The sequence below is a fragment of the Cnephaeus nilssonii genome, assembly GCF_951640355.1.
Source record: "Cnephaeus nilssonii genome assembly, chromosome: 7".
NCBI classification, from domain to species: Eukaryota; Metazoa; Chordata; class Mammalia; order Chiroptera; family Vespertilionidae; genus Cnephaeus; species Cnephaeus nilssonii.
This window is the reverse complement of record NC_137078.1, coordinates 96,170,506-96,682,509: the sequence shown is the minus strand read 5'-3', so window position 1 is coordinate 96,682,509 and position 512,004 is coordinate 96,170,506. Positions and strand designations below refer to the sequence as shown.

Genomic DNA, 512,004 nt, shown 5'->3' with positions numbered 1-512,004 from the left:
GGGGTCTGCGCTGCCTCCCACCGCCCCTCACTTCTCGGCTGCCTCTGCTTCAGCCACACCGGCTCCTTGCTGTTTCTTGAAATTGCTCAGCACAGTTCTCCATAAGGGCCTTTGCCCTACCGGACCCTCCGCCTGTTCTTCCGGATCTCACCACAGCTAACTAACTCCTTTACGTCCAAGGCTGCTGAAGTGTTACCTCAGAACACCTTCCTTAAAAGCCTTCTCTCCTTCCCTGTTCCCCAGCACTTCGGAGTACTCTCACCCTACAACATGTGTAACATGTTTTTCTTAATAGTTATCCTCTAACATGTAATATATGTGCCTCTACCTGCTAGAACGTAAGTTCCGAAGCATTGATATTTTTTTTTGACTGATGTGCGCCACGCATCTAAACCAGGGCCGGGCTCAGAACCAGAACTCGGTCAACACTTGCTGAGTTAACGAATCCTGTCCTGGTCACAGTCCACACGTGTATCAGCTCTCTAGTGTGGGGCACGCAACAAATGCTGCTGGGAACGTCTATAGGTAGTGCTAGGGGCTTCCAAGGGTTCCGAGCTCAGCAGCTGGGGTGATGGAGTCCAGGACCTAGTTTCCCCAAAGCCCAATGGCTTTCAAACTGCTTATCCTGACCCACAGTTAGGTACACAGCATGATCCAGGACACACGTATGTGCAGGTGAAACCCAACATTTCAAACCAGTCATTTCTCTGCCTGCAGTCCACAGGCATTTTCTCCTTAAGTAGCTGTTTGCAACCCGGTTCCACTGTTCACCAGCTCCTCCTGGGTGATCACCTGAGGTTGAGAAGGGTGATCTACACTCTGTTGCCTCACTCACCACCACCTCGTTCGTTATTCCCAGCAAGGCCAGACTCATGCCTGTGGTCTCGAAACCTACTCATCTGTCCACTGTGAGTTCTGGGAAACCTGAGAGGCTGGGAAGTTCTGGCCCTGCAGTAACAGTGTCCCCATTTAATCACGAAGAGGATGTAGCCAGGTGTCAAGGCTGGGCCCTCCTCACAGATGCCAGCTAAGTTCACTCTGTCCTCCAGAATAGCCTTCTGCCTCTGAGTCAGACTCAGCTTGAGGTTGGGACGAACGGCAGCTTTTGCTGAGAGCTCACCATGTGTCACATTTGTAATGCATGAACCCAAGCGCTGCAAAAACCCAAGCGGTCCGTTTTCCTCTAGAAATGAGGAAGCCCATTAGTTCAGCAAAACGTTTGCGAGAACATGATGTGCTAGCAAGCGTGGTTCTGAGCGCTGGAGGTACAGCAGTGGATGAGGTGGACAAAAAATCCCTGCCTTTCTGGAGCTTGTATGCTAGTGGGGGAAGGCAGACAACAGGCAAAAACCCCCAGTGAAAGACACAATATATCAGAAGGTAAGGGCTATTACATGAGGCAGGGAAGGGGAGGGAGGGTGTAACAGTCATGTGGGAATGGGGTGAGTGTCCCTGAGAAGACATTTGAATGAAGCCCTGTAGATATCTGGGCAGGGCATTCCAGGCAGAGGGACCAGCATGTGCAAAGCACTGAGGTGGGACCATGTCCAATATCTTCAAGGAACAAAATGAGACTAGAGATGCTGGAGCAGAGAGAGGGAGGTGGAGAGCAGTAGCAGATAAGGTGTGAAAAGGAATCAGGGTGGACTGGGGTCTGGCAGGCCCCTGTGAGGACTTTGACTTTTGCTGTGAGTGAGGTAGAGGCCATTGGAATTTTGAGCAGAGGAGTGACATGAGCTGACTTACATCCTAAGTCCCAGGCTGCTAGAGAGTGGATGAGAGAGATTAAGGATAGAAGCAGGGAAACTGGATAGGAGGTGACTACAACATTCCAGGGAGGAAAGAATGGTGCCTTGCACCGGGCACTTTAAAATAATATTTCATTAAAAAAATTTTTTTTCTAAATGTTTTTGTTGATTTCAGAGAGAGAGGAAGGGAGAGGGAGAGAGAGAAACATCAATGATGGAAGAGAAACATAGATTGGCTGCCTCCTGCATGACCCCTACTGGGGACCGAGCCTGCAACCTGGGCATGTGCCCTGACCGGGAATTCAACCTCATCTCTTGGTTTATAGGTCGACGCTCAACCACTGAGCCACGCCAGCCGGGCAAGTATCATTTTTATCCCACAATTTGTTTATTCACTCACCTCTTGACAGATATTTGCATTTACGATATAGCTGCTGTGAGCATTCATATGCAAGTCTTTATATGGACAATTTTTTCCCCTTGCTTAAATGCCTACGAGTTGTTTACAAGGTTCATCTATGTTGTAGCATGTGTCAGTACTTCTTCCTTTTTATTGATAGTTCCCATTGGTATGGATATACCACATTTAGTTTACCCATTTGTGAGTTGATGGACATTTGAATTATTTCCTTTTTAATGTGTGGCCATTATGAATAATGCTGCCAGGAGCATTCATGCACAAGTCTCTCTGTGGATGTCCTTAATGCCCGAGAACCTCCTCTCCACGGGGCGCCAACCAAGGTAACCCCTGCGATTTGTCCTCTCCTGGTGGGGCCAGGTCGGGGGGAGGGGGAGTGATCTCAATCCCACCTGCCAAGTGCCAATACCAGGAGTCCCTGAGCCCACTGAGGTGTCAGGTTCAATCTAGCGTCGGGGCACATACAAGAAGCCATCAATGAATGCATAAACAAAGCAATGTTTCTCTCTCTCTCTTCCTCCTTCCCTTCCTCTCTCTCTCTCTCTAAAAGTTAATAAATTAAAAAAAACACCCACACACCTTAAAGCATATTTATGAGGCTGGGAAAATACCTGGTGAATAGCAGGCACTCTATTTAAATTTACTTATATTTTACAGACTGTATCCACTTCTTAACCTGCTCCTCCAAGTAGGGCGTCCTCTTAATTCTAACCTGCCTCCTGCATAGGAACGATAAATGCTTAAAGAACGGATGAAAGGCCTGGCCAGTGTGGCTCAGTGGTTGAGCTTCGACCTATCCAGCAGGAGGTCATGGTTTTTTAAAAAAACACATATTTTTATTTATTTTTTACAGAGAGGAAGGGAGAGAGAGTTAGAAACATCAATTAGCTGCCTCCTGCACCGCCCCCCCCAACTGGGGATGTGCCCGCAACCAAGGTACATGTCCTTGGCCAGAATCGAACCTGGGACCCCTCAGTCCGAAGGCCGATGTGCTATCCACTGAGCCAAACCGGTTAGGGCAGGAGATCATGGTTTGATTCCTGGTCAGGGCGCATGCCTGGTTCGGGGATCGATCCCCAGTAGGGGGCGTGCAAGAGGCAGCCGATCAATGATTCTCATCATTGATGTCTCTCTCTCTCCCTTTCCCTTCCTCTCTGAAATCAATAAAAATATATATTTAAAAGAGCCCTAGCCGGTTTGGCTCAATGGATAGAGCGTCAGCCTGAGGACTGAAGGGTCCCTGGTTCTATTCTGTCAAGGGCATATGCCTGGGTTGCGGGCTCAATCCCCAGTAGGGGGCGTGCAGGAGGCAGCCGATCAATGATTCTCTCTCATCATTGATGTTTCTATCTCTCTCCCTCTCCCTTCCTCTGTGAAATAAATAAAAACATTTTAAAGAAAAGAAAAAGTATGAAAGAATGATTCGACAGCCGCCAATCACGCTCGCCCAGGTTAAACCCCACAGCTGCACCCCACAGCTTAGGAGCAGCGCCAGGGCCAGACTCTGAACCCGCCTGCGCCAAACGTGCCACAGCCCGCGGCCCGCTGTCAGAGTCAGCCTTCCAGGAGCCCGCCCCAGTCCGAAAAAATTGACCTCGGGCGTTGACCAATCAGCTGCTGAGAAACGCTGTTAGTCCCGCCCAAATATTGAAACTGTCGCTTCTGAACGCGGAGTAACGTTCCCAGGCGCGTCTGGGCCCTGCCACTCATCTGACCAATCAGGGCGGCCTTGTGGGTCCCGCCCCCGTGGCGTCACGTAGGGTGCACGGGGCGGAACTTCTTCCGGCACAGGCGGCGTCCAGCGGCGCGGACCCGTGGCTTCCGGGCTGTGAGTGCCGAGCAGCTAGGCCGGGGACGGGGTGGGGGTGGGGGTGGGGGCGGGGGGAGGGCTCGGCTGGAGGCCCGCGTGGCCCCCGCGGGGCTCGGGGCCGCGGTGGGAAAGATGAGTTTTACTGTGAGTGCTAAGGTAGGCTGTCTCCCTTCCCCGGGGTCCCGGCCCGGCGCCCCCCGCACTACCTCCGGTGCTTTGGCTACCCGTCTCTCTTTTGAACGTTGCCTTTCTGTTGCATTTGCGCAGCTTTCAGCTTTTCTTTTTTCCCCCAATTTTAAAAAATGTTCCTTATTTTTTTAAAATTCTTTATTGTTAGCTTTTAGCTTTTCAAATCGGGGCTGAAGCCGGAGGAGGGCAGTGCAGGCTGTTCTCTTTTATTATTATTATTTTTAGAGAGAGTGGAAGGGAGGGGGAGAGACAGACAGAGAAACATCAATGTGAGAGAGACACATCCATTGATCGCCTCTCCCACGTACCCCAACCAGGCCTGGGGATCGAGCCTGCAACCGAGGTACGTGCCCTTGACCGGAATCAAACCGGGACCCTTCAGTCCGCAGGCCGATACTCTATCCATTGAGCCAAACCGGCTGGGCCAGGCTGTTCTCTTTAACCCCGAGGGAGATCTGACCGGATAAGGGCGGGCGCCGGGACTTCTGGTCCCGCGGCTCTGGCTGTTTGCTGAGCATGAGAGTCCCCCACGGAGTCCTCGGTACTCGCATCTCCTCTGTACCCCCTTCCCTGCGGGGCATATGTGCGGGGTAGGGTGTCCAGTGTAAGTCTGGCTTCTCTCGGCTTTAGGGCGCTGAGGAGGCCCCATCCCCACCCCCGGTGTGGGCGGTCCACAGGCGAAGAGTGTGGGTGGGGCAGGGTTTCTGAAGGTGCCTGTCCCAGGGTTGAAAAGGGATAGTGTGTATTGAGAGAGACTTTCTGTTCCGGGGAGTCTGGCCTTGGGGACCTGAGGGAAGTGGGGAGCCCCTTCCCCTAGCCTGCAGAAACTCCTTCCAGAGGCATCTGTGTAACCCTGAGCCTGGATCCCTGGGGAAGGTGGGGGGTGGGGGGGCAAAGGCTGGGAATAGGAGGCAGCTTTGCAGGCCCCTCTCCACACTACTGGGGAAAGGCTGGTGTGACCGTGGATCCTGGAGCTAGATTTAGGTTCAAATACTGATTGTGCCACTTACTGGCTGTGTGATTTGGGGCAAGTTGCTTAACTTCTCTGAACTTTAGTTTCTTCATTTGTAAAAAGAAAAGGAAAGAGGAAGAATGGGCAGGAGAGAGGAAAGAGTCCCTGCAGGAGCCTGGTATGTGTTGGACTCACAAGTTACAATGCCTTACATTTGTAGAATTGCCCTAATTGTTTTCTATAAGTCAAACTGGGCTACTGTCTTAGTTCAAGTCGTTAAAGGGGCATTGTTCTCTTTGGGCATGTAAAGAAACACACTGACCAGAGGAATCATAACAGACATTTATTGCATGCTTGCTGTGTGCCAGGACCTGTATCAAGATGTAACATGCAGCCCTAACCGGTTTGGCTCAGTGGATAGAGCGTCGGCCTGTGGACTGAAAGGTCCCCGGTTCGACTCTGGTCAAGGGCATGTACCTTGGTTGCAGGCACATCCCCAGTAGGAGGTGTGCAGGAGGCAGCTGATCGATGTTTCTCCCTCATCGATGTTTCTAACTCTCTATCCCTCTCCTTTCCTCTCTGTAAAAAATCAATAAAATATATTTTTTAAAAAACCCATGTAACATGCATTACCTCATTTAATCCTTAAAACAACCTTATGAGGTAGATACTGTTATCATCTCGTTTGGCAGATTAAGAAACGGAGGCAAAGGAAGGTTAACTTATTTATCTGAGGCTGCACAGTTGGGGAGTATCAAGAGTGGAGGGATTGGAACCCAGGCCTCAGACTCCACTGGGCAGCCTCCTCAGCCCTGTGTCATGCTGTCTTGGCTGCAGTTAGCAGAGCTGGGTCTGGAACTCAGCCCTGAGGGCTCTACAGCCGGGAGTCAGCGACATCCGACATCGCCTGTGGGAAGCCAGACGATATGCCCGGGACGGTGGAGACCAAGGACCTGGCGCAGCTGCGGCAGCTCAACCTGGAGCTTCTGAGGCAGCTGTGGGTTAGGCAGGATGCCATGCGGCGGTCCGTGGCCAAGGCAGCCTCAGAGGTGGGTGTTCACCTTGGGAGCTCCCAGCGGATGAGGGGGGGGGGCTACTAACTAACCCTCAGGCCAGAACCCCCAGGCCTCCAGGGTTGCCCTGTGCAGCGTGCCCATTGTATTGCTGATGAGAAAACTGAGGCCCAGCAAGGGGAGGGACTGGACTGGGACAGCAGAGGCTGGAGCAGGAACTCGGGCCTTTATGCCTAGGACATGCCAGCTAGGGAGGTGGCTGGGTGACCTGGCCTCTCTGTTCTAGTCAAGCCTGGACTCCAGCAGCAGCTGTGACTCAGAGATGTCATTGTCCCAAAAGACGCCTTCAGTGGCCCAGAGAACCTCCTCCCCACGGGATGCCAACGAAGGTGACTCCTGCGACATGTCCTCTCTTGGCGGGGCCAGCTCGGGGGCGACCTCTCTCCCACCTGTCAAGGAGCCCCTGAGCCCACTGAGGCCCTGCGTGGCACCGTTGCTGGCCACCTCAGACTCGAATGACTCAGAGCGATCAACAGAGCTGGAGGCACAGGCCCCGAGGATCCTGGATGAACAAAGAAAGCTGCCCAAGGTAACATGGGAGAGTGGGGCATCCATCCATGGGCGCTCCCTTGAGCCTCAGTTTCCCTGTCTGACAAATGCACTCATGAGCAGCCTTCTTTGCAAGGTGAGAGGCTGTCCAGCTCAGCCTCAGTGCTGGGGGAGTGGTGGTTGTTAGTTTCTCAGATGGCACTTTGGGAAGAAGGCGAGGAACCCCATTATACAGATGGCAAGACCAAGGCTGAGGCCACACTTATTCAAAGTCACACATAGAAAGGGGCGGGGACCAAACACTTTATCTTTCAATTCCTGAGCCCTCAGCTGAGCCTTGGGGCCCACATCAGCGTGTAAGTGAAGACACAACCCCTTTGCTTCCCCTCAGCTGGGGCCTCCTTCGGGCTGGGCCTGCTGGTCTAACCCTGTGTCTTTGCCTTGTCAGCTAAGAGTGACCTTCAACAAGGAGTCTCCAGTGCCCGAGAGGAGCTGGCGCCTCAGACCCTACCTGGGCTATGACTGGATTGCAGGTGTGGCCCGCCCCATGCACACGCCTTGCCTGTGAGTGGGGGGTGGAGGCCCCAGCTTGCCTACACCCCTGCCTGCGCCCCCACCCAGTGCTGCCTAGTGTGTCCGAATGTCCCACCCTCCGTGGTGAGCGCCTTCTATCAGCCCCCGGCACAGGGACAGGCACAGAGGCGGTGCACGAGTGCTTGCCTGGACTCCCCTGTTTTTATGTCTGGCCCACCCCTCCTCTGAGTTCTAGACTTCTGTATCTGGCTGTCTTCTCTGTATGGCACATTCCGTGTCTTAGATTGCTTTCATGTCCAAAATCAAGGTGGTGATTTTCTTCCCACTTGCAGTCTTTCCTGTCTTTGCAAATGGCAGCTCTAAGTACCTAATAATTGGTCAGGTCATAACCTTGGGATCAACCTTGATTCCCATCTCTCCTTTTCACATATTCCTCTCCCAGTCCATTGACACATCCTAGTAGCCCTGCTTTCAGCATATTTCTAGCATCTGATCACTTCTCTCCGCCAGGATGCCTATAGTCACTTCTAACTGGTGCCCCTGTCTCCCACCTCATAGCAGCCAGAGGGTAAAAATACATGCCTATCTGATTATACCACTCCTTGTCCCCAAGCCCTCTGCTGGCTTCCCAGCCTCATCTCCTCCACTCTCATTCCTTACTCCCCTCTAGCCACTTTCACCTCCTGGCTGTTCCTCAGATACACTTCTGCCCCAGGGCCTTTGCACTTGCTCTTCTGCCTGAGATGGCCACGTGGCTCCCTCCCCCCTTTCAGGTGTCACCTCCTCAGAGAGGCCTCCCCTGGTACCTCTGCCCTATCAAGCTGGGTTCCCTGGTTCTGCTCTCTACTACCTAGCACACGGCCCCACTCAGTGTTGTACCGCATGCTTCTTAGGTGACCAGTTTGTCTGTTGCCACCATATTAGTAAGGGAGGGCAGGAGCTTTGTCTAGTTCACTGCTCTTTCCCCAGCACATTAAACAGTGTCTGGCCCATTGCAGGGGTTCTGTAAATACTGTTTGCTTAGACAATTGGATATGCATCAGGGTGGATGGACACAGACAAAACCAACAGGCACAGCGAGTGGAGGGTCCCTTCAGGTCTGTGAGGCCTGGTGAGGACAAAGCAGGTGGACTGGGTGCCAGCACTGAGTGTCCTCTGAGCCTTGGCCAGTGGCCGCCCAGCAGCTCCCCGTGCTTTGCCCACTTCAGGGTCTCTGGACAACCGCTCGCCCATCAGCAGCAAGCCCGAGGCCTTCTTCTCGGAGCTGCAGGAGTTCCGGGAAACGAACAAGGAGGAGTGTATTCACAGTGAGCCCGAGTGAGTAGGGGCAGGCCAGCGGTGGGCAGGCAGCGCAGGGACCCTCCCTGTCGCTGGCCTGTTCACCCTCTCGCTCTCATAGACCCCAGTTCCCAGGCCGGCGGGAGAGCGACAGTGGCCGGGAAGACCACGAATGTGAGTGTAAGCCCCGCGGGCCGCCCTGGAGCCCAGCCGAGGTCGTGGGGGCCTGGGGAGGCGGCTGGGTGTTGGGGACCAGGGAGGGGAGGCCTGGTGTCTGACAGGGCGGAGGAGGCGCTGGGTGGGAGGTGAGGGAGCTGAGGCCCGGCCTCATGGGGATTAGGGTCAGCCCTGTGTCACTCCGCCTCCCCGCTCCCCCGCAGCCTTCATTTGCTTCTCAGCTGCCTCATTTCCTGTGTGCTCCCACTCCCACACCCTCCTCTCTCCGTATGTGATGCCTGTGGGGGGAGGGTCCCGGCTCAGTCACAGCACATAAGTCTGCTCTGAATTTGCATGTGTAGCGCACACTGTACACATGTGTGTAAGGGATGTTCATGTGAACATGACTCTGTGTGCACCCTGTGTGCGTGTGATTACAAATATAGGCACGTGCATGTGTCCACAAATGTGACTAACGCCATGCTTTGTGTTTGCACACGTGACATTTCCACATGCGAAGGTGCTGGCCAGTGTGCGGTTGTGTGCACGTGTGTCATGCTTGAGGAAGTGGTGCTCCATGTTTTGTGTGTGAGCATAAGTCTGTGTGCCTGCTCTGTGTGTGTGCACGTGTGCACGCCTGTGAGTGTGAGAGGGCAGTGGGGAGGGTTGGCGGGCCTGTGTGGTTGCGGGCAGCAAGGGGCCCCGGGATTAGGCTTCCGGGCTGAGGCACTGCCGCTTCTGGGGCCTCTCAGGTGTGTACTGTTACCGGGTCAACCGGCGTCTGTTCCTGGTGCCTTCGGACCCTGGCACCCCCTGCCGCCTGTGCAGGACACCCCGGGACCAGCGGGGCCCTGAGACACTGGCAGACCCAGCGCAGGTCCGGTGAGTGGCCAGAGCAGCCCGGGCACCGGGGCCGCGGCAGCTGAGGAGGGAGTCAGCCTGGAGCCCACCGGTTTGAGGGAAGGACAGACGGGCCTGGGGCTGTGACCCCACAGCAGCCAGGAAACCTCTGTGGCCATGCCTCCACTGTTACCCCCCAGGGTGAGCATCCCACAGGCCATCCTGGACCCACCCCACCGCTACCGCATCCACCGGCGGAAGAGCTTCGACGCCTCCGACACGCTGGCCCTGCCCCGGGTGAGCGGCCACGGGGAGTCTGGCTGGGACGGGTGTGGGGTGGCCCAGGGCCCCAGAGGCAGCCTGAGGCCCAGAGAGGGCGGGACTGTGCCACGGCCACCCAGCGAGGCTGAGCACCCCAATCTCCAGAGCCCAGGCCAGGCCACTCCCATCACCTGTGCTCTGCTTATTCCGGGGCGTGGGGCACCCCACCCACCCTGGCACCCAGGAGTGTCTGCCACACGCTGGTGTAAATGGGCCCCGGGTACTGAGCTGTCTTGTGGGTGCGCAGTCCTGAGGAGGATCACCTCACGGAGCCCCTCAGCAGCCGAGAGCGCAGGCTCTGCTGCCGCCCACTCTGTGGAGGAGCGCACGGCAGCGAGGGGCGGTGGCTGCCCGAGGTCAGCAGGTGGAAGAGCTGGGATTGGAACCCAAGCCCTTACGCTTCCATAATGTCGTGTCTCCTGTGTCGGGACCCCCGTCACTCCTGGGGGAGCTGGGCCTGGGGGGAGGAGACGGGATGCCAAGGAAAGTCGGTTTGCACATCTGTAAAACGGGCACAACATACTGTCCTCAGGCTTGTGTGGTGAGGTGGGGCAGTTGAGGGAATCAGTACCAGTCCGGGCGTGGGGCAGAGCCCAGCACACAGGAACTGCTCCGTCAGTGTCCGCAGCCTTCCCTCCGCCCACCGGGTCTGGCCAGGGCCTGGGTCCACAGGGTCAGGAAAAGGGAGGCCCAGTGGGTAGACACAGCCCCTGCCCTGGGGGAGCCTCCGTCTCCAGGGGGAGCCTCCGTCTCCAGGGGATACCGTGACTATTTGGGGGAGCCCTGCCCCAGGTCAGGCGCCTTGACCCCTTTTTCTCCACAGCACTGTCTGCTGGGTTGGGACATTCTCCCTCCAAAATCCGAGAAAAGCTCCGGCCCCCAGAGCCTGGACCTCTGGTCCTGTGTCACGTCCGAGGCCCAGCACCAGCCGCTGTCGACCGGCCCTTCCCACCTGGTATGGTTCGGGGCCCCCTGGGAGGGGCAGGGGCCTGGAGTGGGCCTGGGGCCTGCAGAGTCCTGGGGGCAGGACTGGGGTGTCTCCCTGCAGGGGCCCATCCCCAGCTCCTGGCCCTGACCCAAGGCACCCTTCCAGGATCCAGCACTCCCCACTGGCTGCCCCATCCCTCCCAAGAAGGTGACCCCGACTCTAAGATCCTGAAGGGGATGAGGCTGGAACTGGGGTGACCTGCCGCCAAAGTGGCCCCCTCTGACACCACCTTATTCACCATCCAGGCCCCGTCAGTGCGGGTCCCGTCCCCCACCCCGACCTGGTCAGAACCCCAGGCGCCCCAGCCCCGCCCGCGCACCCTGGCAGACAACCTGAGGACGGGCCACTTGGAGGACAGCGCTCCTGCCATCGCCTCTAGCCCCTTCCCGCTGGCAGGAGTGCCCGTGAGAGGGGAGCCCCGCCCGGCCTCAGCTAGAGGTGGACTCAGGCCCCACCCTCCCAGGTGGGGCCGCTGGGTGGGCCCAGGCCTGTCTCCTTCCTGGGCTCAGAAGGGGTGATGGGTGGGAGGTCAGGGCATTCTGTCTGCTGTGTTTGGAAATAAAGCTCAGTGCTGTCTGCACCTCCAGGTTCCCACGTGTGTCGGGTCTGTCCTGCTGATGCCCTCAGTGCCCGGGAGGTGCCCTGGCCTCCGCCTGCCCCCCTCACCTGGGAGACACTTCCGACAGTCTGTGCTGAGTGGGAGGGTCCAGTGCCCTGTGCAGCTCCCAACTCTGGGGAGAGGCCTTCTAGGTGGTGAGGGCTCCCAAGGTAGGCTGAGGTCAAGGTCGGTTTAAAAACCGTCTCAGCCAGGGGCTCGGGTCTCAGGCTGTCCCTGAAGAGGAAGCTGAAGTTGTGAGAGGGGAGTGAGCGAGCTCACCCCTTCTCGGCTCCTGACACGGGGTCCATTCATAGAGGGGCTCCCCCCCTCGAGTCCAGCCCTGGAAGCCGTGGGTGACCCCGAGAGGTCGGATGGGGAACCTGAGGGCCAGGCAGTGAGGTTGGCAGAGAGCGCAGACCTCCCTCCCAGATTAGCACGCAGCACCTGTCTCCTTCCCGCGGCTGAACAAGACGAAGTTCCTGTTTTTCTAAGAAAAATGGGGAACCGAAGCCCAGACAAAGCATGTGCTTTTTTTCTGAGGTTTCTCAGCATAGAGTGTGGATCTAGGGCTGCGGTCTCCGTGGTAACCCTCTCTTTCCATCATGCACCGTGTGTGTGAGGATAAGCAAGGTTATGTTACAGTAACAAATGAACCCCAGGTCCCAGGGGTTCAAAGAGGCTTATTTCTCACTGACTTGCTCACACTGCCTTTCCGTCATGAGGCATTTGGGGCCTGTGCGTTTCACATTGTCTCTTGGGGACCCAGACCAATGAAGGCTCCACCCTGGGGGACATGCCTGTTGCTTCAGCCCAGTAACCCCACAGCACACAGGCCGCTTCTGCTTATGGTTTATTGTCCAGAGCTGGTCACGTGGGCCCCAACTGACAACATGGGTTTGGGATGCGGAGGGGACTCGTGGGACAGCGTTAGTGTCCTCCATGTCCTGTTACCTGACTCCCACCAGCTCGGTCCATGCAGAGCCCCAGGCCCGGGGCAGCAGCGGCCACTAGCAAAGTAATAGGCATTGCAGATTCTCTTCCTTCACTCTCGGTTCCAACCTCAGGTGCCTCCAGGAGCCAGCCAGGCAGGTGAGGTGATGGAGTCTGGGGCTTAGGCCACCTGGAGAGCACGGTTCCTTCCGGAGGCTGTCAAGTTCAAATGCCTACGTGATCCAAACTGCGTGTCTGTGGCAGGTCCCACAGCAGGTCCTGGTTTGCCGCTTGATTCTGGGACCTGAAGAAACAAAGTCTCTTCCACATGCAATTTTGTATTTTTTAAAATTTTATTTATTTGTTTTTTTAGAGAGAGGGGAAGGGAGAGGGATAGAGAAGATAGAAACGTGTCCTGATCGGGAATCGAACCAGCGACCTCCTGCTTCCTGGGTCGGTTGACGCTCAACCACTGAGTCACACCAGCCGGTCCCACATGTAATTTTTTAAAATTAATTTTCTTTTTTCTTTTTTTTCTTTTTATTTTTTTAAATTTCTTTATTGATTAAGGTGTCACATATTTGTCCTCATCCCCCCATTCCCATCCCACACCCCTCCCCACGGATGCCCCAACCCCCTGTTGAACTTAACCATTGGTTAGGCTCATATGCATGCACACAAGTCCTTTGGTTGATCTCTCCCCCCTCCCCCCACCCTCCCCTATCCTCCCTCTGAGGCCCGATAGTCCGATCGATGCCTCCTTGTTTCTGGTTCTGTTCTTGTTCATCAGTCTATGTTGTTCATCATTTCCCCTAGATGAGTGAGATCATGTGTCACTAGAGATATACTTATATGAACTGAATGTGAGATGAGCAATAATAGTTATGCTGACAGGCAAATGAATCAGTCTGTAGTGAGTTTCTTTCTGGACCAACAGTTCTTTTGAGACCCAATATTAATGTCTACCAGTTCCTTATGTGTACATGTCGGCACTGACCCCTCAGCTCTGGATGGTGGACAAATGGTGGTAATGCAGGTTCGATTCCCTCTGGTTTGGTCTCGGCCGGACCCAGGGGCACAGCTTCATCCGGACCCAGGGGCACGTGGCCTCACCCGGACCCAGGGGGTGCGTGGCTTCCCCCGGACCCGGGACCCAGCCTCACCCGGATCCAGGGGCACATGGCCTCACCTGGACCTGGGATCCAGCTTCACCCGGACCCAGGGGCACGTGGCATCACCCAGACCCAGGGGCGCATGGCCTCACCCGGACCCAGGGGCGCGTGGCCTCACCTGGACCCGGGATCCAGCCTCACCCGGATCCAGGGGCACATGGCCTCACCTGGACCCGGGATCCAGTTTCACCCAGACCCAGGGGCGCATGGCCTCACACGGACCCAGGGGCGCGTGGCCTCACCCGGACCCAGGGGTGCGTGGCCTCACCCGGACCCAGGGGCGTGTGGCCTCTCCCAGACCCAGGGGCGCGTGGCCTCACCCGGATCCAGGGGCACATGGCCTCACCCGGACCCGGGATCTAGCTTCACCTGGACCCAGGGGCGCATGGCCTCACCCGGACCCAGGGGCGTGTGGCCTCTCCCAGACCCAGGGGCACGTGGCCTCTCCCAGACCCAGGGGCGCGTGGCCTCACTCGGACCTAGGTGAGTGCGGCCTCACCCGGACCTGGGACCCAGCCTTACCCGGATCCAGGGGCGCGTGGCCTTACCCGGACCCAGGGGCGCGTGGCCTCACCTGGGCCCGGGACCCAGCCTCACCCGGATCCAGGGGCACACGGCCTCACCCGGACCCAGGATCCAGCTTCTCCCGGACCCAGGGGCGCGTGGCCACACCCGGACCCAGGGGCGCGTGGCCTCTCCCAGACCCAGGGTCGCGTGGCCTCACCCGGATCCAGGGGCCCACGGCCTCACCCGGACCCGGGATAAAATTAATTTTCAATTGTGCAAAACATACATAACAAACTATATCATTTTTATACATACAGGTCGGTGGCACCTGGTTGTACAATCATCACTGCCAGCCATCCCCAGAATTATTTTCATCTTGCAAAACTGCCCATTCTCCTCCCAGCCCCTGGCAGCCACCATCCTACTTTCTGTCCATGACTCTGACTCCCAGGGACCTCCGATAGGGGAATCTTACAGTGCGTGTCTGCTGTGACTGCCTCACCTCCTGTAGCATGATGCCCTCAAGGTTCATTTGTGGTGTAACGTGTCAGAATTTCCTTCCTTTTTAAGGCTGAGTAGTACTTCACGTATGGATGGACCGCATTTTGTTTATCCATTCATCCATGTTGGGCACGTGGGTCGCTTCCACCTCTGGGTTGTGAATAATGCTGCTCTGAACATGGGTGGACACATAACTGTTTGAGCCGCTGCTTTCCGTTCTTGGTTACACAGCCGGAAGTGGCATTGCTGGGTCATATGGCTCATCTGCTGAGGAACCACTGTTCAGTAAGTCCGCACTTAATGGCTGAGATAGGTTCTGCGACTTTAAATGAAGCAAGCATGATGAAACCCGTTGTGCCACAGGCTAATTGATGTGAATGAGTTCCTACGGCATCAGCGTTAGGAATGAAAAGACATTACTGGGGGACCTGCTGTCCTGTGTCCGTTTTACATCCCAGCCAGCAATGCCGAGGGGTTGCACTGTCTGCATGTGCTCAGCAGCACTCACCTTCCTGGTGGGTGTGCGCGGTGTCTCATTGCAGTTCCGGTTTGCATTTCCCTGGTGATTGTGATGCTGAGCATCTTTTCATGTGCTTATCGGCCATTCCGTGTCTTTGGAGAGATGTCAAGTCCTGTGCCCCCTTTTAAATATCTTAATTGATTTCAGAGAGAGAGGGAGAGGGAGAGAGAGAGAGAGAAATATTAATGATGAGAGACTCACTGATTGGCTGCCTCCTGCACGCCCCACACTGGGGATCAAGCCCAAAACCCGGGTATGTGTCCTGCCTGGGAATCGAACCATGACCTCCTGGTTCATAGGTTGATGCTCAACCACTGAGCCATGCCTGCCAGGTGTCCCTGTATGAACAGGGCTTCATGGTTGTTCCTGTCCTACATGTAATTTTCAGTCAAGGAGCCTGTGAGCCAGTGATTTTGTTAGGAATTCTTTGGCCAGATAATTCTTTAGAGTCTGAAAGCGTCTGTCAAACAAAGATGGCAAACTTTACGGCTGAGATTAGTCTATGAGCTCCGCTGACAAGAACAAGATACAAATGTTTTTTCCCAGGGAAGTTCAGAGTCCATGAGTCGTCAGGGCAGTGGCTTCTCCGGAGGGAGTTCTGAGAGCGCAGGCAGGTTCTGTCCGTCTTGCGTTTAGTCAGCTCCATGCAGGAGGCCACAGCCAGGGTCTCCAGACTGTTTCACCAAACCCGTGACGCCGCTTGAAGAGACAGCTGGCTTTGTGTGGCAGGAGAAATGCTGCGAACTCTGACACCCTGGCTGGGAGAGAGCGCTATTGCAGATGTCCAAACGTGCAAGGACTGGCCTCTCGGGATTAATGGATGCACAAGGTCTTGAGCCTAAGAACTCTGGTCTTTTGGTTACTAATTCTGGGCTCATGCACTGCTGGCCCCTCCTCGGGGCCGTCTGGAACTATGGCTGGAGTGGGGAGACAGCCGGCCCCCTGCTCTGCCGCTCTGCCTGCGAACGCTGCAGGGAGGTGCTGGAGAGAGAGGGCCTCGGCTCTCACGACACCCCTCCCAGCCGCTCCGTAGGTCTGCTCCAGGTCGGGGACTAGGCTTTTTCAAACCTGAGGCCCCAAGAATGAAGGTCACGGGCGGAGTGGCCCCAGCACAGAGCGTGTCTCCCACTATTGCCTCATTCAACCCACACCTGCCCCTCTCGACTGTCTGAATGTCACCCCCGCTCTCAGGTACCTGCAAGCCATCCCTGATTATTCCAGGCCTTCCCTCCTTCTCACTTGGGATTTAGGATCTCTTCCTGTGCCCCACCTACACCCCCTGCAGCGCCTACTTGCCTTCCGCATCTCAGCATCTCAGCCAGAGTGTGTCTTCTTTCCACAGGCTTCCCCGGGAGCCCGGATCCATCCCACCCCATCGTACACTCTACCCCCCACCCCACACTTCTCATCTCCCCCTCACAGGTTAGTCAGTTCTCATGGCGAACTCATCGCTTAGTATCTCTCCTGCTAGAATTTAAGCTCCATGACAGCAGAGATGGCATTTTTTTTTTTTTTTTTTGGATTCTTTTTTTCCTGTTTCCTTTAAAGGGGTGGCTAAACTATTTCAGGATTTGGCTTTCTCCCCGGCCTGGTTTCCCACCTGCGACATAAAGGCGATGGGAAGGATGCTTTAATTTCTCTGAGCCGCAGGAGCCACGTGGTTGGGCACACACCCTCGTACACCTGACATGCTCCCCCCTCCTCCAAATCAATAGTGTTCTTTCTTTTTTGTCCCCTATAAATATGAAGCATAAATCCCAAAGGAAAAAAGCAAGATCACCTACTTCTTCCAAAATTGATGTCTCATGTTCCTCATTTAGAAATAAGAGCGCAGGGCCTGATTCTCCGTTGTCTGTCTGGTAGCATAGAAATAGGACCCACACAGGTCACTCATTCATTCACTCACTCATTCACTCACCATGTATGCAGTGAGCTCCTGCCTGTGCCAGGCGCTGTTCTAGACCCTGCCCCGTGGAGCCCCCACGCTGGTGCTGGGACGTGTACTGAAACCAGCTAACACATAGATGTAGCAGGTGCACCAAGCGCTGGGAAGGACCATGTCCTGCGTGCCTCGCTGGGGAGCCTCCAGGTCCATCCACACTGCCCTCTCTTCCTCCCCCCGAATTCCTGGTTAGGCCTCGGCTCTGCGTGCCTCCTCACGGGCCTTCCCTGATCCCGCAGCCTTGGGATCTGACCGGGGAGCCAGGACACCCTGAGTCTGAGGCCCTGCCTCTGCTTCCCTGTCGTGTCCTCTGCCGCACTCAGTGGTAAGATCCTTGGGGCTGGAACCGAGCCGGTCTTGTCCTCAGGTCTGTCCTGGCACAGCACGCAGCATGTGGTAGGTGTTCGATGAACACCTGTTGGGTGAATGATTCTGGGAAGTTGGAGGACACACACCTGAAGTGAGCGTGTCCCGGGAGCGAGGCTTGTGGGCTGCAGCTGCTCTGACACCACTGGTTTTCGGTGCACCGGGTCCTGAGTCTCAGGCAGATAGGTCCTGGAGGTTTGGCCTCGGGGTGGGAGGTGCGGAGTGACAGGACAGCTGTGCCAGCTCCATCCTGGAAGCGTCTGCGCCTGTCATCTCTGCCAGCCCCGCCCAGCATGCCGTGGGGGGTGTGGGGAGCAGCCAGCACTGGCTGGCCTCCAGGGGGCCCCTCCCAGCTTCCCACAGAACCGAAACATCTCCTGCCGGCCACCCCGGAGGGTGACTCCCTCGATTGGGGAGTGGCCACGCCTCACTTCTCCACCCCAGGGAGGTGGACTAGGACAAACAAGACCAATGCATGTTCGGAATCGCTTCCCCACGTGCCTCTGAATGCAGTGTCCTGACGGTCTGAGGATGAAAGTTCCTATTCGGTGCCAGCCTTCGTGCCAGGCTCGCCCCGAGCTCGCTGGCCAAGGTGAGCCACACCAGAAGGTGGTCTGGCACAGGGGCACGGAGCGTGGCCTCAGGGAGATCGGGGTCCAGTTCAGACCCCACACCATTGGGCTGCTCCCTGACTGCACCCTCGGGCGCGGTGTCTGACCTCTGAGGCTGGGCTCGGCCCTGGGCAAGGGCCATGGTGCGGGGAGAGGTGAGTTGCGCAGGGCAGAGCCGCACGGGGCCGCCCGGGAAGAGCGATAAGTGATAACACAACGTGGGTGTCATCGGCTCTTCTGTGCCCGTCCCACCCTCCCCGTCACACCTGCCCTCTGAGTCCACTCTTCCTCGCTCACACCGCCCCTGGGGAGGGAAGCGGGAACCGGAAAGAGAGTGTCAGCATCGGATAAATGGATATAAAGACGCGCTGTCTCCCAGCTCCTGGGTGGGCGGTGGGGCTGTTGCTGAGAGCAGTGGCTGCGGGTGGGGCGGTGGTGACCAGCCCCCCGGGGGGAGAGGTGGATGGGCTGAGGCTGTGCAGGAAGTCAGGAGGGGAAACCCAAGTCTCGCCAGCCGTACCATCTGTGGCCGGTGGGAGTGGCAGGAGGTTGGGTCTCGGTGACTGGGCACATGCTGGTGGCTTAGGTGGACTTTGGGGACATCCCCGTGTCGTGAGGACCTGACCACAGTTCTCTCAGGTCCTCTGTCTGAGGCTAAGGGCGGCCGGGCTTCTCTGTCCACACCAGCAGCCCCAGCACAGCCTCTGAGACTGAACAGAGGCGCCCTGCCTCCCTCCGACCCCACAGGGCCCCGGGGACCCAGGCGCTCCAGGCCCAGCTCCCATGGCAGAGAGCCTGGGGCCGATCGGATCTCAGCCGGGAGAGAAGAGAAGGGGCTTTGAGAATTCCCAGCTCTCAGATCCAGTGGGGGTGGGGCTGGGGGGTCAGAAACCCCAGCCCAGAGGGAGACCCGTCTGCACCTTCTTCCCACTCCCCACAAATTCTGACAAACTTCCCCTGGCTTTTCTCGGCAGAGTCTGGTGGGAGAGGGAGAAGCAGCTTAAAGAAGCCCTCCTGGCCCTCGCTGGTTTGGCTCAGTGGATAGAGCCTGAAGCGTTCTGGGTTCGATTCTGGTCAAGGGCACATGCCTGGTTGCCAGCTCAGTCCCCAGTAGGGGGCATGCAGGAGGCGGCCATCAATGATTCTCTCTCATCATTGATGTTTCTCTCTTTCCCTCTCCCTTCCTCTCTAAAATTAATAAATAAAAATATATTTAAAAAATAAAATGGTTCTTCATTAAAAAAAAAAAAAAAGAAACACCCTCCCGGATGTGTGAGGTCAGCGCCAGCTGGTGGTCAGAGCGCTGGACCTGGCGCCGCGAGCTCTTGGGACTCGGCTTCCTCGTCTGTAAAATGGAGACTAAAATGCTATTTGCCTTATAGGGGTGTTTTGAGGGTTAAATGAGACGATCAGGTAATGAAACGCTGATGCAGTAATTGGCGCTTACTATGTGTGTAGTACATGTGAGATATTATTTATTATTTGAAAACAGGGCCCATGTGTGTACTGCGAGATGGGGTCCTGGCTTTGGGGGGTCGCTCTCACCTGGCCTGAATCAGTGAGGAATGAGAGCGAGGGGGGAAGTTCTAGGCAGTTTCTCCAGAAATGACTGGTGAAGGCCCCTGCTCCGTGTCCCCTATAGATGGCCCCGTAGGCCTGCATGCCTGGGAGAGGCAGGTGGGGGGGGGGGGCGGGGGGGTGAGAACAGCCCCCCTGGGCTGAGCTGGGCGGGGCAGAGGCCCAGAAACCACTTGGGCCCTTCCAGGAATCCTTGGGTTCAGTCTGTGGGGCTGGGTGCCACGGCCTGGGGAGCTAGCAGGCGGGGCCGTGGGGGCTGCCCAGGCCCCCATCTGTCCCCCACTCTGTCTGCCTTCAGGAACTATTGTCCAAACCTTCCCTGGGTCTCCCTGCCTGGCACACACACCCCCAGTCCCACCATCTTTGGACGCCGTCCCCCGCACCGCCTCTGCCCTTCGTCTCGCCCAGGCCCAGGCGGGCTCATCAGTCTCACCTTGCCTGGCAGGGCCTCTGAAGGCAGGTGCTGCTCATCCTTAGACCCGGCTGGCCAGTGCTCTCCAAGGCCGCAGTGGCCTCCACGGGGAGGAGCCAGCATCCCCCCCGGGGCCATGACCTGGGGGCCCTAAGACAGAAGTCCCCTCGGAATCTTGGAACGTGACCTTATTGGAAATAAGTGTTAGGGTTAGGGTTAGGGTTAGGGTTGGGAATAAGGGTCTTGGCAGATGCAATTAAGGTGAGGATCCCAAGATGAGATCATGCTGGACGAGGGAGGGCCTTCACTCCAGCTGTGGGTGTCCTTGTACAGAGACAGGAAGGCAGGCGCACAGACACAGGAGCACGGACGTGACCGGGGTGCACCGAGGGTGCGGGCGCCAGCAGAAGGCAGGAGAGAAGTTGGGACAGTTGTTTCCTCGGCACCTCCCGGAGGGACCAGCGGTGCCAGCACCCTGACTTCGGCCTTCTGGCTTCCAGAACTGAGAGAATGCAAATCCACGTCGAAACCATAACCTGAGTGACCTCAGCATGTGACAGCGTTAAGAGAGAAGGGCTTTTAACAGGCGATGAAGTTAAAACGAGGTCTTAATAACTGGTGTCCTTATAGGAAGGGGACATTTGGACTCCGAGAAGCACAGGTGCAGCGGAAAGACCATGTGAGGACGCAGCGAGCTAGACGATGGCCGTCTGCAAGCCAGAGAGAGGTCTGCCGATCTCAGACCCCCAGGCTCTAGGACTGTGAGAAAATAGCTTTCTGGGTAAGCCAGGTGCTATTCTAAGAGCTCCACCTCTCTTATCTCCTGGACCCCTCAGAACCATCCTGTGAGGGAAGGTTATTATCCCCGTTTTGCAGATGGGGAAGTTGAGGCACAGAGAGGTTGAGTGACTTGCCTAAGGCCACACAGCTGGTATGTGACCAGGCTGGAATTTGAACTCAGACCACCGTGAACTCCGGAGTCCATGCTTCTAACCTGTACCACATGCCCCTCAGTGGCAAATGTCCCGGCATTTCTTTTCTCCTGGGGCTGGCTCGGGAGCAGACTCCTGTTTCCTGGGGCGGCACCTCAGCGGGGGGCAGTGGCAAAGCCTGGGGCTGGCCATGGTCCCCACACCAGTAACCCTGGCGGCACCTCCCAGCCTGAGCCTCACTGTCTTCCCTGGTGGTGGCGTTGCTGCCCAGGCCGCTGTGAAGCTGGGCAGATCCTGAATGCTCTGCTGACCACACCGTCCTCACACACATGCACATGTACACACCCTTACACACACACACAGCCGTAAGCACACACACGCTCACACACTCACATACACACAATCTCACAGACACACCCTTGTATACACTCACACACATGCACACGCGTGATCACGAGGGCATGTGCCCACTCACGCTCACACATAGCTTTGCACACTCGTAGGCACACAGCCTCATGCTCATCCATCCTCACATGCGTGCACACACGTACGCACACACACAGACACACACACACGTGCTGCAGGAGGCTCTGTCATGGTCACTGTCATTGTGGCCCCAGCACTTAGTCATTTAACAACCCCCTGCGCTGTGTTTCTTTCATGGAAGCCAACGTTGGCTTTCCTTCACCGAGATCTTCTCGCTCAGTTTCTCTGTCTCACTTTTCACTCTGACTGGGGAGGATTTTTCTCGTGTGCTCTCTCCCCCCTCTCTCGCTCTCTCGTGCGCTCTCTCTCTCTTGTGGTTTTGACAGCGCCAGAGGCTGCAGCTCAAACCCACGCCTCCTGCCTCTTCGACGTGTCCACTCTGCGGGGACAGGTCCGGGACTGCCTGCCTGTCAGCCCTGCCCCCGCCCAGCCCTTCGCGAAATGGAAGGCAGAGAGGAAGGATGCGTGAGGACAAGAAGTGATGTCACCGCTGTGGACAGTCCCCGGGGCCATGAGTGTGTCACTCAGCCGCCTCAGCTGGGAGTTCCTATGAGCCATTCGAGAAGTGCCTGGGGAAGGAGAATGCTGATATGGCGGGGAGCCCTTCGGGGCCCTTGCGGCCACCAGCTGACACAGCTCCGCCCCTCCCAACCCCCGGGGAGGCTGACACCACCTGCCCCAGATGGAGCCTGGGGTCTCGGAGCTGGACTTCCACGCCCCTCCTTCCAGCCTCGCCTTGCCATCCCTGGGGAGCGACTCGGGGCGAGGCACCCCAGCCCTCACTGACAGCCTTAAGTCTGGGAAGCCGTAGAACCACCCCCGAGAGAAAGCGGCCTCTTCCTGCCTCGAGACCTGGCAGACCTGGGTCCCAGGGTCCCAGGGTCCCAGGACTTCCCTCTTCCCTTCGCAGGAAGTTGGAGTTGGGGGAGGAGCACAGGGAAGTGTGAGTCCCTGGCCCAGCAGGAAACGGCTTCTTTCCTCTTTTCTGATGGGACCCTGGACAGTTCATCTCTCAAGTTCATGTCGATACCTCGGCTGCTGTAATGCCCACCTGGTGGGATGGGGGCGACCCCACGAGCCCGTGCTACCGGTTGAGTTGTGTCTCCCAAAGTCCTTATGTTGGAGCCCCAACCCCCATTGGACTACTTGGAGGCGGGCCTTTTATTTACTTATTTTAGTGATTTTTTAAAATTGATTTTGAGAGAGAGAGAAACATTGATTTGTTGTTCCACTCACTTATGCATCCATCGGGGGATTCTTATATGTGTCCTAGACCAGGCATCGAACCTGCAGTCTTGGCTTGTTGGGACGACAACTCTAAACAACTAAGCCACCTGGCCGGGGATGGAGGTGGGCCTTTAAAGGTAATTGAGGTTAAATGAGGTCATAAGGGTGGGGATTTAATCCAATAGAACCGTGTCCTTAAAGGAAGAAGGACCCCAGGGAGGCACCCCGAGAAAGGCCGGGCGAAGGCCCGGAGAGGCGGCCATCTGCAGCTGAAGCCACCGGCACCTGAGCTTGGACTTCAGCCTCCAGACCCGTGAGAGAGAAGTCACCGGGCTGGTGGGATTCTGTTAGAGCGGCGATAGCGAAGTCACCACACCCGGGCTTGGATCGCCGCCCCTGGCACGGGCACGGGCACTTCGGCGTTACTGTTGGGAGAGAGTCTCCTGGTGTTTCCGCACGTCTTGGGTCAGCCTTTGTCCTGGACAGAGACAGTGTGTCCCCGTGGGTCAGGAGCAGGTTCGTGTACCGACCCAATGGCAGGGTCCCCCATCCACGGAGATTTGCTCCCAGTCCCGGGTCATCAAGTTGATGTCTTCTCAGGGCAAAGCTTGGGCGGGGTGTCTCAGGGGGTTGGGGTCTCCTAACCGGTGACACAGCTCACCTGCACCCATGCGAGTGTGGCGAGCCCAACTAGTTGCTGGACAATTATTATTATTAACTCCGGATGCTGTAATCATGAAATCAACAGGTATTTATTGTGCCGAGCCCCGGGGACAAAAAGCACCGAAGAAATCGACAACAACTCCTCATCTATTCGTGTGGCTGGCCCCCGACGAGGTGGCCACATATTGAGAAGAGACCCCTGGTCCCCGTGTTTGTGGGCGCTGGGCAATGAGTATTTGAGAGGTCCCTGTATGCCCAGCACAGAGCTAAGACCCATCGGCTTTCATCTTCGCACACCTGTGTGAAGTGGGGGACGCGGGGCCCAGGGAGGTTCCCCAGGTGCTCCGGGTGCTGCCTGGGGCAGTGACGCCGTGGGTTTGAACCCAGCTTTGCCTGACTTCGCCAAATGCTTTTGTTTTGGAAACACCTGGCCACCTCGGATGACATTTTATTAGTTCGAGGCTTCTCTCTTCTTCCTCTTTTGAGCGGGAGGCACTGATGCGAGAACAAGGTTTGCTGGGCGCTGTTCATTTCCTTCCGCGTCCCGGGGAGGGGAGGAGAGCAGCTGTTCCGCCCCCTGGGGTTTTGCAGGGCCGAGCTCCCTGCACGCGGCTGGAGGGGGGGGGGGGGGGCGGCGAGGGGAGGCTGGAGGCCTGGGTGCCCTGACCTGGTCATTCTGAAATCAGGGGCCCCACCGGGGAAGGATGCAGGCCGCGGAGAGCCGCGGGGCAGGCTCAGAACCGGGGCTGGAGATGACTCACCTGCGGCTATTTCTGCCTCATCTGTTTCTCGGTCTGATTGGGCTGCGCGAGGGCCAAGCCTCCTTCCTTCTGGGTGCTGAGTAAGCAGCCCGAACCACCCTCCCTGCCCGCCTCTGGCCTCATCTGGAGCTCTCTCCTCGCCCTCAGCAACAGCGGGCCCCTGGGGGCTGCGGGAAGTTCCCCCCAACTGCCCTCATCCAGGTCTTCCCAGCAGCCGCCTGTCCTGGCTCCCCGGCCCCTCTTCCCTCCCTCAGCTCTCAGTTCACACTTCGCTGTCTCAGGGAGCCCTCTCCGACCACCACACCCACCCGTCGCCATCTGGGGGGTGGCCCTCGCCATGTGCTTCTGCGGCGTCTGCCCTCCCTCCTGACAGTCACCGGTGGGTAATTAATTAACTGCCCCATTCATTCCCCCATCTCAGCTGCAGGCAACTCCATCCTTCCGGATTCCCAGGTCAAACCCCTTGAGTTGTTCTCCACGTCTCGGTCAGCAAATCCTGAACATTCTCTCTCCAAGTCCTTACAATGGGACCCTCCATCGCTGCCCCCACTCACCCTCACCTGCCGCGGCTCGGTTCCGCCTCAGGGCCTTTGCACTGGCCGCTCTGTGCTGCCCCCTGTCTGCGTGGCTCCCTCCTTCCCTCCCTCCCTCTCTTTTTCTTCATGTCTTTGCTCTATGAGGTCTTTCCTGACCATTTTGCTTAACTTTGCACCCTTCTACCCAGCACACCCCACCTTCCTTCTCTTCCCTGATTCTCTGTAGCACCCCCTCCCTTCTAACATACGGGTACTTTACCCACTGATTTTATTGGTTGTCTGTCTTCCCGTCACTGGAATGGAAACTCTTCAAAGGCAGGGAGTTCTGAGTCTCACGTTCACTGATGTAGCCCCAGGACCTCGCCCGGGGCCTGAATGAATGAACTAATAGCAACCTGCCACTCACCCTGGAACAAGTGCAGTTCCTTCAATGCAAACATTCTTGGGTGCAGGGCGGGGGGGGGGGGGGGTAATAGCTGTTGGGATTTTCTCAGCCCAGACGCAGTCACAGCCTCTGGGTGGAACCATGAGTCTCCAGACCTAGCTGAGGCCGGAGCTCGGGCCGTGATCAGTTCCCCCAGATCTTGAGGGTTCCAGGCCTGGGGGCACCCTGGGCCTGACTAGGTCTTAGGACCTCTTGACTCCTAGTTGGAGGGAGAGAGGTCCTGGGAGTAGAGCGGCTGAGAGGGAAAACCCAGAGGGACCTTCTGAATGAACTCACCCCGAAGGGCAGCTCCTGCTGGGAACGGGTCCCCCCTCACCCCGGTGCGCCCGCCTCCCGCCTGTGATGACAGCGTGGATGATGGCGGGAACACGACATGAGGGCCGCGGCTCTGTTCCGGGTTTCACTTTCAGAGCGAGCAGGTCTCTGCGCTGCACCCCGGAGGCAGCCCGGGAGGCAGGGCTGGTGGCCACCATGTCGACCAGGGCCCCTGGCCTCGGTCGTTCAGTCACCCCCACAATATGCATTAAGCTGCGCCCCATGGACAGACAGTCCTGCCCCCAGAGCTCCCATCCTAGGAGGAAGGTCGGGGTTCTGGCAGTTGCAGATGGTGTGTGGTGTGTCCCCTGAAGGGAATAAACAGGTGAGGTGCCAGAGTGGCACGTGGGCTTGGGTGGTAGGAAAGGCCTCTTGGAGGAGGTCTCATCCGAGCCAACACCTGGAGGATAAGAAGAGGCAGCATTTAAAAACAACTTGTTCACAGTTTTATTGAGGTGTCATTGACGTGGGATGAAATTGACCTGTTTAAAGTGTTCGATTTGGTAAGTGTGGGCATATGTACACATCCATCACCACCAAGATAATGCACGTGTCTGTTGGCCCAAAGGTGTCCTTGGAGGGGGCACATTGTGGAGAGCTGGGAGTAGGATTTCAGACAGGCAAGTGCAAAGGCCCTGGGGCAGGGACAAGCGTGGTGGCTCCAGAGAGGGCAGAGGAGGCCAGTGGGGACTGTGACGGGGGTAGGAGTGGGGGAGAAGCCCCACCGGGGGGCCTTTTTGGCTGAATCTAAGCACTTCCCTGGCACCCTGTTGACTGGTGAGTGAGCGACCACCGTACTCTTGGCCATCAGACCCGAGGGCCCGCTTCTCCACCCAGGCTCTTCTTGGAAAGCAGTGTGTGGGGCGGTGACACCTGCTAATGAATTAGTAAGTGGCTTCCCCCACTTCCCGGGGGCCTTCACCAATGGGGTGAGTAACGGTGGAACTTTGGGCTGGGGGCCGGGCCGGGGGCGGAGGGAGCCTTCGTCCATCCCTCCTCGGGGCGCCAAGTCCTCCGCCTTGGGGAAGGTGAAGCCGGCTTCTTGAATGTTCTGAGTTGTAAGCCACCATGTGAGGTCAGGGTGCCATCGGCCCCCTCGGATCCTCCAGGGCTGGTCCCTGGGAGCCCTCCGACCTGGTTGCCAAAGGCGTGGCCCCCGTGGGGGAAGAGAGGGGGCGACAGGCAACACAGTTCCTGTAGCAAATCCTGTGCAACAGACAACGGGGAGCCCAGAGCAGGTTCAGGGAGACCAGGGGTGCGCCTGCTCCTTGGCCTGCACGAAAGCAGGACGCGAGGGCCCACGCTCCAGCTGCAGTCCTGGAGGGGAAGAGGCTCATGTTAGAGCCACCGCCTTGGGTGTGAATCGTGACTGGAGCTTACTGCCTGGGGGCTTGGGCCGGTTACTGGTTACTCCTCTCACCACCGCTCTCCCCGGATTTAAAAACAAACAAATAAACAAAACAGTGGCCACTGCAGGGCTGCGGTGCAGGGCGCCTTGCCAGCACCTGTGGCTTATTCATTCTGCTTTTCTTTGCTGGACGCCAACCTGGTGGCAGGCACTGAACAGACGGCAACATCCCTGCCCGGGTCTCTCTTCCCCCGGGAAGCCAGCAGGCCCCAGGCTTAATTTTCCATCTGTTGGTGGGGACGGTGCTCATGGGGCGGGGGGCTCATCTGGATAGGAAGAGCCTGGTGAGGAATGGCTCTCTCTCTCTCTCTCTCTCTCTCTCTCTCTCCCCCCCTCCCTCCCTCTCGGGGGGGCTGCCCAGGCCCTCCTGTCCGGACCCAGCATCAGGGACATCCCTGCAAGGCACCGCCCAGGGGACACGCTGTCCTTGACTGAGCTGCCGTCACCACCCGTTGCTTCTGTGTCTTTTTTGTGCCCAGTGCCTCTGGTTCTGTGATTAATATTGGGCTCGGCTTGGTTTCCTGAGCATCTAAATGACTCGCCCCATGCACAACGGCCCTGTGAGCCGGAAGGTCTGGGGGGACAGGGGCTCTGTGATGGGGAGCCGTGGCCCCTGAGGACATCCCGTCACGCTGTGGGCCTTGGCCAAGCGTCTTCCTCTCGGTCTTGGCTCTCTCCTCTGTGTGTCTCCGGAAGGTGGAGGAAATAGTGGAAACTGGAAAGAACAGCGGGAATTCCTCCCAGGCGCCAGTCCCAGGAGCTTGGAGGGTTAACAGGCTCGGGGGGTTGGGCCTGGGAAAGCAGACTCCCCCCACCCCCAAGGTGCTGTTCACATTAACCTGTCTAGTCCTCACTTGTAGTGCATCATGGTTTCCAGCGAACAGATGAAGGAGTTGAGCCGTGTGTGGTGCAGGTGGTTGGAGCGTCGTCTGTGTCCCAGAAGGCTGCAGGTTGGCTTTCGGTCAGCGTTTGATTCAGGTTTTGGGTTTGATCCCTGATCGGGGTGCATGAGGGAGGCAGCCCATCCATGTCTCTGTTCCTCTTTCTAAAATCAATAAAGCTTAAATCCTTTAAAAAAATAAAATAAAATAGAAATTGAGGCTCAGAGAGGGTGAGTGACTTGCCTAACGCCACACAGCTGGGAAGTGTCAGAGACAGGATCTTACTACCCTGAGGAGCAGAGCTGGAAGTGTCCCCCAGACTGGATGGGAAGCAGACCTCCTCTCTCTGCCCCTCCCGGAGCCTCAGGCGCGGGGCCTTTGAAGCAGGCCCTCAGTTCCCAGCCCCTGGTTTGACCAATAAAGCCGTCAAATCAAATAGAGGCCCTGAGGCCCGGAGAGGGCAGGCCACGTGCTAATTGCAGATCTGGGCTCAAACCCAGGCTCCCGACTCTCATGTAGCCTTCCCACACCTAGAGCTGCCCCCTACCCAGCTGGAGCCCCGGCGGAGCCCCGGCTGGGGTGCCAGAGGCTTGGGGAAGCACCCCACCGTGGCTGTGTGAGCAGCAAGCTGGCCTGTGCTGAGGCACAGGACACGGGCACCCACCTGCACCACCCGGCGGCTGGGAAAGACCTCCGACCCCCGAGGTTCTTGCCTGGGCCTGCCCCCGTGCCCGCAGCCCCCGTGTGACTCGCCTTTGGCTGGAATGGTGGATGCCATGGTGCATTCGTCCCCTGAGAAGGGGAACGCCAGGCTAGGAGCATTCCGGCCGTGGACTTGAATGGAGCGGTCTGGGGCCAGAGCAGGGGCCTGGGTGCCCAGTGGGAGTGGGGCAAAGGGCAGCGCGGCCCTTTCCACGTCTCCCCTTGCGTCCCAAAGAGCTTTCTCTGTCCCCTGTTTTATTCAGGGCACATTGCAAGCCTGGAAGGCTGCCCGGGAGTGTTAACATCCACCTCTGGCAAAGACGGAAATATGTCCCAAGGATCCCCACCTGTCTCCTGGTAGTAGTCTCACACCTGTGCAGTCCCACCCACCCTGGGGAGAGCCAGGCTGTGTTACATGTATCGTGGGCATGACCAAGTATGACTTCTGAGGCTCGGTCCCAGCGTGGCTTCCACCTGGCTCTCCTGGGGCCACGTGCTCTGGGGGAGGCCTGCTGCGTGTTGTGAGGACACCCAGCAGCTTCCTGCCCACAGTGCAGGGGCTCGTTTCGGAAGCAGGTCCTCAGCCCCAGTCGAGCCGGCCGATGATTGCAGTCCCAGCTGGCATCTTCTTGTTGTTGTTAAGCCTCACCCAAGGATATATTTTTCCATGGATTTTTATTTTTATTTATTTATTTTAAAAATATTTTTATTGATTTCAGAGAGGAAGGGAGAGGGAGAGAGAGATAGAAACATCAATGATGAAAGAGAATCATTGATTTGCTGCCTCCTGCACACCCGCTACTGGGGATCGAGCCGGCAAGCCAGGCATATGCCCTTGACTGGAATCAAACCCATGACCCTTCAGTCCGCAGGCCCATGCTCTATCCACTGAGCCAAGCCGGCTAGGGCCATTGATTTTTAGAGAGAGTGGAAGGGAGGGGGAGACAGAGGGAGAAACGTCAATAGGAGAGAGATGAGAGACACATCGATGGGTTGCCTCCTCCATGCGCCCTGACTGGGGCTGGGGATCGAGCCTGCAACTGAGGTACATGCCTGCCTCCGCCCTCGATCGGAATCGAACCCACAACCCATCAGTCTGAGGGCTGAAGCTCTAACCACTGAGCAACTGGCCAGGGCCCAGCTGACATCTTGATTACAACCTCCTGAGAGACCCCACGAGCCAGAGTCCCCACAAAGTCTCTCCTGAATTGCTGACCTACAGATATCAGGTGACATGATGGTTCTTGTTGCTCTAAGTTGCTGCGTTTAGGTAACGAACACACTCAGAGAAGAGAAGCGACTCGCCTGCAGTCACGTGGCCAGACCAGGGCACCTGCCTCGTGCTCTTTCTCCTGGGAAAGCAAGGGCGGCAGGGGCCTAGACGGGACTGAGAAGGCAGCTGGCGCCTCAAAGTCAGAGGGTGTGGGAGCCACATCCCAGCCTTGCCACTCTCAAGGCGTGTGACCCCAGGCGAGTTACTTAACTACTCTGAGCCTCAGTTTGTTCATCTGTGAAATGGGGATAGCTATACTGACTTGAAATCTTGTTGCCAGGATTACATGTCTGGCCAAGGGCCTGGTTATAGTGTTTGGTGGTGGTGGTGGTGGTGGTGGTGGGGTGGTTTGTTGGGGTTCGCTCAGGCAGGGGGGAGCCCCTAATGTTTGTCTCCAACTCTGAGACGTGAACTCCCTGACGCCAGCCTTCAGTGGCCACTTCTCACCACCATCCTAGGGACCGGAGCTGAGTGACCAAGTTGCAGCTGGTGTCCTGGGCCTCGAGAAGGGGAGACTTCTGGGGCTTGAGTTGGAGGCAGGTCCTGCCGGAGAAGCCCCCCAACTCTCCTCGAGGCACCTGGGAAAGGTACCCCAAAAACTACCTGGCCAATCAGAGCAGAAAGATGCAGGCTTTCCCCCTCCGGTTTCCAGCCTCCTACCTGCCGGCTGCTGCCTGGGGCAGAAAGAATCCCTTTATCTGCGGAGGGTATTTTGGGGCCATTTGGGGCTGGGGTTCCCAGCTGTTGGGGAAGTCCCTGAATTTCCTGAACCAGGCCAGAACCTGGTGTCTTGCTCAGCATCCCTTTGGTGACACGGGTTCCCAGTTCCCTTCGGAGAGCTCGCTGTGGCACCTGCCTTCCGCCCCCTTGCTCTGAGACGCTGCTCACCTGCCGGCCTCCTGCAGGCCCAGCTTGGCTCCCGCGGCGAGGAGGGGCCTTGACCCCCCGCCATCCCACATCAGGGCCTGCGCTGCGGGCCCAGGGACTTCCCCTCCTGGCTCTTCAAAGCACTTTCACACGCGCTCGGAGTTCAAGAGCGCCTGAGACCTGCAGATGCGCTGAAACCCCAGGGGCCTCCATCCAGGGCCTTCTCTTTAGAGTCCCACCAGCTGCCATTTCCTAGGCATCTACCCTTCCACGGCTCAGGCCCCCTCCTCCGGGATGGGGCGCGTTCCCTGACGCCCATCACTGGCTCACAGCCGCGTGCCAGGCGCCGGCTCCCAAGCACCCTGGTTCTCCAGGAGCCCCCAGCTTCCTGGGGCAGATGGATGCCCGAGCCAGTCATTACAGTCCTGACACAGCGAGATCCGTTCTAGAATTGAGGTACAAAAAAACGACAGAAACCGCCTCTCTGGCTGGGAAGATGCTGGGGGAGGGGCAGGAGCAGTGCCAGGAAAGCAGCAAAGAGGCCGTGGCCTTGGGGCAGGTTCTGAAGATAAACGGGGGTCTGAGGTGTGTGCTGCGTGGAGGGCCAGGGTGGGCAAAGGCGTGGAGGGGGGGAGCGTGGCGTGTGCGGCTGGAGCAGGGATGAGGGGAAGAGGCTGCCACTGAAGCTAGGGAAACGAGTCTGAGCCGGGCTGGGTGGGACTGGTCTTGAGTACCATTGGCTCTGGGGAACCTAGTGGAGTCATGGCTCTGTGCCTCAGTTTCTCACCTGCAGAATGGGCACAATAGGATCTTCTCCCTGGGGTTTCCCTGAGGATTCAAGGAACCGATGCCTGAAAACTCTTAGCAGAAAGTAAGCACTCAAAGTCATCTATTATTATTACCATTAGGTAAATGTTATAAATTTTCAGGCGACGAAAACCCAGCTTCCTTCTCCCTGCCCCCCAACTCTGCAAGGTCCCTTTAGAAGCCTATGGAAGGGAAGGACAGGAGAGAGAGACAGGTGTCCATTGCTATAATGATCTTAAAAAAATTAGTTTAATTAAAAAAATGTTTTTAATGGATTTCAGAGAGGAAGAGGGAGGGAGAGAGAGACGGAAACACCAATGATGAGAAAGAATCATTGATCTTCTGCCTCCTGCACACGCCACACCAGGGATCGAGCCTGCAACCTAGGCATGTACCCTGACGAGGAATTGAACCGTGACCTCCTGGTTCATAGATCGATGCTCAATCACTGAGCCATGCCGGCTGGGCTATCATGATCATTTTTAAAAAATATAATGATTATTTTTAATGGGTGTGTAGTATTTCATTAAAGGAATATACCACAATTTACTTAACCATTCTCGGTTGTGATTCTTGGCATATTTCCAAAATTTATAAATACTATTTTAGGAAACGTTACTTGTTTATAGTTTTCTTTTTCCAGTTGAACCATTTCCTCAGTTTTTCTTTGCTAGGGTGAAATTACTGAACCACAGCCGTAAATTTTTTTTTTTTTTGTGTGTATGTGTGTGTGTGGGACTTTGCTAAGAATTGCCGATTGCTTTCTGAAAAGGGTTGCAACATTTACCAGCAGAGGATGAATGCATGTTCCACTTTGGGGTGGGATTTTACCAAAGTTGTTGTTATAAAGGAAAAAAAAAACCCTAACGAGTTAATGGCTCAAAGAGATCAGAGGTTGTTTTAATTTGCATCTCTTCAATTGCTAGAAAGATGGAACTTTTGGAACGTGTAATTGTGTTGATTTGAATTTCCCCTCGTGTCAGCATCCTGATGGTGTTGGGTGCGTTTGTGTGGGGAACAAACATATATTTATTCAGAGCACCTGCGGGCCTGCAGGGCAAACCTCTGGACGCGGAAGGAGCACCCTGGGTTGCCCACCGCTCCCGGGTCTGTGGCCGTCCTGCGGGTCACGTCCATAGTCACTTACCTGATGGTTGAACACGGTCCCAGCTCAAGCACCCAGGCCTGGTGCGCCCGGGGAGAGCACCAGTGCGGGCAGTTCTCCAAGGAGAAGCCAGGAGCTCAAGGAGGCTTGGCGAGGGGTGGCCCTTTACTGGGAGGGTCCTGCTGGGAGACGAGAGCTAGTGGGCCAAGTTGGCAAGATGGGGCTGAGGACACCTTGCAGGGAGGCTGAGGGGCAGACCTCCGAGGGCCGAGGGCCATGCCCGGCACAGGGGAGCGGTCAGAGCACCGGGACTGGCTGCCTGTGTCGGACCTCGGTCTCCACGTCTGAAGAAAAACAAACGCAAGGCAAGCAAACGAGCCCTTGACCGGCAGCCTGCTCGGATGCTCAGCAAACTGTGTGGAGTGCAGGATGCGAGGAACAGAGAGCCCGTGGGAGGGAGAGACACGCGCAGGGAGAGGCATCCCAGCCAACGAGACTTCCTTCGAATGGGGTGGGCTTGGCCTCCTCTCTCAGGCAGGGCCATTAGGCCTTCTCCTAGGCACAAAGCTCTCAGGGGCAGGGGAACACCGTGAATCGATAACCAAATGCTCCGTTCTTCTCACCATCAGTTCCTCCGATAGTCCACCTGCCTACTCACCCATCTGCCCATCCCCCACTTGCTCATCCATCCACTCACCTACCCACCCATTTACTCACCCATCCATCTATTCATCCACCTACCCACCCATCCACCCACCTACCCACCCATCCACCCACCACCCATACATCCACCCACCCATCTATTCATCCACCCACCCACTCACCCATCCGTCTCCAACCCACCCATCCATTCATCTACCCACCCATCCACCCACCACCCACCCATTCACTCACCTACCCACCCTTCATCCATCCACCCACCCTTCATCCATCCACCCACCCACCCACCCACCCATTTACTCACCCACCCATCTATTCATCCACCCACCCACCCATCCGTCCCCAACCCACCCATTCACTCACCTATCCCACTCACTGTCCATCCACCCACCTACCCCCCACCCATCTACCTATTCATCCATCCACCTACCACCCACTCATTCACCCATCCGTCTCCCAATCACCCATTCACTCACCTACTCACCCATCCCCCACCACCCATACATCCACCCACCCATCTATTCATCACCTACCCACTCACCCATCCGTCCCCAACCCACCCATCCACTCATCTACCCACCCATCCACCCACCACCCACCCATTCATTCACCCACCCACCCACTGATCCACCCATCCACCCCCTCCCCATCCTTCTAGCGTCCATCTGCTGTTGCATTTTGCAGTAAACACGTATGAACGGGGTGAGGGGTGGGTGGGGGCTCTCTCCGCAGTCTCCCTCCACCAGGGTCTCTTCCAAACACTCTCCAGGGAGGAGAGAAGTGTGAGCTGGTCCGTGGCAGGAGTAGGAACCCACTCAGGTTTTGCTTTTCCTTGGGGTGGGTGTGCCATGGGGCCGTTGGGACCAGCTGGAGACTCCCCATCCCCTGGGAGTCCCTCCCTCCGGGGTGGCAGCTGCCCTGTCTGCGCCTCCGTCCACTTGAACGGGGCCACCCCCTCTGTCGAGTCCAGGACGAGCCGTTGCACGGCGAAGGGGGCGTGCCTAGCTCTGAGTCATCTCCGCACGTGTCTGTCCCTCTTTTCTCTTCAGCTCCAGGTGGCCCGCTCTTTGAAGCAGCGCTGGGTTAACCGTGGTGCCTCCGGAGGCAGAGGAGGGGAGAGCGCAGGCCGAAGCCGGGGAAGGAGCAGCGACTTCGCGGCGCGAGGCTGGGCGCTGGCGAGGCTGCCGCGTCCCGCTGAGCCCGGCGGCGTGAGCCCAGCCTCCTCCCGGGATGCTCGCTCTCCAAGCCGCGCTGGGGCTGCTGCTCCTGGGGGCGCCCCAAGCCTTCCCGCAGGTAAGGGGGTGTCGGGAGCCTGGGGGGGCGCGGGTGGTCCAGAGCGCCCTCTTTCCTTCCCACCGCTGCCTTGAGCCGCGGACAGCGTGGGGCACGTGGGACACAGGAGGAAGGAGACCACCCTCGCCTCCCTCCCCGCCCAGCTGGAGCGAGGGGCCGCGGGTGCCAGGCAGGGGGACCCGAATACGCAAGTGTTGTAAGGTGGGAGGGCGGCTGGCAGCACACTGGGGGTGCCCTCCCCCGCCTGGCAGACACCTGGGGTTATTCACTTATTTCTCATCCACTGAGCTGGGGGTCTGTGGGCAGGAGCGCGGCTGCTTGTGGGTGGGGGTCATGGCAGGTTAGGTGAGGACCCCAGGGTCGGGCAGGCCAGGGGGGGGCCTCCCGGGGCCAGAGAGGTTGCTGTTGGGGCTCTCCCTGCTGCACACCCCTGGCCCCTCAGCGGCCCCTGGCTGAAGAAGGTCTAGGGAGCGGGGAGAGGCTGATGAGGTGCTTTTGAATCTTAGGGCAGGCGGGCGGGCTTCAGGCAGAAGGAGGGAGAATGTAGGCGCCCCCTTCCCTCTTCAATGGGACACCTCGAGGTCCCCGCGACCCCTCTCCTTCCCCCCCCCCGCCCCGCCCCATGCAACAGAGGGCAGAGGAGGCTGCTGACAGTGGGACAAGACAGAGACTCGGCAGATAAACCACCCCCAGCCCTCTAAGCCCTTTGCTGATGACCTGGCGGAGGGGGAGTCTGGGGTTCCAAGGTCTTGGGGAGATCAAGGGGAGGGAGGGATGTGACTGGGACCTCGGGGAGCTTTGCTAGTATTTGGCGGCCGGAGCCCATGTGCTTCCTTGCTATGGAGTGGAACCCTCCTTAAGTAAAAACAGTAATACGCATTTTATTATACACGGAATATAGCGTTATATGCTCAACGCCAGAAAGGGAAACCCTACAGATACAGTGAAGTGTTTGGACACCGTCTCATCCTGATTCCTTCACAGATGGCATTGCGGTCTTCCTTGGGTTTCTAGAACTCGACCGGGTTTGGCCTGGACTGCACCGGACGGCCACACGGGGCTTCGCTCGGCTTGGCGGGGTCCGCTGTGCGTCCTGGGACCTTTCCTCGCTCGCTCGCCTCTGAGAATGAGAAGCCGTATTCTGTCCAATGGGGGGGGGGGGGTGTCCCCTAGTTTAATGACTTCCCTGATGGATGGGTGATGTGTGGCTGCGTGGGGCATGTGGGTGCCTCCTTCAGAGAGGAGCTGAGCAGGAGAGTAGGTGCTGGTGGAAGGTGTACAAACTGAAAGATGCCGCGGACCTGCCTTCCAGGGAGGCCGGCCAGCAGCCTCCCACGGGCTGCCTGCGAGTAGCAAGTTTCCCACATCCTAACCGACGCTCGATCTTATCTGGAGTTTGTATTTTTGTCAATGTGATCAGCGATAAGGCCGTATCTTTGTTGTCTTCATTTGCATTTCCCGCCGACTAGAGAGCCAGAGCGGCTGAGCGGCTCTCGGGGCGCAGACACGGGGCCGTTTCTTGGCCGGGCGGGGCGCCGGTGGGGGAGGGGGCTTGGTGCTCGCTCCGACCCAGGCCCCTCAAGGCTTTTCCATTTCTGTTGCTCCTGTAAACGTTGGAAAAGTTCATTATGGGGGGGCGGGGGTAGGGGGGGGGAATCAGGGCTTGAAATTTCAACCCGTTTTTCCTGGTTTGGCGACAGCAGGAATGCTTGCTTTCTTGCTGTGCCTCACATTCTGAGAAAGAGATCTGGCCTCTGCCCCTCATACCACAGTCTCCCTAAGCGCGGTTTTTGTAACGTGACCCGGATTACTCCCCCGATCCGGAGAGAAGAATCCTGGGCTCTTCCCTCCCTGGCCTCCACCTTCTCCAAAGAGGCACCCTGGGAGGGGCTGGGGGGCTGGGGCGGGAGGCCTAATGTCTTTCCCTGACAACTTAGGACCCCTTCCTTCCCCCCAATCATGTTCCAGGCCAGGCTGAGGCTAAGGCAAGCCTCCCTCCCACCTCCTAGCCCCCTACTTTCAGCCAGATGTAGACCTGGGCTCCCACGTGAGCCTCGGGGAGTGGGGTGGGGGGGTGACCTGATGGCTCTTTGCTGGGGATAAATAACTAGAGCTAGGGACCCATCCCCTGGAGGAAAGTGCTCACGGTGGGATTCTCTGGCAGGAGGGCTGGACAGATGGGCTGGGTCTGTTTAGGAAGGGGGGTGTTCCCAGGGCGCCCACATTCTGCAGGAAGGCAGAGTCTGCCTGGATGAGATGACCCTGACCCCAAGAGGGAGGCCCCTGACGGACGTGCAGGGGAAAGGGGGTGCAGGCTGGTGGGAATCGAGGCCTCCCCTTCCTCAGAGAGGCCAGGGCAGCAAGGCGAGCGGAGTGGGGCGTGGGGGTGCCCATTAGTCAGCTTGAGAGCAGCCAGTGCTGGGAGAAGGGCAGCGTTTACTGGAAGTCCCTGCTGCCGCTCCCACTCATATATGACCTAGACGCGTTTCTTGAGTTCGATGTGATTCATCCTCAGGCTCGCATGCACCCTCCTCACCCCACTTCGCCTAGGAACACCGTCAAAAGGAAAACGGCGGAGGGGTGCCTGTGTCTGGGCCTGGGGAGCGTGTGCACCGACCCCGGAGGCGACGCATCTGGGATCGCGGCCCCCACTTTCCAGATGAGGATGTGAGGCCCAGAGGCGGGGAGGGTCTTGCTTGCCCGTCCCAGGACCGGTCAGGGGCAGAGCAGGACCCGAGTCCCAGACCCGAAGGAGAGAATGTCCGCAGAGGCAGCTCCGGGTCAGGGCCAGTCCTCCGGCGTCTCTCTCTCCTCCCACCCGGGGGCTACTGGGCTCTGGGTAGCAAGCCCTCCTTCCAGAATCTTCGCTGCCCGTGGTCAAAACCCGCTGGGCATTCTCAGTGGCCTCGCTGCTGGGAAGGGGCTTTCTATACGCCACTCAGTCCACTTTCTCAGAGCGCCACTCAGTCCACTTTCTCAGAGCGCCTGGATCTTTGAGGACATTCATCCAAGTACTCATGTATTCATTCATTCATTCATTCATTCATGCATGCATGCATGCATTTATTCATTCATTCATGCATTTATTCATTCATGCATGCATTTATTCATTCATTCATGCATTTATTCATTCATTCATGCATTTATTCATTCATTTAGGAAACCTTACAGGAGCAGCTGCCCTGTGCCAGGCCTGGCTCCAGGCAGGCACTTTTGTTCCAGGGGATCACTCAGCCTCCGTTTGCAGGCCTCTGGGGACGGGGCGCTCACTCCCGCCCAAGGCAGCTCGTGCTCCCCTGGGTTAGCACCCACGTTTAGATGGTTTTTATGGGGCGCTGAAATCTGTCTCCTCAAAGCGTCTACCCATGGGTCGTGGTGGAAGCTGGGCTGCGTGAGTAAGTTGTCTTCGCCTTGGAATTGCCTGCCAGCCACGTGCAGGCTTCCCCGCCACCCCCCCCCCCCCCCCGGGCCCTGGGGCCTCCTGGCCAATCGCACCATCCAGGGCCTCCAGCATTCCTTCCTCCCGTGGCATGAGCTCGATGCCTGTTCACAGTTGATTTTGAGAGAGAGAAGAAGGGAGAGGGAGAGAGAGACAGAAACATAAAGGATGAGAGAGAAACATCAATCGGCTGCCTCCCGCATGTTTCTCGCTGGGGACCGAGCTCGCAACCTGGGCACGTGCAATCGAACCGTGACCTCCTGGTTCATGGGTGACGCCCAACCACTGAGCAACACCGGCCTGTTCTTACCAATCCATTCATTCCCGAAACATTGATTGAGCCCTACTGTGTGCCAAGAGTGTTCTGGATGCTGGGGGGACAGACCCCCATGCCCAGCCCAGCCAGCCTCTGCCTCATGGGACTGACATTCCCTTGCCGACAGACAGGCTGGAGCATGTTGCCGTGGAGGTGATTATAACCAGGAGGGCCTCCGGGAGGTGGTGGCGTGCACAGGGAAGAAAGGAGGGAGTCTGCCAGTGGGACCTGAGCGGGAGCGTGGGCCCAGAGAGCAAGGCGGGAGGAACGGGAAGGAGGCCAGCGTGGCTCGAGCAGTGGGTGAGGAGGGATGTGGTGGAGAAGGTGCAGGGAAGTAAGGAATCGCCCAGGCCGTTGTGGGCTGCGGTTGGAGGGGGAGGGACAGCACCCGACATGTGGCGTTCCCGTCTGCTGTGGTGGGACGGGTGGGCGAGCAGGGAGCCGGGCTGGTGCTGTGGTCCAGGGGAAGGGCCAGCAGAACCAGGACAGTCCTTTAGAGCGGAAGCCGCAGGACCTGCCGATGGGCCGAGTGCGAGTGCCGAGGGCAGGAGGGGGAGCGGGATCCTGTCCCGAGGGGGGCTCCACCTCTGGGTGAATGGTTGTCGGTTCTGGAGGCAGGAAAACCGGGCACGGGCCAGGAGGGAGTTTTGGAGAAAAGCGCCAGGTCTGTTTCGCCCACATCCGAGCATCCCGTGGGGCTGGAGCGTGGACGTACGGAGCGCTCTGCAGCGCTGGGGCCCCTCATCTCGGTCTCTGTACCAGAGGCGACTGCAGAATTCCCGTGTTGTCTGGGCCCATGCCAGAGGCACCAACACCTCCCCTGCTGGCGCCCCCTCACTTCTGTTGATGTAGCCCACGATTCCCCATTTTCTTGGCCACCACGTTATGCTGTCGATTCGTTCCAATCCGAAGGTAGGGTCTTCCGTTCATCCTGCCGACGTTTCCTGTTGGCTTTCTCTTGTTGCCGTAGCAAATGATCACAAACTCTGTGGTTTAGCACAGCACAAGTTTACCCTCTCAGAGCCGAGGCCAGAGTGCAAAGGAGGGCCGCAGGGCCGCATTCCTTCCGGACCTCCAGGGGCAGCGTGTTTCCGGGGCTCTCCCAGCTGGTGGGGGCTGCCTGCATTCCTTGGCCCGTGGCCCCGGCCACTCTGACCTCTGCTTCCGCTGTCGTGTCTCCTCCTCTGACTCTCCCCCTGTGATTACATGGGGCCACACGGAGGACCCGGGGCTGTCTCCTCATCTGAGAATCCTGAACCGAATCACGTGGGCATAGTTCCTTGCCAGGTAAGGGAACATACTCCTATTCACACGCTCCCGGGATTAGGACGTGGACATCTTTGGGGGCCCTTATTCGACGTACCACACCTCATCTTGTTGAATTTGGCCCATCGCTTGTCTTTTTTGGGGGGAGAGTGTAGAGCATTTTGGTTAAGAGTATGGGCTTTTGCCCAGCTGGCATGGCTCAATGGTTGAGTGTTGACCTATGAACCAGGAAGTCACGGTTTGATTCCTGGTCAGGGCATATACCTGGGTTGCAGGCTTGATCCCCAGTGTGGGGCATGCAGGAGGCAGCCAATCAATGAGTCTCTCTTATCATTGATGTTTCTTTCTCTCCCTCCCTCTCTGAAATCAATAAAAATATATTTAAAAAACCAAAACATTAAGAGATGAAATATTAAAAAAAAAAAGCATGGGCTTTTGGGTCATCCTGCCAACTTTGTACCCTGCTTCTGACACTCACCATATGGTGCTCTTGGCAAGTCAAGTCACTTCTCTGTGCCTCGGTTTCCCCGTCCACAGAAGGGGGGTAAGAGCAGCAGCGGCCTTGTAGGGCTGTGGGAAGAATCCTACGGGCTCCTGTGTGAAAAGTGCTGAGAACAGCTCCTAGCACAGAGCGAGTGCCGCGTGCCGGTAAGCCATTCCAAGAGCCTGCTGTGAGCGAGGCACTGTGGGCCCGGCTGAAGGCAAACCAGTGACAGGGCTGGCCCCGAGGGTGGCGGCCTGGGAAGAGAGACGCAGAGGACAGTGTGACCAGCACTGTGTGGAGATCTGTCCCCGGTCTGCGGGCGCCCGCAGGGGCCATCCTCACCTCCCCCGGGGTCTGTGGGGGAGGAGGCCCCAGGCTCAGACCCCAGCTGCAACCCCAGGGACTGTAACTTGAACTTTTCAGGAACTGTAACTTGACCTCTGGCCCACGCACCAGAGGGGCTCTCTGGGCAGGAGGGCCGGCGGCCAGCGGCCGTGGGAAGTGAGGAGTCAGCAGCTGCAGCACTTGGACTGGGGCCAGATCTTGGTCTTGTTGACTTACTCATCTCCATCCCACCCATCTTCCCTCCTATCTCTTTAAAAATACATTTTTATTGATTTCAGAGAGGAAGGGAGAGGGAAAGAGAGAGAAACATCAATGATGAGAGAGAATCATTGATTGGCTGCCTCCTGCACGCCCCACACTGGGGACTGAGGCTGCAACCCGGCATGTGCCCTGACTGGGAATCGAACCGTGACCTCCTGGTTCATAGGTCGACGCTCAACCACTGAGCCACGCCAGCTGGGCTCTTCTCTCCTATTAGTTGCTCTACAACCATGGGTGGCTCCCCATTGCCAAAGGCTACATTTCCCAAAGTCACTTCCAGGGAGTGGTAGTGCCATGAGAAAAGGGTTCTGTGGCCAACTAAGTTTGGGAAACATCTTGTCCCTCTGCCCCCAACCCTTCCTTGGAGAATCAGAGAGCAAATGAGCACATACAAGGCATTGCCTCCCTTCCTCCCTCCCTCTTTCCCTCCCTCCCTCCCTTCCTTTCTTCCTTCTCTCCCATCTTCTTTCCAGGAATTGCTATTTATTGTCTCCCATGGGCCTGTTCTGGGAGCTGACTCATGACATGGAACAGTCTAGAATTGGCTTTTGTGTCTCCCTGAGCACCGAGAGCCCAGCGCCTGAATCCTTTGATGAATGCGTGATGGTAGGGGACTTAGGTTTATTCTGTGTCTTCTCAGGCGGGGCCCTGTTTTAGTTTCCTACTGTGACTGTCATTACCACAAACTCAGTGGCTTAAAACAACACAAATGATGATCTTTCGGTTCATAAGTCCGAGACCGTCGTCATTGGGCCAGAGTCAAGGCCTGGGCGGGGCTGCCTTCCTCTCTGGAGACTCTGGGGGAAATCCAGTCCCTTGCCTTTCCAGCTGCTGGAGGCCACCTGCATTCCTTGGCTCGTGGCCCCTTCCTCTGTCTTCACGCCAGCTGCAGAGCATCTCTCTGACCCTGCTTCTGTCATCCTCACATGTCTTTCTCCAGCTCTGACTCCCTCTCCCTCTCCCTCTCTCTCTCTCTCTCTCTCTCTCTCTCTCACACACACACACACACACACACACACAGACACACACATTTTTAAGGACGCTTGTGGTGACATTGGGACCACCCAGATAACCCAGGATCACCCACCCATCTCCGGGTCACTGATTAGCAACCTTAATTTCATCTGCAACCTTAATCCCCCTTTGGCTTGAAGGTGATTTAGTCAGAGGTTCTGGAGATAAGGACGTGGGCATTTGAGAGCCACGGTTCTGCTGACCACAGACCCCCTGCTCATCTCCTCCTTCCCTCCCCCCGGGAGAGTCTCAGTGAGGATGGCCACCGCTGTAAACTCCATCCCAGAGAAGATGCTCACCGGTGCCTGGGCTCCGTCCTGCCGGGGCTCCAGACTCCATCCTCTGTGGCTGTGTCTACCTTTTTAGGGTTTTATCCCCAGCCATGTTGACCTATGAACCAGCACAGAGCCACGCATACTGCCCCTCAGCTCCCTGGAGGCCAGAGGTGGGACCTGGGGGAGCTTCCCTGGCTCCGGCTCGCAGGTGTGACAGTGTGAGGGATGCAGCTTGCATGCGGCAGGGACAGGCTGTGTGTCTGGCGGGGGAGGAGGGAGGGTAATGGGGGTGTTTGAAGTTGGGGGGGAGGATGACTTCATTTCAGGTGTCTCTTGGTCTGGAGCTCAGGTGGGCCTTGGAGTGGAGAACGGGGTTCAGGGACCCCAGGACTAGGTGACAAACCCCAGTCTAGTGGTTATTTATGAGCGGGCTGTGATCTACAGGATAATGGCCCTTTAAGATGGCCACATCCTAATCCTGGGAACCTGTGACTGTGTTACCTTGTCTGGAAAAGGGGACTTTTAAATATACATATTTTATTTTATTTTTAGAGAGAGAGGAAGGGAGAGGAGAGGGATAGAGAGAAAGAAACATCAATGAGAGAGGAAATCATCAACCAGCTGCCTCCTGCGCGTCCCCCACCGGGGATCAAGCCAGCAACCCCAATGTGCCCTGACCAGGAATCGAACCAGTGACCACTTAGTTCCTGGGTTGACACCCAACCGCTGAGCCACACCGGCTGGGCTGGAAAAGGGGACTTTGTAGATGTGACTAAGGGTACGGTGCTTGAGCTGGGAGATTAGCCTGGATTACCCAGGTGGGACCCACTGTTCCCACAGGAGCCCTCACACGTGGAGACCTTGCTGGCTGTGTTACAGCGGGATGACACGGAGGAGAGGGATGGGCAGGGCTCAACCCACTGTTGCGGGCTTTGCAGGTGGAGGAAGGGGCCCTGAGCCAAGCGAAGGGGGGCCCTGTGGGAGCGCCGAGGAGCTGGGAAAGACCTTCGTGGACAACAAAGAGACGGGGCCTCCGTGTTAACCACTAGGAAATGGATTTTCCCCCAGAGGCAAGGACCAGCCCTGCCCACACCTTGCCTTAGCCTGCTGCGACCTGACCTGGGTGGGTGATCAGGGAGGGTCCTGAGGAGCAGGCATGCCTGAGTGAGGCCTGAAGGATGAGTTGGGGGGTTCTGGACGAGGGGGATGGGGTGGTCAGGAGAACAGTGTGTGCGAGGCTGCTGGAGGGAGGGAGGGTGGGAGTGGGGGTGTAAGTGGGGATGGGAGGAAGGCTGGGGGGCCAGGGGCCAGAAGATGCACAGCCAGGCGAGCCGGGGCCAGGGGCCGGGTCTCCTGGGCCATCGTCAGCACGTTTGTTGGGCTTCATGCCTAGTTGGGTTGAAGCCATCTGAGTGTCTTCCATGGGGGGCGGGGCGGGGAGGGGAGCAGATGTGTGTTTTGAAAAGGTCCCTCTGGCGTCGCACTGTGAGTGGGCTATGGGGGATGGGTGGGTGTGAGGAGACCCTTAGACGGCCACTGTCAAGACCAGGTGGTAGGGAGGTGAGGGAGAGCTGGTGGATTTGAGGGCAGAACTGGACAGGAGGGCCTGGTGGGTAAGAGGCCGTGCAAGACAACCCAGGCTCTAGCACTGCCTGGCTGTGTGACTTTAGGCAAGTTTCTTGACCTCTCCGTGCCTCAGTTTTCCCATCTGTAAAATGGGATAGATAGTAGGTATAGGGCGGGGCCTGGGATTCTGCATTTTGAGCAAGTTCACAAGGGATGCCAGTGCTGCTGGCCCAGGTTCCTCACCTTGCGTAATAGAGGGGAGGGCCCCTCAGGATATATTGGGGTGCACCTCCCAGCTCTGCCCCCTTTGGATATTTTGTGTTTGATTGTCCTCTTCCACCCCTGCGCCCCCTCCCCACTATAGACTCTTAGCTGCTACAGGTGTGGCCCAGCCCCCATTCCTCTCCAAGCTGAGCCAGGTGGGGCTTTCTGAAAGTGATATTTACCAGGTTTTATAGGGAAAACCAAACCGCCCGAAACCAGACAGGCCTAGAAATGGGAAGGTTTCGGCCACTCTCTCGCTATCTTGATGCCACTAAGGTTGAGCCACAGGCCTTTGGTTGCACAGCTCATCACTCTGCGGACACCTCGCTCTGCCTCGAACCTGCCGGGGAACCCCACCCAAAAGCCCCCCTTCCAGGCCCCGGGCTTCCCCCTCCCACTCTCCCCGTTCTGTCCCCGCTTCCCTCCCTGGCCATGGCCAGAGCCCAGCCCCGCTGTGTCTCCCCCTTCCCCTGGGACAGCGGGAGCGGACGGGCTGTCCAGGGGCTGGGCCCATGGCCAGTGGGAACTGGTGGGGCCTTGACATTCAGGAGGCCAGGCTTCCCGGGCCGCCACGGCCGTAGATGCCCAGGCTGCTGCCCTCTCTGCCAGGAGCTGGGGTGGGTGAGGGGCCCCTGTGAGTGGGCAGTGGGAGGCCATGGGGGTGGGGCAGTGGGGAAGATGGGAGAGAAGGCAGAGAGAGTGATGAATGGGCTGGGGTGAGCGCTGTACCTGGGGCATGAGACTGGACCAGGTTTTGGGGACCACAGACAGTGCTGCAAGGGTGAAGCTCAGGTCCCCAGATGCCACCTCTTTCTACTTACGGCCTGGGAATACCCTGGGAAGGTGGGGTGGCCTCCCCACTGGAGCCACAGCTCCTGGAGGGCGCTCGGGGCCCACCCAGCTCTCTGGCGCACAGTAGGTGCTCCACGTGCTTGTGTGGTGGTCAGGAGTCAGCTGACCTGGACTCAGCGCTGACCCACCACAAGGTGTGAGCTTGGGTGGGTCCTTCCCCTCACAGACTAGCTTTCACGGTAACGGTCTCACAGGGCTGTGGGTTCAATAACCGCCTTTGCTACTTCTACACGTGTGCACCGCATTGACCCCATTTTCTGGGTGCCTGTAAAACGATGACATCATAGACAACAACAACAAAAATTCCCCAGTGTCTGCCAGAGGCCAGCCCAGCGGGAGTGGGTGGAGGGTGGGGCTGAGTGGTGCCCCCACCTCAACCCCACCTACATCTCTGGGAATGTCTGGGGGAGCTGGGGTCCAGCACCTCCATAGGTTTAGGGGGGCTAACCCCTTTCCCCATAAGCCCCATATGAAACCCAAGTCCTCTACTCCCTTGGTGCGGCTCTGATGGGCTACAATTGCCCCTCTGGCCAGCAGGAAGACAGCTCCCCCTGGTGGCAAGCCATGGCCTTACACAGATTTATTGTTGAGCGGCTATTTACCTGTGTGGCTTTATACAATTATTTTATTTCTCTCTCTTTATGTATATACATCATCATCATTGTTGTTGTTGTTGTTCTGTTTTACTGAGCCATTTGCAAGTGTGTGGCAGACATTTTGATCCTTCACCCTGATCATATCAGCATCTTCTCCAACAAGGACATCTCTGACGTAAATTCTCGTTCAGGCATTCGACATGGGTAGAACATAATCAGACATAAAGTCCTCATTCACATTTCATCAGCACCTCAATATTCTCCTTTACAGCGATACCTGCCTTCCACCTCGACTCAGGGTCCAACCCAGACATTGCATTCAGTTGTCCCGTCTCTCGTCTTCTTTATTCTGGAACATTCCACAGCTGTTCTTTGTTTCATCGTTGGCATTTTTAAAGAGTCCAGGCTAGTTGTTTTGTAGAAAGGCCTTCAGTTTGGCTTTATCTGAGGTTTCCTCATGATTTGGTTCAGATTATGGACACAGATAGGATAGGCCCTTCTCAGGACGTTTTTATTTAACACTAGAGGCCCGGTGCACAAAATTCATGCAAGGGGCTCGGTCCTTGCAGCCCCAGCTTCATCTGGAAGATCATTCGGAAGGACGTCCGGAAGGTCGTTTGGCTGTCCAGTCTAATTAGCATATTACGCTTTTATTATTATAGACTAGAGGCTCAGTGCATGAAATTCATAAATGGGTAGAGTCCCTAGGCCTGACCGGCGATCAGGGCCAATCTGTGGGGTTACTGGTGGGGCAATCGGGGGGCGCCCCCCAGCTGGCATCCACCTTGGCTGGCTTGGGGCCTGTGGGCTGGGGGCAGCTCCTGCGTTGAGCATCTGCCCCCTGGTGGTCAGTGCCAGTCGTTCTGTCATTCAGTCGATTTGCATATTTGGCTTTTATTATATAGGATAGGATGGGGGAAGCCTGTGACCCAGAGAGGAACTGGGAACACAGAGAAGCTCCAGTCTCCTCTCTGCACTCAGTTGCTGTGTGACTTTGGGTGGGTGACTGCACCCATCAGGTGCAGTTTCCTCACCTGTGACGTGGGGTGGTGATCTGGCCCCGAAGGGCTGGGTGGCGTAAAGGAGATGTGTGACTGGGCAGTGATGCTAGATACAGTGAGTTCCCTGTTCTCTGCCCCGTACAGCCCTCCAATGGCCTGGGGTGTGGCGGCAGGAGGTGAAGGGCAGCCAGGCTCCCCTCCTCTGTCCCCCGGGCCCTGGGGAGCCCAGAGCTGTCGATGAGATGAGCAGGCAGGCCGGTCGGGGAAAACCCAGGCCCAGGACCCAGAAATTTCCCCGCACTCAGCAGGCCCAGCAGGGCTGAACCCTCACCCCGGCCCGGCCACCCACAGGCTTCCACGCTCACTTGGTGGGTGCTTTGGGCCAGGGAGGACCTCGGTGGTCCCGGCAGGTCCCTGCCCCTGGAGAGGCCCAGCAGCCTGGTTTACTGGAGGGAGGAGGCTGGGCGTGCGTGGGCAAAGCTGGTGCCATGTGCCTGGACGTGTGCAAACGTCAGGTTATATTTATTATTTCAGGTTTATGTGGTGATGTTTCAGGTGAGCAAAAAGAGAATGTAATGCACACTCCACGTACCCACCCACCTCCTGTTACACGGGCCTCCTGGCTGCTCTCTGACCTTAACAGAAAAATGTATTCATTTTTCACTCTTCCCTTGAGTGGAGAGAAGAGCAGAGAAGCCCCTTAGGCAGCCAGGCGTCTGGGGTGGGGGTAAATGGCTTCTGCTTTTCTCCCCTGAACCAAGAGGTCCCTACCTCACGCATCCCATAGGTGGCCTCCTCCTGTCTGTCAGGCACCATTGGGGCTGCTGTAGGTATACTGGTGGGACAGGCTCCCTCCCACCTGGTCTTCTCCCCTCCCCCACTTTCCCTTCCTGGAACTCCTGGTTGTGGGTCAACAGAAACCTGCTTCATGCCCCACTTTCATTCTACCAGGAAGGACAAAAGTCCTTCCCCAAAGTCTCAGCAAGACTTTCCTCTCTCTCTTTTTTAAAATCTATTTTTATTTATTTTGGAGAGGAAGGGAGAGGGAGAGAGATAGAAACATCAATAATAAGAGAGGATCATTGATCGGCTGCCTCCTGCTTGCCCCACACTGGGGATTGAGCTGGTAACCCTGGCAGGGGCTCTGACCAGGAATCGAACTGTGATCTCCTGGTTCATAAGTTGAAGCTCAACCAGGGAGTCTTGAGCTATGGAGGCTGGAGTTCGAGGAGATGGGAGATCAGGTGCTTCCGTCCTGATTTCTCTTTGGTAACGTGAGGCTTGGTCGCAGGCCTGGCCTTGACAGTGAGTGGAGACCTGGCCTCCTGGGACCTGAGGGTCTGGAGGGAAGATGGGTGTCTGGGACCCACCGGGCCTCACCAGTTTTTCTTACGCTCCAGGGTCGAGCCCCCACGGACCCCTGTGCTGGAGACCCCAACCGCTACTATGACAAGGCTGCCGGGAGGTGCTGTTACCGCTGCCCTGTGGGTGAGTGGGGTGCTGGGGCTGGGGGGAGGGGGGATTGGGGTGTGGGGAAGATGGGAGCCAACGTCGTCACTGTCATGTTGGCTATCGGTTCTGAAGGCCATCCCGCCATGAGTTCTTATTTATTTATTTATTTTAAAAAAATATATACGGTATATCTATCTATCTATATATATATAAAAGCATAATATGCAAATCGACCAGACGGAGGAACAACCGGTTGCTATGACGTGCACTGACCACAGGGGGCTGCCCTCAGCCCACAGGCCCCGATCGCCCAACGGGAAATGGGGAACTGGGGGTGTGGCCAGCTGCAGGGGAAGATTGGCCCTGATTGCAAGCCAGGCCTAGGGACCCTACCCATGCATGAATTTCATGCGCCAGGCCTCTAGTATCTATCTATATCTATATCTATATCTATATCTATATCTATATCTATATCTATATCTATATCATGTTTTCAGAGAGGAAGGGAGAGGGAGAAAGAGATAGAAACACCAATGATGAGAGAGAATCATTGATTGGCTGCCTCCTGCACATCCCACACTGGGGATTGAGTCTGCAACCCGGGCATATGCCATGACTGGGAATCGAACCATGACCTTCTGGTTCATAGGTCGACGCTCAACCACTGAGCCATGCCGGCTGGGCTGTGAATTCTTGTTTTTGATTGACAGCTGCCCCTCATAGAACATGTGCTATATGTGCACTAGGTTGAGACCTTCACATGCACTGCTTCGTCTCATCAGATCCTCACCATTATCCGTTAGGATTCCCGTTTTGCAGATGAGGCTATGGGGGTGCTGCAAGGTTAAGTAACTTGCCCAAGGTCACGAACTGGGAAATGGAAGAACTGGCTGGGCTGGCGTCAGGGTTCTGTGACCCCAGAGTCAAGCTGTCAATATCCCCTGACCCCCCTTCATTTCCGGGCCTGGATGCACATCCTCTAGGCCTCCAAGTGTTGCCATCTGGCGGGTGACAGGCCACAGTGCACAGATCGCTGGGGGTCTATGGCCTGAGCTGGGCAGGAAGCCTGGTCATCTGTTCCCAGACCACGAGGGCCAAAGGAGCCCATGCTCAGGCAACGGAGGGCCGAGAAGCATTTAGGGAAAGAATTTGGTATTTTCTATTTCCAGAAATTGCTGTCATGATAGGGAAAAAATAGCCTTTCTTGCCTTTATTTTGTGGGTTAGTGTTGGTTTTGAAGTAGATGTCAGGTGGTCCCCGTGCTTGTCTGTTTTTAGTGTTTGTGGCCGCAGTGCCTAACTGGCTGGCCACCACCCACCCATGTTCCTGCCCGTCCACTCATGCATCTTTTCACCCACTCATAGCTCACCCACTGGCCCTCCCCCCCCTCCCATCCCTCTTCCCATCCCCTATCCATCTAGCCGTCTGTCTCAGTTTGCTCAAGCTGCCATAGCAAAACACCAGAGTCTGGGAGCTTAAGTCACAGACATTTATTTTCTCGCAGTTCTGGAGGATACAAGTCCAAGATCAAGGTGCTAGTAGGATTTGGTTTCTGGTGAGAAATCTCTTCTTGGCTTTCAGACAGCTGCCTTCTCATGGCTGAGGGCGGCGGGGCGGGGGGGGGGGGGAAGGAGAGAGAGAGAGGAGAGATCTCTTTCTCTTCTAATAAGGCCACCAATCCTGTTGGATCAGGGCCCCATCCTTATGACCCCATTTAACCTTAATGACCTCCCAAAAGCCCTGTCTCCAAATACAGTCACATTGGTGGTTAGGGCGTCAACATATGAATTTGGAGGGGACACAGTTCAGTCCATAGGGCCACCCCTCCCCCTCCATCCATCCCCATCACCTCCCCACCCCCTTTCCATCCACTCGTCCATGCAGCCATCAGACATTGTTTATGGCTCCTCCTCACAGTGAGGCCACTGGTTACCTTTCTGCAGGAGCTGCTGTGCTTGGTGTCCTCTGGACCTACTGTGAGCTTTCCCCTCTCTGGGCCTCTGTCCAAGCCTGTGGGCACCCTCCCCCACTGCCACCCCCCCCCCCCCACCCGCAGTCCTGCACCCCTTCCTCCAGGAAGCCAGCCCTCACCAGCCTGCGCTGTGTGGCTGGTCGCACCCTGCCTCTCCCGGGCCGACTGCAGCCAGAGCTCTGGAGCGTGGCCCACAGGTCCCCCTGCTGTCTCTCAGATCCCCCTTCCCCCCTCCCATCCTTCTTCCCATTCTTCTGGCCACCCACCCCCTATCTGCTACAGAGAGAGGCAGACACTTCCCACATCCTCCGGCTCCCTTGACCCCAGCCTGTGAGGCCTTGCCAGAGAGGGGTGGGGAGGGAGTGACATCGGTCCCAGCCTCCCTCCACTTAGACACTCTGACTTGGGAGCGGGGGCGGCCTTTCCCCCACGCCCTGCAGTGACTGGGGGTGGCCGAGCACCTCATGCCGCTGTGGTGGGAGGGGCATTTTGGTGGAGTTTTATTGACCTTGTGCTTCCGGGCAGACAAGAGAGGAAAAATGAAAAACCCGCAAAAACCCCTTCCTCGGTGTCTTGGGGAAATTTCTGACATTTTGCCGCCCTCCCCTCCGCCATCAGCGCTCAGCTGTGGGGCAGGGCGCGGGGGCGGGCTGGTGGAGGAAGGAAACAGGGGACCTTTGAAATTGAGAAGTCAGATGTCACCGAACCCCTCCTCTGGCCCAGGCCTCTAAAGCCCTTTCCAGCATCCTTGACAGCTGATCCCCAGCCCTCTGCTTACACACCCCTGGTGACGGGGAGCTCACTCACTGTTCCTAACAGTGGCCGTGATTGACATTGATGGAGCATGCTCCTGCCAGCCACTGTGCTGAGCCCTTTGCCTACATATTCGCTCACTGAACCGGATGGGAAACACGGTGCCTTTCGGGGATTTGGCCATGGTCATGGGCCAGTAAGTGGCTCGGGTGGGGCTCACAGGTGGCCGTCTAACTCGGAACCCCAAGCCCTTCCGTCTTATTTGGTGCTGACCCCATGGCATTGCATTTGGGAGGCAGCAGAGCATATCCGAGAAGAGCCCAAACCCCCCACTTATTCTGCACCCTGCTTCCTGGATCAGCCCCCTGCTTGGGCCCAGAGCCGCTGCCCACAGGGAGGGGCCCCCCTGGCCAGATGTGGGGGGACCGTGTGAAGCCAGGCCTGGTGCTAGCTGGAGAGCACGCTGTGATTGGGCCAAGGCAGTGGGTCCCACCGTGTGCAGGGAGCCGAGGGTTTCTCCCAGGCGGTGAGCAGGGAGGAGGGGAGGCCTGGCTGGCCCACAGTCCAGGGAAACAGGAGAAACACCAGGCAAGCATCTTTCACCCCCAATTCCAAAGCCAAGGACAAAGCATCTGAGGGCTCAGATGAGTCCAGATGTTCACCTCCACTCAGGTCCCGGAGCCAGGACTGCCCTGGGCCACTGCAGGGGGGGGGGTGGGGCGGGGGGGTGGTTCCCCAAGAAGGGCGGCCTATGGGTTGGGAAGCCCTTCCAACAGGCTGTTAGCATCTAGGGCGGTGCTGCCGGGAGTTGTGGGAACACGCTCCTGGGGGACCTGGCCTGGCTGGAATATTCAGGGGGGCTTCCTCGAGGGGCCGGCATCTGGAGTCCTGAGGGTGAGCCGGGCGGTGCCAGGCCGAGGTGGGAGGAGGAGTGCTCTGATCAGAGGGCACGGAGGATGCCAAGGCCTGGAGTGAGGGGGGGGAGGGGGAGGGGGCGGGGGGGGGCGCCACTCAAGGACGGGGTGGGGTTCCATGTGGCTGAAGCACAGGGCCTGAAGGGGAGGGGGAGGGGAGGGAAGGGGAGAGGGGCCTGCGGCCCAGACTCTGTGCGGGCAGTTTCTGGGGCCAGACCAGCTGGGGTTGCCTGACCACCCCAAAGCTGAGCCAGCGGCGAGCGCAGTGACGGAAACGTCCGGACAAACAGAGCCTTGGGAGTCAGAGCCGCTGATCAGAGGCCGGAGCAGATGTGGAGGAGGCGGGTGGGGACAGAGGCCACTTGGGAACCAGTTCTGAGAGCAACGCCGCAATCGCAGCCTCTGAACCACCGTTGTGTCTGATGGTGAAAGGGATGGCGGGGGAGACCTCCGTGGGATCCGGGAAAGAAGAGAGAGAAATGAGTCAACCCTCATCCTCCTTAGGCTCCATGGCTCCCGCCCCTGCGGCCTCTGCTCTCTGCTCGGCCAGCGGGGCCTCCCTGGGGCCTCTGCCCGCCCAGTGCCCGCTGCCCGGAACCTCTCCGCAGCCCCTTCGTCCGGTGGGCCGGGTGAGGCCACAGACCTGGGCTCCCTCTCCATCCCCGCGGCCCCCCCCTCCTGCTCCTGCTGTCCTCTCTTCAGTTTGTATCCACGTTGGAAGCGGACGAGCTGATTTCCACGTGACTTGCTGCCCTCTGTCCCTGGGCTGGGGGTGCGCTCCCGGGAGCAGGTCCTCGTCTTCAGTCTCTCAATCGGGCCCGCAGCGTGAGTTGAGCGGGAAATCCCACCCGAAATGAGTCACTCGGCCTCGAATTCTGTGCACTGAAAACGTCCTTCTGAGCAGCGTCCACAGGCGCCCCCAGAGTGACTGCGGGGCGCAGGGAATGCGGAGAACCCCTGGTCTAGGGCCTTTGCGTTGTACCTAGCAGAAGCCCAACTCAGGCCCAAACAAGACGGAAGAGAAACAATGGGCTCAATAACAGAAATCATGGCGCCACGAATTCGGGTCTGAATGACGTCATCAGGAGTCCATTTCTCTGCGTCCGTGGCCTCTGAGTCACCTCCTCCTCTGGTGGACCCAGCCCCAGGACAGGGCAGCTCGGGGCCTAAATTGCCCTTTGAACCAGGAAACAGTAAAGAGGGGGCTCCTTTCCGGTAACTTTTGTGAAACTCAGAGATGGGCTCATTGGCTGGCATGGGTCCCATGAACCAATCACAGTGTTGAAGAAGATGCATTCTGATTGGTCTGCCTGGGTCACGTGCCAATTTTGAAGGATGATGTATTCTGATTAGTCTGCCTGGGCCATGTGTCCATCCTGAAGGATCAAGCATTCTGATTGGCCTGCCTGGACCATGTGCCCATCCTGAAGGCTGAAGCATTCTGATTGGCCTGCCTGGGTCACGTGCTCAATTAGAAGGGCTGTGGGAGACATCCTGGCTAGACCTCGCAGACATAAAGGGGGCCAGGACAGGTGAACACCCTGTGGCCATCCAGGACTTCCCCAACCCATTTGCCCCGTGCATTCGGTCTCAGCATCATGCCTCTCCCATCAGGGACTGCTGGGTGCTTTGCCAGCCTCTCAGTCAGGCTGGATTAGGCTCCTCGTGGTCTGAGGACTACGGCTCCCCAGTTCCCACAATGCAGGGGACCCCGGGGATAGTAAGAACAGTGCTCCTGCCCAGCCAGCGTGGCTCAGTGGTTGAGTGTCAGCCTATGAACCAGGAGGTCATGGTTCGATTCCCAGTCGGTGCACATGCCCGGGTTGTGGGCTTGATCCCCAGTGTGGGTGTGCAGGAGGCAGCCAATCAATGATTCTCTCTCATCATTGATGTTTCTCTCTCTCCCTCTCTCTTCCTCTCTGAAATCAATAAAAATATAGTAAAAAACAAAACAAAAACAAAATCCCAAACAGTGCTGGTCCAGTGCCTGCTGTGTGCCTGCACTGCTGTGGGACTTGACGCATGCTTGTCTTCACAATCCCTTTAATCCTTTCAATGATGCTATTATTAACGTAGTACCCCTGCAGTCTCTGTGACTTGCCCAAGGCTACCCCCTCAGCATGTGGCAGCCCTGGAGTCCCAGGCCCCGCTCTTCTCCCTAACCCGGGCTGTGCTGCCTGCCAGGCCACCAGAGGCAAGGTCTGCCCTCTTGGGCATCAGAGCCTCCATCATGAGTTGCGCTGACATGTTGGGGGGTTTAGGAGTGTTGCTGGGAAGGGCTTCAGGGATGAGAGTGGAAGGGGTGCCCCTGAGAGTTTGCCAAGGTGGCCTGGCCTGGAGCTTCTCCGCTTCTTTTCCAGGGTCATCCCCACAGCACCTGTGCCCGCAGGGGCCATCCGCCTGCAGGAAGCAGTGCCAGCGGGACCACTACCTGGACAGGGCCAACCGGTGCACAGCCTGTGTGAGCTGCAAAGGTAAGAGCCGTCCTCCCCTCCACGGCTCCTTCCAGCGAAGCAGGGGTAGAGGGTCGGGGGGACCCTTTGGGGAGAGACAGAACCTAGAAGGTGGGGAGCATCGAGATTTGGTGACTGCACTCTGACCTGGCCCCCTGGTGCCTCAGTTACCCCTCTGGATTTGTGAATTGATACCAGCCATGACCTTTTGCGCCCATACTTTTTGGAGAGACTTAGTTAACGTTTCCTCAAGGGAGGGACTCACATGTATTGAGTTTAATGTTTGCAGGACCCGTAGGGGAAGAGTCTTTCCTTCTCCCTGCTTTACAGTGAGGACAGGGAGGCTTAGGGAGGTACTTTCCTAAGTCACACGACTCTGGTGAGGGCCCCCCAGGGGTGTGAACTGAAGGTCTGACACAAGAGCTTCCAGCAGAACTCTCTCAATAAGCACCTTGTTGTGAATTGCTTGTTTTATTTTATATTTTTAATTGATTTTTTACAGAGAGGAAGGGAGAGGGATAGAGAGTTAGAAACATCGATGAGAGAGAAACATCGATCAGCTGCCTCCTGCACACCTCCTACTAGGGATGTGCCCGCAACCAAGGTACATGCCCTTGACCGGAATCGAACCTGGGACCCTTCAGTCCGCAGGCCAACGCTCTATCCACTGAGCCAAACCGGTTAGGGCAGGTTGTGAATTTCTTATGATGAATGTGGTTTGTGTGCTACCTGGTGTGTGTTTTACTTTTGTGTGGGTTTTTTGGGAGGTGGTGGTGGGGAATGTGTTGCAATTTCTTGGCCTAATGAATATTTCTTGGCCTAATGAATATTTCTTAGCATGCTTAGTGTATTTGAAAAAAATGTATATTCTGTTTGTTCCATACAGAATTCTACACATACCTATTAGATCAAGTTTATTCATTGTATTATGTAAACAATACACATTCTTATTTAGTTTTGTCACCTTCACAAAGGTTGATTTCTGAGGTAGATGTGTTAAAATCTATCTTCTGCCTGACCAGTGTGGCTCAGAGGTTGAGCGTCATCCTGTGAACCAGGAGGTCACAGTTTGATTCTGGTCAGGGTACAAGTCCAGATTTCAGGCTCGATCCCCAGTAGGGGGCATGCAGGAGGCAGCCGATCAATGATTCTCTCTCATCCTGGATGCTTCTATCTCTCTCTCCCTCTCTGAAATCAATAAAAATATATTTTAAAAAAATCTATCTCCCAATATGCTTGTTTTTCGTCAGATTTTCCTTGTGTTCTGTTTCTGCTTTATATAGGTCAAAGCTGTGTCATTAGGTATAATGTTCATGAACATTATGTTTTTTTGGCAAGTTGGACCTTTTATCAACACGAAGGCTACTTCTTTGTTCCCTTATAATGTGTTGGCCTGGATTCCATTTTTGTTTGATACTAGCATTGCCATTCTTTATTTATGTGAGCTTTTCTCTGGTAGAGCTTTCAAGTTTTAAAATGAATGAATGACTGCATTTGATTAAGTGAAAGTTATATGTGTTCTCTACCCCAAATTCAACCAATAGAGAAGTGTAAGGAAGAAAGCCTACTCTGCCCCTCCCCCATCACTGGATGATTGATGCTTCTCTGTGTAGAGAGAAGAATGGGTAGGCTAGTAGCTAGACTACACATACATAGAAAGAAGGAATTTTTAAGAGGATAAGATAATACTATCTATGGCATTAAAGTGATTACATTTATTTATTTATTAATATTTATTGATTTTTTAGAGAGAGAGAGAGATAGGTTTGTTGTTTCACTTATTTATGCATTCATTGGCTGATTCTTTTATGTGCCCTGACCGGGGATGGGACCTGCAACCTTGGTGTATTGGGAGGATGCTCTAACCAATTGAGCTACCTGGCCAGGACTGGAACTTTGTCATCTTACCCAACTGAGACTCTGTCCCCATTAAACATTAGCTCCTCAGCTTCCCCTATCCCCGTCCTCCACCCTTTGGCAACTACCATTCTGCTCTCTATGAATGGACTACTCTAGGAAGTTCATGTATGTGTGATTATGCAATTTTATCCTTCTGTGGCTGGCTTATTTCACTCAGCATAATATCCTCACGGTGCATGACGTGGTAGCATCTGTCAGAATGTCCTTCCTTCTTAAGGCTGAACAACAGTCCATTGTATGTTTATTTACCCACTAGAGGCCCGATGCACGAAGATTCGTGCAAGAATGGCCCTTCCTTCCCCTGGCTGCCGGCACTGCCTTGGCTCTGGCCCAGAGCCGCCTTTCCGCCTTCCCACACTGCCCAGAGGCCCAGAGCTGCTGGGGCAGGGCAGAACACCTGCGTCCCACCCTGCCCCCGGCTGCTTGGCGCCTGCATATGCAAATCAACCCACCACCTTTGTTGGGTTAATTTGCATACTCACTCCTGATTGGCTGGTGGGCGTTGCGTAGGTACAGTCAATTTGCATCTTTCTCTTTTATTAGTGTAGATGTCAATGGACACTGGGTTGTTCCACCTTCTAACTATCGTGACTATTGCTGCCGTGAACATAGGAGTCACGTATCTTTTTGAATTAGTGTCTTGGATTTCTTCAAACAAATACCCAGAAGTGGAATTTCTGGGTTATAAGGTAGTTTTATTTTCAAATACTGTTTTCCATAGTGGCTGCACCAATTTACGATCCCACCGACCGGGCGTGAGGGTGGGCAGGGGAGTCCCTTTCATATCTGTTTTCTCTGAGAGTATTAATTGCACTGACTCTAAAGGCTGTTTTCCCTTGTGTCTGCTTCCTCAAGCTTAGTGTATGTTTGAGTTCGGGGCTCTTTCGTCTTCTTGCTGGTTTCCTCTCAGGTTTGGTTTTAGTTTTGCACGTCGGATCTCGAGACTCAGGGGCTTGTGGAACCCACTCCAGTGGCCGTGGGGGAGGCGGGTGGGGCAGGGTCTGCCAGTGGCTGGTCTTCTGAGTCTGAGGGTCCTTTCCTCCCAGGTCTGACCAGCCCCAGGGCACCACCCAGTTCCCTCCCCCCAGAACCTCCTTGGGGAGATGCTTGGCTTCCAGCTCTGTGGCATCAGCGGATGAGGAATCTGGGGACACTGACCCGCCTGGATGCTCCTGTCCTGTTCCCTGGGGCCCGTCCCTGCTGGGCCCCCACGCAGAGACTGGAGCACCCCGGGGCCTCTCCCAGCACTGTCCTCTTGGACATGTTTTGGGCTGTGGCCTCCTTCTTCCATCAATCCCATCTGCCTCCCACGTTGGGGGGAGTCTATCATTTTTGGTTGGCCAACGAAGCCCCTTACTGTTTTCCAGGGATGTTTGCATTCACTCATTCATTACTTTTACCAGTGACTTTTCTATTTGAGATGAAATTCACCATTAACCATTTTTTAAATAATGCATTAGGTATGGTTGGTATTTTTATTTATTTTTAAAAATATATTTTTATTGATTTTAGAGAGGAAGGGAGAGGGAGCGAGAGATAGAAACATCAATTGATTGGCTGCCTCCTGCACACGGCCCACTGGGAATTGAGCCCGCAACCCAGGCATGTGCCCTGACCGGGAATTGAACCGCGACCTCCGGGTTCATGGGTCGATGCCCAACCACTGAGCCATGCTGACTGGGCCTGTTTGGTATTTTTAAATGCTTATAAGTGCTTAATTCAGCAAATTCTCAGGTCACCACAAAACCAAAGTCTATGAGATTTCAAAACATGGTCAGACTGCAAGCATGGAGAAGAAAAGTCAGTCATTGCTGTGGCTTGCTTTGTGCTCTCTATAATGACTAACTACCAGAAATTATTAATAGAAAAAAGTAAACGTTCTTTATTTGTGTCCTTTGTGCCCTGTAGGTTTAGCACATAATTATTAAAAAGATGAATAGTAATTAGTGATCCTAATAGAAGTTAGCAATGCATAGTTGCTAACATTGCTCTGTGTAGCAGTATTTAGTGACCTTCTTAATATATGTGCTTTAGGTAACAATAAAATGAGTTTGCATACCCGGGCCTCACGTGCAGACCTCCTAATACTTATCGCCTTGTTTATTTATTAATTTTTTTTAATTTATTGATTTCAGAGAGGAAGAGAGAGGGAGAGACAGATAGAAACATCAATGATGAGAGAGAATCATTGATCGGCTGCGTCCTGCACGCGCCCCACTGGGGATCGAGCCCGCAACCTGGGCATGTGCACTTGGGACACTTTAGTCCGCAGGCCAACGCTCTATCCACTGAGCCAAACCGACTTAGGGCAGCGCCTTATTTTTAACATAATTGGGATATTGTTTGTAAAATTCATTTAGTTTGTAAAATTCACTATTTTAGAATATTTTATTGATTGATTTTGAGAGAGAGAGAGAGAGAGAGTAAGAAAGAGAGAGAAAGAGAGAGAGAGACATCAATTTGTTGTTCCACTTATTTATGCATTCACTGGTTGATTCTTGTATGTGCCCTGACTGGGGATCAAACCCATAACCTTGGAGTAGCAGGATGATTCTCTAACCAACTGAGCTATCCAGCCAGGGCTGAAACTCACCATTTTAAAGTGTACAGTGCAGTGATTTTACTATACTGGACCCACCCTGTGCCACCACCACCACCATCAAATTCCAGAACATTCTACCTCCCCCCAAAGAAACCCATGACCTCCCAAGTCTTTCCTCCTCCCATCCCACCCCACCCACTTTCCGTCTCTGTGGACTCGCCTACCTTGGACATTTCATGGAAGTGGAATCCCAGGCTATGTGGCTTAGTGTCTGGCTTCCTTAACTTAGAGTGTTTTCGAGGCTGATCCGTGCGGTAACAGGTGTCACACTTCACGCCTTTTCACGGCTGAACGTGATTGCATTGCGTAGATGGGCCACGCTTTGTCTGTGATGTCGGCGGACACTTGGGTATCTCTACTTTGTGGCTGTTACGAATAGAGCTGCTCTGATCATGTGTGAGTGTTTGTGCAGACATATGTTTTCAGTTCTCTCGGTAGATATGTAGGAGTGGGATTGAGGATCATAGGTAAATCTATGTCTGGCCCTGGCTGGGCAGCTCAGTTGGTTAGAGAGTTGTCCCAATATGCCAAGGTTGTGGGTTCGATCCCTAGTTAGGGCATATACGAAGACTCAACCAATGAATGCATAAATCAGTGGAACAATAAATCTCTCTCTCTCTCTCTCTCTGCCTCCCTCTCCCTTCCTTTCTCTCTCTCAAATCAATAAGTAAAATTTAAAACAATAAATCTATGTTTAATTTTTGAGGAACCACCAAACTGGTTTCTACAGCACAATCTAATTGCTGTCCCCGCTAGCATGGTGTGAGCATTCCCGACTCTCCACACTCTCGCCAACACTTGCTGTTGTCTGTCTTTGTGACTGCAGCCATCCTGGTGGGTGTGAAGTGGTATCTCATTGTGCTTTTGGTTTGCATTTTCCTAAGGACTAATGATGTTGAGCATCTTTTCTTGTGCTGACTGGCCATTTGTATATCTTCTCTGGAAAAACATTTTCTTAAATCCTTGGCTCACTAAAAAAAAAAAACTTAATAGATCTTTATTTGTTAAAAGGTAGAACAGCCATTTAAAAATATGTATATATTTATTGATTTCAGAGAAAAACAGAGAGGGAGAGATAGAAATATCCATGATGAGAGAGAATCATTGATTGGCTGCCTCCTGCACGCCCCCCTATTGGGGATCGAGCCTGCAACCGGGGCATATGCCCTTGACAGGGGAATCGAACCCGGGACTCTTCAGTCCGCAGGCCGATGCTCTACCCACTGAGCCAAACCAACCAGGGCCTTAATAGATCTTTTAAAAGAACAGTTTTCAATTTATAGAAAAATTGAGCAGAAAGTACTGAGAGTTCCCGTATGGCCCCATAGTCTCTCCTATTGTAAACACCTTGCATGGGTGTGGTGTGTTGTTACAGCTGATGAACCAGTACCTGTACGTGACTAATTAAAGTTCATAGTTCACTTTAAGGTTCACTCTTTGTGTTCGAAGTTCTATGGCTCTTGACAAACGTGTCATGTCCCGTATCCACGGTTGCAGTATTTACAGGGTAGTCTCAGCCCCTACGTCCTCTGTGCTCCCCCACCCTTTACCTGGACCCTGGCAACACTGGTCTTCTTACTGTCTCCATAGTTTCGTCTTTTCCAGAATGCCATAGAGTTGGAGTCAGCCTTTACAGATTGGTCTAGTTGGTTTCTTTCACTTAGAAATAGGTGTTTAATGTCCTGCCATGTCCTTTTTGCCCATTTTATTTTAAAAAAATTAATTTTTATTGATTTCAGAGAGGAAGGGAAAGGGAGAGGGAGATGGAAACATCAATGATGAGAGAGAATCATTGATCGGATGCCTCCTGCACGCCCCCTACCGGGGATTGAGCCCGCAGCCTAGGCATGTGCCCTGACTGGAAATCGAACCATGACCTCCTGGTTCATAGGTTGACATTTAACCACTGATCCATGCCGGCCGGGTGCCCTATTTTAAAATTGGGACATTGATTTATTTTTAATACCAGTTTAGTGGTCTCCGGGGTCGTGGGCTGGGAGGTGACGGCCTCAGGACCCTGCCTGCCCAGGGAAGGCCACAGCAGCCCTCTCTCGCGTGCACACTGTCCCTGGCGGGTCCTCGGGTTCCCTCCCTCGCCCTCCCTCTGTCCTCTGTGACCCTCCTCTGTGTCCTTTAGACGGCCTTGTGGAGAAGAAGCCATGTTCGCAGAACTCCCCCCGCATCTGTGAATGCCGGGCCGGCATGTACTGTACCACGTCAGCCTCCAATTCCTGTGCCCGCTGCTCCCCCCACTCCATCTGCCCCCCAGGGATGATGGTCAAGTTCCCCGGTAAGTACCCCACCCCCAGCCCAGGCCTGAGATCTGTGCCCACACCACACCAGCCCTGCCGACCTCACCTCCCACGGCCTCCCTGGGGGGCAGGTCACAGCTCCTTTTGCAATGATGCCATCAGTGCGCCAGGCGCCAGGGCCCCTGTGCCCCTGTGCCCCCCCCCCCCCCCCCCGTGTCCCAGGCTCAGAGAGACCCTGGGGGCCCCAGGCACAGGCCTGGCTGGAAGAGGTCTTGGGATGGTTTGAGGCTCGGGGCAAAGTTTCTCTGAGGCAAGAAAGAAACCTTACGTCTCTGTCCTGGGAAATTCCTGGGAGTCAGAGGCGCAAGAGACTGGGCACCAGGCTCAAGACTGAGAAACTTTGGCTTTCTTTTCCCACTTGCTGTGTGACCTCAGGCAACTTCCTTGTCTTCTCTGGGCTTCTGGTTTTCTGACAGGGAGGGCCAGGTGGCCAGAGAGGAGATAAGGGCCACAGGTCCTGGGTGGGCGGCACGGAGAGGGCCTGTCAGAGGGAGGCCCGGGGAGCGGGTGGGTGTTGGACCACAGCCCAGAAGGGGTGCCACGGCCACAGGGGCTCAGAGGGAGCCATGTCTTCTGGGGATGGGAGTGTCCGTGACCTGGTCCTTCTCCACGGCCCATCCCACCCCCTCTCCTCCACCCTCCTCCCTTCCCTCCCTGTCCTCCCAGCCGGCCCAGCCACCATTCCCACAGGTTTTCCCTCCCAATTCTCTCTCCTGCCCCCACCCCAATCTCTCCCCCTGGCAGGCAGCCACAACCTCCCTTGCAAAGCCACATCGTATTTTGTGTGTGTCTCCTTCACATGCCTGTCTAAAAATAATACAATATATTTTCATGTAGATATATTTAATATAAAATATTTACTTATATTAAAAACATATTTTAAACATATTTTTATTGATTTCGGAGAGGAAGGGGGAGGGAGAGAGAGAGAGAAACATCAGTGATAAGAGAGATTCATTGATCGCCTGCCTCCTGCACATCCCACTCTGGGGATCCTGACCAGGAGCTGAGCCACTGAGCCCCGCGGGCCGGGCTAGGGGACTCTTGTCTGGAAGCCTGTGTACGTGGGCACTTCTGGTTGCTGGTTTGTTGGGCTCCAAGCCTGAGATGTGAAGCAAAGAGAAGGCCAGGGGACGCTCCTCCGGCCTCACGGCCCCGGGCCCGTCTGCCGTCCCCTTTCCCGTTCAGTCATTCAGGGCCTCGTGGGAGGAGGCAGGGAAAGCACACCCACTCCGCAGGGTCTCCAGCATGCGGTTTGCACCAGGACCCCCCGTGGTGCGGCCCCCTCCTTCCTCCAGCCCAGCGTTCAGCACCAGCCCTCGCTATCTGGGCCCCACCTGGTCTGTCTCCTTTCAGTTCCGGGGACGGGCAGGACTTTCCCCTTCTACCAGGCCTTTGCATATGCTGTTCCCTCAGTCTAGGACACCCTTCCCACCCCATTCACTAAGTTCACTCCTACTCAGCCTTGAGCTGGGCCACACAAAACACTCTGCTAAGGGACCCGCAGAAGCCCGCCACCTGCAAGCAGGGGCAGGGCGGTGCGGGGGAAAGCGCTCCGGACTGAGCATCAGATGCCTGGGATTTCATAGAGCTCTGCGTCTGTGGGGTATGTTCCCAACGCTCTCTGGGCCTCAGTGTCCCCATCTGTCAAATGCCTGGAGTTCAGTTGTTCCAACTAGGGCGTGTGGACCAGTGGTTTTCCTGTGATTGCCACATGGTGGCGCCAGAGTCCCCTCTTTGCTGCCCCTAGACCCACCCTGCCTGAGGCGATACCAGGGGCTGGCCACATGTGGTCATTGAGCACCTGTGATGTGTCCAGGGGCACTGAGATATGCTATCAGCATAGAATATGCACGGATTTCAAATACTTAGTATAAGTATTTTACATTTGAGAATGTAAAACATCTCAATTATTATTTTTTAAAAATATTTTTATTGACTTCAGAGAGGAAGGGAGAGGGAGAGAGAGACAGAAACATCAATGATGAGAGAGAATCATTGATTGGCTGCCTCCTGCATGCCCCCCACGGGGGACCGAGCCCGAAACCCGGGAATGTGCCCTTGGCTGTAATCGAACCCGGGACCCTTCAGTCTGAGGCTGACGCTCTATCCACTGAACCAAACCAGCTAGGGTTCATAATTATTTTTTATGTTGATTACCTGCTCACACAATATTTTAGATCCATTGAGTTAAATAAATATATTTAAATTAATTTCACATGTTTCTTTTTACTTTTTAAAAAAATATATATTTTTATTGATTTCAGAGAGGAAGGGAGAGGGGGAGAGAGAAAGAAACATCCATGATGAGAGGGAATCATTGATCGGCTGCCTCCTGCGTGCCCCACAATGGGGATTGAGCCTGCAACCCAGGCATGTGCCCTTGACTGGCTCGAACCCAGGACCCTTCAGTCCTCAGGCCGATGCTCTATCCACTGAGCCAAACCAGCTAGGGCTCTTTTTACTTTTTTTTTTTAAAATATATTTTATTGATTTTTTACAGAGAGGAAGAGAGAGGGATAGAGAGTCAGAAACATCGATGAGAGAGAAACATCAATCAGCTGCCTCCTGCACACCCCCCACTGGGGATGTGCCCGCAACCAAGGTACATGCCCGCAACCAAGGTACATGCCCTTGACCGGAATCGAACCTGGGACCCTTGAGTCCACAGGCCGATGCTCTATCCACTGAGCCAAACCAGTTTCGGCCTCTTTTTACTTTTTTTTTTTTTAAAATAGATTTTTATTGATTTTTTACAGAGAGGAAGAGAGAGTGATAGAGAGTTAGAAACATCGATGAGAGAGAAACATCGATCAGCTGCCTCCTGCACACCCCCCACTGGGGATGTGCCCGCAACCAAGGTACATGCCCTTGACCGGAATCGAACCTGGGACCCTTGAGTCTGCAGGCCGACGCTCTATCCACTGAGCCAAACCGGTTTCGGCTCTTTTTACTTTTTAAAAATATTTTTTAGCCCCAGCTGGTTTGGCTCAGTGGATAAGAGTGTCAGTCTGCGGACTGAAGGGTTCCAGGTTCGATTTCAGCCAAGGGCACATGCCTAGGTTATGGGCTCGATCCCCAGTAAGGGGCGAGCAGGAGGCAGCTGATCAATGATTCTCTCTCATCATTGATGTTTCTATCTCTCTATCCTCTCCCTTCCTCGCTGAAATCAAATCAATAAAAATATATTTAAAAAATATTTTTTTAAATTGATTTTTAGAGAGAGAGAGGAAGGGAGAGGGAGAGAGAAATAGAAACATTGATGAGAAAGAAACATCGATTGCTTGCCCCCTTCCAGGGATCGAGCCTGCAACCCGGGCGTGTGCCCTGACTGGGAATTGAACCAGCAACCTTTTGGTGCACGGGACGATGCCCAAGCAACTGAGCCACCCTGGCCAGGGCTGTACTGTTTTAATGTAGCTACTAGAAGATTTAAATGACCTGTGTGATCTCATCCTATTTCTATGGGACAGTGGCGCTTTGGGAGGGCTCAGCCTTTGGCTGCCAAACCCTGGCTAACTTCTAGGTCCCCCTGTGGGCTCTCCCATGGGGCAACATCTCTCCAACTGTAAAACGGAAAGTAGTTTCTGGGTCAGGTTCAGCTCTCGCTAAGCCCCAGCTAAGAGCTTGCACAGGCTCCCGTTCCTGAAATTCACAAAATCCCACGAGGCAGACTGCATCAGCTCCATCGTGCAGCGAGGAAATTGAGGTCCAGGTGGCAGGCACATGGCTCAGGATCACCGAGCAGAGAACATGGCGCGAGGGTTTGAAGGTCACCCCCAGGTCCTTTCTCAGCGACGGGACAGGGGTCCAGATGAGGAAAGGGACATGGTATTCACTGGGCACTTGCTGTGTGTCCCACCGTGTGATAGGCACACGGGTGAACGCTCTGTCCCGACAGCAGCCTGGGAAGACCGTGTTATTATTATAATCCTTTGCCTTGTCTGGCGCGGCTAGGACACGATAGAGGTGACAGGCACACCCAGGCCCACTTGATGGCAAGCGCTGTGAGTTTTCCTCTCCACTCGGCTTCCACCCAGTTAGTCTTCAGGATTCTTTGGGTTGCAAGTGGCAAAATCTTAAATTTGTGGCTCATGTAGCTAAAAAGTCTGGGGACAGCTCTGGGTAGCTTCAGGCATGGCTGGATCCAGGCGCCCTGTCTTTCCCTACCTCTCAGCTCTATCCCCTATGCTTAGGTGTCTGTAAGATGCCTCCCAGCAGCTCCAGGCTTGCTTCCTACCCAACCCCAGTGGAGAGACAGCTTCTTCGTCCTACATTTCCAAGAACCAAAAACAAAATCTTGACATTGCTTCTCAGACAGGCGTGGCTTAGGTCACGTGCCCATCCCTGAGCCAGTCCATCTTGGCCAGGGGAAGGGAAGAAATGGAATAATTTGATTGGTCCATCCTGGCCCCATGGCTACTCCTGGAAGGGAGGGGAAGGGGGAGGGGAGGAAATCAGCCCTAAAAACAGATACGGAGATTGGGGAGAGTGGTTTCCCGGGGAAATCAGGCTGCTTACCCCCAGGGGGAAGGGAGGCTGGGCAGGTGCGAACACCAGGTGGCCACTGCGTTTGCCAGGTGCCCATCCGGGACCGACTCTGGTTTGCGGTGGTAAGAGTCTATTCCTGGAGTCTTCGGACTCCTCCCTACCAAGTCTGAAGGCATTGTGTCCCCTGCAGGCACAGCGCAGAGGGACACCGTCTGTGAGGCCCCCTCCCCGGGGGCCAGCCCTGACTGCGGCGCCGGCCGGGAGGACTGCAGGGCGCCCGCCAGGTGACTACGGCCCTTCCCATCCAGCTGGCCTGAGTGTGGGGCTGTCTCCCCCACAGGATGCCTGGACCACAGCTGGGCGGTGGGGGGGAAGGGGGACGGGGGGGTGTCAGCACGGGGTGCCTGGGCTCCAGTGCATAGTAGTGAGCGTGGAGAGAGGCCATCCCTGCAAGTCATTTGAGGCCCTACTGTGTGCCCTGCCTGCCCCGATTGCACAGGAGGCCCAGGAGGCCCAGAAGGCGTAGAAAACACATCCCTGGATCCCTGACAGGGGGCCCGCCAGAGACTGTGGGCAGGAGGTCTGGGGCCCCCTGCTCCATAGAAATGGCTCTCCCCGAGCACAGGCCTCCCCTGCCCCGTCAGCAGAATCGTCCGTCCCATCTCTGGCTTTTTCCCCAGCGGCACCACCCCCCGGGCCAAGCCCACCCTGACCTCAGCCAGCTCCGAAGCCAGGACCCCGCTTCTTGAAGGGGACACTCCCCTCACCCCCGAAGCGGATTCCAAAATGATAAGGGCTCCCAGCTCTCTGTCCTCCGTGGGGAAGCCCCGTCTGGATCCAGGTAATTTCTCCAGAGGCGCTGGAGGCTGTTTCCCATGGCAACGCTGTCTGGTTGGCGGGCGGCCTGTGCGTGGTGGTCCGGGCAGGCAGGCCCTGAGCGGTGGTCTTTCCCAGTGTGGGGCGGAGAGGCTAGAGGCACTGAGAGCCGGCGTAGACAGTGGGGGCACCCACGCATTTAACAGCAGTTTGGGGTGCCTCCCGAGTGCCGGACTCTCGGGGCGCTGCTGCTGCTTGCAACAGAGCAGGTGAGCCTCAGCAGGTGTCGGTTTGATGCCCTCCTGGTTCCCATGGCGACGGGTTGGGGCCCCCAGTTCTCCCCTGCTTATTACTTAATAGCCTCCCATTGTAGAGGTACGCCTCCCTGCTTATTTAGATAGATATTTGGGTTGTTTCCGCTTTTGGGCTATAATGAATAATGAAAAATCTTGGTGCGAATGTATTTGTTCATTTCTCTTGTTGCTTTTTTAAAAATTCATGTGTAGGACTTCTTATAATTCTGGGTTGTGTCCTACAGTTGTGCTCAAATATGTCCTCCCACCCCGTGGCTTGCCTTCTCATTCTCTTTACGGAGCCTTCCCTGAAGAGATGTTCTTAATTTTAATGCAGTCGGGTCGATCCATCTTTTCCTTTGTGGCGAGTGCTTCCTATGTTCTGCCTTGTAAGACTTTCCCTCCTCTGAGCTCTCAGAGACAGCCTGCATTCGCCTTCCATGTTTAGCTCTGCCCTCTACCCTGGTTTGTGTGTATGGCATGAGGCAGCGGTCATGTTAAAAGTGTTCAGTTGAACCAACACCATCTCATATAATAAAAGAGTAATATGCAAATTGACCGTCACTCCAACACACAAGATGGCTGCCCCCATGTGGTCAAAGATGGCTGCCCCCATGTGGACACAAGATGGCCGCCACAAGATGGCCAGCAGGGAAGGGCAGTTGGGAGGGACCAGGCCTGCAAGGGAGGGCAGTTGGGGGCAATCAAGCCTGCAGGGGAGGGCAGTTAGGGGTGACCAGGCTGGCAGAGGAGGGAAGTTGGGGGTGACTGGGCCTGCAGGGAAGGGCAGTTGGGAGGGACCCAGGCCTGCAGTGGAGGGCAGTTAGGGGGCACCAGGCCTGCAGGGGAGGGCAGTTAGGGGTGACCAGGCCTGAAGGGGAGGGCAGTTAGGGGTGACCAGGCCTGCAGGGGAGGGCAGTTAGGGCAATCAGGCTGGCAGGGGAGCAGTTAGGCATCAATCAGGCTGGCAGGGGAGTGGTTAGGGGGTGATCAGGCTGGCAGGCAGAAGCGGTTAGGGCAGTGGTCAGCAAACTCATTAGTCAACAGAGCCAGATATCAACAGTACAACAATTGAAATTTCTTTTGAGAGCCAAAATTTTTTAAACTTAAACTTCTTCTAATGCCACTTCTTCAAAATAGACTTGCCCAGGCCGTGGTATTTTGCAAAAGAGCCAACTCAAGGGGCCAAAGAGCTGCATGTGGCTTGCGAGCCGCAGTTTGCCTACCACAAGGTTAGGGGCAATCAGGAAGGCAGGCAGGCGAGCAGTTGGGAGCCAGCAGTTCTGGATTGTGAGAGGGCAGTTGGACATTCCTCGCGGGGTCCCAGATTGGAGAGGGTGCAGGCTGGGCTGAGGAACACCCCCCCGCCCTGGTGCACGAATTTCGTGCACCGAGCCTCTAGTTTACCAAATAAACGGTCCTTCTCCCACAGTTTTGCAGGCCAGCTTTGCTGTACGTCCAAAGCCCATGTCTGTGTGGGTGTGACTCTGGACTTTGTCTCCTGTTCCACGAGTCTTCTTGTCTGTTGTGTGAACACCACACTGTCTTAATTCCTGTAGTTTTTCGGTCAGTCTTCATGGATGGATGAGCAACTTCTTCAGCTCAGTTCTTCTAGTATTGGCTATTCCAGTAATTTGCATTTCCACGTACATTTTTAAAGTTCGTTTTTGATGTTTTTTAAGTTGATTTCAGAGAGAGGAAGGGAGAGTCAGAAACATCAATGATGAGAGAGAATCATCGATCGGCTGCCTCCTGCATACCCCCTACTGGGGATCGAGCCCGCAGCCCCAGCATGTGCCCTGACCAGGAATTGAACTGTGACCTCCTGGTTCATGGGTCAATGCTCAACCACTGCACAACACCGGCTGGGTTCCACATACATTTTAGAATAAGCTTTTCAAATTCCACAGAATGTCCTATTGAGGTTCTGATGCGGGTTGCCTTGAAGCTGAAGATCAGTTTAGAGAGAATCCACTGTTGCAGTGTTGAGTACACGGCATAGCCCTACATTTATTTAGGCCTTCTTTAAATTCTCCCGGTAATGCTTTATTATTTTTTCTATGTAGAGATGTTCACATGTTTTTCTTAGAGTTCTAGGTATTTCATATTTCTGATGATGATCCTACGGTATCTTTTTCAATACATCATGTTCCAATTCTTTTTGAACCGTGTGAAATGCCAATATTTGACTGGCTGACCTATCAAAACAGCATTTTCATATGGGTTCAACCCACATATACAGACACTTGATTGACTCAGATATCGTAATATTGTATCCAACTACCTTGCTCATTCACTTATTAGTTCTAATAATGCATCTGCAGGTTCTTTGGGATCATCTGTGTACTCAGATGGCTATCTTCCTTTCTAAAAATTGTCACTTTTATTTCTTTTTCTTCCCTTATTGCATTGCCTAGGACCCCTGTACCCTGCTTGAATAGAGGTTGTGAGAGTAGAGCTCCTTGTCTCATTGCTGATCTCAAAGGGAAAGTGGCTGTCGAAGTTTTGAGGAGTGAGCATGGAGCGAGGGCCCTGGCATAGTGGAAATGGTGGATCGTTGTTGTTGGTGGTGGTGGTGGGGGGGGACCAAAGGTATAGGGGGGCTCAGAGCTCATCTCCTGTGTGGCCTTAGACACAGTCCTTCCCTCTCTGAGCCTCATGACCCGCTCTGGGGATGGATCTGACATGTGTGGGGTTTGGAGCTGGCCACGGAGCTGAGGGGAGCTTTAGTGATTGTGGGGCAGTGAGGCCTCTGCCAGGGTGGCCTGACCCGGACTGTCTCTGCTTCCGTCCCCAGGGGTGTCCCCGCAGCACCCGTGCCCTCTGGGGTCTGCCGACTGCAGGAAGCAGTGTGACCGGGACTACTACCTGGACAGGGACGGCCGCTGCACAGCCTGCGTGAGCTGCTCAGGAGGTAGGGGCCCGTCTTTCCACCAGGGGCGCCTTCCAGGGCCTGGGGGTGGGGGTCTTGCAGAAGAGACCGAGACGTTGGGGGTGGGGAGCCCTGAGTTTGGTCTTGGGCAGGGCCTGGTTCAGCTCTCCGGTGTTCTGAGCTGACAGCGTCTAGTGACTCCCACTCATGGTTGTGGGTTTTGATGGCAGCGACCCCTTTTCAGAGACCTTCCATGTACGCACTCTCTCCTGCAAGGGGACCTTTGTCAATCGCCTCCCTGTTCCAAACTCGTCTCATTACTTTCCTAACTATCATATGGTGCACAGGTTGCGATTGTCCCCATTTTACAGAAGAGGAAACCGAGGCTTTGGGAAGTCAAGGGACCTCAAAGGCCATCGTGGCAGGGATGGAGTCTGAACGTAGGGTGTGTGCCCCCGGTTCTGGGCTCTGGTCCCCGCACTGCGCTGCCTCTTGGAGCAGACACTTAGGGGGTGGCCGCTGGGTGCATAGCCTCGTAGCAGCACCAACCACCCTGTGCCGTCCAGGAGGGCCCCACGGGGCAGGGAAGTGGCCCAGGACTCAGGCCTCTTTGGTTGTTGGCATCCCGGCTCATCACAAAGGCCATCGCAGGAATGAGTGATTCTGTCTCCTTGTCTGGGGTTTCTTTCATGCTCGACCCCAACCAGAGTCGAGGGAGACCCGACAGGAAAGAGCAGTCTGTCACGGGGTGGGGTCACAGTTCCAGGAAAGGCAGCGTGGCAAATTTTCTCAAAACTTAGTACGAAAGCCGAGCCACTCATTGTCCTCGTGGATTCTGGGGGTCAGAGTTCAGACAGGACATTGGGGGACCGCTGGTCTCTGCTCCACGATTCTGGAGGCTCAGCTGGAAAACTCGGAGGCTGGAGGCTGGAAGCATCTGGACGCTTATTCGTTGCGTTTCTGGGGGCCGATGCCGGTCGCCATGTGGGGCCTCAGGGCCTCTCCGCATCGGCCTGTGTGGCTCACGCTGGGCTTTCTCACGGCCTGGTGGCTGGATCCCAGGAACGGGGGCGGGGAGGACTGGAGAAGCCACATCGCTTCCTATGACCGTGCCTTGGAATCACGCGGCGTGACTTCCACCACCTTCTCCCTGTTGAGGTGGTCACAGACCCCACGTGAGTCCAGGGAGGGGGAGCATCGAGCCTCTTGGTGTGTGAGTGCCCGAGCCCTGGAAGAGCAGACAGGCCCAATTGTTGCTCTGGCCATCGTCAGGTGGAGAAACAAGAGGCGGCTCTGGCCCAAGAACTCCTTTAACTCGTCATGGCAGCCTGAGGGGCCGCGAGGGGCTAAGAGCACAGGTTCTGGAGCCCAAGTGCCAGGGTTCAGATCTGGGCTCTACCACTTGGTAGCATAGCAACTCCAGCAAGCTTCCAAACCTCCCTGTGCCTCAGTTTCCTTGTAACTATTTTCTCTCTTTTCCGCATCCAGCGAGGCTAGAGAGCGGGTCCAGTTCCTGAGTAGAGGCGGCTGGGGACTGAGAAATAAAAGAAAGAGACAAGACACAGAGATAGAAAGAAAAGCTGGGGCCGGGTGGACCGCTGCCCTCTTCTGACAGAGAGACAGTGACCCAGAGCCGATGCAGCGTGTTTATTTTATACCCCCAAATACCAGGAAGTTCCACCAAAAGGCCAAGGCAGAAGGAGATTATTTGCATTCTTGAGTAGGCCCTGAGCATTCCTGGTGCTAGGCTGGATTTAGATATCAAAACCTGCTTCCCCACACACCATGGGCTGAAAGGAAGGTCAAGCTGACAACACCCTTGCCCTTTTGGCAAGGCGTGTTCCTAGGGTGTGGCTTTGCCGATGCCACTGGGTTCAGCTGACAATAATTAAAGAATGCCCATGTGCCTTCCCAGGGGGCCCTCTACCTCTCCCCCGTTTTTCATTTTTAAATGGGCATACTAATAGTGCTATCTCAGAGAGTTGTGGGACGAAATAGATCAAACTGAATTAATCAGGTAGAGTGTTAAGAATACTGCCTCGCACACACACAGGATTATATCAATAGCCATAGTGGTGATCATAGCTGCTATCATCCCAAGTCATCTCGCTCATGGCCGAGCCCACTCTTGCCCTTTGCACAAACTCCCCCAGCGCCCGCCAGCGCCCGCTCTCTCCGGAGGTGCTACCCTCGCCTTTATCGTGCGAGGCCTCTAAGTAACGGCCCAGAAGAAGGGTTCTTGCTGAGCAAGTCACGTTGGTCTCATCTGAGGCAGCCACTCTGTTTTCACATAAACAGAGCATGCAAAACATCTCCAAACATATGTAAGTGCATGATTATACCTTTTCTTTTAGAAAAGCTCTAACCTTTTATTTTTTTTGTTTTTGGAAAAGAAATTTCTTATCATTGACAATTTCAAACCTGTTCAGAAGTAGAGGGGACCGGGAATGGGATGGACGGTCACCAGTTTCAAAGCATCGGGGTCAGTCTGGTGCATCTATCCCCATGCCCAGTCACCCTGCCCTCTGGGTGCCTTTAACAGCTTTATTGAGATACTAGAGGCCCGATGCACGGAATTCGTGCAAGGGGCTCGGCCCTCGCAGCCCTGGTGGAAAGGGAGAGGGAGAGGGAGAGGGAGAAAGGGAAAGGGGAGAGGGGGAGAGGGAGAGGGAGAGGGAGAGGGAGAAGGCGAGGGGGAGGGGGAAGGGGAGGGGGAGGGGGAGAGGGAGAGGTCGTTCTGGAAGGTCGTTCTGCCGTCTGGTCTAATTAGCATATTAGCTCTGTATTATGTAGGATAGTTGATGTCTAATAAAACACACGTGTTTAAAGTGTGCAATTTGGTACGTTTTGACATATGTATGCGCCTGTGAAACCACCACCACAGTGAAGGTAATAAACCACCCATCGCCCCCCAAGCTTCCTCATGCCCCTCATCTTCCCTCCCACACTCCGACCCCCACCCATGCCCAGGCAGTCCTTCTGCTTTCTCATACGGAATAAGCTGCACTTTCTAGCACTTTCTGTCAGCGGGAGTGTGTAGGATATGCTCCTTTCTCGTGTGTCTTCTTTTGCTCAGCGTCATTGTTTTGAGCGGGCCAAAGACCAGCTCGATGGGAAAGTCAGGTGAATAATTGCTCCTGGGCGAATGCACCCCTACCCTCCGGGGTCCCCTGCACCCACTGTCCTTGCCGTCCCCCATCCTCCCTTTCTCTGTGCCCCTCAGATTACCTCGTGGAGAAGACACCTTGCACGTGGAACTCCTCCCGCGTCTGTGAATGTCGACCTGGCATGATCTGTGGCACGTCCGCCATCAACTCCTGTGCCCGCTGCATCGCCCGCCCTGTCGTCCCACCCAAGGTGGTCACCGCACGCCAGGGTAAGCAGCGCACCCCCGACCGGGGGGCTGAGGTCTGTGCCCAGCAGCCGGCGGCCGTATCTCTCCCACCCCGACGGGGCCAAGGGCCTTCAACCCCAGCTGTGAACTAGGTCAGGTCTGGGCTTTGTTTTTTCTTTGAATAATTAGATCCCGTGAGTGTCATGAAATCCACATTGGTCATTTTGGTAAGAATTTCTGATGATGATTTAAAAAAAAACATTCTTCTTCCTGAAATTGTTGGGCTGGTGAAATCTTGACTTATTGGCAAGGCCATTTTACTGACTCAAGATAGACAAACGGAAAGAGGCCTCCAAGGCAAGCCGGGGGACGCTGGCCAGATTGCAGAAGAGTCGGAACTCGGACTGAAGAGAAATCAAAGCTGGCTCAGCAGCAGCGGAGAGGTTCCAACACATCCCTCGAAAGCAGAGAAGAGAGGAAAGGAGGGTGACGAGCGGAACCCAGGGGAGGGAAGCTCACCCCAGAATTCACTTAGGAGGGCGGGGGGACGGTGAGAGGTGACTTGCTCATCAGCCCCCCCAGGGAGGCCCTGGGCTCAGAGCAGGCAAACAAATCGAATGATGGGAGTGAAATGGAGAATTGCTAAGTGTAACTTCATCTTTAAAATAAAATTTAAAAAAAATCTATATCAATGGTGACCATGGACACGGAGCAGTCTGAGCAGGTGGTGCCTGGGATTTTATCTCCTGATGAAATGATCCGCTTTTTGGCGAAAGACCCTGAAGGGGTCTCTGTGGGAAGCCAGGCTCGCCGAGCGGTGCTGCCGCTTCGGGGTACCCCCCTCGCCGTGTGTTTTGGAGCACGCCCCGCGTACGGGCTGTCGCTGCTCTGTCACTGAGGGAGGATGCCAGCCCACGTGCCCCACCCGCGGGCCAGGGGGCCAGGCAGACCACCGGCTCTGGGAAGAGACCCATTGAAAAGGACACACTGACACCACAGCACAGGAACCCCACCAGCTCCCGGAACGTCCGGTCGTCCTTTGTAAGTAACACGAGCGAGCTGTGCAGGCGTTCAGGCCTCAGGGAAAACCAGAGAATAGCAAGAGACACGAACAGGAAAGCTTCCTACAGCTGACGCAACGATGAACCCAGGAATAGCCGGGAACTTAAAAGATTCAAACGGCTCTAGCTGGTTTGGCTCAGTGGATAGAGCGTCGGCCTGCAGACTGAAGGGTCCCGGGTTCGATTTTGGTCAAAGGCACATGCCCGGGGTTGCGGGCTTGATCCCCAGTGTGGGGCTTGCAGGAGGCAGCCGATCAATGGTTCTCTCTCATCAGTGATGTTTCTATCGCTCTCCCTCTCCCTTCCTCTCTGAAATCAATAAAAAAATATAAAAAAATATTTAAAGGTGTCCACAGAAAAATTCAGGAAGCTGTTACACCCACACAGTGAGGACAGAATGCTGTGGAGAAGGAACAGCAAAAGAACAGCGGGCAAGAGGGGGCTTCTAGAAGGTGTGCTTGTTACCCACCGATTGCCTCTCAGCTCCCAGTTCCCTTCAGGGCCTGCTCTGCTGTCGAGGATTGGACTCTGACTCTTGAAGCATTTCTCCTTTTGAGCATGATGTTAAGCTTTGCCAGTAGAGGGCACTGGTTCTTTATCCATTTATGTATGGACTAGAGACCCGGTGCACAAAATTTGTGCACGGGGGAGGGGGATCCCCCTCAGCCTAGCCTGCACCCTCTCCAATCCGGGACATCCCTCTCACAATCCAGGACCGCTGGCTCCTAACTGCTCACCTGCCTGCCAGCCTGATTGCCCCTAACTGCCCCCCCTGCTGGCCTGGTCAACCCCAACTGCCCCCCTCTGCTGACCTGGTCACCCCTAACTGCTCCCTCCCCCACTGGCCTGGTTGCCCCTTACTGCCCCCCCTGCTGGCCTGGTTGCCCCTTACTGCCCCCCCTGCTGGCCTGGTTGCCCCCAACTGCCCCCCCCCCCCCTGCCAGCCTGGTTGCCCCACGCAGCCTGCTGTTCAGTTGTTTGGTTGTCCCTCACTAACCCCCCTGCCGGACTGGTCACCCCACGCAGCCTGCTGTTCAGTCATTTGGTTGCCCCTCACTAACCCCCCACACAGCCTGCTGTTTGGTCCTTACTGTTACTGTGACAGCATCCTGGACAATTTGCATATTCCTCTATTATTAGTATAGATGGACACAGGTTGCTTCCCTGGCTTGGCTATTGTAAACACTGCTGCAATGAACGTAGGGGTGCATGTGTTTTCGAAGTAGTGTTTTGGGTTTCTTAGGGTCAACACCCAGAAGTGGTGTTGCTGGATCATATGGTCGTTCTATTTTTAATTTTTGGAAGAACCTCTGTATGGTTTTCCAGAGTGTCTGCACCAATTTATAATCCCACCAGCAGTGCATAAGAGCTCCCTTTTCTCTGCATCTTCATCAACACTTGTTGTTCATTGATTTATTAGTGATAGCCATCTGATAGGCGTGAGGCGGTATCTCACTGTAATTTAATCTGCATTTCCCTGATTAATGATGTTGAGCGTCTTTTCACATGTCTGTTGGACATCTGTAGGTCCTCTTTGGAGAAATATCTATTAAGGTCCTCTGTCCATTTTTTCATTGGATTGTTTGTCTTTTAGGTGGTAAGGTATATGAGTTCCTTATATATTTTGGATATTAACCCCTTTTTGGATATATCACTGGTGAATGTCTTCTCCCATTCAGTAGGTTAGGTTTTTTTTGTTGATGGTTTCCTTCTCTGCACGAAAGCTTTTTAGTTTGATGCAGTCCTATTTGTTTATTTTTTCTCTTGTTTTCCTTACCTAAGGAGACATATCTAAAAAATATGACTTCCCAGCTGGTGCAGAGTCATGTGGAGAAGGGTGTTGATGTGGGGCAGGGTGGGAGTTGGACCTACACTCTCCCCTCACTAATTAAAATCATTGCTTTGGCCCAGCAGGCGTGGCTCAGTGGTTGAGTATCAACCAATGAACCAGGAGGTCACGGTTCGATTCCTGGTCAGGGCACATGCCTGGGTGGCAGGCTCGATCCCCGGTGTGAGGCGTGCAGGAGGCAGCTAATCAATGACTCTCATCATTAATGTTTCTATCTCCCTTCCTCTCTGAAATCAATAAAAACCTATTTTAAAAAATCATTGCTTTGGGGAGAAAGACTTTATTTTTATTTATCTTTTTCTTTATTTTTATTGTTGACACTATTACAGATGTCTCCACTTAAGACTTGATTTTTAAAAATAGCTTTATTGAGATATAATTCCTCTGCCATAAAATTTATTCACTTTAAGTGTACAATTCTATGATTTCTAAGAAACTTACAGCCCCGTCGGCATGACTCAGTGGTTAAGCGTTGACCTGTGAACCAGGAGTCGCTTCTCAGTCAGGGCTCATGCCTGCATTGTGGGCTTGATCCCCAGTGGTGGGCATGCAGGAGGCGGCCAATCCATGATTCTCTCTCATCATTGATGTTTCTATCTCTCTCCTTCCTTCCTCTCTGAAATAAATAAAAAATAAATTTTTTAAAAAAGAAACTTACAGCCGAAACTGGTTTGGCTCAGTGGATAGAGCCTCGACCTGCGGACTGAAGGGTCCCAGGTTCGATTCCGGTCAAGGGCATGTACCTTGGTTGCGGGCACATCCCCAATAGGGGGCGTGCAGGAGGCAGCTGATGGATGTTTCTCTCACATCGATGTTTCTGACTCTCTATCTCTCCCTTCCTGTCTGTAAAAAATTGATAAAATATATTTAAAAAAATAAAAAAGAAACTTACAAAGTTATGAAACTATCACCACTTAAAAAATTAGTAACTATAAACAGAGCCACTTTAAAATGGTGTCAGAGCCGAAACCGGTTTGGATCAGTGGATAGAGCGTCAGCCTGCAGACTCAAAGGTCCTGGGTTCAATTCCGGTCAAGGGCATGTACCTTGGTTGCGGGCACATCCCCAGTAGGGGGTGTGCAAGAGGCAGCTGATCGATGTTTCTCTCTCATCGATGTTTCTAACTCTCTATCCCTCTCTCTTCCTCTCTGTAAAAAATCAATAAAATATATTAAAAAAATAAAATAAAATAAAATAAAATGGTGTCAGAGCCGCGTCCTATGCCTCAAACCTTCGGAATGTTAGAACTGGGCAAATGAACTTTTGGACGGGGACTAAACAACCTTGCGTTCCAAAGAACTGTTTGCCAAGTTAACAAGAAAGCAGATAGGAGGAATACCGGACAGGTGACCACAGGACTGAAAAGGAAACCGTCCTTTAGGATTGACATCATGAAGTTATTTTATCTGCACCTATAGAAATGCCTCCCCTTTGCTGACGTGATTAACATTCTATTGATGTAATATTCCTTCTACTGATGTAACTGCCCCCCTTCCCTTTCTCGAAAGGACCCTCATCGGAACACCATTTGGGTTTCTGTCTGCATCAGGGCTTCCCCAATAGCTATTGTTTTGGACCTCAGATAAACCCTGGTTGCCTCTCACTTTGGCCTTTTACTCTTAGGTTAACACCATGAGTAACCGCGTGCCCGTTCATAGAAACCTCGTGCCCATTCATAGCCACCCCACCCCCACCCCCAGCTCGGAGACCGCTGATCTACTTCCTGTCCCTCTAGGCTAGACCCTTTGAGACATTTTCAGAATGTCTTCTTCTGTGTCAGCTGCTTTCACCGGACATGCCACACGTGGGGTTCAGCCGTGCTGTCGCATGCGTTAATACTTTGTTCCTTTTATTTTTGTGTTCGTTAATCCTCACCCGGGGATATTTCTCCACTGATTTTTTAGAGAGAGTGGAAGGGAGGGAGGAAGGGGGCTAGAGAAACATTGGTGTGAGAGAGACACATTGATGGGTTGCCTCCCACACCCGCCTCAAACCGGGTCTGGGGATCAAACTCACAACCCAGTGCGTGCCCTTGACCAGGAATTGAACCTGAGACCCCTTGATGTGCGGGCCAGCACTCTAACCACTGAGCACACTGCCCAGGGCGCTTTGTTCCGTTTATTGCCAAACAATATTCCGGTGAACAGATACACTCCGTTTTGCTGACCCATTTACCAGCAGATGGACATCTAAGCTGTTCCCTTTGACTGCGGTGAAGAATGCTCTGAACAAGGGTGTGCACCAGACCTGCCTGGATTGCTGTGGCCTCACCCAGCCGCTCTGGCCTCCCTCCAGCCGCTCCACCGTGCCCTCCTCTCTCCCGCCCTGGGCCTCCCACCTTCTGCTCCCTCTGCTGATACCCCCAGGCGGACTCACATCCCAGCCCCCCACCCCCCTCCTTGGGGAAGCTTCCCCGTTCAGGAGAGGTTGAGTCCCTCGTTTTGGGTGTCATGCTCTGTGTCACACCTGAGTCACACTCACCTGCGAGTCCCCGACGGGGGGATCTTGTGTATTGAACTCGTTGCTCTATCCCAGCTCCCAGCACAGCCCCCCCCCCCCATCACAGTAGGTGCTCAATAAAGAATTGTTGCGCGGAAGGAAAGGAGGAGGGAGGGGTGGGTAGGCGGAGGGAGGAGGCAGAGCCCGAACACAAACCTGCCCAGCTGCAATGTCCTCGGGGCCTCGCTGTGCGGTCTCCTGGAGGCCACCAGGCCCTGCTGGCTAAGCTCCTGGCACTGATTCTTAAGACCACTCTTTGCAGGTAAAGCTGAGAGGGACACCACCCATGAGCCGCCTCACCTGGGGACCCACCTTAACCGCAGCACCAACCCAGAGGACAGCGAGGTGCCGGCCAGGTGACTCTGTGGCTCCTTCTGGGGAACTGGACTGGAAGTGGAGGGGGAGGGGGTCCAGGCTGGAGCTCTGTGCTAAGCCCAAAAGTCACTTGGGAGAATGTGTGCCCAGCTCTGTGCTGGCACCACGCCAGAAAGCCTGGAAGTGCAGCCCCTGCCGTCGGGTGACCTCCAGGGAAAGGGAAGCATTCCTGTGAGACCCCCTCTTCCCGCTGCGTCCTCAGCCTCACCTCTGGCTTCTCTGCCTGCAGCACCAGCGCCTCCCAGACCTCCTTCCCCGACTCCCAGGCCAGTAAGGGGCACGGAGGAGGCGCCACCCACACCCAGGAGGACGCCTCCCTCTCCACAAGTGCTCCCATCTCTTTCTCCTCCGCGGGGAGACCCATCCTGGTTTCAGGTAATGATCACCCCCAGGAGGCAGGGCCGGTCTACAGTATCCACTGGGTTGGGGGCGGGGGGCGCCAAGGTGGACCCCGGGTTTCCAGCTTCCTGGGCTGTGGGTCTGCCACTTGCTACCAATTAATGCTTGTGGGTCGGGATTTCATTCATAGCTTCCTCCCCATGGCCCTTACTTGCTACTCAGGAAGTATTTGGTGAATGATTTTATGACCTCGACTAGTTGCTTAATGCCCTTGAAGCCCCAGTTTTCTCCCGTGTAAAGCTGCGATAGCATGCACCATGCAGGGGAGTAGGTAGCTACCCTGTCCAGACCTTCCGGGTCGCATCACCCATTTGCTTTAAGTGCAGTTCATTCTAGGACTTGCAGTCCCAGCATTGCACACCAGGGGGCGGTGGTCCCCAGGCCAGCGGTTCTCAGCGTGGTCCTGAACTCACAGCAGCAGCAACTTGTTAGAAAAACAGATGATGGCCCCACCCAGCCCTACAGAATCCGGTCCCCCCGGAGATTCCTCCGCAAGTTAAAGTTTGAGAAGCATTTATGTGGCACAAACTACTTTTTTAGCATCTAAACATGCACTAAAAGCAGTAGCTAGTGACGCGATCGTCATAAGCGACAAAAGAAAGGAGACAAGTTAAATGCTCAGATGTAAAGAGATACACCCAGATAGCGGTTCAGCGCGTGGGCACTGGAGTCCCCCTGGCCTGTCTGGAGCCGAGATTCTGCCATTTACCCTCAGGGTGACCTTGACCCAGTAACGTCGCCTTTGAGAGCCTCAGTTTCCCTTGTTTGTAATGGCACCTGCGGCGCAGGGCTGAGTGTGCTTAGGTGAGAAGTAGACGCCACGCCTGCTTCATGGCGCTTCCAGTCCAGAGGGGACGCCCGTCACACGTGCCTCCTCCGCAGGCCCCTCACTTTGTCCTTTTGTGCCGCCTCCCGGCCCCCTGACTCCTCGATTGCCCACCCTCTAGAGATGGGTGCTCTTTTCCCCACTGTTAACCCAGCCTGACCGGCTTCCCGGAGCGGGTGAGGGCGGGCAGGTGGGTGAGCGCTGGACCAGGTGCCGTGTCTGGTTTCAGCCCTGGCAGCCTCGTGGAGACAGCAGGGCTGTCGGGGGTGGGGGAGGGTAGGTGTGTGTGTTTGGGGGGGGTGGTAAGCAGGGCCCCCGGCTCAGCTCCGGGAAGTGGGCTCCGGGGCGGAGAGTGCAGACCCCCCTCTGTGTTGCAGGCCCCGTGCTCCTCTGGCTGCTGGCGCTGCTGGCGGGGGTCGTCAGCGCGGGCTCCTTCCTCCTGTGCCACCGCAGGGCCTGCTGGAAGTGGATGCAGCAGAGTGAGTGATGTGCCCGCGGGGCCTGGGGAGGCGGGCGCTCTGTGCTAGCCTGGCCCCTGCCCTGCCCTGCCCTGCCCGCCGAGGCTCTCTCGGAGGCTGGCATCTCCAATGACCTCCTGATGTCATTCCAGAGCTCCACCTGTGCTACCCGGCCCAGACCTTCCGGCCCAGGCCCGAGCCTGCGGGTAAGTGGCCAGGTGTCGGGAGGGGCTGCTTGGGCGGCCGGGACACACAGCAGGCCGGGCCCTGGGCCTGGGGCTCCCTCTCCATGGCTTCGCACAAGCTGCTCCTCTCTCTGTGACCTCATCGGCAATGGGAATACAATGTGGCGGAAACTGTGCCCGTCTGGCACGGTGTTTGAATAGCGGGCTGGCAGGAAGCTTGCTTTGTGTGCGGCTAAGGCTTTCTTTCTTTCTTTTTAAAAAATATATATTTTTATTGATTTCAGAGAGGAAGGGAGAGGGAGAGAGAGAGAAACATCAATGATGAGAGAGACTCATTGATCGGCTGCCTCCTGCACGCCCCACACTGGGGATTGAGCCTGCAACCTGGGCATGTGACCTGACCGGGAATTGAACCATGACCTCCTGGTTCATAGGTCATCACTCAACCACTGAGCCACGCCAGTTGGCCTGCTAAGCTTTCCATTCCTTTCTTTCCTGTGCCCCCAGAAGAGGCATTCCTGAATGCCCCCCTCCTCTTTTCCTCTTCCCCAGCCCCCCTATTCTTTCCTCTCTCCCCATTCTTCCCCCTCCCCGCCTCTGGCAGCCGAGGGCCATGGGGGTCAGCAGGGCAGGCAGAGAGGGCTGGGTGCCTGGTTCTGCCACTTACAAGCTACACCTTGGGAGGTTACTTAATTCCTCTGTCTTAGTTCCCTCATCCGTAAAATGGGGACAGTGGGACCTAGTCCGAGGGCGGGCGTGCGGGTGGATGGCGCTGGGCCTGTGCAGAGCGCCTGCAGGCGTCGTGTGCAGTGAACAGCGGCTGCAGTCTGCTGACCTGCCTGTGCCCGGGCCTTGTTCCTCACCAGGAATCCCAGGCCTTCCTCAGTGCTAGATTGTTCTGAACCCTTCCCTGGTCCTTGTCTCTGATCCCTGCCCAGGCTCCAGGCCAACTCCTCCAGGCAGCCTTCCGGAGCCCCGGTCCTCCCCACGCATCCAGGCAGCAGGCTCTTCCAGCGCCCACCTGGTGGGGGTCTTGTGCCCAGCGCCCTGAAAGGGCTGTCCAGGTCTTCTGCGCCCTCTGTGCTGGGCCCTGACCACAGAGGAAGCAGCGAACATGAGTGGTCCGAGCGTCCCTTCTGGTTTCGGGGCAGGCTCCCTCCCCTGGCGGGTCTCCCAGGAGCCCCAGGGGAGATGGCTGATGACCTTTAAGGAGGCGGAGATCTGGTCCAGGGCCACACCTCCTAGTAAGTGCCCTTCTGGCTCCAGCGCTGGTCCTTGAGGTTGCTGCTCTGAGTGTAGACGGCCCGTGGCCCGTCCTGTCCCCTCTGCCTTCCGCCCCCCCAAGCCTTGTCCACCCCCTGCCCACCCAGAGCCCAGTGGTCGGCCCCAGGCCAAGTCATGGCCCCCTTGTCTCCCCCCACTCCCCCCGGCCCCTTGGAGAGCCTTGCTGTAGCCCCACTTTTGACTTGGGCACGAAAACAGTCCACCGAGGTTGTTTTGAATTTGATGAGTTTCACAAGCAGGTGCTAGTGTTCCCTCCGCAGGGGGTTTTCGTGTTTTGATGGTTTCAAGCCTTTTTCCATGAGCTGTCAGGCTCCGTGTCTCATTGAAACCGGGTTTGCTTTCTTGACATTTTTCTAGTATTAGAATTTCCATTGCCGTCAGTTTATTTTTTTTCTTCGAACCTTTGCGATAGCAGGTTGGTCTCACACAGAAAAAGAGAGAGAGAAAAGCACCTTCCCTTAAGAAGCCAGACCTGCAAGGAACCCCGAGCCCTGAGACTCAGGGGTGGCCAGGCCTGGCCCTCTGGCTTCCGGTGGGTGCCTGGGGGTCCCCCGGCTGAGAGGGAAGGGAGGGGCGGCCAGGGTCAGCCCGCAGGGCACAGGATGAGCACGGATGGAGCCGGCGATGCCTGTTCCCTGCGGAGGGAGCTGCGGTGTGCAGCAGCGGAGGAGCGTCCACGCATTTCTTCGCTCCCTCCGATGCTCCAGCCGTGTCATTGCGGGATTCCGAGTGGCTCTGTGCTGGGCACAGAGGCTTCCCTGGCTCTCCTGGGCTTTGAGACCCGTGTCAGTGGCTCAAACGGGCGGAAGGCTAGCAGGAAGGGAGTGAACGTCCAGTCCGCCCCCTCCGGGAGCTGCAGGGCTGGGGGAGGGGGGGGAGCTGGTGCCTGGCGGAGCACATTGGAGATCCAGGCAGGTGCCCAGTCGATGCTCCCCCATCAGCCCTTGAATTGATTTGACTTTGCGCCGTGTGTCCTTGGCGGCAGGCATTTGCAAAGCACATACCCGATCTCATTTGACCCCTCTCAGCATCCTTGCGGGGCAGCCACTGCTGTTACCCCATTTCACAGAGGAGGGACAGAGGCACAGGAAGGCGGGGGCCTGTGTAAGGCCGCGTGGTTAGAAGCAGTCTGCCCGGGGGTCTCGTTGTTTCTGTTGGTGGTGAGGCTTTTGTGGAAAGGGTCTCACCCCCTCAGCTATTGACATTCGCGACTGGCTGTCCCGTGCATTGCAGGGTGCTGGCCAGCTCCTTGGTCTCCAGACCCACCGGGCACGAGCAGCACCTCCCCGTGTGGCCACCAAACCTGTCACCGGACATGGCCAGGTGTCCCCTGTGGGGGGGGGGGGGGAATCACTCCTGGCCGGGAAACACTGTTAAAATTCTTTTAACCCTTCATTTTGATGGACACGGAAGTCATTCCTTTCTCAGTTCACTCAGGCAGGTTTGCTTTGGAAAAAATTGCGTGCCGTCGTTCGGAAATAAGTTCGAACTCACAGGGAAGTCACAAGTACGGTACCAAGAACTCCTTTTCCCCCGACCATCTAAGTCACTGACGTAATGCCTGTCGTCTCTGACACGTGTGTGTGTGTGTGTGTGTGTGTGTGTGTGTATTTCATACGAATAAGGCGTGTTTTTACACAACCGGAGTAAAACCGTCTAAACCAGAGGATCTGCCTGGACGCGTTACCGCCAGTGAGTTCTCAGACCCCAGTCAGGTTTCCCCATTCCCCCCAGTAACGTCCCCTGTGGCAAAAGAATGCCGTCCAGAACCTCGGGCTGCGTTTGGCTGTCGTGTCCCGGTGATTCTGGTCAGTGCCTGTCTCGCCCTTCACCTTCCTGACCCGGCCGCTTGGGAGGGTCCCACGTGGTGTTGTAGGCGTCCCTGACCTCGGCTTGGCCTGATGTTTCCCTGCGACTGGATTCGGGTGGCGCGTCTTTGGTGGGGAGAGCCCAGGAGCGACGCTGAGCGCTCCTTGGCAGCCCCCGTCCCCCCGGTTCCTTTGGTCCCGTTGCTGGTGGGGTCACATTGAGGCCTTGACCAGAGGACCAGGGTGGTGTCTGCCAGGCTCCCCCATGGGAAGCTGCTCTTTTCTCCGTGGTAATGGCTCGGTCTTTGCGGGGCGCTACGTGGAGGCTGTGAATAACCTGCTCCTCTGTCAGACCTTTCCTGCTCTTCATTCATGTGGTTACATCCGGCTTGTGCATGCCTAGTTTATTCTGCTGCCGTTGGCATTTAGCTCGAGGTTCAACTTGCCCCTGGTTAGGCCAAAGGGGGCCACTTGCAGCTGGCTCCCCTTCCCTTTTGTTCCCACCGTTTTGTGTGGGGAGCACTCCTTAAAGGGTTTCCCAGCTTAGCTTGTACTTTCCTGCCCTGCCCTGGGGTCCGCCAGCTCTCCAGGGAGCCCAGGTCTGGAATCGGGGAGCCGGTGCCAGAGCCTGGCTGAACCTCTGGGCCAAACCCTCTCCTCGGGTCTGCTCTGCTTCCCACAGCAGCTGGGACCTCGGCCGGAGAGGCGATGGGACCGAAAGGGAGAGTAAGGAGGATGGAAGGGACGATGACTTGGGAGTCAGAGTGCAGGGCTCAGCGAGGCGGCCACCGGGCATCCCCAGGACACCGGGCACTGTCGCAGCGGGGCCACCGATGCCCAGTGTCCCTGGACTCACGTCCTGGGGTGCCGGACGCGGTTACGGGAAGACCATAGTTATTCCAAAAGCAGTGAAACCAATCAGTGAAAACAGTGGACTGAAGCAACGTTTTTAGGGGAAAAGCTCTGATGAAATCCGACCTCTGTACTTGGCACAGTTTGTTCTGAGTCTTTATCGAAGTACGCACGTGGGCTGTACCGCGGCGGGAGGCAGATGTTGGCACCTGCTGGATCCCGCCTTTTGTGCCTCTTCTCGAGACTCAGTGTCAAATGCTGACTTTCTCTCTGTTGTGATGGAGTGCCAGCGTCCTGGGGCCCGCTGCGTGCCAGGCAGTGTCCTGGGCACCTCCCCTTTTGAATGCCAACACATTTTAAGTAGACGTTATTCTTTAGAGCAGATTTACAGAAAGTCTGAGACGATAATAGAGTCCCCATGTATCCCCACCTGTTATTAGCATCTTACATTAGAAGGATTCATACATCACAGTGAACAAACAACATCGAAACAGGGCTGTTAAGTAAAGCCCATCCTCTAGTCACATCACCTTCATTTTTTAAAATTTATTTTTAAAATGTATTTTTGTTGATTTCAGAGAGAGAGGGAGAGATAGAAACATCAATGATGAGAGAGAATAATTGATCAACTGCCTCCTGCACGCCCCCCACTGGAGATTGCGCCCAAAACCCAGGCATGTGCCTTGACCGGGAATTGAACCGTGACCTCCTGGTTCATAGGTCAACGCTCAACCACGGCGCCACGCCGGCCGGGCAGATCCGGGAGCCCACCCAGGACACCATGTGACACTGAGTCGTCAGGTGTCCTCAGGCTCCTCCGGGCTGTGATGTTTCTGACCTTCGTTGTTTCCGATGACCTTGGCAGGTTTGAGGGGGACTGCTCAGTTGTGTTGTAGGAGGCCCTTCTATTGGAACCTGCCAAGCGCTTCTATCCTGATTCGATTGGGGTATAGGTTTAGGGTAGAGGACGGACCGGGGGCATCAGATCCAGGGGGCATACTCTCAGCCTGATCGGTCACTGGCCCCTTCACTTCCGAGATCCCCTTTAATCTTCATAAAAACCCTCCCAAGTTGGCGCGATCCATCCCATTTTGCAGCTAAGACAGAGGCCGGGCGAGGTGGCGTCCTGTGCTGGGTCTCACTGCCAGGAGGCCTCCTCTCCAGGACCGTGGCATCTGGCCCGCTCCCAGCGGTCGGTTCTTTCAAATACCAGGCTGTGCACAGCCTCGTTATCTTTCAGGTTATTTCCTGAGGGTGTGCCCTGAAGAGGGATTACTGGGGCAAAGGGTGTGAGACTTCCATGGCCAGCTGGCTCTCGAGAAACATTCACAGGAAACGTTCACAGGACGTGTTTACCCACGGCCCCTCCAAGACTGAGTTTTATCGTTTTTATTTATTTTGTCTTGTTACTGTGTCAACCCCCCCCCCTCCCCCCTAAAGCCCAGTGACTTGGCACTGAGCTCAGTTGGCTGGTTGCAAAACTCAGAATCACTCTCCAAGGAGGGGGGTTCAGCGTCACTGACATCATTTAAAAGAATGTCCCTCCGGCCAGAGAGGGCGCCCAGGGCTGGCTCGGGCAGCGGCCAGTGGCCACCTGGTGGGAGTGAGCCCGGCCTCCCAAGGTTGACCACTGTGCTGGGAGCAGCAGGTACCAGAGGCAGTGAGTGCGACACGTTTGTTAAATCCGGGACCAGGGTCTGGGTCCCTGTGCACATGGGCTGCTTTGCATCGCTGTTCTGGTCTACTTCCCCGTTGGGCTCCTTCTGCCCGTTGATGGGCATCGCGTGGCCACACGGCTCAGCGGCCCCTCTTACTTGTTACCGTGGTCGGTGGGCCTCCCGTGAGTTTCCAGCTGGGATTCGGGGCTGGTGGTACCCCAGAGCTGCTGGAATCAGGGGGAATGTTCTGGAGGTGACTCAGCTGATTTCTCCGGTCGGGGGTGCACACCTAACAGCAACGGATCCCGAGTCTCCGCAGGCGGCCTCCTGGACTCCGAGAAGGCTGTGCGTCCCTGAAGCGAGGTCTGCACCAGGGAGCTGGTTTGCTCTAAGATAGACCAGGTGCCTGGGCCACGGTTAAATGTCCACTTACACTTGGCCGTGACCTGGCACCCGACTCAATATGCGAAAACAATTGGCGTGGAGGAGAGGGTAAAGGTCGTGCCCTAAGAATCATGGCGTCAGCACCTCCTGAGCCCACCGAGGGTGTGGTTGCAGGAGGGGGAGGACTGTGAGCAGCTGTCCTCCTCGAAGGCGGTCACATGGGCTTTTAAAAGCACAGGTCACAGAAAATCAAACTCAGGGCCCGAGCCAGAAGCGCTCCAGGATCATCTGGCTTCAGGCTCGCCTGGCACACGACTCAGGAGCGTCCTCTGGGCCGCCATCCCCTCTGTCACCTGCCTTGAGGTCCTCCGTGCGCTTCGCACAGGGACTGGGGAGCTCTGGGCTCTTCAGGCCCCCGGTGCTGCGAGGTGGTGGCAATTTCTGAGTCAGTGGGAGCCTCCTTGGCTCCAGCCGAGCGCATGCCTCCCCTGAACTGTGTGTGTGTGTGTGTGTGTGTGTGTGTGTGTGTGTGTGGAGGGGGGGAGGTGGACTGGGGAGGGGTCCAGGGGCCAGAGGAGAGATGAGTCCCCTGCTCTCTGACAGCGCTGGAGAAGTGAGCACTGGGGAGGGAGCCCCTGTGGCCCGGCCTGGGAGTAGGCCCGGACCCTGAAACCTGCCCTCTGCTCTCCAGACAGAGGCCCCAGTGGAGCATCAGCTCCCACTGGGGAGCCAGCGGGCAGCCTCTGCCCACGTGTGGGGCGGGCAGGGCCCAGGGCTGCCAGACCCCCCTTGGTGAAGTTGTCCCTTCTTTTCTCTTTGCAGATTCCAGGCCCCCGAGGAACCAGACAGTAAGTAGCCGTGTCCCAGCTTGGTGCCCCTAAGTCTGACTCCTGGGCAGACCTGCTGCTGCTGAGAGCCGCCTGGTCCCCTGCCAGCTCCTGCTGGGTCTGCGGGGATGGGGGGGGGGGGGGGGGGCGGGCGTTGGGACAGAGGGGGCAGGGAGCTCTGAGCCACGCCCTGGCCCAGGATGCTGTCCCTCCCTCCACCCTCAGCGGCCTGGCTCCTGGCTCGTCTCGCCGGGGACTTCCAGAAAGGCCCGCCAGACCGCGGGCTTGGCTCTGGCTGCTTTGGGTGCCAGGTGTGGTCCGGTCACGAGGAAGCCTGGGTTTGCTTCCCTTTTCTCCCTCACTCCTCCGAGTCCTGCCCGCGCACTGGGGAGGCAGATCAGCAGCAAGAATTTTAGAAACGTGGCTGTCACCTGCCGAGCACTTACCTGGAGCAGGCACCTCGCTCTGTGCACTCTCAACGTCATCTCAGGTGGTCCTCACGGCCCGCGGAGGTCGGCCTGCGGTCCCGCTTTATAAAAGGGGAAACTGAGGCCCAGCGGGGAAGGTGGCTCCGCAGCGGGGAGCAGACCTACTAGGGTTTGAGCCCCTGTTTGTGACTCCAACGCCAGTGCTCTGACCCGCTGCCCTGAGCTGCCTCCCCGGAGACCAGCTTCATCCGCCCGGTTAGGGAGCGCTGGCTGTGCGCAGGCGCGGGGCCAGGGTCCGCGCAGATGTGACTGCTGATCACAGGGCCACCCAGCACGGGGCCCATCCACCGGGTTCTCGCTGGGCTTTTCCTTGCGTCTGCTCTGTGCCCAGCAGCACCCCCCCCCCCCCCCCCATTGGCAGCGCCCACGGTGGGAGCTGGGGCAATGCCCCCCCGGAGCTGAGGGAGGGGCAGGGCCAAGCTCTCCATATGGCCGGGTCTCGGGCATGTATGGTTCACCCACTTCATTCCCCTCACTGATCAAATCTTTCACTCCTTCCTTTTAGCTCAGACATTGGTCCATGGGAGATGTGCCGTCTCCATGTCATACTAGCTAAATGGCACGGCTTTGGCATGTACACGGGCTCCCCCCACCCTTTTCAGCATCCGTTCGCTACTGAGCTTTGCAAACTGGCTTTGAAATATTACAACACTGTTTTGTTGCACCAGTTTTATAAACTTGTGCAATACGTGTTATTTTTCAGAGACTAACCAAAGGTTAATTTCTCAGGGTTCTTGCTGCCTGCTTTACTGGTATTTGATGGAGGATCCTTTACATACACTTGTAATAGTTGAAAAATAAACCAGATTGAAGACCTTTCTTTCTTTCTTTCTTTCTTTCTTTCTTTCTTTCTTTCTTTCTTTCTTTCTTTCTTCCTTCCTTCCTTCCTTCCTTCCTTCCTTCCTTCCTTCCTTTCTTTCTTTCTTTCTTTCTTTCTTTCTTTCTTTCTTTCTTTCCTCTCTCCCTCCCTCCCTCCCTCCCTCCCTCCCTCCCTCCCTCCCTCCCTCCCTTCCTTCCTTCCTTCCTTCCTTCCTTCCTTCCTTTCTTTCTAATGGTTAAACCATGTACCAAGTTTTTGGTCTAAATCATGTAGAATAAGTTAAACTTAAATTGCATTCTATTAACCAATGTGAGTATATTTCTCTAAGCATAGTTAGGTTGAAATAAAGTCTTAAAAAGCAAAAAAAACCAAAAACCCACAATAAAACCCATTTATACATGGAGAAAGGTTTCCACCTTTTAGCTTTTTAAAATATGTTTTTATTGATTTCAGAGAGAGGGAGGGAGGGAGAGAGAGAGATATCAATAATGAGAGAGAATCATTGATCAGCCGCCTCCTGCACACTCCCTACCGGGGATCGAGCCCACAACCCAGGCATGTGCCCTGACTGGGAATTGAATTGTGATCTCCTGATTCATAGGTTGACACTCAACCACTGAGCCACACCATCTGGGCTCCATCCTTTAATTTTTAAACATAATACGCAGAACCACAATATGAGTTCAATTTAAAATTATGGGAGATCGCATTCAAATACACTTGGGTCAGACAAGTTGCTGTTATAACACCGAGACATTTATGAAAAAGATATTCGGTGATTTGTAAGAGAATCAAATATCTTTTAGCTACTCGAGCTAACACCTTAATAGTAAATTGTTTTAAAATGCTGTCTTTTGGACTTCCAATGGTTATAAAGGAATTTTCAGGATCATGTAGCTATACTTTCTGAATTACTCAAACTCATTCCACCCTGAAGGCAGCAGGTAAATGCTATGGCCTAGAACCGTGGTCGGCAAACTGTGGCTCACGAGCCACATGCGGCTCTTTGGCCCCTTGAGTGTGGCTCTTCCACAAAATACCACGGCCTGGGCGAGTCTATTTTGAAGAAGTGGCGTTAGAAGAAGTTTAAGCTTAAAAAATTTGGCTCTCAAAAGAAATTTCAGTCGTTGTACTGTTAATATTTGGCTCTGTTGACGAATGAGTTTGCCGACCACGGGCCTAGAATATTCCATGAGACTGCTTCTCCTTTGCACTTACCTATCAAAGTCAAAAACTAGCCAACACTTTCCTGAAAACATAGCACTTTTTAGAATACATTATTGTAGTCATAACCGACTGCTGTCCCAGGCGGTCAGGGCTGGGCAGGAGGAGAGGCCTGGAGCCACGATGTATAGACCGGCCTTTACGCATGGATCCTAGAGCCAGATGCCAGGGTTCAAGTACTGGCCTGGACACTTACTAACCCTGAGCAAGCCACTTGACTCTGTGCCTCAGTCTCCTGATCTGTAAAATGGAGAGAGTGCTAATATAAGTCACCTCATGGGGTGGCTGTGAGGATTAACATGTGTCACGGAGTACACACGTGTGATGTTGGCCACGATCCTTATTGTTTAGTACACGCTAACAGCAGCACGCTTCTCCCGGAACTGACTGCGCAGGTGCGCCAGGCCGTCGAGGCTGGGAGGCCCGGTGGCTGGCTGGGGCGAATAGAGATAAAGAAACGGGGCTTCGCAGTTTGAGGACGGGGGGCGGGGGGCGGGCACCCAGCATCAGCGCTGCCTCCTCTGTGCCCACAGGAGCTGAAGAGCCTGTTGGTGACAGAGCCCCGCACAGAAAAGTTGGGGTTAATGAGCCCCCCGGCTGTGGAGCCCTGCACCCATGTGGGGTCAGCCTGCCTGGAGAGCCTGCCGCTGGTGGGTGCCAGTCCAGCCGGGAGCCCCTCAGCCCCCAGGGACCTTCCCGAGCCCCGGGTGACCGCGGAACATACCAACAACAGGATCGGTGAGTCGGCTGGTGTGGGGGTCCCTAGCGTGGTCAGGGTTAAGAGGGCAGTGGGGAGATGGGTGCTGGGCCCCGGGCCCCCACCTGGACCTGGAGACCCTGTGAGTGGGAGGTGCTTTTGGTGAGAGTGTTAGATGTGTTGGGAGACAGCGGCTGTGGTCCTGACTTCTTAGGGCCGGTGGGAGGGTTCCTGGAATAATCGCGTGGCGTTGTCTTGTGGGGTGGGGTGGAGGGAAGGGGCGCCCCCTGCCTGGCGCCCTCTATCACTAAAGAGAAAAGTGCGCGGTGCCCCCAGCCCCCAACAGAGAGCCCCTGAGGGGCACCGGGAAGACACACAGTGACGTAAGAGCTGCCATGGTCTGAGCATTCCGGGCACTGGGCAAGCGTCACCTCACGGTCACTCCGCCTCTGAGGTGGTGTCTTCCCCTTTCGCAATTGGGGAAACTGCGGATGGGGCGGGGGGTGACACGATCTTCCCCGGCACACGGCTGTGAAGTGTCCGGAACCGCTGGTCTGTCTACACCACCAGCCCTTGTGGCCGTGCGGGCACCACGGCCAGCACTTCCCAAATGACAGCTGCCCTCCGGCTCCAACACACCCTCCCCTTTGGCCTCGCCCAGGCCTCATGCCTCCTCTGTGTCTTCCCTCCCACCTGCTACCGCCAGAACGTTTCTCCCAAATTGTGTACCCCTGTCTATTACACCCTGCTTAAAGCCCTCCGGGGTCCCTGCTACCGCTGGATGACTTCCGGGGTTCTTATCCCGGCATTCGAGGCTGGTCACGAGCTGCCTTCGCTCCACCAGGCGCACCTGCCTCCTGTCTCTCCCCGCCACCCCCCACCGCTCAACAGCAGTTTCCTAAGTTTACCGAGCCCTTGCTCACTTCTAAGCTTCTCTGTGGGAGCTGCTTCCTCACCTGGGACAGCCAGCGCCACCCACTTGAAGACCCTGTTTATTCCCTCCTCCTCCAGGAAGCCTTCCTTGCTCTTCCCGCTCTCCTGTCTAGACCAGATGCGCCTCTGCTGTGCTCCCCCCGACTCCAGGCCTCCCACCCAGTGTCCTCAGCCCTGGGCAGTGTGGCTGTGTTTGTGGCCTTCTCCTGCCCCTCACCTGTCTGGGAGCCCCCCGGGGCCAGGGCCTCAGTGGGCCCCCTCCCCGTCTTCTCTGGAGGGTTAACCACCACTTGGATGACACCAAAGAGGCATTTGCAGTCATAGCACACATTTCTATGGCAGGCGTGGTGGATAGAACTCTTTTTTTTTTTTTAATATATATTTTATTGATTTTTTTACAGAGAGGAAGGGAGAGGGATAGAGAGTTAGAAACATCGATGAGAGAGAAACATCAATCAGCTGCCTCCTGCACACCTCCTGCTGGGGATGTGCCCACAACCAACGTACATGCCCTTGACCAGAATCGAACCTGGGACCTTTCAGTCCACGGGCCGATGCTCTATCCACTGAACCAAACCGGTCAGGGCTGGATAGAGTTCTTTAGGGCAGAGTCTTTTGTATCAAACGGAAACTTTGGGAGCTGCAGCTTTTGGCTTTTTTTTTTTTTTAATGAGTTTTGGGAAATATCGCCAAAGGCATCTCCTTCAAATTTCCGAAGAAGCCCTAATTTGGAGTTTGGAGCCTGTGCTGAGTTCAGTGCCTGGAACTGCGAGGGTGGGGCCTGGAGTGTTTGACGGGGTGGCCGAGGCAGGTACCAGACTCCCAGGGCAGCTGGGGCGTGGGCAGCGGCGTGGGCAGCGGCACGGGCAGCCTGCCCAGAGCCAAGCCCGCCTGCAGGCCTTGCTGGGCGTGGGGTGGTGGGGACGGAAAGCCTTGGAGGCTATCTTGGGATACCCAAGGGACGGTGAGCCCCTTGTCCCTCTGATGCTAGCTCAGAGGGGCACCCCCTTGTTCCATTCCCAAGGGGACCAAACTCTTGTCTGAGCTTCATCACTCCCCTCGACCGTAGCACCAGGCGGGCAGCCCCTTGCCCCCACCCCACCCCACCCCACCCCACCCCACTTAGACAGCTTCCCTGGATTCCGGAGCCCTGGGTGAGTCAGGAATTCCAGTAGCTTCTGGAAGACCCTCCCCCTGCAGACTGGGGGCTGGGCAGCTCTGTGATGGGGTCCGAGCCAGAGGACTCAGGACCCAGGAATGTGAGGGGAATGATAGTCTGGCCCCCAGCTTTGGTGTCTTCAGCTTGTACAACCCACCCCTGCTCCTCTCTGTCTGTCTCTGTCTCTGTCTGTCTCTCTCTCACCTCCTCTAGCCCTGTCTGGCTCCCTCTGTGCCCTCTCTCTCTCACCTCCCGGGGCAAGGGGCCTGCAGGTCTTGGTGAAGATGTGTGTGGCTGAGGCCTGAGGCCCTCTTCTCTCTTTTGGGGTTTAGGGGGTCCCAGCCCACAGCTTCTCTCTCTCTTTCTTCCTTCTCTTTAGTTCCTGCTGCTATTTTGAACACTTCTCTCTTTCCTGGGGGTGTTATAGCCAAAACAGAAGCGCCGGCATTATGTAATGGAATTGAGGGTGCAGGGGCCCCAAGAATATTTTGGGGGTTCCTGAATCAGAGGGGTGTAACCGGTTACCCAGAGAAGCAGGGATCCCGAGCCCCCTGCCCCACCCCAGCTCTCAAGTTCCCTCCTGGGCTTCCTTCCCCATCCAGCCTCCAGAACCCAGGGCTGAGCAGCTGGGAGCTGGGACCCTGCCCTGAGCCTGAGCCACCGGAAGAAGCCGGGCTGGTGCTTGAAGTCAGCTGACCTGGCTGCAGGCCGGGCTCCCCACTTCCCAGCTTCTTTGGCAGCTTCCTTAACTCCCCCGAGCCTCCTTCGAAGCCCCCAAAGGAAGGAAATGGTGTTGAGGGCCCGGGGAATCACACCTCTAATGGGCTGGGCGGGTCTTTCATCCAAGTGGCATACATAAGCAGTCCTACTGTGTGCTAGGCAGGCACAGCCATGAGGCCTGGGGTGGGGGGGAGGGCGCGGGGGGGGGGGGGGAGGGGGCGCGGGGGGGGGGGGAGATAAGCGCTCAACACTGAAATATGCCGCCCCTCCCAAAGCTGCCCGAATCTCAGGCTGCTGGTTACTCACGGCTGCGGGTTCTGCAGGGATGGCAGCTGCCTGCTTTGCTGGGTTGAACTTGCACGGCGAACTCCAGAGCATCCCGGGCGAACCGGGCCACGTCGGTTTCTGCTTTAGGCCCACGGAAAGGAGTGGAGCGGGCAGCGGGGCAGGAGTTGCTTTGGGGTTTGTGCTAACCACCTGGTGACCTTGGGCGGGTCATTGAACCTCTTTGGGCTCCAGGTCCTTGACCTGTAACTGGGGATCAGAATAGACTGTTTACCTGGCAGGAGGGATGTGAGGATGCAGGAGCTCAGGTGTGGAAGGTGAACCTCTACTCGAGCTCCCTGGCGCTGTTATTATTACTTTAGTCTTATTTCTCCATTCCCGTGGACATTTGCAGGAGCCAAGGTGATTGGTTTTACTTGCTTCCTCCCCACGCCGTGCTTTCTCTCCTAGCCCCGTTCCCTCCTTCCCCGCCCCATCCTGGCAGAAGTGCCCGAGAAAATCACAGGCATCACCCGCAGGGAGCAAGTGGGCCAGTGGCTAACGCCTCGGCACACAGTTCCTAGCTGTACGGTTGGCAGGGCTTACCGCGCACCAGAGAGGTTGTGCCGCCTGCCTGAGCCACACAGCGGGGGTGGCTGAGCTGGACTGGGACCCTCCTCCGCCTCCTCGCTCACCCTCTGGGCTCTGGGCTCTCACCGCACCTCTCCTTCTGCTTCGCAGAGAAAATCTACATCATGAAGGCCGACACCGTGATCGTGGGGACCGTGAAGACCGAGGCGCCTGAGGGCCGGGGCCTGGCGGGGCCGGCGGGGCCGGCGGGGCCGGAGCTCGAGGAGGACCTGGAGGTGGACCATGCCCCGCACTACCCGGAGCAGGAGACAGAACCGCCTCTGGGCAGCTGCGGGGACGTCATGTTCTCGGTGGAGGAGGAAGGGAAGGAGGACTCCTTGCCCGAGACGGCGTCTGGGAAGTGAGGCCTGGCTGGGGCTCAGAGAGCCGCTGGGTGGCCCTGGGAACCGGGCGGCACGGTGGACCACGCTGGTGCAGAGGCCCATCTGCTGATCTGACTTTCCAGCACCCAGTGGTCCATGCAGGAGGGGCCTGGGGGGGTCTCTACCTGCATCCCCAGCCAGCTGCCCCCCACCCTGACCCTAGGGCAGGGGGCTGTGCAGTAGAGACAACCAAGGTGCTGGATTTGAATGGCGATGTTTGCTGGGGCAACAGAAAGATAGACAGTAGAGACTGGACACTTGGCCTCTGCTGCTACTGAGAAGATACCCCAGATTCCTGGCATGGGGCCCCCCACCCTCCAGGGTGGAGCCCACCTGAGGCAGAGGCCATGAGGCCCACACCCCGTGCCTTCTCCCCTCGCCTGGGCCCCTGGAGAGATCCCCACTGGGCCTTGCTACCAGGCCAACAACCCGCAGTTACTGTAAACTCGGCTCCCAGTGGCCCCGAGCCAGCGCCTGTGGTTTCTCCTCGGGCAGAAGGGAAACAGAGAGATCGGGGGCCAGCTGGCCCATCTCAGCCACTGCGGCCATGCTGTGCTCTGTGCCCTATGCCCGGTGGTGCCCAGCCCTGCGTGGGCCGAGGGGGACCCTCCTGGTGTTGCCCCTTCCCCGTTCTGTGGCCCCACGGTGGGCTCCCCGCCTAGGATCAACTCGCTCATCTCAGAACGTCCTACCAGTCCCAGTGACTGTGGGCCCTTCTGGTCCTTGCCTGCTCGGTGGGCACCGCCCGCTCTGTCCTGGGAAATGAAGATGCCCTTCCCCGGATCTGCCGCCCACATGGATCCCGATGGCACCAGGCCTGCCTCTTGCAGCAGCGGCTCCGCACCCGTGTTGGGACATGGACGTCAAAAGCCGCGCCTGCCTTATCCTGGGCTTGCGGGGAAAGCGCTGCGTAGCTCAGTCTGGGGTCAGGATGTTTGCATCGCACACTAAGGAATAACCCGTCGGCTGGCCTGCTCTCCCAGGGCTTTCAGACTTGTGTACGCAGGCGCGTGACCGTGGAAAGGGACCCGTGGGCCGATGACAGGGGCGGCAGGACAGGCACGTAGTTGCGGGTCGCCGCAGGCTCCTGGAATTACCCGCTGAAGCCAGGCCTGAAAGCTGCTGTTTACGCACCAGCCGCTCATCGCTGGAGGAAGTCGGGGCCGGGTCAGGAATCGCAGGGGCAGTTTCTGAAACCTCTCCGATATTTTGGGGAAAGTTGGAGAGGCGGGGACACCGTGAGAGGCCGTGACACCAGAACCTGGAGAAGTTCATGTGGGATGGCTGATCTTTGCCCAAATGCCTGTGTGGGCAGCTCTGCACCCAAGCCTCCGTGCCCGAGGTCAGCACGCACCCAGCACCCCGTGGGCAGGGCTCAGGCTGCCCGTGGCGGGACGCGGACATCTGCTTAATGAAATGACGCACTCCCTCGCCCAAGAGCCCTTCACAGAACGTGAACTTTAAAAAGTCACAAAGTTCCTTACCAATGACCGTAAGGCTAAGGAATCTCTCATGGAGACTGAGAGTCTTGGAGGAGCTCTGAGGACGGGGATCCCCCACCCCGCTGCCCGGCCTCTGGAGGGTCTCCTCCCTGTACCTCCCGCGCCTGCGCCCGGGCCCAGGCCTGCCTGGAGGACACTCCGAATAAAGCTGCTCTGCACCAGGCTCCCTGTGGGTGTTTGCAGAAGGGACTGTGGGGAGAGGGCATCACAGAAGCAGCGCCCATGCCCCACCTGGGGGTCACAGGGAGGGGACTGAGGGGTCGATGGGAGCCTAGGGCTTCATGAGGGAGCTGGAAGGGCCCACCCCTCGCAGGACTCCAGGCCCCACCCGGTGGTCAGTGGGGGCCCGGGGCGACTATCGCTGCCCTCCGGTGACAGGGCCTTCTTAGCCTCTGCTGTTCAGATGGGCTTAGGGTGCCAGTTCCCAGGGTGCTGGAACCTCACACATGCGCACACCCCCTTCCTGAACGGCTGCAGTCAGGAATGAGTGATAAGTGTCCTGCGGAGGCTGTCGCATTCGGAGAAACCCCGCTGTCCCCCAGGGCAGTCTCGGAGGTGGGAGACGGCTCTAGGTGCTTAAGGCCAGGCCTGTCCCTCAGATGGAGCAGGAGACTCAGTCTCCCCTGTCTCCATCCTCCCGCCCCTCCCGTCCCGGTCATTGCTGTCCCACAGCCCCAGGACCGCTCTGCTGGGCTGAACAGAAATGACTGTGCAGAGGCGAGAGGCCGCCCTCCAGCTGAAGTTTCTTGGGGGGCTTCTCACCTCCACCCCTTCCTTGGTCCTCCCTGTCCTCGTGGGGGGCAGGGAGGGGCTGGGGACAGATGGGTGGGGCAGGGACCGGATTCACTCACAGGCCCTTGACCTCGTCAGTTCTGTTTGACCGGAAGCCAAGGTGAGAACATTAAACACTTCAAGGATGGCTACTCCAGCCCAAGGAGAAGCTGGCCAAGCCCACCTGGGGCTCCTGCACCCTCCCCAGGCCCCAGGCCCCTGGCCCTGGGCCAGCACCCATGCTGGGCGCACACCTAGGACCCTGCGGGGCGCCCCAGAGGAACAGGTCTGCAGCGCAAGTGACCGAGGTGCAGGCAGACAGTGTGTGGCAGGGACTGGGATTCAGGCCCAGCTCTGCCGCTTAGTGGGGCTGTCGAGGTTAGGTGCCTTGATCTCCCTAGAGCTCAGTTTCCTGCTCTGTGAAATGGGCCAGGGTTGTGGGGTCCCCTTAAACGCCACCTGACATGGGGCTGGCGTTTGCTGTGTGGCAGCCTCTGTCCTCGGTCCAGCCCAGCGACCACTTGCCAAGTGTGAGCCCCTCCCTGGCCTGCAGAATTCAGCCCCTCCACCAACTTACCAACAGGGAATCTCCAAGAGGCACTGGGCTGAGAACCTTCTCCCAGAAAAACCACATTAAAGCCGGTGGCTGGTTCCGGGCTGGCATCAGCTTCGGTTCGCTGACGGGGCTCCCAGGCTCCCGTGGGGCCTGGCCTCCCTTGGGGTGTGTTGCTGTGGGAACCCCACAGTGGACAGACTGCTTCTTGCTCTGTGGGGGACCCAGAGGGCCCCTCATGTCACAGTCACAGGAGTGGCTGCTGGTTGGATGCCTGTAACTCTGTGCATTTGTGAAGTGTTGCAGGTCCCTCTGCAGGGACGTCCTGCTCGTGGTTCCAGGGCGTTCCAGGCGGCACCGCATTGATTGCCGTTCAAAATCTCCTTTCCTCCCCTTCCCTCCCCCCTCCCTTCCAAACACACCTGTGATGAGCCAGGACCGGTCCAGCTGCAGAGGATGCGCTGCGCTCCGCCCGTCTCTCGTGGGTCCTGTGTCCAGTGGCTGAGACCCACGATGGCACAGAAGCGAACCTGTGAACAAGTCATTCCGGAGACGACGGGGTGATGTGCTGGGAGCGCCCCAGTCAGGGGACCATGCCGTGCCTGGAGGGCAGGGTCGGCTCTAGCCAGGTGGCCCAGGAGGTGCCCTTTGAGCTCCACCTGAGTGACATGATGCGTGGGCGAGGGGAGGACCTGGGGGCCCAGCGATCTGGGGAGTCATGAACCACAGCTGCAAAGGCCCCGAGGTGGGGATGCTCCTGGCCTTGGGACTCGAGGAGCACTAGTGGGAGCACTGGGGCCGGGCGGAGAGAAGGTGAGCAGCAGGCCGACAGCCAGGTCATGGAGGGCCTCGTGGGCCATTGCAGGTGCTCAGATTTGATCGTCAAATGGATGGAGACTTGCCTTGGGGTGGGGAACACAGTACAGTGTACCAATGATGTGTTGTGGAATTGTGCACCTGAAACCTGTGTAATTTTGTCACCCTAATAAATTCAATAAAAAAAAGGGGGGGGGGAATAAACATGAAAGAAGAGAAGTGAAAAAGAAAAGACTACATTTATTTCTATTTCCCTCCCGTCAGAACAACAAACATCCTGCTATTCTCTCAGCAGTGGGCGGGAAAGGCCAGCAAAGGTGGTTTCAGCCGATTTCAGACAAAGGCTGAGGCTGCTGGTAGCCGGGAAACAGTTGGCTGTTTCTCAGAAAGGCCGGCAGGAAGGCTGCTCCGGGCGAATTAACAAGTAGCAGCTCCGGGGCCAGGCGGCTGTCGCCGAGGGCGGCTGGCTGGCTGGCAGGCAGGCAGTCTGTCTAGGTTCCTCTTTCTTTGGGTGTCTTCCAGAAGAGTAAAAACCAAACCAAGAAATCCTGGGGAGGCCACAGGCCTTTGTGTGTGTTTGGTGTGGGGCCCGCACTCTCCTCCCGTGTCCCGTTTCATTAGGGCTCCTGGAGTCAGGGGAGGAAGGAGGAAGGAGCCTTCGGGTCTCAACCTCCAGCTCAAGGAGTTCCCAGCTGCAGGGCCTCAAGCGAAGCCCTTAAGCGCTTTCAACTTTGGTTTCCTGATCTGCAACCCGTGCGTGCGTGATAATGACTGTGCGGTAGGTGGCTGGAGGTACAATGGGTGAGGTCTTGGCCTGGTGCCTGGCATGTTCCCTGTTCAGAAAACCATGGCCACCACCAGCAGCCCCTAGTCAGAAAGAGCTTTCAGGTTTGTCCCAGGCTTTCTGCATTCTTCATGCACGTGGGCTTCAGAATCACAGCTGGAAGTAGGTAGGCTGAGTATCAGCACTCCCCTTTACAGCCTGAGGCTCAGAGAGGTGAAGCAACCAGCCCAGGTCACACAGCCAGGAAGTGCCAGAGCTGGAGTTCAATCCCCCAACTCTGTGGTTCCAAGTCCCCCTCTGCCCATGCGCTCCCCCGCCGCAACCCCCCCCCCCCCCCCCACCACCATTCCCCCTGTGGCCGCGCTGTGTTTACATCACAGTTATCAGCACACGCTATGCCCTCTGGACAGGTTTCCTTTCTCCTCCAGGTCACCACAGCTGGGAGGTAGGGAGGAGGTTGATTTGATTCCTCGTTTTATGCAAGAGGCTAGGCAACTTGCCTGAGATCCAGCGGCAACCCAGCTGTGATTTCTTTCTGATCCTTCTGCCGCAGAGCTAACCCAGCCAGAGCCTCGCTCCTCCAAGCGGCTTTCCTTGAAGGTGGCCTGATTCTGAGACAGGGAGACCCAGGCCTGGGAGGACAGATGGACAGAGAACCTCCGCGGGAGGACTGGCCAACCACCGGATCGCCTTTCACATTCTCAGAACGCATACCCCGCTCTCTGCCCCACGCCAGGGTCCAAGGTCAAGAACAAGCCTCCCCATTTACCGGACGGGGAGACTGCGCGCCGTGGCGGTAAGGTGGTTTGCCTAAAGTGCCCGCTTGGTAAGTTTGGTCCCTTGCTGTGTAAGTTGGGACTGGGGCGGGGAAATGGCCATCTAGCCCGAGTGAACAGTAAAGATGATTTGCTGATTCTCAATCTTCCTTAAAAAACCACCCACAACTTGGTGTTAAAGTAAAAGCACCTGTGGTGAGAGCTTTGGGTGCGTGTTTATAAGACAGCTTGGCAAGAGCCAAGTGGTCCCCACAGTCAGACAGACAAGCACAGACGGGAAGCAGGACTCCCGCCGCCTCCTGGCCCTCTGGCCCGTGCCGTCCCGCAGGTCCCTGCCTAGAAGGCCGAGCCTGGTTCACACTCTGCCGTCGCCGTCTGGAAAATGACCGATACACACTGAACGAGGCGCTCTGTGTTTTCATCTTCCCTGGGTCCCTCACGTGATGTAGCCCAGTGGTCGGCAAACTGCGGCTCGCGAGCCACATGCGGCTCTTTGGCCCCTTGAGTGTGGCTCTTCCACAAAAGACCACGGCCTGGGCGAGTCTACTTTGAAGAAGTGGCGTTAGAAGAAGTTTAAGTTTAAAAAATTTGGCTCTCAAAAGAAATCTCAATCGTTGTACTGTTGATATCTGGCTCTGTTGACTAATGAGTTTGCCAACCACTGATGTAGCCGATCCCGCACCAGGGTCAGGGGACTTGTCTGTTAGGAACTTAATGTCAGGGCCCTTCATTTGCATCCCCGTTTGACCTCCCAGTAACCATGGTTACAGGTGAGCACATGGCTTCCCAGGTCTCCAAGTGATGACTGGCTGGTGACTGACCTTAACTGTCCCAAGTGGTCTCTTGTCACCTCAAAACTTAGTGGCTTAAAGCAACACTAGTCATTTATTTCGCTCACACATCTGCGGTTGGGCCCGGCTGGTTGGGGAAGGCTCATCTCTGTTCACGGTGCCAGCTGGCACCGGGCACTGCACTGCTGAGGCGGCTGGCAAGCTGTGGCGTGCTTTGGGTTGCTCGCAGCACGGCGGCCGGGTTCCTAGAGCGAATGACCCAGGGTAGGAAGTGGGAGCCGCCAGGTTCTGAATACCTGGGCCCAGAGACGGGCGCGGTATCACCTTAGTCACAGTCCATTGGTCCAGCAGTCACCGCACCCAGATGCACAGGGAGGGGATGTAGAGCGGCAAAGACCCTGAGAGCTTCTGTGTCAGGCACTGCCCTGAGCACTTCAGCTGCCTCATCTCATTCTCCTGATCATCTGATGCTCAGTGTTCCCAGAGTTGCCTCAAGGAAGCGAGATAACCTGTCTGAGGTCGCCTGGCTGCAATTTGAATCCAACTTTGTCTGTCTCCGGAGTGTGAGCTCGGGACCCGGGGGCTGACCTGTGTCTCTGTCTCCCCCCCCCCCCCCCTCCCCCCGCAGTCAGCACCAGGCGGGGCCAGAATTCAAACCTGCACCCGTCTGATTTGAGAACATTGAGGCTTTCAAAATAATCAGCTCCAAAGCTCTCGTTTTCCAGCTGGGGAAACTGAGGCTCCGACAGGTCTTGTTGGGCCTCCTCGGAGAAGGAGGGCAGGGCTCGGCACCTTCCAGGGCAGGAGGGGCCCCCTCCCCCGGGCTACCCGGAGCCTGGTCAGGAAGCCGCAGAGCGCTGTGGGCAGGTTATGCAAGAGCAGGCTGTCGCGAGGACCTTGTTTTTCACTGCGATTACACTTCACTCAGGAAATACCCACAGCCTCGGCGGGGGGCGAGGGAGGGCACCTCACCTCGGGCTGAAGACCCCCCCAAACACTGGGCACTCCTGAGCGGGGCCAGCGTCCCCTGGGTCACATCCATTCATCGAAAGTTTCCCGAGAACCACTGTGCCTCCTGGAGCCGGGCTCTACCCAAAGCGATGTGAAGGCCTCCGCTGGGCCGTCCGGGAAGTCACACGTCGGGTAGAATGGCATACGAACTCTCCCTTGTTGAGGCTTTTTGTGCGAACTCCTTCAAACCTCACAGTGCCCCAGGCAGTGGTTGCAGTCATTACCCCTATGTTACCGGCCAGGAAACCGAGGTACAGGCTAGTGAAGTTCCTGCCCAAGGTCACCCAGCAGCTAAGAGGTGTAGGCAGGATTCAAACCTGGGCATCTGGCTGCAGTCCGAGCTCCCCACCATTTGGCCTGCTGTTCCATTGCGGCGCAGGTTGAGGTCATCGCTGTGCTGTGGCCCCAATCCTGAGTCTTGGGCCCTTCGGAACACTGCAGGCACCCCCAGGGCCCGGGGGGATGTATAGGGAGTACGTCCTGGCTGCCATCTACCCTTTCCTCCCAAAGCCCGGGTCTGACCAGGCCACTCCCTCACGGAGCCTTCCGTAGTTCCCCAGTACCTGCCGGCCAAAGTTTGCCAAGCCAGCCCTACCAGGCATGTCCTGCTCCCTCCCACAGCTCCTGTATTCAAATCCCCAGTGAAGCCCAACTGTGACCCTCCCCGCCATCGCTGAACACTGTTCAGTGCCCCAATCCCAGACCTCCATCCTCATCTTCCCTTCCTCCTCCAGGAAGCCTTCCAGGACCACCTGGGACCAGGACTTTTGTGTCCACCGAGTTCCCACAGCACTGACTGTTCCAAAAGCCTCGCAAAAAATATCTGTATGAAAAGATGAATTTGTTTATTTTTTTTTCAGTCGTTCGAGCAACAGATCTGTATAGAGCACCTACTGTGTGTCAGGAACTGTGCTGGGGAACATGGCGGGGGTAGGTGGGGACAGGGCTGTAGCGCCCACTGTGTGCCATCTAGCCCAGATGGTGTGCCTCCACTCCCGCCCCTGTAACATGGATTCAATGAGAATACCTATTCCAAAGCGAGGGTGCGAGGATGAGGTCCATTCATTCATGCAGAGGGGCAGTAAGGAGCATGGGCGATAACCTCAGCCAGGGGTCACGGCAGAGGTGTGTGGGGCCCTGAGTGTGGGTCAGGGGGGCAGCCAGGGCTTGGGAATTTGGCACATGTCACAAAGGTCCGGGGGGATGGAGAAATTCGGGGCATGTGGGGGCCAGTGGGCAGCTGTGGTCGGTGTGTCAACAACAAGAGCGTTGCCCAATCGGTGTGGCTCAGTGGTTGAGCGTTGACCTATGAACCAGGAGGTCACGGTTTGGGTTCCCCGTCAGGGATCATGCCTGAGTTTCGGGCTCAATCCCCAGTGTAAAGCATGCAGGGGGCAGCTGATCATTGTCACCATTGATGTTTCTCTCTCTCTCCCTTTCCCTTCCTCTCTGAAATCAATAAAAATATATTTAAAGCAAGAAACGAGAGCGTTTGTGAGTCTGGGGTGATGCATTCCCTAGGTCTCTAGGGAAGATGATGGAGGTGGTTCCGCAGTGGGCATTGTTCTGCAGGAGCTGGGAGGGAGACTGGACAGGCTGGGCTGGGTGGTTGGTGGGAAGTTGCACCCGCCTTAGGAGCGTTGGAGAACTACAGGGGAATTGGGGACCCATGGGGGTTTCCTTTGAGTGTGACTGAGGCTGAGCACTGGGGGAACTTCACAGGGAAACCTTCCCTGAACCTCGGGGGATGCCGGGCTCCATTGCGGGGTATGTGTGTGTGTGGGGGGGGGGGCGGGGGGGGGGACGCGGGGAGAATATTTGGCTGCATTTATTGAGCACATACCATGGGCCAGGCACTGTGGACTCCTAAACTCTGGTCCTTATAGCATCCCGGCAAAGGGTACTTATTCCTCCCCATTCTATAGATGAGGAAATGGAGGCTCATGGAGGTGAAGTGATTTGTCCAAGGTCAAGATCAAGGTCACATGCTGGTAAAGGGCCTGACCTAGGCCTTGAACGCAGGTCTTGGGGGTAGCAAAGTTGATGCCTTTCTGGTGCTTGAAATTCCACCATTCGTTCCTAGAATTAAAGGTTCCTGGGAGCTTGTTTGGGCACATGGTTGGGGCAGGGTCTCAGTGACCTGTGGGTGAAGGGGCAGGAGTGTTCTGCCCAGCACACAGTAGGTGCTCAATAAGTAGTGAGTGATCTGCAGGACAGCCAGGACAAGCCTGCCTGGGAGGTGAGTGGCTCTGACTCTCTGGCAATGAGGTCAGGTAGACAGACTTCACCGGGGAGAGGAGCTAGAGGTGAGCAAGTCATGTCACCTATTCGCGAAGCCCCCAGGCTCCTGAGCTGGGTCTCTCTGTCCCTCCAGCTCAGTTCTCTGCCTCCCATCTCCTGTGTCTCCTGCGTCCCCTGCCGGGGGTGTGCCTGAATCAATCCCATCCAGCCCTGCCCAGTTCTGGCTGGCAGACGTGTCCTCGTAACCATCTGAATGAGTGAAGATTGGGAAACTGTTCGGGGGAAAAATTACTAACTTTTTCCTGTTTTTGAATTGGGGAAGGGACGGCCAGCCAGGGAAATGAGGTCAGTGACTTGACTTTGCGTCTCCTTGCTGGTGAGCTGGGACTCAGGGCCTCCTGTCCTGTGTGCCTGAAGGGCTGGGTATCATGTCAGGGAAACTGGCCAGAGCCACCCACATCCAGCTGGTGGGGGACTGCCCCAGGCCCTCTCACTGCCTCCTCATTCCCTGGCTGCCCCCTGGTTGTTCCCGCTCTGAGCCAAGGTCTCGAGGTTTCACTAAGGAGAAAACTGTGCTGATTCCTGTTGCTTCAGGCCATCTGGCTGTTGGGATGCCTGGGAGAGGGGCTGAGGAACATGAGGGATTCCACTCTAGACCTCATAGTCCCACAGATGGGGAAACTGAGGCTTGGAGAGGTGAGAGCTGTGCCCAAGGTTGCACAGAGAATCAGTGGCTCTCAGGACTAGAACGCAGGTGCTGGTGCTTTAAAAATTTAAACAAAGCCGGGCTGGCAGCGTGGCTCAGTGGTTGAATGTGGACATATGAACCAGAAGGTCACGGTTCGATTTCCGGTCAGGGATCATGCCTGGGTTGCGGGCTCCATCCCCAGTGTGAGGCGTGCAGGAGGCAGCCGGTCAATGATTCTCTCGCATCATTGATGTTTCTATCTCTCTCTGGCTCTTTCTTCCTCTCTGAAATCAATAAAAAAATGTACTTTTTTAAAAAAGTAAATAAAAATTTAAACAAAAAAGAAAACCTTTATAAAAAGAGAGCTAACCCTAAGTTTTGAAAAAGAACACTAATAAAAACAGAAAAAAGTATAGTGAAAATAATAGAAATTATGCACGATCTCATCACCCATTCTAACCCTTTAAACATTTTGGTTTCTTGCCTTTCTTCTAAAAAATTCTTTTCAGTGATTTATTAACAAAACAAAATCTCTCCACTTATGGGTGTAATTGCTATGGGTGTTGGTTCACAGCCACCTCACACTGTTACAGTCCTCTCCCTCCTACAATGACATGTTGTTGGAAGTCCATGCCTTTGGCTGTCAGCATGGATCCTGGAGGGAACTTTTAGGGGACTCCTGCTTTGAGTTCTTGTTCATTTTACGTACAAAGCCTGCTTTTTCTTAACACAGCTCAGTCTGTGCTGTGTGAGGGAATCACTTTGCCTACTTCAGATTTTAAATTACGCACATCATTCCACAGAGCCAGGATCACTGATCCAGACAGTGGGATTTAAGGGTTCTGGGGATGTGCCTGGCTGGTGTAGCTCAGTGGTTGAGCATTGACCTATGAACCAAGAGCTCACAGTTTGATTTCCCATCAGAGCATATGTCTGGGTTGCGGGCTCAATCCCCAGTGTGGGGCACTGGGGCATGCTGGAGGCCGCCGATCAATGATTCTCTTTCATCATTGATGTTTCTCTCTCTCTCTCCCTCTCCCTTCCTCTATGAAATCAATAGACATTTATATTTTTAAAATCACCTATAAAATAGGACTGTAGGGCCCTGCCCTTCAGCTCACCTGGAGTCACTACAAATATGAAGGGGAGCCCACGTGCAGAAGAGGTGAGTACCCCGGCTGCACCCAGCCAAGGAAACACTCAAAGGATCAGAAGACCCAGGAGAAGCTCTGAACAGATGAAGGGCGTCCCATGTTCATGGATGGGTGCTGCAGTGATGTCTCTTCTCCCCCACATCACCTATCAATTCAGTGCCCTCTGTGTTGGCATCATAGCTGGAACTTGGGGAACTTCAATATACTCTAAAATGAGCACAGAAGAATGAAGAACCACATAGAATTAAAATGATGTTGACAGAGAAGAGCAAGGGAGATTCGTCCTCCCAGATACTGAACATTCTACAAACTCTGCTAATGAAAGCCATGTGGGACTAGCCTAGGATCAAGGCCAGGGGAACAGCATGGACCATTCAGTGATAGACCCATGCAATTATGATCGATGATGAAAGGGTGGACTGTTTGGCCAGTGATGTGGGAAAGACTGGCTCACACTACGAAGAAAAATGAAGTTGGTGGGGGGTTTTTCCCCCTAGGTCTTCCACACCACACATAATCTGGTTGTACTAAAGACCTAGATATGAAATGTAAAATCATAAAGCTAATGAAAGAAAATAAAGAAAAATCTATTTCACAATGGGGGTGGGTGGGGAAGGAGCTTTTGACTAAGATCCAAGTGGCAAAAAAGAAAAAAAAAAGAATGGGTTTGATTATACTAAAATCAATGATTTTTTTCTGAAAAGCAAAGAATATCATAAACAAGGACATATCAGACAGATGACAAAATGGGGCAAGTATTTGTGATATCTAAAAATGACAAGGGATTAATATCTAGAATATACAAAGAATTATTGCAAAGCTACAAGAAAAAGACAGGAAATGATAGAAATTTGGTCAAAGGATATGAATAGGCAGTTCAGAGAAGGGAAAACCCAAATGACTAACAAGCAATGAAGAGGTGCTCAAACCCACGAATGTTCAGAGAAATAAATGCAAATGAAACAACAGTGGGTTCTACTTCACACCCACCAAGTTGGCCAAAATCAGAAAGTTGGCTAATGATGAGTTTGGGGGAGAGTGTGAAAAAAAATGGGGACCCCTTTGACCCTGTGGTGGGAGGGAGCGTGGCTGGCGTGGTCATCCTGGCGTGGCCCCTGGGAGGGAGCGTGGCTGGCGTGGTCATCCTGGCGTGGCCTCTGGGAGGGAGCGTGGCTGGCGTGGTCTCCTGGAGTGGCCCCTGGGAGGGAGCGTGGCTGGCGTGGTCTCCTGGGGAAGCTCCTGGCAGTGTTAGTGAAATAGGTACACAGGAACTCCAAGACCCAACAGTCCCATCCCAGAGGAATTGAGACACCCACAGACAGCACCATGTGCTTTACAAGGACAGGTGGCCTGAGCGCATGGCGGGGCATCAGGGGGAGCAGGGCTGGGGCAAAAGGAAAGCACAGCAAGCTCCGAGGTGTATGATTCACTGAAACCACCGTATGTCAGGTCCAAGAAGCTAAGAGCGAGAGAGAAGCTATGCAAAAAGATTCCATTCCCGCCAGCCACCAAATTATAAAATGCCCAGGAACAACTTACTAATAAAGGGAGGGGTTGGGGGAGAGGCTAGTTGAGGGGAGTCGTGGTTCCTGCCCAGACCTGTGGCCCAGTGTGTAATGGGGTGGAGACCTCAGAGGAAGGTGGGGAAACTGAGGCCTAGGACAAGGTGGGTCTGGAGAGAGAGCCAGGTGGCAAATGGGGACCAGCTGCTTCTTGGCTCTGCTGGGGCCTGAAGGAGAGACAGTGAGATGGGGTGAGAAGGGTGTTTGGAGAGTGGGATGGTTGGTGGGTGGTAGTTGGGGGTGGAGTTAGCAGGGGTGAGAGGTGGAGAATGAAGGTGGTGGTGGAAGGGTTAGGCTTGGGGCTTGAGAGTTGGAGGAGGGGGTGCTCGCCCTTTAAACGAGAGGAATATTGGCAGGGCTGCGGCGAGGCTGAAGGAGGTAGGAGAATTGAAAGCACTTTGAGAATATGAAACCCACTGATGTGGGCACGTGGGAGTCTCACATGCTGGTGGGAGTGGAAGTGGGTACAGCCCCTTGGGAGAGGAGTTTGGCAGGACCCAGCGAAAATGAAAATGTGCAAACCCCACCGCCTGGCAGGTCTACTTTCTAGGTTTACGGTCCTAGACGAACTCTCCATCCTGTGCTTCAGGGCACAGGTGCAAGACAGCGTGGCAGAGCGTGGACCGAGCAGGTGTGCGAGCACCTGAGCTTCCACTGGTGGGGCTGCGGACACACAGCGCAGGGCAGGCCAGGGGCAGCTCCGCCCAGCAGGCACGAAGAAGCCAGGACCCAGCTCATCAACACGGAAAGTTCTCAGAAACACAGCGGGCTGAGGGGTGGGGATTCATCAAGAGGCAGAGCAGTGCACCTGGTATTCCACTATTTGTACAAATGCACAAGCAGGTATGTAAGATAATACCCCTCGCTGTTCCTTTATATGTGAAGATGGAAAACGGATTCAGTAATAGTTGCCTTTGGGGAGAAAGAGAAGACATTAGAAGGACTTCATGTTTAATCCTATATAATAAAAGGCTAATATGCAAATCGAACGAATGGCAGAATGACCGGTCACTATGATGCTCACTGACCACCAGGGGGAAGACACTCAACGCAGGAGCTGCCCCCCTGGTGGTCAGTGTGCTCCCACAGGGGGAGCACTGCTCAGCCAGAAGCCGGGCTCACAGCTGGCGAGTGCAACAGCCATGGCAGGAGCCACTCCCGCCTCCGTGGCAATGCTAAGGAACCCTCAGGGGATGTCCGCCTGCTGGCTTAGGCCCGCTCCTCCCGGGCTTCCCCGCCCCCCCCAGTGCACGAATGTTGTGCACCGGGCCTCTAGTTATAAAATAAAAGAATTTGAGGCAAAAGATCAAATCAACAAATATTTACTCAGAACCTATTTAAAAAAAAAATCTAGCGATGTTTGCTGGTTTCTAGGTGCTGGGGCCCCTGCAGAGAACAAAACTGACAAGGTCCCTCAACAAGGACATGACCACAACTGCTATGAAGAGGAATAAAGCGGCGGCTTTAGTTAGGAGGGTCAGAGAGGGTGAGCCCCAAGCAGATGACCTTGGAGTCAGGCAGGCCTCTGGAGGAAGGTGATTCGGGTGGAGGGAACTGTGAGAGCGAAGGCCTGGTATGCTGCCCATGCTCAGGCCCAGCCGGGAGGACAGAGGGGTCAAGGTTATGATAGGAGGTCAGAGAGGAATGAGGGCAGCCCTAGTTGTTAGTGTTGGTCAATTCCTGGTACTGGGAACATGGTGTTTCTTATACGAAGCTTTGAATTTTTTTAATTAAAAAAAATCTAAACAAAGCCCACGTACGGTTCAAAGACAGATGGGTGTAAAATACAGCAGCGTGGTTTGCAGTAGAAAGAAGGGAGAACCGTCCATCAGGTAAGGCCCTAGGTGGGATCAGGGCAGTCATTCCCGCAGGGCGGACTCCCCCCACCCCCCACCCCCCACCGCCGTGTGCCATCAAAGGTGCATATTTAGAATCCAGCCCAGGCCCACCTGCTGCATCCGCGTCTCCTCAAATCTCATGAAAGCCGTGGAATCCTTGAACATCAAGGGGCACTCGGTCCTAGTCCAGAGATGTCAGAGGCCAGGTAATCTTCTGTGGCTCACCCACCACCCCCAGCCCGCCACACACATACACACACACTCACACACCTGGCTAGGTGTCACGCATCCTTTCTTGCAGACTCCACATGCAGGCTCAGAATCACCACAGAGCCCCGTGCAGCCACCACCAACGGGGGTTGGCATTTAGGATGAAACCAGCCTGTCTCCTGGATCTAATTCAGCCCCCTCCTATTATAGATCAGGACACTGGCCCAAGGTCACACAGGGAGCGGCTAGAATGGGGACTCCCCTGAGACCCCGCTTGCTGGGTTTAGAAACTAAGAGTCTTCTCCAGAAGGTTTGGGCCTGACTTAGGGGCTGGTTATTGGGAAGAGGCAACCCCGAACAGGGAGGTTTTGGTAGACTGGGGAGAGGGGGAGGCCTGCAGGCTCTCTCAGCTCCCTTCCCTAAGTTGCCTGGGGTCCTCTTTGATGGTGGGGACCGGACCAGGGGTGGGAGAGCTACACTCCCTGGGCCTCCTCTTATTTGGAAGGAAATCCAGGTGGGAGCCAGTGAATGTGTCTCAGTCCAGCGCCCCCAGCCCTCACTTGGTACGGCCAGCTCAGCCCCAGATGTGGCCCCAGGGCAGGTGGGAGGGACAGATGAAGAAGGCAGCTGCAGGGCTGCGGCTAACACCCAGGGCTTCTTCCTGTTCATGATTTTAGGACATGAGTCATCGAGGGGCTGGGTCAGGGCCCTGACTCTGGGCCAAGAAGGGGGTGGATGGGGGGGCGGGGGAGGGTGGTCCTGCTGCCCAAGCAGCCCCTGCAAGACAGGATGCCCCTGGGGCCCCGGGACCAGGTTAGAAGGAGCTGGCTTTGTGGCCGGTTCTGAGACCTCCCTTAGAGTGTGAACTGCCAATCCCAGCACAACCACAGCTATGCCTCCCACACCGCCCTCAGCCACAGCACCTGCTGCAGCTCAACCCTCTGGCAGTGTTTCCCAGAAGGTGCCTGGCAGTCACCCGGGCTCAGGAAAACGCCGGATTGTCAGACAAGGGGGGGAACCCAGGAATCCGCATGTGCAGGACGCCTTTGAGATGATTCTAATGCTGGCTGAAGCTGGAGAGTTCACTAGAATGCCTGGCACACAGGAGGTGCTCAGTAAATATTGGTGGACAGACTGGCTATTATTTGTGATATCTGCTGCTGCTGAGCCTTCATCTACAACTGCTTGCAAAGCACAGTCATCAGCCAGTTGGGTGATGGGGGGCTCTCTGAGGGCGAGGGGGTACCCTGGGAAGTGAGGAAAGGCTCCAGGGGAGCCTGGGCCAAGGTTACAGATACTGTGCATGCAGCCCATGGTCCTAACTGCTAGAAGCCAGCTCGTTATCCATTACTGAGGAGCAAGTGGGCTTTTCCTGCACTGGGGGGCTGGGGTCTAAGACACGCATGATCGTGAGACCAGGTTGAGTGCTTGGGAGCGATTGGACTTGGCTGGATTCCTGGGTCTTCACCCTGACATCCACTCATTCACTCACTCATTTGTTCATGCATTCATTCATTCACTCACTCACCCCTGTATTGTCTCCTGCATACACTAGTCCTACACGAAGTCCTCATGCACTTGAATTTTCTTGAGCCCCTCCCTCTGTCTATCACCCACTCACCAGGGAAATAGAGGGGGCTGTGACCGAGCCCCCACCCTGGAGGACCGCACAGTCCAGCAGCATGAGAGGCAGCTCGGCTGAGGCTTTAAGGCAGCTAAGCTTGGTTTGAATCACCGTGCCTTTTACTAGCCACGTAAACTCACTATAAAGGTTGACCCTGCTGTTCCAACACAACTTCTGCAGTCCTCTGATTTCTGGTATAATTACTAAGAGAGAAGAGGGACAGGTGAAGCGACTAACCAGACCTAGGGGAGTGTATGCCAACCGTCTGTTGAAGTCCCAACCCTGCCTGGGTGGGTGAGGTATGGTTAAGGGCAAGTTTCACAGCTAGAGAACTGGGCTTCAATTTGAAGGACAAAGAGGTGATCACCAAGCAAACAGGAGGGAAAGACATCCCAGGCTTACGAACCTGTGTGGACGAGGCATGGAGGTGGGAACCTGGGGTCCTTTAAGGTGGTTGCAGTGTGGAGTCAGGGGAGATCTGCCTGGTGGGCAGGCTGGGCTGGGGGCAAAGGCCTCCTGCATCTCACTGAAGAGACTGAGCTTAGTCTGAAGGCTGGGGTGAGCCATGTACGAGGGTTTCTCAGCATCTATCAGCCTTTTGGGCTGGATAATTTGTTTTGGGGGAAGTCCTGTGCATTGTAGGATATTTAGCAGCACCCCTAGTCTCTGTGTACCGGATGCCAGTAGCACCTACCCCAAACCCCTGCAAGTGTGACAACCCAAAACACCTCCAGATATTGCCAATGTTCCTCGGGGGCAGGGGTCAAAATCACCCCTTGGTTGAGACTTGGGAGAATAACATGACTATTAGACTTGGGAGAATAACATGACTCACTTATGCTTTTCAGAGCTGGCCCTGAGCACACCATAAAGAACAGATGAGAATGTCAGAGCCTGGAGGCCAGAGGACCAGTTGGGAGGCCACTGGAGCATCGCAAGTGAGAATGGCCAAGGTCAAAGCCAGGGCTGGGCTGAGGGGTAGGAGGAGAGGGGCCACGTGACCTGGACTGTGGCAGCGGGTTAAAGGGCCTCCCCGTGCTACCGCTGAGTTTGACCAGATTCCCCAAGGGCAGGTACAATGTGGTGGGCGCTAAGATCAAACTCCACCTTGAAGAGAGATTCCTGGGCCACCTGTGCAGATCATGCTAAGAGACTCAATGTCAGATGGTTCACCCAGAATTTGCCATTGTCCACCTCCAGCCTAAACAGGATGTGGGGTTTGGAGAAGCCAGAGAAAGGATTTGGGGGAAGGAGTCACCATTGTGCTGGGGGCCCTCTTGGGGGAGCTGGGTGGGGGTGGTGCCAAGCAAGAGGAGCTACAAGGGACCACTCTGGAACTTGATAATGACCAGAGTTTAGGGACCATAAGACTGATGGGGGGTTCTTGTCTGCTTTGCACACACCCCGGGCCTGGCACACAGCAGGTGCTCCACAGAGGTTTCTGACGGAGTTAGAGCTTCGGCTAGAAGGGTCTGAGGCTGCAGAGCTGGAGCGAGACAGGATGCACAGGTATGAGCTGAGCTGCCATGGGAGGGGAGGAGTCAGTGGGACCCAATGGGTTTGGGATGTGTAGGGGACATCCATGGAGAACCAGCTGCCCCTGCCTCCACCAGGTGACACCCCGTTTGTGGCCTTTGGCTCCTCTTATGAATCAGGGAGTCCTCAAAACTGCTCCCAGATGAGACTTGTAAAGGCCAGAAGAAATTGTCACATGAGTTTTAGAGGCTGATGCTGGGAGTTAAAGTTGTGGGCTGGCCGCACCCTCAGCGAGGCCCATCTCCCACAAATGTGTGGGAACCAGGTGATTTCCCAGCCTCCTGATCAGGAGGTGGGATTTTCCATCTCCCAAGAGTCACTTCCCAGTTTCTCACTCAGCATCTAGAAGCACCGTCCTTGCTGTCTCCATCAGGGGCGTTGGTGGCCCAGAGCAGGGGTCCCTGTACCTCTTGGGGCAGCCTGCAGTGAAGGAACAAGGGGACAGAATCCCTCCTGCCCCCCTGCCCCCCCCCCAGCCCCTCAGAAATGTCCTGTGTGCTGGGGACAGGGACTCCCAGGGCTGGGGAGTCAGTTCTGGTCACACAGGGCTGGCCTTGGCATCAGGGTTGGCATTCAAAGCGAAGAGGGTGGAGATGGCAGTTAGTGTGGGTGCTCAGTCATGATGTAAACTCCAGGGGAGCCAGTCCTGATGGCCCTTGGCCTGGCCAGCCCCCCTGTGGGCCCCCACAACTTCCTGGAAGGCTTCTGACCCAGCCACCTGTCAGCCTCCTGGATAAGGGGTTCAAAAAGGAAGGTAGGGCACGGTCTGGCTCACTGGGAACAATACTTAAGGATAGAAGAACAAATGAATAATAGCAATAACAGCTAATAGGTGTACAGAGCGTATTAAGTTACATATATACTTTGCAAGGATAGATACATATAGAATCCATGCTATATTATGTGTTATGTATCTTTTCATCATCATAATAACTCTGTGAAGTCAATGCAGAGATTCAGACCCAGGTGGCCTGGTCCCAGAGTCCCAGTGAGTGAATGATTGAGAACAGCAGTGGTCCCCCAAATTATTAATGTGGAGTTTTGTTTTTTTTTCCAAATTAGGGCCACACCTGAACAGGAGTGGGGGGCTTGTGGGGGAGGGAAGGGTAGGTGGTCATAGGGCAGGTTAAGCGAGAGGCACAGCCCCAGGGCAACTACAAACCTGGTGGGATCTTGTCCCCAATGTGGGTCTCCTGTCCCCACACTGAGAGGGGGTGTCCGGGGAGGGGCCATTAGAGGGTGGTTGAGGGGTCCCAGAGGGCTGGCTGAGTTGCAGAGAGGGCCAGGTTAGGCTCTGAGACAGTGAGGGTCCCGGTGGGAGTGCCTGCCGGGCAGCAGGCCGGGGCGGGGAAGAGGGGGGGAGGAGGAGCAGCGGAGGGAAGCGCCCCGCCCCCTGCTTTCCCTAGCCCCGCCCCCGTCCCTCTAGCCCCGCCCCCACGCCTCTAGCCGGGCGCGTGGTCTTTCGCTTTCAGTGGGAGGCGCGGCAGCGCAGCGGAGCGGAGCGGAGGAAGCCGCGAGGGAGCCTGGGCGACGCCGGCCGGACCCCGCCGCTCGGCCGCCGCCACGCGTCCCATGGCTCCCGCCGCCCTCTGGGCCGTGCTGGCCTTCGGACTGCAGCTCTGGGCCGCGGGCCACGCCGTGCCCGCCAAGGTGGGTGCCTCGCGCGGGCCACGGAGTGCGCCTGCCCCTCACGCCCACCCGGGCTGGCGCCACCCCGGGAAGCGCCGGCCACGAGCTCCCGGGGCGCCGAGACTGGGGTGCGGGGCTCGGGGCGACCGGGAAGCCGCGCGCCCCACCGGGTCAGACACTGCGCGCCGCTGGGGACCCGCTGACGACCTCGGTTTGGCACCGAGGAGGGAGTGTGGGGGGCACCGAACTCTGGCCCCCGGGGTCGGGGGCGCAGTCAGGCCCCTCCGCCAGTACCGGCCAGGGCGTCTGGAGATCCCAACTTCGTTACCCCGTGACTGCCGAGACCAAGCTTTCCTTCCCGTGGGGGAAGGAGGTGGTCTGTTCTGGGGTGCTGCTCCCCCCGAGATGCGGGGCACCCTCCTCAGATGACTTCCCCCTCCTCTGGGTTATGGCTTTCCTCTTTCTTAGAAATACAAGGGCCGCGTGTCTGCAAGGATAGGGCCAGGTGTACAGTAGGCGCCTAATAAGGGCACAGTCGGACCGTGGGCTGATTCCCATGCCCAGACCCCTTCCCAGGAGCCACCTGGTGTGTCCAGCGGCCACTTGAGAGTCTCTTCTCTGGGGGCTGCGGGTAATGAGGAGGAGATAGTGTCCTCAGTTTCCCCTGGGCCCACCTCCCCTTGGGGCCTGCCCTGTGCTTGCGCTCTGGGGACCAAGGAGGGGAGGGAGGACTTGTGGGTGTTTTCAAGGTGGACGGGGTCTCCAGGGGCTCCAGGAAAATGGAGAGGGCTGAAAGCCCACAGCTGTTACTCTAGCTGCGCCCACCAACCAGCAAGGTAGTGGAATGGCTTGTCCTCTGCTTTTGAGGCTGCCTCCATGCTCCGGTGCAATAGAGGGACCCCATTTTACAGAGAAGGAAAACTGAGGCTCAGAGAGCTCCTTGTATTTCATGGAAGGGCGTGGGAGGCAGTCTTCCTCCAAAGGGTCATCTCCTCCTTCCCCCCCATAGCTGGGGAGGGGGTGCGCCTTCCTCCCCCCTCTTGGTCCTTCCCTGATGGACTCGTGGTTTGTACTGAGCCATCTTGGACATCTTGACCAGGAAGGAAGGTGGGGGAGGTGGCATTGGCTCATGTGGCCGTGTGTGGTGACTCACCGGCTAAGGCTGAAATTTCAGAGTCCAGTTCTTGAAGGCAGAGGAGGAGGGGCTGTCGGACCAGAATCGACTCTCACACGGTGGATTGTGGGGGACTGCCCCAGAGGTGGTCCTGGAAACAGGTGGTCCTGGATGGAGAGTCCCAGCTCTGAGAGCTGGCGTGGGTGCTGACGGCTGTGGCCCTCAGCCTGACCTCAGTGGCTCGAGCGGTGTCACCGTGGGGTGGAGGCACAGGTCTCTGTGGCCTACGGGACACCAGGCCCGAGTCCTGGATGGAGTTGAGGGGTTTCCCTTGCATCTCTCACTTCCCTCCCCTCCTGACCGGCTCCGGGTCATCTCGGGTTCCCTCCTCCTGGTACCGTCTCCACAGCCTCCGAGCTGATCTCTTGGCCCTGCGCCCCCTCCCACGGACCCTCCTTGGTGGCATCGCGGGGAGCCCCTCCTCTAGTTGGAGCACCTCTCTCCCCGCCTGAGAAGCCTCTTGTGGCCCCCAGTGGCCAAGGCAGAAACCCCCGACCCCCGTGTCCCAGGGCAGAGGTATCCAGGTTCTTGCTGCCCCCTCTCTGCATCTGTACTTGACACCCCGTGAAACACGTGGACCCCGTGCTGTTCATGGTGCACCCCTTGCCCTGTCCTCAGGGCCTTTGCAAATGCCGCCCCCTGAATTCTTCATTCTTCCGGCTGGATCTGATCCTTTTCCCTTTTACTCCCAGAGCCCTTGTCCCTCTCGAGGACAGGCTACATTCTGCTTTAAAAAAAATAAATTTTTATTTTTATTCATTTCAGAGAGGAAAGGAGAAGGAGAGAGATAGAAACACCAATGATGAGAGAGAATCATTGATCGGCTGCCTCCTAAAGGCCCCACACTGGGGATCAAGCCCGCAACCCAGAAATATGGCCTGGCCGGGGATCGAACCGTGACCTCCTGGTTCATAGGTGGTCGCTCAACCACTGAGCCACGTTTTTAATCAAGTTTTTATCCGCCTCAATAGGTAGAGGGCAGGGACTGAGGGGTCCTCCTCCTTCTCATTATCACCAGCACCATCGCTCCAGTTTCTTGAACATCTCCTGAGAGCCCGTTTTTTTACCACAGAATCCCCCTGGAATTTTCCTTACAGCAACTCCTAAAAAGTGGATGCTGCTGTTCCCATTTAGAGCTGTAGAAACCGGCCCGAGAGGTGATGGCGTTTCCCAGGGTTGCAGAGCTGGGGGCGGGGGGGGGATGGCAGGGATATGAATGCAGGTCTGCCCGATTCCAGAGCTCTTTGCACTATAGCCTTCCCGTGCCCGTATCCCTGTTCCTGCGCTCAGCCGGGTCCCTCGCACACAGTGGATCCTGTGTAATGTTGGCTGTAACTAGACTGAGTCACAGAAAGAGCCCAAGGCGACCTGAGCTGGCTGCAGGGACAGCAGACGCACTGTGTAATCAGGGCGTTTGCCTCCTTTAAAAGCTGTATTTGTTGGCTGGGATGGAATGGATTGGACATTCCTTCATTCATTGGACAAATAAATGCCAGTGAAGTTGGGAGGATAGGTGAGTGCTTGGTGCCCTGTAATGGGGGTGGGCAGGGCCCCAGCCATCTTGCTTTTTGTTATTGTTGGGGAGGAGCTGAGGGGATCCCTACCTGCTGGGTCTGACCTACCTACCCCTGGACATCTCGGGGTGGAGGGGCTGCTGTTTGCCTCCTCAATACCCAGCTCAGGTTACGGAAGAGGTTGGGGCTTCCAGGCTGGCCTGGGGGTGTTGGCCATTGGCGATGGGTGATCCAGGTGTGTGCTGTCCCAGGATGTCCCTTTGCCCCCTCCCTGACAGCCTTGAAGGGCACCTGCGTGCTGCGTGAGGATGTGGCCCAGGCATCATTGCTTCAGAGGGAAGTGGCCAGGTGGCCTGGCACCTTGAGGCTGTGCCATTCATCCATTCATCCCCCCAGCAGTCACAGACACCTACTCCAAGCTCAGCCCAGTGCTGGGCTCTAGGGACCAAGATGACCATGACCCAGCTGCAGCCTTCCAGGAGCCACGCTGTCAGTGGTCACTGACCTAGGCTCTGCCCCTCACTGCCCTTGGCACCCAGGCCAAGGTATGAGCCTCTGCTTTCCATGGACGTGGAAAGTCCTGCCCACCTTGTCTTCCTCTCAGGGCCACCTGGAGCCGATAAGGCTGAGACCTGCCAGCGTTCTGGTGGCCCTCACTCATCCTGTCCCTCGCAGGGCTGGAGACATGTTATGGCCCTGACCATCCAATGCTTCGTGGGCGAGTAGCCGGGAAGGTTGTGGGGTGGGAGGGAGGGGAGGAGGAGGAGTTCGATGCCAGCTGTGCTGTGTGTGCGCGTGTGTTACGTTCAACTCAGCACATCATCTGAGTTCTCAGTTTTGTGCCTCGCTGGCTTTTTTCTGTTCCTCAAACAGGCCCCACCCATGCCTGCCTCCGGGCCTTTGCACTTGCTGTTCCCTTCGCCGTGACTGTTCCTCCTGCTGATATCTCCTGGTGTCCTCCCCTCACTTCCTCTGCTCCAACGAAGGAATCCTCGGAGAGGCCTTCTCCGACCGTCCTGCCTGTAAAAGCTCCCATCGGGTACTCTCACTCCCTGCCCTGCTTTGTCTTCCTGAATAACACTCATGACCTCTCCTGTTTTTTCACTTTTATTTGGGTCTTCCAAGTAGAATGCACGCACGGCGAGGGCAGGGACGTGCCCACCGCTCTAGAGCGGGTTTCTCATCCCAGCACTCTGGACGTTTGGGTGGCTGTTGCGTGGGCTGTCCTGCACGTCAGAGGATATTCAGCAGCATTCCTGGCCTCTGCCCCTTCCGTTGTGATCATTCGAAATGGCTCCAGATGTTGCTAGATGTCCCCTGGGGAAGCCCTGGCCTAGAGCAGTGCCTGGTGTGTAGTAGGTCCGCAGAAAGTGTTGAATAAATGCCCCAAAATGTTCGCCTGACCTGGATAGTGACCCCGTTTTGTGGATGAGACAGAAGAGTTTGAAAAGCCAGTGGTGACAGGACTGGCTTCCAGTCGGTCTCCCTCTCTCTGGACGGTTTTTTCTGGGCTCGTCTCTCTGCTCCATTGAGTCTGCAGAGGCTAGGGGTGCTCTCCTTAAAGGGCTCACCCCTCATTCCCACCCTGGCTCACAGTGGGGCCACTCACTGGCTGTGACTCGGGGTCCTAGTGGGAACGTGACCTGTCCAGAAGCTGGCAGGGAGGGAAGCTGGGGCTCAGGATAGGGAGCGGGGTGCTTAGGACAGGGAGATAGTGGAGATGCTGTGGCTCCCGGTTCTGGCCACTCTGCCGGCCACGGGGAAGCAGCATTGATGACTTAGGCCAGTGGTCGGCAAACTCATTAGTCAACAGAGCCAAATATCAACAGTACAACGATTGAAATTTCCTTTGAGAGCCAAATTTTTTAAACTTAAACTGTATAGGTAGGTACTTTGTTATTAACTTAATTAGGGTCCGTGGAATTTTGTGGAAGAGCCACACTCAAGGGGCCAAAGAGCCGCATGTGGCTCGCGAGCCGCAGTTTGCGGACCACGGACTTAGGGAAAGGGCCCGACCTCAGAATCAGACAGACCTCAGCACAAATCCTTACTCTGCTGTTTACAGACTGGGTGTCCTTGGCATGTCTGGGAGCCTCTGTTCCCATCAGTAAAATGGGAATGATCCCCACCTCACTGGCTGGTTGTCAGGATTAAAAGTGCTTTATGGGTGGCAAAGCCTGTGGGCAGCTCTTTGAGCACTGGTGGCTTTGCAGGTCTGACCTGCCTCTGGCCGTGGGGCCGTGCCAGGCTGAGCGGGGCCGCGGTGGGATCCGGCTCTCCGTCTGAGCCACAGAGCCATGAGGTGTGGGTGGCAGACCTCCAGTTGCCCTGAGCTCCTGCCCAGCAGCCCTGAGGTCAGTCTCTCCTGCCTGGCTGTGCTTCCTTCCCAGATGCCCCCTCGCTGGGCCTCTCACACCCCCTGCCCCGCAGCCTGGCTGTAGGCCCCGGGCAATGTGGCAAAGGCTGTCGGGTCAGGAAATCGCGATCTCGCCCTTCCCCACTCCTTCCAGTGAGTGACAGGTCCTGGGTGTGATCTGAGGAGGAGCAGGGTGACCCCTGTGTGAGGGGGCTGCAGGAGGCCTCCGCTTTCCCATCTGCAGGGTGGGCATGGCTGACTCCAGACTGCTGCCTCTAAATAGTCTCTTCCATCTCGCCCTGGCCGGTTTTGCTCAGTGGATAGAGCATCGGCCTGCAGACGGAAGGGTCCTGGGTTCAATTCCAATCAAGGGCATGTACCTTGGTTGCAGGCTCCTTTCCGGCCTGGACCCTGGTTGGGGCTCATGCCAGAGGCAACGAATTGATGGGCTTATCTCCCATCAGTGTTTCTCTCTGTTTTTCCCTCTCTCTTCCACTCTCTCTAAAAATCAATGGGAAAATGTCCTCGGGTGAGGATTTAAAAAAACAGAACCCGTCTCTTCCATCTCTGACCTCCTAGAGCCTAAAGGTTCTGTTTATGTGTAACCCGGGGAGGCCCTGTGGGTCATGCTGTCCACCCCCCAGCCTTCAAGTGACTTCCAAGGCGGCAGGGCTCCACGGGAGGAGCCCTGGCCTGGGTGTCAGGAGGCCAGCGTCCCCTCGAGCGCTGTCACGGGCTTGCTGGTGACCTCAAGCACCCCTGTCTATACAACCCCACAGCACTGAGCCCAGCACGCTGCCGGAATGTTGGGAACTGTCAGCTTCGCATGTGCTTGACAGGCCACAGACTGGGGTGAGGGGCCTGAAGTTTTTCCGGGAAGGAGAGCCCCGCACACCTCACCTTCCTATCGGTGCTCCCCAGCCGCTCTCCCCGCTGCCCGCAGTCCCAGGGCTTGGGCTGGAATGAGTTCTGGGACTCAGGCCCTGCCCTCGGGCAGAACAGGATCCTGGCCTCTGCCTCCCTGCCGCTTAGAACCCCATTAGCACCTTTTGAAGATCAGCAGCCAGACCCTTTGGGCCCGAGATTGTGGGCAAGTCCATGCTGTGGGCACCCACTGCGGGGCCTGCTGTGTGGAGCCCACAGGCTCAGGGAAGCCTTGAGTAGTGGGGGGCCCGTTTCCTCAAAGAGGCGCTTTGTCACTGGCGATGGGCACACCGGCCTCCCTCCCCCGCCTGAGTCCTGCAGGCCTCCCTCAGCACCCGGGCTCCGGACATTTGTCCCCTTCTGCCACGCTGTGGACTGCGGGGCTGGGACTCTGAAGCTCAGGGCTCACCTCTCTGGGCCCACAGTCATTTTCCACGAGGTGCGTGCTGAGGTCACAGGTGGTGGTGACGTCACTGTGGTTTGGGGGATGCGTGCCCAGGAGGAGGAAGTGTCTGTGTACTGATGGGTCTGGAAGAGTAGCTTTCCCTCTGCCCTGAGGGTAGCGATGCTGGGGGCGGGGGGGGGGGGACGGTGTACAGAAGGGGGCAGTTGTTCAGGAGGCCCCAAGGTCCTTCTCCCCTCTCGTCCCTGCCCTGTTTCCTGTTGCCTGTGACCCACACGGCTCTGCCTCTCTGCAGAGGAGAAGGGGACGAGCTGGCTCCATCGCAGGTGTCACCTGTGTGGTCACTAGACTGTTGCTCCATTGCTGAAACAAGAAGGCCCGTTAGCAGCTCCAGCTCTGTTCACACCAAATGGCAGCGGGGAGGTCGCAGAGCCGCTTCCCCGGCCCCAGGCAGGCCCGCTGCCCCCTGACCTTTGGCAGCAGACACCGTGGGCACGTGGGGAATTGCAGTGTGAATCGCTCTCAGGAGCGCTGGGCCTCAGGAGGCCTGCCGACCCCGTGCTCTGTCCCTGCTTCGGAGCCGGGTCCTGGGCTGACCCGGCCGCTCCGACCAGGGTCGAGGCAGAAATCCCCAGGGGGTTTTGTTTGTTTGGCTTTGCCATCCAGACAGTGGCCCACCGTCTGTCTCAGTCTGAGCCTGGCCTGCAGTGGGTGTGGAAGATGTGGCCACGGGTTCAGGGAATTGAGTGGGCCTGCGGGTGCACGAGCGGGAAGGGTTTGGGGGCAGGCGGGCAGGGCGTCTTCCTGGTCATCGTGGGCGGCCTTCTCAAATGCCGAGCAGGAGAGATGCCCGAGGGCTGGGGGTCTGGGGTCCCAGGCCCCAGCCTGGCTCGGCCTCTGGCTCGGGGGGACTTGGCCACTTTCTTTATCTCTGAGCCTCAGCTGCCCCAGCTGGAAACGGACCAGCAAGGACCTCATCCTCCTCACTTTAGAGGCCTCTGGCCCCCAATGTCTCACCGGGGCAGGTGGTGAGGGGCGCTGGTAGCTATGGGCGGGGTGCTGTGCAGCTCTGGCCTCCCCAGGACCCCGCCCAGAAAGCCAGGCCTGGACTTGACAGTGAGTCTCCAGGGAAGGGCTCCCAGCACTTGCCTTAGTTAGGGGGACCCCTGCCAGAATCCTGGGCACCCCTGCCTGTCCCTCCTCCTGCTGGCCCACAGCCTGGCGTCCGTCTGCCACTCACAGAGGCTCCAGTTCAGCTCCTTCCTGGTGAGCCTGTCGCCTGCGGCTCCAGTCTCCTGGTCCTCTGGATCCACAAGCCCCCAACCCTGCTCCTTCCTGTCCTGTCCTCCCAGCAATATTGAGCCCCCCGCAACCCGCCCCACCTCATGGCATCATCCCCCCGTGTCCTCCCACCCACCCCTCTCCATACCCCATGGCTTCACTCTCTTCCTGGCCTGGCCCCTTGGTCACAGCCATATATATAATCGATTTCAGAGAGGAAGGGAGAAAGAGAGAGAGAGAGAGAGAGAGAGAGAGAGAGAGAGAGAGAGAGAAACATCCATGATGAGAGAGAATCAGATTGGCTGCCTCTTGCATGCCCCCTACTGGGGATCGAGCCTGAAACTGGGGCATATGCCCTGACTGGGAATCAAACCGTGACCTCTTGGTTCATAGGTTGATGTTCAACCACTGAGCCACACTGGCCGGGCTCTTGTCACCTTTTTTACTCTCCTCCCACAACCTGTCCCCCTTCAGGCCCTCTTCCCACAGTGACCACACAGGGGTCGTTCTAAAAGCTGAGCCCTGCGGATGGGCAGGGTTGGCTGAGTGGGTGCCAGGAGGAAGACAGAGGCAGGAATAGCAGGGGACAAGAGCTAAACTGTCCTACTTGGAGCGAAAGGCTAGTTAGGGGCAGTGACGGCACAGGAGGCTATAAGCTTCTCGGGGTCAGTGTGTGGAAGTAGTAATATCAATTATATTTAAAAAATTATACCAACTCTGACTTTTGGAGACTTAACTAAACACTACATGTGTTACCTCATTGATCCTCACTACAGTGAGGTGTGCACTGTTCTCAGTTCCATTCAACAGATGAAAAGGTGGAGGTGTATTAACCTCTTTTATTTAAAAAAACACAGACACAGCTCCTCCGATGCTGCCCGCCAGTAAGGAGGGGGGCGTCTGGATGCGGAGTCAGACATTTTTACTCCAGAGTCCATGCTTTTGGCTCCCACGCTCACCTCCTTTCAGGAGCTGAGGCCGTGGGGAGCCACTGATAGTTTTTGAGCAAGGGAGAGACCAGAACAGAGAATATATTAGGAAGATCACTCTGTCCTCAAGGGCAAGGACAGGCGATTGCAATCGTTTAGGCAAAAGCTCTGGATTGAGGGAGTAGCAGCAGAATGGGAAGGAAGGATGGAAGGCTTCAGGGAGGAGGCGGCCTTTCGACTGGACCAAAGACCTAGGAGGGAGAAGAGGCACCCGGGAGGTAGAGGACGTGCCCCTCTCCACCCATCCTGCAACATGAGGCCCTTCTGGCCTCCGCCCTGCCTCCGCCCAGGCCGGGCGCCCTGATTCTGACCTGTGTCCGCCTCCCGTGTTCCTGGAGCTCCTGGGCCCAGCCCTAGGGGGGCCCGGCCTCGGTCACCCGGCCACTGCTGGCTGCGCATGGCTGGGCAGGGCTAGCCTGCTCATCTTTGGAGTCAGCTGTGATGCACCGCCCGCCTCCCCTCCCCCGGGCAGAGGAGCGGGATCCCTGGGCATCTGTCTGACTGCCGTCACAGCCCCTGGGGACCTCTGGCGCCTGTCTGAGCTTTGGTTCCCCCAATGGTAAGATGGGGATAAAAGTGTACCTCTGTCATGGCCCATGGAGGCTGGGAGACGCTGGGAGAGTGCAGTGAACTGAGGGCTAGGACTGACATCAGGGGTGCTTTGTGGGTGCCAGGCAAGGGTCTAGATGGGGTGGGAGGGACCATCACTGTCCCCATGTGTGGGAGAGGTAGTGAGGCACAGAGGCCACCCAAGATGGTCGGGCTCCAGAGTTCCGTTCTTAAACCACCACCCGGACGTAACGGTGGTCACGGTGGCCTCTGAAAGGTGCCACTCCGTCCCCCCCCCCCCCCACTGGGACACCTCCCCCTCTCTTTATAGCCCATTTCCTGCCCAGTTCTCATGTGAGCCCAACTCATTCAACTGATGGAAATGAAAACTCTTCTATTCAACAATTCCACATCTTGTAGGCACCTGCTATGGGCTGTGCCCTGGGCTGGGCGTGGTGATGAGTCATAAAAACCCTGTGAGCACCGATCACCTTGTCCTGCCAGCCAGCACCGGGCCGAGCGCTTTACATAAGTTGACACAGTGAATCATAACAGCCCTCTGTGGTGGGCACTGTTTTTGTCCCCATTTTATAGATGACAAAACCGAGGCTGGTGAATAAAATGTCCCCATTTTATAGATGACAAAACCGATCCCAGTTCTGACTTTTAAGTCTCCAAAAGTCAGAACTGGGATCACAACCTGGGTGTCTGGCGTAGAAGTCACACTAGCGTGTGCAGAGGGGGTTGTGGTCCCTGCCCTGCGGGGCAGACGCAGGGAAAGAGTCAACCAAAAGTGGTCTTGGGGTTCGGAGAAGGTTTCCTTGAGACGATGGTGGAGGGGACTTTTGAAAGAAGCTGAAGAGTTAGCCCTGCAAAGCGTGGAGGAGAGTGAGGGGCGATGGGAGAAGCTGGCTGGGCGGGGCATTCAGGACTTTGAGCTTGGCCTGCGGGCAGTGGGAACGCTGGGAGTTTTTAATCAGGGCCGGACTTGGATGTAGGAAGGTGGCTTCGGGTCCATTGGGAAAGGCTGGGACCAAGAGTGAGGAGGCTGAGCCGGCAAGAGATGCCGAGGGAGGAGGGGGGAGCCATGGGGAGACTGAGGAGGCGATATTGACAGGCTTTGGTGTGGGGCGGGGTGGGGGGGGCGGGCATGGAAAGGGTTGGGGTGTTCTCTGCAACTAGACTGAGGGTTCCTTGGGGGCAGGCACCACGCCCTGGAACCGGATACCAGCCCGGGCTTCCTGTCTGCCCCCAGCTCACTTCTGAAGGGACATCACAGGCGGCAGGGTGGCAGTGGGATGTGTCACCCCGAGCCACCCCCTGTGATGTGGTTGTCCTTCCTGACGCAGGTGCCGTTCCTCTCCGTGACGGCAGATGAGCCTCCGTAGCCTGGCCCTGGCGTAGTCTCTGTGTCAGCCTGGCCCGATGTGGCTGCACTCACAGTCCACGGGGCTCCCGCAGACCCCCTAAGATGGGGGCCCAGCCGGCTCTGCTGCTGCTCGCCACACCCGGGGGCCCCAGGGACCTGCCATGCAAAGGAAGTGGTTTCTGTATTGCTCGAAGACAGTTGCCACCTGTGTGGGGGGCCCGGGGGCCCTGGGCCCACACCTGTGCCCCTCCCACAGCTTCAGGTCTGCCTCTGGGGCCCTGGAGGCTCTAGCCTGGGAGAGTGGGCACCTGCCCGCACCCTGCTCACTGCGGGTTCTCGGAGGAGCCACTGCCCACCTCTGGGCCTTGGTCTGTAAAATTATCACCAAGAGTCCTAGCTGGTTTGGCCCAGCGGATAGAGCGTTGGCCTGTGGACCAAAGCATCCCAGGTTGCAGGCTCCTCCCTGACCTGGGCCCTAGTCAGGGCTCATGCAAGAGGCAACCAGTCGATGTGTTTCTCTCACATCGATGTTTCTCTCTGTCTTTTCCTCTCCCTTCCTCTCTCCCTAAAAATCAATGGAAAATGTCCTAGGGTGAGGATTAACAACAGTAACAAACGATCACAGAGAAAAAAATTGTCTGAGGCAGGTGCAGCTGTGACCCGCTCCTGTTCGCCGCTTGCTGGCCATGTGGCCTCTGATGTGGTGTTGGTGTTGAATCTCGGGACCCGTCTCCACATCTCTAGAGTGGGGTTCACTAAGCTCGTGGAGTTGGAGGAGGGGTACCATGAGAGAATGCATGTGAGCGTGCCCAGCACCGTGTCTGCGCACAGTAGGCGCTTCTCCTGGGTCTGAACAGTCTCCGGGAGTCTTTCCGGCTCAGTGAAAAGGCCAAACCCGAGAGACGCACTGTCCCCCAAAGCCCGAAGCTCCTCCCTGTGCCTCCTCCCTGCCTCATCCCGGTCCTCTCTGAGCTGGACCCCTGCCCGGAGCGTGACCCCTTCCCCAGGGTGCTGCCATCTAAGGGGAGGCTCCAGACAGTTAACAAGCTGAAGACTCAAAGGTGCTGCGGTAACGGTGGCAGGAAAAGCAGAGGCCCCGCAGCTTAGTGCTTCTAGATGACACTGTCTTGGTGGCGGCCTCTTCCTCCTTCCCCAGGCCTGTCCTCTGTCTTCCTCTCTCTCTCCATCTATTTATAAATAGGGGAAGGGACTGAGGGCCCCCACCGTGGGGTACACGCAGGGTCTTGGTCAGAGAGGAAGTCGGTGAGCTGGTGCAGGGTTGCCCAATTGCCCAGCGAGAGCGGATGCGGACGCTGGGACCAGAGGCCTGCGTGCCCGCCCGCTCTGCCCCTCCCTGGCTAAGGGCCTGGTGCAGGGCCACCTTGAACTAGTCTCCTTGCCCAGGCCCAGCAGCTGGCCGTGGCTTATGATCCTCTGGGGTGACAGTTGGGGGAGTTCGGGAAGGGGGGGAGCAGCGGGCAGGAAAAGTCTTGCCCGACTCACCAGGTAGGTCCTTGTCTGGCTGCAGCTCGGCCTCTGAGGCTCACTTTCCTTCAGGGACTCTCAGCGACATTGCTGTCCCTGATCCTGGACACTGTCCTTTGGCCATTTAATGGACCCCAGGCGCTCACCCAGACTCATTATTTTGGGGTCCCATTACTCCTCCAGGAGTTCCTCTTGATAAAGTCCCTTTGAGACAACCTGAGGCCCATACCCTAGAAATGCACCTCTGGCCTGTGGGACTGTCCCCCACCCCACTGTCAGGGGCTGGCTGGAATAGCCTCCTGATGTTAGGTTTCTGCAGGAACTAGCCTGGGGCCAGCCTGGGGTGACCCCGTAACTCTGAGGGTCACAGGTTAACTTCTCTACACTGTCCCTTCCTCTGCAAGGCTCCCCCGGGCCATCTCGCACCTCGCGAGAACTGCGCAGCTTGCCCGGGTCTTGTCCTCGCCCAGCCCTTCTCAGCTGACACCAGGCAGAAGGAGCCCCGCTCTGATATTCCGTCTGACCCAGGGTACAGCTCAGGGCCTTTGCACACCCTCCCAGCTCCCCCGTGGATTCCCCGAGAGTCTGGGAGAAGGTGATGGACCCGCTGCCTTTGCTGCTGCAGCGACCCCAGGAGGAGGCAGGGCAGAGCGTCTGGCACCGTTTCATGGGTTAACAGTGTTGAGGCTCAGGGAGCAGGTCCCCAGCACGCGTGCCAGATCCTCTGACCTAAGTTGAGTGCTGCTCCTGCGATGCCAGGTGTTAGTGTACCTGGGAGGGCAGCCTTCTCTGCTCTCTCCTCCCAGGCCACCTGCTCAGGGTGCCCTCGCCCTGGGAGAGGGGAGGAGGGGCAGAGGCTGGGGCATGGAAGCCGTACTCCACACCCACTTTCAGCCTGGCCTCCTACCCCAGCCCCCACCTCCCAGCTCATTCAGTTTTTCCACCTCCTGTGGGTGGGCCACCCTCCCACCCAGCACGCCTGTGGTCTCGGGAGGGGTTGAGCTTGTTGACACCCATCTTTAAGAAGCGGAAGCTGGAGAGGGCTTAGAGCACCAGCCAGGCTCCTGCTACCATTTTACAGATGAGAACACTGAGGCGGTTGGTGCCCACAGTAGAGGGGGTGTCTGCGGAGGGGAGGGGAGGTCTTTGGGGTGGGCCTGGGGGTTGAAATCCAGTCTTCTGCGGTGGGGGACACACAGGTGTGTCAGCTTGATGCTGGGGAAGAAAATAAGCCAGAGGTGAGGAGCCTCTTCGAGGCTCAGTTTTCTCATGTGACTTGGAAACAATGGTAAGACCCATGTCCCAGTGCTGGGACGAGGACTCGGAGAGACAGGGAGGCACGTAAATGACACCGCACGGTGCCTGCGTGGAGCCAGCTTCCAGGAGGAGGTGCTGCATGCCTCTGTGTTGTCTCCCAGCGCGCTCGCCCTCGCCCCCGCCTGCTCTGGCCCCGCTGCCCTGGCTTCCTGGCTGCACCGAGCACACCCTCACCTTCTCCCCGTTGCTCCTGGCCCCACCTTGTTTTCCTTTTTCCTGGGCTCCCACTGCCTCCTCACATATTTCTACTGTGTGTGTCTCAGTCTCCCCACTAGAGCTCAGCTCCCCAGGGCAGGGACGTGGACGTGTTCGATGCTGTCTGCCCAGCACCTAGAATAACAGGTGCTCAGTACATATGGATGAATGAATGAATGAATGAATGAATGTTTCCACCTTTGCCCCTGACTTTCTCCACTATTAAAAGGAAAGTCGCTGAAATGTCTTTAAGGTTCCTGAGTGCTGCACCTCAATCCCGCCCCCACTCTGGGCCTCCGCCCCCTTCCTGGCTCCCGGGCATCTTTCTAGCACTTGGCACAGCTGTGGATCAGACTCCTACCTTTGCACCTGTGCCCCGCTCCTGCTGTGGGGCTGCCAGCCGAAGATAGGCCCTCTCAGGCCCTCTCAGGAGCCAGCGCCCCAGTGTCTGCTTGTCACAGAAGTAGATGGCGGGGGCTGGTGCCATTGCAGTGACTCAGGGACGAAGGCGGAGGGTGGATCCCACAGCTGCTTCCTTCAGCTGTCCTGAGGAGGGGACCAAAGATTTCTCCAGTGGGACCGGGGCGAGAGTCACATCCCATTCCCTCCTCCTCCTCCTCCTCCTCCTCCTCCTCCTCCTTCCTGGATGAACTCAGACAAGTGATCTGGCCTCGGCCTCCCTGAGCTGTGAAATCGGCACACGCCCACCGACTTTTGGGGGCGGAAGTGGGATTCTGTGTAGAGCCTGCAGCCTTCCCTGGCACACGGGGAGGTGCTGAAGAAATAGCCCATTGTTTTCCTTCCTCCCTGAAGGGCCACCCCTCAGTGCAGGTGACTCCCGCCCCAGGAGGACGGAGGCCAGTGTTAGAGAGGAAACGGGGCCACAGGCCCTGATGTGAGGCAGCTCTAAGGCCTTTGGTGGGTGAGGGTGGGCCCTGGTGGCCTCATTGTGCACATCCTCCATCAGCCTGCCACCAACCCTGGAATGGCCCCGAGCCTGTGGGAGAGCAGGAGGTGGCTTTGCTTCTTTCTATCTCCATTTCCTCATCTGTGAAATGGGCACAAGCAGACCTGTCTCACAAATTGGGTGTTAGATGGTCCTTCCTTTCGTCCTTCTTTTCCTCCTTCCTTCCTACCCTCCTTTCATCTGTCATCCTTTCATCTGTCATTCCCTGTCAACCAATCTATCTGTGTATCTCTGTATGTATCTATTATCTACCCATCTGTCATCTATCTATCTATCTATCTATCTATCTATCTATCTATCTATCTATCTATCATCATCTCTCTTCTCCAATCCCCCACCCTCACTGGGCCTAACACTCATCAATAATTTCCAAACTTCCTCCTGGGCCCTGTATTTTGAAAGCTTGGATCTGCTAAACATGCTGAGCGAGTCAACTACTATCCACTTAGTTCCTCCTTTTAAAATGTCAGTCAGCACTCCCCTGTGGGTGGGTGGTGCATGGCTCTGAGCCTCCCCAACACCAGCCAAAGAAACTGGAAGCTTCCGTAGCCCCACGTTTCCCAGAGGCTGCTCGCCGCGTTCTGGGGACCTCCAGGGCCCCCCGCCCGTGTGGCCCCTGCGGTGACCTGGCTCAGAGGCTGTGTCGCCTCTGCTCTGGGGCCTGCCGTGCAGGGAGTGACCTTTTGTCCTGCTCGGCCAGGGGCTTTCTGTTCCTCATTGTTTAGCCATGACAGGGCTGTGGGTTTTTTTTCTTTTCTGTTCCAGAGGATAAACAGGCTTAGAAATTGCTCAAGAGAGGACCCACCCCCTTCACACTGAGCAGCGGAAGTGTGGGGAAGGGCAGTCAGAGCAGGATTCTAACAGGCCTGGACCCTGATGGGAGGCTGCCGGGCAGTGGCTGGGGCCGTAGGGGTCCAGCTGCCTGCCTTTGCCCAGGAACCCTTGGCCTGTGGGTGGAGAGAGAGCCCAAACTTGACCAAGGCAGGCCTTTTCCCATCAGGCTCTCTGGGCCTGACCGGAAATCCTCCTCCAGGCTCCCCTGGGCTTCAAGCCTGGAGCCCCTTTGGTCCTGTGGTTCTCTGGCCGCACAGGAATGAGGGGCGCCCCTCGTTACTGCCTGGGTGCTCGTGGGGGTGCAGGGTCCATGAGATCCTTGGGGCCGCCTTGCATGGCCCCTGCCCGCCTAGGGCATGCTCTGAGGCGGGGCACAGCCGCTTCCCCGGGGGAAGCTCCACACAGCAGCAGCCTGCAGGGAAGGCCATGTTGGGGGGCCATGGGGGACAGTCAGGCCCTCTGCTTCAGTGCAGAGGTATGCTCTCTGGTGGGGGGGGGGCTCCCCGTCTTTGATCCCCGGATCTCCTCCGTGTGCCCCTCCCCCAGGTCGTCATGCTGCCTCTGCAGGTGTCAGCTAACCAGGTGTGTTGGGCAGTGGAGCGTCAGAATCATCTGGGAGGTTTTCTTTTTCTCTTTTGGCAGCTTCCTGCGCCCACCCTCGAGCTTCTTATGCCCTCTTTGTCGGGTGGGAGTCGGCATTAGGCCAGGGGCTTTGGACACTGGCAGTGAGCCCCACCCCAGCGTGTGGAGCCTGATATGGGGCCTTGCTTTCCCCTCATTCAGGTGCCTGGCAGCCTGCTCCAGGTCCAGGCGGAGGGAAGGATGGGGATGGAGTGTGTGTGTGTGCGCATGCGTGCGTGCATGCGTGTGCATGCGTGTGCAGCCATGGCATGGGAGCTTACAGTCCAGACAGGAATGGGAGTTACCTTTTAGAAGCCGTGTTGTGCAGAATGGTTCCCACGCCAGTGCCTGCGCCTCTCCCGCCCTCACCAGCGCTGACTACCTGGGTGAGGGCCTGGGCCTGGGCTGAGCGGGGAAAGGGCTTCAGCTGGCAGCGTGCTGGGTGCTCCCGTGTCGGGGCTCCATGTCCTGGTGCAGGGCCGGATCCCTCCGGGAAATGGCATCGTAGTGACGCTGGCTGCGTGGATTAGTGAGCCCTGGGCACCTATGACGCGCCAGGCTCTGGGAGGTAGCAGCGTCACCCCCAGCCTGCAGCCTCAGAGGGCGTCCGTTGAGTGGGTACAGGCCTGTGTGCCAGGACCCTGAGGGAGGAAGGTCAGGACTCGGGGTGCTAGTGATTCTTCAGGGTGGGGTGTGGGCAGGGAAGCCTTGAGGCAGAGGCTGCTGTCAGAAGGGACAGTGGGGATGTGTCAGGGGAAGCAAGAGGCTGTTCCAGGCGGAGGCGACAGCTCAGGCAGGAGCACAGATTGCGGGGCAGCTGGAAACCCCGGCCCCGGGGTGGGGGGTGTCCAGGAGCCAGGACGGGTGTGGGACTGCCCGTCAGGCCGAGCAGGGAGGGAGCTGGGTTTCCGTTCCCAATGCAGAGGCCAGCCAAGGGCCAGCTGCAGCAGGATGGCCGAGGGAGCGGAGCGTGAACACCACAGCAGCCATCCCCCCCCGCCCCGGAGGCCGGGCCACTCTCAGGCAGCACCCTGGCAGCTGGGGGTGGGCGCTCTAGGGGGTCTGCCTCGAGCACCTGCCGCACGTAGACCGACCCCTGGCAACCTGTCAGTGCTCGGGAAATGGTCGCTGTTGTTTCTGTCACCAACAAACGCTCATCTGCTGAGCACCAGCTCTGCCGGGGGCTGCACGCTGGCAGCTGAGGGTCCAGAGGCGGTGGGGCCGTCACTCCTGCCCTGTGTATTGCAGTCATGCGTGTGTGTGGTGTGTGTGCGCACGCACCCATGCAAGATGGGAGGAGAAGTAGGTACCCCATTTCAGCACAAGGAGATGAGTGTTTGGAGGGGCTGTCTCCAGCGTTCAGAGCGAGCCCAGAGGAGGAGGAGCCTGAAGCAGCCTGGGGCGTCAGGGAGGGCTCCCCAGGGGAGGCAGTGGTTGGTTGGAAGGACAAAGGGGCGATTCCCAGGTGTGGGAATGAGGGCGAGGGAGGCATCCCGGGCAGAGGGCCACACTGTGCTGAGCACTGTGGGTCTCCGTGCCTGCGGCCACTGCCTTTGGGGCACTGCCCTGTATAGTGGTGGGGGCCGGCCTCACCCTCCGGCCAGCTGGCTCAGTGTCTCCGCCTGCTGACATGGGTGTGCCACCCTGAGGGAGGAAGAGGGGAGGTGAAAGGAGGCAGGGACTCTCCCTTCTACCTTCCCCTCGCCCCCACCCAAAGGGAGAAGTCCTTCGTCCATCCATCCGTGAGCCCCAGAAGGGACTTGTGGGACACAGGATGGGGATCTGGGTGTCGGGTGTGGCCAAGCTCATGGCTGTCCTCCTTCCCCCTTCCAGGTGGTATTCACCCCCTACGCCCCGGAGCCCGGAAGCTTGTGCCAGCAGAGAGAATACTATGACGAGAGGGTCCAGATGTGCTGCAGCATGTGTCCTCCTGGTGAGGGGCAGCCCTGGAGCCTGGGCCCTCAGGCTGGCTGGGTTCCTGGGGGCTGGTGCCCGGGAGGGAGGGGGTGTATGAGGGTGGCGCGGGCGGGGTCATGGCTCTCAATTCTTCCTGAACTCCTTCCAGTTCCATGAATCAGCCCTGTGGTCCCTCTTGCTTCTGGGGCCTTGCACATGCTGTTCCCTCTTCCCAACTCCTTTTCCCTGGAAACCCCCTACTTATCTGTTAGACCTCAGCTTAGATGGCCCCAGGTGGAGAATTTTAGCCAAATGCAAAGGAGAAAGGAGCCGGCAAACCAGTTCTCACTCAAGTGTGACTGACTAATGGACGGGCAGTTTTGATGGTGGAATTCCAGGCATCTGGAAGGAGCAGAGGGGAGGATATTTCATGATCAGTGGGGGTTCAGAGATGGAGTGACAGCTAGATGTGAGACGAGTCGATGGAGGAGTTGGAACCCCATCAAAGAGCCTTCGCAGCTCCACTACAGAACTCTGGGGTCCTGGGGGACAGTGGATGAGCTCAGGGTCCGGGCAGCAGCCAGCTCCCCTGAGACCCCTGGCCCTTGCTTTCTCAGGCTACCACGTCCAGTCCCACTGCACCAAGACCTCAGATACGGTGTGTGTCCCCTGTGAGGACAGCATGTACACCCAGCTCTGGAACTGGGTGCCCCAGTGCTTGAGCTGTGACTCCCGCTGCAGCTCTGGTGAGTAGGCCCAGAGCGAGGGTGGTCCCCAGCACCCTCCCCTGGGCACCTGCACTCCAGCCCCTTTGGCTGAAAGCTGATGGGGGTTACCCCAGACCTGCTGCTTCCATGGCCCGGGGCATGAGGTTGCGTGGGTACAGCTGTTTGCTGTCTATCCGGGGCATTCTCATCCTGTCTTACCGAATCCCCTTCAGTCGTCCCATGGGGCAGGCTGGCCCAGAGCAGCGGTGGGAGAACTGTGCCCACTGTAGCGATGGGGGAGCTGTGTCTTGCTCATGCCGTGGAGCGGAACGAGACTGCGGGCCTTGGAACTCCGTGGAGAGGGGAGGGACCCATAGCCTGCTGGAGAGCAGAGCTGTCCGTAGGTGGTGGGCTGGCTGGGAGGGCAGAGTGGCATGGCAGTGAGCAGGGCGGGTGGAGGCAGGAATGACCCTGGTCTGCCCTCTCGCCCCTCCAGAGCAGGTAGAAACTCAAGCCTGCACTCGGGAGCAGAACCGCGTGTGCGCCTGCAGGCCAGGCTGGTACTGCATACTGAAGATCCAGCACAGGTGCCGGCAGTGCGCACAGCTGCGCAAGTGCCCCCCTGGCTTCGGCGTGGTCACACCAGGTACGGGGTCAGGCAGCTGGCCTGGGGTCCCCCTTGGGTCTCTCCTTCACGGGCATCAGCTCCTCAGCTCAGCCTGGGAACATCGTCAGTGATGGCCTGCTATCCATTAGGTGCCTGATTAGGTACCTACTGTGTGCTAGGCCCTGGGCATCCAGAGATAGATCAGATTAAGCCCTAAGCTGCTGGAAAATCAGGTGGTGCCCCAGGAAGATGAACCCACGTGACCCCGGAGACCAGGAAGTCACTAGAATTGGTTAAAGGACAAACTCCCAGCTGTGTTTGTGCGTGTGCGCGTGCGCATGCATGTGCGCGTGCGTGTGCATGTGCGTGTGTGTGTGCGTGTGTGTGTGTGTGTGTTCGGAGGTAGAGATGCAGACAGTTCCACGGGTCCTCGGACTTCCCCTAGGGCTTCAGTGCCAAGGCCCCCCTGTCCCACGGAGCATGAGTTGGTGACAGGTCCCAATTTTTCCTTGAAGGAACCGCAACATCAAATGTGGTGTGTGCTGCCTGTGCCCCAGGGACGTTCTCAGACACGGCGTCATCCACAGACACTTGCAGGCCCCATCGGTTGTGAGTGGCTGAGCCCCTTGGTTCTGGGGGAGCCGGGAGGGGCTGCCCCGGGGATGGAGCGTCTAGAACACACGGTGGTGGTGTCATGGTGCCTGGAAGCCCCACTCGCGCCCTTGGGTTGCCGAGACCTGTTCAGTGCCAGAACGGGTTCATCTAGTGGTGGGCGGGTCCCCGGACAGCACGGTGAACAGCAGCCTTGCCCTGGAAGTCAAGACTGAGTGGGGAGCATGGGGACGGGGGTCGGGGGGCAGGTGAGGAGAGGAAGGGGTGGTCCTAAAATATGACAGGGCATGTACTCACTCCCCCATCCACGCTGCTGGGACCCTTGCCCTCGGGGAGCCCAGCCACCCCGAGCCATCCTGTCCTCTGCTGCCCCCTGACCAAGCCGCCTCCTCTCCCAGCTGTGAGTCGACGGCCATCCCTGGCAATGCAAGCAGGGACGCCGTCTGCAAGTCTGTGCTCCCCTCCCTGCGTGTGACCACAAGCTTAGCCCTCGAGCCCCAGGCAGCGTCCACGAAATCCCAACCCATGGAGCCCACGCCAGGACCCAGCACAGCTGCCAGCATGTCTGTCCTGCTCCCTGTGGTCCCAAGTGCCCCGGCCGAAGGGCTCAGCACCGGGAACATCTCTCTTCCAGTTGGTAAGTCACAAGAGGGCCCATTCATCCTTCCTCCCTCCTCCCTCAGACTCACTGAGAGCCCGCTGTGAGCTGGATGCGCGCGTCCTGGGAGGCAGGTGGCAGCGAGACTTGTCTCCTCCAGGACCTGGTCCTGTCACCGAGAGACCCCGAGTCGAGAGAGGCGAGCTTCGCTTTTTTAAAAAATAATATATATTTTTATTGATTTCAGAGAAGAAGGGGGAGAGAGAGAGAGAGAGAGAGAGAGAGAGAGAGAGAGAGAAAGAAACATCAGTGATGAGAGAGATTCATGATTGGCTGCCTCCTGCATGCCCCCCGCTGGGGATCGAGCCCGAAACCCAGGCATGTGCCCTCACTGGGAATTGAACTATGACCTCCTGGTTCATAGGTCGACGCTTAACCACTGAGCCACGCCAGCCAGGCTGGGCTCAGCTTTTATCTCAAAGTGGAGGTGTTCTCCTGGTTGTTGGTTCGGATGAACCATCAGGCTGTGAAGATAGTGGGCTGGGCCACGTCGCCTCATGGGCTGTCCATCTGGGGTAAGGGACTACCCCTGGCTTGAGCTGTCAAGCTGGTGGCCCTCGAGCTTGTTTGGCACACCGTTTTTGGGTTGTTCGTTTTGTAATTGAAGCCAGACCTCCAGACTGGGCTTGCCCCTCACCTGGGACAGCGCTAGCCATCGTTGGTCACCGACTGACCTGCCAGGCCCCTGGGAGAAGCCGGTGTGCTTTTCGCAGCTGGTTTGAGCGTCTCCTTTCCTTCCAGGACTCATTGTCGGTGTGACAGCCTTGGGGCTGCTAATGATAGGGCTGCTGAACTGTGTCATCATGGCCCAGAAGAAAAGTAAGATTCCGTTCCTTTTCCCCCTCTCCGTTTGTTCATTCATCCATTTGTTCAGGAAGCTGGGTGCCTACTGAGAGAGTCAGGGCCCGGGCATAGCCCGAGGGCTCAGACAGAGCCGGATACCGTAGACTCTGTAGGAGCTGAGAGCCTGGGAGAGGGCGCTTCTGCTAATTTAGCTACTGAAAGGCAAGGCTCCATGAGGGCGTCCCAGGGGGAGGAGTCCAGGATTCCTGTGGGGCATCCTGGGGGGAGGCAGGCCTCTGGAGCAGGTGGGGTTGGAGCTGGGTAAGATTCAGTGGGGGGCTGTGTGCAGGAAGGGAAGGGTGTGCTCAGCAGAGGACAGGCGGGAGCCAAGGTGCGGAGTTTGGAAGGCAGTTGGGGGGATCGAAGGGAGTGGAACAATGTCGAGCCAGCTGGAGGGCTGGGTGTGGGGCCTTTGCGTGCCTTGTCTGGTAGATAATTATTTCCCCCTCGGCTGGGTCTACTCCCACCGGTTCTGCTTGGGCCCCACGCTGCCCTCCTAGTTAGAACAGCCGTGGCCCGAGGCAGTCACTGTCCCTGACTTGTCCCCTCTCCCCTTTGCAGAGAAACCCTTCTGCCTGCCTGGAGATGCCAAGGTGAGTGCCCCTCCCTGCTCTCCTTCCAGTGGGGGAGGCGCTCCCGCAGGAAGCGGTGGGTTCTGTAGGTGGGTCTGTCCGGGGCCAGGTGGTGTGCAGAGCCCTGGGAGGCGGAGGAAAGGCCAGCCAGGGCTGATCAAGGAGACCGAGTGCGAGAGGCCACGGCAAGGAGCAGGGGTTAGTGGTGTCCGTGGCAAGCATGTGGTCATGGACCTGTGGTGTGACCTTGGGCAGCTGTGAAATGGCTTGTGGCCCTGTTTCCTCACCATTAAACGGGGACAGTGTTGCTCAGGGGCTGTGCCATCGACTCAGCTGGCAACAATTCTCAGCATCTCTGTGGTGCTTACAAAGCACTTCCTCAAAGAGCAGTGGTTTTCAAACTGAGTGCCAGGGTACCCCGGTGTTCCACGGAGGGGCCTGGGGGTCATCTCTGGGGTTGAGATGGTGGCTAGAGGGCTGGGCTCTGGGTCCCCCCTCTTCAACCAAAGCAGCTCACCTTAGATCTTTTTTATAAAGTAGGGTCTGTGACCAGGTCTCCATCAGGAGGGCATTTGGCCACAAGTAACCGAAAACCTGAGGGTTACTTAAAGCAAGAGGGCTTTATGTTTCTCACATGCCAAGAGGTCGAGGAGTTGATGGCTGCTGGAATAGTTCAACTGCATCCTTCTGAGAGGCAGTAGGACCCCGGGCTCTGCCATCTTTAGTGTGTTGGCTTTTGTTCTATTGCTTGTGGCTTCATGCCATGAGAGGGTGATCACCACTTCCTGTGACCTCAGGTTTGAGGTGGGCAGAAGAGGGGGTCGTGGCCAGCCATTGTGCCTTTTATCAGGAAATCAACGCTCTCCCAAAAGCCCTGGGTAGACTTCTCCTTTGGTCTCATTGGCCTGAATGGTGTCACGTGACCATCCCTAGCTGCAAAGGAGTCTGGGAAACGGGGCACTTTGCTTTCCCAGCCTCTGTGGTGGAGGAAGACAAGGGAGAGGGCTTGGAAATGGTGTCAGGTGAGCCAATACACAATGGCTGTTGCACTCCTGAATCTGGTGGGCAAGGCAGGGTTTATACCTGCTTTTACAGACGAGGAAAGAACTCCCTCCAGGTCCCCCCGTCCTGCTGGGCAGGGTTCCTCAGCCTCGGCACCATCATCCTGTCCTCGGGGGCTGTCCTGTGCTTTGCAGGCTGCTCGGCAATAGCGCTGACCTCTCCCCAGTGGATGGCAGCAGCACTGCCTCCAAGGAGTGACAGCCAACGATGTCTCCAGACATTGCTAATGCCCCCCGGAGGGCAGAGCCACCCCCGGCTGGGAACCACTGTGCTAGGGAGCAGCTCAGCCCTGGGCAGCCCAGTGCCAGAGGCTTTCACAGGACTTGGGACTTGGTCGGGACCAGCGACGGATTTCACGTGCTGATTTTGTGGACAAGCAAAGAGGAGGTGACTTGCCCCAGGTCACACAGCACCGTGTCTCTGGACTCCCGGCTCTGCAGCATTCCCGCAGATGGGAGCACTGGTTTGGGAGTTCAGACACTTTCTCATCCCCCCAGGGTGCGAATGCCACGCCTTCCTTTTTCTGGCTTCCAGGCGGTGACGCTGACAGCCGCTGAGGGGTGGCACAGAGGGCGAGTGTGCCCTCCAGGCTCCTCCCCAGCAGCCCGGCTGCCACGTCTTCTCTCCTTCCCGGCCAAGTGTTTCCCAACACCCCGTGCAGCGAGATGCCCAGGTGTGACCCAGCAGCCTCACTTCCCCTTTCCCCTCACAGAGTTCTGTGTGCTGTGCACTGAGTGTGCGCAGCGCAGCTCCTGTTTTGGAGTGCTGTTGTGTATAGAGCGGTGCGCTGGCAACGGGCCCTCCGAGCAGGGCAAAACCCCCGACCCCTGATTTGTGGTGGTAGCTCATTTCCGTGTCATAAACGCTTCCACCGTCCAATTTCAAGCTGCCCAGTGTGGACCTGGGAAGACTGACGCACAGGTCTGGGCTGGCCCTGCGCACGGCTGCTGAGCCCCGTGTGCCAGGCTCGGTGCCCATGCTGCGGCTCTGACTGCAGCGAGGTGCCCAGTACAGTCACCCCGTTTCACAGATGAGGAAACCGAGATTCAGGGAGGTTCTGTTCCCCATATAAAAGGTCAGGCTGCTAGGGAAGTGACCGAGCCCAGGTTGGAAACTCAGTCTGAATCTGCAGGTTTGGCTAGGCCAGGCATTCAGGGCTGTTCAAGCCCCCCCACCCCCCGGAGGGCTGCCCTCAGAGGCTGGCCACCTTCCCAGATGCCCTTCAGTCCCCAGGCTCCCACTCCCTGGCTTAGCCTGGCCCACTCTGTTCCTGGCTGCTGGCTCTGGTCCCTGCTATGAGGCTGCCTGGTCACCCCCGGTCTAGGCTGCTGGGGCGGAGAGTGACTCAGCTCCGCCCCATCCCTCCTGCTGCGGAAGGAACCCCAAGGCCTGGCGGGACAGTGGCTTCCCCTCTTTTAGGAAAGGTCAGCGTACCCTCCTATGTGCGCTCACCCACAGTCACCCCCACAGACACACTTGTGCACGCTCACATTTAATAACGAGAGTGAGCATTTATGAGGCGCTGAACGTATGCCAGGCACAGTTCTGAGCAGTATTGACTCCCACAGCCGTGCTGCGACACAGGCAGTAAGGTGATTGCTCCAGTTTTACGGCCCAGGTTCAGAGCTATTAGGTAACTTTCCCGAGACCACACAGCTAACGCATGGCCTGGGACACAAACCTAGGCATGCCTCTCTTCACCACCTCCAGCAGACGTGCACACATGTCCCCCATAGACACGTATGTGTGTACACTTCACATACCTTCACACCTGTACACGCAGGTGTTGAACCTCATGGACGCACACTCACACATGCAGACAGACATGGACCCTCGTCCGGAGGACCTAGTGGTGGCTCTGCCAGGGTCTCTGCATCCAGGGCAGGACTGGGCGGGGAGGGGCTGGGAGGTGAGGAGGAGCTGGCTGGCTGGCTGGCTGGGATCCTGGTTTTTTGCATGAACTCCCTCAGCTCCCCCCTTTCTGGGGTCCCAGCCCAAGGAGCAGCACTCAGGGTTTTTCTGCCCCACTCGGAGCCTGTCTGAACTTTGCAACTTGTGGCCTTGGGGGAGGGAGGCAGCTGTGACCTTTGGGGGTTTCTGTTCTGCCGGGCCTTGGCCACCGGCAGAGGAACGTGAAAGCCCCTTCTCTGGGGGTTGAGAGGAGTGACATTTGGATGCGCCTCCTCTCCCCCCCGCCCGCCTGTCCCAGTTCAGGGCAGGGCTGGGAGTGGGCAAGTTCAGCATGAACTAGAAATCTAGAAATGCCCTCCTTCCCTTGTAAACTGGGGGAGGGGTGAGCGAGGGAGTCAGGACACAGTGGCAAGCCACCAGCTTGGGGACACTGTTCTGGGCTGGTCCTGCCCCTCCCATGGACCGGCTGTGTGATTCAGAGCAGGGAACACACCCTCTCTGGGCTACTTTAGAAGGCTCCTCCTTGTAAGAGGCGATGAGCTGGCCTCAGGATATTGAGGGCTCCTCTGGGCTCAGGTGCTGAGAGGTCACAGCCAGTGTGGGCGGGGCTGGGGGCCAGGGCTGCAGTGATTGGCCAGTCCCGGGAGGGATCAGGTATTAAGCCTCTGCTCAGAGCACACCTGGAATCTTGGCTCCTTCTGGAGCAAGGCCTTGGGGTCTCTGTTCCCTGGGAAGGGGGTCTAACGTGCCTGTGTCCCCTACCCCATAGCAAACGCTCACCCTCTGACCCTCACCTCTCTCTACCACGCTAAGATATATCTCACCAACCCTTCACTGGCCTCAGTTCTCATTTTACCCTCATCCTTGGCAGTGGGTGAAAGTGTGGCCCCTGATTTAACAAACCCTTGTATGGAACTTCCTATGTAACAGCTGCTGTTCTGAGCACTTTACCATTTACTCAGCCATTTAGTCTTCACAATAACCCTAGCAGGTAGGTTGTTATTCTCCCTTTATAGATGAAAAATGGAGGCACAGAGAGGCTAAGTCACTTGTTCAAGGTCACACAGCTCGTGAGCGATGAAGTCGTGATTTGCACCCATGCGTCTGGCTCCAGAACCCATGCTCTTGGCTGCTGGGCCGGGCCACCCTGTGCTGAGGGGTGACCTTGGGAGAGTCACTCTCCTTCTCTGGGCCCCACTTCCTAATGCCAAGTGAGGATGACCATCCTGCCCCGCCTCTGAGGGGAGAACGATTGGGGGAACAGGGCCCCCTGAGCCCTGCCCGACGAGGGCTCGCACTCCAGCAGGGCAGGCAGGTGCTAATCACAGAAACCATCGAGGGCACTTAGTGTGGAAAGAGCACGTGCTGTGGGCAGAAGCAAGTAAACGGTGAAGGGCTTGTGACACGGGGCGCAGATGGTGGTGAGAAGGAGGAAGGAGGAGGGAGGGGAGCTGGCTGGAGGCCTGACCGCTGTCCCTCCTCCCTTCCCACCCAGCCTCACCTGCCTGCTGATAAGGCCCAGGTTGCTCCTGGCTCCGAGCAGCAGCACCTGCTGACCACGGCGCCCAGCTCCAGCAGCAGCTCCCTGGAGAGCGCGGCCAGCGCTTCGCACAGGGGGACGCCCACCAGGAACCAGCCGCAGGCACCGGGCAGGGACCAGCCCAGTGGGTCTGGGGAGGCCCAGGCTGGCTCCGGGAGCTCAGGTAAGTGGCGGGGCCCCACCCGGCTTCATCCCCCCTTCGTGATTCTTCCTGGTTTCTGCCTGAGCCCCTGCCTCCTGGGCCCGAGCATCCGGCAGGGCCTGAGAAGCCCTGCACCGTAGCGTGGCTTGCCCTCCAGTGCGACACGGAGCCACCAGGCTCTTTGGGTTCTCTGAACCCCCAGTTCCCTCCCACCTTTGTCCTTGTGGGTTCTTTCACCAGGAACACCCTTCCTTCTAGACAACCCAACTGGTCCTTCGAGTCTGCTATCCAGGCAGGGAATAGCATATCTAACATAAAGTAGTATTACATATTTTTTTTATTTTGGGGGATATTTATTAAAGCTGGGGAGAGGGAAACAAGGAAGGACCTAGGATAACTGGAGAGGGACTGTTTGGGGAAGTGAGCCAGGTGAGCTGCTTTGGCTCACTGAGAAGTCAGAGAAAGGGGCCTTGTGTGCCCACGGCTACCCTGGTGGCACGCCTGGTGGGGTCCCTTAGAGTTTAGGAGACGCGTACTTGTGGGGAAAGGACAAGGGAGGGGCGGCACAGGCATGCTCCTGGGAGGCGGAGTGTATTACATGGTAATGTTATAGTATGTTATTATTATATAATATTGTTTTATAATTATGTAGTAGATTATAATATTAATATTGATTATATGGTATAGTCAAGGAAACTGAGGCCCAGAGAGTTTAAATAGCTGTTCAAGGACACACAGCTCGTAAAGGGAGAGCCGGGCACCCCCTGGGCTTGGGGGCGGGAAGCTACATGAATAGGGGATGCCTCCAGGGCTCCCCCGTGTGGCTTGTTGCCAGTTCTTCGGGCCTGAGGCCCAGGACTGGGTGTGCGTTCTGGAGGGGCATTTTGCCTGGGTTTGGTCTCTGACAGGCATCACAGTGCTCACGTGGAGGGCGCCCCTGCAGGGCCTCCCGGAAGCCTGGAGCTTCCGTGGGTGTGTTTGCTAGTCAGGTCTGCTGGCCTGCGTCTCTCCCGCTCCCCCACAGAATGGCAGTGGACGTGGTCCTTTCTAGATGCCCCCCCAGACGGTGTCTCGGGCATCTGAGGAGACTCCTTAGCCCCACTGAGCCTCAGCCTCCTCACCTCCTCCCTGCAGGGCTGCCACCCCTTCCCTACCTGTCACCCCTCTCGGGTTGCTTCCTCCCCGGGCTGCCCACATCAGCAAGGCACCCCGCTTCTGCTGCTCCTTCATGGCCTGCCCTCCTCATGTGCTGTCTTGTCAGTGCCCCCACCCCAGCCTCGGAGCTCCCGGGGGGCCACTGCGCCAGTGCCCGGAACACAGCAGGTGGCCCTGAACGTTGGTTGAATGAATGAATGAACTGCAAATGTAAACTGTTGGTCTTCATCCAACTTTTGGATTCACCTTTCCGGTCCTTAGCGATACCTCTTCCACGGCCAGCCTGGTGTGGGTTCCTCCTTGCCCCCGTGTGGGCCCCTGACCATGTCTGCCCACCCCTTCCACCCTCTGCCCCTTCGGTTCCCCTCCTGCCTCTCTGGCCTCTGCGATCCCCTTCGGTTCCTTCCACCCACCCAGCACCTCTCGCCAGTGCGGGTTAGGGTGAACCCCCGCACTGCGCCCGTTGTGGTCCCCCTATCCGCCCCCACCGTGTCTCGTTCACAGTGTGCAAAGGCCATGGTGACTTTGGGTGACATTTGGGTGCCGTGCAGACTCAGGGTGGAAATTTCCTTCTGGCCCCGTGAGTTCAGCCCTCCCTTGCCCTGGCCTATTTGGGGTTGTCCTGAGAGAGGAGCTCACAGCTCTGACCTCAGCTCGGACCCCCTGGAGTTGGGGGAGCTGGGCTGGGGAGGCCTGGAGAACAGCCAGTCAGTCCTTGCGCTCTGGGCACCACACCTGCTTGCGCTCAGCAGGTCCCCACAGTCACAGCAGCAGCTGTCACCTTTTGAGAGGCTCTTATGACTCCAATCCCTTATATTCATCTCCTGGCTTATCCATCATTCTGTCCCACGCCGACTAGTTAGGAAACTCAGATGCCCACAGGGAGTGGGTGGGAGGCGGGGTGAGCCTGTGCCCGGAAGCCCTTCCTGCCAGCTGTGTTCAGGTATGGGGGCCCTCCATGGCCAGATCGCCCACATCTGGCTCCGAGGGAAGCCATAAATCAGATTTTAAACACATAAATTCCTGAATTTTATTTCATTTATTTTTTATTTTTAATGGAACCAAAGTTTATTGGGAGAAGCCAGTCCTGGAAAAGGTGCGATTTTATTTTATTTTTAATTCCTGAATTTTAAATGTTGGCAGCCAATTCTCTTAAAAAACACGACCACCAACGGGCCCAGTGTTGTAACCGGCCTCTGGGCGGGGGGCAGGCCATGATGGCCTCCCCACTGAAGACCCCGGCTGACCACCTCTCCTCCTCTGCAGAGTCCCCCCCTGGCGGCCACGGGACCCACGTCAATGTCACCTGCATCGTGAACGTCTGCAGCAGCTCTGACCACGGCTCGCGGTGCTCCTCCCAGGCCAGCTCCACGGCGGGGAATGCGGACTGCAGCCCCTCCGGCTCCCCGAAGGACGAGCACGTCCCCTTCTCCAAGGAGGAGTGCCCTGTGCGGTCCCCGCGCGGGGCCCCCGAGACTCGGCTGCAGAGCCTGGAGGAGAAGCCCCTGAACCTGGGCGTGCCTGACGCCGGCATGAAGCCCAGTTAACCAGGCCAGCAGGGGCCGAGTCGCCGCTGAGTGAGCTGGCCTCGGGGTCTCCCTGGCCCCCACGCCCAGCACTCTGGCTCCTTCCAGACCAAGTTCCTTTAGTGGCCTCCACAACCTGGCAGGCAAGGAGGAGGCAGGGAGAGCCAGAGAACCCCTCCGGTCATGGGCATCCTTCTCCCAAGGCCGGCTGGACATGCTGGGCAGCCCGGCGGGGTCCCTGCCACTCCGAGCTGCCCCCTCGCTGGGCTGTGGCCCTGGCTTCTGAAGCCCTTGTTTCATCCCTGGGCTCTGGCTCCCCGGGAGGTTCCAGCGTCCAGAGAGGCGGTGGGGGAGGAGGGCGCTGTGGGAGTCATCCATGGGGAAGGGCCAGCCCGTCAGCCTGGATGCTGAGCCTGCAGGGGGGCCCAGAGGGGGAGGGGCTGTCATCAGCCAGACGGTTCTGTGCCGGGTGGGGACCCTGGGCTAGCTAAGGACCCTTGGGAAGCACCACCTCAAATCCTTTCCTGCTGGTTCCGCCTCTTGGACGTGGTGTGGAAATCAGACCCCCAGAGGCCCAGCAGGCAGCCTGGATGATGCCCTGCCCCGGGCAAGGCGGCAAACCTCTAACAGGAAATCCAATTTCAATATGTGGCAGTTTAAAAGCACACCAAAAAAACGTAAGCACCATGCAAACAAGCCAGCAGCACCACAAAGCCGAAGTCTCAGAGTGCCTTCTCTGCCTTTGACCTTCACTCCCCCTTACCCAGAGTGCCAGCCCCCCGCCCGCCCTCCCGCGCTGTGTGGTGTGGGCTCCCAGGCCACACCTTCTATCAGGGAATTGCAGGACCTGGAGAGCCAGCTCCTGCAGCCATGTCTCTCCTTCTACCTCAGCCTGGACCTTCTTTTTTGGACTCCCGAGGGGTGCTCCTGTTCCCTCAACCTCCTCCCGCTGCCCCTGGAGTCCCAGGCCCCCGGGGCGCCACGGGACCACTTTAGTACTGTGCCTGTCGCCATCCCAGGTGGATGTGAGATGCCGAGAGCCAGCCTGTGTGTGTGTGTGTGTGTGTGTGTGTGTGTGTGTGTGTTTGCTGTGGGTCCGTGCAGCTGATGTCGGGCTGAACGGCCTTCGTGAAGCAGCTGAAGCCAATAGTTTTGCCAGGGCATTCTTACTTGTTCAAGAGCCTGCCCACTCCCCCCAAACACACTTGTGCACTCCCTGCAGAGGGTGGAAGGAAAGGGACGGGCTCCTTGAGAAGCCATTTGAGTCTGTGGTACTTGGATCTTTGTTGAAAAAGACTTGAACTTTGCAGCTGAACTTTCAGAGAGCAGGAGAGTCCAGCCATTGCCATGGAGACACGAGAGGCTTCCCACCGTGGAATCAAGATGTGCTTACAAACTACCTGGAACCGCCAGGGTCTCTGCCCACGTTGGACCCTGCGCGGTTATGGAGCAGGTCTGCCCCCTGGTGGACAGTTCCGGGAGGCGCTCAAGCCTCCTTTCCATCCCCCCCAGCAGAGCCGGGAAGCCATGAATTAAAAAGAGACCCTTTCAGGATGTAGCCTCGGTTCCCCGGCTTGTGTTGATCCCAAGACTATGAGAGTTTGCACTGTATGCTGGACAGCATTCCTGCTTATAAATAAACCTGTTTGTTTTACACTTGCCTGCCTCTCCTGTCTGCCCTCGGTCCTTGTGCCTCTTCACCTGCTCGCCTGCCATGTGAAGGGATGAATATTTCCTGCGCTTGTAGTTCTAGGTGCTGGGATGCAGCAGCTACTAGGAGAGGCCTGCAGAAGGGGAGAAGGATCTGACACTTGGGGCGGGGGGGGGGGGGGCGGGGGGGGGCGGGGGTGGAGGGGTGCGGGTGCAGCGAGAGGGAAGGGGAGCAGTCAGGTCCTAAGGACTTCCTGCTAGGTGGGCAATGGGAAAGGGATTCTCTGAAAGCTGGAACCGGTGGGGAGATGCCGCCAGATCTGTGTTTTGGAAAGATGTCTCCAGGGGCGGGGGTGGGGGCCGGGCGGAGGGTGGCCCTCGTGGCCTCTACCAGGAGGTGGGGTGGCCCCTTTGGCTACATTGAGCGCTGGCGAGGGAGGGCAGAGGGAAAGAGACCGGCCGTAGTTCCTCTGTCCGCCCAGCTCTGCAGCCCGAGACTGCCCCCTGCAGGCCACATGCCCCGCCCCCGCCCTCAGCCTTCCAGCCGGGTTTGCCCTCAGGAAGGCACCAACAGGAGACTGGGGGTGGGAGGGGAGCGAGGCCGGGTGTATTTCCTCCTCCCCACACCCCCTTCCAGTGGTTTCTACCTGTGACCACCCTTTGCTGTGCTCTGCGGCCCCCACTCCCTCTCCGCCTCCCTGGGACGGTGTCCCCATCTGTATGCTGGGGTAGTCACAGGCGGTTCAGTGCGAGGGGACGGGAAGGAAAACCATCCCTGTGTCTCCTCTCAGCCTTCTGCTTGTGGCACTTCTGATCACCAAATGTGGTTTTCTCTCTACACAGCAAGCAGTTCAATTCCCACGCGACCTACCTGGAGATGAACCCCGACAACCCAGGGGCCCGGGCTGCCTGTCACTACTGGAGCCAATAAAGCAGAGCCAGCAGCGTTGAGTCATGTATGAGCGTTTACTCCAATACTGCCGGCAGCACGGGGGAGCAGCAGGCCATCCACAAACATCTGCTCTGCAGCCCCCATCAGCCAGCTGCTTAATCAGGGCAGGACAAGGATTACGTGGGGAAGTAGGGATTACAGGCATGGGCTGGGGCGCGACTCCATTGTTTGGGCAACAAGGTTGTTCATCTTTCCATGATATTAGGCAGTTCTTGAATGAGAAGGACCGTGTTCCAAGGTTGACTACAAGATCCAAGGTTGACTCCCCAGTCCCGGGGGCGTACAACTCCCAGCCAGGTTAGAATGTCCTTTCTTTAATCAGAACAAGGCAATCACGGTTAATAGAGCATGATTAACATTTCTTATAACGATGGTTCGTCTCCACTATTCTGTTTTTGCCCCTAACAGAGATGGTGTCAGAGCCCACAGGCTGGGGGCTCAGCCCCAAAGGGCTGTCCTCACTTCAGAGGCCAGTCCCAGTCCCGGCTGCACCTGTGCTCCTGCCCATCACCTATAACCCACAGGCTCCACGACCCCCTTCTTGGGTTTGGTCAACTTGCTAGAGCGGCTCCCAGAACTCAGGAAAACAGTTTCCTCACTCGATTACCAGTTATTACCAAGGACACAACCCAGACTCAGGAACAGCCAGAGGGAAGAGATGGTGGGCAAGGTTTCTGTGGGAAGACACCGAGGAGGTAGGTTCGGGCTGGGGGGGAGGGGCGGGGGGTGTCCATGTTCTCTCCGGTGCACCACCCTCCCAGCACCTACATGGAGTCAGTAACTGGGGAGCTCTCATCCTTTTGGGGTTTTTTTGAGGCGTCATTACACAGGCACGATTGATGACATCATTGGCCATTGGTGATGGGTTCCAACTCCAGCTGCTCTCTCTCACCCAGAGGTAGGGGGATGGTTGGCTGAAAGTTCCAACCTTGAATCATGTGGCTGGTTTCCTTGGCAACCAGTCCCCATCCTTAAGGGCTTCGGAAAGTCACCCAGTAACATAAAGTCCGCAGTGATGGGAAGGGCCTTGATGGGAATAACAGACACTGGTTTCCCCGCTGTGGCTCTGGAGCTCTTCCAGAATATGAGGACACAGAACAAAGATGGGGCCCTGGCTGGTTAGAGCGTCGGCCCGAGGACTGAAGGGTTCCAGGTCTGATTCCACGTCAAGAGCAGGTACCTTGGTTGCAGGCTCCATCCCGGGGCGAGTGCGGGGAGGCAAACAATCTCTGTCTTTCCCCCTCCCTTCCACTCTCTCTAAAAATCAATGGGAAAAAAGAATATCCTTGGGCGAGGATTAACAAAACAAAACAAAACAAATATTAGATCAAAATATGAGTGATAAGACACTCCCAGTGAGGTGACCGTACTTATACAGCATACCTCAGAGCCACTGCAGGTTGCTTCCAGACCACTGCAGTAAAGCGAGTCGTCATATTGTTGCTGGTGGAGGGTCTTGATTTCAATTTATAAAAAATGCAACATCCATGCCGAAACCGGTTTGGCTCAGTGAATAGAGCGTTGGCCTGCGGACTGAAGGGTCCCAGGTTCGATTCCGGTCAAGGGCATGTACCTCGGTTGCGGGCACGTCCCCAGTAGGGGGTGTGCAAGAGGCAGCTGATCGATGTTTCTCTCTCATAGATGTTTCTAACTCTCTATCCCTCTCTCTTCCTCTCTGTAAAAAATCAATAAAATATATTTAAAAAATGACAACAGCCAACACAACAATACCCGTCCCGGGTGAATGAATAAAGAAATTACACCTATTTAAAAAAAAAAAAAAAAGCAACATCCAGAAGCACAGTGGGGAGGAGCGCAATAGGACGAGGTGTGCCTGCATACACCGCAATACCACACGGGGTCAATTTGAAGCAACCGAAGACGGCCACTTGTCTGTTGGGGTGACCAGTCAAATGGGCCCGGTGAGCCCCTCCTGCCTCTTTCTTTCCTTGAGCTATCCAGGAGCAAGTGGTGTCTCTAAGGCAGGGCCAGCGTGGGTGGGGAGCGAGCAGCATGTTTATTCCTCTTTACCTAGTTTTCGTTCACTCGTTGTCAAGATGGAGCACAGTAGTGGATGGACTAGCACAGGGCTCTCACATCTCACCTGCCCAGGGGTGAGCCCTGGCTCTACCACTTCCTGTCTGTGTGACCTCAGGCTGGTTAATGAACTTCTCTGTGCCTCACTCTCCTTATCAGTGAAAATGGGATTAAAATAGTACCTCCCTTAGAGTAAGGGATCACATGAATTACTACATGTAAAATGCTTGGAACACTGCCTGGCACATAGCAAGTGCTCAATAAATATTAGTTGTTATTTTGTGTGTGTGTGTGCTGAGGGTGCAACAGAGTTCAGGACAGACCAGGTCGCTGCTGAAGCTGACACGCGAGGAGGGGCTATGAATAGAAATACCTGTAGGCTATGCCAGGGGGTGGTAAGTGCTCAGAAGGAAAATAAAGTAACATAAGGCAGTGGTCGGCAAACTCATTAGTCAACAGAGCTAAATATCAACAGTACGACGATTGAAATTGCTTTTGAGAGCCAAATTTTTAAAACTTAAACTATATAGGTAGGTACATTGTTATTAACTTAATTAGGGTCCGTGGTATTTTGTGGAAGAGCCACACTCAAGGGGCCAAAGAGCCGCATGTGGCTCGCGAGCCGCGGTTTGCCGACCACTGACATGAGGGGACAGAGAAGGGTGGAGGGGCTGCTAGTTTGCAAGGTGAGTTGATGAAGGCTTTTCTGAGGAGCTGGCCTCTGCACGGCCTTGGGGAAGGGAGGGCTGGCCACCCTTGGGACCTGGGGGTAAGACAGAACTCGAGGTTGGGGAGGGTGGCGTCAGAAGCCACGGCAAGGGTGGAGGGCACGGCTTCATTTTCAGCACGATGGGAGGAGTCCCAGCCCCGGAGTGTGAGAAGACCTGTGGCTTTGCCAGTCTGAGTTGGGAAATTGAACTCCAGTTATTTTATCTGCATAATTGCCCTGAGAGATAGGGAAGTACCCATTATCCCCGCTCTGCAGAGGAGGAATCGTAGGGGAGGGCTGGCTGGGCTTGATACTTATCGAAGGAGTCAAGTAGGATGAGCAATCTGGTTACTATGGGGGACTCTTGATAACCAGCTCCATAGAATTTCACAAGCAAGTCAAAGGGGACTTCTCTTTCATTTTAAATTAATTATTTTTATTGGCTTCAGAGAGGAAGGGAGGGGGAGAGAGAGGTAGAAACATCAATGATGAGAGCGAATCATCGATCGGCTGCCTCCTGCACGCCCCCTACTGGGGATCGAGCCACAACCCATGCATGTGCCCTTGACCTGGAATCCAACCGTGACCTCCTGGTTCATAGGTTGAAGCTCAATCACTGAGCCACGCCAGCCCGGCTTGAGGAATAATTTACAGAAAAAAACAATTTGCCAATTTTAAGTGAACACTTCAAGGAATTTTGAGAACGGTGGACACAACAATCCAGATCTGGACCAGTTCCATCATTCCGAAAAGTTCCCTCATGCCCCTGCCTCAGCAATCCCCTCCCACCACCTCTGACCATTGGCCACCACTGATGTGCTGGTGCCATTCTAGTTTGGTCTCTTCTAGAATGTCATAGAAATGGAATCATTACAGTATGTCATTTTTTGTGGTCTGGCTCCCCCCCTCCCCTGCCACACACACACACACGCACACACGCGCACGCGCGCACACACACACACACACACACACACACACACACAGCTAATACTTTGAGGTTCCTCCAAGCTGGTGCCTGCATCAGTACTTTGTTCCTTTTCATTGCTGAGTAGTATTCCACGGTGTGGGTAAATTGTTATCTGTTTATGCCTTCTCCTGTTGATGGACATTTTGATTACTTCCAGTTTTGGGCTATCCTATATAATAAAGCAGTAATATGCAAATTAACCATCACACCATCACAAGATGGCTGTGCCCACAGTGGAGGCAGGGTTCCTGTAACAAGCAAGCAGAAGGGACCTGAGGCTGTGTGGAGCCGGGCCGGGGTGGGGGACCAGCGGGGCTTGACTGGGGACCTCAGGCCATGCCCCCCGTCCTGGCACCGGGCCAGGGGACCTGAGGGTTCACCGGGGGACCTGAAGCTGCAACCCCACCAAGCGGGGTTTGACGGGGGACCTGAGGCTGTGCCCCCTGCCCAGCAGGGCTTGATGGGGGGGCTGGCCAGGTCTTGATCTCCCCCAATGGGAGTGGGACCAGCTGGGTCTGGATCTCCCCCAATGGGGGTGGGGCCGGCCGGGTCTGGGTCTTGTGTGATTTTGAGGCACACTTGGGTGGGCGGGGACTTGACTCTGGGTCCCACAGCACGCCCCAGACTCTGACAGGAGGAAGATTTTCATATACATTTTACTAATTTTCTTCCATCTCTAACACTTCTATTATAGAGAAAGAGCAAATAGCAATATTAAAATATTTCCTCTAATTAATTCCCTTTTAATGTGCATGAATTTCGTGCACCGGGCCACTAGTTATGAATAAAGCTGCTATGAACACCTGTGTATAAGTCTGTGCATGCATGTGCTTTCATTTCTCTTGGTTAAATACCTGGTGTGGGATTGCTGTGTGATAAATGTACTAGCATGTTTAGATTGATAAGAAACTGAGGGCACAGACACTTTAAGTAATACTGGTTGAATGAATGGTGCCCTGGCACCTGCATTTTTAAAAAATGTTTTTATTGATTTCAGAGAGAGGAAGGGAGAGGGAGAGAGAGATAGAAACATCAATGATGAAAGAGAATCATCAATCGGCTGCATCCTGCACGCCCCCTACTGGGGATCGAGCGCACACCCAGGCATGTGCCCTGACTGGGAGTAGAACAGTGATCTGGTTCACGGGTCGATGCTCAACCACTGAGCACGCCGGCCGGGCCGGCACCTGCATTTTAAATAAACTCCTCCGGTACAGCCAGGTGTTGGCTCCCCTCCTTCTGCTTTTCATCTGTGGAGTCCAGGGATTTTACACCCAAACCTCAGCCCTGAGGGGACCCAGTGTTGAGGTTCTGATAGGTGGATGCCACTTCAGAGGAATGCCTCAGCCCATGAGCTTAGCATTATGATGGCTGGTATTTATTTGGTAAATATACTATTGCCACCTGGCCGTCCTGTGGCCTGCATTTCCTGACTTTTTATGAGCCTGTAGTGTTCTTCCTGTTCTTCTGGGGACGATGCAAAATGAAGTGTCCATTTGCTCATTCATTCATTTTAGCACCTTTATTGAGTCTTGTCTGTGCTAGGCAATGTCTAGGTGAAGAAACCTCTGTGAAAAGAAAATCTCTGCTTTCAGCGAATGTTCAGGATGGGGAAGGATACCATGTAAGAGCAAATAAATAAGATAATCTCAGGTAGCATTGCATTCTGTGAGGAAATACAATAGGGTAGCAGATGAGGGGACCTTAAGGTAGGGTAACAGGGAAATCCTCTTGGAGTGGGAACTTTTAAAAAAATATATTTTTATTGACTTCAGAGAGGAAGGGAGAGGGAGAGAGAGAGATAGAAACATCAATGATATAAGAGAGAATCATTGATTGGCTGCCTCCTGCACACCCCCTACAGGGGATTGAGCCCGCAACTGGGCATGTGCCCTTGACCAGAATCGAACCCGGGACCCTTTAGTCCGCAGCTCTATCCACTGAGCCAAACCGGCTAGGGTGGAGTGGGAACATTTGAAGCAAGAGGATTCAGCTTTCTAGCTGCTCTGGAGCCATATAAGTTTATTGAGCACTTGAAATGTGGCCAGTTAGAACTCAGGTGTGATTTAAGTGTAAAATACACACTAGATTTCAAAGCTTACTATAAAAACCCCTATGGTATCTCACTGATATTTTTTCTGTTAGATACAGGTTGAGATAATAATATTTCAGGACATATTGGATTAAATAAAGTGCATTATCCATTTCACTTTTCTTTTTAAAAAATGTGCCAACTCAGTACATTTAAAAGTGCTATGTGGTTTGCATTATCTTTCTATTGGGCAGCAGTGGTCCGGGGGTGGGGGTGGGGGTGGGGGGGTGGAGGGAGAGCACCCCAAGTGGTGAGAACGGCAAAGGAAAGGTGAGGCGGCACTGGAGGATGCTGTGGCCGAGTGGGCCAGGGAGAGAGGGGCCGAAACAGGAATGGGCCAAAGCCAACAGGATTTTGGTGTCAACTCAAGTGAAGAAGTGGGTTTTACGTCTAATGGGGGAAGCCGTTTTAGGCAGGGAAGCGGCGTGGTCTGAATTAGGTTTTAACAGACCCCTGAGGCTGCTCAGCAGAGATCTGTCTGGGTGGGTGAGATGGCAGAAGGAAGAACCCTGGGTTTCCCTACGGTCTGCGCCAGATTCCCTTGTGGCCCGCGCTGCGCTGCAGGAGCGGCCGCTCCCGCCAGGGGGCGCCTCCTCGATGACTCGGCGCTCGGCTGCCCAGGCGCCGGCGCGTCGGCCGCTCGATTGGTCGGGTCTGGGCGGGCCGGAGCGCCGCCTCAGCGCCATTGAGGAGCGGCGGGGAGGAAGCAGCGCGCAGTGCCGAGCTCGGGCGGGCGCCGGGACCCCGACAGGTACGGGCCGAGGCGGGGAGGCGCCGGGCTGAGCGGGGGCCGCGGGGCGGGCGTGGGCTGGCGGTCGGCCGCTCCGGCTTCGCTACAGACCTGGGGGTCGGGGTCCGCCCGCGGGGAGCGCGGCGCCCGGAGCCGGGACCCGGCGTCCGGCCCTCAGACGGTCGGAAATCCTCCGGGAGCCCTGGAGCCTCCGACGGCGCGGAGCTGCCGCCCTCGCGGGGACCTTTGCGTCCGAGTCCCCGCAGGCACCGTCGCCTGGGGCTCGGGCTGCCTGAGCCTCCTGGGACCCCGGCGTCCGGGCGCTGGGGGAGTCCGAGCCCCCGCCGGACCCGGCACCCGCTCCGGGGTCCCGGCACCTGCCACCCCGGAACTGGGGCGGTGTCAGCCCACCTCTTCTCCCCTGACCCTCGGTCTCCGTGCGGGACCCCAGTGTGCGAGCCCCTCCATCTGACACCCAGGGATGGGGCGCCAGTCAGTTCTCCAGGGGGTCCTGACCACCCCCCTCACCAGCCTTCTGGGGTCACGCTCTGCAGGTGGGACCTCAGGCCTCCAATCTGCCGTCGCGCCTCGCCTCCCGGGGTCACGCCCTGGTTGAGCCCCACCTCCCAGGTATGGGGTCCCCGGCGCCGGACCCGCCAGGCTTTCTCCGGGAGGTGGGGTCCCTGCTCCGTAGAGCAGCGCGTAGGGTGGTGAGCGCAGAGGGGGCGGCCGGAGGGCTGTGGGAGCCTCGCCTTGGGGACCCCGGGCCTTGGCATCCGCCCCCCTGTCACCCCCGATCCCGAGCTTCCCGGGGGCGGGTTGCACCGAGCTCGGCCGCTGCTGGGTGGGGCGCCGGGGTCCAGCTGCCAGCCCTTCCTACCCCGGCTCCCGCCGCCCCTCGAGGGAGTGGCCTGGCTCAAGGTCACTGCCGGGCGCCTCGTCTGCCCGTGGGCGCCGCGCTGATCCCCCGGGGTCACCTGCCCCACCGATTCGGGGAGGCCCGCCGGGGGTTAGCGCTCGGCAGCTGCCTAGAATCCGTGAGGGACCTGAGTGTAAACACTTGGGGTGCGGGCCAGGCTGGCGGCCCGGCCTGACACCGGACTCCGGACGGGAATGCGCGAAGTGGCCTCCCGCCTGGGCTGGATGCTTCGCCGAGCTGATCATGCTCCCTGGCCTGGGGCTCAGGGTACTGACCAGGGCATTTGACAGGGCGCCTTGCCCCATCTTTCAATCCGTGCTTTGCATTCTTGCACCTTCAGGGTGGAAGTCGGGGAGGGCCCGGTCTTGTGTACGAGCCCACAGGGGTGTCCGTTTACCGGGAGAGCGTTTGTCGTTGGTACTTGAGAGTTTGTTGGCAGGTAGGGCCGACCTCAGTGGAAGGAACTCCAAAAATAAAGAGTACTCGGACTCTGGCGCTTTGCCTAAGTGTGTTTGGAGCCCGCACAAATCAGACTAGGCTAGTCAGGTTCACATTTTGTTTTCTCGGATTTGCTTGTTTAAAGTTAAAATAAAGAAATGTTTCTTTTACTCGGACCGTTAAACATTTCTTATTTTAAAAGCATGTCCTCGGGTGAGGATTAAAAAAAAACACACTCTGAAAAACCTGTTCTTTAAGTGAATGCATCCAGTAATCTTTAGCAGATTCCCCGTTTTACACAAAATGTAGCTTTAAAAAGAAATCTTTGGAAGGAAATTAGTACTTCACCAAATGCCATTTATTTACTTGTTAATTTGTACTGTCATTGTTGACAAACAGAAGTTAGGCTTGTGTGGAAGTGCAAGACGATGCTGACAAGTCTTTCCGGAGGTTAACTCTTCCAGGGCCTTGTTTTGGGGCTCTGTTGGGTGTGGCAGCCCTTCCGTTGGGATCAGTGTATCTTCTGGCTCGAAGATGAATCGCTGGAGGAGGGGCAGAGTGCTTGGAAAGGATCCCGAAAGGGCTGGCTCCCAGTGGGATGCCTGCCATAGCAAATCCGGTGTCCCGCGATTTGGAACTCACAGTTCTCATTGGGACCTGCTAGTTGAGCGATCTGGGGACCCGTTTAAACGGTGTCGCAAGTTCCCAAATATTAACTTCTTTAAAAAACCGATTTCAGAGAGGAAGGGAGAGGGAGAGAGAAATAGAAACATCAATGATGAGAATCATTGATTGGCTGCATGCCCCCTGCTAGGGGGTGAGGCTGCCACCCGGGCATGTGCTCTGACCGGGAATCGAACCATGACCTGGTTCATAGGTCAGTGATCAACCACTGAGCCATGCCGGTCTGGCTTGAATATTAACATTTTGTAATACTAAAAATCTATATGTACTTTTGTAATACTAATAAATACCTGCTATTATTAATAATGATAGGCAGTAGTGATTTAGTGCTGAAGGTAAATACTGTAGCCAGAACCAGATGTTCTCTGGGGTGTGTAATTACTGACTAAGATAGTTCATTGTATCAGCATCAGGCCCCAGTAATGTATCTTCAGGACATTTAAGAACTGTGAATAACGACTGCCTTCTCCCTTCCTTTTATATTATTTTACAAAAGATCCCAATGAACAAATTGGCAAAATTGAATTAGGGGAGCCTTAAAGAGGGTCACTGCAGAATAAGAAGTTCATTGATACAGTCTCTTAGTGCAATTTTGCTTTAATCTAAAACAGGATTTCAGTCTCAGCACTGTTGACATTCTGGCTAGATAATTCTTTGCTGTGGGGTGTTACGTACGCATTGTAGGATGTTTAACAGCATCCATGGTTTCTACCCACAAGGTATCAGTAGCACTTCCCACTCTTCACAATCAAAAATGTCTCTAGACATTGCCAAATCATACCTGGAGGAGAACCTTTGGTCAGGACAGTCTAGTCCCAAGGTGAGTCACTAAAAGCAAGCAGTTCAATGATGGGTTACACTGAAAAGACATGCAACTTTGCGTTGTAGGTGATATTTGGTAAATTTCTAAGTGACTATTCCTTGCAGCTGCATCAGAATGTCGATGTGTTGGTTTGGTCCTCCATTTACTAATGGGGCATCTTACAGTGCTTCTCACCCCGTGTTTTCTTAAACCTGTGCTTTGCGTTCCTCCACCTTTAGGTAGAATAGGAAAAATCAGCTTAACAAATCATCTGGTTTTTCTGTTGATTTCCTTTTTTTCTTTTCTTTCAGATTCCTCTGTGATCATGAGAGAGAGAAATGAAGAATGATCCGTGATTTTTAAACACCTTGTCTTGGGGATCTAGTCATGTTGGAAGGGCTTGTAGCCTGGGTTCTCAATACCTATCTGGGGAAATACGTCAATAACCTGAACACTGACCAGCTCTCTGTTGCGCTTCTGAAAGGTGAGTGCATGTATCCCTTTTTGGTAAAGAATTGCCTTTGCAGACGGCACTTCTTTCTATGTTCTCTTTGCTGGATTGAGAATGATAAAACATGGTGCTCAGATGGCTTTTTTATTAGATATGTGTAAAAGGAAATTTTTCCTCCCATATGACACTGATTATTATTGTAGGGTAACTTAAACATGTAGCTGTATTGCTGTAGATTTTAGGGAGTTATTAATTTTTTTAAAAACTATACTACTGGTGGCTGTGCTTTACCCCAGTTAACGTTTTAGCCTCATGACGGGTTATGGAGGCAGCCATGATGTACTGATAGTGGCATTGGCTTTGGCTTTAAATCCCGCTGTGTTACTTGTTAGCTATAGAAACAAGTCATTGAAATTTGGAGCCTCAGTTTCTTTAGAAAACGAGGCTGACACATTCTCCAGGGTTGCTGTGAAGATCAGATGGAGAGACAGTTGAAGCTCCTCTGCTGGCGTGTCATAGACACCCGGTCAAGGTTTTCCATTATGTTCCCTTGAGGTGTCCCAGAACTTACTGAGGGTCTTGTCTTGCTTAGTAGTCGAGTCCCGAAAGCTTGAGACATTATAGCCTGTATAGGTCTCTACTCGGTAAATGCAGTCCCGTGGTTTGGTGGGGGGATTGGAAAACTGCTTTTTTTTCTCCTTCTCCATGTTTTAATTTAAGTTCTCTTTGCTCATCTCAAAATGTAACCCTTTACTAAATCCCGAGAAAGGAGATAAAGTCAGTCCGCAAGCATGTGGGATCCTAGAGCGTGGACAGGAGGCCTCCAGTACGGTCAGACCTCAGCTTCCTGGAGCGTGACTTTTGGCAAGTGGGTCAGGACAGGTAGTGGCGATAGCAGTGATGCAGATGATGGTGCAGTCTGAGCATAGGGTGCCAGTCAGTGGGTGCCCTTCCCCAGAGGTGCTGCTTTCCGGGTCTTTCTGACCCATCCACACCGGTGAAAGGATTGTGGCAGCCATAGGCTGTGGGGAGCTATCACGGTCACACCTCCACTTCCTTCCCGTCATTGGAAACACAAACGGTTCTTTCCCAATCCCCTCCTGCTGCTTGTCCTCCCATCATTGGAAGGAGCTGCTGAAATGCAAAGTGAAAGTGACCAGCCTGTCCGGGAAGAGGCTATGTTCAAAGTTCAGTAGTCGTGCCACCTTCACCTCTTTGGCCACGTACTGAAGTTCTCATCCACGCTGTGAAGCTCACCAAGTTGTAAGGGCAGGTACAGGGCCTGGAAAGAGCACGGCACACTGGCCTTCTGATAACAGAGCTGGCTCTCAGCGGGGACAGTGAGAGGATGTTTGCCGAAGAAATGAATAAATAGAAATTTGTGTGGCATATGATGTATCATGGAATCTATACTAATAACAGATTTCTAATCAGCAGTTTCAGACAGAATATATCTTGTAACAACTGTGTATCTCTCTGATGCTTTAAACTGCTTTTCTATACTTACTTTCTTTAAAAAATATTCTCTATGGCTTTTAACGAACCTGTGGAGTCTGAGGAATATTTCCCTGAAAAATTGAAAGTTGCTTTTTCTTTCATTACCTCTGTTAGTATGCTGCCCATCCTTATGGATCCAAGCACACCCAGTGCTTGGCGGAGAGTGTTGGGGTGTCACAGGGTACTGAGAAGGGCTTTGTAAAGAAGTTGAGGGTTTTTGTTGATCTTGAAGACACAGTTATAGTTTTGCAGTGTTTAGGGGTGGAGGACACTAGATGTTATTTTAATCTGTCTGCCCATATTTACTGTCTGCATGGAGACTGAAGTAGTGGTCAAAAGTATGGATTTTATAGTCAGACTGGGTTTGAATTCCAGTTCCTCCATTTACTAGTAACTCGGGCAAGTTACTAAAATTCTTCATGTTTCAGTTTCACTTTCTTTAAGCTGGAGATAATAGTAACCATCTCATAAGGTTCTGAGGGCTAAACACATTAACCTAAGTCAACGGTTCTTGGCATATAGTGAACCCCCTCAACGGGTTATCATCATCCACCATCATGATCATTAATATAGGATTGGCTGGTGGGTTGGACTTGAAAGGCGAATTGTGCATACATGTTAGAAGCAATAAAAATGCAAAGTTAGCATATGAGTGGTTGAAGGACAGAGGTAGCATTGTGTAAGATTTCACTCATTCAGTCATTCAACAAACATTCGATGAACACCTGCCTTGGGTACGGCTCTGTGTTATGGAATGATACAGAAAGGGGAGACAGTAGAAGATACTAAGAGCTCAGGCGTAGGAGCTAACCCTGGTTTCACCATTTGAAAGCTGTTTGTGACTAAGTTACTTAAGCCTCTCCTTCACCCCCTCTTCCTCTTGCCACCTGAGATCAACAGATCTGGTATGAACTCTAGCACTACCCCTACGGGGTCTGTGGGTTTTAAGCAAGCTGCTTGTCCTCTAAGCTTCATTTTTCTTGTCTCAAAAATGGAGCAGGCCTAGCTGATTTGACTCAGTGAATGGAGCATCGGCCTGTGGACTGAAGGGTCCCGGGTTCGATTCCAGTCAAGGGCTCGTGCCTGGGTTGTGGGCTTGGTCCCCAGTTGGGGCGTGCAGGAGGCAGCCAATCAATGATTTTCTGTCATCATTGATGTTTCTATCTCTCCCTCCCTCTCTGAAATCAATAAACATATTTAAAAAATGGAGCAGATAATAGTATTTCCTCATACCATTGTGAGGATTAAATGAGATCATGCATATGGCACATAGTGAGTCCTCACTAAATGATGGCTGTTACTACTACTCCAAAAACGACTGTTACTTATCCACCTCCATCTCTAGTCCTTGTCCTTGGAGAGCTCGCTGATAATCTGTTGGGGAGACAGAAGTTACTTGGTAATCCAAGGGGGTATATATTACATTGTTATTACTAGACGTCTAGGCATAATGCAATGGGGTACAAAGCAGGGGAGCCGTTCCTCCTGTCTGTGGGGCTCTGGGAAAGCTGGTATATGGAGGTAGCTTTAGAGTGGATCTTAGCAGGGTTTTGATAGGGATGTGGGTGGGTCACCAGGCTCCAAGGAGAGTGAAGCGTGTGAGTGGAGGCAGAAGGCTGAAAGCTTGCAGGGTGAAAACTTGCAGGGCATGTTTGGAGCCAGAAGGTAGTGGCTGCCAGTGCCATGCCAAGGAGTCTGAACTTTGGGCTGTGGGCAGATCTGTGTATCTGTAACCCAAAACTTAGATTCCCCTCCTTTTTCTTTCTATAAGCTCTGAATCTCAAATTGGCCCCGATTAATGACCTAGAGCCGAGGGAAGAGGATTCAGTAGTCATTAGCAATTACTGAGAAATGATCCATCTCTAAACTCACCCCAGTTCTAGTGACTAGATTTGCTGCTAATCTGAGATGAGACCTTTTTGGATGAGAGAGACATCCATGAATATGCCTGCATATTATTTACCTGTAAATAAATGAACATCATTATCATTTATAAAGTACTTGCCTACACTTGGAGGGACCTCTTCCAGCAGGGTCGGCTGTGGGTGCCTGTTTGAGTGAGTGGGGAAGCAGGAGGCCTTTGGTCTTGAACCACGCATGGCTGCTGCGGTTTTGCCTTGGTCCTCAGTTCTTCTCACCCTTCCTTCTGTTTCCGCTCCTTTCCAGGTCACCCCCTTCATTCTCTGGGCTGCAGCTTCTTTAATTTTTCATGGTGTGGATTGCCTACCATTTGTTCCACTTCTCCAGGCTATACAGCAGCCAAGGAAACGTAGGGCCGTCAGCCTCGTTTGGGTATTGACAAATAGGGCAAATGATTCAGATTGCAAATGTTGCTCTTCAAAAGAAGAAACTACATGCTTTCCTCCCTTTAAGTCACTTTCAACTGATAAGGAACATGTTTGATGATATTTTTCCCCCCTTAAGATTATTTTCTCCCCAAATGTGGAAATACGGTTTGTCCGGGCTCTCTGGGGTTATTAACTGCTCCTTTTGGTTAGTCTTAAGGTATGTGGATCCCCCATATGGACAGATGTTCCCGCAAAAGTCTGAGAAATAAATTGGCTACATTTGCTCAGAATCTGCCAAATTGCTAGATTTGATTACTTAGAAGCCAAGTATGCACTGGTCTTGAACAATCATTTAGAGGGAAAAGTAATCAAGTTTCTGGCATTAATTGTCTTTGGAGGAAAACTCTTGCTTGTCTTTTTTCTGGATTCCCTTACCAGTTAAGGGTTGCTGGGTGGTTGCTGTCTGTACTGCTTGTTCTTGAAAATACTGTATCTCAGACAGATTTCAGTGACTCAGAAATTGCCTTGTGTGGTGCAAACAGTTTTGTAAAATGATAGCTGTTTCCTGAGCTCTTTGAGGATGGAAATCCTGCCTTCTTTTTTTGTAATCCCGGTGGTTAGTATCGTGTCTGGTAAGGACAGGGATTCGGATATGTGTGTGAATGAATGACTTCCATAGTCGAGGGTGGGGAGGGTGAGAGATCTAGACTATTCCTTGGAGGCATCTTGTACTTTGGGGTTTAAGTCATTGTCAGAGCTGGTCTGAAAAGGTCTTCAGTGGGGGTCCTGCTTGTTCCTTTGCCTTCTGCTTGGTTATTACACCTGCAAGCGGAAGTGCGGAGGAGGACCTGTGGAGCTGGTCCCTCCAGAAGAGAGAGTCTAATTCCTTTTCATGACCAACTTTGTTTAACGCTCCCAGGCTCCCAGATGTTGTGTGCAATACACCTGTTTTTGGGGGTGTGTGTGTGTTGGTAAGGAGAGTTTGTTAAAATTTGCAAATTTCTGTGTTTCAATCCCAGAGACGTCTGGCAGGGGGCCCAGGAGCCTGCATTTCATCCCAGGAGATTCGGATGTTAATGGTCCTCTAGTGAACATTACCCTAAACTAGGGGCTTGCAAACTGGCCAACTGGCCAGATTCCCACCTGTGAGCTGAATGAAAATGGCTTCTACATTTTTAAAGGCTTATGAAAAGAACAAAACAAAAGGAAAATATACAACAGACATCATAAAGCCTGAAATATTTACTCTCTGGTTCCTTACTTCATGTGCTGTAAACCTCAGCTGTTATTTACATGTCAGAGTGGGAGCCAGGGAATTAGTATTGATTAAGCACATAGGCTGGTGGTGGTGCCTCCGTTGGCTTTTTGTCGCTCCGGTCTAGTTGTAAAACTTTCCCTTTAACCTTCAATGATTTGTACAGAGTAGGCATCTGCCGCATTTGTTGGATGAACAACAATATCATTTCATAATATTATTTTATTTATGTAATTATTTTTATTTTATTTTTCAATTACAGTTGGCATTCCATATTATTTTGTATTAGTTTCAGGTGTACAGCATAGTGGCTAGCCAGCCATATACTTTATTGGTACAGACTGATCCCCTGATATTGACAATATTCCCTATGCTTCACTTTATGTCCCCGGGCTGTTTCATAACTGCCAATTTATAGTTCTTAATCTCTTCACCTTTTTCACCCAGTCTCCCAAACCCCCTCTCCTCTGGCAACCACATGATGTTGTTTTTATTTTTTAGGTGCAGTTGAATTAGAAAACTTGCCATTAAAGAAGGATGCCTTGAAAGAACTGGAATTACCATTTGAAGTCAAAGCTGGTACGTGGAGCTAAGGAGAGGGAGGCAGTGTTGAGTGTTCATTGTTTGGGACTTGAAATTGAGAGTCCTTGACTTGGGCTCTCCGTGACCAGGAAGAGGCAGGGTAGGAAGTACAGAGTTTAGATCCATCTTAAAATGTGGTCTCTAGGCCACTAGTATCAGGATGACCTTGGGGTGGTGGAGGAGGTCACATGGCCTCCGACCTACTGAATTAGAATCTCCAAGGATGTGTCATTCAACTTGTATTAAAAAAAAATATATATATATATATATCGATTTTTTAGAGAGGAAGGGAGAGGGAGAGAGAGAGATAAAAACATCAATCATGAGAGAGAAGCATTGATTGGCTGCCTCCTGTACACCCCTCACTGGAGATTGAGCCCACAACCTGGGTATGTACCCTTGACTGGAATTGAACCTGGGATCCTTCAGTCCTCAGGCTGACTCCACTGAGCAATACCACCTAGGGCTCAGCTTGCAGTTTTAATAAACATTTCTGGTGATTCTTACGTTTACTGGAGTATGAAACCTTCTGTTCTAGGTAAAGGGGTTTTTATTTTCAGATAATTTATTATAAATATTACTGAGAGAGTTTATTGCATGAAAGTGGGCTCTGGAACAGTATGCCTGGGTTTATATTCTAAATCTGCCATTTTCTGGCTGTGTGACTTTGGGTAAGTTTCCTAACAACTCTGTGTGCCTCCTCATCTTTAAGATGGGATGATAATAGTACCTACATCAAAGGGGAATACCTGAGTTAATACATTAAAATTACTCAGGACGATGCCTGACACACTCAATAGATGTTTGCAACTATATAGGAGTTCTGCAGTTGTGAGGTTTGGTGAGGAAGCAAGAATTGTTCTGGAATAAAATACTCTCCATTGAATGATCACTTATAAAATTGGTCTCTATTTAGGCAACCCTCATCATTCAACAGTAGCCTGTTGATATCAGTCAGTCTTTCCTTTATTTTGGAGAACTTACATTACAATAAAATGCAAGTACAATGCAAATCAAAAACCTTGCAGAAGATTTAGGCTTTCTTGAAATCAATTCAAGTGATGGGTGATCTGCCAGTCAGAAGCAGAGGCACTGACTCATTAGAATCTGAAGGAAAACTCTCAAGATGATCACACTTTTGAAAGAGTTATTGAAAACTCTTGGGAAAGGTTGATGTTTTCTGATATTTTTGCAAAAATGATCATTTTTATGCTTGTTTTGCAAAAATTAAAACCTAACAATTTATATTTTAGTCATATAGTTATTAGAATATTACGTATTCTCTCCCCAATTAATTTTGGTTAGAATTGCAACTGTGCACTAATTATTGTTAAAATTCTTTGCTGTGAAAAGTGGTATGTTTCAGTTTTAATATAAATTTTATTAAATATAAGAAACTTATTTTTATTGTTTTAGATAAAATCCAAATTAAAATGTGTGTTCTTTTAATTATTGTAGATATCTGAATTTGGTACTGGATTGCACAGTTGATCACTTGGTGTCATCATTAAAAATGCCATTGTTAATGATATTCTTTTATGTTAAATACAGGGGTGGGCACAAGTAGGTTTACAGTTGTGAGTACGTGAAACAGTTTATTCTTGTGTTATTGCTTATTATTAACCTACTTTTGCCCACCCCTGTATAACTGATCTAAGTACCATTTGAATTTTAGATCTTATAGGGTAATCAGAGGCCCAGTGCACGAAATTCGTGCTCTCAGTGGGGGTGGGGGGGGGGGAGGATGGGGAGGACCTCAGCCCGGCCTGCTCCCTCTCGCAGTCTGGGAGCCCTCGGGGGATGTCTGACTGACAGCTTAGGCCCGCTCCCTACAGGGGAGCCAGCAGTTGGACATCCTTAGTGCTGCCACGGAGGTGGGAGGTGGGAGAGGCTCCCGCCACTGCTGCTGCACTCGCCAGCCATGAGCCCGGCTTCTGGCGCACTGACCACCATGGGGCAGCTCCTGTGTTGAGTGTCTGCCCCCTGGTGATCAGTGCGTGTCAAAGCAACGGTCGTTTTGCTGTTATGTGGATTTGCATATTAGCCTTTTATTATATAGGGTGATCGCCCCCTGACAACTGTGCTGCTTTCAGAGGTTGGGCTTTCAGAGGTGGATCTTTGAGAGATCCATGAGGACAGGCCAGATATTCTTATGCATTATTCCTCAGTGGTGACTTACCTCTAATTAATTGAATTTAAAGAAGGCTTGAGTTCTAGGAGGCTTGGCTAAAAATGGTAGAACTTGGGAAATAAACATCACAATTCTCCCAGGCTCTTTAGCTCTCCCATGAGGCCAAGTTCTCATAAAGAATCAATTCTTCCTCGATAGAGTGCCACTGCAGCATCTCCGACGTGTCAGGGGGTATGTGCAAGATTGGGCATACTGTAGATCTGATAACTCCCAATAAGTACTTATCAGCCAGCAGGTTAATAATGAACAGGAAATGAGGTTTGTGCCCATGGGCTTGTGCAGGTGCCGTGGGAAGAAAGACACCCCAGAGAAATTTAAGATGTAGTCCAGCTGGGGGACAGGTAGTTTCCAGGAGAGAGCTCTTGCATTTGCTATGGTCAAGTCACACTGAACTTTTCCCAGCTTCCAGTTTATTGTGCCTAATTATTACTGATCTCAGCCTACTAACGTTTGCTTCCCAAGTACGAGGACCTGTTGCCTGTTTTCTTAAATTAAAAAAAGGCAAAAATAATAATGCTCCCTCAAGAAAACTAGAAGAATACAGAAAAATAGAAGGAATTAAAAATACGTAAAGACATTTAACAAGATTTTCTTTTTCCTAGGTTTAATTGGGAAAGTAACCCTTCAGATTCCCTTTTATCGCCCCCATGTGGACCCTTGGGTGATCTCCATCTCCAGCCTTCACTTAATTGGAGCCCCTGAAAAAATACAAAATTTCAATGATGAAAAGGAGAAACTGTTGGAAAGGGAACGCAAGAAAGCTCTTCTTCAAGCCCTGGAGGAGAAATGGAAGGCAAGGCAGAAATCCTTTGATCCAGAAGAGCATCGTGGTGAGACACGTGACGTGAGCAAAGCACTAGCTCCGGCTAACACTGGCTCTTTTCTTTGTAGAATGAACGCCAGCAGAAAGGGGAATCCTATTGGTATTCCGTCACTGCCTCCGTAGTTACGAGAATTGTGGAGAATATTGAAGTAAGTCCTACTGACGTTTATAAAGTAGAAACAGGAGAGGGGTTTATTTCTCAGGCTTAAATGTATTTACTTCTGAGCTGTTTGTTTCTCATGGGTCTCGCTGATACAGGGTGTACTCTGTAGATAGGATGACTGTGCAGGTGTGCCCTTTTCCAGGCGGTGCCAAGGGAAAACCTGAAAAGCAAGTCCCACGTCTAGGCTGTGGGCCCAGGCTTTGCTTGCTTCGGTTAGTGTGAGGAGGAGTTTTCGTTTCACTTACATTTCACTTCACTTTCTGTTTGAATGTTGGAGTCCCCTTGCTAAAGGATTTAGCCACGTCACCTGCTAGTAAGCTTTCATGACTTTTGTTTCAGGGTAAATCACATAACCTCTCTGATCTCAGTTTCTTCATCTGGAGAGAGGTCGGATGCACCGTTTCTAGTTGATTAGATAGTGAATTGTGAACAGCTCACTAAGATATTTAATCTCTCACTGATGTATCTGGTGGCAATTTGATGAGTATCAGTGTTAGGGCTATTGGCCACCTTTTCCACTTTAATTACAAATTTGTTTTGTCCTCAAAAAACTAGATCAGAGGCCATTTTCCTCAGCCCATACTTACTATCTCCAGGGTTTTCTTGCAATGCCCGGTATATCACTTACCCCCAAAATAGTCTGAGGTTGTTGGTTTCATAATTTTGATGAAAAGGTTGCTACATTTGAGGTGACTGCTTTGAATTCTGTTTCAGGAAGTTACTTTTTTTTTTTTTAAGCTGTCATTGATTTTTAAAAATTCATCAATTTATTTTATTATTTTTTAAAAATGTATTTTTATTGATTTCAGAGAGGAAGGGAGAGGGAGATAGAAACATCAATGATGAGAGAGAATCATTGATTGGCTGTCTCCTGCATGCCCCCTACTGGGGATTGAGCCCACAACCCAGGCATGTGCTCTCACCTGGAATTGAACCAGCCACCATGGATCGGCGCCCAACTACTGAGCATGATGATCGCATTTCAAAGGAATGGCTTTCAGGTCCTTGAGTTGTAGGAGATTACACACACACACACACACACACACACACACACACTTCAAAGGGATGGAGAAAGGATTAACAATTTTAAGCCCTTAGAGCAATTATAAATGTTCTAAGAAAGGGAGGTCAGAGCTGATTGTCAGGTGTTGGCTAGAACAAACGAACAGCCCTGAGTTTTCTGGAGAGGAACTCAGAGAGGGGCTGGATTGTCCCAGGGACACAGCTTTAGGCTGCAGGAAGCCACATCAAAATTAGGTCAAGTTCTTAGGGCAGGGGCTTGAACAGAATGTTCTTGCGAGAGTTTTTGCAGTTCTCAGGATGTACCACACTTTGTTTATCCATTCATCAGTTGATGGACATTGGGTGTTTCCAGTTTTTGGCTACTGTGAATAGTGATGCTGTGAACATTCGTGTATAGGGTTTTGTGTGAATGTATGTTTTCAGTTCTCCTGAGTATTATATACCTAGGAGTGGAGTTGGTGAGTCATATGGTAACTATATGTTTAATTTTTGGGGGGAACTAGCAAACTGTTTTCCAAAGTGGCTGCACTGTTTTACAATTGTACCCAATAATGTATGAGCATTTCAATTTTTCCTCATCCTCATCTGCACTTGTTATTATCTCTCTTTTGATTATAGCCACACTAGTGGATATGAAGTGGTTTCTCACTGTTTTTTTTTTTTTTATAATATATATTTTTATTGATCTCAGGAAAGGAGAGGAGGAGAGAGATAGAAACATCAGTGATGAGAGAGAATCTTTGATTGGCTGCCTCCTGCATGCGGCACATTGGGAATCGAGCCCAAAATCCAGGCATGATCCCTGACTGGGAATCAAACTATGATTTCCTGGTTCATAGGTTAATGTTCAACCACTGAGCCGCTGGCCGGGCTCACTGTGGTTTTGATTTGCATTTCCTTGGCTAACGATATGACTATTGTTTCATATGCTTATTGGTCATTTATATGTCCTGTTTGGGGAAATGTCTATCCAAATTCTTTGCCCATTTAGAACTTGGTTTATTGTTTTCTTTTTAATTATTAAGTTGTAAGTGTATTTTTAGTATCTAATTCTAGTCCATTATGAGACATATGATTTGTAAATATTTTTTCCCATTTTGTGGGTTGTGTTTTCACTTTCTATTATTATTTTTTAATTCATTGAAGCAGCATGCCTTTTCGCTAGCTTGCATTCATGGCAGAGGGAAGTAAAGAAATAAATAGGTACAAAGTGTATATGTCCCGCTGATTTCCTATGTCTAGGTGTGGGGACACAGGCAACTCTGTCATAGAAGAGGGAGGGCCAGTTATCTGGGCACAGCGGTATTCCTTTCTTCTAGTGTGTCTTTATGTGTCTTCTGAGTTGACTTAGTGGAAGTATTGTAGCTCTCTTCTGTGTGTGTCCAGTTTGTGATTCTAACACCGAGGAGCTTGAGGAGCATTGGCTCTGTGATGTGTGTATAAAATGCCAGCTCTGAGTTACTTAATGTGGCTCAGGGCAGTGTGACTCCTACCGCTAGTATTCCACCCGTAGCAGATGCCTAAATGTGCTTTTATTTTTCTCCCCTTTGCAGTTAAAAATTCAAGATGTTCATTTGCGCTTCGAAGATGGTATTACCAATCCTTCTCATCCTTTTGCCTTTGGCATCTGCATTAAGAATGTGTCCATGCAAAATGCTGTGAATGAGCCTGTGAGTATGAAATATGACTGAGCCAGGAAGAAAGCAGTAGTTGTGGGGAGTTTGGGGCTCTGCCTCATGTCATTTTGCCTCATGTGAATGAGGTTGCATTCTTTTCCACTGTGGTCTTTCCCTGGCATGTGTGTCTCTTGCCTGTATGTAATACATCTAATTTGCTGAAATAGGGAAACAGTTAATTTTCTCTGACCTTTTGTTATGTCACTCATCCTTTAAATGTTGGTGCAGCCCCTTTCATTTTATCCACGAAGGAATCAAGGTATGGAGAGGCTTTCATCTTTGGTGTTCTTCTCATACCATGTGCACTCCCAGGTAAACTCATCTGTTTCATTGTTTCAGTTACCACCTGGGAATATTTGCTGATGGATTCCACTTGAACTCCATTCTCCCCCTCCTGACTGACCTTTATATTCATATCCATCTACCTGTGGATACAGACACCTCTAGGGCATTTAGGCTTGTCATAACCAAAACGATCCCATTATTTCCCATCTGTCCAATTTGCTCCCCTGAAACCAACTTTTTCCCTTTATTTTCTAACATGTTACTGAAGATCCAAACAAGCAAATGAAAACTAGCATCTTACGAACGCTTTTATGTGTGAGACACTGTTCTTTGTGCTTTGCACGATTGCTCATTGAATTCTCCGTGCTTTTTGCCACCACTGTTGTCCTCCTGGTATGGCTGAGGATGCTAATGTGCAGAGCGCTGAGGGGAGGGTGGGTCAGCTCTACATCTGGGGTTGGCAGATTGGTCCCCCACCTGTTTTTGTAAACAAAGATTTATTGGATCACGGCCGTGCCCTTTGTGTGTATTGTCTAAGGCTGCTTTTGTGCTACAGTGGCAGAGGTGAGTCGTTACAACAGAGACTGTAGGTTCTACAAAGCCTTAATATGCACACGCTGGCCCTTTTCAGAAAACGTTTGCCATCCCTGCTCCAGATCATGTGTTCTTACCCACTCCCCTAATCTTTAGAAGCTCCGTGCTCATCCTTCCACTTCTCATTCCTCAACATCCATGTCCATTTGATCACAGCGTCCTGCCGATTTTTCCTGCACAGTGTCTCAAATGTGGGTCTTCTCTTAGTCACACTGCAACTGTCTGAGTTCAGGATCCTGTCAACTTCTGCCTGGGCGGGCTGATAAAACATCCTGTTCGGTGACCTCCTTGCTCCCATCCCAGGCTCTTGATTCATTCTGTGCCAACGCTTCCCACCCTTTTCCACGCCACAGCACACAGAAAACAAAGATAGTATTTGTACAGGACACGGGGGCAAAGGATGTGGCTAGCTCAGAGTAACCAAGTATTTCTAAAAAGTAATTTGATCCTATAAACTTGCTCATTATCTTTAAAAAAAAATTTTTTTTATTGATTTTAGAGAGGAAGGGAAAGGGAGAGAGATAGAAACATCAATGATGAGAGATAATCATTAATTGGCTGCCTCCTGCACGCCCCCTACTGGGGATTGAGCTCACAACCCAGGCATGTGCCCTTGACCAGAATTGAACCCGGGACTCTTCAGTCTGCAGACTGACACTCCATCCACTGAGCCAAACCGGCTAGGGCTTGCTCTTTATCTTGACGTGACTCATGGCTCCTTTTCTCTGCACACCACGGGGAGCTCTACTTTGCACTGTTGCCAGAGTTGTGTTTCTAAAACACATACCCGGTCCTGGTGCATACCTGCGTCAGCACCTTCGGGGCTCCCGTCCCTAAAGTATGAGCTCCAAGTCCTTGGTGTGGCATATACGTCCTTTCTTAGTGTGTCAGGGTCCGGGCACAGCCATAACAAATGACCTCAAATAGGTGGCTTCAAACGACAGAACTGTATTCTCTTGTTCTGGCGGGTGGAAATCCAAAATCAAAGGGTTGGCAGAGTGGATTCTTGGAGGCTCTGAGGGAGAAACGTTCCAGGCCTTTCTCTTTGCCTCCGGTGATAGCCTTGGCATCCTGGGCTTGCAGATGCATCTTTCCAATCTCTGCCTCTTTTTTCACATGGCCTTCTCTGTTGTGTCTTCCCCCCCCCCCTTTTTTCTTTAAGGGCACCATAGGGCCCACCCTAATCCAATATGACCTCATTTTAATTTGATTACATCTGCAAAGACCCTGTTTCCAAATAAGGTCCCATTCATAGGTTTTGGGAGGACATGAATATTTTGGGGGAGGAAACTATTCAACCCAGCACACCTAGTAACCTCCGATCTACTTTTCTCAACACCTAACTACCAAATATGTTCACACACATGTATGATTACTGCCCCACAGCACATGAGCCGTGCTCCAGTTACACAAACTCGCTGTCCTCTGAGGTTATCAGGCATTTTGTATCGTTGGCCCTACTCTTTGCAATGCGTCCCAGCCCTTTCCTCTTACCAGCCCTATGCCTGAAACTTACACATCTCTGAGTCATACAGTGCTGTTTTCTCTTTGTTTGCTCATGGCATTTAAATATTCTTCCCCTGCTTAATTAAAATTATTTGCATGTTTGTATTCCCACTTAGCTAGACTTGAACTCTGGGAGAGCAAAACCATACTTTGGTCTAGTTTTGTATCCCCAGCACCTTGCAAAGGTGCCTGATGGATGATTCTTTACAAATGGCTTGTTGAATGAATGAATAAATTATGAATATGGAGTCATCTTGTTTTGTTCCCTGTCTTACCTCAGGTGCAGAAATTAATGCGGAAAAAGCAGTTAGATGTGGCAGAGTTTAGCATCTATTGGGATGTCGATTGCACTTTATTGGGGGATTTGCCTCAGCTGGAGTTGCAGGTATGATTTTGGCAGAGGGCTTTATTGCAACACTACACTGAAGTAAAGTGGTGTAGGGTCACTGTCATAGGTTTTTGTTCTCTGTGTCTCTGATTCCTGTGCCCATCCCCCCTCCATAGGCACCCCTCCCATGTGTGTTGCTTGAGGTATTTGCTCTGTGTGTAACGGAACAATATGTAGTGTTTTGTGTATGTTTTACATTTATATTGCATTTTAGATTTCCTTGTTTTCTTTTTTTCACTTAAGGTTATGTTTTTAAGATGGATCAGTGTTGCTGTTTATTCTTCTAGCTCATTGCATAATCCACCGTATGCATCAAATATATGGTTATCCATTCTTCTAGCCACGATATAGTAGGCATTCAGATTTTCATTGAACAAAGCACCAGATAGGATTCTTAAAGAAGAGCTTTCTTATGTTTATGTTGACACTTCACCTTTGGTGGAATTTCGTTAAGAACTACTTAGAACAGTGGTCGCCAACCGGTGGTCCGCAGACCACTGGTGGTCATTGAGGTCCGAAAGATTGGCGACCACTGACTTAGAAGATCATTATAAATCATTCTATATAATAAAAGGCAAATTGTCCCCTCAACCAGGAGTTCGACCAGGAGATAGACCAGGGGGTGGGGCTGGCCGACCAACCGCCTGCGGCCCTGCCCCCTGGCCGGTCCACCCCAGATCGCCCCCCGCCCCCCCATCGCGGGCAGGCCAGCCGGCCAACCTCCGGAGTCCCCTTCTGCTGGCCTAGCCTGGACCCGATTGGGGCGGGCCAGCCAGATCCCACCTGTGCATGAATTCATGCACCAGGCCTCTAGTTGTATATAAAGTATTACTGTTTGTGAAGGCTTACAAAAAATCTGTTTAATCTTTTTCTAAAGTAATTGTAGTTGATTTAAGTGAAATAGAGAAAAAGGACTCGCTTTTTGTCCCACCCAAGATCTTTGGCTTGCATGCTATTGTACGGAATGGTTTTGTTTTGTTAGTTTGATTAAATAAATACTGTGCTTCTATACAGTACAGCAGTATGCAACTATAAAATAAGGGCAAAGGCCATATATAATGGTCTCTAAGATACAGTATTACGTTTTAAAAAACCAAGGCAAAACAGGATATATACCATTTGTGTAAGAATGGTTACAAAACCAGAAAACTGACAGAGGTTCTTGTGACACTCAGGAGGCCATGGGCAAGAGCATGGAGAGCCGCGATCATCACTACATCTTGGAGCCGGTGTGCGCATCTGCCCTTTTGAGGAGAAACTGCTCCAAAGAGCCTCTGAGGTCTCGGCACACTCCCCGTTTTGAATGCGACATCCAGCTGGAGACCATCCCCTTGAAACTCTCTCAGGTACCCCCGCTTCCCCCAGTGGTCTATGCTCTCACCGTCAGACTTGGAACTGGGGTGAATGAGCATGTCGGTAGAAGGGTCGCAATACTTCGCAGTACCCCAGTAGGAAGGAAAGGACACAGAAAGTTGTGCCCACAGTTGTGGTAGGTGTAGAATCCATCGTCTGTAGTGCGGTCGGATTGGGTGGATCTCAGGTTAGTTCTCAGTTGGTTTTTAAGTGCTGGGCAGAGCACAAGAGCACAGTCACATCAACACTGAACTGTCCGTGTCCTGGGAGAAGTGCTACTTGGTGCTGAAATTTGGTCTTCCGGTTTGCACTGGTTTTCAGTTCAGTGGATTGACTAATATGAATTGTTCTTGTGAGATACATGTCTTAACTGGGTAAAAGCAACAAATCAGTTCTAACCTAGCATCTCTTAATCTCTTATTAAAAGCTGCAATACCGGCAAATCATGGTATTCCTCAAGGAGCTGGAACGGAAGGAGAGGCAGGCGAAGTTTCGAAAATGGAAACCCAAAGTGGCCATCTCTGGGAAGTAAGGACTCGCCAGTTGTTGTATATGAAGTACATTTTTCTTTTCTTTTTTTAATATGGATCAGAAATATCCCTCACTGTTCTTTGCACATGGCTGGAGATAAAAGTAGAGTCGATTTTTCTGGCCTTTAAATGCCATTTCTGTTGTTTATCACTGTTGATATTCTGACCGTCTGTTGATTTGGTGATGTGTTTCACCTTAAGTGGGCGTGGTGGAAGTGAGAAGGGCCTCTTGGTCTTGGTTAGCAGGTAGACTGGGGTTGCTCGGATGGGACCTGATTCTTTGAATCTGCTTCCCTATGTCTTTTCTTCCAGGTTGTTTGGTCGATACTTATGTAGTGTACTTTCTAACTTCTATAGCGAAAAGAAATCTCTTCATGCTGCAGTGATAAAGTGGGCCAATCCAGTGTATTAAAATTCTCTTAGATCCTATGCATTCCCATCTTTTCTGAAGTATTCCACTTAAAATCTTCAGTAGTCAAATCCTTGGTAATTATCTTACGATGGCATTTACCTTCCAGTTACCACTTGACTGTCGGTGGAGGGGGCCGATATGGGTCATTCAAACCAATTGAGGGAAATGATACTATTATATGATGGAAATTTGCTTTCCCCCATGTTGAATTTAGCCCAATATTTTAAAATGAATTTGCAGCAAAAAGTGACGGCTGACAAGGGAAAAGTTGTCTCATAGGAGTGGTGTTCTGTGGGCTGCCCTGGGTTGACAGCATTTTAGTTGCTTTCAATGTAAGAAGTAATGACATTGTTACGAAATATTTCAGCTGCCGAGAATGGTGGTATTTTGCCCTGAATGCTAACCTGCACGAGATCAGAGAGCAGAGGAAGCGCTGTACCTGGGACTTCCTGTTGCACCGCGCCCGCGACGCTGTGTCCTACACCGACAAGTACTTCAGCAAACTGAAAGGAGGCTTGCTGTCTGCAGACGACAAGGTGAGCGGACCGTTGCCTTGTGTTTCTTGTTGTCAGAGGGTAAGAATGCATTTCTCTCAAAGGCTGAGGAAAATGGAATCTGTGAAGGAATCAAGTCCCTTGCTAAGGAATTTCATTTCACGGGTAGAGTGGGTCTTACTAGGGTGAGAGCTTGTTGGAAGGCCACGGCCTCACCTTGACCAGAAGCATCCTACACCTGCTGCTTGAGGAGAGCGGGCCACGGGCTGGGAGGAGGGAAAGGGGCTGTGGTCCAGCCGCGCCTTCGTGCCCACTCCCCGTGCCCATCCCCTCCTCCCTCAGGCTCTGTGCAGGGCTCACAGAGACACTTCAGCTAGTCACCTGCATCTCTTCAAAGCCCATTCTTCGTCATTGATTTTTTCTCTGAGTCTGAAGCTCATCTCTGTAGGCTTTGGCCTAAACTTTCCCTAAACCCAGTCGATTTGCTTGAGGTTTGGAGGTAGAAGCTAGGCAGAGGGGATGAAGTAGGTGGTGAAGGTCAGCTTTTCTTGCTAATTGTAGGGTTAGAGCCTCTTAGAACCACCAGGCCTGGCCTGCTGGCCTGGACCCCAGCCTGCTCTAGTGCGTCTGCCTCTGTCTCCTAGGGGAGGGAGTGGGGATTGCTAATTGCTTTGCTCCTGGATTTGTTTCCGTTTTGTGAGCATCAATTTTTGCAAAGCAATTTAGACTGTTTCTAATGTTTCTTCTCAGATGTTATCTCTTAACTGTTTCTTTAGTAAACCCTTCCAAGCAAAAAGGAATATTACTTTCCCTTTAGCAGCTGTCTTTACTCAGGCTGCTATAACAAAATGCTATAGTCTGGACTTAAAAAACCAGCCATTTATTTCTCACAGTCTGGAGGCTGGGAAGTTCAGGATCCAGGTGCCAGCTTGGTGGGGTTCTGGTGAGATTTCTCCTCCTGGGTGCCTTCTCACTGTGTGTGCACATGGCCTTACCTTAGTGGAGAGAGAAATCTGTCCCCTTTCTCTTAGAAGGGCATTAATCCCATCATGAAATCCCACCCTCACGACCTCATCCAACTTAATTACTTCCCAAGGTCCTATCTCCAAATCCCGTAACATTGGGGGTTAAAGCTTCAGCATATGAACTGAGCGGGGCACAAACATTCCTCCCATAAGAGCATCCCACAGTGTGATAACCACTCAGTGCTGAATCCCTAGGTGTTCTCACCTCTCCCGCTGGCACCCTGAGGCACGACTCACTCACTTTTTCACCAGTGTTAGGCCTGGTTACTGACATGGGAAACTTCTGGAAAGGATGGGGTCAACCAGACATTTTTGTTGTTGTAAATTATGTGAAACACACGTAATTTCCTTTTCCTAATGTTAGGGTATAAGAACAGTTTAGGATAGCTAATTCTGTCTTTTGCACATTTGCATGTAGCTGGTGGCCATTGGTCTTTCCTAACTAGCAAGAAACAAATTAAAATCACTACCTCCTCGCAAATGCGCGTGTGAAACAAAGGAGCTGGAGGCCTGCACACTTCTGGTGTAAACTGGGTCCTCAGTTTCCTCATCTGAAGTGGGAAGAATAATAACTAGTCACCTTCCTCTGTAGTTACCATTGGTCTCAGGGACCAAGTACGGTTGGGGTTATGTGGAAGAGCTGTTTAAACCGGAAGCATAGGAGCCATGGACCTCGCTATTTGTCTTCACTGTTTCTTGGCCTTCAGTGGAGATGTTGGGGACCAGTCCTTGTAGTGAGTGGTTTGCGAGAGTGTCCAGTTCTCTGGAGCTGTAACACCTGTTCTGTTTGTTTGTTTTTGTTTTTACCCAAAAAGGAGGAAATGTGTCGGATTGAAGAGGAACAGAGCTTTGAGGAGTTGAAGATTTTGCGTGAGCTGGTGCACGAACGATTTCACAAGCAAGAGGAGCTGGCAGAGGTAAGGAGCCCTCTGAGAAGACATGCTTGGACCCAGCACTCTGAGCGCTTTGCCTTGGATGTGCTTACGCTTGGGGGGTGGAGGGTGGGCAGCCACAGCTGGTTCTGTCTTTGGGTCCTCATGTTGCTCATTGTTGATTGACACAGAGCCTGCGAGAGCCTCAGTTTGATTCTCCAGGAGACTGTCCCGGAGACCCGGGCAGCGGTGCGGGCAGTGGGATGCTGCAGTATCTTCAGTCCTGGTTTCCTGGCTGGGGCGGCTGGTCTGGGAAGCCAGTCGAGGGGCTGTCAGCAGAGCAGCACGAGCAGTGGACTCCTGAGGAGATCCTGGGTAAGGCGGGCTCCTTCCCGTTAGCCCCCTGGGTGGCGGTGAAGGGAGATGCTGGGTTCATAATAATTTGTCTGTTACTTTTGAAACAATCCATAATATTTTCAAGCAAACAAAAAGAAATAGAGATTGGTAAAACGGTCTGTCTTATTTTCATAGAGGCAGAGAGAGGAGGTTTCATTTGCAACTCTGTTACTAAATTTGAATATTAGCACCTTGTCAGGTAGATCTTAGTGACAGGGATGGTAAGAGAAGTAAATGAGAGCAAGTTCAGAAATTTTAAACTCGTGATGCTCCAATCTCAGTCCAGAGCCACTCTTCAGACCCACACTAGCCCAGTATGGTTTCCATAGCCACACATGACCGTTTAGACTCTAATTAATTAAAATAAAATAAAATAAAACATTCACTTTCTCAGTCACGCTAGCCACATTAGCCACACGTGCCAGGTGTGCCCACTGCCCTGGACAGTGCAGGTGGAGAATGTTTCACTATGTTGGGCAGCACGGCTTTATCCTGTACTTGCCTGTGAACCTGAACGTCCTCCCGGTTGGGAATAAGTTGATAAGAGCCCTAATGAAGCAGTTGGGTCGTTTTAAATTAGCAAATAAAACAGTCACCGGCAACTTTGGAGTTCTTTTCAAAGACAGGGAAAATGGATACACATGTCATCATGACTGATCAGTGTGCCTGGTTTTGCTTCGGAAGTTTTCCCACGTACTTTCTTAACGTTGTTTCTTCCTCATGGGCAGGCACCGAGGACTTTTTTGACCCCGCCGCGGACGCCTCCTGCATGAACACGTACACCAGGCGAGACCACGTCTTCGCCAAGCTGAACTTGCAGCTGCAGCGGGGCACTGTGACTCTGTCGCACCAGGAGCCAGGCACTCCTCAGACCCCGGAAAGTGCTTTCATGCAGCTCGAGTTTTCAGGTACTGCCCCGAGAACCCCCTCCTGGTGGTGATCTCTCAGGGGGCCCGTGTCCATGTGAGCCTCATTATTTGGGTAGTTATGTTCTGGAAAGTGGCCGAGATCATTGTCCCCAGGGGGAAGCACACAGTTAGGTGCCTAGGAGCCTCTGGCTGTAACACCCATTAACCGATCAGTACAGAACCTTGTCTTACGTATGATGCGTTTAAAGACACCTTATCTAATATGTGCTGTTGATTCATTAATGCTGAACTCACGGCCAGCGGTAGTGTAATGCCTGCCTGAGTGAAGCTCATCTAACACGGAGATTTTTCTCTGTAAGACACACCGCAGCCTTTTTGTGCTCAGGGACACTAGACAGCAATGCAGCACTATGCGTGGGGCCATTGTGAGCAGTGAAATCAACAAAAAGCAGGAAAAGGCAAAAACCTTGGCACTTAATGGACCATGAAAGGGCACAGTGTACAGTGTGAGAGCTGGAACAAGAAGGCAGAGCGTGCTTTGTTCAGCCTCAATTGGGAACGCACATTTTTGCTGCCCTGCCCATGTCCTCGAAAGCACCATGAGCATTGATTTGGGGGCGACATATAAATTTTAGTGAGTAGGCACACTCGCAAAGACGGAATTGGCCAATGATGAAGATCAGCTGTGTTTGACTTCTTCTTGTGACTTTGCATTAAAGTTGTATAAATAAATATAGATGTTGGTTTTTACATCTCACAAATACTTTATTTCATTTCATAAAATAGTCACTTACCTGAAGTTTCTAGCATAGCTTAGAGGTAAATGACACCCCTGCCCCCCCCCCACCCAAAAAAAAGCCAGTTTGTTTGACTTTATAATCTTGAGAGTCAGTTAGGATTTCATAAACCTAATATGGACTAGCAGATTGCTTGAATTTAATTGTAAAGTGCTCTCTTAAAAATTAATTCTGCTATGAAGTGTCTGATATTCCTTATATATTTGTATAGGTGGATTTACACACATAGACCTATAGATAAACAGATAGGTTCATGATATCTACTAGTCCTCTGTAAAATATTATACCTAATGCTTATAAAACACTTTAGGCTGTCCTGGCATAGTATCAACTCTTATGTTTATTTTTTTATAGATGTAAAACTTTTGGCAGAATCCCTTCCTCGAAGAAACTCTTCCCTGCTTCTAGTCCGGTTGGGTGGACTGTTTCTTCGAGACCTGGCCACAGAAGGAACCATGTTTCCTCTTCTGGTCTTCCCTAATCCAGTATGTACAGCGGGCGGGGGTGGCGAGTCCATCTGGGTGATGGTGATGCAGGTCTGTTTTAGGCAAGCAATAATTAACATTAACTTGATTCACTTTGACATTTGATCATCTTGAGACAGATGGCCAATTAAAGACAATCTGGAGTTAGGTAAGTTTTTTGTTTTTATTTATTTATCTATTTATTTATTTTAATCCTCACCCAAGGATATTTTTTCCATTGATTTTTAGAGGGAGGGAGGGAGGAAGGGATGGGGGGAGAGAGAGAGAGAGAGAGAAACATGGATGTGAGAAACATTTATTGCCTGCCTTTCACGTGCACCCTGACTGGGCTGGGCATCAAACCTGCAACCCAGGTACGTGCCCTTGACCGGGAATCGAACCTGAGATCCTTTGGTGTGCGGGCTGAAGCTCTAACCATTGAGAACTCTGGCTAGGTCTAGATAAGTTTTTAACATTTGTTAGAGAGCAAATGTTGGTGGGATTTATGGCAATGCCCTCTTCCTTCCCTGAACAGCTTTATAAGTCAGTGTTGTAGCAAACATGGAATAGTTTGCTCTGATTTGGAAGAAAATGCCATTAGCACTGCTGTTTTCTGCATTTCAGGGTTAATGTTTGAATTTCCTCTGTGTCTGACAGACCTTTGTATGCATTCTGACCCTTAGTCACTTGATAGGACCTATTCTCTTCCTAAAGTTCCAAGAAAAACCACCTCAATTTCTATATATATGCTAATTTTTACCTAGAATATTATTTACTAGTTAGATCTTCAGTCTTGATAAATTGTCCAAGATATGGTCAGAATAATTGAATAAACTTAGCCACTTACTCTGCCCATAATTTTTTTTGTTGGGGTGTGTGTGGACTTGTGGAGATAGTGGGAGTGCAGAGTGAGAGTTTGAACAGCAGTACACAGTTAATATTCCTTATTTAGCAGTCATTCATTAAATGCTCGGAATGCCAAGTAGCACTGTCAGTGCAGAAGAAAATGTGTGTTTTCACTAGGTTGGGAAAAAGGTACAGACTTGAGGGATTGTTCTGCAAGTCGTCTGTGATCTGATGTCAGATGAGTTTTGATTTGATTGTGCTCAGTGAGAGCGATGCCAAAGTTTTGTGCCCTCTCCCGCTGACATTGATGCATTTTGTGTGTTCATAGCAAAAAGAAGTTGGCAGAGTTTCACAGTCTTTTGGTCTCCAAACAACATGTGCAGACAGAAGTGATCACTACCCTGGTAATTTGTAATATGTTCTTAAAACTAATCCTGAAAAATACGCTGATTACAGATCAGTAGTCTTGGTTAGCAGTAAAAGAGGGGGTGTGTCCTGTTGTGTGCCCAGTGCTTTGCTGTCTGGACTCCTGTGTGACTTGGAGGCAGCCTGGTGCTCTCCGGGGCAGCCTCTCAGGTCTTCAAGGTTCTTGGTTTTCTTAATGGGAGCAAATGCAACCACCTTTCTTGAGGAGTCCTGTCATAATTAAGGGTCAGTCCTTATTAAGGGTCATAAAATGTATGTAAATGTGAACTTATTTAGCAGTCATTCATTAAATGCTCGGAATGCCAAGTAGCATTATATGGAAAATAATTTAGGAGATGTCTTTTCTCCAAATGCCTCCTAGGCCCGTTAAGAATTGGGTGGTTGATTTTGCTGTGTTCCGTTTTCTCACTCTGGTTCTTTCCTCCAGCTGCGGACCCGGATGCCCCGGTGTTTGAGATGCTGTATGAAAGAAACCCAGTGCACAGCCATTTCGAGAGGCGGCTGAATGTCAGCACCAGGCCTTTGAACATCATATATAATCCCCAGGCTATTAAAAAAGTAGCTGACTTTTTCTACAAGGGAAAGGTTCATACCTCAGGTTAACTTTTTTGTTTGTTTGCTCTAATGTTCCTTTCTCAAGACATCTTTCCTGTCATTTCTGGCACTCTGGACAAGGCTTATTGCACATTCAGGTGGCCTGGTAGTGGTAGAAAAGGCCTGCAGAGCACGTGGGTGGGGTTGTCTTCGGAAAGTCACTTTTCCAAGAGGAATCAATATCCTTAAATATTGTCTTTTTCTTTGCCTCTATTTAGCAAACATTTTTTAATACTTCCCATTCCATTCAGATGGCGGTTTCGTTGGCTACCCAGGATATTTTCGATCACTTGAACTTAGGAAGCATGTCCAAGGATTTCCTTCTAGATGGCAGATAGGATCAATGTCTGTGTTGCATGCTTGGTGCAACATTAAATACTGCCAAGTTCATCACTGCCCTCTCCCACATCACTGACATTAGTCTTCCTTTGTTTTCTGCAGTAGATGCAGAAAAGGTACTTTTGTTGAAGGGAAATTGATACGACAATATTACTTGGCTAAATGTATCCTCTCCCTCCCTCTTATAATAATTAATGAAGCTGCTTTAGTTTTTGGTCTCTTTTTGAATTCTTTTCGTGTTAATACTAGCCATACATGTCTTGGCTTCATTGCTCCTTCACTGATAGAATATAGAAGGTATTTCCCTCTTAAATTCCATGTCTTCTTTCTTTTTAAAAAAAAAATATATTTTTACTGATTTCAGAGAGGAAGGCAGAGAGAGAGAGAAATATCAATGATGAGAGAGAATCATTGATTGGCTACTTCCTGCACACCTCCTACTGGAGATCGAGCCTGAAACCCGGGCATGTGCCCTTGACCGGAATTGAACCCGGGACCCTCAGTTTGCAGGCCGACGCTCTATCCAAATTGGCCAGAGCCCGTTTCCTCTTTCAGTGTAATGCCATGCTTTTAAGGTTTTGAAATAAAATAGTTTGGACTCTTTCAGACAATAATTCAAGAAATTCTAGTACCTTATTTACCTTCCCTGCCTTTCTCCTCAGGGTTGTCCCTCACCCATCTGTGCCTCGTTCCTGTTACCCTATACAGTGCCAGGCCAGGCCGGAGGAAGGAACTGTTGTCATAGACTGTTTTTTAGTTTTGGTGGAAATTCTTGGTGGGAACAGATGTCGCAGCGCTTTCGACCACCACGCCATTTGGAAGGTCTGATTCTCCTGTCTGTTTCAATCTTGCAGGTTTTGGTTATCAGTCTGAACTTGAGTTGAGAGTGGCTGAAGCTGCCCGGAGGCAGTATAACAAACTGAAGATGCAGACCAAGGCAGAAATCCGACAAACTCTCGATCGTCTGCTAGTGGGTGACTTCATTGTAAGTGGATGTACATCAACACTCTTGCGGGGCTGGGGAAGGGGCAGGTATGCGCTCTGTCAAGTTCTTTACCTGTTTTGGATGGGCATGCTTGTATCAGTTATACTGATTAAATTGAAACTATGAAATCCTTATCAGCTAGCAAAAAAAAAAAAAATCTTGTCTTTTACAGTCAGAGTTTAGTGAATTAAAAAATAAAAAATAAAGATGAATGTCTGTGACCAGATCATGTTTCTTCCTTGTACCAAATTTGGAACATTCTCAAGACTCATCTTTGTTCTATTTTCTAGACCTGATATTTTTCACTTACTGTAACAGAAGAAAAATAACCAGATTTATCCCTCAGTTTCCATTTCAGGATATGATGGTCACTTTTTGATGCTAAGTGACCAGCTGATGCAAGGATGTCATAGACAGGGAGAGCCAAAAACCATCAATCCAGCCAAACTCAGTTTCCTAACACTAGCATGGAGGTGCACTGCCGAGACGTGGCAGTAGATGGCGCAGTTAGAGTGTGGCTTCTTTTGGACAGTGCAGAGCCCGATGGGGTGTAAGGGATGGCAGGAATGTTCTAAGTAAAATGTTTCAGGGTCTGTGCATAGTATGGGATGGAAAATCAGTACTGTTTTCTCTTTTTGTGTGTGAGTTTCAACACAAATTACAATTAGTATCCTATTTTCTTAGACAAAGATTTATTTTTGATAACATACACAGTAGCTTTTACTACATACATGTAATTGAGGCCATTTTAGTTGCAGGGAAGAACAGGTGACACATTCATGAATTCTTCTGTTTTTTTTTAAAAAATATATTTCACATGTCAAAGCTTATGTTTTTCACTAAGGTACTCTAGCTTAAAAGTCCATAGTTACTACTATCTATCCTACATAATAAAAGCCCAATATGCTAAGTGTCCAACCGTTCGACTGTTCAACCAGTTGCTATGATGGGCATTGACCACCAGGGGGCAGATGCTCCAACTGGTAGGTTAGCTTGCTGCTGGGGTCCAGCTGATTGGGACTGGGCGAGACGGCCGGACATGCCCTAGAGCCCTCATGCAGTCCCTCCCCGGCCCTGGTCGTGCACCAGTGGGGTCCCTCGGCCTGGCCTGTGCCCTCTTGCAATCCATGCTTTTAAGGATTGGAGAGCCAGTTTCAGCCTGATCCCTGCAGGCCAGGCTGAGGGACCCCACTGGTGCACGAATCTGTGCACTGGGCCTCTAGTGAATAAATAAAAATGTTTGGATTTTTATGTTTATTTGAGTTCCATCATTTCTGCAATACTTTAGAGTACTAAGTTATGTAGATTTAGGAACAAGATCTTTCTTAAACCATCGGTCATCATATCGGTCATCATAATTAAAGAGCAGATAAACTTCCAAACCAGTAATTTGCTAATTTCCCCCCACTTGACATTGCCTGTGGTAATGTCATAAATTGTCAAGCTTTTGGATCTGCTTTTGTTTTACACTTTGTGTGTAATATCAAAGACCATTAAGTCATGTAGTATCACTAGGAGTGGCCTTCAGAAAGGCTTGAGCCTTGACTTATAAAACTGTTCAGTTTCAGCTATGTAGTTAAAAGTTACTTAATTGTAGTTTGTTTTATTTTTACAGGAGGATAGTAAACGGTGGACTGTACGACTAGATATTTCTGCCCCTCAAGTGATATTTCCCGATGATTTCAAATTCAAGAATCCTGTGTTAGTTGTTGTGGATCTAGGAAGAATGCTACTGACAAATACCCAAGGTATAGTGCGAATGGGGAGTAATGAAAACATAACTTGGTAGGTTAGTCTGTCTATGCTTAACCAAGTAAAGCTTAAAAAAAGGTTTATTAACATTTTAAAACTCCAAAGTTCATTTGTTACTTTAAAAATAACAGCTTTATTGAGATATATTTTAATATATATAATTCATTCGTTTTTGGCATATTGCTAGAATTGTGCGTCTGTCACTGTTACCTAATTCCAGAACATTTTCATCATCTCAAGAAGAAATTCTAAACCCATTAGCAGTCACTCACTCTCCATCACCCCCTCTCCCAGCCCCTGACAACTACCAATCTATCTCTGTGGATTTCTCTGTTCTGAACATTTTTTTTTTTAGCGGCGGTGGGGGGGAGCGGGGAATTTTAGAGGATGTTTTTTAAAGCTGGGGACAATGAGACAAGGAAGGTCTGGGGAAATGAGCCTAGTCTGGTCTGCTTTGGCTCACTAAGAAGTCAGAGAAAAGGGGACCTTGGGGACAGGCTCAGGGGGTTTGCCTGGGATGAACTGCCGCTGCCCTTTGCTGCCCTGGTTGCAAGCCTTATGGGGTCCCTTAGCGTTTAGGAGATGCATGTCTTTGGGGAAAGAAGTGGAGGGGAGGGCGTGGGTATGCTCCTGAGAGACAGAGAGTGCCTGTTCTGAACAGTTTATAAGAATGGAATTATCAATATGCTTTTTATGTCTGGCTTCTTTCACTTAGCATAGTGTTTTCAGGGTTTATCCACATTGTATCATGTATAAGTACTTCATTTCCACTTAATGGCTGAATAATATTCCTTGTATGAACATATCATATTTTACTTTTCCATTCATCAGTTAATGGACATTTGTGTTGTTTCCACTTTTTGTCTATTATGAATAATGCTGCTATGAACATTTATGGGTAGACTTTTGTGTAGACATGTAGTTTCAGTCTCTTGGGTATACTTCAGTGTGGAATTGCTGGGTCATATAGTGACTGTAGTTAAACATTTTGAGGAACTGCCAGATTGTTTCCTAAAATGACTCCACCATTTAACTCTCTTACTAGCCATGTAAGAGAATTTCTCTACATCCTCACCAACACTTGTTATTATCTGTCTTTTGGATTATAGCCATTTTTATGGGTGATATGGTATCTCATTGTGGTTTCTTTTTTTAAAATATTTAAAAAAAATTGATTTCAGAGAGGAAGGGAGAGGGAGAGAGAGATAGAAACATCAGTGACGAGAGAAAATCATTGATCAGCTGCCTCCTGCACACCCCACACTGGGGGTGGAGCCCACAACCTGGACATGTGCCCTGACTGGGAATCCAACCATGACCTCCTGGTTCATAGGTCGACGCTCAACCACTCAGCCATGTTGGCCAGGCCTTTTAAAAATTTATTTATTTTTCTCATTGTGATTTTTATTTGTATTTTTATGTAACATTTTATATTTTAATAAACATTATTTCTCAGCATTTAATTTCAGAAATAGAGATTTAGTCTATTTAGGAATATTAGGGACATATATAAAAAGAGACTCCTGGCCCTGGCCGGTGTAGTTCAGTTGGTTGGAACATTGTCCTGTACACCGAAAGGTCGAGGGTTTGATTCCCAATTAGGGCACCTACCCAGGTTGTGGGTTCGATCCCTGATTGGGGTGCCTAAGGGAGGCAACCAATCGATGTTTCTCTCTCACATTGATGTTTCTCTCTTTTTTCTTCCCTCCCTCTCTTTCTAAAATCAGTAAAAACATGTCCTTGGGTGAGACTTAAAAATAAATAAATAAAAAATAAAGAGAAACTCCTGGAAGGTAATTTCATTGCTATTATAAAATCCCCAATATAGTCATTTTTATGTTGAGATGGGAGGGAAGAAAGAGAGGATTCCTGGCATAAGAGAGATTAAGGAAGTTTATAAAATAATTTTAACCTATCTTCACTGAGAAAACCCTAAAAAAACAGACTAGGGTAGATGAATTTGAGCAGGAGTAGTAAAGTTTGGTGCAAAAGGGAATGTTAAAAGGGGAATTAGATCTGAAGGAAAGGATCACAACCACAAAAAAGAACCCACTTGAATTTATAAGACATCAACATGGAACAGGGACATAGGTGAGCAAACCCAGTGGTTTTTTCCTTTTAAATCCTCACCCGAGGACGTTTTTTCCATTGATTTCTGGAGAGAGTTGAAGGGAGGGAGGAGGGGGGAAAGAGAGAGAAACATTGATGTGAGAGAGACACATCGATTGGTTGCCTCCCGCATGCACTCCCATCAGGGCTGAGGAACCTGCAACTGAGATACGTGTCCTTGACTGGGAATCAAACCCTCAACCCTTTGGTCCTTGGGCCAACGCTCTAATCACTGAGATAAACCGGCCAGGGCCTCAGTGGTCTGTTTTTGTAGTTGTCTCAGCTGTGTTCGGCTGTACAATAGAGTGTGAGCACTGGGGCTAGAACATGACATATTGAGAAATCATTGCTTGCGCAGCACTGATCTAGGTGCTGGGGATATTGTGTTGAGTAAGACAGATGAGGCCTCTGTTCTTTTGGAACATTCTAGCGGGAGGAACAAGATGAACACACAGACAAAAACAGGAAAAAGCAAGCAAAGACTTGTGGAGAGTGATGTAAAAAAGGTTGGTGATAGCAGCTCAGGGCAGTGCAGCTCATGGTGGGGACGCAGTTTGGGGTAGCAGCTTGCTGGTTTGTGCACCCCTATATGTGTCCCTATGTATACAGCAGGTCTCTATGTTTTCTCATGTTCATATACTTTCTCTTTGCGTTTTGATTTCCAAATAATAGGTAAGTTCACACTGAGAAAAATGGTAACTACAGATATCAGCTTCGAGTTTTTGTCCATTTATTTTTATTAAATTGGGGTTGGTTGATTCTCTATTTCTCTTGATCATTACCTTAAAGGAAAGAAGGCAAGAGCAGACATAGACTTTGAATCCTCTTTTTTACCCGCAGATGACTCCGAGAGGAAGAGTGTGGATGAGTCAGCCTCTGAAGAGAATCAGTTTAGTGATGATGAGTATATGACCCCTCTTGCCACACCTCCAAACACCCCACCCCCCGAGACGAGCAGCAGCAATGAGGAGAAAACACCTCCATTTTCTATCAGTGAAGAGCAGCTCCAAGCACATTTATTGAGCACAAAGATGTATGAGAGGTACTCCCTGTCATTTATGGACCTGCAGATCATGGTGGGACGAGTGAAGGACAATTGGAAGCATGTCCAGGACATTGATGTGGGGCCAACCCACGTGGTCGAGAAATTCAATGTTCACCTACAGTTAGAACGTCGATTGATTTATACTTCAGATCCCAAGTACCCCGGAGCCGTGCTCTCAGGTAACCTGCCTGACTTAAAGATCCACATCAATGAAGATAAAATATCTGCCCTAAAGAATTGCTTTGCTCTCCTCACCATGCCAGAAATGAAGACTTCTGACTCTCAGATTAAAGAGAAGATTTTCCCCCAAGAGGGCCAGCGGGGAAGTTTGCAAGACTCTGTAATGAATTTAACCCAGAGCATCGTGATGTTGGAGCAGCACACCCGGGAGGTTCTGGTGGAGTCACAGCTCCTCCTGGCCGAGTTTAAAGTGAACTGTATGCAGCTTGGTGTGGAGAGCAATGGCCAGTACATTTCCGTGCTCAAGGTGTTTGGTACCAACGCTCACTTTGTGAAGAGGCCTTACGATGCCGAAGTCTCCCTAACTGTTCATGGTTTGCTCCTGGTGGACACCATGCAGACATATGGTGCAGATTTTGACCTTTTGATGGCGTCACACAAGAACTTGAGCTTTGATATCCCAACAGGAAGCCTCCGGGCTAGCAGGTCCCAGTCTCCTGTCTCTGTATCCAGTGTGGCCCCCTTCACTAATGTTGTCTCTGTGAGCGACCCATCAGCTGCTAGTGTCTCACTTGACAGGATTCTCACCAAAGAACAGGAGTCCCTCATTAAATTGGAGTATCAGTTTGTGAGTTCAGAGTGCCCATCAATGAATTTGGATAGCACTCTCCAGGTGATTTCATTGCAGGTGAATAACTTGGATATTATTCTAAATCCAGAGACAATTGTGGAGCTGATTGGTTTTCTTCAAAAATCTTTTCCCAAGGAAAAGGATGATTTGAGTCCCCAACCTTTAATGACTGACTTTGAGAGAAGCTTTAGGGAAGAAGAAACTTACCAGGCTACCTATGAACAAAACACCGAGGTTGCAGTGGAGATCCACCGACTTAACTTACTGCTCCTCCGGACAGTGGGAATGGCGAATGGAGAGAAACATGGCAGAAAAATTGCGACGGCTAGTATAGGTGGCACCAAAGTCAACGTCTCAATGGGGAGCACGTTTGACATGAATGGTTCTCTCGGTTGTTTGCAGCTTATGGATTTGACACAAGATAATATTAAGAACCAATATGTTGTCAGTATCGGGAATTCCATGGGCTATGAAAATATCGTCAGCGATATCAGTTACTTTGAATCTGTATTTGTCAGAATGGAAGAGGGAGCCCTCCATGAAGCATTGAGTTTCACATTTGTTGAGAAATCGAAGCAGGAATGTTTTCTCAACCTCAAGATGGCTTCCCTGCATTATAACCACTCTGCTAAATTTTTGAAGGAGTTGACATTGTCCATGGATGAACTAGAGGAGAATTTTCGAAGTATGCTGAAAAGCGCAGCCACCAAAGTCACCACAGTGCTAGCTACCAAGACAGCCGAGTACAGTGAGATGGTATCACTCTTTGAAACTCCAAGGAAGACGCGGGAATCTTTTAGCTTGGAAGACAATGAGATATATGGGTTTAGCCTAGCTGCCTCTCATGCTGACACTGTAAAGCTCATCTTGAACATAAACATTGAATCGCCAGTTGTTTCTATCCCTCGGAAGCCCGGGAGCCCGGAGTTGTTGGTAGGACACTTGGGACAGATATTCATCCAGAATTTTGTGTCAGGAGATGATGAATCCAGAAGTGACCGTCTGCAGGTGGAAATCAAAGACATTAAATTGTACTCTTTGAATTGCACCCAGTTGGCAGGCAGAGAGGGTCCTGGGTCTGACGTAAGCCGGACATCTTGCCCTCCCTCTGGGTCTGCCAGTACCAACAGCCAGGAGGAAGCTCATTTCACCCGACATGATTTCTTTGAATCTTTGCATAGAGGTCAAGGTGAGGAGTATTAATCATGTCTCATTTTATTTAAAGACTAGAGGCCCAGTGCACAAAATTCGTGCATGGTGGTGGTGGTGGGGGGGTCCCCTCAGCCCAGCCTGCACCCTCTCCAATCTGGGACCTCTTGGGGGATGTCGGACTGCCGGTTTAGGCCCGATCCCTGCGACCGGCAGTTGGACATCCCTCTCACAATCCTGGACCGGCAGTTGGATATCCCTCTCACAATCCTGGACCGCTGGCTCCTAATCGCTCACCTGCCTGCCTGCCTGGTCGCCCCTAAGTGCCCCCCCCTGCCGGCTTGGTCGCCCCCAGCTGCCTCCCTGCCAGCCTGGTTGCCCCATGCAGCCTGCGGTTCAGTCGTTTGGTCGTCCCTCACTAACCCCACTGCTGGCCTGGTTATAGGCAGCCATCTTGTGAGGGTGTGAGGGTTAATTTGCATATTACCTCTTTATTATATAGGACTAGAGGCCCGGTGCACGAAATTCGTGCACCGGGGGAGGGGGGCGAGGTGTGTGTCCCTCAGCCCAGCCTGCACCCTCTCCAATCTGGAACCCTCTCATAATCCAGGACTGCTGGCTCCCAACTGCTTGCCTGTCTGCCAGCCTGATCACCCCTAACCACTCCTCTGCCAGCCTGATCAATGCCTAACTGCTCCCCTGCCGGCCCGATTGCCCCTAAATGACCTCCCCTGCCATCCTGGTCACCCCTAACTTCCCTCCCCTGCCAGCCTGGTCACCCCTTACTGTCCTCCCCTGCAGGCCTGGTCGCGCCCAACTGCTCTTCCCTGCTGGCCCGGTAACCCCTAACTGCCCCCCCTTGCCAGCCTGGTTGCCCCTAACTTCCCTCCCCTGCAGGCCTGGTCTCCCCCAACTACCCTCCCCTGCAGGCCTGGTCACCCCCAACTGTCCTCCCCTGCTGGCCTTGTCACCCCCAACTGCCCTCCCCTGCAGTCCTGGTCCCCCCCAACTGCTCTCCCCTGCAGGCCTGGTCTCCCCCAACTGCCCTCCTCTGCTGGCCTGGTCACCCCCAACTGCCTTCCCCTGCAGTCCTGGTCTCCCCCAACTGCCCTCCCCTGCAGGCCATCTTGTGGCGGCCATCTTGTGTCCATATGGGGCAGCCATCTTGTGTGTTGGAGTGATGGTCAATTTGCATATTACTCTTTTATTAGATAGGACTAGAGGCCCGATGCATGAAAATCGTGCAAGAGTAGGCCTTCCTTCCCCTGTCTGCCTGCACCGGCTTCCCTCTGGCACCCGGGACCCGGCTTCCCTCCGGCCACCGGCAGGCACCTGGGATCCCGGCTTCCCTCACAGGCCCAGCTTCGTCCTGAAGGTCGTCTGGTCTAATTAGCATATTATGCGTTTATTATTATAGATTCCAAACCCAGCTCATGTATACTTTGCTTAAAGCAACAACAAAAACCTTTTCTTTTAGAATTATCCCCAGTTACTATTTAAGAAATCACACTGGAATTTTAATAGAATGCTTCAAATTAGGTTGATATGTTTTCAGCTTTTCCATCCAATGCCATATTTGGTGAAATAAGAATTTTTCAAAGTGGCCCCCTTTGAAATTGGTTGAGTACTTATATATAGGGATGTTTCAGGAGTGGATTCTGTTAAAACTACTGTTTAATTTGGTCAAATACATCTGATTTTTTAATTTCTAGTTAAATATTTCCTAGTTAAATATTATAGTCCAAGGCAGCTAGAGGGATTGACATAATAAGAATCTGAAATTTAGTCTGTGGATGTTATGTCCTCTTTTTAGTGTCCAACCCTTTTATAATGGGTTGGTTCAGGGTTCTAGAAATAAGATGCCTGTATTTGTGTTCCCAATCTGATATGCTAAAACCCAACAGTTCAATCTGTTGGTCTTGGCATCCTCAGAAATCAGGTAAGCCCTGGAGCATGGCTTTATTTATTGGTGAAGAAATTAATGCCTTTGAGGAATTCTTCCTCTTTGCTTCTCAGATGTTAATTCACTGATTACTTACATGCTTACCCAACGATTGCTTTCTCTGCTTGGTATAAAGGCTATTCACTTAGAACCTTGTATTGTCCTGATTCTGATTTGGGCCCATTAAGAGGAATCCATCTATGTCTGAAAGCTGGGTATGGATGAGCAATTTGGTTTGAAAAATGCCAGCTTGGAGCTACGAGAAGTTTATTGTAAACCCTGGCCTGGATTCATGTTCACCACATCGTATTTTGAAGCCACCAAATGGAGAATATCATGAAAATATTGTTTCTTTCTGTGTATAAATTGATCTTGTGCCTCTGCTTGCTCTGAGTTTTCGTCTTGGGATAGTCATCAAAGTTTGTATTTAATCATGGACCTCCTGCTCTATTTTCTATATCCTGCTCTTAATCAGTGACAACGCAGTATATAATATTGTTTTCAGACTGTCATTTCTCCTCTCTTATGCCAGCCTTTCACATCCTGAACAACACCACCATTCAGTTTAAATTGGAGAAGATCCCTATAGAGAGAGAATCTGAACTGACTTTCTCCCTTAGTCCAGATGACCTGGGAACTTCTAGCATCATGAAGATTGAAGGGAAGTTTGTTAATCCAGTTCAGGTAAATAAATACCTTGTTGATTTTCATGTCCAGACAGTTAAAGTCACCTGTTTTATATTTAGAAAAATAAATATTTTCATATTACATATAAACTATAGGAAGGAAAATATATAAATTCAAGGAGATATCATTAATGCATATTAGTATTGATAACTTGTTCTAGTCAACATGGAGTCCTTTTATTGTATCCTTTTATCCCTGGGGAATCAGTCTTATCAGCCATTTTCTTGTGGAGGAGGGGTGTGTTTTATAGAGGAAGAGGGTAGATCCTGAATTCCATTGCCATTCAGAAACGAGGAAAATTATTGCTTAAAAAGTCAGTGTCTCTTTCCCAGGAGGACATAATTCTTGTCTCTCTTTGACATACTTGGCCCAGCCTATAAAATAATCTGATTATCTGAGCTGTTGACAGATCCTTTCAAGGGAGAATTAGAATTAGTCTTGCCCGCTTTGAAATGAAATGGGCCTGGATAGGGATTTCGTGTGTGTGTGTGTGTGTGTACATACATTTGTCATCCCTTTTCCTTTAAAAGTGTAATTTTTCCTGCTTTCATAGGGATGAGAGAAAAGAGCATAACATTATAAAACAGCAAGGACAGACAGGATCTTAGGACAGTGGATCCTGGGCTTGGGCAGTAACTGGTCATCAGTGTGTGTCAGGAGTGCTCACAGAATGTGTGTACTTTTTAGTATCAGTGGTTCTTGGATATGAGTCTCTGGGTGATAGAACTGTCCCCAAAGCTTTTCTATGCATTTCCATCTTAAATCTAGCACATAATGTGAATTCTATTGAATTCTATTGACTTATTCTTATGGTTATCATTGATTTACTGTAGTTTTTGATGATATTCTTTATTACAAATTATTTTAAATTATTAAAAATAATTTTAAGTAATGTAAAATATTTTATTATGAAAAACTTTAAACATACACCAAAGTAGAATATCTAATGAACCTTGTGCACCCATCACTCAGATTTTTTTTTCCATCACTCAGATTTTAAGGCAAATTCCAGACCTCATGCCATTTTTATCTATATTTTTGGAATGTATCTCTACAGACTACATACATTTTTGACACACCTACAATAACGTTATCATGTCTGGTGAAATAAATGAGGATTTCTTAGCATCATTAAATTTTAATCCATTTTTCAAAAATGTCTTTTCACTTTAGGCTTGTTCAAATCAGGGTCCAGACAAGGTCTGCACGTTGCATTGTGGGTCTCTATTAATTTAGGTTCCCTCTCATTTTTCCCTCATGCTGTTATTTTGTTGTGAAAACCAGGTCAGTTGCCCTATAGAATGTCCCACATTCTGGATTCGCTGTTTGTTTGTGGTGTTACTTAACTTGTCCCCCCACATTTCCTGTAAACTGTAACTTATCTCTATAGATTTAACTGGATTCAGGTTCATTTTTTGTTTTTTTTGTTTAGGTCAGACACTTCAAAGGTAGTGTGTGGGCTTCATATTGCATTGTGTCAGGAGACATGTAATGTTTGGTTGTCTCTCTCAGTGATGCTAAGATTGGTGATTGTGTTCCGGTGGCAGGAACCTGATCCCTTCATTGCAAAATTCTCCATCAGTCATTCATAGAAGAGCTTATTCTACATGGATGAACTGTGATGGGATAAATTATTTAATTAGGGGTTACAAAATGATTGCCTTCTAATTCTCTCATTTCTATATCTGTTTGGAATTCCTCTGTTAAAAAATTGCTCTTAAGTAAATAAAAAACTTGTTTGAAAATATTTTAGATGAGAAGTTGTAATTAAAAACAAAATAAGGGAGAAAAGAAACATAGGTAATAATAGATCATTACCATTACCATTAAAGAGCACCATCTATTTGTTTACCGTAAACATAGGTGGTTACACCGCTTGGTGATGATCAGAGGTTTTAGAACCAGGGATCTTGTTTCTCAGCCCTATGGTACAACCTCGCTGGACTTTTAGCGGCATTCCCTTCAGTTTCTGCAGTTGTTCTTGTGTGGTTAGAAAGAGTGATTGAGGCCTACAACCAGTTGCACTTATTGAACATTTATTGTGTATAGGTTATTCCATGAGGTACTGGGGGAGGGCCTTTGAATAGACAGGGTCAGAGAGCGGTAAGGACAGAAAAGAAACAAAAGAGAAAGTTCTTGCCATCAACTAATTTATAACCTCTTTGGAAACCCATAAAAGGCAACTTTGGTAATTTTGGGGCAGTGCAGCTGAGTGCAATTAATAATGGTAACAGAATAACTGAATTTTTTCTCTTTGCATACAGGTGGTGTTAGCAAAGCATGTGTATGAGCAGGTTTTACAAACGCTGGACAATCTCGTGTATAGTGAAGACCTGAATAAGTTTCCAGGCAGTGCCGCCTCCTCACCTTGCCCTAATTCTCCTCTGCCTTCCCTCAGTACCTGTGCAGAACCTTCCCTTGAAAGGAAGGAGAATGGATTGTTCAGCCACTCCAGCCTTTCTAACTCTTCTCAGAAGTCCTCGTCTGTGAAGGAGGTCAAATCTTTTACCCAGATTCAAGCCAACTTTTGTATATCAGAGCTTCAAGTTCAGCTCAGTGGAGATCTGACCTTGGGGGCCCAGGGGCTTGTGAGCTTAAAGTTTCAGGATTTTGAGGTGGAATTCAATAAAGACCATCCTCAGACCTTATCCATTCAGATTGCCCTGCGTTCTCTGCTGATGGAAGACTTATTGGAGAAAAATCCGGATTCTAAATACAAGAACCTGATGGTGTCTCGGGGAGCCCCCAAGCCGTCAAGTTTAGCACAAAAAGAATATCTATCTCAGTCTTGCCCTTCGATATCCAATGTGGAGTATCCTGATATGCCTCGCTCTCTCCCTTCCCACATGGAAGAAGCTCCTAATGTCTTTCAGCTGTATCAGAGACCTACCTCGGCATCTAAGAAGAAGCAAAAGGAAGTCCAAGACCAGGACTGCCCCCTGACCCCACCTCCTTCTCCAACAGTAGATGAGCCCAAGACACTTGCTGGAAAGAGTAAATTTGATGATTCCTTGGTCCACATCAATATATTCTTAGTGGATAAGAAGCATCCAGAATTCTCTTCCATTTACAACCGAATTAACCGGAGCATTGATGTTGATTTTAACTGCTTGGATGTGCTCATCACACTGCAAACTTGGGTCGTGATACTAGATTTTTTTGGAATTGGTTCCACTGCAGACAACCATGCAATGAAGGTACCTGCGCCTGAGGATATTCTACAAAACGTGAAGTCAGAAGCCAATGCTCTGCCAGATCCTGAACTTCAGGATCCAGTTAACACCAAGCTGGATCTCAAGGTATCAGCTCCCTTTCACTCCTTGAAGTTCTAAGAATGAATATTAGTTTGTTTATTGAAATTTGATCATCATGCATTTACTCTAGAAAATAGATCCATTGGCAGGGGAGCTATATATATCTGTTACAAAAGGGTAGACAATGGCTTAGAAAAGGTTTGACTGTAAATCCCATCTGGAGGCAGGGAAAGTAAACGGTTTAAAAAACTTTCTTTGGTTGGTATACTTCAGTGGAATTACTTAGTTCCTCCGAGCCTCAGTTTCCTCATCTTCCATCATCTAATTAAGATAACAGATGTAGCTGGTTTCATAAGACAACACGACTGGATAACTGCCCCTCAAAAATTGACTTTTTTAGAATAAGAACTTTTTTAAAAATTTTAATGTGAAGATTTTCAAATATATCACAAACAGAGGAAATCTATACTAATAAAAGCCTAGGTGGTCGTCACGTCCTCATGTTGTCATGCCATCACGCTGTCACAGTCCGTTACCAGGGTGGGCAGGGCTTGACTCTGTGTGCATGACGCGGGGGCGGGTCCCGGCGGCTGCTCCACGTGGCTTCCGCTGGGGGTCCTATGGGTGCGTGCGCTGCGGAGGCAGGACCCCTGGCTCTGGCCTACCTCTTTGGGGTAATCTGTCAAGGACGGGTGGGTGGGTTCTACCTCTTTGGGGTGATCGCGTGGCTCCCACACTATGAGAGGGCACAGGCCAGGCTGGAGGAGAGAGGGTCATGAATTTCGTGCACCGGGCCACTAGTCTATATATATAAAAGGCTAATATGCAAAGTGTCGCCTCGGGAGTTCAACTGGAAGATCAGGAGTTCAATCGCTCACTATGACGTGCACTGACCACCAGGGGGCGGCGTAGAAAGAAGGGAGGCCCCAGCCGGCAGCCGGGGAAGGAAGGCCCTGGCCAGCAGCTGGGGAAAGAAGGCCCGGGCTGACAGCTGGCAGCCAGGGAAGGAAGGCCCTGGCTGGCAGCCAGAAGGCCCCGATCGGCCCTGATCGCCGGCCAGGCCTAGAGACCCTACCCATGTATGAGTTTTGTGCATCGGGCCTCTAATAGTATAATGAACGCCCATGAACCAAACCCTGTGGGAATCATCACATTTACTTGTCTCCTTTTTTCTCTTTGCTGAAGTATTTAAAGCAGATTCTAGATATCATTTCATCTGTACAAACTTCAGTCTTCGTTCCTGAAAAATACAGACTTTTAAAATATAACTACAATGCATTGTCACATCTAACTACCTTAGCAAGAATTCCTTGTTACTATGTATTCCCTGATTGTCTCAAAAATGTTCGTTTACTTGTGCATTGCAGAGGAATGAACGATTTAAAAAGCTTCATGTCTTTCCTTTGAGGTCTACAATTCAGTGGAATACTTTGCTTTTCTGAGCCATAGTTTCCTCATCTACAAAACGAGGAGAATTAAATGACGGGACGTTTGAATTTTTTGAATGGAGATTCAAATAACGTTGCAGTTGTGTCATGTCTCTGAAATCTGTTAATTAAGCCAGTTTTCCTTCTCTTTTATTCCCCCCACCCCCCATGCAGTTGACTTGTAGAAACTGGGTTAGTGTGCTGTAAGGTGTCCCACATCTCGGATTTGCCATTTGATTCTTTTATCTTCTAATTTTAGAAATGGAAGTTAGTTCTAGAGACTTGATCAGACTCAGGTTCGAGTTTTTGGTAAAAACATTTTTTAAGTGGTGCTGAGTGCATCCTATTACATTATGCCAGGACGTATAAGACATCTGGTTGGCCCACTTTTAGTGACGCCCCGATTCATGCTAAGATAAGGGGTTCAGGTGGTGACAGCATAGACAAGCAGCCATAGAGAAGACACTGCACAACCTGGGTTGTAGATTGCCCCGTTGAGTTCCTATCTTATCAGCTCTTGCCTTAGTCCTCAGATTATGGCTGGACTGGCTGAAGAAAGCTGAAATGAAATTGGCATCAATTTGAAGTTTTACCTTTCTGCTTCTTCCTTGACTTTGTTCTGTTGTTCTGTTGAAGGACACCCTCCCCCGTCCTCCCCCACAAGTAACATTTGTCTAACTTTGTCTTCTGTGTGTTTAGGTTCATTCACTCTCTCTCGTGCTGAATAAGACCACCAGTGAGCTTGCTAAAGCAAATGTGTCCAAATTAATGGCACACCTGGAAATGATTGGTAAGTGGAGAAAAATCAAATTTGCAAAATCTGGTAAGAATTTGAACATCTTGCTCACAAATCTAATTGTCTTCACATGCTGAGTAAGGTGTGGCATCAACGGCTTGATTGTGCTTATTGGCCTGGCCATGGTTTATGACAGTGATTCTCAGACACTGCCTTATGGATGAGAATCATCTGGTCATCTTGGTAAAATGCAGGTGTCTGGCACAGTTCCCTCCCTCCCGCCCCCATCTCAGGAATCTGATTCAGGAGGTTGGGATGGGGCCCTAGTGTCTGTGGTTTTAACAAACTATCTGGTGATTATATAATTTTTTTTTGTCTAAACTCGGACATTTTTGAGAGTGAAAGGAGGCATTTTTAATAATTACATCTGGGGAACGATTATTCACTAATTACACTTGGTGTGTAACAGGCTATTTCTGGGAAACTAGGGCATATGTTCGTTCTATCTATTGCAGTAAAGAGGGGGAGCCACCAATAGGGAGTATGATTTTAGGCAGGAAGATATTGTAGCAAACCTGGCATTCTTTTTTTTTTTTAAATCCTCACCTGAGGATATGTTTTTACTGATGAGAGAGAGAGAGAGAGAGAGAGAGAGAGAGAGAGAGAGAGAGAGAGAAACATCGATGTGAGAGAGAAACATCTATCGGTTGCCTCCCGTATGAAACCTTTTGGTGTATGGGATGACGCTCCAACCAATTGAACCACCTGGCCAGGTCCCTGGCATTCTTTCCAGTGGACTCTGTAAGTTGCAATTCTTCTAGAAAAACTGTGATCAGCTACATCAAATTTTAAATAGTAGGGATCTCTAAAGTGAATAAAACACTATTCCTTCCTTAAGGACCAGGTAATGAAATATGGACGACTACAAGGCTCAAATGTTGACCCTGTCTTTAAAAACAAGAATGTCTTTTGGGAGAGGAATGAACTGAACTTGAGGTGTATAAATAAATCAGTGTCTAAAAGCTGCCTAGCAGAGATAGTTCTTTAAAATGGGAGAGGCTCGGGTATTTCTTAGAGGACATTAAGAATAAAAAATTAGTATGTGCTTTTGACTCATTGGGAGCTGAACTAGTAATTGTTTTTATAATGCTAATTATGATGATAAAATTTTATAGAAGCAATAGTTCAGCATATTTCTTCTTACTAACCACCCCCTGGTGAGAATGACTCAATATAGGTTCACTGCTCAGATGCCCGAGTTTCAGCATCCTTTCTGCCCACCTTCCAGGGGCCTCCCTGCGGCAGTGTCAGAGTCTTTAGTGTCTATCTCATTAATACTGCTTTTATTTATTTTTTATTAAATCATACCAAAACCACTTAAGGTTGCTTGAATACCTGACATATGTCTAATACTTCCTTTTTCATTTTTTTAATCCATAGTACAATGAATAGAACTGAGGATATTTCACTAATTCTAATTAGGGGTCTACTCTCAGAATGGATCATGCTCCTATCTGTAGTTGTAAATGCTATTCTCTTTAAATTGTGTTTGCATTTAGTTTAATTCCTCTCCTGTTCTAAACGTTCAAGTGTGATGTTGCTGTGTCATTTCAGTCCCCTGCGGACTTTTGCACTGAGACTACTTGAAGAATTGCATAAAACGGTTTTTTCTGGGTGTGTTGGAATGGGAAAATTTGTTTTTGTCATGTAGTTTGATTAAATGGTGGGAAGTCTGAGGCACGTGTACGTCAGTTTTTGTTTCAGACACATGTAAGGTGTGTGACAAAAAAGGGTATGTAATGTGTTCTAATCTGCCATCCCTAGAAGGAGACCTGGCCTTGCAGGGCAGCATCGGGAGCCTGTCTCTGAGCGACCTCACAGCCCACGGGGAGTTCTACAGGGAGCGGTTCACCACCAGGGGGGAAGAAGCACTCGTCTTCCAGACTTTTAAGTAAAAACCTCGATTTTTCTCACTTGACGTTTTGTCATTGTTGCTGGCTGTTTCAAATTCGTGTTGACTAATCAATGAAGAAAAGACTTAAAAAAATGTACCTTACAGCCGAAACCGGTTTGGCTCAGTGGATAGAGCATCGGTCTGTGGACTGAAAGGTCCCGGGTTCGATTCCGGTCAAGGGCATGTACCTTGGTTGCAGGCACATCCCCAGTAGGGGGTGTGCAGGAGGCAGCTGATCGATGTTTCTCTATCATCGATGTTTCTAACTGTCTATCCCTCTCTCTTCCTCTCTGTAAAAAATCAATAAAATATATTTTAAAAACAAATGTACCTTACATAAAACTGGTATGATCTAGTTGTGAGGAATCCTGATTTCTATTGAAATGGATCTTTGCTGAAGTGAGCTCCTCAGGTTTCATAAACAGATGGGCATGATTGAAATACTTCTGATTACTAAAAACCCGGGGCTCATGCCGCTCTCCCACTAACTGGTTATGTGATCTGAGGCAACTCATTTCATCTCTGTGCATCTGTTTTTCTATCTAAATGTTGAGGGACTAAGATCAGTTTCCATCAAGCCGTAAACATTCTAGAATGATTGCAGCCTGAGAAAGTTGTTGAAGATATAGGTGTTAAATTACATCGTGCATTTTTTTTCCTGTAGAAACAATCTATATTGAATCTTTTCAGTTTTAGAATTTAGAAGGCATCTTTAGGCCTACATAGTTATTAAAAGGCAGAAAGTTTAAAATGGTGGTTTTTCAACCTTTTGGGGAGCTGTTAGAAAATATAAATATCCAGCTATAACCCCTAATATTTTGGTGTAGGGTAATGCTCAATCCTCCCCGCCCCCCAATTTGCCAGAGTGATTCTAATGTTCAACCAGAACTGAGAAAACCTGTTTCTAAAGATATCTGGGAACTTTTTTTTTTTTCATTTTCAGGGGGAGTATGTCATACTGTACTGAACATTTAGATTGATTAGTTTCTATTGTTACCTACCACAGTGGTGTGGTTCTGTAATAAATGAGATAATTAATATAAAACTCTTAATTCTCTGTCACAGAATAGGTACTTAGCTAATGTGAGATCCTCTCCCCAGTGACTGTATCCTGTATATTAATTTATTATTATGACACCATGCTCCATACTCCAGTAAATTCAAAATCATTCGTAAGGTTTTCTAATTTGTCTTGGAATGTAGATGCTAAGCCTCTTTGGCCTATGTTTCACTGGAGTTAAAATAAGACTTCTGCCTCCAGAAGAGTTTTCCCCAGGAACATTGGTTTGGTTGCCCAGTTTTCTTACACATTGTTTCATGGTCTTATTTTTATTATCTTTTAAACCCATATTGTGACAATATGAACAGAGTGAGCAGGAATAATTGCTTTTCCTTAAAGGTCCAGGTGAAAGTTCTGAACCACAGGTGGCTTGTGAGTGAGTTCTGGAATTCGGAGTGAGTTAGTGCCTGGAGCTGCCCACCTGTGTATAGCCCTGGCTGTCTCACACCAGCCTTTTATTTCACATTCTCAGCACTTGCCGAAGCTCAGAAAGGGAGTGATTATTGGAGTTCACTTTGTAAAACTTGATGTGGACTTCCATTTTAATCATTGTGTTCTATAGGGAAACCCCTAGCTCAATCCAAGTTGTCTTCAAATACTAACTTGCATCTTGCTGCCGTTGAGTCACATTTTTGCTGTTGCTAGGTACGGACGGCCCGACCCTCTGCTGCGGAGGGAGCACGACATTCGCGTGAGCCTCCAGATGGCCTCGGTGCAGTACGTGCACACCCAGCGCTTTCAGGCCGAGGTGGTGGCCTTCATTCAGCACTTCACTCAGCTGCAGGACGTCTTAGGGCGCCAGCGGGCCGCGATCGAGGGGCAGACGGTAGGTAGTCTCATTTCTCCAAGTTGCCTTTTCAGTTTGACTGATTAGTGGAACTTTTAAGCTGCTAAAGCTAAACCTGGAAAATGTCACTAAAGGTAATTAGGTAACTTAATGCTTACTAATGTCCTCCATGTAGCTGGTTATCTATAGAAATCTTGCTGTAATCTGAGACTTATATTTCTTATTCATTGTATTGTGTTCTAGTTACCTTTAAAGTTTAGCTTTAACCTTCTCTAAAAATGATTAATGAAATTTATGGATAATACTTAAGACTCTGGCCCTTCTAGGACTTTAGTGAGGATTCTTCAATTGGAAAGTAGTCCTGAAGAACATATATAAAGAGGGTTTTTTTTCGAATAGAAATTCCCAAACTGCTTCTTGCTCCCTTAATGTCTTGGGAACCTTTCCATGGCACATCCTGGGCCAAAAGAAACACCTAATGGCTTCCCATTTACGAAGTAATTAAGACTAAACAATTAAATAAGTACATATGTCCTAACAACTTAGTAGCTGTTTGGAAAATAATAACACATAAGTGAAAGAATAATGTTTTTATTTCATTCTCAAGTAACCACAACTTCTCAAACTTGGAATTGGATTGGACATGGCAGCCCTCATTTCCTGTTCCGCATTTACTTCCTCATGGTTCTTGCTTTTTGTCACAGCAGCTGCTTAAGACCTACGTAGCTTCACAAAGATGAGACATCATTGAAAGGATGTCATATGATTTAGTATTGAATATGAACTAACTCAAGCTAGTTGTTTGCATTATGCGGTGTCTGACAGGTGACATGTTTACCTAAAACTTGAACATGGCCTGGCCGCCCACTTGTGAGTGGGCAGCAGCATCCTGCAGTGTCCTGGTGCAGTTAGGGAACCACAGAAAACAATTATAATGTAGTTCTATTTTTTAAAATATATTTTTATTGATTTCAGAGAGGAAGGGAGAGGGAGAGAGAGCTAGAAACATCAATGATGAGAGAGAATCATTGATTGGTTGCCTCCTGTGCCCCCCCCAACCCCTTCGGATTGACCCTGAAACCGGGCATGAGCCCTGACGAAATTGAACTGTGATCTCCTGATTCATACGTCGATACTCAATCACTGAGCCATACTGGCTGAGCTGTGACTTGCTTTCTTTGTTCACTGTGTTAATAAGATTCATTCAGATTTATTACATGTGATTGCATTTAATTTATTTTCACTGTTATATTTCATTGTGCATAATAAATAACACACATGGTTTATTCACTTTCCTGTTGAGCACTTGGGTTGTTTACAGTGTCTCCCAATGTACATGTACGTGTTAGAGTTTTTCTGAGATACTTAGGAGTGGAATTTTTGGGCCAGAGAGATGCACATATTTCTTTTTATAAGATAATGCCAGGTTGTTTTCAGAAATGGCACCTCCATTACATACTCCCATGGACAATGTGTAAGAATTCCTTTCATTCATATCTTTGCCAACACTTGTATTGTCAACCTTTATGTTTTGGGTCAGTTACTGAGTGTAAAATGGTATTGTGGTCTACATATGCTTTTTAAAAAACCTTTTAAATTGAGGGAAAGCATATAGTTCATATAGGAAAGTACAGAAAGTGTGTTACCTTCATGCATACACTTTGGGAATAACCTTTTTTTCCATTATCTTTTTTCTATCTTGCTTTGCATTTTTCATAGCAATTCTGTTTAATAATAACTATGTAATCCAGCAAGTTAGTTTACTTAACCGTTTTCTTGTAATTCTTCCATGAGTAATTTTGTGCCCATAGTTTATTTTTGAATACTTCTGAATTATAGGTTTGAATCCTGTAAATGGTATTAAATACTTAAGTGGTATTATTTTATAGGATTGAATCCTATAAAACCATGAACATTTTTGTGACTTTCAGTTCAACTTTGCTAAACGTTGTCTGTTAGAATTATGTACATTTAAAACAATTATTTTTACATGTGTTTAAACTGTAATAAGTAATTGTGAAGAACCAGTTGGGTTAGGAAAGTACACACTGCATTACAGAGTAATTGGGTTTAACTTCCTGGGGAGGAAGAAATTAAATAGGTAAGTTTTAAATGATATAGGACAAGCAGAAGGTAAAGGCATATTTTTCTGTTTTGAATAGTGCTAAATGTGTGGCCTTTGAAGAAAAGCCAATCTTTTCAAGGATTTTTAATCTAGCTGTTTGAAATATTTAGATTAACAGAGAGAGCTAAAGACCTACTTTGTTTGTAGATAAGATTAAGAGGTTATTTTGTTTGAAATTTAAATTCCTTTCTCCTAATATTATACTGATGACAGGTGGTATTATCTACCTTTGACTTGTACCTGGATTTCTAGTCATACATTTTCTAATGCCTACAAATACTGATCTGGTGGGACTTTAAATTTGTTTTTAATTAAAAAAAATTATTTTTTTATTGACTTGAGGAAGAGAAAGGACAGGGGAGGGAAGGAGAGAGTGAAGGAGGGAGAAAGAGATTAATCTTGATGCTTGAAATTAGAAGAACATCATTTACCTAAATCATTTACCTAATTTGGGCCAAAGAGAAATTGTTTTCTTTATTTATTTTTTAAAATATATTTTTTATTGATTTCAGAGAGAAAGGGAGAGGGAAAGAGAGATAGAAGCATCAATGATGAGAGAGAATCATTGATTGGCTGCCACCAGCACACCCCACACTGGGGATCGAGCCCACAACCTGAGCATGTGCCCTTAGTGGGAATCTAACTGTGACTTTCTGATTCATAGGTCGACCCTCAGCCTCTGAGCCACGCCAGCTGGGCTCTTTATTTTAATTTAATTTAATTTTTTAATTTAAATTTTTGTTAATCCTCACCTGAGGATATTTTTGCCATTAATTTTTAGAGAGAGGAGAAGAGAAGGAGGAAGGGGAAGAGAGAGAAAGAGAGATGGTGGGGAGGGAGGGAGACAAATACATCCATGTATTTGAGAGACACATGCCTTCCACACATGCCCCACCTGGGGCTGGGGATTGAGCCTGCAACCCAGGTATGTGCCCTTGACTGGGAATCCAATCTGCGACCCTTTGGTTCAAGGGCCAACGCTCTAACCACTAAGCAAAATCGGCCAAAAATACAGCTGTTTCCTTTATTTTTTACCCCAGAAGTATGATATAGGTATCCTGTGTCTTCTACTTTACATGGTGTCTCTTATATTAAACTTCTTTATTCACTGAGGAACTGGAGTACAGAATTTTGGTGGAGTTAAGACATTCACTTTAGAAACCTTGGGACAGGAATCTGGAGTCCGGGCGTTGCCACTATAAGCTGTGTGACCAGCGGCGAGTTATTTTTCTTGCTGTTCTTCTGTTGACTCAGTTGTAGAAGGAAAATGGAGATAGAAAAAATAAGTGTGCTTTACATTCGATTAATAATTATTTATATTAAACGATGCTTTGGAGTTTTCAAAGTACTTTCATATATATTATCTCATTTGATCCTTATGACAACCTTGTTTGTTCATTTCTTCAATTATTTAGTGAATGTTTATTGTGGAATGATGTGTCATACATTGTGCCAGGTGCTGGGAATATAATGGAAAACAAGAAAGACATGGTCATTGACTACATGGAGCTTATATGTTAGTGGGAAGATAGACACATGTAAAGAAGTTAGTTATGATGATAACTGATGAGGCCCTATTAGGTTAGGCAGTGGCTCATCTAATATATAAAAATATTTTCTTAACACTATTTTTTGAAAAGCAGTTTTTCATTTTGATGAAGTCTAATTTATTTACTTTATGGTTAGTGCTATTTGTTTTTTATCAAAGAAACCATTGCCTACCACAAGGTGGCGGAAATTTTCTCCCTTGTCCTCTTTTAGAAGTTTTATAATTTTAGACCTCTTCCATTTTTAGTTGATTTTTGTGTGTTTTTTTTGTGAAGTAAGGGCCGAGAGTCTCCCCCCCGTCCCCCCCCATATACATCCCAAGACTATTCTTTTCCCATTGAAACATCTTGGCACTTTTGTTGGGATTCAATTAACCATATATGTCTATGTGTATTTCTTCATTCTCTATTCTGTTGTACTGATTTAATCATATGCCAGTACTACCTAGTCTTGATTAGACTCTCCAACTTTGTTCTTTTTTTTTTTTCAAAGTTGATTTGGCTATTCTAGGTCCTTTTTTTTCCCTTATACATTTTAGAATCAGCTTGTCTATTTCTACAATAAAGTCACTGAGGATTTTGGTTGAGATTGCATTGAATCTGTGTATCAGGAGAATTGACACCTTAGCAATCTTGAGTCTTTGGATCCTTGAGTATGGTACATCTCTCCATTTAATTAGGTCTTCAATTTCAGCAGTATTTTATAGTTTTGGGTATACTGGTTTTACAATTATTTTGTTATATTTGTCTCTAAGTATTTCCAATTTTGGATGCTATTGTAAATTATATGAATTTTAAAAATCATATTGATATGTTGACCTCATATCCTGTCATTTTAATGAAGTTCCTTATTCTAGTTTCTTTAAATTCTTTAGCTGTAGATCAAGCATGTCAAACTCAAGCTTGCAGTAGATGACTGTTGTCTGAGAATAAGATAATTTTGTTTTTTCCTTTCTAACCTAAATGCCTTTTTGCCCAGACTAGGACTTCCCCTACAACATTGAATAAAAGTGGTCAGAGTGGCTATACTTGCCTTGTTCCTTATTTTAGGGCCGTGATTTTCAACCTTTTTCATCTCTACTGCACACATAAACTAATTACTGAAATTCTGTGGCACACCAAAAAATATGTATTTTGAGGTTCTGGCCAAAAAATAGGTATAATTTTGATTCATTCACACCAGACAAATATTGTACTGGCTGTTGTCATTTTTTTTTATTTGACAATCTAAGGGAAAAGTGGTCAGGGCCCCTGACCAAATAGTCAGGTTTTGCATGTTTTAAAAATTCTTGCGGCATACCTGTTGAAAATTGCTATCTTAGGGGGAAAACATTGTTTTTTACCATTAAATATGATGTTAACTGTAGATAGTTTTTTTTTAAAGGAGTCTGTCCACTTCATCTAAATTGTCAGTTTGCTGGCATGAAATTTTTCATAGGTTTTCTTATCTTTTTAATATTTGCAAATTCTGTAGCAATGTCCCCCACTCCTTCCTTATAGTGGTGGTTTTTGTTTCATTTCTTTCTTTTTATTATTATAAGTAGAGGTTTATCATTTTTCATAAGTCTTTTCAAAGAACCAATTTATTGAAGCCTGGTATAAAGATTAGAACTTAAAAAGAATGTCTATTCTCTGGTTGTTGGTGTAGTGTTCCATGAATGTTTTATTTTTTTCCTATTGTTTGTTTTCGAAATAAGTAATTTCTGTTCTTTATTATGTTCTTTCCTCTACTTAGTTTTATCTTGCTTTTCTTTTTTTTTTTAGCTTCTTAAGATAGAAGCCTTGATAATTGGTCTTAAATCTTTATTTTTAAATATAAAATAAGCACTTACTGAACATTTTTCTTTACTGTTTTAAGCACATCCCATGAATTTTAGCATGCAATGATTTAGTTATCAGTAAGGTCAAAATATTTTTCCATTTCCCTTGTGATTTCTTCTTTGACCCATGGGTTATTTAGAAGTGTGTAGTCTGATTTTCAAATATTTGGGGTTTTTCATTATCTCCTTGTTACTAATTTCTAATTTAACTCCATGGTGGTTATAGGATAATACTAGTACTCTGTATGATTTTAGGTGTTTTAGTTTTATAAATTAATGGAACTTTTTGGAGACCTGAGCTCATTTGATTGTAAAATTAGGGAATTAATTGATCCTCTGAGTCCATTCTCTTTTCTCTTGTAGGTGAGAGATCAAGCCCAGCGCTGCTCACGGGTTCTCCTGGATATCGAGGCTGGTGCTCCTGTTCTCCTTATCCCAGAAAGTTCCAGATCAAACAATCTCATTGTAGCAAATTTGGGGAAGTTGAAAGTCAAGAACAGGTTTCTCTTTGCTGGTTTTCCTGGGACCTTTTCCTTACAAGATAAGGTGAGCAATTAGTACCCGTTCCCTTGTCAGCTGAACTAGCATTTGAACATCAATTGAAAAATTCATGTGTTGCTGTGAGATGTTCCTAACTGCTGTTAGTGTATGTGACTTTGAAGAATTATTATTATTATTATTTAATCCTCACCCAAGGATATTTTCTCCATTGATTTTTTTAGAGTGTAAAAGGGAGGGTGGAGGAGGGGAGAGAGAAAGAAACATTGACTGTCTGCCTCCTGCATGCGCCCCGAGCCTGGGCGGGGAGCAAACCTGCAACCGAAGTATATGTGCCCTTGACTGGGAATCGAACCTGTGACCCTTCAGTCCTTGGGCCGATGCTCTAACCACTGAGCAACTGACTAGGGCTTGAGGATTTATTTTTGACATTTTATTGACATTTTATTAACATTTTAATAGAGATAGTAGAAATTGTAACCTTTTCTAACTGTATGTAGTAAGTAATTTCATCAAACAAACCAACAGAACCAATCTTCCATCTTTATAATGCTTTCCTCACTGTTTGACCTCAAAATAATCAACTTTTTACACTATTTGGCTTTGTCAGGGGACCTGATTTGGCCCAAGGTTTATCTGAAGCCATTAAAAAATATCTTTATAATAAAATCTTATACAGATATTGCTCTGTAGTTTAAAATTATATTAGAACTTATTTATTTCTTACAATAATGTTTGGAGGTAATTGGCATGAGGATTGCTGTTGTTTTCATTTTATATTTGGAAAAAGGGGGACTCATTGAGAATAAATGATAAAAATGGGAGCACCACCCTAGCTGGTTGGCTCAGTGGACTGAAGGGTCCCGGGTTCGATTCTGGTCAAGGACACATACCTTGGTTGCAGGCTTGATCCCCAGCCCCAGTCTGGGCTGGTCCAGGTGCGTGCGGGAGGCAAACAATTGATGTGTCTCTTTTACATTGATGTTTCTCTCTCTCTGTCTATCCCCCTCCCTTCCACTCTCCTTAAAAATCAATGGAAAAGTATCCTTGGGTGAGGATTAACAAAACAAAAAAAAGGAAAAAAAAAAAAAGAGAGAGAGCACCTAGTAATCACAGACTTAGTGCCAAGAAGACATGGAGGTGGTCTGATTAGCCCCTCCCACTCATATTTGCACTGAGGAGACTGGTAACATTGCTGGAACTAGAAGTGTCTTGTTTTATTTTCCCTGTGTGTTTTGATGGCACCTTGTTAGTTTCCACAGCAGTTTTTCAGTCTGTCTGCTTATTCAGTACAAACTCATTTTAGCTTGTCAGAATAGCACTTACTGAAAACCCCAGCTAGTTATGCTCATTTTAGTCTAACAGCTAATAACACTGGGAGAGAGATGGCCTTGAAGGGGGGTGTACATAAAATTTGATTTAATTGTAAGATCTTAGGACTGACAATAATAGCAGTGAGACACTTACTGAATGCTTATTATACATCAGCCTTGCTCTTTACATATTTGTTCACTTTGTTCTCATTAGTAACCTAAGAGGTATCTAGTATTATTAACACCATTTTTCCAGATAAAGAAATTGAGACTTAAAAAGATTAAGCCACCCTACCTGGTTTGGCTCAGTGGTAGAGCATCGGCCTATGGACTGAAGGGTTCCAGGTTCGATTCCGGTCAAGGGCACATGCCTAGGTTTTGGGCTTGATCCCTAGTGGGGGGTGTGCAGGAGGCCACCGATCAATGATTCTCTCTCATCATTTATATTTCTCTCTCTCTCTCTCTCTCTCTCTCTCTCTCTCTCTCTCTCTCTCTCTCTCTCTCTCTTCCTTCCTCTCTGAAATCAATAAAAATATATTAAAAAAAAAGATTAAGCCATTTCTTTTGGACTGTACAGGTAGTAAGGAGGACATGTGGACCTCAGACTTAGATGTGTATGGCTCCCATACTCCACTCTCTTAGCTGTGATTTGATTTTACCTCCCGGGATTAGGATTAGGTTAATGTGGGGAAAATAAGCTGACAAACGCTGTTCCTGTTATGTGTCGTGAGTGGCCCTTACTGCGTAGCTATAACTCTTTGAATTTTCTGAAGGGTGGGGCAGTGAGTTCATTAAAATAACTTAGATGTAAGAACTCCAAAGATTATGACATAAAAGATATGAATGAGCAGTTACTGTTTGCCTCTCTAGGTATAGAAAGAAAAGCAGATGAAAGAGCATGAGTGGGGTGGTAGTCCTTACCAGCATGTTGCCAAGGACCGCAACTCAGTTCAGAAAGTAATAGGAAAATATTATTTGTTGGCAATGCTTAAACTCAAGTAATGTTATGATTTTCAGTTACTATCTCTGTATTTTTTATTTCTTTTACTTTTCACTCATTCATTTACTCACTGTTATTAACGTAAACATCTTGAACCGAAGATATTTGATTCAGTGAGTGGGAATGGGTGGAGGAAGGAGAAGAGTGAAGATGGGACAGTAACAATCATAGGAACCACATCCATGTGTTGTAACCTTGGGCTCTGGACCCAGAGTGGGGGTGTTTGGACAAAGGACTGGAGGTCATGTTGTCCATATATCACCTTAGTTATAGCCACTCGCTCAGATAAACCAGATTTGGTGATCAGAGCAGAGGCTGCGTGTTTAGCGATGCAAGGGAAGGGCAGCACCAGGTTTACCCAGGCTCATAGGCATCCCTTCAGGCAAAGCTGACGACTGAGGCCTGCTGGTCACCTCCTGCGAGAAGCCCTCCTGTTGGAATAACAGGCCTCACTGCCAGAGGCTGCGTTTACTGGGAGAAACAGGCTCCCACTCGTGTATTTTTGTTAGTTTGTTAATCCTCACCTGAGGATATTTTTTCCATTGATTTTTAGAGAGAGTAGAAGGAAGGGAGGGGAAGGGGAGAGAGAGAGAAAAAAATATATCTATTGGTTACCTCTTGCACATGCCTCAACTGGGGCCAGGGATTGAACCTGCAACCCAGGTACTCGCCGTTGACCAGGAATCGAACCCATGACCCTCCAGTGAGTAGGCCGACACTCTAACTGCCAAGCTACATGGGCCAGGGCCACTTATGTGTATTTTTTGCAACAGTAAAAGTGGAATCCACCACCATTGGTCTTTTCACAGTAGGCCTACTAGAGAACTGGTAACCTTGGCCTTAATGAAGTAAATCGGTTTTCATAGTTGAGATATAAGCATTTTGCTGTTTGCTGATTTAAAGAACATAAAAGAAAGGTTCATTCATAAAAGGAAAGATTGGTAACTGCTTCTAAACTTTCTTACTCACTTCTCCTTAGTACGAAGTGTTTATAATTAACACTAGAGGCCAGGTGCACAAAATTCATGCATGGGGGTGGTGGTGTCCCTCAGCCCAGCCTGCACCCTCAATCTGGGATCCCTCTCACAATCCAGGACTGCTGGCTCCCAAAAGTTCGCCTGCCTGCCAGCCTGATCACCCCCTAACCACGCCCCTGCCAGCCCGATTGCCGCTAACTGCCCTCCCCTGCCGGCCTGGTCACCCCTAACTGCCCTCCCCTGCTGGCCTGGTTGCCCCCAACTGCCCTCCCCTGCTGGCCCAGTCACCCCTAACTGCCCTCCCTTGCCAGCTTGGTCACCCCCCAACTGCCCTCCCCTCCAGGCCTGGTTGCCCCCAACTGCCCTCCCCTGCAGGCCTGGTCCCTCCCAACTGCCCTCCCCTGTTGGTCTGATTGCCCACAACTGCAATCCCCTGCTAGCCATCTTGTGGCAGCCATCTTGTGTCCACATGGGGGTGGCCATCTTGTTTGTTGGAGTGATGGTCAATTTGCACATTACCTCTTTATTATATAGGATGAGTAGATTTAAACAAACTTATCAGCACCGGTGTTTGCATACGAACATTGTCCTTATCATCACCTCCAGATATTCCATCTTTGTTCCAGCTCCGCTGTCATTACTGCCCAGGGAGTCCTCCTTGGGAACTGTCTTTTGAGTTTATAGTAAGTTTTTGGGAACATATTTGTTTTGTGGTAAATCTGTGTTTTGAGACCTACATATTTTTAGGAAAAGATCAGTTAGAGCCAGAATGGATAATTAAGTTCAATAAGTACCATTTCTGTTTCTCTACCCTTCCTAAAGTAAAGGACTGATTTTCTCAGATATCCTATATAATAAAAGGCTAATATGCAAATTGTACCCTTGAAAGTTTGACCAACTGGGAGTTCGACCGCTCGCTATGATGTGTGCTGATCACCAGGGCGTGGGTGGCATAGAACAAAGGAAGGCCCCAGCCGGCAGCTGGCTGCAGGGAGAAGGAAGGCCCCAATCAGCCCTGATCGCCGGCCAGGCCTAGGGACCCTACCTGTGCACGCATTTCGTGCATTGGGCCTCTAGTATCTATATATGGGCTCACAAGCTGACACTGAAGTTAGCCTAACAAAGAATTGCCAGACTATCCCAAGAAAGTTTTGTTAAGTAAGCCAGATAACTGTATATAGTTTGCAGCATTTTAATGAAAAAATTTCCCTGTATTTGTTTTTGAGGATTTGATTTTAAGTGGCAGTGCATACAAGGATCGCTTTTTCTTCAAGGTATAATATGCTTTTTTTGCCTCCTGGTTATTCTGAAAAACCTTATGGGATTCAGCAGTCAATTCACACTCTCATGCTTAAAAAAAGAAAAATTTAAAAGTTAACCCTTTAAAGTATCTCATTGGGAAAGTCTGCATATCGTGAGTGTGTGTGTGTGTGTGTGTGTGTGTGTGTGTGTGTGTGTGTCACTTTCCTCCTGTGTAGAGAAGTTCTCAAGGACTATGAAAAGCAATTGCTTTTCTTTTTCTCTCTTTTCTTTTCTTTCCTTTCCTTCTCTTTCTTGCTCTCGCTCTTGCTCTAGGTAGTAAGTTCTTGGTGGTGTATTTTTGTTTCCTTAAACCCTAGAAAAGCCTTATCCTTTTGCATACTAGTGGTTGTTCTGTAGAATTCCATAAGGGCTGCTTGGAGTGTGCTGCCTGTGAAAGTATCTGTCATCAGATAAACATATCTGTGAAGCTTGCCTCCGACGTGTACAGCCAAGCTCAGTGGACCTAGGCCTATATAAAGTGGATAGTTACTTTCCTCACCAAAAATCAGTTTGCATTTCCATTTGCCCTTGAATACATTTGCACGTGTGAGGTTTGTCTAGCATGCATTCCAGTGGTTGAAGAACAGGAAGTAATCCTGCAACCAAAGCTTGCGGAGGGGTTATTTGCCTTTGAGTTTTATGACTCCTGTGTGTTTAGAATTGTTTTACATAAATCCATGTCCTAATGAGTGCAGGTTTGAATTTTTTACATATGCTCTTCCTTTCATTTTTCTCAATCAGAGCTTTTGCTTAAACCATAATTTCTAAGCCAGCCTTTCAAAAGCTTTGAGTTAATCTCCTCAAGCCATTGATTTACTTAGACCAACTACAGCGTGGATGTAGAGATGAGTTAAATGAAAGAGCAACAAATGCTCTCTAGAGTTTAAATAAACTAAGCAAGAGGGAAGGTTTTTAATGTGGAAATACTTAAATAATAGCATTTACCTAGTAATTTGACTTGCAAAATACATTTCGGAAAGGAAGAACTGGTTTCTTTCACTGTTACGTGTAATTACTACCCAAGATAGCCCTGAAGGAGAGCACTGTTATCATCTCCTTCTTGAAGGCTGAGAGGAATAACATGCAAGGCCGCGCTAGTGGAAAACCGCTCTCCCCTCCTGCAATTCGCTCTTGAGAATGGATAGATGAGAACACTGGTGAGACACAAGCCGTAGGGATGCAGGGCTCTGAGGCTTGGGAAAAGCAGTCACGGGAGGTTTTCAAGTCAGTTATTGAATCATTTTGGTGAAAAGATTTATCCCTGTGAGCAATTAACTGAAGGTACTAAGTATGTAAGAGCAGGGTGTAGTATTTTCAGTAGAATTATAGAATTTATTTTACTCTGGATTAGCCCTTAATCTTTATGTCCTTGGACAGAAACATAATAGGAATGGCCAACCGCCTGTGTTTTCCTTTTTTTTCCTCCGTTGACCTACAGTTACTGAGAGAGATAAGAAATGTGAACCCATGAGGAGAGACTTCCAGAAAGTGCAAACACGTTACGTAATTAGTTAATTCCATTGGAACCATACTTGCTGTTAGACACAGTTCTTAGAACAATAAGCCCCTCCCCTCCAGTACAGTGACAATATATCATTTGGCTGAGAGATTAGCTTTTGCTTCATTTTACGTAGATTAAACCACTGGCAATTAGCATCTTAACATTTGCTCTTCAGACAAAAGATAATATCTTCCTGCAAAATTGCCACAATTTTCACCAGGTATTGAATTATATGTAACAATTCTGCAGATAATTACATGTGATGTAAATGTCATGATCCTGTTACCCTTTGCTCATGGGATCAGGTTGTCTTGGGAAGCACCAAGTGACAGGGTCTTTGAAGAGGCCAGGCACTGGCTGGGATTTCCAGGATAGTAAAGAGACCACCCCCATCCTTGCCTTTTAGCTTTATTCTGTTTCTTCCAGGAATCAGTGCCTCCAGCTTCCCCAGTGAGCATTCCCAAACACAGCATGAGGAAAACGACAAGCACGGAGGATCCGAAGGACAGCCACGCGGAGGGGCTGTTCATGCCGCCTCCTGCTGGAGTGAGTGCAGGCGGCCTGAAGAGCGAGCTCATGCCCAGTACCTCGACCAGGCAGCAAGGGCAGCAAGCCACACCCTCTGTCGGCCAGGTTTCCAGTAGCCCAGGTAAAAGAGGAGAAAGGAACTGTGTGATGAAGGTGGGGAATTCGTGAGATGGCTGTAGGTGGGGGTGTGTATGTGTGTGTGTGTTGTGGGGGGAGTGAGAAGAGGAGGCTGCCCCCTGTAAGGGCAGATGCTGGCAAAGCAATAGCATGTCTTCTGTGCTAATCGAATTTTGACATTGCTTTAGTAGGCTTAAGAAATTTGGGATGTAGACTTAGCATTGGGTGATTTCTAAAGTGGGTTAAATTAGCAATACACAGTGTAAATAAAGGTATTTAGATCATTTATTAGGATTTTTTTCTTATAGGTCAAGAGAGTTGCCACCAGATGGTGATATTTATAACTAGAATGATTTCTACATCCTTAGACACACCTATTCAGACACCATCCTTGCCAGTCACTATTCAATTCTAAAAAATAAAACATAACTCTTTTATAAAATGTTAGTGTGAATTAGGTAACAACAGAAATACTTTAAATAAAAATTTGAAAAGACATGGACCATCTAGTCCAGTGATGGCGAACCTATGACACGCGTGTCAGCACTGACACACGTAGCCATTTCTGATGACACGTGGCCGCTGAGGCGGCCGCATGCGAAATAATTTTTTTTCCTCAAAGTGACACACTACCCGAGTTATGCTCAGTTTTTTGGCGAAGTTTGACACACCAAGCTCAAAAGGTTGCCCATCACTGACTAGTCATTGGTTTCCTGCTCTGGAATTTAAGAATGGGTCATCCAGATGAGAACCTGATTTTGGCCTTTTAGTTTTCACATGGGTTCTGGTTGGGCGATGGGTTGGATAAGTGAGATGCTGCTCCAAGGAGCTGAGAGGGAAGCAGGATATGATTAGCCACAAAAACCAGTCCGTCGTGGCTGGTCTTCGGGAGCTATGGGACTCGAGCTGAGGGAGACTGCTGAGCATCTTCTGTTAGATAGATGTGAGGAAGAGCTAACCCCCACAGCGCCTTAGAGCCCTTGAGGTGACAGGAGGGTGGTTACATGGATGATTAGTGGCATTATATGATTATCATAATAGTAGTAGTTGGACACTTACTATGTGGCAGACATTGTGGCACATGCTTTATGTAAATTATCACACACATTTCATCCTCATAACACCCCTACAGAGTTTTATTTTTATCCCCAATTTACAGATGAAGAGATAAAGGCTAAGAGAGAGTAAGTAATTTAACCTGCCCAGTTACATAGATAGTAAATGGTAGCATTGGACTATGAACTTAGGCAGTCTGACTCCAGAACCTGAATTCTTAACCCACGTGGTGTTGCTTATCGATCTATGTATGTGACACATGTGGAGCACAGGGGTGGGTGCACTCCCAGCACCCTCAGCGAATGTTGTCTTCTGTCGCTATGATGACAGTGCTGGCGAGGAATGAGAGCAGCCTTACATATAGGAAGGGATTTGGGATATAGAAAGATCTCTTTTCCACCAATATTTCTCCTGACTTACTTTTTATTTCTGGGATTCCTCTATTTGTGTATAAGATTGGATTAAGGTAGTGGTTTTTATACTTCTTCTATTTATTCCTAGGATTCCACGATGACCCATGGACTCTCTGAAGCCCTTCATTCCCATCCCCTCCCTCCTCCCAAATCAGCTCTACTTTTATCTATTTCACATAGTTTTCAGTATAGTCAAGAAATCAAGTACTAATTTATTTAGTGCCTGCTTAATGCCAGGTGTATGCTGTTAGATATGGTTCCTGCCACCATGTGAATAATGTGGGAATGACATTAAATAAGCTTCTAAATATTGGAAGATTAAGATAAATGTTATAGGAAAGACAGAAGAACAGAGAGGACCCAGGTGAGATGGAGAAGGTAGGGCGGCCCTATAGGTAAGGCTGTTCAGACAGCAAAGAGCTTGGCCTTTGGGGAAATAAAGGCCAGTGAGCCTGAGTCTTCATGAGCAAAGTGGGGAATGGCTTAAGGTGAGGCTGGAAAAGTAGGCAGTGGGCTTATGCAGGGTCTTACAGGGCTTAGGGGAGATTTACAGAAAAATTTGGAATAAACATAGCCATTAAAGTGTGTGAAAGAAGAGAATGTATGTTATGTCTCATTATTTTTTTTTAAGGGATTACACTGGTATTTTGTGGGCAGAATGGTTTTGTGAGAGCCAGGAGGGAATTTGTTGGTATATGGGAGGGGGGTTTATGGTGATCTAAGCAAGAACGAAGGTGGTTTGGATTAGATCAGTGGTGGTGGAAATGGTATATAACGTGGTATAGGTTAGAAAGAGAATTTTGTTGCTGGGAGATTTTGTAACCTTTGGGTAATGTTATCTCTACAGGAGATGCCTGTTGGATGTTCTGGGAGGGATGCATGTTAAGTCAGTTTAATCAGAACCTTTTAATCTCAGTTCATGTCTCTGGACAGTAGTGAGACGCTGAGGGGATGTGGCACAGCCTACACCTGAAGTGGAGGTGGGCAGGCAGGAAGTGGCAGCACGCAGAGCGTTGCGCAGGGAGGTCCTGGTGCCTGAGTGGAGACGTCTGGGCACCTCGTTTCCTGAAGCAGGCAGTTCTCCACGTTTTCCCAAAGACGGAACGAACTTCCTTTGGCTTTTTAGTTTTGCTCAGGACCAGCCTTTTTTGGGTTTCATTTTCTTCATTCTCTCTTTTCTTGGGTTCACGTAGAAGACCATGTCTGCCTGCTGGATTGCATTGTCGTGGATCTGCAAGACATGGACATCTTTGCTGCCGAGAGACGTCCCCGGGAGTATTCTAAGGCCTCAGACGACAGCAGCGGAGATCTGATCTTTCCCTCCTATTTTGTGCGACAGACAGGAGGAAGCCTCTTAACTGAGCCTTGCCGGCTGAAATTGCAGGTGGAAAGGAATTTGGACAAGTGAGTGTTTTATATCTGAATAACTATCACAAGTAGAATGTTAATAAGGTGGAAATCAGTGCTGTTAGATAGGTGTGAAAGATAATAGGTATTCACGTATTTCTTCATATAATAAATGTTCACTGAGTTCTGTGTGCTAGACATGAGGGCTGCTACGAGGAAAGAACAAACGTCTGCCTTCGCAGAGCTTTGCTGAGGGATATAGGAAGGCAAGTAGATGGCTCTAATTTAGTGTTTGAGTCAGTGTTACAGACTGTGCTAGGATTGCAGCAGGTGCCTTAGAAACAGGAAGGGACATACACTTAGCATGGATTTTGGTGTGGGTAGGGAGGTGGTGATGGCAGGGAAAATACTTTCGAAGATGCGACATTTGGATTATATGTTCCAAATACAGTGGGCTCTGGGCCTGGTATTGCTCTTTTCCCTGGAGCTCCATTTAATCAGAATAACTGTTTAGATGCAGTTTTGCCCATTTCACTCTCTTAAGCAATCTGAAAGTACTCCATAAACTCTAGTGAACTGACTTTAATTTACCTTTTCATTGGTCTTTCAAAACACAGGATGCTTCTTTCTGTAGTTTAGAACATTGTTTTAATTGTCATTAGTTCCATGCCTGGCTGGGAAAGGTCTTGAAAATAGGCATTCCCAGAGCCTACCTGAGTCCACCAGAAGCCGACTCTCAGGGCAGAGCCCAGGTGTATATTAGCAAGGTCGTCTGGGGGTGTTGGTGCCCACCTGGGCCTGTGCACGACTGGAGGCTGCTGGCCTCAGTGCGTGAGGCCTTCAGTTTGAGGCACTAGTTTTGGAGAAGCAGCAACATTTGCATCTCAACCTCAGGGAGAGATGAGCAGTGGTGGTAAAGTAACGCTTTGAAAAGCAGTTTCCTTGCTGGTATAGAGTGTGATTTGAGTCCCTCTTTGGCCACACCCTTTGCAGTCCTTGGGTTTGGGCAAGTTCTTTTATGTCACTTTTTCGTTTCTGTCTGGATTAATGCAAGAGTTTAGCTGCTCTCACTGGGATTTTTGCATTTCATTCTTACTTGTTATTCAAGTGCTCCTTGGCTGGTGTTCAGTTATGGTTGGCATGGGCTATATTTGGTTTTACTGGCTTAGCAGACTTAAGAGGAGCTTCATTATTTAGAAATCGAACACTTTGTTTTCTTTTCAAGTAATGCTTCCAAAAAAAAAAGTGCTTTGCTACTCTCCTTATCTAAACGTTACCCACTTTCATCAGTGTTTATGTGCAAATGGTTATACTCTGTTAGCCCAGATAAAAGGTGATAACTGAACATAAGGCATCCTATCCGCTTCTCACTCCACACAAACAGGAACCCAGGAGGGCACTCGGTAATCCCTTCCAGCTTCTCTTGGTTGGTTGCATCACTGGTCCTTTTTCTCTTTATTGCATGTAGGTTTTTCTCTATATACCGCGTAACTTTTTATATTCCCTTTCCACGTGAAATCTGACCCTCTATTTTATGTACTTGGAGCGTGGTGTCTGCAGGACCTATCAGGCCCACTTTGCCCCGAGGAGGGTAGAGAAAAAGGTCTTCCGTGTGGGGAGGAGATGTATTACTCCTCAACCTGGCTTCTTCCACTTTACTCCTGCCCGTCTCATCTGAGACGCGTCACTGACAGACTTTATCCTCATGTCCCGCTGGGCTTGGAATAAAACACTGATTTCATCCTTCAGTTATCACTAAATCTGAAGAGTTAAATGAAGAGCTTGTCATTATTTCTTTATTGCTTTTCCAACTATAATGTTTAAAGTATTTCTGAGTCTCATGAGATTTTTTCCTTATTAATATATTCCTTAGTCAACTCATTAAATGTGGGACTTTGTAAATATATATTTTGGAAGAAAGGGGCTTTTTGTAGTTGAAGCATGACACTCAGTCATACTAACTTGCTTCATTTGGAGCCACATGACATTTTTGTCTTTGGAAGTTAGAAATTAACTGTTCGATAATGTCGGTGGGTACTTTTTAGCTCTTATATTTGGTTGTGAACTATGTCAATGTCAAGTTAGTGACTTGTTTGTAAAATTTGCCCCTTTTCTTTTTTCATAGAGAGATAAGTCATACTGTGCCGGACATATCCATCCATGGCAACCTCTCCTCAGTCCACTGCTCCCTGGATTTGTACAAATACAAGCTGATCCGTGGTTTACTAGAGAACAACCTTGGAGAGCCCATAGAGGAATTTATGCGGCCTTATGATTTACAAGACCCAAGAATTCACGTGAGTGAGACCTCATGTTCTTCTGTAACTCCCATTGCCTCAGCGGATGGTCACCCTGTGCATACATGCCTCAAATCACCCAGGGAAAGAAGATGGAACAATAAGCAAATTAGATTTCTTGCCATCCTCATCCCAGTCCTCATTGGCACCATCATGCGTGGACTGACCAGCGTTTTCTTTTCCAGACGGTCCTGAGTGGAGAGGTGTACACATGCATGTGCTTCCTCATGGACATGGTAAACGTGAGTCTGGAGCTGAAGGATCCAAAAGGAAGGGAAGGTGCCGGGTCCCTAGCGAGGTATGGCTCTCATTAGTACATTGTTTTATAACAACAGTAATACATAACATTAATACCAGTAACCCACATGTTTTGCTTTAGCAGAGAGCAGAGGTTCCGGAGTGCTGGTTCACAGCGGAATGTGGTCTGCAGAGTGCTTTTCAAAAGTTTAAATTCATTGCGTCTACATCCAGATAGCGTAGGCTGCGCTCTGGTAGCAGGCACTGGAAAATACCAGTGACTTAGAACAGGGGAGAGTGTTTCTCCTCCTGCTACATGGGTCTCGGGCGTCTCTGCCCACTACAGTCACCGCGGCTGACAGCAGACAGTCTTGACATGTCAGTGAGAAAAATAAGAGCTCCGGAGGGTCTTACCAGGCAGTTAAATGCCTTGGCAACCCTCATGAGGTAGAACATGGTCCCACACATGCACGGCCGAGTCAGCGTGCAGTCTTCCTGTGTCTGCATAGGGGAGACCCAGGCTGTTTGGTGAGCAGCACTGACGTTTCCCTCACTGCTCAACATTTACAGTTTGGGGGTTTTCACACAAAAAGTTGGGATTTCAGTTTCTTTTGAAGAATTGGAAGCTTTGGCAGTACTGGCCCATGTTTTCATTTGGAAGCCCTAGAAGCTAGCGGCAACTTGGGAAACCTTTCGAAAGGGCATGCGTTTACGCAGCGATTCACTTACTTATATTGTCTGCTTGGTCAGTGTAGACCAGGAATTGATTAGCAGTGGGAACCTTCAAGAACGCATTGTGTTTTCACACTTGATCACCTTTCATGTAGATATCTTGACAGCCATGTAAGGTTGTGCAGACATTACTTTTCTCTGGTTTCCAGATAGAGTTTTTGACTAATGTCAGATTGTATGGCTGGGTAAGTGTTTCAGTGTTTGAAGACCGGACTTCAGCCTAGTGATTTCTTCACAGAAGTACTCTATCTTCTACTTGGTTTTTCCCTTGAAAATCCATCCTGGTCTGTATCTAACTCAGCTGGATTGCATGCTGATTGTTTTGTTGCAATTTTTTTTGATGACTGGCTATGCCCTTAGTTTTCTCCAATATCTGTACAGATTGTTGTGATGGCACTGAGTGATTATGAGTTGTCCATTGCAGCTTTCTCTGTTATTAAAAAAAAGTCAGTCCCAAATGCATTTCCTGTTGGTGGGCGAGTTGCGTTATTTTTCTGTAATGAAGGGTGTTGTTTGTTCTGGTAGTTCCCATTAAGCTATAGTGGTCTGAGGTAAAAATTAAGCAAACTCTGGAGAGAGACTCCTCTAGGCAGGCTAGAAGTTGACAGATGAAGGACTAAAAGGATCCTTGACATCCCGTGGGGATTATCGCATATACAGCGTGGGGCAAAACAGCTTTACAGTTGTGAGTACTGGAAACAGTTTATTCTTGTGTTATTACTTATTACTTAATTATATTATTTTCCATCCGAAAACCTGTAAACCTACTTTTGCCCCAACCTGTATTCAGTCTTCTTAGACTTGAGATGAGAAATTAGATGAAAAATGAACCAAGAATATAATACATATGTGGTATTGCTGTTCCTCATGAGAGTCCTATGGACAAGATCATCTCTTTGGAAATAGAAAGTAAGATACAGAGCATAGTGATACTAAGGAATCTGTTAAAATCAATGAAAGATATCAGAATGAATGTTATCCTTCTTCATAGAACTTAAGCATATTTATTATTTTGTTCTTTTATCTTGAACTTACATAATTTTGTAAAAGGGAAGAGTTTAACATCTTGTCTGATTTCTTCCTTTTAGATTTGACTTTAAGAAATGTAAACTGCTCTTTGAGAGCTTTTCCAACCAAACCAAATCCGTTAACTTGGTTTCCCATTCCATGATGGCTTTTGACACCCGCTATGCTGGGCAGAAGGCCAGTCCTGGCATGACCAACGTCTTCAGCTGCATCTTTCAGCCCTCCAAGAACAGCAGCACAGCCCAAGGATCCATTCAGATCGAGTTGCATTTCAGGTAGTACATCCAGACCCTGGTCTGCCTTTCGTTATTGAGGTATTTCCTTTTGTGGCCATGGCCATGTTGGCTGTAGAGCAGCAAAGGACCAAGGAATCACTGAAAAGATAAATAGATAATGGCCCATCAGTGTGCAATGTAATGTGTATTGGCTCAGTATTCCTATAACCTTGCAGCTTCATTTATTGGCCAAAAGGTGTCTCTGTTGTTTAAAAAAAGTAGTTTAGAGTTAAGCCAGATTCTTGAAATCAATCTGCCTGTAAGCTGTAGGCCAAGGATGTCAAACTCGAGGCCGGCAGGCCGCATGCCTCGTTTAAATAAACAAGGTGTGTGGCTGTGAGTTTGACATGCTTGCTGTAGGCTGTTTTAATATGTAAAGCAACTTGGGGGGTGGAGGTACTATGCTTGTTTAAGGAAAAAGAAAAACTTTTGTCTATAGAGATAACAGAAGGGAAGGTGTTTCTTTGTGTGTGTGTGTGTGTGTGTGTGTGTGTTTTAATACTTTATTATTTAAAGTATTACATATGTCTCCTTTTCCCCCATTGACCTCTCCCCGGCCACTCCTACCCCCTAGCACATGCCCTCACCCCCCTAGTGTCTGTGTCCACTGGTTATGCTTATATGTATGCATTCAAGAACTTCGGTTGATCTTTTACTCACCCCCACACACACACCTCTAAGGTTTGACGGTCTGTTCGATGCTTCTCTGTCTCTGGATCTATTTTTGTTCATCAGTTTATGTTGTTCATTATATTCCACAAATGAGTGAGATCATGTGATATTTATCTTTCTCTGATTGGCTTATTTCACTTAGCTTAAAGCTCTCCATGTCCATCCATGCTGTTGTGAATGGTAAGAGTTCTTTCTTTTTACAGCAGCGTAGTATTCCATTGTGTAGATGTACCACAGTTTTCTAATCCACTATCTGCTGATGGGCACTTAGGCTGTTTCCAAATCTTAGCTATTGTAAATTGTGCTGCTACGAACATGGGGGTGCATATATCCTTTCTGATTGGTATTTTTGATTTCTTTTTATATATTCCTAGAAGTGGGATTACTGGGTCAAATGGTAGTTCCATTTTTAGTTTTTTGAGGAAATGCCATACTGTTTTCCACAGTGGCTGCACCAGTCTGCATTCCCACCAGCAGTGCACAAGGGTTCCTTTTTCTCCACATCCTCGCCAGCACTTGTTGTTTGTTGATGGTAGGGGACGGTGGTTTTGTCTTGCATTACTGATTACCTCTGCAAGTCTTGCTGACTCACTTTGTCATTAAAAAGAGCTTTAGCTTTCAAACTAGATTATGTTTTCTTTTTGGTATTATGGGAGGCAGTTGAGTCTGTGGCAAATGTGAATGTTCTGGAATCATACAGATCTGGGGTATGTAAAACTCCATTTACACTTTCTAACTATGTGTCCCTAGAACAAGCTATTTAACCTTTTTGAGCTGCATTTTCCTCTTTTATAAGACAGAAAAGCACAACTGTACCTGCCTGGCATACTGTTTGGTACAGATGGTAGAAGCCATTATTATTCCTGATGTACCTTGTGTTATTTTATGATATACTACAATAAGATTTGATGACTAAGTGAACATTGGCCTGAAAACTGAAAAATTAAATCTGACATAAAGAAATCTCTCCATGCAAATCCAAGAGGAGACCTGTGACAGCAATATAAATTTCATTCTGTTCATGTATAATATCATCAGATAGGTTGTAAATATAGACCAGTAACGAAAAGGCTGGGTTAAGAGAGAAGAAGTAAGTGAAAACTTCTTGGTTAGGCATAAAAAGAAAAAAAAGTCATCAAGATTATCCTTGTATTTATATGTTTAAATATGCATGCCATTTCAGTATGCTGTTCAGTGAATTCCTCAGAGCTGCAATGTTTTTTAGGGAGAGGTTGTGGTCTCTCCATAAGCCTTAGGAAACTAGCAAAGTAGACATTTAAGCTTTTGTATGAACTTTTGAAAAGCTCAGTACTAGGAATGCTAGCTGGCTCTTATTGAGCCTAACACGAGCCAGGCACTTGACCTATCTTTAGTTCCCACGAGTCTGCAAGGTGGGTGACTTCCTTCCCCATTGGACAGATGCAGAACTAGAAGCTTGGAGGGGGTTAAGTAACTCTTCCAGGTCACACAGCTAGTAAGTGAAGTAGTCAGAACTCAAACCTGGGCCCCTGATGTCAAAGTCCATTTCTTTCCTGACGGTCTGCGGGCAGTTGGGCTGATTGTGGTCAGATGACAGGTGGCTGTGCTTTGCAGCACCTTTGTTTGAAGACAATGTTTATTTGAACAGGAAGCTTGCATATATTTGGCTCATCTGCAGCAACAATTTATTTTTTGGTTTGCTTTATTAGTATTGGTCTAATAATGATCTGGCTTCCTAAACTATCAGCCTGCTTTTCAGCCTATCATGTTTTTGATATATAAGCAGCCTTGAAATATTTTTCTATTTATATACTCAAGGTATATGATTTCTTGGAGTCAAATAATGAAGTCTTACCTTGGCTCTTGCTAACAGAGGTGCCATTGTTAGCGAGAGGGTTAACATGTTCTCTTGATTGGAACTTTTGAACGCTTTCTGTGTCTCAAGAAGAATTGCTCTTTTGTTGGGATTTTGTGTGTCAAATATAAATCACTTCACAGTGTTTAAAGGCTTGAAATATTTTCCAGAAAAGGGATCAGACACACTTTGACTTTCCAGTTAGTGCATAGCTCTGACGATCTGTGTTCAAAACGGGGTGGAAAATTTTCACTGAGGGCAACATTTTTTCTCCATTACAAAAGGGTAAAGTGTTTCTGTGAAAAATGCTGTGTCTGTATGAAGGAGACATACATCATTGTGCCTCTTTTCTAGAGGCAGTGAGCCAGGTTTAGGAGAAATATGAGCATAGGGAAGCCAGCCTTCCAAATATCTCCGAATCAGTTTTTCCAGAATAGGAGCTCTGTTAGGGCAGAGAACCAGGTACATGCATTAGCTAGAGCCCCAGAACAAAGTTCAACCCAGAAAACGCTGTAGAGATGTCCCCAGCCCACAGTCCTTCTGTGCTACCCGTCTGCCTACTGTCCCCATGGGCCGGGCCAGGTCTGAGAATCCTCCTTGACTTTTCAACTCAAATGTAGAATTTGGGGTAATGGGACTACAAAACAAGGAACGCCTCCCCCCCCCTCCCCCCCGATTCCACTTCTAGGGTGCTTGGGGGTCATACCCACAATAAACACTATCTTATTTGTCCTCCTGCTCAGGCTCAAAGATCTGGGTTCTCAGGTCAGTTCCCGTAGAGAAACCACCTGGTGCTGGTGTATAAATTCGGTGTCTATAAAGAAGTCATTCTAGACTTCAAGGAAAGAGAGCCTCCTTGATCTCCTTGAAACAGCCTTAGGGAAGGGAACTGACATTTATCAAATACCTGTTCTGTGCCTCAGAGAAGGTAGGCTACTCACCCAAGATAACACATCTTGTTAAGTGACAGGATTTAAGCCTGAACTCTTTTTTCTGTAGCCTCAGCGCTATTGACATTTTTAGGTCAGATAATTCTGTGCATTGTGAAATGTTTAGCACCATCCCTGGCCTTACCCACAAGATGCCAATAGCAACCCCCCTCCCCCAGTTGTGTCAGCCACAAATACCTGCAGACATTGTCAGATGTCTTCTGGAGGACAGTCACCCTTGTTGAGAACCATTGGACTACACTGGACTGTTTTTTATAGCATACTAGTGCCCCAGTGCACAGATTCATGCACATTGAGAGGATATTGATTAGAAGGTGGCCGGCGGGGTGGGACTGGGCAAGATGGCCGGACAAGACCTGGAGCCAACCTCCCGCCGATCCCTCCCCGGCCGGCCGCACCTGGGGTGGCCCAGTGACTCGAAGGGCGTCTGTGGAGTGAGCGGGATCCCTCCAGCAGGTGAGGTCCCTTGGCTTGGCCTGCGGGAATCAGGTTGAAACCAGCTCTCCAACACTCCCCCCCCCCCCAGGGGTCCTGGATTGTGAGAGGGCGGTTCTTGGGTGATGAACCCGAAATCAGGCTCCCTCCTCTCTGGTTCCAGGGTGCGTCACCCGAGAACTGCCGCTGCCAAGTCACTGCAGCTTGGGCGTTGAGCGTCTGCCCGCCTGGTGGTCAGTGTGTGTCATAGCTACCCATCAGAGCATCTGTCCCCTGGTGGTCATTGCGCATTATAGCTACCGGTCGGATGGTCGCTTAGCCTTTTATATTTATAGATTACTTCTTGCTTATTAAAAATATGATTAACTTCTGAAAACATACATTTAATGTTTTATTATAACAGTTTTCAGAGTTTATTGATACAGCTGTCAGTGTAGAAAATACTGGAATACCATCTGCCAAAACTGGGTAATATATTTGTAGGTTAAAGAAATGTCATGTTTTTCCTTTCTGATGTTATTTTTTTGGTCTTCTTTCATATAGATCTACGAAGGATTCCTCCTGTTTTACGGTAGTTCTCAACAATCTCCGAGTGTTTCTCATATTTGACTGGCTGCTGTTAGTCCATGATTTTCTCCACACTCCCAGTGACATTAAGAAACAAGCTAATGTTACCCCTTCTCGCCACCGGAACTCCAGCAGTGAATCTGCTGTAGTTCCCAAAACTGTGAAGAGTGGAGTAGTTACCAGGCGGTCTTCCCTTCCTGTGTCCACTGAAAGGCACTTGGAGGTCAAGGTCAATGTAACAGGTGAGTATTCATAGGTGTGAGTCACTGCTCTGAGTTTAACTGTTAGGTTCAGTGTGTTGCAGGATAACTTTCTATTGCCTTTCATTTTTTGACATGAGCACTTATATATTTGAGTCTTTTATCAACCAACAATAAGCATCGACGTTCCTGACCTCTGTGTGGGTGTGAACTACCTGGCCTGAAGTGAAGGCTTCAGGGTCTCTTGTCTCTTTCCTCTGCTGGCCTAACGCACATCCCAGCTTGAGTACCACCTGGGCAGTGGTCTTTTCCCCACCCAGTGTTAAAAATCTGCTTCAATTTTCTATTGGATCTTTAGGGCCCCAACAGATGTGCCTTACTGAGTTTGGGCAAGTTCGGAATGTGAAAATTTCATTTTATAATAAGTGAGGGGATTGTTTTCTCTTTACAAACAATATTTTCCTTTACAAATAGATTTATTATGGTTTTTATTAACTAGCAAACTACTCTAGTACATCTGTATGTATTTGTGTATTTATTGTTTGTGATATTCCCTATGAACTACTCAATGGGTTGGAAGCAGCTAGCATTTTAAGTGGATTTAGTTTTGAAAGATCACTCTATACATGGTTTTTGATGAAGACACACAGTATATAAAGCAAAGTAAATTTGCCATGTACAAATGAGTAGGAAACTGCAGGTACTAATTTAAAAAATCTCTACACTGGATTGTTCTTCATTCTTTTTATTTTTTTTTATTTTATTGATTTATTACAGTGAGGAAGAGAGAGGGATAGAGAGTTAGAAACATCGATGAGAGAGAAACATCGACCAGCTGCCTCTTGCACACCCCCTACTGGGGATGTGCCCGCAACCAAGGTACATGCCCTTGACCGGAATCGAACCTGGGACTTTTCAGTCCACAGGCCGACGCTCTATCCACTGAGCCAAATCGGTTTCGGCCTGTTCTTCATTCTTTGAAAACAACTTGAACGGCTACATAGATGATATAGTGTCTAATGCTGCCTGCCCAGCATTCCTATCTGAATCTACTTCCTGGGATTTTAAAGCAGGTCATTGGTTGGAGGAGGGATGATTCTCTGAGCTTCTGAATATGTTAGTCCTCCCAGGAGACCTAGCTTAAAAACATGTTCTAAAGAGAGAAACTGCACTGCAGTCCCTTCTGCCTGAGCAGGCTCTGCTGGCTCAGCTGTGTGTGGCCAGACGCAGAGAATTGTTCAGGGTGACCGTGAAGGAGAATGTGGACACCCTGGAGAACAGGTCTGATGGTCAGTCCCTCCTGGTGGCCACATGCTTCCGCGTTTCCAGCAGCCTGGTGCTTCCCAGCTTCCCAGCTTGGGCTTGGTTAACGGTGCTCTCCTTTCAGGTACAGAGTTTGTGGTTGTGGAAGATGTGTCCTGCTTTGATACCAACGCCATTATTCTCAAAGGCACCACAGTGCTTACCTATAAGCCCCGATTTGTGGATCGCCCCTTTTCAGGAAGTTTGTTTGGTATCGAGGTAAGAAGTTTATGAGTTGATCAAAAGACTACATGTTTGGCTCAAGAGAAGAGCAGGTGGAAGAGATGTTTGCCTCCTAAGCATCATTAAGAGAAATAATTAGCAGAACTGGAGGATCCCTGCCCTCTTTGTTTTCTCCTCAAAGCTACCGGCTTACTCTAATGTGTGAATTGAGTCCTCCAGTGTCAGGCCGTGTATGTGTGGAGGGACTTTACCTTCTTCTTACACCCTCCTTCCTCAGAAGGTCAGGCTCCCCGCTACCCGGCCAGGCTCCCTGCTGTGCCCTCTGGTTCTGCAGGCCTAGTCCTTGGCACCTTTGTGAAGGTGGGGAAGTGGCCCTCGTTTCCCCTGCATCCCTTCTCCACAGTGACTGCTTGTCTCTGTGAAGACGAGGGCTTTGTGGTCATGGGAACGTAGTTATTAAAGGTGTTAAGAGTTTTATGTATCATCCCTTTAGGAATATCTGATCTATAAAAGGGCAACTCTGGAGAGTCATGCATTACCTAAAGGAGTGAGTAGTGCTGCCCAGGCCCTGGTTTAATCTCCTAAACGAGATATGCATTGGAGTGGCCTCCGTAGCCTGGAAATTATATGTAAGCCAGGGCTCGTGGAGAGAGAAGGGGAAATGAGGCAGATTATTATCTCTGTCAAAAGTTCTTCGTTCCCTGATCTCCGCTAACATTCCTCTTGTTACAGTGCTATAATACTGGGTCAGAGTTACTCATCATTTCCTTGCCTTTCACGACTGAACTTTCCATGCCCTATTCTTCCCAGTGATATCGTTCAGAAATTGATGAACAAAACTTATTTTCACTGTCAACCGCATATGGTGCTTTTTCCCCCCTCTGGTCAGATATAGCTGATTAAAACATGTAGAAATTTTACTTCTTGACCACTTGTTTCTCTCATGTAAAAAACCTCAGTTTGAGAGGAAGGATTTACATGCTGGTGTGATGTGAGTTGATCATGAAAATGCAATTCATCTGCTTTCTAAGCCACCACAATACCAGCTTTGAATGGACACTCTTGGTGATTGATTAATGAACTGTTAGGTACAATTGGGTTTTGTGTAGCAGAAGCCCCTGAAGAAAAAGGGAAAACGAAACCCTCCTGCTCCAGAGCCTTAGAACAACTGCACGCACACTGTTTGAGCTTCCTGGAAACCGCTTGCCGTCCTGTTCTTCAGGCAGCGTGGTGGAATCTGAGCTGTAAGCCCTCCTTGGTACAGTGTCGAACTTATAAAGAAAGCAAAGTGAGTTAATTTTACATATAGCAAAGGACCTCGGTGTCAAACCTGTTTTTCAGTAGCTCTAAAAAATATAAAAAAAAAAGCGCTGGGGGAAGGAGCAAGGGAAACCAACAGGAATGTACTCTAAGATCAAATTATTCTGCACACTCAGGAAGAGTACAGAAACTCCTCTCTGTACTCTTCCTGAGTGTGCAGAATAATTTGATCTTAGAATAGGAGTCCTCCCTCTCTTCTCTTCTTTCTCCCCATAAATAAAATATATTTATTTTAAAGCTTTTTAATAGAACATTTTAAAAATGTATTGTTTCCTTTGTACATTTTTAATGTACATTTTTCATGTACAAAGGAAACAATAATATAATGGACCACTATGTAGCTGTTACCCAGCTTCAGTAATTCATGTAGTTATTTTTAACTATGAATGTAACAACTATAGTATATAAAATTGGGGCGGGGAGGGAAAAACAGCTATCCCCCATAAATAATCTCTGTTGATATTTCAGTATGTTTCTTCCCTTAAAGTCATGGTGTAATAATTATTTATTGGGCTGCATTTTCACATATCCTATGTTGTGACTGTCTTCCTGTATTCATATGCTTTTTAACTGTCACTTTAAGTGGCTGCAAAATATTCCATTGAGTAGCTATGCGTATTGAGTGATTAAACCTTGATTGCTCTTTTTAAATTTTTTATTATTATTTTTAACCTTGATTGCTCTTAATTGTTTTTATTAACTATTAAGTAATGGTTCAGTGAATTTTTCTATATTTTGCATTGTTTCCTTAGGCTAGTTCCTAGAAAGAAGTGGGGTTTTGTTGGCTTAAAGGGTGTGAGAGTTTTAAGTCTTTTGTTACGTGTTGCTAAACTGCCTTTCACGTGAACCGCTGAACATGCTGTGGGCAGCCGGGGAGTACCAGCCTCACTCTTCACAGTATTTCAGTAGTTGTTATGGGTGTTGCTTCTGAGCTCGTCTCTTTTTCAGCTGATGGTCAGGCTCTTTCTAAATCAGACATTAATTCTTAGCATATTACATTTTATTCTCTAGGTGTTTTCGTGCCGACTGGGGAATGAACACGATACGGCTCTTTCAATTGTTGATCCAGTACAAATTCAGGTGGAGCTGGTGGGGAATTCTTCTTATCAGAACAGCTCAGGACTGATGGATGCGTTCAACAGCACAGACTTCCCACCCATCCTGGAGGTAATGATGAACACCCGTGACACGTTGATGCACTCTCACACACTTTCCTGAGCTGGGACTAGATGCCTCTGCTGGGCCCTACAACATTTTAGGTCCTTCAGCAGCAAAATACAGATAACATCAACTCTGTCCCAAGATCTTGCTGTCTTGTGGAGGATAAAAGACCTTTTAACCCTTTGCACTCGCTTGCTTTTTTCTCGATTCCTTTATTCTACTCGGGATTTAATTTTTTAAATACCCCAGATTTTACAAAGCGTGGCAGTAGAATAAAAAACTGGAGTTTCTTTTCATACAAACTTATTTATTTGGATTTTTTTATATTTCAAATTATTGATACATTCAAAGAGTAATTTTAATCTCGACATCCGAGTGCAAAAGGTTAATTGTCTAGTATAATCTTGAAGTTCTATAAAGGTTTATGGAAAGCAGAACTCCACGCAGGTAGGATGGTTGGTTGTGAGTGGAACTCCAGGTCAGGTGAGTCTGAGTGGAGGGGAGAGTAAATAGGCAGAGAGGGAGAGCATTCCATGTTAGGAAGCCTTGAGGTCAGGGGTGCACATGGCCCAGCAAACGTGAGACAGACAAGAACTAGGAGGCATGTAGGGAACTGAGGAAGAGGAGGATGTATGGTGAAGCAGGGATAGCGAGGCCCGGCAAGGAAGGCCTAAGAATTTGATGTTTTATTTCTTTGGTAGAGGGGGAATAGGATCCTGAAAGAGAGCAAAGCAATTCCGATGTTCAGTCTTTAAAAAAATTAAAAATAAGTAAATAAAGCATCATACACTGACATTTGAACAGTCATCCCATTTTTAAAGTGGGTTGGTATCGTCTGTGTGGCTTTTACTAGTGTTGGCTGTATGGCTAATCTCTGAGGAAGACCAGAGGTTTAGGAAATATTCATGTGGAACTTGATCATTTTAGGTTCTGTTTGAATGAAGAAGAGATACTTTTTTTGGTCATTTTGTTTCAGAGATTTAAAAAAAAATAGATCAAAGCAAAATGGACTAACAAAATGTTGCTAATAGGTGATCTTATCTCCCCTACAGCCAATCTTTGATCCTCTGCTTTAATGATTAATGTTCTTGTATGAAAGTCATCCTACGCCTTACCTCATGGCTATTAGTGCTTAATATAGTGAGCTTTCCCATTTTCAAAATGAGAAATGTAGTGTCTATTGGACTTCTGAAACTTGAATTAGGGAATTGTATCTGAAAGAGGTGTAGATGCAAAACCAAACTTTAAAAACTGCCACCTTTTTCATTTTGACAGATTCAGTTACAAGCCCTGGATATCAGACTCTCCTATAATGATGTTCAGCTGTTTCTTGCCATTGCAAAATCCATCCCTGAGCAAGCTAATGCTGCGGTGCCCGACACAGTGGCCTCGGAGGCCAGTTCCGTTAGCAGTGGCCTTTCTGGTGCGACTCGAGTTGGAGAGGAAATCAGAGAAGGGACAAGACATACCTTAGATCCTGTCTTAGGTAGGTGTTTAACTTTAAACCCACTTAGTCTTTCTAATAACTTTCCTTCTGTTTACTTTTAAGATTTTCTTTTGCACAACTTAATTGTTCAGAGTATAATTGTATGTCATTAAGTATAATTGGGAGCCTAAATATGCTTCTCTATTTTTGAAAAATTTTAACAACCCAAACCATCTGTTCTAGCCTATCTATGTTTCCTTTTACAATTTCCTCTGGAGTTATATGGAAAATGCTAAGGTTTGGTTTTAAGCTTCGAGTTTTCCTCCAAAGTTATGTAGCTAATACTAAGTTTCAGTTTTAAACTTTTAAAAACACAATCAATATACAGAAAAAGGCTCCTACAATTTTCAGGGTACATGTGACAGAAGTCTTTAATTAGGAGCCCATTTTTACCTAGAGAAATGAAGTGTTTTAATCACCAGTTTCTGAATTTTTTCTTTTTCCTTAAATTAGTCTATGGATTAATTAACAAAGATATTAATAAAAACCCTGTACCCCTTTTTCTAGAGTTACAGCTGGCTCGACTGCAGGAGCTGGGATTCAGCATGGACGATTGCCGCAAGGCTCTTTTGGTGTGCCAAGGTAAAGTAATGTGTCTCCATAACTCCTCTTTATCCTTTCTCTTCTTTCCTCTCCTCAACAGATGTCATATAGAGGAAAGATGGCTTCTGGCTTTAGTACATAAGAGGTGTAATAAAATGACTGGAAGACATGCAACAAAGAGGGCCTTGTTATTTGCTTAAAAGCAGAATTCCTGTTATTATGCAATTTTTTCTTTTTTATGTCTAAGAATACAGCTGGATCAACGTTCTCTTGGGTTGTCCAGTAGATCCCCATACACTTTCTCTACTTCCTCTGTGAGTTGCTTGAGTCGCTGTGGGAACTGGTTGAACTGATCCCCTTTTATCTTCGCAGGCCAATTGAAAAAGGCAGCAAGTTGGTTGTTTAAGAATGCTGAACCTCTGAAGTCCCTTTCCCAGGCCCCCAACAGCTCAGAGAGCCAGGGGACCGCGCCAGCTCCGTTGATCTCGGGCGTGGAGATTAAGGCCGAGAGTGTGTGCATCTGCTTCATCGATGACTGCATGGACCGCGACGTTCCTCTTGCCGAGCTCACCTTTTCCCGTGAGTGTTCTCCTGGTTTCCAGACTCATCTTGAAGATTTCCCGTGATGGCTGAATTATTTGGGGCCTTTTTGTGTTATTCTTGCCCTCTACTTAGTAGTATGGATGAATATTTAGATAATGGTTTTACATGTGTTCTTCATTATTTGTATTTTAAAGAAATGTGTATTTATTTGCCATATGTGGCCTTCAGCCTATAGCTGTGGAATAATCGAAATTGTCATTGACAAAATTTCTGTTATATTAACAGCTCTAGCTAAATAATTCCTGATCTCTCCACCTTATTTTTTTATGTATCTGAATGCTGTAGTGATTGTAGTGTTATTAAAAGCATTTAGAATGCTTCTGCTCTATATATCTTTTGAAAATAGAAAACACAGTCCTATTCGAGTCCCCTTCACAGGGCAGGGAAGAGGTGAAGTTTGAACAGGGACTAGGGTAGAAGTGCGTTAGCCTAAGTCGCGCCATTGTAAGCTGTCTTACATACGGCTGCTGCAGAGAGTAAAGGAACCTCTCCCTGCTGTGTTTACTTTTAATTTTCCATTGTTTTGATCTTGCTGGCCTCTAGTCCCTTCAAAGAAAATTGGTTCCGGGGATTTAATTTGACCTTTTGCCCATTGTAGAGGTTTTCCTTTTCCTGTGCTTCTGGGCACTTACAAAGCCCACGTGATTAAAACTAGCAACTGGGACTTGGACTGTTTCCATGAGTCTCTTTTCTGCAGAGCACCATTATTCCTTAGTTTTCTATGGTAATCTTAAAAATGCGAGCTAATATTTATCAGGACATGACTGCTCCTATCACTGTACCTTCTTGTAAGATACTCAGTTAGAAATGTTTTTATGTCCCTACAGGCTTCAAATACACCTGGGTGCTGGGCCTGGGTCTGGTACTGGAGGGAGACAAAGGAGGCATTTACCTCAGTCACAACCTTTAAAGGGTGCCCACAACTCAGTAATGAAGAGAAATGGCATTTTAATGCAGTATTTTAAAAATCAGAAACTATGCAAAGAACTCTGTGATGAACAAAGTATCGGATGTTTATGTGCTTTCTTCTGAGATCATCAGTCTTAGCTGTAACGAACATCCCTTTAAAGGGCTTTGTCTGCAAAAGAAAGTTTTGGTCGTTCCGCCCCAGCTCTGCAGTAAGCTTTGCTTTCATTGCAGGTCTGAATTTTCTTCAGCGTGTAAGAACTAGCCCTGAAGGCTACGCCCACTTCACCCTTTCTGGAGATTATTACAACCGGGCTCTGTCAGGTCAGTTTAAGCATATATTATTGTGGGACTTAACACAAATATTTGCCTGGGCCTATTTCTACATAAATTTTACATGAGGGGAATGGGAGTGGGCTAGGCAGGGAAAGATAAAAAACAAGTGCCTACATAAGCACAAAAGATCAAGGTTTTTCCTTTTTCTAATTCAACTGAGTTATTTAAAAAGGTGTGTGATTAGTTAAGTCTTTTTGACCTTGAAGTTTGGCATATTCTAGAATATGAAATTGCTCAATAGTGAAGGATCATTTGGCTGGCCCTGATAGTAGCTAAATTTCCAAGGAGATTTATGGCCATAATCATTTTAAATTTCAAGCCTCCTCACTCCCTGCTGGACTTGTTTGTTTTATTAGAAGAGTACTGTGTCAGTGATCGTGTCTAATCTGCCATAGCTACTCCCTAAAGTAAAGCATGGTTCATCAGAGCATTCTCTCCTCCCAGAGTCAGAAAGCCCGCATATCCTACAAGGCATTTCCAGGGTCTTTCCTTCCACGGAGAGACCAAGCTAAAGGGCTAGACAGATCGACACTCAGGAATTGTCCTGCACCAGGGCTGAGCGGGTTGGGCTGTGAAGTTCTTTACCTTCAGAGAGTTTTTAGTAGCTGTGGACCAAGTAACAGAGTGGTGCTGTGCAGGCTGAGCTTCGGTGAGGGGTTGCTCCTTTTGCTGTCAATGGAAAATTAAGCCTCAGTGTATTGTGCTGCTGTTGAGTGTTCTAGAGCAGTGGTCACCAACCTTTTGGACCTCATGGACCATCAGTGGTCCATGGGCCACCAATTGGCGACCGCTGCTCCAAAGGTTTCCTTAAACCAGCGGTCACCAACCTTTCGGATCTCACGGACCACCAGTGGTCTGCGGACCACCAGTTGGCGACCACTCTTCTAGAGTCCGTCTCATTTAATTCTCTTTTAGTTAACGTTTTCCTTTCTGTTCCAGATTCACTCAGAGTAACAATCTCATTTCCTAATTGTTCAAAATGTTTTAACTTGAGAACAATGGCCCAAGTCTTGCTATTTGAGAGAAACTCTTACAGGGCACATGGCAGCTATTTTTCTGGGAATCATTTGTATTCTCAGAGTAAATATGGCTTACTTTTAAAATAGTATGAACACAGGTCACTAAGTGTGCTAATGGTTGAATTTGTATTAGTAAATCAGCTCATCTGTGGTTGATTGAGTATATTTAGAACTGTTAAAAATTAACTGGCCTTGAAAAGAATCACAGTGGGATACAATTTTTCTCACCCAACAGCCTGGCAAAAATGAAATGTGACACTATTAAATATTGGTGACGACATGAGCCATAGAACTTTTATTTTCTGCTGCTAGAATTGTAAATTGGTGCAACCGTGTTGGGAAATAATATGTCCTGACCTAATCAACTTGAGTGTAAGCATCCCCAACAGCCCAGGATTATGCTGCCTCTAGGTCTGTGCTCGGGGAGTCTCTTGCCTGTGTGTCCCAGGAAATAGCCCTGGTCTTCCTAACAGCAATGAAACGAGTCCGTGACTATCTTTCAGCGGTAGAACGGATAGATTATACAGCATAGTCCTAAGTGGGTTACAATTCAGTGGTGAGAACAAATGTATCAGCTACACAGCATCAGTATGAGTGAATCTCAAAGATATGTTGTTGAACAAAATAGAAACTTGCAAAAGAATACATGCAGTTGGATTCTATTTAAGTAAAGATCCCAACAGGACAAACTAATCAGTATGTCCTTAAGCAATGCATCCAGGTGTGGTAAAACTGTAACGAAGAGCAAGGAAATGATTAGAAACCCAAGTGCATGGTTACTGGGAGTTGGATGGGAGAGGGTTGGTGAGAAGCGGGACGGAGATGGGGGCCCGGCACTCGGGCTTCAAAGGCACTCGTGATTTTCTAGTTCTTAAAACCGAATAGTGCGTGCATGAGTTTTGCAGTAATTTTATTCTTTAAACTATACATATATGTGGTTTATATGACATTGTACATATGACATTTTAAGTTAAAAAATTGGAAAATCTTAATGGATTTCCAAGTATACCTATTTATTTAACCAATGGTTTCATGATGTAAGCAGGAGAATCAAATTTAATAGTTACATCAGCCACTGATGCTACTTTTCAGAGACTCCGTTTTCATCTTGAGAGGATCAAAAACAGGCTCTGCCTGCCCTTTAAGGGGAGAGGCACATCGCCTTCACCCCTGGAAGACCATGGTCGGCACAGACATGCTTTTCTACTTATAGCCCCTCCATAGCACAGACATCTGTAGGGTGACCTGTGGCTAAAGATGGTGCTTTCATTGTTAAATCAAATTGGAAATAGAAAGCTATTAAGCTACAGTTTGTCCTTGCTGAGCATTTGTGAACAGTGTTCCCTTATAAAGGCTTGGTATCTGCTGAACAGATGTCTTATTTCCTGTGCTCTCTTAGGCTGGGAGCCATTTCTTGAGCCCTGGCCGTGCACTGTATCCTGGCAACAGCAGGCAGCTAGTCGTCTCCATCCTCCTCGGCTGAAGCTGGAAGCCAAGGCCAAAACCCGCTTGGACATCAATATCACTTCAGTACTAATTGGTGAGTGGAAAGTTGTCTTCAGAAGGTTGGTACATTTCTGTACATAAGTCCCTTGTCTGGACGACTATTAATCCTGGTTTAGCAAATGCTTGGGCCCGTACAAGACATCACTTATGCATCGTGGCTCTTTCCTGAAAATCCCTAACCTAGCCTCAATTCTTCTCAACCCAGTGCTCCAGAGTTAGCATCCCAATTAATGCAATCAGTGATCAAACAAGAGCTTAGCCTGCTTGGGAAACATGAATGTTCACGATGAACTTCCTCCTCATCATGCTTGGTCACTGGGGTGTAGAAGTGGCTTTAGATTCACTTCTCTCAGGCAATTCACTGAATAATTCTTAAAAGGTTTAATTTTGACCTTGTCTTTATAGCAGGATAAGTTGCCTGTACTGCCTCCCATCAGGTATCATGTCATTTTGTAAAAGGGTTGCCAAGCTAATGGTGTATGTTCTGAGAGTTTTTTGGACAGCATGGAAATGTACATTCCTGGATTCAGTGTCGTGAATCAGAACCACTCTATGCTTATATATATATCATGTGAAACTCATACATAATTTATCATACAACTTACACTCACTGTTGGAATTACCTAGCGATATGATTTTTGGTGACAACTGTAGTTATCTCTGAGTGATAGATAACACACACATTGTTGCAAATCTGTGAACTTGAGGCTCTCAGAATATCCATTGACTTATTCTACGTCAGTAAGATGGAGAGAATGCTTAGTGAAATAAGACCATAAGTGTAATGATCTTCAAATTTTAAAACCATTGTTTCACATGATCAGATTTCATTCACTAATTTGCCTGGATATTATTACCTATGTAACAGTAAATTGATCTCATGATCCTCCTATACTATTTTATTTCGCTTCCTATGTTATTTCTTTTACTAGAGGCCCGGTGCATGAAATTTGTGCATGGGGGGGGTTAGGGGGTTCCTCAGCCCAGCCTGCACCCTCTCGCAATCCGGGACCACTGGCTTTTAACCACTGGCCTGTCTGCCTGCCTGATCGCCCCTAACCACTCTGCCTGTTCTAGGAGGTATATCTTAATTAGTATAAAAGGTCTTTATTTGGGTGTGGTACATCATTTTGTTAACCTGCCTCCCCATTGTAATTCTCCTCTCAAAAGAGTAAAAACAAAACAAAACACCTTGAGGACTGTCAGGTGGATTTCAGCCTCTTGAATTTAGTGGTTTTCTAACAGCCTCCAATTGGTCTTTTTTAAATTTTATCTCTAAACCCTGTCGCTTAGCATGGGATTCCACGCTCTACACAAACTAAATCATCTTGGCTTTGTCCTTACCCCAGTATGTTGTGCCAAAGTCACGCTGAAGTATTTAATGTTCACTGATTGTACCATGTACTTTCATGTTGAAGCCTTTGCATATGCTGTTTTCTGTGCCTGGAATGTCTGTATCATAATCCCATTGGTAAACTGTAATTTCTACTCATTCTTTTAGACCTAGAACAAAGGTATCCTCCTCCCCCCAAGATTCCCATGTGTGGGCCTCCACTTCTGCCAAAGCAGACGAAATCTTCCCCTGTTCTGTGCTCCCACAGAATTTCATTCTTATCTTTGTTTTAGCTCCTCTCACATTGTGGTATCATTTTGTGGTAATTAATGGTTGTTTTGTTAACATTAATTTCTTCCAGTGGAGAATGAGGTTCTCCAGGGGACACACTTGCTCAGAATCCAGCATGTTGCCCAGCATGTAGTGAGGCATTCCATGGAAGCTTGTTTTGCTGAATTGACATTATCTGACTTGAACCTTTCATATTTTATACTTCTGTTCTAAATGTCTTTGGGGAATATTTTCCAGACCAGTATGTAAGTACCAAGGAATCATGGATGGCAGATTACTGTAAAGAGGACAAGGAAGTAGACTCAACTACAACAGAAGACTGGATGGGCTCTTCAGTGGACCCTCCCTGCTTTGGACAAAGTAAGGGTTTTCTCTACAATTGTCTGTCACTGTTGACCTACAGAGCCATGTTTCATTGAAAACTCCAAAATCATTTTCAGTAGAAAAACCAACAGGAAATTCTGACTGTCTTCTACAGTTCTCTTTTAGTCTTTGTGAGAGACATTTTTCTGGCGCAAAATACTCAACTTTTAATATGAGCTCCAGTCTCACCTTTGTGGGAGAGAGAGGACCTGCAATATACGGGTCCTCAGTTCTGGCAACGTGGCACGGCACTGGTGCCCTGGAAGTGCATCGAGACCAGCCATTGCTCAGTTTGGGTTTACTCAGCCAAACATTCCTGTTGATGGAATTTTTTGACTAGTTTTTTAAAAACATCTTTTCAGTCTTCTAAATCCAGAGATTGGCTATTTTCTTGAAGAGAGGGAGGGCAGGTTATCCCATGTGGAAAAAACTGTTAGGGGGGGCCCTGTATTGTTCATAAAATATAAAAGAATTGAATGCCCAGCCGCTTGAAGAGGGAGGAGTCAGTTTGTTCTCTGTTAACGATGTTTTCTTTCCTTATTTAATGCTTCACCATGGAGCTCTGATTGCCTTGGAGCTGGGGAGATTGTGATGGCCAACTGCATGGTTCTTAGTTGTTCCACAGCCATTGTCATTTAAATTCAGCTCAGCCCCAGCTCTTTGAGTGTGGTTTCTTTGGGAGTCTTGGCTGGGCTTCACATAGCTCATGAGGACTTCACATAGCTCATGCATACATAAATATTCCATCTGGTGTGCAAACGTGTCGCGGGGAGATGGATTTTCCTAGTGTATGAAGTATTTGAACTTGTCCGTCTCTCCTCAGGATGTTTAAATGGACTGTCTATCTGCCTTGTACTTCCAGAATGAGGGACAAGGAAATGTCAGCTCTGCTTGCTCTCTCTTCCCAGGCTGTTGCTTCTGAGACTCAAGGTCATTGCTTCGGAGCCAGGGCTTTTCAGATATCATCAGCTTCAATGTTGGCTCCTCCCCTAACCTTCCCAGTTTCTGTGTCAAGAGAATGTAACACAGAATCCTACCCAGAAGACTAAATACTCTTCTGTAATATGTCTTCTGTCTTAGGGAGTGTGTGTTTCTAAAAGCATTCATACAGGAGGATCTTAAATCCAGTCAGTGCAAACACGAGGAAGGCCCAGTCTTTAGGATTCTAGCAAAAGGTTTTCTGTCCCTCTGCTCCCTGCCCTTTTAAAAAAAGAAAGAAAAAAAGTTCTCCTCTTTCTTTAAAGTTAATAAGCTGCCTTATCTATGTTAAATGCCTCTGTTAAATTAAAGCCGGATTTTATTTACTTATAGATTTTTATGGTTACTTAGGTTTATAAAGGTGTAATATTTCTTCTTAATTAGACGTAACTGAATATACCTAAATTTCCAAACTTCTCTTCTGACTGGAAATTCCTGGGTGGCAGTAAATCAAATGGGATTGTATTCTGTTTTAGACCTACTGAAGTAGTTGTTGGGCATTTGTTCTGAAAATCAGTCGGTTTGAACCTTGCTGAACTGACCACAGACTTTCAGGTCTTATTCATGACTATTTAGTCACATTCCCCCCAGATTTGTACATTTTATTCCAGGCAGTTTCAATGGGAGCCCTTGGAATAATGTGAAATTCAGCCTAAGGGAGCTGCTGATTTCCCCGTTTCTTTAGCAGGGGAAAGAAAACAGCCTCATGTCTGACATAATTGTTGGTTTTGTTCAGTAAGGGCTGAGGTTCTGCAGTTAAACCTGGCTGGCATGGCACCTTATTGAACTGACTAGTTTTGTATTCCAAAGACATTGTATGGAAATATCAAATACAAACATTCTAAACACTTCCATGTTTAATGTAGAATGTAACTAATACTCTGAGGTAACGCCTTAGTAAAGATGGCGAAAACTGAAACACAGACGGGCTCTTCGCCTGGAGTGAGGAGACCCCGAGGAATCGCATCCTGCTGTTGCTGCTGCTGCTTCTGCAAGCGGAGTGAGCACCTCCCCTAGCTGGCAGGGCGTTTTGGTGACTCTTCTATGACCTTTCGGAACATGGTGCTTTAAGTTAAAAATCCTCAAAAGCCTTGTCATTCTGATCAGAAGAATGTTGAATACACTTTCTTTCCCCAACTGAGGAAAAAAAGGCGCTTCTTTGACAATGCCTTGGTAATTAAAGCCGGCGTGGAAACCGCCCTGCTCACTCGGTCAGGCACCTTCATAGCGCTTAGAACTCACTGAGGGGAATGATCGCACAGGTGCATGGTGCTTGCTATCTCTGTAATGTACTCCGTTTGTGCTTACGCTTTGGAGGTGAGTCTTCTTATTCACTGTGTTTATTCTTACTCTCTAACTTTGTCTCTCCTGTCTACCAGGCCTCCCCCTTGTCTACCTTAGAACTAGGAGTACAGCCAGTCTGACTAACCTAGAGCACCAGATCTATGCTAGAGGTACAGTACAGCCAAGCGAGGGCTTGCTTTATTTTCCTGTTTTAAGATCTGCCATGTCCATCCGTTTTCTGTGAATGGGGGCATACCAAGTTTTGAGTACTTTGGTTGAGTAGCAGGAAAGAGAATTCCGACAAATGAACAGGGAGACGCCTTCTATCAGAAGGAAGCGATGTGCTGGCATATGCTGTCTCTTGCATTTGCCTTATCCCTCGGTGGAAACGGGATCAACTCCGCCATGTGGGGTGCAGAAATATCCCGGTCAGTGAGGTGATTTCTCCTACTGAAAGCAAGTAAGAAGAAGAAGCCCGGCCTCCACCGAGCAGTGCTGCCAGTCTGTATCGCACACTCAGTGAACATTTAACCAGAATGCCAGGGGCTCCACTGATCGGGAATAGATCTCAGAAAATACTTCCCTTAGACACAAACCTCAACTTTAGCTGTGACTCGAGCTGCTTAGGAGACAGAAAAGCAAATGTCCTTCTAACTCTGACCATGTAAGGTTCCTTGGGAATTTGGTCAGTAGATATGATAGAATACACCACAAACATGCAGGGATTGGCATCTCAGGACGTGCATGTATGTAATCAGAATGATTTGTGTGTGTACTGGGCTAACAGCAGGCCCTGCCTGGGCCATGACATCTTTTGTAGGAAAAGGTCTTTGCGTTTCCTCTACCAGGAGTTCAGAGCAGGGATAGTACTCCGTGGGTTAGTACTATGGGCTTTTTCGAAAAGTTTCACTGAGGTGGATGTTTAGGAGATGGCTCACAAAGACAACCCATGATTGAGTCTTCATTTATTCAGGGATTTATACCCTAAGCTTTCCTCTGTCTGCGATTTAATGTTTCAGGCTAAGCAGAGTATTATTCCAGTTTAGCTGGTGAGGTCAGAGAGCCTGGGAAAGACTAAATATGGCCTTCACTCACCTGACTAGCTAGTAGCAGGCCTGGGACGTTAATCTATTTCTTGTGATTTACAAAGCAGGTCCTTACTGACAGGCTGAGCTGCTTCTATAGCATGGAAACCTGCACGGTTTATAATGGCCAAATTACTCGGTGAAACGAGTCCAAAGGGGTAGAAATTTCTCAGCTGGAGCCACTTGAGGCCGAAGTCGGACGGGAGGCGCTTCAGGCTCTCGGAGCCCGTGAAGAAGTTAGGTCTGGTAACTGGAGGCAGAGCTTCTGAGGCCACCAGGGAACATGGTGCTCCTTGATGGCCTTGGGGATTTTGCTCTCTGGTGCTGTGCCGAGGCAAACCCATAGCCGATTTGGACCCTAGCGCAGGAGATGTCAGGTGCTGGGTTTGGACTCGTGAGCGCTCCACGAATTCTGTTATCGGCGAAGTCGGTTGCCGACGTCTTGGCCGGTATGTGTAATCAAAACAAGAAGCTTGGGGACCTCAGCAGTGTGCCTTCCCAGGCTATTTAATTCCAAAGTAATATACTTGTGAATATCTTTATGTGGGTTCCCAGCACTTTATTCTGTATTACAGTGTGATCAAAGCCACTTGCCACCTGTTCTTTTAAAATCTAATTTGCAAATGGAAACTTACGGTCTGCCTTGCAGTGGGATATGAAAGCGCAGCTGGCTGCTTTTCCTCCGGGCCCCGTATCTCCTGCAGTAAAGCCGCTCTCGCTGCACTCACGGAGCGGGGCGCCTCTCAAGGTGCCACAGTCGGCACTGTTTACCCTGCAGACAGCTCTTAAAGTTTTTACTCCCCCTCTGCTCTTGTCGGCAGCCTCACAGCTACTCTGTAATTTTCTACTTGGTGAACATTATTTTTTTAAAGCAAACCTTGGGAACTAAGTGAGGCCATTTGGAGGAGAAATGGGAATGTTTTGAGCAGAGAGTATCTTTAGATGCATTTGGAGGGTGTCGCTAAAGACTGTCCATGGAATTGAGGGAATATGTAGTGTACGCTCATTTATTTAGCATGTTGCCATCTCCCAGACTTCCCTGAGCCACTGTTGTTACCAAAGCAGAACTTGCCTTAACCTGACATTGCTTGTCTGCAGTGTTTGTAGTACTAACTCCTGAAAACTTTAGAGGATAAAAAAGGGAAAAAGGAAGTGCTTCCTTTTAAAGGCAGTGATCACTGCTGACAGTGATGCCGCCCCACGCCTTACTCAGGGTCTGGTGCGGTCTGCCTTCCTGTCCTGCTGGCAGGACACACGTGGGCCTGGGAGACGAGTTTAATTTTGCTGTAGTGTCCTCAGTCAGCATTTACAGTCACCCCGAGAAGTCATTTTCTCCACAGCTGCAGGCCATTTGGGTCCCGGTTTTGCTCATACTGTCTTTGTGCTTTAAAGCGGGGCACATAGTAAGACTGGGCTGCACCCCCTTTGTTGCTAGTGTGCGTGTGGCATGAGCACCGCAGCCAGGAGGCGCCAGCGCTGGGTTTGTGGTTCTTGCTGCCCCCTCCGCCTTTCTTCCTGCGGCCCACAGGCGAGACTCAGGCCCTTGGTCAGAGGAGCTGAGGCCCCGCCCTGGGCAGCCTCTGTTCTGTGCCAGACCACCAACACAGGCAGGGGCAGGCAGCCGGACCGGGCAGTGGCCGGGCACTTACAGCCTTTGTCGGCTTTCTGGCCATGGGGTCTCCCACTTCGCTGACTTTTTAAAAGTATTTATTGTCAGGTCAGCTCTTCCTAGAATTTGATTACTTATAGTCTTGTATTGATCAGTGTTTCCAGTTTCCCTGACTAGCAACTATTTTGTGAAAAGAAATCATATTTTGTGCTCCTTTTGTAGACTCTATAGTACTTATGGTGGTGGTATCTGTGCTAGAGATGGGCTAAAAATTTCATTTAAAAAGCTCTGAAATAGTATATTTCTGATCTTTCCAGGAGAAAAATATCCCAACTATTAGTGTAAGAGCATAGGGAAGAATGTTTTTATTTCGTTATAATGTGAATAATATGACTGAAGTGTAACTTTTGCATAAAGGGAGGCTTTGTTACAGCACAGGCATTTTGGACAAAGTTTAATGAAGTAGGTGTGATAAATTTGCTACAGTTTGGGTTACCTATTTAGAATCTATTTATTGGGAGTAGCGAGGGTCCATTTCTCTTTTTCCCTCTTTTGATTCCAACCAAGTTAGGTCCCGATGCCCTCCGTGGAGATGAGGCCCCTAAGAATTGTGGGAGAATTGGGGGCTGGCAGTCACACACCACAGCCATTCGTCAGGGAGGACCGAGTCATCCTGTAGCAGGCAGCGAAGTACATGGAGGTTCCATTCGTCCCCTTTCCCTCCCCCTTCAGCCCCTTTGCCAAGAGACCATTTTTGGCCCCGTCTCCAGGTGGGGTGGGGGGCTCTCCCACACAGATGGAGGGGGTGCTAATAGCCACCTTGTTTGTTCACAGCAGAGGTGAAAACGCCCAAGCGCCGGCAGCCTTTTGTCCCCTTCGCTCTGAGGAATCACACAGGCTGCACTTTGTGGTTCGCCACCCTGACCACCACGCCCACCAGGTAAGGAGCACTTGGTCTGTCACTGAGCCATCTCTGCCACCAAAGGCTCCTGCGTGCCGGCCCAGGGGGCCCCTTCTTGAGGCTCTCAGAGTGTTCGAAGCAATCACGTGCTGTCCTGCTGAGACTTATGGTGGAGGTTCTGGTTCTCTGTGGAATCTGCAGTCAGAGAAATAGGCCCCGAGTTTGAAATGTCCAAATGATGACCCTGATCCCGGTAGACATTACGTTTAAAGTCAGAGTCCGGCAAATTAAGGCTGAGAGTGGGAAGCGTGAAAGAAAAGTCATTCCATCTTTTCTCTCCATCCTCCCATCCCCCCAAGAATTGCTTTCCAACCTAAAGCAAACTTCAATCCAGATGGAATTGGGTGGAGTTTGGAGAACAAGTGAGAATTTACCTAAGCCAAGTGAGAAGGTCCTTCAGCAGCTTTCAGCCTGTTCAGACCTTGGCTGGACTTTCCAAATCCACGCTGATCTCTCCAGCTTAGGAAATGAGAACACGAAACGAGTAACAGCATCAACTGGTTGGAAACCACATTTTCCTGCCTCTGCGAAGTATGATAATGCCTTACAGGAGACGGTTTTTGTTTTTTAAACACAGTTCAGGCCTGTTAAGTTCTTGGTAGTCACTTAAATACGACTTTTAAAAGTCACGACTCACTTTACATAGCACTTATGTAGCAGCTCTACTGCCGAGGCAGGTGACTGTTACTATAGCTTTCAGCTGTTTCTAACGTGTCACATGAGCTGCGTTTGATCATGAAGATACCTTTAGTTACTGACCTTTTAGGTCATCCTTTGGAGCCAGATTATACGGCCTTATTGCTGTGAATCGTGTTCCGGGAGGGTTTCTGTTCCCAGCTCCAGCTCCGTGTGAGGAGGAGCTGGGAGAGAGGCACAGGCTGCTATTGTCTGATTTGGTTCCAGGGCTGCACTGTCTCACAGCGGGAGTCCAGGGGGAGTTCCAGAAGGGGACGGGACATTTCTCGATGACACTCACAATGTCAGCGAGTGGCGGGAAGTCCTCACAGGTGAAGAGATTCCCTTTGAATTTGAAGCACGTGGAAAGTTAAGGCACAGGTAAAGTATGATTCATTCTTTTCCTAAAAAATATTTATGTATGTGATATGATTGTCCCTAGTGTTTCGCCTATTCACCTTCCTTTATTAAAGATTTTAATGATTTATTTTTAAAAGATACTTTTAAAAATTAGTGGTTTCTTTCCTTTTAAAAAATATGACTTTCTTACTATCTTGGAAATAAAGTTTCCCCCCATTAATTATCTTTTTATTTGACATGTGTGTTTCACATAATTTGGTTGAAGCATTGACAGAGCATAACTCTCAAGTTCATTGCCTCCCAGCCTGGTTTTCATGATGCACTGGTGACATGGTACTCCTAAAAGGTTGGCAAACATGTCGATTTCAGTTTTAAGACACATATGTGCCACATAGCACTTGGAGCAAGCAGGTGCTTTCAGGAAGCAGAGCCGTATGAGGAGGTACATGGATGCTGAGGAGGATTAGAAACACTCGTCTAGGGAGACCGCTAGCACTCCCTCTTGACATAGTCCACCAGAGGACTGGAACGAACGCGAGAGAAGCTTGTGGCTTGTTACCGAGAGGTCACAAAATACCTAACAAAGTGTTCTTGTGTTTGCAGACATTGTTAAGTGGAAAGGCTGTCCAGTGAATAGGTTAAGATTACAGCCTCATATCTGTTTGCAAGCTGAGCTGAAGTGTGGGAGACTGGCTTCCGCCTTATGCTTTCATGATGCTCTAAGTCTTTGTGTGCATACCTGCTCCTAAGTCAGATACCTCTTCCCTTTGCACAGCTTTCTACCGGCACACATTTCTCCCTGGGGCAGATGTCTGAACTTGTGGGCCCCAGTGATTGTACAGGAAAAATAGGGTTTAAAAAAATCCCTAAGCTGGGTACATGTACCTAAAAGCCACGTTAGCATTTCCAGGGATGAGTGGTGAGCATTGTCCTGTTCCACAAAGTTCCTGAAGGAGCTAATTATGAACTGTTGGCTGTATGTCTTAATAAGCACTGCCTCTGTTATATCAGAAGGGGTTTGACCTCTCTATCACTTCCGTTTTCGTTTCCATGTTTTGTAACGCATTTCAAGTCCCACTGTTCTGCTTGAATTCATCAAAATAAATGCCTTTTCTGGCTTTTCCCCCTTTGGCACGCTATGCCCACTCCCTGCCTCCCTCCTTCCTGTCAGCCTCAAATCCAGTTCCCCATTTTAGGCTTCTGGCTTGAATTAGGCGAAACCTAAAATAGAATTAAATGTGTAATTTCCTCCTGTTCCTCCTGTTCTGCCCACTGCCTTCTGCTGTTTCAGCCAAGCCTTCAGCCTTAAAACGCCTAACCTGTCTGTGGCCTGTAGGACCGAAGCCAAACAACTGAGTGTGGGTCTAAGAGAAGTAGGGTGTTCAGCAAAAGAACCAAGAGGAAATGTCATGTCATGCATTTCCAAGAGTATGGTTGATGATCAGGTTGCTAGTAGAACATTTTTATTACCCCGCAGAAATGGTTGTAGCTAATGTCACTATTTTGTAAAAGCTTGGGTGGGGTTGGTGGGCCAAGGCCTGGGCTAGAGTGGAGAGTTTGCATGGTTCATACAAAGGGAGGACAAATGCTACTCTTGCCCCAGCTTTATAAATCTTGCAGTTTTAAATGTAAAACCCAGTTAATACGCTCTCTTGATTTCTCTTCCATTAGGTAATCACCAGAAGGCTTGGACAGCTGGGTTTTTATGCCATTAGATAGTAAATCGGGTTTGAGTCTTTGCTTCTGCTTTTCTTTGCTTTTGAAGATTGTGCTTAATGTCTTTTTCCGTGTTCTGCCTGACAGACACACCCATGACCTCCGGATTCACCAACTGCAAGTGAGAGTAAATGGCTGGGAGCAAGTGAGCCCCGTGTCTGTGGACAAAGTTGGGACCTTTTTCCGATACGCAGCGCCAGATAAGAATTCATCTTCCTCTACGGTGTGTGGTGGGGGATGGGTGTGCATTGTGTCCTGGCCGCACTCCTGTAAAGCCAGGCACTCACACAGTGGAATAGCCTTGGTCTAGTAAAGTTTTCTTGTTCTTCATTTACACAAGCTCTAGGAAGATGTAAGATTATATCAAGTCATCATAGGCCATGATAATCAATATTTAGATGAGTCAGCCAATGGATAATTTCAATAAAAAAACAGGACCTAAAAGTGATTTTAATGAAATATAATAAATAAATAAAAGTGACTTTAATGCATGTTACCTCACCTGTGCAGACCCATTTCATACGCAGCTGGCCCACCTGGCAATTTGCTAGTCTGCTGAACATGTGTTGGCTTTACTTCACATACTGTTATGCTTCCTCTATATACTGTCTTCTTTCAATTTCTTACAGTGCTGCTCCTTGATCCTTCTAGTTCCTTTTCTCCAACTTCTCCTCTCTAGCATAAAGACAGATATCCACTGCTGTTTATCTGATCACAGACCCTCTCACACATCCTTGCTCGAACTTGACCCCAGCTCTAGGGCTAGGAGGGACCAGCCTGGGGATGATGTAGGTAGCATCCCTCACTAGAGTATGCAGGTGAGGGCTGGCCTCCCAGCCCATGTGTCCGCCATGGTGCTCTTGCCCAGGACTCGGACATGCTTCCCAGGATGACTCCCTCGTTGTTAGGTAGCCAGTGATGAGTGGGAAAGTGCAGATTTGCAGAGATTGTGGCTTTCGTCATGCTTTCTTCACAGAGAAACCCTGTTCTTTCTACTCTTCCTCTCTTGTGCCCCAAGTTTCTTAGGAAAGGATACTTTCTTTCAAGATTAATTTTCTGCCTAATTTCTTGTCTGATAATGAAAGAACTAATTCCCCCAAGAGATACCTTTCTATTGTATGGGTATGTTCTGGAAATTTGTGTCCCCATATGGCAGGGGTCCTCAAACTTTTTAAACAGGGGCCAGTTCACTGTCCCTCAGACCGTTGGAGGGCCGGACTATAGTTTAAAAAAAAACTATGAACAAATTCCTATGCACACTGCACATACCTTATTTTGAAGTAAAAAAAAAAACCGGCAAAAACACCCGCATGTGGCCCGCGGGCCGTAGTTTGAGGACGCCTGCCATATGGAGTGGTGGTAAAATGAGGGCTGTTTTCCCCATTCCTCCTCCTCCTCTTCTTCCTCCATCATCAGCAAGTGATTGGAATTTATCTTTCCCTTCTCCTCCTCCTTCTCCTCCTCCTTCTCCTCCTCCTTCTAATATATTTTTATTGATTTCAGAGAGGAAGGGAGAGGGAAAGATAGAAACATCAACGATGAGAGAATCGCTAATCGGCTGCCTCCTACACGTCCCCTACTGGGGATTGAGCCCACAACCCGGGCATGTGCCCTTGACCAGAATTGAACCCAGAGCCCTTCAGTCCCCAGGCCAACACTCTATCCACTGAGCCAAACCAGCTAGGGCTTCCCCATACCTTCTAAGTTAAGATGCTTTCTCTTTGTAGTAGACCATACTTTGCTAAGGGTATTTGTAAACACCACTCTTTCAAGCAAATTTCATTGTCATTGAACTTAATGATGCCTATAATCTTAGGTCTGCGCTGACTCTCTGACTTTTGGAATCTTTCTTAGATTGGCAGCCCAAGCAGCAGAACAAATATTATCCATCCCCAGGTTTATGTGAGTATGATTGTCCTATGTCACGGTGTGTATTGAGTGTTGACACTGCACCTGAACCATACGTGGATGTTTATTTCTTAATGATCAGATGACTTTATGACATATAAGTGATTGGAATTTATCTTTCTGCTTTTCTATTGATGGTTACCTCATTTTCTAAAAACTTGCAAGAAAATGTTTTCACCTAATTTGATATGTGAGACTGAATATTACAGGCAACAGAAAGAAAAAACAAATGTTTGGGGCCAATGTCTCCTTTTCTTTCTAAGTTAAAATATAAATTAACCCTTGTATGGCTATACATATTTCATAGATTTGGGATCTATAGGTCGTGAAGGTAAATAAGAATGAAAAATAGTAAGATTCTTTTTTCCTTCCCATTTGGCTTTTGAAACATCATCATAAGATGACACTAAAAAACGATTTTTTTGATTTTTGCTTAAATTTTCTTCTCCCTTAGGGATAGTAAGTTTTGAAATGTGAAATTTGAGGCATTAAGATCAATATTTAAAACAATTGTAATTGGCCTTGGCTGAGCGGGGCTTTGCTAGGCTGGGTCCGTGGACGCCTCTGTGCTGACTGCCTAGGATTGTCTCTGAAAACACTCCAGACAGTTCTAGTTTGCCTTTTCATTGGGCTTCCTGGAAGTCTTGGCTCAAAACATGGAGCTCTTCATTTTATTGTTTATTAGGTTGGTTTCACATACTGTTTGTTTTTAATAAAATAGTTGGCAGTATGAGAAGCTTGGACGTGGTGTCATTTGTTTCTCCAATAAAAAAGCATTGTCAGTATGTTCTGGACACTCATGCTGAGAATAATAGTTTCAGAAACCTTCTCTTTGGTTTACCTGATGTGGGGTTTTAAACTTAAAAAAAAAAAAGAGTTCTGGGGCACACACTGTGTGCTGAATGTGTGAATGAATGTATGGAAAAAGAACGTAGTGGCTGTGACCCAAGACCAAACATAAATTATTTCCCTCCATTATGCTCAGTTTCTGAAACTCAGTGTCCTGTTTATTAAAGAGCGATCATTGACTGGAACTTAGAAAGTTATTATGAAGAAAGAGAACTTTGCTTTTGAAGTTCTTTGAAATACAAATGTTGGCTTTTTTTCTATAGGCATGTCAGCGAATGGTGTATGGGCCTAGAGAGTAATTTTTATGACATTAGGAAAAAAGTTATTGTTCTTGGGAAAGGCATACCAATGTAGACAACTCTTTAATATACACTCTCTGGCTTTTACAAAGACAAGTTATAATCTCAGAAGACTTCCTCCTGCTTTTGTGTATTTTGGACAGTTCCCAACCCATTGTTAGTGTTCAAAGAATGTTTTCTCACTTTAATATTAATCTGGGAGGAAAATACCGCAGAAGGTAAATCACTTAATGTTTTACGAAGTCCTACCTCAGTGCTTCTGAACTTTGCGTTGCTTTGTCGCCGGCAGAGCTGACAGCAAGTCTTGGTCCGTTTCCATGTAAGGGCTGGTGTGCCGGGACCCAGCGACACTGTGCGAGAGGCTAACTTCCAGCACAAGTGTGGGGAGTTTGCTGGGTTGTTACCGATCTCAGGTGAAGTTCTTTATAATGTGTCCAGAGGCCTGAGATGGATTGTTCTTTGTGACACACTTTGTGATGTCACTTCTGAATAGATTAACTACTTTTTAAAAATAGATTTTTATTGATTTCAGAGCGGAAGGGAGAGGGAGAGAGAGATAGAACATCAATGATGAGAGAGAATCATTGATCGGCTACCTCCTGCACACCCCACACTGGGGATCGAGCCTGCAATCCGGGCATGTGCCCTGACAGGGAATCAAGCTGTGTCCTCCTGGTTCATAGGTCAACACTTAACCACTGAGCCACACCAGCTGGGCTGAATATATTAACTATTTTTATAGAAATGTTTAGAATTGGCTCTTTTTTAAGAGTGCATATTTATAGTCTATCATTCCTATTAAAACTGAGTGGTCTAAGGGCTTAATGATTAATTTTACTATCGTAATAATAAGATGCTGTGATTTAGGCATTCTGGTTGGTATGGTTGTATTTTTCTGTGTATTTTCAAAATCACAGCTATGCTCTTTTACTTCCATGTCTCTTTCACAGTTCTCAGCACTCCCACCTGTCCGGGTGGTCTTTGCCGTGACCATGGAAGGCAGTGCTCGCAAAGTGATCACTGTCCGGTCTGCCCTCATTGTGAAGAACAGACTTGAGACACCAATGGAACTAAGACTGGACAGCCCATCAGCTCCGGACAGTAAGTTTTGACATAGTCTGTCCTCCGTTTACTCTGAGAAAGTCAGCTTTGGGGGGAAGACCCTCCCTGAGAACGCTAACGCTTATTTCTGTGGCAGAGCCCGTGGTGCTTCCCGCTGTCATGCCGGGGGACTCCTTTGCTGTGCCTTTACACCTCACTTCTTGGCGGCTGCAGGCCCGGCCCAAAGGGTTGGGCGTATTTTTCTGTAAGGCTCCTATCCACTGGACAAATGTAGTAAAGACGACAGAAGTTAGTAGCAGCAAACGAGAGTGCCATTCCATGGACACGGAGAAAAGCCGATTCTTCAGGTATGCATGGCGCTGCAATGTGTATTTGTGGGTATTTTTTCTTTATTCTTTCTCTAAGGACCCTCAATGATCCAGTTGTGCTTATTTAAAGTTTTTTGTTTTTAAATACTTTTATTGATTTCAGAGAGGAAGAGAAAGGGAAAGAGAGATAGAAACATCAGTGATGAGAGAGAATCATTAATCAGCTGCCTCTTACATGCATCCCATTGGCGATTGAGCCCGCAATTCAGGCTCACGCCCTGACCAGTAATTGAACTGTGACCTCCTGGTTCATAGGTCGAGGTTTAACCACAGAGCCACACTGGACTAACCACAGAGCCACACTGGACGGGCTGTCATTTCCTTTTTATGCAGTTCAAGAACAGGCACAACTAATCTATACAAGTATCAGAGATTGTTGCTTATCTGATGGGGGAGAGGGTTTTGATTGGAAAGGGATATGATGGAATGTTCTGGAGTGAGAGAAATATTCTATCACTGGTTTTGGGTGGTAGCTATAGGATGTATATAATTGTCAAAAACCCACAAAGCGGAACATTTAAAATCTATACATTTTATTCTGACTTAAATTGTAGGTATCTTACTGAATTATTGAACCATTTTAATGCTATGCTTTCTCAGACTCAGCTAAGGAGAAAAAGTTCAAGTTCTTCATTGGTTTTTATACCATTTTGTCTTCATAGGTTTTGTGTGGCCATAAAGAAAGAGAATTATCCAGATTACATGCCCTCAAACATATTTTCTGATAGTGCAAAACAGATTTTCAGGCAGCCGGGGCACACCATATATCTCCTGCCAACTGTGGTAATCTGCAACTTGCTCCCTTGTGAACTGGACTTCTACGTTAAAGGAATGCCCATTAATGGGACTCTGAAACCTGGCAAAGAGGTGGCTCTCCACACCGCTGACACGGCCCAGAACATTGAACTGGGTAAGTGTTTAGTCAAATTATCATTGGTAGCAATTCCATGAAAATATCAGTGAGTATTTTGTGACTATTTGGTAAATATTTTGGAGAAATTATAGCCTATACACTATCTCAGCAAACCAGCTAAAGGATTTATGTAGTTTAAAAAGTGTCAAACTTCTAAGTTAGAAAATTATCAAAAGAAAATAATTGAACAGATTCAAAAGATTTCCAGAGGATGCACTCAATGGAGGCTTTTTTCTTATGTTGCTCACTTGATGTATGACTATAGGAAGTCATTTCATCTTTTCAAACCAGGCTTTTCCCAGCTATAAAAGGAGAAAATCATATGTCTCTCCCTCTCTTTTCAGGAGAGGGAAAAACATTTGCCAAGCATGCACTGTTCTCCAGGCATTATGTCAGGTGCTCCACACACATGATCTCATGTAATCCTTAAGCAATAGTTATTTGTCCCATTCCTGATGAAGAAATTGAATGTTGAATGCATCAAATACGTTCAGTTTTAGGGATGAATGAACTCGAGGTAGAGAATCATTAGAATCATCATCCTATTTGTAGCACTTACAGCAAAGAGGAGCTTCTGGAGTTTGGGCAGGAAGTATGTTTCTTTAATGCTGTTCTAGAAATGCTGAAAAAATGATGCCTTAGATATTCATCTTTTTAAAGTTTTGTATATCTTCTCATTTGATCTTCACAACTGCACGTTTGGGGCAGAGAGACAGCTGCCATCCCCAAACAGATAGGAACCTGAAACTCATTGAAATTGTGTCCCACAGCGATAAACTTACACGTCAACGAGCTTCATTTGGAACACAAAAGTAGTACAGTGCTAGGTGTCCTTCTAAAGAAAAGAGGTCTGTGCTCTGACATTTAAGTACTTCTTCAGCAGATGTCTCTGAGCCCCTGGGTGGAATGGAAACGTCCTCCCACCCACCACCACTCTGTGCACACCACCACTCAATCTTCCCAGTCTGCTCCCCATGGACCACCACTTTCACGGCAACCCTGCGATGGAGATACTGTCGTTATCCCCGTTTGGCAGATGAGGCACAGCGAGGGTAAATCGCTCACCCTGCACCATGCAGCTGGGAAGGCCACGCTGGGACCTGAGGCCAGGCATTCGGCTGCAGAAACCTTGACTCTGACCCTGTCCTTGCCTTTATTGTGGTCTAGGCACCCAGCACAGGGCCTGATGTCTAGTAAGCTCCTAATACTCATAGCTGTTATTGATAGCTTTCTGGTATTTTCATCTTTCTAACTATGCAGTGCAGACTCCCTAGTGTGGCTTCCAGGCCATCTGCTTTGCTTCAAAGGTATTCTCACCCTGGCTAGAGGAAAATGGCCATTCTAATGAGATCTTTTTGCTAGTAAGAGACAGTTACTGATTTTTCCAAAAGGAATCCAATTTCGTTTGACTGCTGGGTATTTTAACAAACTAAAGTGAGAGCTTATAAAGACAATAGCTTATATCTCCTTTAGGGGTATCACTGGAGAATTTTCCACTCTGTAAAGAATTGCTCATTCCACCTGGAACCCAAAACTATATGGTAAGAATGCGTCTCTATGACACCAACCGGCGGCAGCTGAACCTCACCATCCGGATTGTATGTCGAGCAGAAGGCTCCCTAAAGATCTTCATTTCTGCTCCGTATTGGTTGATTAACAAAACAGGTATGTATAGAGGCCGCTCAGTGGGTCTTTGGCTTTGGCCATGGGAATTCAGGTTTTTTGCTCAGCTGACTAAATGGAGCCAATAGAGCAACTCCTTCAACAGTCTGGGCTGCTGGAACTTTCCTGCTTCCATAATTAGTGCTCAATCATGGTCAGAACTGTCCTCTTAGACAATAAAATGAGCCCACTAAATAAATCCAATTTTCACTCTTTTCCCCCTTGATTGTTTTTAAAAATTTTAATTTTACCATTTACGTCTGTCTTGGAGAGTCTGGGTGGGACTGATGTATACTTTTCCCCTCCTTCCTAAAGGGTTACCACTGATCTTCAGACAGGACAACGCAAAGACAGATGCTGCAGGCCAGTTCGAGGAGCATGAGCTGGCCCGGAGCCTGAGCCCCCTCCTATTCTGCTATGCTGACAAAGAGCAGCCAAACCTGTGAGTATAGTTATTTATGGGAAGGGGAAATAAGTTCCTAGGGAAGGGAAAAAATTAGCACAGGCTAGAGTGTATCCGTGTAAGTAGAATTGTACTGTAGATAACAATCCTGACTTGGCAGGGGAGCAGGACCATGACCTAATGGGATTCTTTCGGATCTAATTTCTGTGTTACTTGATAGTGAAAATAAACCATTTGGTTGGTTTATAATGAAAGCTAGTTTTATTTTACGTGTGTTGAAGTAGTTCTATTCATAACTCCACCAATGAAGAGAAACCCACATGCTCTGTGCTCTGCATGGCTCCCTTCTGCTGTCAGCTCAGCACAGGCAGAGGAGTTGGCATGGGGGTGTGTGTGGGGGTGACTGGACCTCTGGTAAAGCCTCTGCCCCATTAATCCAAGCCAGGTCATTTTGTGTAAGGTGCCATTTAAGATCTCAAGCACTCCTTGCACGTTTAAAGGCAGGGAAAAGCAACAATTGTGAGGATTAGAAGACATGTCCTTCTAATGTATGGTATGAGCATTAATTCACTTTTGTTCTTGGTTTTAACATTCTGCCTTTTACAGGAGTCTTAATTTGTAGAAGTAATCCAAATGGGCATAAAATGCCATACCCTGGTATCTGCAGAAGTATGCTTGCTACAAGCTTAAGAGGAAGGTTTAGGGAGCACCACATGCCAGTGTGTGCAGATGCGTCTTCCAGGGAGGGCTGGAGTCTAGGTTGTTGCTGGAGTCAGGAGAGGACTGACTGGGGTCTGCACATGGTGGTTATACAGACGCTTGGCAGTGTCACCTAGCCAGTCTCACTCTTCCTGACATTTGTAACAGTTTATTTTATCCAGGGAATTAGTAGTTCCCAAAGCATTTCCATATAGACCATCTCATTGGATTCTCCCAGCGTCCCAGTGGATTAGGCAGAGCAGGAAATACTGTTTTATTTTAAGATGAGGAAACAGGCTCCAAGAGAGACAGTTACCTGCCCAAGGTTATGTTGCTTGTTAGTGGCAGAACTGGAACACACATTCAGGAATGATGGTTCCAGGGCCCATGATAAGATACTGGCCAACTGAACAGGGCTTTGCTGTTGTAATAGTACCAGACCATGGAGGGAATGTACCATTAGCCACATCTTCTGCACATGCTTGCCTTGGATGTTCAGAATCGTGGGCACACTTTCCTTATATGTTCAGGGTATTTCATGAACCTTTGAAACACCTGAGTCAGGAAAGTATCAGTTTTTCAGAGGAATAATAGATATTGTAGCATTTTCTGTGTGTCTTATGCTTGTAGAATCCTAATGTTTTTTTCTTAAAGTGTTCAGTTGAAGACGTCCATACACTTTACACATTGTTGTACTGTGGCTGCCTGTAAGATAGGGGGTTAACCGCCAGTAATTGCCTCGCTATGTTTGGGAATTACATGAGTGAGGAAGAGGCAACATTAGAGTGCTAATTTTGGGTGTTAGCTATAGCACTGTTTCCTGACTAGAACAGGTGGACGAGACTTGCTTATGGATGAATGTATCAACCTTTGCTTTTCTGCCCCACAGCTGCACGATGAGAATCGGAAGGGGGATTCATCCTGAAGGCATGCCGGGCTGGTGTCAGGGCTTCTCACTGGATGGTGGTAGTGGTGTCCGAGCTTTGAAAGTCATCCAGCACGGAAACCGCCCGGGGCTGATCTATAACATTGGTGGGTTACTGTGGGGCAGCGGGAGACTCCGACCCTTGGCCCGTGAGCTCAGGCTGGGACCATCAGCCGGCCATGCATTTCTGGCTTGGCCGCACGTGCTGACTTTCTCATTTGGCATTGGGTTAGGTATCTTTGCTCTGAATGCTTGATGGCTGTCAGCACAGATCTATTCTAGGGATCTAAGGAGCTACCTAAACACTGCCCCCTTTGAGGTCTGCGGCTCTGTTTAACTTAAAGTATCAGTTTGGCTTAAATCCTTGTTTTTCATGGGGATAATAGGAACACTTAGAATGCTTTTTTCATCCTCCAGGCATTTCCCACGCATTCATTAAAACTTGCAAACCCTAAGAGGGTAAGAAGCATTGTTCTCCTTGAAACTGAAGCAGAGAGGTTAAGTGACTTGCCCAGATGCAAAGGGGAAGTCTGGGTCAGAAGTGGGATTATGATTGCAGTGTGCACATTTGAAGCAGAAAATGCAATAAAATGCACTTGGTGATTATAGTAATTAGAAGCCCACTAAACAAGCTTCGCTTACAGAGGTAGAGGTTGATGAGGGGAGCATACTGTACCTATAAACCTCAGAGCCACCTGGAATTCTCAAAAGGTTTTCTGCGGAGTTAAGATAAATTTGATTATTTAAATAACGCTTCAAGTTTAAGATGTTAGCTGTGTGTCCTTCCTTTAGTGCAGTGGTCGGCAAACTCATTAGTCAACAGAGCCAAATATCAACAGTACAACGATTGAAATTTCTTTTGAGAGCCAAATTTTTTTAAACTTAAACTTCTTCTAACGCCACTTCTTCAAAATAGACTCACCCAGGCCGTGGTATTTTGTGGAAGAGCCACACTCAAGGGGCCAAAGAACCGCATGTGGCTCGCGAGCCGGTTTGCCGACCACGGCTTTAGTGTATAATTTCCAAGGATCCAAGCACCACTCAATGTCGAACGTTGGAAAACCATCTAGGACTGTGCTGTCCGTTGAGCTCTCAGCAATGAGGGAAATGTTCTGGTTTGCCCTGTCCATTGTGGTAGCACTAGCCACGCGTGGCTGCCGAACACTTGGGAGCACGTTACTAAGAAATGTGGCCAGTGTGACCAAGGAATTGAGTTTTTCATTTTATTGAGTGTTAATGGATTTAAATAGCCACATATGCCTAGTGGCTGCATATCGGACAGGGCAGAAATAGTCATGTTGTAGAAGGAGAGCCTGAGGTGGTGTCATTTAGCAATTTGCCCTGGGGCCCACGCAGACTCAAGGACTTAAGTGTTTGAGTTTTTATTAGTAATAGAGTCTCCTCCAAGTATAGTTTGCTTTCCGTGTTGTTTAAACCTGAATTTGTGAGCATTCTCCCTTGTCCTGGGGCTGCCTCCTTTAAAGTTGGCATTAAGATTTTTAACAGAAGAAATAAACTTTAATTTGATCCTCCAGCTGAGGATCATTTTCTTTACTTTTGTTCACATTGTTCACTCCGCCCCTTGAACGGGCAAAGGCTGTTTCATGCTGTGTTTGGTTTTCTTTTGGGGTATCTTGTCCTTGATACACTTTCCAAAGTAAGCTACTGCAGGTTGGCTAGAAACTGTAGTTGGAACAAATTGCGGGATGGGGTGATGGAGCTCTTAGCAGCTGGCGCTAAGGAATCCCAGAATTCTTTCAGGGAGGCAGATTGAGCTGGCCAATCAGAGCTATGCATTGAGTGCATGTGTAAACTTATATGCTAGGACAGTGATTTTCAACCTTCTGCATTGCTTGGCACACAAACTAATTACTAAAATTCTGTCGCACACCAAAATATATATTTTTTGCCAGTAAAAAACAAAGATACAGTTTTGATTGATGTACAAAAAAGAAGAGAAAGAAAAAGTAATTGCCCACCCTTTTTGCTCCAAAGTGACTTAAAAAAAAATCAGGTGCCTATACTTGTATATAAAGATTTCTGGTTCCAAGAATTAACCAATGAGATGCAACCTTATTATGCGGTGTGACCAGTAAGATACAACTCTATTATATGACCTATATATTTATGGTTTAAGACAGGGCATTCACACCGGATGGCTGTTGTGTTGACTGTTGTCATTTTTTTATTTGACAATCTAAGGGAAAAGGGGTCTGTGCCCCTGACTAAATAGTCAGGTGTTGCATGTTTTAGAAATTCTGTGGCACACTATTTGAAAATTGCTGTGTTGGGATCATTCATTAAAACTTATTACATATGTTTTTAGGGACAAGACTATGATTTGAATTTTGTTTTTATACCAAAGAAAGCAATAGATGGGGTGGGCTAAGATAGGACTTTATAATTCTTAAGGTTCATGAAATCTTGGCATGTAATATCAAGGGAATTTGTGGAATCTCTTACTTGAATATTTTTGGAGAGTTCAATAGATAACTAGCTCCCTATCAGGAAAGTTTAAAACACAGTCCCAAGCTCAGGGAGGCCTCACATGTACCTCCAAAAAGAAGGATTTTGTACATTTTTATCTTATCAGCTATTCATTTACTGGGGGGTTGCCAGAGCAATCTAAGATGAAAAGGGAAACAAAAAGCCTACTTTTTTTTCCTCCAAAAATTGAGTCTCGGTACTGTAGATTTTTTTCATAATGTCAAATTAGACACATCTTTTGTGGGCAGACTTTATATTAGTTGAGATCAGCTAGCTATGATAATGTCAGTTTCTGACAATTAATGCTTTTTGTGTGTTACAGAAATATGAGTATGATAGGGAATACCTCGCTGCTCCAGTGTTCCCGAGCATTTCTTAAATACAGTTCCAGAGATGGTTGTTTTTGAGATTCGCTCAGTGTTTTATATTGAAGGCTTACATTGAAGGCACACCCAATTCTTCAAGGCAGCACGAATGAATTACAGAGTGAACAGATTGGAATCTTTATCATTGGGATTATGTTAGGACATCCCGGACACCTAGTTGTCATATCCTAAGGTCTCTTTCCTTTTTATGGTTCTCTTGTTGACTGCTGAGTAGGGTCCGTGTACATGTCCTGTCGTGATGTGAGCAAGGGCTCCTGAGGCAGGCGGCTGTGTGACCTAGGGCAAGTTACCTCGCTTTCCACGCCTTAGTTTCCTCATCTGTAAAATGGAAAGAATGAAAATACCTAACTCATAAGGTTGTTATGAGAATTAAATGTGGAGCCTTTGGTAGAGGGTGTAACTTGTATTAAGAGTTCAATTAATATTATTGTATTCATTATCTGTACTACAAATATTTTTATCCTTGTAGAAACAGAGTCCAGCCCAGTTGCTATATTTATTGTGTGAATGAACAAATAGTTCATCCCACTGAGTTTCATATTTTAAAAAATGATCATATTTTTAAAGCTAATTCAGTGCTGTTTATTTATTTTTTCTTTTCTTTGGGTGTTTTGAGATTTCCTTCTGATTGATTATGACTGTCTTTCCATGCTATGTGTTTTGTTTGCCTTTTTCTCCCTGTACATAGTGGGTGCTAAAAACATGTATTGTATGAATGAATGAATCCTATAATATTTTGCATTTGGTTTTAGCTGGATTCTTGGGCCGAGAGCTAAAAGAAAATACTAGAGAAAAGTCCTTTGAGTTCAGGGTAGTCAGAATCCAATTAAGTAATCTGAAATTTCTACTGTATCCTATAAAAGGGGCAAATTCTCTAGTGGAAATTTTGTGTCCCAGATGTGAGCAGAAATGTAGTCAGCTTCATAAATGGAAACCAAAGGTATCTATGACTGAACACCTGTGTTTTTTAGTTGCTATTATTATGATACACACTTTATGAAGAAGCTAGGAATTATGGGGATATCGATACTGCCACTGAGACTTTTTAAGGCCTAAGTGGGAATAAAGAGTAATACTTTGAGTGTGCTTGCTGTTTTCATTCCATTCTTGGAAGGCTTGACAGCCTCTTTGGGTGATATAATTGTTTTCTTAGAGAAACGAAGTAATTGTGAAGGCTATTTACTTTTGTCAGACCACGGATTATCTTTTTTCTGATTAATTCATGGCAGTGGTTTTTGTTATTTGTAGGTATTGATGTCAAGAAAGGCCGAGGTCGATATATTGACACCTGTATGGTCATCTTTGCCCCCCGTTACCTGTTAGATAATAAGTCATCTCACAAGCTTGCATTTGCACAGAGGGAATTTGCCAGGGGACAGGTAAGCAGTTTGCTTTTGAAGAATTACTAGTGTTTAATAGCACAGGGAGTTTTAATGTCATGGCTTATCTCCCCTTCAACGCTGTAAGTTCTGTGATGTGAGTAACCATTTCCTGCCCTAAATAGCTTTTGGCAGAGGGCCAGGCTCAGAGAAGGTACTTAGTAAACATTTACTGTCTTGACTTGCTGACCAAAGCCAGTGATTCTGTGTGTTTTAGGGAACAGCCAATCCCGAAGGTTACATTTCTACCCTTCCTGGTTCCAGTGTGGTGTTCCATTGGCCTCGGAATGACTATGATCAGTTGTTGTGTGTCAGATTAATGGATGTTCCCAATTGTATTTGGTCTGGAGGCTTTGAGGTCAACAAGAATAATTCTTTCCACATCAATATGAGGTAAGTTCAGAGACTACATTTAGACAAAAAGTAGCTTTGTTTGAGGTGCATTAAATAGTAAGCTATAAATACCATATAAATTTTAAATATTTATAAAGCTATAAATAGTAAGTAGTAAATAGTAATACTACTCTTTATGAAATGGACACACATGTTTCTGGCTCAGACAAAGTTCTTAAAACTAGCAAAGACCAGGTATGTATGAATGAACTTTTTGATGGACTGAGTTAAAGGGAATGTCAGCAGTTTTAACCATTGTGCAACTGCTGTGGTCTCTCAGGTGTCAAGTTGAAGGGGTACACGTCTGAAAACTCTGCATGTAGACGTTAACACTGATTATAAATGTTTTTACCAAATCTTCTCTCGTTTGATGCTGTTTCAGTAATTATCTGCCCTTCTTTGCCAAATCCAGTGACATTCAGGTCCTTGTTAAGAAAAATCAACCAAATTTAGCCTCAACTAGCCCAGGATGACTCTTTTCCTTCCTTCTGCTTTCATCAAATGCTTTTTTAAAAAGTATTATAAGTTTTTAAAAAAAATAGTGGTAAGATACACATACCATATGAGAAAGATAACACAAAGACCCCGAGATTGTTTTGTGGGCTTCAGGTACATAAAATTTACCGCTTTAATAATTTTTAAGTTCACTAGTGTTAAGTATATTCGTATTGTTGTGCAACCAATCTCCAAACTCTATTTATCTTGCAAAACTGAAACTCTATACCCATCAAACAACAACTCCTCATTTCCCTCTTCTCCAGCCCCTGCCATGCTTTTTCTGAATTTGACTACTCTAGGTATCTCAGATAAGTGGAAGCATACACTATTTGTCTTTTTGTGACTGGCTTATTTCACTTAGCATAATGTTCTCAAGGTTCATCAGCATGTGTCAGAATTTCCTTCCTCTTTAAGCTGAATAATATTCCATTGTATGGATATAGCACATTTTGCTTCTCCATTGATTTGTTGAAGGAAACTTGGGGTGCTTCTACCTTTTGGCTGTTGTGAATAGTGCTGCTCTGAACATGGGTGTATAAATATCTCTTTTGAGTCCCTGCTTTTGATTCTTTTGGGTCTATACCCAGAAGTGGAATTACTGTTTTATGTGGTCATTCCAATTTTATTTCTTTGAGGAATTGCCATCGTGTTTTCTATAGCAGCTCCACCATTTTACATTTCAGCCAGCTGTGCACAGAGGTTCCAATTTCTCCACATCTTTGCTAGCACTTGTTATTTTCTACTTTTTTGATAGTAGTCAACCTGATGGGTGAGGTTACATCTCACTGGTTTTGATTCACATTTCCCTAACGATTAGTGATGTTAAGCTTCTTTTCATGTGCTTGCTGGCCATTTGTACTTCCCATTTTTGAATTGGGTTGTTTTTTTGTTGAGTTACAGAAATCTTTTGTATATTCTGGATATTAACCCCCTTTTGAGATATCTGATTTGCATATATTTTTGCCCATTTCTTACAGTGCCTTTTTACTCGGTTGATTGTGTTTTGTATAGAAGTTTTTAATTTTGATGTAGTCCAAATTATCTATTTTAACTTTTATTTTCTGCAGAAGGAGTTCTGCAGCTTTTGGTGTTATAGCCAATAAATCATTGCCAAATCCAATGTCATGAAGCTTTACCCTGTGTTTTCTTCTGAGTGCTTTATAATTTTAGCCTATTTAGGTCTTTGATCCATTTTGAGTTGATATTTGTACACTAGAGGCCTGGTGCACGAAATTTGTGCATGCGTAGGGTCTCTAGGCCTGGCCGGCAATCAGGGCTGATCGCGTCCTTCTCGCTGCCAGCTGGGGCCTCCCTTTCCTGGTTACCAGCTTCCGGCCAAGGCCTCCCTTCTCTGGCTGCTGGCCGGGGCCTTCCTTCGTTCCGCACCGCCTCCCCCCGCCCCCCTTCGCGCTCCCCCTCCCCCCCCCCCCCCCCCCCCCCCCCCCCGTGGTCAGTGCACATCATAGTGAGTGATTGAACTCCCAGTCTCCCAGTCGAACTTCTGAGGGGACACTTTCCATATTAGCTTTATACATATATATAGATGATGTAAGGTAAAAGTTCAACTCTACTTTTTTGTTTCTGGCTATCCCGTTATCTCAAAATTTGTTGAAAAGACTCTCCATGGGATGGTCTTGGCACCATTGTCCAAAATTATTTGACTCTGTATGTGAGGATTTATTTCAAGGCTTTCTGTCTCATTCGTCCATATGTCTGTCTTTATGCCAGTATCACACTGTTTTGATTAGTAGCTTTATAATAAGTTTTGAAATCAGGAAGTGTGAGACCTCTAACTTTGTTCTTTTTCAAGATTATTTTGGCTATTTGGAGTCTCTTGGGATTCCATCTGAATTTTAGGATGAATTTTGTTTTTGTTTTGGGGGGGTGGGGGAAACTTGGGATTTTGATAGGGATTGCATTAAATCTGTAAATCACTTTGGGTAGCATTGATCTTTTAACAATATTAAGTCTTCCGATCCATGACCATGGATGCCTTTCCATTCGTTTGTGTCCTCTTCAGTTTCTTTTATCAAATGCTTTTGAAGCTAAAGACACTGAAATCAGTGCTATTTTAACACATTTAGAGGCAAAATTTAATCTTTTATAGTTATGGCTAGTTCTTCATTGAGAACACTATTGTAAGGGAACAGAAAAATAATAGATGATATACAGCAGTACCTATAGTTGACTTTTAAAAAATGCATTATCTGAGGTTTTATTTTCTTTCATTCCCCCCCCCCCCACACACACACACACCCACACACACACTCATAGAAGTGGAAGTTTATTTAGAAAGTCAGAGTTAGAAAAAGTTAGCCAGCTGGGCTATGTGGGCTCAGAAAACAAGTTACAGAGGCAAAAGAAGGGGCCCTTGGATCTTAGGAGAGGGAGAGTGGGGAAAGGTGCTGGAGTGCTACAGAGAGATGGGGGAGGGAGGCGCATGAGCTAGAGAGGAAAGGCACAGGAGAGAGAGAGAGAGAGAGAGAGAGAGAGAGAGAGAGAGAGAGAGAGAGAGGGAGGGAGGGAGGGGGGGAGGGAGGGAGGGAGAGGGAGAGAGAGCGCGCGCTCTATTTTCTTTCATTTTGTCAATGACCCTTAGTAGAATTAATTACATCTGCTATAGTGGTTTTCAGGCTGTGTTCCTAAGAGTAGTTGGGGAGTCTAAGATGGTGACTTTAGAGGCCCAGGGAGCCAAGTGGGCAGGTCTTCAGTGCCCTCATCCCTTCTTCAATCAGAACTCTTGTCTGTCAATATCATGTGTTTCTCACAAGATTTCAGTGGGGTCCCCAGAGGGGTGGGGGAAGAGAGTTCTGCAGCTAAAGCCACTGTTGGTGTATATACCTCCTAGGAGGAGGCTGTCTAGATCTATCGTGTTAGAAGGGGAAGCCAATTTGAGATTATATAAAACAGCTACTCATGATTACTTTAAAAAAAGAAAAAGAAGGAAAGTAAGTACCAAGTGTGGGGGTGGGGGTGGGGGAAATGACTCTGTACCTTTGTTAACCCTTTTGAAATGTCGCCCTGAAGTACTGAGCATAGACGTATGCCATCTATCTTCTCTACTTTCCCCACATGTCATTGGGAAACAGCTTCAACCTACAGAGAACTTACGAGTTGTACAATGAAGATCCCTACATCTTTTTCCTAGATTTATTACATTTCATCATTTTGCTGTGTTCTTGATTTCTCTCTATACACATACATACATTTTTTTTTTTCTGAACCATTTGAAAGTAAATTGAAATCATCATGGTAATTCAGCCATAAAAACTTCACTCATCACCTAAAGACAAGGACGTTTTACTAAATAAATATACTAACATTACACACTGAATAAATTTAATATTGATTTGTTTTCTAATAAATAATTCTTTAAAATGTCCTTCATAGCAATCCCTTCCTCCTGATCTAGGATTCAGTCAAGGATCATGCATTTTATTTGACCCATATAGTTCATCTCCTTTAATCTAAATGGTCACTTTTCCTTTTTTGTCTTTATTGACATTGACATTTTTAAAGTGTTCAAGCCAGTTTCTTGTAGAATGTCCTATTTCCTGGATTTTCCTGATAGTTTCCTAATATAGTTTTGGGTAAAACCTTTTTGGTAAGAATACTACATATGTGGTATTGTATGTTGCCTGTTGCGTCACATCTGGAGGCCTGGGATGTGACAGCTGTTGTCCCATTATTGATGTTGCTAAATTGGATCATTGCTTGGTAAAGATGGTGTCTAACAGGTTTTTCTTACAGAGTTACCTTTTCTTCTTTGTAAACAAAACAAAACAAAACAATCCATCAGTGGATAATTTGAGACTGTGTGTATATTGTTTCCTAAAAACCTTTCACTCAATGGTTTGATGGTTCTTACCTGAATCAATTATTACATTGGTGGTTGCAAAATGGTGACTTTCTAATTCTCTCATTTCTTTGACATTTATTAACTGATAGTCTTCTGTAAAGAACAGTTTTTCATTCTCACATACAAATACATAAAAATTATGATCACATACTGGTACCTCTATTACATAGCATTCTTCCTCACCTGCCTTTGTCCTATAGTGAGAACCTTGGTTATCAGTAACATCAATAATATTAGTTTGAACCATATGAAATTGCTCTGTGTCCATGTCAAAAGTACTCTAGTATCAACAATTCTATTCAACCAACATTTACTCATTTGTTACACTGACACCATTACCCTCTTGCTGCCCAGTTACAACATGCTAGTCAAACATTGCTTGAATAAATTCTTTTTTATTGTGTGATTATGCTGTCATTTCCTACCTTTTTAATGTGATCAAAGAACACACATCAGCATTGATTGGTGTCCAAGCAGTGTGGTGATTGTGAGAAGTATGAGAGGAAAGTGAACTGTGACTTGTTTTCGCCATTTTATGCAGCCTCTTTCGTTTCCTTTTTCTGCAGAGATACCTTGGGAAAATGCTTCTTCCTGCGCGTGGAAATTACACTCCGAGGAGCTACCTACAGGATCTCCTTTAGCGACACAGATCAGCTGCCCCCTCCTTTCCGAATTGACAACTTTTCTAAGGTATCAAGTGGAGTTGAGAGCCAGTTTGGCTGTTTCATTTGAGGAGGGTGGAGTATGTACTGCCCTTAAGATAATGAAATGCATTTTAAACTTGGGTTTAAAAGAAGCCATACAGGAATCTCTGTGGCTGCACAACCCTATAAATCCTCACCCTTAAGAGGTGGTTTCTGCTGGTTATTTTGCTTGCTGGGCAGCCATACCCAGAAGTGACTTGTCAGTCGCCAGTGCTTATGTGACTAGATTGTTTGGTCAACATGGTGGCCCTGTGGACATTCCACACGGAGAGAGGAGCCTGAGTCAGATCGTCCAGTGACAGTGGAAGGGGCAGCTATACCGTTGCTCAGTTGCAGTGAGCATTTTTATAAATCTTACCAATAAAGCCGAACTGGAAACCATTAGATTCTATTTTTAAATTATGCCTTTGAATAACAGCGTCTTATAATGTGACTTTCTGTAGCTGAATTCCAACATTTTTGTGCTTTTCTGTGTTCAGAGTGTATCACAAGGGTGAGGGAGTCAGAGATGCCACTGAAAGGGGAGAATTGCTTCCCTTGGTACTTGGGTTGCAAAACTTCTTAAAGCCCTTTGTCCAACAGGCGATTACCGGTGTCATTTAATTGGTGGGCTTTTTATAATTTGGAAGATGATTAGAAAGTCAAGAGGCAAGATGGTGAACCTCACTTGTGGTTGTGGTGTGTGTAGTAGGATTCATTTGGGAAGGATCTGGAACTTAAACCTAGGAAGTGCTAAGTCATGTTCCAATAACACCAATCTGAGTGAAAGCCCTGTTCCTCTTGCCATCACTGTAGGTCCCGGTTGTCTTTACTCAGCACGGTGTAGCTGAGCCCAGGCTCCGAACTGAAGTGAAGCCCATGACCTCCTTGGATTACGCCTGGGATGAACCCGCCCTGCCACCGTTTATCACTCTGACTGTTAAAGGAGCAGGCTCCTCTGAGATCAATTGCAACATGAATGATTTCCAGGATAACCGACAGCTTTATTATGAAAATTTCATTTACATTGCTGCTACATACACGTTCTCTGGGTAATTCTGGGTTAAAGTATTATCCTTATAAAGCAGAACACTCTGATTATTAACTGGTTTTAAACTCTAAGCAGTTCTCAGGAAGCCGAAGGATAAAGGAAGATTCCTTTCATTCTTTGCCAAATCCTAGGCTCAAGATCTGTCTTGAGATCTTGAGAAGTCTTTAGTCTAAACCCTTGTCTTCTGCCTAGATTAAACTTTATCCAAAGAGGCAAGAGTCTTCTCTTTCTAAAGATCTCCCCAATAATTCATCCTAGTATTTAATAACTCCTCCATAAGATGTTATTCTTATAGTATCCTAAATTCCTCTTGCTTTTAGGTATTATTTTTATGTGTTTTTAAAACTTATTGCTGCTATTTTTAACTTTGTTTTATTTCTTTCCTCTTTTGAAACGGACTCATTTTCATCATAATTATTCAAATCATCATTTTTACCTCCCTCTCCCATTGAGAATACTGATTAGACAGACACTTCAGGGTCTATCTTAATATTCACTTAAAGCCAAGCAAAGTAGCTTACCTTGGAAGTAGTTCTAATTGCCTTAGGATTATAATCTTCACTGACGCCTGACTAGTTGTATTTAGAAAACTCAGGTGAAGAACAGGGAGTTTATTCTAATTCTCCTGTTAGATTGGTATGTAGATTGGCACATAGAGATTCAAAACATTGGGCTTTCAAAACATCATTGCACCAACCTGTAAATTTTATTGTTGCTGTGCTGGTTACAGGGCCAATTTTAAAGTTTATCTGTGAAGAAACCGGGAAAATTGCTGAATCTTTAGCATTGCAAATATACACCATTGGATCAGTGGGACATGTAAAGTCATGATCCTTTCCGAAATGTTGTGAATAATTTTGCGTATTTATGTATGTGCCTGAGGCCCGTAAAATAATCTCCAGGTCTTGTGATAGTGCTCTCTTCCTCCTAGAGCCCAGATGTGACTGGGAATGGACTGAAGGGCATCTTGGCTTAGCATACTTCTCTTTTCTTTGTTGGTTGCAGTTGGTACTGATGGTCCAGGATGCTTATCTCATTATAGTTCAGTCAGTCATGTTTGTTTGTTTCTTTTTAAAGATTAAGACACTTAACAGTGTGACATGCTTAGGGTTTTAGTGCCTGTAAAACCAGTTCTTAATCTGGTTGCTAATCATGTTTTTCCCTTAATGTTCTTACGTTAAGTTCCAGCAGTGACTAAGCTCTTTCACTGAAGAATCCTAATGGAGGACTATGGGCTGAACAGCTACAGAACAGATGAAAAGAGGATCTTGTTGTGCTAAGGGGCTGAACCATCTTTTGAAGCATGTTAGATTCTATTTCTTTGCATTTTTGAAGAGAACTAATGATGGGGAAGAAGCTAGTTTTGTATGTTAAATTGTGTGAAAGTCACATAACATAAAAGCAACAATTTTATAGTGAGCAGTTCAGTGGCATTTTAGTACCTTTATGATGTTGTGCAGCCAATCTCTCTCTAGTTCCAACAGCTTTTCATCACCCTAAAAAGAAACCCCAGCGCCATTAAGTAGTTGCTCCCTATTACCCTTTTCTCCTAGCCCCTGGCAATCACCAGTCTATTTTCTGCTTCTAATGATTTATCATAAAACTAGAGGCCCGATGCACAAAATTCATGCAAGGGGCTCAGCCCTGGCAGCCCTGGCTGCCTTAGCCCTTGCAGCCCCGGCTTCATCCAGAAGGTCGTCCTGTCCGGTATAATTAGCATATTAGCCCTTTATTATATAGGAGGATGTGTGATCTCTTGTGTGTGGTGGCTCTCACTTAGCATAATGTTTTCAAGGTTCGCTGTAGCAGTACCTCATTCCTATCATGGCTCAGTGATATTCCATTGTGTGGACATACGGCATTTCGTTTATCCACTCACTCATTGATGGATACTGTGTTATCTTACCTCTTGGCTATTGTGAGCAGTGCTGCCGCAATCCACGTGCCTGTTCTTGTATTTGTTTAAGGATTTGTTTTTCAAATTTTGAATGTATTCCTAGGAGTGGAATTGCTGGGTTCTGTGTGGAACTTTTTCAGGACCCGCTATACTATTGTCCACAGGAGCCAAATCATTTTACATTCCCACCAGCTAAGTACAGTGGTTCCAGTTCCTCCTCATCTAAAGCAACTGGTTATTTTCTGTTGTTTTGATTGTAGCCATCCTACTGGTGTAGAGTGGTATCTCATTGTGGTTTGATATGCGTTTCCTCAATAACTAATGATGCTGAGGATCTTTTCATGTGCTTATTGGCTATTTGTATATCTTTGGAAAAATGTCTGTTCAAGCCCTTGCCCATTTAAAATTTTGCCTTTTGCCTTTTAATTGTTAAATTTTAGCCATTCCTTACATAATAAGGATACACATACTATACCAGATATATTATTAGCAAATATTTTCTCCTATTTGTGGGTTGTCATTTTGCTTTAAAAAACACACTTATCTTTATTGTTGAAAGTATTACAGATGTCCACTTTGTTTTATTTTTCCCCATTGACCCCTTCCACCCTGCACCCGCCTCTCCTAGCATTTTACTTTCTTGATGGTGTTCCATGAAAGACAAAAGTTCTTAATTTTGTTGAAATCTAACTTACCTATTTTTTGGTTACTTGTGCTTTTGATGCCATGAAAACTAGTTTTTAACTTTGAATTTATCAGTCCCTTTTTTTATGATAAAGATTAATGGGAGGAGGGGGACAATGTGGGGATAAGGACACATCTGTAATACCTTATTCAATAAAGAAAAATTTTTTAAAAAGGTGAATGGGAACAGGAGAATAATCTCAATACAATCATCGAAATACCCTAAAGTGTAGGTAGGCTGCAATATTCCATAAGCTGGGGATTCTTCAGCCACAGAGAAATGTCACACGATTGAATCGCAGGAGGGTGAGTGTGAGCCCTTTCTTTTCCTTTCCTCCCAGAGGGACTTCGGATTTCTTGCCCAGACCTGGGGACGCTGTGATGCTGGTGTGCTGCCTGGCAAGGAGTAGAGCTCATTCTTGGACCCTTGGAATGTCTGGCTTAGTTTTTTGTCTTTTTGGCCTTCAAAGATACATAGCCATCCTGAATTTTAAGCCACTAAAATTATTAGGAGAGGGGAAATATCAGAGTATGTCTTCTGACAAATGAATCTTAAATTGTACAGGAAAACAACAGAACCTTGGTCTTTCTGCAACTCGAGTCAGACTTTTTCTTCTATGATTTAAAGAGAATTCTCTTTCTTACAATGGAGGTTTTAGGCATTTGCTTATGAGTACTTAAATACATGTGTGAGTATATACATATGTGTGAGTTATATATTATAATTTTTTAAAATTCTAGTTTACAGGAGGGAACAGGAAGGCCTGTGGCTTCCAACAAGGCCGTTACCTGTGCAGAGCTCGTCTTAGATGTCTCGCCAAAGACACAAAGAGTCATTTTAAAGAAGAAGGTAAGAGAGCTTAGAATTTGGAGTTTAGAATAAAAGATTTTTAACGCTGGAAGAAACTCAGTTCTTTTGGTCCAACCCCTCATTTTACAGCTGAGGAAGTGGAGACTTAGGCGGAATGACTTGCTCAAGGCAGGAACATGGAGCCTTGATCTGGTTTATTTCTTCCCACTGTCCCATGACGCCTGCACTAGGAGTCCCAAGCCCTTCCCATCTTTGATGCCCTTTTTGGAAAACTTAATTCTGTTTGTTTTTTTCTAATATGTGATATCATTTTCATTACTCTATTTTTCTGTTGTAGTACTCCCCTAATCTACGTATTCCTAAATGTAATGCAAAAATGATCAAACTGACAATTTTTCCCATTTTTATGCTGACATTATTTTCAAGTCAGTTTAGGGAAATGTTTATGCTAATAGACCTATATATAAAGACAGTAAAATTTGGCTAGAAATATTACAAATGACAGAAGAACTGGTAATAAATAGTTCAACCTTCAAAATAAAAAAAGTTTCAGGACACAGAGTTGCAGAAGTCACTTTAAGAGAAGGGAGCTTGCCCTGGCTGGTATGGCTCAGTTGGAGCATCGTCCCATGCACTGAAAGGTTGTGGGTTCGATTCCTGGCCAGGGCACATACTTAGGTTATGGGTTCAATCCCCGGTCTAGTGTGTACAGGAAGCAACCAATTGATGTTTCTCTTTCTCTCTTGCTTTCTCCCACTCTCTTCCTCTTCCACTGTATAAAAATCGATGGAAAAAATATCCTCGGGTAAAGATTAACCAAAAAAAAACCCCCAAAATTCCCAAGGAGAAAATATTTATAACTAACAGCAATCAACTTACTATGACTTTTGAATACAATCAATTTATAAATTGGAAACTACTAATATAGTATACTTTCATTATAAACATGGTAGGGGAGATGATTTCTGGTATATGAGATTATTAATTATCACATATTGAGAATATCACATATCTATATCTATATATCTATATATATATCTATATATCTATATCTATCTATATATCTATATATCTATATCTATATCTATATCTATATCTATATCTATATCTATATCTATATCTATATCTATATATCAAAGGCTAATATGCTAAGTGTCCGACTGTCTGACCGGTCGCTATGACGCGCGCTGACCACCAGGGGGCAGACGCTCAACGCAGGAGCTGCCATGATGCGCACTGGCCATTTACAGAGAAATGGCAACGCAGATCTGGTGCTCACAGAGCAACACTCGGCTTCCCCCAAGCGGGACACAGGCCCCGCCACCACACCTGAGTGACAGCCCACCAAGTTGCAGCTGACACTGCCAAGACCCCATGACACAAAATGCGGCCCACAGACCAGCCCAGAAATGGTGGCTGTGGGCACCGGGTAATGATGTCACGTAGCAATGCCTGGCTTCCTCTCCCTAGCTACTAGCCTCCTTGCAGTTTCTTCAGCTCAGGAACACAACTTGCTTTATAGCCAGGTGGAAACATTTCACACTGTAACCAAATGTCTGTGAAGCGTTTTCCCATGTCTACTCTCTTTTGATTCTCACAGAAGTTCTGGAGTAGGTAGATAGGAGACTCGGGGGAATCCTATTTTCTTTTTATTAGCCAGAAAACAGAGATTTAGAAAGCTTAGAAACTTGACCTGACTGAAAAGAAGTAAGAAATGGTGGACCTTGAAAATGACTTCAGGTTTTCTCACTGCACAGAATATAGTCAAACACTGTTGCAGTTAAATATTTTACCCTTTGTTCTCCCTGCGTGATCTACAATAATAATCTGCTTCATGTTGATATTTACTGCTATGTTGTTGACAATTACCCGAAAGAGAAGTTAGGGTGTTTCACTGGGCTGGAAAAAGTTTAGCTAAATCAGAAAGCAGGTCTAATTAAACAAGTTTATTCTATATCTATAAAAGGCTAAGTTGACTTGCGCATGCGCTATACATATAAAGCTCTTGCTGGCGCCAGTCGCATGCGTGTGTTTCGATCTGTCATTGTGGATCATGAATTTGGTTGACACTTCTATTATAGAGAAAGGATGAATAGTGATATTAAAATATTTTTTCTAATTAATTTCCTTTCAATGTGCACGAATTTGTGCACTGGGCCACTAATACTTTATATAATTGGATCACTTTTTAAGGTAAGGGCACCCAAGGGTCACCATTTGGAACAGCAGTTAATCAGCAGTATTGCCAGTGGAGGTGATTAGGTTGAACTTCACCTGACTAGTTTGCTCAGAAAATATTTTTTTAATTTACATTATTTGTAATTTTTGGTTGTTTGGTTCAAGAGTGTAGCCCGATTCATCCTAAGTGCAACTAGGGATTAAAACTATGAAAGCTTGAATTTAAGCCTTTATGTGATGTGGAAACGTCTTTTAGTGTACTTGAGAACTTCTCCCTTACACGGAGCTGTGGCTGCACATGACTGCTCTTTCTGGTCTGCCCACAGGAACCAGGGAAGCGTTCTCAGCTGTGGAGGATGACCGGGACCGGCATGCTGGCCCATGAGGGCTCATCAGTGCCTCACAACCCCAACAAGCCCTCAGCAACCCGCTCCACCGAGGGCTCTGCCATCTTAGATATTGCTGGGCTAGCTGCCGTAACTGACAACAGGTAATATTGATTCAAGTTCATTGCTTTCGAATTCACTCAGAGGAATTCTATACCAAAAAGCGAGTCTGTAAATGAAGTAGACTCGCTTTGTTGTTTTCCTCAGTGACAGAAACCTCTTATGTTCCCAAATATGAGCATAGGGCCTTTATTTTATTTTTTTAAGCTATGGAGATGTTTAAAATTAAAACAATAAGGATATATTATAAAAAGTGAACGTTTCTTTCACCCAAACTTCCATTCACCATTACCCCCTAGAAGTGAACAGTTACTTTTTAAAAATCTTTAAAAAAATTATGCTAAATCTTTTGAAAGCAGAAATAAATTATTTAGAGAACAATCAAGGAGTTGTGGCTAACTCCTTGGATTCAAATCAGCTCTTTAGCTTTGACTGAATTCCTTTATTTGCTGTGCCTTAGTGTTTCTGTGAAGTCAGTGTATTTGTTTTCAGGTAATACCTTATTTACTTCCAGAACAACTTTAGATGACCTATAAGTTAAAACCCACTATAAATAAATGTGTTTGGAAATAAAACAGAACAAAGACTACTGAAAATATTTTAAAATGTGTTTGACAACCCTTCTCATACTGCATGATAGCTAGTCCTTGTGAGAATGCAAGAACCTATACTATTGTATATGTAAATAATAAATATTTTATATAAATATATACATATAAAATGAATCCTTAAAGTACTACTGTTACTCCATGTCCCTTTTTGTTGCTTTCCATTTTGTTTTATTCCCCTTTCCTCATTAAGAGATACCAGCTGCCATAGGGTCCAAGCTAACTGCCCATTAGATTTTAAGGGAAGAGGATATTGGAAGGACGAAGAATAAAACTGTGGTCCTAGTATTCCCTTCAGCCTGAACTGTATGACTCAGAGGACTCACTGCATTTCCCTTTATCCCAGGTATGAGCCGCTGATGCTCAGGAAGCCTGATCGCAGGAGAAGCACAACCCAGACCTGGAGTTTCCGTGAAGGAAAACTGACCTGCGGGCTACACGGGCTGGTGGTCCAGGTCTGTAGGTTTTGGCATCCTTAGTGGCAGGGAGCAGTAGTTCAGGCTTCTCTGAAATAAGGTCTCAATGAGGAGATACATGACATGTTCAATGGAGAGAACTAATTACAGAGCAAATGTGTATTATCTCATTTTATCAGGAAAGTCAGGAAACTTTTGTTGTGCCTTTGTGTATTTATATGGGCAATGTTCTTGAAGATGATACATATGAAATATATGAGGAATGGTTGCCTCCAGGGTGATGGGATTTTTTTTTTATTGGCTTATTTGGATTTTTTTCTTTGACATAAATTACTTACGTAATTTTAAGAAGAAGGAAAGAAAAATGTCTACTGAAAAAGCCCACCTCTAAGTGAGATGGGTTGGTTTGAGACCTGTGAAGTTAATATAATAGCTGCAAGAGTCCTTGGTAAAGTGTTCTCAGAGATGGTGAGTAGTCATCATGGGCTCTTGATTCTGTTTATTTCTGCATTCTTAGTGGTGCCCAAATAGCATTTAATTATTATAGCAAAAGTCAGGGTGAAGATTGCTGTGGTCAATTTCCCCTGTCCTCTAGTCAGCCAGTCTGCCCGTGATGAACTCACAAGTGCTTTATAAGCAAATACATTTGGAAAATTACCAGGAGTTTGTATTTTCTTCCCTTGGGCGTCAGGCTGGCAATGAGACCATGGATCTGAGACAGGAAGGTGTCTTGGGGGTTTGGGCTTTAGCAGAACATGTGTGACTGGGCATGCAGATCTGCCTCTGCCTGGGGTTTTACCCAAGAGGTAAACACGAAAACATCAGGCCCTGGCCGGAGAACTCTTAGAGTGTTGTTGCTGGTGGAAACCAGGCTGTCCTTCAGAATGGGAGCTTGTTCTCCAGGGTAGTGAGCAAAACTGCAAGGAGCCTCTGAGTGCTATTTGGTGAGATTTATTTTCTTTATCTCTATTGCCCTTAGCTTTTTTCATCCAAGACAAGCTGCTTACTTACATGAAGCACACATCTGGAATGGATTTGTGATTTTCAATTAGCAATACAATTCAGACTTCTAGAGGCAAAAGGGGGCTTGTTATAATTGTTGGGTTCTGAGTCTGATCCTGAATTTACTTCTGGCTTGTTTCTAAAACCCATGCAATTCTGATTTTCTTAGAGCATTTCCCTCCAAAAAATCCCTTTTGGTGTTTGTTGTTTCTTTTTAAAAAATATCTTTTTATTGATTTCAGAGAGGAAGGGAGAGGGAGCGAGAGATAGAAACATCAATGATGAGAGAGAATCATTGATCCTGCAACCCGAGCATGTGCCCTGACCAGGAATTGTACCATGACCTCCTGGTTCATAGGTCAACGTTCAACTACTGAGCCACGCTGGCTGGGTGTTGTTTGTTGTTTCTTGAATCTATGGTATCATTTCTCCGGTTGTGAATGACCCTGTTATAACAGTGTTCAGCTGAGCAGAATGTGTTTTAAGTAGGGAAATAGCTTGTTTCAATCATATTATTCAGAATAAAGTTTTTATTATAGGCATTTTAATGTTTTATGACACTGCCTTTATAAAGTTGTGTATGACTTTCTTTCTAAATTTACAACAGTCATGAAAGCTTTCTCCATGTTGAAATCTGTCCTATAAACCCAGTTCAAAGTATCCTTTTCATTGCTCAGTATTTAAATATTAACAAAGGGGATATAGAGACTAGCCATTGTCTTCTCTAGCCCTGTATTTGCTCTGCCATAGGCATCATCCTGTAGACTTCCGTTTTACTTGGAGCATATAGCAGGAGGTACAGCCCTTTTCTGCAAAGGCCTGAGTAACCGAGGATCAGACGACATTCCCAGCCTCCTGTTTCAGAAGAGGCCCCATCTTTTAACTCTTTGGATTGGTTGTTCAGTCATAGGCCTGTTTGGGGAGGTTTTCAACTCTAGAATGTGCTTCTTATTGGAAAGCTGAATGATAATGATAATTGCTTTATTTTCAGATTGTCTCAGGTTTTTAAGCAACCCTAATGAGACTACTCAGAGAAACAGGGCTTTTAGTACTTTTTTAAAAAGCTGTTTTTAATGATTAGCAGTTATTACTAAACCAAAATACTCTATTCATGGAAGTCCCTTACTCAGAATTCCCTGAATTCATAGAGCATAACTTTTCATCTTGCCCAAGTAATTCTACTGTTTTACATCATCTATAATGTTGAAAAAAAAATAGGTAATGCTTTACTGTACATTGACCATGACCCTTCAAAAGAAGATTTAAATTTGATAACTTGTTTCAAATGACACGTTAAATTGTCAAAGTCAATGCCTTTACTTTCGTCTTTTCTTACACATCTTTATTGTGTCTTTTAGGCCAAAGGAGGGCTTTCTGGTTTGTTTGATGGAGCTGAAGTCGTTCTTGGTCCTGACACTTCCATGGAGATTTTGGGGCCAGTTCCACCTGAACAACAGTTTATTAACCAAAAACTGAGGCCTGGTTCTGGAGTGTTATCTATCAGAGTCATCCCAGATGGACCAACTAGAGCACTACAGGTGATAATTTATCTTAAAAACTGACATGAAAGAATCCTAGTACCCGCCCCCCCAATGGTTAGTTATTCAACAAATATTTATAAAGATACAGTGTCTTCATTTATAAAGTGAGGATAAGACCAACCTCACAAAGTTGTTAGAAGAATTAAAGTATAAATATAAGAGGATATAAAAAATAAAGTACTAGTATAAGAATTGAAGATAATGCAATGTAACCTGAGATAGTGCATCATAATCCATAGTACCTCTTTAAAAAACATCCTATTTTAGACAAAGGTGAATTGAGGTTTGCATATTTTGACTTGAGCTGTAATTCTGGATCACCTACAGATGCCAGCCCCACTAGAAGAGGGTTTCAGGTCTACATGTAGCTTGGCCTTTGCCATGTAGACGGGAACAAGTTTGTTTCACTGTGACGTAAATCTTACCTTAGCAGTGCTTTGGAAACCATTAAATTCCGTAGGATTATTGACCATGCAGTGAGTTTTGACCGACACAATCTATATGGAATGGGTTTCGCTGTATAAATATAAGCCCTCTTAGTACACTGTTTTATTTGACCTCAGATAACGGATTTCTCTCAACGGAAAAGTGACCGTTCATCATATGAAGTGGATGAACTTCCTGTTACTGAACAAGAGCTACAGAAATTAAAGAATCCAGGCACAGAGCAGGAATTAGAAGTAAGTTTTAAGTATTGCAAATTCATTTCTTTATCATAAATTTGGTTAGAATTTTGCTCCGGGTGTTCTCAATTTAGGCCTCCTCTTTTCTTTCTGCCTCTGTGAACTCTAAATATAGGTGTTGCTTCAGTGTTTAATGTTATCACAACATGAATGTGTTAGTATGTTAGTTAAATGACAGCTAAAGAATGTGACAAATGTTGCTAAATTAAGATGACAGTGAACAAAGCTAAACTACTTGATTTAGACAGGAACGAAGGTGCTCCCCCCCCCCCCCCCCCCAGTTGATTCTGACATGTCCCTTCCCCTCTCTCTGTTTGGATATTGGGAAGAAAGTAAAAAATTGAAAAGGAGCATGAGATGAACACGAAAAAGCACACTTTTTTCAGTGATCTTTAAAAGTCAAATATCTATATGTAAAGCACTGTATTGGATATTAGGCTAGTTCAGTGAATAACTTATAAAGAACTTGCATCCCAAATAGGGAGAAATATTGTAAATAATTATTCCCTTAGAATAAATGCAGAATGTTATCAATACTCTGATAGAGGTATTATCATATCAGACTAGAGTTCTGGATGGGTAGGGAGCTGATGGAACTTAAAGGCATCAAGGTGAATAATATGACTAAGTAAGTGGTTTTCATCTGCTTAGGGATGAAATCCCTCTGTTTTAAGCTGTCAGCATGCCATATTTTGGTTTCCTTTCAGGTGCTTGTGAAGTTAGAAGGTGGAATCGGGTTGTCCTTAATTAATAAAGTGCCAGAAGAACTGGTCTTTGCAAGTCTTACAGGAATCAATGTGCACTATACACAGTTGGCAACCAGTCATATGCTTGAGCTCAGCATACAGGATGTACAGGTAAGGGGCAGGACAGTTTACAGGGGTCCTCAAACTTTTTAAACAGGGGGCCAGTTCACTGTCCCTCAGACCGTTGGAGGGTCGGACTATAGTTTAAAAAAAAACTATGAACAAATTCCTGTGCACACTGCACATATCTTATTTTGAAGTAAAAAAACAAAATGGCAAAAACACCCGCATGTGGCCCGCGGGCCGTAGTTTGAGGACGCCTGGTTTAGAACTTGTTAATCTCCTTGTGTTCTTGCTGAATACCCAACCAGATCCAGTGTTTGGTGTTCTAACAACTTCAGTGCTTTGGCAAAGTACCTTTTTGTGGCCTTCAAAAAGTCATTCTATGAAAGCAATTGTTTCTACCTACATTTGTGTCATTAATGTTTGTATATAGCAGAATTCTGAATATAGCAGCTAGTCTAACAGTAACTTAGATAACTTAGTCAATGTGACATGGAGGAACCCAGGGTTCCCCATCTTGCCAATATTAGAAACAACAGGAAGACATCTATCCATCACTCAGAGGAACTGAAGTTCATCATAGGAAGAAAAGACAAGGGAACTGGACTTGTGCTTCTAGCCAACATGTAGTGACAGGAACCAGATTTACTCTCCTACATGAATCGACCCCTAAATCCAGATAAAACAAAGAGATAACAGGTCCAAGATACTGGACATCAGGCAGCAGTGTGAGAGGTGGGAAACAAAAGAGATGAGCCTTGCAGTTGCTCAGCTTACTGAGAAAGTTTCCCGGCCATGGCACTGGGAGGGGAGGGGGAACTAGAATGGATGAGTTGAACAAACAGAGCTGGAGTCCTAGCACTGAGGCAGCTAGATTTCAGAGGACAGCATACCTGGGAGGAACATGCTTCACAGAAAGAAAACATGGGAGCCCTACAGAGGGGCCCTATGAGTATTCAGCAGAGGACAGATCAGTGATGTGTGTGAGGAAACTGCCATCCGAACCATCCGAAAGGATCTCAGCGCTAGCACCTGCTGCTCCCCAGCGCTGGAGATGGTGCTTCTTCCTCCCAGCCAGACTGGATGTTGGGAGGAGTCCTCCACCAAGTCTTGCCTCCATGCTGAGCTATGATTAGCCCTGGGCTGAGCACTGCTCCAGACCTACCTAACAAATCATAAAAGGAAGGTCTGAAAGGATAGATTTGTTTCCAAGTAACTTAACTGCATCCTGAACATAGCTCAAGATGTAATGGAAAACAAAAATATTCAGCAGCCAAAGTAAAATTCACAATATCTGGCATCCTATCAAAAAGTACCAGGTGTGCAAAGGGGCAGGAAAACACAATATAAAATCAGAATAATCAGTCAAAAGGGACCCAGAGCTAACACAGATGTTCGAATTTTCAGAGGACATTAAAACTATTATGATAACTATTCTACATGTTGAAAAAGTTAAGTAGAAACATGGAAGATATAAAAAACTCAAATTAAACTTCTACAGATTAAAATGAAATGAAAAATACACTGGATTTGATTAATAGCAGATGACACATTGTAGAACAAAAGATTAGTGAACTTGAAGACGTAGCAATAGAAACTGTGTGAATTTAAATAGAAAATAGACATATCTCTTTATTGTACTTCATTATGCTTCACAGTTACTGTGTTTACAAATTGAAGGTTTGTGGCAACCTTGCGTTGAGTGTCTATTGGTGCCATTTTTTATTTTTTTTATTTTTTATTTTTTCTAGAGTTGGTGCCATTTTTTAATAGCATTTGTTCACTTTGTGTCTCTGTCACATTTTGATAATTCTCAATAGTCCAATGTTTTTCAGTATTACTACATTTGTTATGGTGATCTGTGAACAGTGATCTTTGATGTTACTATTGTAGTGGTTTGGGGGTACCATGAGCCACTCCCATATAAGAATGCATACTTCATTAATAAATCTTGTGTGTATTCTGACTGTTCAACCAAATGGCCATTTCCTCGTCTTCCTTTGCTTATTCTGCCACTCGCTTAGACACAACTTGAAATTAGGCCAATTAATCCTATATAATAAAGAGCTAATATGCTAATTAGACTGGATGGCAGAATGACCTTCCAAAACGACCAGTGCGAGGGGGGGGGCGGGGGGGCGGGGGGGGGGGGGCGCGGGGCTGCAAGGCAGCCAGGGCTGCTGCAAGGGCCGAGGCGGCACCTGGGGCTGTGAGGGCCAAGCCCTTTGCATTGGGCCTCTAGTAACTCTATAATGGCCTGTAAGTTTCAAGTGAAAGGAAGAGTTGCATGTCTCTCACTTTAAATCAAATGCTAGAAACGGTTAAGCTTAGTGAGAAAGGTGTGTCAAAAACCAAGACAGGCTGAAAGCTAGGCCTCTTGCACCAGTTAGCCAATTGTGGATGCAAAGAAAAAGGTCCTGAAGGAAATTAAAAGTGCTACTCCAGTGAACATATGAATAATAAGAAAGCAAAACAGCCTTGTGCTGATAAGGGAAAAGTTTAATGATGGGGATAGAAAAAGCAAACCACACTATTCCCTTAAGCCAGAGCCTAATCCAGAGCAAGGACCCAACTCTTTTCAGGTCTCTGAAGGCTGAAAGAGGTGAGGAAGCTGCAGAAGAAAAGTGTGAAGCTAGCAGAGGTTGTTTATGAGGTTTAAGGAAAGAAGCCATTTTCATAATGGAAGTACAAGGTGAATCAGCAAGTGCTGATGTAGAAGCTGCAGCAAGTTATCCAGAAGATCTAGCTAAGATAGTAATTGAAAGTGGTTACACTGAACAAGAGGTATTCAGTGAAGATGAAATAGCCTTCTATTGGAAGAAGATGCCACCTGGGACTTTCATAGTGCAGAGGATAAATCAGTGCCTGGATTCAGAGGACAGCCTGGCTCTCTTGTTAGGGGCTAATGTAGCTGGTGATTTTAAGTTGAAGCCAACTCTTATTTACCATCTGAAAATCCTAGGGCTCTTAAGAATATACTCAATCTATTCTCTCTGTGCTTGATAAATGGACAACAAAACCTGGATGACAATACATCCTTTTACAACATGGTCAACCTAGAATTCTATGCCCAGCAAGTATACCTTTCAAAAAATAAGGGTGAAAGAAAGATGTTTTTATACAAACAAAAGCTAAAAGAACTCATACCAGCAGATCTGCACTATAGACAATGTTAAAGGACATCATTCAGGCAGAAGGAAATGGTACGAGATAGAAATCTGGATCTACACAAAGGAAGGAAGAGTACCTGAAATGATGATAACTTGGGGGTAAATACAATAATTTTCTATTTAAATCTCTTTAAGCGGTAATCAACTTGTTTAGACAAAAATTATTATCACTATATTTTGAGATCTATAACACATTAGAGTAAAATGAATGACAATAATAGCATACTGTCTGGAAGAGGAAAAATGGAACTATATTATTAATTTTTTTATACGTGAAGTATTATGATGTCATTTGAATGTAGGCTGTTAAAGATGAATATCACAAACCTTAAAGCAACTACCAAAAGAGTTACACATAATAATCCAACAAAGGAGATAAAATAGAGTCATAAAAAGTACTTGATTAATCCAAGAAAAGGCACACAAAAGAGGAAAACTCAGAAAAGAGCGGATGGGACAAATAGGAAGATGGTTGATTCATCAAACCTAACTGTATTCAATGTACATGCTCTAAACACCTCCAATTAAAAGACAGAGGTTATCAGATTAGATTAAAAAGCACGACCCAATCATATACTGCCTACAAAAAACACACATTAAAATTAAAGACACAAATAGGTTCAAAACAAAAGAATGGAAAAAGATATACCAGGCTAACACTTGTCATAAGAAAGTGGGAATGGCTAGATTATATCAGACATAATAACTTACAGAGCAAAGAACATTACCAGGTGTTAGAAAGGTAATTTCATAATGATAAAAGAGACAGTCAATCAAGAGGGCATAACATTCCTGAATATGTAGACAGAGCTTTAAAATATACAAAGCAAAAAAACTGAAAGAAGAATATAGACATACACAATTATAGTAGAAGATTTCATTGCCACTCTCTGAATATTTGGTAGAACAAATAAGCAGAAAATCATGAAAGATATACTAGATTTGAACAGCACTACTAACCCACTAGGCCTATTGATATTTATAGAACACTCCACCCAGCAACAGCAGGACACATGTTCTTCTCAAGCGCACATGAACATTTCCAAGATGGACCACATTCTGGACCATAAAACGATTCTCAAAAAATTCAGAAGTATTTAAGTCACACGCAGTGTGCTCTTTGATCACAATGGAATTAAAGTAGATATAATGGAAAAAGAGTTAGGAAAATCCCCCAAATATTTGGAAACTAAATAGTAGACTTCCAAATAACCCATAGATCAAAGAGCAAATCAACGTAGAAATTAGAAAATACTTTGAACTGAAGGAGAATGAAAACACAACATATCAGAATTTGTGGAATGCTGCTAAAGCTGCTAAACATCACCAACAACAAACCCAAAATAAGCAGAAGAAGGGAAATAATAAAGATCTCAGCAGAAATTAATGAAGTAGAAACCAGCAACTACAGTAGAAAAAAATCAAATAAAAAGCTAGTTCTTTGAGATCGATGAGACCAGGACTAAAAAGAGAAGGCACAAATTACCAATATCAGGAAAGGGAGAGGTGCCAGACAAGTAAAACCTCCTCTGGGAATGGAGGTTTTGGGGGAGCTGCATGCCCAGCATGGCCCCTCCTCGGGCTGCCAGGCCCCTGTGTTTTTACTGTGGTTGCAGGGCTGTTGGTTTCCCAGGCCACTGTGGACCTGGGGAGGACGAGGGGAGTGACAATGCCACAGAGCTTCTGTTCTTCTCGAGTTTTAGCTAATTTTCTCGAATAAATGATCCCTGGATAGTTGCAAACCTTTAACTTTCAGAGTTCTGAAAAACTAGATTTTGACAATGTTTGCCAGTTTTGTTGTGACGCTATCAAGACAATTCTCTTTGTAACATCATTCCTGGGATCCTCCTCTCCAGCCTTCACCAAGATTGAAATGCTGCTATTGTGGGTCTTCAGTGAGACTATATTTTTACAGCTGCTGTTTAGACAGAGTCAAATGGCAAGGGTACTTCCTGAGTGGCCTGCATATTGTGAGACCCCAGTCAAAGGTAAAAATGAGAACTGAACCACTTGGCTGTTTTTGTTTTATTTTGCCTTTTCATGTCCCAGGTGGACAATCAGCTCATTGGTACCACTCAGCCCTTCATGCTCTACGTGACGCCTGTGAGCAATGAGAATGAGGTCATTGAGACAGGCCCTGCCGTGCAGGTGAATGCGGTGAAGTTCCCCAGTAAGAGTGCGCTGACCAACATCTACAAGGTAGGCTGGTGGGGTTGAGCTGTGCCAGGTTTGTTCTCTCACAGCCAAGTGTCTGAGCAGCGGAGCAGGGTGTGGATGGAAATAGTCCCGTGGGGCGAAGGCACAGTGGCTTATTAAATTGTGGAAAGGAATTGACAGGAATTCCTCTTAGCACTGTGTTCTCAATTGTGTATGTGATGACCTTGCCCGTGGTAGCTCTGGCTCCATTGGGGGCCAGAGTCTGTGAAGTCTTGGTGGGAAAGCATAGTGTCTTCTAGTCTGATCGGGACCCAGGCATGATCCAGATGTGTTATTAAAATAGAGTAATCCAGAATACTATTGGAAAAGGGGCAGGAGGGGTCTGACCTTGTGACTGACATCCTCCTATGGAAGCTACCACACCATTTGCTAAAAGCGGACCATTCAGAGATAAACTTTCTTTCCTGGAGAATCTGCATGTATAAGCAGGCTATATGGCAGCAAGTCCTGGAAAAGTAGGAGCTGACAAAGAGGTTGCTTCCTATAGTTCTGGTCCTTTGTCACTGGTGTGATGAGGCCAAGCCTCACGTCCATAAGCCCACACTTGCTGCTCCTTAAACTAGCTGCCAGCCATGTGAGCTCAGCACTGTGAAGTTCAGCCACCACCGTGCATCTGAAAGTGTCATGCTGACTAATGAGACCCAGGTGCCCTCAGAACCAAACAATCAGGCGATGAATTATCTAAACATGTGGAATTTGGGGCTAATTGTAACAATGTAGAGAGAGATGAACCAGAAATACTTTGGCAATCTATGTATATAAAAGGCTAATATGCTAAGTGTCTGACCATCCAGGTAATGACATCCCGTAGCAACTCCCAGCTTCCTCTCCCTAGTGATTAGCCTCCTTGCAGTTTCTTCAGCCCAGGAACACGACTTGCTTTATGGCCAGGTGGAAACATTTCACACTGTAACCAAATGTCTGTGAAGCGTTTTCCCATGCCTCATCTCATTTGATCCTCACAGAAGTCCTGGAGTAGGTAGACAGGAGACTCGGTGGAATCCTTTTTTCATTAGCCAGAAAACAGAGATTTAGAAAGCTTAGAAACTTGACCCGACTGAAAAGAAGTAAGAAATGGTGGACCTTGAAAATGACTTCAGGTTTTCTCACTGCACAGAATATAGTCAAACACTGCTGCAGTTAAATATTTTACCCTTTGTTCTCCCTGCGTGATATACAATAATAATCTGCTTCGTGTTGATATTTACTGCTGTGTTGCTGACAATTACCTGAAAGAGAAATTGGCGTGCTCCACTGGGCTGGAAAAAGTTTAGCTAAATCAGAAAGCAGGTCTAATTAAGCAAGTTTATCCTATATAATAAAAGCCTAATATGTTAAGTGTCCAGTCTATTCAACCAATCAAAGCATAACATGCTAATGATATGCTAAGGCCGCTCAACTGCTCCCTATGACATGCACTGACCACCAGGGAGCAGTCAACTGGTTGACCAGTCGCTATGATGTGTACTGACCACCAGGGACCAGACGCTCCAACCAGTAGGTTATCTTGCTGCTGGGGTCTGGCAGATTGGGGCTGAGCAAGGAGTGGGCCTAAGCCGTCAGTCAGACATCCCCTGGGGGCTCCCGGACTGCAAGAGGGTGCAGGCTGAGCTGAGGGACCCCCCGATTGCACGAATTTCATGCACTGGGCCTCTCATCTATATATATAAAGCTCTCACTGGCTCCAGTCGCATGCGTGTGTTTTGATCTGTCATTGTCGATCATGAATTTGGTTGACACTTCTATTATAGAGAAAGTGCAAATAGCGATATTAAAATATTTTTTCTAATTTCCTTTCAATGTGCATTAACTTCCTTTCAATGTGCAACAGGCCACTAGTATGACTATAAAATCACGTGAGTAAAGAATTCATAGCATGTCATTGGGGCCTTTGCAATGGCACAGAAAAACTGAATGGGAGTTTTTTTCTGGGCTTCACGCTGTAAGTCAGAATTCCTTTATCCCTAGCACCTGATGGTCACGGCTCAGAGGTTCACAGTGCAAATTGAAGAGAAGCTGCTCCTCAAGCTGCTGAGTTTCTTTGGCTACGATCAAGCAGAACCAGGTAATGTTGAACGTTCTAGGTTTGTATCTGGGAATTGGCCCAAGAATGGCATTTTTTAGCCTGCTTGTGGAAATAAGGTTTTTGGGTATAAGCTCTCTTTCCACATCGTAGCCTGAACTAGGAAGGTTTGTGTTTCAGTTTTCAGAGTATTGCTTGTTGACAGATTGAAGTACATCTGGGCGTGAAGGAGGCTGCTCGGAGGTGTCCTGGAATGCCCGGCGCTAAGCCTTTGGGAAGCTGTATACTCTTCCTCTTTGTTTTGCGTTTTTGACTCCTCTTCTCTAGGCTGACAGAAATGATGGTAGTTATTTAGCACACCACTTTGTTTCCTAACCTTTGTTTATGAAGCAGACTGAGGGCCAAGAATCAGAAATCCCTTCGGCAGTTCCTTTGGTTTAGTTGAAGAAAAAAAATTGGCTAGCCTCAACACCTTAACTTTTTACATTCATCCCCTTATGCCTTACATAGGTTTTTAATTACTTTACTCTTCTTTGGAGAGGGAAGTAAGATAAGCTGTTGAGAAAACTACGTTTTTCAGCTACAGAAATAATTGAGCTGCTGTCTTTTTGTTTTAGATTCCTCATCGTGGCCTTTGCAAGACTACATACAGCCTAGAGAAAATCAGTGATGCTTAGTCTTTTGAAGACTACAGTAATAGTTGAGACTGGAGAAATGATAAAATAGGAACATGTATGTTTATTGTCCATGTCTGCTAAAGAAAGAAAGGATCCCTGGACATGTGTGCATATGCACATACATACACACCATGCAAGCAAAATATTTTTGCCTTTTTATTCCAGACTTGGAATTTAAGCTTTTCGTGTTTTTGGGATTAAGAGCAAGATGCTGTCTGTTTAGTGCTGTGTTTTCACTTTGGGTTGGAATGCCAGTGTTTATTTGTGCTTAGACAGTCACTTAAGAGCCTGCCTGGCAGGTATCTGTTTTCTTTTGGTAACTTCCTGAGAAGTTTTACTTTAAATTTGATTGGACGTGCTTTTCCTGTAAGTTGCTCTAAATAATTTCCCCTCCCCCACTCCACCAAGCATCGTCTTGTGGATTTAGATTCTGTAAAGGTCTGGCCTGCCTTTCACTGGAGTATCTTCTCTGCTTCCTATTTCTGTGTCCTGATTACAGATAAGCTGGGCTCTGTTGCAATATCTTTTTTTTACCCCTTTTTTTCTATAAATAGAACTATAATAGCTTACAGCATTAATGTATTTGGTAAGTAGATATGTATAATATCTTTGTTGTTATTTCTAAGGCACATGAAGCCAAGTGAAAATACGCCGCCCAAATGGGTATGGGCATAACATTGAGTCAAAGGGCACATTGCTGTGGTTTAGCCCTTAACCTTTCTACTTCATGAGATAATAAGTAAAAAATAGGCCTCGACTCTGCTATTCAAACAGGTGCTCACCGTTTGGGAGAGAGAATGCTGCTGGTTGTGACATCAGTTCTTCATAGCCTGCAGCCTTTTTCTTTCTAAGGCATTATGTTTTGTTCCGATTCGTTATTTATTGGTCATTGTTTATTTTGATTTGGTTAAAATACACTCCAAGTACTTACTTGGATGTCATCTTCTGAAATAAATTCAGAAAATCTAGGTCATCTAATCTAATAATAGACAAATATGCAAATTGACCGCACCTTCACTACGCCCAAGCCACGCCCACCAGCCAAGCCACGCCCACCAACCAATCAGGACGAATATGCAAATTATCCAAACAAAGATGGTGGCTAATTTGCATATCGCGACAGCGTAGAAAGAAGCCAAGAGCTGCAGAAGGGAGCAAAGCTGCAGAGAAGCAAGCAAGCCGGGGGGAGGAGAAGGGAGGAGCGGAGGCGGGGCTGGGGGAGAAGGAAGTTGAGCAGGCGGGGCCGGGGGAGAAGGGGCGGGGCCGGGGGAGAAGGGAGGAGCGGAGGCGGGGCCAGGGGAGAAGGGAGGAGCAGAGGCGGGGCCAGGGGAGAAGGGAGGAGCAGAGGCAGGGCCGGGGGAGAAGGGAGGAGCGGAGGCGGGGCCGGGGGAGAAGGGAGGAGTGGAGGCGGGGCTAGGGGAGAAGGGAAGAGCGGAGGCGGGGCCAGGGAAGAAGGAAGGAGAGCGGGCTGGCAGAGAAGTTAGAAAAGCAGGGGGGCTGGCGAAGAAGGCGGGGCGGGGGAGAAGGAAGGAGCGGAGGCGGGGCCGGGGGAGAAGGAAGTTGAGCAGGCGGGGCCAGGGTAGAAGGGGCGGGGCCGGGGGAGAAGGGAGGAGCGGAGGCGGGGCCGGGGGAGAAGGGAGGAGTGGAGGCGGGGCCAGGGAAGAAAGAAGGAGAGCGGGCTGGCAGAGAAGTTAGAAAAGCAGGGGGGCTGGCGGAGATCGCGGGGCGGGGGACAAGGGAGGAGAGCGGGCAGGGTGGGGTAGAGTGCAGCAGGAAACCCTATTGCAGGATTTTTCCTGCAACGGGAACGCTAGTTTATAATAATAATAATGACAACAGCAACATGGTTTTTAGAAAACTCATTACCAACCAACACACTCATGAGCTCTCACTTCCCCATCCGGATTATTTCCCCAAAAGTGCTCTGCCAGGGGGTACAGAGTCACAAACCAAAGATTAAGCTATTGTGCTTTTTTGGTCAACAGCATGAAACAGATCTGCTTTTACAAGGAAATGCATCAGGATACTGTGCATAATTCTGAACCATGAAAAACTAAGTTTAGAGGGAATTGGTGTTTTCATTTTTCTGTGAGTTTTTAAATATGTGAATCAAGTGTTTGAATCATGAGGCTTCAGGAGATTCATTTAAAAAAAAAAATTCTCTTTGTACCAGAGGTTGAAAAATATGACGAAAACCTCCACGAAAAGACAGATGAGCAAGGTGGAACACCAATTCGCTACTACTTTGAAAATCTCAAGATCAGCATTCCCCAGATCAGGCTGAGCGTGTTCACCTCCAACAAGTTACCCCTGGACCTTAAGGTGAGCTGAGATCTGGATAAGTTTTAAACAATGACTTTTCCTCAGAAAAGAGTGAGTGTGTTTACTCTTTGCTTTTTCTGCCCAGCATCATTTGTAACAGACATTTTTACAGGTTTCCTTCTTTAGGGGGTTTACTGACTCTGTGTGTGTGTGTGTGTGTGTGTGTGTGTGTGTGTGTGTGTGTATACATGTTCATTTTTTAAAAATGTTTAAGTATGACTTTGCTGAAGATTAAGGTGTAACAAAAGAGAAGACAGAGAAGTACATTAGAACTCACCTGCTCTCTGCTTAGCTCTTGGCTCATCTCAATGAGGTAAAAGCCTCATTGCCTAGGACTGCTCCCAGACTCAAGAGGAAAACTACCACCGAGACAGTGTCTTCCTTTTGTGCCCAAGACCTACCTGCCCTCCTGCTTCTCTCCTCCTCTCTTTGTCTTCCTCGTCTTGAATGGGTGACATTAGAAATGCCTGCCACTTCAAGGAGGACGTGGCCACATACCCTCTACTCACAGAGACGTGGCCTTGCCTACCCCCAGACCAGATGCAACACGATCATCTTGATACGCACCTGACGACACAGTCTGAGTAGCTTCTTCATTTTCTGCAATAAAATCTTTATTAGTCTGGTCAACATCAGATCATATTTGGATAAGAACAGGGCCGAGTGGCTGCTTCATGAAGGCAGCAGAGTGGGGCTGAGCTGCTGGGCCTGCTGGTCAGGATCAGGGGACGGGGATTGCTCCTGCAGCGTAGACTGGCAAGGGTGCCCTTTCTGACGCACTGCCCACTGTCCTGTCTGCTTCATTTGCTTTAATTTCATGTTTCCCAGGAGACTGCAGATACTTACAATTAGCATGGGCGTGGGGGAAAACCATGGGAAAACCACTATCTTGCTAATATCCACAAGTATCCACTTGACTTCTGTGACCCTTCGGAATGGGTTTGTTTGATAAAGTGTATATTCCCCCGAGCACTTGGCACTCGCCCAGCGGGCCAATGTTAAGCATTTCCTGAGAGTTAAGGACTTCTTGTTTTTAAAATCATCTTACTAAGAAACACAGACACCTAAATATTCCTTTTAAATTGCTCCCAGCAGAAAACTTGCCCCCAGACTGACAAATGCAGCATGATTTTCTCTGGGGGAGTGGCCCCTGACAGCGTTCCATGGTGGTGCCGCTGCCTGTGTGCTCTGCATACAATAGGCTGGGAATCATTCAGGCCAAAGTTTCACTTGGCACTCTGCTTAGGGAACATTTTAAGGCATTTCTCAAACGATTGTTAAGGAAATTCAGTGGAGTGGCCACATAATGAGGTGTGGGCGGCGGCCACTCTGAGTGGGGTACATCAATGTTTCAAGCAGGGTGCTGGGAATTGTTGGGACTTCAGAGTTAAATTCTCAGCTTGTAGAAGTCACCGTTTTACCGTGTCTTGGTTTCTCCTTGTGGAGCCTGGGACTCATAAAATAATGTCATTTATTCAAAGAGTTTCCTAACAGAGTAATATCCCTTTATTAGCCGCTCTTAGGAAGAGCAGCGTGCTCTTTGTGATGCTATGTAATGGCTGAAAGTATGTGCTTAGGAAATGGAGCCCTGTCCCAGAGCAGGAGTCGCAGGAGTCTGACTAAAAGGTAACCGTGTCTTTGGTGTTGAAGGAATAATTATCTCGATTCCCTTGACTCCAGGCCAGAAGTGAGGCTGTCAGAAATCTCAGAGCGCCGTCTCTTCAGGTTTACACCGAGGGAACGTTATTGCAGATAGTCTGTTCGGAGGGACTCGAAGCAGTTTCACATCTGCTATCTCAATTGGATTCCTTCCTTTGTGATGGGAGAAGGGGGAGGTAATAAGTTTAAGTTCCATTTCACAAACGCAGAGAGGAAAGCACAGCATCCCCACCCCCAGTCTCCCCATTATTCTCCCAGGTCTGCAAGTTAGCGTAGCCGACTAATATGGAGAATGCCAGGTAGCTTATATGTTCTTTCTCTCTCTCTCTCTTTTTTTAAAGATCAAAAGGAGCCAGGAGCCTTTAAAAGGTTTCACAAGGTGGCCTACAGCAGTTCTTTTCCCATTTAGAGCATGGGGGTATTACAAAAGAAGGGCTTTAATTGAGCAATCTAGTTTGGAAGAAAACCCACATTTTAATGGTCAGAGAGCAAGAGGGTGGGGGTGAGGGGGAATTTCAGACAAAGACACTATTTAAAAAGCCTAAAACTGTCTTCTCAAAGGCTTGAAATAATTTGTTGGGAAACTTCAGACCCTTTACTTTTTTCCTCCCCTTCCTAAATAAAAACCAGATTTGTTAAAGGAAAAAAGATCCAGTATTGTTAATTGTATTTCAGAAAGTGCCAGAGAGGGAAAGATCCCTGTAGTTTTAAACACCGTCCCAAGAGGGAAATGGGCAGATACCCTGCTTCACATAAACAGTCTCTATGTACCATAAATAAACCTTTAAAGAATGAATTCCAGACAGTTTTGTTTAGTGCAGGATAAACTAAGAGAGGAAAGGACGTGGCCCAGGGGCTGGCTTGCGATCTGAGACCTTATGGCGTATGGACAGGTATTTCTCCTTTCAGCTCTATAAAGTTTCTGGAAGACTTCAGCAGTTTGTGTCTGGCGGAGGTAGGAGTAGACACTTTCCTACTTTTATTAGGAACTTATGAGCACAGATTGTTTTCCCCAGAATCCATTTTATAACAGGAAACTGCTACTTGAGTAAATGAGCACCAACTTTGTATACTACTGTATGTGACTAGTCCTCTAGTTACTCTAAGGAAAAGTCCAGTTTGGCTCTTTCCCTCTCATCCCTTCTACTTCGACCAGAACAGCCTGAAGGTGGCAGGATTACTCATACCAATAGCTGTGGCAGCTTTTTCCAATACGGGAGGCCCCGGAGCAGTAAATGACAAGGGCAGGTCATTCTATTGAAGGGCCAGAATACTAGTATTTCCTTGCTTCAGACAAAGCACAGCAGCCATTCCGAAAGAGGATAGTGTCTCCGGTGGGTAAGGGTTTGACAACTTAGTACAGGTTTCAGAGTCTTTGCTACTCTGTGTGGTTCCACCTCTTCAATGTTTGGTTGCAATGAGGAAGTTGGGGTAAAAGCTTTTTGCCTTAAGCCTTTGTTTTGATCTCATTTCCTCTTCTCTGAGAAGAAAGCAGTGCTCTGAGCTGTGTTGACAAAACAAACTCTGAGCTGCTGTCAGTACCTGGCTTCGCCAGCATATTTGTTGTGTAGCTCGAAGCAAAACAGTTAAGCCTTCAGGACCTCAGTTTCCCTGTCCAGGAAATGAGGAAGATAATGCCTGCTTATTACTTCATCACCACTCACCCATGGATGGATGAGACGTGCAGGAATGAGCAGCGGAAAGTTTTCCAGGAGAGATAATCTAATCCTCCATTCTGGTCTCTATGCTCTCCACCTAATCCGTAGTTACTGTTGTGAAAATTAGCATGTTCAAGTCTGAGACCTACTAATAACCATCTCCCATCAGTTTTGACCATCCTCTTAGCATTGCTTTAGTTTTACTTAAAACAAAAAGGAGAGTGTTAGTGTGAATTAATTTGAGGATGCTCTTAATCTCTAAAATGTTTTGTTCTCCAATTTTTAGTAAAAGCACCAAATCCAGTGGCTTTTTCCCTTCCTTGTAGGGTCCTCGGCCGACTTTGATGTTGCTGCCTCTTGATACCAGTCCTCTCTGGTTCTCTTCTTACTCTCCTATTTGTTTCTTCTCTGTCTTTTTCACAGTTTTATTTTACTCTACTCTTCCTTTCCTAATTTATATGTTAAAGGCCATTTTTTTTTCTCTGAACTAACCTGTTTGGTTATATCACTAGTCCATTTTTTAAAATCATATGATTGGTCTTTTATCTGACTTTAGAAGCTCTTTATGTAAGTTCTGTATTTGATATAAGTTGCAAGTATATTTTCTTTGGTTTTTCATTTGTTTTTTTACTTTGCTCTTGGTGTTTGTAAATCATACAAAAGCTTTCTATTTTTATATTGTCAAATTTATCAGTCTTTTGCCTCTTTGAATCTGAATTTTGAGTCACAAAGAAGTTTCCCCACTCTCTGGTTTTAGACAGTGTCATCTTCAATTTTGTGGTGTCATTTCAATTATGAACATACTCTTGTTAAAAGAAAATACATGCTAAAAGATTAAAAAAGAAATAAGAAAATAAAATAGAAAGTCCATTAAATTTCACATGAGATTTTACTATAAAGACATGTTAACTCAGTGGGAAATATACAGGTGTTTTAATAAGTGCTATTAGACTATCTAGATAGCCATATAGAAAAACATAAAATTAGATTTATTATTCACATTCTACAAAAGGATAACTTCTAAGTGGATCAGAACTGTACTATTATTAGCATGAGCAAGTGTTTTCACATTCAAAAAACAGAATTTGGGATGCTCTCTAAAATACTTGAAATATCAATCATGTTAAATAAAAATATAAATTGGAAAATAGACTACATCCGAAAATTATTTAATGGTTTATAGCAGACCCAAACCAGCTGAGAACTACAAGAAAAGCTAGATATTTTTAAAAAACATACAAAAAAACAAAGTCTGTTTGAAGGTATTGGAAAGCTACCAAGCCTGCCAGGACTCGAGGGTCCAAGATTTATGAGAGGAGGGAAACTTGATAAGGTGAGCACAACGTTTACTCTGCGTTTATTTTTGAGACATTTCTGATTTGTAAGTGGTGTGGGGAGAAAGGTAGGGAAGTTAGGCAGAAAGCAGCTGCCAACAGGCAGAGAATCCGAGTAAAGCTCTTGGCAGTCTCATGAGGCTGGCAGAGCAAAAGTTGGACTTCATTGCTACTAAGAGAGCTGGTAATTGAGGGGCTAATACGTTACAGAGAAGGGATAGGCACAAAAGAGACCCCAATAACCTGAGCTGCTTTATTTCTTGAGGCAGATGCCAATTTCTAAGTAACCTAGTCGGACAGAAGCCAAGCAAAAAGTGACAGCCAAGAGACTGAAGAGCTAAATAGATCTTTTAGCAGTTTACGGTGCTGGAGAGAGTAAAAATGGAGGAATAGAATTGGTTTTCAGTTTAGATCACTGAAGAACTATACCAGGCCTTTATGAAGACTGAAATCTAGCCTCGATAAAGCACAAATCCTGATTTAAAGAGGCACAAAGCCTCTTTAACTGCCTGCCAGAAGCTAAAGACTCATCCAAAGTCTCTATAAGTTTCCATACAAAATGTTACAGTCAATCACAAATGACCAGGCCTACCAAGAGAAAAAACAGACACTAGAAACAGAGCCACGAAAATCAATTGCATCCTACATGTCAGCACCAATTACTGAGAAAAGGAAAATTCGAAGAATGTATTTATCATAGTGTTAAGAAAATATCAAATACAGAATCATTATCTATTACTGTGTAGTAAATCACCCAAAACTTAGTGGCTTAAGACAACCATTTTTTGTTGTTCATAATTGTGTGGGTCAGCAATTAGGACTGTACTTAGCTGAGTGGTGCTTCTGTTGTACTCGCCTGTGATTTTTCATGTGGCTGAAGTCATCTGGTGGTCAACTGGGACTGAATGTTGTAAGATGACTTAGTCACATGTCAGGTGGTTGATTTTGGCTGTCAACAGAACCACCTTCCACATGGTCACTCATCCTCAAGGAAGCCAGCCTCAGCTTCTTCACATGGCGGCAGCATCACAAAGGGTAGAGCAGAAACTCCACGATCTCTTGAGGCCTAGGCTCAGATGTCACACAATGTTACTTCTTTTGCATCTTGTTGGTTGAAGTAAAGTACAAGGTCAGTGCAGATTCAAGTGGAAGGGAAATAAATTCCACTAATCGCAGCAAATGCAAAGAATTTATGGTCATTTTTAAGAAATATATATTTTTATTGATTTCAGAGAGGAAGAGGGAGAGATAGAAACATCAGTGATGAGAGAGAATCATTGATCGGCTGCCTCCTGCATGCCCCACACTGAGGATCAAGCACGCAACCTGGAAATGTGCCCTTGACCGGAATTGAACCCGGGACCCTTCAGTCTGCAGGCCGACATTCTATCCACTGAGCCAAACTGGCTAGGTGTATGGTCATTTTTAATCTACCACAGATATCTAGGAATAAATCCAACAAAGAGTATACAAGACCTCTACCCAGAAAACAAACATTATTGAAAGAAATTTTAAATAGTTAAAAGGGATATTAGAAGATTCAGTATTGTAAAGTTGTCATTAATCCTAAAAATGATCTTTAGATTTAGTCAATCTTGTTGAAAATTTCAGCAATTTTTATGTGGCAAATTAACAGGCTGATTCTGAAATTTATTTGTAAATAAAAAGTGCAGAGTAACCAAGGTAATACTGAAGAAAAAGAATAAAGTTGGAGAGCCTACACTATTAGATTTCAAAGATTGTTATAAAATTACAGTAATTAGGACAGTGTGGTATTGACAGAAGGCAGGAGAAAATGAATCAGAAAAGAGGAGAAAATGAATCAGAAAAGAGAATACAGAAACAGATACGTAAATACAGTCACTTGACTGAGGCAGAGTTTGCACTGTACTGCAGTAGGGGGAAGGATGATCTTTTCAACAATTATTAGTCAATTAGATTTCCATTTGGAAAAAAATGGATCATGAGCTCTACTTCACACAATATATAAAAATCAAGTCCAGGTAGATTTTTTTTTAATTTAATAAATCTTTATTGTTCAGATTCCAGGTAGATTTTAGATTTAAATGTGAAGAGTAAAATAATAAAAATTCTGTAAGTAAACATATGGGAATACCTTTATGAATTGGTGTGGATAGTAATCCGGACACAAAGATGGATTTCATTAAAACTAAGAATGTCAGATGATTTGAATTGTTATGCTGATGTTCTGTGAAGTGTGACAGGGATAGCATGTTAGAATTCTGATTGCAGTTTCTGTTCAATGAAGTAATCTTATTCCATTCTAATACTTCTAAGTAATAATTTGCTCCTCGTTAAAAAAGAAAAAAGAATGTGTGACCATCACAAAACTATCAAGAGTAATAAGACAAATTACAGAATGGGAGAAGATACTTATAATATATCTATTCAACAGACTATTTGTATACAGAATGTATAAGAAAACTCCTACAAAGCAAAGAAAAAACAGACAACCCACTACAAAAATGAGCAAAAGACTTGAATAGACACTTTTAAAAAAAGGATATCCAAATAGCCAGTGTGCATATTAAAAGATAATTAATCTCATTCCTCAAGAGGAAAATGGAAATTAAAACCACACTGAGATACCATTGCACACCCTTCAGAATATTTGTTTTTTTAAAAGCTTTCTATATCAAGTATTGATGAGGATGTAGAATAAGAAATTTCATAGACTGCAGAAGACAGTGTAAAGCGGTTCAAGTGCTTTGGAAAACTGCATGGTAGTGTATACTAAGGTTGAATGTGTACATTCTTCATTAGGGGGGTATTTTGTTTTTTATATTTTTAAAATTTTTATTGAATTTATTGGGGTGACATCCTAATATATAAAAACTCAGGGTCTGTAATGACCGAAGGCTCAACCGACCGGAAGTCAGTCCTGCAGTCAGTACTGGGTTGCCATGGTGACCCAGCACCGACTGCCGAGGGGGCGGCGGATCAGGCCTGGAAAGAGGTCTGGACAGAGAAGCAGGGTCTGATCCGTAGCCTCCGTGGCAGCTATTGATCAGCCCTTGCCTCTCTCTTTCTCTCCGGGCCTGGCCAGCAACCATGCCTTCTCTTTCTTTCCGGGCCTCTGCAGGGGTTGCTGATCAGCCCTGCCTCTCTGATCAGGCCCAGAGATAGGCCCAGAGACGCTGACTGGCATAGAAACCGACCAATCAGAACCAAATCTGGGTGAAGTGCAAGGAGCCAATGGCTACCTAGGAGGCGGAGCTTTTGACACTGACTGGCATAGAAACCGACCAATCAGAACCTAATCTGGGTGAACTGCAAAGGCAGAACCTAAGGTGGGGGCTGAGGAGGGGTTTTAAGGGCAACAGCTGTTTGGTGTAAGGTGTAAGAAAGCGGTTCAATTTTTTAATGACCGGTTTGGCAGCATAGTGCATATGGCTGGCTATCAGTCCAGATGTATTTTTGTCTGCCAAGAGCATCTCCTCCTGCTGAAAAAGGCTTCCCACCCCCATTTAAGCAATCCTATCCTATATAATCTATCTATACTAATAAAAGGGTAATATGTTAATTAGACCAGGTTGACGGGCCATCTTCCGGATGTCCGACTTCCTTATGGACAAAGCCATGGTGGTGGGGGCTGAGACAGAGAGGGCAGTTGGGGGCAAGATCAGGCCGGCAGGGGAGGGCAGTTGGGGGCAACCATGCCTGCAGGGGAAGGCAGTTGGGGGCAACCAGAGTGGCAGGGGAGGGCAGTTGGGGGCAAGATCAGGCCAGCAGGGGAGGGCTATCTGGGGTGAGATCAGGCCAGCAGGAGAGGGCCGTTGGAGGCAAGATCAGGCCGGCAGGGGAGGGCAGTTAGGGGCGATCAGGCAGGCAGGCAGAAGCAGTTAGGGGCGATCAGGCAGGCAGGCAGAGGCAGTTAGGAGTGATCAGGCAGGCAGGTAGGTGAGCGGTTAGGATCCAGTGGTCCCAGATTGTGAGAGGGATGTCCAACTGCCAGTTTAGGCCCGATCCCACAGGATCGGGAGCATAGATCAGCAGTTAGACACCCCCCAAAGGGTCCCCGATTGGAGAGGGTGCAGGCTGGGCTGAGGTGCACGAATTTTGTGCACCAGGCACTAGTTGGTTAATAAAATTACATAGGCTTCAAGTGTATAATTCTCTAATATATCATCTGTATATTATACTAGTGATCCCACAGGGATCAGGCCTAAACCAGCTGTCAGACATCCCTTTCACAATCTGGGACTGCTGGCCCTAACCGCTCGCCTGCCTGCCTGTCTCATTGGCCCTAACCGCTTCTTCCTGCCAGCCTGATCATCCCCAACTGTCCTCCCCTGCCACGACCCGCCTCTTCCACTGGGACCGGCCTCCTCCCAGGCCTCACCATGGGGAGCAGCCGCCGGGCCCCACCTCTGCTGTGTGTGCGGCCATCTTGTGGCAACATGGCACGCGAGGGCCACCTAGGCTTTTATTGGTATAGATTGTGTGTTCACCACCCCAAGTCATTCTCCTTCTGTCACCATTTATCCCCCTTTTATCCTCTTCTGCTTCCCCCCACCCCTCTTTCCCCCTGGTAATCACCATACTGCTGTCTGTGTCTGATTTTTGTTGTTTGTTTGGTTTTGCTTATTTCCTTCAACTTTTTCACCCAGCCCCCATACCCTTTTCTCTCTAACAGCTATCAGTCTGTTTTCTGTATCTCTGGGTCTGTTTCTGTTTTGTGTGTTTGTTTTATACATTCTTTATGACCCAGCCATTCTGCTCCCAGGTATATATCAAGAAAAATGCATACAAATGTGCCCCAAAAGACATATTCAAGTAGGCTCATAGCAGAATTATTCATAATAGCAAAAAATTTGAGGCAACACAACTGTTCATCAACAGCAATGATTAAATAGTGTTCTATTCATACATTAGAATACAATGCAGAATAAAAATAAAGTGCAGCTATATGTAGCAACCTAGTGAATCTCACAGACTCAATGTTGACTGTGAGAAGCCATATATAACAACTAGTAGCCCGTTTGCACGAAGATTCGTGCAATAGATCTTCATTCACCTGGCTGCCTGCACCAGTTTTCTGCCGGCACCGGGGACCCAGGCCTTGGCTGTGGCCACCGCCTTCTGCCTTCTTTCAGGGTCGGGGCTTGGCCCCGAGCAGTGGCCTTGGGCTCGGCCGCACCCAACATTCCTGCTAAGGATCGCAGGAGCCGACCCCCTGGTCGTTGCCTGCGATCCGTGCAGGCTCCCCGCTGGTGGCTGGTGCCCAAGGCCGGGAAAGCCTCCGCTCCAGGCTTTCCTGGCTTTGGGCTCGGCCGCACCCAGCGTCCCTGCTACGGATTGTAGGAGCCGACCCCCTGGTCGTTGCCTGCGATCCGTGCAGGCTCCCTGCTGGTGCCCAAGGCCGGGAAAGCCTCTGCCCGAGGCTTTCCCGGCCTTGGGCTCCGCCACACCCCAACGTCCCTGCAACGGTTTCCTGGTGGGCGTGGTTGGTGGGCGTGGCTTGGTTGGTGGGCGTGGCTTGTGCATAGCGAAGGTGCGGTCAGTTTGCATATTTGTCTATTATAAGGTAAGATGTACAGACCGATGATTTTATTTATATAAAATTCAGAGCAGGAAAAACTAATCTGCTGTAATAGAAGTCAGATTAGTGGTGACTTAGGGGCAGAGGGAGTAGTGACTGGCAGTCTGTAGATGGGGAGGGGGTGATTCTAGGGTGGAGATAATAACCTGTTTTCTAGTGTGGATGGTTCCACTTTGGGAAAGTCGTTGACCTGTACATTTGATCAGTACACCTTTCTGTATGTTTGGTATACTTCAGTCAAAACGTAAAACATGACAAACATACAGGTACAAAACATCAGAAAGAATTACACTGCAATACATGTTACTTTGGGTGATACATATATATTTTCCCCTCATATTTTACTTTTATAATTATAGGGAAATCCCTTGCTTATAAATATCAGAACCCTATTCCCGTGGGAACATTGACATGACTTTGTAACTCTCATGGAATCCAGAATTAAGTACCCTGGAAGGCCATCATATAGCCTAACTGTGTCCTTTCCTTTCTTCCCTAACTAGGCTCTAAAAAGTACCTTGGGATTTCCATTGATTCGGTTTGAAGATGCTGTGATTAATCTGGATCCATTCACTCGGGTCCATCCCTATGAGACCAAGGAGTTCATCATCAATGACATCCTCAAACATTTCCAGGAGGTGAGCTTTGGAGAGGGGTCTCGTGGCTGGAGCATAAGCAGGATGTTTGTTTTAGTTGTTTGGGAACTTTGGCTACTAAGACCTTCCTATTGAGAACTCACATTTCAGCTGAGATTGTTGAGTTATGGGTCAGGCCCATGAAGCCTGTACACATCATGAAAACCCCGAAACAGCGCATTTGATTTATGAGCCGTGAGTCTGGTCCTTCAGAACTAGTCTCAGGGGCTTCCACGAGATTAGTCACAACTCTCAAGACTTTAACTGATGCTTCGATGATAACACAAAATGCTGTGAACTCTTTATTTACCAGGCATGGGCCTCCTTTCAGCAACCACACCGATGTGATTAGAGCCTGTGAGATCCTGCCCTAGAGTTGAACTTTAAAAAAAATTTTTTTTATCAAGTTGTTCATTTTCCAATTTTACTTATTATCCAGGCTGCAAAGACCAAAACATAAAGCCACGCATACTCCTCAATGAATAGATAGGTCATGGTCGTATCAAATGTATTCCCTGTCAAAGTCAAAGATACCCTCTTCTCGCTTCCTTCCCTCCTCCTCCCCATTTCCCTCCTTTCCTTCTGTTTCCTCCCTTGCTCTTCCTAATTGGTGATAATTCCACTGAGCTGTAAGGAGGTGATAGGGCAGGTGTCCCCGGAACCGGGACCCGGCGGTGGAGGTGCACAGAAAATGGAGGGGTTCTTGATAGGTCTGAACGTGTCCTCTTGGGGCCTGGATCATGAGGGACCCCAGATCTTCCCTCCTCCCTCACTTTTCACATTCTCTCTGCTGCTGATTAATCCCCTATTTGTGGGAACAATGGAAAGGGGAATATCGAGTACATACTAATGTAAATATGTGTAAAGAATCTTTCCTGCTTCAGACCTTTTTTATTCTTCTGAATGGCTTTGAGGACTATTTTTAAGGGAAATGTATGAGCATTGGAGGCAACCCCTGGGATGTGTGCATTTGGGAGAGGTTTAGGTGGGGCTTGTGAAAGGGCAGGAGCTTGTAGTTGGTGAGGATGGAGAGGTGGTTGTTGGTGTTGATGGGCATCGAGCACAAGGCTGATGTCAGCCTCTGCGCCTGGGACACTGTCTGCAGTTTAAACAGGGGCTGCTCTTCTTGTCTCCCTCCTCCCTGTGACAGGAACTCCTCAGCCAGGCAGCGCGGATCCTGGGGTCGGTGGACTTCCTTGGCAATCCCATGGGGCTTTTGAATGACGTTTCTGAAGGGGTCACTGGACTGATAAAGTATGGAAATGTCGGGGGCCTTATCCGAAACGTTACCCATGGAGTGTCTAACTCTGCTGCCAAGGTAAGGAAATAGAGGTGATATTCCATTGTCATCAGCCACGTGAGTCCTCTGCATTTCTGTCATTTCGCGGACAGTACGAGGTTGTGAGAAGTTACATACATGGCCCTTGCTTCCTGTACTCTGTCTTCCCCTCACCTCTGATAACCTGGCACCGGCCACTGCGCGCGCCCCTGAAATATCTCCTGTCCCTTCTCCCCATCACCACTGCCTTCGTCCAGACTCTGGTGTCTTCCCTGGGCCACTGCAGTCCTCCTGCCCCTGGACTTCACTGCATCTTCCAGAGTGAACTTGAAAACATGGGATTTGATTGTGCCATTTCCCTGTCTAGAATCACCCAGTTCCTCCTCCCAGCTTACACGATGAAGTCCAAACTGAAATACGGCCTTCTAGAACGCAACGACCCTTTGAGTTGTCTGCATTCGGCATCAGGACAGCGGGGCAGTCCTCCAAGCCTTGCTGTCTCGGCAGCTCTTCGTTCACTGGCCTCGTGTTTGGTGGACATTTTGCTGTTGCAGTTCCTTTTGGGCAGGAGCTGATTTTACGTGTGAAGCTGGGAAAGGTGCCGGCAGTTGAAAGGGGGTTGCTATTTGACAATAGACAAAAGGCAGTAAAGGTCTCAGTCCTCCTCCCCTTCCTGTCAACTACACAGACTTCTAGAGACTGACCTTTTCACGAGTGAGCAGGTTGAGTGAGCAGGTTGGAGAGCTCCTGGGCCCTCTGCTCATTTATTGTAGAGCGTTTATTGTCGGGAGACCCTAGGTGCCCTTGGCCACCAGGTGTAAAAGTGGCTCCCCCGGAGGAGGCGCTAATGCCACCACATAGGAATTTACCCTGAAGAGCAGGTGAGAAAGTGGAGTTGATGGCATCCCTATATTGCACAGCCTTCTTGGTAATGTGTGGAAGCTGGGAATGTATTCCTGTTTTCCAAACTATTTTCTAGAGCTGATCAGTTTTTTCAATGCTAGAGTTCTATTAAACCAGCCCAAAAGTGTAAAATAGGCAACACTCTGGCTTTCAGAGAATGGGAGAAAGAGATTTTGTAATCAAGTTGGAAATAGACTCGGGTTCAGAGTCGAATGAGCACACGCATCCCAGCCTCGAACCATTTCTTGCGCTGCCCTCGGACCTTCACCTCACGGCAGCACAGAGCTGCTCCGTCGTGGCACACACTCCCACCGACGTGATGTGGACAGGTGCATGTGAATGTTTAGTTGTAAGTGCCAGTTTAAAGATTTTATTTAATTTCATTTAATTCTAATCAGCATAGCAAGTCTCCTTGGTTTTATAATTTCTTTGTATCCCTGGGCTTTGCTTTAATTTGGAAAATAAATGCTGTGGCTTTCTGAGAGGCCTTTCTCAACCTGGAATAGAAATGCACCTTTACTGGCTTTCTGTGAGAATAAAAGGAGATATGATGTCATAAAAAATATAGACTGAACAGGAGAAATGGGCTTCACTTTGAATGTAAAACGTTCAGACTGTAGCCACCAGGAAACTATTAATACCCGTGAAATGAAAGCCAGTACTTTACCGGTTACCGTCTACAGAGGAGGAGGCCTCAGGCACAGAGAGCGGAGATTCACGCTCCATGTGGGCCAGTGTGGCCTTAGGAACCCTCCATAGTTAACCTTTGGATGTGAAGGAAGAAGTTGGAGACTCTCCATAGGTAAGCCCTGTGGGCTTTCCCAGAGTTCCTCCGCTGCATCCTGAGGAAAAAGGTCGGCCCTCTCTTTGTTCTCTCTCGTTTATGGAAGTCTCGTTGGTTTTCTGGTTCTTGTTTCCCCTGGAAACTTTTGAAGCTTAAGAGTCAGCATGAGAATATAACTTAAGCAGAAAGAGAGGGCAGAATACGCCTTACCCTATCTTCACTCCCAAACCTGGCCGAGGGCCTGGTGACAATGGTCATGCATTTTATTGGATTTCATGCTTTGTGTTGTTGGTGGGTTTGCATAAAGGTACTGCTTTCCAGGCCCCAAGGGCTCTCGAATGGGAAGCCGGCCTCCCAGGTGGGTGGGTCCTTCTGCATGTGGTTCTCTTGCCTTTAGTAAGCTAGTCAGTATTGGCGCCACAGGCTGCTACTCAGAGGAATTGCTGTGTAATTTATCTTGATACCAAGATCACTGCAAGTGTTATAAAAATTAGTCCATATATCTCTAAGATAAGAAAGCAAAGAGACTTAAAGTTACTACTTCATATTAGAAATGATAGCTCCAAAAGTCAGGTCCTTCGACTAAATACCAATTCAAGTAATCGATGATTCTGCATGTACCTAGTGTGGCTAAAGATCTCCATTTTCCTGTAGTGTTGTGGGTTGAAATCAGACCTTTAATGTTGCTTTGGGGGAATGTTGTGTTTGCTTTTCTGTGTATACAAGAGGAGTTTAAGGAAGTGCAAATGACCACAATAATCAGCTGTTGGCCTGCGGGAAGTATTCCTTTAAAGAGTGCCTAGGTCGCTGTGATTAAAGAAAGGGGTCAGAGAACACGGGACTGCACCTCACGGAACCCCAGCAGCCAGCCAGCCCCACAGGGCTGCGAAGACCAGAGCGCTCTGACTTTGCTTCCATGGGCTTTGAGTGGAGTGGAGAAACTCATAAACCTCTTGAAATTAATTATATGTGTGTGTGTGTGTGTGTGTGTGTGTGTGTGTGTTTTTTTCCGGAGCAAGGATCTGAAGTTTTTATTAGATTCTCAGAGAGGTTCATTCCTCCCCAAAAATTGTCATTCTTGTAGACATAGGGTTGTGTGTTAAGGGGAGCTTAGGGCTGATGAGTCCCAGTCCCATTCCTCCCTTTAAATCAAGGGTGGGGAACCTTTTTCCTGCCAAGGGCCATTTGGATATTTATAACATCATTCTCGGGCCATACAAAATTATCAACAAAAATTAGGCTGCTATATTTGGTCAAACATTTAATTAACTCACTCCTAATGCCTTTCTTTGTGGGCCTTATAGGCCGGACATTCCCCACCCCTGCTTTAAAGAATCCTTTTCTCTATTAATCTTGAAAGCTATTTTTTAACCTATGAAAAGGTGATGGTTATTTCCCCTGACCCTCTGACCAGAGGAGCAAAAGAGATGAAGTAGGTGAAAATCCAGTGAGAAGTTAAGAGGGAATTCATTCTGCCACTTAAGAAGGTAATAGACCTGCAGGTCTTAGTTATCTTGGATAGATGTTGTGAATTACTCACAGCAAATTTTTAATTTTACTGTCCAGTTGCTTAATTTCAGGTCTCACATAATGAAGACCTCATTGCGTAAACAGTTACTTAATTTATTTAATATTAACCTCAAGGAAATATAACTAGAAAATAATCTGTGCCCTTTATTTCTCTTATCCTTTTCCTTTCATTCCCCAACCCTCAGAAATCAGGTTCAGGATTCCGGCTCGAAGATGATAGGACCAGGGATTAGCCACCATGCTGGGGCCTCTGTCCCACAGCTCGCTTGCCTGGATCTTGGAAAAATGACTCCAACCCTTTGAGTAGAACCTCGAAGATCTGACCCCATTCCTAAGGCCATGGCAAACCCGCCACTCCTGAAATCCTTTCATGGCGTATGACTTACTTAAAGCACAGCATTTCAAACCCTAAAGCCCTGTCAGAGAAACAGCTCCTCTCTGCAGCATGAATTTTCCTAGTTGGGTGTCATGTGACTACCTGCAGGCCCCTCTGACCTCTTTCAAAGCCAGAGAACTGGGGAGACGCCCATGGAACAAATTCCCTCTCTTATATAGACTCCAATTCTCCTTCTGTCTGTGATTATTGTGTAATATTTTCTTATACTTGCAGGAAAATTACATAGTTCTAAAAAAAATACAAGTTCTTTTCAAACTTGGAAAACCTCAGATGTTAACAATAGAGCAAATGATCCCATTCTCTTTGCTGCCCCTGTAGAAACTCAGGGTTTGCTCTCTACAGCTGTCACCTGGTCTTCCTGAGGGAAGAAAGCCAGCAGCGGACTTAATTTCTTCCAGCAAAGGAGAGAAGCACTTTTGATCATCACGGGACCTCTGCTCTGTTCTGTGCTGCTTCCCATTTTCTCTTTGTGTCATTATCAAGGCCATATAGGATGCTTTTGATCCCGGGTACTTTTTTGATCCCAGCTATGTTTTGACTCTGTGCTTATGAATGCAAATATTTTAATAATTTTCCCTATTTTTAACCGAAATCATTTTCATCAAAGTCAATTGTTGAATAGAACTCATGGTTCATTATTCACTGCATGTTCATATTACTGATAATTTTTGCAGTGGTATGGGCAAGGTATGGTAGGTTTATTTCTCTCTTTTGCTTTATGGTATTTATTTCTAATGAGCCCAAATTTCCCAGCTCAAATTCTGCAGATCTAAATTTTTGTCAAGGCAATGTGAGCTTTCTGTTGGTTTTTACTTAATATATTTTATCCTATGTAGTTAATTGTCTTATTGTTTTTAGTAAGTTTTGTTAGTTATGAACTGGATAGAGACCTAATATTTCTTGTTATAAACAGCATTAGTAGGAAAAAGATGAACGAACAGGGCTGAACACCCTTCACTATGGAACACGTACTAAGTTCTAAATATTTATTGAGCACCTGTTTGTCAGCCCTTGTGGTAAATCCGTTACATCCATTCATTGGGTGTAATATGTGTGCTAATGTCGTCTTCAGACCAGGAAGATGAGACTTGGAGAAATTAAATAATTTTGTCAAGATCATACAACTAGAAATGGCAAGATGGATTTGAAACCAAATCTAGCTAATTCTAAAGGCCTTTTCCTCCCTATATAATGTATTTCCTTTGTTTATATAAGGCTTTCTTCCGCGCACTATAGGGAATATAAAAAATTAATTACTGCTAACTTCCCACCAGAAGCTTATGATTTGACATCACTTTGTTAGCTGGCAAGGTGACTGCTACCACATCGTTTGTGTCAAGAAATGGTGGTGATTGTGCTCATTCTTATGTTGGATTGTCTTGACCATCACCATCTCCTTTTAGGCATATAGGTTCTTCCTAGAGCCTTGGTGATTGCAAGCATAGTTTGACTCGTGTGGCATCATTTGGTCATCAAAATTACCTCGTCAGCAGATAGGGTAGGTGGTCTGAGCCCCATTATATAAATGAAAAAACTAAGGCCAGAGAGGTTAGGTGAGCTGCCCAAGGTCAGCCAGGTCACTGCAGAACCAAGACCTGATCTTTTGCACTAGGCTTTAGTTACACTTTAGATACACATTGCTAACTGCTTTGTTTGTTCTAGACAAGTCTCTTTATATTAAAACATAAAAACAACAATAAGAAAAACAAAAAGCAAACAACCAAAGCCCTGCCTGGTCTCACAATGAACTTTCGTAGCTTTTAGGAAAACTGTCTGACGATAAGTACAAGCAAGTTAAGTGTGAAAGAGAAATAGGGAGGGAGAAATTGAGACTGTTTAGATACCTTATTTTCCGGCGTATAAGACGACTGGGCGTATAAGATTTTCCTGGGTTAAAAAGTCGTCTTATACACCGGAAAATACGGTAGTCCAATATATCTAATCCATTATATCTAATCCCATCAATATAGTCCAATATACTGTATTTTCCGGCATATAAAACAACTTTTTAACCCAGGAAAATCTTATACACCCAGTCGTCTTATACGCCGGAAAGTACGGGTAGTCCAGTGGAAAACCTAACTAGGACTTCAGATAATATTTTGTTGTTCGATTGCGTTCGTCTCTGTTTGGGGTACGGTATGCGGGGGAGCTGCCTCCCTTCAGGGAATAGCGGCCATCAGTGGGAACTGACTTCAGTGCCCCTGCCCCGGAGTCTCAGCCAGCCCTGCCATGGGCCAACCTCCTGTCGTGTGCACTGTGACCTTCTTGAGGGCAGAGGGGTCCATCTGCCTTTTGTTTAAGAAACAGCATTTGTTTGTGTTTGTCTTGTAGGGAGTGCATTTATAGGCTCAAACAAGACTAAAAGCCCTGTTTAGTCAAGGCAAAAGTTTTATCTTCGCACAAAAGAATGCACTGAGTGCCTGCCTGCGTGGATTCTGCGGGGAAAAAGGCAATTTATGACTTGTATCTGTTTTTGTCATTATGTATGGCTGCTCGATTTTATAGTTGAGCTGATTATCCCCATAATAGCTTTTCCATGTACCTATAAGCAAGTAATAGGTGAATGCCTTCTTATAAGCATTGGGGTTTTTAGTGTATTTAAGTTGGCACAAAACTTTGTGTTAAATGAAATTCACTTCAGACAGTAATCTATCCCTTAGAGAATGTAGTTTTCTCTTTTCAAAAAGACTTTGATCTTAAATAAGTCACCCAAGGGATGTCTTTTTCCAGCCAAGAGGAGGTGCCTTCGCGTTGTCGTATCTGGAGAAATGACTCAAATTCTTGGCAACAGAATTTCTGTTTTATTTTTCTCTGATAACCTTGAGTACTAAAATGATTCCTTTAGTCTGAGCTCCTTTAGGTTAGAGGCAAGTTTTAGATGCCAAATGACCCATCAGTGACCCATCCTAACTTGGTCATATCTCAGCTATCTGTGGGAAGTGGGAGTGTGCTGGGCGGGGAAGGGAGGGTGGGAGTTGAGTGGTGGCATGAGAATCACATTCGTGACCAGAGTTCCCAGGCTGCCCCACCCACCCTGTGCAGCAGCCTTGCTTCTGAGGATTCAATGGACGGGCTTAGCTTTCCCTTCTTTCCACCCTAATCAGACAGCTCAGCCAGAAGTCAAGGAGCAGGGCCGACACCACCGAAGCTCTATTTTTGAAACAGAAAGCTGGGGAAAATTTAAAACTTTTCTTCACTTCCTAATAGTAGCTCAGTTAAAAATCAGGTCCTTGAGTCATCTTCTTAGACCGAACATCTTGTTTCAGAGGAATTCACTTTATATTCCAAAACTGCACTCTACTTGATGGGAAAGTATGTCCAGTTGCTAAATTGAAAAGACAGGAAATATTTGTGTCCCCCAAAGAGTAGCGGTTCTCTACCCTGGTAAAAACACAGTGAGAAGAACAATCAGTTCAGGCTTTCTTAGGTTGGCTGGTTACCCCAGGGGTGTGGCACCACATCCCTTTTAGGCACTAATATTACTCATAGCAGTACTTGGCCTTTCCTGAAAAACTGTGACCTCCTTAAGGCGAGGTGAACTATAACCCCTTTTTATAAACATCTGAAGGGCAAATCAAACTCTCTTTTGGCAGTGAAACGTCAAAACACTGTTTGGAAGGTCCTTTCTATTTTCCTTTATTTTTTCTTTCCTATAATCTATACTAATAATAAAGGAATATGCAAATTGTCCTGGACACCATCACAGTAACAGTAACGACTGAGCAGCAGGCTGCGTGGGGTGACAAGGCCGGCATGGGGATTAGTGAGGGACGATCAGATAACTGAACAGCAGGCTGCGTGGGGCAACCAGGCCGGCGGGGGGGGGGGGCAGTTGGGGGCGACCAGGCCGGCGGGCGGGGGACAGTTGGGGGTGACCAGGCCAGTAGAGGGGGGCAGTTGGGGGCAACCAGGCGCCAGCGGTCCTGGTTGTGAGAGGGATGTCCGACTGCCGGTTTAGGCCTGATCCCCGGAATCGGGCTTAAACAGACAGTTGGACATCCCCTGAAGGGTCCTGGATTGGAGAGGGTGCAGGCTGGGCTGAGGGGACCCCCACCCCATGCATGAATTTCATGCACTGGGCCTCTAGTTATCTCTATAAGTCTCTTTCCATTTTGAGGAAAAGCTAAATCAAAGTGTTTTCTTAGGAGAGAGAAGGGATTCCTTGGTCGAAAACATGCTTATAAGTCAGGAAGGGCTGTGGATGACAGACCTGGCATCCTTCATGGAGCAGCTGCTCTGTGTCAGGGGTGGACGAGGTGCTTTCCATCTGCCTCATTGTCACATGGACCCTGTGAGAAAGGAGGTGTCAGCTCCATTTTATAGGTGAGAAAAGTGGGACTTGGGATGCCCCGTTACCTTGACCTGAAGTTTAATCATGAGTGAATGTGGGAGCCAGAAATTTTAGAACGAAGTGAGTTTGGGAGTCTGCCTGTATGTCTTCCCCAGCCTCTCAGATGTAGTTCTCCACCAAACCCCCAGCTCTAGAGGCAAAAACAAGCAGTTGGAAACAGCACCGTTTACAAGTACAGCTCAAACAGCTTTCCATTCGTTCCCAGATTCAACTCCTCCGTGCTGGACCTTGCAATTTCCAACTGCTTTTCTAGGCTTTTTGAATCATCTTTATTATGTGGGAATCCCTAGCCTCAAACAGGCAAATGGGAAAGACGGCATCTCGTTTTTTCTTTCCTGTAAATACCAGTGGGAAAGTCCTCCTGTGCCAGTTCTTAGGGAAATGTCCTAGTTGGGCACATGAGGAGGTTGGGATAAGCTCAAAAACTAGGAGCCAAGCTGGGGAAGTCGAGAAAAGGCTGAAGAGAAAGTGGCAGAAAGCTGCCCATCCGGTCACTTCCTGTGTCCCCAGCCATGTGGCTCTCTCGCCCTTTGCTCTTTTGCTCATAATTTTACCTGCGTTTGGAATGCCCTTCTCCCCATCTCTGGCCAGATGGCTCCAAATCTGTAAGGTCTCTAACCCAGATGCCCTGTGAGGTTCTCTCCGCTCTGAATTCCCAGGGCACTTGGTGCTTGCATTAAGGCAGTGACCGCATTTTTCCTTGGAAAGGAACCTTTGTGCACGTCTCAAACAGCCTTCAACCAACCTTTAACAGTGTCACTCACGTGCTAGGCACTGTGGCAGAGGCTTAGGAAAGTAAGGCTTAGATGCTTTTTTGAGGGAGGTGGAACAGGTCAGGCAGACAAGAAGTACTTGTAAGTAGGCGTGGTACAGAGAGAACAAGTGTTGGGGCTGGAATCTGTGTAGAGGTTCCCAGTCCATGAGATAAGGAGCTGTGGGGCCCACAGGAGGAACACTCTATTCTGTTCCTCAGGGAGGCGATGGCCTTGAGCTGAGAGGCACCACACAGCCGTCTGTTTATTCGTCTGTTTATTCATCTGCGTCCCGCAGGAGACCTGAAGCTCCTAGAAGGCAAAGATCTTATCTGTCACCATTTTTATTGGCAATTTCCCCCGTGACTAACCATACATAGTTGTTGTAGGAAAAATTGAAGTGATCCAGGTTGTGCCCGTGTGGACTCTCCTTTATCCAGTATATCATTTTCACATGTTGTACATTCAACAGATAGTTGTTAAATAAGTGAAATACCTGCTGGATTTATCTTTATTGTCTGGCTATGTTATGGCTTTTATGTGAAATAAACAAGATGCTTTTTAAAAGTTCATGACTTTCCTCCCACACGTAAGCTGAATTACATCCAAAATCTCACTATATGTGTAGCAATGCAGAGAGAAAAGGTGGTTGACTTTTAGGTCCCATTTCTTCTCTGCCCCTCCCATCCCTCGGATCTAAGATACTGATGTGGATCGAATGAGGACAGGTGTGCATTATTGGATCGGGCCCGGGCTCTGCTTAAGATATAGGAAGCCTAGGGAAACTGACCCTCCTCCAGTCTTTTCATTCATCTTTTTAAAAAAAATCCTCATCCAAGGATATTTTTCCATTGAATTTTAGAGAGAGTGGAAGAGAGAGGGAAAGACAGAGAAATATCGATGTGAGAGAAACTCATCGATTGGTTGCCTCGGCCAGGGAGGAGCCTGCAACCAAGGTACATGCCCTTGACCAGACTTGAACCCGGGACCCTTCAATCCGCAGGCCAACGCTCTTATCCACTGAACCAAACCAGCTAGGGCAGATCTTTTAATCTGATGAATAAAATAATATTTATGGGAAATATCTGTTTGCTTTATTAGAGGAAGATATTTAAGTAAACATTTCCTGCAAGCTATTGAATTTATATAAGAACACATTGTTTTGGAAGCAATAACTTTCCGTGTTTTCACTGAAATGAAAATTAAGCAGAATGTACTTCCAGAAACAGCCCATTGCTTCAGCTTTATGGCCTTTGTGATGTTTCCCAGCAGGAGACTGTGGCCAGCGGGGTTATTTTTTTTACCAGTAACTTGGACATTGGCAAGGAGGATGCCAGTCGGTTCTGAAAGAAGAGCTCCTGGCAGCTCCTGGGAGCTTTATAGAAATGCAGCCTTGTAGCATGCTCCTGTTGTTGCTTAATTTCCCCCAACTTATGCATTAAAGAATGCAAGTGTTATTAGTTTCACTTGACAGAAGGAGAAATTGAGTCACAGCAAAGGTAACTGACTTATTTAGACCAGGGCGAGGCTCCGGGCTCCTCTCTACCCCGGCTGCCCCATCAACCTCACTGCTGCTCTAGAAAGCACCCATTTTCCCTCAGGAATTAAATAAAAAATTGTTTTACCTTGCAGCATCCCCATGGAGCCAGCAGGGCAGGTGTGATAATCACTTCCTGTTTCGTGGTGGGACATTCAGTCACACGAGTTGAATAGTTTTGCCAAAATCATGCAGTGGGGGCTGGCTCCCAGGCCTCCCAGCTAAGCCCACTGCTTTCCCTGCCAGACAACGTCCGCTCAGAGGAGCTTCCTGCTGGGGCAAAGTCTTCCTTCCGAGAGAGGGCCTCACTGTCCTGGCCGCGAGCAAGGTGCATGAGAGGTCGGCTGGACGACCTCAGGGGACCTGCAGACCTCCAGGCTCCCGGTCCCTGAGAAATGAAGCCGGGGGCAGCCGGACGGATGCTGTCTGCCTGCCTCGGGGCCTGCCGCCACCTGCGTGGGCTCTGTGTCCCTCCCAGCAGCAAGGCAAGTTCGCAGGATTGCCACAGTTCCCAGTCAGTTGGCAAGACAAGTCAAGGTCTCTTTCTGAGTGAGCTATGTGGAGAGAGAAAAATTTCAGATCAAACACAAGGAGGAATTTGCCACTATTTTTCTTTAAAAGATAGAACACAATAGTGAACAGTGTCTAACTGAAGTTTTATTTAAAAAAAAAAAAAGAGTTCTGTGAGAAACCTTGCTTTAATAACATTTAATATGGTATCTTAACTCTCTAATCTGTCTTTCCATTGAAACCCATCTTGAGTTCTTCCCAAGGGAGGTCCCAACCCTAATACCCTTCCCACTCGTTCCAGCCGCGTGTGGCAGCCACTCGCCCCAGGTCTGGGCCCTCAGCACCGTCGGGTACTTTAGTGGAAACTCGGGACACAGATCTAGGAAGGAACTTGGAGATCAGCTTTTCGCCCTCTCAGGTTGCAGATGGAGAAACTGAGGCCCAGTAAGGTTCTCACAGCTCACTAGCCTCAGGGCCAGCACGAGAACTCAGGCCTCTGGCTACAGGCCAGCAGCTGTGGGTACCTGCTTCTCGTCCTTTTAGGGGTGAGGGAGAAGAAAGTCGTGGCCACAGCCCTGACGCAGTTAGTGTGCCTCCTCTCAGCATCCTTCATGCGAACTTTATCTGTTTATCCGGGTCTTTACACGAGACTGAGCTCCTGAGGACCAGGAGCATGTCCACGTTGGTGGTTTTACCCCAAGCCCTGTGCAGCATACAGCAAGCCCTCGGGGAGCAGACGCTGTGTTTTGTGTGAAGGTTGGCTCCCCTGGATGGGGAGGGAGTGTGCCTCCTCTGAAGCATGTCATCGTCCTTCAGCAGAATCTCCTTCCTGCACTGAATAAACCCAGGCAAGTGCACCCCATCTGAAAACAAGACAGGATCTCCCCCAAATAAGTGGGGAGGCCCTCCAAAATTAGATTTGGAGGGCAGTTGGTGAGATGGGATAGAGGTAAAATTTTGATAGACACAGTCCTTGGTTGATGCCAAAATGAATGTAACTTTGTTGGTTAAATTGAATTTTTTAAATTTCTTCTAATGCTTATATGATTATCTGCATGTTATCCATTATGATTATTGTCACTGGGTTCCTTCTACAGTCTGTGAGTTAAGAGAGAAAAGGAAAAAGTGGACCTTTTACTGATTTTAATCCAGGGAAGAAAAAGCCACTGGCCACCCCTCAGTGAACACTGCAAATTTGGGTATGTTCTGTTGCCCTCTGTCCAGCAAGCTGGAAGGAACTTGATTATAAGAACACTTTGATCTGAACTTGTGCCTTTTCTGAATCGCCCTTCAAAAGGAATTAACTGTGCTGCCTCTGGCTGCCATGAGCAAAATGATTTCCACGCCGGCGCTGCTGGTGATGGGAGTTCGAGCAGCCGCTTTCTTCACGGCCTGGTCACCCTTTTCTCATGCGTGCCCCAGTGGTGTGTGGGCAAAGGGGCGAGCGAGCCAGGGCCTCTGGACATCCCGGCTTCCAGCATGGCGCTGGGGATGGCCTGGCTTCGGGCTGTCACTGTCCTCACTAGAATCGGTGCCTGAAACCTTCACCTTTTTGCCTTTTTACTTTAATCTGAAACACTTTAACAAAGCAGCAGACCAAATGGTGCCTGGCCTGACCCCCCTCCAGGCCGGAATCCTCACCTGGGTTCAAACAGTCAGTCACTCAGCAGAGCCCCTCCGCTTGCCAGAGCAAGATTGCAAAGAGTTAACACTTTTGCTTTTTCGGAAAGTTATCTGTGAAGAGTATTAGTTGTTTAATAAAGCGTGCCTGCCCTCCCGGTGAACCCGCCAGTGACTCTGCAGCTGGGGTCATTTCAAGTTCACGCGGTGGACTTTTGACTGCCTTCTGAGTCTGTGAAAACAGTCTGCAGCTCCTGCGGGGATCATTCATTCAGGCCTGTAACACAAAACTATTGCCAATGGGCACCTGCTGGGGCGGCTTCCCAGGAGGGCTGGGAGGGAAGATACCAAACTCATCAGGCATCTGCAGAGATAAGAGCAGCAGGATCCGCTGGGAGCCGCTAATAGAGCCTGCACTCAGTCCCCACTGCCTGGCCAACAGGCTGTGTCAGAATGGATTAGGGAGCCCTGGTCAGGAGAGGATGTGAGCTAATTAAAGGCCTTTTACAAAGAGGAATAGAGGGAGAAAGAAGTGGAGGGGCGGGGGGTGGGGAGGTTTGGAGCACATGCCCCAAATTTCCAGCACATTCTTTATTCCTCTCTTTATCCCTCAGAAGAGAAGAAAACAAATGGACGCGTCTGACATTTGGTTATTTCTAACCTGAAGTTGTCATTCATTCTGCCTGGTGCTTACATTGCTTTTAGCTACTCCTTTTGTGGAATTACATTTATCATCAAAGACATATTTTGCCACATTTTCCCTGGAGACATCCTGTTCTTGAAATACTAGGTCAGCTGCTTGACTTTTGTCCTCTTTCCCCGCTTTGACACATCTGGGCAATAAGTGTCTGCCTGTGGTGTGTTCAAGGTTTTCCCCTTTTGCTTGGAAAACCCACTTGCCAGCTGTGTGTGGGGGTACTTCTGGGAGGATGAAGTTAATTGATACGCCGTGACGCTCTTCAGTCTTAGCTGCTGAGGTGGGGGTGTCATGGTTTGAAATGTCAGAGCATGCGCCATCTTGAAAATGCTGTGTGGTGGTGGCACATAATTATTCTGACGATCACGCCCACTTCAGAAAAAAGGTCACTTGTGTTTGGTTTACCTGCTCCTTTGTTTATTTAGCCTGAAGATTTCCCACCCCACCCCAACAAGCGCTGAATGAACTTATTTATAGATCCAGGGAACTTCAAATCTATGGCATTTTCTTAATCAGCCTTGTAATGATACATTTCTACATTTCTTGAAAGCAGTTTTGTTCACACACAAACCCAGAGCCCTAACTATATCATTTCTGATACATTTCACATAAACTTAACTGTGTGCAAAGAAACATTTGGGTTAATCTCGTGCTACATGGTAACAATCCTAGGAAATTCCAATCAAGCCAACAGCCTGTTTCCTTCATTCCGGACTGTTGGCTAGCTCGCTGTGTCTGCGTCCTGATAAGGAGTGACCACAATGTTAATTTGTATTTCCTTGCCTGTTGTCTCACAAAATCTGTTGTCCAAGCTGACTAGGAGGCTTCTTCACTGTGCAGTCTGTGAATAGTTACAGCGGAGTAATCAGGTTGGCCTTGTGGAATATGTTTGCTACACTTGCTTGAAGTGTTAAAGATGTTAATTACCCTCATTAGCTTTATTCCTCAGTATTGCTGTATAGAAACAAAGGACTGCACACCAAAGGGCGTTTGCATTCGAGCTAGCAGGAGTGGGATCTTTAAAAATACTCCTAGCTAGTGTTCACTGACTGCTTCCCCATGGCCAGGTACTATTCTAGTCTCACGTGGATCAGCCTGCTTCATCCTCACAGTGACCCTGTGAAGTGTGGTCCCACTTCATATACAAGGACATGGAGGCCCAGAGGAACTGAGTAGCTTGCCAAGGCTACAAAGAGCAGGATAGGAACCTGGGTTGTCTGGGTCAGAGCCTGTCGAGTGGGCTTCATTCTTGGACCCCGTGCGATGTAATGTTCGCAGGAATTCACCATGTGAGGCTGTATTCCAAGAGGCTGCAGAGAATCTGAGTCACAGTTTAGTGTTTTCCTGCAGCATCCTCTGTTGTAGCTCTTTTGTTGATGCTCTACCGCCCTTCCAAGCCACGGTGTGGGCTGAGACCCAGAAATGCTCTTCCCCGCCCCACACACTTAATGGTGGTTTAACGGGGTTCCAGGCCACACGAGAGCTGTCTGAATACAGACCTGTGTGCAGGAACTATAACCTCATATTCCTCTGTTCATGTGTCCACACAATAAGGCCACAACAGCATGTGGACAGTTAAAGGTGCCAGGCTCTGTGCTCGGTGCAGGGCAGCAGAGACAACAAATCAGATCTCCCTCCCCCTTCTCCTCCCTCCTCAGGATCTCTGTCTAGCTCCGGAGAAGGTCCTATAACCAGTGCTTCAGGGAGAAAGTGTCCCAGGCGCCAGGACAGAAGTCTGTGGTTCGGTGGGGCAGACCTCCCTACCCAGGGCAAGGGCGGCCTACACAGAGGAAGGAACCTTGAAGTCCAAGGAGATATTTGCCACGTGGACAGGAAGTGGCGGGGACCAGAGGGCACACGAAGGCAGCCCAGGTGGAGAGGCTCGGTGTGGAGCAGCAGCAGCCCCGGGGCAGAGAGCAGCCTGTGCCTCTGGACCGACTGGTCACTAGGGAGAGGCGGGCCGGTCACTTTACACCCCTGGGTCCCTTTCTCTCCCCTGACCACGTATAAGTGAGTTTCACAGGGAAGAGAGAGACCAAACTGAAGTGTTTATTTTTTAAGTCCAGTGTTGTTGTCATGATACGACCATATCTGCATACATCAAATGTTAGCTGTTAATGTTTTACAGGTATTTTATGTGTATGGGTAGAGCTTACACTTTTCACAGAAGGGGCCAAAACAAAATCAACAGCCCCCTACCCTCTTAGGGGAAAAAAACAAACCTGACTTGCTTCCTATAGAATCAGAGCTAAAACCAAATCATGACCTGTTCACAGCAGGTAGGTTGCAAATGCAGCCCCACGCTTCTTTCTGGCCAGGGCGCCTCCGCCCAGGACTAAGCTGCGGGCTGCCTCCAGTATTCCAATTAAGCTAATAGTGTCTCCATCTAGATAGCGGAAAATCGCCCTCTGAAAAAAAAAAAAAATCGCCCTCCGAGAGCCCAGAGCAAACTGACTCGGGGTTCTGTTAAAGGGGAAGAAGGCGTTGGGTTAGCCCTCTCTTAAACAAGCGGCCTAGCAAGGCAGGAAGAAGGGGGAGGGGTTCTTTCAGCTGTGCATAATTTGCATAATTTGGAGCACAGTAGATGGAATGTTTGCCATTGAGCCCCAAACCACATTTGGGGAAATTAACTTACCTGACCCCATTTGATCAGTCCATCAAACTGTTTTACCATTTTCTTTAGACAAAGCTAACCTAGACATGACCTCAGTTTGAGAGGGAAGAACATATTCTACAGGCATGTGTTCCATGGTTCTTGTACCTCCAGCCCTCCCTTGCCCCATCCTCTCCAAATTGGGAGGTTTTCTCTGGAAATCCCTCCTTTCCTGCTTCCTCTCAAGGCAGGTGACAGTGTTCAAATTTTGAGTCGAATTTTAGTTTTGTGTGAATTCGAAGGGGACATGTATTGTGAGAGGCAGTGGGTACTGTGTCTCACCAGTGTTTAAACAAAGGCTGCGTAGGTTTCCTGTTGGCTCCTTGGAACTTCGAGCCCTCACATTCCCCTACACGCAGAACCTTAGGACAGGGTGGGGACAGCGTGGTCCTTCCACTCTCAAGTCCGCACTTAGGCGGGGCTGCGTGGCAAATGTGTGGCCACCTGCCTCCCACCGCCCCCTGATGCCCGCTGGCCGGGGACGTCGGCTGGTTTATTGAAGCAGCCCTGCCTCCCCCTGGCTTCCCCTTCTCCCCGCAGTGCTCTCAACAGCATTGAGAGCCATCCTGTCAAAACACAACTTGGGTTGTGTCGTTGTTGGGTTTTTTTAGGGAACAATCTCCCAACTTTACTTTCTCCTCTTGTTCCTTTCTGAAGTTCTGAGGCTCGTTTTCAATCCTTATTAGCTTTATTCCTCAATATTGGCTTTATTTCTCACTCCTTCTTTTGCTAACAGGGGAGGTTGTGGCACTTACCTGAGGCTGAAGGAAGCGTCAGGGCAATGAATTCCTGTGTTCCCAGGCCTCTGACCCCTTGGGAGACTTAAGTCGGCAAGGTTCAAGATCCTCTGAGACCTCCTCTGGCCCGTCCGCCAGTCCATTGGCACGCTGGGCGGAGGAGCGATCGCTGTGCCACCCGCCTCGGAGCTCTTCCTGTCTGGCCTCCTCCTTTTCGCCAGGGGCTCTGGGAGGTTGGTTTTCCTCCCTAGATGCTGCTCTCAGGTGCGCCCTGCAGGTCTCTGTCGGCAGCCCAGGAGCAAGTGATGCCTGGGCTCCTGCTTATCTGAGAGGAGCTAAGAAATCTCATCCGCTGCCACTCACTAGCTAGGTTCCTACGCTTCCCGTTACGTCCACACGTCTGGGTATTGAGGGATACCGTTAGGTGTTTTGACGCTTGTCTTGTGTTATTTACTGTGGCACATGCCTTCAGAACCTTCAGTCAATAGAAAGATAGGCATAGGTGGCAATAAATGTAGAACTAAGTTATTTATAAATATACTTTTATTTGTTTCGGAGAGGAAGGGAGAGTGAGAGTGAGATAGAAACATCAATGATGAGAGAGAATCATTGATCACCTGCCTCCTGTATGTCTTGGGATCGAGCCGACAACCCGGGCAATGTGTCCTGACCGGGAATTGAGCTGTGACCTCCTGGGTCATAGCTTGATACTTAACCACTGACCCACTCTGTCTGGGCAACATTACATTTTTGATAACCATCCATATTGATGTGTTTATCTGTAGCTCATGTTTTCACTGCTATTTAGTACTGCATTGTTTGAATGTGTCATAATGTGTCTGTTCTACATTTGGACTGTTTTCCAGCGGTTTGCTATTATGAGCAATGTTGCTGTGACCTTCTTGTTCAAGGTTTTGGAGCACACACACAAGAGTCTCTCCAATATACACTGAGGCGCAGAATTACTGGGTCATTGAGTGTTTATTCGTCCCATTTGTGTGTGTGTGTGTGTGTGTGTGTGTGTGTGTGTGTGTGTGTTAAATGGTCAATATTCATTTAGATTTATACGCATATTTGTCCTGTTATCATTCATTCTTTTCTTTGCGTATCCATATAGGGTCATTATCCACAAAAGAACTTTGTTTTGTGGGTCCTCTGCAATGGGTTTTCTCAGGTTGGTTTCCCCTGGAAAATATATTTATTTCACCCATATTTTTAAAGATAGTTTCACTGAATTTAGAATTCTGGATTGGCAAGTTTCCTTCAGCCCTTTAATGATCCCTTTATTGTTCTATTATTTCTGTTGAAAGAGCTGTCAGTATTATTGTTGCTCCTGTGAAGGTGATATGCCTGTTTCCCTTTGACTGCTTTTAATGTTTATTTTCTGTCTTTAGTTTATAATAATAAATGTGCCTAGATAGGGTTCTCTGGCTTGGGATTTATAAAATATCTTGAATTTGTAGCTTGATTCTTGCTACAAATTCTTGGCTAATGTCACTTCAGATACTGCTTCTGCCCTCTTTCTCTCTTTTCCTTCTGTGACTCCAGTTACCTGGAAGTTGAACTTTTTTTTTTTTTTTTTTTTAACCATGTCCCATATGTCTTTTAAGCTCCTTTCTTTCACCCTCTTGTTTTTATTCATGCCTTGATCTGGATATTTTCTGCCGACTTTTTTTCTCCTTCACTAGTCCTCTTTGATACTGTATCCACTCTGCTCTTTAGCCATCTATTAAAATCCGAATTTCAATTTTCTGGTAAAATTTTTTATCTTTTTTTTATAACTTTTGGAAGATCATTGTATACTATTTTAAACGTTGTATCGAATAGCTCTAATGTCTGGATAACTGCTGAGTGATTTTCTGTTTCTTTTTTTTTCTCTCAGTTTTTAGTCATTTTATTCACTTACATATCTGGTAATTTTTATTGTATGCTGGACATTGTGTAAAAAAAAAAAAAATTGGGCCTCTGACTTACGTTCTTTTTCTCCAGAGAGGATTCGTATTTCTTCTTTCCTTCTGGTGCCCAGTGCTTTGATTTCCTCCCATGTGTACCTCCCCTGCAAAACTTGTTTTCTGAGCTTTTCATTTGCAGTAAAGGGTATATAACAGCAAGAATTTCCCAGCGGGACTTGTATTTCAGTAAGGATCAAAGCCTGGTATTTAAAGGGAAGAATCTTGAGGAAGGATTATTTGTTTCTGGGGAAGGGCAATGGGAAGGGAGCTAGAGAATCAGCCTCAGCTCTTGAAATCATAACAGAGGCCCTTAAGGAAACCTAGTCGTCAAGAATCAGTTCTGTTTAGATCAGAAAATGGGTGAATCATTTTGATAAGCAAGCGTTAATTAGCTCTCTTTTACGTAGGAAGTATATTGAACCAGAGCCCATTTTCTATTCTTTCTAGTAATTGAAGGTTTTCTCTTGAAAGCAACACATCAGAATAGTCCCAGTGAGTCACCTTCAGAAAGGGCAGCTATTGAGCTCAATGAATTGTGTTTTCTTCCTCATTCCAGGACTTGTTTTTAGGCCTGAAATTTATTAACCTAGGAATGGCTAATTCAGCAGTGAATGGCTAATTCTGCTAAAAAACAAACAAACGAAAAAAAACAACACCTCTAGATCTGCAGGAAGTAGATGGGTGTGAATGCTCAGTGTCCTCTCCCAGGTCACCCTTCGTAGGGTTGTAAGATGGCAGAGGTAGGAATACCTACTGAAAGGCCACCAGAGGCCTGGCAGAGACCAGAGGGTTCTGAGGAGCTACTGGGAAACAGAACTAAGCCAATTGCATTTTTATTTTATTTTATTCCACCTGATGGTGTGGAAACACTTTCCATTTAAAAAAGAATCTTCTTTTGGCCTTTCACTTGAGCCTGGGATCAAGCCAAGCTCAGGAGAAATGAGACAGGACTTAAGTACCTAGGATCTGATCTGCCTTCCATTCTCTATTGCCCCCCAAAAAGAGGTTCAACCTCCGTGGTTCTCCCAGATGCTGAAGACCTGGTCCCAGTCTGTGGTCTCATCTAGCATTTGTCACAGTTGCTGAGGCATGGCTTCCCTGAACATGACCAGAATGAAGGGTTGGCCTTTGTGTCTTTAGCTTCCTGCAAATGCAGGCTTGTAGGAACAGCACCTTGGTTTTCCTGGGACCGTTGCATTGCTCCCGGATGGCTGGGTGGTGGTGGGAGAGAGGAGTGGCAGAGATGGAGAGGCGAGGAATGGAGGCTGAACTGGGTGCCCTTCCACGATCGTGTTTTGCGCTAGGAGCCCGGGTGGTTTGTGCTGTTCTCTCCCTGTAGTTTCTGGAGCTAGGTTTGCTTGACCAGACCAGCTCTGACTAATTAAATCTTTCAGTTTTGTGGCTTTGGCACGCCACCTCCCTCAGCAAATCCTCTGCCAGAAGCTGGGGAGGGAGAGCAGACCTCTCCACAGGCAGGAGCTCTGGAAATCACTGGTCTTGGTCCCTGCCCCAGCTGGCCTCCATCTTTCTTCCCAGCCTCACTGGTACATGTGAGTTGTAATTGATCCCCTAATGAACGTTTACAGAACCTCCTCTTTTCCTGGGGCTTTTTCAGGTGGTGACAGTGAGAGCTTGGGGAAGGGAGAGCGGGGAGCCCAGGCTGCATGCCTAAGGGCAAGTCCAGGTGATGGGAGGTGTAAGTGTCTGAGTTGGAGTATTGCTCAAGAAGGGGTCAGAGCCTGGCCCTCTTTCTTGTCCAGGGCTTGCATGTAATTTCTCAGAAACTGGGTCATTTACATACTTCCCTCAGCTACCTTCCTTTGTCACCGCCACTGCTTGGGAAAAGAAAGATACCTTACCTGGTGCCTCTATAAGATTTTTACTGGCGTCAGGAAGGAATTTTCCATGGAGATAATAACAAAAATCATGGTTGGGTTCCCTTGATATATTACCCAGTATCATTTGTGGGTAATACCTAGCAGACTCTGGTTAGAGACAGTCGTGGTCTTTTTACGTTTCATCTGCACAACAGTGATAATAACAGAGCCTACCTCGTAGGTTTGTTGTGAGGATTAAACGAATTAAATGATTTCCCAACTGGTAAGCCCGTAGAACAGTGCCTGAGATGCAGTGTTGCTGACCTCTGTTCACAGTTCCAAAGGTCACACTGTGGTCTTAGCAGTTGGAAGCTTTCCTTTATCAATTTTGCTATTTACTCACCTAAAACTTCTTTTATTTGAACATCCAGTTGCGGAGATTTTTTCCCTGAAAATCTTATCAAGGTATTTCAAACCCTTGAAACATATCTGACTTTTTCAGTAAGAAGTTCAGCTTGTACCGGTGCCTGGCATCTAGGACTGTGCTCCGTGACATCACCCGTCGCCTTTCTCCCCGGCTTTTGGCATTAAAGAGACTATAGCTGTTCACTTGAAATGCCAAGTTCTTTACAGGAATGAAGTCCTTGTGGCTGGGAATGCGATAAGCTTGAGCTTCTTCTCTGTTGTAAAATGTTTGGTTGCATTTCTAAATTTCCGTATTTGGAGCTTTTCTTTTGTTATAATTGACTTCCTGCTCTTTGTTCCAGAATGGGTACAGGTGATGCCTCGGTCACAGGCTGAGACACAGCATTCAGCTGGGGAGGGAGGGGCAGTGGGACACTCAGAAGAACAGACTTTGCGGTAGCCACCCTTGGCCTTTACACATTCTTTGTGTTTTCCCCCAAGTCCTTTTAAAACCAAGGCCTCTCTGGGTTAGCAAGTCTGTGGGCCGCGTACTCCTGTCTTCAGATGAAGACACCAATCCTGAAGAGAGCGTGTGTGTGTGGCTCAAGTTCACCCAGTTGGATCCAGTGACAGAGTCGGGAGTGAGACTCCTGGCCTTTCAAAGCCTGTGTGCTTTCCTGGTGTTGAAATAGTTTATCTGCCGAGTCAGACATTGTGGTGAGACCACCTCACAGGGTTCTTCTTATTTTTTTCTTTCACATCATATTCTATCTCCTGGTTCGGTACTGGGGCGTGGGCTGTTTATGCACAGTGAAAACCTGGTTAGATGGCAAAACTGGAGGTCTCGAGTGGGGTGGGAAGGCGTGCCCCCCTCGTGTAGCCCTAACTGTGCAGAAACCCCCCTCTGACTCTGTCTGGGAGCTTCAGGGACTTTTCCGCAGCCGGTAGGGGAGGCCTGCACCCTCGGCACTGCCCCATCCCCTTCTGCGGAAGGTGCACGAGGCCTCGCTGATGAAGAGCTGAAAGGTGGGGGGACACCATCCCGTCCACAGCTGGGTTTAAAGATTCCTCCTGCACGTGATTCTAATTGACATGGAGGAAACTGGGAAAATAGGACGTGACTAAGCCGTGACACTTGTCTGGTGATGAAAATCAGTCTTCCTGTGGGTGTTCTGCTTATTTCTGTGCTTTTAGCCTCATAGCAAACGCCACCGTTCCTTATTAAAGAAAAAGCAAAACCCTATTCCGAGTGCCTCACACCACTCCAAGCCTCTAGATTAATCTGAAACACATCTGAGTTCACAAGTGGGTCAGAGCAGCAGAGACTTGCCAGTTCAGCAGGCGTGCGTCCTGGCCTCTGAGAAGCAGGGCCATCTTGAGGTCTGACTTTGTTGCTTATGTTTAGACCTTGTGTGCTGAGATAATTCTGGGTGGCTTTGGATGACTTTGTTTCTTAACTGAAAAGGAGTGTCTGTTGCCTGATAAGTGTTTATCCGTGAAATAGCAACATGGTGTATGTCTTAGGGCAGGAGGCCTTTAGGTCTCCAGAGAACACCCGCCTCCCCCTCCCACAAAAGCAAGGTCATTGGCTTAGGCGTGTTGCTAGAGTAGAATGTCAGTCCGAGCTTTAAAATGTCTTGATTGTTCTCATTCAGGGTCTCTTTTCTGGATCCTTTCCCCTTTCTCTGCCTTAAGGGGGCTACATACACAGTCACAACCGAGCAGAACTGAAAACAGACAAACCTGCTCTCCATCTACTGGATAGAGATCTGGGGTCCAAAAATGCCTCTTTCTTGCCAAACCTCAAATTGTTCCATGCCTTTTTTAAATGCCCTTTCCCTGCCCCCTCCGCCGCCTTCACCATTTGGCTGAGTGAGGACTAGATGTTTGGTTTGCCTTGTGTTGGTGACAGATACCCACTGCTCATTGGATCCCATTTTCCTTTAACCCCTCCTGGCTCACAAGTATCACAAGAGGGGTTTTCAACATCAAGGCGAAACTCCCTCTCAGCCTCATTTTGAGCCGTGGCCACGTTGACAACATGAAGCAGAGAAGCGGTGGTATCTTAGCTGCGAGGGACGAGGCCTCCTGACCTGAGGAGGTTTCCTAGCAGTGAGCCAGCCCTGGAGGCCTCGGGGCTGCTGCTCAGAAACTCAGCAACATGACGGCCATGGGTGCCGGCCACCGTGCCAGGCCCTTGGCATCACCTCCTGAACCCCTCACAGCACTCCTCCAGAGGCGAGGCCATCTGTTTGTTTGTTTGTTTGCAGGTGGGTAAACTGAGGTTCAGGGAAGATCAGCAGCTCTCCCCGGGTGCATACTTAGTGAGGGATAGAATAAGAATTTGACTCCGTGGGCCCTGTCTGATTGACTGCAGGGGGGCAGCCCCCTCACAGTTCACGTCCTCCTTACTCACAGACACAGCATGTAGCTAGCTGGGTTTTGCGAATTTGTGTGTTCAGCATAGCTCCTCGTGGGCAACGCCGAGCAGCACTGGAGCTGTGCTGGTGGCTGAGCCTCGCAGCTGGACAGCCTCCCACTTGGAAGAACACAGACTCTCCTCACACTGCAGCGCCTGTCCCTTCTCTTCCTTTTCCTGTTCTACGTGCTCACCGTCTCCCCTGGTGACAAGAAAAGTACCGTCACCGGCAACTCCTCGGTGAGCAAGAATATTAAAGAGGAAATTTCCATTAGGTAAATAACTGTGAAAGAAGAACCCCAGAGAAGGGGGGGAAATTCAAGCCGAGGCTCCTGTTACACTGGCCACATGCCGTTGGCATCCCAGGCTTGCTGCATATCATGAAGGGTCAGGAAAACTGATCGGCCAGAACAGAGGGACACAGTGTGAATATTTTTCTCTTTCACCATTCCAGCATCTACTTGAATGTCAGTTTTGTAAAACCATCTGTTCTGCGCCCAGCCCCAAACCCAGCCTAATTTGTAGTGGCTCCGTTTCTGTGGACAACGGGATTATTTTTGGAAGGTGGGGTATTGACACACACTGTGTGTCGGCGAGGCAGCAGAACTGACATCTTGAAGTTGTTCTGACATTTTTACCCCCTGGCTGAAAATATGGCTTCAGAGAAATCAATGACTTCAGGCTGTGGCCAGAATTCACGAGTGTGGTGTGCTCTGAGCGTCCTCTGGTGAGAGAAGGGGGTGGGGTGCGGAGATCACTGTTGTCTTTGCAAATGTAATAGCAGGTTTTCTGAAGGACATTCTGTTCCTTGGAACCTTTCATTTTAGCAAGGACAGTATTCACTTGCAGCCTTAAGGATTTGTGTGTGTGTGTGTGTGTGGTGCTGTGTTGGGTTTTTTTTGTGGACTTGAAATAGCTACAAAATGAACTATATTGACTTAAGTCTCTGCAAATGGTCCTTCTGGTGTTGAAGTTATGTTTATACCGAGTAGAGTTACAAATTATCTGCAAATTACCTCCTAATTGCTAGTCCTTTCCCAGTGTGCAAGCCTGGCACATGCTCACTGCCCCGGTGCTTTATGCCCCTCCACACTCACAGAGCCACATGCCTCGCGTGCACACCATCGCACTTAGTCTTCACAACAGCCCCGTGGAAACTGATTGTTCCCGTTTTGCACGTGAAGAAATTGACGCTTCTCGCTCCGTGCAAGTACTTTACATGTCTTGTCTAGTGCTTTCCGTGTATATCCTTGTAAGTGGATGGTCTTTCTCCATTTCGAAGAGGAAGAAATGGAGGCTCACAGAGGTTGTTACTTGTCCATGACCTTACAGTTAGTAAATGGCACAGTCAGAATTTGAATTCGGATATGAATGAATGTCTTTCTGTTATGCCACATACATACCTCCAGGCTGAGGTCCTGAAGGCAGGAGGCAGGGACCACGTCTCATTTATGGTTCTCACTTGCTAGCCTGGCAAGCAGTAAGGTTTGGGGTTGGTTGATGCATAGCTGGGTTGAATTTGCTCCTCTCCTGATGATTTCAGCCTTTCCCCCAGTGCCGCCGCGACTAGTTTTCCCTGGGCATGATCTGAATATCTGCATCCAGCCTTCATTTCCCATTTTGATCATCCACGAACATGCCAGAGAGCATCTGCTCTGAAAAAGTTTCGAAATAAATTCGATGGATGTCTTGCACCGTCACTCCCACGGGATGGGGTAGCTCTCATGAGTGTCCCCTGCTCTGTTTTGACGATCATCTTCAAAGTCAAGGACATGGGTGAAATAACACTGCAGCCTCAGGGAAGACAGTGCCAGAGGGCACCATAAAGAGAGCTTACTGGAATCACCTCCCTCTCCAGCCCAAGCTGTCACCCTGTCTTTGAGGGAGAAATAAGATACCGGGTGTGATTTGCTTTCCCACTGAGGTGGGAGTGAGAGATAGAATTAAGGATGACTAAGTGCTCCCACAGCGAGAGAGAAGGCCACAGGCTCTGTGGTGCCCTGGATTCAGCACTCAGAAGCCCAGGCGGCTGGCCCGAGGCCCGGGCTTTAACCACAGGACCCTTCTCCAGGCTGGCTTCAGTTTAGTTCCTATAAAATGGCTCTTTTCGTAAAATCTGATTAGCCTCTCATCAGTCTGGGTTTGGTTGGATCGTAGATTTTAACATCTTCCTATATTTTCTGAGTTCTCAAAGCCACATTTCTAGGGGTGAAGATTTTATCTTTTTAAATATATTTTTTATTCAGAGAGGAAGGGAGAGAGAGGGAGAGATAGAAACAGCGATGAAGAGAATCAATGATTGGCCGCCTCCTGCATGCCCTACACTGGGGAACGAGCACGCAACCCGGGTATATGCCCTGACCAGGAATTGAGCCGTGACCTCCTGGCTCATAGGTCAATGCTCAAACACTGAGCCAAGCCGGCAGGGCATGGGTGAAGATTTTATAATCACTTCCTGTTAGTGTCTTTGTATCCTTTACTTTTACTCACAAGTGACAAAGGACAAGGTTAGCTGGCTTGCATGAGTAATTTCCTTACAGAGGAGTAGGAATTCAGCTGGAAGACATACTAGTAGAGTAAGTTGACTAGATTATAGGCACCTTGCCACGGTCAAGGTGGGCACCTGAGAAGCAAGCACATGGAAGACCCAGCATTTAAGGGAAGAGTGCTCTCTTAGGCCCTCTCATCTCTTCCTCCTGGGGTCAGAGTGGTTTCTGTAGAGAACCCACCACCAGACAGTGCTGGGGGCCGAGGCGGCTGCAGCGGAATCTGTTGGCTATTAGGCTTTTGGCCCAGGCTCACTCATAAACCGTGGGTGTTAGGCTTGCTTTATTGATGGGGGTTGCTGCAGAGGGGCTGGTGTAGGGCAGTTTGCCTAGATTATTCTCCCGTGTTCTCTCTAGGGGGAGGGGGCAGTATATTGGCATTTTTAACTTCTTCCTAGTCAGCTGCTGGAATAGGTAGATGAGCCTTCGCTTCATATCTCTTCCAATGAAACCTCTCTTTTCAAGCAAATTAGGAATTTAAGGAGAATGGGAACAAGACCCTGAGAGGAGCCTGGGTGACTCTTCAGGTGGAGCCCTTCTCTGGCAGCCCTCACCCCACAGTGCACTTCTGAGGACAGCGCTTTCCCTCCACACCCCGCCCCCCCCCCCCCCCCTCACCTCTCCTGAGGCATCCCGGAGGCACTGTTGTCCAAACTCAGAATTCCTGCACGTGGCAGGGCTCTTTGGGCCTTTCCAGAAACAAGGGTCATCGTTCCCCCTCCTTTCGCAGTTCCCGGGTGCTCCCAATTTGCGTCTCCTCTCCTGCTGCTGGCTGTCCACGGGTGGAGCGACGTCTTACCGAGACTGTCCTCTTTGGGACTAGGGCCAGGCTGCCCTCTGTTCCCACCCTCCACCCCGGCAGCACCTAGGCCTGCGCCGGGCCCAGCGTGCGTGCTTGATAAAGACATTCTAGCTTGGATCGGAGATCACACGCTGTCAGCTGGAAAGGGCTTTGGAAACCGCCGAGTCCAGCGCTAATTTTACAGATGGTACCACTCCAGAAGCTCACTCCGGAAAGGGCTGGCTGGTTGCTTTCTCCTTGTTGATGGTAAATGCTAATGTAAATGACCATAATGCTGTCTTTGAAAGGCGTTCTTCAGAGGATGCCGGGTGTTCCTCCTTGGACTAGAGTGACTGCTGAGAACAGTAAGAATGCTGACTCGATGCCGCACCCTGAGCCACGCCACATGGCAGTGTCGGTGCTATCGCTGCTCTGCAGATGCCGAGAGGGGGCCCAGGGTGGGCTCCTCACTCGGGTCATGTAGCCACCGGAATGGTGGAGAGAGGACTAGAATCTGTTTTGGTCAGATGCCCAGGCCCATGGCTCTTAGATGAGGTTCCTGACTAAAAGCCCCACTTAGCGATTCACAGTGCGGGCTTCACAAACACTCCAGGGGGTCCTCATCCTAAAGGAAATTGTAAAATTAATTTCCATTTACTTTAAGTTCTCTAATTAGGGAATGACAGGGAAGGGAAGGCAAAGAGCAACTAATGATAGGGCTCGCCTCTCTAGAAAGGTCCTTAATCACTGCCCTGGGTCATAAAGACATCTGGGCCGAGTGGAGGAAAGGGGTGCTCCCACGTCCTGCTGCAGGGACCACTGCTTCCCGGGGAATTGCTGCTCCTGCCTCCAGTCCCTCTTCTTACCCAGGACGCCCCTTCCCCTGTCGCTGGCATCTGGAAGCCTAGGACTGAGGGCGTCCAGGGCAGATCTGTGTGACCCCCTCTCCCGACCACAACGTGGCAGGCCTCCTGGTGGCCACCCAGCATCAGGGTCTGCGGGGCAGGCTGTTTGCCTCACATCTTGCCACTGCGCTTTGTATCTGAGCAACATTCCTGTGTGTTTTCTAAAAGGTTAGTCCTGGGTCATTGGCACTTAAACCACTTGTTTTGGTAGATCCTTCCCGAGAAGGTTAATTATATATTTGATATCCTTTCCTTTTTATGCCTGAACGATGTGGATAAGTACCCTGTGGTTTATTAACTGTCACTTTAAACCTTTTCAAATTGTCTTGTGACAAAACAGACTTTTATGTCCTTTTTATCCAGCTTTGATGAATGGGACAGCTTCTCTGGTTAAAATAGGCCAGGATAAATAAAATCTCTGTCTGATTGGTGGGGGCGGAGTTTACATGGGAAGCCATGAGTTCAAATGTGCCACTTGAATAAAAGGTGACCTAACCTGTGAACTTTTACATATGCTTCTTTTTCTGCTTTTGACAAATGGTGCCGGCACCTCGGCACTCGGTAATTATTGAATAAGTGAAAGAAAAGGCATTACTTAAGGGCAGTTGATTTCTCTAAAAATTTTGATGCCAAACCCTAAAGCAATAATTTGCCACATTTCCTATTTTGTATCTCACTGATTGTTAGAGCAGAGAGCCTCTGTCCTTTAACATTAGGGAACCCCAAAGCTCACCTCTCCTCCCCCAGGCCATTTTGTTAAACCTTTACTTTTTTGGTAAGTTTGCAGTAGAATCGAGGAAGGTAAATGTCAAGATGGATTGTCAGTGGTTGTTTGCAGGCGTTGTGTCCACCAGTAAGCATCCCATGCTTGAGAACCACTCTCCTGGGACACACAGTATACGTAATTCAGCCGTTTATCTCTCCCTCACTTGGTATTCACTGAATCCCAGTGAGGAGCGAGGAGGGCATTTATTTAAAATAATTAAGTAACAAAAATTCTGCTAAGGGTTTAAAACACTTCTCCTTCTGTTTTTAATTCATTGCAGTTTGCGGGGACCTTATCGGATGGCTTAGGAAAGACGATGGACAACCGGCATCAGTCGGAGCGGGAGTACATCAGATACCACGCAGCCACCAGTGGCGAGCACCTGGTAGCCGGCATCCACGGCCTGGCCCATGGTAAGTCGCCTGCTGTCGGCTGTAGGAGAGTGGCTCTTCTGCCGCAGTCCCTCAGGGATGCCTGTTCAGCCATCCGACTGCCAGCGGGAAAAAGAGAGCTGACAGCAGTGTCGATCCTGGCCTGGCATTGTGGTGCCGGTAGCCATCCAAGCTCTCTTATTTTATTCCCCTTACAACTGCTACCACCTGTGAGAACTCTTCATTCATTTTCAAAGTGTGCCCATGGCCATTCCTTCCTGCGCCCTGGCGGCTTCTGTTCCCAAGGTGTCACAAGGTGTAAGCAACAAAACCCCTTTTTAGAATATGGATCTGCTGCTTCTAGACTTGCCCTCCGCTTACTGAGCTGAGCATTCCTTCCACAGAGAGTGAGATGTGGAACTGGCCGCCAGGTTTGTGGCCCAGATGTTTCTGAGTCTTGTGTAAATACCCATTCTCTGAATTTGTTTGAATTCTGGCTTTTAATGCTTTAATTCAGACTCATTTTCCGTTTGTTGTATTTTTCTCAAAACTTCTTACTTAGCACGGCATTCCTTAAGGCCCTTGGAAATATGAACCCAGCCACCTTTCCCGACTATTGTCCCCAGCCACCCAGGGCCTCTTACTGCTCCTCTGCCTCACTTCATTGCCTCTCAAAATCCTGTTCAGCCTGTAAGTCCCAACTCAAAGGACATTTGCCCCACTCCACTGTCCCCAGTTAGAGTTAATGATGATTAGCGCACACATGGCGGGCGTGGTTGTGTATGTAGCCAGCTGTGTGCATCTTGCTTCCCTGATAGGCTGTGATGGCCAGGAGAGCAGAAGACCACTTTGAAGTCACCTTTGTACTTGCTACCTCACATGATCCCTGGCATGTAGCTCATGCTTAGTAATGGTTACTAAAGTGAACTGCTTATACCAGATTACTAGAAATAGTCTGAAGCTATCAGAAGTCATGTCAAGACTGAGAAGTTTTAATTATCAGCATTTGCAAGAAGAAGGAATATCAATAATAAAAAATCATGTGTCTCTTTGTGTTTAGGAGAGAGTTTTTGTTTATCAACTTTCTAAGGGCGAGGTTTGGATTAAAATGCCTTTCTTTCCCTAAGCCTGCCCAACTGGAACAGGAGCGTTCCCCAAGGAGACATCAAGCTAGAAGTAAAATTTGGCTGAAATTAATCTGTTTATGTGCTTTAAAAGTTGATGGTTGGGCAATCACTTGGGTTTAGAGATTTAATCCTTCTTTCTAGTAACTGCAGTGACAGTGCCTTAGACTAACAGAGGACTGTTTTTTAATGAACATAAAATGCTTTGCTATGCATTATTGCCTCTATTTACCCAGCATCCTTGGGATGCAGAGAGAGCATGGCTGTCCTCACTTTCTTGATGGACACACCAGTGTGGTGAGAAAATAGGGAATCATTTCAAGGTCGCAAACTCCCCTCCAAGCAGGGATCATTAGGTAATATGTACAACATCTTCAGAATACAGGCTGTTCATTCTGAGACGAGGAACCAGTGGCCTCAACCAAGGGGACCCATGAAAGCATAGCTGAGCGTGAGATCCTTCTTTCACGATGAAAAAGCCCTTCACCGATAACAGTCCCTTGGTTTAAAAGCTGGGGTCATGCTCAGTTCTGTCTGTAGGCCCCGCTTGACCAGGTTCCGAAAGAGTCTGTCTCTGCATGAACTTGGTTCAGAGGACGGGAAAGGGCTATTGCCTCACGGCCAATGCACCAGAATCCAGAAGCGCTGTGCATTGTTAGTACATTCTCACCCAAGCAGCTTCCTTTACCAATTTGTCTCACTAGAGCTGAAGCGTCTAGAGAGCTTCCTCACACCCCCATCGCCACCAGGTAAACATCCTGTGAGTGTCCCTGGCACAGGACCTGGAAATGCTCCCTGGACTGGGCCCATTTCCCCTGCAAGGCCACGTCCTCTTCAGCCCCGGCCAACTTCTGGCCACTGTGGAGGCTCTTTAAGGTCATTGCTGTCAACTCTCAAAATGTTTGGAATATCTTTTTGACCTTGATTCATCTTTCAAACTCACTCCCTTGAGGTTACTGCTGGCTCTGGCAGCTTTTTAAGGATGCCCTTCACCAGGCTTTGTCATTACTCTGGTCGCCTACACCTGCTTTCAGCCACGTGTGCCACAGCTTTTACCCCATTTCAAATGTTTGGTGGTGCTGGCAAGTCACATAGTATTCTTTGAAAACTGAGGATCTGTATTTAGTTATCTCTACGCCTTATATTTTATGGAACCCCGCGTCTCCCCAAGAACCCTAGTTTCTTGTCTCTAGATTTAATTCCACTGTCTATATCCTCTCCATAGACCATATGCTGCCCAAGCTCTGGAATTGAAAAGTACCACTTTTAAACTCTTAGCTTTTCTTTGATTTTTAAAACTGGAACATGCTTTACTTCTGACTAATATATAATATACATTCTCTGACTCCAAACTTAAGAGGCAGATCTGCTGGTTCTCCACCTTGAGTTGGCCTGCCTATGGCCTGTCAAGAGATTGAGGAAACACCCCTGAGTTACCTCGCCAGATGCATGGAACTGAGGGGTTTGGCTTTAAATGCTGTTGCTTTTGTTCTTGGCCCGGTTACAAATAGCCCTTGTCTTTTTTGCTAGGTATCATTGGTGGATTGACCAGTGTTATAACCTCAACAGTGGAAGGTGTGAAAACAGAAGGGGGTGTCAGCGGTTTCATATCTGGCCTTGGGAAAGGGCTTGTTGGCACTGTAACCAAGCCAGTGGCAGGCGCCCTGGATTTTGCATCAGAAACAGCCCAGGCGGTGAGAGACACAGCCACACTTAGTGGCCCCAGGTCAGTGGTCGTCGGGGGAGTGGCTTTTGCAATTTCCAGCCCAGGTCTGCTGCCTCTCCTAATCCATCCTGCTATGTTTCACCTGCTTTAATGATATGATTTTTCATTATCTGATTACACACAACTAACATTTCTGACTTGCCTAATATAAATACATGAAAACAAGGCACACAAATCGGGCATGCACTTTTGCAGATCCACGTCTATGTCTGTATCTGTATTTACTGGCTACACACTCACAATGTTGTTTTTCTTCGCTAGAGGGGGTCAGAAAATAGCATTGCATTCTTACAAACCTCCCCTGCTCACCAAACTAACTAGACCCCGGCCTGCCCGTTAAGAAAACTATCTGGCTGTCGGCTGTGTCTTGCTCCTGAGCCCCATGGCGTAGTTCTGGAATCCCTGAAGTTGCAGTTCACCACGTGGGTCTGTCCCTTCCTAGTTCTTCCACTTGAAACTGCCATCTAGTCCCCACCTCATAACGAAACCCCACCTGGCGGGCAGTTCTGCGGAGGGATGCTTTCTTGCCTTGATACCAGCTGAGGCAGGACATCAGCCACAGCCCATAAGGCTCCAAATCCCAAGAACCCGACTACTCTAACTTAGCTATTTATGTGCGTGGCCTACATTAGCCTCCCCTTTTTCAGTGACTAATTGGGGAGCTTATCAACAAAGGCTACACGGTAATGAATGTTACAGCTCTCAGCCAAGCTGGACTCCACTTAAGCCCAGAAGGATTTTGCCGCTGCCTGCTTAATAGATAGCCCCTGAGTGAATTAGTGTGCCCTTTAGAATGCTAGGGCCTGGGCCATGTCCACACCCTCTCGCTTCCTCGTATAGGATTTGAAGGAAAATTGTCCCCAACGAAAATGAGTCCACTTGTCTGTCACCAGGAAACGTTCCCAATGACACATTACTGTGTTCTGCCAGAAGGTCTTCCATCTGGAAGCAGCTGCTCTTTAAAAGGATCTGTAGCGCTTACTTTAGTTAACTTACATTCTATTCTCAGATACAGAGCCCAACCAGTCCTTGAGTATATTTTGAAGCATTTATGAAGTTAGGGGGAGAGGGAGGGGGGATCCTTCAAAAGTATTTCCAGTTACTTTTTCCATGTCTGCTCAAAGCCCAAGAAGTCTACCTCCAGCTTCTCGTTAGGACAATGAGACTAAAGAAGCGTAAGTAAAGTGTTCCAAAGGAACCGTCGTTATTCTTAGAATCCCAAAGCAGTCAAGGAATTGAGTGATTGGTTTCAAAAAGCGTCTGAGGTATACGTGTTAACACTTTAAAAGATTAGTTTGTGATGTTAACTTTAATGACCTGACCAGGAAGAAATCACTTGGCTTTTCTATGATGTGAGTGTGGAAGTCTCGGTAAAATGTTGCATTCTTTTTAGGAGCACAGGAAAGGCACAGTGGTTGCTGCAGACAGGAGGGTGTTCATGGCGCTCTTGCCCGCTGTCCAGCACGGGCATAGAAGGTTCACTTTGGTGCCAGCCAGCATATGCCTGCTGTTCAGGCATGTTCAGTCAGTGAATACTGATTGAAAAGTCCCTAAGGACTCGGGGTTGGGAATACAGCAGAGCTATATAAAGCAAGGCTGTCCTTGGTCTCAAAGGGCTACAGTCAAGGCGGGCAGCAAACATAAACCAGATAACCTGTAAAGAATTATTTGCTAAAGTTAGGATAAATGGCACAGGAGATGTGCAGGGTGCTATGAGACTGTGTGATTGGAGAAGATGAAGGGAAAGAAAGGCTGGCTGTCGGAGCTGTGGTCAGTCAGATCAAGAAAGGCTTTTCTAGGGAAGTGGTGTTTGCGATGAAGCCTGAAGTGTAAGTAGGAGTGGGCCAGGTGGAGAGAGAATCGTGTTCTTGGTAAAGGGGACAGAGAAGCTATGTAGTTTGCCTCAAAGCAAACAGTAACTGGGCAGTCTCACTGACGTTTAACTGGATAGAGCAGCTATCTGCCTAGCTTTTCACTCCTCCTGGAAGCAAAAGCTTCAGTAATAAGTGAGGGGCATCGGTGGTCATGGGCCTGTGGTCCTGGAAGCTAAAAGGAGGGGGAATTAAGCATCGGCATCTCCTCTCTATTCCCAGAGGAGCCAGGAGTGGGAGCACCATGGCTGAAGCTATCAGAGGTGAGTGGGACACGTGCTATACCCATGCTAATCGGGGGCCTCCCAGAAACGTGGCCCTTCACCCTTTATTGCACATGAAAGGCATCACAGAGGCTCCTGAGACACTTTAACCAACTTCCCTCAGTCCGTTTCCCTGGGTCCAAAAGTGGAGTTCATAATGAGGACCCACATGTTAGAGAGAAAAGAACACTTGTCCCAGCCCCCTTCCTTATTAGCTTTGGGCCCTTAATCAAGTCTCCTAGCCTATCTAAGCCTCAGTTTTCATCTATAAATTAGGGATAAATATACCTGTTTGTTTTTTCTGCCTCTTAGAGGTTTGAGGCTTCAGTAACCAGAGTTACTTAATGTGAAACTATAAAGAACTAGAAAAGTCCGGGTGATACTGGTTTTGAAGGTCACAGATTAAAGGAGCAGCGATTCTTGCAGGTGGAGAAATGTTTCAGAGCCTTGAGGGACTGCTCGATGACACTGTGATCTCTTAGGAGCATGCTAGCTCTGCTCCGGGACGCGTCACCCTGGCTTCTTGGAAGTAAGATACAGTCATCCCTGTTGATTGAACAGAGTCCAGGGGTGTTACGCAGGGTTTCCCCCACTGTTTAGACAACAGGGACTAACAAATGATTTGAAGGGATTAGAAGTGAGATGCTGACCGAGCGCTGACCTGAGCCCAGGGACTGAGCCAGGAGTAGAACCCAGGAGTCCAAGAGTTCTGCCTCTGAGTCTGCTCTTGGAATGAACTTGCTGCTTCCTCTGTGATATTTCATCCAAGGAAAGGCTTAGATCTTAGCATCTATGTTTTAAATGACCCAAATTTTAAGCAGATGATAGTAAAGTAAGCCATAAAACTGTGAAGGAATACTCCTTCCAGTAATCCATCTGAAAAGTGGCCTTACAGGAAACATTGGCTCCTTTTGGTGTTTATTGGAACACGGCGTTATTTATAGGGAACCCCCCTCCTTGAGTTCTTTTAGATTAAAATACGTCCGAGTTCCTCTCCTGGTTGGAGCACGCAAGTGTTCCAGAAAGACAGCCCCCTAACTGGTCTCTGAACTTCCCACGCAGTCTACAAGTTCTTGGGAAGGCAGGTGGGGGTGGGGAGAGGAGGGCGGAGGACAGCAGAGCCTTTGGCCTCCACATGAATGTTGTGGACCAGTATCCCCTGCTGCATTTGTTAACTGTACAAGTATGTGTGGTTTGGAACTGAAATAAGAAGCCTTTTCCAAGGCAACGTTCTGCTGGCTCAGGTTGCATCGTCTCGTCTACATGTATTGGGCCACATTTGTCTGTTCCCAAGTAAAGTTTATGAAAATGGCACAGATGCAGCCACTGGTGGTGCCATTGAAGCCGTGGAGAGAAGCCTGTCGCCCTTCAAACAGACCGGGCCAAGCAGGGCACCCACCCGCCGTGCTCAGTTCTGGGCATGTGCACTGGGTTTGGACGGTAGTATTTGCAAAGCCACTTTGGTAGGAAGCTGCAGAGAGCCCGGAGCAGCCATTTCACAATAGAAGGCAAAATACCACTGAAAAGAGAGGAGTGTTCCACGCTGGGCTGTTGATTTGCTTGTTTATTTCTCTAAATACCATCTGTGATAGTGTGATAGGCTTTGGGTGCATGGCATTTCAGGAGAGTAGCACATGAAGATTGATGAAGCTGGGCCCTGAGGTTTCCTCCAAAATATTTCTTCACCTTTTTAGTCAAGACCCAAAACAGGGGGGTGGGTGGGGGGGAGAAGTGTGAGTTGGCAGAACTTGAAATATTTGAACTAATTTAGCAAAGCTCAGGAGTGTTGCAGCTTATCTCAGTATTTAAGTTAGATAAGGAGGAAGGGAGCTTGAAGGGCAGTGATAGATCAGTGTTGGAGAATACAGCCCTCAGGCCCCGACAGAGCGCGGACTCCAGGCCCTGTGCGGTGCACGCATGTGTGCATTCCAGTTGCCTGAGAGCTTTGCAGTAACCTTTGGATGGACTTCCCAGAAAAGATTGATGGTGGGCATATTCCACTTCTTCAGTAAAAACTCTCCTAAGACACCACCCCAAATCTCTTTCCGTTAATGGCCTCTTAGATGTGAAATGGACATGGTGTTTCTCAGGGAAAAGCCCTTTTAGTTCCAGTGTTTGCATCTTACCAGGACTCTCTGGGATAAAAGGGTTAAGACCCTCTTGAGTCACAGAGCCTGAGGCCCGTCAGGTTGGACAGGCCAGAAAGCCGTCAGCAAAGGGAAGTAGGCAGCGCTCCCCCGCTCTGCGTCCTGGTTTGGCAATGCGGCCTTCACTCACCCCACGCTGAAAGCAGCCATGTGCTCTCCTTGGTATTATACATAACACATCAAGCAGAGCTGGCTTGATTTGAGCCATTAGGGAACTTCCAAAGGCAAAAATCTAACCAAAATTAAAATGTTTCTTAGCTACACCAGGGCTCTCAATTTTCCCACCAGTGCCCCACCGGAGGCGGGGGTAGTGCACGGGACCCCGTGTATCCTGGGAAAAGCAAGTCCAACATTTCTTGGGAAGTTTCTGTTTTGTCTTGAAATTGTGAATTAATTTTATCCCACACTTGTTTTAATAAAATGTTTTTAATTGCTACCCAATAAAATTAACCCTTCAGAAAGATAGGCCACGTTCTCCTGTGGCGACTCCCTCGGACTTACTTACGAGTGTAAGGCCCTCCTCCACTCGGGTCCCTGGACGCCGGCAGCGTTGGTATGAAGTTGTGTGTTGGTAAGGGTGAAAAGCCAGAGTCCAGGACCTGTTTGACCCCGAGGCTGTGTTTCTTATCTGTGAGCATAAGTGTCTGTCGGCTTGGTAACTATCTGCTGCTTGGGGCAGCCAATGCACTGGCTGGCATGTCAGCTTCATCATGAGAAGGAATTAGATTTCAGTGAAGCTGGAAAATTGCTGTGTCCAACTGAAGGGAAGGGATTGTTCACGTCACTCTTCTCTTGTCCAGAGGTGACACAGAACTATGGAGGGGCAGCCACTTTATCCTCCCTCTGCTCACCCTGGGGTGCACGTGGGATGAGAGCCATGCATTCTCCCCTCCCGATCTTGCCAGGCCAGCCTTCCCACGGACACACGAAGGTGGAGGGAACATCTCCTCACTCCTGAGAGCCCCCGAGGAACAGCATTCCGAGCTGTGCTCAGAGGATGTCTCAGTCGGGCTGACATTGAGCTGATGAAGTTGCAAGAGAAGTTATTTTTAAGAAACATCTTACCAGTCCTTCTTGCCTTATAAGTTAAAATCCGTCCCAGAGGAACACAAGCAGAGAAATCTTATTTTCTAAGACAGACTTCTTCCCTCTTGCTGAACTCTAAATACTCTATTCCCCTTTCACTCACAGGCCCCAGACAGAGCCGTTCTCATTAGAACATGACTTACGGAAAGTGAAGCTCTGTTGCTGAAAAAGCGGGAGGTGTGTGTGTTCCTACACACACATATTTGAGAAAAGCCTTTCCATTTCTGAAATCCCATGACTCATTTTTATGCAAGATTATCTGTTAGGGAAAAACCACTTTTTTGGTCATGGTACATTATAATCATTTCTAGAAAGGAGAGCGTCTATTTTTTGCCATTTTTGGCATGCAGAGACGACTGGCTTTATGGAAACAGCACAAGCCTGCTTCCAAACGTAAAAATAAATGGATGTTAGGCATGTACACCTTCAAAGCACCGTCCTTATATCTCAGCCAGCAGGTCTTTGCTCAAAGAAAGGAAATGGGTAGTGATTGCTCTCTGATTTTGTTTTCTTCCATTTAAAATTAAATGATCAATCATGCCATTGTGCATCTATAATTCCTTCCTTGTTCAATGATTTGATTTTTTAAAACTCTGGAATGACACCAGTCTTGTGTACATAAGCTACGCCTTTGAGATGTTTGGTTTGAACTTCAAGAGAAACAGAACAGCGTTATGAGAAACAATCTCGTTTCCAGCATTGCCGGAGAATGAAAAGCCATTTGCTGTTTGTGGACTTCTCTGCCGAGGCATTAGGTTGACTGATTCTTAGCTTTCGGTGACTGCCCTGTCTGTCACAGCTTTCCCTCACAGAACCATCCCTCTGTGCCAGGATGGAGCTGGACTCTCCCTTCCAGAGAGGATTTGGGTCTGAGTTCAGATCCCTGCTCTCAGAGAGCTGCAGACTGGGAGATCCTTCTGAGATACACAGAGGACAGTGGGCCGGCAGGGCATTGGACACTGAAGTATTGTATTACAAGCGAAGGCTGTCATCTTTGGGGGAAGAAGAGGTAGGCTTGGGTGTTACAATTAACCCTGTTTCATTGCCCCGTGCCTTCACTTATACTCTTTTTGCCAGACTGCCTCTCAAAGACAGATTCTTACTAAGTTTCTCACTAATTTGTCAAATTGGGCAGGGGTGGGGGTAGGGTAGATATAAGATTGAATTAGTAAGACATTTTAATCACAATATACACTAAAAGAAATAATTTTGTTATATCTGGCTTATATAACTGTAATCCGGTTAGCAAGGTGACTAATCTCCATCTTAGTGGATTTACTTTAATACCTAGAGGAAACTGATTTCTAATGAGCACGGGTTGCATATATGGGTCCTTTTAGAACAGAGGTTCTCAAAATATGGTCTAGGACCCCTGGGCAAATCTTTCAGGGACCCATAAGGTCAAACCTGCTTTTATATGTGAACTCACATATAGTTAGATAACTATTTTACAATATTCTCTAATCAATGCACAGGGGAGTTTTGCAGAAGCTACACAATGTGTGATATTGCACCAGATTGACGTAGGGGCAGATAAGAGAATGCAGCTGTTCTCTGTGAAACGACGTAGAGACTTGCAGAAATGGAAAACAGTGCCACTCTTCGCACCTTCTGTGACTCCACGAATGTGCCACCAGCCACCAGCAACCTGTACCTGGTGAATTTCCTTAACAAGAGGCTCTGAGAATATGGTGATGACCCCTCCTCCTGCTGAGAGGTGGCACATACCGGCCCTGGTGGATTAATGAGGATTAAACTGCGGGAGCCACGGTAACGTGATGCTGCACTTTGGCTTCCTGCCAGCAGTTGTCAGCCCTCCTGGTTTGCTCCTGACTTTTACTGGGTTCCTTGAAGTACCAATTGGAAAGATGTTATCACATATCAGAAAGACTTTTCACAATAATTTGCCTAGTTTAGTCCTTCACCTTCACCTACTGTCCCAATAAATTTTAGCTTCAGCGGCATGGAAAGTGCGGGGCCAATGACTTCAAAGTGCGAGGTCCGTCTTGTCAAAAGCCCACTGGATTGTTCGCTCTGCCCTGAGCCCGTCAGGAAACTGAGAAGGTTTATCTGTGTCAGAGTTTACTTGGCAAAACCTCGGCTTCCTACCCTAGCAAGTTGGTGGGGCAGGACAAGCCTGCAGTACTTGGATAAGCCCTTTGAACTCCTGTGGAAAGCAGTTTTTATGAGGCAGTTGTTCTGTGTTAACACCAGAGCCAGCTCCTAGTAGGTTTTCCCCAAACATACTTTAAACATAGATCATGGCAGAGGTGACCCAGGCCTTTTCATAAAATCCCAGGATGGCAGAAAACTTCAAAGGGGCAAAACTTCCCATTACGAGGCCGATGGGTAACAGGAATCTGGTGAACCTGGTGAGTTAGGTGGTGGGTTATCTCCCGGAGCGCCGTGGGGATGGGCAGGGGTGAGCTTGGACCCTGGACGTCACGGATGGGCTCCGGCAGGAGGGTTAGCGCGGCAGTAACACACCTGCCCACCTCCTAAGGCGCTAAAGGCCAGATTACTGCGTGTAGAGTGCCTTCATACCCCTTGTGAGCAGATGCAAACCTCAAAGAGTTTTTATGTCTTTGTTTGAACTATTGAGGGGCCCCATTGATTCAATTTAGATAATTCTGAACTTGTGATATTTAGATCTAATTGCTTAGTAAGCACACTGGTTCAAGAGCAGGCAAATTGGCAGTAGAAATTCATTAACTGGTTAAGTGTTGACTATTTCCGTATTCCAAACATGTACTAAATAAATAGTAAGTGCTGAGAATATTTAAATACTTGAGAACAAACTGCTTTGAAGAATCTTCTAGATTCTCGAGCATCATCAAACTATTTTAGTCTTACATGTTCAGTAAAGCAAGTTTCCTTTAGCTTTCTTGAAGTAACCCTATGTTAGTGATTTTACTTGCTGTTTGTTCTTGAAAACAACAAAATTGCATGTGTGTGGTGATGTATATTGTGGAGGTTTGGTACATAGAGGCACTTTTTTCCAGTCTTATTACCAGGCCCTTCACAGCTCTTTCAAAACAAATCATTATAGTTTAACTAATCCTATCTAATAAAAGAGTAATATGCAAATTGACCATCACTCCAAGAAACAATATGGCTGCCCCCATGTGGCCAAAGATGGCTTCCCCCATGTGGACACAAGATGGCTGCCACAAGATGGCTGGCAGGGGTGGGCAGTTGTGGGCAGTTGGAGGTGACCAGGCTGGCAGAGGAGGGCAGTTGGGGGAGACCAGGCCAGCAAGGGAGGGCAGTTGGGGGGACCCAGGCCTGCAGGGGAGGGCAGTTGTGGGCAATCAAGCCAGCAGGGAGGGCAGTTAGGGGTGACTGGGCCAGCAGAGGAGGGCAGTTGGGGGGGACCAGGCCTGCAGGGGAGGGCAGTTGAGGGGGACCAGGACAGCAGGGAAGGGCAGTTGGGGGGGACCAGGCCTGCAGGGAGGGCAGTTTGGGAGGACCAGGCCTGCAGTGGAGGACAGTTGGGGGGGACCAGGCCTGCAGGGGAGGGCAGTTGTGGGCGATCAGGCCAGCAGGGAGGGCAGTTAGGGGTGACCAGGTCAGCAGGGGAGGGCAGTTAGGGGTGACTAGGTCAGCAAGGGAGGGCAGTTAGGGGTGACCAGGTCAGCAGGGGAGGGAAGTTAGGGGTGACCAGGCCAGCAGGGGAGGGCAGTTGGGGGCGACCAGGCCTGCAGGGGAGGACAGTTAGGGGTGACCAGACTCGCAGGGGAGAGCAGTTAGGGGTGACCAGGCTGGCAGGGGAGGGCAGTTAGGGGCAATCGGGCCGGCAGAGGAGGGCAGTTGGGGGAGACCAGGTCTGCAGAGGAGGGCAGTTGTGGGCGATCAGGCCAGCAGAGAGGGCAGTTAGGGGTGGGGAGGGCAGTTAGGGGTGACCGGGCCAGCAGGGGAGGGCAGTTGGGGGCGACCAGGCCTGCAGGGGAGGACAGTTAGGGGTGATCAGACTGGCAGGGGAGGGCAGTTAGGGGCAATCGGGCTTGCCGGGGAGCAGTTAGGCGTCGATCAGGCTGGCAGTGGAGTGGTTAGGGGGTGATCAGGTGGCAGGCAGAAGCAGTTAGGGGCAATCAGGCAGAGGCAGGTGAGCATTGGGAGCCAGCAGTCCTGGATTGTGAGAGGGATGTCCCAGATTGGAGGGAGTGCAGGCTGGGCTGAAGGACACCCCCCCCCCACCACCGTGCACGAATTTCGTGCACCGGGCCTCTAGTGGTTTATAATTAGCTAATGATCTCTTGATTATTTTCAATTATTCTTTATACCTTATACATATTTCCTAAATATTATTTAGTATCTACCATTAATAAGGATAGTGTTTTTACTTTATCTCACTATAACAATTTAAAAATATTTTTCAAATTAAATTTTATCAAAATAAATAAATATTCACACTTTTATTTTTTAAATCTTCACCTGAGAACATATTTATTTATTTACTTATAAAGAGAAGAACAGAGAGAGAAAACATCAATGTGAGAGTAACATCGATTGGCTGCCTCCTGCATGTGCCCTGACCAGGGCCAGGGATCGAACCCACAATCTTTTGGTGTACAGGATGAAACTCCAACCAACTGAGCCACCGGCCAGCGAGAGCAGTAACTTCTTGAAAACAAAATTGATTTTTATTTGCCTATTACTAATTTATCCATAAACTCTCCTCTGTGTGTTTAGAAATATCATAATAATAAAAGGCTAATATGCAAATGGTTATCACGACATAACACCATAAGGACCGAACTGCAGGAGGCTGTGTGCGAGGCAGGCGGGGGCGGGGCGCGGGGACTTGCAGCGTTGATGGGCGGGGACTTGCGCCGGCCTGGGATGTGAGGCTGCCTCCCCGCCCAGCACCGGGCCAGGGGACGTGAATAGCAATATTAAAGTATTTCCTCTAATTAATTCCCTTTTAATGTGCATGAATTTCGTGCACCGGGCCACTAGTATTAAATAATTGACCAGTTTCTTGGAAATTCCTTCTCTAGATGGCTCTGGCTCCTCTTTGGACTGGTTGCTTCTAGATCTGTGTAGCTAGTGCCCTAGTCCTCTTGAGTTTCTTTCATTTGTTCATTTGGTCTTTTTCTTTCATGAACAGAGACTGTTCCCAGATGTTTGGTGACTCTTGACTCTCTGTCTACTCCCATGTAAAGATGAGGCACTAACCAGCAGAGTGGGACTTGGGGGAGGTGGAAGGGGCTGGGGACCTTCCTGGGGGTGGGTCAGCTGTGGACGGGTGGATTCTCCTCTCCGGAGGAGGAGCAGGCTGGACGGGGGTGAGAGAGGGACCTGCAGGTCTAACGCTTCTCACACAGGCTTTTCACCACCTCACCCCATCCTCCCTGTTCCTCCCTGTGCCCCAGGCCTTCAGAGTGGCTTGGTGCCTCCATCTTTCTGACATTTAGCGGGTTTTCGTACTAATTAGCTTACTGCTTGTGGCTTCCACTCCCTCAGGCTTACATTTCAGCACCACTTGCCCATCTGCTTTTCAGCTTCTAAAATATTGTTGACACCTTCTCTTTATCCTTCTGGATTGGTGCCATTTGCATCCCTCTGCTTTCCCTGTAGAGGGGTCTCTGGACTCAATCTGTCATATTTAATCACAAGTCCTATAATTTAGACTTTTCACTGATTCATTCAGCCTTTCTTGGTGTCCTTTCCCTTTCACATCCAGCTAGTAACTCTGAATTAATGTGGTTTCGCCGAAATCCGTTATTTCTGCTAAAACAGTCTTGAAGTTTGGTGGTATTAAAAGATAACAACAACATTATTGTTAACGTTTTTAACCCTTGGCTGTGATGCTGGCACTGTCCTGTGTATTTTCCACGTATCATCTCGCTCGGTCGGCACAACCACTTTTGAGCAGTGTGCTTAGCAGTCAGTGGCCTCTTTCCCAGGAAGATTTAGACTGGAGAGAGGTCCCTGCGAGTCCCAACCCAGCTTCACGTCTGGTACTGGTCTTTAATCTCCCATCCTGTGTGTTGTAAAGAAACAGGTTGTAGAAGGCTCTTGTCAGATCCCAGGAACATGAAAGAAGTAGCACACCCCACGGTAGTGACATGGCCCTGTCACCACCCCTCATTGAACCATAAAAGCTATTCCGAGGGGCCGGCAGCTGGGGAGTGACTGTACTTAGATCCTGGGTGCTGATGGGTGTCTGGTAGTTTCCAAGGGAAGTTGCTGAAAGTTTTCTTATCTTGACACTCCAAGGGCAAGAGGTCTTGCTTCAAAGAGCGGCGCTTGTTTCAGAAGGAGACGTGGAAAGAACATAAAATCGCAGGTCTCCCCGTTCTGGGGAGAGGCGGAAGGAGCCTGTGGTGGCCAGTGTGAAAAGCAAGCAGGCATGTGCAGGAATGAGAGGGCGCGCCTACGGCACCGTTTGGTTCCCACGGCTGCGGCAGGAGGGCAGAGGGCAACGAGGAGTCAGACAGCCTGGCTTGAGTCATCACACTGCTGTTTCTTAGCTGTGGCCTGGAGCCGTCCCCTCCCCCACTCGTGTGTGTCTCTGAGGTGAGATGCCTTTGACTCACGTGGAATGGGAATAAGAATGCCTACCTCAGTGGGTGGTGATGTGGATTAAATGATGTATGTGAAGCTCTTAGCCTGACGTGTGGTGTGTAATTAGGGCTCGGGAAATGGCATCTGTGTCAGGATTCTCTCTGAATGTGAGACGTAAGGGAAACAGGGATTGTGTCTTGCTGACCACTTGGTATAGTGCTAAGGCGAGGAGTTCCTACACTTTGCTGGGTTTTGGTCCTTCCCATCCTTTCTTCACACGCAGACAGTTCGATTCAGGCCTGCCAACCTGTGACAGTCACGTGGGTGGCATTGCTGGGTGGAGGAACTCACCTGGGCTGTCCGCCTTTGTGTGTGAGAACCGCACCGGAAAAGGTGTGCAGAGGCCACGAACTTGCCCTGAACCCGCTGGGAAGAGCAGGTGATCCCAAACTATTGTTAGTGTCTGCTGTAAATGATATGCCTCTGGGTTCGAGCAGAGTTCAGCCAAAAGCCCCACATGACATGGAAATCTGTCCCGGAGCCAGGTTTGTCGGGTCAGAGTTATGTCGCGAATGTCTCCAAGCGCTGGCATCTGCAGTCTGCCGCGGGCAGGGCGGCCGAGACTGATGGAGCGCCTGCGGACACGGGCAGGGGCATGTGGCCCTGGAACAGCTGACACGCTGCTGCAGGCCACTGCTGCTCCTCCAGCCCCGCTGATAAACAGTTTAAAAGCATTACGTGGCTTGGAAAGCATTCTTCAAAAACGGTTATGCTTTCCAGACGCATGACAGTCCCTGGTGAGCCCTGGTGGAGGGTTTGACTCGTAGAACCCGACCCCCTTCGGCGGGGCTGCTGGAACCATCCAGGGCTTATCTGTCTGACTCCCGCCAGGACGGGCTCACAACAATGTTATCGTGTAGGTCGGGGTCCCCAATGTCTGTTAAAAAAACACACACAAAAAAAACTGCTCTCAGTTCTGGGCTAGAGTTTAAAGGAAAAACTGTCTTTCATTTGCAGCGAGGTATGATGGGCTCTTTAAAACGCTGCTTTCATCAGCCCTTTAGTTCCTGGGTCTGCAGGATGAAAGTACGATAAGTCGGGATTATTGTCGGCTTTGGGCCTTTGAAAATGAGCTTTCTCTAGATTATAAATGTTCATTTCGTGACTCGTTCCAAAGCTCATCTTCCCATTTGTCCTGTTTCCAGAAATTTAGCTCTGTTGCCTTTTGCACCCCCTAGGAAATTCTCAGTGTCCCTGGGCGAGGGAGGTGGCTCCTGGGGGGAGGCTTCCAGGCGCGGCAACTCCTTTGGGACTTGGACTCATATAGACCCAGGTGATGAGTACAACGTGCTCTAGTGAGAGCTTTTAAAGAAACTGTCGCTGAGGTCTAATAGAGCACAGATTCTTTTTACCTGCAGGGGGAGGATTCGTGGAATTTGATTATTCCCAGAGTGCCGAGGCGGAGCCGACAGAGTAGCACAGAGCATCGTCTGATTTGCTGTGGTGAAGTGACAGCAGTTCACATTCTTCTTTTTTTTATTGGTTTGTTTGTTTTATTGATTGCTTTTTAGAGAAAGAGGAAGGTGTACAGTGATATTTCATTTAGTTTTAATTTGTATTTTCCTGAGAGTGATAGTGCACATTTTTTCATATACTTTTTGGCCCTTTGTATATATTTTTTAAATATATTTTTATTTATTTCAGAGAGAAAGGGGGAGAGAGAGAAAAAAAAATCAATGATGAGAGAGGATCATTTATTGGCTGCCTCCTGCATGCCCCCTACTGGGGATTAAGCCTGCAATCCGGGCACGTGCCCTTGACCGGAATCTAACCTGAGACCCTTCAGTCAGCAGGCCAACGCTCTATCCACGGAGCCAAACCAGCTAGGGCTGTATATTTCTTTTGTGAAGTGTTGCTTGAGAGAGAAAAACATTGATGTGAAAGAGAAACATCGATCAGTTGCCTCCCTTACATGCCCCAACCAGGGATCAAACCCGCAACCTAGGTATTGGCCCTGAGCGGGAATCGAACCTGCAGCCTTTTGGTGCACAGGACGACGCTCCAACCTGCTGAGCCACCTGGCCAGGGCAGCAGTTCACATTCTTTTAAGCTTCCTCCTCAACTCAGGTCTCCGTGGTCACAGTAACCTACCTGGATATTCCCTTTGGTGTCGGAGGCAGCATGAGAAGAGGACTGCAAATGGGGAGACCAGAGCCCTGGATCCAGCCCTGACACTGCTCTTATTTTGTGGCCCTGCGCGAACAGCTTTTTTTCGCCCCCTCAAGTCAGTCTCCCCACTCCAAAGGGCAGAGGGTCCTCCCTCCCCTGGCTGAGGTGACTAACTTGTTGGGTAACTCCCTGGAAGAATGGGGGCGGGGAGGGGGAAGTGGCATTCCTGGGGCTGGCTCCGCATCCGGGAGGAAGCTGGGCATTGAGAAGCAGAAAGCCCAGGCGGGGCATATGAAAGCTCGATAATGTTACCGCAAAGTACAAAGGCGGTGGGCTGATCTGAGGCAGCGCGTACCTCAGATGTTCTAAGCAGCCCTGGCCCTTGCCGAACCTCATCTGGGCTTAGCTCGATTCAAGTTGGTTACATCTGATCTGCCAAGGGGTTGAATCTGTGGCTCTAGCCCTCCCCCTCTGACCTCACCTCTGGGAAAACTAAAGTGGCCCGGATGTGACAGGCTGGGTCACAGGAGGGAGGCTGTGAGGACAGCCTGCACAGCAGACAACATTCAGGCAAGCTGTTGTTGATGGACCACTTCCCACGCTTGGTCATTGTGGAGGTGCTTGAGTGTTCACAGTTCCATTAGCTGACGGCCAAGGAATCAGTGTTAAAAAAAAAAAAAAAAGCCTTGACTGAGGCCATTTTGCACCAAGAAGGGGTGTATATGGTGTGGAAAAGCAGATTCCAAAAAAGTACTTCCTTTTAGTTCTCAAACTCGTATCAAATCAGTCCTCCTCAGCCCTACCCACAGTGCCAGCGTCGAGAGCAGGGCTGGGTGGCTCGTGGAGTGGGCGATCCTGAAAGCACAGGGCGAGGTGGGCAGCAGTGGCTGCTACGCCCTGATGCCAGCAGCCTGGGTTCCCGCCCTTTGGGAGTCTGGCCTCTTGTGACTGTATGTCCTTGGAATGTGGTCATCAGAGTGACCCTGAGATGGAGAACATCCAGCAGGAGTGGGGGCATCCAGGTCACCATTGGTAAGTTCTCCGAGTCTGTCGCATTCTCAGGGATGGGTCCGGTTTTTCAGATCTCAGTGTGTCAGAGAGAGTCGGTGCATCTGGGCGCACGCGTGGGCCCCGCTAAGCCTCCAGGAGCCCTGCCGTTACGCACCAACACCTCACGGAGGCTGGATTCGTTTATGACTGAGTGTAACCCATGTGATAATGTGTGTGCGAGTGCTGTGTAGAGGGTCCCGGGAGATGCGAGGCCTTATTATGACTAAAGATTTAATTGAACCCTGAACTCATATATGAATACCTAGAGACAGATTGAATGGATTACACATTTTTCTAGAGAATTTCCTAAATTGGGCTATCTCACTTTTTCTTGCCTGTTCTTTTCTGACTTAAGAGTGGTTTATTTTTAACAAATGAGAACAAATAGTGTACAAGAACTACCGTAGGAAAGGGGTTCTCAGTAGCAAGCTACAGTTTTCTGTGATCCTTTCATTCCATGGCATCTCCTGGCTACTCCCCAAAAGGTGCCTTAGCCTTTGGAATGACAAATCCATTAGCTCCTATCTGACCATCAGCCCAGGGCATGAGGAAGAGGCAGAACGTGTGCAGCTTCCATTCAGAAACACCCGGTTTAGGAACGGCTTTCCTCTCACCTTCAGGCTGAACCAGGAGTTGATTCAGAACAGACCCCTGGCTTCCCTCGGCTCCACCAGAGAAGCCGGCCTCTCCCGGAATTGGAAAGCCTGCGTGCGTGTTGTTGCTGGTGGGGTTTCTGGTTTTGTTTTCAAGCAGGCCCGGGGCCTGGTCTGGTATTGCCTCACAGTGGCTGAAGGACAGAGCTGGAGGGCGAGCACTTGCGGTCACCATGACTCCCCTCAAAGACCCGGTCCTCTCACCGTGTCCGGTGAGATTTGGTTTGGGGTGCTTTCTCTCTGTTCCTCTCACTTCTTCTTGCGCTGTTAGGCTTGGACTCACCGAGGCACCACAGACACACACGATGGGCCCTGGGTTCACAGCCCCTGGGATCCTGGCCTCTGCTCCGCGATGACGCCGCTCTCTGGCCCTCAGGGCATCCTCTGGGGTGAGCTGCAGGGCACCCCTCACGCCATAAGCCCTGTCCATCAGGCTGCTTCTGAGCCCTTTGTGCACTAGTCGGGTATGAACATCGAGGATGAGAGTGAACGGCAGCGCGGAGGTTCTGATGCATGGGACCCTCTGCTTGATTCCAGGGGACTGAAGCTGCTGTGCATGCTCCCTCCCAGACTCTGTACATGCACACGCGTGTTCCCATGCACTGTCCATGTATCCCACCCTTGGCTTTAGAATGACAAATCCATTAACTCCTATCTGACCATCAGCGCAGTGGATAAGGAAATCTCACCAATGACCTGATGAGAGGGCCTGAGGATCAGTTTAATCTTTTCTCATTAACACGAAAAACACGACCAGCTCCTAGTCGGTGCCTGCACTGCCATCCCCGCGGGGCCTGGGAGGCCGGAAGATGGCCGTAGAGCCACGGAGCCGTTGGTGTATGATGGGCCAGCTCGCCTCCCCGGTACCCCAACCCACGAGTTCACGTGGCAGCGCCATGTGGGAGGACGTGGTGGTTGATTCACAGAAGATTTATCGGCAATCAGCCTGCAGACTGCTTCTGTGAGAACAGTGCAGTCCTACATTCAGGAGCAGCGCGGGGCCAAATGTCGGGGCCCAGGGCCTGCTGGGATGGGGTTTTACACTTGGGCTGTCCTTTTGCCCTTCCCCTGAACTCTTTTCATTTCAGTTGTGAGCAAACAGTCAGTGCCTGAACTAACAACCCTGCAGTCGTCCGAAGCACGGCTCGCTTACAGTACCGAACAAAGGGAGGGAGGGCCGCGTGGGCCGGCCCAGGCCGAGGAATGCGGCTTCAGGGTTCTGCTCCATAAATTTAACCAGCACGACGAAAAGGAGATAATATGAGCCTTCGTGATGATCTGAAAGGGGGAGGTTCTGTGTCCCATTGATTGCGGTCTGGCCCGATGCCAGGCCCAAGCCTGACCGACAGTTGAACCATATCGTTAAGGCGTGTAATACAGCTCGAGTCTTGTACTGCCGCCAATGAGTACATATCCACAGGGCAAAAGTTTATAAAGAGTTGAGGCTGTCCTGTTTAACCCTCTCACACTGCATGTAATAGACCCAGCTGCCATTCAGAGCTCGCCCATCGGAGGTCAGAGAGGAAAGCCTGCCTGTCCCTTCCCTCCAGACAGCTTTTCAGGACTGGGGAGCGGGAAGCAACGCTGCCCGGAGGGTCACGGCTCGTAATGCTTCCCTCCGGAGCAGCCAGGCAGTCTGCCCCCTCCCCCGGCCAGAAACGGGACACCCTCGCGCTTCAGTCGGAGGAGCTCTGTGTTTGCGGTATAATGTTGCCGAAGGAAACGGGGCTGACACAACAGGAAACCTACCCGTCTCCGAGGAGGCTGCGCCCGTGGCAGCGGTGCTGGGATGCCGGCGCCGGAGCGTTGTTGCCGAGCTGCCGCGGCCCGGTGATCCCTCTCCTTTCCTTGCCGTGCAGCCTCCTTGCAGGCGGTGGATGGCCTCGCTGTCTGGCTTCCCACAGCCGAGCTGAAACGCTAGAGCAGGGCGGGTGGAGAGCTGACCCCCGGAGTGGCCTGTCAGCCAGGGTGCTGCCTGTCGGGGCACCGTCCTCACAGGGAGGGCGTGGGGAAGCCGAGGTGCTCACAGTCACCTGCATCGAATAAAGACAGGCACCAGGCTTTGGTGTAAGGCTAGTCAGAGGACCCTGGGGAAAGAGTGGGTGAGGGGTAGTTCTGTCCACCAGCTCGTCTCACCCTTTGCCAGACTGGGGACCTGCCCGTCCTTTGTCCATGCCGCCAGCAAGACCTGGGTTGCTGTCACTTCCATCGAAGGTGGATCCCCATGCTCTAGATGGCGATGCTCCAGACCTGGAGTGCTTACACACGCCACATGCTGTTTTAAGCATTTTACATGAACGACTACTTAATCCTCACAATAGCCCAGTGAGGTGGGTGCTGTATTTTCCCCATTTTACGGATGGGAAAGTTGAGGCACAGAGAAGTTGCATAATTTGTCTAAGATCTCACAGGTAGAGAGGGAACTAGAAACTGAACCCCGGCAGTCGACTGCAGAGCACACACTCCTGACTTCTGTGCCGCCTCTGGGTCATCTCTCCGTCTCTCCCGTCAGAAGCTCCCATGATTTCAATCTTCCTTTTGATTCTCGGATGTGGAGGGTGGGAATCGGATATCTGCCCGTGAACCAGAAGATTTGGGAAAAGATGCTAACGCTTTGGGGGAAAGATACTGTAAACTTTGAACCTCACAGCGTGAAGGGTGCTTGTTGCTGCTTCCCATCCTGCCAGCCTAACCCAGAACCAGTCACTGAGCTTTGTGTCCAGGAGCTGTGCTGTCTGGTCCTCTCTTCTGCATACCACCCCTCCCCCAACGATGAACCACAGCAGCCTTCCGAGTTCAGAGTTTGCCAGATTCACCAAAAAGCGGTCAGACATCCTGGCTCCCAACTTGTCTTTGCTCTGCCGTCCGGCCAGGTCCATCCCACCAGCGGGTCACCTGGGAGCTCCGCCTGATGCACAGGACAGGAAGCCTCAGAAGGAGAAGGTCCCTTTGCTTGCCTTTTTTGGTGGCCAAGAGTGACTGCTGTTTATCTTGTGGGGTGGGGCCTGGAAAAGGCTCTCAGAAGGAGAAGAGACGGAGGGCTGGCCAGCTCTGAGGCTGTCGGCTCCTATTAGTCATGCTTCCAGGGTCAGGATGCTTGAAAAGCCTGGAATAGGCTCAGGTAGCGAGTCCCTGGATGGAGGACTCCAAGCAATGATTGCTCACCCCAAAGTCTAGCAGACCTGGGCTGTCTTTTCATGGGCCACCTGTTTGGGGTTCTCTGTTGGTATTTGAACTCTTTTGGCATCGAGGAGCTATGCTGTGGCTAGTCTTTTGGGATGTGCAGAGAGAAATGCTAAGGGAGTGGTTAAATTGTAGAGGGAAATGCTGCTGCTCTTTTGAATGATTTTTTGTTTAGTTTAATAAGATGCCATGAGGAAACCAGATGATCCACTAACTGGGATTTATAGAAATTCTGTTCTGCAAAAATCTTAAGACAGAAAGGACTAGCAAATTCCAGGGCTTTATGTAACATGCAGAAGGAGATCTGGTCCCAGCTTCTTGTGTCAGTGATTCTTTGGGGAGGGGGCCATGAGGAGCCACGTCGTGCCCTGTGTGACTCACCCTCCGCATCAGTGGTGTCCTAGGACTGTCTGCTTCTCTCCACCCCAAGGAACTTGGTCTTTGAAAAGCCACCTGCCTGCCCTCCGTAACTGCCTCTGCGCCCCATCCAGAGGGGGGAACAAACCCTCGGCTGGCAGAGGCCAGAATAGAGGTCTCGTGTTCACCGTTAACACAGTGGGAAGAGATGCTGTTGCCTCCGCCCTGGACAGACTCCCGGGTGCACCTACCTTTCCCAGAGGCACAGTGAGGTCCAGGTGGAAGGACTGCTCGCAAGTCCGTGTCCCAGTGCCCGGAGGCCAACTGCCAAAAGCACGTGGTGGGCACGAGCAGCAGCTGGCACCAGATGTGGGGGGCCTGGCTATGCCGCCCCCTCTGTGCAGTGGTCTAGTATTTTTCCTCACTGCCTCCTTGGCTCTCAATGAGTTCTAGTACATTTTGAATCCACGTTTTTTCCCTAGTCCTATAGAGGCAAGCCCAAGTCCAGCGATTTAAATGGTTTCAGTCTTATGGGTCCTTGCTTCCGAGGAGGACATGTGCTCTGAAGGTTTGGTGTCAGCTCTGGCCCACGGGGTGCGTCTGATTTTTCTGAAGACATCGAAATGCACCTGAGATGACCCCAAGTCCTTCTCTTTCATTTTTGATTTCTCACCACCTGGACCATTAATTCTGCTGTCAAAGGGGGTGGGGAAAGGAGAACATTTCAAAGCAAAGCTGAGTTGGTCTCTGAACCAGCTTGTCTTCTAGGTTGTACTTCACCCTGAGGACAATCAGAAAGGACAGTCTGTAAGCCCCTGAAATGCAATTTCCAAAGAAACACGAACTTCACTCCAGTGGCTCCGCAGCTGGAGAGCCTCAAAACCAGTTCCAGATGTTCTCCTTGCGTTAGCAGGAAGGGGATTTCGGGCAAGCTGGGGGCAGAGTGCCCTTGCTTTTACCTATTCTTAGTTCCCCTTTGCAGTTCATGTCTCGCCTCACCGGGCTCTTTAGGGAAAGTGCTTTGAGCACCTGGGTCCGTTTTGGCTCTGCATAGCCCCTCCCACCGGTCAGTCAGGACATGCTGCTCTGTGCTGGTCAGTTTCTGCGAGAGAAGCCCTCTCGCCCACTGTTCAGGGTCAAAGAGCAACAGTGCTGGAAAAGTAAGTCAGCCGGGCTGGGGAGGAGCCTCCTACAGAACACCCTCAGGTGAACAAAGCAGCCTCCACAGCCACCTCCATCCAATGCAGCGTGGGGCCGGCCTCCATCTTGGGAGAAGTAGCATCCATAGGAATGGCCCATCCATGGGCTGCCTCTGAAGAGAGCTCCACTGGGACTCTACTGCCCAGAAGAGAGCTATTCCAGGTGAGGCCTGGCCATGCAGGCTCCTCCTTTCCCAGCCTGCACCCCGCCCGTGCTGTACACAGTGTGTGATGGCAGGAGTGTGTCCTCATTCATGCTTTGCTTCTTAAGTGTGCTTGAGACATTTTGGCATTTGTGCCTGACTGCTCCCTGAATCATCTTTTTAAACCGTGTTTCTATTGTTTGAGTTTAAAGATGTGTACACATGGAAACTTTCTGAAAATGTAAACAACATATGAGCATGTACAGTGTAGAGACAGTATTCCAAAGACTTTGTACTAATTATCTCTTTAATTCTTACAGCAAACTGAATAGATTGCTACTATTATTCCCATTTTGAAAAAGAAAATAAGAACTCAAGCCTGGTCAATAATCACCAAAAAGCTAACCTTGGTAATCGTGCCAGGTTATGTGCATTTGTCTATATGTACGCACACCAAAAAAATCCTAATATATAAAAACCTAGGGTCCGTAACGACCAAAGGCTTGACCGAACACCGGAAGTCAGTCCTGCAGTCAGTGCTGAATTGCCGTGGCGGCCCAGCACTGACTGCCGAGGGGGCTGTGGATCAGGCCTGGAGAGAGGCCCAGAGAGAGAGGCAGGGTCTGATCCGCAGCTTCCGTGGCAGCTGTTGATCAGCCCTTGTCTCTCTCTCTCTCTCTTTCTCTCCGGGCTTTGCCAGCAGCTGCGCCTCTTTCTCTCTGGGGGCGAGGGGGGGGGGAGGCTGCTGATCAGCCCCGCCTCTCTGATCAGGCCTGGAGAGAGGCCTGGAGATGCTGACTGGCATAGAAACTGACCAATCAGAACCAAATCTGGGTGAAGTGCAAGGAGCCAATGGCTGCCTAGGAGGCGGAGCTTCTGACGCTGACTGGCATAGAAACCGACCAATCAGAACCAAATCTTGGTGTACTGCGAGGAGCCAATGGCTGCCTAGGAGGCGGAGCTTCTGACGCTGACTGGCATAGAAACCGACCAATCAGAACCTAATCTGGGTGAACTGCAAAGGCAGAACCTAAGGTGGGGACTGAGGAGGGATTTTAAGGGCAACAGCTGTTTGGTGTAAGGTGTAAGAAAGCAATTCAATTTTTTAATGACCGGTTTGGCTGTATAGTGCATATGGCTGGCTATCAGTCCAGATATAGGGATTATGTATTTTTGTCTGCCAAGAGCATCTCCTCCTGCTGAAAAAGACTCCCCCCCAGCCTCACTTAAGCAATCCTATCCTGTATAATCTATCTATACTATTAAAAGGGTAATGTGCTAATTAGATTGGGTCGACTGGCCATCTTCCGGACGTCCGACTTACTTCCAGACAAAACCATGGTGGTGGGGGCCGAGGCAGAAGCAGTCAGGGGCAATCAGGCAGGCAGGCAGTGGCAGTTAGGGGCAATCAGGCAGGCAGGTAGAGGGGTTAGGGGCAATCAGGCAGGCAGGCAGAGGCAGTTAGGGGTGATCAGGGAGGCAGGCAGGTGAGCGGTTAGGAGCCAGCGGTCCCAGATTGCGAGAGGGATGTCTGACTGCTGATCCCACAGGGATCCGGCCTAAACCGGCAGTCGGACATCCCCCAAGGGGTCCCCAATTGGAGAGGGTGCAGGCTGGGCTGAGGGAACCCCCCCCCCATACATGCTATTAACATGGGTAAACCTTGGAAATATTATACTAAGTGAAAGCAGCCAGTCACAAAAGGCCACACATGACTCCAGACGAATTTTGTGCACTGGGCCACTAGTACCTATATATTATTTCACATAAATAGGAGCACGAATATTGATGTCTAACCTTTTTTCACTTACCAGTGACTCAACAACATCTTTCCATCCAAAAAGTGAATCATTTTTAACATTAATATAATAATAAATTACAGCCCTAACTGGTTTGTTTCAGTGGATAGAGCGTCGGCCTGCGGACTGAAGAGTCCCAGGTTCGATTCTGGTCAAGGGCATGTACCTTGATTGCAGGCACATCCCCAGTGGGGGGTGTGCAGGAGGCAGCTGATTGATGTTTCTCTCTTGTCGATGTTTCTAACTCTATCCCTCTCCCTTCCTCTCTGTAAAAAAATCAATAAAATATGTTTCAAAAATAATAATGATAAATTACAATAATATATTTAACTGGTCCTTTATTGCTTTTCTATATTTCGTTATTGTAAACATCTTTACATATATCTTTTCATATGTGTTTAATTCTCCATTTTAAAAATAAAATTGCTGGGTTAGAGGGTGTATACATTTTCTATTTTGAAACACGTCACAAATCTCCTTCTAGGAAGTTGGGAGCAACTTGAACTCCCACCCACAGGCTTGGGAGGCCCGTTTCTGCCAGTCCTGGCTCTTCACTCAGAATCCAGCGGGAGTTTTGTGAAGTGGATACAGTACTAAGAGCAGGGCATTGTCACTCTGCTAAGTCTGCCAATGTGTTGCTGCTTAGATTTCTTTGATAAATAGGAGGATTGAGTCATCTTTTCCTATTTCAGTTGGCATTTGGATTTCTTCTTTTGTGAATTATCTGCATATTCTTCACCCCAATCCTTTTAGCCCCCTTGAGGTCAGAATTTATCTTCCCTTTTAGTGTATTTTTTGTTTATTCTCATCCTGCCTTGGTCCTCTACTTCCAATAGTTGTCATTTCCTCACTTTCTCATCCATATTAGTATATATCTTTTCTCCAGGTATTAATGAAAGTGAGATTAGTCGCCTGGAGTGTTTCACTCGTGTGAGTTAAAGCTGCATCGTGACTAATAAAGGAAAGCTGTCACTGTTCATGGTTCTTCAGCTGGTTGCTTTAGCATCGAGAGTGGGGCTTCAGTACATGTGTGTAGGTTTTATGTGGTGTGGTCTGTTAACTGGCTTTTATCTTGCTATTTGTTTCCTTCTCATTCTTAGTTTTTAACATTCATTCCTGTGAAAACTTGGCAGGTTGGGCCCTGGTCGGTGGCTCAGTGGTTAGAGCATTGGTCCTCACACCAAAGGAGAGGTTCAAGGGTTTGATTCCCAGTCAAGAGCTTGTACCTGGGTTGCAGGTTCATTCCCCAGCCCCGGTCAAGGTGCATGCAGGAGGCAACTAATCGATGTGTCTCTCTCACATCCATGTTTCTCCCTCTCTCTCTTCCCCCTCTCTCCCTGCCCTTCCACTCTATCTGAAAGCAATGGGGAAATATCATCGGGGAAGGATTAAAACAACAAAAACTTGGCAGGTTGGTACTGATGCTGTACACTATTTTAGTAATAGAAATCTTGCTCTGTCGTTAGGCGGGGCTCTCCGTGAAGCCGGGCCTTCCCAGGAAGCCCATCCTCCCTCTGGAGTGTGGGTGCCAGACCTCCTCTGCTCTTGCATCACTGGGACAGGGTCTAGGTTTCTTCCACAGTCATTGCAAGGATGTAAGTTTCGGCTTCTCAATTGGATTGTAAGCTTTTCGGGGTCACACTAGTGCCTTCTTTGGGGGCCTCCAGCATCTCCAGAATGCTTACTGCAGCGATGGACTCAGAGTTAGATTTTCATCCACATCATGCTGCTAGTAAGTGTGCTGAGTCCAAGAGAAGCAGGAAAACCCAAGACCAGGTTTGTCTTTGCCACTTACCAGCGGAATGGCCTTGGACGAACTTCACAATCTCTCAGGCACGGCTTCCTCCTCCGTGAAACGCAGTGCTAATAACACACTTCCTTATTGAATGCTGTGATGGTCAGTGCCCAGGGCACAGTCAGCTCAGCAGTCACAGCTGGAGAGACACTCGGTGAGCCCTGGTGGCCCCCAGTCTCAGCTCTGCTGTCTCTCCCTAACGTGGATGGGAACATCCAGATCTAGGGGAGCTGGTTGAGGTGGCAGTGCACTGAGTTTTCCCGTGTCCCTGAGGCTCCCGCGCCCTCTGCTTAAAGACCCTGTGGAGTCTGAATCTGGTTTTTTTCCGACACGGAGCCTTCTAATCATTCAGGGGCTTAGCACAGCGCCACAAGTTTAAAGCATGCCAAGTTCCCTCGTAGGCTCTGCCAATGTTTCTTAAATGGGAGTATGCGTGCCTGCATGCGTGCACACACACGTGCATGTATTTGTGAGCGTGTGTGTGCATTTGCGTGTAAAATGTTTGGAAGAAGTAAAGATGGGATCAAATTTTGCCTGGCATCACAACTAACATCTCTGGTAGCCCCTAAGCATTCTGCCAAATGGACTCTAATTGGTTTCCTTTTGTTCTATTTTTATTTTGTAGGCCTTTTAATGTATAGGGAGCCAACCCCTTCAAATGAGACATTTTGTCATTACAACATGTTATTTAGTTTAACCGCCACGGGCCCAGCTCAGCCACATTGAGGACTGGGAAGGAGGTTCTGAGCCGTGGCTGTCCCCAGCCTGACCACAGTGGTGACCCACAGTCTGCCATGCACATGTCCCAGGACTGAGCAGGCCGCTCAGTCTCTGCGGCGTGGGCTCGGCATCTCCCCCGCGTGGTGCAGCGCCGGCCCCTCCTGGGCTGCCTCGGTGGCCCTGCTGTGGCACGTAGCAGGAGAGCCCTTCTGGCCCACGTCACCCTGGTGTGCTGATTAGACAGGAATCAGCAAGTCTGGTGAGCACACATTTAATGTGACACAGATGTGGGACATACTACAGATCTTTCTGCTTTGCGAATTTTCAGCTTTTTGCATTTCATCAGTGTTGCTTATTATTTACAGAATGTAACTCGAGACAGCAGAACAGATTGTAGGTTTTATAAAAGGTTTAGGGGGTGATGGGGCCTCAGGGGATCTGGGAGAAAAAAATCCAGTAGTGCAGAATGTTTGCTGTCCAGACCAAACAAACCAGTTTGCCAAGGGTTGATGGACTGTGGCAATCAGTCCCATTCATGTTCTCACTGGGGCACTTAATTATAAGGCAGCTCGGCCTTCTTATCACCAGGTGAACAATAATCTTTTGTCACCAGGTTGAACGTCATGGCACCGGGCAGAGATGTACCCCACTTAGAGGCACCACAGGGTGCCTCAGCTGCCAGCCTGTGCTCGGCTTCCTTCCTGTCCAAAGGGCAAGGCCGCCCCTGAGCCAGTCCCCATTCAGACACATGGGCGTGCTCCTTGCCTCATTCTTGCTCTGGCTTGATACCCAGGCTCTGTGGCAAGAGCCAGAACAAAGAGAAAGATCAAGATACTCTTGAGGGCATTAGGATGATGGGCCAGAGCCAGGATGACCAAGGTCAAGGAGAAGGTGCCATCTCTTGGTTGTAGAGGGGCCGGTTTGACTAGTGGTGGCTTTGGCATCTTGAGAAAGCTTGGCCAGGTTAAATTTGAAGACAAAGAATGAGAATGCACCAGTTGGCCAAAGGAAGATAAGGAGTAGGTGATTGATTGGTGGACATCTTTGTTTCTAGGTCAAAAAGAACCTAAAAGTTGGGATTAAAAGAATGAGAGCCATACAGTAAAAACCCTTGGGAGAAGTTTGTGGAGTTTGAGCCAGTGCAGAGAATCCCTCATCAGGAGGTTCTGAGCTGCTTACGGGTCAAGGTGGGGTTGGACCCTCCACAGGGAGCCGGACCCCTGGGCCCCACTGCTCTTTCCTCTCCTGGAGAAGTGCCGCCGGGGCGCTGGCCAGTTGTCCCGGGGAACACGACCTAGTTGTGACCTCGGTCAGTAACTTTCTAGTGTCACTCCTCCGTGGAATCTTCAGCATGCTTATGCTCCAGGGGTTCCTGCGTCAGTCCCAACCCCCAGCCTGTCTCGGAGGAGGAGGAGGAGGAGGAGGAGGAAGAGATGGAGGAGGAAGAGGAGAAGGTGGAGGAGGAGGAGAAGGTGGAGGAGGAGGAGGAGGAGGAGGAGGAGGAGGAGGAGGAGGAGCAGGAGCAGCCCACGACAGGCTGCCTTCTCCACTCGCTTGGCTTCAGAGGCGGCCCCTGGGGCTCTCCTGCCCCCAGTTATAACCCAGGCTAGTGGCCGCTGGTCCGTTCCTTTCTCGTGTGTGTGCTGCGTACCCGCTGTGTGCCCAGCACTGCTCCGGGTGCTGGGGCACAACAATGCAGAGAAGAGACTAGAACTCTGGCCTCACGTGGCCTCCATTCCGCTCTCACCAGACTTTCCAGGCCTCGCCCAGGTTCAGAATGGGAGCCCCTCCCTGGGGAAAGTTGGGGCTGGAGAGGGCAGGCCCCTGGCAGGCTCTGTGACCCTCCTCCCAGGGTCTCAGTTTCTCCCTCTCCACCCAAAGGCTGACCTCAGGGCTGACACTGATCCTGTCCACCCCTTGAGTGTGGCGGCTGTGTGCACGCTCTCATTCACGGGGCGGTTGAAGGTTTCAGTGGCCTGGTCCATTTTGAAGTATCTTTTCCTTTTGCATCTCGTTTGTTTGATAGTAAAAGCTTGTGTAAAAAGTCCGGCCTGAATGAACGGGTAGGTGGTCTTGAAAAAGCAACAAATCGCAAAGCAGGCCCCTTGGGGGCTGCAGCACCCCCAGACCTGCTCAGCCTCGGTGCTGAGGGGGGCCCTTCAAGCATTGAGTGTGGAGGCCCCCAGGGCAGGGTGCTGAGGACAGACAACCCAGCCCCTCAGTCAGCAGCTCCACTTTCAGGGTGGATGGATTTAGGTTGCCTTTCAAACTCCACTCAGAGCAGGTGCTCTCCCCGGAAAACCTCTGCGATGGTGAATTTGCTAATGGCGGTATGCTAGAACGCTGGTCATTCCAGGCCTAGGAATTGGGCATTTGGTATCATTTCTCAAGCTGCTAGGCTGCTTAGCTCTGGCTCTTTAAAAAAAGTTGAAGCAAGTAAGCTCTGTTCTGGGTGGGGTAGGCCAAGCGAGTGTGCACCTAAGAAGCGAGGCACTGGCTCCTTAGAAAAGCCCGAGTGTCCAGACACTCGCTGTGTCCTGGCACGGCAGGAAGTCAGGGTCCACAGTGAGCCCTCAGTCTCAAGCTTCACACCTACGTTTTAAGTCTTGCACTTAGGTGTTTTAAATTGACTTGACATACAATGATTGTGAATAAGGGTAGGAGAAAGGGAGACAACGTTTATGATACCTACTGTGTGCACTGTGCTGGGCACTTTTCGTATGTCATCTCAATATGATCAACCAGTAAGTATTATATTCTCATTTATTGATAAGGAAACTGAGGCTGAGAGCAGCTCCGTCAGGATCACTCGGCTAATAAGCGACTGGACTGGGGTTTCCCTCTGTGTCGGTTTCTTTCCAAAGCCTTATGTTCTTCTCTGTATCACACCCTCTTAAACTCTCCTTAAAAAGATCAACTGTTGCTCTGGACAGTGTGGCTCAGTTGGTTGGAGCGTCATCCCATGACCGAAGGGTTGCAGGTTCGATTTCCAGTCAGTGTACATAACCTAGGTACTGGGTTCAATCCCCAGTTGGGGCACCTTCAAAAGGCAACTGATCAATGTTTCTCTCCCTCCTCTCCCTTCCTCTCTCTAAAATCTTTTTTTTTTTTTAAAGAGAGATCAACTTTGGGGGAAGATAGGTAACATAATGATTTTTTTTTAAATTATGTAATCATTTTCTAGAAATTGACCTGCAAATATCTGGCTTATTTAGTCAGTTTGTTATCATTAGAATTTGTACTTAATAGCCACAGAATCAAGTTTACCAGAAATTGTGTATTTTGGCCGATGTGAAGTATCTTCGGATTGGCATTAAAAGTGACAGTTCAGCAGGGAGCTTGGCCATGGCTGAGGGGCTCCTGTACGCATCTGATTCAGAGTGGTGGACTAGAACACAAATGAAGCGTGCTTGCATTTGTAAAATACCTCATTTTTGTGATAGTGTAGAAAGTTGCAAGCCACTTTATCAGTTGTCTGCTTTTTTTTTTTTTTTTTTTTTTAAAGCACAGCGTCCCCAGAATGCATGCAGAAGTGAGGCGTTTGGGAAATCCAGCTCGGGCAGGTGTAACCTCACTGTGATGTCGTCCCCTTGGTTGGAATTCCTTATGAAGCCAGTCTGCTTTGCCCCTCCCCCAGCCCCATGAACAGTTAGTTAACAAGTAGTAGTTTTGTTCTTAGATTTTAAATCCCAGTGGGCATATCTGTGGCATTAGTCCTACCCGCTGTCACAGTTGCAATGTCATGGGGTCCCCAAAATATGTGTTAGGTTATAGGAAGCCTTGACCCCTATAAACAAGTCAGGTGTGAATCCCACTGATGGGAGAAAATTCAGCCCAGGCAATGTCTTCCCCCACCGCAGGATGTCAAATTCCTAAAACGTACAGCGACCGTAATAGAATTTCTAACGATATGATTCAACATCTTTCCCACATTCGCAATTGTGACCATACAATGTGGGAGTTTATGTGTTGTTACACAATGACTTCAGCACTCTAGGGAGAGGTAAGGAGAATGTTGTTAACAAGAAAGCAAGGGGAAGGGGGAATATTTCAGTTTGAAGCCAGTTCCCCAGTAAGAAAACTGTGTTGGACGTTGGACCCAGCCCACCTTGGGCTTCAGCCACCTGGGCTAGGTTAGGTCCTTCTCTTGTACCCAAGGCACCCTCTACAGAGGAGCGTCGTTGCTGTCGTCATCATAGGTAGCATTCTACTGAGTGTTGGCTATGCACCGAGTCCTGTTTGTTATAAACATATACATGTGTTGACTTCTCACAACAATCCCATTATTATCCCCATTTTATAGATGAGGAAACCAAGGCTCCAAGAGGTCACACAACTTGCCGTAGGTCCCAGTTTGTAAATGGGGAAACGGGTTCAGCCCCAGGCCGCCTGGCTCCGGAGCCTGTCCTCTCAGCCCTTGCTGCCTGTTTCTGTTCATCTCCTCCATTAGGTTCCATAAGACCTCTGGCAACGTGGTTCCTGCCTGTCTTCCGAGAGCCTGGCGCTGGCCTGTGCATATGCTCAGGAAGAGTCCACTGCATGGGGTGGGCGCTGGGGCAGAGGCGGCACAAGCCATTCTCAGGCTCTGAGCAGGGTGGTTTTCTGGCTGCTCGGTTTGGATCCTCCGTAGCTTCATTTAGGAGCCAATCTCGACTGCCGTGGGGTTCCCTTCTGCCCAGCCTGGCTTTGTGTTCAAAATCCAAATTGTCGTAGGTATTTGGTAGATTTCTTGATTCAAGATTAAACACAGAGCTCAGTAGTTATTAACCCTATGTGTTCAGTACCATCCCTGGATAGGTTCTAGAAAGTGGGTTTCTGTTTGTCCTGGGCTCCGATGTAAACCGAGCCAAACTCTAGGCTTTATTCCAGGAGAGCGTCGGTGATGCCCTGCGCTGAGAGGAGCGGCATCGGCGTGGAGAAGGGGTGCTTTTCCCCTACGCCGGGGAGGGCCTGCAGGCCAGAGGTCAGAGGTAGCTGGTGACCCGCAGGTTTCTCCGCCTTCCAGCCACTTTCCGCTGGCCGGCAGTGGCGACCAGGGGAAGCTTAACCACCGCGCTCCGTGCCGAGTACTGTTTAGACTATTGAGTTCCTTTAGAGACTGACAAACGCTTGATTGAACCATTCAGTCGAGAATCTTGGTGTCTTAGAACTGTTAGCCATTAGCCATATCTGAAGAGATGGTCTGGGTTGACTTGCTGTTCGCAGCCTACTTATTTGTGCCATCAAACAAGTATAGATAGATAGATAGATAGATAGATAGATAGATAGATGATAGATAGATATAGATATAGATATAGATATAGATATAGATATAGATATAGATATAGATATATCAGTAAGAGATTTAATTACAACAAAAGTCTTAGACGCACACGTGAAGTAGATGCAGGCACAATCCATCACTCTGTGGGGTCAGTACGCGAGCCCCTGAGGAAGATGGCATCGTCAGCAGAATAAACAGTCTGTCGCGCGGGGAAGTCCCCTGTTTGGCACACACTTTCTCCTCCTTTGCGATTGTTTTTGAAACTCACTGGGTTGATAGACATTGGCCATGACAGATTTCTCAACCTACTGATAGCTTAAGCTGTACAGGAGTATGTGTATGTGTGTACAACATCTGTCTTCAACTAATAGAACTATGACATAGTTACTCATCGTGTGAGCGAAGAACAAATAATGGCTGGCCAACTATTGACCCTCAGCTGAAAGGCGAGGTCAGCCAAGTGGGACTGGTTAGGTCTTCCTGCGTCACCTTGTTTGGGTTGTTGTTGCCTAAGGAGGATGACAGGACTGTTTTCATTGCTCTGCTCCTCGGCTGGGGCCTCCAGTGTGTGTCAGAGAGCAGTGGCCAGGCGCAGGCGTGGGCATTGATCTCTCTCGCCGGCAGATATCTGCAGTGTATCAGCCACTGTATCAGCAGCCCTTCCCCGGGGAGACCCGTCCGTGCTGCACAGCCGACTCCCTGACGTGTTCATGGAGTTCAAAGCCCGGGTTGGTTTGGTGCTGACATTTTGGATTAGCTGGTTGACTGGAAGGCCTGCTTCTTTCTATACACTGTGAAATTTGTAAACCGCAGCCGCCGAGGGCTTAAAATGGCCGAGCAGCCCCCAGCTGGCAGCAATTAAGTACACCACAGACCTCTGGCTAAACAAAGGTTTGTGGAGTCAGAGTTGCTGCATATGCACTAGGCAGACTCATGTTGTAAACTACCTTTTATGTCCAGGTTCGTTAGCAAGAGATGCTGTCAGCTGCCGAGAGGTGAGTGGGTGGAGTGTCGCCACCTCTTGTTTAATGATCTGTTATCCGCAGGATGTAGTGCCAGACCTGCCCTGGAAGCAGCCAGTCTGGACAGTAGGGGTGAGGGTGAGGAAAGGAACGGGCCAGCAGGGGAGGCCTGGGCGGGTGAGGGGGGGTCCTTCAGCGGTGGGCCTGAGAACTTGGCAGGGATCTTTCAGTTCTGGTGCCCATGGGCAGTCGCTAGCCACTCCGCTTTTTTATTGGACACCATTACCCTTTAGGTAGAGCAGAGAGGGTGGGAATGAGAGGACAGTAAGGTGCCATTTTATACCCGTTCGTGTAGCAGAAAGCTGGTGGTGATGTGGTGATGAGAGGCACGCTTACTTCCATCGCCCATTGTCCAAGGCTGTGCAAGGTGTGGGCTCCCAGGGCTCGGGTGCAGAGCCCAGCGCCTTTCCTTGGCCTCTCTGGCTCCCCGGGTCCCATCAGAGGAGGTTAGGGCTCCAAGTAAGTTTCCTCTCCTTGGGGGCATGTTTTTCCCACTTCAGTGGAAGATCGTTTCTTGCGAGGGAAGTGCATGTGTCAGCCAGCGGAGGCATAGCTTCATGACTTTGCCCCCAGGCTTCTCCTTTGCTTTGAAGATCAGTGAACGGGACAGACCCACCCCGGCCCTTTCCGTCAGGAGTTGGGATCCTAGCTGGTTTTCATTTTGCCTTGATTTTGTTGACTCTCAGAGCCCAGACTCCAATCTTCTAGCTCTCCACCAATTTGCGTGTGACCTTTCCTTTCTTAGCTCAGTAGTCACAGTGGCCCCTATCCCTGCCCCCACCCACACACACATTCATTTATTTACTCGTCTAAGGTGCATTGCTTCTCCCCCGTGAATCGGGCGCTGTTCTAGTTCCCGGGCTAGCAGGAACCAGACAAAATCCCTCTTCTCATGGCGCTTACATTCCAGGTGGGGTGCCACGCAGGGAGCAAACATTTGATCTAAGTGAGATGTGAAGCAAATGTGTTTTGAGCACGTGACTAATGGTATCTAATTGTATTCTGAAAGGGTCAGCCCCATCGCTATGAGGAGAGTGGGCCGGGTGGCAGTAGAATAAGGTGTAAGGTTATTGTAATAACCCATTACTGATCCAGAGGTCATCGCAGTTGTGACCGAGATGGAGGGATGTTGGATTGGGGATGTAGATGGACATCGAGCTGCAGAGCTCCCGATGGGTTGGGGGAAATGCTGAAAGGTGGTGAGGAACAGGCCCCGTCACATCTCTCTTGGAGAGGCCTCTGAGCTTCTGCCACCATAGCCAGACCTCTTCCAGGAGCTTCCTGGGGACAGAATGGTAGGACCCCGTGGGGAACAGACACTTGGCAGTGTTGGGAGTGGCCGTGGGTGTTTCACTAGGTGGGGACTAGAATGGGGCTCTGCTGCCAGGAAAGCCCCCCTCGCTCCCTCCCTCCGTTTCCTTACGCGCCCTGGTGGCTGCGTCCTCACCAGCAGTTGCCCACCTCTCCGCCGCCCTCCACCCTTCAGTCACAGTTCGCATCTAACCAGCCAACAGGAGGCCTGTTGAAGAAGAAGACATTGAGACTGCGCCTAGTGGGAGTTGGGAGTGTGTGATATAAATATAATTACCGTTTACCCATTCCTTTAGCCCAGGCTGTTGGGACTTCTTTACAGTCCCTTTACATCACCCTGGAAGAGCACAACTAGTAGTTCTTAGGGCACTCTTATTAGTGAGCTTTTAAAAAAATCCTCGCTGGATTTCTGGCTTCCCAGCACAGAGCAAAACAAACACCCCCCAGGTGTGGACTTGGGACGGCCTGGCCTGGTGAGCGGAGTGGAGTGCAGGCCTGTCCAGGAGGATTTGCACTTGCCCCAGGTTTGCAGCTAGCCCATTGCGTGGCCTGTGGCAGCTTGCTGACTCTCTCTGCCCGTATCATGACCCCAGTTGGCCCCCCGGGGCACTCGTCGCCCTTGCAAGGACCTGGTTCTGAAGCGCCGACTCGGGGTGCAAGCCTGTGCCTCTTCTCGATGTGTCTAGAGGGGTGTTGTGCTTTGGTGGAATCCAGGAACAAATAATGAAAAGTACAGCAAGTACAAGGCCGTGGACAGACCCGGCACACTCTTATCAGTCATCTGAAATATGCACAGCCTTTCCAAGACAAATACGGACTCCTGTTCCTAGGAAAACACCAGAAAGCACTTATCAGTTATCCTGTATGTGGTTTGTGGACAGAGACAACATCACTGCCCCGAAAGCCATAGCAAAGCAGATTCCTTCGGGCAGCCGACAGCTGAGTGGCCTGAGTGAGAGCCACTGCAGGACACAGGCTGTGGCCTGGGGCCCGTCCACGGAGCTTTCTTCCCCCACGTGATTCCTGGGCCCCTCACCCTGTCCCCAGCAGCTGAGCTCATCGTAGAAGAAATCCAGCAGCTGGGCACGTGCTTTTAAATGCCCACAGTCCCTCAATCTTCTCCCTGGTCCCTGCAAGTCTGGAGGTGCCCGGGTGGAAGTCCAGTGGTGATGACCACAGCAGGCACGGCTACCGCTGGTGGACAGCCCCATTCTGTCAGGCACAGGCTTGTCGGGCATTATTTTATTTGATCTTCACAGCAGTCCTATGAGGCAGGTGCCAGCATCCATTTTACAGAGAAAACTGGAACCGAGGGTTAAAGAAGTTAAACCTGTCCATTTTCACATAGCCAGGAGATGGCGAAGGCAAGGTTCTAATTCAGAATTGGTGTCTTTAACCCCAGTCTCATTGTGCATCCCAGCGAATACTGTGGTTTGGTTCCAGTCACTAAATGTAGAGTGTGTTGCAGTAAGTAGTGGGTTTGTCTCAGATGAAGCTGGGAAATCATTTTAACACCTAACCTCTGCTTTTTGTCCATTTCCCCGTGTAGGACGCAGGCGCACAGGGTGCGGAAGCCGCGGTGCTGCATGGGGCCCCAGGGGCTGCTCCCCCGCTACTCGGAGAGCCAGGCCGAAGGGCAGGAGCAGCTCTTCAAGCTGACGGACAACATACAGGACGAGTTGTAAGTGAGGATCCGGCGTGTTGGTTCACGAGTTGTCTTTTCTGTCTCTGAGTCTGAGAAGTTCCCATCTGACCCGAGCATCATCATGACTCTTAGACCTTGGAACTGCTCAGAGGCCCAAATGTTTTAGAGGTTCAGATAAGCCTCTTGAAAACAGCCTTTTACTTCAAGCTGTGCTTCTCAAACTGAGTTTCAGAGTGGGGCCTTCATGTTTTATTTCTAGAAAGTGGCAGTTTCTTTCTAGATCAAAGAGAGACGATAATAAAATACTCTCAATTTTAAGGGTTTTTTCCCCTGTAAAATTGTCTTAAACTTTAGTGTTCTAGTGTTTGCTGCTGAAAGCTAGTGAAACAAGGCAGATAAACCAATAATAACTAGTAGCTCAAAATACGGGGAATGCAATTTTCTTACAATTGTTTTGTTACTCTTTGAATGAGGAGCCTTCTATTCCTGGGATCTTGTAGTATTTTAAACTAGTGAAATTATCCCGAGTTGATAGGATAGAACTCAGTATATCACTATTTTAGGGTATTCTCCGGAGACTTTTCGTATAAAATGCTCGCTAGCCTAAGTAAGTGTTAGAGCCACCAGCCCAGAGAAAGAGGTTAGTTTATGCCTGATGAGTAGCAAAATGCTAGTTTACTTTCTTTTATTTTTTATCCTTACCCAGGGATATGTTTATTTGAGAGAGAGAGGAAGAGAGAAACATTGGTCAGTTGCCTCATATAGGTGCCCCAATCAGGGATCAAACCCACAACCTAGGTATGTGCCCTGACCGGGAATAGACCACAGCCTTTTTGGTGTACGGGACGACACTCCAAACAACTGACCCCCGCCCCTCCGACCCCCCCACACACACCCCCGGCCAGCGCTAGTTTAATTTCTTTCAATGCTTATGTATCACTTTAAGATAAAGCAAACGAGGGAAGTTTCTGAGGGCTGTGTCTGCTTTCGGTTGGTGGAGAAGTGTCTGAAGTAGAGGCTAACTCTCAGGATAGGCTTCGGTGTCATTGGTAGAGACAGTGGTAAACTAACCCAATCTCGTATTTCTGTAGCAGCATTTGAGTGGGGGCATCAGCAGGCAAATCCAGAATCCACTTGCTGCCTGCTGGATAGGATGGCGCCTCCCTGGATGTGTTTGGTGTAACCCACACCCTCTGCAGTGTTCCTGAAGGGCTCTTGATGGAGGTGCATTACATTGTCTCAGTCAGCTCCGGCTGCTGTAACAAAACACCATAGACAGAGTGGCTTAAACAACAAAATTTATTTTCTTATACTTTTGGAAGTTGGGGAGTCCAAGGTCAAGGTGATGCCCAATTTAGTTACTGGTGAAGGCTCTCTTCTTGGCTTGCAGGTGGCCACCTTCTTGCCGTGTCCTCACATGGCACAGGAAAGAGAGTGAGATCTCTGTCTGGTGTCTCTCATAAGAACACTAATCCTGAAGGATCAGGGCCTCACCCTTGTGACCTCATTTGACCTTAATTACTTTCATACTCCAAACAGTCACATTGGGGTGAGGGCTTCAACATAGGAATTGAAGGGGGACTTAATTCAGTCCATGGCAGGCGTCATTCGTACGTTCTGTTCTTTTAGTCCAGCTTCAGCCCTGGCCATCACTCCAGTATCCAGAATCCTAATGGGGTCTCACTCCCGGGATGACTATATATTCCTGCTTCCTTTGTTGATGCGACTGCTCTTTATGCCACTTTTTAAAATATACATATTTTTATTGACTTCAGAGAGGAAAGAAGAGAGAGATAGAAACATAAGTCATTGATCAACTGCCTCCTGTACACCCCACACTGGGGATCAAGCCCTCAACCCAGGCATTGTGCCCTGACCAGGAATTGAACCATGACTTCCCGGTTCATAGGTCAGTGCTCAACCACTGAGTCACGCTGGCCGGGCTATGCCACTTTTCTGGTGGGACTTTTGGCCTTTGGCTAGAAGGCCCAGAAATCATCCTTCAGGTTCAGCCTGGAAAGGGCAGAGTCTGCTAGAATGGTGACCCCAGGAGGCCGGGAGCTGTGTCTGCCCCATTCTCGGAAGAGCCCTCAGCACCTAGAACAGTGCCTGGCACGTCATGGGCACTCAGGAAATGTTTGTGTGGCTGCAGTTTGACATTATATTAATGTTCACTTTTCCTTTGGAGCGGTATCAAAGGTTGAGATTATAAATTACTGTACATTGTGCATTTAATTCCATCTCTAGTCCTTGTGAAATTCATTTTCGGTAGAATGACATGTGCCAGAAGCTCAGGGAGAAAGCGAGCCGCACCCCCTGAGAACAGCCGTGGCAAACTGGAAACGGGAATCCGAGTGGAGTTGGTAAAATAGATTTCCTGATACTCTTGAAATTCTTGTGAACTGGGGGAAGAGATTGGCATGAATGAAGTTTGACTAACGATGAAAACCATGTGTCTCCACGCATGTGGGGTAAATCGCGCCGGCGAGTGTGGAAGGAGGCAGGTGCCCACGGCCTTGCTCAGTGTGCGAGGAGGAGTCGCCAGGGACTCAGCGGGGTTCCTCTGATGTGTCCTCAGCTGCCAGGCAGGGTCCTCACAGCGACATGAGCATTAGAATCATCACTTTGCAAGAAAGGGGTTTTCAGGAAAAGCACACGAGTGCCAATTATACCTCTGACTTTTATCCTAGAATTGTAATTAAGAACATGTTTACAGACCTAATTATTTACATATTTTCCTTCAGAGTTAACCCCTTAAAAGGATCTTTAATACCTTGCTCTACTGTTCTAACTAAATGTTTCCACATTTTTTTCCAGTTAGACTCACTGTTTCACTTCTGGAAAATATTGTGTAATTACTTCCTGATGCAGCGAAAACCCCACAAAGTCCCAGTGCCATGGTTACTTCAACTTTGTGCTCCCCGATCAAGTTTCATCCCATTTTTTTTCATGTTATTTAATTAATTAGTATTAAAAAGATAGTTACTGACATGCGACTGAAGGTCTGGCCAGCTGCGGAGGCTTCAGTTTAGAATGAATCGAATATTTCTCTGGTATGTTGCAGAATTACCATTGCTTCCCATTTTTCTCAATTTGGGTTTTGAAATAGGATCCCTCTGGCTTAAGCTGATGTCAAGTCAAAGTAAAATTTGTCCTATCTGATTAAATTGATTTTTCCTTATGACTGGTGTCTATCTGGAGCCAGGAACCTCTTTTCTTTTAAAAAAAATAATAAAAGTAGCTATTTTATTTCTAATTCTTCATTGCAGACCAAGTTACGTACAGAAAAATATAAAAAATAAAACAAACATAGCCTATAGACCCACCAATGAGCTAAGTCCTTTCTCTTTTTGATGAAATAAACTCATGCATGGTTAGCAAGTTCAGAGAGCACAGGAAGAAATAAAACCCAGAGTAAATTTGTCCCTCCTTGCCCCCTTTGTAAACGTAATGTTTATGGTATTTGTGTCTTGCCTGTCCTTCTTGAGACATTGCAGAGAGAGAGAGAGCAAGCAGGAAGATTTGTTTGAGCACAGGTCATAGTGTTGATTCTAATAGCACGTAATTATAAATACAAAGCTCATAGTAAAAACAAGACAGGTCCTTGTGAGGAAGGGATAGCGTTCATGGCTTCCTTTTCTAAACCAGGAAATAATCTGTCATAGCCATTGACCCCCTAGGGAATTGGACATGCTTTGACATGCCACTGAATTAAAACTTTCATGGGCGGCTTTTCCCACTGTCCTGACCAAGGTTAAGGACTTGCTAAGTTTTTAATGCGTAAACTCAGGAGCTCTGAGGGGGTGCTCTACCTTTACTACAGGGTAGACTGCAGCCAGCATGCGAAGTGGCGCGTGCGCTGGCAGATGCCATTGACCTTGCGATGTCATTTCATCGTCATTTTCTGAGACGACCGAGCACGTACATTTACTGAATCCTACTGTGCAAGGACGAGTAGGAATTGGCTGTTTCCTCGACACGTTTACAGTCTAGCAGGGGTAACAGACAATATCACCAACTATCTGTAACACATGATTGCTCTTAAAATAGAAGTGTGAGCCATGTGTTCCGGGCCACCGGGAAGTGATTAATTCAGCCTGGAAAGCTGGGGAGGGCTGTGGGCCATCCTGGTCCCGCAGGCTGAGGAGAGAAGGGGGAAGGTCCCGTTGCCCATGTGGCCTGGAGAAGGCGTTCCACCTGCCACCGGGTGCGAGTCCGGCCAGTGTTGGCGATGCCACCGGGGCCGCTGAGAAAGCCCCGAGGTGGCCGTGGGCTGGGGGTTGTCCGGGTGCCCGAGCTCCCAGCCTGCCTTTCTCTGAAGAAACTCTGACACTCTCCCAAGTCAGCGTTCCTCTTTCTCTCCGCACAGGAGCGTTCAAGTAAAACTTTCAACCGAAGTCTAAAAACCTGCTTTGTGTGGGGTCAGTACCTACAGCACCTGAGACAGTTCCGGAACCGGTGGCTCCCGGTGCTCGTGTCTGAGGGATGACCCGGTTCCCAGCTCGGTTTCTGCCACTTGCTTTTATTCCCCGTCCCTCGGGGTCCCCAGCAGATCAGAGACTAGCAGGCTGCACCCAGGCCCACCCGAGACCGGTGGCTGTCGTTCTGTATCAGCCTCGAGGTGTCCCAGCGCCACGCCTCCGTGGGCCGGAGCAGCCTGCGTGACGAAGCGCGGTTACACGGGGACAGCACAGGAAGCCAGTGTCTGACTCAGCAGCCCCTGAGCCCCTCCAGTGGAGCCTGTGGAGCAGGCCCCCGCGGGGGGTGGCCAGGAAGGGCGGGTGCTGGCAGCGGAGCCTGCCCGGAGCTCTACTGGGCCCGGCTTCTCTTACACCCCGACTTTAGGCTCCTTTCTGGCAGTGACGAGTTTGGGGTCGGTCTCCATTACCAGAGAGAAGCCCTCATCTTGAGCTCAGTTTCAATTATTCTTCCATGTGGTTTCCAGATTTTGTAATTTAAAAAATAGTGTGTGTGCATGCATGTATGTGTGTGCATTTGCATGCGCACGCAAGCGTGGGGGGCGGGGCGCTGCCGAGGAAGCAGCAGGAGGAAAATGGAGACTGGTTTGCCAGGTCCATCTCTGGCTTCCTGTGCTAACCGTGGTGGGGATCCTATACCGACCGGGTGGGGATCCTGTGCCAACCGGGTGGGGATCCTGTACCGACCGGGTGGGGATCCTGTGCCGACTGGGTGGGGATCCTGTGCCGACTGTGGTGGGGATCCTGTGCCGACCGGGTGGGGATCCTGTGCCGACCGTGGTGGGGATCCTGTGCCGACCGGGTGGGGATCCTGTGCCGACCGGGTGGGGATCCTGTGCTGATCGGGGTGGGGATCCTGTGCCGACCGGGTGGGGATCCTGTGCTGATCGGGGTGGGGATCCTGTGCTGACCGTGGTGGGGATCCTGTGCTGACTGGGGTGGGGATCCTGTGCCGACCAGGTGGGGATCCTGTGCCGACCAGGTGGGGATCCTGTGCCGACCGTGGTGGGGATCCTGTGCCGACCGGGTGGGGATCCTGTACCGACTGGGTGGGGATCCTGTACCGACTGGGTGGGGATCCTGTGCTGACCGAGGTGGGGATCCTGTGCTGATCGGGGTGGGGATCCTGTGCTCCAGCTGCCTGCTGTGGCTCACTGCCTCCCTTCCTGTGAATGGGCCCCTGGACTCGCAGAGTCGAGCTCTGTGCCCTTTACTGCTCCCGTCCCCTCCCCGTTCTGTATGGCCTTGAATTCTTTTGACTTCGCTAAGTTTGTGCTGGAAGCTGGCAGGTAGTATCATCTCTGTCAGATGAAGAAACCGAATCGCAGAGAAGGCAGCTGGCCTGGCGTATCCGCAGCCCGCGGGGTGTCCCTCCGCTGCCTTGAGTGTGCACCATGGGAGGTGCCACCCAGCATGGCCTCCCAGCTCAGGCCGCCCTGCCCGCTGGGGTTCTGGCCTGACCCAGGACTTGTGCCATCTGTGGCATCTTGGAAAGGAGTCTGTTTTAAAGCCTATGAAAGTTCCAGTGGGAAGTGCGCTAATAATGCCAGCCACTCGGCAGGTGTGAGAGCAGCGACCCGCGTGGACGGGAGGCCGGCCCTTCTCAGGGCTGTGCTGTGCACCAAGGTCAGCCGCAGGGGCTGCCAGCTGGGGTGAGCGTGGGGGCAGGGGTGAGGGCACAGAGGGGCCCAGAACAGAAATCATCTCGGTTGGGTTTTTAGTGCACATTCCTGCTCTCACCCCAACTGCACTGGCCAACTTTGGGGGTCTCCTTCGAGAGCCCAGTACAGCCTCAGCAGCCACCTGCCGGCTCACCGGCACTCGGAAGTCATGGCTGTGTTCCTTCTGTACCTGGTTGCCCAGCAAGGCCTGGCTGCCCTGTGGTGCTTCCCGCAGTTGGGAAGCAGTGTTTACCGCTCTGTCTGTCTGTCTGTCTGTCCCTTTCCTTCCCCCTGGACCAGCTATGTAGATCCCATGTAGTTCCATCAAGTGGTCAAGCTGTGTCCCAAGACTGGCAGGGCCCAGGAGGTGGGGATTGTGTGCTGAGCGGCCTGGACCCCAAAGCTGCTGGGTAGTTTTCATTTGAGCATTGAGACTTCACAAGTCTGCATTCTTGGCATTGGCACCAGTTAGAACAGAACAATAAACTCGTTTGTCACGTGAGGCCGTGATTAAATGGCGACTGGAAGCAGGACATCCTTGCTGAGCGAGTACTCAGTGGTGGGGACAGAGAGGGGATGTGGACCCACTGCTCCATCAGCATAGTCAGCGCTGAGTCCTGTCCAGGAAACAGACAGGACACGTGAGTGTCTGGCAGTGCTTTAGAAGGTGAGCAGTTAGGTGTTCAAAAGTGGGGTGGGGTTGGAGTGCTCCATGGGGAAACTCCGAGAGGCTGCGCGCAAGGTTGGGACTTGTGAGACCTCAGGATGGAGGATGGAGGTGGCTAAGAGGAGGATGGAGGTGGGCTGAGGGGAGGATGAAGGTGGGCTGAGGGGGGAGGATGGAGGTGGCTGAGGGGAGGATGGAGGTGGGCTGAGAGGGGAGGATGGAGGTGGCTGAGAGGGGAGGATGGAGGTGGCTGAGAGGGGAGGATGGAGGTGGGCTGAGGGGAGGATGGAGGTGGGCTGAGAGGGAGGATGGAGGTGGCTGAGAGGGGAGGATGGAGGTGGCTGAGAGGGAGGATGGAGGTGGCTGAGAGGAGGATGGCGGTGGCTGAGAGGGGAGGATGGAGGTGGCTGAGAGGGGAGGATGGAGGTGGCTGAGAGGGAGGATGGAGGTGGCTGAGAGGGGAGGATGGAGGTGGCTGAGAGGGGAGGATGGAGGTGGCTGAGAGGGGAAGATGGAGGTGGCTGAGAGGGGAGGATGGAGGTGGCTAAGAGGGGAGGATGGAGGTGGGCTGAGAGGGGAGGATGGAGATGGCTGAGAGGGAGGATGGAGATGGCTGAGAGGGGAGGATGGAGGTGGGCTGAGAGGGGAGGATGGAGATGGCTGAGAGGGGAGGATGGAGGTGGCTGAGAGGGGAGGATGGAGGTGGCTGAGAGGGGAGGATGGAGGTGGCTGAGAGGGGAAGATGGAGGTGGCTGAGAGGGGAGGATGGAGGTGGCTGAGAGGGAGGATGGAGGTGGGCTGAGGGGAGGATGGAGGTGGGCTGAGAGGGGAGGATGGAGGTGGCTGAGAGGGGAGGATGGAGGTGGCTGAGAGGGGAGGATGGAGGTGGCTGAGAGGGGAGGATGGAGGTGGCTGAGAGGGGAGGATGGAGGTGGCTGAGAGGGGAGGATGGAGGTGGGCTGAGAGGGGAGGATGGAGGTGGCTGAGAGGGGAGGATGGAGGTGGCTGAGAGGGGAGGATGGAGGTGGCTGAGAGGGGAGGATGGAGGTGGCTGAGAGGGGAGGATGGAGGTGGGCTGAGAGGGGAGGATGGAGATGGCTGAGAGGGAGGATGGAGATGGCTGAGAGGGGAGGATGGAGGTGGGCTGAGAGGGGAGGATGGAGATGGCTGAGAGGGGAGGATGGAGGTGGCTGAGAGGGGAGGATGGAGGTGGCTGAGAGGGGAGGATGGAGGTGGCTGAGAGGGGAAGATGGAGGTGGCTGAGAGGGGAGGATGGAGGTGGCTGAGAGGGAGGATGGAGGTGGGCTGAGGGGAGGATGGAGGTGGGCTGAGAGGGGAGGATGGAGGTGGCTGAGAGGGGAGGATGGAGGTGGCTGAGAGGGGAGGATGGAGGTGGGCTGAGGGGGGAGGATGGAGGTGGCTGAGAGGGGAGGATGGAGGTGGCTGAGAGGGGAGGATGGAGGTGGCTGAGAGGGGAGGATGGAGGTGGGCTGAGAGGGGAGGATGGAGGTGGCTGAGAGGGGAGGATGGAGGTGGCTGAGAGGGGAGGATGGAGGTGGCTGAGAGGGGAGGATGGAGGTGGCTGAGAGGGGAGGATGGAGGTGGGCTGAGAGGGGAGGATGGAGGTGGGCTGAGAGGGGAGGATGGAGGTGGCTGAGAGGGGAGGATGGAGGTGGCTGAGAGGGGAGGATGGAGGTGGCTGAGAGGGGAGGATGGAGGTGGCTGAGAGGGGAAGATGGAGGTGGCTGAGAGGGGAGGATGGAGGTGGGCTGAGAGGGAGGATGGAGGTGGGCTGAGAGGGGAGGATGGAGGTGGCTGAGAGGGGAGGATGGAGGTGGCTGAGAGGGGAGGATGGAGGTGGGCTGAGAGGGGAGGATGGAGGTGGGCTGAGAGGGAGGATGGAGGTGGGCTGAGAGGGGAGGATGGAGGTGGGCTGAGAGGGGAGGATGGAGGTGGGCTGAGAGGGGAGGATGGAGGTGGGCTGAGAGGGGAGGATGGAGGTGGGCTGAGAGGGGAGGATGGAGGTGGCTGAGAGGGGAGGATGGAGGTGGGCTGAGAGGGGAGGATGGAGGTGGGCTGAGAGGGGAGGATGGAGGTGGCTGAGAGGGGAGGATGGAGGTGGCTGAGAGGGGAGGATGGAGGTGGGCTGAGAGGGGAGGATGGAGGTGGGCTGAGAGGGGAGGATCGAGGTGGCTGAGAGGGGAGGATGGAGGTGGCTGAGAGGGGAGGATGGAGGTGGCTGAGAGGGGAGGATGGAGGTGGCTGAGAGGGGAGGATGGAGGTGGCTGAGAGGGGAGGATGGAGGTGGCTGAGAGGGGAGGATGGAGGTGGGCTGAGAGGGAGGATGGAGGTGGCTGAGAGGGGAGGATGGAGGTGGGCTGAGAGGGGAGGATGGAGGTGGGCTGAGAGGGGAGGATGGAGGTGGCTGAGAGGGGAGGATGGAGGTGGGCTGAGAGGGGAGGATGGAGGTGGGCTGAGAGGGGAGGATGGAGGTGGCTGAGAGGGGAGGATGGAGGTGGGCTGAGAGGGAGGATGGAGGTGGGCTGAGAGGGAGGATGGAGGTGGCTGAGAGGGGAGGATGGAGGTGGGCTGAGAGGGGAGGATGGAGGTGGGCTGAGAGGGGAGGATGGAGATGGCTGAGAGGGGAGGATGGCCGTGGGCTGAGGACTGTGTGTTCTGAATGCAGGGTGAGGCTGGGAGCTTCAACCCCGCCCCCTCCCCGGGGGCAGTTGCCTGGCACAGGCTGGGACTGAGAGAAAAGCCTCCTGTCACCAGCAGGCAGGCCTCCTTCCCTGATGTGGAGACAAAGCCGTCCTGGGACCCTGGTCCTCCAGCAGCTCCAGGGGGAGCCTGGGCTCTGAGCAACAGTTTGCAAATTCCTCTCAGGACATCAAGGCCCAGGGGGCACAGCCTGACAGCCAGCCTGCGGTCAGCTCTAAGCCTTCCTGCGGCCGCCCGCCGCTCTCCTTCGCCAGCCCGGTGGCCGCCCGTGGTGGAGGCGTCACAAGATGCGGGAGGCAGCCAGGCCCCGAGCTGCCACGGCGCTCACCCGGGTCACGGCTCTCCATGCGGAGCGGAGCCGAGGCTTACCGTGCATACCTCCCCCTTAATCCGGGAGGGAGAGGAGGGAGGTTTTTCTGAGCTGCCCGAAAGCCCTAAGAGCAATGGCTGAAAGCTAGGAAAATCGGGATTGCAGCTTGACTAGCAAAAGCACCTTCTACCTTGTGGAGTTTCTGGAAATGGAGTGGAGGTCCCACCGGTGCCAGCACTGGAGGTGCTGAGCAGAGGCTGCGCGGCCTCCTCTCAGAACTGAGACCGGAAGGAAGTAGATGTCGGAGTGCGAACGCGGGGCCTCGGGCCCCTTTGGTGACCTGTTTGGTTCCACTTCCTCCGCCCATCTCCATCCCGGCCTGTCTGCCGGCTGGTGGCGGCCTCCCCTGCGCTGAGAACTTCCTTAGCTGCTCCAGTCCACACCTGCACACTGTTTCCTTCCTGCTTTGTCCAGCAAAGCATTGCTCCCGTGTCTCCACGCCTGAAGCTGCCTAAAGGTCTCCCTGGACACGCCCACAGTCACTCTCGGGGTGAAGTGGTCTCTCGTTGGCTGTCACCATGTGCTGACGCTGGTCGAGCCCCCTGAGGAAGGGGCCGCGATGCCAGCCTCACGTTTGTTCCTGATTCATAAACGAGGAAACAGGCTCAAAGGGATTGAGCCACCTGCGGGGAGGGGGGAGGGGAGGAAGGGAGCCTGAACTGGGGTCAGGCCTTAGGACACCAGGGCACCCCCCCTCCCCACCCCCGCTGGCTCAGCGACAGGGAGAGAGCTCCGGGCGCCTTGCTCACGTCCCCTCTGCTTGGCAGCTTCATCGCCGTGGAGAACATCGACAGCTACTGCGTGCTCATCTCCTCCAAGGCCGTCTACTTCCTGAAAAGCGGGGACTACGTAGACCGGGAGGCCATTTTCCTGGAAGTCAAGTACGACGATCTCTACCACTGCCTCGTCTCCAAAGACCACGGGAAGGTGTACGTGCAGGTGACCAAGAAGGCGGTGAACACGAGCAGCGGAGTGTCCATCCCCGGCCCTTCCCAGCAGAAGCCCATGGTGAGTGCACACGGCCACCCCTCCACCCTCCTGAACCACGTGGTCAGAGCGGGAGAGACAGCGAGGCCAAGGGCACCCCGCCTGCTCCCTCTCCTCCTGCGAGCTCTCTGCAGGGCCAGGCTGGGCTGTTACCCAGGGGTGCTGCCTCCCAGTCCCGCACGGAGGAGCTCGCTGCGTGCTCGAGAGGGTGGTGCTGCCTCCCGGCTCCGCCTCCGGGCGCCCGGCACGTGCCAGCACCTGTGCCGCAGGGCTGTGGATGCTAGCAGTGGGGACCCGCTGGCATGATGCGGGGCTTTTCCCACCTGTGACTGGGCGCCCTGGATCCAGGACGGTGTCAGCACACCGGCTTCTCTCGTTTCTCCTGTGTAACAATCAGAAACTAACTTTTTCTGTGCAAAGAAGCAATATCTAGCAGAGGCCTCTACCCAGGGTAAATGCTCCATAAGTCATATTTATACTTTTAAGTATGAAAGGCTAGACGGTATTGCTAAGGCAGGACTTTTAAAAAAGAACGTTGCTATTAATAACCATCACCGTAAGGAGTTGGGGTTCAAAACCAGGTGCTGTGTGACCCCAGACCACGTGGCCATCTCGCTGGGAGGGACAGCTGGCTGGGCGGGAGCACGTGGGAGGAAGCACCGTCCTGGCCGTATTCCGACTCGGTGTCTCCATGAAACCCAGGGCTAGTCCTGCTCCTTCCTCACCCGGAATGCTGGCATTCTCCAGCCGCCTGTGGGAAGGATGCGTCATTAAAATGCTCCTGCTTATCTCTGGGTCTTTCTACAGATCAGAAATAGCAACCAGCCCTGTGGGGCCTCTTTCCCTTGACCTTCTCCTGCCCAGGAATGCACTTGGGTTTGGTTTGGCTTGTGCAGGCTCCCCTGGGGTCATGGGCTTAAGTCAGGGCTGGTAGATTAACAGAGTTAACACCCAAAAGCATGAGTTATTTCCACAAGCTCCTCTCCATGATGGGGAGCCTGGCCGGCTGCATTGCTGCCCCTTTCAAGGCAAATGAGCCGCTCCGTGTTGTGGATAAGAAAGGCCTGGAGGCCTTGTGGGCCGGATGTGGATTTGAATCCCAAAGGTGCAGTCCCTTATTCGCACTCTTAGCCTGCGGGAGCTGAAACTGGTCCCCAGGTACAGGCAGTCCCCAACCTCAGGTGACCTGCGGTTGGCTGCACAGTCACCCGGGGAACTTGTTAAAGACACAGATTCCGTGCCCCCCCGCCCCCACCACCTGAAATCAGCATTAACTGGGAGTAGGCCCTGGAGGCCGTCTCTTAAAAGTGCACGTCCTGGTGTCTACAGCTGGCCCTGTGGCCGTCCCCCCCTCGGGCGGGGCAGGTGCTCACTCCGTTCTGTCCTGCAGGTCCACGTGAAATCGGAGGTCCTCGCTGTCAAGTTATCGCAGGAGATAAACTACGCGAAGAGCCTGTACTATGAACAGCAGCTGATGCTGAGGCTCAGTGAGAATCAGGAGCAGCTGGAGCTGGACTCCTGAGGCGGCGCCTGCGCGGGGCTCGGACCCACCTGTCAATCAGGAGCCTGAGGTAGAGGCCAAGCCTCAGCACGGTTTGGGGGACGATCTCAAGGAACAAGAGGAAGCAAATGCTGACGGGGATACTAATGGAAACCAACCGCGTTGATCTGTGGGCCAGGGGTTACTTTAGATTATGGGGAAGTAATTTTTTAAAGGTATTGGTTGAATAACGGTAAAAAGTGTCTGAGATGAACCTAATTTTTGGACTGCCCTGTATTTTGTTACCATGTATATATGTACAACTGTGTGTTTGTAAATATGTAGGCGTATTTCCCAACAGGGCCTGTGATGTGTGTAAAGGCTTATTGGCTGTAAAGTAATATAAAGTTATATTGGATCTTCTGTTGCACTAACTCCACACGTCTGGTTGGGGACCTCTCTGAAAGGCACTCGAAAGCCGGAGCGTGTCAGGTCTCAGGGCCGGAAACCAGCGGTTCCCAGCGCTGGGGCCTGGGGGGCGGGCGGGCGGTGCTGGGAGAGCCCCCCTCGGGCCTGCGGATCTCGGGCCGGAAGCGGAGCCGGCCCTCGCAGAGGCGGGGAGTGGCCCAGGAACCCATCGTTTATGTCTTTCTCGCCCCCATTTTAAAGGCAGTTGTTAGGTTTGACAGATAGTTTTCCTGCCCATCTCCTTGGCTTAGCCAGGCTTGGAGGGAAATTGGGTGTTGTTCCTGCACTCGCCCAACGAGCTCCGTACGCTTTCCCTGAGTGAGTTATCAGAGAGCCTGTTTGATTTAGAAGGACAAGTCCCGTAGAAATCTTTGTTTTAACAAATCAAAAATCCACACATTTACTGAGGCCCACAGTAAGGATGCTCACAGTAAGGATGCTCTCCTCCTGGGCCGCAGCGGAGAAGGGCCGAGGACTCCTCGGAATGAAGCCGCAGGCACCAGCTCCACGGCCCCACGCAGCCGGCACGGACACAGTTGCGGGGACACGGGGGCAAGCGAGAGGGCGCGTCTTAGGAAAGGGAAGGAAGTGTGAGTATTGAAAGGCTGGGCCACTTTTCATACCAAGATGTGGCCCAGACCTCTCCTGCGCTTGGCTTTCGGTTCAGACGCCACAAGGCCGTGTGAGTGCCTCCCTTCCCGGGCCTCCTGTTTCCCTTTTCTGTGAAGAAGAGACAAGTTGGGGGGGACCTCACGTAGAATGAATGACTCGCCTTGTGATTTAAAATTTTTATTTTCATAAAGCTAATCAGTGTGTGCCACCATGCAGCCGAGATCTGAAACGACTCGGTGGGCCAGTGGTCGTGGAGACGGCTTCGGGGTTTCCAACTCATGACCCAGGTCCTCCCAAGACACAATGACGCTGATCTCTCCCTCCCTCTCCCTCCCACCTGGGTGTGGGCTGTGGGGGTGCGGGGTGTTTTCAAAGAAGCAAGAAGGCCCTTCAGCATAGTGTGCAAGTGCTTCAGCTCAGGGTGTTTGCAAGGGTGGCCTTGCACTCCGAGCTCTGGTGTCACTGAACCCGGATTCCGGGGACCGCAGAGCTGCAGCCTGGTCCTGCAGGGCTGTTGGTTGGTTGGTTGGTTGGCTGGTTTTGCTGGCGGGCAGTCGGGCCGGTCAGCGCACACGCAGTGCTCTGGGGCCTGGCCTCCCTCCCCGCACCCAACTCGTTCGCCTCAGCAGCCCGCCACCTGCCATCAGGACCTCTTCAAGATGAGGCCCTCGGAGGGGCTGTCATCAGCGAGCCTCTGTCACTTTCTGGAATGAAGTCCCTTGAATCTCTGTGCCACAGTAAGGAGCTTAGTGTTACTAAAGAGGACGAGTCTGCCTTCCGCCCACAGCAACGGGATATTCTGGGCTCTGACGGCAGAAAGCCGGCCGGCCGGGCGGGCGGGCGAGGGCCTCCTGCAGGACGGTGCTTCCCGACTCCAGGCCCCCCCATCCTCCTTTCTAATTTAATCAGCCCTTGAAATAGTTGTCCATCTCCCCCGATTGCGCAACTCCTCTGACATTTGCGCCTGAGACTGTTCCAGTGGGATCCAAAGACCAAACGGGGTGGGGCTGGGTGGGGGCAGGTGGGCACCAGCCGAGAGCTCTCTGGGCGCCCTGCCCTCGCTGCCTGCATGCCAGGCGTGGCGAGGAGGCCTCGGGGGCTCCAGGCACAGGTTTCTGGTTTGCCTGAAAGAATCCGAAGCTCTGAGGGAAGCAGCTCTGGCCCTGGCTCCGTGGATGCCCGTTTCCTACAAGCCTTCAGCCAGCGATGCCCGAAGCTCGGGGAGGACCATCTCCACCGCTTCTCGTGCCGCCTCAGCTCACGGTTCCTCTCCGAGGAAAGTGAAGTAAATGGAAGGAGAAATCCAAAGCCTTCCTAACGCCCTGACCCAGCCCAGTTGGCCAAGCCAGGCCGCTGCCCAACCACAGCTGCTTGCTCTGCCCATGGAGAGGCCAGCCAGAGGGCACCCGTGGGCCTGGCCACCCTGGCGGAGCGGGGACAGCAGCCTCCCAGCCCCAGTGTCTTGCTGCTGGGTGGTACCCACCTCCAGCTCAGAAGGTTCCAGGGCCACTTGGTTTTTAAGCAGCATCTGTGCCTCAAAATGCCGTCGTGGCTGGTTGAGGCAACCCCGAGAACAGACACCCGGTTCCGTGTGTAAACACCACCGCAGCCGCCAGTCCGTCCCAGCTCTTCCTTTCGCTTCTCGTGTCGGGGTCGTTCTTGTTTGACCTCGTTCGTTCCTGTGGAATAAAATGCTTTGTTGACTTCCCAGACCTGTGGTTTTCTTCCGGTTTCTTGGTGTTGCAGATTCTAGAACCATCACCAGTGACAAATGCCCGCGTGTGACAGCGCTCACATTCATGCCCCCTCGCCCTTTGCTCCACGGAAGCGCGTCACTTGGGCCAATCCTGCCCCTGAGCCGCACTGGACACTTTCCGTCGCCAGGTCCGGGGCTGGGGCGTCCTGCTGGCTGCTCCTCACCCCACCACACCGAGGTTGCTGGGCTCGGCCTGGCAGCGGGAGGTTGCCACTTACCAAGAAAGGGAGACTCAGGGGGAGCAGGTCTGGGGCTCCCTCAGCACATGCTAAGTTCGGGGTCCTGCTGGTTACCCGCAGGAGAAGCCAGGAAGGCAGTGGCCTGAGAGTCTGGAATTCAGGCGATTGTGTCCAGGCTGGAGGCGCCGGTTGGGAGCCATCCGTGCACCAGTGACAAGAGGACCCTGAATGGAAGCCCCAGAGGACAGTGGGGCAGTGAGGAGAAGAGCCCCAGAGCTGAGCCCCAGGGGCCCCCCAAGTTTAGAGTCAGGCAGATGGGAGAGCAACAGTGAGGGGAACCGAGCAGGACCCTGGGGGACATGCGTGTGAAGCCGGGAGTGTGGGGCCTGGGAGCCGACCAGGATGATTGGAGAGAGCAGGATTAACTAGCAAGTGCTGCTGAGAAGTCGGGTCCCATGAGACCAGCAGTTACTATCGGGTGTACAGCATGCAGGTCCCGGAGACCTTCCTGAGGGTGAAAAGCGATGGCAGTGGTTTCCAGGGGAAAAGAGGAATCGGAGGCGACACTGACTGAGTGATCTGTTCATGGAAGGACAGATGGCCGGCACTTCAGGGGAGAAGGCACGATGAAGGAACGAGGAGGCCGGCGGCAGGTGTGGAAGCGGCAGGAGATTCTCATGTGGTCGCTTCTGTTTCCTGGGAAATCAGCAGACAGAGCAGGGTGGGGGGAGGGGATGTGGAGAGGGGAGAGGGTGTACAGCTGTCAGTCAGGACTGGGAAGGGAGCTAGCTGACCAGGAGCATGAGGGCCCATTTGAGGTTGGGGGTCGTGAATTACAATGAGGCCAGGAAGCCTTGATCAGCACGGATTAGGCAAAGAATTGGATTTAATCAAGGAATGTGACCCCTTGCCTATTCCAACACCCCACCCACTGATGCCCCCAGAACTCAGCAAGAGCCAGTCAGAACCCAATGTCAAACAAACCCTACACTTTCCAAACCAAAGCCCAGCACCTAAACCAAATGCCCCTTCTATGTGGGGGGAGACTGTAGAGGTGTGGCTAATACCCCCAAATGAGAGAGAGCCCACTAGAATATTTCAGGGCAGTTACTGCTGCATTTTCCCCTTTTTGTATCCCCCCAATATCACTCCCTCAAGACTAACAGCCTTGCCCCTTGCCTGTGTGCTCACTACACTCCTGTAGTCTTCACATTCAGGCATGTACACAGATACACACATCTTACCTAATAATAGACAAACATGGAAATTGACCGTACCTCTACTACACCCACAGCCAATCAGAGTGAGTATGCAAATTAGAAGGCCAAAGATGGCAGCCGCCCAGCTGCTCCAGGTGAGGAGTGGCTAGGCGGGGCAGGATGCCTGCTTTGACAGGGAGGGCTAGGGGGGCAAAGGGATCTACAGGAGCAGAGCACCGCAGCGAAGACAAGACTGCAGACTCCGGAGTCTGCGGCGAAGACGAAGATGACAGACCCGGCCTGAGTCTGCAGCGAAGACAAAGATGGCAGACTCTGGCCGGAGCGAAGGCCTGGGTCCCGGGTGCCGGAGGAAAACCAGTGCTGGAAGCCAAGGGAAGGAAGGCCTATTGCACAAGTCTCTTCGTGCAACGGGCCTCTAGTTCACACACAATTTCCCGGCATTTGCTTTTATGAAGTTGGAATCATACATACCCGTTTGCAACTTCTCAGTGTCACCTGTAGGTTGGTGTACCTGTCTTCTCTTCGATGCTGCGTAATATTGATGCAAAAGTTCTGTAATCACTCAACGATTCCTTCCTGTGGGCCTTCCCTTGGCTTTCAGGCCACCCCCCTCCTTCCCCCCAAGAACAGCCTCCCCTGAATGTGCATAGGCACTAATTTTATTTCCGTGCCGATTCCCAGGGGCCAGGGGTTAGAGGGTACGTGCAAGAACACTTTCCCAAATGCTGGTGGGAACGCCGCAGGCGGGAGCCGCCTATCCCAGTGTCTGCCTGCCCGTCAGATAGGTACAAAGTGGTGTCTCAGTTTCCCTAGCATTGGGCCATATTTTCCTTTATAGGAATTTAAGTTCGGGATGGCTGCTGAGTTACATCTGTTATTATGACTGTATTGTTTTTCTCCATTAATTTTTTCAATGTAATATTGTGTTGATAAATTTCCTGATTCCACACCACCCTTACTCCCTGGAATACACCCCACTTGGTCATAATGTGTTCATTTGTCATTCTTTTGATACATTTTCCTGTTCTGTTTGATAATAATTTCGAGTCTTTGCATCTTTAAAATGAGGGAGGTCACCCAGTCCATATGGGTCAGTGGTTGAGCACCGACCTATGAACCAGGAGGTCATAGTTCGATTCCTGGTCAGGGCACGTGCCTGGATTGCATACTTGATCCCCAGTGTGGGGCATGCAGGAGGCAGCCCATCAATGATTCTCTCTCATCGTTGATGTTTCTATCTATCTCTCCCTCTCCCTTCCTCTCTGAAATCAATAAAAATATAATTAAAAAAAATAAAAAAATTAAATGAGGGGGGTCTATAATTTTCTTTTTTCTTTGTATCTTCATCAGATTTTAGAATTAAAATGATGCTGCCTTTATAAGATGGACTGTTTTCGATGTTCCACAGTACTTAAGTGACATTAGAATTCCCTGTTCTAGTTTTTAAAGTTCGATGAAAGTACGCCACAAATCCGTCAGGTTCTGGAATTTTTTCAGTAGTTTCCTTCAGCCATCAGCCCACTGTGCCCTCTGTTAACTGGAATATTCAAGCTTCCCCTCTCTTCATGGGTCTATTTTTGTGGCATATTTGGTTTTTAAAAACCACCCAGTTCTCTTAGGTCTGTTAATTTGTTGCACATGTTCTCATAAGATTATTTTAATACCCTCGATTCCTGGTTATTTTTCCTTTCTCGCTCCTCCGCTTGCATCTTTCTACTCTTTGTTTTTCATAACTCAGTTTTTGAGGATGTTATTGTTCTCTTCCTAGAACAAGTTCAGGATGCGTTTCCGGCCAGTGAAAACAAAGCAATTCTATGGATTGCATCTTCAGTCTTTGTTTATCTCACAAACTTTGGTATTAAGCATTCTTTCATTTTCTTTTTACCTAGTATTTAGTTTTACTTTTGACCTCTTTGGTCCAGGAGCTACCTAAGAATATGTTTGCAATTTCTAAATATTTTTAAAAATTATCTTCCTTAAATTAGTTATTTCACGTATTGGATTATAATCAGTTCATGTAACTTGAAGGTTTCCACATTTGCTTAAAAGTCTGCTGTGGTTTTCTTTTTGCCCAAATACTTGGCCAATTTTTATAAATGTTTCACGAACACATGAAGCAAAACTATTCTCTTTGAGGCATGTAAATATAGGCAGATAGGAAAATTGATAGACGGATGCCTATGTACTTATAGATACAAGTTTATAGGCAACATTATCAAATCCTGCACGATCGGACTTAGCTTTGTGTCTGAGAGAGCTCTGACCTACATCTTCAAGTGGCCAGAGAAGCGGTTTCTCAGTTCCGCTGTTCGCCTCGGAAGCGGCAGTAAGTCCTTGAAGTAGACACAGTGAGAAGAAAGAAGAAAACACAGCAGCTTTCATGAATTCCTTGGGCCTCCTGGGAATGCGGTCGGAGCTGTGGAGCGTTGGATGCTGGAACAATGGCACTAGGAGCTGCCTTCCCTCCCCCCCACGTGTGGCTCCCGGAGGAGCCAGACCACGTTCTCCCACGGGCCTCGCCCACGCAGCGCTCACGGTGTAAATAGTTCCCGAGGGGCAATAAAGCTCGGCACCTCCTGCTTGTTCTGGTCTGACTCAAAAGCACCAAACAGTCCGGCCAGCGTGGCTCAGTGAACCAGGAGCTCAGGGTTCGATTCCCAGTCAGGGCACATGCCTGGATTGCGGGCTCCATCCCCAATAGGGGACGTGCAGGAGGCAGTCGATCAATGGTTCTCTCTCATCATTGATGTTTCTCTCTCTCCCTCTCTGTAGTCAATTAAAAAATATACACTGAGTGGCCAGATTATTATGATCTCTGAATGCATAATAATCTGGCCACTCAGTGTATATCCTATATAATAAAAGGCTAATATGCAAATTGTCCCCTTGACCAGGCAGTTTGGCTGACTGAAAGGTCCCAAGGGCACATGCCCAGGTTGCGGGCTCAATCCCCAGTGTGGGGCGTGCAGGAGGCAGCCGATCAATGATGCTCTCTCATCATTGATGTTTCTATCTCTCCCTCTCCCTTCCTCTCTGAAATCAATAAAAACTATATTTTTAAAAAGAGAGAGAGAAATAAAACCATGTCCACACAAAGACTTGTACACAAACAATAGCCAAACACTGGATTAAACTCAAATGTCCATCAACAGGTGAACGGGTAAGCAGATTGGAGTGTAACGTAAGGATGGAATACTACTCAGCAAAGGACATGAACAAACTACCCACACACAAAACCACATGGATGAGTTCTGACATCGTGCTGAGCTGAAGAAGGGTGGGATCCGCTGTGAGCTTTAAAAAGACAGCGGTGTTAGGGTGTGGAGGAGGGGCTGAATGGGGATGAGCAAGGGAGACGTCCTCCTTAGAGGACTATTGAAATGCGTTGATTGGCGGGTGTGAGAGGGAGGGGAAGGGGCAGGTGCTTCTGAGTTGGAGTGGTGGGCGGGATCCACTGCTGCCCGTCCAGGACATCAGTCCCCACTCCTTCTGGAACTAGACCCTGAATTCCTTTGGGAGAACTACCTTCACGTATATATGTACTTACTCATCTTCCAATAGCCGACCCGTGGGAGCCTGTCCCGGGATGGACATTTGGTCAGTGAGAGTGGATTGAAGCCAGGCACTTGGGCAGACGTTACCAGGAAGAGATGCTCTCTTCCCACTGAGCCTGGCAGATAGGAGCCTGGAGCTGCCAGGAACCAGGGTGAAGCGAAACGGAGAGAGGCCACCTGCGAGGTGAAGGGAGGCCGGGTCCTGAGGACATCACTGAGGCCCTGGGCTAGGGTCCGCCGGTTCCAAGTTCCATTTACTTCCGCAGGTCGCTTGCAACCGGGAGGGCCAACCCCCCAGCTTAAAGGTGCAGAAGCGGGACTGGGCGCAGCGCTGGAGCCGGCTCTGGCCTCTGGCGGAAGGAAGCGGCAGGGGAGAAGGCCCTGCATCCAGCAGCCTCTCCTCCCTGGGCGGCCTCCTGGGCGACCGGGAGGGAGCAAGTGGGCAAGCGAGTTAGTGAGCCTTGTGGGGTGCGGGCATGAGGCGAGGCCGAGCCGCAGCAGCGACACGGGGGACCACACGGGGCACTGGGAGCAGATGCTGCCTTGGTCTCGGCTGGCCGAGCAGGTGGAGCGCTAGGACGACCTGGCCTCCGCCTTGAAGGCGGGGACAGAGCTAACCAACCTCCCTCCTATGAAGAGGGAAACCTCCTCTCCGTGGCCTACAAGACAGCGGTGGTGCCAGGCGGTGCTCCTGGGTCAGCAGCAGCGCTGAGCGGAAAGCCACGGCCGATGGAAACGGAAGAAGCTGGAGAAAGTTAGAGCTCACGGGAGAAGGTTGAGAAGGAGCTGGAAGCCCGTGCGACGACGTCCTGGCCCTGGGGACAAGTTTCTCGTCAAGAACGGCAGTGATTTCCTGGTGGGGAGCAGGTGTTCCACCTGACAATGAACAGCGGTTCTGCGTCACCTGGAGAGTGGGCTCCGGACGGAGACAGTGTGGCCCGAGCTGCCCAGGCGGCCGCACGGAGACTGAAATCAGCAAAGAGCACACGCAGCCCCCGCCCCCCGGGCCGCTGGGCCCAGCCCTCACCTCCGCGGAGTTCTAATGTGAGAAAGCGCCCGGCAGGCCTGCCTCTTAGCCAAACGGGCCTCCGATGACACTGTCACTGAGCCGGACACACTCGCCGAGGATCGGACTCCATGCTCCTCATGCAGCTGCTGCGAGGCAACCTCCCCTCTGGACGAGCGCCCACAGGATGAAGGAGCAGGAGAGGGCAACTGGAGAGCCTGCAGGTTCCGGCCCTTCCTTCACCACCACCCCCACCATCACTGGTTCTTCCTGGCCACGAGCACCAAACAGCTAGTGCTAAACCTGTCTGCATTGGCAGCACCGCCGGTCAGAGCTGCTCCCCCCCCCCCCCCACCCGCCCCTCGCCCCCGGGAAGAAGTTTCAGATCAATCCTCACGGGCATCGCTGGGCTGACGGCTCACACGGGAGCTTTCTTGTGGATTGTGCAGACAAGTGCGTCCTGCATGAGGCATTTTACCATGCCTGTTGGTAGCTGTGAAAGCCAGGTGGAAGCAATGGGGAAGTTTACAAAGGAGAATTAGCCAAAGCAGGCTACAGTGATATTTAAATGCCCCATTTAAAATGAGCTGATAGTGTTTTGTTAATAAGCAGTACATCTTGTGCATGCAAAAAAGAATTCATCCCTGCCCTAGCCGGTTTGGCTCGGTGGATAGAGCGTCGGTCTGCGGACTGAGGGTCCCAGGTTTGATTCAGGTCAAGGGCACAGGCCCGGGTTGTGGGCTCGATCCCTAGTCGGGGGCGTACAGGAGGCAGCCAATCAATGATTCTCTCTCATCATTGATGTTTCTATCTCTCTCTCCCTCTTCCTTCCTCTCTGAAATCAATAAAAATATGTTTTTTAAAAGAAGAGTCCATCCCTTCCGCCTCATCTTTCTTCAGCTGATGGAAAACTGTTAAGGAAAGCTGATATAAAGAGAACGCTTGCTCCTTCCGCCAGCTTTACATAAACTGTTAACGTGAGGTTTCAGTAGCGCCTTGTTGGCCTCTTAAAATTATGATGAGCACAAACCTTCTTTCAAATGCAGTGCATCTCCAGTTTTGATACCTGTAACTTTTTTTTTGGTTGCAATTGTTTAGGAATCATGGATTTACTTTCTGTAACCCTCTGGCTATTGTGTGTATCCTGACAGCGCCACGTGAGTCAGCCCATGTCAATCAAGATGGGTAAGTACTGAAAGGCCAGAATTCTAAATTAAATGTTTTGGAATTCAAAAAAAAAAAAAAGATGGAGAAGCAGGAGAGGATGGGAAGTTGATGAGTTTTATTTTGGACACGTTGAACGTGGGCCCTTTGCAACCTCCAGTTAGCAGGGTTGGAAAGAGAGATTTGGGAGTCAGCCCCATGGCGATGAACGTTTCAATAAGCCACGGAGTCCGAGACGGTGCTCAGAGAGGGTGCAGAGAGGGGACGTGGGCGCAGGTAGGACCCTGGGGAGCTGACGGAGGGTTGGAGAGGAGGAGCTGGGAGGGAGGTGGGTCAGGCGGGGAGAATGGCGAAGGGACTGCTCGGGGAGAAAGGGCTGAGGAGGGCAGGCCGGGCAGGGGTGTAGCTAGACTGAGAAGCTCTTTGGACTTGGAAACTGGCCGTCGGCGGCCTTCTCCCCGGCGGTGCTGGGAGAAGTAGAATCCAAAGGAGAAGAAGTGAACGTAGAAATCTCTTCCAAATTAGACGGCAGCAGAGAAAGAGTGAGGAGGTGTTGTTTTTGCCTTTAGGTGTTTGTAAAACAGCAGGGAGTCGGGCAGGCTATGGGCAGGACAGCCGCAAGGGTGGGAGGGGGGACGGTGGAGGAGAGAGAACAGATCAGGGTGGGTGCAACGAGAGCCCTAGAGGCCTGGGCCGCAGGCCTGACAGCAGAGCGGGCCTCCTGCTTCCGAGGTGGCCAGTTGTACCTGATACATGAACCAGTATTTTGTTGAATGTTCTCAGTTTTGCTTTTTATTCCCAATCAAACTAGACGAAGGTTGGGTATGGATCAAAAGACAAGAACGGGAGAGCCGTCAGGGAACCCAGTTTGAGTTACAGGAGTCAGACTGTCTGCAGTTATGGGAGGAGCTGGGAGATGAGGGCTGAAGGGCATTAGAAGGTCAGATCAAGGTCACTGATCTCTTCCTGTGGATGGATAAGACTGAGGAGGGGACCAGGGTGGGCATCTTTGTGGCTGCTCTGTGTGAGTTTGCAGCAAAGGCTCTGGGGGGCGGCGTGGGGGGGGGTGCAGTGGTCAGTGCTGGTCAGTGAGGCCGCCATCTGGAATAAGCTGGCTGCGGGGCAAGAGCAAGGGAAAACGGAACTGACCGGCGGGTCTATGTCAGTCTCTCACCGTGACCTTCAGGCATAGCGACTGGGCTCACCTTTGCCCCCAAACCTCATGCCCCTTCCCTTTTGGCAGCTCTGCCTTGGGACCGCCAGGAAGGGGTTCTGAGCAGCGTAGCTCTTAGTGCTGCCAAGTCGACCAGCGCTGTCCTGCGGAAATACCACACAAGCCACCCGTGTCATTAAAGCCTCCCGAGTCCCATTTGACGGAAGGGAAAGAAACGGGAATTAATTTCCTTAATGCATTTAACTCAACGGGGCCCAAGTAGGTCCAGGCCGTGTGCCGTCGATGTAGGAATTCTGAGTGCGACGCTCTGCGTTCTTATTTTGAGCCACCTTCCCCAATCGGGTGTGTTTTCCAGGACTGAGCCGTCAGTTCAGACAAGGCACATTCGACAGTCACGTGGAGCCCGTGGCCACCACACTGGACGGGAGGGAAGGGACAGAAGGACAACCCTCTGTTGGCTGGGACGCAGAAACGCAAAAGAAGTGCTTGGGCACGTGTCTGAGTCCGGGCCCTCGGGGAACGCGGGCCGGACGCCTGATGGGGAGAACCTGTTTGTGGGAAGGCTCCCCCACCAGCACCCCCCCGCCCCCATCCTCAGCCATGGCCGTAGGCCACCATGAGGACTCGGCCTCTGAGTAAGGGCTTGGCACTTGGGAGGTTTCTTGGTGGGTGGAGGGCAGGTTCTCACCGGTTTGGGGGTCACAGACTGTTTCGTTTGGGAGCTTGGTGGGAGCACCATCCGCTGAGAGGAGGGTGAGGAACCGTCCAGAAGGGAAGAGAGGCTCCGCAGGAAGAAGGCAAGGCCCAGGCTGTCGGGAGGGACCGGTTCTCACAGCTGGGTGCCCGGTGGGGGCTGGGCTGCCATTTCCCCTGCCCGGGCTCCGGGCGGCCGTGGGGCCCTTCGGCAAGTCGACTTGGCTGTGAGATGCTGGGAGCATCTCCCGGTGCTTCGTGGATCCCCTGGAGCTCCCTGGGGGTCAGAAGAGGCGAGAGGGTCATCTGTTTCTCCTTGTTGGGAGAGCTTTGTTTGCCAAACACCAGGATCAGATTGGGCAACTCTGTAAACAAAACCAAGGCCCCTGGCCCGCTGCCCGGGGTGTTTAAAGGCACAGGCAGGAGATGTGCACGTGGACACCCCGCGTGGGACATAGTCCGGGAAGAGCCAGCCAACCCCAGGCCTCGGTGGCCAGGCCTGACCCACAGCTCCGGGCCCAGCACAGGAGTCAGTGCTTACAAACTCCAGCCCGTTTATTTCATAAGGCAACGCCAATTATGTTCATAAAAGCACAGGTATTGGCGGGGGGAGGCATCTTGCCATCTCACAGCTCACATTCTGGCCCTTGGCTTTGTTCTGTTCATCTAGTTATTGCACCAAGAGGGCCCTCACACGTTCTCTGAAGAGAAGATCTGTGAATATCAGTGTCTTGATTCATAGGGTCGAAAACATGTCAGCAGATGGAAAACAAGAACGGTGGGTGGCTCATCGGTGGTAAACGACCTCTGCTAGTGGTGGAGTGTGGCTTTGTCACCCCAAGCACAGAGTCGGCACTCAGCAAATGTGACCTGTGACTTACCTACAACTCACCTCTTATCTGCGTACCGCCTAGTTTATGGTCAAGTTGTTGGGTTTAAATGTTCTTCAGATTTTCTTGATGGAATGCCTGGAGCATATCTATATAGAAGATAAAACGCAGCCTTTAGAAAGGGAACAGGAAGTGAGTAGCCAATGTTGTGTTAAGTGTTGCCTTCTGTGTTTGTTCTTATTGATGGTTACGTTATCTTTTCTTCCCTCCCACTCCTATCAACCAGTATCCCGTTTCCTGGTTTCCTGTGTATTTTTCCAGAGAGATACACACATACACACACGCACATGCACACACAGACTAGATAGAGATATAAGATATACATGATATAGACATACAGGGTGGGGCAAAAGTAGGTTTACAGTCGTTCGTATGGAAACTAATACAAAAATAAATAAATAACGGTACAAGAATAAACTGTGTGTATCGTGTACTCACCACTGCAAGCCTACTTTTGCCCCACCCTGTATATCTATATGCTTTCCTCCCTCTTAATTTTAATTTTATTTTTTTTTACAAAGTTGTAGCATACGACTTCCTTGCTTTGTTTTTTTTTTTTTTCACCTAATAGTACTTTTTGGAGACTGTTCCATACCAGCACATAAAGAGCTTTCTAGTTTTCTTGGCCAGTAGCATGATTCCCATTGTTCAGATGCACGGTCATTTATGTAACCAATCCCCTACAGACGGTCACTTAGGTTGTTTCCAGTCTCCTTGCTATTCCCAACAAGAATCGCCTTGTACAGACCAGATTGTTTTGATGTCTAAGTTAAATTCTTAGAAGAGGCATTTCTGGATTCTTTGCACATTTGCAATTTTTATAAATATTGCCAAATTACTCCTATAGAGTTCGTATCAATTTATGAGTTGAGAGAAAATAAAAAATAAATAAGAGAATGTAGGAGTTGGAATGAATGAGAGAGCATTTCCCCACACCCTCACCAATATCATGGGTCGGCACCTTTTCAGATGTTTGCCAAGTTGGGGGAAATGAGTCTCTGAGTGCAGTTTTCACGTGTACTTCTCTCTCTCATGAGAAATTATGTTGAAGAGCCGCTTCCTTTTCTGTGAACCGGTGACTGTAGAAACCTTTGCATCTTCCGTGTTGTTTGAGAAGACTGAAACAAAGCCCTCTTCTTTGGGGATCTGCCCCACAATCACCAGCTGTCTTGGCAGGCCTAGACCCTGGACTCTCTTCTCCACCAAGTGGGACCGCGGCTCTCTGCCTCGAACCATTTCCTCTGGGCCCCTCGGCAGAAAGGCAAGTTGAATGTGCAGCTCAGCCTTCAGGCCTCCCTTCTCTCAAGGACCATAGCCTTGCGTTACCTGTGGTTCAATGATAATGGCTGTTGCATGTATTTTGTCCAGTTCTATGTATGACAGGCAGATTCGTCCAATACCAGCTACTCTGCCTTGAGTAGAACCAGAAATGTCTCTTTGTATCCTCTGAGCCCTTTCCAATGAAGCTTCTATCCTCAAACCCTTCTTTCTACTCAAGGTCATCACTGACCTCTGCCCTGGCGACGCTCCTCTTCGCGATAAGGCCTTGTCTAACCTGAGCGGTCAGCAGCCTTCTCCTTTGTCGATCACGCTCTTCTTCCTGAAACACATTTCCTCCCACGTGGCTTCGAGGAAACCATTGTTTCTTGGTTTTCTTCCCGATGCACCGGCAGCTCCCTCCTTAGTCTCCGTTGTCAGGTCTTCGTCCTCCTCTCGGCCTCCGAATACTGGAAAAAGTCAGAACTCACTATCAGATCTTTTCCTTTCTCCATCCACACTCTTCTTGGTTATCTCCTCGAGCCCCCAGGCTTTAGATAACACGGACGTATTCACAATTCTCAGACATCTATCTGCAGCCTGGATCTGTGCCCTGGAACCCAGGCTCGGAGCTCCAACGTCCTTTTCAACATCTCCACTTGGAAGTCTGAGAAGCACCCCAAACTTAGCAGGTCTAGAACAGGACTCATGATCTTTTTCCTTCACACGCCTGTCTCTCCCTTGCTCTTACCCATCTTAATAAGTAACTCCCATCTTCCAGTTCTTCAGGCCAACCATCGTGCACTCATCCTTGAAACTTCTCTTTACTCAAACTCCACATCCAATCCACCGTCAAATCTTAGAAAGATACTCACCATCATCTCTCTTCTGGATTTTTTAATAATTGTTTTTTCATCCTCGCCCAAGGACAAGCTTAGAGAGAGGAAGAAGGAAAGAGGGAAACATTGATATGAGAGAGAAACATCAGTCAGTTGCCTTCCGTATGCACCCCGACCAGGGATTGAACCCACAACCCAGGTCTGTGCCCTGAAGGGGAATCGAACCTGCAACCTTTCGGGGCACAGGACAATACCCAACCCACGGAGCCACTCTGGCCAGGCTCTCCTGGATGTTTGCAGTCGTTCCCTAAATAGCTTCGTTGCTCCCACTCTTGCCTCCTGTGTGAGCCAGGGGCACGGCAGGTGAGACCAGCCTTCCCCACAGAGGTATGGGACACGTGCATGGGCCACCGGGAAGCTCTCTGGCCTGGTGGGACCCTAGCCGACATCACACAGAGCTGAAGATGCACCTGGCTGAGCCAGTCAACACTCAGATTCTAGAGGTAATAAACTGGTTGTTGTCTTTGTTGTTGTTGTTTTTTAAATATATTTTATCGATTTTTTACAGAGAGGAAGGGAGAGGGAGAGTTAGAAACATCGATGAGAGAGAAACATCCATCAGCTGCCTCCTGCACACCCCGACTGGGGATGTGCCCGCAACCAAGGTACATGCCCTTGACCGGAATCGAACCTGGGACCCTTGAGTCCACAGGCCGATGCTCTATCCACTGAGCCAAACCGGTCAGGGCTGGTTGTTGTTCTAAGCCATGGCATTTTGGGGTGATTTGTTACACGGCAGCAGGTAACCGAACAGCAACTCGAGCGGGCCCATGCGAGTGGCCTTTGCTGCCTGGATTCCCAGCCCCCGCCCCCGCCTCTCCGGCTGTAGGAAAACCAAAGGCACTGTTGCAACCAGGCGCTCCGGCCTGGGGTGGGATCCGCCAGGCGCTCTTGGGTGGAGGGAGAAGCCTGGATCCCGTCCCCTTGGTGGCTGGGAGGCTGAGCTCAGTCTGCTCGTCTCCATTCCTCTTCTTGATTGGCACTTTAATGAGGGCAGAAGGGGCTGACCCCCTGCCAGGGGCCCAGTTCATGCCCCGTTTATCTCACAGCTCCAGGCGGACTAGAACAACACGGCGGGCGAGCGGCAGGCCGGGAGCCCCCGCCCTCGGTGATGGATTGAGTGACCGCGGCGAGTTGGCAGCTGAAGTGTGTGGTTGCTGCACCGTCCTGTCAGCGTCAACAAAGGGCCGGGCGGGCCCTGCTGGCCGCTGCTCCTCCAGGGCCTGGGGAAGAATGACAAGCAGCTCCCTCGCAGGGGCCGAGGTCCCTCTGGATGGTCCAGGGGTGGGGCACGGGGGTTGGGGAATTCTGGGCTTGCAGGAAGAGCTGGTGTGGGAAACGTCTTCCCCTGGGCTCCAGCCTCTGGTCCACGCCTGGGCCAGGTTCTCGGCAAACGCCCCTCCTGACTGTGCCGGGCCTTTTGCTTGCTGTGCAACCTTGAGTGAGTCTGACAACCTCTCTGGGCCTGAGAGCCCTCCTCTGTAAGAGGCTAGTACTATGTACATCTCCAGCCCCAGGTTCTTGTGGGGATGAAATGAGACCTGTTGGCAAAGCCTCCCAGCTAGAACGCAGGGTCCTACAAGGGAGGCCTCAGTTTACCGGGTTGTCTACAACCATCTCCCCTGCCCACGGGTTCGAGTCGAATGACTCGCTGAGAGCAGCCAGTGGTGGCAAAGTCCCCTCTCCCCCAACTTCAGCCAGGAACCGTCACCAGGAGCCAAACCGCGGGCCCCACAGCCCCGCAGGGGACGTGAACACACTTGCACGTGGAGAAACTGAGGCCCCAGAGGTGCATCTGCCCGGGGCCCCGCAGAGAGGAGAGACGGATCCGGGATCCTGACCAAAGTTGTCTGGCTCCCAAGTCTGTCTGCAAGGCCTACGTCACGGCTGGAATTTCCCTGGAAGGACAGCGGGGAGCCAGCGGCAGTCCCGGCCCTGCAGAGGGCAGGGGTCCAAGCCTTGATGACGGACACCCTGTGCCCACCCAATGCTCAGGTGGCCGCCCTTACCATCGTCCCGGTGCCACAGGGCGAACTGGAGCTCGGAGCCAGTCCCGGCCCCTCCTGGGGAGCAGGGCACCCCGGGAACCAGCCCCTCTGGCCCAGGGGACTCACAGTGGTCTGGCCCAGCCCCAGGTCCCCAGATCTGGGGTGCCCACTCAGCCCCGGACAGGACGTCACGGGAGCCCCGATGCTTGGTCCTTAGAGCTGGGGAGGGGAGGGGACAGAGCTGGACAACGGCCTCGGCTTTCACGGGCCTCCCCGGAGAGGAAGGCACCAGCCTCCGCTCGGAGGAGGGGAGCGTTACCTCCCCGTGAACTCCCGGAGGCGGAGGCCAGGCCCCAGCAGAGGCAGAGAAAGCAGCAGGGCGGCCACGGGGCGTGGGCTCTGCCCTCGGCTCTCCTGACACCTCTCCTGCCATCAGACAGATGAAGGGCCAGGTGGGCGGAGCCAGGAGAGGGGCGGGGCCCTGCCCTCCAGCCCAGGCCCAGTGCCCCACCCCGGTTCCCAGGACTGTTTCTTCCTGTCTCCAAGGCCTTTGCATGTGCTGTTCCCTTTGTCTGACAGAGTCTTGCCCCTCTTTGCCTGGTTAAGTCCCAGTCAGCCTTCAGGGCTCACCTCCAATGCCACTTCCTCCAGGGAGCCTTCCTAACACACAGCTCTCGCTGCCTCTGGGCCCCGTCAGAACAGTCACACCCCTGTGTCGTAGCCTGCACAGCTCCACCGGCCCGTCCTTCAAGCTCACACGTGCAATATGCCGCCCTCTGTTTATGGGTGTGGTTGTTGGGTTAATGATGGCTCATCTCTGCTCACCCCGGTGTCCCCAGCCCCTAGCAGACAGCCTGGCACACAGTAGATGCTCAATAAAGACTCACTGACTAGTGCTGTTGGCCAGTGTGCGTCTCCCAATAAATTGTGGACTCCGGTGGGTCAGGGACATGTCTGTTTTGTTCACCGCTATATCCCCAAACTCAGCGGCTTTCACAGAGAAGGCTCTCCTTGGATATTTGATGCCGGATTGACTTGGCCACAAAAGAAAAAAGGAAGCAAGAACCAGCACCACCATATCGAGAAAGCTGATCTAGTTTGGGGCAAGAGCCCCTCAGAGCCAGGAGATGCTGAGTCCTTGTTTCAGAAGAATCCTTCTCCACGCTTCAGTGAGCCAACCCCCGGGGAGCCACGGCGTCGGGGAAAGCTGATGAGCCTAAGACAAGATCAACTAAATTACTCCACTGGGAAGCCTCCAGACTCTGCTTCTGCCCACTCCACTTGGACAGGGGAGGGGGTGGGGTGGCTCCAGTGTAGCCCAGGACAGCTCTGGGGAGGAGCAGACGCCCCAACCCACAAACTTCCCAATATTCTGAATGTGGAGACCACCATGAAATGTCAGGAAGCAGTAGATAATGGGAGAGTGGCTACAATATATAAAGAGCATTTTAAATAAACAAGAAAAACATCACGAGTCGATATATATGAGCAAAGAACATGAAAAGCTCGTTTCCATACAAAGAGACCGGCGGGAAGCAGTCAGCGTTCCCTGGGTGTGTACCCTGTGAGAGGTTTACATCTCGTGTCATTATGGCAGGAAGTCCAGCGAGAACGTCCAGCCCAGAAATGGGAAGGTGGTGGCTGTGACCTGCTCCTCGTTTTTTCTTTTTCTTTCTTTTTTTTTAAAAAAATATATTTTTAATTGATTTTTTACAGAGAGGAAGGGAGAGGGATAGAGAGCTAGAAACATCGATGAGAGAGAAACATCGATCAGCTGCCTCCTGCACACCCCCCACTGGGGATGTGCCCGCAACCAAGGTACATGCCCTTGACCGGAATCGAACCTGGGACCCCTCAGTCTGCAGGCCGACGCTCTATCCACTGAGCCACACCGGTTAGGGCATCGTTTTTTTCTTTATTCCCTAAGAGATGCTGTGCTCCTTTCGCTTGTTCCAAGAAGACTCTCACACTGCAGTCTCCGTTCAGTCTCCCGCCGAGAAGGTGTCTGCGCATCCCATCCGCTCCTCCAGGTGTGAAAGGCCGGACGGTAGTTCGTGTTCACAACCCTGCCAACCGTGTCTGGAATAAAATTAATTTACTGCGGAGCTGGTCTGGGTTCTGCAGGTAATGGAATTACTGTTGTATATTCAAGCTACTCTTCACGGACTCACCGAGGGCAGTGCTGAGGAGTAATGGAAACAGGAAAACAGACTGTGAGCTCTTGGGAAGAGACCTTTCCTTTCATATAAACTAGCATATCCTCTGAACGTGCTGCCGGGCCCACGCTCCTACAAACATGCAAATAAAAGGGCAGTGATGGGCTGAGCCAGAAAACAGTGGTCACAGTGATGTCAGGAGGAGGTGGCATTATCCCTTTACGTCTGACCGGCTGGCGATAAAGATTCATGACTGGGCGAGCTCGCCTGCTCGGAGCCTCCACGGGGGAGGGAGGGGGCAGAGGACAGATTTATCCTCACTAACAATCACCGAGAGACTTTTATATTTACCACATGAGCAAAAAAAGCGTTTGTAAGGCCCCGCCCCATGCTGGCAGGAGTGCAGAGGAGGTCTGACCCTCACTCGAAGGCTGGGGACACTGTGGGGGCGGCGCCTTTCGAGAAGAAATAGGACGATGCCCAGAAAAACCAGAGCACCCTATGTTCCTGGTCCCAACGACCCTCCATTAGAATTCACCCCCAGGAGAAGGTTTACAGGACGCAGAAGCCACAGCTGCTAAAACATGTGCAGCTGCCTTGTTGTCAATGGCAGGGAAAAACAAAAAAAATCTGGGTACCACCCATACATCCGTACAGGAAAGCCACTTGAGATGGCCTTTACAGGGAGACTTTTAAAGGTTACGTGGAAATTCGGAGGACAGCTATTAAAGTGCTCAGGGAAAATGCTGCACTGTAAACATCAGTTAAAAAACTGCCGCTTCGGACAAATTTGTGCTGAGCTGGGTCCCAGGACCATCTGCGGGCGGCATTGTCCTTGCGCGGGCAGTCGGTGAATGCCCAGGGGTTGTTTCCTTCTTCTTCTTCGTTTTTTTCTTTCTTGTCACGACACCGTCTTTTTAAGAATACTAAATAAATACTTTACAACAATGAGCACATGGACAGGCCGTCTGCTCTGGGAAGCCCCTGGCCCGGGAGCTGTGGGAAAGACAGGAAGCTGGAAGGTCGCCGCGCCCCAGGGAAACCCCGCTGTGCCAGGCTCGGCCTTGAGGAGACCCTGCTTCTTCGGGGGGCAGGATGCTAATGATCTCGATGACCTCTTCTTGAAGCAGTCAGCTGTCATTAAAGGCTCCTGTACGTGTACCCACTCATTCATTCATTCATTCATTCCCTCCCTCCCTCGTTTAGCCGCGGGACGGGCACTTCCTCGGTGACAGGTCCAGCTGTCCGCGGGTGGTCAGGTGGGCAGCCCTCACACAGACAGAGGGCTCCCGAGACCGCAGTGTGTTTTGCCATTATTTTAATTTTTAAAAATAATGAGCCTAGCCTGGCCGGCGAGGCTCAGTGGTTGAGCATCGACCTATGACCCAGGACAGTGGTCGGCAAACTCATTCGTCCACAGAGCCAAATATCAGCAGTACAACGATTGAAATTTCTTTTGAGAGCCACATTTTTTAAACTTAAACTTCTTCTAACGCCACTTCTTCAAAATAGACTCGCCCAGGCCGTGGTATTTTGTGGAAGAGCTACACTCAAGGGGCCAAAGAGCCGCATGTGGCTCGCGAGCCACAGTTTGCCGACCACGGACCCAGGAGGTCACGATTTGATTCCCGGTCAGGGCACATGCCCGGGTTGTGGCTCGATCCCCAGTGTGGGGTGTGCAGGAGGCAGCTGATCAGTGATTCTCTCTCATCATTGATGTTTCTATCTCTCTCTCCCTCTCTCTCCCTTCCTCTCTGAAATCAATTAAAAATAATGATAATAATAATGAGCCTGTCTTCTTTTTCCAATCAGGAAACAGAGCTAATCTCACGGTAGGAGACCAAAGCAGGGCGATGGTTTATGGAACCCCGGGAAGACTCTGAGATCAGGGCTCTCACTGTAGGAGCACCAAATTCCCTCCCTCCTCCGCCTGGGCCCAAGTCCTGCCTCCGAGGCCCCGGACCAGGGTGACAGGGCGAGGCCCCGGGGTCCATGCCCAGTGGTCCCCGGCCACCGGCTGCCGGGCTCCTGATCCGCAGAAGGACCCGGCGGGAAGAAATGGCGACCCGTGCGGCAGGCCCCCCGTAGGAACACAACTCAAGGGGAACAGGTTCTCGACATTGTTTGGCCTGAAATGAGCAACATTTGTTTGATGGGAAAGGCGGCTCTGGGTCCAGCGAAGGACCCGCAGCTTCTCCACGGAGACTCGGCCTTCGGAGGCGAGCGGGCGGGAGAGACGCTCGCGATGCCCTTCCCATAGACATGGCTTCCCACAGACATGGCTTCCCACAGACATGGCTTCCCACAGACATGGCTTCCCACGGACATGGCTTCCCACAGACATCTCAGCCGCTGGGCCCATGTCTGTGGCCCGAGCAGAGGCCACCTGCTCAGCTTCCCTGCCGGGCTGCGAGCTCAGTGTCTCCTCCCCGTCCCGCCCTGGGGAAGCTTCCTCCCCAAGCCGCTGCCTTCTTCCACTCTCCCTCCAGCCTTGGGAAGGTCAGCGTGAGTTCCCATTTCATAGAAACCTAAACTGAGGCTCCCAGGCTGAAGTCAGGTGCCCAAGTCATGCAGAAGACAAGTGACAGAGCCCAGGCTCCATCCAGACGACAGGGCTCATCTGTTCTCGGCCCCCGGGGTAGGTAGGACCGGGCGGTGGCCCTGTCAGGGAGGCAGGGTGCCTCGAGCAGGCAATGAGACCCTCTACCAGGAGGGTCAAGGTCACATGTGAGGTTGTGACCTTGGCCTGGCCTCTGACACTGCCCGTCACCCTGGGCTTCAGGCCCATCCAGCTCTCCACCTGGCCCACACGACTCCCCGACGAGGTGTCCCCTCCTTATCATTCTGACCTCAGCTCGGATGTCACCTCCTCCGCAGGCCTTCACCGACTGCCCTGTCATGGCTGGTATTGGCCTGTGCTTGGTCTGGGCACCTGTCTGTCTGTCCACGTCTGTCTCCCCTGCCGTCCCTCCCACACCGGGCTCACTGCCCTGTGAGCTCACGGCACCGGGCCTGCTCGCAGCCTGTGTTCCCGGCCCAGGCCCAGCGCTCAGCACGCAACAGGCATCCGTCTGGACGTGCCCGCGATGGAGCGAATACCAGGCGACTCCCAGTGTCCGCCCCCAGGTGTCCTGCGTGTCCCAACTGGACCGCCCGCCCTCCCCTCCTGGCTCGGCTCCCCCAGCCTTCGTTTCGGTCACAGGTTGTCTCCGAGCGCCGCCGTCCTGTACCCAGGCTGGGCCGCCTCCGGTGAACGGGACGGTGGGAGGAGATGGCAGGAGGCGGGGTCTCGGGACTGCCTCCCACTCCTCTGCAGCCCCCCTTCCTGCTGATCCTCCCTGGGGTTGGCCCGGCCCCCACGCCCTCCTTGGCGCCCACCTTCTAGCCTGAGGCCATTCCTGTCCCAGCCCGGCTCAGAGGAGGCTGCGGTGGCCAGAGGGCTCCCTGGAGACAGAGCTGGTTGCTCAAGGGGTTGCTCAGCCCAGAAACAAGCAGAGACGTGGGGCTGGGCGCAGGGTCCTGCAGAGAATCTGCCCGAACCCCCCAGGGCCGACTTCAGGCCCTGTCAAAGGCCGGTGCTGGGTCTGCCAGAATCCCGGGGAGAGGGCTTTACGGGGAAGGTGGGAAGGAGAAAGTCTGAACTTCAGGCTGGGTCAAATCCCAAGTGTCTACCCGAGACCCCGTGACACGGAGCCTGTCCCGAACCCTCCGGCCTCTGCCTCTCCCCTGGGGCGGCAGTGATGGTGCCGGGAAGAGGCAGGTGACACCCCCCAGAGGTGACAGCCAGGCGGGCGCTGCCGCCACCTGAGAGTGGGCGAGGAGCAGGTTCGCTGGGTGAAAAGTTCACCGCGAGGGGAGCTGTCTGTTTCCCTCGCCTAATTTATCCACTATTTGGCTAACCTTGCTCTGAACCCAGGCCCCCAGACCCCTCTCTCTCTCCCCCGCCTCCCCACTGGGCTTCCAGGCCGCCACCGGACCTCCCGCTCGCGCTGAGAGGCGGGGGCCACGCTGGCCTTGAAGAGGCCTCCGGCCCGCGGGCGGCCCCGGGGGAGAGGCGCGCTGCCCCGCCAGGCAGTAATTTATGGCTGGACCTTCCCATCTTTTAACCAAAATAAAGTCCAGTTGCTGGCGAGGTCCAGGCCCCCGAGCCCCAGACATGGGCCGGGCGAGCGCTCAGAAGGCGCCCCACCCGCTGGCCTCCGCCAAACACACAACCGCTCCCGAGACAGTGACCTCTCCTTCGGGGCCATCTGTCATCCTGGCCTGGGCAGGAGCCGGACACATGGGCCAGCGACCCTGAGCTGAGGCTTCCTCCTTCCCTGGCCCCGGGGTGGCCTTGCGTCTGTCCCGGCCTCTCCGGGCTGGTCCCCCAGACTTCCTCATCTTCGCCTCCTTTTTCTGGACACCGGCAGCGGGGAGGAGGGAGGGAGTGTGGGTGGAGGAAGGAAGGCTGGGGAGGGAGAGGGGCGGAGAGGAGAGGACAGCGCCCTGGCCCCTGTGCAAAGCACTTGACAGGCGCGATCTCCCACAATCCTCACGACAGCCCCATTTCATGGCGGAAAGACGGGGCTGGGCCGGGCCGGGTCACCCTCCTCAGGTCTCCTAGGAACAAGGATTCTAGCCCAGGGCGCTCCGACCCAGAGCCAGCTCTCAGCCGCTGCCTTCACGGTTCATTCCTTCATGAAGACCCTTTTCAGAACTGTGAGAGGAACACGTTACAGCGGCCAGTGAAGACACAACGGTGCGTAAAGAATGAATTGTCCCAGCCCTGGCCCGTGTGGCTCAGTTGGTTGAGTGTCATCCGGTGCACAACCGATCGATGTTTCTCTCTCTCACTCCCTCTCCCTTCCTCTCTCTAAAACCACCAAAAACACATTTTTTAAAAAAGAATGAATAGTCCCAGCCCATCCTGCTCCGCATCCCAAGTGACTGTCCCCCACAGACAAGGCGCGCGTGGGTGGGTGTGCGTGCACGGGCGGGCGGTGTGCACACAGGGAATCCCTCTTTGTACACGAACCCGATCCCGCTGCGGACATCCCTCAGCAGCTGCTCACTCACAGCACAGCTCCCCGGCCGTGGGTGCTACATGCAGCCATCCCTCACATCGCCCACATCTCCACATCCGCTTCTCCTGCTCTGGGCCACCTCCTGGTTTCCGCCCATGTCCCCCACGATCGGTCGGTCTGTCTGTCTGTCTCGATCTGGAACGATCTTTCCACGATGAAAACCTGACCACGTCGCTGCTGGTGGTGGAAGGTTCCAGATCCTTGCCAGGCCCACCATGTCCCCCACGATCCGGCCTTACTGACTCTCCAGCCGCTGGGACCGGCTCCATTGCCTGAAACACTCCTTGAGCTGGGCCTTCTCTCCGATCCTCCCAAGGGAGCCTGGCCGGGGTCTCAGTTTCCACATCACTCTCCGGAGGGCCACCCCACACCCCCCCCCCACCCGACACGTGTCACACCGAACACGTCATCACGCGAGTCGGGCCCTCCTCCCTGCTGGGCTGACATCCCAGGGCGTCAGTCGTCTGCCTGCTAAGTTCACTGCCACCCCTCCCTCCAGTGCCTGCCACGGCCGGCCTTTCAGGCCCACTGGTTGGAAGCCGAGTGGCAGCGCGTGAGCAGGATGGTCCCTGAATCCCCGCATTCCGGAGCCACCGTCCTTGGCTCCCCGAGGGCACCGCTGGCCCCGAGCGGCCTCTCGCTCCCCTGGACGGGAGCTCCTGCTACCACTCGGGGACAAAAGGCTTTTCTGAGCGGTGTGGCCAAGAGGGGCAGAGGCTGAGACGATGGCAGGCGGGCCCCCAGCAGATCTCCGTCCCTCCCTCAGGCCAGTCCCACGAGGGATGGCCAGCTAGGCCTGGCCAACTGCCAGGCACTGCACCAGCCAACTGCCCCCCGGGGCACCCACTGCCTGCCAGTCAGGAGGGGCCAGGAGTCAAGAGGAGGGCCGCCAACCGCCTGTCACCATGCTGGCCAACTGTCAGTCACGGAGGCCAGAGTCCCCTTGTGGGAACGCAGGACTGCCCGTCAGGACACGGCCAGCTGTCACTCTGAAAGGCCCCGCGGCAAGGCAGGGAGTCTTCCAACGGCCATTCCGGTGACAGCTGCTTTTGCTACCCAGACTCCTCTCACCCTTCTCCTGGCCAAGGCACCCCACTGGACGTGGGGAACCACCCCCCTCCAACTCGCAGCGGTGTGTTTCAGCGGGGTCCTTCCCTCCCAGGCTGTAAAACAGGCCTCAGGACTCAGGACTGGCCAGTCAGAGCCCTGCATGTCTCCAGCGGCTGCGATTGGTTCGCGTGTGGACATGTGCTTCCAATCAAGCCAATCAGAATGAACTCTGGATGACTGAAAAGAAAGGGCCCTTTTCCCTGCTGTCCTGGAACCTGGGAGGGTGTGAGGCTGGAGCTGAGCAGCCGGTGTGCCCTCATTGCTAGAACAAGGTGCCTGAGGGTGACGCCAACCCAGAGGATGTGGAACTGAAGGGCAAAGGAAGAGAAAGCGGATGCTGAGTCAGGTCCTGGAAGCACTGCTGGAGCCCCTGGATCCAGCCATACCTGCAACCAATGACCACTGGGCTGTCCAGTTCTGCGAATGGATAACTCCTTCCTTTTGCCTGAGCAAGAATTGCTGTGGGTGGGGCCCGCCGTCACTCAGGGGGTCTGCCAGTGTCCTGTGGGGAGCCACCTGCTGGTTGGAGGCTCAGGGTGGTTCCAGGGGAACTCCTGGCGGAAAGCCATTAACCAGCAGGCTCCACGTCTGTTTGCCCTGCTCCTGGCTGCTGGGCAGGGCCTGCCATCCCCATCTCACCAATCAGATGCTCCCCCAGCCTTTGACTCAAACCAGTGACACCGACAAGTGTGTGTGTGTGTGTGGGGGGGGGGGGGTTGTCCTCTTCAGTAGTGGTAGCAGCAGGGAATGTCCAGGGCCACAGGGGCACCCCGGGTCCAGACTGTCCGGTGGTAGGACCGGGGGGCTGTGGTCCAGCTGCATTGCTCAGCCTCTGCCAGTTCCCAAGCCCGGTGTTCGGTCTGCCCGGCCCCTCTGAGCTCCCCCGTCTAGTCCGTGTCTGTTGCTGGGACCCGGACCAAGAAGCTGCCAGCCCCTCATGCCCTCAGAGAGGGGCTGAGACAAGGCGGAGCTGGGAAGAACACAAAGGGAACTCCAGCTCCCGGCTCGGGCCTGGCCGACTCCTGGTCACCACTGCTCACGCCCTCAGCGGGCACCCTGGGAATTAAGTGCTCCTTAAAGCACCTGGCAGGCTGCTGGGCACATTTTAGGGGCTCAGAAATTGGCTAAGGGGAGCAATCTGCACGGGCACCGGCTTTGCGCCAGCCCTGAGGACTGGAAGTGTGTGTGTGTGTGTGTGTGTGTGTGTGTGTGTGTGTGCGCGCGTGTGCGCTCGAGCATGTGTGTCTGAGGATGGGCTGGGCACCGAGGGAGTGGACACTCCCTCCCTCCCGGGCCCACAGTGCAGAGGCAGGGCAACCCCAGCACACTCTGCAAGGAAACCCATCTGGAATACGTCTGGTCACAGTAAGGCCTCAGGTGACTGACTGCCCGAGGCCAGCCTGCCTCGGCCCACCTGCAACCAGGACTGAGCAGTGGCCGCGGGTGTCGGAACCCGGCAGCGCCACGGCCCTGGGTGGGCCGGGAAGAGACCCGGCTGCGTGGCCGATAGCAACGTCGGCGACTAATGACTAGTATCATATTCCCCGCTATTTCCATACGAGGCTTCTTAGCCAAGAATCCATGAGACCCAAGGGGCGGAGCACAAGAGCTTTGCCACTAGACTCGGGTTCAAATCCTGGCTCTGCCAGTTGCCCGCTGTGTGGTAAGCCCTGAGCAGGTGACTGCATCTCTTGCTACCTCTGTTTTCCTGGAAGTGCCGGGGGGGGGGGGGGGGTGTTAATTATTAAACACACATGAAGCACCGAGGGTCTGTCCTGTACCACGTACACAACAACTAACTTACAACTTTGATTAGAAAATAAATGTAACAATATAAATGTATTAATTTATGAATTGCTATTTGTGAATGCCAAGCACACATGCATTAATTTATGGGTGTTACTCCCCTGATTTTCACACAAAAAACTCCCTGGAGGACAAGGCTATGGGTCTCATCCTGCACACGAGGAAACGGAGGCTCAGGGCCCACAGAGCCAGTGTCTGGAACTTCAGCCACAGGTCGGGGACCGAAGTCGAGCCTCTTCCCCATTCTGCTTGCTCCACGTTCCCGGCTGGACGGGTTGAGTGGGCCGCCCCAGGTCCTCCGTCGGTCCTCCACCGCCCCCCTCACCCGAGAAGCCCACCGCCCCGTAGCCCATCCTGGCACTCGGGGGACAGTTGCCTCGTCTCCCTCTCCGCACGCCAGGGGTGTGGCTGTTCACATGCCCACAGCCAGGCTCCGCTCACGGTCCCAGCGTGACCTCCCCAAGCCGGATCCAGTTACAGCTCAGCAGCGGCTAAGGAACGAACGCAGCTTGTGTCTGCCTCCGAGTGCTTATTTCCTTTGTCCCGTGAACATTGAAAAATGAAAGGAATGATAAGGATTCGGGGGCGGGTAGGGGGCAGGCCAGAACACTGCCGTGCTGGCTGAACTCACCAAGAGGGCGGCGTGAGGGAGTTTGAAACTGAGAAAGGGACACTTGGAGGTGACCTGGCAGGCCCGGGGCGGGTCGTCGGGGGCCTCCTGATCTCTGGCCCTGGCTTGGGGGTGAAGGACCCCCTTGGGGGCAGAATCTGCATGTCCCCTCCCCGTGGCCAGGCCACTAACCCTCTCATTGGTCCTCAGACTCCTCTGCTGTTCAAGGCCAAGTCCTCCTGGGGGGTGGTTGTGATGAGAAAGAATAAGAACCTGACCGGTTTGGCTCAGTGGATAGAGCGTCGGCCTGGGGACTGAGGGGTCCCGGGTTCGATTCTGGTCGAGGGCATGTGCCTTGGTTGCGGGCACATCCCCAGTGGGGGGTGTGCAGGAGGCAGCTGATCGATGTTTCTCTCTCATCGATGTTTCTGACTCTCTATCCCTCTCCCTTCCTCTCTGTAAAAATCAATGAAATATATTTAAAAAATACAAAAGAACCTGTGTGTAGGCCAGGGGTTGTCCACCAGGGGCCAGTTAGCTCCGTGGGGGACATTTTTGGAACCATTTTTGTTGTCACAACTAGGAGGGAAAGGCGTCCAATGAGCAGAGACCGGGGATGCCGCCAAGCATCCTCAGGGCACAGCACGGCCCCCACAGTCATCCGGACCGAAACGTCCACAGTGCCTCCGTGGGAAACACACGCAATCCTACACGCATGGCCCTGTGCACGCGCACGGGAAGGTGGAGGGGAGAAGGCCGCACACCGATGTCAGCTGCCTGTGACAGCCGCCAGAGGATCTGTCCCTCTTCATCCCGACAGCAAACATTTGCCCGGTGCCGCCGTGCCCCGCGCGATGCTGGGTGCGAGCACCGCGGGCCGGCCCCTGCGTGCATGGAGTGTGCCGTGTGGGGAGAGGCAGGCGGAACAAGAGCGCAGGAAGTGCCAGTGGCCCAAATGTCCCTCGGGAGGAGGCCTGGGCGAACGCACTGTGGCCGACGCGCAGTGGGAGGCCGTCTGGCCGTGAACAGGAAGAGGCTCCGGTACCTGCAGGTTGAACCCTGACAACATCATGCTTCGCGGATGGCGCCAGACACAGAAGGCCCGCCCTGTACATGTGTTCCCAGAGGTTTGTGGTGACAGCTGTTCGGCCCGGGAATATACGAAGCACATTGCGCTGCACACTCTGGACGGGCGCCTTGGGCGCTGTGTGAATGACATCGCCACGACGCTGTTCTGTGCCAACCTGATCCCCGTGGCAAAGGGTGAGCCCAGCGAGGCGGAAGGCTGGGCTTCGGCCTCAGGTGAGACGCCTGGCAGGTGGGGATGGAGGTGTGGGCTCTCCGCCATGTGAGCACCGGCCAGGGGCATCCAGGCTTCAGGGCCCTGCAGAAATATTCCCACAGCTGCTTCTATCCGGAGAGGTCATGACCCTGGTTGCACAGCTGTGCGTGAGGGTTGGGGGGCTCTCTGAGGGCCCTGCCTCTGAGACTGGCCGTGCACCTGAGAGACCCTGGAGCCGAGCAGCTGCCCAGCAGGGCAGAGGCCGCCCCGCCGCTCCCAGCCGTGACTGCCCAGGGGACTCTGTGTTTATTTTCACCCCGAGCCACCGAGAGACTTGGGCGCAAAGGGCCCCCCGGAGCCAGCGGTGGCCCAGGTGCCAGAGCAACGCCGTAGCCGCCCAGTGTGCGGGAGGACAGCGTCCCCATTCCCCACCCCCTTCGGGCCCTTTCCTCGGCCCTCCTGGGGGCTGCCCCCCGGCTTCCTCCCACTCCAACCAGGACAATTGCAGGTGGGTGGATGGGCGGGTCACCTCCTGGCTTTGCCTGGAGCGAGAGGCATGTGTGAGGACAGTCTCCTGATGAGCAGACCTCTGGGCTTATTCTGATCCCCGCCCTGAACATCAGCGCTGACCCTGAGCCGGAGAAGTCCTGGGGGTGCTGTGGTGGGAGGGAGTGCCCTGACCTGACCCCCGCCCCGGGCACCCCCGTAATTGTTTCCTGCCCTCCCGCTGCTCAGCACTGGGGCGGCGGGTTGGTTTGTTTGTGACCGGCTTCCTCCTTTTGTCCCCATCAGACTGGGACGTCCCCAGGGGCACGGGCTGTCGCCCGTCAGAAGGGCTGGGGGCAGGGCACTGTGGTCACCCAGGCCTTCTGGCCATCAGTGTGGTCTGAGGAGAAGGGAGTCCACTTCTCAGAGCATCTGGCCCTGGGCGGCCCAGTGGCCACGGGACTCCATCCGGAACCCGGCTCAGGCCAGGTAGCCCGGCCGCCTGGGCCCACGTCAGGATAGGGCTTGGGGCCGGCGCCTCCGGGCTTGGGGCCCCCCTCCAATCTGGTTCTGTTCCGCGATGGGGAGGAGCCCCGGGCATGGCAACTGGGTCATTTCCCAGGGCCCGAGCCTTCTTCCCAGAGTTGGCACACCCTGTCCTGCCCCTCGGGGCTCGGGGAGGCGGAGTGCTTGTCACTCTCCTGCGCTTGGCTAGGCCTGGGGACGGAATTAGCTCTCCGCTCCACTCTCCAAGGCTCCACGCTGCCAGACCATCTTGGGGAGGGACCAGGATGGGCCTCCTGGGAACCTGCCCAAGGCTTTTCCCCTGGTTCCTCTGGGAAAAGATCCAGAAAAAGACTGAAAGTGTCCAAGCGGAGAGGGAGGGAGGAGGGGGGGGACCAGGCCCGGCCGGCCGGCCGGCAGGAGAAGCCCCTGGGGTCCTGGGAAGCCGCGAGGTCCCACTGCAGCCACGACCCCGATTCTGCTCTCCCTGGGCCCTGCCTGAGCGGGGCTGGCGGGGCTGGCGTCCTCTTAGACTCCCGGGTCCTCACATTCCCGGCCTGCAGGCCAAGTGCAGCTTCATGGAACCCCGAGAGTCAGATCCTCCCCGAAGGCTGGCCCGGAGCCAGGCTGGGAGCACAGAGCCCGCCTGCCACTCAAGAACGGGTCAGAAAAGTCGGGGCTCAGCCGGCAGGATCCCCACTTCTTCCTGCTCTTCCATCCCAGCACACCGAGACAGGCCTGCCCAGCCTGGCTCCCTGTGAGAACAGCGACAGGCCCCGGGCGGTGGTGGGTCAGCAGCAGGCAGGTCGAGCCCAGGGCGCCCACCGTGTTGTCCAGACACCAAAGATGGGTGATGAGTGGACACTCCAGGCTCAACCTCGCCAGGCCGGCAAGGGTGCCAGGCCGACCCCTTCAGCAACATTCTCCCTGCCCCACCCTCTGGCGACACATGGCCGCAAGGACCACAGTGAAGGTGATGCAGTAGGAGAGGCGGCTGTGGGTTGGATAGAGTCGGGTTCACATTCTGACGTGGGTATTCACCAGCCGCACACACCTGGGCACGCAGTTTCTCTGCTTTGAGCCTGTTTCCTCTCCTGCAAAATGGTCAGTGCCTCTTTGGGCCTCTGCCCAGCACCTGGTGGGCCCCGAGAGGTCACCATGTCATCCCAGCTCAGTGTCATCTGCCTTCAGCAGCCTCTGCCTCCCACAGCCTCTGCCTACAGCTGGGTTTTTCCGTTCTCACGGGCGCCATCTCCCGCTGTGTGGCAGAGGGTATTGTATTTAGAAGTCCTGTCACCGCTCCATGGAGATGGTATACCCAGCTGCCTCCGGGAGGCTTGATCACATGACCGGCTCTGGCCAATGAAATGTGAGCGGAAGTGCCGTGCATTGCTTCCAGGCAGCGTGTCAGAGCCAGTGTGCGGGCGGCCGGGTGAGTCTCCCTCTGTCACAAGAGGACGTCGTCCACGCCCACGAAGGCTCCTTGGTCGGCCAGGGTCCCCGAATGAAGACGATGCAGAGCAGAGCAGCAGCCACCCTCCACGGGCAGATGGCCTGAGACCTGGGGGTCACGTCCTGGCTGATAACACACCGTGGCTGCTGGCAGTCCGGAAGGGGCCCTGGAGAGCTGTTTCCGGTCTTCGGCTGCTGCTGGGGGCTGTGGGTAACCAGCAGTGAGATGCTAGGCCTCGGGACTCGGCAGGCGCTCGGTACACGGTGGGCGCGATTAGGACTTGGCGTTTCTGCACACAGACCAGACCCACCACCACCCAGGCTGCGGGACCAGCCTTCCTCGGCTGTGAGTGCGCTCGGCAGGCTTTAAGCAACCCTCGGGGAAGTCCCTCCATTGAATTTGTGGCTGGTGACCTTCTCCTCACTGCCTGCCCCCCCCCCCCCCCCGCCCCCTGCCCTGAACCCTTTTCCCCGCAGGAGCTGTGTGGACTGGACGGAAGCTACTTAGATGAGACGCCAGGGCCCCCCGTCCCTGTGCCCAAGGTCAGGTTTGTTAAGCTGCTGCAGGAGCGGAGAACGCACACCTGGGAACCCCGGGGCACCTCTGCCCACTCCTCCGGGCTGGCATTTTCCCGATGACTGAGCCCGTGCCCATCTCCCCTGCGGCACAGACCACCCCCCCCTCCTCCTGTGTCAGCTCACTTCTACCCCCTGCAGCCAACGTGGCGCGGGCCCGGTGGTGCTGGTGCCTTCAGGGTTTTGGCTTCTCGGCAACAGTCCCCACTTGGCGCCCAGCACGTGCCCAGTAGACGCCGGCGCTCAATGGAGACTGATCTGCTCTCCTGAGTTGGTGGCTTCGTGGCGGGCGGGGCCGTGGCAGCGCAGGGGTCCGCTCTGCAGCCTAGTTCACGGCTATTCAGGGGAGGGCGTGGGGAAGCAAAGTGCTCCCGAACCCCTGGCGTTGGGAGGGGCCTGGCAGAGTCAGCAAGGACCCTGTACGCCCAGGCCCAGGCTCCAATTCCCTCCCGATCTCTGCCCTCTTCTCCCCCGTTTCACTCCTGTCCGCTGGGGACCCCACACAGACCAGCTCTCTCTCAAAGGATGGGGTGCTGTGGTCGGGGCTGGTGCCTTCCCCACTGCCACCACGGACCAGGGCCAAGGATTTCAACAGAGCAACTCGCAAAAGCCTTCTCTCTTTATTTTTCATTCCTGCCGTTCAACCAGTTTGCAGAAGCTGAGGATGAGTGGGTTTTGGAGGGGAAGGAGGATCATCTGGGCACAGACCCTCCCAGAAATAGTCTTTGCACAACTGCTGAGGCTGGTTAGCTTTGAGAAGCAATTTAACAATAAACTCTACAGAATCAGAAATGTACAAAAGTGTCAAGGCGGCTGCTGGCTGGTTTCTTGCCTCCCCCTGGGGGCCAGAGTTATGCCCGTCAGTCCTGTGCAAAGGTCCTGGGGCTGGCGGGGGGCACCGGATTCTTCCCAGGGAGAGGACAGGCCTGCCCGCCCAGCAGAAGTGTGCCAAGGGGCCGGCGCGTGGGTGTGTGTCCAGGTGCCATGGCCCCAGCAGGCTCCGTGGCTTTCGAGCATGTCTCCGTCCTGCCTCTATGTCCGCCCTTTGAAAGTGTTCATGCAGGTGTAGGTTCCTGAGAATCTGTGGATCTCCTCCAGCGCGGCCTGTGGGAGTATGCTGGGGGCAGCGAGGAGAGAGAAAACAAGATGGTCAGCGGGTGGGGGGCCAGCAGCTGGGCCACTTGTGGCCACACAAGATGGCGCAGTAGAGGGATGCCCCTAAACTCTCCCCACCCCCTCTCGCAAGCCCACACGCCACCCCCCACCCCCCCACCATGGAGGGAGGGCTTTCAAGTCAGTGGATAAACCGCTGCTTACAAGGCAAAGGGTGGGAAATAAACTTCCAAAGCCACATTCTTTGCATTTTAGAGCCCATAGGTATCTCAGAGATCAAGTAACTCCAAATGCCACTTATCCTACAAATATTTACTATGTGGGGCTGAGGCCTTATGGACTAGGTGTCCCCTCCTCCGGGGAAACGCCCCACACTCACGCCCAGGCTCTCCTTGGGCTCCCATGGTGCACTGCTTCCCCAACAAGCCCTGGTGTGGTCCTCACTGTCTACTTGTCAGGCCCAGAGAGTTCACCTCTGCGTCTGGCCCCTAGCACAGGCCCCGGCACGAGAGGGCCTCAGTCCATTTGTTGAATCCAATTGAAGGGCCCTCGCCCACTGTGGTGCAACATGGGAAAGGCCCCCTTCCAGCGAGAGCAATCTGGGAGGCTTCCTGGGGGCGGTGTCGATGGCGTTGAGCCTGTAAAGATTTCTCTTGGGGAAGGTGAAGACGGGGTGTCGTGCGGGGCATGGGGAAGAGGGGGGCCTCTGCTTCCTGTGGGAGGGTAGCAGGAGACAGAACAGAAAATGTAGGCTGGGGGCTTCCTGTGAGCGCACTGAGACGTTCTAGCCTTTTTCTAGAATGTCTGAAAGGCTGCTAACAAGCTCCCGAGGTGGAAGGAGGCAGCCTGCTCTCCTCGGGGCTCATGGAGGCAGCCAAGGAGCATCTCAGAGCAACAGGCAGCACGGCCTGAGGGAGGCCGCGGGATGGCCCAATGCCCTCAGGTGCCCCCAGCCCGGACCCTGCTCCGTGGCTCTGAAAGGGCTTTGGGTTTGAGGAGGAGGGGCTGATGGCCACCTCCTGCGCTGTGAGGTTTCTGTGCCCGCAGTTGGAGCCATGGGACACAGAGCCAGAGGGAAGCTGGGACCTGGGTGCCTCACTTCCCATAAGAGCCTCTGGGGCAGAGGGTGCAGCCAGCCAGGGCTTGGGAGCTGGAGGTGGCGGGGGGCCCAGAGGAGCCAGGAGTCCGTGGCCGTGAAACCTGCGTAGGTGGCATGGAATGGCCCCTGCAGTTTGGGGCTCCATGGGGAGGTTTGCTGCCCAAGGTCTGGAAAGTTCTAGGGAATGGGATGCTGGGCAGGTCCTGGAGGCAGGCCGTCTCCTCGCATCAGCCCACCTCCCAGGTGGTCTGCCCCGGGAAACCCACCTGACCAGCTCTGTGACACTCCTGTGGATCCTGCAGCACCCTAAGCTCTGTCTCCCCCATTAGATTCAACTTCCTGAAGGCTGCGGCCAACGAGTAGGCGCTAGAATAGTGGTTCTCAAAGTGTGGCCCAGGAACCCTTGGGGGTACCTGAGACCTCTTTGGTGGTCTTCGAGGTCAAGCTACTTTTAGAATCAGACTAAGGTGTGATCTGCCTTTTCACACATCCTCTCACAACAGATTAAAATCAGAAGCAGATAGAAAAATCCGGTTGTCTTCAATTACGTTAGACCCGTGGTCAGCAAACGGTGGCTAGAATAGTGGTTCTTTGGCCCCTTGAGTGTGGCTCTTCCACAAAATACCACGGCCTGGGCGAGTCTATTTTGAAGAAGTGGCGTTAGAAGAAGTTTAAGTTTAAAAAATTTGGCTCTCAAAAGAAATTTTAATCGTTGTACTGTTGATATTTGGCTCTGTTGACTAATGAGTTTGCCGACTGCTGCGTTAGACGATAAAGAGCTTTGCAAGAAAGGAAAACAATGCCATTCTCCTCACTACGTTCTTTTTTTTCTTTTGAAAATATACTTACTTTTCATAAGAAATCATTTATGTTAACACGGAATTGATTGAATAAATATTGTGAATATAAACAAGTGTATAAATCTTGTAAAATGTTTTCCCAGTTTTCATTTCTAAGACAGTAAGCAGTAATAATACAGCTCACATAAGCTGACGCTCTTTGGGCACCTCAATCACTTTTAAGGTTGTAGCCCTGGCTGGTTTGGCTCAGTGGATAGAGCATCGGTCTACAGACCAAAAGGTCCCAGGTTCGATTCCCGTCAAGAGCACATGCCTGGGTTGCAAGCTCGGTCCAACATGCAGGAGGCAGCCAATCAATGATTCCCTCTCATCATTGATGTTTCTATCTCTCTCTTCCTCTCTGAAATCAATAAAAATATATTTAAAAAATAATTTTTAAGGTTGTAAAGGGGTCCTGCGACCAGCAAGTTTGAGAACCGTGGCCCCAAATTCAGGACAGGACACCCTTGGCACACAAACCCCCACTGCTCATCCCCACGCCCACAGCAGACATGACTAATCGATCCCGTGTTACTTTCTCCTGCCTGAGGCCTCTTCCCCACGGGGCCCATGGGCGGTTGGCAGGAGCCTGGCCCCGTGCCCGCTCCCCAGCCTCGTACCTTTTCAAGATAATGAGGACGTGCATCGTCCACGGGAGCAGGAGGAGCGCCTGGTTGAGCTGCACGGCCTCCACCGTCCTCCGGGCCACTGTCTCCGGTTTCAGCGGGGGGAAGAGGTTGGGGAACCTGAACGCAGGGAGAGACACAGTGGGTTTCCCCAGGGAAAGTGCCCGCGGCAGACAGGTCTGGGTCATCCCTTCGGCATCTCCTTGAGAAGACTTGCGATTCGGAGACCTGAGACCTGCTGGGAACCTCTCTCCTCTCCCCCGGTCCCCCAGATGTGTCAGAAGATCCTGACTCCCTCCCTCCGCCCACTGAGTCTCCTTTTGAGAATCAAGGACTCGCAGCCCAGCCACCAGGACCCCCCGGCCCCCCCCCCCCCAGGGTCCCCGTGTTCTCTAGAGCCCTGCTCACTCCTGGTGGGCGGCTGCCTGCCGCCTGGCCCCCCTTCCCTCCTGGCCACCAGTCTTTGGTTCCTATCACCGAAGTTCTTTCCTGTCTCAGGGTCTTTTACCAGCTGTGCCATCAGGGAGGCGTCTCGGCTGGTCCACTCGGAGTGGCCTCTGATCTCGGCTCCCCCCACACACACACTAATGTGCTTCGCTGCATTCACCACGCCTGCAATGGCCTGGCCTGCTGGCTTGTTTCTTTATTAACGGCCTGTCTCCCCCACAGGCTGTGCGTTCCCCGAGGGCAGGGGTCTGCTGGGTCTTGCTCCCTGTTGTATCCGCCATGTGCTGTGTCCGCACATAACAGGTGCTCAATAAACGCTTGCTGAACGGTTGGATCAGTGGTCGGCAAACTGCGGCTCGCGAGCTGCGGTTTGCCGCTCTGTTGACTAATGAGTTTGCTGACCACTGGGTTGGATGAATGAGCGACTTGCTCCTCCCCAGATGTGTCCTGCTGACCCTGCCTGGAGGCAGGGACCCTGCGGAGAATGGCCTTGTCTGCCCCGCCTGCTGGGTCACTCACACACGGACGCATTGAAGCCTTCACAGAGTGGCGAATACACGATTGAATAAGCAAACATCGGCTTCTCCTGCCCCGGCCCAGGCTTCCGGCCTGAGACCCATAGACTGATGACGCCCCCGAGTGCCAGGCCTGGTCTAAGTGCTCGCCGGGAATCACTCACCACAATTCACAGAGAGGGAAACTGAGGCTCTGGGGAGCGGGTGGGGGATGAGGCCTGCACAGAGCCCAGGCCCCGCCCCCGCCCTCACTCACTGCCCTGAGGCCCCGCGCGGATGCCTCTGGCTCTGACCTCAATCCCACAAAGGGCTTGTAGCTGCTCTGGCACCAGGAGGATTAAGGCGGATGAGTCACCTGGGTCTGATGTCACCCTGGGCAAAGGGCGACTCCTGGGCCCCCCACGCCGACTGGCTGGCCTCTGAGAGTCCAGGGATCTCACCCCCCCAACCCCCTCCCTGCCGCCCTGGGCGTCCTCAGTGTTTCGCTAAGATCCCGATCCCACACCCTGCCATGGGCAAGACCAGCCTCCAGGGGCCTGCAGAGGTGAAGGCCTGGAGGCAGCTCGCTGGCAGACAGTCTGGCTTTCCATCCTCACCTGGGCCAGTCCTGCTCCCGGGGAGGGGGGGGGGGCAGACAGGGGAGAGACCCAGCTCCGTGGGTCCAGGAAGGGGGGGGGGGGCCCTTCCAGGCAAGGCCCCTGCAGGAGGACCGGAGGGCCCCTCAGTTCACCTCTGTGGGAGGAACCGGCTCCTTCTCTCCGTGGGGGTGGGAGGGGTACACAGCACCAACAGGGCTTTCAACTCCCACGGAGGCAGCACCCACTCTGGAAAAAGCTTGCTCAGCCGATCTCTATCTGTGAGGCCTTGGGCAGAGAGCTTGCTTCTCTGAGCCTCAGTTCTCTCGTCTGTGAAATGGGGAGAGAGCTCACTGGGCGGGGGGGATGGGGGGGAGGCAATGTTTCTAAAGCGTCTGCTGTGGCTGGAACCCAGATCAATCCATGGCAATTAATACATAGCAAGCACCCCCCACCCCCGGCCCCCATAGGGCACTGCTGCTGAAAAACCCATTGATTTTGTCCTAAACACCCGCCTCCCACCCTCCAGCCTGGCTGGGGAGGAAGCCAATGCTTTCCTCCTTTTTTTTTTTCTTTCTTCAGGAAATGAGAGCTTCGTGCTGACCAATCACCCGTTACTCCTCTTCTCCTAGGCCCTCGGGCCTTCCCTGCCCGCCAGGTAGCTAGCCTTCAGCTAGAGCTTGCCCCCTGCCAGGCAGGCTAGTATTCACACACAGGAGCAGGGGACCCATGAAGAGAGGGCACTCTCATCAACCCCTCCTTGCAGAGGAGGAGACCAAGCGCAGAAGGCGAGGGGACTTGCCCAAGGTGGCACGGAGCTGGGATTTGGTCCCAGGCAGTTTGGACCCACACTTGGCACGGCTGTGGGAAAACGCCTGGGGAAAGCCTGGAGTTTCCTTCTCACGGTGATGGAGAGGAAAGTGCTGGAGGGGGAGCTAGATGCAAGGCGAGCTCTGTGCCCAGGGCGCCCAATTAAAGCTGTGACTGCCGCCGCTGCGTTTCCACCCAGCGTGCACTTACGGAGCGCTTCCTGTATGCCCAGATAGAAGGAACCAAACCAAGACCTCATGGGGGGAAGCCAAAACAGGCATGAATCCAGCCTCCTCCACATTCAGAGTCTATGATCATTTGCGTGCAAGTCAGGTGGCTATGTACCCTCCTGTGACACACTGAAGCACTGAAGATAGGGCCTGCCAGGAAGATTCATAGCAGATGCCTGAGGAAGAGGTTTATTGTCAGTGGTGCGCGGGCAGGTGGGCTCAGTGGTTAGAGCATCGCCTCACGCACTGAAGGGTCATGAGTTCGATTCCCGGTCAAGGGCATGTACCTTGGTTGCTGGTTTTTTTGTTTGTTTGTTTTTAAATATATTTTTATTGATTTTTTACAGAGAGGAAGGGAGAGGGATAGAGAGCTAGAAACATCGATGAGAGAGAAACATCGACCAGCTGCCTCCTGCACACCCCACACTGGGGATGTGCCCGCAACCAAGGTACATGCCCTTGACCGGAATCGAACCTGGGACCCTTGAGTCCGCAGACCGACGCTCTATCCACTGAGCCAAACTGGTTTCGGCTCGGTTGCTGGTTTGATACCCAGTCCCCCAATGGGGCACATGAGGGAGGCAACCGATCAATGTGTCTCTCTCACATTGATGTTCCTCTCCCCCTCCCTCCCCCGCTCTCTCCCTTCTACTCTCTCTATAAAGCAATGGGAAAAATATCCCCGGGTGAGGATTAACAACGACAAGAAAGAGCTGTGGTTCGTGACTGAGCCCGGAGCATGCCCCAGGCTTTTCTCTAGATGTTACGTGTGTTGCTTTTAATTCTCCTAATAATCCCACGGAGGAGATAGCATTCCCACGGTTTTACAGACGAAGTCAAGTGAAGTAAAAGCTCAGAAAGGTAACAAAACTGGCTCAACATTTCACAGCCGTCCAGCAGCTGAGGTGTGAAGCAAAACCAGGCGCTTTGATTCCTGATCCCCAAAACCATGCTCAATTACCATCGCAAAGCGGGGGGGGGGGGGTGAGCGACTCCCACATGGCACCCACTCCAGTGGACGCCTATAATTGGCATATAATGAAAGGCATCCAACTTACGTGTGCAGTGGGATTACCTTTTACCTTTGTAACCACCGCCCAGATCAAGAAGAGAGAGCATTTCTAAAAGTCTAGAAGGTTCTCCCGTGCTCCCTGGCAGGCTCTCCCCGCTTCAGGGGTGCCCCGTTTCTGACTTCTATCACCACGGCCCAGTTCTGCCTGCTCCGGAACGTCATGCAGACGGAACCACACAGAGTGCGCTCTTTGCCTCTGACTTCTTTTGCTCAACGTAATGCTTTTCCATCCACCCACGTGCCTCAGTGTCCGCGCTGCTCTCTCACGGTGGGTGATAGTCCACTGCGCACAGTGGGACTTGTAAGAGCTCCCAGCCTGAGAAGCAGGACCCTACACCCCCACAGGGCCCCCCATCTCTCAGAGTCGGGTGCCAGAGCTCAAAGCCAAAGGGAACGGGCTCTGGTGCTTTTTATATTTGTGCTCTCTCTGTGATAAGCCTCCCTCCGGGTCCAACCTGCAGGGGACCTGGCCGGGGGAGAGAGGGGGCCCTGCTCACTGACCTGACCCTCATGCCCTGGAACATCTCGGTGCTGGTGTGGAAGGGCAGCACGGTGGTGGCGCTGACGCCCGGGCAGTCCAGCAGCCCCAGGGTCAGGCTCTCCATGAAGGCGAAGGCCGAGGCCTTGGAGGTGCAGTAGTCGATGGCGCCGGGGATGGCGGACAGCGCCAGCACGGAGTTGAGGCACACGATGTGGCCGTTCTGCAGCTCCAGCATGCGTGGCAGGAAGGCCTTGGTGGTCTGAGGATGGGCAGGGGATCAGTGTGGAGCAGATGTACCTCCCCAAAGCCCCTCTCCCCCTCTCTCAGGGGGAACAGACCACCCTGCACGCACGCACTGCCCAGGGATGGAGCCTCCTGGGACAGCAGGGGCCGGGGCGGCCTGCCCTGCAGCCACAGAGCCGGGAGACGCCTCCTGGGCCCTCGTTCCTCCTGTCCGGCACCTTGTCCTTGGGTATCCCCCTGGGCCTGAGCCCAAGCCCTGGTGAGCCTCCCCTACCTCCCTTACGGCCCCCAGGCCCCCGGAGGGAAGGCGTGTCCCTGCCACGCCCAGGCCTGGGTCTGGGCACAGGAGTCCTCACCCAGAACTGGCCCAGCGTGTTGATGTGCTGCGACTTGAGGAGGGCGTCGTCGTCGCTGTCCATCAGGCTCTTCCCGTGGACCACGGCGGCGTTGTTCACCAGGATGGTGATGTCCCCCACCTGCAGGCGGGAGGGGCCGCAGCTCGGTCAGGGCAGCCCCAGTGCCTGGCCCCCTCCCCCCGGCCATGTGACCTGGGCAGCCACGTCGCCATGCTGAGCACCGGCCTTGATTTGTAAGATGGAGCTCATGACCATACCAGAGAGGTTCTGAGGGTTAGAAATAATTTATGGCGCGTCATATGCCTGGCACAGAGCGCATTCACCACAAATGAGGTTATCTATAATAATAAAAGGGTAATATGCTAATTAGACCGGATGTCATTCCTGAAGACGCCAGGGCCGGAGGGAAGCCAGCTGGGTCCCGGGTGCCTACTGGTGGCTGGAAGAGGGAAGCCTGGGTCCCGGGTGCCATAGGGAAGCCGGTGCCAGCAGCCAGGGAAGGAAGGCCTACTCTTGCATGAATTTTCGTGCATCGGGCCTCTAGTTGTTACATAAAAATGAACATTTACCGTGTGCCAGATGCTTAACAGGTGGTCTTTGCTCTCTGGGAGCTCACCGACTCACTCACAGCCGTCGAAATAGACGGCTGGAGTCAGGAGAAGCCTTTTCCCAAAGGGCAACGGGACATTTGGTCTAAATTCCAAAGGGGACAAGAGATGATTACTCCTGTCATTCATCAACCCATACCCCTCCCTCGTCCCTGCCCCCGCAGCACACACATGCACACTCATACATGCATGCACACACATGTGCATACACCCTCGGGCCAGCTTCACGGGAGAGTCCCCAGAGAGGCTCTGGAAACAGCCGTTCTGCCACCGCAATGCCGGGCCCCAGGCCCCAGGGGCTGTTCCCTTCAGCTGAGCGAGGACAGCCCCCCCGGGTGCTCACCTTCTCCCGCACCGCCTTGGCCGTCTGGTACACCTCCTCTCGGTTGCCCACGTCACAGATGAAGTAGTGGCACTCGGTGCCCATCTGCCGGATCTCCTCCGTCGTCTCCTTCAGGCACTTCTCAGTGCGGCCCCAGAGGACGATCTGGAGGAAAAGGATAAGGCACTGAATGGGGGGTCGCTGAGAAGCCGCCGCGGGGCAAGGCCTGCCCCCAGACATTCCGTATTTACGGAGTCTGCCCAGGGACTGGCCTCCCCGATTCCGTCCAAAGGGAGTATGCAAAGCAAATGAACAAGATGACTTTCTAAAAAGGGATACAGCCCAGCCGGCGTGGCTCCGTGGTTGAGCACCAACCTACGAACCAGGAGGTCACGGCTCGATTCCCGGTCAGGGCACCTGCCCAGGTTTTGGGCTCGATCCCCAGTGTGGAGCCTGCAGGAGGCAGCCGATCAATGATTCTCTCATCATTGATGCTTCTCTCTCTCTCTCTCTCCCTCTCCCTTCCTCTCTGAAATCAATAAAAATATTTTTTTTAAAAACAACCACCTTCTTAAAAGAAAAAAAAAAAACACATAAAAATAAAGGACTCAGCCTAAGCTGCAGCGAGCCAGGAGGTGCTGAGCCCATTTCTGACCTCAGTCATTGACGTGATATTTACAAGACTGAGCCATTCCTTCCAGCAGGTCCCCTCCTGCCAGCCCCGTCCCAGGCATCCCACACAGCTACAGCAAAGCCATCACTGAGCTCTTTCTGCAGCATGTTCCAGAATGTTCTCAGTGGGGAACAAGCTGGCCTTCTCACCAGCGAGGGCTGGAGCCAGGTTTATGGACACGGCGGTTAGGTCGCACCGGGAGGTTCCGGCCGCGAGGCGCCTGTGCTAAGCCGAGCCTCCACCTGGCTGCGGTCACACTTGGTCACACTCGGAAGGAGGGCCAGGCGCAGAGGCAGCCAGGCTCCCGCTGAGAAGGAAACGGCCTCCCGCCCACCACCCCCCCCCCCCCCCGCCCCAGTTAATAAACTCGGGGCTCATCACGCCAGGAGGGGGCCCTGGCAGGACCAGAAGATGGATTCTTAAAGGGGTTGGACAAACTGAGCAATGGCGGGTCATAAAGGCTCAGCAGAGAAGCCTGGCTGTCTCTCAACCTTGACCTAAGCGAGAAGGACACACCTCACGACCTGCCCTTGGGACCAGGGAGGCAGGCCCCTGTTGGCAAAAGGGTCGAGGGCGGGGGGGGGGGGGGGGGGGCGGGGACTGGACCCCAAGGAAGACTCAGCTTAGTCAGCGCAGAGGGAGGGAAGGCGGGGGCTGGAGACCATCGGAGAGAGGAAGAGATGAAGGCTCCTGGGGATTAGTCTAATGGTTTCTCTGTGTGTTTCTTCTCTTGCTTTTTAAAATTACTGATGAAATGCCCCCTTAAAAATAAACCCCATGTGAAAACCCAACGTGTGAAACCAGCACAGAGAACACATTCCGTGTCCGAATCCACATTTTCTCACTCTACCAGCAACGGACGGACGAGGACAGGCAGGCTGTGTGGGAGGCAAACATTGCCAAGGGGGTACAGGTGGAGCGCCGATCAGTCGGACCAAGGCCCCGAGGATTCTGCACTTTGAAACACAGGATAGAAAAGTCCCACCGACAATCAGGTGTTGGAAGTTACACTTTATCAACGGTTCACCTTGAAATCTCAGAACTTTCCCTTCGGTGGAAAGGGCCCCGAATAAGTGTGGCGGGTGGTCTCCAATGGATTTTATTTATTTTTTATTGAGTTTTTAAAACGTCGGAACTAGTTTTAGAAAGAAAATAAAAGTGGTTTCTCAACCGCTTACACGTCTCTGGGAAAGCCCTGTTTGAAAGTCCCCCTTGTCCGACCACTTTATTTATTTTAAAGAAATAAATTTTTCTTGACACCAGGAAGGCCTGGGAGGGGGACTCCCTCAGTGGCTCTGGGGCCAAAGGTGCATCAAGGGCGAACGGACTGCACGGAGGCAGGCTCCCAGGGACACTTCCTTGTCTGTTGACCTAAGAACAGAACTAACCTGTGCTCCCCAGGACAGGCTGGGGAGTCACTGCATGGAGCAGATTAGACCACATCTCTTCTAGGAAGGCAATTCGGTGTAGGCATGCTCCACTCCCCAGGCCACCCTGGCCTGTAGCCACTGTCACCCAAGCTTCCTTCCATCCTTCCTTGTCACTCCACCTGGCTGTCCACCATCATCCATTCCCTCACTCCTTCCTTCCTTCTATCCACTCCAAACTCCATCCATCCATCCATCCCTCATTCCTTCCTTCTACCCACCCTGCCACCATCCATCAATTCATATCCATCCACCCATCCACCCATCCATCCACCCATCCACCCATCCATCCACCCATCCATCCATCCATCCATCCATCCACCCATCCATCCATCCCTCATTCCTTCCTTCTACCCACCCTGCCACCATCCATCAATTCATATCCATCCACCCATCCATCCACCCATCCACCCATCCATCCATCCATCCATCCATCCCTCATTCCTTCCTTCTACCCACCCTGCCACCATCCATCAATTCATATCCATCCACCCATCCACCCATCCATCCATCCATCCATCCATCCATCCATCCATCCATCCCTCATTCCTTCCTTCTACCCACCCTGCCACCATCCATCAATTCATATCCATCCACCCATCCATCCACCCATCCACCCATCCATCCATCCCTCATTCCTTCCTTCTACCCACCCTGCCACCATCCATCAATTCATATCCATCCACCCATCCATCCATATCTATCCATCCATCCATCTTCTGAGTATGTCCGAGTGAGCTTTAGGTAACCCTTGTTCCCCTTTCTCCTGTTCTGGTCCCTGCCTAACCCCATCCCACCTCCAGCTCATAAGAGAAACAGGACCCTGGGGCTTGCGCAGTTCCCTAGGGTCTGGTGAGGCCGCGAGAGGTGCCTCTGGGGACTCAGAGATTTCTGGGGACAGAGAGAGGAAGCTTAAAGTGGGGGAGGGGGGCTTGTTGGGAGGTGTAGGGGGTCTAGATGCCTGGGAGCACAGTGGTCACCTCCGAGGGTCTAGAGCAGCATCCCAGATGGGTGCCCTTCATTCTGGGGACCCTGGGTTCTTCTCAGCACAAACAGGTGTGCAAGGGATTCCTGCAAAAGGGGTGCCGAGGGCCTGGAGGCTGCTGGGCCAGATTAACTCTTCCTGGGCCCCCAAGTTCTCAGGTGTGGCAAGGAGGGCAGGGGTCTAACGCCCCAGTGTGGTCTGTCTGTCCAGGAAACTGGCAGTCGGGGCCCTGGAGGCCAGCCCTGTGCACGTGGCTGGAAGGACCAGCTGGCGATGGAGTCAGGAGGGAAGTGAAGGCTGCGCCCATGCTCCTGGTGGGTGGGGGTGCAGCCCGGTGGGCCCTGAGGTGTGGTCATTTCCTCTCGAGGCTCCGATGAGGAGGCCCTGGTGGCGGGGCCTGGCCTCCTCAGGTCTGTGCTCGGAGCCCCACGGCCCCCGGGGCTGTGTGACAGCTTTGCCTTCCGCCCTCCCACCCAACCCCTCAGGGCGGGGAGCCTGGGTTCTGACTCGTCCGTTTTCGCAGCCCAGTGCCCAGCACGGCCCGTGCTGTTGGTTGAGCGGATGAGTGGAAGTTCAGGATCACAGGTGGGATGGGGTGGGAGGTGGTTAAAGCAGCGGTCGCCCACCTTTCGGACCGCACGGACCACCGGTTGGCGACTGCTGGGTTAAAGGGCCTCCCTAAGCCTGAGACCCCCCCCATCTTCCTCGACTAACACCGGTGCCGGACACTGTACTCTCGGTCCGGAAGACAAGACAGGCTGGGCGCTTAACGTGCTAAAAATCCTACAGGGTCTCAGAACCCGCAACACAGAGTCTACTTAGACCAGTGGTTCTCAACCTTCCTAATGCCGCGACCCTTTCATACAGTTCCTCATGTTGTGGTGACCCCCAACTATAAAATTATTTTCGTTGCTACTTCATACCTGTAATTTTGCTACTGTTATGAATCGTAATATAAATATCTGTGTTGTCCGATGGTCTTAGGCTCTACAGCAGCGGTTCTCAACCTGTGAGTTGCGACCCACAGGTTGAGAACCGCTAGCAGGGTCGCCTAAGACCATCGGACAACACAGATATTTACATTACGATTCATAACAGTAGCAAAATTACAGTTATGAAGTAGCAACGAAAATAATTTTATAGTTGGGGGTCACCACAACATGAGGAACTGTATTAAAGGGTCGCGGCATTAGGAAGGTGGAGAACCACTGACTTAGACCAAGAGCCGGCAAGCCCTGGGGTTTTCCTCCCCCAGTCCGCTGCCCAGGCCCCTGTGGGGGCCCAGAGTCACGGACCAGAAAGCCGGCTGGTACAGCTCAGCTGGCCCACCCGGTGGCCCCTGCCCAGAACCACCTATTGCCTGCCCTGGACAGCTGACAGAAGAGGCCCACCCAGCACCACACGCGGGCAAGGACCAGGCGGGCAGGAGGCAGGTCTTAGAGGAGGTGGGGTAGGCAGGCTGGGGAGGGGACAGATTTATGAGCCCGTGGGACCCAATGCGGCCTCCTCCTGACTGACTCCCACGATGGGGAGCAGCTGGGGAGGGTCAGTGGCCCAGGATTTATGCCTAAGCTGCGTTTACAAATAAGGGCTCAGGGCAGCTCTACACCTCCCGGCGTCCCTCCCCCTGGGGCAGACGGTTAGTTTCTGTCCTCCTCCTCCTGTGACTGGAGAGGGGGTAAGAGGGCAAAGACCTGTGGCCTCCCAGGGGCGGTGGGCCCACACTGGCCACAGCTGCCCTGCCTGGCCAGGGCCTCTGGTCCCCTCATCCCTCCCCCGCGCCCCCCCCGCCCCCCGGCCAGAGCTGCCCTCACCGAGGCAACGGCCCGCCCAAAGTTGAAGGCTGTAATTGTCCACTTTTTATAGGAAATAAAGGCCCAAAGTCACACTCAGTGGGTGGTGGAGGCAGGATTCAAACCCAGAGCCCGTCTTCCACAGAGGCACCCCTGAACCCCGAGACACTGTGGGATATTGTGAGCTTTGAGAGTTCTGCTCCCAAGTGTCGGGTGTCCTCACATCAGCGCTCATTCCCACCCAGTCCTTCCTGAGCTCTGTCTCGCCCCGCGTCCACAGCCACGCGTCCGTCTGTGCGCCAGGACCGCGCCGAGGGCCAGCCGTGGGCCGGGCTGTGCCTGGAGCCTGGCAGCCGGCGGAGAACAGACGTGGTCCCTGTCCCGGAGCCCATGTTCCAGGGGAGGAAGACCCAGAGGAAGGAGAAAACCATTGAACACAAGTTACCGTGAGCAAGATAAAGTATAAACGGGGAACTCGTATTAATAAATGGGGGGCAGGGGGGGGGGTATGGGGTTGCCATATTACATCCTTGTATAATGAGGAAACGGCAGCTCAGAGAGGCTGAGCAACTTGTCTGAAGTCACACAGCAACTGAGTGACAGAGCTGGGCTTGGAATGGAAGTTTTTCACCATCATTCCCTCCCCCAGTGGGAGAAGAGCCATTTCCTCTCTTCAGGCGGTCTCGTGGGGATTAGTGCGCAGAAGCTAAGAGTTCAGTGAGCGCTCTCACTATTGTTCCCCCGGGGGAGGGGGGGAGAGCTGAGAAAAATCACAGAACACACACATACTAGTGCACACACACACAGCACAGCCTCTCAATGTACCCTGCTCTGCAGCCTTAGAACAATGAGGGCTCACAACACAGAGAAACGCTCAGAGATCTAACGTTCAGGGAGAAAGTGCGGCGTTACCCATATAGGGTCCGCTCAACCCCTACAGCTCAGCAGGGTAATGGAAGTCACCAGGCCGCGTAGGCTCAGGGTTGTCTCGGGTGGGATCGTGGCTGGCTCCGTTCGCTTCCTTCTGCTTGTCTGCACAAGAAGTGTCTAAAGGGCAAGTGCCCTTATTTATGACCTTAGGAACGGAAGGCAGAACTAAGCTTCCCCTGCAAATCGGACCCCAACTCGGTGTTTTGCACACGGGTAACTCAGAAGCGCAGGTCCAACCCCTGGTGCTCCCGTCCCCGGCAGTGCCTGTTCGGGGCTCCCATCCGTTGTCCGCAGCTCCCTCCCGTTGCTGAGCGCACGGGTGAGGGAGTGCTGGGCTCGAGTTCCGCTTGGCACCCGCTCCTTACACAGTGCGCTTGGCCCCGTGTGCTGTTGCCGCTGTTTTGAGTCTACATCCTGTCTCCTGGGAGGCAGGGACTAAATCTCACCCATTGTGGGTTCCCTGTGGCCCTACCTCGTGCCCAGCACAGGCTGGGTACCTTTGTTTTAAATGCCAAGTATACTTGCGGACTCCTATTCATCCTGCAGAACCCTGCTAGAATGCCCCTTCAGTTCTGAAGCCTCTCTGGCTGCTCCTTCCATCCTCCCTACAACACTACACCAAGGCTAACCTCTAGGGAGTACTCGCCGCGGGCCAGGTGCTGTGCTGAGTACATCCACGTGCTTTCTTCTCTCATCCTCACAGTCCCACGTGGGGATGGTCACTCTCTCCGTTTTATGGGCGAGGCTCAGACAGATAAAATGACTCACCCAAGTTCACACCGCTCAGAATGAGCAGAGCAGTGTGACTCAGAATTCACGTTCCCTACCGTCAGCCCTGACCCTGGTTTGGACCTCCGCTGGGCACGGCTGCCAGGGGGCTGGGCCTGTTTGTGAGCATCCCTGCCCCCCGAGGTCACGAGGTCCTCCGTGTTGTCCTACTCAGCTGGGAACCTCAGCACCCAGCAGGGCCAGGCGCAGCCAATGCCGCCACATGGCCCTGGCCCGGGAGGACTCTGGAAACATCTGCTGGCCAGAGAACAGGCCCTTCTCCACCCAGCCTCGCCTTCCTCGCCCAGAGGGGCTCACACGGGGGCCTGGACTTGACATTCACGGCTCTCGCTCAGCTGCAGAACACGGCTCCACCAGGGGCGTGAGCCGGGTGGTCTCGGGCGGGTCCCAGGAGGAGCATCTGTTGATAATTGGCAGCTCTGGGACGATCGGGTCCCTGGGCAGGTCCTGGGCAGGCCCGCTCGTGTCCCATGGGCGCCGCGTTTTGGACCGGAGCGCCGCTGAGTTGGCTTCTCAGAAGCAAAGAAAATACCCACCAGAGACCCCAAACCAGGCAGGGGCGGGGGCGGGGTGGAAGGTCACTGTGGAGGGTGCACAGTTTCGTCCGCCCAGCACCTCCAGCAGGAGGATGCTCTAAAAATCCATCCCGTGGCCAGCTGAGAACAAGCAAGCAACAGAGTGAGTGCAAACATCGAGGGCCAGACCAGGGTGCTGGCGGGAAGTGCACGGGTGGGTGCCCGTGTGTGGGCAGGTGGCATCTGAAACGTGGACACGCACACTCTTAGAGGTGCCGCGCGTGTGAGTTAAACATGGAGCTTCCCCTCGTCCCCATCCCCGTCCATTTCCAAAAGGAGATGCCGGCGTGAGTAGCGTGGCCCAGAACTCGGGAGCCGCTGCCTGGGCTCGGTTCTCTGATCGGCCACTTAGAACTCACACGAGCGTGGAAAACCCACTTAGCCGCGCTGTAAATTATGGTTATTAGAGCACCACTCTGAAGGGTGGCTGGCGGGGTGAAAAGAGGACAGGATAAATGTTAGCTATTATTATTATTATTATTATTGTGATTAACTCAGGAACAGAGATAGACCCCCGTTGCTCACAGAAGTTCCCACTGTCCCTCACAGAACGGGAGTCATCGGGGTGACAGATGCCTGGAGGACCCCGCCGGGGCCTCTGCTTCTAGACTCAGCCTTGACTGGGCAGAACCTCTTAGAGGACCGCCCCCCCCCGTCCCCCCCCACCTCACCCCCTTCCTGTCCTTCCCCTGACTGAGCCGACCTCTTCCGCCCACACCCCGGCCCGGGAAGGTGGAGGCCAGCGACAGAACCGCTCCTCTGCAGGGCGGGCGGCATGGGCTGCAGATCACCCATCGAGGGGATTTCTCTGTAGGACAGATTTTCACGCTGAACTCTGGGGGTTCCGCTGAGGACCCCCAGGGGCTGCTGAGAGCTGGGGCCGGGTAGACAGGGACCCGATAACCCAGAGCCTTGCTACCTTTATTAGGCTTCTGGACCAGTCATTTCTACAGAGGTTCTGCGGCTAAAAAAGACTGCGGTTTGGCCCAACCAGCGTGGCTCAGTGGTTGAACGTCGACCTATGAACCAGGAGGTCACAGATTCAATTCCCAGTCAGGGCACACGCTCAGGCTGTGGGCTCGATCCCCAGTGTGGGGCGTGCAGGAGGCAGCTGATCAATGATTCTCTCTCATCACTGATGTTTCTCTCCCTCCCTCTCCCTTCTCCGAAATCATTAAAAATATATATTTTTAAAAAGACTGACGTTTGCCCTAACTGGTTTGGCTCAGTGGATAGAGCGCCGGCCTTCGGACTGAAGGGTCCCAGGTTCGATTCCGGTCAGGGGCATGTACCTTGGTTGTGGGCACATCCCCTGTAGGAGATGTGCAGGAGGCAACTGATCGATGTTTCTCTCTCATCGATGTTTCTAGCTCTCTATCCCTCTCCCTTCCTCTCTGTAAAAAATCAATAAAAAAATGTATTTAAAAAAAAAAAAAAGACTGAAGTTTGCCTGCTGCCTGCTTGTTTTGTTTTGTTTCCCCGGAAGCTGTTTGTTTCTTAGCGCCTCCAGCTCTCACTGGGGGTGCCAACAAGCCTACCAGCCCTGCGTGCGAAGACAGCCCTTCAGAACCGGTGACAGCGGCCGGGTACCCCCCTGAGACCTTTCCGGACTTCCTGACCTTCCCCCTTTCCTCCTGGGAGCCGTCTCCAAACTCCGCCTGCCTCTGCCTGTATCTGCCCTTGGTGCAGCCGCAGGCCCACTGCCTGCGGTCCCCCCGCCCCCCCCCCCCCCCCCCCCCCCGGGAACCAGAGGTGACATCTCCTGGGCCTCTCCGTTAGGCTGCGCACACCCTCCCCTTCCTGTCCCTGCACAGCCGAGCTGCCCACGCCGCAGGCAGGGCTTTCCCACGCAGCCACGCGTGGTAGGCGCGCCCTGGCTTCGTCCCGTGGAGCCTGCTGACGATGTCTGGTGGCCGCTGGCTCGGCTGCTGGAGAGGACTGGGCCGAAGGTCCTCAAATTAGATCTCCTCCCACAGGCCCCTGACCGCAGCCTGGAGCCGGACAGACTTCCTCCCGCGGACATCCAGCCTGGAGCCAGCCCCCGGGGAGCCACAGGAATAACGCCCAGGCCAGCCCGTGCTCTGGGCCGCTGTACTCCACCCACAGGAGCCAGGTGACCCCGTCAGGGGACATGTCCATTCATCGCACAGATAACCACGCGCACGCCAGTGACAAGCACTGGACAGCGAGGCGTCCGACGCCCAGGGACGGAAGGAAGGCCGCCGTCCTGGCCTGGGCCAGTGCGTGGTCTTGCTGACCAAGTGCCTGCTGAATGGTGACCGGGATGACCTTCACCCCATGTGAGGATCCCGGGGTCTTCACAGGCTGACAGTGGGGGTAGGAGGGGAGGCGGGAATGGTGCGGACCACAGATGTCCGGCCCTTTTCTCCCCCTGGACACCCTACTGTTCCCCATGAATTGTTTTCTCTCACCCTCCACCTGACCCGCCGGTTCGACCTCTGGATTCAGAAGCCGACCACTTCCCGCCTCCTCCGCGCTGTCGCTCTGGGCCCAGCCTGTCATCCCGCACCTGGACCACAGCAAAGGCCCACCCGGCTCTCCCTGCTTCACCCCCCGAGCCCCTGCCCCTGCCCAGCCTACTCTCAACACAGCGGCCACAGAGACCCTTCTAGAACGCAACTGTGGCCCTGCTCACAACTCCCAGTGGCTCCCCATTTCACCCGGCGTGAAATCCAGTGTTTACCATCATCGCATGCCCCACCACCTGCCCTCAGCTCTCCCAGTCCCGGCCTGGCTGGCTCGCACATCCCTTCCCAGGGGCCACGTCCCTCAGGGCCTTTGCACCAGCTCCTCTCTGTCCTCCTCCCCCAACCTCTTCCCACAGGTTCTGCTCATGTGCCTTTACCCGAGAGGCCTTCATGCAAAAGCCCCCCTCACCCCCACAGACACTCGCTTCCCAACCCTGTCCTTGCCTTTTGAAAATAATTTTTTATTCACAGACTTTATTTTTCAGAGCGGTTTTAAGGCCACAGCAAAACTGAGTAGAAGGTACGGAGATTCCCCACATGCTAGTAACCCTGGTCCCCACGCAGGCACAGCCTCCCCCACCATCAACACGAGCACCAGATGGTACATTTGTTACAACCGATGGACCTACACCGACATGTCATTATCACCTAAGCCCAGACCTCACGCAGGCCACTCTGGGGGTTGTGCATCCTGTGCGTTTGGACAAATGCGTAATGACATGCGTAATGACGCACTGCAGGATCCTACAGAGCAGTTCACGGCCCTAAAAACCCTGTGTTCTGCCTACTCATCCCTTCTTCCCACAGCCCCTGGCAGCCACTGATCTTTTTATTGTCTCCATAATTCTGCCTTTTCCAGAATGTCATGGAGTTGGAATCACACAGTTTGTAGCCTTTCCGGGTCGGCCTCTTTCACTTAGTCACAGGCATGGACTGAGGTTCCTTCCCTCCAGGTCTTTCCGTGGCCTGATAGCTCATTTTTTTTGAGCACCGAGTGAGTAACACCCCATTGTCTGGAGGCCGCAGTTTATTTAGCCGCTCACCTACGGAAGGGCCACTCGGTGGCAAGTCTGGGCAGTTAGGCAGAGAGCTGCTGGGAACACCCGCAGGCATGTCCCTGCCCTTTGAGGCTCTTCCCGTGGCCGAGGCACAGGCCTCCCTCTGTGTTGGACATGTCATGTCCCCGAGGATAGAGGACGCCCCCCTCAAAACCTCACACCATCATCGCCCGCCAAGAGCAGGTGCTCAGAGCGCAAGTGTGACAACTGGGCTAAGTCGGCACCTCCTCCCCCAGCGTGATTCCTGGGGCTCAGCTTGGTTCTGGGGCGGCTGGGAACAGCCTCCAGGGGGACCTTCTCGAAGGCTGGCTCCCGGGAGAGCAGAGCCAACGTCTCACCTCCGGCCAGGAACCCAGGGGCTGGTGTCTCTTTCCACAAACACCAACTGCCCACGAGACTGGCCCGAGGGCTGTGCCTCCTTCAGACTGCGCTTGGCAAAACACGGGGGTGGAGAAGCTCAGGTCAGAGTTCCTGGCTGATCCCCAGGACCTCTGTCCCAGTTCCCTCCATCTGAGCCCTGGGTGGGAGAAGCCAGGGGAGCGGGAGGTGGGGGGGGTCCCCACAGGGAGAGGAGAGCCAGCGTTTAGACCACTTTCCAGCAGGGGGGCACGCTTTCAGAATTACCATCCTGAGAAATGGGACCATGGTCCAGCCTACGGGTGAGGCTGCGGCAGGAAGGTTCAAGGCAACACTTGAACCTGGACTCCAAAGGCAAGCTCCGTCACTACTCCCTCCCCCGCCCCATTGGCTCACGCACTCACTCACTCACTCACACACTCACGGCACTGCTGGAGGAAATAGCCCACCCCGCCCTCCTGGAGTTTGCTTTCCTGTGTATACGTGGAAGATGTGTGTCGACAAACACACGGGCAGTTGACTATACAGTATAGAAAGGTGGCTCGTGGGGCGGGGAGTGTATTCAGATGGAGGCAGGGACCCGGAACGCCTCTGATAAGGGAGCATTTGGGCAGAGGTCTGAGGGACGTGAAGGAGGCAGCGATGCGGACATTCCAGGCCGAGGGACCGGCCAGTGCAAAGGCCCTGGGGTGGGAATGAGTTTGGGGTGCTGGGGGACAGCAAGGAAGCCAAGTGGCTGAGCCGAGTGGGAGACAGGAGGTGGGAGGCTGTCACCATGGGTGGGGGGCTTGGAATTCTACTCCCAGTGATGGGCAGCCCTTCGGAGGGTTGGGAGCAGAGAAATAACAGCCTCTGCCTGGCATTTTGGAACCAGTCCTGGCTGCTGAAGTGAGGAGGGCCATAGGGGTGGGAACCAGGGGGGTGGAGGGGCCAGTTGGGAGCTGTGTGGCAGGTGACAGATGTGCGGATGGGGGGGGGGCACAATGGGGTGGAGGTGATGGAAAAGGAGCCTCAGGCTGCAGGGCTGGGCTGCCTGAGTGGAGGGCCCCAGGGTGGGGCCTGAGATCAGCAAGAAGGGCACTGAGGCCCGAGCGGCTCTCTAGGGAAGGACTCTGGCAAGCCCCAGGTGGGAGAGAGAGCGAGATCCTGCCTCCTGCCTCAGATCCCAGGTCCCTCCAGCTTCCAGAACACTCGGCTTAACCAGAGGGAGGGGGAGGGGGGCCCTTCGAGGAAGCAGCTCCAGGTGGCCAGGGCGGCCTCCCCAGGCCGAGGTGCCTGGAGGCCCGCCAAGCAGGCCAGCTACCCACCTAGCGCCGCTGGTAAACACACCAGTTTCCAATAACAAAGTGGCCGGCCACCCCAGCCCTGCCCCCGACGGCAATGAGCGGCCATCCGAGCCCTGCCCGCCCCCCAAAGCAATGACTGGCCATCCCAGCCCTGCCCCCGACGGCAAAGAGCCGGCGCCTGCTCAGCCCCGAGCCGGGAGGCGAGCCTGCGCTCACATGATGGGGTGAGGGGGTGGCAGGAGGAGCCAGGGCGAAGCCTCAGCGGGTCTGGCAGGAGGCTCCAGGAAGCCTTTCGGAAAGAGGGCCCAGGGCGGGTGGAGGGCGGGGGCCGCGGGGGTCCCCAGAGGGGCTGGGGCGGGGCTGGGCTGGAGTCCTGGGTGGGGATTGGGCTGGAATCCCATTTGGCGGATGGGAAAGGGATGGAAAGGGTAGGTAGCTGGGAAGAGGTGGGGCGGGGCGTCTGGTGAGGGTGCCGAGGGACCGGGATTGGGCTGTGGGGAGGGATTAGAGGTGGGGAGGAGGCCAGGTCGGGATCTAGACGCAGATGGGGAGGGGAGAAGGGGGGGGAGGAAAGGGCGCTGGTTTAGGGTTGGGGCGCGGATGGGAGGGCCGGGGTTGAGGAGGGGGGACAGGTTGGGGTGGGGGTGAGGACAGGGAAAGTGTCGGGGTTGGGTTGGGCGAGGACGGGCGGGGGGTCGGGCGTGGATGGCGGGGCGGGGCGGGAGGGGGGGGGCGCGGGTGGGGGTGAGCTGTCCCCTCCCGAGCAGGGACCGCCCTCGCTTCCTCCCTCCGGCGGAGCGGTAAACAAACGCGGTGATGTCACGGGCGCCGCTGACCTGCGGCTGAACCCGGAGCTGTAAATGAGATGCAAGGTGCCAGCAGCCCACGGCCCAGCAGCCTGCGAGCCACACACGCTCCTCCGCCGGCCTGAGGTTACCCCAGCTGCACACGCGGACAGGATGCTGCAAACGCCACCAGACATTGCAACACGCAGCCAGTCTGCTGGCCGCGGCGTGAACCGTCCCGCCGCCCTCCTCCGCCGCCCCCCTGGCGGGCACCAGCCCAGCTGGACAGGCCTCCCTCCTCCGGAGCACCCCGGGGGGCTGGCAGCTTCCACCCATCTGGGGTCAGCCTCTCCAAGAGGGACCGGTCCTGGCCCCCCCCCCGCCCCCCAGGAGGCCTCCAAACCCGGGCAGGCCTTCCAGGGGCAGCTTCGGGCTTTCTGCCCACCACACTGGGGAAGTGCCTGGCTTCCCACTCGGCTCTCTGGGAAGCTCGCTTCTCTTCAGAAGCCAATGCCGGAGGCCCTGCCCCCAGGCTTAAGCAGATGCCAAAGTGCCCCACCAGCCACTCCCCCGCCCACCAAGCAGGGGGTCACCCTGTATCCCGGGATCTCCCAGAGCGCTCCTGGACCTCCTGGACCGCACACCCTTGGCAGCCCCCGCGGTATCTGACCTGCCCCTGGGAATGGAGAGCAGCCGGGCTGGAGCCAGGCAGGCCAGCACTCGGCTCTGGAGTTGATTTGCTGTGTGACTTTCGGATGAGTCACTTGGCATCTCTGGGCTCCATCAGCTCCTCCTGGGAAGTGGGGAGAATCGAAAGTGGCCTCCGGATGCTGGTGTGCGGAAGGTCACAAGTGCAAGAAACCCTCACCAGGCTGCGAGGGTGAATCAAAGCCTCCCGTGCGGCCGGCAGTGAGCACACGGAGATGCTCGGAAAAGCGAAGGCAGGCTTTCCGCTCACCTACCTGCCTCCCACACGGGGCCTCTGGGCTCCCTGGGAGAAGCCTGGGGCTGGAGACATAGAGGTAAACAGTCCCCCGGGGCCCTCGGACCCCACACACTGGCTCCTCTACCTGGAACCCACCATCTCAGGTCCTTGTGGGGGTTGGGGGAACCTAGAAATGACCCCAAGTCTTTAAAAAGCGCCCCAGGAATGCAGCAGGCACAGCTTCACACCAGAGCCAATACCAGCTTCCCTTTCACTGAAGTGAATACTTAAATCCCTCTCATCACCCTGTCTTATTGTCTTTGGAGCATGCTGTCACTGTCTGAAATTTTTAGTCATTTGCTTGCTTGTTTCTTGTCTATTCCCCTCCCCCGACACACACCCCTCTAGAAGGAGGCTCTCACCCCAGCACCTGGCTTTGTAATCAGGTTTCTGTGAGTATGGGAACGAATGAATGAAATCATTTTGTCTCCCCTGTGGAACGGGTGATAAGGCCCCTTGACGGGGACCTTGGAAGGGAAAAGTCTGTGGGTCCTCATGTGCAAGGCCCCATGGGGCAAAATGAAGATTTGGGCCCCTGCTTCCAAAATTACTGAGAATTTTTCAAGGCGGCAACAGCAGGGCATTAACAAGCAGGGCGCCTCTGAGCCAGCGTCCCGTGTGACTGCACAGGTCGCGAAGCCAGGACGCCGCCAGCCCGGGCGATGACGCAGAGGGGGCTCCATAGCAATACGCAGCGAGAGCGAATGCCCGGGCATGAGCCTCCACCCCTGTGTGAGGGAGCATTGTAACACACACCCCAAAGGGAGGCTGACCGCAGCTGGCTAAGCAAGGGGTGCCTGCACACACACCCCTGCTACCCCTGCAAAAGGCAAAAGCAGTCAGTACGAAAGCACGATACGGGGAGGGGGAAGGTAATCACAGAGCACTGGTCGCCACGGAATCACTGACTCAGGAGCCTCCCGAGTGCTCCAGAGGACCCACCGCGCCTGCACCTCCCTTCCACAATCCCCCAAACTCCGAAGTCCTTTTGCCCCTTCATTTGACCCATGCATTTAGGCGAGTCCTCAAGGGGCTGTGGACCTGAGCTACGGGTCCATTTTAGAGACGAGACGCTGAGGTCCTGGAAATGTCAAGGGCACAGCCAGGAATCGGCTGAGCCAGGACCGCAGTCCTGGCAACATTTCTGGGAGCTGCGGGCGGGGGTGAGAATTTAGCTGTTGTTTTGGGAGAGGAAAGACAGACTTGCTTTTTATCAGGGTCTCTCTTTCAGCATCCCCATCCTACCCCACCTGAGCTTCGGGGGTCCCTGAGCTGGTGTGTCCCAGGGACACCCTCCACTAATTACGCCCTGGCCTCCCGAGGACAAGCTTCAAATGACTTGCAGGCTGTGCCAGGGTAACTGTCTCTCCTACGGCTATTGATTAGGGATCCTTTTCATCTCTGCTGATGAAGGTCAAACGCCACAGAGTTCCCCTTCTCTCTGGCTGGTGGCTGGCATCCACTATCGGCCTGGGGATCTGGGCCCAGGGGGCTGGGGGGACTCAGGGAAAGCGACTGGGCATCGCAACGGGAAATGGCCTGGTCAGCACATCCTACAAGGGCCGGATGTTGGGAACAAACCTGAATGAGCCTCGGCCCAGGAAGCCAGGTGGGCGGGGTTTCCCTTTGGCACCAGCCCTGCAGAGAGTGGCTTTTAGTGGCCCAGAGACCCAGCCCTGCCCATCGGAGAACCAGGCTTCCCTCCCCTTCCTTTCAGCCGGCCTGGCCATGCGTCCTGTGCAAACCCTGCTGTGGCTCCCTAGTGTTCCCAAATCCAGTCCAAACTTCACGGCCACCAAGCTCTGCGAGGCCGGCCCTGCCCATCTCCAATGCTCCGCACTCACACTCTCCTTCTGGCCAGCCCCAACTCTGGGATCCCTCGAAGGGGTCCACCTCTCCCAACTCTCGTTTTCCAGACACGCTCTTCCCCTCGGCCTGGGGTGTTTTCCTCCTGCATCCACCGCATCCCCGATGCCTCTCCTTCCAGGCGTCCTCAAACTACGGCCCGCGGGCCACATGCGGGTGTTTTTGCCGTTTTGTTTTTTTACTTCAAAATAAGATAGGTGCGGTGTGCATAGGAATTTGTTCATAGTTTTTTTTTTTAAAAACTATAGTCCGGCCCTCCAACGGTCTGAGGGACAGTGAACTGGCCCCCTGTTTAAAAAGTTTGAGGACCCCTGCCTTGGACCCTAGTCCTAGCCATCGCCAGCCTTTCTTCCCCAGAAGCTAGACTGCCTGGATTCAAATCCCATGACTGTGTGTGTGCTGTGTGATGTTGGGCAAGTATTTAACCTCTCTGAGCCTCAGTTTCCTCATTTTTTAAACGGGGTCAGTAGTAGTGCCTGCCTCATAGGGTTGCTCTGAGGACCTAATCAGATTATCCCTGTCAGTCACTTAGTGTGTAGGAAGAATTTTAATAATGATTCAAAGATCGGTGGGGGGGAAGAGGGGGGTCAATGGGGATATCAGGGGAAGTATGTAATACTTTCAACAATAAAGATTTAATAATAAAAGATAAAAGAAACAAAGACCCATTGGAAGCCACGCCCTGTGCTCATACTTTGCCTGGTTTGCTCCATCAAAGCGCCCACCACACCATAGTGTCACGGACGCCCCTGGTCCATCTGCCCAGCGAGAGCGAGGACGGGCCCTGGACCCCGGTGCTTTTCCCTGCCCACCTGGTCCCTGTGCCTAGGAAAGGCCCTCACGCCCTTCCCGCCCCCCCTCCTCTCCCCATTAGGAAGCCTTCCAGCTGACCCAGAGTTCTCCCTTCTCTGAGCAGCTGCCACCCAGCTCGGGGTCAATTAAAGTTTCCCGTTGCTGTTTTGCTCTCCAAGGGCAAACCCTCCCCGATGACGTCCTACTGCCCCAGTCACATTGCCAGATGCTCTGCAGCGGGGACGGGGCATCTTCCATCCCTGGTGACTCAGTCGCACCTGGAACAGAGCTCAGTGTTCAGCTGGTGCTCGGGGCAGATCCACGCAGCGTTTTCTGCGCGGCTGGCCTGCGTGGTCAGCAGTCTCCGGGAATCCTCCGGGGCCCTGGGAGGTGGGACTAGCATTGTCACTTCGGATCCAGGCTCGGAGAGAGTGGCCGGCAGAATAGTGGCCTTCCCCAAGGATGCCCACATCCTAATCCCCAGAACCTGGGAATATGTCACCCGACATGGGAAAGGGGGGTTAAGGTGGCAGGTGGAATTACATTTGCTAATCAGTTGGCTTTAGAAGAGAAAAGTACCCTGGGTTCCCCAGGTGGGCCAGCGTAATCACAAGGGGCCTTAGCGATGGAGGAAGGAGACAGAAGAGGGGGGTTAGAGGGAGACGTGACTGTCGAAGCCGGGTCAGGGTGATGCAGCCTTGCTGGCTTTGAAATGGAGGAAGGGGCCATGAGCCAAGGAATGCGGGCGGCTGACAGAAGGTGGACAAGGCAGGGACACAGATTGTCCTCGAGAGCCTCCAGCACCTGTGACACCTCGGTTTTAGCCCCATGAAACCTGTGTCGGATTCTGACCTCCAGAACAGTAAGAGAATAAATGTGAGCTGTTGTCAGCCACTGAGTCCGTGGTCATGTGTTAGAGCAGCCACAGGAAGCTTATGGGAGAGGTCAGGGGGCTTGTCCAAGGCTTCCAGCCAGAGGAGCTGGGATGAAGACCCAGGCATGGCCCTGGCCTGGTGGCTCGGTTGGTTGGAGCATCGTCCCCGTCCCATCCACCAAAAGGTGGTGGGTTCAATTCCTGCTCAGGGCACATACCTAGGTTTCGGGTTCGATCCGTGGTCGGGGTCCTTACAGGAGGCAACTGATGGATGTTTCTCACAGAGATCTCTCTCTCTCCCCACCCCCGTTCCTTTTTCTCTAAAAAGCAATTAAAAAAAAATATCCTCAAGTGAGGATTAAAAATAAAAATAATGAAAAAGGAACCTACGCTGCTCCAAAGTCCGGGCTCTCAATGGCACAGCAGTCCTCGGTATTTAAAGCGAGCCCTTTCTGTCGTAGAGAAATGCCCCTGAGACTGCCGTAGAAGTGCACGTGGGGGCTGCCGTGGACAGTCAGAGCTGAGCCACAGCCCCACCACCATGGCCAACACGTGCTGAGCACACATTCTGTGCTCAGGGCCTTCCACACATTATCGCATTAGTCCTCATTTTACAGATGAAGAAACAGGCTCAGAGAGGTCTAGTAACTTGCCCTGGGCCACTCAGCAAGTGAATGGAAAAGCCAGCATATGGACTTTGCTGACTCCTGAGCTCAAAATATGAATCATCATTCTATACTGGCTCCTTGAGGAAGACAAAAAACAAAACAACGTGCGCACACATAAACACACCTGTCAACACAAAGACTCAAGAGGTGGGCCCCCCAGATCAAGACAACGGATCTGCCAGCCGAGGGGGCATGAGCCCTCAGAGGGCACACAGCATGCCCAGTCCACGCTGCCCCTGTGCCCCTGGGGGCCTGGAGGACCCCACCCCTCTGCTGCGTGTTCACAGGGAAGTGGCCTGCAGAGGTGAGGGAAGACTCCCCCTCTTTGCCAAGTGAGATGTGAGGACATAGGATGTGGGAGCCAAGGATGGCCTGGCTCCACACGGGAGTGCCTGGCAGGACTGCCTGTCTGCAGGAAGGTCACGCTGCCCCCGGTCACGCCGGCCCCAGCTCCCCATGACCTGCTTCGGGGCCTGTGAGAGGTCAGGGCAGGCTGGGCCAGTGGGCTGGGCTGGACCGTGTCCCCCTGGGTCCGAGGAGCTCTGAGGGACCCAGAGACTTCCTCCCACCTTGGAAGGGCCCTCGGCTCATCTGCCTGCAGCGGGAAAGGAGGGAGAGCCGGCTTCTCACACCCAGGGGACACCACCATGGATGGCGACTTAGCACACTTCCATTCTTTTTCCTCTCCTATCACCGTGGCCTGAAATCTAGACAAAAAGCTGCAAAGGAGGTCTGTTGACAACAGACTAGGCCACTTTGAGTGGCTGCCCATTTTGCCTCTTTGAACTACAAATTTCCTGAGGGCAAGGATGTTTCAGCTCAACTCTGAAAAGTTCATCTCATCTTTTTACCTGTGAGTGTCAGTCAATGACCTGACAAGGTCTGCAGGACTAGACCCGGGAGGACCAGCTCACAGGCAGGCAAGAATCTCCTGGAAGTTCCCCCCTAAGGATTGGATTGGTGCTCCCACAAGAAGGAGGTCTGGACATCTGTTCCCAACCCCCTTGCTCCTGGAACAGCACCCCAATTTTACCCACAAAAGCCTGCCTCCCCACTCTCAAACACAGTGGTTTGGCCGGGGCTGGTACACCCCTGGCTCAGAGACGAGCCTCTGACTCACAGCTGGCCAATCAATCATGGAACCATTACAAGTGACTTCTTCAGGCTGACGCAGTCCCAGCCGGGGAGACTCAATTCCGGGACCCTCTGGAACGGCAGGGCAGAGGACACCAATCTGTCCACGGGAATGGGAGCTGGGGGGATTTAAGGCAGCAGGGACAGAGGTGAGCAGCCCCGTGGCAGAGAGGGCCTGCCGAAAGAGAGACCGAGTCCTGACAGTACCGTGCCCAGAGTGAGACCAGCCAGGGGCCTCCAGCCACATGAGTCAATACACCAGGCTGAGGACACCTCCGGGCCCATCAGAAAGTCTGCAGCTCATGTCGTTTGACCCACTTGGACGGCCTGGCTGCTGAAGGCATGCGCTGCACAGACTCTGCTCGGGGCTGTCAACATGGTCTATTCTGTTCCATAGAATGACCGAGAGGCAACAAAACTCACGGGTTCAAGAGCAGGTGCCCTGGGTTCAAACCCTACTTGGTCACTTACTAGCTGTGTGATCTTAAGTTCGTGACCCCCAGCATCTTGACCAGTGAAACGAGGACGATAACAGTACGCAGTTACTGGGGGAAGTAAACGACTGTCAAGTACTCAGAATGGTCCCTGGCACGTAGTAGGTGCTCACTAAAAAATGGTCTCTAATTAGCCATGATGGATTGGTCATGCATTTTTGCTCAGACAGCAAACGATTATAAAGTGCCTACTGTGTGCCAGAGGCTGTGCCAGGTGCCCAGGACACTCGGTAAGAGGACACGTCCCCTGTCCCTGAGGCTCTTACGATCTCTTGGGGAAGACAACAAGCAGCCACCAAGCGTGGTGAGCTGCCATGGTAACCCATGACTTTGACCTCACCACAGCCCCACCCTGACCAGTTGAGCTACTTGGACGCAGCGATGACAGTGACGAATGCTCACACAGGGGAAGTTGGGAGGTGGTCAGCGGAGTGGGCAGCAGGGACAGAGCAGAGGCCCAGCCCTGGACCGGCCTCCACTCCTCAGCCACAGAAGGACCTGCACTGGGCTGGCCCTGCCCACGAAGAAAGAGGCTGTTCTCACCAGTCACCTCGACAGGCTGTGGCGCTCCCTGAGGGAGACGGATTCCCTCCCGCTGATAGCTAGGGCCAAGAGCCGGCATTCCTGAGGCCTCTGTGGCCCGGGCAGCATTCTCCCTTCCTCCCCGGGGAATCCCAGAAGCGGGGCGAGTCCGGCCAGCGGGTCTTTTGCCTTTTGCCCCTCGTGCCCAGCAGAGCACCTGGTTCAACGAGCAAAAGGCGCAGAGCCAGGGCTGCGGGTATCCACGGCCCCCCTGCCACCCACGGGGCGGAGCCACCATTTCTTGCCAGTGTTCTCGTGCTGACCTAGGAGTTTTACGTTATTTATCTCACTCCAAGTATCAGATGGGGCAAATAAAGCCCAGAGAGATCAAGTTACTTGACCAAGGCCACACAGCAGGTCGCTGGGAGGCCGCCTAGGATTTGTGGGCTCAGGAACTGGTTCCCAGCAGCCCTGACCTGCACAAGGGCATGAGTGCTCTGGCAGGCGGGCTGGGCTCTGCCATTCAACAGAGCGTGGTGGCTGTACCTATAGGCAGCCCCTGGCTTTGGGGCTGGGTGGCCCCGTCACATTTTCCCAAGGCTGGGAGCTGAATATGGGCTGGGCCCCCGTGGGGAGGTTGTCTCAGGCCTGCTTGATAATTAGGGCTCCGCAGTGCTGGCAGAGGGGCCCTGGCTGAGGGCTGAGCAGGGCCTGGGCTTCCGCATGCTTGGGGTGGGAGGGGGGGCCCCCTTCCTGAGGGGCAAAGGTGCAAATTAAGAGGGAGTCACTTCCATCCACCAGCTCCCTCACTTGGAGTAAAGAGTCGAAGGTTAAGAACCCAATGAGACGCCTCAGCAGATCCAAGTAAGGGAGAGGTGTCTGCAGTGATTTGCTAACACAGTGATTTTCCAGCCTATTCTTTCTTCACTTTGAATCCACAGCATTCTTTAAAAACACACACACACGATCTTACATGGAACCTAAGATTACATGGAATGGAAGCCAATCTAGGTCCATGGAGGTGGGGGCCCCTCAGAGCCCCACCTGCAGCCCCTCCCACAGGGTCCACCTTCCTGGAGCCCCTCGGGTGCTCTGGAACCCAGTTTGAAAATGTTGTTTTAAAACATCAGCTGGTGCCCAGCTGGCGTGGCTCAGTGGTTGAGTGTCGACCTATGAACCAAAAGGTCATGGTTCGATTCCCGGGCAGGGCACCTGCCCTGGTTTCTGGCTCGATCCCCAGTGTAGGGTGTGCAGGAGGCAGCCAATCGATGACTCTCTCTCCTCATTGATGTTTCTATCTCTCCCTCTCCCGTCCTCTCTGAAATCAATTAAAATAAATAAATAAATACAAATTAACAGCTGGAGCTGGGGTCTGCCTTGGGGGCTATTGGGGTGTGGATGGCCGAGTCTCTAGAAAGGAGACAGTTATCCTTGAACACCCCCAGGGGTCCCTTTCAGTGTGGACAAAATGACCACATGGTTCATTGATCCAAATGCTTTCTAGCCCCTTCCCTGCAAGGCCACTGAAAGGGAATTCAAGGTCACCTTCCCTAAAGCAGGGGTACAGTGGAGTCAGACAGGCTTGGGCTGGGTGGCCTTTGCTGGCATGAAGCACCACCAGGCCACAGATCTGCAATGTCCACCCCGGGCTTGGTCCTGGCTTCTGGGTTGCAAGACACCAGACAGCCCCCTGCCACTGACGTGAGCTCCAGTCCTGGACCTAGATCCAAACCGGAAGGAGTTAGACGGGTTTTGATCAGATCTAATCCAGGCCTTTTTAACCTGGAGTCTGAGATGGGCATGGGGGTAGGGCTGGGGGGTCCCTTAAAAGTGTAAAAATGTGAATCTTTGTGCATTCTTCTTGGGGCATTTATACTTTCTTCAGATCCTCTAAGGGCTCTATAACCAGCAAAAGATAAAGACTCGCTGTAACCCCCTCAGTTGCCACCTCCTTCAAGAAGCCTTCTAAGGTTTCCCTTAATTTATAATGATCTCTCCCTTCTCTGTCCTATCCCAGCTCTCGGATCACTTCAGAGGCTCCAGCTCAGTGACCTCGGGTCTAGCTGGAAGGAGCAGTGCTCACTCGCTCACTCGTCCCTGGGAGCTGGCTCCTTGCATGTTTGAGGTGCTACACTGTGGTCCAGTGAATGAAACCGGGCTGCTGCTGGTTTTCTGCTTATCAGTTACTTGTTTAAAGCAGAGGCCTGATAACCAATGACTACCTTAATCCCCTGGCAAGTATCCCAGTCATTGTATGCAAATACTGCTACTCAGTGGCTAAAACATTGTTTTTGTAAAAGTAATTTTAACGACATCCTGCGCCATCCTGTTGACTCCGCTACTGCTTATCGGCCCTCTCTGCAGAACCCTCTGTGCGCCAGGCCCCACTGTTCCACAGCTTGTCTCTTGACCTCTCCGTGACCCCGACCGGGGTAGGCGGCCGGCTGAGGTTATTTCTTCTGGCAGGAAAGGCCCTGGTTTTGAAGCTGGCAATCGGGGGTTCAAAGTCTAACGCAGGCCAAGCATCCTGGGCAGCTCACTTCATCTGCGTCTTAGAACTGGGCTGTTGATCGTACCTGCCCTGGGCATGGGCAACACAGTGAACATGTGAAAGCACTTACAGTCCTGTAGTCACATAGAGTACAGTCACATGTCGCACCCCAGTCGACACGGTATCCATCACGTATGGCACCACAGTCACGTGACTACTGTAGCCACGATAGCACTACAGCCACATGGAGTACCACTCGCACTCAGTACTACATACAGTCTCACGTACAATGCTACAGTCCCGTGTAGCACCACAGTCACATAGGCTATGGTTGTCACATACAGGACTAGGGTCACCTATAGTACGAGGAGCTCCAGGATATGTGGGGGACTGCGAGGAGGCCAGTGTGGCAGGAGCACAGAGAATGAGGGGTGAGGAGGGTGTGGTGTGTGAGGGAGCCTGGTGGGGGTGGGGGAGCAGGATAAGGGATGGGGGCAGGGAAGCCGGGGGGGGGGGTGGGGGAGGGAAGGGGGTAGGGCACATTCCTTCCTCAGACACTGGGGATATAGCAGTGAGCAGTGAAGACAAACGTCCCCACCTAGAGCTGACAGTTCAGTGCGGGGCAGACAGATAATAAACAAGACACATAAAATAGCCGGGTGGATCGCAGCAAGTGCGAAGGAGAAAACAAAGGAGGCAAGGCCCACGGATGAGGCCACGTGGGAAAGGAGGGAGCGGGAGTCCAGGAACGGGTCTGCTGAGTGCCTGAATGAGTGCCGGAACCACTGGGGCCTCGCCTGTCCTGTCCGCTCTCTTCCTCAGCCTCCAGACATGCACGTATCTTCGTAACTCACCCTAAGGCCCTCACTGGTCCCCGGCGACAAGCGCACATTTGAGGTTCGCTTTCCTCCTGCTCGTTTGGCTCCAACTGCCTCCTGACCTGTGCGCTTCATCTGAATAGCGTCTCAAACATTCCCTTTCAAGTATCTTACACACGTGGGATATTCTTCCGATGGTGTCTTCTGCAGCCAACAAGGAGAACGCCTTATCACCTTCTAAGTGTGGTCCTGCTTTTGCCCAAAGACAAAGGAGAGGGTGTTGGGTCTGGAGCCCTCCCTGCACGGATGCCCAGAATGATGCTGGATTTGGGCGGCAGCAGGTTGGAACCAGGTCTTCAAGGACAAGTGGCAGTGATTGCAACTGCCAGGTCTCTTTCCAGGATAGAAAAGGAGGGCGAAGCCCAGCTGCATGGCTCAGTGGTTGAGCATTGACCTATGAATCAGGAGGTCACGGTCTGATTCCCGGTTGGGGCATATGTCCGGGTTCTGGGCTCAATCCCCAGTGTGGGCATGCAAAAGGCAGCCGATCAATGGTTCTCTCTCATCCTTGATGTTTCTATCTCTCTCCCCCTCTCCCTTCCTCTCTGAAATCAATAAAAATATATTATAAAAAATAGAAAAGGATAGCTAAGAGCTAACTTCTCATGAATAAGGTCGAGATGGTTTTCTCAGTGGTACCTCAAACAGTAAGAAGATGGAAATGAACCAGAAGTAACCAGCATGCCGAGGAGGTTGGGAGGGCTCTGTGCAGGGGCCCGCAGGGGCCCTGGGCTCAGAAAAGCTGAAAGTTCAGAAGCGCCTGGAGTGGGCTAGCTAGACCAAAGCAGGAACCGTGGCCTCCACCGCTGAGCCACGCCGGCCGGGCCTAAGCAGGACCTCTTGATTCAGGTTCGGTGTTACTGAGCCTAGGGAGCATTCTTCGAAGCCCAAATAGACAATTTGGTGATTTTAGGATAATAAACAGGAAGTTGTGCTCATTGGAAAACTTAGGCCACACATTACCTGGGAAGCTACAGGTTAAAAATATTAACATCTCCTCCAAGAGAAGAAATACATCCATGGCAGATGGCTACCTGGTGGCTGCTGGGGCGGGGGGCGGGGGAAGGGGGGCCTGTCCTACCCACCGAGGGTGTATTTTCTAACCGAGTTGCTTTTTCAATGAGATGAGCAGCCACGAGGACAAACTGCTTTTGCTGGAGTCTCCTCGCAACTCAGGGAGCTTGGCCATCGGTTTCTTTCCTGGGATGGCCGATCCACACAGGAGAATTTTAGAGCGGGCTAGGATCTTAGTGGTCCTTGTATCGCCTCTCACTTCACAGGTGTGTTTCTTAGCTGCAGCCGGAAGCAGGGTCTCAGCGGAGCCCAGTCTAGAACCTTCTGGCCTCTGGCCTCCCAGCCCAGGTGAGCCCGGCAGCAGGGGGCGTGACCCTAGAGGTGGCCGCTTTTGTTCCCCAGGGGAAGGAGGTGGGCAGACAGAGGGAGGTGTTTGTCCCGTTCGGGAGGCAGGCCGAATGGTAAGGCCCGTTGTCTGAAACCTCGGGACCGGATGCCACATGCTAGGAGCTGAAGGGCTTTCCCCAGATGTGGCAGGTAGGACGGGTAGCCCACCTTCCCGGCTGCCAAATGGAAGCCTGGTACTTTTCCCAGAAATTCCCACCAAAGGCTGCATTTGGGGTGCGGATTGGGGAGATGGCACCGCTATCTCCCAAGCCACCCGTGCCCTTGTGACCTTCATCACATGCCAGTTGTTTAGTGCAGCACTTTTGCCCCGATGACTCTGCGTCGTCCCGTAAGATGACCTGTCTGAACCCCTCTCCTCTCTCTCCTTTTTCCTGTTCTCATCAGTACCGGCCTAACGCTGAGTGTGAGGTACGAAGTCCCTGCTGACCTCCCAAGCTCTGCAATAGTTTCCTTCTTTGCCTTCTCCCTCCCTCCCTCCTTCAATTCCAGCCCGGAACGCAGCCTTTGATCGGGTAGTTTCTTGCGCCTGGATTGCCCTTCTCACATCCCTTCTGGTTGACTCTTTAAAAAATATATATATATGTGTTTTTTTTTATTGATTTCAGAAAGGAAGGGAGAGGGAGAGAGAGAGAGATTGAAACATCAGTGATGAGAGAAAGTTGTTGATGGGCTGCCTCCTGCACACCCCACACTGAGATCGAGCCCGCAACCCGAGCATATGCCCTGTCCAGGAATTGAACTGTGACCTTCTGGGTCATAGGTAAGGTGACCAGATCGTCCCACTTTTGGCGGGACAAAACCGATTTTTAACAATTTGTCCTGCGTCCCACGGCGTTTTAAAAAAGTCCCTATTTTAAAAAGATTCTTTCCAAAAATAGGGACTTTTTTAAAATGCCGTGGGACACGGGACACGTTGTTAAAAATCGGGATTGTACCGCCAAAAGCGGGACGATCTGGTCACCTTAGTCATAGGTCAATGCTCAACCACTGAACCACACCGGCTGGGCTGATTGACCTTCTTCGAGGCTCACTCAAATGCCACTTCCTCCATGAAGCTTCCCCTGAGCCAGTTTAACAGCTCCACTGGGCCTCCTCTGTTTTGTGTCCCCTCAAAATTCATGTTTACCTGGAACCTCTGAACATGACCTTATTTGGAAATAGGGTGTTGACCTAGGAAACGTCCAAACCTGTAGAGCATCTTTTTTAAGAGTTTATTTGAGCCAGAAAGCAAAATCTTAACGAATTGAAAAGATGCTCTGGAGAATGGCCGTTTCGCAGCTCATTTTCCATTAGAATCCAAGGAGGAGACTCAGGAGCGTTACCTGAAACCCAATGCTCGTAGGTGAAGGGGGCGGGAGAAAGCCACGGGGAGAGGGAATCCCTGGGATTGGATAAAAAGAAAAATGGAGAAACACGTACTTCTCTGACATTGCTGGGTGCGGGATAGTTAGCAGTTAATATTTACAGCGCACAGAGATGGTGTTCGGGGAACAAGGGAACAGTGAAGGGTCTCTGGTCTCTGCTCTGGTGCTTACACGAGCCCTGAGGGGTCTGAAAAAGGAGATTCCTCTGACAGTTCAAAGGTATGTTATCTTAGATGCAAAAGACAACAGACAGGCTCAGTTAAGGTAAAGACTGATCTTTGTCGAGGAAGCCACAGGCCCAGGATGTGACTACCACAATGACTCACTTTTCGTGAGGAGTTTTCATGTTCCGGTCATCCCGTGTGGTTCCTCTCCGTCTGAGTTCGCAGGGCCTGCCATGCTGGCCTCCCCTGAGCTCGTCAGGGTTAGCAGGTGGCCCCTTTTTCGTCCACTGAGGTCTTTGGAAAGGTAATTGGTTAAGGATCTCCAGGTGAGGTCATACCGAATTTAGTGTGTGCCCTAAACCCCATGAGGGTGTCCTTCTAAGAAGATGAGAGGACACAGAGACACACAGAGCGACAAAGCAGACACCCCCGTGAAGACAGAGGCAGAGACCGGAGAGAGACTGCCACCAGCCGAGGACACCACCCAGGAGCCACGAGGAGTCACCAGGGGCTGGAAGAGGCAAGGAAGGGTTGTCCCCTAGAGTCTCTGGAGGGGGTGGGGCTCTGCCAACACCTTGATTCCAGCTCTGTGGCCCCCAGAGCTGTGAGAGAATGTGTTGCCACTGTTGTAAGCCACCAAGTTCGTGGCAGTCTGTTATGGCGGCCACGGGAAACGAACGCACGCCGTAATCTGGGCCTTGACTGTGAGCACCTGGCCGCGTCTCTCTGTCTTCATTCATCTTTATTGTATCTAGCCCCCAACCTGGACCCAGCGCTGCACCAACGCTGGCAGACACTCGGCAGGCTTTGCTGAGGTCTCGCGAAGGCTGCCGTCCTGGGGCAGATGGGCCTGGGCCTGCCCCAGGGTCAGGAAGGAGAAGAGCATGGGATTTGCTGGATGGATGTGATGGAGAATGGGATTCACACATCTACATCAGAGGCTAGCTCACGGCTGGCTGCTTTAGGAACAGGGCTAGAGGCGCACACACTGTCAATTCCGTGGCAGCAAGGCAGACGCAACTGCGAGCCAGTTCTCACACCACCTCCCTGAGATGGGTCCCCGAGTCCCGGCTCTACCCCTCCTCGATGGGGCGCTCAGGCCCTGGTATGTGGCCCCTGCCTCTGCAAGCCTGCCATCACGGCTCAGGCCTCTGGTCCAGCCACGTCCTCGTACCGGACCCAAGGCTGGAACAGCCACTGCAAATGCTTCCAAACAAACAGTCCACTTCTCCTCCTCCTCCCCCTCCTCCTGTAAAAACCATGTCAAGGTCAAAGACGTTGGAGGCTGGGCCAGCTGACTAGCTGGCCAGGAGCCTTTGGGGGGAAGAGGCATGGGCCCAAGCTCTATAAATGCTTTCATGGGAGGAACCCCAGGAGGACATGGAAAATAAAAAGGAAGAAGAGCCTTCCCCTGAGAGACCCTAACCTTGCCTAGCCCTGCCGTGGCACCCTCGGCACATGGGGGGGACCTCTCTAATTCCTGGAGCCTTTGTGTCCCTTTAAGAAAAGCCCTTATTTGGGTCACCTTTACGGCCTAAGGCACACTACTGTCCACAAATATTGCCAAATCCTGTTTGACTCAAGGTCATTGTGTGAAACTGGATAGGCACTCGCCCCCAAAAGTAAACAGACCTTTCCTGGACCTGCGGGCTGTTGGCAGACTCGGCTCTTCCTCCTTTCTTTCTCTCTGGGGGCCTTTCCCCCCCTGAGTCCACCCCACCCCAAATCCAAGCTGGAAGGGCTCTCAGAGGCAGCCCCTCCTTCCACCAAAGGAGGCACAGCCATCTGCGGTTTGACACTACCACCTGTCTAACCTCGCTGCAGGCTGCAGGGGGCGCTGCCCTCCCAGCTCTCTCCAGCAGCTCCAGGACCTACCCAAGGCCCATGGTTCACATCACCCACCCCGCAGTCTCCTGGGAATCCCCCACTCCACCACACTTGTCCCTTGGTCCCCAAGTCCACTGGGCCCCCAAACACTCCTAGGTCTGGAGATGGTCCCTGGGCCCAGATGGGCTCAGGCAAGATTCCAAATTTCCCACGGCGACAGCGTGACAGAGAGGGGACAGCTCATTCAAAAGTCGCTCCAGTAATTGGCCGGATAATTATGAGTTACAGGGAGCGTTCCTGGTCACCCCAACAGGTCTGGTGACTGAACCTAGGGTGAATGGCACTGGGAGTTTCGGGGGCCCCGTGGATCCTGTTTCTGGGGACCTGGTGCCACTTTAAGATATTTCCCATTGGTCCTGGTTCATTCCCTGGAAGAGAGGGTCCAGCCCGAGTGAGGTGGGGTGCGGCTCCCAGCGTGTGAACTTGCAGGGCCCACTCTGCACGCTCCCCCCCCTCCTCCCCCAATGCCATAGGCTTCTTTCAATTTAGGCTTGTTTATAGTCAGTCAAGTTTTTCCAGATTGACTCAAGGAGTTCTTCGTGTGCCTCCTGCAGCCAGTTACAGGAGCAGCGAGAGACGCAGGACTGGGGCCAGCTGGGAGAGTCAGAAGAACGTTTCTGTGGGATGCAGACAGCTAAGGAATGACAATCACACGCGACGGTCCTCAACTCCACGTCCCCCTGCAAGGACACCCTCATCTGCCCTCCTGAGCCCCTTCCCCGGCGCATCATCCCGAGGAAATGAAACTGCTGAGAACAAGTCTTACTTCTCCTTTTTCTGTGTGTCCAAGGGTTAAAAACACTCCCAAACTCCCCTTCCAACTGCAAGGTCAAGCAGCTGTCCAAACCACCCAAGGAGAAGCGGGAGCCCCGGACAGCAGACCCCGGCTTGCCCGGGCCAGGACGCCCCCGCCGGCCGGCGAGGGAAGAGTTAAATGGTGATCAGCTTTGGCTGATAGCTCAGGCTCCAAAGTTCAGTCCCAGTCCCAGCCACCCCCCCGAGGAATTGTAAATCTCGGGGCAGCATTTAACAAAACAAAAGCAACCTGGAATTACATGCAGGTTTGGTTTTCTACATATTTACTTAATCTCCCAGGTATGTGGCCCCCTGTCAGATCAGCTGGCTTTGCTGGCCCTTTCACCCCCACCCCCCCCCCTGGCTCTCAACAGTTTAAGTTTCAAACGAATTCCCTGTTTTTGCTCTTCCTCTTCACAGGGCTGGGTGAGTCAGCCTGGCTAGGGTTGGAGTTGGGTGACAGCCGGCTCACCCTCCCCGCTCCCCGGCACCAGGTCTGGGGAAACTGGAGAAAGAGGTGCTGGGACTACCAAAAAGTTACAGGCGGCGCTGGGAGGCAGGGATCCCCTCCCAGGCTGTTTTGGGGGGTGGGGGTGCGGGGGGTGGGGACAGGGTTGAAGGTAAGAACAAGGGCTCTTTATCAGCTGCCGGTTCCCGTCCCCCCTCTCTCCAGATTTCCAAACACCTGGGCCTCCCAGCGCCTGTCAAGCCAGGCTAGACCATCAAAGACCACTTCCCCTTTTTTCAAACCCAAACCAAGTATATCCTCTCTCTCGGTGCCTCCAGCGCCGCAGCCGCCCAGGTTGGGGCTGGGAAGCGGGTTGCCAAGGAAAATACGAAGCGCCAGCAAGCAGCCGCTGGCTCCCAGCTCTCCCCAGGAGCGCACACACCCTCCACTCGCCGCGGCGGTGGCGAAGAGGGGAAGCGAGGAGGGGGGGACGCAACACCTTCCCGGGGAGGGAGGAATGTGGGAAATGGGTGGGTCTCCCAAGTTTCGGGGTGGGGGTGAACAGCCAGCCAAGCCACGGATCCTACGGGAGCAGACCAGCTCCGGACCTGCCAAAACAGACAGTCCAGGGCCCGGGAAATTTACAAGGTGAAACTGACTAGCTCAGCGTTCGCGGGTGGCGCAGAGAAGTCGGGCGGCGGGCGACTCTCAGGTCCCGGGCGCGGGTTCGGGCGGCGGCGGCAGGTGGGCGCACGCCCCCCCCCCCAACACACACACACACACACACACACACACACACACACACACACACACACCCCGCCTCCGCTCCCGTGGTCCCAAGCAACTCCGGCCCCCACCCGCGGGACTCGCCTCGCCCCCCATACCTTCCTGGCGCCGCGTTCTGCGAACTCGCGGGCGAGCTGGCGCCCGATGCCTCTGCCGCCGCCGGTGATGAGCACGTTCTCCCGAGACAGGTCCCGCAGCTTGGCGGGCAGCACCAGTCCGACGGCCGCCTTCGCCACCAGATAGATCATCTGGAGAGGGAACACCACCAACGCGCCCAGCCATTTCCACACCATCCTCCGCGCCGCGGAGCCGGGCAGGGCGGGGGGCGAAACTCCCCGAGCCGAACAAAACAGGAATTGAAAAAGAAAACACCTCCAAACAATAATAAATAAACGGAATGAGGGGCAGAGAGGCGTCCCACCTGGCCACTCTGGAAATCACCTCTTCCCAAGTGCAAAGCACCGGGTGAGAAAAAGAAAAAGAAAGAAAGGAAAAAAAAAAAAAAAAGCAAAGATAAATCCTCCTGGGGAGGAGAAAACGAGTCTCCGAAGGTTGGGACAGTAAGAGGGGTGGAGGGGGAGCCGGAGGTGGGAAGTTCTAACAAGAAGTTTCTTGCCCCGGCTGCCGTTTCGGCTGGGGAATTCGCAGGTAATGTTTACAGGCTGACAGAGGAGTTTAGGCAGAGGAAGGGGGGGAAAAGGGCACCAACCACACGCGCGCACCCTGCTACAGTCCCGCGGTTTCAAAGTGCAAGATGAAAAAAAAAAAAAAAAAAAGCTGTTTCCAAATTGTAGCGCTTCCCCACCCCTTCTCCAGGAAGGAAAAAAAAAAAAAAAAAGTGGGGGGAAAAGTGCTGGGAGCTCCCAATTTCAGCCCGCGAAAGGCTCCCGACTCATTGCTATTCTTGGGCTCAGGAAATTGCTTAAACGCGCTCTGATTGCCAGCAACGTGCAGCAGAAGTGGGGGGTCCGGGTGTCAGTTTCTTTACGTGCATGGCTCGCCCTCGCGCGCGCTCGCTCTCTCCGGCTCCCTCCCTCTCTCTTCCAGCCGCGGCTGGGAGTTGCCGCCCGATCCGGCTCCCTTTCTCTCCCTCGTTAGCATTTATTGCCTTCTTTTTGTCCTTTCCAACTTGGAGAGGGCCCGGGTGCGGAGCGCGCGTGGATCGGACACCCGGGTCTGCGCCGCCTTATTCATTCGCTCCTGGGGCGGCAGCGCGCGGAACTAGAGGGCGGCCGTTTTTCCCCCCATTTTTTTTTTTTTTTAATACCCCATTAAGTCTGATTGACAGTTAAAGTTGGTCGGAGGCTTCACTCCCGTTCCTCTGACTGGCTGCCGCGGCTTCCCCTCCCCCTGCGCGGTCGCGGGGCGCGCGCGCGCGCGCGCGGGCGCGCCCCCGGGTTCGCTCCGACGCGAGTCCTCCCGGGGCTGGCTCCCCTATTTGCAAGCCGGGGCTTGCCGGCGGTGCCTCTGAGAGCTCGCAGCTGTAACTCCAACGCGCTGGAACCGACTCCTGCGAACCGGCTCCCTCGTCGAGACATTCCTCCTGGTCCCGGACGCGGTCTCCCGGAGCGGGGGTGCCCCGGGGACCAGGTGACTGCCCCCCGGCGTTCGGGGCAGGCCCGGGGGAGCTCGCGCATGCCTTGATCCAACCAGGTCGCCCAGGGTTTAGGTCGGGCCGTTTGGCCGCCCCCCAGCCTGCAGGTAGGACCAGGAAGCCACTCCCGACCTTTGCCCAGACGTCTTCTGTCTTCACTTAGCGTGCACTTTCCCAAGCTGCGCCGGGAGTCTCGCGCTGATGGGGGAAACAGCTGGGGAGCAGGGTTTTGCTGTGAGGAGAAAAGGTGGGCAGGGTAAGGAACTCTGCCCCCAAGGTGCCAATAAAATCCCCATAAGATTAGGTGGGAGCGTATTTATTGCTCATCGGGGCTCGAATTACCGTGACTGACAGCAATTTCCTTAATAACAAAAGCCTGTAAACAAAACGTCCTGAGCCAGTGCCCCCTGTGCCGCGCTGGCGGCGCCTTCTCTCCGTGGCTCTCCTTGGGCTGCCCTCGCTGGGCACCCACCCTGTAGCCTCCTGTCTTCCCCCCAGGAAGCCCGTCGCCCCTGCTGGAGGGTGGGACCCAGCTCTGCCGAGCTGTCTGTTGCAGGAAGTCTGGGAGGTGACTCACTAAGCAGCAGCCCCAGTTAAAAGTGCTGATGGGACTTGCTTCCTGCTGCCCCCACGGGTCCAGGCCAGGAGGAGTGAGGGGGGAGCCAGGGAGCTGCGCTGCCATCTGGGTCAGCGGCTCTGCAGGCAGGTTTGTTCAGGCCTCCCCGCCCCACGTTCCCGGTGCCACCGCTGGAGTCAGCTCGGCCAATGCTGAGGACCCTTTGAGGAAGTCCTTGTGAGCTAGGCTGATTTGGGGAGAGGTGGCTGGGGTTTACCTCCTCCTCCGCTGCAAAGACCCCCCCCCCCCCCCCCGAGTTCCGGGGAGAAGTTCTGCAGGGGAGGATCTTCCAGGTGAACTGGGAAACTCTTACTCGGGAAGCAGCTGGGAGAGCTTGGGAGTGGGGTTGGATGAGAGACGCTCTGTCCTGCACGGAAAGCATACATGTGGAATCGAATGAACAAAAGAGGTCCAGAGACCTGGAAGCATGGAGCAGACTGACGGATCTCAGAGGGAAGGGGGGAGGGTGGGTGGAAGAGATTCACCAAAGAATTTCTATGCGTGTATGCATAGCTCGTGGACACAGACAGTAGACCAATGAAGGCCTGGGGTGGGGCAGGAGCCAGGTGGAGCGGGGCAAAAGGGTAAAAATGGGGGGGGGGGGCATCTATAATACACTCAATAAAAATAAATTGTAAAAAATGCTTATCTTCTGACTGTATCTCCCACTGACCATGCAATCTCCCACTGACCATTATCCCCATTTGCCAGGTTACCCTGCCAGGAAGTGCAGGAGGGAAGGATCTGAATCTAGACCCGATTTGTCTTCCCCCCCACCCCATTCAGGCAGGAGGGAGGAGAGAGGGGCAGGATGAGGCTCCCTCCGGCCTCCATCCAACCCTCCAGAAGTATGACTGAAAGGCAGGCCGTTGCCTTCATCCAACTCCCAGGCCACGGCTCAAGTCAGCACCTGGTTAGAGTGATTGCCGCCTCCTACCTCGGAGGGAGGTCTGTAAAAGTGGAAAAGGAATCCCAGCCCTGGAGAGACGGGCCCTTCCTACCCGGCCATGCCTGGTGTCTGCCAGGCCTGCCAAGAAGAAGGCTCAGAGAGTCTGGAGCTGGAAGGGGTGCGCTCAGCCTGGTCTCATCTGTTATCCTCGAGGCCACCTAGTGGCCGGGGTGTGATACTGCTCCGGCCTCCCGCCTCCCCCTTTTCTGCTAACCCACCAAGCTATCCTTTTCCTTTCAGGCCTCAAAAGCCTCCTGAAGACCTTAGCCCCAGGTCCCCACACACCCACTGCTTTATGGGGAGACTGAGGCACAGAGGTGTTAAGTAGCCCATACACACAGCAGCGGGCTCCCCTGAGGCCCCTGATCTCCAACCGGTTCGGACGCCAGACCCACCTGGTGACCAGAGTCCTACCTACATTTTCTCTGGGCGTGTGTCTGAGGGAGAAGGAGGTTGAGAACCCAAACTGACTTTAGCCGTATCAGGCCTTGTGCACAGGTTCGCACTTACTCTCCTTAACAGCCCAAGGGGGTGGGTGCCACTGTGCCATTTATGGGGAGGAAACGGAGGCTCAGCAAATCTGAGGAACTCGTGCAAGGCCACGCGGGGTGCGCCTCTTACTTTTCCGACCATCAGGATTGGGGTGAAATCAGAGTAAAAAGCAACGGCAGACAATCCTAAAAGGAACTGGGGTTGGACGGTGGCCGGGAAGCAGACGCCTCATTTCTACTTGTTCCACCTTCAGGGAGTGGGTTTTGTGGGCCTAGTATCCCTGCGAGCCTCAGGCCTCTCCCATCCTCGGTGCCCCAACAAGCGCTGTCACTTCCTCTGAGCTCCCCCCTCCCAGTTCTCAAGGAAGATGAGGGCGAGGGGTGCTGGCTGGGGTGCACAGCTCTCAGCCAGCACAGAGGGTCCCTGGGCTTGGCTTCAGTGAGAACTGCAAGGGACGCGAGCCTACTGCCCTCCCCTCGCACCCTCTCCCCCCCACCCCAGGTCCTTTGCTCCTGGTAGCCCCTCCCCCGCTTAGTTTCCTTTGGGGCAGGGGGTGGGGAACTTAACTCCAGGGTGAAGTTTGAATTTCACATCCCAGCCTGGGGAGAGGGCCCCACAGCCTCCCCCCCCCCCCCCAAAAACGTGAAAGGAGCCTTTGTGGGCCTGAAGGAGGAGGGAGGTGAGGTGCAGCCTGAGGAGCTGTTTCCATGACTCAGCCCTCCCGGCCCAGGGAGGTGTGAGGACTCAGCAGGGCGGGCTGGAGCGCCTTCCAGCCAGGCAGCCAGTTCCAGGATTATAGGTACCCCCTGCCCCCACCCGCCCTGAGAGAGCCACCTGTGACCTGCAGGGAACTTACTGGCCCTGGATGGGCCACCAGGCTGTAACCAGTCACCCCACTCCTCGCACCCCCAGGGCCAAGCCCCATTTTTTTTTTTTTTTTACTTACTATTGCATCCCCAGGGCCAAACACACATGTGAAGCCTTTTAACCAGGCACTTTGCTTATTACCATCTCAGCTGAGAGCTGGAAATAAATGGGTCTCAAGCCTTGCCTTCTACCTTTACTTACCTGAGGCTTAGAGGAGTTAAGAAAGTCCTTCAAGATCTCAGGGCTGAGAGAGGGCGGTGGGAATTGAACCCTGGTCAAATGCTCAGCTCTGGCTGCTTTATCCTTGGGTTGCTCTCAGAACACATAGGACCACCGGGGAGCTTGTCAAAATGCAGGTTCCTGGGCTCCCAGCCTAGACTTCCGGGACTAGCATCCTGGCGGGAGGGGGAGGAGGGGGCAGGGATCCGAGGACAGGCGATTGTTCTGGAACCTCCAGTGCTGCCTCTCCATGGCCCCTCCTTATTTCCAGCCCTGCACACAGGACACATCCTAAGTGCGAAGGAGGGAAGGGCGCATGCGGGGATCAGAGAGGCAAGGAAGCCTTTCCATCAGTCAGTCAGACACCACCATCGCACCCTCACCTGGGCAGCCCCCTAGGGGCTGGGAGGCCATTCCTCACCTGGGCAGCCCCCTAGGGGCTGGGAGGCTAGGCGATGAGGCAGCTGTGTTAGAGAGCACCACATGGGCTAGTTCTGGCTTGGGGTTCCGGCAGCTTTACTTCAAATCCCAGCTTCCTCACTTGTAAAGGGAGGATAATAATGACAATAGGGTTGGCAGAGCTCAGGAAATGCCATTGTGGGCCCTGCAGGCCACGTCCTTTGCGTGTTGCTGGGGAGCTGCCTCCCGCCGACCAGCAGCTACCTGCCACCCCACACCCACCAGCACCCTTTCCCCAGGACCTTGCTCTTTGGCCAAGTAACCCCTGTTCATCTTCCAAGGTTTCCTTTAGCTCGTGGTATCGTTTTCCAGGAAGCTCTTCCCAGCTCCTGCCCCTCCCTTCAGTCCCCAATGTCTCTGTCCCAGGCCTCCCAGGGGTCCCTCCTCTTGGCCCTGACTTCCTTCCCTCCCAGCACAAGCACACTGTCATCGCTGGTTTTCAGACTGGGGCTGGGCGGGTGGGGTGGGGTGAGGTGGGGGGCAGAGGGGTTTGGTGGGTCTGTGGCCCTGCAGTGGGTCCGTGCTCACCTTCTCACAACTGGTGATTTTGTGTTCAACTTGGTTTTCATAAGGGAAGTCGGATCTGTGGTTGCCCCAGTGAAGAAACGGAGTCGCTGAGACAAAGCTTCCGAGCAAAGGCAGTGACATCTTTCAAACGTATCTCCATTCACTCACTCATCATGCATTCACTCACTCACTCATTCATTCATTCCCTCTTTCATTCATTCACCCTTTCATTCATTCGTCACATATTTACTGAGCGGTTGCCGTGTGCCAGGCCCTTTCCGATGTTGGAGAGACAGCAGTGGCAGGGACAGCACAGTTCCTGCCCTCGCGGGGCGGGCATCTCCATTGGCAGGAGGCGCAGAGTGCCAGGTGGGCGCAGAGAGATAGGGTCCCGGGGGGCCAGCGTGATGATATGGGGGCACAGGGTGATGGGGGTGTGTGGGGGACAGAGTGATGGGGGTGGGTTGGGCAGCTGTTAAACCAGGGAAGGCCTCTCTGAGGCGACCTTGGGGCGAGACCTGAATGAAGTGGGGAATGAAACCTGAGGAACTCTGAGCAAAGAGCCCCCGAATGGAGGGGAAGGAAGGACCAGGGCAGGAGGCTGCGTGGTGGGCTGGAGCAGCCAGGCGGGGCTGGAGGGAGCAGGAGGGGGGTGGGCGGGGCCACTCCCAGGGCTTCCAGGCTCCGTGTGGCCCTGGACCAGGGGCATCGGTGTGGTGCTGGACCAGGGGCATCGGTGTGGTGTGGACCAGGGGCATCGGTGTGGCGCTGGACCAGGGGCATCGGTGTGGTGTGGACCAGGGACATCGGTGTGGTGTGGACCAGGGGCATCGGTGTGGTGTGGACCAGGGGCATCGGTGTGGTGTGGACCAGGGGCATCGGTGTGGTGTGGACCAGGGGCATCGGTGTGGTGTGGACCAGGGGCATCGGTGTGGTGTGGACCAGGGGCATCGGTGTGGTGTGGACCAGGGGCATCGGTGTGGTGCGGGGCCAGGGGCATCGGTGTGGTGCGGGGCCAGGGGCATTGGTGTGGTGTGGACCAGGGGCATCATGGCACCAGGCACGCCGTGTGAGACGTGCTGAATCCCAGGCCCAGGCCTCCGGAGTCCGAGTCTGCATTTTATTTTGACAACTCCCCTCCTATGCCCGCCAGGTAGTTCTATGCACACTGAAGTTGGAGGAGTGCTGAGGGAGGGTCCTACAGGCCACGGGGACGACTGTGGGTTTCATTTCCAGTGTGACAGGAGCGGAGGGGAGGTGGGGGGCTCCGTGTTCTAGAAGCCGTGTTCGGCTGCTGGGTCCAGAACAGCCTGTGGGGGGCCAAGGGTGGACGCAGGGACAGAGGTGAGGAAGCGGCCCGGGATGTTCAGGGAGAGATGGCCACAGCTCCCAGGTGCACGGTGGGTGGGCAGGGCACCTGGACACACACACACACACACACACACACACACACACACACACACACACACAGCTTTATGGGACAGCTGGCTACTTTGCCCGGGCAGAACGAGCTGGCAGTGTTGAGTGAGGGGGTTGGATTTGGAGAGCCTCCTGGTCTAGCAGAGAGCAGTGTTCCCTGAAGTTCAAGATGGGCTACCTTACGGGGGGTCGGGTGGGGGGGTGTGGCATCTTTGTGGAGATGGACGCCTGGGGGGGGGGGCATGAGCTGTATGAGACAGCTTCAGACGTGTGGCAAGTGAGTGGGAAACAGCCTTCAGACGTGCGGCAGGTCCCCATGGAGAGGGGACACGGGTCTGCCAAGGTTGGAGACGTTTAAAAACCTCATAAAACACCTTTCCTTTCTAACCCAGAACATTTGCCAGCGGGCCCCTTTTCTCCTTGGTGAGGACATATAGGTTAATAGGATTGGACGAATTTTTTGAAAGACCCAAAGCAGGTAGAATGGCTCCCTTCAGACCATGAAATCCTCCCCCACAGGGGAGCGTTTTCCGTGGAGTCATGTCTCCCGTCCTCTGCAGGCTGCGTGCCGCGCACCCGAGGTTCCCTTCCCATGACTGTCCTGAACCCCAGGCAGGGGCAGCAGGGCGGGGGGCCAGACGTGGCCTGTGGACTGCAGTTTGCCAATTTCTGCCCTGGCACATCACACATCAATCGATCAAGACGAAGAAGTCAGTGAAGCATGAACCCCGGGAAAGCAGCCTCCGTTTCTTGCCTCTTTCTGGAAATGTGTTCACAGGGACCCACCAAGTCACCATCCGCTGTGAGCAACAGAGGGTCCCGGGGGAGACTGAGTCCACTGAGAAGTGGAAAACCGAAAGCAATGGACATGAGAGTCCAACAAGGGATTGAAGTCATCACAATTAGCGAACATTCACTGAGAGCTCACACACTCCGGGTGCTGTTTCTAGCTCCTCAAACATGATAATTTGGTCCTAACAGAGGAGGACATTGAGACGCCCCCGGAGGCCACAGGCTCGTACACACTCAAGCAGGAGGTAAGAACTCTCGGGGTCTGACTTGGGATCCTGGTGTCTCCCCTTCATTGCCTCCCAATAATGGACACCCCTAAATCTATTACATTTCTGCCATTTACTCTAAGGGCTCCCAGAGATGACCAAGAAGGCCCAGTCCATGCCTTCGGGTGCGGACAGACGTGAGGCCCTTAGCTTTGCTCATGCTCCCTGGATCCTCCGGACTCCATTTCCTTGGCCACATCTGACCTCCTGCCCCTCGGGGCCTGTCGGCCCTGGCTCCACTGTTGAAAAGCTCTCCCCTCCCCACCCCCCCGTGGGCAATGATTTCAGTGTCTCATTGCCTATTGCACTCGTCAGTTTACAAAAACAAGTAGGAAATAGATGAGCAGAAGTGTGGATGTTCCTAATATGGAGATTGTCTTTTTTTAAAAATATATTTTTATTGATTTTTTTACAGACAGGAAGGGAGAGGGAGAGAGAGTTAGAAACATCGATGAGAGAGAAATATCAATCAGCTGCCTCTTGCACACCCCCTACTGGGGATGTGCCTGCAACCAAGGTACATGCCCTTGACCGGAATCGAACCTGGGACCCTTGAGTCCACAGGCCGACGCTCTATCCACTGAGCCAAACCAGTTAGGGCTGGAGATTCTGTCTCTTAAATGTAAGAAACTGAATAATAATTGTTATGTTACCTTAGAGTGAGCACTTAGTAGGCATCATGCCTCATGTGGATTATCTCCTGTGGCCATCCCAGCCACCTGCTGAGGGACAACAGGTGTCATCTGAATTTAATGGATGGGGAAGCTGGGGCCCAGAGCGGCGTACCTTGTCCACGCATGCAGTGTTAAGTGGCGTTGCTGGACACGAATGGGGTAATCAGGCCTCCTGGATGTGGTGACGCTGCCCGTTGGGTGCCTGTTGAGCTTCCTCTGGGGCGGTCGATTACAAAGGAAAAGAGCAAGAACAACCCCCCAAACATGTGCACGATATTCACAATATACACCATTCAAAATGTAGGCCACAGAGCGGGGTGCAATTGGGAATGTTATACATTTTTTTTTTTTTTTTTTTAGCTCCTGGGAAAGAGCTCTATTTCCCCACAGTCTTAACAGTAAAACCCTTAAAGTGTTAGGATACAAATTCGTCGAGCCAGTATGATCCCCCTTTTGGAAAGAAAAGAGCTATGGTATATATGCATATTTATTTCATTACCACTTGGCCAGGACTCACTGCGTGTGAGGCAACTCACTAAATGCTTCGGATTCATTTAATTTAATCTCATTTAATCAAAATGGTCCCCTTGAGGTAGGCTCTACATTCCCCATTTAGATCTGTGGACTTGAAGGTCAAGCAGCGTGGCCAAGGTCATGGAGTCACGGAGTGGCAGGTATGGAATTCAAAGTTGGCTCTGTTTTCCTTCAAAGTCCTTTTCTCTGCTTCCTTCTCACCCTGCTCTGGCTCTTTGTCTTTCTCTCTCTGTCACTCCCTCCCCACACACGCACACGCACATGTGTGTACACACAGAAAGAAGACAGAAAAGAAACACGTCAGAGTGTTAGCGGTGGCAGTCTCTGGATGGCAGAAGAGGTGATTTTCATCTTTTTAAAATGCCTTTTTACATATCCCCAACGTTCTAGAGCGAGTTTATATTCAGAGAAACCCACTCAATGATCTTTTTGTCAAGTTTGCTTGTTTTAGAGTCAGCAGGAGGCAGGGGTTCTGGTGTGAGGCCACAGAGCCCCTGACCATGGGCCTCTTTAAAAACCTGCTAAAAAACCAGACAGGGGAGCCAGACCTTTGCGTTTGGAACTGCCTAATCCGTCCTATAATACCTTCCTTTGTAGGCAAGTTCTGCGCGCAAATCCCGTAAAATCCCATATCGGGGAGCTGACGCTGAGCCTGCCCAGAACAAAATCTGCTAATGATCGCTGCTTGCCAGGAGTCTGCAGAAATGATCAGCGTGTCACGGCCCCCACGCCTGCCTCCTGCCTGAGCCGTGCTAATAAGGACTCTTTTCAGGAGTTTATAGAAACACTTTGTTCGGACCACGTTGGGTCTCTATTTCATCTAACTGGAGCGCTGCACGTCTGTGGGGCGGGAAGGGGCTGAGGACCCAGCGGAAACCACGGGTTTGTAAACGCAGCGATAATAACGTACCCACCTCCCCCCGGGGGCTGGACCTTCTCTGGCGCTGCTTTGGGGGCTGGTGGCAAAAATGGGACAGAGTGGGTGGAAAGGTTGGATGCCCTACCTGGAAGCCGGGCCTGGGTGTGGGTGCCCGGAATGACCTTGGGCAAGTTGTTTTCTCTGTGCTTCCATTCCCTAAGATTGAGAACGAGGGTTCTACTAAGGACCTCGCAGGGCTGTTGTAAGACCGAAAGGGCTGCCTGACATTCCTTCCCCGTCCCCACTACAGTGCCCCTGGATGGTTACCTCCTGCCTAGGTTTTCATAGCTCAGTGTTTAAAAGTTTTTACACTCTAGGGCTGAAAAGACTTACAGAAAGGTTGCAAAACTTGAACCAAGAACTGTTGAGCCTCAGAGGGAAGGCCGGGGAGGGTGGGTGGGAAGAGATCAACCAATGAACTTGACTGCATAGATGCATAACCCTTGGACACAGACAATGGGGTGGTGAGGGCCTGGGGGAGGGGGCAGGATGGGAGGGGGCTGGAAGAAGTCAATGGGGGGAAAAAGAGGACCTACTACTGTGTACTACTTTCAACAATAAAGATTTTTTTTAAAAAGTGAAAAAAAATGGAAACAAGAATTTCAGTGTGGTCTTCACTCATGTGTTAGTTAACATGTTACATTTGCTGTGTCTCTCCATCATCTATCTATCTATCTATCTATCTATATCTATCTATCTATCTATCTATCTATTTATCTATCTATCTATCTATCTATCTTTCTTGTTTTGAGGGTACATAGCAGACTGGATTGCTCCATAGTCCCAAACACTTGAGCGTATATGTCTCAAAAACAAGAACTATTACATAACGACAGCACTTTTTTAAGAATCAAAATCAGGAAGCGGACATTGATAGAATACTGTTATGTAATCCACCGGCCTATTCAGATTTTGCCCGTTGTGTCACGATCGTCTTTCATAACAAAAGACAAACACGTTTTTTCTGGTCCGGGATCCAGTCCAGAGGAGCCCGGGGAACCCCGTCGGCGAGCCTCCTTTGACTGCTTTCATCTGGTCGTCTGCCTTCCTTCGTCTCCCGTGACCTTGACATTTCTGAAGAGCACCGGTTGTTATGCTCTTACATCCACACGTGGGAACCCTCATCCCGAACACCCCGGAATTTTATTGTATTTGGTGGCAGGACCTTGAAAAGGGTGATTAAGTCAAAATGAGGCTCTTAGGATGAAGAGACCCCAGGGATGTGCGTGCACAGGGAAACGTCCCTGTGAGGACACGGGCCAAGGAGAGAGGCCTCCGGAGACACCAACCCTTTATCTAGAACCTTCGGCGTCCAGACTGTGAGAACATGCGTTTCTATTGTGTGAGGCGCCCAGGCTATGGCGTGTGGTTATAACAGCGATGGGGGGCCTGGTGCCGCACGCGCACTCACATGCTGGCCTCCCTCACCCGCGAGAGGGCGGGGATGATGTCTGAGCCGTCTTGTCCCCAGCGCCCAGCACAGGGCCTGCACAGTGGAGGTGGGCAGGAGGTCAATGGGGAGGGAATTGATGAATGAATGAATGAAATGACTATTGATTCAACTGAGACAAAGGAGAAGCAGGGTGCCGCTGCATCAGGGAAGTGGGGATTGCTCAGGGCAGGGAAAGGGGGTGGGGATGAAAAGACCACCCAGGCCCCCTGTCCCCAATGCCTAGAGGCCCCAGGCTATGCTGTTGTCCTGTGACCAGGCGTCTTGAGGAGGCAGGTCTTGTGTGTTTCAAGTTCCGCCTGGGGTGGGCCAGAGCTCCTCACTGGGGCTGGCATCCTGGGCACTTGTGCCCCCCGCTCAGCCTTATGCTTTTTCTTTTTTAAAAAATATGTTTTTCTTTAATTGATTTCAGAGAGGAAGGGAGAGAGAGAGAGAGAAACATCAATGATGAGAGAGAATCCTTGATCAGCTGCCTCCTGCACACCCCACACTGGGGATCAAGCCTGCAACCTGGGCAGGTGCCCTGACTGGGAATAGAACTGTGACCTCCTGGCTCATAGGTTGATGCTCAACCACTGAGCCACACCAGCCGGGCCAGCCCAATGCTTTTTAACCACCCTTCTCCCCACCCCCACCCCCGAGGTGGCACTCTGCCTCAGCTCCTTTCAACTAGTGAGTTGAAAGATTAACCCCCCCACCCTTCACTCCAAAATTTATATCTGCATCCTAATCTGGAATGTGATTGAATTTGGGAAAAGGTCTGTACAGATGTGGTTAAGAATCTAGGTCATCTTGGATGATCCCAATAGACTTCCAGTCCAATGACGTGTGTCATTATAAAAGAAGAGAGACACACAGAGATGAGGGTTCGGCCACGTGACCACAGAGGCCGCGCTCTGGGTGACTCGGTCATGGCCGAGGAGCCACCGGAGCCGCCAGAGGCCGGAGGCACGGTCCTCCTTCCCAGCCTCAGCGGGAGCGTGGCAGGCCCGCACCTTCACTGCCGCACCTCTGGCCTCTAGAACTGGGGGGAACGCATTCTGTTGTGTTAAGCCAGATGGGTGGTAAATTTGTCACAGCCGCTGTAGGAAATGAACACACCTGCCTTCCCCCGTACCTGCTGCCGCACCTGGCTCACGTTTCTTCGTGCTCCTGGGCCTTGGCCTCCACACCTGGGCAACAGGGGCATCTGTGGTGTCTACGTCGGGGGTGGGGGGGGGGGTGTGTGAGGACTTAATGAGATGTTGTAGGTAAAGCCTTCAGAGAAAGGCCTGGCCCCCCTACGTGCCCCTCACCTGGCAGAGAGCATGTAAGGTTATGTTAGCCAAGCGTTCTGGCCCTCTGTAGGATGGATTGTCACACCCTCAACAGCGTGGTAGCCTTGTGATGAAGGAATGGCGGGATCTCACTGTGGTCAGACTATGGGAAAGACCCCTCTCCATGTCATCTTTAACACCCCATTAAAGGGAGGGCAGGATCTCGCTGTGTCAGACCACAGCCTCTGGGTCAGGTTCCCTGGGTTTAGATGCCTGCTCTTGTGACTCACTTGCTGTGTGACCTTGAGCAAGTTAATGACCCTCTCTGTGCCTCAGTTTCCTGACCTGTAAATGGGCACAGTGTCCCCCGTGCTACGACTCCTCGGTGTTTGTAAACGCTCAGGCTGGGGCTGGGAAAGCCCCGTGTGGCTGTTCAATCAATGTCAGCCTCAGTAAGGAGGGCGTTCCTTTGACTTTGAAACCCAACCAAGTTTCCACTGGAAGCAAAACTGCCTCTTCGCTGCTTGCCTCCGAAGGCAGCTCACCCCCCATGAGGGTTCTCGGCTGCACGCTGCTCAGGATCTTCCCAGCAGACACTGGGAGGCGAGACAGGTGGATGGGAGCCTCCTCCCTTGCCCGCCCCGCCTCCTCCCCCCCCCCCCCCCCCCCCGTGGGCCTGGGGGTGTGAGCTCTCCCAGGCCAGGCATGGAAACTGCTTTGGCCCAAATAGCAAGTCACTTGTCTGTTTTCTCAAGGGCCCTGCCCCCTGAATGCTTGGAATTCTTGGCTAAGGGAGTGTCCCCAAGGGGTCTGCTCCAGGGCTGGGTCATGGGCTGGACTTTAGCGCAGGGAGCTTGGGCTGCAGCCCAGGGAGTGGGGTGGGAAGGGCGAACCAGGACAAGGATTCCCACTGTCCCGTGAGGCCAGGGCATCCTGGCGGGGCTCAGTCTGCTCCTCATTTTCCCCAGTAGTTGGTGTCCCGGAATTTCTCCTTGTATGGGGGTGCGTGGAGTGGGCACAGGAGCAACCACTGGGCACACCCCAGGGAAGGCTGCCCCACTCCTGAGGGACCAGCCGGGGAAGTAGGGACCCAGGACCCTTCCAAAGGGGAGGGCGTCCCTGGATGGCTGCCCGGGGCCTTAGTGAGATCCGGGCAGGTTTCAGCCTCCCTGACTCCAGTGTTCTCACCCGCAAAACGGGGTTCAAAACATCACCCCCAACACGGCTGGGATTCTAAGCCCCCAGCTTGCTGTGCTGCGAGTCCCCAGGAGACTCGGGGTGTCTTAGGAAACAGGGTGAGGCCCGAGCTGGGCAGGACGTCCTGTCCTCAAGACATAACAGGAGTCCAGCTGGCGTGGCTCAGTGGTTGAGTGTCGACCTATGAACCAGGAGGTCACGGTTTGATTCCCGGTCAGGGCACATGCCCAGATTTCGGGCTCGATCACCAGTGCGGGCGTGCAGGAGGCAGCCAGTCAGTGATTCTCTCTCATCATTGATGTTTCTATCTCCCTCGCCCTTCCTCTCTGCAATCAATAAGCAATAAAATAAAGACACAACAGAGCCTCACTGGCTGGAAGCAGGAAGCATCAACTTACCACCCAGAATGCCCTGGGCTGTTTTTCCCTCCGGTGTCCGTGGTTTGGAACCTGGTTCTGAACCCCACTGTGATCAACGATGCCCCACGGGTCTCCCAGTGTCTAATTCCAGAAAGGCACCCCCTACCCACTACGGTCTGTGGGGCCTGGCCTCCGTCCACCTGTCTGTCTACCGGTTCATCTGTCCTGTCCATCTATCCATCACGGAGCCTGCCCAGTCTAATTAGGGTCCCGTTAGCGCCAATTACCTTCTGCTTTCTGGCTCTGTAAATGTGAGCAGGTTAGGCAACCTGGGCCTTGGGGTCCTCCCCTGTGAAGTGGGGATGACATCCAAACCTACCTCTTGGGGTGATCTCAGGCATAAATAAGCCATGCATGTAAGGCACTGAACAGCTGCGCCTGCCCATAGTAAGCAAGAAACTAAGGTGGGACCTTATTTATTATTGTTGTTGTTGCTGCTGCTATTATTATGTTGCTATGGGAACCTGCATGAAATGAACACACAGCCTCACTCACTTGGAGGAAACCACGTTGTGGTGATCTGGGGAAACTGATACCACCTTGCACCCATCTTGCAGAATCGGTTTCATATTTGTGTGCTCAGCTCCACTGGCTATCGGTAGGACACGGGCTTGGCAGTCCTCAGCAAATGGCAATGAGTTATCCGTTGCATGACTGCCCTGAGCGCCTAGAGTTCTAGCCAGGAGCCACCGCACCTGATGGGCTACAGGACCTGTGCTTCCGTATCTCCTCGGGCTTAGGACATTTCAGGACGACGTCGCACCTGCCCACTGCTGTGCTCACAGCTCCCTGCAGTCTGAAGTCCCACCCAAGCGAAATCCATAGCCTCAGTGAAGCCATATGGGGTGGAGGTCATGGGAAGAGAATGGGCTGGGAGTGAAAACCCCAAAGCTCGGAGCTCTCCTCGTCCTGTTCGTCCTCTGGGCCCCTATATTGGGAGGAAGGAAGAATATTGGTTAAGATTGTGGACTCAGGATCAAACTACTTAAATCAAATCCCTGCCCCAATGCTTAGTCAAGGGCTTCCCTTCTTTGAGACTCAGTTGCTTCATCTGTTCCATGGGGATAACACATACCCTACAGGCTTCTACTGACGTGTAAATAAGATGATATTCTGAGAGCACTTGGCACAGTGCCTGGCACATAGTAAGTGCTCAGCAAATATTCTTATTCTCCAGTAGGTTCAACCTCTTCCCCTTCCTCTCTGGAATACAACATGGCAAAAGGTTTGCTGACCTCTTTGAACCCGGCTCTGTGCACTCTCCATTTCCTGGCTTCTGTGCCCTGGGAGAGCATGCGATCTTTGTCCTGTATTCTATTGATATGGTAGGTATAGTACATGAATTAAATTTCATGCGTTAAACCAACTTTGCATTCCTGGAATAAATCCCAGTTGGTGATGAACCCCTTTTATATGTTGCTAGTCAGTTGACTAGTATTTTATTGAGGATTTTTCTAAGTATATTCATAAGGACCATTGGTCTAAAGTTCTCTTTGGATACCTTTGTCTTTGATATCGGGGTAATACTGGCCTCAGAATGAGTTGGGAAGTGTCCTATTTTTCAGAAGAGTTTATGAAGGATTTGAGTTTGCTGTTCTTTGAGAGAAATTACCAGTGAATCCTCCTCCTTCCGTTGATCACTCTTGGAGTTCCCTGAGCTTCTTGGGTGTGTATAATGTTTTACATCAAATTTAGGTAGTCCTCAGCCATTATTTATTGGACTATTTTCCTGTTTCTTTTTCTCTCCTTTGGTACTCCCATTACACGCATGTCAGGGCGATGTTTCCCTGTCCTTAGAGGCTCTGTTCATTTTTCTTCATACGTTTCCTCTGTGTGCTTTTGATTGCATGATCTCCATCAGGCTAACTTCAAGTTTGCCGATTCTTTCTTCTGCCGGCTCAAATCCACTGTGGAGCCCCTCTTGTGAATATTTTATTTCAGCGTTGTACTTTCCCATTCCATAATTTCACTTTGGTCATTTTTTAAAATATTTTTTTATTGATTTTAGAGAGGAAGGGAGAGAGAGAGAAAGATAAAAAACATCAATGATGAGAGAGAATCATTGATCGGCTGCCTCCTGCACGCCCCCACACTGGGGATCGAGCCCACAACCTGGGCATGTGCCCTGACTGGGAATTGAATCATGACCTCCTGGTCAGCGCTCAACCACTGAGTCACACTGGCCGAGCATCACTTTGGTCATTTTTAAAAATAATTTGTATCACTTTGTTGGTATTCTCTCTTTGAAATATTGTCATCCAATTTTCCTTTCCTTCTTTATGCCAGTCTTTAGCGCTTTGAACATATTTGAAACAACTGCTTGGAAGTCTTTGTTAAGTCTGACATCTGGGTCCTCTCCACGGCAGTTTCTGTTGTCTGTTTTTTCCTCCGTGTGGATCACACTTCCCTGTTGCTTTGTGTGTCTCCTGATTCTTTTGCTGTTGGAAACTGGAGATTTTAGATATTATACTGTCGCAGTTCTGGTTCTCCCCACTCCTCCCTGGGCTTGGTGCTCATTGTTCGCTTAGTGACTTGGAAGGACTATTTTAGTCATGTCTATTTCCCACAATGCAGCTGGCTTCTGATGTCACTCCTGGGGGGTGGGCAGCCTCGGGCGGAGTACAGACAGCCTGGATGACATTGTTTTCATTAGAGCTCTCTGACTTTCCCTGGTCTGTCTGTTAAACTGTCTGTCTCTGTTGGTGTCACACCCAACTGTCAGCCTCCACCAATTGCAGGCTAATTGCTCTATTGTTTTCAATAATGCCCATGGGCTCCCATTGCTCCTCAGGCTTCTCCATTGGGTTTCTGGCATCTGAAGTGTGGGTAGCTGTTCCTGTCTTCAGACCCTGCAGTGTGTGTGGCTTGTCTGGCTCCGAGCTCCTGCAGGGCAGATGGCTTCCCAGGCCTCCCTCCTACAGTCGTTTCTGGCCCAGCCCCCTGCGTAGCTCCATTCCAGGGTGCCTCCAGCAAGATGCCTCCCTGTAGAGAAATGGTTTTACCCAGCACCCAAGAGGGGAGATTTACAGCAAATTCTTTGGTTGTGGGGAAGGGTAGATGCCAACAAGTGCCACCGGGACAACAGCAGAGCAACTTCTTTGCCAGTTCAGTGAGTCACGCTAGGCCCTCTCCAGCAAGCTCTGGCCCTCAGCCCTAGGGGCTGGGAGGTGGTCTTCCTTGGGTGAGCCATCTCAGCCTGAGGGGTAATCGTTGTTCCTCCTACCTGCAATCCCTATATTTCTTTGAGCTCTTTACTTGTTGCTAGCCAGTCTCTTGCGATACCCTTACCCTGTGATAGTTAATAATTCCTTTTATTGTACTTTCCCCCACACACTGCAGAAGCCAGACACTAATGAAGCCACGTGTGCCGAGCCACATGTGCTGAGCCACGAGTGCTACAGGAGCCTACATGTGAGCCCCTGGAACCAGGAAAGCTGAGCCCTTCTCTCCCGCGCTGTCACTCCAGTGCCCTTTCCTGACAGTGCTTCAGTGGCAGGGGCCAACCAAAACTACTGAAAGGTTCCAGCTCCATTTGCACAGAGCAGACCAAAACTATTGAAAGGTTCCAGCTCCATTTGCACAGATCAGATAGAAAGTGAGAGTTTGGTACCAAGAGGCAATCCATTGATAACTGGCAAAACCCCAAACTTACAGAATAATCAGCTGAAGACTAGCTGGAGAGAACCCTGAGAACCAAGGATGGAAAGTAGAGGCGCACAGATACTGGTCTGCCAATTGATGGAGGAAGCTTCTATTAGACACTCCAATGGGATAAGAATTTTAATTATTGCTGAGTCAGCAGCACAGCCACCAAGCACATAGATTATCATGAGCATTGTGCTAAAAATACCCCACTTCCTTTAGCCCCACAACTTTATACTGACAGCACTGATGTGATGATGTACCTGCCAGTCTAACTTTCTCTGTTTTACTGGCAAATTTAGCATGAGCCTCCGCTAAGGCCATTAACAGCACTGGTGTTTTGTGTACTTATCCAAATATGTAAATACTAGAGTCCCGATGCACGAAGATTCGTGCAAGAATGGGCCTTCCTTCCCCTGGCTGCCGGCACCGACTTCACTCTGGCTGGAGCCACCTTTTTGCTCCGGCCTGGAGCCACCTTTCCACCTTCCCACACTGCCCAGAGGCCCGGAGCGGCTGGGGCAGTGCAGAATGCCTGTGTTGTCGCCATGGCGACGATGCAAGCGTCCCGCCCCGCCCCCTGCCACTTGGTGCCTGTGTATGCAAATTAACTCACCATCTTTGTTGGGTTAATTTGCATACTCACTCCTGATTGGATGGTGGACGTCACAAAGTACAGTCAATTTGCATCTTACTCTTTTATTAGTGTAGATGGTCCACACAATAAAACAGCACCAAACGAAAACTGGTGAAAATTCACTGAGAAACAAACAAACAAAACCTCAAGCTCACAGAAGAAGAAACCAAGATACAGAGAACAGATTATAACTTACCTGAGGCCAGGAGGAAAGCAGGATTCTAACCCAGGCCGGCTGGCACCTGAGTGGGTGCTCTCAACATTGGCCATGCTGCCTCTCTCCATGGCCTGGATTGGAGCATTAGAGTGGGGTCAGGGCAGCCGAGGGGAATGAGAGTGATTTGTGCACCAGGACCACACTCCGGTGAGGAAGGCTGGCCACGGGTCTCCTGTCTTATGATGCAAAGATCAGGCCACAGCGGCCTATGCAGCCACAGTGGCCTCTCCCTCGGCTGCCCAGGTGCAGGTGCCTTTGGGCCTGACTTCTGCAGAGCCTTTGGGAAGCACATCTCTCAAGACTCCCCCTGGTGGCAGGATCCGCTTTCCTGGTCTCGCATTTCTTAGGGAAGTACTGGTAGGTCCCCCAGCGCCCACTGGCCTGGTTGGGTTTACACCTAAAAATCCAGGTCCGGCCCTAGCTGGTTTGGCTCAGTGGATAGAGCATCTGGCCTGTGGACTGAAGGGTCCTGGGTTGGATTCTGGTCAAGGGCACAAGCCCAGGTTTCGGGCTCGATCACCAGTAGGGGGTGTGCAGGAGACAGCGGATCAATGATTCTCTCTCATTATTGATCTCTCTCTCTCTCCCTCCCTCTCCCTTCCTCTCTGAAATCAATAAAAAATATTTGTAAAAAACCTGTGCTTGACACTTATTTAAAAAAAAAATCAGGTCAGGTCACGGTTAGTCCAAAAACAGTGGGAGAAGGAAACAGCTCGTATAACCTCCCCAAGTGCTCCTGACACAAGTTCCCAAGCTGCCCCCGCCCCCCGCCCATAGCCACCCGCTCCACTGCAGCCACACTGCACGTCTGTGCTGCAGACACACCAGGCTCCTCCCTCTCTGCATCCTCTGCCCTTGCTGTTCCCTCAGCCTCAAAAGAGGGACCCACATCTCCTCGACTTTGCGAGACTGGCGACCCCTTGTTCATTCTCCCGGTCTGATCTCAAATGGCCCTCCCCAGTGGCCTCCCGAACATCGTATCTGAAGAACCCTCTGCCCACTCTACTCCCCCTCCGGTCCCCCACCTCCAGCCCTGACGTCATCCTTTTAAATCACCTCCATGCCTCTTATCACTCCCCGGACCTATCCTCTTCCTTGATGTGTTTCCTTATTTACCATCTGTCTCCCCCCAACTAGAAATGGAAACTCCGAGGGTGCAGGGAAGACTTCCAATCTGTAGCTGCCGTATCTCCCTGGAGCCTGGCCCGGGCTTCTTATTTTTGAAGGACTGTATGAGTGTGTGAATACATAGATGGGTGACTAATTGGATGAGAGGATGTGTTTATGGACAAATGGATGGATGGATGAATGGATAGGTTGATGGGTGGATGGACTCATGAGAGAAAATTTACCCATGTAAAGAGGTCTGCTTAGTTAGTCCATTACATCATGTCCCCCTGAGATTAGGATGTACTGCCACCTGGTGGTGGAAATAACAACATCTGAATTTGCCTTGGGCTGCTCTCCCTTCTTCAGAAGTTAACTATCTCCCATCTACTGGCCTCACCCTTGTCTGGGATCACTCTTCCCTTTCCGAAGCCCCCCGGGAGCACCCCATTAGTTGGCTGGGACTGTGGCCTTGCCTCTGCAGAGTGATGATGTCATTTCTGAAGTAAAACCAGGGCTTATTCGGTAAACATTTACTGAGCGCCGACTTCGTGTCAGACCGTCTCCCAGGGACAGGGGACGCTGGAGAGCAAGCAGGGTCCCCATGGAGCGGACTCTAAAGAGGAGCCGGACAATGAGAGGAGACGAATAGGCAGGTGGTTTTCCATGGAGGCAGCACGGGGCCGTGGCGTGGAGAATGGCGCAGAGGACTGTACCGTGAACAGTAAGACACGACTGCGTGTTATACCGAAAACTCAGGCCTGCCAAACACCGTGCCTCTTTTTCAGAGTCAGCAGGACGAGGTCCAGCAACTTGTCCTTCACTTGGGAGGGAAAATTTCAATATGTGCCTGGCGGCTGAATGTCCGGGAAGTCTGCGGAGGGCGTCTGAGTGTCCAGGTTTTGGTGGAATGTGTCTCCCGCCTTCTAGTGTGTGTACGTCTGTGCCAGTTACCCAGAGCTGCCCCTCGGCCGAAATGCCGCTTTCCATTGCCCGCTCTCTGACTGCAGAGATGGGCCTTTGGACTGTCTTTCCCTGTCAGCTGGCACGGCTTAAGCTGTGTGAGCGGAAGGCCCCGGCAGGATGGCAGGGGCGGGACCGGTTTCTCTCCCTGGATCCCCGGGGCTCCTCTTGTCTGGATCCTGGGGCTCATGGTTTCTCTGATACCTGTCTCCAGTGGCTTCCTCAGCACCCCTGTGGGCAGGCCATCTTGCCTCAAGTCCAACTCACACAGGGCCCACTGGCCCACAGACTTGGGCATCTGTATTCCTAGTTCCCGAGTGTATCCCTGGAGCAGGTTCTTGGAAACTGGCAGCGTCCTCACATGGGCTCTCTGACCTAAGAGGGGAAGGCCATGGAGCAGAAAGGGCTAACTGGAAGGCCCTGGGCCTTCCCGTCCCTAACAGAGGAAACCAGACGCAGAGAACTGCACCTCCGCCCCACAGGGAACTGCAGAGATTAATGCCACCATCAAAGACGTCCAAGAAGCACCTCGCACACCCCAATTTCACTCACCATTTTGGAATGTGCAAAAGCCGTCCATCTTGCAGAAGGACTGTGAGTCTCTGAGACTTCTGCGGTGCCTCTGAGTGCAGCTGCGGTCCCAGCTGGAGCATCTCCATTGGAGCACGTAAACCCAGCCCTGGCCCTTGGGATGCAGCCACTGGCCTGGCTGAAGTGTTTCCCTCCACGCCACCGTGGAAGCCATCCCAGAGCCACGTGCCTTCATCTGGCAGGGCCAGCGGTACAGCTTTACAGCCTCACCTCGGGGCTTTGTCAATCATGCTTTCTGCCATAATATAGTCCCTAGGGATCTCAATTGTTTTGGCATTCCAGAAAACATCACAATAGTCCACTAGGCTGGTTATGCTATTGAATCTGGCAAGCATGTAGTTTAGAATACCTTAGTAGACATATGCAAAGTGGAGGGTGGTGGATAAACCTTCAAACAATCGAGGGACAACCATCTCAATGAAGTTTCTTGGGGTTCAGCTCCAAGGTAAACGACCAATTGCTGCAGCTGTACCACCTAGCATGAAAAATGCACAATGCTCATCAGGCTATTTTGTAATTTGGAGGCAACATACCCAGCTACAAAATCCCTTATAACATGCTTGCTTGTTGTTGTTTTTTTGTTTGTTTGTTTTTTTAAATATACTTCCATTGATTTCAGAGAGGAAGGGAGAGGGAGAGAGAAATAGAAACATCGATGATGAGAGAGAACCATTGATCGGTTGCCTTCTGCACTCACCCCACTAGGGATCAAACCCACAACCTGGGCATGTGCCCTTGACCGGAATCGAACTGTGATCTGGTTAATAGGTAGACACTCAATTATTGAGCCATGCCGATCCAGCCTGCTTGTTTGTTTTGAGTGAGGACCAGAGCAACAGAAAGCTCTGTAGCCACTGTAAGCTGTGCTATAAGCTGCTCTGCCACGAGGAAGCTCTCCTGCATTCTACCAGCCAGCCAGTGCATTTGCTGTAGGCAAATCTGTGGCCTACGAATGGTGTCTCACTTTGTGAACGTCCAATTGTGAACCACATTTTCTTTTCAGCATTCTTTGGGGGCACTGATAACCTGTGCTCTACAATTGATGTAGGTCACAGTGGGCGAACCCCCAAATTGTAAACCACATTTTCTTTCCATGGGTGCCCTAGGACCGTACTTCCTGAGTGGATGCCATATATTAGCTTGCCTCTCTCCTTTCCAATACAGATGAAAGCCTTGTATATGGTCTGAAAGTATTTAAGAAGCCCTAGATAATTTGGCTCAGTGGATGGAGCGTTGGCCTGTAGACTGAAGGGTCCTGGGTTCAATTCCAGTCAAGGGCACATGCCCAGGTTGTGGGCTTGAGCCCCAGGGGAGGGCGTGCAGGAGGCAGCCAATCAATGATTTCCTCTTATCATTGATGTCTCTCTCTCTCTCTCTCTCTCTCTCTCTCTCTCTCTCTCTCTCTCCTTTTCCTCTGAAATCAATAAAAAGATATTTTAAATAAATAATAAAAAAAAGTATTTAAGGAAACATCACCTTGGACCTGCAATGCATACAGGATACAAACCTCTGTGTGAATCAGTACTGGGGTAGGAAAAACTGAACTGTAATCAACAAATTGCTGGGCTCAGCATGAACAAGACAGTTAAAAACTCCAGAGGGACCTGTCATTGGGAGGCCCCCACACTTAGAAGCATTGGTAAGTTCACACACCGGGGCACAGGCTGACCACAATGCTGAGACCTAATCATAGGGCTGTAGAATGCTTCCACTCTTCCCACACCTGACCACTATATTCATCACTAAAGGTCTCATTACCACAATCCCTTTTCCCAGTACATGTCCACCCTTCAGCAAAATATTACAAGGCATACTGAAAGGCCAGAAACATAGTGCGAAGAGACTGGATAAACATCAGAACTAGAGTCAGATATGGCAGGAATGTGGGAATTATCAGACCAGATATTTAAAAAACTGTGACTGATATGCTGAGAGTAATGGAAAAAGTAGATAATATGCAAGAACAAATGGAAAATGCAGAGAGATAGAAATTCTTAGAAAGAATAAAAAAGAAATGTTACTAAAAATACTATGACCTAAATAAAAAAAAATTCTTTAATGGGCATATTTATAGAGTGGACACAGTTGAGGAAAAACATCTCTAAGCTTGAGGATATGACAATGGATACTTCTAAAGTGGAGAAGCAAAGAGAAAAAATAAACCTGAAAAAAAAAACCAGGTAGAATATCTGAGAATTGTGAAACAACTTTTAAAAGTGTAACATATGCATAACACAGAAGAAGAAAGGAACACAAACAACAATGACTAAAAAATTCCCCCCCAAATATGTCAGACACCAAACTGCAGATCCAAGGAGCACAGAGAATACCAAGTAGGATAAATGCCTCCAAACCTACACCTAACTATATCATATTTGAACTTCAGAAAATCAAAGGTTAAAAAAAAAAAAAAAACATCTTGAAAGAAGCCAGAGGAAAATATACCTTAGCTATAGAGGATCAAAGATAAGAATTACATTTAACCCCTCAGAAGCCAAGCAGGCAAGAGGAGGGTGGAGTGAAATATTTAAAGCTTAAGAAAAAAAAGATAAGCCAACCGAAAATTCTGTACCTTATGAAATTATCCTTCAAAGGTGAAGGAGAAATTAAAACTGTCTCAGACAAAGAAAAATTGAGGGAATACATTGCCTGTAGACCTACCTGCCTTACAAGAAATGTTAAAAGAAGTTCTTTGGACAGAAAAAAATAATAATATAGGTTAGAAGCTCAGATCTATGTAAAGAAAGGAAGAGCATCAGAAAATGAATAAGTAAAGTTAAATAAAAAACTTTAATTTTTCTTATTTTTAACTGATCAAATAAATAACATTAGTTCAAAATAATAGCAGCAACAACATATTTGATCAGGTATTATTATGTATGGGTGAAATGAATGACAAAGGATGAGAGGAAGGCATTAGGAATGTTTTGTTATTATAAGGTATTTGCATGTGAAACACTCACCAAGACAGACCACATTCCTAGGCTCGGCTGTTATGGATCAGTGGTTGAGCATTGATCTATGAACCAGGAGCTCATGGTCTGATTCCCGGTAGGGGCATATGCCTGAGTTGTGGGCTCCATCCCCAGTGTGGGGTGTGCAGGAGGCAACTGATTGATGATTCCCTCTCATCATTGATGTTTCTATTTCTTCCTCTCCCTTCCTCTCTGAAATCAATAAAAAACAAAAACAAAAACAAACCAAAAAACATATCCTAACAAATTGAAAAGAATGGAAATCATACAATCTCTGCCTTTAGACCATGGTGGACTTAAACTAGATTTTAGGAACAATAACAGAAAGATAGCGGAAAAAGTCCTCAAATAATGATGATTATAAAACATACTTCAAAAGAACACATGTGTCAAAGGAGAAATCTCAACAGAAATTATAAAAAACATTTTGAACTAAATGAAAATACGACCTATCAAAAAGAATACAGTGAAAGTAGTGCTTAGAGGGAAATGTATACAATTGAATGCATATATTAGAAAAGAAGAAATCAGTAAATCAAGAATCTTGGCTTTTATCTTAGGAAACTAGAAAAAGAAGAACACATTAAACTCAAAGCAAGCAGGAAAAAGGAAATAATGAAAATTAGAGCATAAGTCACTGAAATTGAAAACAGGTAACGAATAGAGAAAAATTAACAAAACTAAAAGCTAGTTCTTTGGAAAGATCAGTGAAATGGATAAGCCTCTAACTAAGAAAAAAGAAGTAGGATACAAATTACTAGTATCAAAAATGAAAGAGAGGATATCACTATATATTCCATCCAAAGGATAATAAAGGAATTTATGAACAATGTTGTTTTGTCAAACTTGATAACCTAGATGAAATTCCTTTAAAGACACAAGATGCCATGACTCACACAAGAAGAAATAGACATTCTGAATAAGCTCATATCTATTGAAGGAATTGAATCAATAATTAATAATCTCTCAAAATGGACAGCACCAGACCCACGTGGTTTCACTGTGGTCTCTAACAAGGAAGAAATCAAGCCAGTTCTCTGCAATCTCTTACAGAAAATAGAAGCAGAAGGAAGACTTCCTAAGTCATTCTATGAGGCCTACATTACCCTAATACCAAAACCAGACAAAGACATTACAGGAAAAGAAAACCACAGACTATTATTTCTTGTGAAATAGCTGTAAAAATCACCAGCAAAATGCTAGCAAATTGAATCTAACAATGTCTAAGAAAGAATTATACACCACAACCACAAGTAGTGTTTTCCCAAGGTCTGAAAGACTGGTTCAACATTTGAAAGTTGCTTAATGTAGTCCATCATATCAACAGGCTAAAGAAGAAAAACCAGATGATCATATCAATAGAAGCAGAAAAAGCATTTGACAAAATCCATCACCCATTCATGGTAAGAATGCTTGGCATACTTGGAACGCAAGGGAACTTCCTCAACTTGATAAAGAACATTGATAAAAAACCTACAACTGACATCATACGTAATGGTGAGAAACTTGAAGATTTCATGCTAAGATCAGGAATAGGTAAGGATTCCCTTTCTCACTATTGATTTTCAACATTGTAGGAGAAGTCATAACAAATGCAGTAAGATAAGGGAAAAAAAGGTATGCAGACTGGGAAGGAAGAAATAGAATTGTCTTTGTTCACAGATGACATGATCATCTATGTAGTATATTCAAAATAGTCGACAGAACAAAACAAACAAAAACACCAGGAAGCAATTACAGGAAGGTAGCAGGACACAAGATTAATATGAAAAAGACAATTGCTTTCCATGCTTGGTCAGTGTGGCTCCATGGTTGAGTGTCAACCCATGAACCAGGAGGTTACAGCGTGATTCCTGGTCAGAGCACATGAGTGGGTTGTGGGCTTGAGTAGGAGTCATGCAGGAGGCAGCTTCCTATTTACCAACAATGAGCAGGTGGAATTTAAAATTAAAAACAAATTGCCATTTATATCCCCCTCCCCCTCGCAATGAGATACTTAGGTATAAAATCTAACAAAAATATGTACTAGAGCCACATAAGGAAAACCTCAAAACGTTGATGAAAAATATCAAGAAAGAAGTAAATAAATGGAGAGAGAGAGTCCACGTTCATGATTAGGAAGACTCAATGGTTTCAAGATGACATTTCTTCCCAACTTCATCTACAGGTTCAATGCAATCCCAGTCAAAAGGCCAGCGAGTTATTTTGTGGGTGTGGGCAAACTGCTTCTCTAAAGTTGATATGGAGAGGCAAAAGACCCAGAACAGCCAACGCAGTATTGAAGGAGAAGAACGAAGTCAGAACCCCGACACTGCGCATCTTGAAGACTTACAAGAGGGCTACATCACCAACACAGTGTGGAACTGGTGGAAGAAGAGGAAAAATAGATCCATGGAACAGAATAGAGAAGCAGACCCAGGTAAATATATAGTCAACTGGTCGTTGACAAAGGAGCATAGGCAACACAATGCAGAAAGACAGTCTCTTCAACAAATGGTGCTGGAACACCTGGACAGGCATATCCAAAAAAGAAAAAATAATAATCTAGACACAGGCCTTATACCCTTCACCAAGAGTAACTCAAAATGGATCGTAGATATAAAATGCAAAACTAGAACCCTCCTAGAAGATAACAGAGGAGAAAATCTCGGTGACCTTGGGGGAGGTGATGACTTTTTAGATCAACACCAAAGGCAGGATTCATGAAAGAAATAACTGGTAAGTGGGACTTGATTGAAAGTCAGAGTTTCTGCTCTGTGAAGATGTCAACATATGAGAAGATGAGCCACAGACTGGGGAAAATCTTTGCAATGGACACATCTGATAAAGACTGTTATTCAAAATAGAAAAAGAAGTCTTAAACTCAACAATTAAAAAAAAAGAACAATCTGATTTTTAAAATGGCCAAAAGACCTGAACAGACACCTCGCCAAAGAAGATCTACAGATGGCAAATGAGCATGTGAATAGATGTTCAACACAGCATGTCATTAGCAGGAGGCAGCTTGTTTAATTGTTGCCAATTAAAACAACAATGACATATCGCTGCGCACCTGTTAGGGTGGCCCACATCCCAAACCCTGACAACACCAAATGCAGGTGAGGATATGGAGCAACAGGAATTCTCATTCATCGCTGGGGGGAATGCAAAGTGGGACAGCCCCTTGGAAGACAGTTTGGCAGTTCCTTACAAAACTAAACATACTCTTAACATGTGATACAGTAACCGTGCTCCTTAGTATTTACCCAAATAAATTGAAAACTTATGTTCACACAAAAACCAGCACATGGATGTTTATAGCAGCTTTACTCATAATTGCCAAACTTGGAAGCAACCAAGAGGTCCCTTAGTAGGTGAATAGATAAAATGAACGGTGATCCATCCAGATAATAGAATGCTATTCAGAGCTAAAAATAAATGAACTATCAAGCCATGAAAAGACACGTAGGGACCTTCAGTGCATGCTACTTAGTGAAAGAAGCCAATGTAAAAAAGCTATCGACACTAATAAAAGAGAAATATGCAAACTGACCATACCTCTGCGACACCCACCAGCCAATCAGGAGTGAGTATGCAAATTAACCCAACAAAGATGGTGGGTTCATTTGCATACACAGGCACGGAGCAAAGACTGAAGGCTCTGGCCCAAGCGAAGACTGAAGACTGAAGATGACTGAAGACTGAAGACTGAAGAGGCTTGCCGCTGCGGCTGGAGCAGAGAAGCCTCGAGACTTGGCTTCTCCACTGCGGCTGGAGCGAAGGCCTGGGTCCCGGGTGCCGGAGGAAAACCGGTGCTGGCAGCCAGGGGAAGGAAAGCCTATTGCACGAATCTTCGTGTAACGGGCATCTAGTGTACTATATGATTTCAACTCTATGACATTCTGGAAAAGGCAAACCGATGGAGACAGTAAAAGGACTAGCGGATGCCAGGGCTTAGGGAGGAGGGCGGGTGAATAGGCAGAGCACAGAAGATGTTTAGGGCAGTTGTACTATTCTGTAAGATAATGCAATGGTGGATACACGACATTCTACATTTGTCAAAACCCATAGGATGTACCACACGAAGAGCAAATGCAATGTAAACTATGGACTTTGGATGGTAAGAACGTGTAGGTTCATTAATGGTAACAATCTGACTGTAACAAAAGGCACCACCTGGTGCAGGATGCTGATAGTGGGGGGAGGTTGTGTGTGTGTGTGGGGGAGGGGGTGGCAGGGGATTACGGGAATTTTCTGTACTTCATGCTCAATTTTGTTGTGATGCTAAAACTGCTCTAAAAATAAAATTAATTAAGTAATTTTTAAAGCAATGGGAAAGGCCAGGCAAGTTTGCTTCTTTGTAAAAAAATTTAATGCAAACCTACTGTGCGCACCCATCCACCTGGGCTCCTCTGTGTCATTCCATGGGACCTCAGCGACAAGGAGAATCAACGGGAACACGAGGTTCGTTCTGTTTGCTTCATCGCTGAATCTGAGCAAAGCGTCTCATGTTTTCTGACACATATCCATGGAACTGGGGCAGGCTAACGTGTTCGTTGGCAAGCAGGATAAAACCTCAGGCCGAGATTATAGTTTTTGAGACACCCGTTACATGCCTCTACCTCACCTGGGACACTGTGAAGGCTTGTCAGTAAAGGCTGCAGGAGGGTATTGAAAAGGACAGGGTTATCTTCCAGGGTCTGGTGCACTCCCCAGCAATTTGTGGTTCCTCTAGAACCAGACTCCTGTAGCATGAAATTCTCCAGCCCCCGGGTCCTGCAGGGGGTGGCTCCCCGTGCCTGGCTCCTGCCGGACACTGGGCCCGCACACCCAGCGCCCAGAGCTTCCCCTGGCACCACGCAGGCAGGTTGGCAGCAGGTGCCACTAAGTGAGGCCCTTCCTTATGAAGCGCTCCCTTGGAACCCCTTCCCGCGAGTTATGGCCAATGCGTTCGATAGTAAGGGCTTGTCCTAGGAGAAGAGGCTGTTTGTCTGATTGTTGACTCCTTGTTTCTGTGTCCTGGTTGGACCCTGACTAATACAGCATCCAGAGAGCTTGCTGCTTTCTGCTCATCTGACCCCATCAGCACGGTGTCATCGATGCCATGTTTGGTGGAATGCCATGATCATGATCTCTGCACACGTTATACTTCCACGAGCTTTACATGTGTAGATAGCACACTACATGCTTCCTGCAAAAGCATGATTGGCAAAGCCCCGAGGTGAGGCTGTAAAGCTGTGCCGTTGGCCCTGCCAGATGAAGGCACGTGGCTCTGGGATGCCTTCCATGGTGGCGTGGAGGGAAACACTTCAGCCAGGCCGGTGGCTGCATCCCAAGGGCCAGGGCTGGGTTTACGTGCTCCGATGGAGATGCTCCAGCTGGGACAGCAGCTGCATCCAGAGGCACCACCGAAGTCGAGGAGACTCACAGTCCTTCTGCAAGATGGACGGCTTCTGCACATTCCAAAATGGTGAGTGAAATTGGGGTGTGCGAGGTGCTTCTTGGACGTCTTTGATGGTGGCATTAATCTCTGCAGTTCCCTGGCAGGGGCGGGGGAAGAGGCAGGTGTGCAGTTCTCTGTGTCTGGTTTCCTCTGTTAGGGAGGGGAAGGCCCAGGGCCTTCTAGTTAGCCCTTTCTGCTCCATGGCCTTCCCCTCTTAGGTCAGAGAGCCCACGTGGGGACGCTGCCAGTTTCCAAGTACCTGTTCCAGTGATACACTCGGGAAATAGGAGTTCAGATGCCCAAGTCTGTGGGCCGACGGGCCCTCTGTGAGTTGGACTTGAGGCAAGACTTCTTCTGTCACCTGGCCACAGTAATCCCCATTGTGACTGGTGCTGCTGGTCCTGGGATCAGGGTCCATTCATAACCAGTGTCTACACACCTGTCAGAATGGCTATCATCAATAAGTCAACAAACAAGTATTGGAGAAAAGGGAACCCTGTGCATGGGTGGTAGGATTGTGAACACATGCACCCCTATGTTCACTGCAGTGTTATTTACAACTAGAGACCAGGTGCACAAAATTCAGGGAAATTTTGATTTTTGCTTCATCAAATCAATCATTGATCGGCATGGGGGCAGGGGGGGAGTCCCTCAGCCCAGTCTGCACCCTCTCGCAATCTGAGACCCCTTGGGGGACATCCTTCTTGCAATTGGGGACAGCTGGCTCCTAACCACTCACCTGCCTGCCTGATCACCCCTAACCGCCTCTGCCTTGGCCCCCACCGCTGCGGCTTCGTCCAGAAGGTCATCCGGAAGGTCGTTCAGCTGTCCGATCTAATTAGCATATTACACTTTTATTGTTATAGATATGAAAGATATGGGAGCAACTTGTGTCCATCAAAAGACAACTGGCTGAAGAAGTTGTGGTGCATACATACAATGGAATATTACTCAGCCATAAAAAAAGAAGGAAATCTTGCTATTTGCAACAACATGGATGGACCTGGAGGTTATTATGCTAAGTGAAAGAAGTCAGACAGAGAAAGACAAATATCACATGATTTCAATTACATGTGGAATCTAAAAAAGCAAAATAAATGAACAAACAACACAGAAGTAAACTCATTTAACAGAGAACATTTTGATGGTTGCCAGATGGGAGGGGCTCTGGGAAAATGGGTGAAAAAGGAAAAGGGATTAAGACATGCAAATGGCCAATTGTAAAAACAGCCAGGGGGGTGTCAAGTACAGCACAGGGAATAGAGTCAGTAACATTGTAACAATACAGTCAGGTGGGCACTAGACTGACCAGGGTGATCCCTTAGCAAGTTATATAGGTGTGTAATTACTATGTTGTACACCTGAAACTAATATAATATTGCATGTCAACTGTAATTAAGATTTTTTTTTTAATGCCCTAACTGGTTTGGCTCAGTGGATAGAGCGTCGACTTGCGGACTGAAGGGTCCCAGGTTCGATTCCGGTCAAGGGCATGTACCTTGGTTGCGGGCACATCCCCAGTGGGGGCGTGTGCAGGAGGCAGCTGATCGATGTTTCTCTCTCATCGATGTTTCTAACTCTTTATCCCTCTCCCTTCCTCTCTGTAAAAAATCAAGAAAATATATATTTAAAAAAAAAAGAATTTTTTTTTAAAACGCAAAAATAAATGACAAAAACTAACTGTAAGCAGGGGAACCATGTGTGTGGGGGGGTGGTGTCCCGAATGGTCTGTGTTCCTTTCCTCCAGCACAGTCACTCTGGTGAGTGGCTGCAGCGCCTGCAGGGAGGCCTGGGAGGAGGCTTTGTGGGATACAAACACTTGAGGGGAAACGCAGGCTCCTTCCTCGAGGGGACCTGGCCTCCTCTTCGATCCGGGCTCCGGATCTGTGAACTGATTCAGGTTTGGGAACTGGGTGAGAAGCCGCGCTCTCCCTTTGGTGTTGGGCTGCCAGGCCCCTGGGGGAGACCGGGCCGGGCAGGAGGCAGAGGGAGAGCGTTCCCGTGGGAGGAACAGACGAGGCAGGGCACCCGGGCCTGGGGGTGGCTACTTTGAATAATTTCAGGGGCTCCCTGCCATAGGTGCTGTCCCTAGTTGTTTGGAACCCGGCCGTGGGTGGTTACGTCGGGGGAGCGTGGCCTGGAGTGTGGCAGGTGGACGGAGGAGGTGTTTGGAGGTGTGGGCTCTGGATTGCATGTGGAAAGCTCACTCGTGGGGATGCTGTTTTGATTTTTTTATTTGTTGGGTGTTTTTTAAAAAATATTTTTTATTGATTTCAGAGAGGAAGGGAGAGAGAGAGAGAGAAACATCAGTGATGAGAGAGAATCATGGATTGGCTGCCTCCTGCATGCCCCACACTGGGGATGGAGTCCACATCCCGGACATGTGCCTGACCGGGAAGCAAACCATGACCTCTTGGTTCATAGGTCGACGCTCTTTACTATCTCTCGCTAGCCCCTGGCTCACACTGGCAGGGACAGTCCCTTCTGGATCAGCAGGGTCACAGATGTGAAAACATCAGAATGAAAAAAAACATGGTTAACACGAGGAATATAAAGCGGATTCCGTACCCTGAGTAGGTCAGGTCTGTGAATAGAGACAGGAGGGGAGAGAAAGGGGTGGGGTGAATGTCTCCCACCTGAGATTTGTTTTTTCTCACCCGGCTGAATGTGGCACACCGGCCAGCTCTCTCATCTCTGATTTTATAACTGTGACGAGAGCACAGGGCATCCTATGTGATTTTTGCAATCCGAGGAGCCCACCTAGGGTTTGGGCTTATGACTCAAAAGGCCCCGCCCTGCGCCTGTCTCCTGGGGACAGGTGCTGGGGTTCCACTCCTGTAGGGACAGGGCCTCCCCAGGTAGAGCCTCGATGCTTTACATGGGGATGCCCTTGAGCTCTATTGAGTCTTAGCTTTTTTAGCAAAAAATTAAAAAAATAAAATAAATGGCAGGGGGTGGAGATAGTGGCCACCAGGAAGGTTCAATATAGAAATGAAATAAATGAACTGGGATAAATTGTGTGCACACAGTAGCTGTGCAATAAGTTGACGCTACCTGCATTCTTGGTCCAGGCAGTGGGCGATGGCTCATGAGCATTGTTGCAGCGGAAAAATGAGCAAAAACATTCCATTGGAAGAGAGAGGAAGGAGGCCAAGCCAGCTACAGAAACTGACGTGACATTTACGTATGTGTTAATTCCCATTTCAAACTGTGGCTGAAAAGTTGATGCAGCTGAAATGGAGACATTGCCAAACTGGTCACCAGATGAGCCCAAAACCTGCTGGCAGCAGCTGGGTAACTCAGAACAAGTGTCTTAACCTCTCTGGACCTTGGTGCTCTTACTTGTAAAATGGGCTCCCTTTTAGTTTTTTAATTCTCTGACTTGGATAAAACCCAAGCTAGAGCTGATTTCATTTTGCTGTTTACTTTCTGGCTGATTGGAGTCTCCATCTGGGGGCTTTGCAGGCAGGTCAGTGTGGCTAGGACAGGGGGAGCAGGGGACGAGGGACATCGGAGAGGGGTGTGGGGTGGGGAGTCACATAGGGCCTGGAGGATATTCTGAGGCCTTTGGTGTTTCCCTGAAGCCGCATGGAGGGCCCACAGGTATATATATGTAGGCCAAGGAGAGTCAACGCCCCATGCTGCGCCTTTGAGCTGATGATCCTGTTTGCAGAGTAACCGATCGAGCTCCCTCATTCAGTCCCAGCCAAGCCTGGTCATAAAGCTAACCAACTAATTTCTGTGGGATGTTTGTGGCCACCCTGTTCCAGTCGCACCTTTTCCACCCTCAGGGTGCTATTACCACAGGCTTACCTGTGGCCTGTACCCTTGAGCATGGCCTTTGTCCCACTCAGAGACTGACACACTGAGTTCCTGCCGGGCACCTGGCAGATGCTCAAGAAATGGCGGGGAAGGCAGCCAGTCTTTGCAGAGGGCCTCCCTCCCCCGGCTCCACAGAGGAAGCACCCCGATGGCTGTACAGGGTGGTTACTCAACAAGTACCTGTCGGGTGGGTGAAACATTGAATCGACGAACAGTGTCGTCTCCCAGCTTCTCCTCTCCACCACCCGCGGAGTCCGTTCTAGCGGCGCCTCCATGAAATAGGCCACCTGGAGTCATTCAGCAGCAGGTGCAGGCTCCTCACCTTCAGGGCCAGTCCCGGCAGCTGGGAAAACGGAGAGCTGTTTTCATGGCTTGGTGGGCAGCCAGATCTGATCCGAGCCCATTTGTTGGCGCGTTCAGATCGCAGCTGGGATGATGGTAGCTGTTGCCCTTATGTATTTCGCTTATATCAGTGCTCATAGGTTTGCTGCAGAAATCTTCGTGTGTGCACCTTGGAATCTTTCTCCCGCACCTTGCTGGGTTGATGTGTACTCTACCGTCTATGCTCCACGTGCGTTCTCTTGTTACAGCTATTAAAGGACCAGGAACACATAGGGGCCATAATGAGATAGCACCACACTCCCACCAGGTTGGCTAAAATGGAAATTAGTGACCACATAAAGTGTTGGCAAGGATGCGGAGCAAACAGATCACTCCTTCATTGCTGGTGGGAATGTGAAATGGTGCGGCCTCTCTGGCATGTCCAACCATAGAGGAAGGAGCCGATTTCGATGGAGAGACTCCAGGGGAACATGGGGCGGCATACAAGCAGAATGAAGAAGGCAAAGGTCATAGGCAAGTTGCTGGTTCAAGATCAGCCGTGTGTGCTGTGAAACTTTACCCCCGTGCAGGAATAGCCCCAAATACTACCAGGCAAGGAGTTCTGGAGGTCACTGAGCAGGGTCACAGACCAAATTGAGATGGTCTAGTCACAAGGTTTAAGCCCATTTAAAACATAGCAAGAAGCAAGGGGAAAGAGAAAGGTAAGTGGCCCACATTGAATTAGGTGCCAGGGGGTGGCAGATACATACCTGTGTTGTGGAGTGAAGGCGAGTGAACGACCACTGGAGTCCAGACCAAATTAAAATTTAGGTAGCCTTTAATAGCCGGCTGGCGACTGCTCTGTCTTTCTCCATGCAGGGAGTCCAGAGAGCAGCCCCCACCCTTTGTGCAGGTCCACTTTTAAGCCCATTAACCACATCCTGTTTTTGCAGAGCAAGCAACCCAAGACAAAACAGTTTTCTCAAGCAACGTCAGGGTCATGCCATTGATGACCATGTTATTTACAGGGTCATCCTGTTCTTCAGAAAGCTGACAGTGATCTATGAAAGAAGGCCTATGTGCTGGGAAGGGGCCATGAGACCGTATCTCAAGGCCTGGCCTGGTGTCAGCACTGACAACTCTATCTGGAGCATAGTCCACAGCCTCAGTAGTGCTCAAAAATTCCCACTCTCTAACAACCTGCTCCTCCTGGGCACTATTCACAGGTCTTCTCTCGTTGCCACATTCAGCGGGAGCTCTCTCGGTGTGGTTAAGAGCACTGGAGGGGTTCCAATAAATGGAGGTTGCCCGGAACCAGCATACACTAACTCCATCGGAGAGATGCAGGACCGGTACACCTGGCCAGCAGGAGCTCATTCATTGGCTTGCTGAGTAGATGTGAATTTTGTCAGCATTCTTCGGGAAAGACACGTAGGGCCAGAGTGGGGCCATACTGGGTGTTACCAATGGGTGAGCAATTTAGGATGATGTGGCTGTCAATCCAGTCCTGGCATTCTCGTGACTTACCACTCGATCTTTCCGTGTTCTGTGTCTGGACTCTATTGTTAATATGTGGTACAGTTACTATCTTGCTTACTGCCTTTCGCGAACACTTGTGTTATTTCTCCCTGTGTCTCTAAGCTCTGTGTTTACTCACAGTCTATCCCTAACACTCCCTATGTGTTTTATCTGTGCCTCATGGTACCGATTTACTTTCATCTGTGCTTAACACTGAGTTTCCTTCATCCTGTTGTTCTCTCTTTGGAGCAGAATTGGATTTCCTAAATAATAATGCAAACACCCATTACCCCAAGCTTCTGCTTTCATATCTTTACAATGAGTAAGAATTTTTGCCCAAGTCATCTCACAGGAAGGCATTTTCAAGAACCGTATGATGGGAAATCATTAAAATGTGGATGCATCAAAAAGAGAGGAACTCGGTGGTTTCTATAAGCTTTGTGGTAGGTGGACTGTGGTGGGTTGCTGGAAACGGATGCACTTGGCCTTGGAGTCAGATTTGAATTGAGCTGGGTTTGAATCCCAGCGCTGTCTGCCCCTGACTGTGGACAAACTGCTTCATCGAACAGCCTCTGTCTCCTCATCTGTGGAAATGGAACTAAAGGTGTTTCGGGTTCTGGAACTCTCCCTACCCAGCAGTCAAGGGCCCTTGGGGACCTGGGGTAACATGGAGGAGACAGGGGCTGCAGGATCTAAATCTAAAGGAGTCGAAGACGGTTTCAAAAGCCATAAACTTCACACAGATTTCATGTGTGTTGTCTCCAGGCTTTATGCAATTCCACCTCCTCTCACTTCCACCAGCACCCACAATAAACATAACCAAACAGAGAGAGGACCCGAGTTCTCCATGTTGCCCTTTTCCCCAGGTCACGTGACATCATCCATCCGTCCATTCAATGATGATTTATTGGGCACCTATAGTGTGTGCTAGACACTGGGGATGCCGTAGTGAGTGAAATGGACATGGCTCCTTGCTGGAATTGTCATTTCCTTGGGGAGACAGAAAATAAGCAGGGAAAACAAACACATATAATTCCAAATTCTAAAGTGATTGCAAGCCTGGCTGGCGTGGCTCAGTGGTTGAGCCTCGATCTATGAACCAGGAGGTCACGGTTCGATTCTCCAGTCAGGGCACATGCCCAGGTTGCGGGCTCTATCCCCTGTCGGGGGCATGCAGGAGGCAGCCGATCAATGATTCTCTCTAATCATTGATGTTTCTCTCTCTCTCTCTCTCTCTCTCTCTCTCTCTCTCTCCTTTCCTCTCTGAAATCAATAAAAAGATTTTTAAATACAAACAACAGTGTCTATGTATTCATTCCTCCATTCAGTAGACATTTGCTGAGCACCTGCTAAGTACCAAACCTCTGGGGATAAAGCAAGGAACAGAACAAAAATCCCTGTCTCCCCAGAAGTTACATTCTACAGACAGTAAACAAACAAGTGAAGCATGGTATTATGTCAGATGATAATAAAAGACATAATTATAAATTAAGCAGTGTGTGTGTGTGTGTGTGTGTGTGTGTGTGTGTGTGTGTGTGAAATAAGGTGGCCAGGGTGGCCTCCCTCAGGCGACATTAGAATTAGAGCAGAGGCCTGCAGTAGGGGAGGGTTGGCTCGGCTGACAGCTGAGGGAAGAATGTTGCACAGAGCACAAGTGCCAAAGCCCTGAGGCCGCCTGCGCAGACTCGGGAGCAGCAAGAGTGGTCCAAGGGCAGAGATGTCCACGCTGACTTCCTAGAGCAGGGCCCTTTCTCGCCGCAGTGCCAGGATGGAAGCTGGCACCGGGAGCCCCGGTTTCCAGCCGGGCCAGGTTGCACACGCCGCGTTCTCCTTTTCGTGGGCTTTGCAGAGCCAGGTCCTCACTCGAGTCTGTGACTCAACCCGGCCTGGGCGTCAGGGACGTGAGGAGGTGGGGAAGGCAGGTTGTGATATAAGTGTCGGCGATCTGCTGGCTCCACACGGTGTCCTAAGTGGCGTGTGCTGAGCGCGGCCGCTGGTGGCCTCCTCTGTGGTGGAAACGACAGATGGCGATCCTCCTGGCCCTCCTCGGGGCCCCCTGCCTGCTCTTCCTGGGGGTTGGGCTGTGGGTGATCGGCAGCCATTTCTTCACCGTGGACATCCCCGTGGCCATCGGCCACCCTGTGAAGCTGTGGGTCTTGAACTGCGGGTTCCGGCTGCTGGTGGCATGGGTGAGCTTTGAGTCTTATTTGTCCCCTCGTTGGGAAGGTGAAGGAGAGAGTTGGCAAAGCAGAGCAGAAGCTTCTAGTTGAATTAATATCCTGACAGTAGAGGCTGACAGTATATTCTCGAGCCTGAATAGTTCCCATTAGGTAACCAGTGGCTCTCAACCTCTTCCCAGAGTTTCCCAAGCCGAATGGGCTGAGAGCCACAAAATTCAAAGAATGATTCCCGTTCTCATTCTCACTGGCCCTGTCTCCTGTCTCACCTCATTCACAGCGCTCACCGCTCACCACGCTGTGAAGCTATGAGGACAGGAATGCGTTGTTCTGGATCTTTGGGGGACCTCTTACTACCTACCTGCTAGCTAGAACTGGCCAATGACAAAATAAAGAGGCGCGCTAGCAAATTAGCAAATGAGTACAGATGAACAAAACTACAGAAGGTGGCTTTATAGAAACGTATAATTTGCCTCGGAGAGATGGAAGACTGTTCCTATTTCTTTTCCTTCTTTCTTTCTGGGAGACGGAGGGGGAGGGAATAGAGAGACAGACACATCCATGAGAAAGAGGCATCGATCGGCTGCCTCCTGCACGCTCCCTTCTGGGGATCGACCCTGCAATCAGGGCACGTGCCCTGACCGGGAATCGAATTGGGGACCTCTTGGTTCAACCACTGAGCCACATTGGCTGGGCAAGATGGAAGACTGTGTATGGCATTAGATTCTGCTTGCTGTTGTTGGTGTGTGTGGTTTAACGAAATCTGTGTAAGTAGGTCATGGCGAGAATCGTGTTGAGGTTGGCAATAAGGGTTTGCCGTGCTGTTCTGAGGGCTGGCAGAAACAGCAGATAGAAAATCCGTTTCTTAAGTCTCTTATGTAATGACAAGCGATTGCAAACGCCTGTTCTCATGGGAAACCATCGATGCAGAATCACCCAGGTACCACAGGTTTCTTTGCCCAGGGTCAGGTGATCATTCGCTCCTGGCCTCTTCCTGGCCTTGACCTTCATCGTCTACAGTCGGGGTTCCCAAACACAGCGACTCGGTTTCCTCATCTGCAAAACAGGGAAGTAACAGTCCCGACTTCATAGCCTGTTGTGGCGAGGCAGTGAGCTGAGTGTGTGTCTGAAGGCCCAGCACAGAGTGAGCTCTCCATAAATATTAGCCTTAGCACTGTTGGTTGATTTGGTTTTTTCCTACACAGATGTATGTGTTGTGCCACTACTACCTGCCATCCGCCAGCTCTAGCTCTGAGGGTCAGTGATGGCAGTAAAGTCCCAGCTAGAGTCTTCCTGCAGAGTGGGGGAGATTGGGGGATAGGAGGGGTGGGGAAGAGACAGCAACATGCAAACAAAACGATTCACAGAGTGGCAAGTGCTGTGGGGAAGTAAGACAGGGCTTGTTAATGGGGTTCCCCAAGCCCCCAAGGGTGACAGAAGGCAGGGCGTCTGTGAGTTTAGATGGGGTAAAAATCACCCCACTTTCCCTAACCTCTAATGAAAATATACTATTTCTTCCCATTCTAAATGAGGGTGATAACCCAGTGCTGAGACAGCAGAAGCTGTGACTTGGTCACCAGAGGGATCACATATTTTCTGAGCATATTACAGCGGTGGCAGAGTCTGTGAAAGCTCCCATGTCTACCCCATTCCTTTGAGATGGTGATAGTATAAGACCAGGCCCCAGATCTCGCCAGTTAGTGTGCTAATAAGGAAGCCCACATAGTATGACATCACACATTCACTTCAATATTTTGATGATTATATTAAAACTAGAGGCCTGATGCACAAAATTTGTGCACTTGGTGGGGGAAGGGTCCCTTAGTCTGGCCTGCACTCTCTCACAGTCCAGGAGCCTTCAGGGGTTGTCCAACTGCCATGGAGGCGGGAGAGGCTCCCACCACCGCCACTGTGCTCACCAGCCATGTGCCGGCTCAGTGCTTCTGGCTGAGTGGTGCTCCCACTGTGGGAGTGCACTGACCACCAGGGGGCAGCTCCTGCGTTGAGCATCTGCCTTCTGGTGGTCAGTGCATGTCATAGCAACCAGTCGTTCCGCCATCGGTTGATTTGCATATTAGCCTTTTATTATATAGGACTAGTGACCCGGTGCATGGATTCCTGCACATTGAAAGGAAATCAATTGGGGTAGGACTAGGCAATATGGGCCAGACACGCCCTGGAGCCAACCTCCCATGGACCCTCCCCTGCTGGCTGCACCTGGGGTGGCACCATGGCCGGAAGAGCATCTGCAGAGTGAGCGAGGTCCCTCCGGCAGATGGGGTCCCTCGGCCTGGCCTGCGGGGATCGGGCTGAAACCGGCTCTCTGACATCCCCCGAGGGTCCTAGAGTGTGAGAGGGCACTCTGCAAAGTTGCTGTCTTCAAGGTGTGGAACGCAAATATAAGTGTGCAGTAAACCAGATTCGGGCCGACAGTGCCCCAGCAACAACATAACCCATGGCCAAAGGTGGAATTGTGTGGCCCCTCGAGGAATTGGGCACCCTCCTCTCTGGTTTCGGGGTGCGTCACCCGAGAACTGCCACTGCCAAGTCACTGTAGCTCAGCAGCTCCTGCGCTGAGTGTCTGCCCCCTGGTGGTCAGTGTGCATCATAGCCACCAGTCAAAGGGTCAGACACTTAGCATTATTAGCCTTTTATATATATAGATAAAACTGCCTTCCTTTGCAATCCCATGTATGTATTCACAAACATTCTGCCACGAGGTCACAGGCTTCACTACCAGCCCAGAGGCCTTGGCACGGAAAAGGTTAGGAACCCTGGAAAGATGGTGCCCAGGGGCAGACCCCACTTTGTTTTTATTTTTTTATGATGCAAACGTTCAGACATACACCAACAGTAGAAAGAATCCCCACGTCCCCACCCCACAGCTTGAGTGACCCTGGCCCATCTTGCTTCATCTGTGTCCCCAATCTGTCCCTCATTCCCATTTGCTTATGAAGCAAGTCCTGGATATTATATTTAAAAAAATTTTTTTATTGATTTCAATGAGGAAGGAAGAGAGAGAGAGAGAGAGAGAGAGAGAGAGAGAGAGAATCATCAATGATGAGAGAATCATTGATCAGCTGCCTCCTGCACACCCCACACTGGGGATCAAGCCTGCAACCCTGGCATGTGCCCTGACCGGGAATCGAACAGTGACCTTCAGGTTCATAGGTGGATGCTCAACCACTGAGCCACGCTGGCCTGGCTGGATATCGTATTATTTTATCCAAAACTATTTCCATAGGTATCTCTAAAAGGTAAGAACTCCACCCTCCCCTTTTAGAAAAACCACCACAATGCAGTCATTATCTCTTAAAAATAGCAACAACGACTGGGAGGGTCAGGTTGGCTGGGGGAGGGGGTCCGGGTGGGGGAGGTGTCTCTGGAAGGAATGTCAGGTCCAGGCCCAGCTGGAGCAGGGACCCTGTGGAGGTGGGGAACCCTCAGGGGTGGCCAGAGCCTGGTATGCAGGGCTGGGTTGTGCAGGGTCCGGGGATGGGGAGAGGTCTGAGCGCTCTGGTGCAGGGCCAGTGCCGGCCTGGGACCATCTGCTTGGGGGATGGGGGCCACCCCTCTGCGGAGGGCATGTGTGGCCGAGGGGCGGCAGGACTCCCAGGGACACGCCGAAATCCTTCCCACTGCATTTCCTCTTCTCTGGCCAACAGGGGCTGATTCTTGAGAAACTGAGAATCTGTTCGATGCCCCAGTTTATCCAATTCGTGCAAGACCTGCTGCCGTTCAGCAAGGATCCAGATGTGGTGGTCACCGACCTCCGCTACGGGACCGTCCCCGTGAAGCTGTACCAGCCCAGGAGGACCTCCCGCCGACTCCGGCCCGGCATCCTGCTGTTCCACGGCGGGGGGACGATCCTCGGGAGCTTTAGTAAGAGTCCTCCCCTGAGACCCGGCCTGCGGTGTGACAGGCCGAGCAGTGTGGGGGGCACCCGCCTCCCGGCATGAGGCTGCACTCCTGTCATCTTCTGGGGTCTGGACGCCGCCGTGATGACCTGGGAACACCGGGGCAGCTAGCGGGTCCCAGTTCGTTCAGGCAGCGAAGACACAGAATGTATCGATCTCTTTCTGGAAGGAAGAGAGCAACCTATGCCTGTTCAGGTCCCCCCACTCTGTGAAAGTAGGGCGTCCCGAGGACAGCCTTCCTAAGCCGAAATGATGTCAAGCAAAGAAGTAGTTCTCTTAGGACCCAGCTTGCTGGTGGTTGCACAAAATAAGCTGAGATAAAGCCCAGATGCTCAGTTCAGAGCTCTGGGCTGGAGGCTGAGATGAGGCGTGTCCCCGTGAGAGGAGCTTGGCAGGGGCCACTCTCCCTGCTGGGATGGGGGTGGGGTAAGGTGGTGCTGCCTCCATAAGGGCTCTCTGCAAAACAGACGCTGTTGCTTTTCACCTTTTTTTTTTTTCATATATTTTATTGATTTTTTTTACAGAGAGGAAGGGAGAGGGAGAGAGAGTTAGAAACATCAATCAGCCGCCTCCTACACACACCCCACTGGGGATGTGCCTGCAACCAAGGTACATGCCCTTGACTGGAATTGAACCTGGGACCCTTGAGTCCACAGGCCGACGCTCTATCCACTGAGCCAAACCGGTTACAGCTTTTTTTTTTTATATATACTTTTTGCCCCATTGTCATCAGTTCTTAGACTTTATTTTTTATTTTTTATTTTTTTATATATATTTTATTGATTTTTTTACAGAGAGGAAGGGAGAGGGATAGAGAGCTAGAAACATCGATGAGAGAGAATCATCGACCAGCTGCCTCCTGCACACCCCCTACCAGGGATGTGCCCGCAGCCAATGTACATACCCTCGACCGGAATCGAACCTGGGACCTTTCAGTCCGCAGACCAACGCTCTATCCATTGAGCCAAACCGGTTTCGGCTTTTTTTTTTTTTTTTTCTTTGTAAAAGTGAAAATCCACTTGGGACTTCCTTTGGTTAGCCAAAAACAGGTACTAACTAACGTAGGTGTTTCGTAAAAGCAAAGTTTCAAAAAGCGGGGGCTGCGGTCTATCCCTATGAAATTCACACAATGTAAAATTCACCATTTGAAAGTGTACAGTTCAGTGGCATTTAGTACATTCGCAATGTTGTGTGGCCACCGCTTCTACTTAGTTGGAAATAAGGATTTCTAAAACATGAAAATGACTAAAACATATCATTTTGTTTCATATCAGGAGTTCCTTGAGACAAATTCTGGGACAAACAGATGTGAAGCCAACGATTCAAGGAAAATTAATGAGAGGGGAAAAACTCACAATTGAGACAATTTTATTCTCTTAATCTCCCCCTCCCCCAACTGTAGGAATTAGGGGGAGGAGGGGAACACCTTTAGGGTGCTTTCTAGTCTTTGGGATGCCAGGATCTATTGCAGTAGTCTTTGAGAATAGGAGTTGGATGCAGCCATGGTTTGGGTATGGTCCGCCTAATAAATGACAGGAACAGCAAGTATTTATTAATTTTTATCCTCACCTGAAGATATTTTTCATTGATTTGAGAGAGAGAGAGAGGTGAGAAACATTGATCATTTTCCTCCCTACTCACCTCCACCAGGGAATCAAACCCACAACCCTTCAGTGCACAGGATGACACTCCATCAACTGAGCCACCCGGCCAGGGCAACATCGAATTTATTAATTAATATTTACAAATATTAGGATTTACGTGGCAGGCACTGTGGAAGCCCTTTGTGTGCATTATCTCACTGAAAACCCCCACACCCTATGATTATCACTGTCCCCATTTTACAGATGAGAAAATCAAGCCTCAGGGAGAGAAGGGACGTGCCTCACACTGCTTCAACTCAAGTGAAAAGGAGGCAACGTAGCCCTGGCTGGTTTGTCTCAGTGGATAGAGCATCGGCCTGCAGACTGAAGGGCCCTGGGTTCGATTCTGTCAAGGGCACATGCCTGGGTTGTGGGCTCGATCCCCAGTAGGGGGCATGCAGGAGGCAACAAATCGATGATTCTCTGTCATCATTGATGTTTCTCTCTCTTTCTCCCTCTCCCTTCCTCTCTGAAATTAATAAAAAAATATATCTATATATATAAAGGCCAATATGCAAATTGTGCACTTGGGAGTTCCACCGGGAGAGCAGGAGTTGGATTGCTCGCTATGATGTGCACTGACCACCAGGGGGCAGCACAGAACATGGCGGGTGACCAGTGGCGGCAGAGGAGTGCTGAGGGAGCTAGGGAAGGAGGAGGCGGGCAAGCAGGGAGGCCAGGCCTAGGGACCTTACCCTGCATGAAATTCATGCACAGGTGGGGTCTGGCCCACCCGCCCGGATCAGGGCTGATTGGGCCGGGCCAGCCAGGGAGGGGGAGGGGCCACTGGTGGTTGGCGGGCCAGCCCTGCCCCCTGGTCAAACTCCCGGTGGAACTCCTGGTCGAGGGGACAATTTGCATATTGGTATTATATAGGATGTATAGGAGGCAACATAGAGATTCAAACTTGGGTCTGAATCCAGAGTTCATGCACAGAACCACTGTACTGATGGCCAAACAGCTTCTCAGATAGTGTCAATGAACATTCACGTGGTGGGCAGGGGCTGCTGATGATGGGTAAAGGAAGCCCACTAGCTTTCCTAGTGAATTAAGAAAGCCTCTTATTTTCCAGGATTGTACCACAAAATATGCTGTTGTTTGTGCAAGGAGAGTGACTCGGTGGTTTTAATAATTGGGTGAGTAAAGGGGAGGGTGGGGAGGGCCAGGGAAATGATGCTGTGACCTGGAGTGAGGGGGCGGGAGGTGGGGACTCAGACAGCAGCGAGTCGCGGGACACCGGGAGCAAGGACACCAGCAAGGAGGAGAGGAAGGAAGAGGGAGAGACGGAGAGGCAGAGAACAGGCTCTCCTTCCTGTGGGCAGCCCGTGGGGTGGGCATGTTTCAATGGGGTGCTCTGTGCAGGGCATCCTTTGGAAGCTGGGTGGGGGGTGGGCTGCCTTAAGCGGGTCAGCTGCCAAGCTTCAGAGCACAGCACTTTGGGGTGGAATAGTCCTGGTTGAGCAGAACAGCCCAGCACGTCTCTCCACTAAATGCCCACAGTGCTCTGCGCCATCACCAGGGCAACCACAAACACCATCACATCATTTCCAAGTGCTCTCCAGAGGGAGGGCCACCCTGGTGAGATCCAGCAAAGGAAGGGAGAAAAATTAAAAAGCCACTCTCTGTCCTAACTGATCTTGGACAGTCACCCACCCAACCTGGGACGGGGGCGAAGAGGGCTTGGTGGACATGGGGCAGGAGAGACCTGGGCGGACCTCCAACCTGGACAGCCCCCTCCCTGGGCCTCCATGTCAGGCAAACTGGTCACTGTCGTGGTGTGGCCTTGTCCTCCTGCGAGCACGGGGTCCCGCTGGGGCTGGGAGGTGCCCCTGATTGCGCTTCTCCTGCAGTTTTGTTGAAATGCACACTCCGGGAAGAAACACCAATTGCCAAGATCTTGGTGGGGCTCCATTTCCCGGCTTTCGGGGGGCACAGCTGGCTGAGTAGAGTAAAAAAAAAATAGATGCCAGTCCCGGCTCAGGGAGAGAGACCCGGATAGCAGCTCACCTTACAGTTCTTGGCTCCAAGACTGTTTCTGCGGGGAGAATGGGAAACCTTGACCTAATTGTTGGCCCTTACATGTCGTCCTGACCAAGAGATGGTCAGTAAAATATGCCAGCAAATACCTGCAAGGACGTTATGTTGTGACTCCTGGGGAGACAGGGTTTAGGACTCAACACATTGCCGTCCCCGGCGGCTAAGAAGAGGGGGCATCAGAATGGACATGGCTGGCAGAAGCTTTGTGGATCCCATAAAGCACTTCCTAAGTTAGAGGCCAGCATTTAGAATTGTGAAATTTCTCTCCAAATTTGAATTCTGGAATCTCTTGAAAAATGCCAGGCTGGCGAACCCACATGACAGCTGCCCCTGAGTGAAGCCAGGGGCTTGAGTTGGGGTGATTGATCTGAAAGTGGTGCATACTAGTATGTTATCTGCTGGCAATCGGTAGTATCTAAGTCTTCAAGAGGCGAGGCCACAAAGACCTGTGAGCATGGCAGCGTTATTTACTATCTAGATCCAGGCCAGCCTGAGGTTGCTCGTAAAAGAAAAAATCCAAAAAGTAGGGAACGGGTGTGAGCCAGGGCAGATCCAGAGGGAGGGGGCTCCTGACCTGGTGGTGATAGCTAAGCTGTGGACCAATAGGTGGATGGCAGGGCTCTTGAGGTCTCAACCTGTCCCCTAACTTGACATGGAGACCGTGGGACTAGCAGCTGCCACTTACAGAGCCCATGTGCCGGGCACTGAGGATTTTATGTCTATGAGCTCCTTTAAGCCCCATACCTTAACTTTAACTGCTCAGGTTTCAGAAGGAGGAGTTAATGGAAGAACATCGAGCCCAGGATGCCAGACACAGGTGTTTTGGGCTCTCCTGGGGTCATGAGTGTAAACCATGTTCCTTGATTCCCTTTTAGATACCGCCTGGCGCCCCAGCACAGGTTCCCGTCGGCCGTAAGAGACTGCCTCGTGGCCACCATCCACTTCCTGAAGTCCCTAGATATGTATGGGGTGGATCCAGCCCGGGTTGTGGTCTGTGGTGACAGCGTGGGAGGGGGAGCGGCCGTGACAGTTTGTCAAAAATGTATGGCTCGGTCGGATCTGCCCAAGATCCGGGCTCAGATTCTGGTCTATGCCACTCTCCAAGTCCTGGATTACCAGCTGCCGTCCTTCCAGCAGAACAAGAATGTCCCACTGCTCTCTCTGGACTTTGCCTTCCTCTGTATGCATTATTACCTGGACATAAGCCCCCAGTGGAAAAGCGCTATCCTCAAGGGCGCCCATTTGCCTGCCCACCTCTGGGAAAAGTACAGAAAGTGGCTGAGCCCGGAGAACATCCCAGAGAGGTTTAAGAAGACAAGCTACCCCCCGGTGGCCCGTGCGCCCCTGAATGAGGCTGCTTATCTGGAGACAGACCTCCTTCTGGATTTGCTGCACTCGCCCATGCTTGCCGAAGACGAAGTTGTGTCTCGCCTCCCAGAAGCCTGCATCGTGAGCTGTGAGTATGACCTTCTCCGGGACAATTCACTGCTGTACAAGAAGCGACTGGAGGACCTGGGCGTCCCAGTGACTTGGCACCACATGGAGGATGGTTTCCACGGGGTGCTTAACACCTTCGGCATGGGCTGCTTTCAAGTCCCCTGCGCCACGAGGATTCTGAAGGCCATGGTCCAGTTTATAGAGGGCCTGTGAGAGTGTAGGTCCCGCCATCATCCAGTTCCTTATGGGTCTCTCTGTTGCAGGTGATGCTGAGTGGGGCCAGGGAAACTATTGAGATTGCCATCTTCTTCTTTAAAAAAAACACACACCCTGGCTAGTTGAGCTTTGATCTATGACCCAGAAGGTCATGGTTTGACTCTCGGTCAAGGCATATACCCAGGTTGTGGGCTAGATCCCCAGTGTGGGGCATGCAGGGGGCAGCCCATCAATGATTCTCTCTCATCATTGATGTTTCTATCTCCCTCTTCCTCTTCCTTCTTCTCTCTGAAATCAATAAAAATATTTAAAAACAAATATATATTTTTTAATCACACAAAGTATATTTTTGTTTTATTTTATATTTTCGTTAATCTTCACACACACACACACACACACACACACACACACACACACACACACACCTGCCCCCCCTCCCCCCATTGATTTTTAGAGAGAGTGGAAGGGAGGGGGAGAGGCAGAAACAACAATGTGAGACACATCAATTGGTTACCTCCCGCACATGCCCTGACCAGGCTAGGGATCAAGCCTGCAACCAAGGTACATGCCCTTGACTAGAATTGAAACTGAGACCCTTCAGTCTGCGGGCTGATGCTCTAACCACTGAGTCAAACTGGCTAGGGCATCATCTCCTTCTTGCTCCAGGTTCTAGAATCAGAGAGTGCATGTTTCTGCTGTCTGAAGGGAGAGTAGTAGATGTGGCAGGTTTGGGGGAGGGTGGGGCTCTCTGTCTGTGTGCACCGTTGGGAAAAATGGTCTGTAGTGGCCTTTTGTGAGAGGGAATGAGCATGTAAGGGTTGCCCACAACCTCCCTGAGGTGGGGTTCAGACTGCCCAGGCTGATCCAGACTGTGGGGAACATGAGTGACCACTTGGCTGGCCTTGAAAACACCCAGGGCATCATGGGCAATCTCATGGGCTTTTTCCAATCGGGCTGAGAGGGAGGGGCTCTGATGTTCTAGACTTGCAGGTGGAGGAAGAGAAACTGGTCCCACGTTCCTCCTCTGGGTACAGGGTGACATTTTTCCTGCTGTTCCTCTGTCTCTGAGTTCAGAGTCTCAACTGCCTGGGCTGGAAGAGTTAGGACAGAGTGGGTCGGTTTTCCATGGTGGTTGGCAGCTAGCGACAGATGAAGACAGCTCAGAGCCACTGATTAGGGGAGCTCTGGAGCTCTTGGTGTCAAAGTGTCAGAAGAGAGCAGTTGGGCCCTAGCTGGTTGGGCTCAGTGGATAGAGCGTCCACCTGTGGACTGAAGGGTCCTGGGTTCAATTCCAGTCAAGGGCACATGCCCGGGTTGCGGGCTCAATCCCTAGTGGGGGGTGTGCAGGAGACAGCTGATCAATGACTCCTTCTCATCATTGATGTTTCTATCTCTCCCTCCTTCTCCCTTCCTCTCTGAAATCAATAAAAATATATTTAAAAAACCCCCACACAAACAAAAAGAAAACAAAACAAAAAAGAGAAGAGAGCAGTTGAAAAGGTCTGTGTCCCCAGTCAGAGACCCATGAAGACCGAGTCTGACCAAACTCAATCTGACCTACAGTGAGAAATTGAGGAAGAGCCAAAGGCACCGAAGATGTGTAGCAAGGACTATTTCTGTTGTAAGACACAGAACCAACTCAAACTGACCTAAATCAGAGACAATGTATTGGCCCCTGGGATAAATTAGGGTTGGTTTGATGCAGGAACTCAATGCCACCAGCACCTTTTCTTCTTTCCTCTATTCAATGCTTTTCTCTGTTTATTTTACCTTCACTTTTCATGGTGGCCCCGAGCAGCTCCATACTTACGTTCTCCCAGGGTCATTACTATGGATTTACCTCATCATTCTCAGCAGTCGCAGCAGAAATCGCATTGTAACTGGGTGGCTCTATGGGCTTTCGGCATGGTGTGTCCAGTTGCCACAACCAAGGGAATGGAATGTTCTGACTCACCAGACACAAGTCCCATGCCATCCTAGGAGAGGAGAGGAGAGTCAACTCCACCTGGTGCTTGAACTGAGCACAGGGGAGGGAGGGACTACTTCCCTCACACCAATACTTACTCTACTGGGTGGATATCAACACTCACTCTACTACAGAAGCTAAATTGAATCCTGAGTCAAGGTACATGATAGTGGCAAGAGGGGACAAGGACCATGGGCAAGTTGACCACCTGCCCCTTAGGAATAGCAATTCCTTTAAAAGGATGACTCATATCCGGCCATTGTGGCCCAGTGGTTGAGCATCAACCTATGAACCAAGAGGTCATGGTTGGATTCCCTGTCAGGGCACATGCCTGGGTTGTGGGCTTGATCCCCAGTAGGGGGTGTGCAGGAGGCAACTGATCAATGATATTCCTCTCATCATTGATGTTTCTGTATCTCCCTCTCCTTTCCTCTCTGAAATCAATAAAAAAAATATTTCTTAAAAAATGGTCTGGCTGGCATGGCTCAGTGGTTGAGCGTTGATCTATGAACCAAGTGGTCACGGTTCGATTCCTGGTCAGGGCACATGCCTAGGTTGCAGGCTCGATCTGCACACAAGGGCATGCAGGAGGCAGCCCATCAGTGATTCTCTCTCATCATTGATGTTTCCATTTCTCTCTCCTTCTCCTTTCCTCTCTGAAATCAATAAAAAATATATTTTAAAAAATTAATAAACAAGGATGATCCAGGCTCCCATGCTGACCCTACCTAGTCTTCAGGAGACTCTATTCCTGGTTGGCCAGTGGCTTTTATAGACCAAGACCCAAGTTTACAAAACCCCCATGCATTCCTTTAACTGGCTTCCAGTTGAATGTTTGTGCTAAAACATGGGACAGAGAAGAAGCCATTGGGTGGCTTCTCGATCTATTCACAGCAGGCAGACCCGCAGGTGGCTTTGTTGGAGAACTAGAAACCACTCATTGAAAGAACATTGTTTGGTGGCCATTCAGCTGTTGGGGAGCATTGGGATCTGAGAAGCATGGTCCCTTTTGAGACAGACCTCTGAGTTGAGTCTGGTTGGCTTCCCTCCTGGAGTGTGGTCTTTGTTATTTCACTGTTGCCTCTGGAGGCAGGTGGAGAGATATGAGCTGACCTTCTGGAGCGTTGGGTGGTTGGCTCTTCCACTGTGGGGTGCCGAAGAGTGGGATGAGCCACTGGAGGATAGTGCCCAGTGGATGTGAGTGGGCTATACTTTAGGGACTGGAAGCACTGTTAGATGGACCTCCACCCCAACCACCTGATAATAAGTGCTTGCAGCCCTGCTCTTGTCTCCTGCTCGCTCATGACCTGGGCTGTAGGACTGCCTCTCCCCTGGCTCATTGCACCCCTACCCCCTGTTTTGGGGATCTGCAAATAATAAGTCTTGTGACTTCACCTCCTTTGCGTGAATATTGAAACTGCACCTTCAGTCAAAACGACCCTGGGATTTTCACTTCCTCAAAGTGGGAACTTGGATGCTGAGGGAGCTACCTGCAACCCTGTATTGGGGATCGGGGGTATGGGGGCGGGGGGTTGGTGCCTCCTCATTCTGCAGGTCATAATCTGAATGAATTGCACAAAGTGGGTATTCTGAAGCCCATTTTACAGATGAGGAAATTGAGGCCCAGACACATTAATAACAACACTCATTTCCTGTTTCCAGTCAGGCTCAAGGCCAGCTGATTAACTAGTTTGTCCAAGGCCATGTGATTGGCCAGGTGCTGTGCATTGCAACCCCGATCTGTCTAACAATAACCCATTTCTGCTGTGCCCCATGGCCCATTAGCCCTCCATGGCCCATTAGCCCTCTTCTTTCCCATCATTCAGAATGATGACCATAGCGTTACTTGAGTCATTTCCCATCCAAGTAGCTCAGGCGTCCTCAAACTACGGCCCGTGGGCCACATGCGGGTGTTTTTGCCGTTTTGTTTATTTACTTCAAAATAAGATATGTGCAGTGTGCATAGGAATTTGTTCATAGTTTTTTTTAAACTATAGTCCGGCCCTCCAACGGTCTGAGGGACAGTGAACTGGCCCCCTGTTTAAAAAGTTTGAGGACCCCTGAAGTAGGTGTTCGCTGCTGTCTGAGTCAGGTCAACAGAGTCCAGTGTTTTGCCATCTGGTTTCTTTTGTTAACTGGACTGTAGCTTTCTCTAAGTGTGAATGACTTTGGAATTGCTACCTGTAAGTGCCCAGCTAACACAGCTCAGGGGAGATGGACACCCACACACCTTTCAACCCAGACGCCCTGGGAATGTTTTCTCAGTAAATTCCCAGGACTTCCCTGGAAAGATCTGCCAGGTAGCCCAGGGCATGTGCCATCTGCTGAAGGATGATGAGTTGCATCCCAAATTGCTGTCTTGGGTCAGGAGCAGGCAATTTCAGACAAGGTCTGAGGGCAAAGTAAAAAAATTGGCAAAATTAGTCTCTTTCCCCCAGTGTCCTCCTCAGGTGCTCCTCACTCCCACCCAGGACCTCTGCCTTTCTGATCCCAAACCTTGTCTTCCTCTCCCCCCCTCTCCCCCCGCACTCTCTGTTTCAGAATGACTGCTTGGACTCTCTTCTTGCTCCTGAGCTAGTATAGGCTAGTAGAGGTTAGGATCTGCTGCAGTGACAAATGGCCCCACAGTCTTAGTGGCTTATGACAGCCAAAGATGACTTCTTGCTCACGTTACTCATTACCCAGCCCTCACCGGTCGGCGGCAGCTCTGCTCCATGTTTGTCTGTCTGTTCTGAGATCCAGGCTGATGGAGCAGCCTCTATTTGAAACATCTCCAGTCTCATGGCAGAGGGAAAAAGAACCTGGTGGCTCCCAAAGCTTCTGCTCAGAAGTAAGGCTCATGGTTCCTGCTCACCTTTCATTGGCCAGAGCAAGTCACATGGCCAAGCCTGACATTGACAGGACAGAGGGCAGTAGATATTTTTGGACAACATGACAGCTGCCACACTTTGCATCATATTTCCACTTCCATTCTACCTTTTAAAAAGTTAATTTTAAATTACCTAAGTGATACATAAATATTTTTAAATAAAGCCTTCAAATGCTAGAAATAGGGCAAAGTCCTTTTTGATGACTCTCCTGCAACTCTAGTCCCGTTTATCTGTTCCTTTTGGGGGGAGGGGATACTAGGATCTGCCAACACTTCAAAGCCTGTTCCTATGCTTGTACATACTTAGGTATATATGTACCCAAAGAAAATATATAGAGTATTACTTTGTGGGATGTCTGCCATACATTGGTACATAAAATAATTCTTCTATATAAGCAGTGCCACTGGGGTTTTCCCCTTCAATATATCTTAGAAATCTAGCCTAGTAAACAGTAGAGATCTATCTGCCTCATTCTTTTCAGCTACTGCATAATATTCCATGGTATGGCCACATTACAGTTCTTAGCCATTCCCTTCTGGAGGACACATTTGGACTCTTTCCAGCTTTTTACAGACAAACAAGTCAGTAGTGAACATTTCTGCACACTCGTGTGGTTCTATGTGATAGATTCAAGAAGGATTGGTGGCTAGGCACATTATCCTATCTAATAAAAGAGTAATATGCAAATTGACCATCATTCCAACACACAAGATGGCTGCCCCCATGTGGTTAAAGATGGCTGCCCCCATGTGGACACAAGACGGCCACCACAAGATGGCCAGCAGGGGAGGGCAGTTGTGAGGGATCAGGCCAGCAGGGGAGGGCAGTTGGGAGGGACCAGGCCTGCAGGGGAGAGCAGTTAGGGGTGACCAGGCCTGCAGGGGAGGGCAGTTAGGGGCAATCAGGCTGCCAGGGGAGCAGTTAGGCATCAATCAGGCTGGCAGGGTAGTGGTTAGGGGGTGATCAGGCTGGCAGGCAGAAGTGGTTAGGGTCACTCAGGAAGGCAGGCAGGCGAGCAGTTGGGAGCCAGCAGTACTGGATTGTGAGAGGGATGTCTGACTGCCCATTTAGGCCCGATCCCACTGGGACATCCCTCGAGGGGTCCCAGATTGGAGAGGGTGCAGGCTGGGCTGAGGGACACACACCCCCGTGCACGAATTTCGTGCACCGGGCCTCTAGTATATATATATATTAGTTTATGGGCACATTTTTTTAAAAATATATTTTATTGATTTTTACAGAGAGGAAGAGAGAGAGATAGAGAGTTAGAAACATCGATGAGAGAGAAACATCGATCAGCTGCCTCCTGCACACCCCCCACTGGGGATGTGCCCGCAACCAAGGTACATGCCCTTGACCGGAATCGAACCTGGGACCCTTGAGTCCGAAGGCCGACGCTCTATCCACTGAGCCAAACCGGTTTCGGCATATGGGCACATTTTGAAAGTTGCTGGACTCTCCCAAAATGCCTATCCCGTTCCCTTTTATTCAGCAGATCTTAGCTGGGAGGGAAGTAGTTGGGTCATAATCACCAATCCCAAAAGCAGAAAGAAAATGGATTGTCTTGACAAATGGCATGTTTGTATTTTAGAAGGGAAGTTCCTTAGCTCAAATGAAATGCTGCAAGAGTCAGTGAAGGAGTCAGATCAGGCTGCAGTCTTACTGGGTCATTGCCTCTAACATCCTCACCTCAATCTATCAAAAGTGGCTCCTCCTTCCCCAAGGTGGCCATGGCCTGCTCTGTTCCCTGGCCAGCCCATCACTATCCTAATATTGCCGTTGGGTGTCTTGCAAATTGTAGGACAAGGTTGAATATGATAAGGCAGAGCCTGGGGTTCAGTTTCAAAGCATTATTTAGTCATAGGCAAAACCCTTCCATAGCCCATGTCCATCACTATGAAACCATTTCACAGAAGGACAGATGACTTTTAAATTGAAAAGACACATTCTGGGTTTGTTGCTGCTGTGCCACAAGGCTTCCCCCAGGAGGCAGAGGGATGAAGGACTTGTGGTCTAGAGCCAATTAGAGGCCCAAAGTTCACTTCATCTCCAGACCCTCAGTTTTCTTTCCTTGAAATGAGGATAATCATATCAAGTGCATGGGGGTGTTTTATTGAATCTTGAGCCTTGAGCATCTGGTGAGGATAACAAATTGCTTTTGTGTCCAGGAACACTCTATTCAAAAGGAATCTAGAATTACTGCCTTTTGGGATATTGCTGCCCCAATGTCCCAAATACACTCCTGTAATATAGAGGAAGGAATGGATTTTGTTACTAAAATAAACATTGTTCAGGCATGTGGGGAAGAGAGGATGGAACATTTATTGACCCCATAGATGTGACAGGCTTTTTGCAAATGCTTGACCGGTCACTGAATTCTCATAATCTGACGAAGTATGTGCGAGGTATTTACTCCCAATTTATAGATTAGGAAACCACAGTTGACTTGGCCAAGGGCCTGGGTAAGAGGAGCAACTGGAAGTTGAAGCCAAGTGTGTCTGAGTTCCAAGTCCACCGCCCACCATCATTGGGTTCCTTGTGCAACAGCCCCAAGCTGATTGGCCATCTCCAAGAAGTGTTTCCAGGCCACCGTAGACCCGAGAGAAGAAGTCAATGCTTCATTCACCTCTCAGGTCTCATTGTAGGCACTACCTGCTCTGGAGAGCCTCCCTCCCCCGGAGGGTGAAATCCCACTGTGAGTCTTCAGAGCATCCTATAGCTCCTCGAGCTCAGGACTGAGCACACAGAGTTGTGAGCATGCCATGACTGACATGCCTGCCCCTAGACTCCCCTAAAGTGTGGTCCTGTTTCTAATGTCCACGGGTGATTGAAAAAACAAATGGCAGTCATCTCTGGAGGAAGGTAATATCATCCTAGACCTCCCATTATTTTTGCAAATAATTTTTCAGCTACCGGGCATGTGAGAAGAGAAGTATTAGCAGTCAAAACTCACAGAAACAACAGTTAAAAAAAGAAAGAAAAAAGAGCCACAGACTGTAAAATAGCTCTGTTCACTATCTCCAAGGAGATAAAATCTATAGAATATATTTGTAAATATAATCTATTAACCTGCAGGTTTATAATTCCATACATTTGAAAATCTGGAAGGCAAAATGTGATAGGTAGTCTGAAAATTCAGAAGGTTAAAACAAATAGAAATTTGGAACTATGAAAAGTAACATTATATATGTGTGTATATATCATATATACAAATCAAACAGACATTTTAGAATTGAAAAGTGCAACAAATCAAATGAAACATTAAAGATGGGTTTAGTCACATGAGACACACTTGAGAGCAGAGAGGGAACTGGAATATAGGTCAGAAGGGATAATTCAGAATCAAACAAAGAGACGAAAGAATAGAAAATGCAGAAGAGGTGGGCAGGAGTCACGAGGATTCAGTGAGAAGCCACACAAAGATGTAACTGCTGTCCCAGAAAGAAAGGAGGAAGGAGGCAGAAGCAATATTTGAAATATAGTGATGGAAAATTTCCTGGGGATCCCCAAACCTCCTTCAGGGAACCTGCAAGGTCAAATCCACTTTCTTAATAATACTAAGATCTTCTTTATTTGCTTGTTCATTTTTTATTACTCAAGAGAAATACCAATTTAATTTAAGGGATTATAAATAAACTAGGGGCCCAGTGCACAAAATTCATACATGGGGGGAAGGGTCCCTCAGCCCAACCTGCACCCTCTCCAATCTGGGAGCCCTCAGGGGATGTCCTACAGACGACTTAGGCCTGCTCCCCATGGTTCTGTGCTCTCTGCGAACCTGTCTGCTTGATGCCACCACAGGCCCTGGTGTCTGCTCTCTGTGGGGGCCCTGCAGGGGACTGCTTGCCCCTCGCTGCCATGGCCAGGGGCAAGCACGGCCCCACAGTCTGCTGTCTGCTGACTCGCTGCAGGGGACGTTCCCACCCCACCCCTGGCCGCTTGCGCGCACGCTGGCTCGGAGCTCCTGGGTCCCGGGGATGTTCCCACCTCACCCCCAGCCACTTGGCACCTGAGCATGTAGGCCCAGAGTGTCCGGGGCCATTCCTACGCATGGGCCTACAAGCTCAGAGCAGCCTGGCTCCTGAGAACACGTGTCCTCGGGATGCAGGCTGCTTGGCACCAGCGCGTAGCCACCCTGCCCCTGGCTGTTTGGCACCTGCTTGGAGTGGCCAGGGGCATTTTGGGACCCCGGGCGCTCTGGGTCTCTGCACGGGCCTACAGACTCAGAGCGGCCTGGGTCCCAAGGACGCCTGTCCCTGGGACCCAGGCCACTTGGTGCTGGTGCTCGCGCAAGCGGCCAGTTGCCCCCAGCTGCTTGGCGCCTGCTATGCAAATTAACCCGCCATCTTTGTCAGGTTAATTTGCATACTCTCTCCTGATTGTCTGGTGGGTGTCGCAAAGTGATGGTCAATTTTCATCTTTCTCTTTTATTAGTGTAGATATTAATATTTACGTAGTATTATATTTCCAATGATGATATAATGGAATAGCCATTGATATTTTTCCATTTTTTTAAAAATTAAATTTATTAGGATGACATCTATATATTTATAAAAGCCTAAGTGACCGTTATAACCGGTCGACTGAATGACCAGTCGACCAGTAGCTATCATGTACATTGACCACCAGGGGGAAGATGCTCAATGCAGGAGCTGCCCCCTGGTGATCAGTGCGCTCCCACAGGCAACCTCCCACAGTCCCCCTATGCCCCCCCACCCGGCCAGCCCTGATCGGCCCCGGTTGCCAGCCAGACCAAGGGACCCCACCCATGCATGAATTCATGCACGGAGCCTCTAGTTTGTTAAAAAGATTATATATATCTCAAGTGTACAGTTCTATACTACATCATCTGTATTGTGTGCCCATCATCCATACTAAGATCTTATTTGTCCTTTTTCTTTTTTTAAAAAAAAATAGATTTTTATTGATTTCAGAGAGGAAGGGAGAGGGAGAGAGATATAGAAACATCAATGATGAGAGAGAATCATGAATCGGCTGCCTGTTGCACGACCCCTACTGGGGATCAAGCCCACCACCCAGGCATATGCCCTGACCTGGAATTCAACCAGTGACCTTGTGGTTCATGGGTCGATGCTCAAGCCCTGAGCCACACCTGCCGGAACAGGAGAGCATTTATACTCAGTCTATCACCATGGTGACAGTCAACAATACGGAATCCAAGATCAAGTGACCTCTCCCTGGAAGCTGAAAGTGGACTCTCAAGGCCCTTTTATTCTGTGAGGTTGGCAGGCTGTCATCTACAACTCACTCAAAAGGGTGTCAGAGAAGAAAAAAAAAAAGCACCCCAAACTCAGCAACTTCATAATATCCCCACTCCCGAAACCTTAAAACGGTGTCAAGTCAAGGAAACCTGGGGTGAATCCTTATCATGCAGTTTTCGACTGCAGTAAGTCCACAGTCAGTATATACTCCAAGCTGGAAGGTCGAGAGCAAGTATTCAACCAGAGTGCTCACCGGAAACTGGGTGGAAGAGAGGAGGAAGGTAAGGAAAGAGAGAGGGTGGACAGAGGGCTCAGAGGGGAGGTCTGACAGGGAGAGGTAGGAGTGAAGTCATTACTATATTCAAATTAAGGGCCATAGACGGTTGCCTCTTAAGAATATGGCCTGAGGGTGTCTGTGTGTGCTACATCAGGGAGTTACATTCAAGCCATCATTAAGGTCAACCCCCCCCCCCCCCCCCGTAGTTTGAAAATACCATAGCAGATGTGTCAATATAGTTGTGCTTCCCAGAAGTCTTTGCAGCGAAGTGTTTCTAGGCATCTGATGTTTCCCGTTCCTAATTCCTTTGGACCTTGATTTGAAGACTCTCTGCTCTCCCTGGCCTGGCCCTTACCAGAATTGCTACCTGCCGAGGCAGGCTGGACATCCCTGCAGTGATGTCTGGGATGAGCTGCTGTTCTCTGGCACCTGTTCCACAACCTTGCCCTGCCTGTGCATTTCAGGTTGTTGTTTTTTGTTGTTGTTGTTGTTGTTGTTTTAAGTCCTAGAAGAAACCATAGGCACTAAATATATTTTTATTGATTTCAGAGAGGGAGAGAGAGGGAGAGAGAGATAGAAACACCAGCGATGAGAAAGCATCATTGATTGGCTGCCTGTTGCATGCCCCCAACTGGGGACGGAGCCCAAAACCCAGGCATGTACCTGTGATTGGAATCGAACCCGGAACCCTTTGGTCCTCAAGCTGACACTCTACCCACTGAGCCAAACTGGCTAGGGCTACATTTTAATTTTTACTTTCAAAACAGAACAAATGGGTTCATGGTGTTTCCATGTACTTTAAGGGCCATTTCAAAAGATGGTGGTTTGCCTGAATTGGCCTATTTAACCTTTTGCACTTGGATGTCGAAATTAAAATTACTCTTTGAATGTATCAATAATTTGAAATATAAAAAAATCCAAATAAATAAGTTTGTATGAAAAGAAACTCCAGTTTTTTATTCTACTGCCACGCTTTGTAAAATCTGGGGTATTTAAAAAATTAAATCCTGAGTAGAATAAAGGAATCGAGGAAAAAGCAAGCGAGTGCAAAGGGTTAAAGTTGAGTGTCTTCATTTTTGGCAATCAGGACTGGGAGCCACTATGCTAAGTGAAAGAAGCCAGTCACAGAGGTCAAATACTGTATGATTGCACTTACATGAGGTATCTTGAGTAGTCAAATCCATAGAGATGGAAAGTAGAAGAATGGTGGGTGCCAGGGGCTGAGGGGGGTTGGGGAGGGAGTTGTTGAATGGAGACAGAGTTTCAGTTTGAGATGATGAAAAAGTTCTGGAAATGGATGGTGGTGACGGTAGTTGCACAATAATGTGAATGTACTTAATGCCACTGAAGTGTACACTTAAAAATGGTTAAAATAGTAAATTTCATTATGTATATTTTACCACAATGAGTTTTTAAAATACAAACCAGAAAACATAATAGCTCGGCCAGCGTGGCTCAATAGTTGAGCGTTGACCCATGAACCAGGAGGTCACGGTTCGATTCCAGGTCAGGGCACATGCTCAGTTGTGGGCTCGGTCCCCAGTGTGGGGCGTGCAGGAGGCAGCCCATCGATAAGTCCCTCTCATCACTGATGCTTCTGTCCCTCTCTCCCTCTTCCTTCTTCTCTGAAATCAATAAAAAAAATATTTTTTAAAGAACATAATCTAGCAAGGGAGAAAAGAGTGAGTTGGAAAGACTGAGAACAAAGAAGAAAAAGAAAGGGAGGAGGCAAAGAGAGAGGATCTGGGAGGGAGGAGATGAGAGAGCGAACAGATGCTGACCATGGGAAGTGTCAGGTGACACCAATACCAGCTTCCCCTGGGGGTCCTGAGTGGTGGGGTGCACTCTCCTTTCCCAATCCTGGAAGGACAGGGACAAAAGCCTGGGTTCTGCAGGATGCCCTGGAGTCCTAATGTACCCCTTCTCTGCCCAGCGTCCCATGGCCCAGGAGGTGAGGGGTCACAGCAGAAGTTGTCTTGAATATGTGATCTTTTCCAGTTCATTAGAGCCACTGAGAAGACACCCCAGAGCTCCTACAGTAAAGAGTATGTCCCTTTCCCCGGCCACAGACCGGACCAGATCTCCAGGTGGTATGGGAAGAGGAGAATCGAGGTAAGAGGGAGTGGGGGCCCCATGTTCAGGCTGGGCCCCTCCCCAAGGCTCAGAAGACCCCGCCAGCCCAGTTCCCTCTTGCGAACACAGGACTAGGCTCATCAGGACCCTCCCCAGCTCCTCGGCTGCTGGCGGCACTCACCTTTAGGTCCTGGGGAGCAGAGATCCGTCCAACCCGGAGCTGGTAGCATCCCCACCCTGGGTCCCAGCACTTCCCTGGACCACTTCCCCATTCTGCCCCACGTCTCCAACAGGACACGGGCGAAGGATGGAGCAAACAAACAGGCACACATGGTTAATATTGAGTTCAGGTGACTAGAGTGAGGAATCGCATAAGGTACTCCAACACCACGCGGAGGTGATGTGTAGATGACAGCGCTGTGTGTCATCTCAGCCCCAGCTTCCTGTTCTTTTGTGTAAAAAGTCCATGACCATTCAGCACCCTCACTCGCTGGGTGTCTGTGGTATGTTGTGTTCCAGGCCTGCGGAGCGGGGAGCAGGGAACTGTACTCTCAGGGCACCCCCTTCCCATCACCCCTCCCCGACCCTACACCTGCCTGAATGCGTGGCGGGGCAGGAGGCACAGGACATCTGTCGGATGGGGTGCGTTCTGAAGCTGGAAGAGATTGCTGAGCTCAGCACCCTCATTTTCCCATAAAAGGTGCCAGGGGTGGCGAGTGTCTCGTCTGACGCTGTGTAGCTGGTTGGCCAGGGACCATGTAGGTGGCTGCCCTGAGAGAGAAGGAGGAGTGTCCTGAGAGCGCCCTTCATCTGGTGGCTGGAGTTGTCTTCTGCCTTTGGGGATCCGTGTCAGGGTGAAGGGCGCCAGAGTCTCAGCTCTGTGCTGGCACCCCAACCGTGCTGACACCCTCAGACCACGCCGCTGCTCCGGGCTGCCCCCGTTACCATTAGCGTGCACCGGGGACACGCAAATGCATCTCAGAACCCACCAGCTGGGGCTTCCAGACCCCAACCACCAGTGTACACGAGGCACTTAGCCTCGTCCTCCATGCCCACGCCGTGCCCTTCCTTAAAGACCTCTGGACCCATTGCAAACCCTGACGAAGGGCTAACCACACAGACATAGTCGTTAAAATAAAGACCAGTCCCCCTCTCCCAACACACACGCTAAACAGAGCCCAAGTGATCGGACACTCATTCCTACAGACTCTGAACCGGCCTGTTCGGGTGGCGGCTTCCATGCCATCAGCTCTTCTTTCTGCTTCCTTAGGCACCGCCTCCTCCCCCGGGACCGGTCCCTTCCCATCTCCCATCCCAGCTCTTCTCCCTTCTCAGGAAATGCTCATGGCGCTTCAAGTTGACGGGCAGATGAGGTTATGAGGTTACCAGGGAGGACCCCCTTCTTGTGCTTCTCTCCCAGGCAGGCGTATGAATCCATTTCCATTGTTTCTATCTGATGATGCTTTGCTACCATAGGGCCTTGCTAATCCCAGAGAGCTGCCCCACCAGGGCGGGCTAATTCCTAGACATAGTGAACAGCTGGCTATCATCATGCCTTTCAGATAAAAACCAACACTCCAGAGCCCACCCCCCTCCTTTATCTAAACTCGATCTCCAAGACAGTATCTCCCCGCCTTAAATTACTCCAAGGACAGATGCCCCCAACCAGAGGCACACCCGGAGCCCAGAGCCATCTGAAATTATTCAAACTATGCAATCCTAAACAAACAAACAAACGAACAAACAAACAACCTAACAACCTAGGCAATCCTAAACTTCTGAAACTTGCCTACCCTGCCTGGCCCATTCCCTGGGCCATACTCTCTCTTCTCCTGCCGCTGACCGACCTTTCTGCTTTGCGGGGTGGCCCTGTGTGGCATGGCGTGCCCCCTCCTTTGGGGGCCTTAAGCTCTTCTTTCAAAGGCAGTTGTCTCTATGTCTGTCACCTTACCTGCCCTACCTGATGAGGACAAAAGTCCTGGGAACATTATCAAGACAGCAGGGCCGAGCCCCAAACCAAGAGGAACAGCACGAAAATTCGGGGGGGGGGGGGGTTGTGAGAGGGACTCTCTCCTTTCCTCCCCTCGGCCGATGGGAACCTCTTTAACTTGCCTTCCCTGGCATTGGAAACGCTCTGGGCGCCTGGCGATGGAGACCTTGGGAACCCCTGCTCCCCGTCTGTGCCCATCCCCCTGCCTCCCTCTGGCATTGTGATCTGACTTATTTATGGAACCACCACTTGAAATATTGGGTGCAGCCAGCATTTCCAGACCAGAGCAGACACAGGCCTCCCTGTCTGCTCCAGACAAGAGGACGGGCGTGAAAATCAACATTATCCTCCCTGTAAATCAGCCCAGCCCCCCAGGACCCCCGTCCGGGGCCAAGAGGATTTTCTTAGGAAAAGCACCATTTCAGGCAAACGTCCCAGGGCAAGGAGAACATGGCTTTCTTCTCCCTGTAAATTACTCCCCACCAAAGCAACCCCGCCCCAGGTGTCCAGCCATAAATCCTGGGCAGGAGAAAGCCATGCATGAGGCGTCTCTGACTCTTCCCATAGTAACCGAAGGAAATACAAGGTGCATGCGTCAGGCCCCGCCGGGGGTCAGCGTCTTCTTTGGAAATGGGCACTGGGTGGATGAGACTCAGACAAACCACAGGGTCTGCCTTCAGCTCCCAGGGGCAGGCAGCCAGACGGTGCTGGCTCTTCCTAGTCAGCGGGCCTCCTGACTTTCACACGAATATGTCCCCAGAGCTCACGGACTTGGCCGAGGCTGGGGACCACTCCTACGGAGAGCCCACGGCAGCCGAGCTGAGCCCGGTGTTTGAAGGTGAGCCGTATCGGGTCAGGACAGACAAGTGTGTTTCCTGTTCGGCGGCCCCGAGAGCCCACGTAGCCACACTTGCCGGCGCCCGTGGGGGCCCCCTGGCCGTCAGCTCCACGGACCGCCAAGGCAGGCGACTCTGCCTCCGTCCACGGCCAGGTGAGGCCTTGCTCCCTCAGTCACATGCCCGTCGTGTCTGTCCTTCCAGGGGCTCCCGTACAAACACCTGATCACCCACCACCAGGAGCCCTCGCACCGCCACCTGATCAGCACGTACGACGACCATTACAACCGGCACAATTATAACCCGGGCCTGCCCCCGCAGCGCACCTGGAATAGACATAAGTTGCTGTGGCTTCCAGAGAAAAACGACTTCCCCCTTCTGGGTATTTGTCTAATTCGGGATCTCCCCCTGTGTTGGGCTGTAAGGGGTCTGCACCTGCCCAGGACTGAGGTGTGCCCGGCTCACGCCAAAGGACTCTCACGGGGGACCCGGACTCCAGGAGAGCATTAGAATGAGATGATGGGGGCAGGGGGGGGTGGTCCTATTTGCCCCCAGGGCTGCCGTCTCCTCCTCCTCCTCCTCCTCCTCCTCCTCCTCCTCCTCCTCCTCCTCCTCCTTCTTCTCCTCCTCCTCCTCCTCCCCCTCTTCCTCCTCCTCTTCCTTCTTCTCCTCCTCTTCCTCTTCCTTCTCCTCCTCCTCCTCCTCCTCCTCCTCCTCCTCCTCCTCCTCCTCCTCCTCCTCCTCCTCCTCCTCCTCCTTCTTCTTCTTCTTCTTCTTCTTCTTCTTCTTCTTCTTCTTCTTTTCTTTTTAATATATTTTTATTGATTTCAGAGAGGAAGGGAGAGAGAGAGAAAAACATCCATGAGAGAGAATCATTGATCAGCTGCCTCTTGCCTGCTCCCCACTGGGGATCAAGCCGCAACCCGGGCATGCGCCCTGATCGGGGATCAAACCGTGACCTCCTGGTTCATAGGTCAACGCTCAACCACTGAGCCCCGCCGGCCGGGCACACTTCATAAATAGTACCATGTCCGGGTGCCGGCATATGGCAGCATCTGGAGACACAGCCATGACAAACAGGGAGGGACTCCTGCCCTCGGGGACTTGATATTCAGTCAGGACACAGCTGAGACACCTCGAGGGAAAAGGACAGTGAGTGAGCTAGTAAATGAGATAACTTTGGACCGGGACAGGTGCTCCGAAGAAAAGATAGAGAGTGAGGCGGGTCTCCGTGGACCTCCTCTGGGTGGGATGATGAGGGAGGGGCTGTCCAGAGGAGATAATTGAGTTGAGAAGGAGGGAGCCTGTGGGGATTAAGGGGAGGAGCATTCCAGGGTGAGAGTAGCTAGTGAAAAAGATGCAAGACAGGAGGAGAGGACGACCCCACAGGGACCCACGGGCCACAGTAGGTGCGGATTTTGTCCTTCCCACAGTCCCAAGACTCTGGAGGGATTTGCGTAGGAGACTACCCTGCTCTGATGTACCCTTCAAGCTACCCTGGCCCTTAGCATCCACCCCTTTGCAGTCCTACCTTCTATGCAAAGGGACCCCGAGGATATTTTTCCATTGATTTTTTTTTTTGAGAGGGAGAGAGTGGAAGAGAGAGGGAACGACAGAGAAATATCGATGTGAGAGAAACACCTGGATTGGTTGCCTCCTGCACACGCCCTGACCAGGGCCCAGGCCGGGGAGGAGTGCCCTTGATCAGAATCGAACCTGAGGACTCTGTCCACTGAGCCAGACCGGCTGGGGCTGCTCTGTCACTTTGGCAGGGGTTTCTTCATCTCACAAGCCCACGCTGCTCCCGCCCCCCTTGGGTTGGGGTAGTTACCAAAGAGCAGGCAGGGCTGCCCTCAGCCTGGGCACTGGGCAGGCTTTTCTGAGGCCTCCAGCAGTTCGGGTCCCTCCTGAGTACACAGGGAGCAGGCCCCCACCTGCGACTCCTGGGGAGGGGGGTACTGGCGGAGCCAACATTCCGCTGCAGGCCTGCTTTCCCCCTCCCCCCTTCTGGACACTGCCAACTGA

General features: G+C 50.8%; 7 protein-coding genes across 23 annotated transcripts in view; 6 read left to right on the top strand and 1 right to left on the bottom strand.

Annotated features, from left to right (window-relative positions):
- Positions 1–3,919: 3,919 nt before the first annotated feature.
- On the top strand, positions 3,920–11,377 carry MIIP (migration and invasion inhibitory protein). Of its 11 annotated transcripts, XM_079776387.1 has the most exons (12): positions 3,977–3,994; positions 4,548–4,706; positions 5,241–5,299; positions 5,959–6,166; positions 6,417–6,719; positions 7,128–7,212; positions 8,422–8,530; positions 8,613–8,671; positions 9,400–9,529; positions 9,688–9,784; positions 10,632–10,763; positions 11,042–11,377. In XM_079776387.1, exons 4-12 carry the CDS (start codon positions 6,044–6,046, stop codon positions 11,312–11,314), a joined length of 1,311 nt encoding a protein of 436 aa, XP_079632513.1. In that variant the 5' UTR covers positions 3,977–3,994; positions 4,548–4,706; positions 5,241–5,299; positions 5,959–6,043; the 3' UTR covers positions 11,315–11,377. The 11 variants fall into 11 exon arrangements, with proteins under 11 accessions (XP_079632508.1, XP_079632513.1, XP_079632507.1 ...); XM_079776385.1 differs by lacking the exons at positions 3,977–3,994; positions 4,548–4,706 and adding an exon at positions 4,053–4,508 and having other exon boundaries at positions 5,241–5,295; positions 5,955–6,166; XM_079776384.1 differs by lacking the exons at positions 3,977–3,994; positions 4,548–4,706 and adding an exon at positions 4,053–4,508.
- Positions 11,378–60,241: 48,864 nt separating this feature from the next.
- Positions 60,242–93,922, top strand: TNFRSF8 (TNF receptor superfamily member 8; the record flags this gene model as incomplete). The annotated part of the gene is made up of 13 exons (XM_079777885.1): positions 60,242–60,329; positions 65,033–65,126; positions 65,523–65,683; positions 68,749–68,865; positions 72,047–72,199; positions 77,829–77,922; positions 78,171–78,316; positions 79,544–79,645; positions 79,777–79,830; positions 86,399–86,408; positions 86,487–86,643; positions 89,688–89,892; positions 93,669–93,922. The coding sequence occupies 13 exons, from the start codon at positions 60,242–60,244 to the stop codon at positions 93,920–93,922; spliced, it is 1,635 nt and encodes a 544-aa protein (XP_079634011.1).
- A 19,342-nt stretch (positions 93,923–113,264) lies between these two features.
- Positions 113,265–144,295, top strand: TNFRSF1B (TNF receptor superfamily member 1B). Its single transcript, XM_079777755.1, has 10 exons — positions 113,265–113,447; positions 131,238–131,337; positions 131,918–132,046; positions 132,504–132,653; positions 133,130–133,223; positions 133,625–133,863; positions 134,626–134,703; positions 135,289–135,320; positions 139,768–139,975; positions 142,376–144,295. The coding sequence occupies exons 1-10, from the start codon at positions 113,370–113,372 to the stop codon at positions 142,654–142,656; spliced, it is 1,389 nt and encodes a 462-aa protein (XP_079633881.1). The 5' UTR covers positions 113,265–113,369; the 3' UTR covers positions 142,657–144,295.
- Positions 144,296–151,717: 7,422 nt separating this feature from the next.
- On the top strand, positions 151,718–375,936 carry VPS13D (vacuolar protein sorting 13 homolog D). Of its 5 annotated transcripts, none has more exons than XM_079777543.1 (70): positions 151,718–151,793; positions 154,927–155,099; positions 160,608–160,685; positions 163,482–163,672; positions 163,771–163,851; positions 166,442–166,558; positions 169,230–169,334; positions 170,513–170,683; positions 171,118–171,218; positions 172,000–172,168; positions 173,967–174,068; positions 174,215–174,398; positions 175,148–175,327; positions 176,440–176,570; positions 177,724–177,799; positions 178,249–178,419; positions 179,609–179,739; positions 181,355–181,487; positions 184,441–186,645; positions 189,080–189,231; positions 191,499–192,533; positions 194,615–194,705; positions 196,476–196,602; positions 198,311–198,491; positions 204,308–204,490; positions 210,962–211,184; positions 213,843–214,053; positions 216,122–216,293; positions 216,479–216,591; positions 218,351–218,563; positions 222,998–223,263; positions 224,609–224,742; positions 227,038–227,193; positions 228,463–228,673; positions 229,181–229,255; positions 229,589–229,795; positions 230,960–231,049; positions 233,480–233,620; positions 235,448–235,570; positions 237,931–238,005; positions 241,364–241,469; positions 242,394–242,546; positions 244,329–244,464; positions 246,096–246,143; positions 248,248–248,398; positions 248,496–248,706; positions 249,390–249,637; positions 251,114–251,305; positions 251,618–251,744; positions 253,294–253,436; positions 257,451–257,581; positions 257,799–257,974; positions 262,898–263,021; positions 263,831–264,066; positions 267,388–267,496; positions 269,962–270,125; positions 271,036–271,144; positions 273,466–273,645; positions 274,212–274,328; positions 275,039–275,188; positions 280,360–280,509; positions 282,496–282,592; positions 285,401–285,549; positions 296,267–296,401; positions 297,549–297,716; positions 326,023–326,155; positions 328,768–328,963; positions 363,054–363,185; positions 373,814–374,054; positions 375,424–375,936. In XM_079777543.1, the coding sequence occupies exons 2-70, from the start codon at positions 155,003–155,005 to the stop codon at positions 375,553–375,555; spliced, it is 13,146 nt and encodes a 4,381-aa protein (XP_079633669.1). In that variant the 5' UTR covers positions 151,718–151,793; positions 154,927–155,002; the 3' UTR covers positions 375,556–375,936. The 5 variants fall into 5 exon arrangements, with proteins under 5 accessions (XP_079633669.1, XP_079633668.1, XP_079633665.1 ...); XM_079777540.1 differs by lacking the exon at positions 237,931–238,005 and adding an exon at positions 152,327–152,402 and having other exon boundaries at positions 151,757–151,793; XM_079777542.1 differs by lacking the exon at positions 237,931–238,005 and having other exon boundaries at positions 241,367–241,469.
- Positions 375,937–408,019: 32,083 nt separating this feature from the next.
- Positions 408,020–449,573, bottom strand: DHRS3 (dehydrogenase/reductase 3). 2 transcript variants are annotated; one of them, XM_079776767.1, is made up of 7 exons: positions 449,411–449,573; positions 449,201–449,300; positions 416,779–416,922; positions 415,828–415,947; positions 415,249–415,487; positions 411,093–411,218; positions 408,020–408,538 (listed from the first exon to the last, which is right to left on the bottom strand). In XM_079776767.1, exons 3-7 carry the CDS (start codon positions 416,860–416,862, stop codon positions 408,454–408,456), a joined length of 654 nt encoding a protein of 217 aa, XP_079632893.1. In that variant the 5' UTR covers positions 416,863–416,922; positions 449,201–449,300; positions 449,411–449,573; the 3' UTR covers positions 408,020–408,453. The 2 variants fall into 2 exon arrangements, with proteins under 2 accessions (XP_079632893.1, XP_079632892.1); XM_079776766.1 differs by lacking the exons at positions 449,201–449,300; positions 449,411–449,573 and adding an exon at positions 447,573–449,182.
- Positions 449,574–485,342: 35,769 nt separating this feature from the next.
- On the top strand, positions 485,343–494,742 carry LOC307103608 (arylacetamide deacetylase-like 3; the record flags this gene model as incomplete). Its single annotated transcript, XM_079778037.1, has 4 exons — positions 485,343–485,507; positions 489,161–489,377; positions 492,128–492,191; positions 493,968–494,742. The coding sequence occupies 4 exons, from the start codon at positions 485,343–485,345 to the stop codon at positions 494,740–494,742; spliced, it is 1,221 nt and encodes a 406-aa protein (XP_079634163.1).
- A 10,228-nt stretch (positions 494,743–504,970) lies between these two features.
- CFAP107 (cilia and flagella associated protein 107) overlaps positions 504,971–512,004 on the top strand; it is a gene marked incomplete at both ends in the record, with an annotated part of 7,337 nt that continues 303 nt past the window's right edge. The window contains 3 exons of one of the 2 annotated variants that reach the window (XM_079777816.1): positions 504,971–505,084; positions 507,079–507,192; positions 510,184–510,361. In XM_079777816.1, the coding sequence (XP_079633942.1) occupies positions 504,971–505,084; positions 507,079–507,192; positions 510,184–510,361 (406 nt within the window). The remainder of the gene's footprint in view (positions 505,085–507,078; positions 507,193–510,183; positions 510,362–512,004) is intronic. The other variant, XM_079777817.1, reaches the window with a different exon arrangement.

Bases quoted from the DNA above. Each gene is read 5' to 3' on its own strand.
- DHRS3 (XM_079776766.1), bottom strand. From the start codon at position 447,767: ATGGTGTGGAAATGGCTGGGCGCGTTGGTGGTGTTCCCTCTCCAGATG. The intron at 411,219-415,248 runs GTCAGTGAGCAG...CCCTGCGTTCAG, and splicing joins TTCCAGGGCATGAGGGTCAG to GTTCCCCAACCTCTTCCCCC. The intron at 408,539-411,092 runs GTACGAGGCTGG...CGCTGCCCCCAG, and splicing joins GTCCTCATTATCTTGAAAAG to CATACTCCCACAGGCCGCGC.
- TNFRSF1B (XM_079777755.1), top strand. From the start codon at position 113,370: ATGGCTCCCGCCGCCCTCTGGGCCGTGCTGGCCTTCGGACTGCAGCTC. The intron at 131,338-131,917 runs GTGAGGGGCAGC...TTGCTTTCTCAG, and splicing joins CTGCAGCATGTGTCCTCCTG to GCTACCACGTCCAGTCCCAC. The intron at 134,704-135,288 runs GTAAGATTCCGT...TCCCCTTTGCAG, and splicing joins CATCATGGCCCAGAAGAAAA to AGAAACCCTTCTGCCTGCCT.
- MIIP (XM_079776382.1), top strand. From the start codon at position 6,044: ATGCCCGGGACGGTGGAGACCAAGGACCTGGCGCAGCTGCGGCAGCTC. The intron at 9,530-9,687 runs GTGAGTGGCCAG...GTTACCCCCCAG, and splicing joins GCAGACCCAGCGCAGGTCCG to GGTGAGCATCCCACAGGCCA. The intron at 9,785-10,631 runs GTGAGCGGCCAC...TTTTCTCCACAG, and splicing joins ACACGCTGGCCCTGCCCCGG to CACTGTCTGCTGGGTTGGGA.
- VPS13D (XM_079777543.1), top strand. From the start codon at position 155,003: ATGTTGGAAGGGCTTGTAGCCTGGGTTCTCAATACCTATCTGGGGAAA. The intron at 251,306-251,617 runs GTATGTATAGAG...TCCTTCCTAAAG, and splicing joins TTGGTTGATTAACAAAACAG to GGTTACCACTGATCTTCAGA. The intron at 275,189-280,359 runs GTAAGGGGCAGG...TTCATGTCCCAG, and splicing joins TCAGCATACAGGATGTACAG to GTGGACAATCAGCTCATTGG.